General features: G+C 40.6%; 3 protein-coding genes, 2 long non-coding RNA genes, 2 other non-coding genes and 1 pseudogene across 10 annotated transcripts; 4 read left to right on the top strand and 4 right to left on the bottom strand.

The window, feature by feature from the left end:
* Window positions 1-113,192: 113,192 nt before the first annotated feature.
* Trnaa-ugc (transfer RNA alanine (anticodon UGC)) lies at window positions 113,193-113,268 on the top strand. Its single transcript has one exon. It is a non-coding gene; the product is annotated as a tRNA-Ala (tRNA).
* Window positions 113,269-139,055: 25,787 nt separating this feature from the next.
* On the top strand, window positions 139,056-139,156 carry LOC124088234 (U6 spliceosomal RNA; annotated as a pseudogene).
* Window positions 139,157-157,659: 18,503 nt separating this feature from the next.
* On the bottom strand, window positions 157,660-163,464 carry LOC131423911 (uncharacterized). Its single transcript, XR_009226056.1, has 3 exons — window positions 163,353-163,464; window positions 159,643-159,793; window positions 157,660-159,236 (listed from the first exon to the last, which is right to left on the bottom strand). It is a non-coding gene; the product is annotated as an uncharacterized LOC131423911 (long non-coding RNA).
* A 54,518-nt stretch (window positions 163,465-217,982) lies between these two features.
* On the bottom strand, window positions 217,983-244,869 carry Abhd5 (abhydrolase domain containing 5, lysophosphatidic acid acyltransferase). Its single transcript, XM_046437161.1, has 7 exons — window positions 244,778-244,869; window positions 234,455-234,540; window positions 230,884-231,256; window positions 223,740-223,894; window positions 222,796-222,907; window positions 220,808-220,994; window positions 217,983-220,229 (listed from the first exon to the last, which is right to left on the bottom strand). Exons 1-7 carry the CDS (start codon window positions 244,822-244,824, stop codon window positions 220,140-220,142), a joined length of 1,050 nt encoding a protein of 349 aa, XP_046293117.1. The 5' UTR covers window positions 244,825-244,869; the 3' UTR covers window positions 217,983-220,139.
* Window positions 244,870-299,615: 54,746 nt separating this feature from the next.
* Ano10 (anoctamin 10) lies at window positions 299,616-491,466 on the top strand. The gene is made up of 13 exons (XM_046437177.2): window positions 299,616-300,061; window positions 318,204-318,356; window positions 323,871-324,068; window positions 325,209-325,343; window positions 332,108-332,227; window positions 332,502-333,071; window positions 334,490-334,545; window positions 337,548-337,622; window positions 339,418-339,600; window positions 351,242-351,433; window positions 358,622-358,750; window positions 432,346-432,462; window positions 490,883-491,466. The coding sequence occupies exons 2-13, from the start codon at window positions 318,218-318,220 to the stop codon at window positions 490,949-490,951; spliced, it is 1,983 nt and encodes a 660-aa protein (XP_046293133.1). The 5' UTR covers window positions 299,616-300,061; window positions 318,204-318,217; the 3' UTR covers window positions 490,952-491,466.
* LOC124088243 (small nucleolar RNA SNORD45) lies at window positions 341,802-341,879 on the top strand. The gene has a single exon (XR_006850310.1). It is a non-coding gene; the product is annotated as a small nucleolar RNA SNORD45 (small nucleolar RNA).
* LOC131423893 (uncharacterized) lies at window positions 432,347-447,207 on the bottom strand. Its single transcript, XR_009226029.1, has 3 exons — window positions 446,929-447,207; window positions 437,631-437,732; window positions 432,347-432,477 (listed from the first exon to the last, which is right to left on the bottom strand). It is a non-coding gene; the product is annotated as an uncharacterized LOC131423893 (long non-coding RNA).
* A 7,646-nt stretch (window positions 491,467-499,112) lies between the features above and the next one.
* Snrk (SNF related kinase) lies at window positions 499,113-554,989 on the bottom strand. Of its 4 annotated transcripts, none has more exons than XM_046436531.2 (8): window positions 554,852-554,958; window positions 551,950-551,999; window positions 542,306-542,367; window positions 537,842-538,536; window positions 511,123-511,264; window positions 508,480-508,692; window positions 505,448-505,582; window positions 499,113-502,940 (listed from the first exon to the last, which is right to left on the bottom strand). In XM_046436531.2, the coding sequence occupies exons 4-8, from the start codon at window positions 538,428-538,430 to the stop codon at window positions 501,722-501,724; spliced, it is 2,298 nt and encodes a 765-aa protein (XP_046292487.1). In that variant the 5' UTR covers window positions 538,431-538,536; window positions 542,306-542,367; window positions 551,950-551,999; window positions 554,852-554,958; the 3' UTR covers window positions 499,113-501,721. The 4 variants fall into 4 exon arrangements, with proteins under 4 accessions (XP_046292487.1, XP_058432514.1, XP_046292488.1 ...); XM_058576531.1 differs by having other exon boundaries at window positions 551,950-554,514; window positions 554,852-554,948; XM_046436532.2 differs by lacking the exon at window positions 551,950-551,999 and having other exon boundaries at window positions 554,852-554,989.
* Window positions 554,990-576,716: the final 21,727 nt, after the last annotated feature.

The following is a 576,716-nucleotide window of genomic DNA, read 5'->3' as shown; positions in this document are numbered from 1 at the left end:
TTGAAATTAAACAATCAGGGAGTGGGGAGAAAAATAATAAAAAGTAACAAAGAAAGCCTATAGGAATTATGGGACACCATTAAGGGAACAAATTTGTTTACTATGAATTAAAAGAAGATGACAGAGAAAAAGACCTAGAAAGCATATTTAAAGAAATAATGGATGAAGACTTCCTAAATGTGGGAAAAGATGCCAACATCCAGTTATAGGAATCATAGTGGTCCCTAATCAAATTCAGCCCAAAATAAGTTCACCAAGACATATAACAATCAACTATAAAAAAAATCACAGACAAAAAATTCTGAGAACAGCAAGTGGTAAGAAATATTACATACAAGGGAGTGTTAATACAGTTATCAGCAGATTTCTTAGCAGAAATTTGAAGACCAGGAGAGAAAGGGATAAAATATTCAATGTCCTGGGGGGAAAAACGTCAGTGAAGACTACTGTACCTTCCAAACTGTCTTTCAGAGATAATGGAGAAATAAGAATTTTACCAGAGAAACAAAAGCCATGGGTTTCATCACTGGTAGATCTGAGTTATACAAATTGCTACAGAGAAATTTTTAAGCTAAAAGGAAAAACTGCTAATAACATAAAACATATGAAAGCACAAAACTCGATGGTATAGGCAATACAGGGTCATATTCAGAATACTCTAGTACTATAACTGTGGCATGCAAAGCAATTTTATCTATAGTATGTGGTTTAAAGATTAAGCTATTAAGAACAACCATGGCTGAAATAAATTATTAAAGAAAACCAATTGCAAAATGATATAAATGTTGACATCAAAAACATAAAGTATATATGTTGGGATAAAAGAGTTGTGTGAAATTGATGTCAAATTGTCATCACTTTAAATAGCCTATTGTAACATAGTTTTTGTAAGCCTCATGGAAACCATAGAGTAAAAATATATAGTAGGTGATCAAAACATAAATGGAAAGGATTCAAAGCATCCAATTATAGAAGACCATCAAACCACAAAGAAAGATAGCAAGAAAGGAAATATCTTACAGAAACCAGAAAACAAGTTATAAAATGGAAGTAGTAGGTCCTTAATTATTAATAATTACTTGGAATGTAAATAGATTAAATTCTCCAAAAAAAAAAAAAAAAAAAGACCTAGGATGCCTGAATGGATAAACAAATAAGACTCAACTGTATGTTGTCTGCAAGAGACTCACCTTGCTTTTAAAAGATACATATAGACTGAAAGAAAGGGGGTGGAAAAAATATATTCCATAGAAAAATATATTCCATGTAAATGGAAATAATCCCCTATAAGAATATAATGAAAAAGGAATCAAATCATCAAAAGGATATGACGATTATAAATATATATACATACTTCCAACATTAGAGTGCTGTTGAGAGCCACAGCCGAGTCGGGATGGTGCCTGGCATTTTGCCAGAAGGAGTGGTTGAGAGGTGACGCCAGCCAGCCATTAAGATGATGATAATTAAGTTAAGCTATGTATAATTGCTGTGACTGGATGATGCTGGATTGAAACAGGCTGTGTATTCAGTTGTATATAGACCCCTGCTGTCCCGCAATAGGATGGCTCCTGCTGCCTCAGCACCCACTACTTTGAGTTCTCACGGAGTTCCGGTTGAGTTCTCCCGGAGCCCGATTGAGGGCTGGGAGAGTTCCTGGGGAGGCGCGTGGAGTGCTGGTGAGAGTTTGGGCAATAAAGTAGTTCCTGTTTGAACCTACAAGTGCCTCCTGGCGGCTCGGTTATTTTGTGCCCAGCCAGACTGCAGCAGAGTACCTAGATATATATAAAGCAAATAGTAAAGGATCTGAAGGGAGAGATAGATTTCAATACAATGATAGTGGGGTTACCCCACTTGAAACAGTGAACAGACCATCTGAGTAGAAAATTACGGAAACATTGAACTTGAAATATACTTCAGACCAAATGCACCTAACAGACATATGCAGAATAGTCCATTCAAAAAATGCATTCTTCTCAAGCACACATGGAACATTCTCCAGGACAAAATGCATACTAGTTCACAAAACAAGTCTGAACAAATTTAAGAGGGTTGAAATTGTATTAGGTATCATTTCTGATCACAATGATATGAATCTAGAAATTAACAACAGAAGAAATAATGAAAATTCACAATATGTGGAAATTAAAAAATGCCTCTGAATAGTCAGTGGATCAAAGAAAAAACCAAAAGGGGTATCAAGCTATGTGTGCTAGTGCACACCTATAATCCTAGTAGCTCAAGAGGCTAACGTAGGAGGATCAAAGCCAGCCTCAGCAACTTAGGAAGGCCTTGAGCAATTTAGCAAGACCCCGTCTCTAAATAAAATATTATAAAGGGCTGGGGATGTGGCTCAGTGGTAAAGCACTCCTGGGTTCAATCCCTGGTACAAAAAAAATCAAGAAATATATTGAGACAAATAAATACAATAAATCAAAACTTATGGAATGCAGAAAATTGCTTCTAAAAGGGAAATTTATGCCTATAAACACTTACATCATAAAAGGAGAAAGCTCTCAAATGAAAAACTTAATGTTATACTTCAAGGAGCTAAGCAAAGAACAAACTAGCCCAAAATTGCAGAAGGAAAAAGCAGCAAAGATTGGAATAGAAATAAATGAAACAGAGACTAGAAAAAAAATAATGTAATTGAGAGGTTTTCTTAAAAAATAAGGAAAAAATTCTTAGACTAAGAAAATAAAAAGAGAAAAGACAAAATCAGAAACAAAAGAGAAGACGTTACAACTGGTATTGCAGAAAAACAGAAGATAATAAGAGATTACATGAACAATCATATGCCAAAATATTGAATGACCTAGAAAAATGCATAAATTTATAGACACATAAAACCTACCAAAACTGAATCATGAATGATAGAAAACCAGAAGAGACTAACAAGTAAGGAAATTGAATCAATAGTAAGACATCTCCATCATAGAAAACCCCAGGACCTGATGGCTTCACAGGTGAGTTCTATTGAATATTTAAAGGAAAACTTTTAACAGTTCTTCACAAATGCTTTTTAAACTCAAAGAGTAGGGAATAATTGTGGACTTATTTTATGAAGCCAATATCACTCTGATAACAAAGTCATATAAGGACATTGCAAGAAAATATAACTATGATTAAATATCCCTGATGAACATAGATGCAACAAAATACTAGAAAATGAAATTCAACAGCACCTAAAAATAATCATTCACCATGATCATGTGGGATTTATCATTAGATTGAACAAATCAATAAATATAATAAACCATATTTAAAAACCTATGATCCTCTCATTAGATACTGAAGAAGCATTTAATAAGACTCAACATCTATGATAAAGGCTCTCAACAGATTAGTATAGAAGGAATGTACCCCAAAACAGTAAAAGCCAAACCTAACATTTTACTCAATGTTGAAAAGCTGAAACTTTTTCCTCTAAAATCAAGAATAAGATGAGGGTATCCACTTCAACCATTTTTATTCAACATAGCCACTTTCTCTTGCCAAAGAAGTTAGGCAAGAGAAAGAAATAAAAGACATTCAAATCAGAAAAGAAAAGGTGAAGTTGTGTCTATTCATTGATGACCTGAGTTTATATATAAAAAACCCTAAATACTCTAACAAAAATAGGTAGGCATAGTAAATGAAGTAAAGAAACAGAATTAAAAATCAATAAAGTAAAATCAGTAGTGTTTCCTTACACTAACAATGAATTATCTAAAAAGGAAATTAAGACAACAATCCCATTTACAATAGCTACAAAAGAAAAAAAAAACCCTTTGAATGAAATTTAAACCAGGGAATAAATGATCTGTACACTGAAATCCATAAAACTTTGATGAAGTAATTGATGAAGAAGCAAATAAATGGAAAGATATTCTATGCCCATGAATAGGGGAATAATCAGTATTGTTAAAATATCCATACTACCCAAAGTGGTCTACAGATTCAATGCAATTACTATTAAAATTTCAGTGTCACTTTTCACAGAAATAAAAAAAAATCCTAATATTCACATGGAACTACAAAAACAAAACAAATGACACAGAATACAGATATGAATCCATGTTTTGAAGTCAACTGATTTTCAACAAAGGTACCAAGAACACACAATGGGGAGAAGACACTCTCTTCTATATTCATATTGGTGAAACTGGACATTCACATGCATAAGAATGATATTGGACCCCTATCTTATAATATATACAAAAATCATCTTGAAATGGATTGAAGGCTTAAATTTAGGACTCAAAACTCTAAAACTATTATTAGAAAAGTTATAGGAAAAGTTCTTACACTACAATGGTCTGAGCAATGATTTTTTTTTTTAATTTGAGCCCCCAAAGCTCAGGCACTTAAAGAAAAAAATAGACAAATGATATTACATCAAACTTAAAAACTCCTGCACAGCAAAGGAAACAATTACCAGAGTAAAGAGATAATTTACTGTTTGGGAGACAATATGTGTAAGCCATACATCTGATAAGGGGTTAATATCCAGATTATATAAGGAACTCAACTCAATAACAAGAAAAACAACAACCCAATTAAGTGATGGACAAATGACCTCACTAGACATTTCCAAAGAAGATGTACAAAAGGCCAAAAGATACATAAAACATATTCAACATCTCTAATCATTAAGGAAATGCAAATGAAAATCGTGAGATATCACCATTTTCTTCTCAGAATTGTTATTATCAAAAGGACAACAGAATGCTATAGACAAGAATATAATGAAAAGGGAACCCTTGCTGGTAGGAATGTAAATTAGGATAGCCATTATGGTAAGTGGTATGGATGGTCCTAAACAATTTAAGAAAGATTACTCTATGATCCAGCCATAACACTTCTGGTTATATAACCAAGAATTTGAAATAAGTGTAGAAGAGACAACTGCTCTTCCATGTTCATTGCAGTATTATTCACAATATATCAGTTACATAATCAACTTAAGTGTCCATCAACAGGTGAATGGATAATGAAATTTTGGTATATATACACAATCTAAGATTACTTAACCTTTACAATAAGAAAATTCTGTCACTTGTGACAACATGGATGAACCTGGGAGTTTCAACCTAAGTGAAATAAACAAGGCACAAAAGGGAAAATATCTCTAAGTGCCTGGGTGAATGAGCACCATGAAAGGAATGTAGGGGAAGCAACTTTCTAGGCACCCCCGTGAGGGCAGTGTGCCCCCAGGGACTCTTCTTAGCCCTTGGGCCTGTAATAGGTATAGTCTTACAAATTACTGAGATTCCTTCAAGAATCTATTTCCTATTGTCTTTGTGCAAAGTTCTTAAATTTATTTAAGAGTGGAAATCTCTTCAACATTAATTGGTCCCAATTTTACATGCACTTTTCTGGCCAAACTAAAAGTTTTAAAATATTTCAGCTATGTTTTTTTGCCCCTGATTCTTACAGTAAACCTGACTAAAAACTGCCAGCAAAATCCATGCCACTTCCTGAATGCTGTGCTGCCTTAAATTTTTCTTCGCCAGAGTAATTAGTTATCACTTATAAAATCAGCTTCGCATAAAGTGTCAGGACAAGGCAAAATGTAGACAAGTTCTTTTCCAGAATGCTATTTGTGTGACCTCTTGTTCTTGTTCTCCTCTGAAACCTCATGAGCACTGTCTTTACTGTCCACATTCCTATCAGTATTCAGGTACCACCAGAATTGCCCATTAAACTCTGCTTACAGCACTACAAATCTTCCCCATCTCTAATCTTTCCTAAATTCCTCCTGAAAGCCAATTCCAAAGGTTTCTGAACCACATGGTCAGGTTAATCACAGCAATGACTCCACTTCTCAGTACCAATTTCCTTAGTCAGATTTTTCTTGCTGTGACCAAAATATCTGACAAGAACAACTAAGAGGAGGAAAAGATTTGGGGAGGCTCACTGTACCAGAGGTTCAGTCCATATTCAACCAGTTTCATTGATCTAAACCCAAAGTGAGGCAGAGGATCATGGCAGAAGGGCATGTTTGAAGAAACCTGATCACCTCACAACAGCCAGGAAGTGGGGATGGGGGTGGGATACAATCGACTAGGGCAAGCCCCCAGTGACTTATATCCTCTGCATGCTCTTCCATCACCATGTTCTCCCTTGAGCCCAAAGCAATGAAGCCAGCTGACCATGAACTGAACCTCTGAAACCATGATCCCCAAATAAACTTTTCCTCTCCTTAGTTGGTCTTGTTGGGTATTTTGGTCACAGTGACACAAAGCTGACAGAATTAAACAGAATTACCATATGGTGCAGAAATTATGTGGTCACTGAAAACAATACTAACCTTGGAGAATAATCACCTTGCTTTGTCCCTCATTGATTTTTTCCTCTTCAAAGAAAAGTATGTGGATTAAATGAAAATTGTCTATCTTCTTATTTTTCCTTCAAGTTTCTTTGATCCCTTTGGTACCTTTATTTTTCCCTTTATAATGGATGTACCATCACGAAAATGAAATGCAATTTTTGCAGTCTATTATTTTAGATAAAAATATCTGTGCTAAGACAAAAAAAAAAAAGATAGATGTTGTAACTTCCTGAACACTGACATGATTCCACAGTGGAAAAACCCCACACCTGACCTCATCTTACAAGTTATTATCACCTACAGTTTAGTAGGTGCATTACTAAAAATAGTTTATGAAATTACCTTCAGGTTTTGTGTATAAGGAGTATATGAAACATAAAATTAATTTTGTCTTTAAACATGTGTCCTGTCTCCAAGATATCTCATTATGTGTAGGCAAATATTCTAAAATCAGAAAACAACCTGAGGGCTGGGGATGTGGCTCAAGTGGTAGCGCGCTCGCCTGGCATGCATGCGGCCCGGGTTTGATCCTCAGCACCACATACAAACAAAGATGTTGTGTCCACCGAAAACTGAAAACTAAATATTAAAAATTCTCTCTCTCTCTTTAAAAAAAAAAAAGAAAAGAAAACAACCTGAAATCCAAAACACTTCTGGTCCCAATCATCTTGATAAGGGTTACTCAACCTGCACTCATATTTGGCAACAAAGATATTCTTTATGTGACATTTGAACATTTTACCCATGTATTTTTGTATTTATACCAAAAGTTTTAAGCATTTCCCCTTCATGATTGGTGTGTTGGTCTGTAGAATTTTCCACAGCAATTTATGGGGCTTGGTGCAGAATACAGGGCTCCTTGTTTAAAAATTAATAAGAATGTCAAAGTAGAAGAAGAGCATTAAACCAGGTACAAGGTGCTCCTGAGCACAAGTGCACAGGTTGCACAAGCTTGAAGACAACCCTGTAAAAAGTCACCCAGAGCACCACTCCTGGAACAGAGTTGCAATTGACTAGGTGTGCTGAGACATTATGATGTGTATGTGTGTTGCATTTTTATGCACAAATAACACAAACAGGAAGTCAGCCTTCCCACCTGTCCCTCACAAGGAGAAAGTGTTAATGAACAGTCCCTCATGAGGGAGGCAGCACAACAAAGTGACAAGTTTACAAAACTGGCTGGAAAAAAGATTCACATTTTTCATTTAACAAATATTGATTGTGTGCCAACTAAGTGCCAGGTCCTGTACTAAGTGTTCTACAGTAATCAGATAAATCTGTCACCTTGGTCAGTTCATCACTCTTTAATACCTTGATTCCCTAGTGGTTGGGTGGGAACAAAAGTGTTACTCACTTGAACACCTTTAGGAGGTAAGATAGCTCCAGATGTTCAAGTGGAATTACTTGTTATAGATGTGGTTTTACTAAACTTTAATGATAATAGCTGTTAAAATGTATAAAAAATATATAATGAGTGTAGATTATAGGGTCTCAGGGTGGCTTCTGATTTTCTTCTCTTTCATCTGAACAACTCGGTGAAAGATTCCATGTTCAGGAACCATAAAAAACTCCTTGGATGTCTTGTGTGAATTTACAGAATTACATTCTCGGACTTCAAACACATAAAAACCTGTTAAAAGAGGAACTTATGGGAAAACCTGTTGTATACGTTTTACGCAATCTATGTGTTCCTTTAAAACAAAATCGGTCAACAGAATTGTTAGGAATGGAATCATATTTGACATGTACTAGAAGACTCGGATATTAAAAGGAAACCTGAATGGAATCCTTTTGTACAACAAAGAATACTTTTCATAAAGAAAAAAAAATTACCCCTAATTTACTTGATGTGAAAACTTAAGATTTAAGCACAGAGAGTTTTGTGACTGTATAAATGGGAGCCCATTTAGACCACACAATGGCTCCCTCTCCTCCTTTTTAGTCCTGGGGACATGCAGGTAGAAGTAAAGGTAGAGAGGGTGGGAGGATGTCAGCATTCTTTGCAAATGTTCATAATCTACTTCCCACTAAAATGAGAAGTGTTTTCCTAAGTGAAGGAAGACAATAGACTCAGAGCCTCTGAAGGGATCAACGCTAATTTGAGAATAGGAGATCTTTTCAGGAAACACACCATGAAGAATAACATCAATTAAACTCATTGAGTTTTAGCTGGCTGGTGGTGTGGGGGGTTCTGAACATAGACTGCAAAACTCTCAAGAGAATGATTGAAATGATGACATTTTGAGAGGCAGAGATTCAGCTTATTGGTCTCCTCGACTGTGAGAGAAGTACTGAAAGCAGTACCCTTGCATGAAACATAAACAAACAAAAATAAAATGATAATCTAAGAGAAAGAAGTAGGATCTAAAAAAGCAATGGTGAAGAAAATATCCTCGTAAAATTTATTACTAGGTCCACATAATGATTGGTTGCACACACACACACACACACAAAATTAACAATTATCTGGAACTGGATTCCTGGGTGGTGTCAATAAATCAGGGAGGAGAATGAGTATCAGAAAGTGAAACTGGGCTAAGATTTTGTTTCTTAGGTGAGGATATAGATAGTGACTCTTTCTGAAAATTATTAGACAAAAGCAAATTTAGGTGCATTGATTTAAGAATACTAACTAGAAAAACAGAGCTTCCCGCCCCCCCCCCCCAATTTGGTACTATTAGAGGAGAAAAGACAGAATAAAGAAAATGCAAACAAGTCAATATAAGGAAACAGAAACAACAAAAATAAGGGAGCAAAAATCCAAACACATCAACAATCAAAATAACTGTGAATGGCTTAAATTCACCTGATATTTATTAGTTCATAGATTAATTGGCTTTAAAAAAAATCAATACTAGATAAACACTGTGTATAAGAAAAATACCTAAGACAAAATGACTTGAGAAAATTGACAGTAAAGAGAGAGAGAGAGTAAGATGAGCAATTCAAAACTTACAAAAGGAACAGAAAAATAGTGAAATTCAAGGAGAAAAAAATGCAAATAAAAAAACCAAAACCAAAAATCCTCCCCAAACAAATAAACAAACAAACAGAAAACACCCAAGAAGAAACGGGGACAAAGGGAAGATGAGTAGGAGATCAAATGACCTTAAAAAGCCCAACAGTATTTTCTTAGAAGTTGACAATGTGATTCTAAAATTAATCTGGAATGAAAAATTAATAATAGTCAAGACCTACCTGATAAAGAAAAAAAAAGCATCCAAAGTATAGTTTTAAATTGTCTAAGTCTCTTTTCTTATGCTATAACAAAATATCTGAAATTGGATAATTTATGGAGGAAGAAGCTTATTATGGCTTATGGTTCTAGAGACTGGAAAGTTCAAGAGCTTGATGCCAACATCTGCTTGGCTTCTGGTGAGAGCCTTGGACTGCATCATAACATGGCAGAAAGACAGAAGGGCAAATAGAAATATGTGGAAGGGATAAACATGAGAGTTGGCCTCATAGTAACCAATCCAGTCCCTAGAGAGCAAAAGCCCATTCACCCCATGATACTTAGCCCAGTCCCAGGAAAGCAGCAATACTTTTTCAGGAGAGCAGCATTTTTATGACCCAAACACTTTTTTTTTTCTTTTTGTGATATTAGGGATTGAACCCAGGGCCTCATGCATGCAAAGCAAGCACTCTACCACTGAGCTACATTCCCAGGTCCCAAACACTTCTTGAAGGTCCCATGACCTCTCAACACTGTTACTTTTAGGACCAAATTGCAACATGAGTTTTAGGGAGGACAGATCACATCCAAATCATAGCAAAAGTTTTAATAATTAAGTCCATTCCTGGTATGGACTCGGGAATGAACAAATTAAGAGAACAGAAAAGGGATATCAGATGCAACTGCACCTCATTAGAACTTTAAGAGAAAGACACTACACTCAACTCGGAGAGGAAGATAAAAACATGGTTAAGATAATTTGGTATCCATTTGGAGAGAAATAAACTTAGATTTTATCTTTTATCACAGATGAATTATTCCAGGGGGATTAAGGAGCAATTATTAAATAAATAAGGAGCTATAAATGAGAGCATTTATAGCTTTGAGAGAAAATTTAGCATTGTAAGGCAAAACACAAAATGTGAAGTATTGAAAAATCGTGCTTATTAAAAAACTATAGGATGATAAAAAAGATGTTATGAAGAAAAATAAATTGTATGCTATGAGCCTGAAATAAATTGCAACATATAGCAAAGAATTGATATTGAGAATATATAAAAATTATCAGTCCAATAAAAAATAAACACAGATTAAAATCAGGAAAAGCCAGGTATGGTGATGCATGCTTGTAGTCGCAACTACTTGGGAGGTTGAGGCAAGAGGATCACTGAGCCCAGAAGTTTGAGACAAGCCTGGACAACACAGAGAAACCCTATCTCAAAGCTACACACAAACAAAAAGGAAAAAAAATCGGGAGGGGGATATGAATAGTAGTTCATAGAAAAGGAAAGACAAACGGCCAGTAATGTTTAATATGATTATAATTATGTAATTATATTTAATGTAATATAATTGTAATATAATGTTTAATCTCAACAATAATTAGGAAAATAAAAATTAGAGCAATGAGGAATCAGTCTTAACCCCTCCAATATTTAAATGTTATCTGGATTGAGAAGAACAAGGCAGACTTCTGCACTCTTATATACATGTTTGGAGTGAATATTGGCAGCTTTTTATGAATTGTGTTGGGTAGTATGTTTTAAAATTTCAATGAATTAGAAACCTACAAAGAATGGTATAAATGAATAGTGCCAAAAGTTTGTTGGTTGAGGATTTGAATTTCAAATACTAGACAGGTTTAGAGAAAAAGAAGAGAACACATTACCAATATCAAGAATGAAAGAAAGGATATTGCTATAGGTCCTACAGGCATGACAAACATAACAAAAGAATATTATAAATAGTTACATGCCAACCTATTTGCTAAAGTAGATGAAATAAATTCCCTTAAGTTCTTTGACAAAGAATTTAAGGTTACCTAAAATAGACACAAGGTGAATGAGAAAATCTGAGTAGTCCTATAAACTAAAGAAGTTGAATTAATCATAAAAAGTTTCCTGACAATACAATTCTAAGCTTAGTTGGTTTTAATAATAAATTCTATCACACATGTAAGAAATAACACCAATCTTACACAAACTGTTTCATAAAGTAGGGAGAAGGTAATACTTGTAAACTAATTTTACAAGGCTAATACAACCCTAATATCAAAACTGTACATAGATATTACACAAAATATTATAGACAAATATCCTCCGTAAATATAAATATCCTTAATGAAATATTGGCGAATTGAGCCCAAGACTATATTAAAATATTATCATACAAGCTGGTGTTTTTCTGAGGAAGGCAAGGTTAATTTAACATTTTAAAAATAATATAATTCATCATAAAGGAGAAAGTTGATATGATCATCTGACAAAATACAAAGCATGTGACAATAGTTAACATCCATTCATAATAACAACTTTCAGTAAATTAGAAATAGAAGAGTATTTCCTATGCTTATAAATTGAATCTATTAAAAACAAATTGCTAGCATCATGCTTAATGGTAACATTTTGAATATTTTCCTAAGACTAGGAATCAGGCAAGGATGCCTATCTTCACCACTTCTATTCAATTTTGTAGTAGAGATGCTAGTCATTGATTTAAGGCATGAAAAAGAAATAAAAGGCATAAATATTGGAAAGAAAAAAGTAAAGCTTAATATTTGCAAATGACATGATTTTTAGTAAGAAAGTTGGAATGAATTTATAAAATACCCATTGAACTGAGAAGTAAATTTAGTAAGCTCATATGATTCAAGGTTAATATACCAGAGTGAGGTATTTTTAAGTACCATCGCCAAACAACTGAAAATGGTATTTTAAAAAACAATGACATTAGTTATTATAAATATTTAGAATAAATTTTATCAAAACATATATAAGACAAATATTTAGAACAAATTTTAACATACAAGAATGTTATACTGAAAACTAAAAAACTTGTTCAGATAAATTCAAGAAGACTAACTAAATGAAAAATTATATCATGCTAATTAATTGGAAAATCCAACATCATTGAGATGTTAATCCCTGCAAATTAACCTATAGATTTCTCTCCATCCCAATCTTAATCTTGGAAGAATTTTCAAGAAAAGAAATTGATAGCTAGATTTAGAATTTTTTAATATGGAAATATCCAAAGAAATCCTGAAAAAGAATAATCAAGTCAGAGAACTGATAACTCACTATAGTTATACAATAATCATGACAGAGTGGTGTTGGAATAAAGATCAGCAAGTGGGATGGCAAAAAAAAGTGAGCCCAGAAACACATTAAAGCTCAAATGGTCGTTTAATTTTCAACAAAAGTACTAAAATAATCCAAATCTATAGAAAGAAACATCTTGCCTGGGGATATAGCTCAGTGGTAGAGCATTTCTTAGCATTTGAGAGGCCCTGGATTCAGTCCTCATCCCTGAAAAAAAACTAACAAAACAAAAAAACAGAAACATCTTTTCTACAAATGAAGCAGGATGCAAAAAATTAATAAATAAATAAAGGAAAGAAATTTAATTTTTATCTCTCTTCATACTCCCAAATTAATTCAAGTTAGTTACTAGACCTAAACTTAAAACTAAAACCAAGAATTATTTATAAGAAAACACTGAAGATGATCTTTGTGAATGAGAGTAGAAAACTCTCATTTTTACTTAAATATTAGATATTTCTTAAATATTCTTAGATCTCAGAAAGCAATTTGTATTTAAAAATTGACAAATTAGACTTCATCAAAATTAAAAACATACTTACCAAAAGACTGTTAAGGAAATAAATAGGCAAGCCATTGACTGGGAGAAAATATTTGCAAAACATATATCTCATAGGGACTTGGCATTCAGCATACATTGAAAAACCAGCCTCTACCTCAGAGCAAAGCCTGTCCAAGGAAGGGACATCACCTTTGTCCTTGGAAAGACCCACAGAGCACTCCTAGGCACATTCTCACCCTGCTAAGTGGTTTATCTACAAATAACAGGAGAGATCTGCTGCGCCAGGTGTCCCTGACTCAGTCAGGCTAGGTGGGGATCCATAGCAACCCCCTAGCAACCACCAATCAGCATGAGACAGGGAAATACCTGGGATGCCAGATGACTCTCCCAGTAGTTTATGGTGGTTGATAACTTTGTTGGGAAACCATGTAGTTTAGCATGTACATCCCTCTTGGCTTAAACCAATCAGTTCAAATAAATCCCCCTCTTGTAGTAACCAATCACCCCTACCCAACTTGTTCCCGCCAGTGAATGTGCTAATCATGTTTTAGAGTTGTTATTTGATTTTCCCATGGTGTGTGATGATTTGCTAAGAGATGCTATGATGTATGTGAAGTCCCTGCCTTCTCCAAAGAATGTATAAAACTGCTGCAAACCCTGGGCTCAGGGCCTCTCAGCGTCACCAGTTGCTGTGTATGCGCGCGGAGGACCGAGCTAGCTCGCAATAAACACCTCTTTGCTGTTTGCATCGATCTTGGTCTCTGGTGGTCTTTTGGGGGTCCCAAATTCGAGCATAACAACATAAAGAGCTTTGACAACAATTAAAGACAAATAACTAAATAAAAATGGGTAAAATATTTGAGCAGATATCTTACAAAATAAAATATATGATTATTTTTGAGAAGCACACAGAAACATTCAATGTCAATTGTCTTCAGAGAAATACAATTCAAAACTAGAATAAGACTCCACCATGCGTTTCTCAAATGTGCTCAAATTAAAAAGACTAACAATGCCAAATATTGGTAAGAATGTAGGGTAACAAAAAAGTGTGTATACTGCCTGATTCCATCTGTATAAAGTTCCAGAACAAGCCAAAGGATGAAAAACAATCGGAAAAGTAATTGCTTCTAGGGAGATGAGTAAACGTTGCCTGGGAAGGGCATGAGGGAACTTTCTGGGGTAGGGTTATTTTGAAAGAGTTTGTGATGCAGGCATATATGAAGGAAATACACATTTGCCTAACCTGTATGAATGTTCATTTAATATCTGATCATTTTACTATATATAAGTTTTACTTAAATATTAAAGCTTTAAAAAAAATATATCTGACATGTAATCAGCACGGTGGTGCACACCTATAATCCCAGTGGCTCGGGAGGCTGAGGCAAGAGCATGGTAAATTGAAATCCTGCCTCAGCAATGGCAAGGCGCTAAGCAACTCAGTGAGACCCTGTCTCTAAATAAAATACAAAATAGGGCTGGGGATGTGGCTCAGTGGTTGAGTGCCCCTGAGTTCAATCCTTGGTAGTCCTCTGCAAAAAAATCTGAGATGTTAGTTATTGCAAGTTGAAGCACTTAGGAGGAAGTATACTAAATTATCAAATTAGGAATGTATCAAAAAATTAGAGTGAATAATAGATTGATAGAGGAATGAACAGATAAGTGATGAGACAAGTACAAAAATGGTAATGGTAGAATGTAGGTAGTAATGTGCTGGTAGTCACTTAAATTGATTGTATCTTTGCTGTTTGATTGAGTTTCCTATTCAAGTGTTGGGGAAAAGAAAAACAGGCACATGTATCAACCCAATCCATTTATATGCAATCATTTATTCTACAAAAACACATTTCACATGTGTACCATGATGTATTTATAAGGGTCGACATGGAAGTATTGTTTCTAGTAGCAGAAGATAAAACAGAGAGTGGGGCACATAAATGTCCATGGTTAAATATACTATGATCTATTTATATAACAGATAACTGCAAAAGTTACAAAAAAACAAAAAAGCCCTAATGAGGTAGTTCATTATTGAAGGGTCTCCAAGATATATTTTAAAGTAGAAATAGAAATAGAAGAGTAAATGTGTATTTCCTTTATGTAAAATTATTTTTTTTAAAAAAATCACCATTTGACATGCTCTCTGTATAAACATACACATATAAGAAGGCTTAGAAGAAGACCTAGAACAAGAAGCTGCACATGTTTTTCTGTAAAGGTCCAGATAGTAATTATTTCAGATTCTGTAGACCATATTACTTCTGTTATAACTACTCAGCTCTGACATTGTGGTGTGAATACATCCCATAGACAATACATAAATGAACATGGCTGTGTTCCAAGAAAACTCAATTTATAAAATCAGATAGCAGGCTGTATTCTGCCTGTGGTCTATAATTTGCCAACCCCTGACACAGTAGTGATTGATTGCAATGATGGCCCCAATTCTTTGCCCCTTCCTGTCTCCTACCCTCTACTATGTGTCTTTGTTTTACCCTCTCCTTCTGACTCTGGGCTTAACCATGTGATTTGCTTTGGATTAATAGGATGTGTGATTCAGTTTTGTGTGATGCTAGCAGAGACTTGGAAGATACTGATGCCATGGGGCTTGCTGGCTCTTGTGTCTCTGTTCCTCTGAAAACATGTCAGGTGGCACACACAGATTGGAGTCCAGTCTTTTCAGTAGTCCTGGTCAAGGCTAACCTAGATGGGTAAGAGTCAGGCAAGCTTCAGCCAAGTGGGCAAACCCAGTCAAAATGAGTATAGCCACCAAGCTGGCCACATCCAATGTGCCAGCAGTAAGTGCCTATTATCTGCCACTGAGGTTTTGTTACATGGCATTAGCTAACAATTACAGAAAAGAAACATATTCGACTGGTAACACAGAGTGCTTTTGAGGAGGTGAGAGGGGAACGATAGCCTTTGTGATTAAAAAGAAAAGAATAAATTTTAACAAAGAAAAATCACCTAGTGGTGTTCTAAGAATCTGAAACTATAGTTCATGGTCAAGGTTCTTGGGAAGGTCAGGCAAAGATAGAGCACAAGGAAAAGACCAGAATTTAGTTTCTACTTCTTTTCTTCTATTTTTATATCTTTTTCTTTTATCCTCTGCCTATAAACATATACAAATCTTTTGCATTCTGTAAAAACCTCTTTTCCCCTACATCCTTGTTTATCTTTATCTCTCTTCTTTTTTAAAAACTTAATTTTATAAATACCAAAGAAATTAATGTACATATAAGCAAAAATTTTAAATAGAAAATAAAACCTTTTTTTTTTTTTCCTGACCACAGCCTCCCCATTTCCTGAAGCCCATGCCTTTAAAATGATTCTGGTTTCTGTTTATGCTGGTAGTTATCTATATTTTTCTAAATAACAGCTTATATCTGTTTCTTGACTCGTATATTTTGGCTCCATTCTGTGAAAGGCGCAGCATTTAGCTAATGTGTTTTATCCCTTTGTTCTTACCCTGCCTTCACATCAATTATGATTTTAAAATTTTTAGTTTTGTTTATACATTTTATAGCTCTAAATAATATTCTAAAACATCTATTTTCTTTCTTTTGGTGTTGTATTTGTATCAGAGTCATTGTCCACCCAATTAAAAGCAATAGCCCAGTCCTTGACTCTCCAGCTCCCATCTCAATCCTCTTTCCAGAGGCAACCACTTTTTTTTTTCTTGTCTTTGGTACTAGGGGTCAAAGCCAGAGGCATTCTACCACTGAGCTACATCCCCCACCTTATTTTTTATTTTGAGACAGGGCCTTGCTAAGTTGCCAAGGCTGGCCTTGAACTTGCATCTTCCTGCCCAGAGGCAACCCCTTCTAAATGCCAGGTATAGGTGAAGACCAGGTGATATATTGAAACGTAAACCCTGAGTAGCAGCAAGTCTACAGAGGAGGCTAAGAATCTGCGTTTCTGACAAATTCCCAGGTGATGCTGATGCTGCTAGATCATGGATCACACTTCGATAGGGATGTGTTAGAGCCTCTAGTCACAGTGCCTGTTCTCATATGGGCTTTGCTTCTGAAGCCGAATACAGACAAGGAATGTGAGACCCAAGTCCTACCTTAAGTACAGGTCTAGCCCAACAGGAAGGTGGAGCAGGGCAGTTTTGTTCTTCCCAAGCCTGATTCTCCATCTTGATCAATGGTCTCTTCATTCTCCTCCAATTTCTGGCAAAGGAATTAAAATACCAGACTTCCTGGTAGCCTGGTTTGACTTCTGAGAACCTCCAAAGAATAAGTGTCAAGGCCAAACCATGACTTAAGGAAAACACAGAAGTGCTGTTTAGACGCAGGTACTTCTGCATCCACTAAAGCTCTTTCCTCCCCATCATTCTAGTTCCCAGATCCTCCTAAAAGGTCATAATATGTAATTAGAGCATATCAAAAATTCAAATACCTGGCCCTCTCCCTATGATTTTCATCTGCATTCTAGAAAAACAAGTAGGGGCTCTGAATAGACAAAATAGACTAGGCATACACTAGTCTCACTTTGGACTCCTCCAAGAAGCTACTCCTGAGAGTAGGAATGAAGACTGAGTGTTGTATTTGGAGAGGTGGGGTCCCAGGAAACGGGAGTGGAGTGGTAAAGGAAGGGAGTAAGGCAAGGAAGGGAAGGCACCAGTGACCGTGGGGACAAAGCAAGCTACCACTGGGGAACCTGGACTTAACCTTTGAGCAACTCGGGGAATACATATAAAATATGCCCCTCAGCTGTGCCACCTGCGCAAGGGAGCTGGGGTGTTTATTCCACTGCTTGCCTGTGGGTTGCTCCTGGGGGAGTGAGTTCCCTGTCTGTCAGGGCCTGCTGCATAGCAGCCTCATGAGCAGGAAAAACTGCAGTCCAGAGCCTTCAAACCACTCCCTCAGTGGGGCACCCCTTAGACCAGCATCCAAAGCCTGTTTATTCTTCCTTGACCCTCTCTGCACCCCAACACTGCACAGGAACAGCTTCAGGTGGCCACAAGTAGGCACCTGACATTGAGACTGTCTGCCACGGGGCTGAGGGTGGATGTGATCCCGGTGTCCTGAGAGCAGGGATCGGGAAGCAAGCAATGGTCAGTGGGATGTGGGGACCCCGACCTGGGATCGCTGAGGGTTTTACTCTGTGGAACAGTCGTGTCTGGTTCTCTTCCATGCAATCTGCCCTGCACCCTGCTCATTCACTTTATTTCCTCGGGAATATATATGTCAAGGAGATAGATCTGTGGAGAAAAGCCATCCGGAGGGGCTATTTTCAAAGGAACTATTTTAAGGCTGTCCTTCCAGTACGCCACATCCTGACATTGGGTATATTTAGCATCATCCATAGACAGGGCTAATGGATTTTTGGTTACAAATCATTATGATTCAAACCACTGCAGTCTTTATTTTTTTTTTTAATTGCAATGAAGTCACACACATACACACACACACACAAACACATGCACACACCACACACACAGATAGCTACATTATATTTATACACGGGAAATGCTTCCAACAAAAGCCATTTCTCGAGTTAAACTTACAAGCCTTTCCTATTGAACTCGGATGTGTGGGGGAGGGGCTAATGCTGCAGGTTAGCATGTATTGCCTTCACACCGTGCGTGAAATGCACATGTATTTGGTCAAAGAAAAGAAGGCACAAAAGGTGTTTTAAATTGACAGCCCAAGACAGGGGTAATTTAACATGCCATTCTTTGCCTCTCGTTCCTGTAGTTGCAAAGCACAGCTGATTTGCCTCCCTGAATACAAATTTATATTGTCCCTTCCATTAATATGGTTCCTTTTCATCTCATGCATTAATCTCTTTCTGCCAGCACAATAAAGACTGCAAAGTAACAAGTTTCCAGTGTCAGAAATCAAAACTGCAGCAGGCTCAGGCTTTCTGATGGGAGTTTCATTCTGATGCAGCCCCACAAGTTGTATGAACTGCAGATAAAGTAGGAATCACACATTCAAAGGCGTCGTCCACAGTTCACCTCTGCCCTGTGGCCACCATGATGAGGTTTTAGCTTTGTATCTTGGGTGATGACTGAGTCAGTGTTTCTGCATATCGGGCTCTGGGACCGCACTGCTTGGGCTATGATCATAGCCGTGTGACCTTGATGATTCTTGAGGCCTCACAGACATCATTGGCTTCATTGATCTCAGTGAGTCTCCTTAATGCCTCTGTTCCTCAGTGTCCTCATCTGAAAAATGGGGAGGTCTTAGTCTGGTCCCCCTCTCCAGAGACTAAGATCTGGGGAAAATTGTTTTATCTGGGAGGTAATCCCAGGAAGAGGGAGTAAGTAGGGAGGGTAAAATTAGAAAAGAGGTTATACTAGCTAGCTTTTTGTTACTATGACAAAATACCTGAGGAAAACACCTTAAAAGAGGAAAGATTTATTTTTGCTCAAGGTTTCAGAGATTTCAGCCCATAGTTGTTTGGCCCTATTCCATTTGGCTGGAGGTGAGGTAGAGCAGAGCTGCTTACCTCATGGCAGGCGGGAGGGAGGGAGGGAGGGAGGGGGAGAGAGAGAGAGAGAGAGAGAGGGGATTGAAAGGAGCTGGGGACAAGATATATCCTTCTATGGCATGCCCCCAATGCCAGTGACATACTTCCTCCAACTAGGTCCTACCTCCTATAGTTTCTGCCATCTCCTGGTGGCCCATCCAGTGGATCTTATCCATTGATGAGGTTAGAGCCCTCACACTTCAATCACTTCCCCTAAGCCACACCTCTGAATATTGAGGACTGAGCCTTCAATGTCTGAGCCTCTGGAGGACATTTCAGCTCCCAATCATAACAAAGCCCAAAAGAGACTCTCATTGGCAACTGGGGTCTATCCACTGGGGACTCTGAGAGAGTATAGGGACAAACACCCCGACACTCCAGGATGGGTTCTGATGACTAGGCCATCAGATGAGTCTGAGTTATCTTCTCCCCTCCTGCACCAGTCAGGGTCACTGGGACTTGCCTTGTGCATGGGCCTGGCCTGGTGCCAGAAGTCCTCAGGCATTAGTCTGCATGTTTAGAGACTCTAGTGGCTTTTGAGTGGGCTGCAGGGACATGGGAAGGGCATGGCAGCACCACAGAGGTCACCTGAGTGTTTTCCTCCTAGTGGTGGTGTGAGGATTAAGAGAGAGACTGCATGCAAAAGGGTTTGTAACAATGGCTGTTACATCCTCTGTGCATGCAGCTCGGCTCATGCCCGTCGTAATCCTCTTGTTCTCTTTTCCTCTCCCTCGCTACGTCCAGCCTGCCAGAAAAATTCTGCTGGTTCTACCTTCGTGGTGTTTAATCCACTTAATCCTCCTTCTGTGACAACCGTGTGACGATGGCGATGATGATAGTTATTACTCCTTTAGAGCTTAGGACGCTGAGAGACAGAGATGTTAAGTGACTTGTCTGAGGTCACTCCGTGGGTAGGTGTTAAGGATTTGAGTCAGGGATGCCCAGCTCCAGAGCCCATGCTTTCAAAGACTGCACACACTTACAGACCCATTTCCTGGGGGAGGGTTTGCTCTCCAAAGCACAGCCATTTATTTAGAGACAGACTTGGAGAAATTATGTGTACAAACTGCCCACATCCACATTACACAGATGTATGGCATGCAGCTGAGGGGAATGTGGGTGGTCCAGGGTCGGGGACTCTTTCTCACTTACAGATCCCTGAGCCTATGCAGAAGGGGCTCCCAACTGAGACCAAGCCACTCTCCCCCAAGCAGGGTGTTTCTGGCTGCTGAATCTTGTAGATCTGCATCACACAGGACCAGGTAGACTTGGCAATGGTCCCATAGTCATGCCCTGGCCTTGGCCCTGTGACCTTTGTCTCCTGACCCTGCTGCTGCTGCTGGTCTATATTTTCTGGATTCTTGGGGCCAAAGCAAGTTTTGCCAAACTGCTGGTATAAAATTGTGTGCCAATCAAGTTGGACAGCATCTTCTTCCCAGCAGCGTCAATCTATAATCCTAATCACAGAACTTCCCAAGGAAGAAAAGCAAAGAAGTGTTAACATTGTTTAAAACAAGATGCAAGTAGAACTAGACTGTCCTCTAGGACAGGAGCCAATTCCTGCTCACTGATGAGTCTGCCATTCTCAGGGGAGAGCCCGCCATCAGTAGGTGCTCACTAAATGATTTTTTTAAAAAAATGAATGTTGTAGAGAAAAATAATGGTGGTGATTGTGGAAAAGGTGATGTTTTAGAGAAATATGACCCCCCAGTCTTTTGAGAATCCCCCAGTTTGCATCTCCTACTTGGCTAATTATTGTTCCTGTAGGATGTAATTAGAGTAAAACTGACAAAGGAAGTGCCTCCTTCCAACCCTTAAATAGGAGTGAGGAGGCCTCAGTGGGATGAGGAGACTTCCATTCTGCTAGCTTTACAGACTTGGCAAGAACCCGCTTTTGCAGGGTACCAGAAAGGCAAATGCAGCAAATGAATCCCTGTTGTTTTTAAAGTCAAGTTCCTCCAGAGGCTGACTCTGAGACAAGAATTCAAGCACAAGTGGTTAATTGGGCAGGAGATCCCAGGAAGCTGCTGTAGAGGGAAATCAATACAGGGGGCTTTTTTTTTTTTTTTTTTTTTTGAGCAGGTCACTCCTGAGGGCAACAGGGGGCTCTGTCCCACAGGTGCCTCTGGCAGACTGCAGAGCACATTGTGAGCTGTGTAACCCAAGCTGACAAGGAATCTAGACATTTATCCACCAACTCCCCATCTGCTGCTCCCGGGGCTATTGACTCTCCAGCGTTTCCAGCTTCCTGTGTACACCCACAGAGCCTGCTCCCATGCCTGGAAAGAGGTCTCCAGGCAGAGCTGCCTGTGTTCAGTAAGCAGGGACTTGGCAAGTCCAGGCGAGCCCCTTGTTGCATGATGGGCACCTGTCATGTCTGCCACATGTCAGGGACGCTTGAGCTGTGTGCAGAGAGAAAGCTGCAGATGTGGCCAAGATTCTGGTGTATTTGAACTTGTTCAGTGAGCAATGGGGAAGAAATCCCCCATATGTCCTCTGAACCTCGCATGGTAGAGCATGATGGCCTACTAGGCCCCCTTGCCTTTCCTTTCATGCTCAGGACATAGAAGAGAACAGCAGATTTTCTCTTTTTGTCTCTCATGTGGCATCATGAGAGTGGGAAGACTGTAGCCCTCTCCCACCAGTACCTCAAGAAAACAGAAGCTTTGAATGATAGAGGGGAAAAGGACACTCTGTGGTAGACAAGGAGGTGTCTGGCTTGGCCCTCTCTTCAAAAAAGACTAGCCATGCAGCTATGAGGAGCTGGGCAAGCTGGTGACCAGTTGTCAATCTCTTAAGTCTCCCTCAGCCTCCAAGGTGTAGCCTCCTGCTTTCTAGGCAGCTCAACCCATGACTTGAACATTCAAGGGCGCTAGGGCCTGACCATTTTTGCCTAGCCTGAAACTCCTCTAATGGACAATTGTTTGGTTCTGGAGTTCCTCTTTGGAATGGCCCAAACTGGCAGGCTCACCCAGCAACCTGCCCATCAATCATGCTGCTTTTCTCTTTTATTGATCACAGGTGTTACCTCCCAATAAACCCGCTCTCTGAATCTCTGAACTGTCTGCAGACACACACACACACACACACACACACACACACACACACTCTATATATATATATAAGTGGGGAGAGAGGGAGACACAGAAACACAAAAGGGAAAATATGTTCCAAATGTTAAAAATTGATACATCTGAACAGAGAACATTTGGGAGTTCATTGATCTAGTCTTAGAATTTTTCTGTGTGCGTCCCAATGGTCAGGAAACCCACTGCAGAGAGGGGCATGTCCTGAATGCAGGAATTAACCAGGGAAGAGGCCAGTCCAGCAATAATCCTAAAGAATTTTGATCAAAAAGAGTGCACCAAATGTCTTCTTAGGCTCCTTAAGCAGCATGGAAATAAACCTATTGGAAACAATGAGAATGTCAGTCAGTTCAGCTCTCCTAGGGAGGATCAGTCGATAATGTGAACCTGGTACAGTCCCTGTCACCTCCTCATGTCCAAACACAGAAATGTTGCAGAAACCTTCTGTGACTCAGTTTCCTGTCTGTAAAACAGGGACACTGCGTACTGCATATCCTTCAGAATGCTGTAAGGTTGGCTGTAGGGAATGGAAAGTGCAGTTTTATTATGAACAGGGAAACTTCTCAAGAGTTCTATAGCTCAGAGTCCCTCCCAGGGTAGAACGGATCCCTTACACCTGGCCTGGGCACCCACAGCTTCTTCCCCACCTTCTCTCCTTTCTGCCCTGTCCTTGTGGTACTGGGAATAGCGATTACAAGCACCTACTCTCTGCCTGGCCTGGTGCCCACCCTCTCCTACCTTAGTCACAGTTAATCTTGTGATTATCCTTTGGGCCTGATATTACCATTTGGTAGGTGAAGCAATGGAGGCCCAGAGAGATGGAGATATTTGTTAGTTACTGAAATCCCCATGTGTGGCTTAAGAAAATAAGACAAGGGCCAGCAACAGAATTGGTAGGCTCACTGAGAAGAAAGTGTGGAGCTTCTTAATCAAACGTTATTAAGTTATTAAGTGCAGAGCCCTTTCAAGCTTGGAATCCTGAGCAACTGCATGGGCTGAAAGCCCACAAAGCTGGCCCCGAGTATTGTCCTTGGACAAGTAGCTGTGGAGAGCAGGTGAGGTTCAAGGGGAAGTACAGACCCTGGTGGGTGCCTACCATGTTGCTGTGCATGCCGGGTGGGATGGGTTAGCTTTGCTCCTGGTGCCAATGGAAGAAGGGTGCCTGGGAGGCTGAGGAAGGTGTGTGCTGTGTTCCATGGCCATGCCCTGGTCTTCAGTGGGGTCTGTTAAAGACTCAGCAACTGGTTGAGGTAGAGCAAGACAGAGGCAACCTGTAGGGGCATTGAGAAAGCCACCTTGTGCTGGGGGTGCAGCTCAACAGTAGAGCACCCACCTACCATGTGGAAGGCCCTGAGTTCCATCAAAAAAGACTATTGCGGGGCTGAGGCGGTGGCTCAGTGGTCGAGCACTTGCTTAGCATGTGTGAGGCACTGGGTTTGTTTCTCAACACCGCATATAAATAAATAAATAAAAATAAAGTTCTATCAACAACTAAAAAAAAAATTTTTTTAAAAAAGACTATCACTTCAGGAATTCATAGAGACCCCCGAGGGAAGGCTACAGACTTCCAAAGGGATAGTGTAGCTGAGCCAAGTCTTATCAGCTGTCTTCCTATTGGCTGAAATTCTGGGGCTTAAGGTAGGTCTCTGTAGAACAGGAAGGGAAGCCAACATGCGCGCGCGCGCACACACACACACACACACACACACACACACACACACACTCCATATGTAAGTGGAGAGAGAGGGAGACAGAAAAAAACATTTGGAAAATATATTCCAAATGTTAAAAATTGATAAATCTGAACTGAGAACATTTGGGTGTTCACTGTCCTAGTCTTAGAATTTTGGTATTCCAAGCACCCAGCACCCAGCATGAATCTGCTTGATATTGGGGTTGCGCTTGGAATCCACTAGCTAAAAGGTTACATAGCTCAGGCTCCCCGAACAACCTCTGCAGGAAGGATGGTGTGTGGGTGGAGGCCAGTCTCCTTGGCCCCTCCTGTGAGGTGGAGCAGTCACCTGAGTGGGCTGGTCTGCAGTGTCTTTGGCTCAGCCAAGGTGAGCTTCTGCATCTTCTGGGCTAAATCAAAATCCAGCCTCCCATTTGCAGGTCTTGCTTCCTTCAGTTTTGCTCAGTCCAGCAGTATCCCTGGAGAATTCCAATGGCAGGTAATGTGGATACATTCCCCATCGTCTCTCTGGATTGGTGTGGACAATAGCTATGAAAGTCAGCCATGTTCACGAACATCAGAAGTTTCTCTGGGAAGCTTTTATTCACATAGGAAAATGGTCTCCAAGGCTCCAGGACAGTTCCAGCTCATGACTGGTATCTAAGGTACAGTGTTCAAGAAGTATTTAACACAATAAGTTATAATTAGAGGTTTTATGTAAAATTTTGGATTGGGGGATTTCCTGGAACAAAAGGCATCAGCTGTGGACCATGGTTTTTACATGGAGCCTAACTTACCTGCAGGGCTTGGCAAGGGCCTCCTTACCTGGCTCAGGTTCTCCATTTACCACAGTCCCCTGTCCCCAGCCCATGTCATTCCATTCAGTAGGGACTTTGTACCTGGGCTTTCTGAATGTTTGCACTTGCACTGGTGACATTGATGGTAATGCCATGAACACACCTGGTGTCCCCAAATATCTCCTGTGAAACGATTGGACCTCTAGCACATTCCTCATCTAGCACATTCCTCATCTCTCTGGGTTTCTAACCAGGGCTTTCAGAACTGGGTTTGCCTAATTTGAGGGTTGAGCATTTCCTCTCTTTTTGGTGGTGTGAGATTTTTGTGGCAAACATATGCCGAGTGCACGTAGGTACTTGAGTCTGGATTCAGAAATGGACTTTCTCCTTACAAAAGTCATGTCAGGTAACTCAGGTGGTAGAGTGCTTGCCTAGCATGCACAAGGCCCTGGGTTCAAACCCCAGCACCACACAAAAAAAAAAAAAAAAAAAAAAATCATGTCAGGTCAAGAGGCCTCTGCTTTTCAGCAACCTTCTTAGGGTAATCTGAGAAAGGCTTTGGGTTCCATTCTCTCTCTTTGGCTCTCTCTGTCTCTCTCTCTCTCTAAAATGAATGCAGCAAAAGACCTGTGTGGTGGATTATCTCATTAGCAGGGCCCTCACAGGAGAAGAGATGCTGGATGCTAAGCATGTCGATAATTACGTCCTTGGTTCAAGGCCAGAACCCCCTCTCTCTCCTCGGCTGCTTGCCAGCTCCAGGAAGAGACCACAGGCTTCCGCAGCCCCACACAGAGAGCTTGGAGCCCCAGCCTCCCGCTCTGGAGCAGCGAGCTATTTCTGTGTATGTGGGAAGGGTGGGAGGATGGAAAGAAAAGTGAGAAAGTGTATGTAAGCAAATATTTCAAAGAAAAGAGGGGGAAGCTCTTCTTTAAACAGCTTTATAAAATAATCGATGAGATCCTGCCAGACCCCCAAATGAACAACAGGCTGCATGGCCCTCTGTAGCCTGGGCAGACACTCATTGCCAGTTTCGGCACAACCTGGTCTTAGGTCCCCTTCACCTGCCTGGCGATGGCCAGTGGGGCCTGAAGCCGCCCGTGTCCAAGCTGCCAAGGCTGCCTGTGCTCATCTCACCAAGGTCTTCGGGCAATGCCCAGAATTTAACAAGCCACAAGAATGCCAAACTGTTCTCCAGGTGATTTGCCCACAGGAACAAAGAAAGATGGGGGAGAGGGGGCAGGAAGGGGGGGACATAAAATGGAAGAGTTAATTTTGATCTTGAACCATGCAGGGAAAACAACCAGGCAAGTTTATTGCTAAAAAGAGCCATTTCTTCCCATGAATTCTTGTTCTCTCAACAGATCCCACTAATTCTAAAACTCATGCTCCTTTCCTGCCTTTCTCCCTCCTCACCTTCAAGAGGCTAATTAAAAAGGTCAATGATGAAGTTTTTAGAGAATACTGAATAAATAAGATGGAGACAAGAACATGTGACGGAACCGAGTCAGCTGCTTATCAGGGACAAATGTCCATAAGCGACTCAAATCAAATTGAAGGTGCATGAGCCCACACAATCACTTTCAATTTTTGAGAGAATTTTGACATTCGGATTTCTCTTTGTTTCAGTAGTTTCAGAAAGCATATAAACTTGCTTCTGATTTAGGCTTTGGATTCACACTTCAGTTAAAAGAATATGGATTTGTTTCCATTTGAACTTAGCAAACACCCCTTCCCCCACCCAGTCGGTGTTTGGTTCTCAATTGCTCAGTTGGATTGTGACCCAGGCATGTCTAAGCGCACTAGCTTAGACACATTTCAAGATGGCAAAGCTCCCTGGAATCTGTCTTGTTACTGATTAAAATAATAAAAATATCAGAATCGAATGGATAGGCGGGCAGTATCTAGAGGAAATTATATTTGCTCATGGGAATTGAGGTAAGGCAGTTAAGGCCCGTGACTTCCATGAGGAGCTGGGAGTGGGCAGTGCCGGAGCTGAAGACCATCAGTCCATCTTGCTTCATAGTGGAGGTGGATGTGTTTACTGGCATCAGTCATTATGTGGGTGAAGACAGTCTGAAGTTCGGTGGTGTTCCCTCAGGAGTGTCCACAGCTTGGACCTGACTCAGACCCTTTCACAGGAATGTACTCCAGGGTTCAGTTGATGTGACTTGGTCCCTAATGTCCCAACTTCCACTCTCCAGCAACAGGTTTCAGCTTAGAGAGTAGGAACCATTTTCACCCTGCTCCACCCCTCCCCAGATTACCAATCACCCCACCCCCACAACCCCAACCCCACAATCCCTGGATGTGGGATTGCCAAGGCCAGCCCCTTCCTGCTGCAGAGCTCCTGGGATCAGGAGTTCCCCAGAGGAGACCATACCTTTGCTTAACCACTTCCTCTTCTCCTTCATGCTTCCCTGAAAGCAGGAGCAAATGAGGGTCCCTCAACCTCTGCTTTCTTCCAAGTCCTTTGCAGCTGACGACACTAACCATCTTCTGAAGGAAGTCACACCTGGTGCAGAGGGGCTCTGCTGAACTCCTGTTCAACATCTTAGTAGGTTCTGGTGACCTGAGAAGTATTTTTATTTATTTATTTTATGGAGCTAACAGTGAGAATTTTATTTATGTAAACATAATTTATATTATTTAAAGTATTTTTAATTAGCAAATTGACCCTGTTCTCTGGGATTGGTGCCTGTGATCCCACTGTGGGTGGATCTCCCCTCTCTAGGGGCTTCCAGGTGAGTACAAGTCTCCAGTTACTAACAAGAACAACACAAAGTGAAAGCGACACTAGATTTCTTTTGGAGTGAAAAAGAATTCTCTTCCAAGTAGCCCTTCCCACCCCACTCTGTTGTATCCTAAAATGCAAAAGGAAAACAAAGCAATGGAAAAAATGCTTTAGCCCAGCAATTCTATTATCAGCTCTTAGACAACTACCCCCCCCCACACACACACACACACTCCAATTGCTGTTTCTCGCCTTATATATCTTCCACACAGCTGGAAAGACCATTGAATCTAGGAGGAAAATCAGCAAAACCATACAGCTTTGTTACCACAAAATGGCACTTCCTTCTTGGACATGTTGCCCTTTGTCTGATGGAGCTTGGAGCTGTGATTCCCTGGTGGGCACCCCATTCTGTTCTTGGAACTTTTGCATGGGCGGGGGGACCCTCAAGACCATAGTGACCTTAGTTTCAATTTGCTCAGCAGAGCAGAATCCAGGGAAAACTTCAGTAGACTTAGAAGATAGGAGTCACAGTGTGAAGGACTCACACCGATTCCTGGGGAGGGTGGGGGGTATGACTTGGTGCCTGCTGGATCTATGACATGGCCAGAGTATCTCTGCAGATAGCAAGTAACAGTTGTTCATCTGTGATGAAAGCCACATGTCCGGACTAGAACAGGCTGGGGAAATCTTTTCACTCCAAAGCTCGGCATTACTGATGCCCAGTCTTCTGGTACATTTGCATTTGTAGCAGATGCTGTGGATGGCCTGCCTGAGGCTTCCTCCCACGCCATAGGAAGTTGCTCCGGCTGTAAATGGGAGAAACCTGGATGTGGAGGAGAGTGGGCAGTTTTACACCAACCAGTGGGGGAGGGGAAGAGGCACAAAAAGGTCCCAGTTCTGTATTCCACTGTGACACCCCTCAGAGGCATGTTCAGTGGTTTCTTTCTTAGGGACTCCCAAGCAGGATATAGCCTGCTGTTTCCCTCAGGGTAACCCATTTGTGTAGACCCCCTCTATTGGTTTTTCTTCCTTCCCTCTTACTTTACCCACTTATTTCTGCTTCCTGAGATCGCCTCCTAGATCTAGCATGCTAGCCCTTACATTGGGTCTGCTTTGGGGGCATCCAAATAAGAACATTTATCTGTGCATCCATCCATTCTATGAGGGTTCCCTGTAAGTTTCCAGCCACTGTACTATAGAGAAGGGAGGGAGGATTAAGGTATACAAAGCTGAATGAGGTATTCTTTCTTCTCCTAGGGATCTCCCAGTTTATGGGAAACAGAAAATTGCCTCATGAGGGGGCAGGGCTGGAACAGCTAGAGACACAAACTGCTGTAAGCACTCAGAGGAGAGAACAAGTAGCTTAGCGTGGGGACATACAGAGGGGCTTTAGAGGGCAGACAACGTGCCTGCTGCTCATAAGCATTTTATGATTCTACTTCATCTTCATCACTTTTACTTTTTTCTGGTACTGGGGATTGGACCTGGGGGTACTTGACTACTGAGCTATACCCCCGCCCTTTTTATTTTTGAGACAGGGTCTCACTAAATTGCTTAGGGCTTTGCTAAGTTGCTAGACTGACCCCAAACTTGCAATCCTCTTGCCTCAGCCTCCCAAATTGCTGGGATTACAGGCATATGATACCACACCCAGTGCTCAATTGCATTTATTTAAATTTTTTTTTAATCTTTGACCCAGAGTTTACAATATGCATTCATAACTAATCCAAGTTGTATTTTCAGGTAGTGCTATACCACTTCACAGATAGTTGTGGGTAGCTTATGACAGAGTATAGTTGTCCCAAGGATCTGTGAGGGTTTGGTTCCAGTACCTGCTGTGGATACCAAAAATTCATAGTTGCTCAAGTCCCTTATTTAAAATGGCATTTGCATGTAACATCCCTATATCCTCCCATAGACTTTAAGCCATCTCTAGATTTTTAGAATACCTAAGATAATAGAAATACTCTGCAAATAGTGGTTATACTGCATTGTTAGGGAATAACGACAAGAAAAAAAATCACAATTTTTTTTTCCCAAGAATATTTTTAAACCTTGGGTGATTGAATCTGAGGATGTGGTACCTGCAGATACTATTTTCTCAATCCCTGGCCCTTGTAACATTGCTGCCATTCATTTTCACTTAGAATGACCTTTTAAAACATAAATTTGAACCAAAGGGGGATGAGGAGTTGGGGTGAGAGAGAAATAATCTGGGAGCACTTCAAAATCTTAAAAGCAAGAGCTGGTAAGCGGTTTACTGTTTGCAAAAATGGCTAAAATAATTCCTCCCATCCCTGTACTAGACCCCTTTTGCCACTTCTCATCAAAAAAGAGGTGACCTTCATTTCTGCACTCCTGGAATACAGGGTTGACCACACAGCATTCTGACCAACAGGACATTCACAATGCTTGTGCATTGGACCTTGGCCTTTTGTTACTGGTTTGTAAAATCTGAATAGCTCTATGGAGGGCCAAGCTTAGTTCTGTTACAGAAAAACAAAGGAAGATTTACTTCTGCACGTGCCACACTGTAGCTTGGTCTGGGAGGCTCATACCTGTTGCTTTGGCAGTACTGTCCCCTCTTCTGGTCACTGGCTCATTTGGGGCTACAACTCAGGTGCCAGCAAGTCAGCCCCCAGCCATCCCAGGCTCATTAGCTACTGTGTCCATTTTCTGGACCCTGCCAGCAGACAGCCCTCTGTTCCCTGGCCTTTTAATAGCATTAGGAAAACCCTGGCTCCTCTGGTCCTTCCTATTCATGAACACTCACCAACCCACCCATTTTATTAAGAAGCAGCCAAGACGCAGTACTCTATCCACCCGCCCCCTGCCCCCCCCCCCCGTGTACACTTAAAATAGAAAAGAAGCAGGAGCCAGAAGATTTATGACTGATGATGATTTGGAATGCAGGCGAGAGCTCAAAGGAGCAGCAAGACGTCCTTGGAATTCAGACCAGGCGGAAGTTGGCCGGGGCCTCCTGCAAGGCGGCTCTCCAGGTACAGTGGCCATCACTCTTGCTCAGGCAGATGCGCCACCCTTCCTGCCCCCACCCTTCCTGCCCCCAGCTCTGTCTCTGCTCATTCCTGCAAGCCATCGGCACTAGCAGCACTTAATCACCACATTGCTGTGTATAAAAATTTAAGGAGTCTGCTGCCTTGAAGAAACAAATCCCAGATCATTTAGAAGTACTTCCTCCCCCACATTTGTTCTTTCCTTTTGCTGTCTTATCAACTTTTGTTTTATAGAGGGGGCTTATTTTGGGAACGTGCTCTAAGAAAATTTTTAGGCAGTTGTGTAGACGTGGTCTAGTGTGTGCAGAACTGGAATGTTCGGAACTGCCCAGGTGTGAGGACCACTTTGCAATGAAGCTGCTTGAATGAAGAATTTGGGATCCTTTCAAGGCACTCTGCAATCCTGCCCCTTTTTGCTTTACCCAAGGCACTTGGGGAAGAGCAAGCAGCTGGAAGAGGCAAGGGCAAGAGGAGCTGGGTTTCCACCTCCTCTGCTTCAGCCAGGTCTGCCATGACACATCAGAATCTCTGCATCCCAAGGACTGAAAGACCTTAGCTCAGCTCAGTTGCATGGCAGGTGCTGGGGGGATGGTAAGATATGCAGGCAGGGAACACCAGGTCTTCATTGGCCAGGGTCAAAATCAAGTTTCCATAACTGATTGCCCCATAAAGCCAGCCAAAAGGCTTGCAGCAGGCAGGTTGGGACTTTTAGCTGTGTGACCTTGGCCAAGTGACTTGACCTTGCTAAGACTCAGTGTTCTCATCTGTAAAATGTGGATGGTTTTCAGGCTTAAAGGGAACAATAATAGTAATGCAGTTGTCCAATAAACAGCCAAAGAAAGTTGGTAGACGGTTATTATTTCATGCTTAAGGTTAAAGCCCTATTATTCTTGCTTGGAGACACCAAATCTGAATGGGGCAAGTGTGTTAAGTCCTGAGCTCCTGAGAAACAATCTAGAGCCAGGGATGCAGGGCTAAGGGCAGCCAGCTGAGGTGGGGCAAGGTGGGATCTCAGGGTCATGCTTTCCCAGGCTCCTCAGCAGGGCTGGCCTGATCATTACCATTCTGCTCCTTTTTCACACAGGAATCCCACCCCAGCAAGTTCATGGTCTCTGTTTCCTTGAGCATGTACTAGCCAGGAATAAATGACAGCATTTGGCTGTGGGAGATTACCTCTGCCCATTTCCTGTGCCAGAGTGTCAAATGATAGATGACCTTAAGGTCATAGGTGACCCTTTATAGTTCCCCAAATTGTACCTGTCTGCCCTAGTCTTTCCTTACATTGAACAAACTCTTGTGTTTGTAGGCTGGAGTTTTTAGCCTCTGATCTTGGAGCTCCTGCTGCTATGCATAGCATCCTAATAAAGAAAAAGAACCAATAAACCAAATCAAACAGCCATTCCCTAGAATTGCCGGGGCACAAGGAGATGCAGGCTCTGTTCATTAACAAAACCAGTCCTGGTCATTATCTTTAATATGTGGACTGAATCTTTATTGTATTTTAATTTTCTCCATTCATTCTTTGTGGGCCAGGATTTGATTCAGAAACCAGGTCGACAGTTTCAAGATCACAATTTGTTGACAAAGTATTTGGTTTAAAAAAACAAAACACATCCTATGTTCTTGTTCTAGCATTGTGGATCTGAGTCCAAATTCCACAGTCTAGAGTTCTAGTCGAGGTATCTGAGTCCAAGTTCTGATGTAACCACTATCTGGAAGGCATCTCAGGGTGTCTTAGTTTGGGTTCCCCATAAGTGAATCCTGAAGGAAGGACCTGGGAGCAATTGCCTGTTGGATAAAGGAGCAGGGAGAGTGACATAGGGATGTAGAAAATGCAATAATGAGGTGACAGTCTGGGTAACTGGAGCTCAGTTCTGCTGAGCCTATCTGAAAAAGTGTGCTGAGCACCCTCAGAACTGTCCCCATGCAGGCTGGAGTGGCTGAGCCGATGTCCCTTGGCTCCTATCTCCCTGTTTTAAAGGTGGTTCCAGGAACATAAAAGCATCCAAACTTCAGATGCGTCTTCTTAGGGAAGAACAGGTTCTCCTGGTGCTGGAGAAAGCCAAGGGTAGAGGCAAACAGCCTGGGTAGAGAGGAGACAGCTGTCACATGGGAACTGTCCCCATAGCTGCAGTGAACTCCTGTGGGCTGAGGGGATGCAGGGTGGGCATCAGCAGGGTCTGCCACAAGGGTGAGCCCTCTGAGTGAGGTGGGAGCCACAGGAGTGGGGTGCATAGTATATATATCTTATACCTCTGTATTCTCCACATAAACATCACCACCCTTGCCTCTCAGCATCCTCACATGTAAGATGATCAGCAAAGTCTCTGAGACAGAGGAGGCAACCACCTTTCCCTTCTTCCTCAGTAATAGGATTTCTGGCTGGGCCCAGAGTTACACAATGGACTACATTTCCCAGCCTTTCCTGCAGATGGGCGTGGCTGTGGGACTCAGCTTGGGCCAATGGGATACAATGGGAATAGCTGACACGTGCCCTCTGCCCTCCCCCTTTCTCCAGGTCTCTTCCTTCATCTTGCAACTGGGGTTGGGTATAAAAGTCACCAGTTTGGATCATAAGGGGAGGACAACTCCACACCATGGCACTACAGGAAGCTGGAAGACGCCGGGGACCCTGCAGACTTGAGGAAATGCCCATCACATCAGCCTCCAATTAGGAAGCCCCAGCCTCAATAGCTTCTGTCTTGTTTAAGCCACTGAAGTTTTGAGACTCTTGTTACTGATAGGTTAGGACAGATAATGGTTCTAATTTTGTCCCCACTAAATTCAATATTTATTTTCTTTAAAAATAGCTGGGGAAAGGGACCAGGAATCCTTGCTGGTGTCCCCTAACCATATGTGTGTGTTTTGGTTGGGGGGCAGGGGTGCCACTCCTGTCTGCCTTCTTAAATACCTGAACTTCTGGATAGCTACGTGGTATCCAGTTGTCTTTGCTGTTTGGAGGCATCATTAACTTTGTGTCTCACCTGGTGCTGAGACCACCCTGCCCTCAGAATTCCAGGTAGGTGTAGCAGAATCAGTCTCTTCCCCCTCAGAGCTGTCTCAGGGACAGTCCCCATATGCAGACAGCTGCTGCCTTTGATGTCTATATCCTCCTCTTTGCCTGGAACTTCCTCTAGCACCACAGAACTCTTGCTCAGCCTGGGAGTTTGCACTCTCAGGGGCAGCTCTCCATCTGAACTGGGGATCTATAGATAAATATTCATCTTTTCATATCCACAGGGCCATTCTGAGGTATGTTCTATACAGTTCCTCAGAAGGTCCCTCTGGACAGAGCGCTAATTGCCCACACCGGAGACCCACACACTAACACACTCCCTTCCCTCATTTCAGAGGCTGCTTTTGGGAGAACTGGACTTCCCCCACTTTGCAGCTTGAAGAGTTCCAGAACTCTCCAAGAATCACACTAATTCCTTGGGGCATGCAGTTTTTTTTCCCCTGCTTTTGGCTCATCCATTCAGACTCACTGTCCTTCTTTGTCCTTGTATCAGCTTGGTCACAGAGCATGGCATCTCTACAGATTTCCAAAGAGAGATATTTCCACCAACTTCTCAAGTTTTGCATATTTTACCAAAGGCATTTGGATTCCAGGAATCATATGTCCCTCTCTCTCTCTCTCTCTCTCTCTCTCTCTCTCTCTCTCTCTCCCTGTCATTTCTGTTCCCACATCCCATCCCTTCTGGATTTCCCCAGGGCTCTCAGTTCTTCCTGTACTCTGCAGAGCAGCCCAACCCTGGGCCCTGCTTCCTCTAGAACTGAAGAATGAAACCAAGCTGGTAAGGTCATTGGCAGAACAAGAGGCTGCCACTGAGTGGGATCTACTTTCCTCAGAAGAAGATGGGCTTCCAACTGTCACATCTTCAAGCTCTGGTCTCCTTATATATAAGACCAGAGCTTGGAGATGTGACATGGGCTGGCCATGGTCACAGGACTATTAAGTATCAAAAGCTACTGGGACCTACCAGTAGCTCCTCAGCTGTCATCTTTCTACACTAAAAACTGATAATGGCAATTCCTTAACCTTTGTGCCTGTAGGCTCCCTTGCCTCTCCAAGGGACAGAGGACAAATTGAAGTGCTAGAGAGTTAATGCCGTCAACTAATGATGGGAAGGTGTTGGTGGCTCTCTGGAGCCACTGCTGGGAATGAAAACTCTGAGCCTCATTTAACACAGTGTGACTGCCTGATGACTCACTTCATATCGGTCATCTCCCCTAGTCCCCACCACCTTCAACTGGTGTTTCTTGAGGTCATCTCCTAAGTCAATCATCTTGTCTGATCCAGGGGACATCAAAGCAAGATGGTAGCAGAACTGGGATTTGAACCCATGTCTCGCTGACTCCTGAATGGTGCCCCTTTCAGTCTACCATAGTGGCCCTGACCAGGTCTCCTTGGCATTTCTGCCTGGCGTTCCATCCACAATGTCTTCAGAGACTCCTGATGCTGTGCAGTCCCTGACTGGACTGTGCCCCTCCTCCCAGGGTCAAATCTAGTTTCCATTCACCCACCTCCCTCAACTCTCTGGCCTGGCTTGGAGACCACATACTGAGCTGGGAGCGCTCCTCCTGTGCCCGTGGGAAACCCTCCCCAGGAGGAGACTGAGGGGGTGTAATTATTCATGGCTGTGGTTTGCCTGTGGCCTGGAGTTTTCCAGACTCTTCACATTCGTTTAGATGCAACCTGCCCAGCACTGCTGTGATGTGGCTCTAGGAAATTGCCTCTTTGTTTTCTTGGCCCCTTCCTCAATGCCTTTGAAATGGGCCACCCTGGCCAAGTTTATAATCTGCAAGGCGGTTCCATCTGTGGTTCTACAACTCGCCCCCCTGCCCTTTCTCCATATCTACACACACACACACATACACACACACACATATTAAAAAAAAAAAGAATGGAAACAGATCTTGACATTCCTGAGGAGGGGAATCCATCACAGTTTTGTCTGGCCCTGTGAGGGTCAAGGGTCGCCAGTGCAGCCAAAGGTACGTGAACCAGAGACATCCTGACGCCATGCATGGTCACTGGGATTTGTCCCTGGTTCACACACATCTGTGAGGGGGTGGTGTCCCTCCCAGGCATCTGTGAGGGGGGAGTCCCTCCCAGGCAGAGGGGGGGTCCCTCCCAGGCCTTCTCTGCCTTGGTCCATTTCCCATACCCTCTCTGTGCCTAAGCTCATAAGTGTCCACTCCTGGCCCAGAGGAGCTGGTTGGAGGTGAAGTTGTGGGAGTGTGTCAGTGGCGATGAGGGAAAGAACCAAAGGGGCAGATACAGAGATAACCTTGTAAAGCACAGTCTGTGTGGAGCTCACTCTGCAGTCCCAGGGGAAGGTTTAGTAGGATGTTCATTAAGCTCCTCCCACTTATCAGCTGGTCCTACAGAGGAGGGCCCCATAGGAACCTGGTGGATCAGGCCTGGAAGGAGAGATGGGGAAACTTGGAGGCTAGGCTTGGTGTGAGGCCAGTGGCTACTTGATGCTTCTTAACTGGATACAAATTTTCACTTTGCTGGCCAGGAGCGGAAGGCATTCCCAGTAGGACATTGGCTGAGACATGATTACTAGATATACAAATAAAATAAAAATACAGTTCAGCCCAGCTAAATCACCTCTCTGAGTTTGACTATGAGAGACGACATTAGAGAGTGCTGGGTACCTGTAAATTCATACTTGGTGAGAATACTAATGGGTTCTTTAGTTTCTCCAGAAATTTCTGTAACATCCAGTATTTCTGATATTTCTTTAATGAAGGATATTCTGCATACCAGGGAGATGCAGTAGTTACCTTCTTTAGCCCCTGTCTCTTCTGTTCAAATAGATTGTCTTCTTACATTCTTTATTTTTTATTTATTTTTTTCTTTTTTGGTATTGGCGATTGAACCCAGGGGTGCCTAACCACTGAACCACATCCTCAGCCATTTCTCTTTAAGTGTATATTTTATTTTGAGACAGGGCTTCCATAAGTTGCTTACTGCCTCTCTAAGTTGCTGAGGCAAGTTTTTAACTCACAATTCTCCTGCATCAGCCTCCGGAGTCATTAGGATTATAGGCATGTGCCACGGAGCCCTGCTGTCTTCTTATATTTTTGTTGGGTGTGTTATATGGGTGATAATAATCTAAACAGTTTTAAAACAACAACAACAACAACAACAACCTAACCAAACAAAAACTCAGGCAGTCATCACTGCTGGTGAGATGTGATGTGGTGCAAGCCACTCTTGCACCAAAATGAAACTGAGAGTCTCCACATGACCCAGCAATTCCACTCCTAGGTCTATGCCCAAAGGAACTGCAAACAGAGCTCTTGAAAAGACATTTGCACATCAGTGTTCATAATAGCATTATTCACAAGAGTCAATGGAGACCACGGAACATTATACAGCCTTAAAAAGGAAGGAAGTTCTGACCTAAAACATGGATGGATTTTGAAGACGAAATCACTTTGTGAAATAAGCGAGAGATAAAACAGCAAATGGTGTCTCATTCCCCTTCCTATGAAATATGTTGGCTAGTCAAATGCATAGAGAAAGTAGACTCGTGTTGATAGGAGGTTGGGGGCGGGGGTAGAGGAAATAGCTTTTGTTTCATGGGCACAGGGCTTCAGTTTAGAATAATGAAAGCTATCTGGAGAAGGATGGTGCTGATGGTTGCCCAGCAGTGTGAACGGATTCTATGCCACTGAATTGCATATGTGAAATGGTTCAAATGGTAAATTATATGCTATACCTATTTTACAAGGAAAAACAAGGATGGTTTTTTTTTTTTTTTTTAAGCCATTCAGCAAGAGTGCTTATATTCATAAATCCCTTTCTTTAATCAATCCAGATTCTCTGCATACATTGCTACCAAGCATTAATAATCATGTTTTGTGTTCGGGGTTGGGGGGCACTTTGGGAAACAGGAAGTTTCACTCACCATGTGGCTTCAGGATTTTGAATCAATAATCAGCCTTTCTCGGGTGGTGGTGGGGGGTGGGGGGCCGGCTGAGGTGCCATGGGTCCCTGGTCCTTTATTCTGATAATGATCTGCCTTCCTGGAAGAAAAAAAATGATGGAAAGATGCTGACGACGCCTGTAAAGATTGCCCAAGCATTCCGGGTAGCAAATGGCTCATTAAAAAACTGAACTAAGAAGAAGAAGAAGAGAGAGAGAGAGAGAAAAAAAAAAGTCCTTTGATGAGTAAGGTATCCATGAGTCAGAAGCGTGAGAAATAAATACATCTGAAATCTAGGTAGGTTTGAAAATGGAGGGGAAATGGTGCTTAGCAAAGTTATTTGTGGTTTTTCAAACTCAGATCAAGAACAATAGAAAAATTGTTCCAGATGTTCAGTGAAACTTGGGATGGAGCCAGATCTACCCAACACAGCACAGTGAGAAAAGACAGAGGGAAAGACAGAGAAAGGAGGGAGAAAGAGGGAAATAAAAGGGGGGTGGTGGCAGGGTTGCTCCGGGTGTGTATATTTAACTGAAGCTAAACACAAGTGTTAGAAGATGCCAAGTTCACTGAGCCTGGTAAACAATGAACGCCAGGGCGACCTGAGTTCCTGAATTTAAAATTACAGGATAGAGGTTTAAATTAGCTCGTGTGTTGAACACTCAGGGATCTTTCCTGCCATGGGAATTCAGGGTTAGCAAGATTCCTATAGGGCGTATTGGATTCTTCCTGTCTAATTGCACATGGATTTCTTTATGCAGCTCTTTCTATTTTGGCATTGTTTTCTGAATTGAAAATCTTGTCTTGATAACTTATTTATAATCTAACAGAGACTGAAAATGCACATTAAAAAAAAAAAACTGACCAGCCACAGTAATTAATTTGTTTCTGTGTGCTGGAGTTCACATGCGAACACTGTGGGTGGGTTTCTGGTAGTTGGTAGTCGCCATGAGACTGAGTTAAATCAGCCCCTGCTGTTCTATAGAACATATCCGCATGCAGAAATAACGTGGTTGTTACATGCAAGCTTCCAGATAAGTTTAAACATAAAAACAATGAAAAACTACCTACAAGGGGTACAAAAACCCCCCATCAGCTCTCCAACATTAAGATTGCTCATAAATGCCCAGAGAGGTGGAGAGTTCATTCGACACACATTTCTATGTGCCAGCCTTGGGCTCTGTGCTAGCAAAGGAAGATTCTAACCTTTAAAGAACTCACTGGTGGGGACTGATGGACGACAAAAAACTAGCTGTAATATAGCTTAACAAATGTTATATCAGAAATGGACATAGTGCTCAGGAACCCAGAGGTCCTAGGGAACATTTTTTGTTTGTGTGCACGCTTATTTGGGTATATGTATGCGCATGTGTATTAGCTCATTGTCAAAGAAAATGCCTGAGATGGGTACTCTGTAGAGAAAAGAGTTTTCTTTAGCTCACAGAATATGAGCTAAAGAATATGGCGCTGATTTCTTCTTGGCTCTGGTGAGGACCCCCCTTGGCTACATCACAACATGGCAGATGGCATCTTGGTGGGAGTGTACACAAGAGGCAGAGATCACATGGTGATGTGGGAAGCAAGATTCAGGGTCTGGGCTTATTATTTTTTTTTTTTTAAGAGTAGCTTGTTTTCCCAGGAACTAAGGGTCCCATGAGAACTACATCAATCACTTCGGAAGCCCCCAGTGAGATTACCACCTTCTACTAGGCTCCACCTTTAAAGGTTCTACCACCTCTGAACACCACCATGCCATGGACCAAGACTCAAACGGTATCTAAACTATAACAGTGTGTGTGTGTGTGTGTGTGTGTGTGAGAGAGAGAGAGAGAGAGAGAGAGAGAGAGAGAGAGAGAGCGCACAGAGAAGTTTCCACAGAGAGACACTTGTCACCTGTCTTCTGTGCTGAAGAATGAGTAGGATTCCAAAGAGCAAAGGCAGGGGCAATTCCAGAGAGTGTGACCCATGTGAATGAGATTGTGACTCAAGCCAAGAAATAGTTTTTATGAAGGAAATAAGGTTCATCTCTTAAACATGTCAACTTGTCTTCTTTTTCTCCTTTCACGCAATCTCCCCCCACTTTCTTCCTTCTTCTCCTTCCTAATCTTTTCCTTCCTTTTTTGAACAATTCAGTCCTCAACCATTAGTTGGGGCAGAGCGATGGGAGGCCACACCAGCCCAGGCTGGTGAGGAGGGTATCTGCACAGAGGCGCTGTCGGGAGGCCTGGCTTGGGGAGAGAATGTGCTGGAGGGGTTAGCCAGGCCTGATGAGGCTGAGCTTGAGCAAAGCAGGGAAGGCATTTCCCCCCGGGGAAGAGACTCTAGGGTGAGTGTCGGAGCCCAAGGCAGGTAAGAAGGCTGCCCATTCAATGACAGAACAGGCAAACCAGAGAAGACAACCATTGATTTAAAAAACTAACAAAGTAGGGGATGTACCTATTGATGAAATTCATTTATTCATTCAATGAAAATGTATGGAGCACAAACCAGTTTCTAGGACCTAGGATGGGGGATGCAGCGATGAGCAAGGAGGGCATAATTTTCATCCTCATGGAGCTTGGGGTCATCTAAGGAGATCTCTGCCCAAAGCTGAGAAAGAAAGAAACTCATGTCTTTTGCAAAAATTCACTTGTCATAACATGTCTGGGCCACAAATAAAATCAATGAACTGACATCAAACTTCTTATTGTAACTGTGGATGGAGCAGGATCAGCCTAAAGGGATTACAAACAGGTCAAGTTTAGAACAACTTATCTGGATTTACCAATATTTCGCAAATTTCTTTGGTCTCTAATGGTTCTTCCATTCTACTATTTCAGACTTTATTATTTTATTTTATTTTTTCCAGATGCTTCTGCTGTTCTGCCAGCACAATCATAGGTAGAACTGTGGTTGGAGAATTGTTTTCTGTCAGCATTTTGAACACATTCCTTTGGGCTTCTGTAGTTGCTCATATGAATTCTACTTCCCAAAACAACCATCAGGTATTCTGTTTGCAATCTGATGCACTTTATTTTGTCACAATGCAATAAGATGTGACTATTTGTTTTCATTGCATCTATTTGAGATACAAAGTTCTCCTTCAGTCTAAGAACTCTGGGCCTTCAATTCTTTCCCCCTTTGAACAAGATTTCCCCTCATTGTTTGCATTCTCCTTCTGGGAGACACTGTTGGTGGTACTCTTGCTTTTGTTCATGTCTCTTTCATGTTTTCCTTCTCTTCACCACTGTGAATTTTCTGTAAAATTTATATTTGCCTCAACTTTGTCTATTAATTCTTCCTCTATATCAGCTTGTCCATATATACATATATATACATTGTGGAAGGCCATCCTCACATGTGATTTGAGTTACCTCCCTGGGTGGGTGAGAAGTGCTTAGGCACAGCTGTGTCAGAGCTTTCCCCACCCTTCTCTAGGCCCAAGGGCTTGTCCGTGCAGAGGTGTGTCTGGCCACTGCCCCGAAGACCCAATTGTCGCCCCTGACCTTGGGATGCTGCCCCCCCCTTAACCTTCATTGGAAGGTTTTCCCTGGAATTTTTTGTTCCCCAATAAAAGTCCACTCCCTGGTGTGTTCTCTCTCTCTCTCGCTCGCTAGCCTCTTCTGTAAACCTCGTACCGCATTAGGTGGCTGGAGGCTGCAGCTAGGAGAAGCCCTCCCAGAGCTGGTTTTAAAGGTAATTAGAGTCTTGTCTCTTTAATTTAGAACTCCCTAGCGTTTACTCACAAATCGAACCTTCTTTAATGAAGCCAGCGCTGGTTGCGTCGCAGAATATCATACCTATATAGATAGATAGCAATGATTATGATTATGATTATAAAAAAAGGATTTATTAGGTTGGTTTATATAGCCAGAAGCTGGATAGTCCATAATGGCCATCTGCAAGCTAGAGAGCTAGAGGAACCAGTAGCTGCTCATTCCAAGAAGCTGAAGCCTCAGACCAAGAGGGATTGATGATATGGCCCCAGGCCTGGACTGAAGGCCTGAAAAATCCCTTGGAGAGTCACTGGGCAGAGTCCACTTTGAAAGAGTGAAGGTGCTGGAGTCTGACGTCCTCGGGTGATCACAACAGCAATCGAGAACCCATTTAAGAAGAATTTGTGGGGGGCTGGGGTTGTAGCTCAGTAGTAGAGCGCTTGCCTAACATGTGTGAGGCACTGGGTTTGATCCTCAGCACCCCATAAAAATAAATAAATAAAATAAAGGTATTGTGTTCATTTACAACTAAAAAAAAAAAAAAAAAGAGAAGCTTTTGGTGGTGTCTGTGTCTGATCTGCTTTCTTGTTCTTCTGACTTTTGTTCCATGCAGACCTATTGGACTGTGCTGTCCACACTTAGAGTGGGTCTCTGCTTCAGTTCGCTATTCCATATGCCAATCATTTCCAGGAATATCGTCATTGAGACAACCAGGAACCTCTTAATCTTTGGCATCTCTTAATCTGATCAAGTTGGCAATTCAGATTAACCATCACAAATATCATAAACTCACCATTTTAAAGTAGGTTGGTGATTTTAAGTATAGCGACAATTCTTAAGTGGGATTATGTCCAGATAAGCCCATCATGAGTCAAAAACTCTTGTAAGTTAAAAATGCATTTAATATACCCTAAGCTACTGAACACCAGCTCCTGGTAGTGTGGAGACTAGAGGGACAGTTACAGTATGTCGGCATATTCTTCCTCATCTGTCAAAAGACAGTGTGGCGTTGGCAGAAGGATAGGTATAGCTTAGTGAAATAGAATTAAGAGGCCAGGAGAGAGACCCCAATATTTTTGATCAATGGATGTTTTTCAACAAAGATGCCAAGACAATTCAATGGCAGGAAAATATCATTTTCAATCAATGGTGCTGGGACAACTTTATATCCACATGCAAAAGAATGAATTTGGGCTGAGAGTAGTGGTGCATGCCTATAATCCCAGTGACTCAGGAGACTGAGGCAGGAGGATTGTGAGTTCAAAGCCAGCCTCAGCAAAAGTGAGGCACTAAGCATCTTGGTGAGACCCTGTCTCTAAATAAAATACAAAATAGGGATGGGGATGTGGCTCAGTGGCCGAGTGACCCTGAATTCAATCCCAGTACCCACTCCCCCCAAAAAGAATGAATTTGGGCACTCATCTCATATGCCAAAATTAAATTCAAATGAATCTGAGAGCTAAATTATAAATTCTAAGAAGAAAACATGGGTGCTAATCTTCATGACACTGAATTAGGTAATGACTTCTTAGATATGATACTTAAAGCTCAAGGGATTGAAGAAAAACACATTAATTGCCCACATCATACCAGACACTGAGCTGGGCAGACACACAGGTGATGTGAGATCTACGGTAGACTCAGGTCTTGCCTGATGGATTGTGGATAGCAGGGAAGCAGGGATTTCCTGCTAGAAGAAAGAAAAACAAAACAAAACAAAACAAAAACAAGCTTTTTCTGTTCCTGACATGAGACATATCTGTGTCCTAAGTGTTGTGAGTAAAACGGCTCAGTATTGGAAATGGGGGGTTTATTACATACTCTGAAAATGTCCCTAATTAATCAGGGCGTGGCTCTGGGAAGCATTTCCAAGGGAGTTGACTTTGGGAACCACTGAGGTTTGTGAGTTGCATTCATATCTGGAGGAGGAGAAAAGATAACTAGTTTGTTTAGATGTTGGAATCGTCACCACTTTTTTGAGTACTTGCCATGGGCTTTGACATGTGCTTTCTTACTGAACGCTGAGTCCACCCCAATGACCTCAGGTGAGGAAACAGCCTGGGCCTGAAGGGGGGGGGGTCTCAGGACAGAAGTGTCCTGCTCTACGGGCTCCAGCATCGCCTTCTCCTTGCCCGGGGAAGACTCCTTGGGATCAGAGGAGGGGTAGGACAGCAAATCTGGTCTTGGTTTGTAGGAGAGCAATAAACCAGGGGTTAGGAGAAGAATCAGGCAGATCTATCCTCATGGAACCAGAGAGAACTGTGAGGTGGCCATGAGGACACTGGTGACCTGAAAGAGAGGTGTCAACAGCAGGCCTCGGAAGTGGGAGCCAGAGGGTTGTGTGGTCTGAGTGGCAGGCTGAGGGGGCTCCAAGTGACCCACCCGGTTGCTCTGCCTGACTTGACCAAGTGCTGGAGGAGAGCTCTTTAGGAGCTTTGGCTCTTCTCATTTGAGGAGGCCATGCTCCCCTCCAGACAGAGCAAGCGAAGAGCTCTGCTTTTCGACGTCTAGTGATGGGGAACAAGCCAGAAGAGGGACATAGGAGAGGGAGAGGGTGGCCTTCTTGGGGCACAGGGGACCCAAGAAATGCTGTGGTGTGTGCTGTGGTGTGCAGAGGGGAGGTGACGCAGGAGGGTGGACACCGTGATTGTTCCAAGCCTGTCTGAAAACTGAGAGGCCTCACGCTCTCTGCCCGTGTCCCCGCAGGTGCTGATTCATGGCATGCGACGGTGCTCTGCTCTTTACTCCTCTGCTCCTTCCTGGGTTTCCTGGTGCTGTGGCAGCTCAAGTGCTGGCCCCGTGCAACCGTGGCCCCCTCACTGGCTTTTCCCTTGACCCGCTCTGAGGGTTACCTCTTACTGATGCCTTCCAAGGGCCTGGGCAGCCAGGGTGAGGTGGCAAGTGAGGAAGTCAGGGGCAGGGCCAGAACAAAGGAACGGGGAGGGAAGGTACCAGGGATTGAACACAGGGGCACTCTGAGCCACATCCCCAGCCCCATTTGGTATTTTATGTAGAGGCAGGGTCTCACTGAGTTGCTTAACACCTTGCTGCTGTTGAGGCTGGCTTTGAACTCGCGATCCTCCTGTCTCAGCCTCCCAAGCTGCGAGAGGGTCTTCTAATGAGGTCAGCTTCCTGCTGGATGCAAATGCTCTTCGACACAAGCCGGGGACTCAATCAGACAGACACTTCCATACCTGTGCTCCTAAGCAGGGGATCCAATAGAAAAACTAAAACAGACACATGAACAAAAGGGCACCAATCGAGAGTGTGGACAGGGGTAGTAGAGATAAGGAAAGGAGGAAATTCCAGAGACCATAAAAGCAGGCCAAAGCTCCCCCTCCGGATTCCCAGCTCTGGGGCCCCTTCTCTTTGGAAAAGTCTATCTCTGTGTCCTGTTCTTCAATTCTTGGCTGAACTGAGACAATCAACCCAGCACCCGTAGAAGGAAACACAGTCTCTTCTGCATTGAGAAGTCCAAGCTGGTTTTCCAAAACAAACATCAAATCATACTGTGCCTTAGCATAAAGCCATTATCCGAACTACTATTACCTTCCAGGTGAAAAGGAAAATCACAGTGACGTCCTCTGGGATCCTTCTGCTCTGAATCACTTCTGCTCTGAACTCACCTGGCTCCTTCCTGGGCTATGCTACCATGGCTGCCGTGAGTTCCTGCAACATGCCTCCTGCATCCTTTTCGCAGGGTCTTTGTTCTTGGTGGACCACTCTCTGTCACCTCCCCCACTCCCCTCCCCTCCCACTTCAACTCCACATCTCAGTTAGAGATCACTTTCTCAGGAAATCCTGACCCCACAAGGTCCTGTCAGCCCTCTGGTTACACTCTGCTGTGGTGGCACAGGGATGATCTTTGCGTTTGTCACAGTTGTAATCAAGTCTTTGTATACATCTATTTGATTCACGTCCATCTCTCCATCTTGACTCTCACTATATGAGGATAGGGACCAGGTCTGTTTTTGCTCATAATGAATCCTCAGTAGTAGTGTGGTAACTAGTAGGTGCTCAATAAACACCTTTTGAAAAACAAAAATGTTACTGGGTAGATGGATGGATGATCAATAGTCAGAGCCTAGATTCTCTTTTTCTGTTGAGGGAAATGGCTGCTCCATTATACATTTTAACCGCTGATGGCATTAAGGTTTCAAGTTTTCCACATCCTTGGCAAAACCTGTAACTTTCTGTTTAAATGAGAGAGAGAGAGAGAGAGACAGCGAGCAAGTGAGCGAGAGAGCGAGAGCACATGCTTGCGTGCATGCAGACATCATTATCCTAATCAGTATGAAGCTGTATCTCATTGTGGCTAATGATGTTAGGCATGTTTCTCATTTGCTTATTGGCCATTTGTGTATCCTTTCTGAAGACACGTCTATTTGAACCATTTGCTCACTTCTTACTTGGGTTGTTTATCTTTTTATTATTGAGTTGTAAGAGCTCTTTATATATTCTGTATACTCGACCCTTATTGGATATATAATTTGCAAATATTTTAGATGGAAATTTATCTTTCTTCCTTCCTTGAAACTCTCTTGAAAGGAGAGCAAAAGAATAAAATCACCTTCGTTCTAGGCAGAGAGAAGGAGAAGCAAAAAGACACAGACAAAAGGTTCCTAAATATCTTCAGAAGCAGAAGGCCTTTGGGAAGTTGAGTCTCTGATGTGGAGATTGACATTGCTCAAATGCCAAGGAAGAGTGAGACAGCCCATTTATGGGATTCTGGAAAAGACCAGGGTCTTAAAACAGCAAAACTGCAGAAGTCGGAGGGTAAGCAGGGGAGACACATTAGCTTTACCTGTATGCGCAGAAGATGAAGCCTAGTTCTCTCCCAGAGTGCATGGGAGAGGGCAGGCATCTTTTCTGGAGAAAGTGGTTCCCTTCAGAGAGTTCAGATTCAGGGGCACAGGCACAGGGGAGGTAGCAGAGAGGGAGTGCAGCTCTCAGGGGGCAGGTTAGCTGAAAATCTGCCTTCTGAGCTTAGACTTCTGTTGTTTCCTTACCTTTTTCCCAAATGCAGGTATTTGTGCATACCTTCTAGAAACTGGAAGTTTCTTTTAGAGAGTCAGTACAGTGGCATATACCTATAATCTCAGCGACTAGAGAGACTGAGACAGGAGGATCACAAGTTCAAGGCCAGCCTCAGCAACTTAGCAAGATATTGTCTCAAAATTAAAAATAAAAAGGGGAGTGGGAAGATGGCGGCGAGGGGAGTGCATTGCCCCTGTGTGCCGCGTCACTGTGTGGGAGAATGACGAGTCAGGACTGCTAAAGGCTATCTTGTTAGGAATTTCCAGCAATAGTGGAGTGCTCCGGAACCTGGAGGAAGGATTTCCATCGCACGAGGATCGGCTGCGGGGACTCAAACGCGAGAGATTTGTCGCACGGAGGGTAACACTGCTTATTCAGCAAATTGCCCCGCGGCTAGAGTCTGCAGCGCGCACTGGGAAACGAAGAGATAGTGATGCAGGGATACAGCGCTGCAGTTTCTGCCAGCCGTGCAAGCACCGTACTCAGTGCTGAATTCTGGGTTCGAAATGGGGGAAGGAAGCAGTCCAATTCGGTTCTCCACACCGGTCAGATCACAGAGGAGGCCAGCGCCCACCATCTTGGAGAGCTGACGTCACCATCCCTGTTTTCGACTGACCGCAGCTCATTCAGCCATAGAACAGGTAATTCCAGGCTGCCATTCGCCTGCGGCTTGCAGACAGATTACTCAGGCTCAGTGTTAGATGACCCTCGGAGACTGCTTCTTGGAGCCTGCTCTTATCGGAGCATACACCGAGCACGGAGTGGCTGAGTTCCGGCTCCCTGAACTGCTCTGGCCCAGGGCTAAGGAGCCCGCGGAAACTGCTTCTCGGTCCGGGTCCTGCTGAGTACTGTGGAGGTAAATACCAACCGAGCCTTCGTGGGCAGTGGTAACAGGACTGAGACGGGGCCGGTGAGGGCCGGTCAGGACTCACCCGTTGCTTTGGTCACCCGGCAAAGGGAACGAAGTGCTGCCATTCGCATAGGATACCAACATGGCAGAGGTCTGATGTCATCAGAAAGCGGCGGATGAGAGAACTTCATCAATACCAGCGGCGACAGAAACAGTTGGTCTCCTGGTAGGGAGGGTGAGCCACAGACATCCGAGTCTCTCTCGCTTTGTCTTCAAGCCAGAGGGGAGGAGCCGGGCCGTCGCCCGCGCCCTGAGCAGGCCCAGCTGCTCGCCGGCGTGGTGGTCGTGTGACCCCAATTGGAGAGGGGGCGGAGCGGAGCCGCCACCCACGCCGCAAGGTGGGCAGACCTGAGACCCAGTGGTATGCGGGCGTGGTAGGAGGGGCAGGGCAGAGCCACCGCCCGCGCCTGCAAGGTAGTCAGACCTGCCACAGACCGGCGGATCAGGCCCAGCGGCCTGCCGGTGTGGTACACATGTCACCCCAATTGGAGTAGGGGCAGAGCAGAGCCGCCACCCGTGCCCAAAAGGTGGGCAGACCTGCGACCGACCAGCGGGACAGGCCCAGTGGCCTGCTGGTGCGACAGACACGTCACCCCATTTGGAGTAGGGGCAGAGCAGAGCCGCCGCCCGTGCCCGCAAGGTAGGCAGACCGGCGACCGACCGGTGGAACAGGCCCAGCGGCCGGCCAGGGTGGTAGGCACGTCACCCCAATTGGAGTAGAAGCAGAACAGAGCCTTCGCCCGTGCCCGGAACAGGCCCAGCGGTCCGCGGGTGTGGTAGACAAGTCACACCAATTGGAGGGGGGGCAGAGCAGAGCTGCCGCCCACGCCTGCAGGGTAGGCAGACCTGCAACCGACTGGCAGATCAGGCCCGGTGGCCTGCTGGCGTGGTACACTCGTCACCCCAATTGGAGTAGGGGCAGAGCAGAGCCGCCTCCCGCGCCCGGAATAAGCCCAGCGACCCGCCGGTGTGGTAGACACGTCACCCCAATTGGAGTAAGGGCAGAGCAGAGCCACCGCCCGCGCCTGCAAGGTAGGCAGACCGCTGCCTGACCCTGCAAGGGAGACTTTTCAACTATACAAGAGCAATATAAATATATAGGGGGAAAAAATTTTCAAAAACACAACAGTTTCACCAAGCAGAAAGAAATGCAAGCAGTATGAAAAGACAAGGAAAGAAAGGACCACAAGCAATGCAGGTCAACTCAACTTTAGAAGAGGTAACAGCTGCAGCAGATGGAATGTCAGATAAAGAATTCAGGATATACATGCTTCAGATGATCTGGAGTATCAAGGAAGACATTAGACAGCAAAATCAGACAATGAAAGATCACTTCGACAATGAATTACACAAACAAATCCAGGAAGCAAAGGATCAACTATACAGGGAGATAGAGGTTATAAAAAACAAACAAACAGAAATCCTAGAAATGCAGGAAGCAATAAACCAACTTAAAAACTCAATGGAGAATACTACCAGCAGAGTAGAACACTTAGAAGATAGAACATCAGACAATGAAGACAAAGTATTTCAACTGGAAAAGAACATAGACAGCTCAGCAAGACTGTTAAAAAACCATGAGCAGAACATCCAAGAAATATGGGATAACATTAAGAGACCAAACTTAAGAGTCATTGGGATACAGGAAGGTACAGAGCTCCAAACCAAAGGAATGAACAGTCTATTCAATGAAATAATACGAGAAAACTTCCCAGACTTGAAGAATGAGACAGAATCCCAAATCCTAGAAGCCTACAGGACGCCGAATGTGCAAAATCATAAGAGATCCACACCTAGACACATTATAATGAAGATGCCCAACATACAGAATAAGGAGAGAATTTTAAAAGCTACAAGAGAAAGGAAGCAGATTACATTTAGGGGTAAGCCAATCAGGATAACAGCTGATCTTTCAACACAGACTCTGAAAGCTAGAAGATCCTGGAATAACATATTTCAAACACTGAAAGAAAATGGGTTCCAACCAAGAATTGTGTATCCAGCGAAATTAAGCTTCAGGATGGAAGATGAAATTAAAACCTTCCACGATAAACAAAAGTTAAAAGAATTTGCAGCTAGAAAACCATCTCTTCAAAACATCCTCGGCAAAACATTACAGGAAGAGGAAATGGAAAATAACAATGAAAACCAACAGTGGGAGGTAGGACAGTAAAGGGGGGGGAAATAATCAAAGAGGAAAACAAACCATGTTTAGTAACAGAAATAAACAAATATGGCTGGAAGAACAACCCATATCTCAATAATAACCCTAAATGTTAATGGCTTAAACTCACCAATTAAGAGACACAGGATAGTAGAATGGATCACAAAACAAGACCCAACAATATGCTGCATACAGGAGACGCATTTGATAGGAAAAGACATACATAGGCTGAAGGTGAAAGGTTGGGAAAAATCATATCACTCATATGGACTTCGGAAACAAGCAGGAGTGTCCATACTCATATCAAATAAAATAGATTTCAAGCCAAAGTTAGTCAAAAGGGATAAAGAGGGACACTACATACTGCTTAAGGGAACCATACACCAACAAGACATAACAATCATAAATATTTATGCCCCAAACAATGGTGCAGCTATGTTCGTCAAACAAACTCTTCTCAAGTTCAAGAGTCTAATAGACCACCATACCATAATCATGGGAGACTTCAACACACCTCTCTCGCCACTGGACAGATCTTCCAAACAAAAATTGAATAAGGAAACTATAGAACTCAATAACACAATTAATAACCTAGACCTAATTGACATATATAGAGTATACCACCCAACATCAAGCAGTTACACTTTTTTCTCAGCAGCACATGGATCCTTCTCAAAAATAGATCATATATTATGTCACAGGGCAACTCTTAGACAATATAAAGGAGTAGAGATAATACCATGCATCTTATCTGATCATAATGGAATGAAACTGAAAATCAACGATAAAAGAAGGAAGGAAAAAGCATACATCACTTGGAGAATGAACAATAGGTTACTGAATGATCAATGGGTTATAGAAGACATCAAGGAGGAAATTAAAAAATTAGAGATAAATGAAAACACAGACACAACATATTGGAATCTATGGGACACATTGAAAGCAGTTCTAAGAGGAAAATTCATTGCTTGGAGTTCATTCCTTAAAAAAAGAAAAAACCAACAAATAAACGATCTCATACTTCATCTCAAAATCCTAGAAAAAGAAGAGCAAAACAACAGCAAAAGAAGTAGAAGGCAAGAAATAATTAAAATCAGAGCTGAAATTAGTGAAATCAAAACAAAAGAAACAATTGAAAAAATTGACAAAACTAAAAGTTGGTTCTTTGAAAAAAGGAACAAAATTGACAGACCCTTAGCCATGCTAGCAAAGAGAAGAAGAGAGAGAACTCAAATTACTAGCATACGGGATGAAAAAGGCAATATCACAACAGACACTTCAGAAATACAGAAGATAATCAAAAACTATTTTGAATCCTTATACTCCAATAAATTAGAAGATAGTGAAGGCATAGATAAATTTCTTAAGTCATATGATCTGCCCAGATTGAGTCAGGAGGATATAGACAACCTAAACAGACCAATATCAATTGAGGAAATAGAAGAAACCATCAAAAGACTACCAACTAAGAAAAGCCCAGGACCGGATGGGTATACAGCAGAGTTTTACAAAACCTTTAAAGAAGAACTAATACCAATACTTTTCAAGCTACTTCAGGAAATAGAAAAAGAGGGAGAACTTCCAAATTCATTCTATGAGGCCAACATCACCCTGATACCTAAACCAGACAAAGACACTTCAAAGAAAGGAAACTACAGACCAATATCTCTAATGAACCTAGATGCAAAAATCCTCAACAAAATTCTGGCGAATCGGATACAAAAACATATCAAAAAAATTGTACACCATGATCAAGTAGGATTCATCCCTGGGATGCAAGGCTGGTTCAATATACGGAAATCAATAAATGTTATTCACCACATCAATAGACTTAAAAATAAGAACCATATGATCATCTCGATAGATGCGGAAAAAGCATTCGACAAAGTACAGCATCCCTTTATGTTCAAAACTCTAGAGAAACTAGGGATAACAGGAACATACCTCAATATTGTAAAAGCAATCTATGCTAAGCCTCAGGCTAGCATCATTCTGAATGGAGAAAAATTGAAGGCATTCCCTCTAAAATCTGGAACAAGACAGGGATGCCCTCTCTCTCCACTTCTGTTCAACATAGTTCTCGAAACACTGGCCAGAGCAATTAGACAGGCAAAAGAAATTAAAGGCATAAAAATAGGAAAAGAAGAACTTAAATTATCACTATTTGCAGATAACATGATTCTATACCTGGCAGACCCAAAAGGGTCTACAAAGAAACTATTAGAGCTAATAAATGAATTCAGCAAAGTGGCAGGATATAAAATCAACACGAATAAATCAAAGGCATTCCTGTATATCAGCGACAAATCCTCTGAAATGGAAATGAGGACAACCACTCCATTCACAATATCTTCAAAAAAAATAAAATACTTGGGAATCAACCTAACAAAATAGGTGAAAGACTTATACAATGAAAACTACAGAACCCTAAAGAGAGAAATAGAAGAAGATCTTAGAAGATGGAAAAATATACCGTGTTCATGGATAGGCAGAACTAACATCATCAAAATGGTGATATTACCAAAAGTTCTCTATAGGTTTAATGCAATGCCAATCAAAATCCCAACGGCATTTCTTGTAGAAATAGAGAAAGCAATCATGAAATTCATATGGAAAAATAAAAGTCCCAGAATAGCAAAAACAATGCTAAGCAGGAAGTGCAAATCAGGTGGTATAGTGATACCAGACTTCAAAATATACTACAGAGCAATAGTAACAAAAACAGCATGGTACTGGTACCAAAACAGGCGGGTGGACCAATGGTACAGAATAGAGGACACAGAAACCAATCCACAAAACTACAACTATCTTATATTTGATAAAGGGACGAAAAGCATGCAATGGAGGAAGGATAGCATCTTCAACAAATGGTGCTGGGAAAACTGGAAATCCATATGCAACAAAATGAAACTGAATCCCTTTCTCTCACCATGCACAAAAGTTAATTCAAAATGGATCAAGGAGCTTGATATCAAATCAGAGACACGGCATCTGATAGAAGAAAAAGTTGGCTATGATCTACATATGGTGGGGTCGGGCTCCAAATTCCTCAATAGGACACCCATAGCACAAAAGTTAATAACTAGAATCAACAAATGGGACTTACTCAAACTAAAAAGTTTTTTCTCAGCAAAAGAAACAATAAGAGAGGTAAATAGGGAGCCTACACCCTGGGAACAAATCTTTACTCCTCACACTTCAGATAGAGCCCTAATATCCAGAGTATACAAAGAACTCAAAAAATTAGACAATAAGATAACAAACAACCCAATCAACAAATGGGCCAAGGACCTGAACAGACACTTCTCAGAGGAGGACATACAGTCAATCAACAAGTACATGAAAAAATGCTCACCATCTCTAGCAGTCAGAGAAATGCAAATCAAAACCACCCTAAGATACCATCTCACTCCAGTAAGATTGGCAGCCATTATGAAGTCAAACAACAACAAGTGCTGGCGAGGATGTGGGGAAAAGGGTACACTTGTACATTGCTGGTGGGACTGCAGATTGGTGCAGCCAATTTGGAAAGCAGTATGGAGATTTCTTGGAAAGCTGGGAATGGAGCCACCATTTGACCCAGCTATTCCCCTTCTAGGTCTATTCCCTAAAGACTTAAAAAGAGCATGCTACAGGGACACTGCTACATCGATGTTCATAGCAGCACAGTTCACAATAGCAAGACTGTGGAACCAACCTAGATGCCCTTCAATAGAAGAATGGATAAAAAAAAATGTGGCATTTATACACAATGGAGTATTACTCTGCATTAAAAAATGACAAAATTATAGAATTCACAGGGAAATGGATGGCATTAGAGCAGATTATGCTAAGTGAAGCTAGCCAATCCCTAAAAAACAAATGCCAAATGTCTTCTTTGATATAAGGAGAGTAACTAAGAACAGAGTAGGGACGAAGAGCATGAGAAGAAGATTAACATTAAACAGGGATGAGAGGTGGGAGGGAAAGGGAGAGAGAAGGGAAATTGCATGGAAATGGAAGGAGACCCTCAGGGTTATACAAAAGTACATACAAGAGGAAGTGAGGGGAAAGGGAAAAATAATACAAGGGGGAGAAATGAATGACAGTAGAGGGGGTAGAGAGAGAAGAGGGGAGGGGAGGGGAGGGAAGGGGAGGGGGGATAGTAGAGGATAGGAAAGGCAGCAGAACACAACAGACACTAGTATGGCAATATGTAAATCAATGGATGTGTAACTGATGTGATTCTGCAATCTGTATATGGGGTAAAAATGGGAGTTCATAACCCACTTGAATCAAAGTGTGAAATATGATATGTCAAGAACTATGTAGTGTTTTGAACAACCAACAATAAAAAATTAAAAAAAAAATAAAAAAATAAAAAGGGCTGGGGGTATGGTTCAGTGGTAGAGCTTTCCTGAGTTCAAGCCCCAATACAAACAATCAAACATACAAAAAAGATGGTAAAGAATAGGAACTCTCCTAGAGAAAAGAACAAAGAGTCAAAAACATGACTAATAGAACACAGAGGATGAGAAAATTAGATAATCATTCCAGAATCCCAGAAAAGGAAATGAAAGAGCAAAAAGAAAAATATTCAGAAACATTACAAGAAAAATCTCCAAAACTTTTAAGCTCGATAATCATCCAGCTCAGGAAACAAAAAAATAGACACACTAAGGCACATCAGGAACAAAGAAAAGATTCTAAAAGCTTCCAGGGAGGGGCAAAAACATGTTACATACAAAGGACTGGGGTGCATAATGGCACTGAATTTCTCAAGCAAATAGTGGAAGCCAGAGGACAAAGGAGTAATGAATTTAAAGTATGAGGAGAAATAATTTTGCGTCAAGGAATCTTCAAGCTATTAATCAAGTTTGAAAGCAAATATTTTTAGATGGGTACAATGTAAAAACTTTTTTTGCTTTTTCAGCAAACTTTATTGGGAATCTATTGGAAGATGTGCTAAAGTAAAAGGAGGGAGAAAACATGGAGGGGGGAATAGCAGAAAGAAAAGAGAAAGACCTTAAATCCAACAAAATAGAGAAACAACTCAAAAGGATCATAAGGAGCAACCTGAGATGTCACCCATACTCAGTCCAGATAAAGGAGAAGGGTGGAGAGCTTGGGAGAGAAAAATTGACAGAAATCTAGGAAATCGACAGAACTGATAGAGTATCTGACATGCTTGATATTATTATTCATAGGCATTTTACAGAGCCATTGGAAGATGTGGAGAAAAACAGAAATAAGTACATAGAAAATAAAGTAATGGGGGAAAAAAGTGAGGCAATAATTAACTTCAGGAAAAACATAAACCCATACAAGAGATGAAAAGATGAAAGTGCCTCCAACCTCAGCAGTGGTCAATATTTACAGTCATAATAACTTAATCACAGGCTATTAGATAACATAATAATGATTGTGAGTCCTGAAATAGCATATTAGGAGAATAGGGAAAATAAGTGGTGAAGTTTAACAGTGTGAACCTAATAGGGAGTCAGTAGATCGTTTCTAACACTGATAGAGACATTGCAACATATGCATACTACTTAGAAATAGCAGGTGAGTACGCAGGACAAACAACAGAAATGTTAGCCTCCAAGAGGAGGGCCTGGGGGTTAAAATGGGGAGTAAAGGAACCCAGGCCTTCTATTGCTAGACTTGCAATTTTATTTTACTTTAAAAAAAAAACTATTTGGGACTCAATTACAAAATCAAATGGAGGCTCCTTTTCAAATGTGTTCTGTGAAACCAAGAACTGAACATTTCTACTCCATTTACCTGTGAGAACAGAGACAGTGACATTCCTATTCTCACAGGATTTTAGCAACCTAAGATTCGGTAAGTTCCTACATCATAACCACCCCCAAGACACACACCCTGCATTTGTGATACTCCTTGTGCTTTAGAGGAGAGAGAGGAAAAAAAAAAAAAAAACAAGTGTGTGGAACTCCAAAGAGCTTAGCTGGGAAAAATCACAGCCCAAAGCACATATTTATTTGTATCACAGAAAAAAAATCTTCAGATTTGGTTGGAGAAACTTAAAATCATTAGTGTCTACATTAGTGTCAAATGTGTTATCCACAGTGTTTTCCAGTGGAGGAGCACATGTTTCCCAAATAAGTGGGAGACCAAAAGGAGGGAGCCAGCAAGACAGGAAGTGTGACTCAGACATTTGCTTTCAACTTTAATTAGTCAGCCCTGCCAATTTACTTCTCTGAAGGGGAAGCTCATCTAATACCCTCTTTTGAATTAGTCTCACCCAAGAAGCGAGGCACTTGGTTGCCATTCCACGTCAGGTGAGACCTGCTCACCTGCACTAGTTCACCTCCAGTTGCACACCAGTCTGCAAAAATCGTCTCGATCGCTCGCTGCCTTTCTTTATCCTCACACCCTTTCACAGGACTCCCTAATGTTAGTGAGTTTCTCCAAGCCAATCCAAGTCCCAGAAGGTTGCTAAAAGAAATGATGGTGTGTATATTGGCTCCGAAACAGAATATTGCAAAGTGCTTTCCAGTTGGGAGATTTTGCAGAGAAGATGCACAAAAGTGCAGACCGAATTTGATTCAATAAACATTTGTTGGGTGCTGACTATACGCTATTCCGCTGGGATCTAGAAATGACTGAGACCTGGAACCCGCCCCTCCATTACCCCAATATTGGAACATAATTCTTGTCTCAGGCTCTGCATTTTTGTTTCACGGAGGTGGGGAGGCCCCATCCTGTCTCCCGGACAGGAGGGAAAATGGAGGGGACTGGCTAACCTCCAGCTTTTTGTTGCTCTGGGAGAAGTGGGATGGTGTCCACCGGAAGTCAGTGCAGACTGCATATGTTAGAGGCAGAAGTTGCTCCTCTAAAAATCCTGCTTTGCTACTTTTCTGTATCCTAAATACAAATTAACCTTCGATGGTGTTTAGTTTTGAATTTTTAAACTCTTGACATATAAACAGTATGCAAATTTATGGGTGATAATGTCTTTCTTTAAATTTTTTTTTTATTAGAGATTTAACCCAGGGACACTTAACTACTGAACCACATCCCCAGCCCCCCTCCCTCCTTTTTAAAATGAAATATTTATTTATTTATTAAAATTTTATTCTAATTTGTTACATATGACAGCAGAATACATTTCAATTCATAGTACACATATACAGCACAATTTTTTATATCTCTGATTGTACACAATGTAGAGTCACACCATTTGTGTCTTCATACCAGTACTTAAGAGTAATGATGTCCATCTCATTCCACTGCCTTTCCCCCCCCCCCCCCCCCCCCCCGTGTCCTCTCCCTTCCCCCTCCTTCCCCCTCCTTCCCCTTTGTCCTGTCTAGAGTTCCTCTATTCCTCCCATGCTCCCCACCCCCATCCCCATTATAAGTTAGCATCTTTATATCAGATAAAACATTCAGCATTTGGTTTTTGGGACTGGCTAACTCCACTTAGCATTTTATTCTTCAACTCCATTTACCTGCAAATGCCATGATTTTATTCTCTTTTAATGATGAGTAGTATTCCTTGTGTAGATATACCAGTTTCTTTATCCATTCATCTACTGAAGGGCATCTCTAGGTGGTTTCACAGTTTAGCTATTGTGAATTGTGTCCAGCCCTTTTTTTATATAGTTTATTTAGAGACAGGGTCTTGCTAAGTTGCTTAGGGCCTTGCTAAATTGCTGAGGCCAGCCTTGAACTTGTGATCCTCCTGCCTCAGCCTCTGGGTGATGGTGTCTTAAACAATGCCTTTAGGAAGAATTCCAGTCTGAGACCCCCACTGTTACAAACTCAGAGGATTGGTTTAGCTAATATTCCTTGGTAGGGAGACCAGGTCTTTCGAATGTCCCATCTGGGTGCTTCCTCACTTCCCATCCTCTCCTGCTCAAACACTTCAACATCCACATTTTCCCCTGTAAGCCCTTCTTTCCCCCTTTCCCTGAGATAGCCTGTGCCTTTCTACCCAATGCAAAGTTCCTGCCTGTGGCCCTCTCCTTGATTTCTGGTGGTTGAAACAGCACTAATTGTGTCTGCAAAACTAACAAGATTTACGATGGGGAATTTGAGAAGAGTGTTAATGAGGTAGGAGCTGGTTTGGGTCCTCTGAGGCTAGGTTCAAAGGTGGCCCATTGGGACAACTGATTAGAAGGGCCATCCGGAGGGAATGCTGAAACATTTATTTCCTGGGAATGTGCTGTTCCTCATGCAGGTTTCCAAACACAACACTGCGTGTGACTGGTGAAGTGTGAATTCTGCTTACTTGGGTGGGTGGGTAGAGGGAGTGTCCTCCAGTGGAAATAAAATACCAGCCCTCAACTCTGCAAGTTTTTTAAAATGGACAAAAAGTAATCAGCCCCGTTCTTGCCAAAGAAACTGGCTCAAAAATGTTCTGTACCTTTTTGTCATTTACCTGTGAGAGGTACAATATTAGTGGCAGAACCACCAATGGGGAGTCTAGCCAACTGCCCGTGGCTGAACTTAGCAGCCATTATGCTGAAATTTTGAAATGGCAAAATTTTAAATGGGAGGAGGGTTTATTACCCAAGTGTTTAAAGCATGTTGCCTAGTTTTTCTGGTCCAGAGTATGGCATATAACCAATATGTGTAATTACTTTTATTTTTTAAAAAATAAAAAATGTGTTTATTAATGGAACATTTGTTTCTCAGAACCTCAATGAATTCAATTTTGAATGGTTATTTAAAAAAATATTATTTGAAGTCATGCCCAAAGAGTAGTCTAACATTTCCTGGAAGAAGTTACAGGACAGAAGTGACAAAGGCAGTTGGTGGCCCTCGGGGTGTCCTCTCTGCTGTTTTAAGCGGTTTACACTGAGCTCATTTAAACCTCACAACAGTATATGTACGTATTTTACAAATGAGGTACACAGCTAATAAAAATCTTGCTCTTTCATCTTTATGTAGCACCTTTAATGGGAAGTTTACAATAACAAAGCTAAAAAGTCTATGGTCCAGTTAACAAATGTTTTCTATTTTTGTTTAAAAAAAATATTTCCTCCCCTTTAACCTAGAGAATATTTCTTCGGCTTTAATGTAGCTCACAAGTAGCACTAGAGGAAGAAAATAACTTTTTGGTCATAGAGAAAATGAGGTGGGAAGCAGGAGCAACCTTTCTTGGCTCTTAAGGGATTAATTGTCATGGATATTTAATTTAGGATTAATAATTGTTTTATCCAAAGCCATTTTAAAATGTGCCAAACCAGCAAGGAAGAAGGGAAATGAATTCGTGATCTGAAATTTGGGGAATAAAGCTTTTCTCATTAGCAAACAGCTTTCTTTTTGTAATGTGAATAAATCTAATGAGGGTCAATTATATGTTTTATTAAATGTTACAAAACCCGTATTACTGATCCCCCTCTGCTCTGCTCCCCCTGCCTGGCCTCCTGAATTTTTATTCTAATTGCTTAGGATTTCTTCTGTTGGAACATTGATGTTATTTCCTTTGGATCTTTATTTTCCACTAACTTTTTATTATGGAGATCTCTTGGGTGTGATTATATATACAAAAGAAAAACAAAAATTCAGCCGCAAACCAGATCCCAACAGTAGCCAACATGTCTTGAGAAACAAGTCCCCGAGACATTCGTGGGCAGGGAATTGGTCAGGGAAAGACAGGCAAGAGAGGGAGGTGTGAAGGTCAGTTATTCACATCTGCAACTACCACTTCCTTTCCCAGTTCCACCCATAGCCTCTGAGCATGGGCCATGTGCCCTGCGTGACGGGCACAGCACCGGAGAATGGGGCACAGTCCTTGCCCTCCAGAAACTCACAAGCCCATGGGAATTTGTCAAAGGTTGCTGCTCTTCCAGGAAGGAGAGTCAGTCAGTGATGGTGCTCTGTGTCTCATTCATTCAAAGCCTCTCTCAGTTGGATAGATAAAAAGAATACGAAAATGGATGGATCTGGAGACTATCATGCTAAGAAGTGAAATAAGCCAATCCCCCAAAACCCAAAGGTCGAATGTTTTCTCTAATATGTGGAAGCTAACCCACAATAGGTGGGGAGGATAAAAAAAAAAAAGAATAGAAATTCAGTGGAGTAGACAAAGGGGAATGAAGGGAAGGATGGGGATGGGAAAAGGAAAGACAGTGGAATGAATCTGACATAACTTTCCTATGAACATATATGAATATGCCACAGTGCATCTCACATCGTGTACATCCACAAGAAATTAATTTTAAAAAATGACGATGGGCAAATGGCAAAACGATCAGTAGAGGGAATAGAGTAGGGGGTGGGTGGAGGGGATTGGTAGGAGAGGTACTGGACACTGAATTAGAACAAGATAAAGATATATTCCATGCTTTGATAATCATGTCAAAATGGATTCTACTGTCATGTATAACTAAAAAGAACCAATAAATAGAGAGATGTGGATGATTCTCAGCGGTGCTTTCCTCTAGCGGTGGAGACCTGACTTGGACAAACCCAATGCAGACTTTTCCAGAAGCTCTGGCTACCACTAACTTTCAAGTGGGAAATTCTGACTCTCACTTTTGCTAAGCCAGGTACTCGGAGATCTGTGGAAATTCCTTCTCTTCAATACCACTGACTTAATTTTCACTCAGAAAAGAAGAAAGAGATCCCAAATTCCATTCTGCACGGCTCTGTACCAAAACCCTGTGCTGGTGATTCCACTGGCTACTCTTCAGGCCCCTCCACGACTATTGCCCTTTGTGGTTTTATCAAGTGATTCTCTCTGACCTCAGACCCAATTTGGAGCGGCTCTGGATTTGCAGACCCCCAGATTTCAAAAATATTCATTAGGGTGGAGCCAGTGGCCCACAATCCAGTGACTAAATATCTCAACTTTGGTTTAGTTATCTTGAAGGACCTTTAATATCTTCTTGGACTGGTCAATGGTCTGACAATGATTCCTGGGATTATTTTTATTATGATCATGTTCTTTCCTTGTCTTAACTTCTTAGGTAAATAAATAAAGTTCCTACGTCTCCTATTAGGATTTCTTACAGGTGTCTTCTTCTGGCTGTTCACTTACTGGGAGAGTTCCTTACAGGTACAAACCTTGGTGACCAGGTGGGAAGGGTGTGATGTGTAGGCAGGAAGGAGCGTGATGGCAAAACCAGACCTGGCTGTGAAATGAAATTCCAAAACGTTATGGTAAGAAACCAACGCCTGGGGAGGGGGTCCGTTCTGATCTCCTCTCTCAGTCTTTCCCTAGGAAGCCTAATGAACCATGGGTCCCTACCTTTTGGATTATAAAAAACTGCCCTAGGAGTCTGAAGGCTCCCTCTTGAAATGTAACAGATGCCTGTGAAAAGAGTATTTCTTCTTATCTGTTTCTGTAAGCATACTTTATATTAGAGACCCTGCACAAGGCCTTCAGCCACATAGATTAGGAATTGCTTTTTAAAAAAAGAGAGAAAAGCCCCAATGATAGGATGAGTCTAAGATGATATCAAATAACTTATAAATATTGCAAGAAACTGTGGATCTGGGCTCAGAATTTGGAGTTTACTTTTTTTCCTCTGGGCCCACCAGCATGAAATAAAGTTTGGAGTTCTCCTCCTCTCTGGGTGCTGCTTGCTGCTTCTCAACCAATCTGTTTCCCACGAAAAGAGAATCAGAAAGAGGGGCTCTGTGTCTCTCTTGGGGGTTGTACTGGCCCTAGGTCCATTGCCCTCAGATCTGTACCCCTTACCCTCCTCTGCTCCAGATCTGAACATCCACGGCAGACTGTTTCCCAGGTTCCTGGGCCAACTGGGTTTGGACAGTGGGGGTCCCTGGGGGCGGGCTGGTCCCTAGAGGACAGGGCAGGCTAGGAGTTTCTCTCTTGCCTCTCAGCTTCAGTCTGAGTCTCCTATAGCCACTGAATGTGGCTTCGAGTCAGCTGTGGTGAAACCTTTCCCAGGTGACACTGGACTCTGCCAACTTCATCTTCTTCTTTTGTCACTACAGCCTGGGACTCAGCTTCTGGTCCCAGGTCCAGTCTACCACCCTCCATGGCGGTGACCCTTTCTAGCCAAATCTCAGACCTCAGGGTACGTGACACCTGACTACAGCAGGAAGACCACAAGGTCCCTGGAATAAGGCAAGAGAGAGTAGATGCCTAGCTCCAGAAGCCACAGCCTTGGGGCTAATGTCAGCAGGGCAGGCCCAGAGACCAGCTTACGAGAAAGAGACCCCTGGGTACAGTAATCACCCCATGCCTCCTGCAGCCCTTTGGGAGAGAAGAAGGGAGGGACAGTGGAAGCTCAAAGGACATTGTTTAGACCTAGAGGTATTGAAGTATCAGTTACTGACCAGCTTTGGTTTCCTTGCTACCTGGAGGATAAAGGGCCTAAGAGGGAGGACAGCTCAATATAAGATGAAGAAGGTGTATTTTCTTTGCCAGAACTATTATTATTACAAACTATTATTATTAATAGTGCAGGCACACAGCCAACACTACTTACTCCCCTTATCCTATCCCTTCACATCCTCTGCAGATCTTTGGATATGACCTCTCTCTTCTGTTTTCCCTCCTGTTGTGACACCTGTGGTCTGCCACTTTCAAGCCATGGATTTTGGGTAAGCCGTTGAACTTCTGTGAGCCTCAGTTTTCCTCATTGCAAAGAAGGGTGGGAGAACGAATCTTTGCAATCTGGATATTCTTTGATTCCTCAGAAGAACGAGCTTGCCTGGGAAGCAGAAATAAACATAATGATCAAATGGTCACTTTTGAATGATCACTCACAATTGGTTCTCATTGAAACGTCCCCATCTGTACTTGCAAAGCAAGTAGCATGCAGATCAATTGCAAAGAGAAATCACAATAGTAGCAAAAATGCAGGATTTGATGATCATAAATGTTAAGTCAGAGAATTGCTAAAGTCACATGCCAAGTTCGAGAAACTAGACATCTTGTGGAGTTAGGCCAGTTAAAAATGGAAAGAAACAATGGCAATTGGTTTCCGTCAGCCTTTCCTCACCAGGACCAAAATAACCAATCAGAACAACCAGAGGAGGAAAAGTTTATTTGCAGCTCATGGTTTCAGAGGTCTCAGTCCATACATGGCTGAGTCATTGTTTTGGGCCCAAGGTAATGGAGCACATCATGGTGGAAGTGTGTGGCAGAGGAAAGCTGCTCACCTCATGGTAGCCAGAAAGCAGAGAGAGAGAAAGAGGAGAGAGGTCATAGGGAGGATGTACCCTTCCTGGGCATGACCCCAGTGCCCACCTCCTCCAGGTATGCCCCACCTGCCTACAGTTACCATTCAGTCCATTCTAGCTAGGATGGACCGATTAGGTTACAGCTTTCACAATCCAATCATTTCACCTCTGAACATTCCTGCCTTAACACAGGAACTTTGGGGAGACACCTCATATCCAAACCATAACACAAGTTATGGGAGAAAAATAAAGCTTGAGTTATTCTTTTGTTCTTTCAAAGAGCTGGTCATTATTTGTTTATTCATTCATTCATTGAACAAATATTTATTGTATCATTTCTGGCTCTGTGTACCAGAAATACAGCAGACCAGAGTTGCACTGAAAACATAATTTTGTGAAATAAGAGACACCACACTATCATAATTTTTAGTTTCACTTTTCCACTTAAAATAAGATCGCATTTTCACTTTTTTCATTACTTGAAAATGACATTTTGGTCTTCATTTTAAGTGTATTTACTTTAGCAAGCCTTTTCCAGATACAAGGTACCCTTTTTTATTCTTCCTAATACTCAGAGTATTTTGGAGAATCAGATGGCATTAGATAACTGTCAACACGTCACATTTTCTACCCAATGTGACAGGGAAAAGTGGTTGCCCCCGGAGATCTGCTCCTGGAGTTTGGCATGGCTTATTGCAAACACGGGTTCTCCCCTTATTTCTAATACCTCAGGTGTAGAAAGAGCTCAAGTTATATACCCTATTAGCATCATTGCTCTGTAGGAGTCACCAATCGAGTTTAACTGATTTCTTTCCCTTTTTATCCCTTATCCCTTTTTCTATTCGCTCCCCACAGGCACCCACTTCAATGTGTCTGATAAAAGCTGTCGAATAAGTATATTCCTTGTAGAGTATGGAGTGTTGTTTTATGTTTTAATTTGTGGAACAGAATTAGGTAAGGCAGGAGGATCACAAGTTCAAAGCCAGCCACAGCAACTTGGCAAGCCCCTGAACAACTTAGCAAGACCCTGTCTCAAAAATAAAAAAAACAAAAAGGGCTGGGGATGTGGCTCAGTGGTTAAGCACCCTTGGATTCAGTCCTTGATACCAAAGGGAAAAAATAAAGAATAGGTAATGGAACTTGCTGTGTTTCTTTCTTTTATCACTCAACATAATGCCCCATAATGCCTTCACATGGATGTACAGCTAGTGTGTTGTGTGGCTGGCTACTGTGGAGTGTGCTCTGGGGTTGCACAACACTTTATCCATTTCCCCAGGAACAGGACCCTAGATGGCCTCTATTCCTCTACTATCCAAACAACACAGATGTAAGCACATGTATCATACACCCTTACGGATCTGAGTGAACGGGTCTTTGGGATGTTCATCCAGGAGAGGGGTCATTGGTCCTGGGACAAATATCACATAGGTTTCCTCAGTGACTCCCCCGCAATAATAGTGCAGTTTCTCATCTCCTTGCAACCTCATTGACCCTTATTGTTCCTTATCTTTTTCTATTTCCCTCCTTCTTCAGGGTGTAATATGTTATGTCCATTGTTTCAATTGCAGCATTTGATTATTAGTGAGTTTGAGAATCTCATCTGTGAATCAATTATACTTTATCTATTCTCTATTTTCTGTCTTTATCTTGTTAACTTGCAGAAGTCCTTTGTAGAGTACAAAATTTTATTCTTGAGGTGGAGCAAGGTGGTGCATGTCTATAATTCAGTGGCTTGGGAGGCTGAGGCAGAAGGATCATGAATTCCAAGCCAGCCTCAGCAAAAGTGAGGTGGTAAGCAACTCATTGAGACCCTGTCCCTAAATAAAATACAAAAAAGGGCTTGCGAATGTGGCTCAGTGTTTGAGTGCCCCTGAGTTCAATCCCTGGCACAAAAAAAAAAAAGAAAAAAAATTTAATTCTTTATTTAATTTATTTATTTAGGTACTAGGGATCAAACCTAGTACCTAAATAAATAGGTAGGCAAGTGCTATTCCACTGAGCTACACTCCAGCAGTTCTTTATCTTTTAAAATCATTGTAAATATCTTTGCCCAGGTTGACACCTGTGTATTATATTTATCTACTGCACAGAAATTCTTTCATTAATATCATCAACACCAGTGGGATTTGCTTGTTTTTCCCCCCATCTCTCAGCTATAAATATGTTCTTATCTGTTGGCTTTATTGTCTTCCCTGTTACATTTAGGACTTTAATCACTGTGTGGAACCTTCCTTTAGAAGGTGGGAGTAAGGGCTGGGGATATAGCTCAGTTGGTAGAGGGCTTGCCTAGCATGCACGAGGCCCTGGATTCAATCCCCAGCACCACCAACCACAACAAAAAGAAGGTGGGAGTTGAGAGCTATTGCACATAGCTTCCGACCACCATCAACTGAACCATCTATCCTTTCCTGGTAGCTTCTTCCTTAACATTTCAATTTTTCACATATAGATAAGTCTAATTCCAGGCCCTATATTTCATTCCTTTGGTCTGTTATAATTTTTTTGATATCTCATATTTAATCTTTTCAAAACCCTAAGATTTTACATTTTGTTTCATAATATCATGTTTGTTCTTATATAGAATCTATATTTTAAAGTCCTATATTTTTAATTCCAAAGCCATTTAACATAAAAATTAACAGCATATTTCTGCGTCAGAGGGAATAGGGTTCAGGCTTCAAGTCCTAACTCTACCACTCAGCATCCACATAATCTTAGGTAGCCATTTCCTGTCATTACTATAACAAATTACCACAAAACCTGGTGGTTTTAAATAGCATAAAGTTATCTGGGGGGTCATAAATCTAAGGTGGGTTGACAGTACTATGTTCCTTCTGGAGGCGCTAGGGGAAATCCATGCTTTTTCCAGTTTCTAGAGACTGCCTAAATTCTTTGCTTCACGGCATCACTTTGATCTTTGCTTCTGTTGTCACACCCCCTCTGACTCTTCCACCTTATTTTTCTTAAAAAAGACCCTTGTGATTACATTGGGTCCATTAGCGAATCCAAGATAATCTCCTCATCTCAAGATCCTTAACTAAATCACATCTGTCTTACGGGTAGCATACTCACAGGTTCTGGGGATTAGGACATGGACATCTTTGGGGAGCCATTATTTTTGCCTAATACACCTTGTACAGGTGACTTACCCTTCTGAATGTCAGTTTCCTTTTCTACAAAATGGGGATAAAGGGGCTGGGGATGTGGCTCAAGCGGTAGCGCGCTCACCTGGCATGCGTGCGGCCCGGGTTCGATCCTCAGCACCACATACAAACAAGGATGTTGTGTCCGCCAAATACTAAAAAGAATAAATATTAAAATTCTCTCTCTCTCTACCTCTATCTCTCTCACTCTCTCTTTAAAAAAAAAAAAAAAAAAAAAAAAAATGGGGATAAAATAAGTAGATGCTTTTCTTTGGCACCATATTAGAAACACTGAGTGCTTACTAAATAGCAAAGATTTTTAATCTCATTATGGCCCAGGAAGGGTACACTATGTACTTAATTGGAGAAACTTAGATTGGATGAGACATTTTATAAGTGAAATGCTAAATTACTGGAAATACTCATAAATTTTATCATTCTCTCAATACCAAGCCAGGGGTCCTATGAAAGTCCAGAGCTTGTCCAGTTGTTATTTTCTAATTGTTATTCTGAGCAGCAAAGTCGAGGTGATTTCTCTGACCTTGAACTGTATGACCTCTGATGTTCCTTGAATTTCCTGAATTTGTAGGAAAACCAAGATCACTGGCTTTCTGTTGCTTGAGAGTTGGCATCACGCGGTTTCAATAAAGAAAATCAGAGGAGACTGAAAGAGTCTGGTGTTCATAAATGAAGTTTCTCATGTGTGAGAGGTCTCGGGGGACTTAATTTGGCAAAGGGAAGTTCTCTGAATCAAGGCATATTACAATTCGTGTCTAATCCGATTAAGTAGATCAAGGAAGAGGGAGATCATCTCATCCCTTGCAAGACGGTACATTTCCAAAGCAGGAGCCATCAATGGGAGAAGGTTGGATGTTAGGACAGGAGCACAGTTTCTAGAGGCTGTCAAGGGGTGAAGTAATAACCCAGTCTAGACATATCACAAGGCCGGCACCAACAGCACTGCAGTCCCAGGAAGATCTCATTCTGATGCAAAAGTCAGCATTTTAGAATTCAGAGAACTTAGTTTCTGGCCCTGGACATCCTGAAATAGAAGGTGCTCCAGAGAACTGCAAGGTGTCCCTTGCACACATTATCTTGGAGCAGACTCTGTTCATGTGGCCACACTGAACACAGGAGCCTGAGACATGTGGTTTCCTTCTATAATGGACCATGCAGGGCAGAGGGGACATCATGGGGCCTATTGGCAGTAGTAGCCACTACTTACTCTAGTCTTTAGGCTTTTTAAAATCCCTCCAAGGTCAGTGTTCTGGAGAGAGTATGCGGTCCTTTGATAAATCTATGTTGATGTAAATTAATCAAAATTAATCCCAATCTAACTTCATATGGGAATTGCTGCAACCGCTCCAAGGCGAAACTGTGAGTCAATTTTATGCCCTGAGCTCAGCCCTCTTCTTGAATTATGGCCTCTTCTTTTCATTGCAAACTTCAGATTTCCATCCACCCACAGCCCCAATTACAGTGCCGCAGCCAAGGCATTGACTCATCGGCCGACTCTCCTCCCTGCTGGAAATGTACCTGTAACATCACCCAAAGAGCAATGTGATACTAAGTTGATATGTTAATGCAACATAAAGACATCGATATTGCTAAGGCTTGACTGACAACAACCAGAGGAGCACATGTGGCCTTGCAGAACCTGTAAAGCTTATGAAGATGTTGCAGTGACAGTGTGCCTGGTGACTGTCACTGAGCCCTGGGTAATAACAGGCAAATGTTATCCATTGTGGACTTTTCTACAGTGCAGAGAACAGAAGTCATGGATACAGCATGAATAAGCTACCCCTGGGAAGGATCTTGTAACCCAGTAGATGGAACTCTGCAAGTTCTATGTCCTCAATTTTCCTTTGGGCAACATTCCTTGGGATTTTTTTTTTCTCTCCCTGAAATGTTCAAGGAAGAAGCATTAGACTCCTTTGATCCAACACTGTGTTCATGGTGGTTTTCCCCAGGATAAGACCACAGAGTGAGGGGCTGTGAAGGGGCTGCTGCTACTTTTTAATTTTTCTAAGCATTCCCCCAAAGGTACATGTCCAATAAAGGATTGGTCCCCAGGGTGGCATGATTGGGAGGTGGTCAAACACATGCATTGTTTGGGTGACTTTGAAAAATAATGTAATTTAACTGCCATGATAAACCACTGGCTTTGCCTGTAGTTTGGACAAGAAACCACCCTGTGTATTACTGAGAAGGTCTCTTCATCTTTGGGAACTGATGACAAATCCAATCATCAGTGTCTCCTCTCTTTAGGGAATGCATTTGGATCCTTTGTGCTATTAGCTTTCTTTAACGTGATATGAATGGTCCTGCGTCCCTGGTTTCTGTCTGCTCCGTGAGTCAGCTGTTCTGATTTATTTTAAAGCCCTAATTTTAAGTGAAATTAGAATGGACACATTGCTTATTTATCCTCAGTGCCTGGGCCCACTGCCTGGCATAGAGCCGACACTTAGCAAATGTTTTGAATGGTGGCCGAGCCCTCATATTAGTCAAGGGACTTTTGTGGTTTGAATAAGCATTCGCCCAAAGGTACATGTCCAATAAAGGGTTGGTCCCCAGGGTGACATGATTGGGAGGTGGTCAAATCTTTGAGAGATGGGGCCTTATGGGAGGTGCTTAAGTCATTGGGAGCATGCCCTTAAAGAGGGTTATGGGACCCCAATCTCTCAGTTTCTCTCCAGGTCCTGGCTCATGATCTGAGCAGTTACATATTCCCCACTACTGCCATCTTACATCCTTACCAGGTACCAAAGCCATGGGCCACCCAATCTTGGACTGGAACCTGCAGAACCATGTGTTAAAGAACATTTTCTTTTCACAAGTTAATTGCCTCAGGTATTTTATTATAGTAACAAGAAGTTGACTAAAACTGGACTCCTCATGATCACTGAGTTGTTTGAATATGGCAGCCATTGCAGGTCCTCAGGGAGTAGGAAGTGAGCTCTGAATCCTAAGGGCTTTCCCTCAGATGTTGCCCCAGATGCCAGATGTGGTTGGGAGAGAATGTGGTAATCTGTTATGTAATACTAAAAATCAGGAGTGATATCTGTGAATATACTTGTGCCCTACTTATCTAGACACTGGGTAAGGCATAAGAGGTTTGAAGGAGAAAAGTACTGAGCAGGATCTCAGTAATTTTTCGGCCAGCTTGGGAAACAAAAACTAACAACACAATCAGGGGTTTGCCTTGGTTTTGCTTTTGGTAGTGCTGGACATGAAACCCAGAACCTCATGCAATGCTAGGCAAGCGCTCTACCATGGAGCCACATCTCTAGCCCTGTTTTTGCTTTAACAATGATTTGCTGGAATGTGGCAGCCCAATTGACATCCTCAGAGATGCCCTCCTTGACATTCTGCTTGACCACTGCACCACTTGCTATTCAATGTTGGGAATTAACTTCCAAATTTCACATCTCTTAGCCCCTGGCCACTTTTTTTCCCCCAGCATTGCTTCATATTGTCAAAGAGGGGACTGCAAATATATATATATATATATATATATATATATATATATATATATATATATATATATATATATTTGTAAGTATAAGGGCTGGTATATAGTAATTATTAAATAAGTGGTAATCACTTTCTTCTTCTCCCATGCTCCCTTATCAAAGACTGGCAGAAGACCCTGGGATCGCGGCCTAGGAAATTCATCACTTTCAGGCAGAATACTACTCATGCTTATAGAGTTCTGCTGTGTCATTCTTCTGGGACCTCATGTTCTGTTCTTACAGAATGGGAAGTGAGCAGGCTGGGCCATGGGGTATTTGGGAGCCCAGGGGGTTGGAAAGGCAGAGGGGAAACACGGCTGTTGGTTGGGAGGCAGCAAACCCAGTAGGGAGGCAAGAGGAATTACTAGGCACTGAGGAGCCCCAGTGCCAGCTCTCTGATGATATAATTAATGAGGCTGCTGTGCCAAAAAAAAAAAAAAATGAGGCATGTTGTTAGTATACAGACCTGTTGGTAACACAAGGAAAAGGCAAATAAAAGTTTTGCCAAAAGGAGAGTGGGATCAAATCAGCTCCAAAGGGAGACCCTTTTATCTATGAAACTTTAATGTGTGGGTTAGGGGTGGGGACAAAAAGGATAAGAAAATGGTTTCACGCAGGGGCTCAACAGCTACCAAATTACTTAGTGCACTTTTAAAATTCTCATCTACATTTTACTTTTGTCTGTAGTTTTCAAAGTTTGTCCAATTGGTAAAATTCACCTGATAATTAAAATTCCACAGGAGTTTAAGCATTTAGGACTGTAATATGCATTCCCAAGCTACATAAGGGAAAAAAATTGGATTATTTTTATTTTGACTTTAAAGATCTCTGGGCTGCTGAGAAAAAGCAGTCCTAAGCCTACATAAGTTTGTGCGTGTGTGTGTGTGTGATTTGGGGGGTACCTGATATTTCTAGCATAAAAACGAAAAGCAATTATCAATTTTTTCATATAAGTGTTCTCAATGACAAGTTCAATTTTCTTTCAAAAGGCCTTCTTGAATCATCAGGGTAAATCCTGGACCGAGGAGATGGCGCCTGGGGCTGACTGCAGTCTCCCAGGAGGCCGGAAACAGAAGATCCAGTCACCAGTTGTCCCTTGAGGCTGTGGCTGCGGACTGGCTGGGAAGAAGCCCAGGGAGTCATTCTGTTCCGTGCAGTAGTTCTGGAAGGTCGCTGAGCAGGGTCTTTGGCACCCACGTCCCATTAACAAGCCTGGGCACCTTGGTGGAGCTGCAGGCCCCTCACCGGGACCCAGGGCGGCTGGTGCCCCACGGAGCATCGTGGGGTTGGGGTTAGTAGAGGAGGTTACTTTTGTCTCTGGCTCCCCCATTGTTTCCCCATCCCCTTTTCTTTCCCCTTTCTCACTGACCATCTTTCCTGGCTTTTCCCTGTTGGGTGGTGACTGTGAGAATGCGTCGGGAACAAAGTGGCTGTTAAAGGCGACAGACTGTGGAAGGACCTGTCTCGTTTCGTTGCAGTTAATTTATTTTCCCTTCACCTTCTGCCGGCTGCGGGTGGCTTGGTAAGTTAGAGCCTGGCTTGGTAAGTAAGGCCCGCCTGGAGGGGGGGGGGTGCCCAAGGTGGGTGGCGGAGCGGAGCGCGACTGTCTGCAGGGTCGTGCGCGCGCTTAAGTGGGCATGTGCGCACGTGGGGCGCGCACACCTTCTGTAGCGGGAGCGTGCGCACGTGCACGTGGGGGCGTGTGTGCGCGCGCATTGTTTCTACCTCCAGCAGGGTCCCCAGTGGGCACTGAGGTAGGGAGCACTTTGCATTTCATGGGGACCTGCAGGCCCTGTCCCTGTGCTGAGCTGAGCGTGCTGTGAGGACTTCAGGCGCCTCTGCCAGACCAGAGGGGAGATTTTCAACTTCTAATGAGAGCTACTGAATACTGCCAGCTTATAGTATGTCAAGGTACCCATCTGAGCTCTGTGGTGGGATTCACTTAGGTGACCCCCCAACAACAACCTAGGAAGGTCGGTGCTATTATTATCTTCAATTTCCGGACGAGGAAGGGAAGCACAGAGAGGTTAAGTAGCCCAGCTATTAGGAGACTTTGAACTCAGTCTGGCTCCAGAATCTATATCTTAACCCACTACTCCTTATTTCTTCAATGCTAGAGCACACACCCACACACACCCTGACCTCCTCCCTACTCCTCTTTAAAAGGCATTGCTTAAGAGATCCTTTTCACCTCTCTTCATAAAACATCCTAATTTCAGTTAATCTGAAACCCAGAGGCTGCTCAAAGGCACAGAAAACAACTCAAAGGCACAGAACACATGCAAGTCCCTAAGGTTGGCATGCGAAAGTAGAATCTCTTAAATGGCACTTCTTGGAATAAAGGGTGCCTGCATTTTAAACTGGAGCATCTTTTAAATGCAAGGGTACACATGCTCTGATAACTCATCTATTCTTTGTTTCTGACTTTTTTTTCCCCCTAACTGTGATGAGTTACATTGGGACAATACAGGAGAGCACAAAGGTCCCTGTGATCTCAGCGTTCATCCTCATGTACTATATGTTGTTGAAAATCTTTGCAGTCATTTTTTCCCGAGCATATACATTATAATAAATTTAAATGAATTTATTGAAAGAAATTTAAGACAGTATCATAATATAGATTTCAATTTTTATGATCTTTCTTGACTGGGCAACATGATCGTTTCTCCATGTCAAATATTCTTCTACAATTGTTTGTAATGATTGCACAATATTTCATCATATGAATTTGCCATGATTTAACTCATCACTAGCCTTATATTTTGACATTTCAGTTTCTCACTAATTTCTTTTGCTATTAGAAATGCAATCTTTGAAATACCATGACTATTTCTCTGGGACAAATGGATAGCAATGGAATTTCCAGATCAAACAAGAGCACGCTTTTCAAGGGGTCAAATTATTCTCCAGAAAGCTGGTCTCAGTCCATACACCTCCAGGTAGAATAAATATGTCCATTTTCCTTTTCAATTCTGGTCTCATTGCTCGAGAGACTTTTCATTAATAAACACACTTTGTTTTTTTAATTTTTTTTTCTTTTTCTTTCTGGTATTTGGGTTTCAACCTAAGGATGCTCCACCATTGAGCTACATCTCCAGTTCCTTTTTAGAATTGTTTTTTATTTTGAGACTGGGTCTCATTAAATTGCTGAGGCTAGCCTCAAACTTGTGATCCTCCTATCTTGGCTACCTCCTCCTTCTTCTGCACAGTGGCTGTCCCTGCCCCCTTCCCACAATTGCATTACATCTTTAAAGAAGAAGAAGGAAAAAAAAAAAAGCTAGGTAATGTTGCAACATGCTGAGTTTCCAGAGAAAGACTTTACATGGTTGCAGGTATTTGAAACATTTGGGGAGATTCAGACAATCCTTGAACTGAATGAGACTCTGCAAAGGGCATGATGAAATAGGGACATTTTGGAAAAAGAAAGTAGGAAAGTTAATCCTCAAAACAGTTTTTCCCGACCCCCCACCCCCCAAGGCAGGGAGACAGATGCTGTCTGTCAAATGAAAGAGGAGGTATTAATTGCTGCTTTTGCTGGGCCTCAGCTCCCTGGCAACTTTCCCATTGTCGGGTCTGAAAACATTGCTGGTGCCGACTGCCGCAGAGCTACTGCAGAAATATTCAAGGCAGCAAACCTGGGCAATTAGAGGTTTCTGTTAATTTTCTTCCCCTTTCCTTCTCCCAGCTTCCTGTCCTCCCCCCATATCAGCAAGTTGGAGTGACAAATATTTAAAGTCAGCCTGTCACGCATCAGCAGCTCAGCTGTGAGAATGACTGATTTTCTTGACATTCTCAACAGATTTGTGTATGCCTACGGAGACCTGCAGACCCCAAACCTGCCACCAACCGCTTCACAAGACAGCCTTGGTTTGGTATTTGAGGCCAGGGTGGGGGTCTGGGCAGGTGACATTTTATGACCAAGAACTGAACAGACGCACAATCTGCAGATGGTTTTGGAATATGCATGCATCAAAATGACCTCTAGGTGGATTTCTGCAGTGACAAAGAAGAGACTTTTAGGGTGTGGTTTAAATTTCTTTCCCTGCAAGACTTGCTTTAGAAACCACTTTTGCCTAGCCGGCTGGAGACCACGATGTCTTTAGCAATCTGAGAGAAGCACTTGGACCCAGTTGGCCTTTTTTTCTCCCCACTCAGCATTGCAACAAGAGTAACAGATGCCTATTTAGGAAAGGCACATTCCCTTTTTATATGCAAACCTCGTTGCTAAAAATTCTCTTTTAGATGAATTATTAAACCCAATTTATGAAATAAGGACAATACAGATTTCCTCTTGAACTATTCTTTCTCTTTGATATGTGATACCCATGTCGGCTGGTGAAGAAGAGCAGAGAGAATATGAGAGGCCTGGTGGGGAGGGGAGGAAGTGTGGCTTAAGTAAATAAAGGTCATTTTATAGCCCCAGAAGTTTCTCTTTTTTTTTAATATTTATTTTTTAGTTTTTGGCGGGCACAACATCTTTGTTTGTATGTGGTGCTGAGGATCAAACCCGGGCCGCACGCATGCCAGGCGAACGTGCTACCACTTGAGCCACATCCCCAGCCCAGAAGTTTCTTGATAAATGCACAAAAACATAATGACTTTTGTAAGCCAAGATGTCTTCTGGTCTGATGAACTAGGAATATTCAAAAAATATTCAAAATTCCTTTAAGAAACAGTACTATCTTTGGGAACAGGTATTGATCTATTTGGGACATCAAGATAGGTGCTTCCAAGCGACAGAGTAGATTATTCTTTCTTTCAAGGAGAGGGGATTTGTGTTGCTCTTGAAGGGGCCTCTGCAGGAAAGAGACTGGAGGAGTTGAATGGACATAAAGCCCCACAGTACTCCTGGATGTGCTGAGGATGGGGATGCTCACCTGGTTGCTTAGGTTATAAAACTAATGTGAGATGAAAACCACCACCACCTCACCTCCTTTATGAAATCTTCAGTAACATCTATGCTTCTAAAATCATAGGTTCTTTAGCTAATGAATATTCTCCTTCCATTTTTTTTAGAAGAACTCTATTATAAAATTTAATGTTCTGTTCTGCAATACGTAAATTTTTGTAGCAATTATAGAAAAGAAGCTAACCACTAACTTGAAATTCACACCTATTGCTAGCCTTGGATTCCACCTTCCAGGCCAGAACTTCTTACCAGCACAAGGTCATTTATAGCCCCAGTACATGTTTGGTGCTGGACCCGCAGCACCACCTGGAAGCTGAATAACCTGGTGTCTCAGTCGATATGGGATGCTGTAACAAAATATACCAGGTAACTTAGAAACAAAAGAAATGTATTATTCACAATTCTGTGTGTGTGTGTGTTTGTGTATTGGGGGGTCTGGCAAGTCCAAGGTCAGGGTGCTAGCATACATGGTGCCTGGAGAGGGTTTGTTTTTCATGGAGAGTGTCTTGGAGCTGTGTCCTCACATGGTAGAAGAGACAAAGCCTCTTTTATAGAGGCTTTGATCTCATTCATGAGAGTTCTCCCTCATGATCTAATGGCCTACTACACTCCCCACCTCTTAATACTATCACATCAATGATTAAGTTCCAACATATGAGTGGGGGTGGGCCCAACATTCAGACCTCAGTGCCTAGTGAATCAGGTCTGCATCTGCATGCAGACTTAGATGCAGACTTGACAAGATCCCCAGATGATGCAGGCACACTTTGCAGTTTGTAACGTGCTGCTCTACAGAGCTGGTTCTAAATCTGGCTGCACATCATGGGAATCCCCTGGGCAGCTTTACAAAATGCTGATTCTTGAGTCCCATTCCTAGGGCTTCTAACTTCTTTGGTTTCTGGAGGGAGGACATCTGTATTTCCAAAAGCTCAGGCGGTTACCATCTTTGTTAAGTTTGATAACCCTTGATCAGAATGTGTCCCTCTTCAGGCCATGTTTAACCCCAGACACTGTAATGTGCCTGGGCTGGCCACAATGTTGGCTGCTTTCACCAAACAGAGCTCTCCCCCAAAGGCACAGCTCCGCATCCTTGAAAGCTCCTGTGCAACAAATATCCACCATGAGACTCAACGGATAACTTAAACAATGGCAGACATTCAGAGAAGTTTCTAGAATCACTCTTCTCTGACACTTGCCCACCCATCTTTTGGCTTTGTATCCCCAGGAAATTGCCTAACAGAGCAAGTTGAACAGAATAAGGGCTTCGGGGCAGAAAAGCTGGGTTGAAAGCACAGCAAAGGGCTATAACAGAGATCACTTACCCACTCGGGGCTCTCTAAATGGGGTTGATGATAGTACCTGCTTCACAAAGAATGGATCTCAAGAATGGATCAAAGAGAAAACGCAAGGAATTTAGTTACTAGGGCTTGTATTCAAAGAATAAAAGTGGTATACACACAAGGGGGACTAAGAGAAGGAGTAGATCCAATGGGTGCTCTCTGTCTGTTAAGAGCCTGCAGAAGGGGCACCAACAAGAAACAATCTCTGTGCACACCTAGAAAATTTAGGAACTAAAGGACCAGGTATGTCTGAAAGGAGGAGTAAGTGGAGGAGCTGAAGGAGGGAGCTTGGATAAGTCCCTGCCCAGCTGAGCCCAGGTCCTTTCCATTGCAGCAGTCATCTGGAGTTTTACCCTCTGGACAAAATAACCCAGGGCAGTTGCCAACTCAGAGATGCTAGGCACAGCTGGGGTTGGAGGTGAGACCCTGGACAGAAATGGGCCAGGGAGACTGTAAGACCCCTGTCCTACTTCAGTCTCCATTCCCCAGCAGGCCCCCAGAACTCGGCTGTGCACTCCCTAAGAGTAAAGAGCAGAAACACATTTGAATTTTGGGGAATCTTCCAAAGGAACAGCAGGACCCTGTCTGATCATCCTCAGCAAACACCCTGTTGACAAGCCATCACCACATGATGCCACTTTCCTAATATAAATGGAAAGGCAAAGATCACAAGAAAAACCTTCAGTGGAAACCAAAACAAGCAAGAAAAGAAATTGAGGAAGTAAACACGATGTTCAACCCTTGAAGAGAGAGAAGGTACTGCACCCGCCAAGACAAAACTATTTGAGAGATGGTAGAGGTATTGGAAAAAAAAAAAGCCCTACAAATATAGAAATAAGATGTGATAAAAAGAATGGAGCTAAAAATAAGGTCATGTCTCAGTATTTTAAAAAACCTTTAGGTCAGTATTAGAGGCTCAATATAAAATAAGATATTCTAGAGAGAAAAAAAATGGAGAAATTATCAAAGCAGTCTTTTAAAAAATATTTATTTATTTATTCTAATTAGGTATATATAACAGCAAAATGCATTTTAATTCATTGTACACAATTGCAGCACAACTTTTCATTTCTCTGGTTGTACATGACATAAGAGTCGCACCATATATGAGCAGTCTTTTATACAGGGCACAGTGCCTGTAATTACATGCCTGTAATCCCAGCAATTCTGAAGATTGAAGCAAAAGGATCAAAGCCAGCCTCAGCAATTTAGCAAGGCCCTAAGCATCTTAGCGAGAACCTGTCTCAAAATAAAAATAAACAAGTCTTTTAAAACATTTCAGAACAAAAAGAATAGGTCCCCAAAGTGCCCAGCACAATGGATTTTTTTTTTTTTTTGAAGGGTGAAAGGGAAAGCCATCTAAAGCACGTTTTCATGAAATTTAAATATTTCAGGGATAATAAGCAGATCCTAACAACTCCTCTGGGGGCGGGGAGAATAACAGATCAGGGGTCACACACAAACGATTAGGGGTCAGAGTGGCTAAATCACCTCAGTAACACGGGAATATAGAAGGTAAAAGGATAAGACTTTGAAAATGTTGAGGAAAATGTATTTGTTGCCTAGAACTCTGTATCTAGTCAAGTCACTCAGAATGGTGTCTGGAAGCTAGTACTCTCTGAAATAAGGGAGTCAGCAAAGAAAAAAAAAACTATATGACTCAGAAGATGGATTCAAGAGAAGAGAGTCAAAGGGAAGTGAAGCCCTGAATAACTGGTGGGTAGCAAGGGTGATGAACCACCAGCTCTGATTGGAGAAGGAAGGACAGTTTCAGGAAGTACGTCTCCAAACTACAGATGGGAAGGATATGTTTAAATATATTGAGGGAAATTTTACATCTTCTAGACAGTATCTGGGGAAAATTAGCAATAGATATGTGGAATTATACAATTGAAAAAAAAAGTCAATGATTAACTCCTGGGAAAACAAAAAGTCACATTCAAAGAGAAGTGTAATATTTTTCCTGGAGCCGCTTGATGAATGTTTGCTTAGAAAAATATGTTCATTGAATATTGATTTAACAAAACATGTGATATGACCATATGTGGAAGATGTAGGAGGGAAAGTAGATAAGTTGAAGGTGTATTCACTTAAGCCTTCATTTCTCGTTGCAGGAAGGCAGGAGATTACATCTATGGTGAAAAAAAAAAATCCAGACTGAATAGTATATGTCTTTTACTTAGGAAAATGGAAGTAAATATGAAAATTATTTGCAAGGAGTTGGGACTTGGGGTAGGGAGGTATGAGAAGGAGAAAGCTATTTTTTTCTCAAGAGCCTTATAGTATTATTTATCTTTTAAAAATAATTTTGTGCACTATTTTGATAGAAATAAAATGAAATTCCAAAACAATGCTGAGCACCATGCTGGGCGCAGGGTTTTCAGCTGTTCTTCCCATTCCTGTCCCCAGACCCCTTGGCTCTTCTCAATAAACTAACAGGTAAGCTACAAAAGCTGTAACTTCATCTCACTCCTGACTCAGGAGCAACCCCACTGGAACATCTGTTGGTGTTTGGTTTTGTTCTTTGCTGTATTTTGCTCTCAGAGAGAATGTACTGTAACACTGGACTTCACTGGAGAAAATTCCAGTGCCCAGGAAAATTTGATGTGGAATGGTTTGGCTGCTGCTTTAGTTACTGAAATAAATGACTGGTATTTAAAGTAAGAGATCTATACTTTTCACATACAACTAGGGATTTCTCTGATAAGGATTTTATTTATGTGAAAAACGGTTACATCTTAAATGCACTGGAATGAATTCGAGGTTGTCCAGTGAAATATGCGGTTGGGAACTTATGCCCTGTTTGGGGAATATATGGAGGATGACGTGTTGGGGGAGAGTTGTACCTGGTGAGAGTGGATTATTTCATGGGAATCAGTGAACTGGTATTTTGCATGTACATGGGTTGCTGAGGGTAAAGAGGCAGTATCCTGGATTTCAGGTGCTGAGAGGGCTGGGAATTCACAGAAATCTTTAGAAGATTTGGGATTTTCATACCATGAATGGTTAAGACAGAATATATCACTCTTCATTAAAGAATAGAATATACCAGAGTGCAGAGCTCAACTTCCTATTGCCCCAGCTCTGCCCACCCCACACCCAGACACACCAGCATATTCACACCCACATGCAGGGGTGTGTGCTGGAATGCTTCACTATTAATCAGGGGTCTGTGGTCCCCTTACCTCCATATGACGGGGCAGGGAGGCCCCACTGACCTTGGGGTAGGAGTTTCCTAAGTTTCAACGTGGCATGAATGCACATGTACAGCTTTCTCCATCCTGGAAGGGATTAAGAGGTTCTTCGATTGGACACCAGACAGGCTTGCTTCAAACTAAGAGAAAATCAGATTCTGGGTGACCACGCTGTATTTCTTGTCTCAACGTCATTTTTCTCTCCCTACTTTCCTTAACCAAACTAAGGTTGTTCCCTACCCACCAAGGTACCCCTCTGGGTGTCTCAGTGTAGTTCATCATTCGATGCGACTTAAATAGCAAAAGGATTTTCAAAAATAAGTTTTTCCATCCATCTTGCTTGATCCTAGCAGCCCTCTGCTGCAGATGTGGCAGACTCTTCCCCCAGGCCAGCTCACTTTGTTCCAGAAGCAATTTGCACAAAAACCAGAAAGTCCCCTGGTGCTACTAGGCACAAATACGCTCATGCCCCGTGACTGGGAGGACGGGAGGATCCCGGCATGTGGGTGTGAATGTGCTGGTGTTTCTGGGTGTGGGGTGGGCGGAGCTGGGGCAGTAGGAAGTTGAGCTCTGCTCTCTGGCATAGTCTATTCTTTAATGAAGAGTGACATATTCTGTCTTAACTATTCATGGTGTGAAAATCCCAGTGAGATTCCAACATGTGTATTTTTAAATGCTTGTAGTTTGAAGATGAACATCAGAAAGACTTTTTATGTTTGGACAGGGACAATTGCCATCATTTCTTTTTCAAAATGAACTCCTCGTACCTTCTGCAGAAGAAAAAGGACAGTTCTCATGAAGTAGCAGGCACTGGCCTTTTACTATCAATAACATAGTAAGTCATGTTTTATGTGCAAAGTGTAGGTAGAGAAAGAACATTTGCCATCTAGCTGGATTGGGGTCATGGGACTATGTGGTCCTCATTTTAAGGATAGTGTTCAGATAGTAAGAGTGTGTTGCTAAGCACAGAACTTCACATGTAGTGACTCGGTCCTTCTTGAAGGGGGCTGCACTGGCCATGGGGTAACAGAGGTGATTTTAGGTGGAACTGGCTGAATGCTTAATTTTAAATGTTACATATTTATTTTAATGTGTAGTAGGAAAGGTTAAAGTCAGCATATCAAGTCCACAGCGACATGGAGATATAAAATTCCTGTAAGACAAATTGTTTAGATATTTTAAAAGAGTGTTAGTTTGAGAAAAACATCCATTAAACAATATCCAGAAGTATTACTCAAGGTTAGGTAGAAAATAAAATCCTCCCTGACAGTACCTATGGCAAGACATGGTGATGGGACATTTGCAGATCCATGAGGCAGGGTAAATGGAGTCCTGAAGAATACAAAAGCCCCCAGAGAGTAGCCCTTAGAAGGATCAAAGAAGGGAACCAGAGTCCAGTGGGACCTGCAGCCTCCACATAGGGCACAGCTATGGACAGAATCAGGGCACCCAAGTGAGGAGGAGGGTGAGAAACACCAGGGCCTTCCTCTTCCTATACCCTCATCCCTGCTCCTGTCCCCAGTTAGAGGCTTTTTAGAGTCCAAAGATCAGCCTCCACCAAGGTACAGACTTGGGCAGAGACTGGATCCAGTTTGGGACAGGGTAGGAACAGAGAGAAGCCAGCATAAGGTGGGATGTGTGGCAGGAACGAAGGTGGCAGGTGATGGCAGGAGTCTGGATTCCCTCAGGAGGCAATGAGGTGAATATGCACGGTCCTCAATGAACAGATGACAGGCCCAGCTGTGGAAAGGTGGAGGACTTGCTCAGCTTCCAGTGCTGGAAGGTGATAGAGTTGGGCCTCAAGTCCAAGTCTGTATGCTCATAGCTCTTCACTATCACTTCACACACACACACACACACACACACACCACTCTGACTTACACACACAGAGACACACACACATATACACACACCACTCTGACTTACACATACACACACACACACACACACACCACTTATGCAAAAAACAACCAGCTGTGATATTGGGGCTGTGTTCACCATGAATACAAATAGTAAAGAGCATATTACAGCATACTTGAGTGTTGACATTTCATTCATTCATTCCCATTGTCTCTGTGGCCCAGAGCACCTGGACCGGCCTCTCCTGTCAACAGGTTCTGCAACCAGACTATAGCAGCATCTTGGTGGTTCACCTGAGGCCTTGTTATCCCAGACACAGAAGCATAAACCCCATTTGTCCAAGTGCTGGAGTCTGGTTGGCTCTCCTCGGGGCTCACACTCAAGGGCAGGGCTCCTGGCCAAATTAAAATGGGGCCTGGGAGAGTCCAACTGCACTTAAAAAAAAATAATAATCGCATGTACTTTCTTTAATGAGCTCTCATTCTCACTTGGCAGCAGCAATACTAAATTCAGTCCACTCGAGCAGAGCCCAGTCTAATTCAATAAAAATGTTAGCCTAGTCCAGGGACTCAATCACTGGCCAGTTCAAAGTGCTCACTCCACAAGGTGCTCCCATCTTCCACCTAACAGGAATGTTGGGGGCTTTCCTGCCAGTCTACCACCCAGCCAACAGGGCCAGGGAGAGTAAATAGGTGGTGATGAGGCCACAGCATGGCCGCTCCTTTTGCCCTTACTAGGTTGTGTCCAGCTGTCATCTGTGCACATCTGATGGCTGTGGTCTGCCCCATTGGACACCCAATGCTGCACAGAAGCACAGTCAGTGCTGCTAACCCTTTGCCCAAGTAGTTGGTCTGCCTCTCAGTCTCTGCCAGCAGCCTCCCAGCTCCTCTGGGCAGTCTGAACATGAGGAGAGTGACCAACCCACTGTATTTTTGGAATTAGCTTTTAAAATGTCTGTGGCTGAGAATTGGGTTCTGGGGCAGTGGGAGGAGTCCCTACCTGTTTTCCCATAGCCCAGACTTCCCTGCCTGGGAAGAGAGAGGCAGGTCGGGGGCATTCTGACTCTATTGGAAGATCTTGCTCCAGGGCAGAGAGAGGGAGGGTGGAGGAAACCAGGCAGGCAGGGATTGGGGGGGGAAGTCAAGGTGGTGCTGAGCTGAGCAGGCCCTGCTTCAAGAAGAGCGTCAGCATCTCTCTTCATCTTGCCCTGTGGGATATCTTGGAACAAATGTGGAGGGTGGAGAGTACATGGGTCTTCATCTCTCTCCCATCTCTCATCCCCCAGTGGTGGAGGGTGTCCTCTCAGGGAGTTAGCTCCACTGTCTTCTGGTCTGCATCTCCTGGCTCTTTCAGGAGACAGGGAAGCCAGACCCCATGCCAGAGGCAGCTCTGAGCTGCTTCCTGGAGCCTCTCAGCGCAGAGGCCAGGCCTGGTGGTGGACAGTCCATTGACAAAACCTAAGACAGCCTATGTAGTATGGACACGGTGAGGCCATGTTTTTGTTTTGGGTTTTTACGTTTTGTGGAAGAAATCGGGTTGAACCAATATCTAAACTACATCAATATAAAAAGTACACACTGGATCTCAGAATATCCAGCACCAAGACTGGTGGTGACCTCCCTCCACTCTGGCATTCTTTCCTGGGTGTAAACTGGAGCTGCAGGGCGTCCCAACATCAGACATGAAACCTGTGAGGCCCCGCTGTCCCCGCTGTGTTTTTCCTGGTTATTAAGAAAGTTACAGAGAGGCAGCCCAAGCCTCTCTGTCCCGACACACAAACGGATGTGGCAGCTTTATCTTACTCCCTGAGGTGTCATAAAGAGTCAATGAGACAACCCAGGGTTTTGCACATTTCAGGCATTTGCATATAACCTTCAACCTTTCCCCCTTATCTCTGCTACCTGTCTTGTTATTTAGCTGACATTTTTCTTTATATTGACACCCTTTTAAACTTCCGCTGTACTCAAGCAGTGATATTTGTGAATTCTCCAGGCAAATATGCTGAACACACACACACACACACACACACACACAAATAGGCGCCTTAATCTTGAATTATTGGTGTTAAATTGAGGAGACGAACGTTCTAGAACAACTGACATCATCTCAACTATGATGAATGGTGCAGTGCTACACTTTGAAGGACACTGAGCTTGGCTTCATATTCCGGCAGTGTCCGGCGTTCAGCGAATGATTGCTGCATTGGCACTTCAACCCCGGCCAAGGCTGCGTCCTGGACTTCCTGAGCGTGGGCTGCTGCTCATTCTCACTCCAGCTGTTCCACCTCGGGCCAGCGGTGTGATGGCTGTCCCCGCTGTCTCTGCAGCTGCTCCTGGGCACGCTCTTCCCATGCCAATGCCCCTTTCTTGAAGCTCCTGTCAGTGAGATCTGCTTCCCTCTCTCCTCCCAGTGGTCATCTGGTTCATCGAACTCCTGATCACTCCCTCTCATCCCTGAAGACTTCAGCATCTGCCTCTTGGCTTTTCTCTCCAAGTTCATCCATAAACCTTAACAGCTTCAGCTTTCGTGTTGATGTCCATCTAACATCTTGTCTCAGAGTCCCTTGACGTCTTCACCACTGCTAACTACCATCCCTCCAACCCACTTCAGCGAGCCACTCGCATGGCTGGCCACACACTGTGGCCACACACAGCGAACCCCTTGCATGACCACCTTCTGGAACTACACAGTCTCAGAAACCCTTCATTCTCACATTTCAATCTCTACTCCTCCAATTCTTTGTGCCCTTATTACAGGGCTTTGGCTCTTCTTCATGAAAACTCCCATATTTCCTTTTTTTCCACAGGCCTGCATCCAACTTGCCTGCCTCAGTCTAGGTCCCATGATGCATTGCTTAGCAACTTGGAAATACCTGGACATTTTCAGATTCCACAATACCTAACTGCAAATCCCCAACCCTGGAGTAATCAACCTACCTGCCAGTCAGTTCCATACCTGGGCCAGGGGTGGGGTGTGTGGCGGCTGAGCATGGTGTGGAAAATTCACCCATTATTTCCTACAAAGTTTGTTTTGTTCTTATTTCCCTGTTTTGTTTTTTATAACATTTCTGTTTAGTAAGACCATTGGAGAGGGAAAACTGAATTTGTAAGTGTTCTGAAAATGAAAAAGTGCTGAAGAAGTGGAAAAAAAAAAGGTTTTGGATCTTTCTCCTGTAAGACCTGACCTCTCCCATTGAGGGATTCACAATCAATTGATTGTGAAAGTAATTCCCCTGTATTCATCCAATTTTACACTTGTGTTTGAATGCCCTTCATCTTCCTTCTCGACCTTCAAAATTGCCTAAAATTGGCTCCTCCAGGAAACCTCATGTGAGACCCAGGCTTATCTCCCCTCCTGCTGGGCTCACAGCACTTGTTATAGGATTCAGCAATGAGCTATTTATTATCCATTTCCCCTACTGGACTGTGATGGGGGTTTTGAGGTGAAGGACCTTGTCCTTGTCTTTGCTTCTCCACCTCTCAGTGTGGAGCAGAATAATGATAGTTACTTGTCAAACAAAACTGAAATAAATTAAAGACAGGAGGGCAACTCCAACTTCTTTTGGAGAACAAAAAAGTAAATGTATTGCATTAAAATGATGATGAACTCCAACCAATGATTCATAATTTGCCTGCATAGCACTCCTCCTTCTGAGCAGAGCCTCTGACTCCTGCCCCAACTGTGTGGAATGGAAGTTACCAATCACAGGATAGCTTCCTCTTGGTCACTGCTGATTGACTTCAGCTGGACCAATCTGAGTGCTTCCCTTGGATCTTTTGAACTAGCATTAGAATAAAGGATGCAGTTCCTCACTGTTGATAAAGCGGTGGCAGGTGAGGTTTGGGGAACTGCAGATAACCATATTTACCTCCACATAGAAGAAGCCCATGTGAGGTGAGAATGTACCCAGTGAGGGAAGAGAGATGAGGAGCAGAAATGGGTTGGTGTCCATCATCCCAGGAGCCCAGCCTGCCAGCCTGTGAGCCTTATAGGCAGTTCTCTCATCAAATTACTCCTAAGAGTTGCTTTAATCCACTGAGTTGCGTTTCTGCCATTTACAGTACAAGGATCCTGGTCTAGCCATGTGCTTATTTTTTGCTACTTAGAACAACTTTCCAAACTCCAAATAAAAGATAGTCAAAAGAAAGGGGCTGATGGGCTATCTGATCCTTTCATCATCCCCATTTACCCCACTTATTGGATTAAGATGTACACAGAGCAAATTCTCCCTTTTTAGCATACTGATCTGTAAGTCTTGAGAAAAGTATAGAGTCAGGAACCACCATCAAGATACAGAACAGCTCCATCAACCCAGAGTTTCCCTGCTCTCTTTTGCTGTTCAGTCCTCACCTCCATTCCAGCTTCTGGCCACCAATGATCTGTGTTCTGTCCCACCTTTGCAAGAATGTCACATAAATGTGATCCTACAGGATGTAGGAATTAGCACCAGGCACACGATCCCTCCATGTGGTTGAGTGTATCCATAGTTCAGTCCCTTATGCTGGTGCTTCTTATGCCACTGTGTGATGTACCTGGTTTGTTTATCCATTCCCCAATTCCCCAGTTGTAGGACATTGAGTTATTTCCAGTCTGCTCTACCCTCAGCTTCAGGTATTTCCTTTGCATAGAGGCAATATCTTTCCATGCTTTTGCCCCGTCCTTGCAATGGATGCTGTCGTTTGTCACTTGACACTTACTGGCCTATCCTAGCATAGGGGAGGAGGGAGAGCATCCTCTGTTCTCTAATTCAGTCTTAGTGGGTAGTAGGCAGGTCCTGGGTCCCCGTGTCTTCTTGGTAATTCTGCACTGGCCCCGTCTGTAGGGCAGCATTTGTGTTTTGGGTCCAGGATGCATTTCTGCCTCTTTCTCAGCTCTTGTGTGGCAGCTTGACCTTGCTGTCCTGGGGAAGAGGATGTCTTGCCTTTCCTGCTGCAACTGCTGCTCCCCAGCCCACTGCAAGAGCCACTTAGCCAGGGCCACTGTCTGAGAACTGGCTCTGCTATGGTCCTTCTGTACCTGCTGAGCTCAGTGGAAAAGAACCTGTTGTGGGGAGAGAGGCGGTGGTGGTGTGCATGTGCATGCATGTACTCTGTTGGGATTGCCATAACAAAATACCACAGACAGGCTCGCTTAGACAACAGACATTCATTGCTCACAGCCCTAGAGGCTAGGAAGTCTGAGATCAAGGTACCAGCAGATTCAATGTCGGGTGAGGGCTTATTCCTCACAGATAACTGTCTTCTCGCTGTGTCTTCACGTGGCAAGGGGAAGCTAGCTCTCTATAGGGGTCCTTGTGACCTAATCACCTCCTAAAGGTACCACTGCCAGGTATCAGTGGGATTAGGATTTCAGCATATGAATTGGGGAGGATAGAAATATTCAGGTCCCAGCCCCTGTGGCTACGGTTTTAAATTCTCCCACTTCCTCCACTTTAGAGAATCATTACAAATTTTAGGTAACTTCTTCTTACTGGCTAGTACAGCGTCTGGTAACATCAGCTCTGGGTAAACAGGTACTTACATCCAATCTTTCTTTGCAAATCCTTGTTACTTTTTAGGTTTTCGGTTAGTTGTTTACCATGTGGCCTCAGCTCTCTCACAGCTTCAAGAAAAAGTTGTGAATTTGCCCCATGATAAGGTCTTTTTTTTTCCTATTGTTAGGTGAGAATGATGCTTTTCCAGCTTTAAACATCCTAAGCAGAAGCCACAGAACCATCCTTCCTTTTAAACAGAAAATGGAAAGACAGAACCCTGTGTTGGCTGGAGGAGCCATGACTTAAAGCGGGAGGGCCACCATGGGCCAGCTCCAGTCTCAGTCAAATTTTGGTGGACCCACAGGTGTCTGAACACAGACCTGAGTAGACGTTGAATAATTTAGAATCTGAAATCTTCTCACCCCAAATCTTGATTTTTAGTTTCTCCAGAAAATACCTCCAGGTGTGAACATCACCAGGCTATTTCCCAGGTGTGAGGTGCAGTTCTCAGGTCCCCTGTTGTCCCCACACATGAATAGCCTTTGGCCTGCTTCAAGCATCTTCTTAGCTTACCTGGCCCTGGTGGGCAATGGGGGAGACAGAACTAGTTATTTTTTGGTGAAGTTTTACCAGTTGTGAAAATGTTGAAATACTTCTGTGCCAGTGAACAAATTAGCCCATGTGACATCAGCCATCCTGTGCCTTCCCTAGGACCCTCATTCCAAGAGGTAAAGTGTTCAATCCCAGGAGCACCAGGGCAGAGCCGTGACCTGACTCTATGCCTACTTGGTTACTGTCTGGCCCATCCTGAGCATTAGATACCCATGGGCAAGGTGACACTCAAGAAACTGACATGGGCACCCTTCAAGTGTCACACAAGCTTCTGGCTCTGAGAAGATGGAGAGAGCAGAAAGACATCAATTAAGGCTGTTTCTTCAAACAAAACAGCTCACGAGGGCCTGGGTGCAGATATCAGTGCAAAGAGCAGAATGTAGCTTTGGATATTGGTTCTAGGACTATAAAGAAGAGACCAAAAAAAGTGAGAAATTGAAAAAGATTTAAAAGAGAAGCTTAAGTCCCAGGAAAATCAAGAAGCAAGGCTGATATGGGTTGGAGATATACTAGGAAATGGCTGTACCTCAGGGTAGCCCATTATCAGGGATTTTTGGCCTCTTTCTACTTAAAAAGATAAATAATTACAATAAAGTAATTAACTGTTTTGTAATTAAATACCAAAATAATTAAATTTGAAATTAAACATGATAATATCAAATTGTTCAGACAGGATTAATTAGTGTCTTAATCTGATAAATCACGTTTATTATTATTAGGATTAAGTCTTAGAAGAAAAAAATTATAAAAGGAATCGTCCTTACATTCCACAGAGGAAGAGTGCTGGGGGCTTTGATTCCTTATATATGGAGTACTCTCGAAGGTCAAGTGCTGGAGGCTGATTTTTAAGGCACAAGCTGGAAGGAGGGGAGAACATTTTCTTGAGAGGACCATTTTTTTTTTCTGAATACTTATCCTCTTTTGTATTTGGATTCTGAAAAAAGAACTAATGTTTCCTTACAAGGTTTTACTAATTTTTGACCAAAAAAAAAAAGAAAAAAAGAAAGAAAGAAAAAGAAAAAGAATCCAGAAAAAGTAGCCAAAGTAATAGCTACCATACACTAGAAAATGCAAGAGCATAAAAAAAATTGTATAAGACACATACAGTTTCTTCTTTCCAAATGCAGGGTTTTCTTCTCTTGTGATGGAGAAAAAAAAGCATGTGTGCATGTAGAAGATAAAATGTCAATCAGAGGGCTGGAGTTGTGGCTCAGCGGTAGAGCGGGCACCTACACATGTGAGGCCCTGGGTTCGATCCTCAGTACCACATAAAAATAAATAAAATAAAGGTATTATGTCCAAGTACAACTAAAAAATAAATATTTTTTTAAAATGGCAATCAGAAATTCAATAATAATAGAAGGTATTACTGGGCACAGTGGCGCACACCGGTGGGCGCAGACCTATAATCCCATCGGCTCAGGAGGAGGCTGAGGCAAGAGGATCGCAAGTTAAAGCCAGCCTCAGCAAAAGCAAGGGGCTAAGCAACTCACTGAGAACCTGTCTCTAAATAAAATACAAAATAGGGCTGGGGATGTGGCTCAGTGGTCAAGCACCCCTGACTTTAATCCCTGGTACCAAAATAATAATAATAATAACAACAACAACAATGATGGAAGGTATCTATGATGGTTAGTTTTCTGGGTTGACTTGGCCAGGCCATCGTACCTAGTGTTTTTGCCAAATGCTATTCTAGATTTTCCTGTGAGAGTGTTTTTGTTTTGTTTTGTTTTAGATGAGGTTAAAATTTAAATCAATAGACTTAAAGTAAAGCAGAATACCCTTCATGTAGTAGGCGGGATCCAAATGGATGAGGCCTTAAGAAAAAAAGACTGACCTCCCTGGGAGAAGAGGAAAGAAAATTTGGACAGCAGAGCACTGGTGGACTTGAACTCTTCCCAGCCTGCCAGTCCCCTGCAGATTCGGGACCTTCTAAGCTTTCGTACTCACATAAACCCATTTTTAAAAATCTCCTCTTCTCTCCCCTTCCCTCCCTTCTCTCTCCTCCTCCTTCCTTCTCTTTCTCTCCTGCTGTGGGTAGTGTTTTTCTGGAGAACCCTGACAGATGCATCTCCAAACCAAGGGAGGAGCTGTCTCAGGGACCCTCCCTCCCTCTTTGGCCGACTCTATCGTCATAGCAGCAAAGTGCTGCGGGATGGATGGGCCGACCGTGTCCTAATAAAACTATATTTATCAAACAGGCAGAGAGCCCATGGGCCGCAGTTTGCCAATTTGATTTTTCACAAAATATCGAATGAAAATGTTATTTATCTTGCAGCAGGACCTGAATAATCCCTGCGGAGATAGAGTCCAACTAGGACTGGGCATGATAGGATGGTGATGGGCAGTCCTGCTTCCCTGCATGACCTTGAATGGATCTTGAAATTCCTTGGGCCTTGTTTTCTCTTAAAACTAAATTGTAAAGAAAACATGAATAGGAATGGGGATGTAGCTACGTGGCACAGTGCTTGCCTAGCACGGGTGAGGCCCTGAGTTCCATCCCCAGCTCCACAAAACAAAACAAACAAAAAGCATAAATATAACAAATCTTTACTGACTGGGGAGGCCTCCATGAAGAGGAAAGGGCATCCCTGAGATGCAAGGTTGCTGCACAGTTTTCCAAGCCTGTAGACACCCCAAGAAGAGAGTCAGTGGCCTGAGAGGCAGCACCAGTCCTGGTGGCCATGCTAGCCCCAGGAGTGCTAGCTTCTTGGGTTAGATGAGAGTGGACCCCTGCCTTGAGTAGATGTCTCAGTCACAGGTTACAAGAGAAGGAAGGAGGAAAGAGAAAAGAGAGGTAGAAAACAAATTAACCACCACCCTGCAGACATTCTGCCAAGTCCCTCTGTTGTCCAGTTGGGGCGCACAGCAGGCCAGCTGGAGAGAGCAGGTGGATGGGGCTCTCTGGGTTCCTAGGCTCTGGATTTAGGATTGGTTCCCACCTGCTGGCCTCTCTTAGCATTGGCCTTTGCCACCTTCGAATGAAAAGCACCTGGGCCTTTTCTCACGTCTCAGAAGGTAAGCTTTGCGGGGGAGGGTGGCTGCACAGTGGACAATATTTGAAGGTGTGGCAAGATTTCCAGGAGTCTGGGGAGACTGGTATAGGCTCACTTGGTTTACGAAGGGCCTGCTAGCTGTCCTCACAGGCCACCCCGACATTGGACTCAGTGATAGCCCCCACAGCCCGAGTGACGTGGGGCAAGGTCCCTACCTGCACCTGACAGAGTGCTCTCAGCAAATTAACAAGCATGTCCTTCTTATGACCTGATGAGGCTAGTTAAAATTCTTTCCTAGGATTTTATAAACCAGCAGTGAGACAAAAGGCCAGCTTTTCTTGGTAGTGAAGCAGCAGGTTGGAAATGGGGGAGCTGTTTCCTGCCATATACAGGAAGCCAGTTCCAGGAGGACAAAGAGAGGCAGAGATGGAAGACACTTGTGAGCTCCTGGTGGCTTTCAAACCCTGAATCCAGGTGTCCTGTGTGACTGAGCTGCATCCCAGCCTGTCCGGCAGTTGAATGATCCTTCGGGCAAATACCCCTTTGGGCTGCAGTGGTTTTGAAGGATGTATATTGTGCTAGAATTGCCATAATAAAGTACCAAGGAGCGACTTAAACAACAGAAACTACTGACTCACAGTTCTGGAGGCTGCAAGTCTGAGATCAAGGTGTCCCCAGGGTCAGTTTCCTCAGAGGCCTTTACCTCTTTGGCTTGCAGAAGTGTCTTCTCCCTTTGTCTTCACGAGTCCTCCCTCCCTAGTCTCTCATAAGGACACCAGTCATATAGGGTTAGGGCCCACCCCAAGGACCTCACTTTGAGCCAAGGCAAAGGACAAATAGCTGTTAACCAAAGGAAAGGAAATGGGTAGAGAGCACTTCCCCACCAGCCCTAAGGTAACATCTCCAGGGGAGGAAGACACAAGCGATTACCCCCTGGGGTTACTCTTTCCTGCCCTTTGGTCCTGCAGGCAAGATAAGAGAAGGAGGGGGCACGAGAAGAAAGGTAATATATAACGGGGCAAGACACCCCCACTCCCATAAGCAGCAGCTCTGGGTATCAGCTCCTTCCTCCTGTCCTCTCTCTCTCTCTCTCTCTCTCTCTCTCTCTTGCTCTCCCCCACTCTGTTTCTTAAATAAAATTTACTTTCTGCTCTTGCCTCAGCATTTCTCAAGTGTTTAATCTTCGACACTGGGGGAAGGAGGGCCCGATCCTGATCTTTCAAGACCAGTATCAATTTTAACTTAATTGCCTCTTTACAGACTCGGTTTCCAAACTTAGTCACATCTGGAGGACCTAGGTCCTGGCTTGGAATATGAGGTGGGTGGAAGGATAACTGCATCTACAATGAGGGGTTTGAGTTCAGTTTCCGACCCCTGCCACCAAGAGAGTCCTGATGAAGAGGCATGCATATTCATGGAAAACAAAATCATCGGGGCAATATTTATCAAAAAACTTACCAGATTCTATTTCTGCACGGGGGAAATGCTTATATTTGCTTACCTACGTTTTAAAATTTTTCTCCTTCAATGCACATGTATTCTTCTTGTAATAAAAAGGCTTTAAAATATTCAAAACCTCCCAGAGCCTTGCATGTGATGGACGGGGTAAAACCCAAGGGTGGCATTTGAAAGCAGGAGGGCAGTGGGAATGGAGTCACAGCTGATCACTGCAGACAAGCTGTGGGCACCGTGGGAGGGGTGAGTCGGGGAGAGGCCACCAAGACGTGCCTGAGAGAGGTCGGAAATCAGGAAATGAGACGCAGCTCTGCCAGTGAAACCATAAAGCAAGCAAAAATGGATCCACACAGAGAAATGCCAAGTCACCTTAAAGAGGCAGGAGGGCTGCAGCAGCAGACTTCCGGTAACTGGAGAAGTTCAAGAGCTAGAGAAAGATGGAGTTGGTGTGTGTGTGTGTGTGTGTGTGTGTGTGTGTGTGTGTGTGTAGAACAGTGACAATACAGGAGGAGGGGACCAGGGCCCAGCATTGCACCTGGAATGGTAGCATCCATAGGACATGGGAAGAGAGGCCCTTGGGAAAAGCCAAGCTGCTGTTTTGAGCCAAGCATCTTGGAAAAATACAAAGTCCTCTTAGCCTCCTAAACGCTGCTAAAACAAAAATCAAATCAAAGCAAAACAAAAAATTGGGGGAGTCTCCTTTCTTTCTCTTATTTTCTTTTATTTATTTATGGATGAGAAAACCGAGACTCTTGTCCCTGGACCAGAAAGAAAGAGGAAATTACAATAACTGCTGCAATGGCCTCATGACGAGGTTACTGGCACTGAGACCTACCCTGGGACATCAGTGTTAGGGAGGACCCCCCGGGGTGCAGTGCTCTGGAGAGGGGCCTCTCTCAGAAGAGGGACTCCATGGCGTGAAGGGAGGGGGAGTCCTGGGGAAACCAAAGGTGATTGAGAGTCCCCTACCCATAGCAGGGAGAGCGACTGCTGTCATGCCCTGGTCATCTCCAGGACTACATTGAGTTTTCTGCTCGATGCTCTGTCATAATCTCCCTTGGTTTCTTCTAAGACTCATCAAATTCCATGACATAAGAGCATGCCATTAGCAGTGTTTGGTGGGAGAATGGCAGAAGGTGCTGGGAGTGGGGCAGGGCAGGGATGTGGCAACTTGGGCTGAGATCCCCAGTGGGCAGCTTCAGAGGACACTCATTGAAGAGAAGCTTGAGATGAACCCCTCTGTCCTCACAAAGAATAGGGAAGGGGAGCCTCAAAACATAGGAGGCCGGGTAAGGGGAGAACACAGGCACTGCTGTCACTCATCTGCAGAGCCACAGTCCCCTCAGATAGAACAGGTACTGGTGACTCTCCACTGGAGAGGAGGTCTGGGACACTGGCTCTGAATCCACCCCACAGGGCGTGGGGCAACAGCCATGTCAGTCAGATCTTAGGTGATGAGGCTCAGAGAGGTTACGTGGATGGCACAGGAAAGAGGCAGGATTTGAAACTTCCAATTTCCAGACACAGAATGTGTCTTACTAGTCCATGCCACGGCCCGCAATGTCTGGAGTGTTGACATCCAGCACTGGCAGGATGATGTGGGGTCCTGACCCGTGAACACCCGTGTCATTTTCTTATCACCACAGAATCTCCAGTACTCAGGCATTAAAGCATGCAGCTGAGCCTTGGCTGTGAGCGCATCTTCACCTGCTGCCCTGATCCTAGCTGAGTTTTCTCCTCTCTGGAGACTGGAGACTGATGATCCTGGGCATGAGAGCTGGAGCGCAGGCTGGTTCTCTGTCTCTCCCTGGAAACATGGCTATTTGTAGGGAGTTTGCATCACACAAGCCTGTTCCCAGCACTCAGCCACCTTTGGACATTATACCAGTTGCTGCCCTTCCGCCCAGGTCCCTTTACCATTTCTGTGCCCACCAGCCCCTGGTGCTTTCTCTCCAACAGCCAGCCCCTAAGGGTGGCTACTGAGACCCACTTGACCTATGTGCATCAGGAGTTGGAAATGCCTGAACCTGGCATCCTCCTGGGATCCCCTGGAACCAAACACTAATACCTACTTCAGTTCCCTTGTCCCTGAGGAGGACCTGCACTGTCCCCAGAGCTCCCCTGTGGGAATGACCCAATGTCACCCTCCAGAATTGTGGTCACACTCCTTCTTCTTAATCTCACTCCCCCACTCTCCTAGCAGGTTTTCCAGGAAATGCTTGCTAAGAATATCATTCCCTAATAAACTGCTTCTAGAAAAATCCTCATCTTAGGGTCTGCTTTTGGGGAATCCACCTTAGAGGATTGCACTAAGAACTCTAACTGCTGAGTCTCCAAAGTTGAAGACCAGCAGACTGGTGCCTTGGGGCTGAATTTGGCCTGTGGTTGTTTGATTGGCATGCCTCCCCCACACCTCCTGGTCCTTCCTCCTGGCAAGCATTCCACTTCCCTTATGGGAATAAAATTCCTAACATTGCTAATGGAATGCTTATCAACTGTGTTGATCATTCACAAGGAAAAACAGTGCAGGTGGCCACAACCTAATCAGTGCTTCAAGAGCCATCAGTATCACACTCAGACCTGCAGTTACCTGGGAGGAAGGAGATGTCATTACCCCCTCTCCCGCCCCCCTCCCCCCCTGCAATGGGTGAGGATTCTGAATGGTGGGTCCTGGTTCATCCAGTCACACATCCGGGAACCCTCTAATCACTGGACCACATAGAGACCCAGCCATCCACACCTGCTCTCTGGTACCCAACCAAAGAAAGCATCTCATAACTGGAGGGATTTCAATTTGGTTTTTGTGAGTCTCTTTCCCTATTAATGGCTCTCTCCCTTTCAACAGTTTAAGGTTTAATTTGGGTAGGCCCAAGCATAAAGAAGTAATGGAGGCTGATGTATTTTTGGAAGGATTTGTATCTATCTTTAAAAGAAAAGTCGAAGTATCTACATATATTTAAATCCTCCAGTTGCAGAGTGGCAGTTCCTGGTACCCAGCATTTTCACAAGCTGGCCGAGGGTGCTTCCAGAATTTGGACCTTTGTGTGCATAGGCTGTGGGTGAACCAAAGCCCGTAGATGCGAGAGAAAAATCTGCAATCCCTCCACTCCCTGCCCCACCCCCCCACTGCCACCTTGTGCCATTCCTCCTCCAACAAGCTGTCAACTCTGCAGTGGAGAACAGTGCCAGTCTGCAGGCTTTCTGTTCCCAGAGCTCAGGGGATGACTCAGTGACTGAGGTATTTCCTTTTTTTATGAGCCTACCATGCAGAGATTTCAAATTATTTCCCTGAAATGTTTCTCGCCTCATCTTATTGCATGCCTTGTCCCCAGAAGGCACGATTTTCAAAAGATTCTTCTTAGCAACGTACCAGCCAGCATCTATTAAGTTCTTACTAGACATCAGGCATCCAGCTCAGCATTTTCTATCTGTCTTCTCATCCAGCCTCATAGCCGCACTGTAAGGTTTGCATAATAATATTCCCATTTTCTGGATGAGGAAGTGGGGCCCAGAGAGTTTGCCTAAAGTCATTTTGTTCAGAAGTAGCAGAACAAGAACTCAAATCCATATCCGTTTGTGTTTTTAACTGCTCTGCCATACTGCCACACCACTGTGACAAGGTTCTTGTTATTCATCGGACATCGTATTATCTGTCTAAAATTGTTACTTCCCTCTTTCTTCCTTTGATATGACTTTTCTACAGGCAGATCTCCTACGCTTGACCATATGATTTTGGCCATATCACTTGCTTTGGCCAATGGAAAGAGTGTACCCTTCTGATCCCAGAACTTAGGTGGCCTGGCACATTTCTGCCAACCATCTTCGAGTTTCCACTCTGCCATGAGTAAGCATGCTCATGAAGCCATTGACTCTCACCCTGAGCCTAAGCATAAAAACCTATGGGACAGACCTGATCACAACCTGAAGCCTAGACTTCATCCTGGCTCATCCAAACTCAGCCGAGTCCAGCCAAGATGGACCAAGTCACAGCTGAACAGCACCCCATGGGCACAAAATCAGTAGTGGTTGTTGTGGGTGATTGAGCTGTTGGTGCTATTTGTTATAGCAGCAGAAACTTCTCACTGCTGCTTGTAATAGCACTCTAGTCTTGGCAGTGCCGCATGGCCTGGCTCTCAGCACCATGGTGTCATAGTACACCATGATTTCAGGGAAAAAATAAATTGGTTTGCAAGATCATACAATGGCTCCTCTGTTCTGGTCTCCATTCCTCACTGCCTCCTAAGAAGCTCACTTCCTCTCTGGACACTCTGAAAGGAAGATTGCCTAGATGGGTCTCTGAAGATTTATGTGCAATTAACATTCATGGTTCCTGTGCTGCCTTTACCTGATCAGCACCTGAGTCCCCCGTGACCTTTGTCACTCTCCTACAAGCACACTCCCACTTGACAGCAGTCAGGGCTACTTGCCTATTAGCCCTCCAGGTCCTGACTTCAATCTTCCCTGTATCATAGAGGGATGAACCTTACAAACCAGTGTCTCTTGGAGCTCTTCCTGGCTGGTTTCCAGCTAGGTGTGGCTCTTGTCAGACTCCAGTGAGAGATCAGAGGAGGTGAGGAAGGAAGATGCCAGATGTTTCCCTCTCTCGTTCCTGCTGCTCTGGCTGGTATCTATGTGTCCTCCAGGGGTGTAGCCCTTCCTCTCTTCAAGTCCTGCCACTGTCATTCCAAGTTCTTGCTGGCCACCGGAACCTGGGTCCAGGAACATCCCCCTGACCTTTGACCCCTCTGACCCAAAGAGGCAGCTTCCAGCATTGCTCAGCCCTGGGCTGTCTCACCCTCTCCTTCTCCCTTGCATCTCTTTCCTTTTCACTGTGAATCTCCTCATCTCAAATACCTGGCCTGGGTTCTGTTTTCCTCAGTGAATGTTGGCCAGTGTGGACTCTCAGCCTCTGCACATAAAATGAGGACATGTTAAGGTGCAGTTGACCTCGCTGACAAAATGTTTTGTAGCTGTTTACCTATTGTTATGGTTTAGATATTAGATGTCCCCCAGAATCTCATGTGTGAGACGATGCAAGAACATTCAGATTGGTTTATGAGAATCCTGACCCAATCCGTAGATTAATCCACTCATGAGGATTAACTGAGTTGTAACTATAGGGTGGAGGGCGTGGCTGGAGGAGGTGGGCATTGGGGACATGCCTTTGGGGTGTATATTTTGTATGTGGTGAGTGGAGTCTTTTTCTGCTTCCTGGTAACGTCCTGAGCTGCTTTCCTCCACCACACTCTTGCGCCATAAGGTTCTACCTCATCTCGAGCCCCATGAATGGAGCTGGCCATTTATGGACTGAGACCTCTGAGACCCTGAGCCCCCAAATAAACTGTTCCTCCTCTAATCGTTCTTGTCAAGTCTTTTAGTCACAGCTTCAAAAGCTAACTAAAACAACTATATGTTAATTCCAAATAGTTTTCTTTTTGTGTGGCCAATTTCCCCCAGCCCCTGCCTTCAGCCCTTGGAACATTTATTTTTGCAGCCCTTGGAGAGCTCCTGGAACATGTGAAGAAAATGATCTGATGGTGGGAACCTCAGTAAACCAGGCATCCCAAAGAGTGGTTGCAAGGGACTGCCTCCTCAAGACCATCACTGTCTCAGCGAAAAGCCAAGAGGAGAAGAAACCCAGAGAAAAAGTGCTCAATGTCAGGCACCATTGTGTCCAGGATCCAGCCCTGCAAGATGGTGGCTTTGCCCTTTAAGAGGCCCTGAGCACAGGAGGACCTTGTGGCTGTCTAGGAGATGGATTTTTCTCCACAAGCTGAGAGGCAAGAGGATTGTAAATGTGTCAATGGAATTCAGATTTCCCAAGTTGCCCAACCACTATAATAAAGTTAAAAGCGAGGCTCCCTGGAAGCATGCCGAGGCTCTAATGCAGGACGCTGCAGAGGTACTGAAGACACAGAGCAACTCTGGCAGCCCCTCCTCTGCAAATGGATTTGGCTGCCTTGAGCTGGGGCCTGGAAGCACAGGGCGAGACTTAACCCTGCTGCTGAGGGCTCACCGCAAGCAGGCGGCCACACCCAGGGAAGGCCACTCTTCTGACAGCAGCACCCTGAGCCTGGAGTTTTCTCCTAAGGCCAATGGGCAGGTTAAACTGTCAGCCTGGCAACTGGCTCAGAAAGAGCTGGAGCTCAATGCCTGTCTGGGATGTCCCTGGACAGAGACAGACCAGGAACTGGGCTGCCGCAGGCCCATGGGGCAGGGGTCCAGGCAGAAGGCACAGTGGGAGGCTGTGGGCTGCCCACCCACCTCTCCTCTGGCCCTCAGCTAGTGGCAATGGAGAACTTGATCTTGTGACATGCTCCCCCCCGCCAGCCACCACCCTTCTGGAAGGCAGCTGGAATGGGGGTGAAAACCCCATGGTTGGAGATGGATGGGTTGGAAATGATGCTGGAGCAAGATCTAAGATAATACAGCAATCATGAGACGAAGAAGGGAGGATTAGAGGAGGGCTTGCCTCACAGAGGATATGGATCCAGTCTTTAACCATTTGAAGGACATTGAGTGACAAGGCTTTCTCGAGCATCTACTAAGCGTCTAATTACCCCCAAGAGCTATTCACATCACTGGACTTTCCAGAATACCTTTTATTAACCCCCAAACAGCCTGGTCAATGAAGGTGTCCTTGTATGATGTGCCTTTGTTTATGTGCCAGGGAGCAGGTGCCCAGGGGTTGAATCAGGCGAAGAGACAGATCATGCCAGCAGGGCCCAGGGAGCCAAGCCATAAGAGGCGCTTGAGATGGAACAGAATGGAGTAAATTGTATTTACCAGAATTTTCAGGGAGCAGAGATGCCAAGCAGCATGTGTTGGAAATGAATCTTTTGATAAGTTGCTGGTGGAACAGGGGAAGCTCTGCTCCCCTGGGGCACGCTGTAGCCGCCTAGTAAGAATCTGTTGAAGAAATGCTTGAAACACTGAAGGTGTCTAAAGTGCCACCTGGGCAGATAGATGGGTGTATGTCAACGAAGGGCTCCCGTGTAGCCGAGTTAGTAGTCACTGCTAATTACATTCCTCTTCATTTTCTCCAGCTGCCCAGAAATTGATGTTGAACAAATGTCTGAAGAATATCTTATTCAGGGGACCTGCTCTTTGTCACCCCCCCCCCATCACTTAGGTCAGACATGGCTGGGGGTTGGAGTTCAAGGATGGGGAGACTGAACTTTGCCTCTAACCAGCTGTGTCTCGTTGAGTAAATGATTTACCCTTTCTGAGCTTTCATCCTTTATCTCCCCAAGGATGAGCTAAGACTCCCCCCGAGCAGAGGTACGGAAGACACAGAGCAACTCTGGCAGCCCCTCTCTTGTGGAACACGACCCACAGCCAGCACACTTATGACCAGGGGAATCTTATTACCCCACTTAATTCTTACATTGATCAAGCACCTCCCAGAGTTAGGTAAGATCAGGTGAGCTGATTAGGATGGTACTATATGGATTGGAGGCACTTGGCCACTCTGGGACGTGGGACAAATGTCATAGCCCCATTGAGAGGAATAATTGCAGGCAGTGACTGAAGGCCAGAGAGAGAAGTGGGTCTGTGCCCTTTCTCGGTCCCAGCCCACGGTACTGGTTCTCCTTGGAAGGCCTGCCTGTTCCCTAGCCACCTGGCCACTTCCTTCCTGGGAGTAGGCGGCCCTCGGGGACCAGCTCTGCCGGGAAAGGCCTAGACACGGAGAAGAGCCTGTGCTCCCGATCCTGCCGAACTCCTGTTTACCACTTAGTCCCAGCCAAATGGAATAAGTGCAGTATTGATTAATTGTGTTTTTTTTTTTTTTTGGAATACATATTCACTCTGATGTTTTATCATTAATGCATTAAGAAGCTGAACAAGCAATAAGAAGAAATGGACTTCAAAACGCAGCAGAATTTTGATCCAGTGTGGTCTGAGATACAGCCATCACCTCCTGGCAGGAGACAGCCTCCATTATAGCCCACACCTTGGCTGGAACTCGAGAGCTCTTTGTTCTTAACCTTCCATTTGTCTTTCCTCAGAGAGCAGGTGTGCCTTGTGCTCTGTGCAGCGTGAACCTCCATGGTGATGGGGCATGTATAAATTCCCGGGGAAGAGAAGGAGTGGGCTTTTTGCTGTGCTCAGACAGGTGGGAAACGGTGGACCCTGCTGGGGTGATGGGGGTGGGGCGTGGTGACCTCACCCTCTTGTCTTTCCAGCAGCAAATTCCAGAGGGAGAGGTGGCTCTGACCCAGGGGTTTTAGCCCACTCACTCTGTCTGTCTGGCTGCTAGGGTGCTCTGCGTTCTCCAGCTGGGTTGGGCAATGGCTCTGTCCTTGGGTGACTGAGGATAAAGGGGCCAGCTTTTTTCTGTTCAGGGGCCTCAGTTCCTTCATTTGCCAAATAAGGAAACTGGGTTGGATGATATCTCAGAGCCTTGAGGACCCAGCAGTTTGATTCTTCTGTCTCCCTCCCTTTCTCCTCTTCCTTCTTTCCAAAACCATTTTACTCCTGCAGAGTCTGGTCAGAAGCTCTCCAGATTTACTGACAGGAACAAAAATTACCAAAAATAACAACAATGACCTCCTTTAAAAAAAAAAAACCACAGAAGAGTTCAGATGTCAGCTTTCAAAATGTAGCTTAAGATGCTCCGGAGAGCACGGAGGGGCTTTGACTCAGGCCGGGTGGGTCAGATGATGACCCCAGAATGGGCCAGGCCAAGATTAAGATTTCTCTCCCTCTTTCTGCTTTTCCTCCCAAAGCTCAAGGGTCTCCTGGATATCAGCAGGATGAGGCTTGCCCCTCCTGGATGCTCACTAGCCCAGAGACGGTGCACAGAGATTTCTGAGGCTGGCTGCTACCTCCTGGAGTACCTGGAAGGTCTCTCCTGCTCTGAGAGGCCCCCAGCCCTGAGACCCACAGGGACAGTGAAGGCTCTTAGGCTTGGCCATTTCCTCATGTTTTGGGGGGTCATGGGGGAATTGCTGTGTGCTTCCTGTGCTGGATTCTGCAGGGCATCTAGCAGGAGAGTTGTATGCATGGACGTGACTGGCCAGGACACTGGGCAAGGCTGAATCCAGGATGCTGCAGGAACCCAGAGCAGCAGGTGGATGGGTGGCACTGGGTGTAACTGGAGTTAATGTCTGGTGGGAGTTAGCCAAACAGGGGTCCGCAGAGCCTGGAAGCCTGAGAAGCCTTGGCTGGTTCGGAGGGATGATAAGGAATGGTGCTGCATAGACAGCCAGGAGCTGGCAACTGTGGCTGCTGGTTGTAGCCTGGTTAGTGATGGAATTAAAATTTTTTCTAAAAGGGGAGTGATCTAAGGTGCACAGGGTGCACCTGGAGGGAAAGACATAAGCAGCTAGGCCCCTACTCCCTACTATATGCACCAGGACATGAAATTTCCAAATATGATATCTAGTTTGACCCTCCAAACAGCCCCAGGAACCTGCAGAGCTGACTGGCTAAGCGCCAGCCACTCAGCTTAACTGGCGTCCCAATTCTAGTCCACCACTTCCAATTGTATGATCTGGGCAAGACCCTCAGGACTAAGTCCCCTCATCTGTGATGGGGGGGCATGCTGGTTCCACAGGGTTTACAGGGCCCGACTTTGGGCCCAGACTGTCAATGAGGAAAGCGACTTGCCCCAAAGCACCATCAGGTTTCAAATCTCAGCCTTTTCCTTCAATCCCTCACTCCCTGATGTCCCCAGGCTCAGGTGGGGCTCTGTGGGAGACATGGAGGCCCGGCACTCAGGAGTTGGGGTGGCAGGAAGTAAGGCAAGAGGATTCTCTTGCAGGCAAAGTTGATTTCAGGCCTAAACTTTAACAATGATAAGGTAAATGTAGGCCCAAGGCTGCCCCACAGACCCACAGGTTAAATGCCCTGTGAGATCCCAGCTGCCCTTCCAACCTTGATGGAGTGAAGCAGGGCAGGTAGACGACCTCTAAAGTCACCCAGAAAAGCTTGTGGTCACTGTGTCCTTGTGAGGTCTTCCCTCAGACTTCGTCATTTTTACAAGGTCAGAGACAGGACCCCTGATGTGTCTCCCTGTGGGGACACGCTCACCATTTCCAACTGCTCCTATCTGGGAAGAGCATCTCTCTGTCCATCTAGGATGCTCTTGAGGGCCTCAGGAGCCCAGGCTCCTGCTCACTGGCCAATCAGACCAGCCAGAGGGGGAGAGTCAGGATGACTCCATGCCAGACAGGCAGTATAGGCTGTTCAAAGTCAGCCAGACCCCAATCCCAGCTGCAGTGAGTACCACTGCTGACACTCTACTCACAGAATTGCCTCCCTCCCGCTGAGCAGGAAGCACCTGGGTAGGAGTCTGGCCCACCCTGGCCCATTCAGCCTGGGCCTTTAGTCTTAAGCCCTAGACCCTGGCTGAAAACACATCCTGTTTATGCTCCTTCCCCAGCCACTCACAAGAATCCATCAGTCTCCTGCACAAGAATCTAAGCCTCAGGGTTGCTTCTGAGGAACCTGACCTAGGAGACCCTGCACCCCTACATTCTTCTCCTACTCAAACCAACACCCACCAGATTGTGGGGGAGGGGTTAGAATTTCTCTTCAACTCTGTGGGAGCTCAGTCTAGATTTGTTTATTTCTTTAAGAATAAATAAGTCGTTTCTTGCATACCTGTAGTGGCAAACTTAAAGCACTGCACACTTATAGTGTGCTAAGTGTATACTTGGGGCAGGGGGGCATGCAGGAAGACAGCAGCCCATGGTGGGTTTAGAACCCCAGTGGGGCAATCAGACCTCACAGAATACATTCCCCAGGACTCCACTTACTAGCTGGGTGCCATTAGTTAACTTAAATTATTCAAGCCAGATGTTTTGAAACTGAGAGAAGAAAGACTGCAAGGATATTGACGGGGACAGTATGGTACCTACAAAAATGGCCCCAAGTTTGTGAGGCTTCCTGGAGTCTATTTCCCCCACCCACTGAATCTGGACAGACCTGTGACTTGCTTTGGCTATAGGATGTTGTGGAATTGACCTTGAACCAGTTCTGAGCAGGGTTTAGCCAGTGGTTGGCCCTGGCAGGAACCCAGGGTGCAGGAGAGAGGTTGAAAGACTCCCCCCCTTTCCCCTAGTACCCTGGCTACTGCTGCCCCTCTTCCCAGCTCCAGCTTCTGCTGGTCCCTGAAGATGCTCTTTCCTCTCTGACCATCAGCCCTTTCAGGGTGGTGTCTTAGGCAGGGATTCCCAAAAGCACAGGGAGATGGGAGGACTTGGGAGACTTTGCTTTATTCACAAGCATACCCTAGAAAATGCAGAAAGGAGAATGGGTAAGAGGTCAGGTCAAACAAGGGTATGAGGACATGAGGGGGCTGGGTATGTAGGTCACATCAAAGAGCGTTCCCAGTAGAGACCAGGGACATCTTCCCACCACCAACCATCCGTCCTCTGCTCAGGGCTGCCTATGGGACACCTCTGGCTATTGTTTGTGCTGGCAATACTGGACTCCAAGGGCAGCTCTTTGGTAAACAGTCTGGGTTCTAGATGCAGGGGTGGACTCATTGGAATCCCTACACTTAAGGACACTCCTCCTCCAGCCTTTGTTTTCCAGGAGTTAGCATTCACGAAGATAAGCAGTAGAAAGGCATGGGTTTTATTTCCCCTGCACCTTGCCTAAGAGGCAGAAGCAATGGTTGTCTTGGAACAAATTGGAAAAGCTCCCAGGAGAGGAAATTCAAAGTGCCCTGTTAACTTCTTGAAGTGGGAAGAGGCAGGAAATAATGAATATCTCTTTTTTTCTTGGTTGGGGGGCTGGAGTAGTGCCAGGGATTGAACCCAGGGCCTCAGGCATGCCAGGCAAGTGCTCTGCCATTGAGCTACATTCCCAGCCCCACCTCTGTGTTATCTTGCTGCCATGTGTGCTGAGTAGAACGGACCCTTTGGAGTGTGGGCTCTGGGTTCAAACTCTGACTCTTCCATGCTCCAGCTGTGTGACCTCAGGCTGGTTATTTAACTTTTTCTCTACCTCTTTTTTTTTGCCATCTCTAAAATGGGGATGACAAAACCACAATAATAACCACTTTGTAGAGTGGCCATATGGAGTGAGTTCATGTAGAGAGTTTAAGAGAAAATTCCACAGGGATTAAGCAATCAGCACCATGCAGGTCTTTGCTGTTGCTATTATCAAACATTAAAGGAATCTCTTTTTAATTTGAATTTGCATGTTGTAAACGGTTCCCTTTTGTGAATTGGCCTTGGGTGAGCAGACAAACCTTCCTGCTTTCAACAAAACAAGTTTGTACCTTTTCCCTGAGTTGGTAAGAGCAAGACCTGGTATTGATGGGATCCCAGGTGGGTCTTTAAGGTGATGTCTACCTGGGGCTGGGGTTGAAAAGGTGGTGAGAGCTCATGATAGGCCCCACACTTTCTTACACTCACCTCTGCGTTTTCTTACACTCGCCTCTGCGCATGTTGAAACTTGGAAAACATGGGGGGTGGGGAGGGCGTCTGCTAATCATGGAGCCCCAGTGAAGGTGATTGCCCCTCCCTTGCTGGCCCGTGAGTTGTGCCCACTAAGCACATTCTGCTTGCCTCATATTGAAGCAAGAAGCTCTGAGCTGAGGTGCTCTCTGCAGAGAAGCAGTGAATCAAGAGGTTGGCAGTGTTTATTGATTTAGTAATTCGCACGCATTTTTCCGGATAGATTATGTTCCCGGAGACTGTGACAGCAGAAGCCAGCTGCTAATGCAATGCAGGCTGCAGGGCTGCAGGGCTGCAGAGGCAGCACAGGGCACTGGGGATCCCAGGGAGGGCCACCCAGGGTGGGAGAGCAGAGAGGGACTTCACCCAGACTCTGGGGGACCTGGGACTGACTGCGCTGCAGGGACCACACTCTGCATGGTGACGTACATTTCTTCAAGATGTCCCTACAACCCCTTTCAGAGATGAAGGTTTATTTCCCCAGCTGTCCCTTGGCAAGTGGCACCTGAACATACCCTCAGAGGCCATCTGGCCTTCCTGGAGATGCCTCGGTGAGGAACAAGGACTCACCCAAGGTCCTAAGGCTCCTCAGGACAGTCACACGAGCCCACACCTCCCTCAATTCAGAACATTCTGGAAGGTCACTCAACTCCAGAGCCCCACAGGAACCTCCTCCCTCTGCCCAGCCCTGTTTCCATCCCTTCCCCTCCAGGGGTGTTGATCCCAAGAGCATCCCTAACGAAGTCCTGCACACTACCCGGAGCCTCCTTGCATGCTTTCCTGGGAGTCTGACCTGCTGCAGGCCCTAGTCCTGACTCCAGGCCCCTGAGTGGAGCAGCAGGCCAAAGCCTCAGGTTCTCTATAGCTCTTCACCTTGTGTATCAAAGCCTGAACCTACAGGGTGGCTTTTGAATGATGTGATGTGCAATTACAGAGATCTGTCCCATATGACAATCCCTCAGCCCACGTAGATGTGGCCCAAAGTGGATTGTCTTCTTGTCAACTTCACTTGCCCCCCCCACCTCCAGGGCTTGTCTGTTTCTCAGCAGTGGCCCCAGAACTCCCCTGGTCTGTGATTCCCCCCATCAGGGGAGAAAGTTCTCCATCTATCCGGGAGCCACTTGGGGGTCACAACCGCTGTGGAAGCCAGGTCAGAAGAGGACTGTAAGAGTGTGTGATGTCAAACCAAGGGAAACATCTGTGGGGATGAATTTCAGACACTAGGAGCAGGTGCCAGGAAGCAGAAAGAGCACATTGGTTTAGAATCCAAATCTCCCGATCATTTATTTATATGTTCTAGCATTTCCTTCCTCTATACAGTTTCTTATTGTTCTATTCCAGTCCTGAGCATATGACAGTATGTTAGATATCAACAACTCCAGAAGAATCAGCTAGATGGTCCTGCCCCAGACCACCTGCCTTTCTGTTTTAAGGTACTTGTATGTATATCGATACATACATCCATACAGACATCTATTCATTCTTTCATTCATTCACTCAATAATACTTACCAAGTTCCTGCTAAGTTCTGATGGGTGGATAAATGAATGGGTGGATGGATGGGTAAACAGGCACTACCTGGAAGGCATCTCAGCTGTGGTTCCCGCTACCTGACGCGGCCAGGACTCTCCTCCCACTCTGACCCTTAACCAGGGCACACCACGGGCTCCATCTCCTGCCTTGTAGTAGCCCTATCTCCACCCCTGGCTTCCTTTTCTGGACCAGTTAGTGTTCCATGAGGAGACAGAAACTACCAGTTCTTCAAGCAGAAAGAGTTTAATATCAAGAATCATTGCCAGCTGGGTGCCATAATGCACACCTGTAATCCCAGCGGCTTGGGAGACTGAGGCAGGAGGATTTTGAGTTCAAAGCCAGCCTCAGCAATGGCAAGGTGCTAAGCAACTAGTGAGACCCTACAATATAGGGCTGGGGATGTGGCTCAGTGGTTGAGTGCCCCTGAATTCAATCCCTGGTACCCGCCCCCCCATAAAAAAGAATCATTGCCAGACATGGTGGTGTACCTGTAGTCTCAGCTACTTAGGAGGCTGAGGCAGGAGGATGGCTTGAGCCCAGGAATTAAAGACCAGACTGGGAGACAAAGCAAGAACTTGTCTCAGAAACGGAAACAAATACAAAAGCAGAATTATTAATCATGAAATCTAAGAGGCAGGAAGACAGCTATAAGCTAGAACAGAGGTAGAACTATGTGGAGCAGCCACGACTTGTGGGTCAGGGGGGCACTAAGAGAAGAGGTCAGAATTACCGTAATGCCTAGAAGCTTTGGGGAGGGACCTGGCAAAGCTTGGATTCCGCTATCTGGCTGGTGTTCCTGTCTGTGAGCTCGGGCACCCACAGACCTCTGCAAAGGGGATGCTAGGCAGCTTGTGCAGTGCCTCTGGCCAGAAAGTGAAGGATACAGCTAGCTCTGCAAAATGGAAAATGGGAAAACCGCAACGTAGATTCATCATCTGCTTGAGGAAGGAGCTGGTGCTGCCAGGAAGAGGACTTTCTGGATGCTGCTCACAGGAGCAGAGAGCAGAGAGGGAGGAAAGGGGTCCATACCGCCTCCTCCAGCCTTCCACTCTCGCCATCGCCCCCTAGTGGCAGAGCCTATCCAAAAGTGTCTGGCTAAAGGGGAGCTGTGTTTGCAGAGCCCCTGCCCAGCACCGCTGAGCAGAGTACAGGAACCTGGGGCTGGAGCCCAAAGACATAGTGGCCTCTGGCTAGAGGCACCACACGCCGCCCCACCGCCCTCCGGCGACAAAGCCCAGAGAGATCTATGACAGAGGGAAAAGAGCTGAGGTGCAGTTTTCCTTTTTCAGTGCCATGGCCAGGACACAGATTGGGGCTTGAGACTGGGTCTGAGGACAGAGGCAGATGAGAGCCACCATTAGGAAGGCAGACTCAGCTCTCCCTTCCTGGGTAGCAAAACTGAAATGCCTTCTGGAGAGAAATTATACTTCCAGGCAAAATGATCCAATTAGTCAAGCCCATTGGAACGGGGATGGTGGATAGAGTTGGGGTCACGGTGGTCCTGATAGAGCTGCCCTGCAGTTAGGCAAGGACTGAGGCAGAGGGAAGCAGATAGTCAGACATGAAGATGCTGTTACCTGGACTCCTGGGCCGTTCACTTTAAGGCTACTTGATTATCTAATCCTGCAAAGGAAGCCGGGGAAGCCTGCTGGGTTTCAATGGGATTAGGTGCTCAGACCAGCCCCACCCCATTAAAAAAAAAAATCAGACTCCAGGGCAGGGCTGTCTCTCCATCAGTACAGCCCCAGGCTGGGAACCCGAGGGCAAGGGCAGGATCCTGTAATGGGCTGCTAATTGCTCTGATTGCAACTCCAGGGCAGAGTGTTTCTGGAACTGCAGAACTCTTGACAGAGGAGGAAATACCAGCAGAACATTTTTGATGAATAATTCAGTGAGCTGAAATGGGAAATGAGAAAGTTTTCTTTCCACCAAAGTTGAATTTGAAAAAAAGAAAGAAAGAAAAAGAAAATAATAATAGCAGCAGAGCTGAGCATTCTGGCCTCCCCACAGTAAAACTTTTTCTTTGCATAACCATGAAGGATTGCTCACTATGATTTGCTTATGACAATTACAGGACCTAGGCTGGGATAGAAAAATATCCTCTGTCACCTGGATTAATGGTAAATTTGATTTAATCGCAGCCACCTTTTGAGTGTTTATTCCACAAGTATTATTGGGTAGGTACCCAAAGCCAAACCCCTCTGCTGGCTGTTAGAGATTCTGTAGTGCTTGTTTTTTTGTTCTGAAGGAGTGTGTATGTGAGGGGTGGGAGAGTGTTTAGACATTGTAAGAAAAGACAATTGATAATCCACAATTCAAGAGAGTCAAGACACATCTTGTGTCAGTGAGAGCTCAACTGGAAAGTCAGAAACCACTAGAAGTGTGTAGAGAGACAAGAACTCGGGGACTGGGTTACTTAATGTGGCTGATAAAATGCTGAGAAGCCTGAGACGGTGAAGAATCCAGAAATAACCACCAGCAGGAAGTCATTCAACAAAGAAGCCAGGAGAGCAGGGGATGTTATCTGAGCCAGGCCTAGGGCTCACCTGGGGGGACTGGAATCAAGAGAGGAGCCTCATTCAGTAAGGACTAGCGGTGTGAGTGGAAGCCCAGAGGGTAGCTGGTGTGAGTGGAAGGCTCCAGGGATCTTCAGCCCTGGTGAAAGTAAGATGGAAACCCCCAGAGAGAGGGGAGGTCCCACTTTCTCCCCTCCTGTCTTTCTGATCTCCTTTAGTGCTTCCCAAAGGTTTAGGCTCTTCCCAAATTCAGAAAGGAAGAGAGACAGGGAAGTTGGGAACTCCCATCACAGGGATCATCCACCAGAGGTACAGAGCAGGCCAAGGGAGAGATCAGAGGGCACTCACGCCAGTGTTCATTCTCTGAAGTAGGAGAACAGTCTTGAGAGGAGAATGAAAGATATGATGCTGTTAAATTAAATGATCATGAGAAGCCTCTTTGAGGCAATTAAGGTGAAACATAAAAAATTACAAGAAACTATCCAAGTAAGAAGAGAAAGTAAGAACAGGCGAGGAAGATTTTTTTTCCCCAGGCATGTGCAAAGGTCCTAAGACAGCTATATGTGGGTGTGAGGGGAAAGAGTTGAAGGCAGGAGATATGGTTGGGGCCAGGTGACACTGAGGAATTTGGGGTGGTTTCAGAGAAGAAACAGTCACATCTGCTTCCTTCTACAGAAAAGAGGTTTTGAGTTAGAAGTAAGTTCTGGTGTTCTACAGAATAATAGGGGGATATAATTTACAATAACCCATTGTATATTTAATGAATAACTATTAGGGAACAGCTCAAAGGCTCCAATCGCAAAGTAAAGTTAAGGACATGGAAATCTTAATTATTCTGATTTGATCAGTACATTTTGTATACATGTATTGAAATATTAAACTATACCTCATAAATATGGAGTTATTATGTGCTAACCAAATTTTTCAAGTGTTTAAGGAGATGGAAATGTTAATTAACCTGATTTGACTATCACACTCCATCAAATGTATCTAATTATCACATGGCACCCCATACATTTGTATGATTAAGAAAATAATTAAAAACATACAAAAAGAGAGGTGGTTTAAGCATTCGCATAGTATCTGTTTACTCCTAGACGAAGCAAAAACTAAAACCTTCCAAATGTTTCCAAGAATGTGTCAGCAAACTTTCTTGTTAAACGGGCTGTTGCTATAGCCACACCAGGTCCCTCAGAACACATAAAGCTACATCCTGACAGAATCTGTGAAGAAATATTTAATACAGTAGATTAACGTTTCCGGAATAGTTTTTACAGATCCCCTGGGTGACGGTCTATGGACATGAGTGACAATTCTTGACTCCCTGTTCCCTTCTGCCACCAACATGACTTCCTTCCATCCCCTTCTCTCACCTCCTGTGAGACCCCATCAGACTTATTTAAATGCCTGTGAAAGTGGGACTTGTTTTAAATGCATTTAAACCACACTTTTATGCACAGTTGATCTAATTTTGTGCTTCTTGTGAATACATTTTAATCTATCTTAAATTTTAATCAGAGGAATTTTTAGGAATAGATTATTCCACGAACCGCAAACTTCCATGTGCTTCGTACCATGTCATGAAAACACAAAGGCATAGATTCTTTGAGGAGTAATTCAGTCAATAAATGTTTTAATATCTTATTCAACAGTATTTTAACTGTGTCATCAAACTTATGTGAAGTGCTATGGGTTGTTTGACAGCATCCCATACATTTGTATGATTAAGAAAATAATTAAAAACATACAGAAGAAAAAGAGTAGTTTTATTGGTAGCCATGATAGAAGAGCTGGGACCAAACTTATCTTCTCATTGTTAGCTAAAAGAAATGAACAAAGTATACAAGGCAAAAGTTTTCATATGTTGGGCAATATCAATACCTAAGAAAAAGATGGAAGAAAGTGAGCTATTAAAGAAAGTGAGCTATTATCACTCTGTGTTTCTGGAGGTACTTCCTACTGGGAAGGTGGACCGAGCAGAGAGTGCCTCTTTTGGAGTTGAAGAGACAGAAATCTTGGTTCAGAAAAGCTGAGGGGAGCAGAGTACTAGGGAGGAAGGAGCTATTTAAAGAACTGATTCCAGAAAGTTCACAAGGATCACTTGACTCAGTTGCTGAACACTAAAGTATATAAATATAGAGTGAAGAGAAGACCAACAGGGAGCTATAAGCCCAACAGTGCACAGTCCTCGCACAGGACAGAGAAATTCCAACAGCTACAGTAGAGAGACCTCAGACTCTCAGGCCTTCAGTGCAGACGCCAGGTGAATCAGGTCTACCTAGTGAGGCTCAGTGAATCTTAGCATTAAGGTTACTTATAACTTAAGACAACTGAGATTTTCCCAAATCTCAGAGGAATCCAGGTGATCTGCAAGCAACTTAACTGCCTGCCATTAAAAAAAATCCAATGCCCCCCTTTAAAAAAAAAAAAAAAAAAAAAAAAAATATATATATATATATATATATATATATATATTTATATTTTAGTTGTCAATGGACCTTTATTTATTTGTTTTTATGTGGTGCTGAGAATTGAACCCAGTGCCTCACCCCATGCTAGGCAAGCCCTTTACCACTGAGCCACAACCCCAGCCCTTAAAGTCCAATACCCTTTAAAGATATATTACAAAATCCAGAACTCAATGTCAAGTTCACAGTGTATAGCATTCAGTCAAAACTTACTAAGTTTGTGTAAGGAACAGAATGGTGTAACCCAATACCTACAGAAAATTCAGACAGTGGAAACTGGCACAAAGAGGTAGAGATGGTGGAATTAGCAGACAAGATCTTTAAAGCATGAATTACAAATACTTTTAAGGATTCAAAGGAAGGCAGAAACACATGAAGGATTGAAACAGAAAAGATGAAAAAATCAAATGAAACTAGAGACAAAAAGTAAGATACCTAATGGGAAGGAATTATAGCAGATTAGATATTGAAAACCAAATGTCCCCCAAACTTGAGGACATAGTGATAGAAACAATCCAAAATGAAGCACCAAGCAGGAAAAAGTTTTAAAAAATAGAACAGTGACTTGTGGGACAATATCAAGCCATCTAATGGGCGTAAAGGAAACCCAGAAGATGGAATAGACAGAAAAAGCATTTGAAGAAGTACCCCCAAATTTCCAAATTTAATGAATATTATAAACCTATAGATCCACAAGGTTCAGTGAACACCCAACAGGGTAACACAACAAAAGTGTATCAAGAAACAATATAACCAAATGTTTGCACATCTATGATTGAAAGAAAATCTTAAAAACAACCAGAGGGGGAAAAACACTTCAAGTGGAGAAGAATAAGACTACAAACCCAGACATTAAGTGTGACATTAAGTGTGACCTGGTTATGCTGAAAGTGAGGAATCCACCTAGAATTCTGCACCCCGCCCCATGTCTCAAAACAAAGTAAAAGACTTTTTCAGAGAGGGACAAAAGATCATTTGTCACCAGCAAACTTGCATTACAGAAGTATGCTAGGGATTGCTTTTCAGGCAAGATAAATAAGAAGAGACATTTGGCTCTATTCAAAGAATAAGGAGAGCTGGAAATAGTAAATATATGAGCAAATAGAAAGGGTTGTTTTTCTCATTTTTATTGACTGCATAAAGTAATGTGCTAATAATATTTTCTGTGGTTTATAGTATGTATGGGAGAAAGATATATGACAATAATATTACAAAGGATAGGTGGAGAAAATTAAAATATGCTGTGGCGAGGTTTTTACACTATACCTGAAGTGATTTAGCAGTATCGAAAGATATGCTGGAATACACTGAAGGTATATTTTGTGAACTCGAGCAAAAACAAACAATGCTCAGAAAGAAAGGAAGAAAGGCCAAATACTCTAACTAATAAGCCAGTGGTGACAATATCAGAGAACATTAAAAAAAAAACAAAACACACACACACACACTCAATCCAAAAGAAGTTAGAAAAAGAGAAAGAAATGGAAGAAAGAACAGATGGGACAAATAGAAAGTCAACAGCAAGATGGTAGTTTAAATCCGACTATGCAGATAATTACGTTGGATGTAAATTGTCTAAGCACTCCAATTAAAAGGTAGAGATTGTTAGATGAGCTTTGCTTTTAAAATTCTAATCTATGTGCTATTTACAAGAAACATACTTGAAAAGCACAGACACAGATGGGTTCAAAGTTAAAGGATGGAAAACGTGATACCGTGCAAACATTAATAATCATAACAAGGCTAGAGGAGTTCAATTTATATCAAAGTAGGATTCTGTATGGGCAATTGTTATTGGGTCAAATGGGGAAGTTTCATAATTATAAGGGAGCACATCATCAAGAATTTATAAAAGTCCTAAATGTATACATACCTAATAAGAGACATTCAAAATACATAAACCAAGGACAGATGGAACTGAAAAGAGAATTAAGACAACCTCACAATTACAATGGAGGACTTCAAAACTCTCCTCTCAGTAGACAGAATCCATGGGACCAAGAAAGCCTTGAAACACACTGCCAACCAACTCGACTCAATTGTACATCACTCCACCCAACAATTGTATATTTTTGTCAAATGCACACAGAATATTCTCTAATTAGATCATAATCTGGACCATAAAAAGTCTCAAAAATATAAAGGAATTTAATTAATATGGATGATTTTTTTTCCCTGACCAATTTGAATTAAATTTGAAATTAACAACAGAAAGACATCTGGGAAATTCCAAATATGTGAAAATGAAACAGACCAGTTCTAAATTACCCATTGGTTAAAGAAGAAATCACAAGGTAAATTGGAAATGAAAAATTCACTAGAAGGGTCAATGACAGATCTGAGACGGAAGAAAAGATGGGTGAGTTTCAATCAGCCACACAGAAAAAGATTGTCTTTATTCTCCATCTAGAAATCTAAATGGAAAGATGGTTGGGATGACCACTGCCATCTTTCTGTCAGCCAAATTATGGAGCCAACCCTTGAGGAGGGTAGACCCCAGAAACAGAAAGAGCCCAAACCTCAATGCCATCGCAGAGCTGTGAAATCAACCAACTCATGAACCCACCCTTGGTTTTGAACTTCCAGCTCTGTGAGATGGCACATTGCCCTAAACTCAAACCCATTTTGTATCCTGCCTATCTGAGGGGATAAAAGTGACAAGAGAGATAAGAGTTCCGGGAAAGAGGACATAGAAATAGCTCAAAAGATTTTCTCTGCCTTCTGACAGACTATACCTAGCATTTAAGTCATGTCCCACAGTGATACCTGGAGAGAAAGATGTGTGGATTTATTAACAGAGATTGATTGCTTTAAATATTGGTTAAAATGGTGCAACAAAGTCTGATTTGGGGAATTCTTATAGTCATATGAGCTACTGAATATTTTGTGTACTCGGACTCAATCCCAGTAACAACATTAATACTCAGATGAAAAGTCAGGAAGGACTGAGGCCTAGAGAAGTCAAATAACTTTCTCATAGACTTGTACCCGACAGGGAAGGAGTCAAGTTTTCTGACTTCAGAAACTGAACTCTGGGGTTGGGGACATAGCTCAGTTGGTAGAGTGCTTGCCTTGCATGCATAAGGCCCTGGGTTCAATCCCCAGCCCAAACAAAAAAATAAAAAATAAAAGAAACATACTAAACTCTGAACAATTAGTTCTCATGGCTGTATCTACACCCCACACTTCTATCCTCTGATCCCTCCAGGATTCTGGATCAAGTACACCCATGGGAAGAGACATCTCTTCAATAACAGCCATAATCTGCAACCAGGTTCCTTAGTGCAGCCTCCCTGATAAAGCTGAGTTCAGTCACAGTGCCTTAGAGAAACCACTTGTTTCCTCCCCATCATTTCTATAGCATGGCTCCAAAGAACAGACCTAACCCCATCTACTGACTCTGATTCCCACAGAGAAGAGGAAAATGGAAAGAATGCCATGCTAGCTTACCATGCAGGCTAGAAATGGAATAAAATAGCTGGCCTATTTGAAGGTGCCAAGCCTCCTTACTACCTCAAGAACAAAAAGCTTCCAGGAAGTAAAATGCCACCCCCCCCAGGGTGGCGTAAGGAATGTTGGGTAAAGGCACCTGGGGCTTGGAGAATGACCATATCTTAAGGAAACTCCCACTAGGTAGTAGTGAAGGGACTCCTTCCAGCACCTGCCAGGCCAGCTGGAAGAGGAAGCAGATGTGAGAAAGAACATTGGGACAGCAGCGTCACAACCAGAGACATAAACAGGGTGGCCTGTGAGTCCAGGAGAGGCCTGTGAGACCCAGTTTATTCCCATGATTCCCCCTCCACACACTGCTAACTTCTACCAGAAAGATTGAAAAAATATTGGCCTTCAGTAAAAATAATACGAAAAGAAATAGCATGGTATTGATTCAAAGTGCTACAAGTGAAATAATGATATGAACATGACAAACACTTCTTTAAAAGTAAATAATTCACGCAAGAAAACATGAAACGGAACAGGAGTTAATTATGGATTAATGCTTCTCCATGCAAAGCAACAATACACACACTCGTGTGTGCACACACAAATGAAAAGAAAGCTCAAATAAAAAAATAAGCATACAAAGAAGGGTGATAAGTAACAAAAAATATGAAACTTGATGTGGCAGATGTCAGCAAACAATAGAAGAGAAAAAAGCATTACAAAAATAAAAGTAGAAATAAAATTTTTAAAAAGTGGATCACTGTGAAGCACAGGGCTAGGAGAATATGGTAAAGGTTTCAAATCTCCAGATTCAAACATTCCTTTAATTTAGTTATGTTTTCTTATATAACTTTGACTGTTTTGTAGTCTTTTTTTACACTTGTACATTGCTGGTGGGACTGCAGATTGGTGCAGCCAATTTGGAAAGCAGTATGGAGATTTCTTGGAAAGCTGGGAATGGAGCCACCATTTGACCCAGCTATTCCCCTTCTTGGTCTATTCCCTAAAGACCTAAAAAGAGCATGCTACAGGGACACTGCTACATCGATGTTCATAGCAGCACAGTTCACAATAGCAAGACTGTGGAACCAACCTAGATGCCCTTCAATAGACGAATGGATAAAAAAAATGTGGCATTTATACACAATGGAGTATTACTCTGCATTAAAAAATGACAAAATCATAGAATTTACAGGGAAATGGATGGCATTAGAGCAGATTATGCTAAGTGAAGCTAGCCAATCCCTAAAAAACAAATGCCAAATGTCTTCTTTGATATAAGGAAAGTAACTAAGAACAGAGTAGGGACGAAGAACAGGAGAAGAAGATTAACATTTAACAGGGATGAGAGGTGGGAGGGAAAGGGAGAGAGAAGGTAAATTGCACGGTAATGGAAGGAGACCCTCAGGGTTATACAGTGGAGGGGGTAGAGAGAGAGGAGGGGAGGGGAGGGGAGAGGTGGGGAGGGGGGAGGGTGGATGATGGGAAAGGCAGCGGAGCACAACAGACACTAGTATGGCAATTTGTAAATCAATGGATGTGTAACTGATGTGAATCTGCAATCTGTGTATGGGGTGAAGGTGGGAGTTCATAACCCACTAGAATCAAAGTGTGGAATATGATATGTCAAGAAATTTGTAATGTTTTGAACAACCCACAATAAAAAATTAAAAAAAAAAAAAAAAAAAACATAAACTTTTTTAAAAGGTGTTCTTTACAGCAAAATTTAAACAGTTTGAATATGTTCAATTTGGAAAACTTATTGGGCACTTTCTATATCACGTAATAAAAAAGAAAGAACAGATAAAACATGATGATTCCAATACAAGTAATACACCAAATGTAAGTAAGCCCAAAATAAAAAGTCACTAAAATGAAAAAAAAAAAAAAAAAAAAAAAGAACACTAATTATGCATGTGTTGGTTCTTCTTTGTCCTTGATAGCTTTTTGATTCTTTTAAAAACCTTTCAAAACTATTCTATTTTACTGATTTTTCTTCACCTTTTTAAAATTTTTGTTGTTGTTGTTGCTGTTGATGGGCCTTTATTTTATTTGAATGTGGTGCTGAGAATTGAACCCAGTATATCACACATGCTAGGCAAGCTACAATCCCAGTTCCTTACGTCACCTTTTTAAAGCTTATGTCTTTAGGAAAAATGACAACGAATGATCATTCCAAAGACATATCCTACTAAATTTGCTAGAATTCAGAGGTATGAAAAGAATCCTATGGACTTACAGAACACACACACACACACACACACACACCAAACGAGTTATTTATGTGCATGTGAATTTTTTTCCCCATGGAGTCATGTGTTAGGAGAATTGACTTTACTTTATATCTGTCTACACAATATTCAATATTAGAAGACAGTGGGCCAGAGTCCATAAAGTCATTAAAGGAATAAAATGTAACCATGAACTTATTCCAGCAAAAGTGTCATGTAAGAGTAAATGCCACACAAAATTATATTCAAACATACTAAATTATAGAATAAGTCCTTTCTTATTCAATCAGCTTTTTAAAAGACAAATGGAAAAACCCAGGTAAAAAGACTATTGGGAAGCTTGGAGCTATAGAACTTAGTTCTTTATTGTATTAAGCTTTAACTAGGGACATGTCAGTTACAGAACAGAAGGTCAGTATTAAAAAAAACATGAGAGTGTGAAATAATTTTATTAACAAAAACTGGAAGTGGGCCTGGGTTTGTGGCTCAGTGGTACAGTGCTTGAGGCAATGGTTCAATCTTTAGCACAACATAAAAAAATAAATAGTTATTTTTAAAAACTGAGAGGTGGAGGGAAAGATCCAGGGGTACATAGGAGCATAAGTACTCTGATTTTCTTCAAATTTCACAGGGGCAAGCCAGAGACATATAGCATGCTAACTAACAAGGGTGTTTGTATGCTGTTCAATTATATAAAATAAGCATCTTATATAAAATAGCATTAACTAAAATAATAATATACTTAACACCAATCTAGTAATGGATGGTATACACAGGGAAGGTAGAAAGAGGCACAGTGTGATGATTATTCATATTTCATACTGGGAAGTACATAGATACTACTAGAAGGGATATCTTAAAAATGAGTCTGTTATTGCATAAAACTCTAAGGTAGTTTTATAGCACTATTAGAAAAAAATAGATTAAATCTCAACATCCCAAATTCTTACAGGGAAAAATATGTGCACATGAGCAAAATTAAGAGACCACAGACTACTTTGAATGATAAAAACAGAAAGCATAACCTAAAATGACATTTCCAAATCCTCTGTCCTGCAAATGAAACACAGTAGGATATATTTACTTATCAAATAATGAAAAACTTCCAATGGGATTTAAAGAGCAAGACTTAAATACATATTATGTATGAGATAAAACAATGGAGAAAATCAGTGAAACCAACAGGCTATTCTTTGAAAAAACCTCTAGCAAGACTAACAAAAGTGGGCTGGGGATGTGGCTCAAGCGGTAGCGCGCTTGCCTGGCATGTGTGTGGCCCAGGTTCGATCCTCAGCACCACATACAAACAAAGATGTTGTGTCCGCCAATATATATATATATATATATATATATATATATATATATATATATATATATATATATATAAAATATTTTAAAAAAATTCTCTCTCTCTTAAAAAAAAAAAAGACTAACAAAAGTAGAGAGAATACACACATTACCAACATCAGGAAAGAAATGAGAGCTACCACTACAGATCCTGGAGAAATTAAATGGAAAATAAAGAAGTATTACAAATGAACTTGTGTTCATAGACTTGACAACTTAAGAAGAAATGGACCAGTTCCTTGAAAGCCACGTTCATTCAAGATGACATCATCTGAATGAAACCATTAAAATTTGAATTCATAATTTAAATTCTCTCCAAAATGAAACCATCATGCCCACATGGTTTCACTGGGGAATTTTACCAAACTTTTAAAAAAAAAATCATTAACAATTCTACGCAATCTCTTTCAGACAATGGAAGAGGAGAATATGAGATATAAGGAAGAGAGGGGGTCTTTGGTCTAAAAAAAAGAAAAAAAAATGGAAAGAGGAATGGGCCATCAACCAGAGTGAGTAAGAATAAAGGGACATAAATGGGAGAGTAGTGGAAAAACCAAGAGATGGTTTTGGACCTTTTAATTTTGAGGTGTTTATGAAGCCCGATCATGTAGGCATCAGATGATAGTAAAAAAATTCAGAGCAGACTTCTCACCACAGAATTAACTGGAATATTGTAGGGGTCTGAGAAAACAGAGGCAGCAAATTAAGAGTGAGCCTCTCGGTTCTGCAATATCTAAAGGCTTGGAGTTTCTAATATTTTGTTTGGGGTTTTCACACTGATATTCATAAGTGAATTTGGTATATCATTTTGTTTTCTTGTATTTCTTTGTCTATTTTTTCACACCAAGATCATATTATCCAATGGGGGAAAAAAGTGGCACTCTTTGAAACATTTTTGTCTATAATTTCCAAATATCCCCACTTTCAAGAATACCAGAATCATTTTCTAAATCTCCAAGGAATCTTTGATGACTTGCATTCCATGGATCATTGGTCTATTCAACATTCCAACTTTTGCTTGAGTCTATCTATACTTTTTAGTTGCTAATATTTTAGTTTACAAAATTTTTGGAATACACTCATTCAATTATCAAATGCTTTTTAAAATTCTGTATCTAAAACTATGTCTTATTAAGGCTAATGTTATTTGTTCTTGCTTCTCTTTTTGTCAATTACCCTCTGATGGTGTTTAGATTTTTTTTCCTTCCATCTCTGATGATCTCCCATTCCATTATCCTGTTGCCAAGGTGTCAATATATTATCATTTACACAGATTGGTATGTGATGAGTTTTTCTAATCTAAATACTCGTATCTGCCTTGATTTCTTAGAAAGCAGTTCAAGTTGACCAAAAAGCATAGAGCATAATACAATAAATATACACGCACCCATCATTCAGTGTAAGTGATAAAACATGGCGCACACAATTGAAGGCTGTGTTTACCTCCCCCAGCCACATTTTCCTTCCCATGTCCTAGCAGCAATCACTATTCTGAGTTTTGCCAATCAATTCCCTGCATATCTTTATACATTCCCTACATATGCATATATCCTGAAGCAACATATAGTTATGTTTTCCATGTTTTTAAACTTCAAATAAATGACATATGTATGCAAACTTCTGTAACTTTGGTGCTCAACAGTCTGTTTTTGGAGAATAATCCATTCTTCGTACGTGGCTCTGGTTCACACAGAGCTTCCTGCATGGTGTGCTGTGGTTCGCTGGAGCTGGGCTGCAGTGTCCTGACCCTTTAGCCCTCCAGGCATCCAGATGGGATCTGGGGTTGCCAGAGACCCTGGACAGATGCCTTCAGAGCCATTGGAAAAGACTATACAGGAGCTAAAGAAGCTCAGGTAGAGACGGGGAAGCCTCAGAGGCATGCAAGGAGCCCTGGCAGAAGCAGCTCCAGGTGGAGAGCTCCACCTGTCCGTCTCTCTGCCTTCACAGGAGTTGGATGTCACCTTCTATTCTTCATCCTGTGTCCTTTAAGTGGTGAGAAGCAGATGCAGGTACCTGCCCTAACAGAGCATGTGCAGTCTGCACATTCAGCTTCTATTCTGTTTCCAAATGTTCCAATGAAAAGCTGTTTTTTATTTTTCCCCCTTTTTCTTCCAAATAGACAACCTTTACAAATCTCTTTCTACTCTAGGACAACAGAAGGACCTTAGAATGTTTTCAATTTAACAACCTGTCCCTTTTTAATGTTATTTTTATCCAGGATTTTTTCCTCCCTGTTTCCTTTTATATCACAAATTATTACCTCTATTGCTGTTGTTCTACATAGTCAATATTTATTGAGTTTTACCAACATGTTTGTGCCAGGATGCAGCATATAGTATTTCTGTGCAAATTGGAAAAGGTGCTCCTTTTTCAAAATACTTTATGTCCATCTGTAGGAAGAAAACATTCATTGGATAATGTACATACACCACACGATGGCAGAGTATATAATAAACAATGTACCTGCCATCCCAGATGTGCAGCCTCACATCTGGCAGTCTCAGGTGAGCCAACTCCTCAAACCCCATTTTGTTTTGCTGCTCAATTCTTTCTTTAGAATTTCATTTCCATACAAAACAATATCCTTTCAAGTTCCTTAGGTTTAGGTTTCTAGGAAGTAAATCCTTTAGTTTTTGTTAGTTTATAAATGTTTGCATTTCATCCTTATTTTTGATGATGGGTCAACTAATTTAGAATTGCATGTTAATAGTTGTATTTTTTTTAACCTTTTGAAGATAGTATTTTATTGTCCTTTGCTTTTTTTTTTTTACTGTTTTTAGTAACAAAGGGGCCCTATTATTAGTCTCATAGCTATTTTTTGTAGGTAATCTATTTTTCTCTTTGCTTGCTTTACAAGTTTTTTTTTTTTTTATCTTTGGACTTCTCTCATTTTTTTTAAGTTTGCTATGCAGATTTTATTGTGTCCTCTGAATCTTAGGATTTATTTCTTTCACCAGTTTTGGAAAACTCTCTGCCATTTATCTATTGGAATATTTGCTCTTGCCTCTTTCCTATCTCTGGAATTAAAATTAGATATAGATTAGACTTTCTCATGCTGTCCTTTGGGTCTCTAAACCTCTTTCTTCTTGCCCACTTGTTTGTCTCTTGGTATTATGTTCTTTAGTCTTTCAATTTATTAGTTCTCTCTTTAGCTATGTTTAATTTCCTATTCAACCTATCCACTGAGATTTAAATTTCTGTGGTTACATTGTCAAATTCTAGAAATTCTATTTGGTTATTTACTCAAATATTAAAATACTTTTTGATACTGCATCATTCCTTGCTCACATTTTCTATTTCATCTTTTATTTTTAAAATATTTTAAACATATTTCCTATCATCTAAAAATAATTGGGATTCTGTGCCGCTGAATTGTGGTTTTTTTTTTCCTACCAATTCACTCTTAACATTTTGGATTCTTATGAATTTTGTAATTCTGAATTTTGAGCTCATTTTCAGTGAGTATCTGTGAAAATTTTATGAGGCCTGGCTTAACCACATGTTCTGGGATGTATTCGTATTTCTGCCAGTCACCCTAGAAATGTTACCAAAATGACATTGATGTTATAATTTTTCTAATGGAAACTTTTGAACATACCCCACAGTAGAGAGAATAGTAAAATAATTCTCCCTTGGTACCCATTACTCAGTACAATATCTGTTCTCAGAGATCCTTGTGAGGTTCTTAAATGAAGAAAATATTGGGCCATTCTATTTTTGCTACAAATAATATTTCCATCCTTGGAAGAGTTAATACCAAGATGAAGAGTAAGTATTCATTTATTTATTTATTGAAGAGTAAGCACTTATTTTAAATTAATTGGCTCTTGCTTATTGCTTCAGTGTGGTTTAAAGATTTTTGTTCTTCTGCCCCCAATTTGGACCTCTACTTTGTAAAGCCACCACCTGGATTGGAGGTGAAGAGGACCTGAGAACATCCAGACTGAAGACGGTCAGACTCCAGCTGAGGGAGTATTTTGCAGACAGCCATGTTCAGCTCTAGACCACATTAAAACTGAGCTTTCTTCTCTGATGGACGAGTGAGAGGGAACAGTGCCTACAGCAAAGTAGGTTCTCAGTACTAATGTGGTATATAAATAAGAAAAAGAATTTTTTTAAAAAAGGGATCTTCTAGTTCTTTCTTTCAGATTCCAAAGAGTTAACCTGTAGTCTTACACTTCATTTTTTTCCAGAATGAAAACATCTACTTTTTTGAATAATAAAAGATGACATGAATTCATATTGAAGATTTCAAGCAATAAAGATAATTCTAAAGAAGAGTATTAGAAATCACCTTAAACCTCATCAACCAAAGATAACTGTTATTAACTAGCAAATAACCCATTCTGATAGTTCTCTGTGAGACCTTACCACACATATGCCAGGCTACCATCTCTGTCAATAAACATGGCTGAAACCTCCCATGTTCATGGATAGGCAGAATTAATATTGTCAAAATGGCCATATTACTAAAAGCAAAATGTAGATTTCAATGCAACCCCATCAAAATACCAGTGATATTCTTCACAGAACTAGAAAAAAAAATAGTTCTAAAATTCATTTGGAAGAATAAAAGATACAGAATAGCCAAAGCAATTCTAAGCCAAAAAAGCAATGCTAAAGGCATCACAATAACTGACTTCAAATTATTCTACAGAGCTTGAGTACCAAAAACTGCACTGTACTGGCATAGAAACAGACACATAGTCTAATGATACAGAAGACAAGACACCGAAAAATATCTCGCACATCTACTGTCATCTGATCCTTGACAAAGGTGCCAAGAAGAAAGAAAATATTTAAAAATATTTATTCAAAATGATGCCTTCAGATAGTCTAACTCCATTCCAAGGTAAAATTTTTATCTACATTCAAATGCTTTAAATAGTAAATAAAAAATTGTACAGACAAAGATAAACATGGGAAAAGTCCTAAAAGACATATACAAACTTTTAACAATGATGTAATTTAAAAAAAATGGGAGAAAGATGTGGAATATGTGAGTTGAAGAGGGAAGATGGTGATGTATTTGAATAAAAGAGGACTTTTAAATTTTAGTTTAAATACTTCAACGTTGTTTGAATTCTTCTGCAGTGTGACTATCTTTTGGAGAAAAGATAGCGTATTTAACAAATGGTGCTGGGAAAACTATTCCATGTGGGAAGAATGAGATTAGACCCTTATCCCTCAGCCTGCACAAAAGTCAACTCAAAAAAGACCAAAGACCTAAGAATTAGATCAGAAACTATGCAATTCCAAGAAGAAAATGTGAGATCAAGACCCCAGCATCTAGGCACAGGCAATGACTTTCTTAATAGGACCCCTAAAGCTCAGGAAATCATGCCGAGAGTTAATAAATGAGATGGCATCAAATTAAAAGTCTTCTGAACAGCAAAGGAAACAACTAGGAATGTGAAGAGAAAACCTACAGAATGGGAGAAAATCTTTGCTAGCTACTCTTTCTGATAGAGGATTAATATCTAGTCTATATAAAGAACTCAAACTTTATATCAAAAAAATCAAATAACCCAATTAATAAATGGGCAGATGAATTCAACAGACATTTCTCAAAAGAATAAATACAAATGACCAGCAAATATGTGAAAACTGTTCAACATCATAAACAATTAGGGAAATGCAAATCAAAACTACACTGGGATTTCATCTCATACCAGTCAGAATGGCAGTCATCCAGAATACAAATAATAATAAATGCTGGAGAGGATGTAGAGAAAAAGGAACACTTTTACATTGTTGGTGGGATTATAAATTAGTACAATCACTAAGGAAATCGGTATGGAAGTTCCTCAAAAAAACTAGACATGGAACCACCACATGACCCAGCTATACCACTCCTCAGTATTTATCTTGAAGAATTAAAGTGATGCATGCATACCCATGCATGGGTCTACATTTCATCCTTATTTTTGATGATGGGTCAAAGTAGTTTAGAATTGCATGTTAATAGTTGTATTTTCTTAACCTTTTGAAGATAGTATTTTATTGTCCTTTGCTTTTGTTACTATTTTTATTAACACATTCAGCTTCTATTCTGTTTCCAAATTTCAGAATGGCAGCACAATTCACAATAGCCAAACTATAGAACCAGTCTAGGTGTCCATCAATGAATGAATGGATAAAGAAAATGTGGTGTATATATACACAAGGGGTTTTATTCAGCCATAAAGAAAAATGAAATTAGATCATTTGTAGGAAAATGGATGGAACTAGAGACCATTATGTTAAGTGAAATAAGTCAGACTCATAAGGTCAATGGATCTTATGAAAATCAAAGGGAGATCAGTAGGGAAAAGGGATCCAGGGGTATCTTGGAGGAGATAGGGGAAAAGTGCTGGGGAGTAATATTGGCCAAATTACATTGTTGTACCATGTGTTGTGTGCATGTACGAACATGTAACAACAAATCCCATCTGCATGTATAACTAATGCACCAATAAAGATGTAGGAAAAATAAATAAATATGGCTGGACATCATATTTAATGGTTCTGTAGATAGGCAAACACACATACAATTGTCTCTTACTAACTGAGCTGTTATGTTCTATAAAGTTGCTGCAAATACTAAGTTACAAAAGCAAACCATCATTCATGGGGAAATACAGGGTTAGGTTCCATAAGACTCTGGTCACATTTCAGTCAACTATATAACAACTATATATCAAATATAACTCTGTGTGTTTCTGTTTAAAGACACCTTATTTTATATGCAGTGCTGATTCATTAACACTGAACTCAATAGCCAATAGCATGGTTACTCACGCATGAGCAAATCTTATCCAACACTCACACCCTCTCCATAAGATACTCTCCAATCTTCTTGCACCTGGGGACACTAGACCGCTTTCTTGTGTTCAGTGCTCTGCTTGGGGGCCATTTAAAATAGCAAAGTCACCAACAATGAGCCCAAAGATGCAATAACACTGCACTTAATATCCCTGAGAAGGACCCTCTTTACAGCTTGAGAAATGAAAGAAAAAGGCAGAGCATTGCCCTGTTTAACCTCAGCCAGGAACACACGCACAGGACAACTCAAATTTTATGCTCTGCATAAATTCAAAAATAATCTCAAAAGCACAAGTGTTAATTTCAAAGTTATTAAAAAATGTCATCAAGTAAACACATTTACAAATACAGGTTCTTCAAGTAGTGAGGATGTGTGTGTGTGTGTGTGTGTCTATGCGCACAATTTGCCTCCCAGGGACCCCCATGAATGAACAGTGAGATTGTAATTTTGTCTCCTTTAAAAATATAAGGTTCCAGGGCTGGGGTTGTGGCTCAGTGGTAGAGGCCCTGGGTTTGCTCTACATAAAAATAAATAAATAGAATAAAGGTATTCTGTCAACTACAACTAAAAAATAAATATTGAAAAAAAATACAAGGTTCCAGTATTTGGCTCATACACACATATTTGCAAGATGACTCCTCAGCTTATTTTCCACAAGGGGGTACTGATCTCCCTCCTCTTTCCTCTTCCCTCCTCCCCTCCCCATTCTTCCTCCCCTCCCCACTCTTCCTCCCCTCCCCACTCTTCCTCCCCTCCCCACTCTTCCTCCCCTCCCCCTTTCTCCCTTCTTCCCCTCCCCCCTTCTCCTGCCTCTCCTACTTTCTTCCACTTCTTCTGTCTTCCTCCTTTCCTCCTAGTTTTTTCTTCCTCTCCCTCCTCCTCCTCCTTAATTTTTACCATCTGTTAGTTGTTGAAGGAGATTTAAAACAATGGAGGAAAGTAAGGGGAAAAGGTAAGGGAAGAGGAAACTTGAGGATGGAAATATGCATGGGGAGGGGGCAAAGAAGGACATGGCACAGATCAGTTTTCTTCATTGCACTAACAAAATTTTATTTACAAAATATCATTAAATTATCCATCTTAAAAGATTTCACTTAGAGGGGTTGGGGCTGTAGCTCAGTGGTGGAACACTTGCCTAGCACGTGTGAGACACTGGATCCGATCCTCAAAAATAAATAAATAAAGTAAAGGTACATGAAAAAGATTTCACTTAGAGTCTTGTCTTATAAAGAAGCAATTTCAAGGGCAAACTTATTTCATGTTGCCATAATGATAGCTGCAGATGGTTTGAAACTCCTCCCAGCCGGACAGGGGTCTGGGTCTGAATCTGATTGGGCTCTTTGACTGTTTAAATAAGAAAAGATAATGCAAGATACACTGTCCCAATTATCAGTCTAAAGTCCTAAGAGACTGGCAGCCATCCAGTATCTCCAGTTTTCTTTTGGAACCGACACCATATAGTCAGGAACCCGGTGGTCAGCTGGCAGGTCCATGTGGCAAGGAACAGTGGCCCCTGGCTGTTGTCACTCAAAAGTTGGCATCAACTTGATGGCCAGGTGAGGGGGTCATCTTGGAAGTGGGTCTTCCAGCCATAGTCAAGCTCCCCTAGCTGCTGCCACATGGAGTAGTGAGGAGGCAGCTTAAATTGAAGACTCAGGTGTAAAATAAACCACGTGGTTGTTTTAACACATTAAGCCACGGAGTATCATATTATCTGCAATGTATAATTAGAATAACATTACAAATAAAATCTGTTCTATGGAGCAATAGGTCATGTTCATAGTATATTTACCAAACTTCTATTTCTTTTTTTAAAACATTTTTTTTTACTGGTCAATGGACCTTTATTTTATTTATGTGGTGCTGAAAATCAAACCCAGTGCCTCACACGTGCTAGGCAAGTGCTCTGCCACTGAGCTACAACCCCAGCCCCCAAACTTCTATTTCTTATGTAATCTTCTTCCAAGAAAGCCAAATAAACTAGGAATTCTTGGCTTTTTTTTTTAAACTATGGAATACCTGGATTCTTAGAATAATGTTTTTAAATGCATAAAATAGAATGTACCCATTAGGTTAGCAATGTGCTTACCAAAATATTGAAACTTTTGATAGAGGAATATATGAAATAGAATCCAACAAAGGGCTTAGTAGCTACTGTAAATTTGAGTATGATGAGCTCAAATAACTTTTTGAAGTATCTGGAACTTTTATATCCCTTTAATATCCCCGAGAAGAACACAGATACAGAAATATCTGTGCTTTCTATAGGTATAATTTCTAATTTTCTGTTTAAAGTCTGGTTTGTTACCTATGTGCATAATTAACACAAATGCAACTTTTAGGTAGAGGTTAGTAAAAATGAAGAGATAGCTTTTTCTATGCATGTTCACAAATTCTTTGAATTCTATTCTCATAAGCAGGCTAAGAACTCTGAGCTATCCAATTGTAGGGCATTGAGGCATTGACGAGTTTGTTGTGTTTTTTTTTTTTGGAGGGGGGTGCATGGTTTGCATTTCTTAGGTTATTTTCAGACCTACATCTTTACTGTCTCCAATACAAAAGAATGATAGAAGCTGTCAGGAAAACCAGTCTTCATCTGTCCTCTCATTAGCCTGAATTCATCAGCAACATAATACATGACTCCTCAGAAAGTTCTAGCACCGTGCTATTGTCCAGCCACCACAGACTTTGTCCTGTGGAGTCAGGTCATAATAGCCAGAGCACATGCATGCAGACACTCATACTAGGATGTTCTTGAACCGATAACAATTGATTCACTGCCACCATCAAATATAGTTATCTGCCATCCATGTAGCACAGGAAATTAACTTCATGTGCTATGCTGAGACAGCTGAAAGAGAAGGCTCTGGAACTGCTTAGCAACTCAGACTTAAGCAAGCAAACAAACAACAGAAGGTGGGTCAGAGGAATGGTAAAGTGGGGAGCAGAAGACACCCCAGGAAGAACAGAACAGCCCAACTGTGAGAAAGGTAGGAATGTGGCTGGACCACAGGAACCATAGCCCACACAGGGCCACGATATGAAGACCACTTTTTCTATACCTCAACTTGGCTTCTCTCTGCACATCTTCTTCACCCCCATCCTTTGGTGCAAACACTTTCCTTGCTCTTCAGTGGGTATGGCAGAAAACAGGAACAATAAATTCTCTATGGTTTTATGTGTTGTATCTTTCATTGAAATGAGGCAGATTCAACTATATCATTGGATGTAGGATGGGTCCTACATCCAAAAATCACAGAGATGTGCTATGATTGGCAACCGTGGGCAGAAGGACAGGGTCATATTATGGCTGCTCTCATAAGTAAGGATGCACAGGCAGGAAGAGGAGGAAAAGTTCTCAGGAAAGTGGAGTGGGAGCAGGGTAGACCAGTGATTTATCCAGCATAAACGCAGTGACGTTGTGGACAGGAGAGCCACACTTGAATGCTTCTTGAAGACCAATCTTGAGCCCATGATGGTGGCTGTGGAAATTCACTGGCTATAAAACTGAGTGGCTCCTATGCCTATGGATGAGCTGAGCAGATCTCATGAGCAAAAACAAAATGAGAACAATTTTTTAATAAACTAAAGAATATGCCCTTTAGACTGTATTTTTTTGCATACATAAGGAATATACCATTAAAACTATTATTGTAGGAAAGATTTGGAGAGCCTACTGATACCCTCTGATCTCAGAGAGAGAGAGAGAGCTGGACAATAAGACACTTTCTCGGAGAGCGGGAACTACAGTCTGAAGTCTCCCATTAGGAAATCCATTTTTTTTCTGGAGAAGAAACAATGATTTACTTATTTTTTTAAAATCTGAACGTTATACTATGCTCTATGGCAGTGGTTCTCAAACTCGGTATCAGGAACATATAACACTGGAACATTTCTTAAGGCCCACAAGGAGCATTTCTCTTTAACCTGGGTTATGTGTATGGCTATTTACCAAATTTGAAATTGAAACAATTCTTAAAGCATATTTACTTTACTAGTTCATTTAAAAATAGCAAAATTAAAACCATTCTATGTTAAAAACAAAATATTTTACAGTTAGAATTTATTTTTGAAAACAAGGAAATATACAGGGAAGAATGGCTTCATTTCACATTTTTGCAAAACTCTTAACTGGCTAAAGAGGAGACAGCAGGATTCTCGAGTCTTGCCTCTGCATTCAATCTACTGTGATATGTAATTTTGTTTGGAGTAGAAGTGTGGTTGGGAAAAGGAGGAACATTAAAATGACCTTTTTAGAAAATTGTGGCTATTCTTTGAGGCTACATGAAAACTCAGCAGATGATAGTTTATGAAAGATCTGTTGCAATGTGAAATCTAAACCCATATCAATAAACTTTTCATATAGTTACATTAAAATTTCGCATTAATAGAACACTGAAATTATTTATTGGTACGTTAAAACCTCCCATTTTGAAAGAACATTTCACCCAGCATCCTGCATTGATCAGTTGGAAAATATTGGCTAGGTCATTTATGTAGATCTTCTAAAGGCTGAAACATTTCTTTGTGCAATATCAAAAAAAAATTAAAAACCGTAAAACATAACCCCTGATCTCATGGGCAAAGTACTTCAGCATCAGAACACAGTCAGACTCCGAAGGTCAAGAGTTAATTTCCCACAGTTCTCATTTTTGCTTGAAAGCACAAGCATTATCATTGGTAACAAATACTGTCAGTCATTTCCCTTAAGGTGACATACTCATTTCACTATTTTCCAGAAAATGTCTTCCAGAAGCCTAAGGCTGTAAGTGATTCACTTAAGTAAAAATGGTGTTCCGTGAAAAAAGTGGCTAGTTCATCCCATGACTCAAACACCTGCATGATTACTTCTCCTCCAGATGAGCATGACGTGGCAGTGTGAGCACTTCATGTGCTCTTCCCATTTCCTTGCACAGAAAGCATGTTTTGAAGGCTCAAGAATTGCAATTCAATAAAATGAATGATTTTTCTGGTTCATCCAAGAAATTCTTAATTTCCCCAGACACCCTTTCTCTGCTGGTTAAGAATGCAATGAGCCCTTGGGCAGTGGGAGCAGGGGTCACTGCCTTGTTCCTGCTCAGGTACCAGTATTCTTGCTCGCCCCCCCCCCTCCCCATAGCCTCTGATCTCTGATGGGCAACTCAGAAAAGATCTTTAAAAGGTTGGATGACTGCCTTCTCTCCATTAGTTTCAGAGAGTAAGGGATCTACCACTGAAGAATAAGCTAGTAACTGTCAGTCTTTGAAGCAATCTTTATTATTTCAGTATTTGAAATTGCCCAAGACTTGTTTCTCCTGCTGGTGTCAATAGCACAGCCAAACCCCCTTTGGCTTTTGTACAGCTACATTCAGGGTGGGGGATGCTTGGAAGTTTCCTCCCTCTGATTTTTGATGCTATTCTGCTGGCACATTCTGGGATGGTCTTGGAAACCAAAGCAAGGAAGAAAAGCAGGAGACCAAGCATTGTTGGGGCTTCCATCAGGGACAACACCCTGAGCCCTGATCAGCAATGGACAGTTGTGTCAGGCCTGGAGAACTCTGTGGAGGAAACCCAGAAAAGGGGGCCTTCTCTTAGGAAGGAGGAAAGAAAGGTCAGACATTGTGGGTCAATGACACAATGCACATTTTCTCAGAACTAAACACCTTCAGTTTTATCTCTGTTTGGTTTGTCCAACGTCGGCACATTTAAATACCTTGCAGGTGGCTGCTCTGAATCATGTAACCCAAGGGGTCCCCAGATCATCCCAACAAACAGCAAATGAAATGATCTCTAAAAAACTGTGAGGGACTTCCCAGAGCCCAGATGAGATGAGTTCCTTCCAACTCAACTTCAGACCTTGTCCTCCAGGGAGACAGACAAGGAGGAGAGGTCACAGAAAGCAGGACCCAAAGCTCGGACATCTCCTAAATGTTCACTTTTGTCACTTAAGTATATTTTGGCTTGTACATAAGGGAGGGAGAGGTGCTGAGGACAAAGCACACGTAGATATGGAATTACTCATTCATCCCTTAAACAAAACCATTCTGACCATATACTAGTTATTTTACTCTAGCAGAGTAAAGAGGCAAGAAAAGCCAAACTTGCCAGAGATCTAAAAGCTCTACATGCCCCAATCTACGTTGGGGCACTAAAGGAGAAAAGAGCAGGGACCAATTCCAGCTTGGAGAGGGCAGGAGAACCTTCCATGGGTTGGTAAATAACAGCGAAGTCTGGACAGGGAGTTGAAGGAACCATACTCACAAAGTCCTAGACATGGGGATGACATCTGGGTTGAGGGGATCTTGAGTGCTCACTGTGGCCAAAGTCAGGAATGGAAATGTGCAGAAACTCTAGTGTAGCTTTATGGTCTTTAAATAACACTGTCCTGGTGTTCCAGGCAAGCATCTTTCCACTGCAGGGAACTGAGTGCCATTTGAGGACACTCTGCAGTTGAGGAGAAAGAAGGGAAGAGGAGAGAAGCCATAGCACAAGGCATAAGGCAGAGTGACACGGCAAGAACTGTCCCCAGGGGAGTAACACCAGAGCTCAGTCATTGTATCCACCTCCTCAGTTCCTGGAAGCACAAGATGGAGGTTGACTCATCAGAGGGAGACAGAATACCAAGCTCTAGAAGGTGCATGAAGTCAGAGCACGACACACAGAGAGGCTGACTTAACTGTGGGTCCCCAGAGTCCCTGGGTCATGACTCCTCAAGTATCCCCTCATGAGGGACCCTGTAAGCCAAGATCCAGGAACAGGGACGTGATGAGCTAGCAGGAGTACGGACAGCTGGAGTCACGCCAGCATGAAAGGGCAGGTGTCAGGTCAGCTGCTGCACAGGTGCAAAGTGCCAGAGAGCCACTTCATTTAGGGTCTCAATGACGAAATTGGGCTCTCTGTTCCGTGTTGCCCATGGAAATCTGCTGTTGGACAAATGGAGTATTAATTCAGCGTGTGTGTGTGTGTTGGAGGTGACCTCAGCATGTTGGGCTCCTGCTTGGGTGGACTGCTGTTTGTGGGGTACTTCAGAGAGGATCTCTATACACTCAGAGATTTTAAAAAAAAATGAGGCATTGAGAGCAATGGGAAGAGAAGAAGCAGAAAGAGGCAGACAATTAAAAGTGAAACAACATCAGACATGTACTTTACCTACTTTTTATATTTGTTCTTTTTATACATGACAGTAGAGTATATTTGACACACTTATACAAATATGGAGTACATCTTATTCTAATTACCATCCCAGTCTTATGGTTGTACATGATGTGGAGATTCGCTGTGGGGTATTTATATATGTACATAGGAAAGTCAAGTCTGATTCATTCCATCGTCTTTCCTAGTTTCCTCTTTCCCCTACTTTTCCGGAGCCTTTAGATTTGGTTTTGGACAAAGACAAGCATCACTCTGTTCTCAAAGGGCAAATAAGTCATGGAACACTAAGAGTCCTGTTTCAAACTTGAGGTTTTTTGATCTTGAAAATTTATGCTTTCTTAAGGCCTTGAAATCTCTCTATCATCACTGTGAGACTTCTCTTGGAAGAGTAATCCCCAGTGATGGGACCCTAAAGAAGCCTGTGGAAGCAGTTTGGGGAATCCAGTGGGGCTCCACAAGGCAGACAAGTCTTGGTGGGAGGTGGGCTGGTTATGAGCCCTCTGGGCTGGGGTGCAGGTAGGTGGTGTCCAAGAACATGAGGCATGAGAAAGGCATCTTGAAAGAGCCCAGATCCAACCCCAGCTGGAGTGTTTGCAACACTTGTGATTCTGAGCATGTCCACATCAAAATGATAATGATACCTACATGTCACTCTGCCATTTTAAAAGGATACTTGTCTATGTTTGCTTTTATCTATCTAATCTATCTATCTATTTATTTTGCAGAGCTGGGATGGAACACAGGACCTTGTACATCCTAAGAACGTGTTCTACCACTGAGCTACACACCCCCAGACCTATGTTTATTCTTTGAAATTCACAATACTGTTATACCCCAACCCTGAAGTTAACAATTCTTAGTCTTCCCACTTAACAATGGAAAAATAGGCCCACAAAAGGGCAAGTGGTATAGTTTATCAATATTTCTTAACTTTTCATAAAAACTGTGTTCAAGATACATTTCTTTATGCTTTCTTTATGAATTCTAATTTCCTTTTAGGATTTACTGGCAGAGAATAACTCACATAATCGGAATTATATAACTTGACTTTATTTTCTCTTTTTGGTCTTGGCAATCAGAAAACTAGGGGATATATTTAGTTCTTAATCTTAATAGCTGTGTTTTGTCATTTTGCACTCTGCTTGGACCAGGAAGGAATATCAGAAGTAGAGGGCATAGTCTGGGCCCTTTAGTAGTTACAAATTGGCAGGTCAGCAAAGAGGTAACTGGAGACCCATTCAGGGGGATGTCAAGTCGGGACATACCTAGGCTAGGCAGCCTGGTTCATCTTCTAGGTGTTTGGACTGGGGCTTCCAGTGACCCACTATCTCCACAGGCTTCCTGAAGCAGAGGTGGTCTATAAGCATAGCTAGTGCAGCAATGCCCAGAAGTCTGGCCTTTTGAAAACACATATCGGAAAGAAATCCAAAGAACAGAGAGAAGGTCTTGAAGAGGCACCACTGTGGTTCAGGGCCAGTCAAGGAGTGGACTCTCCCAGCCAACAAGGACTTCCCTTCCTTCACTCTCCCAGATAGCTTCTAGGGCTGCAGTCCATAGGTGACATCTCCAGCTCACCAAGAAAGGCCAAACCAGAAAGAGGGAAGTCAGGGCATATGAGTGGGCTGGGGTCGCTCGAGAGGCCAGAACCTTTCTTCTGCAGTAGCTTCTGCTTGTTGGGATTTGGAGATTCCAAAGTTTTGCTTCATTTCAGTCCTGCTGCCCTTCCAGTATCCCAAAGATCACAGATATGTCTCTGCACAGATATGGTACGCCAGGCCACCTGCCTTCCCAGGTGGGAAAATAACCATGGGACCATTCTGGAGCCTCGGATTCCCTGAAACTAGTTCTCAAAGGAAAGCTGTTGAAAGCTAGTGAAGCCCAGAGTTGATTTATGGATTCGTTTTCGGTATCCGGTACGGTTATTTTGTGAAATGATAGCAGTATCAATTCCAGAAGATTTTCTCTTTTCTGAATCCTAGGGCTAGATGCATAAATGGAGCCTCAGAGAGAGTAACAGCACTTCACGATTCATCGATTTGATTGGTCTGGGCCTCCCCATGGATATAACTGACCAACACAGAGGCTGGGATCTTTGAGGGTGGGTTTTGAGGGTTGGGGTCTTTGTTGCCTGGTTCATGAATCTCATTTCTCCAGGTGAGAGCTGCCTGTGAAGTAGGCCACCACTCCAAAGAGTCAAAGGCTCGAGACAGGGTCACTGGGAATCTATTCACTGTCGCCGTGGGGGAAACTCACAGCCACTATGAGGAATGGATTTGGGAGCCTCCTTCCAAGTGCATTTCCTGTCCCATTCTAGTCAGGTCTCAAGACAGGAAAGGAAGGACTATGTTCAGGATTGAAAATGACAGCAAGACTGAGTGAGCAGGTTCAGAGGTGGATGAGTGAGAGTGGGAGGTAAGGAGAGAGAGGAAAGAGAGAAGAGGAGATGAGGGAAGAAGAGATAGAGACACAAAGGAGATAAGAGGAGGGAGAAAAAATCCTATTAATTCAGAATGAGCCTGTCAAGAAAAAGCAAGTTTTGATTTAGAACACAATTGAATTATCTGCCAGTCCTGGCATTAGCTTGAGACTCGGATTCTTTGTGATGGAGTTTGGCAGGGGAGTTTCGTGTTTTGATTTGCCTTTTAAAAAGACAGCTCAGGCCTCAGGATGCATACAGGGTTGTTGAGGAACTGGCCAGAAGTAGGAGGTCAGTTGGAAGTGGCTTCGGTCATCTAAGCAAGAAATGATGGTGGTTTTGCCCAAGGTAGAAAAGGAAAGAAATGGATGAATGGGGGTTTCGTTTGAGTACAGCAGGCAAGACTTGGCCATGGAGGGACTGTGGGGAGGGAAGGGCTAAGAGATGGTCCCCAGATCATGGATGGAAGTGTCATTTCCTGAGAGTGGCAGATTGAAGGACTGAGGAAGACAGAGATGCTTCCCTCCTGACCCTGGAAGTCTACAGGGTTTCCTCAAAGGCAGCTGGAATTGCACCCATTCCTGCAGAGTGTAATATAGACGGTGCACTGCTCTCTGGCCACCACACCCAGCTGCTAGCAGGTGTGGGCTGAGTGACATTGAAGTGCACCATCCTGCCAACGCCAGGGCTTCACATCCTGCCAACAAAGAAGCCCACAAATTATCGACATGGCTGGAGAAGCTGAATGAGACTGACCCTTGGAAAGATACATTAATATCCCTGTGGTGGCCTCCAGACACTTGGGAGAAAAATCCTGAATCATTGGAAGGGCCTATTATGGGACCATGATTTTGATCAATTATTTGCATAACTTACTTTTTAAAACGTGGGCAGCCACATCCTATTGACCAACCTGTTGCTTACCCTGTTGCATCCTAGAGTCAAAATTCCAAATTCAGAAGTGGCATCAGAGGCCACTCAATCCACATACCTCTCCACCATATCCCCTTGAAGCATCCTACCAGGGATGGCCATTCTCATCCAGTCTCTCCAGGCTCACACATGCGCTCCGGGCAACATGACCTAACCACAGCACAAAATAATTATCTAGTGCATGCATTCCAAATGCTGTAACCACAGCTCATGGGAAATACACGTTCTTGCCATCCCACCACATGCAACTCCCCTGAGACAATGTTCACCCTTGCTGTGTGTATTGCACTCTAGTATTTTCTAGTCTGTTTCAATGCAAAGATTGGTATTTCAACCAGTTTTTTTATTTGTGTTTTGTTTTTAAGCAAACATAGAAAATTTTGTTTTTGCTCTTTTGTTTCTTGGGGAATGACTATATCACACAGAAGAGTTGTCAATGTCATTGCCACTATGCCTTGGAGGCTACTCTCAATGATATAGAATTGTAATAAAACACTGTGGCTACAGTTGCTTTATGCTGGTTGTTGACACTATATTGGAGGAAAAGTTTCTTAAAATAAAAAGGATAAAAACAAAAAGTCATGTCAATACTTGGTCAGGACAACCTCTTGATTTCCTAATTGTTTCATTCTTGATGCAAAGCAGTCATCTTTATAAAGAAAAGAGTTTTATGACTCTCCAAGTTCCCCTGCACTGATGGCCACCGAAGGGAACAGAGCCAATTGTTGTGAGGATGCAGGAGAGGCAGAGAGAATTAGGGACCCCTGGGAGAGTCACCTTGTCTTTGTATCAACTTGAAATCACACCCCAATAAAGCTGGAAAACTTCTTAACTAAAATAAATAAAAGGAAAGAAAGAACAGAGCAAGCGAGGGAGGGAGGAACTAAGAAAGGATGGAAAAGAGAAAAAAAAAAAAGAAACTAAATCAAAATCTCATCCCCTAGAGAAAACCATTAATAACATTGTGGTGTATATCTGTCAGTTAATTCCTCAAATTGCTTCCGATCTCAGGCACACAAGGTTTTCAAGATTGTTTCTTGTTCTTTGAGCTCAATAAGATTCTCCTCGCCTTCTCTCTGGCCTAAGGGGCTTCCCTGGAATTCTGGTTTTACAGCCTTTTTGCAAAGGTGCTTGTTCTCATTATGACTCCTTATGGCACACACAGACATTTAAAGCCTCTCTGCCTCGCTTCCAGCTCAGCCTTGGTCAACTAATTGCTGTAGCGCACACAGAGCACAACTACCCGACCACCAATAACTCCTATTCAGAACGTAGAGCGTAATTAACTGACCACTAAGTTCTGCTTTTGTTTTTGTTTCATAGGCTTCTAGAATTCAGAATTTCCTAAGGGTAGTATTGGATGCACGTTAATGTTATGCCCCCCAAGACCTATAGCAATATCAGGCACATAGTAGGCCTCACTAAATGTTTGTGGAATTGAACCGAAGAATGTTAAGTTCATTACTGGGTCTATCTCAAAAACATTCTGGGACCACTTATTGATGACTTGAAACCCAGGCAATAGGGCTTTCAGAATGCAAGAGTCAAGCTAGAGTGAATAATGCCCCTCTCCAAATAAATAAATAAATAGAGGAGGGTCCAATCCTGTCTATTTGGTTGACCACTAAAAAAGCCATTATACTTCCTGAAGGGACATCCCAAATTCTCTGATCACAAGATGGCAGAAGACCCCTGCATGCCCTGCAGAGAAACAGTGGTGGGCATATTCACATCCTAACTCTCTTGGAATCTGGCGTGTCAGCAGGGAATTGGAAAGAGATTCTCACACAACTGCCCTTGTTCTATAAACATTGTCTAGGAGTTTGTCTTCCTTCTTGCAACAGAAGACAGAACACTCTCCTAGTTTACATCTTGTCTTTAGTCTCCTTCAGCCTGCGATAGCCTTTGTGTCTTTTAGCTTGGATTTCCAGGCAATTCCATTTGTTTTGGGCTTCAGGGGCATATCTGCTGTTGGATCAATTCCAAGGGAAGTCATTAGTACTTCTCCAGGTGAATGTTGCTTCTAATTGCAAAAATTGGCAGTGAGGGACCTGGTTATTAGTTACTAGTATATCCTGCCCCATGGAATCTTTCTATAATTGATTAAAGGAAATGCAAGATCTTTTCAAGATGTGTGTGTGTGTGTGTGTGTGTTTTCCAAATGATTGCTATCACTCATTCTAGAGATTTTTGCAGGAGTAGCAGATTCTGTTGGGAGATATGTCATTGGATGTCTTCCATGTGCTAGAAGCTAGTACCTGCTAGTCCTTCCCAGAAGGTCACCCTCAGGGGCATCAGGAGCCCCCTTTGTCTTAGTGCACGGGGGCAGGAAGTGGGGAGAGAGCCTAAGTCAATGTCTATTAAGTATGGCAGTAAAATCATTGCAGCTGCCTTGCCCCACAATCGGGATAGTCTGAGGTATAACCTGTACCAGGTTTAAAGCCAAGCTGCAGGCCTCTGATTTTACCTACCCTTGCTTGGTCTTCCCTTCTCATCCCATTTCCTCACTCTCCTGTCAATATTCCTCATGAACCCCTCACATGAATTCTCATCTTAAAATGTCCTTCTGAGAATCCAGCCTGACATGACAGGCCATATGGAATACCCAAAAACTCGGTGGTGACCTGCAGACTGTATTCCACCACCTGCATATTTTGTTGGTCACTGGGGATCAGCTGGCTGCTATGATTTGGATGGAATTTATCCCCCAAGGGTTCATGTGTTAGAAGCTTGTTTCCCAGTGTGGTGATGTTAAGAGGTGGTAGGACCTTTTAAGAGGGGGAGCCTAGTAGAAAGTTCTTAGGTCTTTGGGGGTGTGTCTTCACAAGGATTAAGGTAGCTCTCATGGGACCCCTGAGTTTTTATATGAGGGTTATTCTAAAAGAACAAGTCTGGTCATTCTCCTGCCTCTTTGGCTTCCCATTTGGTAATATGATCTCTCTCTCTTTTGCACATACTCTTGCCACAGTGATTCTGTCCGCTATGAGGACTTTGCCAGAGCTGAGCTTGTGCCAGTGTTATGTTCTTGAAGCAACAGAACCATGACCTAAATCAACATCTTTTCTTTATGAAGTTACCTAGCTTTAGGTATTTTGTTATAGTAACAGAAAATGGTTACTAATGGTTTTACATTTTATTTAAATTGTTTTTTTCTATTATCATTCATTAATATTATTTGTTGAAATAAAGGATTCAGAACATAGAGTACAGATTTGAGAGATACATGAGGAAAACAGGCAAGTTTTCCTGCCCCTGAAATTCAGAAAGTATCCTCAGGCAAGGAGTGGTTAAGTGAGGCAGAGGGAAAGCAGTAAAAGAGAGAGGTCATGGACCTCAGATGGGGGATCCAGACCCAAATATAAATAGTTATGACTGACAGCAGTGGAGGCAGCACCCAGCACAGGCTGTCCCCCAATGGGGGTGATGACCTAATAGTCCTCTGGGAGTTGAGGCAGAGCTTGCCATCTAACCAGGGAGCACATCCTGCCTGAATGATACTGAGGATCAGTGCTGGCTGGTCTTTCCTGGGCCTCTAGGGTGCCCCCAGTGGCGGACAGTGGAACTGACATCTGGCAGAACCCCCTGACTTTGTTGTTCCTATCTGACTTGCCCCGTGGCCACCCCTCTATTTTCAAGAACACTCACAGACCCTGTTCGGTGACATCCTGTTTACCTGGAGGAGTGATGGGGAAGGAAAGCACAGCTTCTGCCATGGGAGGGCAGAACGGGAAAAGCCCAAGCTCTCCTCCCTCCCCCACTGTGAGCCTGGTACCCCACTCCTCTCACCACCACCCTTCCTTCCTATAGCTGCAGAGTCCTTCCATCTGATGGCCAACGCCAACCTGATCCTTGGTCAGCTCTGCTTAGGAAATAAGTCCACCTACAAACATCTCAACAAGTGACCTTTTCTACCCAGAAAAATCTGGGTGTTTTTTTTTTTTTCATTTCTTAGCACAAGACTAACCAGTTGCTCATGGGGGAACCTGGGTGTGGGAGGCCTTGACACCTGGTGCATGATGGAATGCAACCCTGCACACCTGGTCTCTGCACATTTGAGGGAGGGTTGGAAGAAATCCAGTCTTTGCTAGAGATTCCATGCTGTTGGGAGAAGGTATTTTAAAACCTATCGACAGGGAGAGCAAACTACAGCCAGGCTTCCGGTGTAACTGGAAAGGAAGCTGTCCTTACTCACATCAGCCCAGATGGGGAGGTTCCGTCATTTTGTGGGTTGAACAATGCTCATATCTGGCCCGTGTCCCAACATGATTAGGGGGTGTGGTCTTGTTTTCATTTTTGATCCATCATTCTTACAGAGTGGGCTTGTTTGTTGTTGATGGTCCATGGAAGTCTTCATATTGAGAGAAGAGCATCAAGACCTACCTGCGAGCCAAAGCCTGGTGGGCAGCACCTGTCCATCTCAGGAGGAAGGGGCTCTTTTCCTCTCTCTCTTCAGCGCCTGTTTCCTGGGAGTCCCAGACTAGCTAGGAGGCAGGAAGCACTCTTTCTTTGCAGAGATGGAAGATTTCTCCCAGGGAATTTTTCCTAGAAGGCACATCTGGTACCCACACACAGGGTGAATTCTTTTTGGAAAGTAGTTTGGAATATCAACCAAGAGCATTTCAATTGGAACAACACAGAGATGAGCATGGCCCCTGTGCAAAGATGACACACAAATTCGTGAAACATTCCATGTTTTATCAAACAAACAACAACAACAAAAATAAACCCTTGATCCATTAAATCCACCCCTGGGAATGTCTCCTAAGGAAATTTCCAAAATACCTTAAAGGGCCATATGCACAAAGATGTTCACTGTGGAACTGTTTAAAAAAAAATTTTAAGTTGGTAAATTAAATTCCCAATCACTAATTAGGGAATTAGATATGTACATTGTTGTGCAAAATGGGACTGAGTGTTATTAGGAGACAATTGTCAAGCTCATGAAAAGTGCCCATCATCTTACATAGACACTTGGTTGATTTTTTTAACAGAACAGTAACTTTACCAAATCAAATTAATTCATTCTTTTGTAAATACCCAGCACCTAAGGGATTGTGTCATGATTTTTTAAATGTATAAATCAAATGTGTAATGGTAGTGCAAGTCAACCCAATTTCTGTGAGCCTGCTGGTAGGAAGCGGGCTGATAAAGGGAATTTTGATTATTCCTACTGCTTCTAGAATGAACAACATGAATGTACTACCTCTCACTCCTCTACTGATTTCTCTGGTTCCCTGAGTCTGAAGACAGCACACAGTTCAGTGTTGAATAAGACTCAATTTTCTCATCTGAGAACAGGGATAGCACCAACCTCACTGGATCCTGGTGAGGAATTGTGCTAGGCAACTTTCAGTCACTATAATAAAATATCCGAGAAAAATCACCTTATAAAGACAAAAATCTTGTTTTGGTTCATAGCTTTAGAGGTCCTAATTCATGATTGGCTGGCCCCATTGCTTTTGGGCCTACGGTAAGGGAGTCAATTGTGGCAGGAATATGTGGAGGAACAAAACGACTTACCTCATGGCTAGAAAGCAAAAGATAATGAAGAAGGGACTGGGGTTCCAGTATCCCCTTTGAGGACATTCCCCCATGATCTAAAGACCCCCGCCCCCGCACTTGGACCCATCTCTCAAAGATTCCATCACCTCCCAATAGCACCACCCAGGGGACCTTTAACATGTGGCCCTGTGGGGAACATTCAAGATTCACACCATAGCAAGGATACATAAAACATGGGGACTTGACACAGCTCGGTCAACTGGGCATCCCATCATAACTCCATCAGAGGAAAAAGGCCTTCTGCTGTGACTCCCAGGAGGGAAGGAGACCTGTGGTCATGCACCAGGCAAGGCGGTCTGGGACAGTTGGTTGAAAAGTGTTTACTACTTGAAAACTCCTCTGACTATTGCTTGGGCCCGCTCAAATATCCTCAATTGCTTGACTAAGCCCAAAGCTGGAAATGAGCCGTGGCTTTGTTAGGGGCCCAGGCTCTCAGCACTTCAGACCAATGATGTCATTTTAATTTATCCAATAAAGCACAATTTTCTCATTCAATCCAGCTATCACCTGCTTTGTATATTAAGTTCCAATACATACTGGGGTATATTTCTAGCCCCTTTATTCTGTTCTAGCATTCCTTTCCTATTGCCATACTGTTCTGACAATAGGAGCCTTGAAGTGTGTTTGACCATCAACAAGGTGAGTGCAATCTGACTATTCTTCATTTTCAGATTATTTAAACTCATCTCTCATGATCATAACTCCCATCTCTCCATCCCCTTAACGTCCTTCTTTATGAACTTGAAGCTCCTTGTGCTGTACAGATTAGCCTCGGCAGGCCTGGAATTGGCCTGAGCTATTTTACTGAAATAAGAGATGAATCTTTCTGGCATGGTCCCCAGTCAGCGTATGAAATGTTCTGACTAATAAATGTTGCTTTGTAACCATGATCCACAGATGTCCCTTCTGCTTCATGTTTCATAGATCAAATCAAATTATGTGGTCATGTTGACTCCAAAAGGGTGGAATGTAATCCCCTGGGGGAGGGCAATGGGGGGGCTGGGGAGTACTAATACACTTGTTGTCTCAGTCCTGAGGCTGCCATAACAAAATGCTACAGACTAGGTGGCTTAAACAACAGAAATGTATTTTCTCACAGTTCTAGAGTCCAAGAGGAAGTTGTCGGGTTTATTGGTTTATGATGAGGCCTCTCTTCCTGGCTTGATGACAGCTACCTTCTCCCTGTGACCTAGATGGCCTTTCCTCTGCATCCGTATGCAGAAAGATTTCTCTTTTCTCCTCCTCTTCTAATAGAGACACCAATCCTATCAGATCAGGGGGTCCCTGAGGACCTCATTTAACCTTAATCACCCACTAAAAGCCCTATTCCAATCATAGTCACATAATAGGTTAAGGAGCTGGCCTATAGAGGGGTGTGATTTAGCTTGAATCACCTGTAGAGGGTGCTATGGGGCATTGCCCAGACCACCCTGCAGGACTGGGACCCTGGCCAGAGGGAAAGCTTCATCAAATGCATTGCCTCACTCCTGGGGTCTCTTGCTTCCCCTGAGACAACCCCAATGCTCACAAGCCGGATGGGCTGAGGTCTCGGTGGCAGCTGCATCGAAGCCCAGCCCCTCCCCCTGCTCACTGCTGCTTCCCTCCCACTTCTCATCACCAAGGCTGATCCTAATAAACACTCAGTAAGTTTTCCACGAGCTAATCTCCAACTCGGAGTCTAGCTCCTGGGAGCCCAGCCAAGTCCACTTGACACCAAGGCGACTAGCCATTTCTAACTCTGGGTACTTTTGTCCTGCCTGGGCTGCGTCTCACCTTTCTGGGAACCGGACTTCTCTTTCTGGGTGGAATTACCATAACTCGTATCTCTCCATCCCACAAGATGCACACATGTCAGTGCCTCTGACTGGGAACTTTATAACTACTAAACTATTTAGACCATGGAATTGCAAGCCTTGTACTATAACTTCAGCCTTTGTAAGGAACAATAACAAATTAGCGGTACAGTTTTTCTCCTCCTTTTCTTCCAGGCAAGGCCTGGGGAACCTGGGACCTATTGCAGCCCTCCTGTGCTATCCTTCAGAACAAGCAGTTGGCTCTGTCCCTGGGGTGACCTGGAAACCTGGGGCAGCCCATTCTCACATTTAGGTCTGGTTGATCATTGTACATGAAGGACCATAAACTCATGGCAAGTATCAAGTGGTTAAGTACATAGCAGCAATCTTAAAATCCAACATAATTGCCTGAGGTTTTCTGTCTTTGAGTAGGAGACTGATTTCTCCTACCCTCTGCCCCCTCAAAAAGAAAACTGTAAATTACATTGTGATTCATCTTTGAAATACTTGGAAACTTCAAGTATAATTGCTAAATAATGGGCTGGAATGTGCAATTAAAGTGCCAGATTTGCCTCTACCTTGCCCCCTCTGTTACCTTCTTGGGAGCCTGTGCAAAAAAAAAAAAAATGTTTTGAAGTATAGTGGGGGCAGAGGTGCCGGGCAGAGAATAGAATGGGGAGGAGAAAAGTAAAGAGAAGAAAGATTACCTTAAAGAGATTGTCACCTGTCACATAGACAGATGTATAGAGGGCTATGCCAGGAAGGGTAAAAACTGAGCCTCCTGCTATATCTGACTCCATCTGGTCAGGTTTTGTTTAGTATTTTCTCACATGAATCTAAGATCCAAGAATTGGATGGATTTTGAGAATGTCACCTGGGAGGTAGGCTGGACTAGGGATCTCTGAGTCCCTCTTTGACTGCCCATGGAATAGGGAAACAGAAGATGGTCACTGTTCTGCCGTGTTCATGAAGATGGTATCTCCAAGGTCTGCTTCCTGGGGTAACTCAGAGACACAGTGAAATCTGATGCCCCAGAGCACTGCCCAGAACTCTCAGGACTAGAATAGATCTCCCCTGAAATACTGCCTGTTGGGTTTATCATTGAAATGTGTTATGCACCTGTCTGAAGTCAGAAGATTCACTGTATCTTGGAAGACCAAAGAGGAGTAATGACTGACAGTTACTGAGCTGACCTGTGCCCAACGTGCAGTTCTAAACTTTTGGTCATATTAAGCCACTTAATCCTCAGCACAACCCTGCAGATGAGAAAACTGAGGCATAGAGAAGTTATGTAACTTGCCAGAGTTTGCACCAACGATAAGAGTATTTTATCAGGAGAGAAACCATTAAGCTTGAATGCACAAAGCCTTGTTTCCAAGCTCACAGACCTCTCTGCTGTGGCTTTAAGGACTTTTTTTGTGTGTGTTTTTTATTTGTTTATGTATTTTAATGTAATAGTTGTTTGCAAGCTATTTTATCTCCTTTGAGTGCACAATCACCCCTTCTAAACTACAAATAGCCAAGGAGAGCTTGGAGGTCACCAGCCTTTCACAATTCAGTATGAATTCATGACCTAGCTCACTGCCTGCAACCAACAATCTTTCTCTTGATGCCAGGTCTTGGGGAAGAGATGTGAATTTTGAAGTCGGGGACATATCTATTTGGGGAGAGATTACCGTGAAATGGGACTTGGCAAGGCTCTGAGAATCAAGGCTCTGGACTGCTGAGGCCATGCAGAAGTGCTGGGCGGCTGCAGAAAGAAGACCTGTTACTGCTGAGACGCATCCCAAGAAGGAGCGGGAGAGCAACAGAGAAAGCCTGTCTGCTTTACAAATGTTCAGGGAGCACCAGCCGCTGAAAGCCATCTCACAGTCAACCTCTGCACCTCCCCTGGTTGCTCCAGGCTGCTCTATGCTTCCATCTCATGTTCCATGACCTGGAGATTTGTTTGTATTAGGACTGGCAACCAAGGTTCAGTTATGCTCATACCTGTCTCTGCAGAGGATGCCGCCTTAACAAGTTTCTTATGGATGGATAGGTGGCCACATTCTGCACTGAGCTTCTACTCTGCTTCTCATGCCTGGCTCCCTCCACCTCTTAGTCCATACTGATTGGACCAGGCACCTGTGGCTGGTGCTATCCATGACCCTCTGCCTATTTTCAACTACATGAATTCTCAGCAGTTGCAACAGTCTCTAGCTCATGTACCTTCCTACCAATGGCACTGCCTTTTCTGTCTGTCTAAGGACTTCTTCAGGCACAAGGAGTTTGGTCGGATCATTGGATGTCTGTGGGGGAGGGAGGAGGCTGAATGGCCCTGAGGTCAACCACCAACCAGTTAGAGCCAGGAGCTGGTAGACAAAGGTTCCAGCCTCGCTCTCCTCGGGGGGAAAATTCTAAGGCAGCTTTCCCCCACTATGGCCTAAGGTCCCAGGGAGATGGGGTCCTGGGTGCTCATCAAGAGAAACTGCTTCTTAGCATTCTTTCATTAGATTTCCTCCTTTCTTGGCTTCTCTCATTGTTCCAGAAAATCCTGAGATAAGGGTTTGGGTGCAGTTGGTTTATTTTGGGGGAAGCAAGGGATAACAAAGAGGAAGACCCCCAAGGGACGCATTTGTGAGCAAGTTCCTTCCAGGTGTATCCCAGAGAGAGAGATGGGGAAGCTGGGAGATTAATCTAACCACTCCCTTCCCAGGTTGGTTGAGAGGCCATAGATGGGAGTGTCCTATTCCTGGTACTTCCCAATCATGCTCTTTCCCTGGTGAAACCTTTCAGGCAGGAAGAGTCAGAGAGCAGAAACTGTCTGCAGTAACCTCCAGGGTGGGCCTGCAGGGTATGGTGGGTGCCAGCAGAGTCTGATACACCCATGAGTTTATGAGGCCTTGAAACCAAAGCAAAGCAGATACCTGGAGATCAGAGACATTTCTTCATAACATCAACCCCACGCTCTATATTTTACTTCAAATAGTCCCATTTTTATCTCTAAATGTAGGCAGCAAAAATTTGTCCTGCATTCTTGGGCCTCTAGAAATGGAATAATTCCCTGCTCAGCTGATAAATATGCCCACTTAGCTCTACATTTCTTACAGTTTACAGGGGATCTGCGTCTTTGTTAGGTTGAAGGAAGGAAGGGGGTGGGTAGGGGACAAATGGAATACTTATTCCGGCATTAAAGATTATGATTGCGGGATATTGTACCATATCTTTTTCTGGTGAATTATTAATAAAGCCTGTTTTTGTTTAATGCCTGCTAATAATTTCTAAAAACAGATCTACAACTTCAGCTGTAAATGCATGTCCATGAATCACTCGACTGAAAACCCAATTGTATGGTTAGCAAAAAGCCTCTGACGGTGAAACAGCCCTCATCTTTCAACCTTCTCCTCTGGAATCCCTACAGAATAGCAGGCAGGTCAGCATCGGACCTGGGAGGCAGGAGGGAGGGAAAGGTGAAATAAAGCTGTCCGGGTCTTCAACAACCTTGTTCAAGGAATAGCAAAGAGAATGAAAACCGGGCCTTAGGGCACTGAAAAAGGACTTTCTTCCTGCTGACTTTGAGTCGGGAAGGGAAAGGCAGCCCTACACGGCCTCCCTCAAGCGTCATTAGATGCCTGCCTTTTGCCTCCTACCAACCACATAGCACAGATATTAGGATCTCTAATTAGCATGGTAGAAAACAGATTCAAGGGCTGTAGCTCAGTGGCAGAGTGCTTGCCTAGCATGTGTGAGGTACTGGGTTTCAATCCTCAGCACCACATAAAAATTTTTTAAAAAAAGGCATTCTGTCCTTCTATAACTACAAAAAAAAATTTAAAAAATAAAACAGATTTAAAGAAGCGTGATACCTGGCAACGCTAGGGTTTGAACACAGCTCAATATGTTGCTAAAACCTTGGTCCCCCAAGGACCCTTTACTACCGATCAAATGACTTTAAAGTTCATATGGGCTATATTTCCATGATGGAAAGGAATAAAAAAAAAATACATGACACCCTGTTCTATAGGAGGGAATCTTGGGGGTAGAGACAAAGCAATTGGCAATGTCTACTTTGAAAACCCCTTCAATTCTGATATCTGCCTCTTTAATTAAAGATCACTAACTTTCTGCTCAGGTCACTGACCTCATCCCAAAGGTGATTGGATTAGATTGCTCTCACATGTAATCATTCGTTCAGTGGATATTGGCTTAGTGACCACAGTGGCCAGATCCTACTGTGTCAGTCACTGAGGGCCCAGTGGGGATCCAAGCCTTGCTCACAGTCCACTGTAGGGATAAGCATGAATCAGATATAAAATTGCTGGTTTCTATAATGCCTTGAGAGTTCATCTCAGGGAGTGAGACTCCCTGGAAGTGATGGTTGATCAGACAGTGAAGTCAGACTAACAAGGCAAGAGAAGAAGGAAGAACATTTCATGCAGAGGACCCAGCAAGGGCAAAGGTCCAGTGGTCTGCAGATGCAGAATGAAGACTCACGGGCTGCAGTGGGAAGAGCTGCATGGCAGGAGGGGGCTGGAGAAGGTGGAGGCCAGGCCTTTAAGGTCTCCAAGCCCATATTAAGGAGAGCAGAAGGAAGACAAGTGATAAAGCCTGAGGTGGAACATAATTCAGTTTGCATTCCTCTAATTGCAATGTGAAAACTATCACAGAGAGAATTGGAAGGGAGCCAGGCAGGACACAAGCTCACTAGCCCAGAAGTGGAAGCAAGCATCTAGGCCAAGATAAGAGCAGCTCAGGCTTATGTGTGTGGGTGATGGAGACAGAGAGCTAGCATCAACACAAGGAAGATTTAGGAGATCAAATCCTACAATCTCAGGGGTGGATTGGACGATGTCAGAGTTTCAGAAAGCGAGAAAAAAGTATCAAGGGTGTCTCTGACCTTTGCCACTGGATAACTAACATGCAATTCACTGAGACAGAAGAAAAGTCCAGCTATGGCTTTGGTGGGGGATGGGGGAATCAAATGTCCAGTTTGGGCTCTGAAATGCCTTTCAGATTTCCAAGGGCAAATTTCAAATAGGCAGGTGGAAAGATCTATGCTACACAAAACAGGGCGTACCATCCCCTTAGCAATGGAACTTAATGCTGTGTTTCTGAATGGGTACTAGGAGGAGAGGACGTTTTGAAGGACCTATGTCCTTCTCAGGCCAAATGGCCCCAAACTTTCAGAAAAGGCATCCCCAGAAAAGTAGGAGAGATCACAGAAGCAGGAAATGTTGTGGATTCCAAAGCAATATGTGTAGATGGTACAGATGGAGGTGGAAGTGGTCAACCACGTTCAGTGCTGTTGAAGGGTCAGTGTGTTGAGAATTGAGAATGGGTCCCCTGGACTTTCTCCTGAGCAATGTGGAGTTCAGGAGAACAGTTTGTCCTGTGGAGGGGAGAAGCCAGATGGAAACGGACTGAGGTACCAGTGGGAGGGAGGAATGGGGATGGTGACCGTAGGCCTCACTTCCAATTGGTTTGATCATAAAGGAAGAAAATGGAAGGGAAGAGGAGTGTGGAAGGTGAAGCATTGGGTTTAAATGAAAGAACTATGATAGGGTTTCAAAACTCCTGGAACGCCCCCAGTGAAATGCCCTGGAGAGAGACGGGGGCCCCCAGCCCCATGATAGCCCCAACACCAGTGGATACCATCTGTCTGTGTGCTTCCCTCCCACAGGGAGTCCTCTGGCACTTGGACTGTTCACTTTTCTGTGTTGTGCACAAGGACTCGCAGAGGGGAGGGAGGGAGGGTGTCTAAGGGATGGCACTCAAGGTTAGTGGGGCAAGAGCGGGTGGGTAAGGGCCTCCAGTTCTGCATCCTCCAGTACGCTGATCCTAAGTTGGGCCCCACACAGCCTTCCAGAGGGCTCCCAAGGACTTGGACTCCCACCTGCCCCTAGTTTTATGTAGCTCATGAATTACTCATCATCTCTTCCCTGTCTGATCTCCCTTCCTTTCTGGCTGGGATTGCCAAACAAGTGAATGTGCTCGTTCAAGCCCATGTCTCGGGTTCTTCTTTAGGGGGAACGCAAATCAAGGTGTGGAAGGTAAATTTTTTAGGTAGGCAGGAGGGTCAGAACACCAGCTAGAAGAAGAGGGATCGTTTTCAGAAAGCAAGAGAGGGGATGCCAGCTTCTCTGGCATCAAGAGGTTAGGTGAGTCCTCTCTGAGGTACTCTCTAATGGAAGCAACCAGGCCGTCCACTGGAAAAGGAGTGCAGGAGGTCAGAAACACGGAGCTCCTAAAAAAGGGTGAAATAATGAGTGTGAGGGTGAGCCGACCTGAGAACCCGGGTTTCCAGGAATGCTGAGTCCATCTGAGGTAGTGACCCAGGGTCTGTGATGAAAGTTCTATAACTTTCCCCGGCAGCGCTCTGTTCTCTGTCAGTAGGAAGAAAAAAAAAAAAAAGTGAGCCATTGGTTTCACTCAGGAAGACAAATGGATGGTGACAATGGAGTCACTGAAGTTGTGAGTCTCTGCTGGAGGACAAGGAGAGAAAGGAGAGACATTGTGGATGAAGGCAGAGTTGGAAAAGCTTTTCTGTAAAGGGCTTGGTAGTAAACGTTTGAGGGCCACACAGACTGTCACAACTACTAGATCTGTTATCATAGCAAGAAATCGGCTAAAGGCAGGTCACAGAGGGCAAGGATGTGTGCCAATAAAATATGATTTACGAAAATAGTGGTTGTTGTCGAGCCCTGGATTAAGATACACGGGAGGGTTTGATTTGGTGACTTTGGCAGGGATGGGGGCGCGGTGAGGACAATGTCTTGGGTGTAGCTGGGAGGTGATGGAGAGAAGTGAAGAAGATCCTTGCTGACAGGGAGGTTGGGAGGCTGAGAGACCTGGGAGCTGAGGTCATCCTTGGGGATGTGGATATTCCCACCATGATCAAGAATGATACTTCAGGCAGGAGGGAGAGTGTCGTCCAGGGTGCTAAAACCTTGGATGAATGAGGGTAGGGTCTGGAAGGTCTGTAGATGATAGCACAGAGGGATGGATGGATACATGAGCACCACAAGGAAGTACTGTTTGTTATCAGGGAAGGCAGTAATCATCTAGAAGTTTCCAGAGAACACTAAAGAGTAGAGGCTGTGTTTGGGGCAAGTGAGCGCCTGACCTGGTGGCCAATGGATTTGTCCATTGTGGCTTCAGAGCTACATGTTCTATAGAGACTGATATTATTTGTCTCCTCAGAAACACAAAGAAGCCACTGTCACAAAAACATTTATGTATGTCTCCATTATCAATTAGGTTAAACTTCCAGGAGCCTATACTGACTGCCCCTCCCCTGGCCCTAGAGTTCACCACTACCCAGCAAGATCCCAAACTCCTTAGCAAGCTGTGGAAATCCATCGCCACCCATCTGCAACCTACTCTCCTAATTCATTTCCTATGATGCTTCAGCAGACAAAAACATAATGGTCACCCACACGCACCCCACAAATGCTCACATCTGCCTTTGTGCCTTTGACTTAAAGATTCTTTCTCTTCACTTCCAACTATCAACATCTGATCCATCCTCCAGGGCCAGCTGGAACACTGTGCCCAGGCTGAACTTTTGCAGGGCACCTCAGCACAAGGAGATCTTACCCCATCTCATGCTGCCAGAACAGGATTGGAGTGAGATTGCAGCCCACGTGGGTTAAACACGAGGAGTCCCTTAAAATCTGACATTTTCAAACTTCTTTTTTGTCATAGAGCCAGGGACAGCAATGTACAGAGGGGACAGTCAGCACTTGTTCCCTGCCCAACATTCCACCTGGCCCTGCAGATGACCTTCAGCAATGCTCTGTCATTATCTGTTCAACCCTCTGGGGTTCTCCAGACCCCACACTCACAATCCCGTATGGTTCCTCTCAACTACACAAACCTTTCCTTAAAAGAAATGCTAGTAATTATAACTTTTCCCTCCACCTTTCTCCCTATGAGCTAAGGCAGCTCTGTATACCCTCAGTTCTCCATCTCAGCCCCAGCACGTCTCCCCTCTCCCACATGCTGCCCATCTTTCCTGCCCAACTATGACACACTAGCCCACCTTGTCACCTCCCTGGCCCCTCACACCGTACCCAATACCCAGAAGAGGCTTACAAAACAGTTGTAGAAGCCAACCGAGCTGCCCCCTTCAGCTGTCTCATCCTTACTTCCATAGGCATGGCTCACTCTGCCAGTTTGGGGCTGCCCTTCCATAGCTGATGGATGCCCAGCCATGGGAGCCAGAGAAATATGGCGCTGAGCCCAGCATGGTGGCCCAGCAGGGAGTTCAGGAAAACAGCTGTTATATATATGATGATATCACCAGGGCTTCTGGGGAAAGGGCCCTATCCAAGGTGGACGCCTCACTCCTGTTCTCTTGGGCTGCCCTAGAGAGCAGGAGCACCAAGCTTACCAGGCTCAGCCCAGGACTCTGCTGAGGTAGGAAGTGGCAAACACCCTGCCGCCCCAACTCCCCCCCCCCCACCCAGAGGCCACACCAAGGGCGTTGGGCCTTCAAAAGCACAGGACCAAGGAAGGTTAACAGTTCCACTGACAGGCAGTCCCTCCCATCAACCCTCAAGGGGCTCCTGGGGCAGATTTTGCCTTGGGGACCCAAAACTTTGTTGGGTGTGGACACAGCTCCGGGCAGGTCCAGCTCCCTTCTCTGGAACTGAAATCATCTGGAGGCACCCAGAGGGGCCAGCTCCCCCCATCAATTCTGCATCTTCCTGAAAATGTACTTTTAAACCCCTTAATTGCATTTCAGAGATAACCCTGCAAGCAAAGTGGCCGGAAGAGAAACCATAGAGAGAGTTTGGTGGTCAGGCTCTTTGTTTTAAATCAATCAAGCATCTGCGACTAATGCAGCTTTGGGCTGCTCCTCAGGAAGCATTAGCCCTATTAGCAGGGGCTGGCAGGAACACAAAATAAGATATTTATGGGCTGGGCACGTGTGCATTACTGAGGAGGCCAGGCTGGGAGTGGGGCCGGGAGGAGAATGGCATAGGTCAGCATGTTTGCGTGGCCCGCCTCAAGGTCCACGCCAAGCTGGTGACAGAGAGCCCCGAGTTACTTTGTCTTAGTGCCCCATATACCCTGGGACATTCACAGGATCTCTGCTTACACAGTTAGTGTGTGTTTGGGGGTACCTCTGCCTTTCAATTCCTAGCTCCAATCAAAGCTGGAAGACTAGGGAAATCGCCCCATCTCTTTGGGATCTGGGCTTCAGTGGTGACGTGACAGATCGGGAAAGATGTTCTCTGAAGTCCCTTCTCTGAGCTCTGAGCCTGCATGAGTGTGTGGTGGGGTGGAGAGAGATTGTGCTGCTTAAAACCACAAGTGTCTTCTCAGCAGGGAATCCTCTGACACAAAAGACCCCTGGGTGGGCTGGGTGTCTGGTGGGGGGTGCTGCTCAGAGGAGTCAGCAGAGGGTGACCTTGAGAGAGGAGCTGGAGGAGCTGGACAGGGAGGGGAGAAGACACGGCTGGTGAGAAACTGCTGGTTGAGGGCGGGAAACCCGATACTCCAAGTTGTCATGAGCGGACTTCAACCAGGCTTCACAGTCCAGAAATCGTTAGTAAAGATCCTGTGAGAAGCAACCGCCTGGGGCTTGTGGTGGCTTTGGGGACAGAAGCAAGCAGGAGCTGTGCTCAGTGACAGATAAAAACGAGGGTCACCAAGACAGAACAGAGAGCATCGAAATCAAGGACTCCCCTTGGAGCCAGGTCTCAAGCAGTGACCCGCAGGATGGGACCCAGCTGGGTGACTTCAGCTAACACCACGGTTCACATAAGCAACGAAAGATAAATGGAATTGCCCCCTCATTTCCAAATATTAGTGACTAACACTGTCATCTCATTTTGGGGGGTGATGAATGGAACCTGTATGTAGGCCATGGAGACGGATCCAGCTGGGTTGCCACTAACTTGTTTAGTGACCTTGTTTAGTTATTTTCTCAGGATCAGTTCCCAGGTAAATGGTAGAACAATTCTTCCCAGAAAAAAAATCTCTTCCCAGGCCTGCTGGGCCCATTAAATGAGGTAATGGATGTTTATCAGGAGCCTTGTCAGTCAACTACTGTGGCACAATGAACCACCTGAAAAACAACCACTTAAAACAATTTTTTTTTTCCTCCAGTTGCACAATTTGGGCTGGTTTTCAGCTGATGGTTCTTTTGCTGGTCTTGCCCATGAAGCTCATGGAGATTTAGTCCTCTGAGGCTCAGCTGGGCTTGGGTGGTCCAAATGGCCTCACTCACATGTCACATTTGGCAAGCTGATACTGAACACCTTGGTCAGAACCCTTTACGCGGCTGCTAGTTCCAAGCAGGCAAGGCTCAGCCTGTGGTACCTGTGAAGTCTCTGCTCACATCACGTTTGCTGACATCCCATTTGCTAAAGCGTGTAATGTGCTAAATTCAGAGCACACGAGGGAGTAGGTTACACACAGGCCTGGAACACAGGAGGTGTGTGTCAGTGGGGCATAGTTGGAACTATTCACCTCCAGCAATTGTCACCACGTTTGGGACACAGAGAATGCTCGGGAAATGTCACCACTCCATTCATTCACTTTTGTGTGCTGGCAACCATCTGCTCCCCTGGACAGGGTCAAAGGTCCTGGAGGTGTGTCTTTGCACAGTCTCACAGCTCAGCATGACCTGGCCCAGGGGACCCCAAATGGGCCACAAGCTCAGATATTCCTATTTATTGAAATACAGAAGGGAAGCAAGGTGCGATGGCGCACACCTGTAATCCCAGCAGCTCAGGAGGCTGAGGCAGGAGGGTCATGAGTTCAAAACCAGCCTCAGCAAAATTGAGGCACTAAGCAACTCAGTAAGACCCTGTCTCTAAATAAAATACCAATAGCAATAGAGCTGGGGATGTGGCTCAGTGGTCAGGTGCCTCTGAGCCCCAGAGCTCAATCCCTAGTACCCCATAAAAACAAATAAATACTGAAGGAAGATATCTGGAAGATACCTCCCCTCTTGTTATGGGTCCAGTCCAAACAAACATGCTCAGGGCCATAGCCACTCCCCTTCCCTGGGCCTCCAGGGTACCCCACTGGGCTTCAGAACTGGGACCAAAAATCAGCCTGTGTATAACAATGGACTCAGAGTTCCTACCTCCCCACCTCCCACCTCAGAGAAGACCAATGAGCTCAAGCTCCAGGCTAAGAGGACAGTGGGACAGGCTCAGGGATTTCTAGTCCTGGTGGCTCATTCTGGCCTGTTGCACCCTTGGGTGTGTTTTGACCATCTGGCGTGGATGAAGACCATAGATGTGGGGCCAACTAGGGGACTCTTGCCTCCCTCAGCCACCCTTCCAGCTCCCATCCATCCCAGATCCCCACACCTACCTCCAGGGCTTCCTCACACCTCCCCAAACTTCCCTCACCTGGGGCCCTCGTGGCTAAACACACCCTCTTCCCCAGAAGCTCCACCCTTCCTTGGCTAATGCCTCCTCCTTCTAGATCTCAGCACAAATGTCCCATTCTCGGGTCTCCTTTGTCCTCATCCCTCCGAGATGAGACTCGCCATCCAGTATCCACTGTTGAAGCACGCTCTCCTTTTCCTTCATGGTGTTTCTGGATTTATCATCACGTATTTACGTCATGCATGTGAACATCTGCTAAGCACGAGTTCCACCTCTCACTCCATGAGAGCTGACACTGTCCCTGCTTTGTTCATGGCTCTACCCAGCATTGAGAGGGTGCCAGGAATACACCAGGCACTTCATAGCATTGGAGGAGTCAATTCATGGATAGACTGGAGCTTGAGTCTTGATTGATGATTGATTGAATTCATCAATCTATTCACCATGAATGTTCCTGCTTGCAGCCTGGGAATCTGGAGAAGAGATAAAGGTAAGGGTGGCTATGAGGAGGGCCCAGACTCAGCCTAGAGGGTCTTGTGCCCTGCCCAGCATGGGAGAGCCCCAGTTCTCAGCCACCATCTTCTAGCTGCCACCCAGAGAAGACGTGGAAAGGGGCACCATTGGGAGCCCAGAATGCAGCGGGTCCTTTGGGAGCATCTTACTACCCAGGGGCTCAAGAAAAGAGGGCTACAGCCTAGGGAAGGAAAGAGGAGACGCAGTGACCAGGTAGCTCCGCCTGTGGTCCTCCCTGCAGCCCTCTCCCCCCACTCCTCAACTCAGTTCCTTCCTCCTTATCCAACAGACATGGGTCTGGGTGCAGGAGAAAGAAGAGAGCCACCCCTTTGCACCTGGCTCGTCTCTCCGGACATTGTCATTGTCCCCATTTAATCTAGCTCAACAGCTTATGGGTAGAGACTGGTCCTGGTCACTGATGGAGATGGGACAGGGACAGAGGCCACCATAGGCCTCTAGGCCAAGAGTCCATGCCCTCACTCTCCCCTTCTGGCCATCTTCCTTTCTGGCCCCTCTGAGTGAATTCTGGGGATACTCCCCCTAGGCAGCCAGAGAGCTCCAGATGGGGCTCCTGCTACAAGGTCCCCTGTTAGATTGTCACCTCCAGACTGTGGGGAGCTGACTCTTCCCTCATCCCTGGAGGCGCCAGGTGCCCTCTCCTCACATTGAAATCTCCTTCTCTTACTACTGGTTCTAAGTCAGCACTGTCCCCAAGAATTGGGCAGGGCCACCACACTCTCCAAGGCCCAGTTAGGAACTGTTCAAGAGGAGTGGGAACCAGGGCTGTCCCTGACAGTAGCTAGCCTTCCAGAGAATGAGGTCCTTGTCCACGAAACACATCCGGGAAGGGGACGTGTCCCTAGGAAGGGGCATTGCTTTTCTTCTAAAAGCAGAACAAACTAGTTCAACCCCCAGAGTGTCTCATCATAAAGCCCACTGAGGTTTTTGAAACCTAAGAACTAAGGACCAGAAGAGAGAAGGGCCTCTGTCCAGGGTCCTGGCAGCCTCATAGTCCTGTGGGTGGTCTCTGGGCCACCCTGCAACTCCTACCCTTCTTATAAGGAGGTTTAGTGAAACCTCAACCGAGATGGAAAACAGGAGGGTCCTAGAGGATGGAGAGACAAGGACAAGTCACTTGGGGCATGGTTGGGAGGGTCCAAGGGAGGGAGGTTGATCACAGCAAGGGGTTCCTTGCTCTGTCTCATCAGAATCCCAATATAGTACCTGGTACATCACGGTTCCCAGTAAACATGTCCTGTTCCCCTGTTTTTAGGTCTCTATAGCCTCACAGCCATTCACCCAATATATTTTTTATTCACTCATTTTTTCATTTATTCAGTCAGTGCTGGGGTGGGCACAGGCTGTCACCAAGTTCATCAGTGCAAAAGCCACCTCTGTTGGGGGTAGGGGAGAAAGGTAGCAACAGATGCCTGCGCTGGTGTGGGAAGGGCTGGGAGACTCCCTGTAGAGGTCACTAACCCTGATGGACAAGGGCTAGGTAGAGGATCAGGGAAGCTCCTGGGAGATGTGTGGAGGATACTTTAGGGGTAACCCCAGAAAAGAAGCATGGGAGCTGCCAGAGAGGTGGGCAGGTGCACAGAACCTTGCAAGTTATGTCAAAGAGTTTGGATGTGTCCTGAGACTCCTGAGGAGTCAGTGAAGGGATCTGAGCAAAGGAGTAATATGGCCAGATCTGAAATTTGTCACAACCAGGGACAATAGTGACATCAGGGTCAATAGTGTACATAAGACAGCCTAGAGCAGGTGTCTCCTGAAGATTTTAGCTCTTCTAGCAGAGCTCTTACCAGTTTTCTTACCAGCTCCCAACCCTAGGTTATAGGTCTCTGGTGGTTTCTGGGCTTCTGTCTCCCTAATGCCCTCTCCTGGCCCCATCAACATTTGGTTACCCCATGCCTCTGACTGGCATGTGCCAACTGTACCTATTTCAGGGGGTGGTAGCACCACGCACCCAGTGAGCAGCCCAAATATCTTCAACCTCTCTCTTCCTCATTTCTACTCCATTTTTCTCAAGTCCTATTGATTCTATCTCCTAAATTATCTCTTCTTTTTCCACCTCACCCCATCTTCTTCTTTGCCTCCTCTATTCTGGTCACCATCTTTTGTAAAAATTTCTATAAAGACCTCCATCCTAGGGTAGGCTAAATTTGCCCCAGTAAGCAACTTAAGGCTCAGTGACTTAAAAACCAAGGGTTATTTCTTACTCATTCCGCGTGTTCACCGTGAGTCAGATCTTTCTTGAACACATACATGATCACGCCTGATTGCTTATATCCTTCCTACGCCAAGACTAAATTCTGTGAAAAAGGACCATGTCTGTCTGATAATTTTAGCTCCCACACCTGGCTTGTTGCCTGGCATAAGGGAGTCAGTTAAAAAAAAAAAAAAACAGTTGTCAAGTGAGTGAGGGATGACATAGTTCACACTGTGACGTTCATCTTTGATAATAACTTATTATAAATACCCTCATCTTTGTTGGGATACCGGTGAAGGTGCATATAACAGAGATCCAAAATAATAGGGGCTCAGTTGAACTAAAGGAGTATCACCTGCTCATATAAAAGTCCAGCTGTATGAGACCCTGTTCCGCAGAGTCTTCAAAGCCTGGGCTCATTCCATCTCCCTGCTCTGCCATGCCGCATGATCAAAGATGGCTTCCCACACACACAGCTGTCCCACCAGCGGGAAGGGCAGGAAGGGAAAGAGGAGGGCAAACACCTTCCTGTTAAGTGGCATGACCCAAGCAGGGTGTAAAACGCTTCTCTTCATTTTAAACTGGCCAGGCCCTAGTCACGCGGCCACATCTAGCTGCCAGGAAGTAGGCTGGATGGCTAAAGATGGTCAGCCAAGGCAGACCACTGAAGATTTAGGACAAGAAAGTTGTCTGCTGCTTCCTTTTAATCTTATTTGCAGAATTGTGGCCTGCTCCATCAGGAGCCATGGACCAGGCGGGGAGGCAGCATATGCCAAATTCTAGTCCCTTCCTTTTTCATAAGCACCAGGGATCCATTTCTACCCAACAGAGACCTGTTGATGAAACGGCATGACAGCCAGCCTGAACAGCCCAGGGTCAATTCTATCCACAGAGGGAACTCAATTATATCAAGGGAAGACTGCCTGGGTGCCCCAGGCCACATGCCCCATTAGTCCCAAACCTTGCCAATATTACCTCCTGTATCTTGTGTCTCCTGCATCTTGTGCCTCAGCCTTCTACCGGCCAGGCAGCATGACTTCCCACCTGGACACAGGCTATTCTTCCACCTTCCTCCCCAAACCCACCACCCCTTCTGATTCATTCCCCACCTGCCTCCACCTCCACTTACCTGGTCTTGCCTCCTCCCAGTAATACAGTCTCCATTGCCTTCCCCTCTCCAAAGCTAGTAAACTCCTCACTTCAGCCCTCTTGGTCACTTCTATGATTGTCACTGCCCATCCCCCTGATGCATGCTTCAGTCCCCCTGGCAGCCAGGAGGAAGAGCAGAGGTTGAGGGGAAGAGGAGGGAGAGGAGGGAGAGGACATACCCTGTGAAGCCCAGAGGGAAAACTCTCGGGTGAGGGCTGGGAGGAGAGTGTCCTCTTACGGGGAAGGCTGCTGACTCCCTGAGCAACACGGAGGCAGGCCCTTTGCTAGCCTAAGCCTTCGTTTAGCTCCTCTGTGAAAAGGGGCAAGAAAGGGTCTGTGGAAGATCCCCATCTGACCAATATATTCCCTCCCTCCAAGACTGAACTTAGTGCTCCCTACTCCCCCAAAGGCCCTCCTGATTTTCCCACCTCATCTTAGCCCCAGCCCAAGGAGTGTCCTCGCCTGGGTTCCTGTGGTGCCCCAACATCACCTTGCTCTCTCTCTCTCTGCTGGATTTCCTATTTGCCTGGCTCATGTCCCACCTACCCTCATCACATGCCCTTCATTGCAAAATCCCACAAGAAGAGGCCACTTGTGACATCTCTGGATCCCTAGGTGTTGCTATATAGTAGGTGCTCAGTAAATCCGTGTAGGGTGCGTGGAGATGGTGCGTTGAGATGGTTTTTATTAGACAAGTCTATAAAGGAGCTGCTTCAAGAAGCAGGTGTGCAAGGTAAATCAGTCCAACATTGTTCCTTTAGGAAAGTTTGAAGAGTAGGTACTATAGAACCCTGTACTGCGCACACCCATCTGTGGATCACAGCCGTTGCCTGGGATCCCTGACCCCACTTCATCCTACAGAATCTGCATATGATTACCAAATGATTTGCATATACAGTTGTTTGTTCTAAATATCAAGCACTTTTTGGGGGAGGGGTACAGGGGTACAGGGAACAAGGGGCGCTTAACCACTGAGCCACATCCCCAGCCCCCTAATATATATGCTTTTAAAAAATTTTTTAGTTATAGGTGAACACAATGTCTTTATTTTACTTTATGTGGTGCTGAGGGTTGAACCCAGTGCCTCATGCATGCCAGGCAAGCTCTCTACCTCTGAGCTACTACTCAAGCCCCTATATACATGCTCTTAAGGCTAGACTCTTACCAACCACCCAACCCCAGGTTACTGGTCTCTGGTGGTTTCTGGGCTACTGTCTCCCTAATGCCCACCCCTGCCCCATCAACATTAGTTACCCCATGTCTCTGACTGGCATGTGCCAATTGTACCTGTTTTAGGGGGTGATACCACCGCCTACCTAGTGAGTTGCCCAAATATCTATATATATATCTATGTATATATATACACACAAATATATATATATATATTCTAATTAGTAATAATGACAGTGGAATGCATTTTGACACATAATACATAAATGGAGTATAACTTCTCATTCGTCTGGCCCCAGCCCTATTTTATATCTTATTCAGATACAGGGTCTCGCTGAGTTGCTTAGAGCCTTGCTAAATTGCTGAGGCTGGCTTTGAACTCATGATCCTCCTGCCTCAGCCTCCCAAGCTTCTGGGATTACAAGCACCACCCCGCCCGTCCACATCAAGCACTTGTGTTGGTCTAGGCTTGGGCTGCACAGCACTGGGGAGGATCCCAGATCCCATCTCTTTGTCCCCACCAACTGTCAGGCTCTCTGCTGGGGATTTGGTGACTTCTCTGGGAATATCCCCAGGAACCTTTCATGATTACTCCAGTTAGCCAGCCCCTTTCTCCCTCTGCTGGTCTCTTGCCAGCTGCAGATACTGCCTGCAGCTCCATGCTGAGAGGAAACACCAGGCAAGTGCCCAGGTGTGGGGTGAATGCGATTCTTGAACAAGACCTGAAATCCAAGGTGAAGTCTCGCTGGTCAGAGGAGCTGAGGGGGCAAGTCACTCCACAAGCTGTGGGGACAAGAGGTTATTATCATTGTATCTGATCAGCCCTGGGAATCTGTGGGCCAAGGGCTCCTGTGAAGAGTTCAGGCATGAAGATAAGCATGAAATCCCGTGGCAATATTACAGGACCTACGTAGCACTCGGCTTTCTGGAGGACCTGCTGGGACCTTTCTGCCCCAGTGATCTGTGACTCCTGCTGTTCAACAGCAGTTCTAATTCACAGGGCAACATGGGGCAAGGCCCTTGGCTTCTTTGGGCTGCAGTTGTTCATCTGAGGAGCAAAGAGAAAAAACAAAATGTTGTAAACGTTGGCTGCAATTTGAACTAAAAGTCTAGATATCTCAGGAGTGATCCCGTCTCTTCTGGAAGGACCCCTTGTATGAACAACCATACAGGCAACTGGGAATCTGTCACTGCCATGAAATTAATCACCCTAAAGAAACCCCATGACCAATGCATCTCACTGCTCAAATGATTTGCAGACCTGCTGCATTCATCCCAAATTCCTCCCCAGAGGTCCCAGTCATATGGTCCATCTCCTCCCTCAGCAAATCCTTAGTCTAGGTCTGAGTCTACTGCCTGTCACTGAACATGGTTTGTCCTGAATTTGTGTGTCTGGGCTCCTGCAATCCCACTTCCTCCTCCTTCTCCTCCCCTGGGAAGTCTCCCCTGATCACCTCCATGGCTCCAGCCAGACATGAGAGCTCTCTTTCCTCTTGTTCCTTTGTGCTTCCTGATAGCCTGGTATAGAAGATGTCCTTTGTGAGCCCCAAGGTCTGGCCTCTTTCCTCAAGATTGCTTCCCCTCCTGCAGAGCCCAGCACAGTGTCTGAGGAGCAGAGAGTGATGTTAAAATCCCCTGGGTCCTTAAAGGGAGCATCCCCAGCAGCTTCCATGTCCCACATCTTCACAAAGACAAGAGTTTCTTTGCTCCTGTTTTAACATTAAAATTCATGAACCTGGCTAGATACAGTAGCACACATCGGTAATCCCAGCTACTCAGGAGGCTGGGGCAGGACGATCACAAGTTCAAGGCCAGCCTCAGCAACTTAGTAAGCCCCTGCCTTAAAAAAAAATAAATAAATAAATAACAACAACATCAAAAAAATTTTTTTTCATGAACTTTTGTGTTCTATACAATCATATGTGTGAATTTGTTTTAATATAAAACTCATGGTTTTCCTCCATGAGTTCCAAGAGAATGCTGCCCCCCCCCACCTACCCAGTTGAGCTTCCAATGACTCTGATAGACTTGGGCTTTGTATACCTTGCACAGCCCTTGACAGCTTGCAAAACACTTCCACAATGTAAATATCATCTCACTTGAGGTCACCATGTAATGGGACCTCCAGCAAAGAAGGCAAGATTTATTGCTCCTATTTTATTTTACTCTGTTTTTTGCAATATTGGGAATCTAATGCAGGACTTCACACTCGCTAGGCAAGCACTCTGCCCCCAGGCTATATCCCCAGTTCCATTATCCCTATTTTACAAAGAGCTGCTTGAATCCCACAGCTAAAAAATAACACCAGTAGGGCTGAAAACCTTTTGACAAATTTTCCTAATCCATAGACTTTCCTGCTATTAGCATAGCAGGTCAACCAGCACTAGCCACTGCAGGGATTCTACCCTACCAGGTGCAATGTCAAGTTCATTTGGAGACAGCTCAACCTCTCACTTCTACTAAGGGCAGGAGTATTCATCCACCCAGACACTCAAAATCCTACCTCTTCCTGGGCTTGCAAACTTGTGCTTCAAGGCCAAAGTCCTCAGAAGCCCCTCTCTGACACCCTTCCCAAGGTGAATAATTCTGGCTATAAACCCATAACCACCAAGAGAACCCCAACACATACCCAGAGCTAGAAGGACGGCCTTTGGGCCCCAGAGCACTAAGGACAGGTTTCTGAATATACTGGAAGGAGGTCAGGGAATGAAAGACTTTTTTTTTTTCCCCAATAGTCCTTCACCCTTCTCCACTTACTCACCTTTCCTGTCCTACTTCCTAGCTCCCAGCCCCACCTCCACCCAGGGAGTGGCTCCTGAATTATGGCACTAAACCAGAAATGATGGTGAGTGTAATGGACTTGGCTCTCCAGCAGAGCCCCATCTCAGGAGTGAGAGGCTCTAAATGTGGAGAGCAGGACACAGGCTAACCTGCTGGACTGCTAGCCCTAGGTTACCACGCAGTAACCTCCCTGGGGACCCTCTCAAAGGAGCACTCTGAGGATGCATGTGACTTTGCACAGGGATCAGCAACCTAGGCACCTTCTCCTGCCATGTCTAGCACCAGAGTCCCTGCCCAAAGGAATGTCCTTGCATCCAGGCACTAAGGTCTCTCCTTTAGTGCAGTTTAATGGTATCACGTTGGTGAGCCACTCTGAAACTGTTTCTTGATCTTCAAAATGGTATAAAAGCCCTGGATTCTTTCAGCCTTTCTTGGGTAATAGAGTTAGAAAATACCTTAAAATTTATTTCCAAAGGTAATTAGATCCTCTGACCCCAGGACCAAGGAAGGAAATTTAAACCCATGTCCATAAATGGCCACAATCCCTGTTGAATCAATGAATCATTTCAATACAGGACGGGAAGGGCCAAGAGGATCATCAGGCTGGCCTGCTGTGGGGGTGGAGGAGCCCTCAGTCCCTTGGGGAGCTGGTCCAAGGGGCAGAATACTGTCCACCCTGCTGTCTACCTCTGTGCTCACTAAGTCAGTGGCCTGAGATGGCCAGGTGTATATGGGAAAAGTGGGACTGTGGCCGCTATAGATGGCACACCCCTCAGTGACCACACAGGGACTCAAGCCCAGTGTCACTAGAGCCTGTGACTGCAGGAAGTGGGCTCTCTGGGTGCTCCAGAATCAGGTAGGGAAGGACAATCTCTAGCTCTGAAGCCACAAGACAGAACACCTGGGCTGGGGGGAGCCCCTGTGGTGTGGACGCGGCCTTTGGAAGTGGAATGCAGGAGGGAAAGACCAACGGGGAGATCAGACTGCTCTGAAATCTTGCTGGAAGGTTCTAGCCTAAAACGAAAAGCTGTAAGAGACTCCCCTCCTCCTCATACCCCCTCCAGCCGCCAGGGCCTGGTCCCTGCAGGCTGGCAGCTGCGGCAGGATGACTTGCAGTTTTTGCTGGCAGTGTCAGGCTGACTGGGGCAGAGAGCAGCTCCCCCCACTGCTGCTGTTTGGCCAGTCTGGGCTCTGGGTCTGACTACAAGCAGGACTGTGGGTGCTCCTGGTCCAGTTCTCCCAGACCTTAGGACTTATCTCCCTTCCCCTGCAAGCTAGGTCTCCTTTGAGGGCTCTGCTGCCCCAGTCATCCCAGACAGAGACATATTTTTGTCTCAGTCAGTGGATATTGGTTAATTGATTGCTTTCCCCTTCTCCAAAGCCTATCAGGAAAGTCTTCAGACACCTCTTTGAAAGGGAAGATGACTCAGGTGGAATGATTTCTAATTGTCCTCCATTGTGCTCTCGTGGAACTGGAAGATGCACCCCACTCCCCAGCTTTCACTTAGGGGCCCCCTAAAAATATCCAGAGATGCAGGAATGCACCCAGGCTTCCCAAGGCTCAGGGGAAAGATCCCCTCCCGGTCTCTGTCCCCTAAAAGAAGAAATAGAGCATCCTAAGGGGCGGGGCCTCTGCCCCTGCCAGGACCACACTCAGGGACCCTCTGCAATCCCTTCACTTAACTGATGGACACGTTTTCCTCTCTCTGAAATGTGGGATTTAAAAAAGCCTTTTCACAGCTAAAAAACCCAGACTTGCAAGCAGAGAATTAGGCCGCTCTTGAGGCTTTGTTGATTCTCCAAAATATTCCACAAAGTATGGAGGTAAATAACGATTGCTAAATTAAATGTTACAAAAATAAATGATATGAGTACACTGTTCCTTCGCCAAGTATTTCTGAACCTACAAACTTTAGACTGCTGCCACGAAGTTTATCCTGCAAGCTTTTTAAACAAATTCTACTTAAGAAAACTCCAGCAGAACCCAATTCCCCAAATAAAGGGTTTTAATACCACAGAGTGGGTGACTTAAGTCACATGATGTCCCTCTCCTATACTCCTGGTATAGCCACTCCTGGAAATGAAACTAATACAATAAAAGTGTCACTGTTCTCCATTAAATTTGTATTGCTCTCAAAAAAAAAAAAGAAAGAAATCAAAACTTTAAATATAAATGTCCACTCAAAATGCGGACATTAAGAGATGTAAGCAGGAATAGTGCTAAGTCCTAATTTTCTTTTAGAAAAATGAGATTAAAATAATAATTTTCTTTTGAATATCCAGAGAGCTGTGCATTTGTAATATGCACCCTTCTCTGTGTTATGCTTTGATTCCAAGTTCTTTCTCTCTCCATCCACCTATTGTAATCCTCATTCATACCTACCTCTCAGGAATGTTGTGAGAGTCTAAGAGACTGAGGTACTTGGCAATGATCTGCAGACTACCGAGTGTCAGAAGAGGACAACCATCACCACAGAGCCGGCAGCCTCTCACGCCCACACCTGTCAGAACTGGGACTGGCAAGAGGCAACGTGACAGCATTCAGGGAAGAGGCTGGGAGAAGGCAGATTCCACCCCGCACCAGCTGCACTGCTTAGGCAATCGTTTAGCTTCCCTGTCCCAAGTTTATCTGCCTGTAAAGTGGGTACAGTAACCTCTGCGTCACATGATGAACACCAGCAGGCATTGCCAACTATGTCATGAATGCTAACTATGAAAATATGTCACCTTGGTGTCCTACCACTGCCCACACCTCTCTTCTCACCTTATTCTAAGCTCATCCAAATAACCAGCGTCCCACCCCCGGCTTTAGTTCCTCTCTGTGTTCTCAGTGGCAGCTGCAATATTCCCTGTAGCCCCCTGGGAGGGCACCCTGGGGTCTGATGCAGAGCAAGATGACCTGGAGGAGGCAAAGCAGAGCCCACCTTCAAGGGTCCACCTGGGGTCCCCGTGCCAGGCCTTCCTTCCCAAGTCTCAGCATCCTTGTGTGTGAAACAATAAGAGAAGAAATAACAGGTTCAAGAATGACACAGGTGAGAGCCTCACTTCTGGGAGCATGTCCTCCTGGCTCCAGGGGCAAAGGGATGAGCCAGAGTCACTAAGACAGAATGTGGCCACCAGGTTCTGAGCCCAGGCAGCCAGACTCCAGAGTCTTGTCTCCCTGTCATTGTGGCTTAAGGGTGGCCTCTGTGTGGGACTAGACCCCAATTTTCTCCATCTTCATCCAACCTAGGCAGAAGCAGAGGATTTACCATGCACACACAGCTTCAGACGCCCCAGCCACACCCACCCGCACTAATGGCCACCCAAGCTGGGTCTCTTCCCACCACTCTGATGAAAAGACAGGAGCTGCCCCCAACAGGGAGGCTGTGGAAGGTAGAGCCCCATCTCTCAGCTCCTGTCTTCCCAGGCCTGATATGTAGGTCACCCTTCCAGTCCCTGGTGTGATGACTCACCTCCCCTCTGTCACAGGCTGATAAAGAATTTGAGCCATTAAAGAAGTGGAACCAATTACCAAATGGGAGGGACGAGAGACACCCAGGATTAAACTAGTTCATTATTCATAAATCATAAATGACTCTTTTTGCCACTGATGCTTGTCTCTAGCTCTGTCTACTGGACTTGAAGTAGCAATAGTCTCCTATGGGCAGGAGGGCAGGTGCCAGGGGTGGCACCAGAGCTGGGTTGGTCCAACCCTGACTGGCTTTGAGCTGTAAGATCTTAGAACAAGATGGTGGGGTGGTCACCTCAGGGCCCGCTGTGCCAGGGCACAGCTCCCACATGTGAAACGGCTGGGTAGGGCTAAGTCTCAACTGCCATGTCACCTCTATGGAAGGCGTTACTTCTTGGGGGCCATGTCACCTGGGTGGGCCAGATTACCTCTATGGAGCGTGTCACCCCAATGGGCATGGTACCTCCTCAGAGCAGGTACATTTTCAAGGAATTGATGTGCCTTCTGGGGATGTCCATGGATCTCTGAGAGACAAGACCAACCTGGGTGTCTTTCAGGGCCTGTCATGCTTGGATGCAGCCAGTAAGGAGAGAGACCAGACAACCCACTACCAAGGACAACAGGACATCTGTTCCCCATCCTTGGAGATCCTGCCCTGCTCTCAGCCATAGCTGCCCCAGGCAGGTCTGCGAGTTTCTATCAATATGAGAAAGGAACAAGGGCCAGAGTCTCAGAGACTGGGACATGGAGACTGGGAGGTGACCTGACCGGTCTAGGGAAGGAGTGTACCCTGCCAGGATTGTGGAAATGGAGGCGAGAGAGAGGGTCCTCCCCCTGCTGGTCATAGATGGGAAAGGCACTGCAGTGAGCAGGAATCCAGGGCAGGATGTCAAGGGAGGAGGAGAAACTGCACTGATTTCAGGCAGACATCTGCTCGAGGCTCTCAGTGTCACCCCAGCTGCAACACTATTTTGATCATTCATAGCTCCTACGCTACGGGTCAGGGAGTCCTAGACAAACAGCAGCGGTATTCTGGGACTCCTTGTGGCAGGGCGCTTTACCTAAAGCTTCCTGGGCTTGTGCAAAAGGCTGGAAATCCTCTCCAAGTCACTCACATCTTTTCTGCACTCCAAGGGGCCAGCTGTGTTTGAGAGATGAGCTGAGACTAGGGTGGAGGGGCAGGGAGGGGATAGGGGGACCAAATCGCTGGGCAGTGCTCTGAGTTCCTGCCAGCAAGAGGTAGGCATGGGCTCTCACATCACAGCAGCAAGTGCCATGTGCCTGCCACGTGCCAGCAGCACCCCCAGACTGAATCCACCAAGGACCTTGGGCTCATTTCACAGATGTCCTGGCTGTATTGACGTGCTCATTAGGAGGAAGGTCAGATTTTTTCCACTCTCTCCGTAGCCACATTCATCAGGTCCACTTTAATTCTTGGATTCGATCACTTCTCACCCCTGCCTCTTACTTAACTGTTCCCAGGATGAAATCTCAGTCTTAGCCAAAAGGGCACCCTTCCTACTGAAGTCAGAGGTCAAACAAAGCCTCCTCCCGCAGCCTCACCAGCCTCCGGCACAGCCGCTTCAAGACCCAGCCTGCTGCTGACTTTCAGAGACAGTGCCCGCCTGTCACGGAAGCTCATGGAATTCCACAAGCCACCCGACTTGACACCGATTTTTACAGCTTTGCAGTGAGTTTCCTTAGTTCCCTCCCCCTGAATGCATTATAAAGTTAAAAGGAGAAAAAGAAGTCTTTTAAAAATCCCCAGCTATCTTAATTAACATGCAGAATGCTTTTCTGGCAGTGCACAGACTGTGATAAAACGGGAAGCTTCTTAACACAACATATATTTAATCCGTGGCTTTCGCTTCCACATGAAATTCAATCAGATATTTTAAGGGAGTTAACAAGTGCTCTCAGATCGAACTATGAATAAATGCAGGTGTGATAAATATACTCGAGCTGTTGAGCTGCTTTATCCAATGATAAGGGTGGAGCCTGGGGTGGGGTTAGAGGGTGCATGCACCTTAATTCTAAATCTGTACATTGTCAAAGAGGGTAGGGGAATTCAGTGGACAGTGCCAGGGGCGATCTGATGACCCTTTGCCTCTGAAACATCAATTAAACTTGCTCATTTTGTTCTGTGTCTCCGGGAACGCCTTAATGTGGGCCTGCTATGTGTCAAGTACTGAGAGGCAGGGACCAACCAGTAATGCAGTTCAGGTGTCTGTCTCCACCCTTGTGAAATTCACATTCTGATAGAGAGATGAACGATAACAGAGAAACAAATGAAAATAAAATTTCCAGTTGGGTTAAGAAACACAGTAATGAGAAGGGTTCGGGTTGGTCATCTTCAGGAGTTGGTAATTGAGATGGGACCAAGAGCATGAGAAGGAGCCGACTGTGTAAATGGGGACAGCCTGTTGATGTTTTTGAGAGTAGAGGGCCCTGGGTGTGTTGGCAAGGAACTGGACAGGGCGGGCAGGCAAGCCTGGAGGACCAGCGTCTGGTTGCAAAGGCAAGCCTTCCAACTTATCCTTAATTTTTTTTTCCAGTTGAAAGTTTCATCTGCTACCAATCTGTGGGGAAAGGACGGTTTGTTCGGCAGCCGATATGAGGAAAATCGCTCGATACAGGGCAAAGAAAGTCGTATCTCCCATCACACATAAAGGCAAGCCCCCAACAGATCTAAGACCTCGCTCAGAGCAAAAGTCAACAGAAAGAGCGAGTTAACAGGAAAAGAGAGGAGAGGGCGATCTTTGCGTAGTTGAGGTGAAAAGAATATCTTAAAATAATTCAAAAAAACATAACCTAGCTGGGCGTGGTGGCTCACACCTGTAATCCCAGCAGCTTGGGAGGCTGAGGCAGGTGGATTGCAAGTTCAAAGCCAGCTTCAGGAAATTAGCAAGTCCATCATCAATCAAATTGGTGAGACCCTGTCTCCAAATAAAATAAAATAAAATAAAAAGGGCTGGGGATATAACTCAGTAGTAAAGTGCCCCTGGTTCAATCCCTGGTACCAAAAAACAAAAACAAACAACCTGCTGATGAAAATTGAATGAATTTGACAACAACAAAATTAAGGATCTTATTCAAAAACAACATTCTCGACAAAGAGAACAGCTAGGTGAAAATGTGAAAGAGATTTTTGCATTGTCTAAAGCCAAGGGATTAATATTTAGATTAAGGGCCAAACCCGGTTGTTTACCTAATTTTGTAAAGAAAGTTTTATTGGAACACAGCCAATGCCTATTCATTTACACATCATTTAGGTCTATGGCTGCATTTGTGCTGTATCGGCAGAATCAAATCATTGCAATAGAGACTGTGTGACCCTCAAAGCCTAAAATATTTCATATCTAGCCTTTTATAGAAAAAAAATTGATCTCTCTATATAGGGAAATGGGCACAGGAAATATAATAGACAACTTGGAAATTATGAATAGGCAACTCAAGAGACAGGAAGCAGACTGGCTGATGAATAACTGATAAAAATAAACGATCTCTTGGGGCTGGGGTTGTAGCTCGGTGGCAGAGCACTTGCCTAACACAAGTGAGGCACTGGGTTTGATCCTCAGCACACATAAAAATAAATAAATACAATAAAGGCATTCTGTCCATCTATAACTAAATATATATGTATACGTATATTAAAATTTTTTAAGAGTGATCTCACCAGAATTCAGAAAACACAGGCAAATCTTCTTTGAGATTCTTCCTACTCATCTGATCTGCCAAAAAAAAAAAAAAACCTGGAAAGACATGTAATTGCAAGTGGTGGTGAAGATGACAAATAATTAGGCCACCAGTTATAGTAGAAATATGCCCAGCCATTCTGGAAAACACCCTGGCGGCATTTGGCTAAGCAGCATGAAGTTGCTGATATAGAACCAAGAGGGAGTCCCCGGGAAGGCCCTGTGTTCTGCTCTCCATCCCAGCCCACTGGACAACAAGGTGAGGTGTGGCACTGGAAAACATCCACCTTGTGAGTGTCCACCCTGCACGAAACTGCCCCTCCCTGTTTCTAGGAGAGCCCTACACTGTTCGGGTATTTTACTATCATAAGTGACCTGCATGTTGGGAAGGGAAACAGAACCTGACCTAGGCCAAGGGCTGGGCCACCCTGGTTCAGAGATGGGCATGTGGCCAAACCTGGGCTCTGAAGATTCAAGTCCTTGTGGCAGATTTTCTTCACTCTGCCAGAAGAGCTTGTAGAATCATTCTGTGTGTTTCCCTTGGACATGAGCTGTAGAGGGGCTGGTGTAACCTCTGGGCCCAGCTGCTTAGACAGAAGAGGATGCTGATGACCCAGAAGAGGGTAAAGCAAAAAGAAAACTCAGGGGGCCAGCGGGGGCGGGGGGGTGCAGAGCTTAGATTTAATCTAGGTTGACCTCGGGGGTTCTACCTAAGTGCTCCAAAAATGATTTAAAGTAGTTTGTGTTTGATTTTCTTACTTACAAGTCAAGACATCCTAACCAATAGAAACCGTTTGAGAGGCGAGGGAATCTGCACCTGACCTTCAGGTGGAGGTTGGAAGGTGAAAAGCCTTCCAGAGAAGACCTCGCTTCCTGCCCCAGGTGCACACACGGGGGCTTGTGGAGAGGTACAAAGGGGAAATGGCTGAGGGCACCTCTTCCACAGTGAGGACTCATCCAGCATCTCCTGCCTCCTGGGGTGGGACAGTGTCTTAGGGCAGGTCCCTAGGAGCAGAGAATGAGACAGGGACTGTTTCGGAATGTCATTTATCTGGGGTGAACTCTAGGAGAATCGCTGCCCCAGCCACTACCACCATCCATCAAGTGAGGGAAGCAAGAAAGGTCAGAGGCAGGAATCAAGCAAGGTCAAGGACACGGTCCTTGCTGGAATCTGCAGCTGCAACCTGATCCCACACGGAAGCTCTGCAGCATGAATTGTGCCACCTTAAAGCAAGGCAATAAAAGCTCCAAACCCTCTCCTCAATCACTGAGGGCTGCTCTGGAGAGGAAGACCAACCCCTCCCCAGCTGCAGTGTCTCCCATTGGCTGAGGGCAAACCTTGAAGAAGCAGCTGGGTACCACCATCTTCCTGGGCCCAGAGAAAAAGGCGCACCAGGGGCATCCTGTACAGCAGGTACCCAGAAATCCCTCGTTCCTCGGGAAGGCACTGAAGGAAGTGACAAGAGGAAACAATGACCAAGATAAGGAGAACAGGGGACAGGGGACGGAGAGGAGACATCCTGGAGAGACAAGACAGCAGTGTGGCAGACTGCCAGTGTGTACTGTCACATCAAGAGGGTGTCACCCCAGTGGGTACAGCATGGACAGATGAAAATCAGGAAACAGATATTCCCCGAACCACCACCAACACCCTCACACCAGGCACACTCCTCAAGGGACAAGCAGGGAGAGAGGGAAAAAAAAAAAACCCAGAATTGATTAAAATACAGTTTTTCACCATCAGGCAGAATGGGACCCCAGGACAGACAGAAACTAAATTCAGTTACAGAAAAGGTTACATTGGTTAGCCCTCCTGGCTGATTTGCAATCACAGCATGTGCTCCTACCCAAACAGAGAGAATGTCATTAACAGGAAAAGATTATTAGCAAGTTCATTAATCATGGTCCTTTCACACTTCCATGGTCAACTACAATGGGGGTGGTTTAAGCTGAGGCTTCCCGCTTCATTACAGTGTTTAGCAATTAACAGTCCATTCCCTACCACAGACCTGCCCTGGCTTTCAGTGGAAGACAGAGGACTGGAGTTCTACAAGTGCTCTCCGCAGGGTTCCCCTGCACCCTGGCAAAGAGCCAGTGTTCCGTGTTACCAGGATAATCATTTGCTGTTGAGTGAATGATAAGTCACTCAATTTCAAGGATTTTGCCAATGACATGGCCTTATCTATGAATCCTGAGGTGGTAAAAAGCACAGGTGATGTCCAGGTATCTCACAGGGCAGCAGGGTGACCTTAGAAAACTTCCCTTAACCTATCTTCTCCTCTGTGCAATGGGGATAATCATGGAAACTTCACCCAAAACTTAAATGACACAATGAAAGTCAAATGCCTAGGAACAGTCTGGCACAGTGCTCGATACTAGATACTAAGAAGTTTTGTATTTTTAAAATGTTCTTTGAGCACTCACACAGAATATGCACATTATAGTTAATTGTGTACTTGGTAAAATTCCTCAAATAGGACTCAGTTCTGGAACCAGCACCCAGATCAAGGTGGGAGATCACCAAGCCCAGAAGCCCTGCCCCTACTCTTTAAATTTTTGCTTATTTTTTTAGTACCAGAGATTGAATCCAGGGGCACTTAACCACTGAGCCACATTTCCAGCCCTTTTTTGTATTTTATAGAGAGACTGTATTTTATAGGGTCTCATTGAGATGCTTTGCTGAGCTACATCCCCAGCCCTTTTTACATTTTATTTAGAGATAGGTTTTCGCTGAGTTACTTAGGGCCTTGCTAAGTTGCTGAGGCTGGCTTTGAACTCACATCCTCCTGCCTCAGCCTCCCAAGCCACTGGGATTACAGGTGTTCACCACCACGCCTGGCCCAGAAGCCCCTTCTCCCACTGATGGTTAGTACTGCACCCTGGAACGGCTCTCCAATAGCATAAGCTACCAGTTGTGTATTTTTTTAGACACTTCAGTGCATGCTTTTTAGTGCCTGGCTTCTTTCACTGAACATTATATTCGTGAGATCTATTCATGTTGCCCTCAGTATTCACACATTTTGTTTAAACTGTTCCATTGTGCAAATATGCCTCAATTTATGTATCCATTCTTCAAGACTTTGGGGTGGTTTTTATAAGGCAATTATGTGTAAAGCTGCAATGAGGGTTCTGGCCCAAATCTTTTTTTAAATTTCAAAATAAAAATAAAAATCTTTTTTTTATTTTGAGAGAATTGAAGATCCTTATACAATTGCAAGAAATGACACAGAGAGACCTGATGTCCTCTTTACCCAGTTGCTTCAATCACAACACTTACAAACTCCAAGTAAGGTATCACAACACAGATGCTGGCATTGATGCAACTCCACACCAACCTCACATGACAGGATGCGGTCCAATTGCAAAAAAATATTAAGAACCTCATAAAATGGGTGTGGTTGCACACACCTGTAATCCCAGCAATTCTAGAGGCTGAGGCAGGAGGATTGCAAGTTCAAGGCCAGCTTTAGCAATTTAGTGAGGCCTTAAGAAACATTTAGTAAGACCCTGTCTCAAAATTAAAAGTGTTTTAAAATAGGGGTGGGTGGGATGTGCTGGGGATATAGCTCAGCTGTAAAGTTACCTTCAGTTCAATCCCAAGACTACGTATACAAGGCGTTTATGAAACATAAATGAGTTTCATGTTCAGACTTAGGTCCCATTCCTAGCTACCTCATTTCACAATCATATCTCCACTGCAACTTTGTGAGAGACACTGAAAGAGAACCACCCAGCTAAACCACCCTGGATTCCTGACCCTCTGAAACTTTGAGATAATATCTATTTATATATTTGAGGGGGGTGTACTGAGGATTAACCACTGAGCCAAATCGCTAGTCCTTTTTATATATTTTTTATTTTAAGCAGAGTTTCATTAAGTTGCTTAGGGCCTTGCTAAGTTGCTGAGGCTGGCTTTGAACTTGTGATCCTCCTGCCTCAGCCTCTTGAACTGCTGAGATTCTAGGTGTGTGCCACCGTACCCAGCATAATTTTTGTTTTAAGCTGCTAAGGATTAATGTAATTTCTTATACAGAAATAGGTAACTAAATAGATACCAGTCAAGTACCCCTTATCTAAATACTTGGGACCAAAATATTTCAGATTACTGGGTTTTTATGATTTGGCACTATTTGCATACACAACATGAGCTAACTGGGGGATGGGACCCAAATCTAAACATGAAACACATTAATGTTTCATATACACCTTATACACATACCCTGGGAAGGATTTTATACTATTTTTTATTTTTGAGAGAGAGAGAGAGAGAGAATATTTTTTTATTTTTCGTCGGACACAACATCTTTGTTTGTAATGTGGTGCTGAGGATCGAACCCGGGCCGCACGCATGCCAGGCAAGCACGCTACTGCTTAAGCCACATCCCCAGCCCATTATACTATTTTCTTTGTGTTTGTATTTTGATCATGTCCTGTCACATGAGGTCAGGTGTGAAATTTCCCACTTGTGTCATCCCAAAGTTTTGGATTTTGGAGCATTTGGGATTTGGGATTTTCAGATTAGTAATGTTCAACATGTTCCTATACCAGACCCTTGATAAAAATGTGGGTCTTGCAGGATGCTGTGGTGCATGACTATAATCCCAGAGGCTTAGGAGACAGAAGCAGGAAGATCGTGAGTTCAAAGCCAGCCTCAGCAAAAGCAAAGCCCTAAGCAACTCAGTGAGACCCTGTCTCTAAATAAAATACAAAACAGGACTGGGGAGTGGCTCAGTGATCAAGTGCCCCTGAGTTCAATCCCTGGTACCAAAAAAAAAAAAAAAAAAAGAAGTGCATCTCTGAGCCTCACCCAAGACCTGGGTCCTGCCTTTTTAAATTCCCCCAGGTAATTCTGCATTTTTTTTTTCCTTTAAATCCCTGTTCTGCCACTAACTTCAAGCAACTTATCTACCTCTGTAATCCTGGGTTCCATACTTGACAAATGAATCTAATCTAAGGGCTTTGGGGTTTTTTGTTTTGTTTTTGTCTTGCATTTTGTTGGACTTTGGGTTAGGGATAGTGGCCATGAAGTGTGGTAGCCGCTCCTCTCCCACCACCCATGTCCCCTGGCTCTTAGCATCTCTGAGCTTCCATAGAGATGGCAAGGACCACATTGCTTTGCCTGAGAATTTTCTTTTTTCTCCGCAATAAGCCTGAAGTGCTGGGTATTTAACACCCTAACAATCCCCACAACTAATGATTGACAAGAACTGGCATTTAAATACTCCAGCTCCCTTGCCTCTTAGGGAGAGGGACTCTGAGCTGTAAGTTCGATTCCAGCTTACAGAATTCTCCCTCAGAATTAAGTTCCATTCACTAGAATGGTAACTTGCTTGACAACACACCATTTATTGGCTGACCCCCCCCCCTTCCACGGGTCACTTCTCCATTTCCCTAATATGTTGTCTCTTTGCTGCCCAAACAAACCACTTCCACTGATATTCTGTCTCGAGGAAGCTTCAGGGGAGAACCAAATTAAGACAAGTCTCAGTATAGTGTCAGCACATAGTATGTGCTCAGCTAATGTTTTTGATTTCATATATCTGGCTAGTGAAGGACATGGAAAATTACTAGCCTAGTGTCAAAGGGTGGGAAAGTATCTGCAGCATCGAAAATCTAAGGATGATTGTCCAGACTCTCAAAGTCTACTCCAAAGCTACAATGACAAAAATGTCAACAGGATATAGATAGAAAGCGGCCATTGGGCAATGCACAGAAGGGACCAAATGGCCAAATGTGTAAAGACAAGTTCCAGAGCAGCAGTGGTCAGAAGAACCCAATTCAAATGGGAAGGACAAAAGTCAAGAAATATGGGGAGGGGGTGACCTTACCTTGCTGGGAGACATAGGCTGGAATCACCTCTCTGGAGAATTTTCTGGTAGCAATGAGCAAAATTCAGAATCCATTGGCTTCATCACCCAGTAATTCCACACTGGGGCACACTGACCCCATGGGACGTCTCACAAAGTGCCAGGTGGTTCATTGTGGGTGTGTGTTTGTGGAATTGCTGGGTGGGAAAAGTAGGAACCAGAATGAGATTTCTAGCAAAGCTCCATTATAAAAATTAAGTCCAGACACAGCACAGAAGTACATATTTATGTAACGATGAAAACCAAATAAATTTTGAAAAAGTGACTGGGTGGGGTGGGAAGTAAGGAAGCATCAAGTATTAAAAGAAGACAAATGAGAAAAGTCAAATGTCAAAACACTACAATCTTTCTGACCATGGAGTAGGGAACGATTTCTTAATTAAGACACACAGACAACACATATCTAAATGGAAGAAGCTGATGAAATCTGGCAACATTAGAATTTGAAACCTCTGTATAATAAACATCATGCAAAATAATGAAAAGATAAACCACAGACTGAGAGAAGATATTTGAAATACATGCGACTGAAAACGGATGGGTATAAAGAATAGATGGTGAATTCCTTCAAATAATAGCTAATACTAGTGAGAAAGGGCTCCAGTTCCTTTGTGCGATTGGATTAATTACAAAGCAATAAGGAAAAATATCATTCACGAGTTACTTTGTGTCACCTTTTATCTTTTAATATCACAACATGCAGAAATTATACTCCTTTGTTGCTTGACCTCCTGTAGTTCTGCCCAAGACCTCAGGAGGTAACATGAATTAGTAGGTAAGAACACTACGAGCCCTGGGGAGCCGATATCTCAATCCAAGATCCTAAACTACTCTGACCCTCAGTCTCTTCTTTGGTAGGAAGATAACGTCTCTGAATGTGATTTGAAGTACTTAGCACAGTATTTAATATCCAGTAAACACTAAACAAAGGCAGCTATTTTGATGGTACAGAATAACAGTAGCTCACATGTAAGAAGGACCTGGTCCCCAAGCTTTTTATATGTGCATTCTCATTTAACCCCACGGCAGTTTTCTTAAGCTGATGCTGTTATTGCTCTCATTTTGCAGATAAAGAAATTGAATCTCTGGGAGGTTGAGCGGTCATCCAGGTCATGCCATGGGATCTGAAGCCAGGTCTACACTCTGGATTTCTGTGTGTCACCTCTCTTCTGTTGTCAATGTGTGGCTGGCCCAGTCCAGTTCCTTACCCCAACCTTTTTTTCTTAATGTGAAAAATAGCCAGAACTCCAGAAATCTTGTTTATGTAGCTGACCGCATCTCTGAACAAGCATTTCTCCGTCTTTAATGTGGAAGTGAACAATGTGGCCAAGATGGGAGCAGATCTTGCTAAGATGTATTCTGCTCCTGCTGTCGGGGGAGAGGCCCAGGAAGGGGCATTTCTACCATATCCCCAGGAGATCCTGTGTCTGCTGGTCCGCCTGCCTCATGGTGCAGGTCTGTTCTAATGATCTCTCCCCTGGTTAGCACACACCCATCAGGGTGGCTCCGCTCTGTCAGTCATCCTGATGTTTTGCATTTGTCCTTTTGGACAACAGGGGGCTCTGCAAGCTTGAAAAGCTGTGTCTCATCACACACTCCACAGGCCAGACTTCACCACACCAAACAGCGTTAATGCCTCTGCACCTCTGGGGTTCTTCATTGTTCCAAATACAAAATTGCTCAAATGACCGAGTGTGGAATATTCTGGACTCTGACTCAGCTGGCTGCAGGTTGAATGATGTGGCTCCAAAGCTTGTTCCCCCAGCACTGGAGCTACAGGGGCGAGCCAGACCCTGCACCGTGAGGTCAGGTGAGGATGAAGGCATTATAGACCCCCTGCTCTGGTGTTTGTGGAAATGCCTTCCTGGAGGAGACCTGGAAGGCTGGGCTGCCTGGGGTTTACAGTGGGCAGAAGTTTCTAGCGTAAGAAGCCTCCTAAGCTGTCAGGGAGAGGAGTTGACAGGAAGGGAGGAACCATCCAGGAAAAATAGTGACAGGAGCAGCAGAGACCACCGTCACAGAGCCACAGTGCCCCGGAACAGGACTTGGCTTCACTTGGCATTGGCCCCCATGACTGAGTCTGCATCCTTGGTTCAAAGTCTTGAGAGGTCAAAGCTGACTGACCCATTGGGGAGGTGGCTTCTTCAGCCAAGATAAGCCAAGCTAGAAACCTGTCTATTCCTGTTCAACGTCTTTTGCTGCCAGGCTCACACTTTCTTCTCCCCATCAGACGGTTTTCAAGCCTCCTCCATCTGTCAAGATACCAGGGCACGAACGAGGGCACGAACGTGAACTTGCCAGTAAGAAACGCCCCAGGCACAGCCGACAACCACCCCCAGAGATGACCCTACTGGCTGTTTTCAATCTCTGTTCAATCTCTGTAACAATCTCTGGGGACATCGGTTTCTCCCCTGGCTCTAAAGCACGCAAGCCCTATGTCACCACCTCACAATTAAGAAGCTGAAGGATTAAAGCCATCCCCAGCCTCACATCCTTTATATGATTATGAAACACGAACTGGGCTTTAGCAACTTAATCCAGGGCAAATTATACCCAGGCAACCTGGGCCCCTTTTATAGCTGCCACTGGAAGGAGGATTGTTAAAAAAATAATCAGTACTGCAGTAGGGCTAGAGAATTGCACCTAATGTCACTTGCTGACTCGGCTCCGTGGCGGGGTGGGGGCTGTGCATTGGTCAGCAAGCCCCACTCCTAGGGGGACAGGGACTGTGGTCTTTACATTCCTCTCAGTGCTTGCTAAGGTACGGGCCGTGCCCACAGTGGACTTTGGTACATGGTGAAAATCTCTTTGGCCAGAGATTGAGAAATCTTTGAGATCGTAGTATTATGGAGAGATTGTGATAAATCACCAAGTTGATCTTTTCTTTTTTTTTTTTAATTTGTTCTAATGAGTTATACATGATAGCAGAATGCATTTTGATTCATAGTACACAAACGGAGCACAACTTTTCATTTCTCTGGTTGGACACGATATAGCATCACACTCATTTGCAGTCATACATGTACCTAGGGTCATGACGTCCCTATAACTCCCCCTCCTCCCTCCCCTTTGCCTAATCAGAGTTCCTTCATTCTGTCCATTCCCGTCCCCAACCCTTATGGAACAGCATCAACTTATCAGAGAGAACATTCGTCCTTTGGTTTTTGGGGGACTGGCTTACTTTGCTTAGCATGATATTCTCCAACTCCATCCATTTACCTGCAAATGCCATCATGTTATTCTCTTTCAATGCTGAGTAATATTCCACTGTGTATATACACATCACAGTTTCTTTATCCATTCATCTATTGATGGACATCGAGGTTGGTTCCACAGTTTAGCTACTGTGAATTGAGCTGCTATGAACATTGATGTGGCTATGTCCCTGTAGTATGCTGGTATTAAGTCCTTTGGGTATAAACCTAGGAGTGGGATGGCTGGGTCAAATGGTGGTTCCCTTCCAAGTCAATCTTAACGCAAGAGAAGAAACCTCTATTCACCTGCTGGGGGTCTAGATTCACCAACTGGCAAGCCAAGGGGCAGGCTGCAAGTCCACACCCTTCGACCCCCTCCCAAGATTTGAATCCACCTTTTATACCATGAGTAAAGCATGTCAGTACATTAATCATAAGTGGGTGTTGCTATGATTTAAAACCATAAACAAAAATTATGAGACCTAAACTCATAAGCCAAGGGGAAGTGGGTCCAAACGACCCTCGCTGAGTACAAGTGAAAGAATGATAACTAATGTCCGGACAGTCATTCTCTGACAGGGTACACTGTCCAGGAGAAATGGGAACCAAAAAAAAGAACAACTTTACATTGTGTAAGAATGCAGTTGCCATTTTTTGTTGCCAAACATGCTGTGCAACTGTTGCTGGGTACAGAGGCGGGGTGTTCCCATGGGAGAAGCATTTCTTATACGACATGGAGTCTCGGGGTAACATAGAGTCTGTGTGGTCACGGCCCATGTGGCCTGGCCCGTAACTGTAGTGTCTCAGTACTGGGTGTTCAGATTGCAGAGAGGAGAGAAGGAGAATGGCTGAGGAGTGAACTGGGCTGGGTTGGTTGGTGCCCAGACACCTGGATCAACTGGCTGGCGAGGAGGGGGGTCGGGGTGGGCTGCAGAGTGGGCTCATCTCAAGCTCTTTCACACTCCCAGGGGGCAGGGCAGGCAGAGGCCTCGAGTAGCTTCCCTCCTTGTATCCGACTCCTTCAGCAGGAGGGACTCATCTTGGAGCCCCATCATTCTACCTATAACTCAGCTGACACTTCATCAGGGTCCAGAATATTCCACGCCCTTGTCATCCTGAGAAATATTGCATTTGGAACAATGAACCACAGAGGGGCAGAGGCATTCGGTCCCCTGTTTGGCGTGGTGGAGTCTGGCCCTTGTCAAGCATGTGATGAGGCACACCAGCTTTTAAAGGTTGCAGGACTCCCCCCCACCCCCGTTGTCCACCCATACATACCAAGAATCATTTGCAGAAGAGCTGTAAGGGAGGAGGGAGACCAAAACCCGTGTGACGTAGGGGTGTGACCCTGATGTAAGATGTGAGGAATGAGAACCAAGATCTGAGAGCTGAAGGAATGTGGATGGTGGCCTCTAAATGCAGAGAACTGGCACTTGGTCTGAGACAGACCTGAGTCAAGAGAGTGATTGGCTGGTGGTTCAAGGGGCAGAGAAAGGGCAGCCACTCTGAGAATTAATTTGAAAAAAAAATTTTTTTTAAAGAAAGGAAAAGAGAGAGAACTTCCTTTTTTAGGTTTAGAAGAAGTTAAGCTCTATTAAATCTTGCAGACAGATAAGCAAATAAGTATTATAAAATTCGGGAACATATCAGTTTCTTCTAAGGATTGAATGGACTGTTACGCATGATCCAGAACATGGGCGAAGGAGATCAACACCACTTTCTGTGTGATTTCAGGAAGCCACTTGGGCCCTCTGCCATGGTTTGGATGTGGTTTGTTCCCCAGAGTTTTATGTGTTGGAAGCTTGGTCCTCAGATTGGCGGTGGTGAGGCAGTGGGACCCTTAAGAGAGGACCCTACCGGGAGGCCATTGGTGGAGCTGCCCTCTGAAGGGATGAAGGTAGTTCTTGTGGGACCCTGGTTAGTTCTTGTGATGAAGGTTGTTATTTTTAAAAACAAAAACAAGCCTGGCCTATCCCCAGCTGCTCGGGCTTCCTGTCTGGCTGTGTGATCACTCCCTCTTGCACCAACTCCTAACATTGTGAAACCATCTGCCATGATGTCCTCATTGGAGCCGAGCATGTTGCTCCATGCCCTTGAACCTCCAGAACTGTGAGCTGATAAACCTCTCTTCTTTATAAAGTGGCCCAAATCCAGGTATTGCATTATAGTAATGAAAATTGAACTATGACACCCTCTGTGTTCGTCACCTTTGCCTTGATGTGACAAATACCTGGGAAAAGCAACTTATAGAAGGAAAATTTATTTGGGCTCATGGTTTTAGAGGTTTCAGTCTATGTGGGCTGGTTCCATTGCTCTGGGTCTGAGGTGAGGCAGAGCATCATGGCAGAAGGGCCCGGTAGAGAAAAGTTGCTCACCTCATGGCAGCCAGAAAGCAGAGAGAGAGAAGAAGGGGATGGGGAGAAGATGAACCCCTCCAACCCTCCTAGTGACCCACTTCCTCCAACTAGGTCCTACCTCCCAGTCATCCATTCAGTCATCAATAGACTCATCAACTGATGATGTCCTAACACTTACCATCCACTCACTTTCCCAAATCCTCACCTCTGAACACATGAGACTTTGTTGAAGGGGATTCCAGATTTGAATATAACACCCTCCAACTTCAGTATCCTTGGGGGAGATCTTTAAATGGTACCCACCTTGCAGGGTACTGTGAACATTAAGTAACCAATGCCTATCAAGTCCTCAACAGAGTGTGTGGCACATAGTACATGCTTAATAAAGTGATCAATGAGTCTCAGACTTTCTCTGAAGGCCATAGTAGAAGAAATGCTCCACAAATGTTTTGAGTACCATGCATATCTTTAAGATGATTAGCCAGCCTCCCAGCAGAGAGCATTCTGAGAGAACCACACTGGGGGGGGGGGGGAGCCATGCTGGAGGGTGCAGGGAGCAGTAAAGGGGGCATCTGCAGGGAGAGGGTTTCCTGTTACCTTGGAGCTGGAAGATGCTTCATTTGCTCCAGCTCAGGCAGATTGATAATGGCTGCCAGAATATCAGCTCCAACAAGTATGCAAAGCACGAAGATCCTTCAGGGGAAGGGTGTGTCAACTGATGGGCCACGTCTTCCCACGGGACAGGAGGAGCGTAGGTAAGAACTCACATCTAAAAAAAAAATAAATTAATTAAAAAAAAAAAAAACTCACATCTGCCATCTCCCTTCCAGGACTGACCTAGTAGGCTACAGAAGTTAAGTTTGTGCCAATTTTCGCCATAATCACGATATTGTTTAGTGAGAGTTCCCCACGTCTGAGCCCTATTATAAGGTCTAGGTGGTGTACATTCGTGTATCGTATTTAATCTGGTGCCAATTCTATGAAGAAGAATTTTCCACATCTGTCTCAGAGGCCTGTCAACTCTTGAGGTCACTTGCCGCAGAAATGGTGAGTACCTGTCTACTTGTTATGAACAGTGGCTTCTGTATGCCTCCACTTTGGCATACACTTTTGGCTTCTGTATGTCTCCTTGGACTTTCAGGGTCTACTTTGCCTACTCACAGGAGCATTGAGGTCAGCTGGGGAAATCTTTAACCTGGGATTGTGGCTGCAGGGGTGCAAATGTCCTAGCTTTACTCATCCTTATTTAGAGACACCCTGGGGCATGACCTACACTGACAACGAAGCTCCAGTGGAATTGAGTCATATGTCTGTCTTCCTCCTCCCTCCCTGGGACTGTGCTCAGTGGCACACCATTACACCCCTGCCTCGTCTCCTTCTCTTCCTGATCCTGTGTCCCTGGTCCTCTACTGGTTTTTCCTGGGAGTGTTTCCCAATGAAACACTCTCCAAGTCATCTGGAGGTCTGCTTCTGACCACCAGACCCAGACTATCACCTGGATGATAAAGACAAGAACCTGAGTTCAATTTCAGATTCAGCTATGCCCTGTGTCAATTTCCCAAACGGAGCACCTCCCTCCAGCAGCAATGACCACAACAGAACAGCAAACGTGCAACTGCAAAGATAGGAAAGCCTTTCCCCCTCACCCCCGTGCTATAGGAGAACTCCACTAGAACATTCCCTATGCTCAGGAGCCTGAGCCCAAGCAAGGCCTGGCTGTGAAATCGCTATCCACCTCCTACTGGGGGCTTTAGGAGTCTTCTAGAAGTCCTGCACACTCTGATATGGCCTCTGGTGACACACCAGCACAATATGGTTGACAATGTCATTCGAATTCTGGAAGCTGGAAAGGCTCTCCTTAGCCTGGTAATTTTTTTTTTCTTTAGCCTGGTAATTTTTTTTCTTTTCAATCTCTCTGAGAAGAATGTAAGTTAATCGATCAGTCTGCAGCTCTGTGCATTCCCCGCTTCTCTTGTCTGCAGCCAAATGAAAGTGTGCATCTTTGATGAGTGGGAATTAACATCTTCTGCAGCTCCTCCCACTCACCCAGAGGAGAGAGGGGAGGATACCAGCTATGGTACTTGCAGCTGAAATAGAAATCCTGGAGCTGGGTGGGGGTGGAGGCCAGAGCGGGAGGAGAGCATTTCTCCCTGTCTCTCACTATTTTGGGGAATTTATCCCAGAATAGGTAAAGCAAAATAGCTTCCTTATTAATATATACGGCTGCACGCAGAAGGAAGGGAACATGCTGTAGGGTGTTTCTGAAACTCCACTGGCCCCCTGTGTCCTGGCAATGCCCAAATCGATGAATCCTAAGAACAGCCTTCACCCCTCTGCCCTTTGACTCTCCCAGGTCAGCCTCACCCCTTCCCCCCCCCTGCCCCGTGTACCTCCCACACTCAGCCAGCAGTTTGTAGAGATGATTTGAAGGTGACGCCTGGGTGAGAGGGTCTAGGGGTTGGGAGAGGGAAGAGGATATCAAGCTTGGCTAAAGTATATGTTTAGAACACTATTTAGAAGAAACTCTCCTCTGCAGAGCTAAGGGTTCCTGTTTGCTCATGCCAACCCAGAAGTGGGGAGAGTGGGGACAATGAATTCTGTGGAGAGCAGTTGCCACTGCAGACGTCCTTTGCAGATTTGCTTTGGAGGTTTGTACTAAGGAGCAACACAAGCAAACGTACCAGACAGACCCTTCTCTTGCTTTGCTCACGCCCTCAGAGTGCCGTTCCCACTCAGGAAGAGAAAGATGGACCCAGCCTGGGTGGATCTGCCTGGGCTGTGATCTGAGACCTCTTGGTATGTAAGAAAACAAATTCTTGCCTGCTTCTGCTACCCTGGGCAGGTATTTGTTAAACACAGCAAAAGCACAAGTTTGTTAGTTGGTCATCTGGGCATGAATCCCTGCCTTAGCCTCTCTCCGAGTCTCTGTTTCCTAATAGATATAAAACTACCCCAAGAAGGGAAGGTTTGGGTTTAAGGGAAAAATTTGAAGGCACTTTGCACATCTGCTATTTCAGCCCTCATGGTAGAGAACTAAACCAAACAAACCAATAAAACAAAAACAAAATCCATAGTGCAAGAATTAAAATCAAGAATCTCTAAACGGGATGGTGAATAGAGAGCCTACAAATTGGGAACAAATTCTTACCATATGCATGTCAGATAGAGCACTGATCTCCAGGATACATAAAGAACTCAAAAATCTTAACACCCAAAAAACAAATAACCCAATCAATAATGGTCCAAGGAACTGAACAGACACTTCTCAGAAGGTGACAGACAATCAATCAACAAATATATTAAAAAATGTTCCACATCTCTAGCAATTAGAGAAATGCAAATCAAAACTACTCTAAGATTTCATCTCACTCGAGTCAGAATGGCAGCTATTAAGAATACAAACAACAATAAGTGTTGGCGAGGATGTGGGGAAAAAGGCACGCTCATACATCGCTGGTGGTACTATAAATCGGTGCAACCAATATGGAAAGCAGTGTGGAGAATTCTTGGAAAACTTGGAATGGAACCACAATTTGACCCAGCTACCCCAATCCTCGGTCTGTACCCAAAGGACTTAAAAACAGCATACTACAGGGACACAGCCACATTAATGTTTATAGCAGTACAATTCACAATAGCTAAACTGTAGAAACAAACTAGATGCCCTTCAGTAGATACTGTGGTGTATATACACATGGAATATTATTCAGCATTAAGAGAGATTAAAATCATGGCATTTGCAGGTAAATGGATGGAGCTGGAGAATACAATGCTAAATGAAATTAGCCAATCCCAAAAAACCGAATGCTGAATGATTTCTCTGATTCATAATATGCTGCAGGGTAGAGGAGATGGAAGGATTAAATAAACTCTAGATAGGGCAGAGGGAAAAGGGGGGAGGGAGGGAGCATAGGGATAGGAAAGATGGAGGAATGAGCTAAACATCATTACCCTAAGTACATGTATGAAGACACGAAGAATGTGACTCCACTTTATATACAACCAGAGATATGAAAAATTGTGCTCTATATGTGTAATATGAATTGTAATGCAGTTTGTTGTTATATATAACAAATTAAAATTTTTTGAAAATTTTAAAAATAAATTTAAAAAAAGAAACAAACAAAAAAACCCCAAATCCATAATCTCAGGTTCTTCTACCTGCCCCAGATCTTGGAGGTTAGGGTAAAGGTGAAGCTGGTAGAGTGCAGGTCCATTTCTCGGAATCACACAATCAGGACAGTTTGCAGCTTTGATTTTTCCACAAACATGAGAATCGGGGGCAGAAGATTTGCTCTTGCAAACTGGCTAATATCTAGTTCTCATTAAAGGTTTTGGTAAAAGATTTAGGCCAGTTCTAAGGAATGATGAACCCTAAGAGTTTCAGTGATTTGAGTACTAAATTCCCAAGCCTCCCCGTGGAGACCTGCGGCACAGCAGCCTCTTCCCCAAGGCCCTTTGTAGCAGCTAGGAATTATGGATTTTCTTTGTGAAATCTTCACCTATTCAAGAAACTCACGCTGATATTGGCAAAAAGCATGGTAATTGCCACTTATTAACTTTTCCATGCATTAAATGTATACATGCTTTTGAACAACCAACAATAAAAAATTTAAAAAAAGATATTAGCAAAAAAACATGAAAAAAAAATGTATACATGCATTTTCTCACCCGTAACTGGAAACTTCTTGAAACTTGTCAAAATTTCTCAAAATAAGGACAAGGGTCAGCCCTTTCCATCTACCCACCAACATGCATGCCCAGGTGCTCCTGTCCCTGCATGTCCCTGTTTCTTCTCTCTTAAAGGGGAAAGCACGTCCTTGACCCCACCTGCTTCTGTGCAGATGTTACCCAGCTGTCATGCCTCTAGAACAGAATCCTTAAAGGTCCCTAGTGCCCCTCTGCAATTCTCCTCCTCTCTTTCTCTTCTTTGTAGATCTGTGCCAATCAGCCTTCACGGCCCTCCCAGCTCACCAGAGACCTCTGCTCTGCTAGCACCAGCACCAAGCTCAGGCCTGAACTTGATGACACTCTCAGTTATTCCTGGCCCATCAGGGACCCATTCTTCACTCCACCTGTAGAACCTTACATGCTGGGCCTCCCCCTGTTTCAGCTGCTCCATCTCAAACTTGTGCCAGCTCCTCTTCACCTCTCCAACACTGCCCCGGACACCACAGACAAACCCCAGGCCCTCTTCTCTGTATGCTCACCCCCTGTGGAACTCACTCGCCTGGTCCCTTGGACATTTAAGCCTCTGCATCTGCACACAGCCCAGTGTCCCTCCTCCCTGGCATCTCCACAGGAGCTTTTTATCAATCAGGACAAACTAGATGAAGGTATACCACTATCAACTGCACCCTCTCCATGGCCTAAAACAATAAAGGTTCATTTCTCACCATGCCACCTTCCAGGTCAGCTGGGACTTTTACTCATGTTTACCATTCAGGGTCCCCAGGCAACGAAGGGGCCAGCCTCTTTTGGGCAGCCTTCTCAACACAGACTTGGGACATGCCATGGCAGGGGAAGAGGGCATGGAGAATCGGGTACTCTCCTCCCCAACTTAAGCCAATCACATCTGGAGAGTGTCCTCTCTGCCATTGCCATAGGCAGTTTTCAGAAAGAATATGTACATACACACGCAAATACACGTCAATTTCATAATCCCATATAAAACTAGCCACACTCATGAACAATGTGGTTCATGTCATGTTCTCAAAGTTCTGCGCCTAAGATGGAGTTATAACAAAGTCTGTGAAAGTCGAGGATTGGGTCTCTGGCAAATGAGGGCTTCCCCCAGTGAGGCGCTTATAAATGTTTAACAACCAAAAAACATTCTGCTTTCTCTAAAACCAAAACCAAAAAAAAGAAAAAGAAAGAAAAACCAAACCTTTGATTTGTACAGTTTGCCAACTAGCATGGTGTCTAAAACGCCACCATGATTGATTTCAAGTCACTGAGCTTACAAGTACTGAAAATCAAGTCACAGACCCTTGTGAGCTGCTATAAGCCAGCTCTGTCACACCCTGGTCTTTACCCCAAATTCTTCTTTCTCACAGCACTTGACCTACTCTCCAGAAAAGAATGAGTGGGAAGCAGAAACATGCCAGTAACTGCTAACACTGGGTGTTACTCGATTTAAGATGGGTATTAGTCAGTATGTTGGTTCCACTGCTTTAACAAAAAGACCCAAGGTAAGATTTACACCATAGCAGTACTATCCACAGAGGCCCAGAGGCAGAAATGACTCAAATGTCCATCAACAGCTGAGTGGATACATGAATAAACAATAATATACACGCCATGGAATACTATTCAGATCTTAAAAGGGAGGAAATTCTAACATGGCTACGACATGAATAAACCTTGAAAACATTAGGCTTGATTAAATAAGCCAGAATCAAAAGGACGAAAACTGCATTGATTCCTCCTCCCCAAGGTACCTAGAATAGTCAAATTCATAGAGATTTTTAAAAACAATAGAGGTCCCTCTGCTGGGAAAGGGGGCAACGAGGAATGACAAAAGGGTTCTAGAATGGACAGAGGTGAGGCTACACAACATTGGAATATACTCAGTGCTACTGAATGACATGCTTAAATGCTTCAAAAGATCGCTTTTGCTTCACATAGGTTTCACCACAATAAAAATGTTTAATTACTATTTGTCACTCATCAAAAGCTAAGGAGCTGGACCACAGCTGATACATAACCCCACAATCACCAGAACAAATCTTCTACCTGGTTTCTTTGCCACTTTCAATGTGAGGTGTTTTTTTTTTTTTTCTCCTTCTGGATTCCAGTGGCTACTTCTGTTCCCACCATGATATCAGCATCCCAGCCAGTAAGAAAAAAGAGCATAGAAAGGGAGAGATGTTCTTACCTTTTAAGAGTAAAGCTTGATATTACACACATAGCTTCCACTTTTATCCCATTAGCCCAGAACAAGCTTGTGTAGCTGGGAATTTTTTTTTTTTTTTTTGTACCAGGGATTGAACTCAGGGGCACTCAACCCCCGAGTCACATCCCAGCCCTATTTTGTATTTTTTATTTAGAGACTGGGTCTCACTAAGTTGTTTAGCTGGGATTATAGGAGTGTGCCACCACCACGCCCAGCTGGAAATATAGTCTTTAATGTAGACAGGCGTATGTGTGCACAAAGTTGACTGCTGTATAAAAGAGGGAGAAGGGGTATTGGGAGATAGATAGCAAAGTCTGTGGGAAGTCGTTATAACCCTGTGAAGTAGCTACTATTACTCCATCTTACAGATCAAAAAACTGAGACTTAACAACTTAACAGAGCTGTTAAGTAATATAGCTCAAGGTGCCTCCACAAAGGAATGGCAGACTCCAAAAGCCCTGCTGTTTCTCATTCCATGTCCCTCAGGGACACTGCACAGGAGAGGACCAACTGGAAGCAGAGGGAAGGGTGGGGCAGCCACACAGGAGGGGGTATCCCTGTGTCCCTTCACCACAAACTCAATCTGGTGGTGAAGTTAGGGTGACATCTCTGAAAGCACCATGAGCTGCCATCGGGCCCTGCCCACAGTGCTGTGACCCAGCTGGCTCTTCCTTGGCCCATGAGAATACTTATTAAATGTCCAGAAATTTTGTGATCTGGCTGTTAAACAGTCATCATAAAAATCAAATCACATAAACTTACAATGAAATAATAAGATAACACATACACAGTCCCTAGACCCATCATGCCCTAATGATGTCTCTGCATCTTAGGTTGATCTATGCTCCTGAGCGCCTTTGTGTGTGTCACATCTGTATGATGGACGTACAATCTAAGGGTGGGTCACCTCCCATCCCCTCACAAGTCCATGCCCAGTAACATCAGGCCAGGTAGCTGGACATCAGTTGGGGGAGGAGCATTTACAACCCAAGAACCCACAAAGGTACAAACTAGAGCTTTTGCCACTTCTTAGAATCTGGTTGCTTATGCCTGTGAGGCCCCCCAGGAAGCTGTCTTGGGAGGGGTAGCCGAGGCCCATGCCCCCTTCTCTGACTGCCTCCCCGGGCTTTTTTTTTTTTTTTAACTTTAATTTTTATTTTTGTGTGCAGTGCTGGGGATCAAACCCAAGGCCTTGTGCATGCAACCCAAGCACTCTACAAACTGAGCTATATCCCCAGCCCTCCCCTGTCTTTCCTTCCTGCAGTCTGTCTCTCCTGATAAAAGACAAGCAGAAGGAAGCTGCCAGCTGCATTTTAAGAGATAAATTCCCAATAAACAAAGTATTGAGGGATTGAAGTAGAAAATGACTTGGGCTGATATCCATATGCCTGTTGCCACATGGTCCCTGGCTGAGGGCTTGCAGAGGCTCCACTTGTGGCCACTACACCCCTCCCACCACTTCTGCACTTCCTCTATCTGTAGTGGGTGTGGATGGCCTAATCCCCTTTCCCAGGGGGTGGAGCCAGGAGGAAGTGAATGTTGGGATGAAAGATTGTTCCCAGCAGGGGCTCCCTCTTGTCCTTTGAATAGATAATGTCAGTTTCCCACTGGGACAAGAATCAGGTGGTAAAGTGGTGTCCTGGTCCCAGAGCAGGCACCTCTACAGGCCTACAGGCATTTGGGGGTCGCAGAGTCAGGGACTTGAGAGGGACAGCAGCCAGGGGCTGCAGGCATAGCTGAGCATGGCTCAGTCAGGAGAATGCTGAGGCCCCAGGGATTCATGGTCATCAGGCCCCAGGGCTCTAAGTCTCCCTCAATAACACACACAGAGGCAAGGACCCACATCTCATCTGCAAGTAGAGAAAACAAAAACAAAGTAAGTGTTAAAGATGAAGGAGCCTGCCTCATTTTTCTGTATAAGAAACAAAAGTGGCTTTTAGAAAATATCTACAATGTTAAGCTGAGCCCCCTCAGCACTCGATCACAGCCTCCCTCTCTCCAAAGACTCTCCTGTCCAAAGACTTGTGGTTCTACTGCAGGTCAGGTCCCCTGGATTTCTTAGGGGTTGGGACTGTGGTGAGAAGTTGGGCAGGATAAGCAGAGGGAGAAGCTGACCCAGGCCCATGAAGCTTGGCTGGCTCGGCCTAGGGCCAACAGTAAGATGGCCGGCCAGTGTCCACATTTGCTCCAGCTTTTCTGCATCTGGCTCCTCCAGTGCTGAATGCCACACACATGAAGGAGCTCACAGCTCCTGACCACATGCCCCACAGCTGGCCACCAAGTCCTCTCTGAAGGGAGATCTGGACAGCATAGCTCCATTACACAAGCCAGGAATGCTCTGACGTTACATCTGAGGTTGGCGGGCCCCACAGGGCTGTATTTGCCTCACCAAAACAACAGGAGCTTGAATACTTCCTGTTTTTCATCCCTGCAGCCTGATGTGGTACTTCCATCTTAAACCTCCATTTCTTCATTTGTAAAATGAGGTATGAACACTCCTGAACTCGGGATGCAGCAGGCCCTGGGCAAAGGCATGTATGTGTCTTTCTCCTCCCTGTCCAGCAGCTCATCCCCTGCTTCCTGTGATGGCAAAACCAGACCTGGTTGTGAAATGAAATTATAAAAACATTATAGTAAGAAACTGATGCCTGGGGAAAGGGTCAGTCCCCCCACCCCACCACCACCAGAAGCCTTTTTTCAGGAAGCTTAATAAACCATGGGTTCCTATCTTTTGTATTATAAATAAGTGCCCTAATGTAAATACCCCTGTGCCAGGCTTTCAAGGCTAGAGATTTAAGAGATGCCTGTGAAAAGAGCCATTTCTTCTTTCCTGTTTCTGTAAGCTTGTTTTATGCTAGAGACTCTGTACAAGGCCTTCGGTCATTTAGATTAGGATCTTTCTTTCTTTCTTTCTTTCTTTTAAGGGGAAAAAAATCCCCGATGATAAGACAGGTCTAAAATGACACCAAATAACCTATAAATGTTGTGAGAAACTGGGGTTCAGGGCTCAGAATTTGGAGTTTGTTCTCTTCTGGGCCCACCGGTATAAAATAAAGTTTGGAGTTCTCTTCCTCTCCGAGTGCTGCTTGCTGCTTCTCAACTTATCTCTTTCCCACTACATTCCCAGAGTGACCAAGACTCTCCTTTCCTGATTTTCTATAATTGCACACTTTACCCCCATTTCTCTCACTTCCTTGGTGTCTGGGGCCCCCCATGTCTGTTTGAGAGCTATCTTTACAGACATCTGTCCAACTCCCCACATCCCAAAGTCTTTTAAAGAACAATTGACCAAGTCTCCACCTCTGCTCCCTAGTCCCTCATTTAAAACCTTAATATTTTCCTTTATTTATTTGTTTGTTTGTTTATTTATTTTTGTGGTGCTAGAGATTGAACCCAGGGCTTTGTGCATGTGAGGCAAGTACACTACCAACAGAGCTATATCCCCAGCCCAAATCCTCAACATCTTCCTAAACTTCCAAACTATATTAGAATCCTATTGCTGCTGTAACAAATGGTCACAATCTTGGAGGCTTCAAACAACACAAGTTCATTGTCTTATAGTTCTAGAGGTGAGAAGTCCATCCTGCATCTTACTGGATAAAATCCAGATGTCCATGTAGCTGTGCTTCTTTTGAAAGACTCAAGGGGAGAATCTATTCCCCTCCTTTTCCAGTTTCTAGAGGCTGCCCACATTCCTTGGCTCATGGCCCCTTTCATCTTCAAATCCAGCGATGACCAGTCCAGTCTTTGTCATATCACATTGGTGGTATGGTATTGACTTTTCTGTCCCCACTTCCACATTTAAGTATCCTTGAGATTGTATGGGGCCTATCTGAAAAATCCTGGTTATTATTCTTATTTAAAGGTCAGTTGATCAGTAATCTTAATTTCATCTGCTACCTTAATTCCCCCTTACGATTTAACATAACATATTTACAGGTTTCAGGGATTAGGACCTGGATATTCTGTGGGGTAGGAGGGTGTGTTATTCTGTCTATCACACAGGCCAAGGGTGGGACCCCCATGATGTCATGAATGGCTTTATCAAAGAAGGAAGAGAGGTCTGAGCTAGCAGACTTGTTCTGTCTCTCCATGGATGCCTCCGTCATGCTATGATGCAGCAAGATGGCCCCTCCCAGAGGAGGAGCAGTTGGCTGGCACCATGCTCTTGGACTCCCCAGACTCAGAACTGTGAATCAAATAAGCTTCTATTCTTTATAAATTATCCAGTCTCAGGGATTTTGTTGTAGCAACAGAAAATGGACTAATGCAAGTTAAAATATACTGGATTATCTCAGTGGGACCAGTATAATCACAATGATCGTTAAAAGAGGGAGGCAGTGGAGGGGGTAGAGAGAGAGGAGGGGAGGGGAGGGGAGAGGTGGGGAGGGGGGAGGGTGGATGATGGGAAAGGCAGCGGAGCACAACAGACACTAGTATGGCAATTTGTAAATCAATGGATGTGTAACTGATGTGAATCTGCAATCTGTGTATGGGGTGAAGGTGGGAGTTCATAACCCACTAGAATCAAAGTGTGGAATATGATATGTCAAGAAATTTGTAATGTTTTGAACAACCCACAATAAAAAATTAAAAAAAAAAAAAAAAAAAAAAAAAAGAGGGAGGCAAGAGAGTGGGAAATAAAAGAAAGAAAGAGAGATTCCATGACAGAACCAGAGGTCAGAGTGATATACCAAGGAAGGCAAGCATTCTCAATAAACTGTAAAAGGCCAGAAATGGATTCCTCCTTAAATAAAGTCTCCAGAAAGAAACTGCCTGCCCACACACCTTACTTTTAGACTTTGACCTCCAGAACCATAAGACAATGAATCTCTGTTGTAAGGTAATTTGTTACAGTAGCAATAAGAAAATGATACAGATAAGAAATTAGCCACTGACTGCTCAATATGCCATTACTGCAGGCCAGAATAGTGCTTCCTATGGAGTGGAACCCAATAAATAGTGGTGGGTGGATGGATGGATGGATAGATGGATGAATGAAATCCCCAGCAGACAGACCGTAAGGATTCCTGCTCTTCACTAGCCTGGTGCGCATGCTTCCTTGACACTTCAGTTCCCAGGGGAAGAAATATGGAAAACTATTCTCAGAGTTGGCCTGTGAAAAAGCATAGAATAACAGGCTGCAGTGGTGTGGTGACAGGATCCGCCCGAAAGAACAGCAGCACAGCCTAGAGGCTCCAGGAGTAAGGGAGAGACTGTGTGTGGATTACGAGGGTGGAGCAGGAAGAACTTCCAGCGCCTCTGACTGCATAGTTTTGAGGTGTGCATAGGGTCCTCTTCATCTTAACGGGCAAGGGACCTGGCCAGGTGAGTCTGCCTGAAGAGACTGGTTGAAAGTGTAGCCCTGCACCCCTGCTGTATGCACAAGTCTTTGCTTGTCTCTCTTACGTTAAGAGATAGGGAACCAACAAGGTGGAGAGAATGAATTGGTGCAGGGAGGCAGGAGCAGAGGAGGAAATTCATAGGAATCTGCAATGTTTAGTTCCTTAACAATAAAATAGTCAGAGAATGCTGGGCGTGGTGGCATACGCCTGTAACCCCAGTGGCTCAGGAGGCTGAGGCAGGAGGATTGCAAGTTCAAAGCCAGCCTCAGCAAAAACAAGGCGCTAAGCAACTCAGTGAGACCCTGTCTCTAAATAAAATACAAAATGGGGCTGGGGATGTGGCCCAGTGGTCAAGTGCCCCCGAATTCAATCCCTGGTACATCATACCCCCCCAAAAAAAAAATCTGAAAATGGCAAAATGCTAACTAACGTTTATTGAATCTAGGAATGGGGTATACATGATTCTCCCAATTTTTCTGTGTTTAAATATTTTTTAAACAATAGAAAAATAAAGAATACCATTCTCTGATATGAATTCATAAAGGAATCACGCTAATTCCCTCTTTTTCTTACGCACATACACACACATATTCACCTCCACCCCATGTAGATTTCTACATAGGCTCATTACCCAGTCCTGTCTCCTTTCCTCCCTTTACAAAAAAAAAATAATAATAATTTTCTCTGCATATAGAACGTATACAATCACAGTAGCCTTAGTGCTTTTTAAAAATTCAATGAGTTCTCTTATCAATTTAATTTTTTCAACACATTGTTCAAGTTAATTAACTTTTCAGAGTTGATTTAATTTTATGGGAAGGAAAGGGTTTTCGGCTCAAGAAGAAAAAGATTTTTGAAAGTCAACAATACGAAAATGCATGTTCGTAATTGAAATTCTTGTTGCAAAAATATTTACCTGCACTTTTCTAATCACTCTACCAGGCATCACCTCAACAGAAGTTCTTAATATGTTATATATGTCCTTTAGGTCACTTTTAAAAATAGGTAAAAATGTCATTAACTCAAATTTGTGTTTTTCTCCCTTAACATTGGATCATAAATGTTATAAAAGCATTAAAAACTCTTGAGTGTTATTTCAGTGGAGTCTTAATATTCATTTAGACGCATGTACCATAAATTTAGACAACTGCAATTTGCCAACATTTAGCATGTCCTGTACTTTCATTGTTACTTTAGTTCTGAGATAAACATCTTGGTGTGAATCTTTGACCCCAATTATGTTTATTTTCTCAGGGCAGCTTCTTAGAATTAAAGTTCCTGGGTGAAAGGGTACACAAGAGACATTTTTAGTTTCTTGATAACAGTTGCCAAATTGCTTCTAGTGTACAGGGCCACTAGAAAGTGTCTGCCCAACAGCCAGTGTGACCAGAATTTAGGAAATCTAGCTCATTGGTTGAATTTGTTCCTTTGATAGTTAGTAAACTTAAACAGGTTTCCCAACTGCTTTAAGCATTTCAGTGTGTACTTCCTCTTGATAGTCTTTGCCCACATTACCTGAGTCTTACTGTAATTCCTACACACTGGTATGAGTGCTTTATCTACTAAGAAGACATTCTTTTGTCTCAGCCTCCTGAATTCCTGGGATTCCAGGGGTACGTCACCACACCCGACTGTCCTCTTAACTTTGCATATGGACTGGCAACTGCAGCTTGGTGGTAGAGTGCTTGTTTATTATGCATGAGGCCCTGGGTTCAATTCCTGGCTACAGCCAAAAACAAAACAAAAAAAGGTCATTTAATATTGTATATAATGTTTTTGGTGCATGAACAGTAGTTTATGTAGCTCCATTGATCTTTTTCCTTTGAATTGAGATGAGTCAGAGATCAATGTAAAAATAATAAACCAAAATGTCAATTTAAAAACATAAAGCACAAATATAATCAAGAGATGTAATATAATCAAGATGATTTAATTCTTTAATGCATTTGAACCTATTTGGGGGTAGGGCAGCAAGTGGGCTCTCGATTGATTTTATTTCCCCTCAAATAGCTACATTTGTTAAACACTTTTTAAAATTTTCACATTGATTTGTAGGGCTCTCTTTATCATTAGATTAGATTTTGGTGTGTGCAAATGTTGCCTTTTACAGCATAAGTGCCCTGACCTTGAAATGTTTTCTGTGATTTTGCTTTCTTCTGATTCTCTTTGTACCTCTCTGATTGAAACTTTCCCGTCTCCATGACTCTTAAGGTTTGGAAAGCCAACTGCTTAAGTACCAGTGGGCCTCAGTTTACCTGGATATCATTCACTTTGCAGGAACTCTCCCTCCTACCACCTGTTAACTGGCACCTTCTTCCTAATGAGGGCTGAGACTAATTGATTTATCAAATGGATATTTTTTGCAGCACTGGGGTTTGAACCCAGGGCCTCTTACATGGACAGTAGTTTATGTATTGAGCTTTATCATTGAGCTGCAGCCTGAATCTGGATACCAGCCCACACCTTTCCCTTTAGTTTCAGACCCAAACTGCATCCCAAGTGCCCATATGTGGAAATGTCTCAAAATCCCTCTGTACAAAACTGGACATATCATCTATTTCACCAGCATCATATGACTGGTTCATAGGTGTAGAGTATGGATTGAGTTTCCTGGTGTGTGTGTGTGTGTGTTAGAAGAACACACAGTAGCCATCCTAGTAACAAGTACCTCACATGGACAGGTTATGCCAGATTCATGGGACCCCCCCAATAGACCTCCAGGAGCCGAATCCGATGCAATCACACAAGAGTCTTTATTGCAAGCTCGAGCCTGGACTCACAACAGTTCCCGACGCAGCTGTCCCAGGGAGTGAGTCCAGGTCCTTTGTTCAGTGAGATTTTATAGGTTTTTGGGGAATACTCTATGCATCACAACATCACACAGCAAATCATTCCATACAGCGGGAAAATCACACAACAACTCTTAACATTGATTAGCACATTCACTGGCGGGAACAAATTGGGTAAGGGTGATTGGTTAGTACCAGAGGGGGATTCATTTGAACTGATTGGTTTAGGCCATGAGGGGTGTACATGCTGAACTACATGGTTTCCCAACATGTTATCAACCACCATAAACTACTGGGGGGTCATCTGGCATTCCAGGTATTTTCCCTGTCTCATACTGATTGGAGGTTGCTAGGGGGGTTGCTTTGCTATGGGTCCTCACTTAGCCTGACTGAGTCAGGGACACCTGGTGCCACAGACCTCTCCTGTTATTTACAGACAAACAACTCAGCAGGGTGGGTATGTGCTTAGGAGTGTTCTGTGGGTTTTTCCAAGGACAAGGGTCACGCCCCCTTCCTTGGACAGGCTTTGCTCTGAGGTAGAGGCTGGTTTCTCAAAAATGGAGTCACATTAGTTTCTCAGACAGGGAAGACAGAGCTCAACGGAGACCCCAAGGTCCCCAAATCACCAGTCCTGCCCTATAGTCAAGGCAGCTTCAGGCCCCTCAGCAGCAAGAACTGCCTCTTCATGCAGCCATCTTGCCTTCCACAGGACCTGGCCCCTCTCTGGGTCTGCTCTGATCCCTGAGGGTGACCAGATCACACCTCCCCTCCCTCTCCTCTCACATCCTAGTCTGTACCAGGACTGTTCCTTGAATGGGCCATGTGATGCTTTGTGCCTACTCCATGGCTACTTTTACCTTCTATGTCCATGAAACGTAACATCATTTTCATTTCTCATCTCAAATTCTCAAGCACAGGAATCTGACTGGGCTTGGTCGTTTCACTCCAGAACATGCCAGGTTAACAATCGGAGGTGGCTTCACATTGATCCTGGAATTGAACAATGAAGGAAGTGGATGGGAAGCAAGGGGAGCCGGTTCCTCACTGGGATCTCACACTGTCCCTCCCGTGTCCTCGTCCATCTTTCCCGCCGTCTTTCAACTTCCCTGGAACTACTCCTTAGATAAAATCTGTCTTAGAACTCTTCCAACTGAAATTCATGGAGGAACCCCATTGGTGTGGGGATGAGGTGTTGGGGAGGGGATATTCTATAATCTCCTGACTAAATCTTAGTCTTTCAGGGAGCAGTCCTTGGGATATGACCTTTGCCCGAGCCTCAGGCCCTTAGGTGAGTCAAAAGGTGAACTCACCTGGGGTTGGGGAAAAAGCCCTTTGCCCAGGTGAGATGAGGCTCTGGTGATGTCTGTTCCCCCCGTTGACCTTTGCTGTAGGGAGTGCTCTGGACGTATCCTTTCCCCTTTCCATGCCAGAGACAGGAGGGGAATCTCTCTTGATTTTTCACCAGAAGGATCTAGTAGGTTCCTAGAGGTAAAACCCACAGAAGTGTGGAGCCACCCTTAGGACTGAAACCTAAGGATTTTCACCCTCCCATTTGCCTAGACTCAGCTTCCAGCAGTTTATTGGAATTTTAATGTTAACAATCCCCACCAGTTTATGGTTCCACTGGCTTCTGCTTCAGATAAGTAGACTCAGCTGTGATTCTTTGTATTTGCCTTTCTGTCCAGATTTTGAAGTGGCAGATTATCCTATGGCCTCTATTCTTTAAAAGGTCCAAGAAAAATCACTAATTTTGTTCATTGATTTTTCTTATTTGAGGGTGGGAATGATGACTTCCGAGTTCTTCACGCATCTAATCCGAACCAAAAGAGACTTATTTTTTAGGAGGTTTTAAAACATGAATTTAATATCTTTAATGGTTCAAGGACTATTCAACTATTAAGGAGGTTGTATTTGTAATTAAAAGCCCTCAAGAAAGAAATCTGCAGGCTCAGACAGTTTCATTGGAAAATTCTACCATATATTGAATAGTCCTATAACTTTTAATTTTGTTTTAAATGCTCCATCTGAGTAACTTCAAGATCTAACCATCTTCTTTCCATTGCGACGAATTTTCATTTTAACTAAAAATGTATTTCTAGCTTGTATATCTAGTTATGTATTTATATCTTCAGTGTTGCCCACCAGAATACAGTGATATTATTATTCTAGCTTTGTTTATTTCCTGATCAATCATCATCTTTACATCATATTTCAGCATATATCCTTGTTCTGTTTGAAGCACTCATTCCCATCTCTTTCTCTATATTCTTAAAGGTCTGTTGATGAAATTTGAAATGTGCAGATAAAACAAACAATACCTATACCAATTGCCTTTGAGAGGGTATGATAAAGCCTGTTAGTTTTTTTTTTTTTTTAACCAGCATCAATAAAAAAAATGACATTAGGACAAGTTTTAATCACTTTGCTGCTTTTCCATATTTATTACATTCAAGGGTCAATTTCTTTAAGAATCTGGGTGGGTGGGGGTCCTTGTAACTGGTGCCCTGATTAAACATTTCACTGAGGGCTTGTGGAGGCACAAACTATGTCTTGGTTCTGAGTCTGTCCTCCTCTCTGGCTTGTAGCACAGTAAGGTAAAAAGGTCAGGGGCAGTAGGGCAGTTGTTTGGGCATCATTTGGGACAGTTACTGCAACTCTTCCCTAGCACCAACAGAAATCTCAAGAGTGCCCCAAGGTCAGGATCCCAAACCAGGCTGTATATCCACATCACTTAGGAAACTTGTCAAAGACAGATTCCTAGGCTTCGACCCAGAAGAGTCTAATTTAGCAGAATGTGTCTCTGAAGTTTTAAACAAGACCCTCAAGGTCATCTGCTACATTTCCAATTTTGGACACCTGCAATCCAATGCATGTCTCTGCCTCCAGAGAACAGGCCACTTATATAGGTCCCAGAACCTTTGAGAGGGCTTCTTCTGCTGGAGATACTTTTTAAGCAAATTGTTTTTGGAAGCCATTTCCTGGTGATACTCAGTTCAAAAACTTTCCTGAGTGACTTATTCACCTCCTAAGAACATAGTCCAGCTCCTGTCCAAAACACCCACAGGCCCTGGGGTGAAAACCAGTCTGCTAGAATTTAACTTCCAGATGAGCAATGTAGATACAGTTGGGTCCTCATCTCCACGGTCACAACTGGGAATCAGAGAGGCAGTGGGTGAAGAAGCTGCTGCTTTCCCTGGAACTGGGTCTGGACATCTCCTTTGTTAGTGGTGCTCAGACCCAGCTGAGCAGGCCAGGCCCTCATAAACATGTGCCTTTGTTTGTTTGTTTGTCTGTCTGTTTTTAAATCTCCTTTGCTTATCACAGATCAAACTCTTTTGGGCTCCCAATGCAATTCCCTAGTCTTATCTCCTTTAGCCCCCAACTCCTGAGGCTGGAACCCCTGTCCCAGCATTTTCTGGCTAAGATCCCCTTCCTAGAGAAGAACTTCCAATGATGGCTTTTGACAACAAAAAGCTGATGAGTTTGGAGCTCATCAGAGAAATGGAGTTTCCAACTTTCTTTTTTTTTAGTATATAAGTTTAATACATTTTATTTTATTTTTTAATATTTATTTTTTTTAGCTTTCGGCGGACACAACATCTTTGTTTATCCAGTCCCGATCAGAGTCACGGAAAGCAGGACCGACTTCATTCTCTCTCCTGTACTTTATCCTGCCCTTGATCTGCTGGAGCAGCTGGTGCTAAGAGCAACCAAAGGTTAGTTTGACTTTATCACGGAATTATGTTCCCAACAGCTCTGGGAACCCAGGAATGGAGTTCCAAGGAAATGAGACCTATGATCTGCCATTCTGAGATGTGCATTTCTGCCACACAAGTATTTTCGTTGTGTGATGCTGAACCCAGTCATGCCCTGCTTCCACGGTGGCACAGAGCTGGATAAGTGTCACAGAGTAAAGAGGCCAAGTTCCATGGGGCCAGGTTACCAGCTGGGTCTCCTTTCCTTACCTTCTGGGAAATAGAATTTCACAAGACTTCCAGCAACAGCCACAGAGAACCTGATTGACTGTCCTGGGAGAGTGTTATCTTGGAGCAAGTAAGTCCTCCCACCTCCTTTTCTGAGGCTCTTTCACAATCTGTCACCCAACCAAAGAGTAGGGTCCTGTCTATCTCCCAGTGCTTAACCATTCCCAGACAGGACAGTCTCGATTGTTAGGCTTGTTTTCTTTTTATCACGGTAGTCTCAGGACTACACAACTTGAGGCGAAGGATACAGTGTCCTGCTGACCCCAATTCTTCTCCTCCTTGTCTCGCCCTGAGTCCTTTGGATCTATGTTGTGTCTTTCTAAATAGGGAGTTGGCAAATTACGGTCCACAGGCTGAACGTCTGGTTTTGGAAATAAAATTTTATTAGTGCACACCTGCCTCCATCCACTTATATCTATAGCTGTTTTTGCATCAAAACAGAAGAATTAAATAGTTTCACCAGAGACTGGAGGGCCTGCAAAGCCTAAATTCTACTCTCTGATCAGGTACAGGAAATGTGTGCTGACTGCTGCTCTAAATGGAGAGTATTCAGTATCTTTATTTTTTTCATCTGGTTTCCAAAGCTCTCAGCTGTACCACCCTGCCTCTGGCCTCCCCCTCCTGGGTCTCTCTGGGTGCTACAGAACCACCCCAGAGGGCTGACATATATAAACTAGTGATGGGGTCTCATCTCATCTCTTTGCAGATGATCTAATCTCTCAGGGCTCCATCTCTTCTTGGGGATGGGGAGGGATCCTCAGTGCCATGAGGATCCGTGAAATGACCTACGAGGCCTTGGGCCAGTTTCTATTCTTCATTTTGCATGGGGAAGATCAGGCTTGGGAGGGGACTTGAGGTTGCCAAGGCTGTCAAGGGGGTCAGGTGAGATGGGTTATGAGAAGGCACGTGGCCTACAGCAGTTACCCGCTTGGTGCTCGTTGTCTGTGTTTCTTTCCTTGGTTTTCTCTCTCTTCTTTCCCATCCCCCAACTACTGCCATCTATCCTAGCTGGTGACCTAATGCTGGGTTCACAAAAATCTCACTATCCCAATCACTTAAGAAAATGGAGAAGAAAGCATGCAAACACACAGAAGTACCTTTTCAAAATCCGGGGATGGCTCTGTGACCTTAGGGGTCCGTAGAAAGAGAGGGAGCCACTAGAATTCTTTATTCTTATATAGGAGACATACAAGGAGAGTTTCCTATTCCAAGAAGGGCAAAGAGGTAGGATTACAAAGGAACAGGTGAGTGTAACTCAACCCCACTGCTGACACCTACTCCTGGAGCCACGCCTCATTATCTAAGCAGAGGTAAAGCCCAAGTTATTGCGGGGCACAATAATTGTTCAGTATCTTGCTCAGGACTTAAGGGCATATATTTCCAGAGCAGCTCCTGACACCCAACTTTCCATTAAACCTCCATCTACTCACTACCGCCCCCCCAACCAAGAAAGCTCAGGGTAGAGTCGGGGGTCCCTGATAGTCTGGGGAGGTGGGCCGTCTGTTTCTAATGGTGTCTGGGGTCAGGAGGGCCTCCTCCAGACCCTGGCTTAGAGTCTGGAGGCCAATGTTAAGAACATCACATTTCACTCTGGAAAACCCTCATACCTCTGAAGGAGTAATCAGATCTGGAGGTCAAGTCCCTGTCCCCCTCCAGGGCCTGTCCCCTTTAGCTCATGTCACCTTTACTCAGGAAATGAACCTCTGCCTAGGGGACCCCTTTTGGAAAATGAACCAGGGAAGGCCTCCAGGTTGGGGGTGGGCACACTTCCCACTCTTGGCCATGGCTGATCTCAAGTCCAGGGAGAGCTTGGGGAACTTCTGTTCCTCCTATGGCTCCCATTTCCAGAAAAATCCAAAGAGAGCCCCTCCCTGCTTTCCTTGACCACTTGGTGGCGAGGAAATAAGGACACAAAATAATTACAAGTCCAAAGTCAAGCGACCGGAGCATTTCAGTATTGAACCATGAATCCTAGCACAAGGCACCCAAATTTCTGAAGCCCTGCCCTATCCCTCCTGAACCCAGGGGAGCTGAGGACAGATGGCACACCCATTAAGTTCACCAGTACAGTGGAAGGTGGCTGGTAGAACAGAAGAGGCAGTTCTGTACCCACCAGGGATGCCTCCCGGAGCTGCCATCTGCTGTTGTTATGCTTGAATTCAGGACCCCCCGAAGACCACCAGAGACCCAAGATCGATGTAAGCAGCAAAGAGGTGTTTATTGCGAGCTAGCTTGGTCCTCCACACGCACACACAGCAACTGGTGACGCTGAGAGGCCCCGAGCCCAGGGTTTGCAGCATTTTTATACATTCTTTGGAGAGGGCAGGGACTTCACATACATCATAGCAAATCATCACACACCGCGGGAAAATCAAATAACAACTCTAAAACATGATTAGCACATTCACTGGCGGGAACAAGTTGGATAGGGGTGATTGGTCAGTACAAAACGGGTATTCGTTTGAACTGATTGGTTTGAGCCAAGAGGGGTGCTGAACTACATGGTTTCCCAACAGGTTATCAACCACCATAAACTACTGGGAGGGTCATCTGGCATCCCAGGTATTTCCCTGTCTCATGCTGATTGGTGGCTGCTAGGGGGTTGCTATGGATCCCCACCTAGCCTGACTGAGTCAGGGACACCTGGCGCAGCAGATCTCTCCTGTTATTTGTAGATAATCAACTTAGCAGGGTGGGAATGTGCCTAGGAGTGCTCTGTGGGTTTTTCCAAGGACAAAGGTCATGTCCCTTCCTTGGACAGGCTTTGCTCTGAGGTAGAGGCTGGTTTTTCATTGTCTAAACATGTCCGCTAAAGTTAACCCTCAGATCATTGCTCCTCCTATTCCTGAGGTAGGATAGAAGGAATAAAGAGAAAGGTAGGAAGGAGACCAAAGAAAGAGCAAAGAAAATATAACTTGAATCTAAAAGCCCAGGACTAGAGTTCCTCATACCTTCACCCCCCAAAGCCAGTAAACTTCTCAGGCCTGTCACCCCCAAATATCTGGGAAATCTACAGATCTTCACTCATAATCTGAAAGTCATCCACTCATGAAAATTGCCCTGTGCACTGTTAATTAGCCTATTAATACATTAATTTTTTTAGAAGGGATTGAGCAAAAGGAGATACCAAACCTATAATATAGGGTGCTTTCCCAACCTTACCTATTGATCAGATAATAAAGATATGGGCCAAAGGATCCTGAGAATTTCCAGATCACCATCACCACCTTGAGATCACCAGACAGATGTCATCCCCACATACCTTCCCATGCCCACTCCTCACCTGATTTCCTTTAAAAGAAGAGCCTGAGAACCCCAAAAGCATCTCTTACTCTCAAGATGGGCTCTTGAATTCACACTACTTGCTTTCCTATATAAATCTTGTCTTAATGTCTGATATGTCTAGAAATTCTTCTCTATGGCATTTGTCAAGGACCCCGTTGTCCTAAGTCAAGGTCTCCGGGACCTCCTAGGACCCTCTCCAGGGATAGTTCTGATCTCCATCAAGCTTCTTGGAGGAGCTGGGACAGATGAGCCCTCAGCTCAGGGGATGCCAGACTTTCCCTTAAACTCTCTCTCCTCTCCCCTTTGTGCCCCCAGACACTTCTCTTCTACCACTAAGCCTCCTACACAAATTTTAGGCCTCTTTTAAGAAATCCAAGTTAATTTAGCTCAGGATATATTTGTAGAGGACCCATTCTGAGCCAGGCACGTGTAAGAATTTCTGCTTAGGTCCCACCATCACCTCAAATGAAAGCTACAATTTCCATAAACTAAAGATTGCATATTTACCTAAATATAACTAGTGCTTTAAGTCAAAATCTTCCTCTGGGCTTTTACACCTCATCATCTCCCATTTTTCATGATGAATGATGATGATCTTACACCCTCAGGCAAATGCAGGGAACCCCACTTCTGCGGACCCTCCCCTCCAAGTTGCCTTTGTTGGCTCAGGGTCTCCAGTAGAGATTGACAAGTCTTCTAGAGTCCTGGATCTTGGAGGTGCTCAGGAGAAGGGAGAGAAGAAGGCAAAATGGAGTGTGGAAAGAGTTAAGGAAAGATGCCCGACCTCAGTCCATCCCACAGATACTCAGAGAGAGAACTGCATTGCAGATGGGTCCCAAGAGCTGGCAAAGCAGTGACAGGCTTTCTGCATTTGAAAAACCAGCCTCTACCTCAGAGCAAATCCTGTCCAAGGAAGGGGGCGTGACCTTTATCCTGGAAAGACCCACAGAGCACTCCTAGGCACATACCCACCCTGCTGAGTTGTTTATCTACAAATAACAGGAGAGATCTGCTGCGCCAGGTGTCCCTGACTCATTCAGTCTAAGTGGGGACCCATAGCAACCCCCTAACAGATACCAATCAGCATGAGACAGGGAAATACCTGGGATGCCAGATGACCCTCCCAGTAGTTTATGGTGGTTGATAATGTGTTGGGAAACTATGTAGTTCAGCATGAACACCCCTCTTGGCTTAAACCACTCAGTTCAAAGGAATCCCCCTCTTGTAGTAACCAATCACCCCTACCCAATTTGTTCCTGCCAGTGACTGTGCTAATCATGTTTTAGAGTTGTTTTATGATTTTCCCGAGGTGTGGGATGATTTGCTAAGAGATGCTATGATGTATGTGAAGTCCCTGCCTTCCCCCAAAGAGTGTATAAAACTGCTGCAAACCCTGGGCTCGGGGCCTCTCGGCATCACCAGTTGCTGTGTGCGCGCGGAGGACCCAGCTAGCTCGCAATAAACACCTCTTTGCTGCTTACAACGATCTTGGTCTCTGGTGGTCTTTTGGGGGTCCTGAATTCGAGCATAACACATTCACAGGCCACACAGGCACCAGGTACAGGATGAAGCCTCCTGGGTTCTTAGGGAAGCTCCTGTCTGGCCCAGGGCAATTCTCCAGGGGAGATAGCTTTGAGCCACTAGAGGCCAGCCTCCCAACAGCTGGCAGTGGTTGCACCAGGCCCGGCAAGAGAACCCCAGGGTCCATCCCAGGACCTAATCAGACTCACCCCAAAGCTCACTGCAGAGGGCTAGATCCCTGAATTATTCATCCAAGCCCTGCATTGCATAGACAGGGAGGTGAATTGCCAAGGCGACACAGCCTATCTGTGGGAGAGCTGGGACAGGAATCCAGACTTCCTTCCTCTCGGACATGACTTCGCAGATTTCTGGGTTGGCCTGATTCTTGTGCCAAGAAAGACAGCAACAGTGATAATGAATCAATTCCCAACAATGTGATCTTGAAGGCACTGAAGGGGTTAACGTGATGCAGTCGCTGTTCCCTTGCCCACTGATTAAAATCTATGCTATTGTGATTGTGGAAATATGTACCCCCCAAAATGTTTTTCTCCTTGAGTAAAGGACGTTTAGAAGGAGGTACTATATTTGTTCAAGTTTCCAGAGAGAAACGTGATTCAAATGTAAATGGCCACAGGAGGCAGGACTGTGACAATAGTCCAGATGAGAAAGGCAAGCACAAGGGCATCCGGTGGAAAGATTTTGTCCTGGAATGTGCTGAAGATCTTGTTTTGTCCTTCCTGGCATGACATTTTGACCTTTAATATGCAAAACTGCCAAGTTCATTTCAATGCAAATAGAAACCAACCTGTTAATGATATCAAACTGTTTTTCAAAACTGTGTTCCTTCGAAGCCATTGATATATGCATTCAACAAATAGTGATTATAGGATTGCATTTGAAACTAGGTAGGGATGAGCAAGACATTTACTTTCTAAACTGTGGGGAGAGCTGGCGAGGCTTTGTGTAGATCAGGTGTGTGGCCAAGTCTCCTTTTTCTGACAAACCCTCTTGTAAATGTATGTAGCTGTGAGTAAGCCCCGAAGGATTCCTGCTTCCTGGTCTGCACACCCTTGGGTTCCTCTCCCCCTGAGGAGGGTTGCCTGTCATGTTTTTGGAACCATTAATAGAATCCAGTAAGGATGATGTCACCTGTGGTTATATCACATGGGATTGTAACTTCCATCTCACCAGCAATCTTGGTTCACCACGCTGGGGAGGTTCACCCTGCTGGGACCAGGGTGGCTTCAGCTGACAGCCAGCTAGAGACAGAGGCCCTCAGGGCAGTCAGGAACCAGATCCCACCAACAACCAGAGAAGACTGGAAAGCAGATACTTCCTCATTCGAGCTTTCAGATGAGAGCCCAGCCCTGGCCACCCCCTTGACGGCAGCCCCACAAAGACCCTGAAGCAGAGGACCCAGCTGCATCATGCCTAGATTCTCGATCCACAGAAATTGCAATATAATAAAACTATGTTATTTTTTAGTCACTAGTTTTGTGGTTACTTTTAAATATTTCTGCTTCCTCTCAATATTTGGAATCGGTTTTAAAAAAATATGTTTTGTTCTAGTTAACTGGTGTCTAAAACATCCATTGTTCCTAAACCTCACAAGGCATGAAGCATGCTTTGTGCTTTTACCCCTTTCCCATGCCTTCTGTGTTGTTGAAATTGTTAAATTTTAATGTGTGATTTTAAAATGATCATCCTTCTTTCTTCATAGTATTCTTTAGGAAACCACAAATTTAAGCTTCATAAAGAATATTGTGGTTAAGACAATCTTTTAATTGGGATATTTGGTTTATCTTACTCAATTTTTTTTTTTTTGCCCATTTCTTTTTTAAATTTGTTTAAAAAATTTAAAAAGGTCCTTAGGCCAAAGTAACTTCATTTTGAAAATCAGTACCTGCCCAGCCAGGCATGACATTCCTGTTAGGCCCTCCCTGGAAGAGTCCCTAACTACCAAAACCACAGAAAAGACATCAAATAACAATCACAGGACCAGATGGGTTATTTTTTAACTACTCCATTGTATTTGAGTATATAGTTAAGAAGTTTTATCCAGCAGGCCTTGTAGGAAGGCAGCCTGGCTGATATTCTCTGTCAATAAATCTTTGCTTAATCTCAAAGATGTGTCTCTCATGAATATTTGTGCCACCCACCTTAACAAAATTCAATTTTGTTTTACATAGAAAGAGTTCATGGGTGGCAAGCTTTCTGGGTTCAGGGTTAACTTTCTGGGTATGTGAGCCCAACATGCCTAGGAAAATGGACCTGCATTCGGTGGCGGGGGCGGGGGTGTCCCACACTTATTTTCATGCTTTGCAGTTGCCATCTTGAAATTCTTCATAATTTTTGAACAAGAGATCTCAAATTTTCATTTTGCATTGAGTTCTATAAAAATTACATTGGGCTCTTGTCTAAGTTTTTACATGTCCAAGAATACTGTTATTTTCATCTCACTGTTAATGGTAGTAAACTGGATATAGAATTCTAAGTTCAAAATAATTTTCTTTCATAAAAAAATTAAAACTTTTTTAGATAGTTCCCATTTTTGATGATGCGCAATCAGCCAATTCTGATTATCAAAATGAGCCAACTTTGATTATCAAAAATCTGCCTTTGTGTCTCCTCCTGGAGATCTGTAGAACTTGCTCTTTAGCTTAGCCAAGGATCCCTGGCATCCCTAAGAGGTTAAAACTTCACTAGGTGATGTTTGTGTGTGACTTTATTCCCACTGTTTCTGCTCACCACTTGGGAGCCTCTCAAGGAAATTCATCTTTAAAAATGGATAATTTTCTATTCACCATTATGAGAATTTTTTTAAAGTCTGTTTGGAATGTTTATCAGTTAAAAGATAGATCAGGGCAATCTAACATTTGTCTCTTGATAGCTTTTTCCAAGTTCTATCTCTTTGTCAGCCAGGATATTCCCTTGATGTTGTCTTCTAGGTTACACGCCCAGGAAAGGCTATAATTCTCAGATGGTATAAAACAGTTGCCAGCCAACATCAGCAGGAGATGGCCCAGTAAGACCATCTGGGACAGACACCATCAACATCTGCTGCAAGTTTTCTCTCTGAGCCCTGGGTTCCTCCTCTGTGAAACAAGGGTACTTTTCCCATTCAGATGTTCCAAGAAAAAAATGAAATAATGTTGCAAAGATTAAAGCATGGAGAAGTGTTCCATAAATGTTATTTTTTCCCATCAATGTTTATAGCAGCTCCATTCACAATAGCTAAGCTATGGAACCAACCCAGGTGCCCTTCAACAGAGGAATGAATTAAGAAAATGTGATATATATATATATATATAGAATAAAATCATGGCATTTGCCAGTAAATGGATGGAACTGGAGACTATCATGCTAAGTGAAAAAAGCCAATCCCCCCAAACCAAAGACCAGATGTTCTCTCTGATATGTGGATGCTAACACACAATAAGAGGTGTGGGGTTTAAAAATTAATTGGATTAGACAAAGGGGAATGAAGGGAAGGGACGGGAATAGGAAAGACAGTAGAATGAATAGGATATAATTTTCCTATGTTCGTATATGAATACGTGACCAGTGAAACTCCACATCATGTACAACCACAAGAATGGGCTCCTAATTAGAATAAGTTATACTCTATATGTGCATAACATTTCAAAATACACTTTACTGTCATGAATATCTAAAAAGAACAAATTAAAAAATATTATTTTTTATGAAGGATGAATAGACTCTAATCACCAGCTTCTTAATATTAGTTCGAATGCTAACCTTTGCTTCAGCTTTCCTAATCTCCCAGGCTGGATGCAATCACTTGTCCTCTGCAACAATGCAATGTGTTTACCTTGTAGTAGAAGTTAACAGAAGCAGACAAGGAACTATAGGCAGAAATAGGCTCCCAAATCTCTATGTCCCTGTAGGAAGTGATACTGAAAGCTCCCGTCTGGCTGTTTTCCAATTATTATTTGTGTATCTAATCAATGTATAACTGGCTTCTGTGAAAGAGCTGTTGTTTAGGTTTCCAGGTCTGGATTTCTTTTTTCTTTTTCTTTCTTTCTTTCTTTCTTTTTTTGGTACCGGGGATTGAACTCAGGGGCACTCGACCACTGAGCCCCATCCTCAGCCCTATTTTGTATTTTATTTAGAGACAGGGGGTCTCACTGAGCTGTTTAGCACCTCACTTTTGCTGAGGCTGGCTTTGAACTCATGATTCCCTGCCTCAGCCTTCTGAGCCACTGGGATTATAGGAGTGTGCCTGGATTTCTTTTCTCTTGTGGACAGCCAGTGGAAGGGCAGACAACTCAGTTTGGGACAGGAAGAATGTTCATCTTGGCTTCCCCTGTCCTTGGGTAGGGGAAGAGGGAGAAGAGGAAAGAAAATAAAACATGTCAGTTTTAAAACAAGCCACCACTCCAGGGACTCCTGTTATAGGAGGAGTCCGCACCTTACCCATGTTCTTGACTAGAGTCTCTGTAGCATAGAAAAGAGTACTGGCCCGTACTGCTATTATATTTATTTGAGTACCTTCTATCATAGAGCAACTTGTCATCATTCTAAAAATACCTAATCTGCCTTGCTAAGGCACTGGTAGTTTTCTAAGATCACAATCAAAACTTGGCTAGACCAACTATCTACCTTTGTCATGTCTATAATTTTCTGCAGAGATTCTGCCCACTGTCACACATGGCTGGCCAACTCTACCCTATTATTTACAATATCTGGCAACGCTGGGAAGAAAGAAGTTCAAACAGAAAGAATTTGAAAGGAAGTAAGAGTCTTTGGGTTTTAATATCCCAGTTATGTGATCTTGGGCAAGGCACTTAACTTCTCTGGGCTTCATTTTCCTCCTTTGTAAAATGGAGATGATTTCTGAAGATACTTTTCAAAGATCTCTGGTCCCATCCCTCACTCTCCCAGTAAATTCAGGTTGCCCTTAGGATGAAATCCAAAAGCTTATGAAGTGGCCTAAGGTATTTGTGGCACTTTTTATAATATCACTGTGCTTTTTCTATCTTCATCCATAGGATGTCCCTGGTCCTCCACTCATCTGAGGACCTTCTTTCTGTTTCTCACACACCAGGCTCATGGTCATATATTCTCTGCCAGCCTCGTCATTATGGAGGTCACTGCTATCGAGGATTCTGGAACTCAGTCATTATCAAAGAGGAGAACATTACTTTTCCACAAGAGTGGATCTCTTGGAAGCTCTATCCAAGACTATTGTTGTTAGAGTTGCCATGAAGACTTTAAAAGCACGTGTGTGTGTGCATATACCTGTATATATGGTTGTATGTTTGCATATGCATACATACAAACGTGTGTGTATGTGTACATATATATGTATTTTTTTTGGGGGGGGGGCACTAGGGATTGAACCAAGGGGCACTTAGCCACTGAGCCACATCTCCAGTCCTTTTTTATATTTTATTTAGAGATGGGGTCTCCCTGAGTTACTTAGAGCCTCACTAAGTTGCTGAGGCTGGCTTTGAACCTGAGATCTTCCTGCCTCAGCCTCCCGAGCTGCTGGGATTATATGCATGTGCCACTGTGCCCAGCCAAAAGTTTATATTTTTTAAATGAACCATCTTATTCTTCATTGCTCCCTGCTTCTCAGTCTCAGCAAACATGACCCATGGTCCCAGGAAACCCTGATTTTTCACAAAGGATTCTACTCCATCCAGCAGATTTAAAAGAACAATTTAGTATGAGAATGACAATTATTTAAATGCTGAGGGAGAGCCTCTGAGTTTTCCTGGTGACCACAAAGCACAGTGGTTTTATGCATAAGGCTTAGTGTATCATCTCTGGGTGTGCAGGGGTTGTTCCTTCTTAGTTCTCACATGCGACTCCGATGATAGAAGCTGCTGAACAGGAATGTGAGTGACACCTGACTTAATGGTTGGTTCCTGGATCCACAGGTCAAAGATTAATGAGCAATTGTCAGAGTAGCAATTTGTGGGTCACAGGACAGTGACTCTCAGAATTCCAGATCCCCATTCCTGAGTCTCTGGGTGATAAATAAACCCCATATTGGTGCCATCTCATTATTTTCAAATTCCTTCTTCCTCAATATTGGAGAGTAGAAGAGTGGAGGAAATCTATCAGGAATATCACTCTCAGGGTTACTTAGGGGTTAGTTTTAGGGAAGCATGATTGGTTTTCATCAGCAATGCAGAAGTTTCAAAACCTTCATCCTCAAGATTGTTGCTGACCTCGACTCTTCACTGATCTTATCCTGAAGTTGGTGTTCTGGGGTTTTGAGTTATGCAGAGTATTGGGGCACCTTACTATTTAAAATTATTAGAACCCTGTTAATATATGAGAATGGAGCATTCTTCAAGAACTTAGCCATTTTGCTCTGTTTGTTGTGACATTACAATGAACCAGCCTAGTTCCACACATGACAAAGAGGGCAGAGCCCTCAGGAGCAATGGGTCCGGGAACTCTTGCACACTTCTCGAGAAACTACTGCAGGATGAGGCCAGCAAAAGCCAAAGAGAGAAGGGTTGACGACAAAGTGGCTTTAGAGACAGACAGAAATGATGGCTTCCAGACAAGATTTTGCCTGAAAACTACATTTTCACTCCAGCTAGGTTTGAGGCCTCATTATCTAAAAGCAGTGCAAACACCACACTACTTCTCCTGCACTGGCTAATTCTTGCTGACATTTCTAGAGTAAAGTACGATATCTATTTCTTGCTACATGTAGTCACAGAAAGGAAGTACAGAAATAAGACGCAAGCATGCCTTTCAGCATGACGAACCTCTTACTAGCTAGTCTCAAGGGATGCGAGGAAAGACTGATTCTCAAAGTCTGATCTAGGAGCTCATCTTGCAGGACAGAGAAATGAGATCCTGCTGGGCACAACCCACTCACTGACAACTAGAGACAAGATCGAGAAACAACAGCTACAAAATGAACAAAACCAAACAGATTCAGGAGGGGAGTTGACACTTGGAATAGAGAACAGAATTTTTACAGCTTTTATTGGAGGAAAGGCCATCGCGCAGGGCTGTGAGGTAAGGAGAGAAGACCAGAACTTTAGTGGGAAACCAGCAATCTTGGCTTCAAGGACCAGAGGACAGAGTTCAGGGCAGCCGCAGCATTGCAAAATGAGGGGGAAGCAGTGAAATGGAGAATGTTGTAAAGGGAAGCCCCAAAGTCTGAATATGATCTCTGCCCTTATTTCTGCCTACATGTAAGACAGTCGGCCACCACCTCCACCCCCACCTGACCCCTGAAAGGGGAACATGTACTCCAGGGACCTTAACTCATAGCTTGATAACTGTTAAGAACTTCATATGGTTGAGCGCAGTGGTGTATTCCTGTAATCCCAGGAGCTCAGGAGGCTGAGGCAGGAGGATCACAAGTTCAAAGCCAGCCTTAGCAAGTTACCAAGGCCCTAAGCAACTTAGCAAGACCCTGTCTCAAAATAAAATATACAAAGGGCTCAGTATGTGGCTCAGTGGTTAATTGCTCCTGAGTTCAATTCCTGGTACACACACACAAAAAAAGAACATGATAGGGAGGCTGAGGCAGGATAGAGGATTGCATGTTAGAAGCCAGCCTTGGCAATTTAGTGAGACCTTGTCTCAAATAAATAAAGTTAAAATTAAATTAAATTAACAGGGCTGGGATGTAACTCAGTGGCAGAGCACCTCCATAACAATTCAATTCTCTATAACTAACACACACACACACACACACACACACGAAAAAGCATGCTACATGCCATTCCCTACCCTCTCAGTCATTCAGTCACTCAGTCTTAATGGCCTCAGAAGGCAGGTGCATCATTAAAGCCAGGATTCTTTGCCAGGAATCTCCCAGGACAAATATCATAAGCCATTAAACTGTTGAGGAGCCTCTAAAATAACAAATTCCCAAGATCCTTGACTTGTTACCCACTTGATTTGTGTTCTTTTCTGCTCCCACCTGTGTGTCTCTCACCAGCCACAGCAACACGTCCTTATTACAAGGCCAACGTGATCTACAGGGAGACAGGGAGCACTTGCTCCACACTGACCGCCCTCCCTCCAGGCTGAAGTGCTTGCCCAGGACCTGCAAAGAAAGCACCCCAGAACACGTGCTCAGAGCCAACTAAAATTCCTAGACTCTACCCCACCCCTGCAATAAAATAAAATTGCTTCCTTCTGTGTTTGGGGAGCCAGCTTAATACTCTCGTGGTTGATGCTCTGTGTCCCCTCTGCTCAAGCAAGAAGCCTAAGAAAGAGACTTGGTTTCTTCACAGTTGTTCCCTTAACTGATTCTTCTGATGGAAAGTACACCAACCCACCAAGCCATTAACATCCGTTTGGGGTCAGAATAAAATAATTAAACTGCGATTTCAGCTACTACAAAGAGGCAGCATTTGTACTTTTTGAGTCAAAATGAACAGCCCAATAAACCACAGAACAAAAATTTGGACACTCCTATGTCAGCTGTATTGGGGAAGGGGTACTTGTAGAAAATGTAGATTCCAAGCCCTACCCACAGATCTGTAGAATCAGAATTTCTCAGGAGTAGTGCCTCAACTCTGCATTTACCAAAAGCAGCCTTGATGACTGCAGCACACTAGAGTTTGAGTGTCACTGCTCCGAGAGTTGGCACAGTCCACGTCTCATGCTCAGATATTTGCTGGGACAGGCTGTGCTTATGGGCGAGGTGTTTGGCTGCTAAGGAAGATGCGTCAGCTGCCGGCATTGTTGGCGCTGGCCACGAGAAACTGAGAGGTCATATCCCAGCACAGAGGAGATGTCTCATGACTTTAGATCATCACTGAAAACCTTCTGATAAGGGACCACATAGAGATAGGACAGCTGGCCTGTCTCTTGCAGGTCATCACCTGAGTTAGGCCCTTTGGGTTGCCCTCAACATCTGGCCTCCCTTTATTGCCAACTTTTATTCTCCATATCCTCGAACTCCAGTGTCCTTCCACCCCACAGAAAACAGCACCTTCAAGACTTGAGCAGACAGATCTGTTAAAGATCTGTTGGGGCAGAAAGATGGGCAGCCGGTGGGCATAGGAGAGTGTGTGTCTGGCACCTTGGGTCTGGCACCTTGGGTCTCAACATTTGTTTTCATTGCTATTAACTTACAGTTATAAAAACACTCACAGGTTAAAAATTAGGAAATAGTACATAATGAACACAACAGACGGCCACAAGATTTGTAGGCACTTACCCCCCAACTCTGTTCACCATGACTCATGTGTTTCTGATTCTACCAAAGAGGAACTAGAGCAGTTTGTGGAGCTTTTCATACCCATTTCTATGACCCATGTGTGTCCAGGATCATGCATTGAAAACCAGATTGAGATCTCTATACCATCACATCTGTCAGCCAAGTGAGTCTTCTCTCATAGAATACAATATTTTAATAGGAAAAGAGGAGGCTCAGGTTAATCTACATTATCAAACAATTAAAAGGCACTCATGAAAAACTTTTTTAAAAAATTTATATTTTATTTGTTGATGGACCTTTATTTAATTCATTTATTTATATATGGTGCTGAGAATTGAACCCAGTGCCTCATACATGCTAGACAAACACTCTGCCATTGAGCCACAACCCCAGCCCTCATGAAAACCTTTTAAGCCATATGTAAATATACAAAAGTCTTCTTAAGGATTAAATGTGCGCTGGAATAAAATTCCTTACCCATGTCATTTACAAACTCACTGGTAAAAATGTCTTTAAATTTTAGCTGGGTGTGGTAGTATATATATATATATATATATATATATATATATATATATATATATATATATATATATATATATATATATATATATGACTGTAATCCCCGTGCTTAGAAGGCAGAGGCAGAAGGATCCCAAATTCAAAGCCAGCCTCAGCAATTTAGTGAGGACCTAAGTAATTTAGTGAGACCCTGTCTTAAAATAAAAAAATAAGCCATGCGTGGTGGCACATGCCTATAATCCCAGTGACTCAGGAGGTTGAGGCAGGAGGATCATAAGTTCAAAGCCAGCCTCAGCAACTTAGTGAGGTCCTAAGCAACTTAACAAGACCCAATCTCAAAATAAAAAGGGCTGGGGATGTGCCTCAGTGGTTAAGTGCCCCTGAGATCAATTCCCAGTTTCAATAAATAAATAAATAAACAAAAATAAATAAATAAATAAAAGGGCTGGGGATGTAGCTCAGTGGTAAAGCCTCTCTGAGTGCCCCCTCCAATACCCCCTCCCCAAATTTTAAATCTGGGAGCTAATCTAATTGAGTATAAAGCTAAGATATAACCAGGAAATCAGCAAATAAATTCTAGCCAGTTGTAACTTAATGTTACAATGAAAGAAAAATTTAGGGGGAACTTTAAGAGAAAATATCAGGAGTGATATGGTGGTCATATGAAATGGAGACAGATAAAAGAGAGAGTATATTGTAGAAACTTAGAGAAATACTATAGAAATACTATTAGAAATGTTCTAATTCTGGTGCCTCTTTCAATAATTTTAAGAAAATAAGGGTGAATGAAGAAGGTGGATTTGTGCTGAGACTGTTTCTGGAGTTAGGGAGAGCAGGATCAGACCAGTCATAACTTCATAGCTCACTTTTCAGTAATGAAATCACTGAGCCGTACAGCCTTCCATACATTGAACCTTTGTCCCTCTGCCTAATCTGGATCTGCATATCTGCCCACAGATGGCAGCACAGTCAGTAAGATCCTTCAGTTATTTTCTTTCATATTTTATACTAACTAGGATTTCTTTTTTCTATTTTAGTTGGTTTTTATTAAAACATAGCAAATGCACAAGTCTCCAAAGTTTACAAAAGCATTTACAACAGAATTGTCCCTCTCCAATACTAACCGTTAACAAACTCATCCTCCCCCAAAAGCCTATACATATATATGAGCATATGTGTATCTTCATGAAACTTCAGACACATATTCTGTATGTATGTACATATTTATGTGTCTGTATATTAAATATTCTGGATTTTAGTTTATTTTTATTAGAGATTTTGGAAACTTTCCAGATAGCCACTTACAGATCTTACCTTGTTTGTAAGGCTGCATAATATTTCACTGAATGAATGAACCATAATTTAATCAATCACATCTTGTTCCAGACTTTTAATATTACAATGTTGCAAGATGAATATATTTTTTTTTCAAGTCCATGCTGATATATTCCTGGGATAGAATCTTGGAAACAAAATTGCTGTGTTAAGTGGTGGGGACCACAAACAACTTTGTTACATATGCTAAATGACTCCATTCCCGTCAACAGGAAATGGGGGCTCCTTTTGCCCTGATCCTTGTTAATACAGCACTGCAGTCTGCTCTTCTGCCCTATCACTTCCCCCTCTTTCTGCTACTGCTGAGATAGTTAGTTATAAAGCTCCCCCCTCCATCTAGTTCCCACCGTTCATACTGGCATTCTTCAATCTCTCTTCCCATTCTCTTTCATTCTGTAAATTCATATTATGGAAATTTTTTTTTCTTTGGGGTACCATGGATTGAACCCAGGGGCACTTAACCAATGAGCCACATCCCCAGCCCTTTTTATATTTTATTTAGAGACAGGGCCTCACTGAGTTGCTTAGGGCCTAAGTTGCTGAGGCCGGCTTTGAACTCGGGAGCCTCTTGCCTCAGAGTCTCAAGATGCAGGGATTACAGGTGTTGTGCCATCGCCTCAGCAATGGAAATTCTTTAACATGCATCAAAGTAGACACACAAGCCCCTGTGTGTCTATCCCCGGCATCAGCAGAACACTCTGCTCATTTTATCTATTTCCTGCCCAGAGCATTTCCGGTCTGGGTTATTTTCAGGTAAATCCCAGTCATAATTTCAACTACATATACTTTAGTATGTCTCTCAGAGAGGTAAAGGCTTTTTAACAAAGCCACCATACCATTATTTCACCTAACAAAATTAATAATTCCTCAATATCATCTGATACCTAGTCCATCTTAAACTTTTGTTTCAAAAATGTCATTTTGTCTCATTCAAATGAGGATACAAACAAGGTCCTTTAAAAAGTTTCTCTGATCTTAGAATTCCATCATCACTTTTATTTTATACCTTCAATTTTCTGAAGAAACTGGATTATTTATTCTGTGGAATTTTCCACCTTCTGGAGTTAGCATGTTGTTTAATGCATTCCTAAATCTCTGGTGTTTTTACAAACTGGCTAGACATACAGGCTTAACTAGATTTGTGTGCAAATTTGTTTGGGGCAATAATTTTTCCTGGCTGGTGTTAGGTTCTTGGTGGCACAACAAAGCAGGACATCTGATGTCTGCTTGTTCCTCTTTTAGTGATGTTAAGATTCATCCCCGGGTTCAAATGTTACCAAACAGAGCCATGCAATAAAATGCCCCCCACCCTCAACTTTTCATCTAATACTGTTAACCGCCTAGATCCATTATTTCATTAGAGGTGGAAAAATGATGTCTTCCTAATCCTATCATTCCTCTGGTACTTAATGATGATTCTTTTGTTCTTTCTGAGACAGGGTCATGCTATGTTGCTCAGATTGGTTTATAGGCTCAAGTGATCCTCCCATCTCAGCCTCCTGAGTAGCTGGGACTACAGGCATACACCAAAATGTCCAGCTTAGTTAGGATTCTTACATGAAGAACTTTTCTTAGCAGGTTAAACTGGATACACAAAAAAGTCAGAATACTTGGTTTTTTCCAATTAGCAATTTTTTAAACATTGAGTGGGTACCCTACTTGCTTTCAAAGGTGAGCACTATCATGTTAGCCACTGGGTCCTTCTGATGCGATTTTATTTATTCTGCTTCCTTAGTTTCTGTCACTTCTCATCTTCTCCCTTCTTTTAGTGGGTTACTTTAAGTGCTAGGGTACACCTTCCTATTGGGTTGGAATTGCTTCCAGACTTTTTTTCAGTGGACATTTGCTTGTTTTTCAAAAAAGAAATTACAGATTTTACTTGCATTTCAATTCAAATATAAAACTACAGGTTTCTTGTATTGTTTTTTGTATTGTATTGATTGTATTCTTGCATTTGTTCTCTTCAGGCTCTTGATTCCACTGACATAGTAAACAGTTGCTTTATCGTATATACTCTCACACACAGTATGGGGAACAACAATATTGTTGCTATAAAAGTACTGAATGAAATTTAAGATTTCTTTGTGGTTCTTTGGTGTGTAGGATATACTTCATAGGAATATAGGCAAAATGCTGGGATTTAAAGTCACTTGACATATTTGTCTACATGTGGCTATACTACCAACTTGATAGTTACATGTTTTAAAGAGTTGCTTTAACATTTTTTTTTAAAAAAAGGAACATAAAACATTGACAGAATCTAAAAGATACACAGCTCTAGTTGTCATCCTTGTTATCTCCCTTCCAGGACTACCAAGGGAACTGTCTGATTAATTATTGGTGTACCTAAAACTTCTATTGATAGGAGCAAAAAATACATTTGCTTTTTTTTTCTTCCCCAGTTATCACTCCTTTCTTATGTAACAGGTAGCACACCATGTCCTAGTCTGTTTTTCATTTCCTGTGTTCTGGGAATCCAGTTTTCACAGATGTACCGTATTCCCCTGTATGGACATACCATGATGCTTCCATCACTCCCCTCTCAATGGGGATGTGGGTGGCTTCCAGTCCTCAGCTATTATCAATAGTGTTTCATATTCTTACCAGTGAAGAAGTTCATGTGGAGTTTTAGAATTGCCTTTAGATTGAAGGATAAATTCATATTTAATTATTAATCATTAAAAAAATTCTACCCACAGGGATTTATACTTTTCAGAGTACTTGTTTTCTCCATCTCACAATAGAATGTATCACCTAACTTGGTTTTCCCCAATCTGACAAGAAATAGTGTCTTGGTAGTTTTGATTGGCACTTCTCTTATGATGTATATCTTCATATATTTAAAGGTCATCTGCAGCACTTTATTTTCTGCCTATTGTCTATTTGTAGCTTTTGCTTATTCTTTCAGCTTCTTTCCAAAGTATAAAAATTCCTTAACTGGAGTTTTTTGTGATGAATGTTACAAATACCTTCATTTTTTATCTTGAATTTGCTTATTTTGGCCAGAGGTTTTCATTCTTGCAATAGGGTCATTGATCCATCCAGATTTTATTCTTGTGTACAATAAAGAAATGCATTTAATTTTTTTCCTACATGGTTAGCCACACTTGCCTCAACACCATTTTTAAGTGTTTTCCTCCACAATTGAGATGCTACCTTTATCCAATACTAAATTCTTAGACTTTGTTTATAAAATAATATCTAATATCCATTATGCTTTTCTAGAGTTCTTCTGGTTATTCTGTTTCTTCTTTTCCAATAGCATGGTACAGGACAAAAACTTCCTGTTCTGGTGTGGCCCTTTAAATATATTTTAAAAAAATATATGAACATATTTCAAAAATGTTCTCTAATATTCTGAAACCAAGCCTAGGTAAGTTTTTTTTTTTTTTTAATTAGTTTTAGGAAACCAAGGGGAAGAAAGAAAAAAAAAACAGAAATTATCTTTAGAAAACATGGGAACATGTGAAAAACCACATATATCAGCCATGACAGTTGCACACTAGAGTAGCGTTCCCTCAGGATAACAGCATTTACAGAACGCTCACTGGATCAAAGGTCAAGGAATGGCCCATGATAAACACTCAAGGAAATATACAGCTGTCTTATTGCAACTATCATAGTAAAATTTATTCTATAAAATAAAATACAATGTGCATAACTTAGCAAAGATCAAACATTGAAAAAGATTTTTTAAAAAGAAAACATTTAGCACCCACAGTATTTTAAAGAATTCCAGTTTGTGACCTTCTCTGCTAGTACAATCTTTACAGAATTAGATATACTGTACCCCAAGGTTTTCAAATGAAGAAAGTTCAATCAGTAGTAAACTTCACCAGATACTTGGGTATATCTTTCCTGAATCACTTGGCACATCTATAGCCAGAAACCCCACTTAGTAAGTGAACCAAGGAATTTTCCTTCAAGTTGTGGGACCAAATTCCCTGGACAAAAACCTTCTATGAGAGAAACTGGCATATTACTCAAGTTATTTGTACTACTGTCAGGTTTTAATTTGTCTATCTGAGACACTGACTAAATAGTGAAGCTATTTTTGTTCTTAAGGTAGAGAAACTCACCCTAGCTTTCATGTTGTCATATTGAACTAACCTAGTTAATCTGATGAGTGAGACAAATGGTTCATTGGAAAGTTGTTTCCATCTTCTGTGTAGTTCTTTTACAGGGGAAATAATATTGAAAACATAATTTTCAGTTCCTCTGGCAGTTTATCAACAGCATACAATCTTACATTTCCTAATGACTACAAACTCCCTAATTAACCATCTAAAAAATACAATAACCCAAACCATTATTTGTTCTAGTTCACTGTCTATTTACATAGCCTGCCTTTCTCCTAGACAACAATGTTAGCAAAACATAAGGCAAAGATGCCTTATTGGTGACAATTATACTCAATTTTATTTTGTTGAGGATTTTCTCAGCAGCCAGTTAGCACATGGAGCTTTCTCACAGTTTCAAAGTTTTAAAACTCATTTTAAAACTGCAAGACAGTGCCACACTTGATGATAGTTACTGTCAAATAGTATAATCAATGTTATAGATTTTTCACAATATAAATGCAAGTCTGCAATGATTTAATCAACACAATACTCAATAAAAACCAAACCCAAGTGTGAGCTCACTTCTGGTGCCATGAGACAATAACAGCACCCATTTTTTAATTTTAGTGGTAAAAATGCAATCCAGTTTTAGCACCCATCTAAAGAGGAGATGTTCATGAAAATATGATACGTACGACATGGCTTACTGGAAGGTAACAATTCTAAACTCCCCTGAAGTGAGGAAATCTGTCCTAGTTGCTGCAGCCTGGTTCCAGGAAAAGAATAACATTAATGGGAGGAGAAAGGGCTGGATTTTTGGTTAAGAGATTCAGTATTTGAATCCCTTAAGCATTAATGTCATTCTTCCTTAAAAGTACAGAACAGTGTCATACATAGAAGGTTCCCAGGAGTGATGCTGTTGCAGTTTGTATCACATTTAAAATGCCGAACATGGGGTTTGCAGCTTTAAATATAAAACAGAGGAAAACCAAAAAATTAATGCTAGTGATTAAATCCCATACTTTTAACTAAAAACCTATTTTGTCACTCCATTTAATCTTCAGAATATCATTATTATAATTATTTTTCTGTGCTAGGGTTTGAACCCAGGGCCTCCTGTATATTAGGCAAGCTCTCTACCACTGAGCTACATATCCAGCACTTGTCACACCATTTAAAAATCAGGTGAAGTAGTCTAAACAACTGACAAATTTTTACATAAAAAATAAATTGAATTTGAATTAATTATATCAGTTATTAGATGTGGTAAATACAATCAGACAAAGAAAATCAAGTGCACTTTTATAGTATATAACATAACAGACCCAGAAACCACTTCTTTAAATTTGTAAAATAGACTGCAATATTAAAAGTACTTGACCAGCAAAGTTAGGTAAAAATGAAAAAAATCTTAATTGAAAAATTACAGATTTTCAGTACAGAGGGATAAATAACCTTTTATTTAAAGCCATTAAATTTTGAGTCTCTTGTATATTTCAATTTTGTGTAGGAGAAAGGAAACTCATTCTTCTAGAAGGCACTAACGGGTTTAAATGTGCAAATGGCTTTAAAAAATGTGCAAGATGCAGTCAAGGAGACTGCCTGGTTCTTGGGTTGCATTCCTCAATCTTCATCGTACTGTAGATTATTGCTCAAGAATTCTATCAGTCAACAGGTGTTCTTACAAAGGCTTCAGTGTGTTCAGTCCACCAAGCTGCAGATCTCCTTTACTTTCTGGTTGAACTCTTCTGGTTGATCTGCATATACATAATGCCCTGCCCCAAGAATAGCCTGGGGAAAGAAAAGCAGTCATGGTCAGTGTGCACAAGCATTTATTAAAACACAGTGATATTTAAGCAAGGAAGCTTAAAAATAAAAGTGAGACTCACTACATTAAAAAAAAAAATAAGGTAAAAGAATAAGCAAAACTGAGCTATGGTTAACTAACAAGTATTGCCATCCAAAAGATTTAAAAGTAAATAGAAAAATCTATTTAATCTTAATAAAATTTTAATATCCACCCTCCCCCCAGAAAAAAAAAAAACCCAAAACCCCACTCTAAATGACCACTAGTGAATGAGCCAACAGAGAAACGGAACAAAAGGAGAATGTTCTGTCTTGAGGGTGCGAGTAAGCAGAGATGCTACTGGACCAGTGTTTCTTTTAGTCTCTCTATAGAGACCAGAAAGCCCCTCAAGAAAGGTAATTCACTGTTGGGACAAGAAGATCTCACATTTGAGATCAGGTCTCTGATTGAGGCTGCAGGTACAGTTTGCTTGTGAAATCATTATGACCCAAAATCTTATTTAAGGGAGAACATCAGAGATTTCACCTACAACTGAAAACTAAAAACCAAGCCACACACTTACTATCGTCTTCACATACGAATGTGGTCGTAATGATTGGATGCTGGTGCCAGAATTGCCATCTATGCAGGATCGGGCGCCAAAGATCACTGAAACTGGAATGTCAGGGTGCATTTTACCAATTCGCTGAAGCATTGGCCTTTTTGCCCATCCATAGGGAATAGTCATATTCTTGAAAGCTGTTTCACCACTTTAAGGGGAAAGAAAAAAACCACATTGCTTAACTTTTAGAGATGAATATGCTTCTCAGTCTCACCTCTATCAAAGCACATCCACATTTAGCTTCTCCAGCATTTAATAAAAATATCAGAAATATCACAGTTAAATAAAGAACATATTCTTGCTAACTCCCATGATAGGTCCATTTCTGTCATTCTTTTTTAAATCAAGGATTGAACTCAGAGGTGCTTAACCACCAAGCCACATCCCCAGCCCTTTTTTATATTTTATTTAGAGATAGGGTCTTGCTGAGTTGCTTAGGGCCTTGCTAAGTTGCTGAGGTTGACTTTAAACTCACAATCCTACCTCAGCCTCCTGTGTTGCTGGGATTATAGGCATGCACCACCACGCCTGGTCATTTCTGTCATTCTTAAAGGACTCAGCATTGTTCTGAATTACCTTTTACAAACCAAGTTACATCATATGAAAGACAACAATTGAGGACTACACAGGCACATGTAATCATGAAATGAGAAGGAGTATAGCGTAAAACCCCAAGCCCACATAGGAAAACCAATCAATGTTCCTGAACAGCCCCCTAAAAACTGCTGTAACAAGTCAATAAAATGTATAGACTTTAATCACCAGACCTGACAGCCTAGTGAGTCACAAAAACTCTCTTGAGGATTCCAAACCTCCAGTCTCCCTCACTCTTGGCAGAGAAATTCTAATCTTCTTTATTGAAAAGACTGAGACTACAACTACCAATAGCTGCCAAGGCCTCACTCTGTTCAATGAAGCAGGTGGACATATTTTCTTCCGAAAGTGAGAGAGGATAAAAAAGGAAGGAGGATGTTTCTACATCTAGCCTCTCAGCCTTCTGTCCAGTTCTTAGTTTTAGGGAAAAAAAAATGAGGTAGCATGTCTGTGAAAGTGTGGTTCATGACCAACCTATACTAGAAACTGCCTGAGGTATCTGTTCAAGATGTAGCCCAGAATTGCTCAATCAATCTTAAAAATAGGCTCCCCCAATAATTGGTATACCACAAAGTACAAGAATTGTATTCTTCTCTTTGTACTCCATTCTAGAAACTCTAGAGCTTTGTCTTCCTACCTCTCCACTATCTTTAGATTACTTTCTCCACTGGAACCCTGCACCCAACATCCATCCATAAGTCATATGTTATAAAAAAGATGTTTGGCCCCCTGTTTTCTCTTGCTACTATGCACACACTTGTATATTTTCTCTCATCACTATCAATATACAGGCAGAATCCCTCCTCCCCTCCACCCAACCCTCACTCAGTCCTTACCAACTGCAGCCTTGTTTCTCATGCTGATGTGCAGATGTTAAGAGTTCCTCAGTAAAGGGTGCAATCATCAAGTGAACTTGAAAACTCCTACATAGCATTTCCCATGAACTCGGGAAGTTCAATACCCTCAGGTATAGTAAAGTTTCTAAGAAGATCCATTTACTTTTGTTTAAACAGCACTCCTTTTTCTGGTGGAACATTTATACTATTTGGGAAATATTTTTTTTAGCTTTCTTAATTCCCAGCCCAACCACCTCCTAAAATGGAGGATTTCTAAGATCAAGGCTTCTTCAACTTATGCAAAAAAGCACTTTAGGGAAAGAAAGTACATCTTATTTTTTTAATCCCCCATCAGAACTCAGAACAATGTTTTATATAGTGGGCACTCTATTAATACATGAGTAATTAAGAAGTATTAGACATTTTTCCTTTTAAATTTATTTAAATAAATTTAAAAGGAAAACTTCAAAAACAAAAAAGTTTGATGCATACACAAGTAAATTTAGAATTTAACCTTACCTTGGAGTCTGTACATTACAGTGGTAGATGTATTCTGTCACAGTGTCATCTTCAAACATTGAAGAATACTTCCGTTTGAAATCAGGCCTTAACCGCTGAACTAGGCTTAAACCTATTTAATAAGAAATAAAAACATGTATATTTTTAAGTTATAACTTATAACTAAATAATATACAAAGTTTTAATGCTTGCTCATATAATAAGTGTTATGTGTATACACATCTACATGTGTTCAAATACATATTTTAGGTGGGAAAAAGCACATTTCCTGGCAGTTGTTCTCAATTTCCCTAAGGGAAGTTTAAAATAAGAATTAAAGAGTGCTGTATATTGACTTACAGATGCACTTTAGGAGCTCAAAAACACATATGTTAGTTTTCTAGGACTTATTTTTGTAGGAAAATGAATTCTTTAAACATGACCAATGAACAGAGCAGTTAGTATATAAAATTAACATACTAACTTGTATCCCCCTTCAGGATTACAACACACCAGCATTTGCACCAAGTGAAGTGGGATACACAAATATTTCTGTGGGAAAATAAACTCAAGAATTTCTGTTTGGAACACTGTAACACTCCCTGCTGAGGTCATTCCTGATGCCACACTCCTCTTGAGGAGTGAAGCAGAGGTAAGGCCCCAGGGATAAAGGCTGAAGAGCAGATGCCTCTTCTAACCACAACCTTTCATTCTGGGGCCTAGCCCCCGGCTAGTTTCTCTCTCTGTACCAACACCCACTATTCTGGCAAGGTTTTGTTTCTTTAGTGACAATTCCTTCCTTCCTTCCTTCCTATCTCCAAAGGAATTACCCTACTCCACCAACAATTTTATGGTGCAGTTGATACTCTATATCATCTCTGCCACCCCCACTACAAGCAGGGAGCATCTGCCTCTTAAATTGCTAATCTATAAACCTTCTGCTTTCCTAGAATATGAGCACTCACCAAAGGGTCCTGCAATCCTGAGGCCAGCTAAAGGGTTAAAGGGGGTCAATGCTGCTCCCAGGGCTCTGATCCAAACTGGAATTGGTCTGTCTTGATCAGCAAGGTCTGGTCGCTCAGGAAAACCCCAAGGCTCCACTAAAATGAGATGACTAACCCTGTTGAGGAAAGAACAGACAAATTCATTTGATATATCTACCCTAAACCTCAAAGAACTAACAATGTATACAATAAAGATAGACCACTTTCAAAAATGTTCATGTTAAAGAGAAAACGGATTGCTAAACTGGTTATTACACATAAACTCTTGAGACTCAGTAGAATTTGAGAGATATATGGTAGAGAAAGGACTTAATTTTAAAATATTTAAGTCAATAATAAAAGATGTGTAAAAGCAGAGCACAAAACTGTATTATTTGAGAAAAGAGGTCACTTGTCTAGGCTACACTCTGGCAGATGAAACAGATCAATAACCACTCAGAAAAATCGAATGATTCCATATATCTTGGGGTTGACACTGGAGAAATGACTAAAGATCAGTATCGTGCTTTAAAAAAATAGCCTCAGATACCAACAATAATCTCCCGTGAATCAATCATTCTAACAATTTTAAGAAAAGTCAAAGTGGGTTCAAAAGAAGTTTAAGTGAACTTTCTCACAAATGTAAGAATGATGTAACATGAAGAAAAAATGTGTCCTTTAGTTTGGACATCTGGAATCTTGTGAAAAGGAACAATCTATCTACCCTACTTGTGACATCATGACATACTGGCATTACATTCTGTTTCTAATCCTTTCCCAAATTTCTTTTTTACTCAACAGATACATTAATTTCATATAAAAATATCTCATTAATAGCTTTAATTTTTCCATTATTAAATTTGTTCATAATGAAGAAAAACCAGAACTACCAGAGTACTTTCATGTGGCTGTCATGCTTTTATATATCATAAAGATTCTAAACCAAGCACAAAGGTTTTCTGATGCAATACAATGTTCAACTGTCACCCAAACATCCAAATGCCCACCAAAATCTCCAGAGGATGAACTGACAATGATTCTAAAATCATAACTGAAACAGAAAGAAATTAAAACGTCCACAGAGAGCATTATTCCTTATATCAAATCTTTTATTATTTTTGTCAGCACATGTAAGGATCAGTTAGTTTTTTACTTTGATTGCATTTTTTAAAATGGAAAGCTTTAGAACACAGACTCAGCACAGAGCTCCATGGGTCCTTGGGGAATACTTGGTTCAATCACAGATGGGAAGGAAGCTGAGACATATCTTCACGACCTGCCCTTGAATACAAAGCTAGTTAAGGTAGAACTGGGGCTAAAACCCACATTTTCCCACTCTAGCATACTAACAGATGACAACAAGTTACTGTTCAGGCTTTCTCTCCTCTAGGCCAGCTCTAATAGGGGACCCTAGATTTCAAAGAATTGAGAAGATTTATGGAATATAATTATGAATCTGTGTAGAGATACGTGACATAAGAGTTCCATATATCTGGTGTGCTTTTACAGTTTAAAAGATTTTATTTGTTTGTTGTACTGGGGACTGAATCCAGTGGTGCTCTGTCATTGAGCTATATCCCCAATTCTTCTAATTTTATATTTTGGGACAGGGTTTAGGTAAGGGGCAAGAGGAATTGACAATCAGCCATTTAGCTGTAAGCAGCAAGGACTCAAGTTGGGAAATAGCCAATATTATTCATCATTGAATTATCTGCTAAAAAGAAAAATGAACTCTTTATTAAAACATACCCTATCCTAAAAGATTAAGTTTTTGTTACAAATTTGTTAAGGGATTCTATCCAGTCTTTTCTAGACTCTTTCTGACCTATTGACCCAAGAAGTGGGAGGAGAGAAGAAGGGAAGTCTCATCTTCCTCTAGTTCTGTTTTTGCTTTACTTTTTGCTTCTCTTGCTTAATATAATCTTCAAAATATCACCCCTAAGTAAAAATGTCATTTAATAAATTATGCAAAGCACACGTATACTAGGCAAATAACCTCTTCTTGCTTTTATAAAGGAGTAAATTAGCCCAAGAATTGTTCAATTCTGTGTCTTCAGAACCTAGCATGGTGCTTTAGCACATGGCAGATACTCAGTAAATGTGGATTATTATGCTTTCCCACATTTTCTTTTGCTCTGTATCTATAACAATATACACATCTTATAAAGTATAATTATAGAGTAAGCCTAAGAGTTGGTCTGGCTCCCCAGACGATATTAGAATATTACTGGTGATATTTGTTTTATTAATCTCACAGGCCATTACTTATTCATGGTTAATGAAATCCACTTTGAGGGTAAAGAGCCAGTCTGGTGTGTTTTTTAATAAAACCATAATATCTGGAATAGAAAAATATAACAAACATAAGTATTGTCCCACAAAACTTTTGTTTTACACACACACACACAAACACATACACACACACAAACACACAAAATTTGTAACTGAGGATTGTGGTCAAAATGTTTAAAAATAATTTTTAAAAACTCTACAACTAAATCTAAACTATATTTACATAACTATCATCTGCTTTGACTAAAGGTAAAAGACCTCATAAAATGATTCTTGTTTATTTTTTGTTGTAAGATTTTTAAATAAGTAAATGTAAGCTAGTTACGGTAGCAAAAAAAAAAAAAAGGGAAAATTTCTATAGTAGAATTTATTCCAAGGGACACCAGAAGATAGTGGCCAGTCTGGTGAGCAAAATGTCATTTAACCTCATCATTCCAGAAAGCCTAATCACAGGTTTTGGCTCACAGCTTATTAGATACTGAACCAAGTTCCCAGGCTATCTTCTCCTGCACCCTTAAAGATTACCTCCTCACTTCGTTTTAATGCATACCTAAACTATGACAATTACCCACATCCTACTATCGAATATTCTATAAAGGACACCCTGATGGGATTCTTAGTTCACATTTAGGATCAGGAATGGGTCTAACAACACAGCATATGTGAGTCATCTTATCAAGAAATCTTGATCAAGAACTAGAAACCGAATTAAACTACAGGAAAAAACAATGAACCAGTAGAGCAGGAAAAAGAGAACAACCCATCTGTTTTGAAACACAGAAAGGCATTCATCTCAATATTAGTCATTAGAATTTTGTCTTGAGTTTGAAGATGATGAGCAAGTTACAGCTTTAATGAAAAAGCTGTGGATAACACCTGCACCAAAACACTGGGATAAGATTTGATTTTGTCTAAATGCTAACAAGGGTATATAAATCTGACCTTCATGAAATTCAACCACCAATTAGACATAATGCAGCAAAAACAATCAGTCCCCAAATCGATTTATGGAACAAGGAAAGGAACAAGGGAAAAGATCTGAAAGAACTTAAGTCAGTGCACAAACAAGGCATTCTCAGAGAAGTTACATATCCCCATGGGCTGCAGTCCACTGCGGGTAGGGGGACAGGGAAGGCCTGCAGAGAACGACCTAAATTCCTTCAACTCCAGGTCGAGTGGAACAGCTTTTCTTCTCAAGAGGACCCAGCAAGAATTGCTCTGCCCAGGTCTGCATAATCAGGAGACAGAGCCAGGCAAGGTCAATGGGAAAATATTCAAGATAAAATTATCTGAAAACCTTTTATTAGTGAAGAATGGTTATAACCTACTTATTTTAACTTCAGACTGGATCTCTACTAAACATTTTCTAAGTTAAAAGTTTCCAGAATCTCCTTTTCCCTAGGTTATAACCAATACCTATAAAACATCAACAGTCTTTGTATAAGGTCCTGAGCAGCAAGGGTAGAAAGGAAGGGAAAAGGAAAAACTGAGCACACAGTTCAAAGAAAAGTGATGGTTATCTTTGGCTACCACTGCTGGCTTACTTTACCTTATAAAGAAGGTTTTACAGATGGCAGCCCAAGACACCTCATACAGTGAGTGGCCCTACTGTTTGTGACTCAGCACATTAATCTACTAATGAACTTGTAGATGGCATCTCTAGTTATTAGACATTGTAGCAAGACAAATGAACTAAGATTGTTTGTAGGGAGAAGCTTGGGTGTGTGTACTCATCTGAAATCACTTCCTAAGCAGCTCATAACTTTTCTGATTACAAGTCACACTGGCCTTTCTGGAATAGTCCAGATGTCTGCCTAGCACAGGGCCTCTGGAATTTGTCCCATTGCCTAGAATACTCTCTCTCTCTTACCACTCCTTTGAGACTTCAGCTCAGGCAGTACTTCTACAGGGAACTATTACTGCACCTCATGATCACGTCAGGTTCTCAACACTGCCCACCTCCCTACACAGCACTCATCACAGCTGTTATACTACTATATGAACGTTTAATGTGCATTGCTTTCCCAACATAGTGTAAACTTTATACGCATCGAGATTCTGGGCTTTGTTTCTTTCTGCTCACTCTAGCACATAGCAAAATAATGGGCATATGCCTGATGGATGAACCAATGAAAGACATGATGAAGCAGAGAGAGGTATTCCCTTAATTAGATATGATTAATATCATTTATTATAAAAAGACAGATGTGGGCTGGGGTCGTGGCTAAGTGGTAGAGGGCTCGACTAGCATGTGCAAGGCCCTGGGTTCAATCCTCAGCACCACATAAAAATAAATAAAATAAAGGCATTGTGTCCAACTATAAGTAAAAAATAAATATATAAAAAAATCTTAAATTTGATATGAACATTTAAAAAATAAATAAATAAAAAGATGTGATGTAAAATGTTTTTTGAGGGGTACTGAGGATTGAACCCAGAGATTCTTAATTACTGAGTCACATATGCATTCCTTTTTATTTCTGATTTTGAGACAGGGTCTCACTAAGTTGCTTAGGGCCTTGCTAAACTGCTGAGGCTGACCTCGAACTAGCAATCCTCCTGCCTCAGCCTTCCAAGTTGCTGGGATTATAGGCATTTGCTATTGCACCAGCAAAACAAATTTGTAATATGAATGGAGCTCAGCTAACTCTTTAGACATTTTCTTTTTAAAGAAAAAGAATTAAAGCAGAGAGAGAGAGAGAGAGAGAGAGAGAGAGAGAGAGAGAGAGATAAGAGGTGCAGTGAACAAAAGAAATTATCTGAATTCCACTGATCTCCAAACCCCCCTCTTTCCCTTTCCTCTCCCCCAAATCCCCAAATCTTTCTGAAACTCAATTCAAAAATTCATTTTAATCTCATGACAGCATAATAAAAATGTCACCTGGACCAAGAAAAAGTAGGATGAGACATTTAGAGTAATTGGTTCTGCATTTGCTTTGTTGATACAAAGTCAACTGCTTGATAGCAGCAGAGCTATTATGTGTGTGCTAGAGAAGCTGTCAACTGTGTGCTCAGTAGTGGAGTCAAATTGAAGGAACACCAAATGCTAAACCTCACTTCCAGGTTAACTTGAACACATATACTTGTAGTATATCCCACATAATTGGGATAGAGAATGTCATCATTTTGAAACTAACTTGTGTTTAATAATTTAAGTTTTATGCAGTTAAGGATATAGCCTGCAAGGTCCAACACACTCTAATTGAGAATAACATTTTGGTGGCAACCATAGGAATTTAAGACATGCTAATTATTCTAAGCATTCTCACATCCATCTATTCCTACTACTTAGTGGTTCTTGTTCCTCAGATAGTACTCAAGTTTTATTTCTAGCATTAAGTACATCACTGGCTCTGATTTAGATACTTGTTGCTGTTCTTTTTTATTGACAGTTTTTAAGTGTTCACTCTGTTCTGGATCTCTGCAGTCTCCCTATTTCTTTAGAGCATTTCATAATTGAAAATGAAAATCTTAACAACTGATCTAATAATCAGTAGGTAACTATGAAGGGCCAAAATTCTAAGAATTAATGACCAGCATCTAACCAATAGAATCCCATGTCACCTCCTGAGATACAAATACCACAACAGACATAATAAACACCTGATAAAGAAAAAAACAAAGAAAGGCCAAGTCCCACAAAAAGCTCTGCTGTCTTACACTAGGAAACTATCCACTTCCTTCTCCTCCTTTTCCAAAAACATAGCTACATGTTTATCACTAAGAAAGAATACCAAAAGAGAATAAGCCCAAAATGCTAATTAGGAGAACATTTGGATTTCTTTTGAAAGAACAGAACTGCCAGTTGACAAGTCTATTTCTATCTAGCATATACAGAACTGTAATCTCTCTACCAGGTATTACTGCTGAAGTTTAGCTAATGCATCTGTGGAGAAACAGTGTCTCTGCCAAGAGGAAGAAAACCTTGGCATACAGGGCTGCTGCCCCACATGCCAAATGCTGTGTAGAACTACACACTCTGGAGTTATACAATGGGGTGGCCTCATATACAGGTGTATACAGGCACTGGGAAAATGACCATCATCCCATGTTTCACTCACAGACCTCAAAGTCAAAGTCTGTTGCAATTCTGGATTTAAAGATTAGATTAAATGGAAAAATACCTTGGCAATACAAAAATGCTGATATTTATTTTTTTGTTTCTTTCCAAAAGATAAGCAAAACAATGATGTTTTTCTTTGATTTTCTTATATTCAAATGTAACCTCCTCTCAGAGTAGCAACATGAATAGGAAATAGCATAAAAATCTAAGGTAAAGAAAGGAAATAATGCTAGAAAGGTTCTGAAGCAAACATTCATTAATTCAATGACTGAAATACAGTTCTATAAATGAGAAAGGTCAGGGAATTTATCAAAAACCATGCAAAATACACTATGAAGGAAAGTAAAGTTTAGAGGTTACATGATTTGCTCCAAGCCACAAAGATAGCACAGTTCCTAGATCTTCAACTTCTAACCTTGTGATACCCATTCCAACTTAGAAATGGTTAGGAAAAGCCTGCTAGATCCACAGGTTTAATGATGATAATAATAATAAATAATAATATCACAATAATTTTGACTTGTGGCTTAAAATCATACATTAAATTTTATACATTTCTAAATAACAACTATAGAGTCCTTTATCAAACTTACCAATGTATAGCTTATGTAATAGGAAAATCTGACATCATTATTTCAGCTACTATACTAGTCCTTCAAGAGAATGTTCATCTTGTAAGTCTCAGACAACAATAATCACCAAACATGGAAACCAGAGACCAGCACTTAGAAGCCAAGGTGATGATCCCTCTCTTCTGTCACCATCACTTACCTTGATGGGTACTTCAGTGAGTAAGCAGCAGCCAAGAACCCACCCAGGTTATGTCCAAGCAGGATCATTTTGTCCAATCCTAGGGCACATCTCCACTCTTCAATAGAATCCACAAACTGGTTCTCCACTTCTTCTGCATCACTGTCAAATCTGGGTCTACTACTCCGTCCAAAGCCCAATAGGTCAAAAGCATAGACTGGCCTATCGGTGCAAAGATCACCAAAATTCAGTGCCCAGAGTCCAAGACCTCCACCAAAACCATGGAGGAGAACAAGTGGAGTCTTATTTGAAATACTGTGAGAGAACTTCAGTGTCCATATTCTATTTCCATTAGATATACGAACAGGTTCCTTTTTGTAAGTGCAGGGGACACCTAATGAAAACATAAGAGAAATTTTGTTTAGTTTCATCTCTTTTTAAGAAGGATATACTCAAAGCATAAAAAAATTAGTAATCTAGAAACCATGTGGTATCTAATCATATGATTTTAGCCTTTACTGATTTAGCCCTAAAAAATAATAAGAGATTATTTTATTGAAACAAGTAATTTTAAATTATCAGACAAACCTCAAGCATCCATGGTCAGTCTTTGGCAAATCATATTACCTCTCGACTTAGTATTACATGCAAAGAACTTGATGGTCACTGAGCCCATTATTTTTAGAATGCTTGATTAGCAGACAATAACAAAAGAATTCTACCTTGAATTTGTAGAAGATTTGCAGAATTAAGCACTGAATGTTGAAGTCAAGTTTGAAGGAATAATGAAAAGATTCATGAATTTAGACAAGGATTTCAGAAGTCCATATTAGCTGGGAGGGTGGTGCACACCTGTAATCCCAGCTACTCTAAGAGGTTGAGTTTCAAAGTTCGAGGTCAGCCTAGGAAATTTAGTGAGACTCTGTCACATATAAAAAACCAAAAAGGGTTGGGATGCAGCTCAGTGGTAGAGTACCTCAAGTTCAATACCCAATACTGTTAAAAAAAAAAAAAAGATATCCATATTAAACACTTAACTGAAATATTAAGTCATCTCAATGCTTAGTAGAAAAAAAGGTGAGAGGGTATGTATGGTAGGAACTCCTTAGCATAAGGCATCAGGCAACATGAGTTCAAGTCTAGCACTGTCCAGAAAGTGTAAATAATCATGATTTCATAGAACAAAACTCTTACTTTTGTTCAATACCACAAGACTAAAGACTATGAACACTCTTTAAAATGAACTATAGATGAAACTAAATCTGAGATTCATTTACATTAAAATATCAACTGAATAACTGCACTTTATATCCCTTAATTATTTATGCATATTTGTCTGTAGTAGACAAAACAAGGAGAACCAGGAGTTTCCACTCTTTAATCATCAAAGAAATAATCACAGGTTTTGTATTCACATAATGGTGGCAAAGAAGAAATCTAGCATTCATTCAGAATATTCCCAGCTACCATGCCCCTAATGGGGGGGGGGGTGCCACTAATTTAGAAAAGGAGGTGATCTGGCATTAGTATAGAGCTGAATCACTTCATCATTTTGAACACAGTTGCCCGAGTATTCCCATAGAAATTATCTGTAATGTCCAGTAGAGAGCTTATCTCACTGTATTAGTTGCTTGCTTTCATGTCTGATATTGGAGCAAGGACCAATTCTCATTCCTATTTGCACCCCTAGTCCCAGGAATAGGGAATCAATGTTTGTTAAATGAATTATTGAATGTCCAGCACCCTGTTTAATCTCCTTACAACAATTCCTTATTTTTGTAAGCCATAATGACTACTTTCCCAGTTTTGTAGAAAGCAAGATTATCTAAGTATATAAAGTAGAAATTAATTTTTATGTTAAAAATTCATGTAAGATGGCTTCCTAGGTGACCCAAATTAGGCACTGAATCCCCAAATACACATCAAGAAAATTCATTAACGGTAAACAGGACAAAAAAATAGGTGTGAACAAACATCTACACATATGTACAAAATAATCATGTATGATTCACACTGTTAATCCATTCTCCTAAATTGCATCACCAGAAAAAAACTGGACAATAAATACCACTGCTTAAAACTATACCCACCTGGGAATGCCCTAACAGTAGAAGTTTGGACAAAATTTCAGTGCTCATAAGAAACAAACAAACAAACAAACAAACAAACAAAAAAAAGGTTTCCACACCAGTATAAACATATAACTAAAGCATCCTAGAATTCTAGAGCTGTAAGTACTCTATGGATAATCCTACCATAAGGTAAGAAATAGGAAGATTAGTAAAGTGGCCCAAGATCCTGTAGCCAGCGGTGGCTGATGTGGGCTATGTTATTCTAATCTAGTACTTGTTTTATTATACTATGCTCTGTAATATCTAATCTGTTCTTCTTCTTCTTCTTTTTTTGTTATACATGGACACAATATCTTTGTTTATTTATTTTTTATGTGGTGCTGAGGATCCAACCCAGGGTCTCACACGAGTGAGGTGAGCACTCTACTACTGAGCCACAACCCCAGCCTTAGAATCTGTTCTTGAAGTATATAGTTGGGAACATCTGAAGGGTCTTTAAGATCCTCTGAGTAAGTCAAAACTGTTTTTGCAATAATAGTAAATTTTCATTTGCTGTTTCATTCTCATTTTCTGAGAATATAGTTTTCTAGAGATTTCATGATAATTGTTACCCAAGAGACTGAATGTAGAAGCAGATATTAGAATCCAGATGCCTTATGTTAAGCCAGATAGAAAAGAGACTTGCAAACATATAAACGATGTTAATTTCTTCATTACATTTTTGTTTGTGGAGAGTAGCTAATTTTTTTGTAACTTATTTTAACTTGCAACAGATTTATTATTATTATTTTCAAATAAATTAATGCATTAACATTTTCAACTATTCAATTTCAATTTCTAATATGGTAAATATTGGTAACAATAACCTATAAACAAAGCTCTTTGGGGTCCTTACAAACTTAAGGAGGTGACTCAAAATAGAGTAGGGAGGAAGAGCATGAGAAGAAGAATACCACTAAACAAGGAAGAGAGGTGGGAGGGAATGGGAGGGAGAAGGGGAATTGCATGGAAGATGGAAGGAGACCCTCATTGTTACACAAAATACATACACCATAGTGTGAGGGGGAAGGGAAAAAAAAAGAGAGAGAGATAAGTGTCACAGTAGAATGGGTAGAGAGAGGTGATGGGAGGGGAGGGGAGGGGGAGATAGGGAGGGCAGCAGAATACAACTGACACTGGGATTGCTGTATGTATACACATGGATATATAACCAATGTGATCCTGCAATCTGTACTTGTGAAAAAATGAGAATTCATACCCTATTTGAATACAATGATATGTCAAGATCATTGTATTGTCTTGAGCAACAAATAAAAGAAAATAAAAATACAATAAAAAGAGTTTAAAGTTGAGAATCACTGGCCCACCATATTTTGGCACTTGCTGATGACATAGAAGAGGGAAAAAGTTCTTTTGTTAATAGTTAACACACCATAGAATCTTATCTCCAGTTTTAGGCAATACAATATATTGGATCAATTTTAGTAAATAGTTCTGAACTTTCAAGAAGAAAACCTTACATTTTAACATTTTCTCTTCAGCTTCTTTAAGGTGTGATGTAGATGTAGGGCACCAGGTGGGGAGCCAACCCGTTAGCCATCCTGACCTAGAGCACCAAAAACAAAATGCAAGTAGGTGAGTTTATGGTCTTCTCAACTCTCAACTATTACACACCCAGAAGAAAAGCAGCAGTGGAATCCTATATCTCTGTGATAGTGAGCTACAAGTGACACAAGTCATCTAATAGGTATAAAGCATTGTAGAAAATATTGGGAAGCAGATATGCAACTTCAGCCTGTGTGTATGTCTACAAGTAGATATCAAAGTCTATCTTCAAGGACAGATTCCAAATAATACAGTTGAGGCTAAATGGGGCAGAACAAGAAAAAACAAAAAAGCATTCCCTCTAATCCAAGACAGCCTCTTGATAAAACATTTAAAGACTAAGTAGGTTTCTTGAATGGCAGGTTCACAGCAAATGCTGTGATGGTAATTACCATTGGGGTTCAGAGAAGAGAACCCTTATTAAAAATCAAAGTTAAAAAGAAAGAGATTCAAATCTCATGAGAAAGAGTAGTAACATACCCTCAATACAAATGCAAAGAGGTGCCTGTGTACAATCTGCCTAGGGTAAACTAGATAACTATTAACAGAAAAACAAGAGCTTTGGGTTTCAGTTAATAGTAGTTGAAAAAACAACCCAGGCATCTTTCAGAACACAGCCAAAGAAAGAAAACAAAGAAGAAGATCTGAGGCAACAGGTAAAGAAAGATGTAGAGCGGCTAGAACTTACACACTTTGCCAGGATAGAGTGAGCCTTCAACTCCTGGCCTGGCAGCAGCAGACCAAAAGCTTATTGGAATAATCTGAGACAAGGTAGAGCTTCAGTAATCATCTATCTGACTGTTGACAAGGGCTGGGTATGTGGTGGAAAAATAAGAACTTTCTGGTGAAAGAAATGTTAAATAGAAGAGGAAAAGTGATCAATAACTAGAGAGATGAGAGATTAAGAGCCTGAACCCCCTCTTGGCAACAGTGTTAGAGACAAGAACACTTGGCCAAGGAATGTTTAAAAGCAAAACACAATGGATTTGGTGATTAGCTGGATATAAAGGTGTAATAAGGATCCCCAGTCTTCTCAGGGTGCCACTATAATGATAGAGAACAACATGAATAAGAATAGGTGTGAGAAATGTGTTAAATTTTGGAAAGGTTGATCTAGCACCCAGCTTTTTCTAAGCTTTGTAGGTTCATCCTACATCATTTCCTTTCTCTGTAGTCATTCTCTGGATATTATACACAATAGGTACTCAATAAGTAGTGCTTGTTGAATGATTAAGTCACTTACAATCCAGGGTATTCCCAGTGTGAATTCTCCCCCTCACAGATGTGAAAACACTTGGTCCAAAGGTATACAGCTAGTAAATGACACAAATAGAGACTTCTAGGTCAATTCTGAGCGACTCCAAAGTCCTTTTTTTCCTCAGATGATTTCTGTCCTTAAACTGTCTGGGGAGTTGTCCATTATGCACAGGACAAGGTCCACATTCCTTAAGTCAGCACAAAGGATCCTTGACAATCATATTTTTTCGGTACCTCATCACTCCCAAAGCTTCATACTACTGCATGTCTCTTTGCCCAGCTCTTCCCTCTACCCAGAATGACTCACCTGTTTTGAGATACCGTCCCTGACTCTGATGCCAAGGGCAGAGGTTTAGCCCTTGATACAGAGATGGTTACTAGTGCTATGGTTATTTATTTACATATTTGCCTACCACACTGAAGGATAAGTCAATCTTCAGAGTCATCCATACAGCCCCAGTGCCAAACACACTAACTAGCTGATGATCATGTAAGGGCTTGAGAATTGTGAGCCTCTGTCATAAGAAATAACAGAAGTGAAAAGAAAGGCAGATGGGGTTCATTTCTACAGGCAGTGAGTACTTGAAGTACCACAGGTTCTTTAACATAAATAGCATACAGATAGGGCATTTATGTTAAAGAAAATAGAATAACAACAAAAAAGTGCAGATATTAGGTTCTGATCACCTTACTTTACGTAACACACACACACACGCGCACACACACTGGATCAAAGGACAACACTATAAGTAGATGTACTTGTTCAGGCTTTTATAGCCAAGCAGTTGTATTATGGCAATAGTATGTACAGAAAAGGTCTGAAGAAATATAACAGCCTGTATTATAATAAGGCTCTACTCTAATGTTCTCTGCTGTCAGTTTCAATCCTTGTGCAATAAAATAAAAAGATGCTAAGACTTCTAAGTATCCCTTGCAAATGTTACCTATATTTATCCTCAATGTATAAACACAATAAAAAACATTAATTAGTCTATTTATAAACCTATTTACAAATTATCTAGGAAAAAGATTCAAGGCGTCAGCAATTAATTTTTCAATTCATTCAACAATTTTTCAGTTATTGAAAAACTGTTTAATAAACAATTAAAATTTTAAAGATCATGACCTTTAGTGTTTTTTTTGTTTGTTTGTTTGTTGTTTTTTTTTAAGTAAACTATCACGGAGCTGAAGCTCCTTTGTCTTTGACCAGTCATTAGGTCTCTGACTGTAACAATATGATCTAGCACCAAAAGGAAATTACTTAAAACTCAATCTCATCAACTTTCTTAAGCAAATCTCTCTCAAAATCATCGCTTTGCCAGAGAGAATCAGAGGTCAGTTAGAAAAAAAAAAAAGTGAAATGAACTGTAATCTACTATTGCTCCAATTGACATCATAAAGTTGGAGCAAAGAAAACACAACTGCAATCTTTGTTTCAGTCTTTAAACAAAATTACATCCAAAAAATAATTCAGACTCCGAATACCTCTGGTGTACAAGGTACTTGAATTTAAAAAGTTATATACTAATCTATAATATGGGAATTAGGGCTACCTCCACCAACTTACCACTTATCACAAAATGAACTTTCAAAGGATGGGACTGTCTGCCCATGATAATAACCAGCTCAACTCAGAGTCTGTAAATCAACTCAGAGTTTGTAAGTCTAATGCATTAATTTAAAATTAGGGCTCTTTAACCACAAGAAGAGGGGCCATCTCTCTTCATGTGCACAGCAGCCTTTTCATCAAAGCATTTTTTAAATGTTTTTTTCTCAAGTATATTTAAACTGAAAAATCTATTCTTAATATAATAAAACATTTTGTTTTCATTTGTAATAGAACACTTTTCCCCTAAGCCCTGACAATGTTTCTGTCCAGGTTTACTTTAACCAGATGATAAATGTTTTATAGAAACTGTCCTCTACCTCTGTCTTAGAGATAGACTGCAGGATTGAGTGTTATATGCCTAGTAGGTTCAAAGGAACACTTCTTCTAAAGAGAGAAAAACAAAGATCTATCTTATCCACCCTTTAGCTCTTGCCCTTTGTTTAAGGCTTCCCACACCTTATCTTCCTACATCTGTTGCCTCAACCCTCTAAACTAACCCATCCTACCCTACCTCCTATCTTTGGTTAAGTTAACCTCACTTTCAAAGACCTCTGCTGCTTCCCACTGAATCTTCTATGCTGTTCAGTGTTGTTCAGCATTCCCTAGACTGAGCATGTGGAATACTGGAACCAAGGACATGAGACTGGAACTAAGGACACAGCCTATCATATTTCTAGCCATTCTTCTGAGGTCACAAACCTTAAAGTAAAAATTTATATGGTCCATCCATAAAACAGTGAAATAGATACAGGACTGCCTCCTCATAGCTTTGGGGGGTGGGAACAGAAAGACAAAACCTAACTCCTCTATTTTATTTAAGCAGATAATCAGTAAGCACTATCATCCATTGCAGAGACCCAGATTTCAGGAGATCGAAGTATCCATTGTAATATGAAAAAAGCCAATCACCACAGAGACTGTAACTTTCCAAAAGTAAACATCTGTAATACCAAGGAGGCTTAGGAATGTGTCCCAAAAGGATTCCTACACAGCCCATCAGCTGGCCCCTAACAAGTATTACTAGCAGGGCAAAAGACCCAAGCCCTAACGCATTCAATCAAAAACCAAATAAAAGTATTCTTGCTTTGTAACCACTGTAGCTGGAAACACAGAAAAAAAATTAATAAGCAGATTTCTGAGTTAAGGAAAACTTTAAAAGACCACATTAGAAGTGATCATTAAGGAAAGTCAAATGAAATGTGCTGAACATATTAGAGTATATTTATTTGAGAATCTGATTTTAAGTATCCTGAGTTTGAGAGATGAACACCAGTTTTTTCCCCCATAACCTTCTACCTAATCTTTTTTTGTTTTCCAATATTATTAACATTGTACTTGTACCCCATGCCATGAACATTTAAGTTTCCTGGTAATCCTGTTTTGTTCTCCAAGACATCTGACTAGATATCTATAGTTATTACTAAACCTGAATTGCACAATCTATAAATATTATGAAATAGTGAAAGAGGTTTCAAAGTATTCTGAAGAAAATATACAGAAGTCTGGCCAATTTCCACACACTCTTGGCCACTTAAAATAACATCTCTAATCAGGTTATAAGTAAAAAGGATTTCATTAGATTATAGTTTTGTTTAAAATAGCCTCCAACACTATACTGGTACAGTCAAGAAAAAAAAAATCACGTAAGTTTATTATTGTTCTCTACAAACTAAACTAAGCACACTAATCCATCTCATTTAAAGCAATCATGAGGTTTTGATTTTTATTATTAATATATGGATTAATTTGAAGTGTAAATATATGTGTTCTGAAATAATCCCTCAACCAATAAATAATTGAAAACTTTCAAACTAGAAACTGTAATACAACTAAAGGTCTTCTTTCCTGGGAACTGACTTCTTAAATTCTATTCTTAGGAAAGAGAAAAAAACTGTCTCATACAACTACAACTTAAGTGACTAACACACCATTTTATTTTAGACAAATGATACTTAAATGATTCAAATTATCACTGGCCATCATATCAATGTCAACACAGACCCTCAAATTTTAACACATTACTTAAGAGTTTTCTAACTCCACCCATCCACCACCACTTCTAGTTTATTATTTTAAAAGACCAGTGTTTTATTTTTTTTATTTTTTATTTTTTTGAGAGAGAGAGAGAGAGAGAAAGAGAGAGAGAATTTTTAATATTTATTTCTTAGTTTTTGGCGGACATACATCTTTGTTTGTATGTGGTGCTGAGGATCAAACCGGGCCGCACGCATGCTAGGTGAGCACGCTACCGCTTGAGCCACATCCCCAGCCCAAGACCAGTGTTTTAGACAAGCCATGTGCTGGTAAAATCCCTCCCTCTTCCAGCCAACTGTTTCCTACCTTCCCTCACACAGCAAAACAGACCATTCAAAAAGTCAGACCTTTTCATGACTTCACGTTCAAACAAACCTGAAGCAGCTACATGTGTACATTTACATTTACATAGCTTAACAAGTCAGAGTAACATTTCTTTGTTAGTTCTAAAATAAACTTATCCATTAGATAAAAAAATAACAGTGCAAAATCCTGGGTCTCAAACAGAATAGTTATTTTTAATAAAATCATGTCTCCATGCATTTATTTTGATAACTCACAATCAGAGTGAGGATTATGGAACCATGTTTTGATTAGACTAAAACTTAAGAGTTTTAGTCTAACTAAATTTTTAGTCTATCAGTTAGTGAAGGCTATTTTTAAGCCAATATAATGTTTCAGAATAGCTATTATAAATACTACAGTTCAAGCTTTTAAAGACTCCATCAAAAACACTTGTAATTCTGAAATATTTATCCTGTGTTGCTTTTTATTAAATGGATCACTCCTGGAACTCTACAATCTTTTGTTTAAAGGACTTTTGTCACAGGACTAAAATCTGCATTTGCTGGCTCGTGATTGGCATTTTGGAGAGCAGGCACAACAGTGAGGCATGGGTTGGTTCAACTAAGGTCAAGAAATAGAATCCTATTCCCATTCGCCCCAGTACAATTTAATTTCATGATCCTAAGTGTTGTCCTATTCAAATTCAAACTTTTCTGTATATCTTATGATGAAAAAACATAGTTCACACAGCTGCAAAATGTTTAAGAAACTCCTAAGTTTTTTATCTTAATGTTTGTATCAGCATAAATTTACTATAGTTGAAGTGCTTAATTAAACAAAAATGTATTGAAGCTTAAAGCCAATTTAAGGTCTACCAGACATATATGTAAGACAAAAGCCTTGTTCTCACTGAGCTGACAAAACAAATATATAATAAAAAACTATACTAGGAAACATTGATATAAGTGTCATAAATAAAGTTTAAAAAAATACTAAGGACCTTTAGAGAAGGGAGATCACAATTGTTTGAGGTTAGAGAAAACAATGTTAAACAAACCATAGTAAAATGAGAGGGGAGCAAGGGCCATTTTCAGGACTCAGAAACCTAAAGCTTTGCTAAAGTACAGTACTCAGGGAAAAAGACTCAAAAGCCAGGTGGGAGGGCTGGTATTGTGGCTCAGTGGTAGAGCACTTGCCTAGCATGTGTGAGACACTAGGTTTGATTGTCAGCATCACATATAAATAAAATAAAGTCCATTAACTACTAAAAAAATAATAATAAAAAAAAAGCCAGGTGAGAGCTGCATTGCTTACAAAGAGCTTTAAAGTCAGGTTAAAGATATATAATAAAGCCACTGTGTGTGTGTGTGTGGGGGGGGGGACATATAATAAAGCCACACTGTACGTTACTGTGCTGCAAACAGGACTGGTCCTTTTGGAAACATAAAAGTATTTAATGAAATGAGCTATGCTAAAAGCCATGTTATTGAGTTTATAATAATCCAGAGGAGGAAATAAAGAGGGTCTAAACCAGGTGGCTCCCAGGTAACAGTGTGACTAGAAAGGAGAGATACATTTAGAATCCAGTGGACTTGGTAAGAGATTTGGTATTCAGGGGCAAGGGAGGGAGCGAAGGAGAATCAACAGTAATGTCACAATTGTGATTTTGGAAGATCAGAAGAATGTATCTACCCTAAATACATAAACTAAAGAAAATAATAAACAAAAGAATGTAATTTTCCTAATAAAAGTAGGGAAGTCAAGAAGAACTGCTGATTTTATATTATCTAGTTTAAGAGTAAGTACAGTACAAGTAAGGTCCAGGTCTGAACACATTAAGTTTAACAAATCAGATGTAAACATCCAACAATTAGAAATGGCACTAGAATATAAAGAGAGATGTGTCTTCTCCACAGATGAGACAGTTCATAAAATGAGTAAACAAAGTAAAAACAAAGATGAAGATAGACTCTTGGAGAATAAAAATAGTTAAGAGAACCTAATAAAAAAAGTTTACTGTTCCCATCAAGTAAGACAATAAGCAAAATGTCATAAGAGGTAGAATGTCAAAATCAGAGTTTCAAAAAGAAGTAGCTATCATGGTATCAAACACTGAAAAGGATCCAAGAAGAAAAGCTGAGAAAAATAAAATGCCAATGGGATGTGGCACTGAGGAGTATCTTGATTTTTAAAGTCAGGTGGCAAAGGTTACAAAAGGGGAGATGGCAGCAGGTGGAAGGAATAGACTATAATAGTTTTGTTTTGTTTTGTTTAAGATAAAAGAGAGAAATCCACTCTTCTAGCTCTAACACAAAGAACTACATTCAAATTCTGAAACTAGTGTGATGCTTGCAAACCAACTGAGGCATGGAGTAGAGAGAAAAATCCTTTATTTATATTTTATTTATAGCATTTAATGATTTTCACACTGTAAATACTCCCACCACAGCCCATTTCAAGCTGCTGATGGTTGATCAAATTGTCGAGAATTTAGCAATGGCTTGTGCTGCAAAATTCTTAAAAATTTAACAATGGCTTGCTGGCATAAATCAACTTTAGTATATCTCTGCAAACAACCCATTTTATGGTCTATCCTGTAAATGAGCTATTCTGTGACAACTTTCCTCTAAACTTCATTGATATTTATTAATTCTCTGGGACAACCTTACAGCCATTCACAGAAGTCTATCCTGCTCTTGTTACATATCACTTTCTCAACTGTATTGCAATTAAAAAGATTGGATATTGAAAGCAAAAATGGCTCCCCAGCAGGCCCATCTTCACTTAGAGCCACAAAGGAAAAGACAAAAATTATACACTTCAAAAAACTGTCAGATGACTGTTTTATAATTGTTTCATTAGTTAATGTCATCTCCCCATCTGTATTGGTCTGTTTTCCATTGTCAATAAGATAATATCACAGACAAAGTTATAAGAAAAGAAATATTTTGGTTCACAATTCAGGAGACACAAGGTTAAAGGGCCTCGTCTGGTGTTGACCTTCTTTGTGGAAAAGTCTGGAGTGGCACTGAGAATCACATGCCAAGAGTCAGGGAGTACAAGAGTATACAGTATGTATATGTGTCTGATTTCTCTCTCTCTTTCTTCCTATAAAACTACAAGGATACACATCGGGGCTCTACCCTAAAGACTTTTTCTGAACCTAATCAGTTCCCAAAGGCCCTACTTTTAAAATCATAGACTGATTAAGTTTCTACCCTCTTAATATCTCATGATGCAGATTAATTTCAACATGTGAATAAGCCTTGTAGGACACTCAAACCACATTCAAACCAATATACCACCTAAACCCTAAACATCTTAAGTCTAGGATACTTGACTCAAAACAAGAGCCAAACATCCCATCAGTCCCAATCCAAGTGAGAAGCAGCACAAATATGGGGGAAATACCTTAAACTAAATCCAGACAGCTAGAGGAAAGAGGTTCCAACCTAACCCTATTATTCATGGGTGGCAATTTCAACTGCAAAATAGGAACAGGAATACCTAGGATTTTAGGTTTAATATGACCAGTAGGAAGAGGAACATAGCATTCTCTCCCTTCTTGGTAAAGAGTGGACACTGGACATTGCTCAAGTGTACTGCCAAGAATACCAGGGAGGCCCACCCCTATTCAGGGACTATAGCTCATCAGCTGCTAATGATTTTTAATGGTGTGCCCTCAATGACCTCCAGCCATCACCAAAGCCATACATCCTTTTTTTTTTTTTTTTTTTTTTTAACAGCTGTGTTCTGGACTCTCAAACCCTACAACAACATCAAGACTACAAAGTCCACCTGTAAGAAATCTCCAAAAGAGCCAAAAATGTTCGGACAAACCTGATAGGAACACAAGATACCAGCTGGATTCCTACTTGCCATCACATGACATTCATCAACTCATCTCTGTGTAACAAGGAAGTTCATTAATAAAGCAAAACAGTGGACCCTTTCATTATATAAACAAAACTCAGAGAAGAACCTAGTTTCTAATATTTCACAATTTCCCCCTACTGCAATCTTTCCAAATACCCCTGTCTTCATGATACTCCATAATCTATCAGTTAGATTAGGTTTCTTATAAAAATTCCTCCACACATCTAAAGTAGAACTATTGTCAAAATATTTAATTTATAAGGGAAAAGTACACAACTTTACTCTCCAACATAAAGTACTAGTCTGGAGAAGCAATAATCTTTATGGTAATTAAACTTTTCCAACAACCAACTACTCCTCTTCTACACTCAACTGCATGAAATTAGTTGTGGATATAAAAAAAAAAAAAACTTAGTCTACCTCTATCAAAACACCTTCACATCAGATGTGCCCTTCACCTTCTACTTTCCTACACGTGCGAGTCTTTTTTGGAGTTAAGCGCACGCGCACACACACACACAAACACTTTTCCAGTAAGGAGAGCGGGGCTTGGAAGTAAAGGATCTACATTTGAAAGATGAATTTTCACTGCTGAACTTATGGAAAGAAGGGGTTAACCTTCTTTCCATAAAGTCTGAAGTCAGAACTCAAAGCCACACGCCCACTTCCCAGACCCCTTTCCCTGGACACCCCAATTCCCCGCTTCTCAGGGGCTGTTTCTCCAGGTCTGCGGAGGAGGCACCGCCCCCTTTCCCCCGGTTTTAGGGATGATCCGCCCGCGGCACTTTCCGTTTTGCCTAGCTGGACCCAGCATTGCGCGAACTTCAACACCCAGAGGCGCTAGGAGGCGGACAGTGACTCGGGGACGACCGATCACCGCTGTCCATGCCGGGCAGGGCCAGGTTCCATCGCGGGTCCAGAAACGCAGCCACCCAACCGCCTCGCTGAGCTACTTACACAAAAGCGGGCGGCCTCAGGCGCAGCGGGTCACTTCGGACGCCCCGGGGGCTGGTGCTGACCGCGCCCGCCGGGCAGAGCTGCGCGGGGTTTCACGTCAGGGTGCCGCGCGGACGCGCATCGGACCGGACGAGGCCGCTGCCCGGCGTTGCCAAGCTGGGGACAAGTCCTGGGCGCTGCCCGAGACTCACGCACCCTTCTGCCGGCCGTACTTACTTACCCCTGGCTGCTTTCGGCGGAGTCCACCTCCTCCTCTTCCGCCGCCATCGCCGCAGCGCAAGAAGCTGGACAAGCTTGGAAGCCGGACAAGCTTGGAAGCCGGCTGACGGGCCGACTGCGCCGCCCCGGCCGCAGCCGCTCTTAAGGCCGCTCCGCTCGCGCATGCGCCTCACACCCGCCGGGAAGCCCGCGCTTGCGCGTGCCCAGCGGCTTCGTCCTCCCCCTCCCCCCACCCCGCCGGCCGACCATTTGCGCATGCGTTGTTCCGCCCGACCCGCTGCTGCAGAGTCCACCTGGAAGAACTGGTGAGAAGTCAGGTGACAGAGTTAGGTAGAAACTCATTCGATAATGAATTTGTAAGTAGGTCATCCGGTAGTATTGACTATTAAGAGCTGCATACCGTTCGAGCACCTGGTAGTCTGGGACTAAGGTGCATCCCTTCCCTGAAAGAGTCCACTTGATGGGTTTGGCCTTCACCAGCTGGTCCCTGCAAGTGGGTGGACAGCAGGAAAGGATGACTCACAGCACCCTTCAGCTGTGGCTCTAGGTTCTGGAGTTACAGTAGTGACCCAAACCAGCAACCCCCACCCGCGGGCTTTAAATACATGGGATAGGTGAAGGGGTGAAAAGAACTTAGGTGTTGAGGAACTTAGGGTTCAGGAACTTAGGGTTCCTGAGTGAGAAAATCACTAATGTAAATGTCAACATTTTTTTGACCTATTTTCAAGCCAAAATAGCCATCAGATACAAACTGCTTTTTAAATTATACTGTTCCCTACCATTTATCCATTTGTGTTTAGTGTGGGCCTACTATGTGCCCAACCCTTTCTAGGTGCTGGGAAAGGATGGATTGAAATAGGACTCCTGCCTTTACAGAGCCTAGGTTAATATCCTGCCATTTATTTGAAACTCAGTTCATTACTCTCCTTCTTAATCCATTGTGTGCTGATATAAAAGAATACCTGAGGTTGGGTCATTTATAATAAACCTCACAATTCTGGAAGTCGTGGCATATGATAAGGACTCTGCTTTTTCTCTTTTCTGATCCCCCTTGTAAACTTGATGTGTTTCTGTAGCCCATCAGGCACTCATATTCTCAGCCTTGTATAATTGTTACAACTTTTTAGTGGACAGTATTGAATATCCTTCCAACCATACTGCAAGTTCCTCACAGGTCATGTTGTGTGATGTAAAGGGAGGAAAGCCACTCATAACCTCTTGAGCACGGTACTAATACATATTTCTTATTGTATTTGATCCAATTTATAAAATACCTTAGGGAAGATCAGAACATATAAAAAACACTTTTATAGGAATTCATAGTATTGCCTGAGACTTGTATTAACAGAAGGGCAAAGAGAGTGCAAAAAGACTCCAAGGGGGCTGAACTCTTTTTATAACAAACTCACTTCTGAGATAATAGCATTAATGCATGTGTGAGGGCAATGCTTCTGTAAACCAAACACTTCCTATTAGGCCCCACCTTCCAAAACCACTGCATTGGGATCAAGTTTCTAGTACATGAACTTTGGGAGACACATTGAAACCATATCACTCTCCTCTGTCACTCCACCCTCAGAGCAGCCTCTTTTTTTTTCTCTTCTGATCCCCCCTATAAACCAGATGTGTCTATAGCCCATCAGACACTCATAGTCTCAGCCTTGTTTAATTGTTACAGCTTTTTAATGGCCATGATTGATTATCCTTCCAACTACACTGGAAGTTCCTCAAAGATGGTGGTATGTTCTGTGATTTCAAGGAATGAGTGGAGCCACTTGTAACCTGTTGAGCATAGTAATAACTAATAAATATTTCTTACTGTATTGGATCCAATTCAAAAAATATTTTAGGGAAGATCAGAACGTATAAAAATACTTTTATAGGAATTAATGGTATTGTTAGACTTGTAATGTGTCTGCAGAAACCAGCCTTCTACAATCTCTACCTCTCAGAGCACTTCTAGATAGGGAGATTCTAGCCTAGTTGGGGATTCTACTATCTGGAACACAGTCCCAGCCCAGTGGTACTGTGTCCAGCAACAAAACCCTAGGTTGTGGCAGCAGTTCATATCCAACTTTCAGAAAGTTGGGCTGGCTAGTAGCATGCACCCTCAGAAGTCTTTGTGTACCTGAAGCTCACTTTCATAGATGTATGTGGCTACTGCATAATTTAAAAAAAATAGGAGATTTTTGATCAAATGCTGGAGTTTATCCATAAACTGACAGAGCTTTGCATAGGGTTATAGGCCTTGATGATCTTCCCCAACTCTGGACACAGTTCTGGCTTAGGCTTCACCTTGATGCTGATAAAGGAACTTTCTTTGACTATGGCAAGAATACCAAGATGGGGGGCTGGGGTTATGGCTCAGCGATAGAGTGCTCATCTCGCATATGCAAGGGCCTGGGTTCGATCCTCAGCACCATATATAAATAAACAAAATAAAGCTATTAAAAAAACCAAACTTATTTAAAAAAAAAAGAATACCAAGCTGGAATTAGCCATCTACCTAGTCCCTGGGTGTAGGCAGCAGCATTTAAACCTAAGCCCCATCCTAACTACTATGCTCTGTCTTTGAAGACAAGGAATATAACAGCTGTCACTAACCTGTAGCTTGAGGACACCACCAACACCAATATCAACCACTGCCTAGGCCACATCTCCTTCATCATTACTTCCCTTCACTTTGGTCGTGCCCTGAAAGCAGATCTCCCAGAGTTTAAGGCCAACCTGGTCCCTACTTCCAAATCACTTCCTTTAGGTGACCTGCTAGCCAGTTAGCAGTGCTTATGTTAGGAGATCACCAACAGCTACTTTGCATTCTCTAATCAGATGGTCAGGATACTAACCAAGGAAAGTATGTAACCTGCTTTGCATGTTCTACCCTAGGGTTGTGACTGAAAGTACTGAATGCTGCTGTGTATCACCAAGGGCAAGTATATTATACAGTTTGATGACTCGTGCCCCACTGGTTTCGAGGTTTATTTTAATTTGTAGCCTCTCACCAGTGGTTCCCTTGAGGAAAATACTGAGCAACATCACAGGGGCTTGGGATCTTTACCACAAGTCTACCAAGCAAGCACTTGCAAACCAGAAAGAGGGTGAAGGCGTGGAAAAGGGGAAATTTTCTGAGGCCCCCAATGGCCTAGTTGCTCTATAAAAATTTATTTAAAAGTTGTGTAATTAAACATGTTGAGAAATCAAGTGTGGCAGGGAGATAGTAGGAAGGAGACAGAAGGTAATGTCAACTGGTAGCTTGATTAGGGAAAGGGCCTACACTGGTCACCTGTATGATCTTGAGACGCAATCATAGAATTAGAATTTCTCAGTCTCTAATCACCATTGAAACGTATATGGATCTTGTTTAATTGCAGATTCTGACTGTAAATCTGGAGTGGAACCTGGGATTCTCTGTTTCTAACCAGCTCTCAGTAATGCCTGTGTTCCTGCTGCCACTCCACAGAATGTATTTAAACTCTAGAGCAACTCTGTCCACTAGAACGTTCTGCAGTAATGGAAATGTTCTAGACCCACACCATCCAGTGTAATTGCCTTTAGTCACATGTGGCTATGGAGCATTGGAAATTTGACTAGTAAGAGTGATTTTTTTCATTGTCATTTTAATTAAAATTTAAAAGCTACTTGTGGCTTATGGCTATCGTGTCTGACAGCAAGTAAAGATTCCACAGTCCTCATCTATAAAAATGAGTTTGAGACTTGACAGTTCCCAGATTCCCTTATATCATTATGTTGTTGCTTTCAAAGATGTCTATGTAATGGAGGTTGAGAGATTCCCCCATGATTTGTGCAGGAAGAAGAAAGGGGACTATGATTCCCTAGGAGTTGGATTCTAGAACTGAGTGGTAGAGCTAGCCCCCAAAGACAAGAAACTGATTAACCAATGAGTATTAATTGAACTCTCAGAACCATTTGGAAGGCCTTTGTCAGCCAGACATAACCCCCAAGCTGTAAAGGAAAAGAGTGATTATTTAGCGCATTCAGATTTGAAGCAGTTGTATGAAAAAAAAGGCACAATAAAACACAGTGAAAGATATGAGACAGACTGGGAAACAACTATTTTGGACATGGTAAGAAACCCAGGTTTCATATCATAAACACATAAAGAAAAAAATGAATAAGAACAAAATTAAAAGTCATCTCAGAAGAAAAAGGCCTCAAGTCATAAGCAGCCACAAGATGTTGGGACTCATTGATGATTGGGAAAGTGCAGATTCAAACCATGATCACATTCATGAGAAGTTTAAAAAAAAAAAAAAAGCTAAATATTGGGAAGGACCTGGATCAGTGGGGAATGTTTCTATCTTGTTGGTGGGAGTGCAAATTGGTACAGCCATTGGAAAGTGGTTTGGGAGTTATCTGCTTAAAAATGTAAAATTAAGGTACTCTCTGTCCCCAAAAATTTAACTTCAGGGGTTCTAGTCTTTCTCGTGCCCACATAAAGACATACCATGATATTTGCTTCAGTATTCAAAAAGAGAAATGAAATTAGTTAAGAATGCCTGAGATTATGCCCACGGTTAAATAAATCCTCATATCTCCATTATATAAAATACTATGGCAGCAATTAAGAAAAATGTACTAAATGTGGAAGAACTCCAAAGCATATTACTATGTAGAAAAAGAAGAATCCATTAAATATGATTCAAAACTTGTTTCTTCAAGTTTTAACAGCATCAGTAGAGTCCTAGATAACTGATCATGTTGGGGAAAAGAGAAAGCAATAAGCTAACAATATCAGGAATGGAAAATAGATCACTACAGATTTTACCCACATTAAAAATAAAGTTAGGCAAAGTCAGGTTCAGTGGTGCACATCATAATCCTAGTGACTGAAGCTGAGGCAGAAGGATTGCAAGTTCAAGGTCAACCTTGGCGATTTAGCAAGACCCTGTCTCAAAATAAAATATAAAAATGGCTGGGGATATAATTCAGCAGTAGAACCCCCTGGAGTTCAGTCCCCAGTAATCCTGCCCCGTGTGTGTGTGTGTGTGTGTGTGTGTGTGTGTCTTCTCTCTCGCGCGCTCTCTCTGTGTGTGTGTGTGTGTGTGTGCGCACATGCAGTATTACAGATAACTTTTGCCAATAAACCCATCAATGTACATGAAACAGACAAAATATTTAGAAAGCAAATCTTACCAAAACAGTCAAGATGAAACAGGCAATCTGAATAACTTGATATTTATTTTTAAAAATGGAATATGTACCTTAAAAAACTTCCCACAAAGAAAACTATTTGTTCAAATAATGAATTACCCCCTACGGTAGAGTAAGTGAGTCACAAGTTCTTTGCTACTCCTCACATCATTTGAAGTCTACTTTTTCTTCTCTTGAACTTGAGCTTGTGATTTGTTTTGATCAGTAGCCTGTGGCAGAAGTGATGCTGTGTAATTTCTAAGGCTGGAATTGAAGAGATCTGTAGCTTCAATGTTTGCCAATTCATATACTTCCTCTTGAAAGTCAGCCACTATAGTAAAAGTCTGACTCCCTGAGTACACCATGCAGTGAGGAAGCTTGCTAGCAATGTGAAGACCATGTGCAGAGCACCGAGGTCCCAGACCTGAGAGTGAAGCTTTTATAGAATTTCCACACAACCCACCCTACCACTTGAACGCAGCTGAGTGGATGACCCCAAACAACACCATGTGGATTCAAGTACTGGCAGGAATCACCTGGAATTCCTGAACCTCAGAATTGTAAGAAAATGAAATGGTGACTGTTTCAAGCCACTATATTTTGAGGTAGTTTTTTACGTAGCAATATAACATCAAATTGCCCTCACGCCACGTATTAATAACCCTTTACCTCTTGCTATAGTTTGAGTGTGTCCCCCAAGCTTCGTGTGCTGGAAGCTTAATCCCCAGTGTAACCATGTTGGAAGATGGGGCATAAAGGGATGTTTAGATCATTAGGGCTCCAAACTCATGAATGAATTAACATCATTATCACAGAAGTGATTGGGTTATCTCAAGAGTGGGTTTGTTAAAAAAGCAAGTTCAACTCCCATCTGTCCCCCTCTAACTCACTCTTTCACTCACATGATGCTTTCTTTTTATGTTATGATGCAGCAGGAAGACCCTCATCAAATGTGGCCCCCCAATCTTGGACTTTCCAGCCTCTAGAATCATTAGCCAAATCAATTTCCGTTCACTATAAATTATCCAGTCTGTGGTATTCTGTTATAGCAGCATAAAATGGATTAAGACGCTTCACTAGTGTATAATGCCACTACTTTATGTAATAAATTATTTAGTTAATTTATTTAATTAAATTTTTACAAGCAGTTTTTTTTTTCATTCTTATTTTGAGCTAATTACATATGCATATGTAATTGTAAGAATAGTGCCGTGAGAGGTCCCATGGTCCCTTTACCAGTTTCCCCTTGTAGCAACAGCTTGCAAAACCATAGTACAATGTCACAACTAGGATATTAACATCGAAACAATAAAGATGTGGGAAGATTTCCATCACTGCAAGAATCCCTCATATTGCCCTTTGATAGCCACACCCACTCTCCTCTCTTGCACACACACCCTTAACCTCTGGCAACCACTAATCCGTTCTTATTATTTTTTTATTTCAAGAAAGTTATACAAATTGAATCATACAGTATGTTAAACTTTTGGGAAGTAACCTTTGAGATTAATGTTTTTCAGCATAATTCCCTGGCAATTCACTGAATTGTATGCATTCATCTCCATTCCTTTTTATTGCTAAATAGCATTCCACAGGTGTATGTACCAGTTTAATCACTCACCTGTTGAAGAATGTCTGAATTATTTCCAGTTTTCAGATATTGCAAATAAAGCTGCCATAAGCATTTGTGTACAGGCTTTTAGTTGAACCTTGCAAAATTTCTCTGGAATAAATGCCAAAGAGTGCAATTGCTGGATCATATGATACTTGCATATTAAAAAAAAAAAAAACTGCCAAACTGTTTACCAGAGTGTGTCTTTTATACTCCCACCAGTAAAGTATGATTGATGAAGTTTCTCTACATCCTCACTAACTTTTGGTGGTGTTGCTATTCTTTTTTGTTTTAATTTTAGCCATTTTCCTAGATCTGTAGTGATGTTCCCTTGTGGTTTCACTACTGGCTAATGATGTCATGTATTTTTTCGCAGCTTATTTGTCATCTGTATATTCTCTTCAATGAAATATGTGTTTCAGGATTTTACCCCATTTTCTAACTGATGAGTTTTGAGAATTCTTTATATTCTGTAGATATGAGTCCTTTGTCAGATGTATGGTTTGCAAATTTTTGCCACCTGTACTTTCTTTTTTTATGCTTTTCACATAGACTTCTGCAGAGTAAAAATTTTTGATGAAATCTGATGTTTTAACCTTTTGATGGATTGTGCTTTTGATGTCAAGTCTAAAACCTCTTTTTTTTTTCCTAAAAGCTATATGGGCTTGTTTATTACAGTTCAGACCATGACCCATGTTGAGTTAATTTTTGTGTAAGGTGAGAAATTTGGTTGAAGTTTATTAATTTACTTTTTGCCTGCTAAATATTATTAAGCTCCAGCACCATTTGTTAAAATTGCAAATAGTTTTAAATTTATTAGGTAGCTCTTATGATCATAAAAGATGTGTATGTAAAGGTGAAGATATTTTTTAGTGAAAGGTCACTAAGATGAGGTGCTTAAATTCCCCTCAAAGGAAGGATTTATTGCCCCAAATGTAGCGAATGTTTCATTAGATGAACTTCCAAATTTTAGTTCCACCAGGGAATGTCTGCTACAGAAAGCTGCCTCACCAAAAACATGACCTATCTAATAATGAATGGAAACAGGGATAGAAAGGATCAGCATTTTGTTCCATTTGGCCCAAAGTGAAACAATTCTGTGAGCCATCTCTGCTTCAAACTCCCTGGGGCTGAGGCTGTTGAGCCTATATTACAGCTCACCTTCTCCCTCTACCCGATCACACTTTCTCTCATCCTTCCCACAGGTGTTGATCTCAGTGATATTCCTGAATATTAAAGTCTGTCTCAGATTGCTTTCTGGAGAACCCAAACTTAGATACTTATTTTTGTTTTCATTTAATGTTAAGTACATTTGGTTTAAGTATTGAGAATGATGAAAAGGTCATACATAACTTGATATTTTTATAGTACTACTCTAGGAGTCTGTCACCTCAGAAGAACTTTCATCAGAAACTCTACTTTCACAACCCAACACTACAAAAGAGGAGAGAGCAAGCTGAAAGGAAGGGAAAAGGCAGGTGTGGGTGGTAGGATTCATATAAGCATCAACACAGTGACAGAGAATGAGAGCTGCCACATGCTGTCCCCTCCTCTACTGGATGGTATGCAGTGGTTCCAATGTTAGAAAGGTAAATTTGTGGGTAAACATCTCCAAAGCAATATATCAGGACCAAATATCCTCATCAACATTAATCAGAAATCAATTGAGAACTTGAACATAATCCCTGTTGGTAAGCTTTTTGTCACTGTGATAAAATATCTGAGATAATCAACTTTTTAGGAGAAAAATTATTTTGGCTTTTGGTTTCAGAGGTTCCAGTTCATAGTTCTTGTCTGTGTCACTTTGGACCTGTGGTGACACAATACATCATGGTGGGGGAACATGTTGGAGAAGGTCAGTTAACCTCATGGTGTTAGGGAAGCATGGTAGGGGGAAGGGGCTGGATTCCAGTATTCCTCAAGAGTATACCTCTGGTGACCTAATTTCCTCTCACTATGGCCCACCTCCCAGTAAACCCCATAGGCTGGTGATTAAGCCTTTAGTATGTGGGCCTTTGGAAGACATTTAAGATGCAAATCATAACAATCCCCACTTTACCAGCTTTAATTCTGGTATTCTTTGACAATTTTTATGACTACTAGGGAAACCCAGATAAAATGAGAAGGACTCCACAGAAGTTACTGTTCAATTTAAAGCTCCAGTGTCACTCGAGTTGGGACAGGGAAGAGAAAGGATAGGAAGAAGCCAGAGGGGCTAGCGTTCAATGTCTTGTCATGACCCTCGTCCAAGGAAATTCGAAGACATAGTGATTTAGGAAGAGAATTGAAACAACATTCCTTTCGTCTGCCTTCCATTCCATTTTTACAATAGAAGAGCCCTGGATTTTTATTTTCAACAAAATCAATACTTTAAAAAAAATGTTTTAGTAGAGGATAGGAAAGGCAGCAGAATACAATAGACACTAGTATGGCAATATGTAAATCAATGGATGTGTAACTGATGTGATTCTGCAATCTGTATATGGAGTAAAAATTGGAGTTCATAACCCACTTGAATCAAAGTGTGAAATATGATATATCAAGAACTATGTAATGTTTTGAACAACCAACAATAAAAATTTAAAAAAAGGTTTTTTTAAACCACATTTCAAGATCTTTTAATTTTCATTTTTCTTATGTTTTCTGTTTGTTTGTTTTTTTCTGATAAGTCCATGCTGAAAGAACAGGCATCCTAATAAATCAGGAAAAAGTGTTGCCCTCCAAAATATTGACATTGAAAATGTCAGTTGCCTTTCTCTATTTGAGCTTCCAGGAGCAAAACCCATCTATGTAGTAATTATTTATGCCACTGAACATCTGTAGCAGGGGCAGCTTTATACAGTTGCAGAAATAAAGTGTTCATACCCATAATTTCCTCTGACATTAATGTTGCCTGTTTATTCGCCCCCCCTCACCATTTTGAAAATGCATCCTTCAGTTTAATACAGCTTACTGAATATCTGTTTAGTTCGCTTGTGGCAGAAAACAAACAGCAATTGGTGTCTTGGCTCTATTACATTTCCTGACAAGTAGAAAATAATGTGTTTGTGATGTAATAAATACTTGGTTCTAAGTAATTCAGCAAATTGGCTTATTTAGCTTTAGCTCTGCAGGGATACACAGAGGGAACAATTTTCACCCATCATTGATTCCACACTGAAATGTGTGATGATTGTCTGTGCCCACAACTGTAAGAACTTTGTGGTGCTATGAGTGAATGAGAAGTTAGTGAAAATGCTGTTCTAAGTTGGTGCAAATCTATCGATGATCATATTGTTTATGTGGCTAGAGATGGCTTTTGTCTATTCATGAGAACCAATTGTTAAATATTCAGTAACTTTATGAGCTGGATATTAGACCTTGAACTTTGAAATCAGGAGTATTTAGACCTCAGAAGTTGTCATCCATCTCAAATCAGAGCTCCTTTCTGAGTGCTGGTTTATGAATACACCATTATGTACTGTGTGATTGTAGGAGAGTCACCAAGGCAATGGCAAGCAAAGAATTTAAGGTTTCACAGGAAAAAGTGAAAAGCACAGACTAGACACGTAGCTTAGTGGTAGAGGGTTGAATCCCCAGCACTGGGGGTGGGGGTGAAAAACACAAGCAAACTAAAACCACAAAATTATGGAGGACAAAAGTAACATCTTTTCATAAAGGTGCACAGATGCAGCAAAGCATTTGAAAGACACTTTAGTATTAGGTCACATAAGTATGATAATAATTTGTGAAAGTGAGTCTCAAAGCTTTATCTTCTTTTTCATTGACGTACACACCACAAATCATAATGGTTATCCCAAAGCACACCCACATAAGCACCATTCAGATTATTAAGTAAATTTTGAAGGAGAAGAAAAAGACTCCTTGGTGGAATGTACCAGAGCAGGCAGTCTAGGCAGGCATCCAAGAGGAAGGTGACTTGTGACTGGAACAGATATGATCTTCAAGCATTTCAGCTACACACAAAACCCAGCTTTGGATTTTTTACTTTATTTGATTAGATGCTACAACTCAATTTGTGAAGACTTTTTAGCTGTGCTGATGAATATACATTTTATAGCTAAATTTAGGGCTTTTATTTTAAACGTTTTCTCCTTTGATATTTGAAGGTGTTGCTTAGCTACCCTCTCCTTTTCTTAGTGTAGGCTCTGACAGTGTAATTTCTTCAGCTGCAGATTCTGGAAATAGGCTGTTATTAAATATCTCTCAGGTTCAGTAGCATATACAGAATGTATATTACTATCTGTTATGTTTATATTATTAAATCCTTAGTGTCTTGATGCTATCCATTTAAACCATCATGTAAGTCCACTTGTGCATTCTTTTTTTGGGGAAAAGGTGTATGTATACAAAGTGATAACTATGGTGATGATTAACACATGTCATTGTACTAAGTTGACTATCACTTTTATTGTAAAAGTTAATTTTTAAATACAAGGCCCAAAACCAAAAATTATATCATAGCATGAAATTATACCCAAATGATTTTCCAAAATAATAAAACTCCCAATAGTGAGCCTATCCCATACACCTAATTTTTCTTCTTTGAGTTCTTCAGAATTTCAGTTCACTACAGCTGAACCTGGGCTATGGAGGGACATGAGCATCCTTGTCAGCAGGTTGCAATTGGTTGTATATTCGTTAGTGGTGCTTACCAACTTTTACTATTTAGATTCTATCTCTTATGTGAAGTATAATAATTCTTTGGGAATAGACTTCCTTTGTAATTCCTAAAAATACTTAGAAATTATATTGTAATCCATACACTGCAGGGATCAAATAAATATATTTTATTGACTGTTATAGCTTAAGGAATTCAAAATGCTGCCCTATCAAGCCCATTGATCTTTATATCATTCTTAATATTATTTCCTACAAATAGAAAAGGTTGAAGGATATACCAACGATTATACAGAGAAAAGATGGCAAGAGTAATGGGGACTTATCAATCTCTTTGATTTAGTTTGCCATACATCCTCTCACGATGATGGCAACTGTCCCATGAGGTGGTGGTATTTTTATAAAGGCTATCTTGTCCATGCTCATTCAAACCTGCTGCTAAGGCACAATCAAGGATTTGTGTTTCTAGTGTTAGTAATGGGTATGTGTTGTTGCAGTTAAGATAAGAAAAGTAACAATGTGACTGTGAACTGGACAAGACTAATTTTGTCAACCCTCTCAGTATGGAGCAAAAACCACTGAACTCCCAGCCATAGATATACTTTTGAGCCAAATGCAAGTGTCAACAGCAAGAGTCTTTGTCTGCATTGCCCATCAGGTCATCCAAATAATCCTATAACCAGTCAGTTAGAACCAAGACCTCAGATACCCACAAAATTTGTAAATTGGTTATATGCTTGGGCAGTTTAGAGATAAGAATGTCCAATCTACTCTTTTTGTTCTGTTTCATTTACCCTGAAGTTTAAATCAGAAGGATTATTTTTCATCCTAATTGGAAACTTGGAAACCAAGTTGGCCCTGGTTATGTAACATCAGATAAAAATATCACCAAAGTCAAGTATTCTTAGTTAGGAAACTAAGAATGATCTCCAAATTTCGGCTATTGAGTTTTATTTTAAAATAAATTACACAGAGCTTAGAAAGTATTGTTCTGTCTTAACAAGTAAGTAGTTAAACAATTGAAAAAGTGACAACTCTTCTCAGATCTTCAGAAAATTTTTATCACAGGGCAGACTGCTTCCCCCAAAATCGATTCTTTGAAAAGCTTAATAACACCAGTAAGCCTCTTGCCAGACTAAGAAATGAAAAGAGACTACATAGATTACTAATATCAGATATGAAACAGGACATCATTATAGATCCCATGAACATTAAAAGGATAATGAAGGAATATTATGAATAGCTCTCTATCCACTAATTTGATAATTTGACTGAAATAGACTAATTTCTTGAAAGAACTGTCAAAATTCACAAAAAGGAATAGTTTGACTATACCTAAATTTATTAAAGAAATTGAGTCAATAATTAATAACCTTCCAAACAGAGAGCACCAGGCCTAGACGGGTTCACTGGGGAACTCTCGCAAACATTTAAGGAAGAAATTATATCAATTCTCTACAGTCTCTTACAAAAGATAGAAGCAGAGGAAATACTTCTGAACTGTGTCTATGAGACCAGCATTACCCCAATGCCAAAACCAAACAAAGACATTATAAGAAAAATGCACACCAGTTTCTCTCATGAACATGTGTGTATGTCTCATGAACAAAATTTAGCCAAATGAATTCCACAATGTGTAAAAAAAGAATTAGATACTATGACCAGATGGGATCTATGCCACATATGCATGGTTTGTTGAGCAGTCAAAAAAACAATTAGTATAATCCACCACATGAACAGACTTAAGAAAAATCACATGATCATATCAATAGATGCAGAAAAAGCATTTGACAAAAACCCACCACCCGTTAATGATTTAAAAGTATCAAAAAACTAGGAATAAAGGGGAACTTCTTCATTGTGTCAAAAACAATCTACCTAAAACCTACAGATTCCATCATAGTGATTAGAAACTCAAAGCTTGTCCAATAAGATCAGGAACAAAACAAGAATGTCTCCTTTCACCATTCTTTTTTGACATTGTATGGAGGGCCTAGTTAATGCAGTAAGACAAGAAAAAGAAATAGTAAGTATACTGATTGGAAAGACATGAAACTGACTTTTAGATTACATGATCATCTCTGTAGGAAAAAAATTAAAGAATCATCATCATCAACAATAAAAGAAACTCCTAGAACTAAGCAGCTATATCAGGTTAGTATAAAAGAGTCAATTGCATACTGTCATGTATAACTAATTAGAACAAATTCTTAAAAAAAGAGTCAATTGCTTTCCTATGTGCCAGCAATGAGCACGTAGAATTTAAAATTAAAAACACAATACTGGAGCTGAGGCTGTAGCTCCATGGTAGAGGACTTGCCTAGCATGTGTGAGGCACTGGGTTTGATCCTCAGCACCACATTAAAAAAAATAAATAAAGGCATGCTGTCTATCTACAAGTATATAAAATATTTTTTAAAGTCACCATTTCCCTCCAGATTAAATACTTACATACAAATTAACAAAATATGTGTATGACCTACACGAGGAAAACTACAAAACTTTAATGAAGTACATCAAAGAATAACTAAATAAATGGATAGTCCATATTCACAGACAAGAAGACTCAGTATTATCAAAATGTCAATTTTCCCAAACTCAATCTGTAGAGTCAATAGGACAATCAAAATCCCAGTAAGTCTTTTTGTGAATATCAACAAATAGATTCTAAAGCTTTTATGGAAAGACAAAGGACCCCAAAGAGCTAATTCAATATTGAAGGAAAATAACAAAGTTGGGGGACTGACACTACCTGATTTTAAGACTTACTATAAAATAGGTGTAATAAGATAATATGCCATTAAGTAAAATAGATCAATGGAACTCTGTTAGAGGGCTCAGAAGTAAACTCATATAATCAACTCATCTTTAACAAAGGAGAAAAGGAAAATACAATAGAGTGAAGGTAGCTTTTTCAAGGAATGGTGCTAGAGCAACTAGATGTCCCCATGCCAAGAAACAAACCAACCGAGATTCAGATCTTATACCTTTCACAAAAATTAACTCAAAATGGACTGTAGACCTAGATATGAAACACAAAACTATAAAACTCCTAGGAAATAGTAGAAAACCTACATGACCTTGTTTTTGGCAATAACAGCTAAATAAAACACCAAAGGCACAATCTATGAAAGAAATAATTGATAAGCTATATTTCATTAAAACCTCACTTTTTATTCCCTCAAATGGAAACTATGAGTGGCAATGGATATGTCAATTAATTTGTGATAATCATTATACAGTTATTCATATATCTAATCATCACATTGTATACTTTTAATACATATAACTTTTGTCAATAAAATATTTAAAATTTTTAAAAAGAATAGTAGATGATATCACCAACTACCTTTCCTGAGGTTCTCTATGGGCTAAGTACTATATTGGGCTTTTTATAATCACATTTTCACAAAGCCTGGAGAGATTAACAAGACCTGTTTTGTACTTCAGGACTGCCTGATTTCTGTTTAGAAAATGAGGAATATGAAGCCCAAAAGTTACATGAATAGTAAATGCTGGATTTGAGGTTTAGAATCAGGTTTTTCATCCTCATGTTGCTTCCCATCCACAGGATCCACTATGTTTAGGATTCCAAGCATGGTACTACCAAAGGGGAAATATGTGATTTTGTATTAAAATATATTTGGGGAAATGTAAAAGTACACACACACACACACACACACATATCTCTTGGAATAGAGAACAAAAGAAATTGAATTTGTAGCTTTTTTAAAGTAAAATTTCTATAATAAATAATTCAGAGTTTCTGTTCTGCAAACACAATGTCAAGAGAATGAGAAGACAGGCTATAGACCACAAATAAATATTTGCAAAAGACACATCTGATAAAGGAATGTAACTCCAAACACACACACCAAAAAAACCCCAACCCCTCTTAAACCTCAACAAGAAAGATAATGAACCCAAGTAAAAAATAGGCAAAAGATATGAACAGATACTACACCAAAGACACACAGATGGTAAGTAAGCACTTGAAAAGATATTCAATGTGATGTCATTAGGGCATTTAAAATTAAAACAAGATCCTCCTACAAAATTACTGGAATGGCCAAAAACCAAAACATTGACATCGACAAATCCTGGTGAAGATATGAAGCAACAGGAATTATCATTCTTTGCCAGTGGGGTTACAAAATGGTACAGTAACTTTGTAAGACAACTTAATAGTGTCTCACAAAACTAAACATACTCTTGCTATATAATCCAGGAAGCAAGCTTCTGGGTATTTACCCAAATGAATGAAAAATGTGTTCACATAAAAACCTGCACATGGATGTTTGTAGCAGCTTTATTCTTGATTGTCAAAACTGGAAGCAGGCTGGGCGTGGTGGTGCACACCTATAATCCCAGCAGCTCAGAGGCTAAGGCAGGAAGATCCCAAGTTCAAATACAGCCTCAGCAAAACTGAGCATAATCAGTGAGACCCAGTCTCTAAATAAAATACAAAATAGGGCTGGGGATGTGGCTCAGTGGTCAGGTACTCCTGAGTTCAATCCTTGTAACTAAAAAAATGAAAAACAAACAAATAAAAAAACTGGAAGCAGCTGTCTTTCAGTATGTGAATGGGTAAACTATGGTATATCCAGACAATTGAATATTATTTAGCAATAAATGAAATGAGCTATGGGACCATGAAAACATATGGAGGAAGCTTAATTGCATATACTAAGTGAAAGAAGTCAATCTGAAAAGACCATATACTGCATGATTCTAACTATGTGACATTCTGGCAAAAGCCAAACTATCAAAATAATAAAATGATCAGCAGTTGTGAGAGCTTACAGGAGGAGGAGAGATGAATAGGCAGAACAAGAGGATTTATAAGGCAGCAAAACTATTCTGTAGGATTCTGCAATGATAGATACATGTCATTAAGCTTTAGTCAAAATCCATAGAATGTGCAAGACCAAGAGAAGATCCTAATATAAACTGTGGACTTTGGATGTGTCATTGTGGGTTCATTAACTGTAAAAAACATACCACTGTGGTGCAAGATACCAATAGTGGGAGAGTTGTGCGCGTGTGGGAACGATAGGTATTTGGGAACTCAATGAATTAATAATGATTGGAAAAAATTAAGAACTACAGTTACCTGAAGTGTGAAACAGTTCATCTAATTTATAGACTTAAAATTTCTGTAAAAAGTTGTTTATTAATTAAAGGCAAAGTAAGTATTTGCTTTATGATTGTACTATGGTTTGAATATCTCCAAAATTCATGTTGAAATTTAATCCCTAGTAAAGTAGTATTAAGAGATAGGACCTTAAGAATGTAACTAAATCATTAGGTGGAACACTCATGAATGGGATTGGAGCCTTTATAAAAGGCTAAAAGGAGTCTCTTTATCCCTTTTTGCCCTTCTGCTATGTGAGGACAGAGTGTCCATCCCTTCTTCTACATTAGGATGCAGCAAGGAGCCATCCTAGATGCAGAAAGCAGCCCTCATCAGACATGGAATCTGTTGGCACCCAGACCTTGATTTTCCACCTTCCAGAACTGTGAGAAATAAATTTCTAGTATTACTCAGCCTGAAATATTTTGTTATATCAGCAAGAATGGACTAAGAAAGGTAGACTATATATATTTTAAATATATATTTATACATCAATCATATGTATATGATTGATAGATAATATATAGATATTGCTGTCTTCTTAAGTATATTGTCAGCATAATTTAATCATATTTATTTGTTTGACAACAAATGAAAAGGAAGCAATTATCACTCTCGATAAAATACATGAAATACCAACTGAATTCCAAAACAAGAAATAATTAGGTCACTTTTATGAATTTTTAACAACTTGCATAAAAGTGATTACTGGGTTTAGTTAACAATTCAATTCTCCAAATCCAGAATGAGCTGTTTCATACTTCAGGTAACTGTAGTTCTTAATCTTTTCCAATCATTTGAATCATCACTGCAAGTTGACCTTTATTCAAGTGGAAGATTATTTTCTCTTGAGAGAAAGAAAACAAAGGGACATTAAATACTCCCTCTGAATTATTCTTTAGATTTGAAATACAGTTTTAATTCTAAAACCAATGTTTCCACTTTGAAAAGCATACGAATAAGGGTCTGAATTAAAATTCCTGAATATATGACTTAAATATTACACTAAATTTAAATGTTCTTTCACATGTAAATGATTTAAAATTACATTAATATATTTTTTGTCATCTGTGTATGCTATTGCTTCTTTGGAGTTATTAGAACAAAAATATATTGGGATCTGGGATGTAGCTCAGGGTACAGCACTTGCCTAGCACGTGTGAGGCCCTGGGTTTGATTCTCAACACTGCAAAACCAAAAATGTACTGGAAACATAAATCAGTCAATCAATCAGTAATGAACACTAAAATGACTTGCTAAAACCTCTTTTTAATTGCCTAACCATTTTCAAGACCAACAAGTAAATTCTGAGTGTTTTGCTAGTTACTCCCACTGTATTCTTGAGCAGAAGCAATTATGTTTTTAGAGAGGTCTTGGCAGAGAGGAGAAGATCAATGAAAAGGAATCATAGACCAATAAATGAAGAAAAGGTTAATGAACTCTGCAATAAGTCGCCTTAAGAATCTCCATGCTGGATGACCAAGATTTTTTGAAGGAAGGAAGGAAGAAAAGAAGGAAGGAAAGAAATTGCCCTTCACCCTTATTTTAAAATTTTTAATTAAAATACATATACAGAGGGACTGGGGCTATGGCTCAGTGGCAGAGCGCCTGCCTCACACATGTGAGGCACTGGGTTCAATCCTCAGCACCACATAAAAATAAATAAACAAAATAAAGACATTGTGTCCATCTATAACTAAAAAATATTTTTAAAAAAGAAAAAAGAACAAAATACATATACAGAAAATTGCACTACACATAAATATCCAGCTAAATCCTTTATTGTAAAGTGAATATTTATGTAACCACTACTCAGATCACAAAATGGACCATTCCAGTGCCCCAAACCTCTTTATACCCCTTTCACTCACTACTCATCAAAGGTAACTCCTTTCTTAACTTCTAACACCATGGTTTAACTTTGCCTAGTTGAACTTTATGCAGACAGATTCATGAAGAATGTTTGGCTTCCTTCATATAATATTTATAGTTTTGATTGCAGTTTCCTGTAAATATTCAGTCATTGCCATAGAATATCCCATTGTCCAAAGATAGTTTAATAAATTATTGGTCCATGCTACTGCTCATTCTTCAATGACTTGCCCTGTGACCTTCAATCTGTTTGAATAATTTTTTATATTAGCTTATGACTCTTCTTGTGCTTTGATGACCTAGCCATTCCCATGAGCTTTAAAATATACCTTTAGATTCTGGGGGTGTCATTTAGTGGTAGAGCATTTGCCTACCATGTGCAAGGTTTGATCCCTAGCGCTGCAAACAAACAAGAAAAAGAAATCAAAAACAAAAACAAAAATCTCCTTTTATTTAAGATATATTAGTTTTGATAGTTTGATTCTTTCTATGTGTTAGTCAGCTTCCGTTACTGTGACAAATGCCTGAGATAATCAGCTTATAAAGAGGAAAGGTTTATTTTGCTCAGTTTGGGGATTTCAGTCTATGGTATATTGGTTCCATGAATTTTGGGCCTGTGGTCAGGCAGCAAATCATGGCAGAGAGTGCATGGCTGAGCAAAAAGCCACTCACCTCATGGCCAGGAACAGAAGAGGAAGGAAAAGAAAGAGTCCCATTATTTTTTCCAAGGAGATTCCACAGTGACTGGAAGGCCTCCCCCTGGATCCTATCTCTTAAAGATTCTACCACTTTCTACAGTGCTACGCTGGGGCTAAGTCTTTAATGTGTGGGACTTTTGGGGACATTTCATATCCAAACTAGACCACTCTAAAGAGGAAATTTTAAGAAAAGATTTCCAATATAATTTGTAGTATTGAAGTTATTTCATGTTTTCCCAAGGACTGTTTAAATAGTAGATGTTGTGTGTTCTTTAGATGGGTTGTACCTATATGGACAGGGGATTAGCAGGCAAAAGAGAAAGAAGGAAACTCAATTTTAATGTCCATATAATGTCCATTTACTTATAATCCTAGAAATAAACAACAAGCCACCTAGATTCAATACACATGCTATAGGAAAGAACTAAGGGCTATATAATTTTTTGAGATTTTAAAAATTTCCCAAATAATAAATGAAAACATAACATAGTCATGGAAGTCTCTGTATCAGTTCAGCTCTTTGGCTTCAAACTATTTTAATTCCCTCTGGTCATCTTGAGCAAAATGAACATACCCAAAAGGATATCAGGGGAGACAGAATGAATGAGAGACTGGATAGCGGGGCCAGAACAGGCACCATCCTGAGACCCAGAACATCAGATCCTCAAAAGCCATTTCATAGAGAGAAGATGGGCAGGGGCCACTAGTCAGAATCAAACTTATCTCCAGTCTCTTGATCCTCTCAACTCAAGATTCATGTTTCAAAGAGGGAGCAAAGAGTTGCTTTGAGTTGGGTCACATGCTTTCCCCTGAGCTTGCAAAGGGGGTGATGGAAGGAGGAGACCTTCAGTGATAATCCCACAAGACACTATCCAGTGATTTAAAGATAGAACTAATAAAGCGAAAGATAGGTGAGGCAAACGAATGTGAGGAAGCCCCAGATCCCTGACGTTGACTGCATCCTTTACAACATGACCCTCATTTTGGATCTGACATGGGCTGATGGAAATGGAAGCCCCTGCTTTATATAGGTAGTTTAGGAAATGCGCAATTTATGTCATCATTGCCCCTGCCTTATTCAGATTCGTGGACTGTTAAGAGCATTACTATTTCCTGACTTTATCCCAGGTCATCTCTGTCCTGATAAAAAACAGATGAATAAAGACGGAACTTGTAAGAAGTTGATGGAGCTCCTTGAAGAACAGTATGGAGAAGAAAACCTTAATGATTATTGTCATACTTCTTCAAGTCAGTTGCATCTAATCATTCTTAGAATTGAAAGATTCATTTATTTTTGGATGAAGAGTATATTCTAAGGTTTTTATTCATAAAAAAATTCTGGTAAAAAAATTGAAAGGCAGGCTTAGCTTGAGGCTTTAACCATCATTTGTAGAGTAAAAATCCACTTTTAAAAATTGGGATCATTATGTAACATTAGGAAAATCCATCTGATTTCACTGTGTGTCCATGATTGTTACAAACTTTTCTACGTTTAATAGGAAGTTACAGAATTTGTGATCCCTATGCTTCTGGAATTAATCTGAAATGCATATTTTTTAAAATATTTTTTAGTTATAGATGAATGCAATAATTTTATCTTATTTATTTATTTTATGTGGTGCTGAGTATGGAACCCAGTGCCTCACATCTGCCAGGCAAGTGCTCTATCACTGAGCCACAACCCCAGCCCTGAAATGTATATTTTGCTTCCTGCAAAAAATATAGAACAGATTTGTGAACACACAGACATAAAGAAGGAAGTCCAAGGGCTGTGGCCCATGCAGTGAAATCAGAGGTGGGGCCAGTTTTTCACCAGCCCACTAGTTGTTTAAAACAGGTATCTATTCTGATGGTCGCTGCCTCTTCAGACACCACTCCTCATTATGGGACTCCATTGATCTTAACCACCCATTCTCCCCAGCCCATCTTCTGGCTCTGCCATAGTTAGAGGCAGAGGAAGGGAAGAGTAGAAGGAAAAAAGACAACAGACAAAGATTTTTTTTCTATACCTGGCTGGTGTCATTTGTGTTAGCAAACCTCTCTTGAGTGACTCTAGCTGCCTGTCATGCCTTCCATGATGGCAAGTGTCTAATCATGGCTCTTTTATGAGAAGTAGAGTTTGTCAGAGTCCTCAATCCAGGGTCTCCATTGCACAATTTCTTGATGTTATGTTAACTTTTGGTTAGAGTTAGTGAAAATAAAGATAGAATTCTTTTTCACACTCAATCCCAAATACCCTCTTTGAAATTTCTCCCCATCCCCAGTATCTGCTTGAAATGTCCAGGAGTGGGTAAAGAATACCCATCTTCCCTGTTACTTCTGACACTCTTTCAGCCCCAGAGAAGTAGAATCAGGACAGTAAGCAGCGTTGCAGCTCTAGGCTGTGCTAGGCTGTGTATATGGTTTTCTTCTGCACAAGATCATAAGACCTGTAAAAGTAAGAAGAAGTGATTTGAATGAGCTATGACATTAAGTTTTGACCTGGTTTGGACTAAGTGATAATCACCAAAAGGTACTGGTACAAAATACAATGTGCTCTGGATGTTCTTTAGGGCCAGGCAAGGAAAATTTAACACAGAATTGTTCAAGGCATGATTGAAAATTTTTTAAAAAAATGTTTTTTCATGTGTATAAATAAACCTGTTTGCACAAAGCTGAGTAAGAAGAAAATTCTGTTCTTAAGGAATTTATCATCTCACCTTCACCAAAGTGATTTGGCCAAGGCTGCCATTCACCCCTGTGGACTTTCTCTGCTGGATAGGGGAGAGGAAAAAACCCACTGCCTTTTCTTAAAATATTTTATTTCCATTTTCCACAACATTTTTATAATAAATCACAAATCGGCCACATGTACCTCATGAGTATGGTACAGACTGTACTTGCACTGCAGAATTAAACACATCAGCTGTTCATAGAGGATGAATGTTTTTAAAGTCTCCTGGTATGTCTGCTGGCATAAATTTATCTATCATTTTGTCTTGTTCATTTAATCATTTTGTATATGGTTTTCTTCTGCACAAGATCATAAGGCCTGTAAAAGTAAGGACAACATAGGACACACAGTAGACATTTATTAATGATTTATAGACTTGGATTGGGCAGAACTGAATAAAAATTTTTTGAATGCTATTATGAATAGTGTTTTTTAACCTGAACTTCATTCAAATTTCTCATCCATCATTTCATCTAATTTTATTGTCCTCCCCAAAACACATTTACTTAAAAACAGGCTTTGTACAAGTAACAGCACATTAATTGAAAGCAACATATGCTTGCTGGCACAGCAGAGGGACCAAAATAAATGATGTGATGAGCACTTTATTATTCATTCTATCAAAAGGTGCTGCCTCAAGGAGGATGTTATTGTGCTCCTTGTGAAAGGAAATTAACACAGGTATTTGTTATCATAAATGTAACTTCCATGAGTGTGTTTGAGGCTGTTGACTTCTTTCAAAGATAGTAAATTGCTCATTTATTGCATTAATGCTAATATAGTGCACAACTTGCACAGGAAATAAAAGAAGCTGAATTAATACAGTCAGAGCACAGCAGCTGGTTTAAGATAATTATTTAGGGCTATTGGGGAAAAGTTCCAAACAACCTAAAAACCTGGAAAGTAATGATCCAGTACTTGAATTCTTGCCTGTGTATTTTTCCCTAGGTGCCATTCTAATCTCTATCCAGAAATCCTTTGATGACAGTCTTGCCTTTTATTGAAGTTGTTTTTTAAATTTTTTGCAAAATGATTCTTTATGATTCACTCCCACACACAAAGTTATTGTGTGTTGTCTTTTAAAGTTTAATTTCCTCTTGATTGTTTTTCTAACCACCCAAAAGGACCCAAACCTGAGATCCTTAATTCCTTTGTTCAGTAACTCCATGGTTTTCCTAAATTTTTCAGAGTATTTCAACTACCTTTTATTTTTTTTATCCTGTATCCTTAAATCCTTTTACCACCTGAGGTATTTCTAAAACTGAATAGAGCCTTCTAACCATTGTATTTGATGAAGTCAACATATTCTCACCATTTAACTCCACTACTCTAGTGACATTGTTGATCCTCACGTGGGTATCTGTCAGTCTCAGGAAGATATGCATCTTTATGGGTTAGTCAGCTTTGTGTTACTATAATAAAATACCTGAGATACCTACTTAAAAAGAGGAAAGATTTTGGGTCATAGTGTTGGAAGCTTCCATTCATTCATGGTCAGTTGGCTGTTGCTTTGGGGCCTGGAGTGGGGAAGTACATCGTCATGGGAGCATGCGGCAAAAGAACTTGCTTATTTCATGGTGGCCAGAAGCAAACAAAGAAAGAGGCAGGAAGGGGATGAGGTCCCAATATTCCCTTCAAGGGCATGCTCCTGATGATCTTTTCCCCACTAGGCCCTACCTCATAAAGGTTCTACCATCTTCTCATAGTGCAACCGGAGGACCAAGCCTTTTAACTCATGGACCTTTGGGAGATATTCCAGATCCAAACTATAGAAGATTTTGATTGTGGACATTTCATATAAATAGAATTATACAGGGACTAGGGTTGTGGCTCAGTGGTAGAGCGCTTGCCTAGCATGCATGAGATACTGGGTTTCACTCTCAGCACTGCCGCAGTCTGGCTGGGCACGATTCAGGAGCCACTTGTCAAAAGAAATGAACTTTATTTTTAGAACCACACACACCAAACAAAAAAGCTCCTCAGGAAAACCTTCAGAGCCCAACTGCCACCACCGGCTTCCCACAAGCCTCTCCCTCAACCCCAAGCTTCTCCACCTCCCACCATCCTCCTGCTCTTGAGGCCCATTGGCTGGGTATCGTGGGCAGAGCCAAAAAAGTCCCCCAATGAGCAGCTCCGTGGTCTGAAAGGGCAGGGAAACAGCCCAATGAGCATCACCAAAGAGGAGCCAATCAGCTAGATGTTGCTGGGGCTGCTGTGAGCCAATCATCAGCTGGCAGTCTGAAAGGGCGGGGAAACAGCTCAATGAGCATCACCGCAGAGGAGCCAATCAGCTAGAAGTTGCTGGGGCCCTGTGAGCCAATCATCAGCTGGCAGTCTGAAAGTTTGCTGGGGCCCCTTCGGCTGTGGCTCTCAACACAGCACCATATATAAATAAATAAAATAGAGATCCATCAACAACTAAAAAATATTTTTTAAAAAATAGAATCATACAATATGTGGCCTTTTCTGTCTGGCTTCTTTCACTTAGAATTTATCTATATTGTTTATTTAAATATAAATAACTTTTGTAATGCTGGGGATCAAACCCAGAGCCTCTGCATGCTAGCAAGCTCTACTACTGAGCTACATCCACAGTCCTTATCTATATTGTACTATTTATCAATACTTGATTCTTTCTTATGGCCAAATAATATTCCATTGCACGACCATATCACTTTTTATTTATTTATTTATCAGTTATTCGTGGACATTTGGATTGTTGGATGTAAACATATATTTTCAATTCCCTTGAGTATATCCAAGAAGTGGGATTTCTGGGCATCCTATGTTGAACATTTTGAAGAACAGCGAATATATTTTGCAAAGGAGGTAAAGGATTTTTTAAAGGAGTTTGTGAAGGATTGTTGCTAATTCTTCTTTAAAAGTCTGGTATAATTCTCCAGTGAAGCCTTCTGGGTATGGGCTTTCTTGTAGGAAAATTTTTAAAATCACTAATTCAGTCTCTTTACAAATTATAGATATAATCAATGTTTTAATGTCTTCTTAGGATAGTTTTTGTCCTTCTAGTGACATTTCCATTTCACCTATGCTATCAAATATTTTTATTATGATTATTCATAATATTCCCTTATTCTTTTTTATTTCTGAAAGAATCCTCTTTCATTTCTGACATAGTTTGAGTCCTTTCTTTTTCTCTTGATCCGTCTAGTTAATGTTTGTCAACTTTTGTTTATATTTTCAAAGAAGTAATTTTTGGTTCCTTTTTAAATTCTGTATTGTTTTTCTATTCTGTTTTATATATATATATATATTTTTTACTAAAAATAGTTATTATTTATTTCCTTCTATTTGTTTTTGATTTAGTTTGTTCATCTATTTCTAATGTCTTAAGGTAGAAAGTTAAATGACGGATAGAAGATCTTTTTCCTCTTTTAATATAGACATTTACAGACATGAACTTTGGCCTAAGCATTTATTTCATAAGTTTTGCTATTTAGTATTTTTTGTTTTGTTTTGTTTACATTCATGTCAGGGGGATTTCTAATTTCCCTTGTGATTTTTTTAATTTTATGTGTTGGTTATCTAGAAGTATGTTCCCTCATTTCTAGATAATTGAGAATTTACCAAATTTTCTTCTACTATTGAGGTCTAGTTTCATTCCATTTTTGTGCCACAAAATGTTTGAAATTCTTTTAAATATAGTGGGGTTCATTTTATGACCTTAAAGTAAATGTTGATAGCACATAGAAAGCATGCATTGCTATTATTGGTTGGAAAGTTCATTTGATATTCACTGGGTCTCTGGTTTACAGTGCTGCTCCAGTCTTCTATTTTCTTGTAGCTCTTCTAATTATACTATTATATTATCTCACTATGCTGAAAGTGGGTATTAAATTCTCTATTATTGTTGAATTTTTTTCTCTCTCCAGTTCTGCATATTGTGGCTCCAGGGTTAACCACACATATTTTTATAATTGCTATGTTGTCCTGATAGTTCAAACCTTTTCATTGTAATATGTTGTCCTTTTTAAATAATAACAATTTTTTATTAAAATCTATTGTCTGGGTGCTGGGGTTGTGGCTAGGTGGTGGAGTGCTCACCTAGTGCATGTGACGTGCTGGGTTCGGTCCCCAGTACCACTTAAAAATAAATATAATAAAAGCATTATGTCCATCTACAACTAAAAATATATTTTTTTAAATCTATCGTCTGATATTGAGTAGTGTTTGCATGGTATTTACTTAAAAACCCATTTGTGTATTTGAATTTAGTTGGCTGTTGATTTTCAAGACAATGGGATTAGGCAGGTAAGAATGATATAAATCTCACTGCAATTCAACTGCTTTTCTGAAATAAGCACTTTTTAGAAAGTTGCAAGCCTTTAATTAGTTTCCAGAGTTTGATTTTAACAGTTTTTGCCATTGATTCATTGTTTTTATGGGGGGATAGATGTTCAGAGATCTTTACCCCATCATTTCTGGAGACAAACAGATTATGTATTCTTTTTTCCCCTTTCTTTACCTTCTTTCCATTTCCTTCCTTTCCCTGACCTTTCCTCTCTTTTCCTTTTCTTTCTTTTAACTATCTATCTATCTATCTATCTATTCATCTGTCTTTGGGCAGGGCCTTACTAAATTGCCCAGGCCAGGCCTGGCTTGGAACTCATGATTCTGTTACCTTATTCTCTCAAATAACTGGAACTAGAGGCATGCACTACCACCACTGGTTATGCTGTGATAGTAGGAACAAATGTGACTCCATTTTGTTTTATGACTTCATCCTGTAAAACAACCATGCCAAGTAGAAGAGTCATGACTGGAGCAAGATGTTCTTTTCCTTTTGCTATAGAAACCTTTAAGAACACGGAACTACCTAATGGGGTATTGTTTCTGTAACTAGGGTAACGGGGCTCTGTTTCTGTAACTGGCGTGACTGGGCTAACTTTGATTGGTTAGGCTTCCCTCCGCTTGACTGCACTGTCCTGCTTCTGTAACCTGGCTTGCTTGCATTGGCTAGATCCCCTGAACATCCCTTTTGCGGTTTTTCAGGCTTATAAGGAGTGCCCTTGCAATTGTTCGGGCCTGATCAGGGGAACAGCTTTATGTTCTGGTCAGCCGCCACCGGTGTGCTTCAATAAAGTCTTGATTCAATTATACGTGAGTGGTCTGGAAGTCAGTTTATGAAACCCTGGGACAAAGCTTTAACTATAACAATGCATTATTGTTCCTTAACTTTTCAGTCTGAGTCTCTACCTTTGAAGTAATTCAGATGAGCTTAAGCTCAGGGAAGATAAACATTTAGAGATAGGAAACTCCATTTTTTTGCCATTGGTCAGAGAAGAGGTGGCTGCACTGAAGCAGGGAACATTTAAGTTCATGCATCAGTTCCAGTAGCTAGTGGCGTGATATAAATAACTGCTTGGAAGTTAACTCCACTCTTCTATAAAATGGGGAGAACGTTCTTTACATCACAGATGACTTTCTGTGTGAGTTAAATAACCTCATATAAAATTAATTACTTTAATTAATTACTTTTTAACAAAATTAATTAATTACTTTCTGTGAGAGTTATATGACCTCATAGAAAAGAAGGAAGATAGTGTAAACTGAAAAGGAAGCAATTAATATTTCTGTCTAATCTACTTGATGCAGAATAGACACTAAGTAAATATGTATAGAATAAATAAATGGCCTCAGATACTGGCTCCTCATAGCACAATAGCTAAAGTCGTGGGTTCTGAAAATTTGGTAAATTCTAGACAGCCTGAGGTCAGATTCTACCTCAATCAGCAATATCTGTATGGTTGGGGGAATTAGTTACTCTTTCTAGTGCCTGCTTTCATTTTGCTCAATCTCTGAGTGTGCTATGATCTCCTATTCCTTCATCTCCCTGTCTCCTGCAGCCTCCCATAGCTGTCCTGTGTTAGGTATTTGAGGGAGGGTGAGATAGTTCTTCCCTATATGCACCCAGTGAATTCACAGCATTCATTCAACAAGAGTGTTGAAACTTTGAACTTCAACCTAGTTTTTCCCTCAACCCCAGGGAGCTCTGGCTCCTGTCCCTTAACTTACATGCAGCTACAATGAGATACCTTACTTAATGTTTCCAGGCTAACTTTTGTAGTTATATAAATAAAAATATTCAACTTTATTTCATAGGGAGGTAAGTTCCTGGGGCCTTGGGCAGGTAAGGGAAGAACCTCTAGAGGAGATAGGTTCAGCTTGGCTCTGAAAAGTAGATAGAGGCTGGTTCCCCAGAGAGAGGAAGGGTGTGACAATGAGGGGAGCACAGCTGCCCAAAATGCAGAGAGGGAGATGAGGACCTTTAATAATCACTATTGTTGATCTTTTTTTAAAAAAAGTCACATGGAGATTTTCCAAAGAATAATATTTGAGAGCAGCAGAGCCCTGCAATGGGAATATGGGTGGCTTATAAACTAAAGGCTTATTCAAAGAGGTTGAGACTAGGGGAGTTTTAAAGGCAAAAATGAGGATTACTTCGGATATTTTGAAATGATAATCCTTGGTTACATTGATTAATAACAAGATTGGTATAAGCCCAAGATTGAGTTGTTGGGAAGATACCTTTGCAGAATTACCTTTGGTGTAAGTTTGCAGCGGCCTCTGTGCAAGCTTATAATTCTGACAGTCTTTTGTGATAGTGTGATGGTGGCTATGATGCAATCATGTATAAAAACCCTTTCTTCATAGTCTTCCAGCTTTATTTGCCTTTTTTTTTTTTTTTTTTTTTTTTTTGGGTGGAGGGGAGAGGGTAAGGTTGTTAGAAATAACTCCATTTTGATTCTGGCAACTTTCACTTTTTTTTCCCCACACTGTTCGTGTATTAAACTCATTTAATCCATACATAAAGTTATGAATTCTGAGTTTTTATTATCCTTACCTAACAAATAAAGAAACTAACACCCGAGAAAAGTTCCATCTATCTATATGTGACACTGCTGATGAGTAATTGCATCAGAATCCTAAACTCTGCAATCTGTTATGTTCTAAGAGCCCAGGGGGATATGGCTAACATAATTGGCATTAGACAATGAATTCTGGATAATCCCATGTGATGATTAACTCTAAGTGTCAATGTCTCTGGGTTAAGAGATACCCAGCTAGCTGGTAAACGTTATTTCTGGGTGTTTCTGTGAGGGTGTTTCTAGAAGAGGTTTGAATCAATGTAGAGCAGACCTGCTCTCACCACTGTGAGTGGGCATCATCCCATCTGTTGAGAGTCCAGATGCAGGGGAGGGAGGCAGAGGAAGGACAAATTCACATCCATCTTCTCCTGCCAGAGCTCCACGTTCAAGCCTTCATTCAGGCTCTGGGACTTCTGCCAGCATGCCTCGTCCCTGCCTCCCAACACACACCACCAGCTTCTCCAGTTCTGCAGCTTGCAGACAGCGGCTTTTTACTCAGTTCCATAACTCCCTCTTATCTCTCTCTCTTCGTGCTATTGATTCTGTTTCTCTGAAGAAACCTGACTAATCTCTTGACTGGACCCACTAGTCAAAGGAATGACACTTTAATGGCAAAATGGCAGACATCAGCATCTAGAATGTGTCACAGAACTGACCCCTGTGGGAAGACAGGGGACTTTCCCTTTTCCCCACTGCTCAGGAGCCAGCCTTTACCTTCCAGACCTTGTACCCCCTCTCCTGGGCTTGGGCGGGGGGAACTCTCCAGTACTTGAAAGGAAGGGTTTTGTGTGATTGGCACACATTTCTCCTTTCAGAGCTAAACTGGAGGTAAATCCTCATATTGGTCCATGAAAAGAAAGGGAAGATCTGTGACCTAGAAAACTATGGCTTGAACATTATTCTTTAGAGAGGGCCACTGTTTTCTCCCTGCAGAAAACATGGAGGTTGGCTTAGATGACTTCTAAGGCCCTTCCATCATAACATTGCCATCTGAATCTTTAATTCAAAGAAAAACTAAGAATCTGAATTTCACCCACTGTGAGATGAGAGTCTAAGAAGGGCAGTTAAGGTGCATGATCTCTGCCTGCTGTCCCTTCCTCCCCTGCACAAAATAGGAGACCAGGGAGAAGTCCTTCCTAGAAGCATGGGAGATAAAACTTCTGGAACTTTTCTTCATAGTGAAGTAATTAAAATTTACTCCAAAGGTCGATATTCACTAAAACAAAACTGGTTGTAACTATGAACATGACTCAGCAGAAAAATAATGAATTTCCCATGGAAGCTTCCCACTGGTCAACTAAGCAAATTAAACAGGCAGAGACATTTAACTTTGTCAGAGCGTTTGAAAAGCTATCTAAGTACAGAAATATCATAAATATGCTTAGGAAGTAGTACGAGAGCTTAACTGTAAGTAATGGAAATTTTTTTTTGGGGGGGTTGTTTTTATTTTGCCTTACAAATATATAAGAGCCACACATGCATGTTTGACTTCAAAAATAACCACTCCAGAGAGAGTACCTGCTCAAAAGAACCTAGAAATTCTTTTAATGGAATTGTCCTCAGAGGCAGAAGATACTCTTTAATGTACTAGGAGAAGTTCAACCGTAAACATTTGAAGATGGGCATGATATCTGAAACCACCCACAAATTGACCAGAGAGCCTTACATAATAAATAAGGAGGCTAATCAAGATGAATAATGAATTATCAAGAATCACTTTGGATTTTTGAGATGCAGCCTCATTGCTTGATTTTTACATTTACCCTGTAAATGTTGTAGTCTGAGGTATTGTGGACTAGAGCCCTATCACCTGCCTTTTGACTGATGGATTGGCAAGTACTTGTGATTCTGTTGGTATCTGTGAGGTTCTTGCAGGGCACACACTATACTGTGTGATCAAAGGACAAGAGGACATACCTGAGAAAGGTTTAGGAAGGGCTATTTACAGAGGTGGGCAAGTGGAGGACACCACAGGGGACCTAAGAGGCTAGCACCAATGGAAAGGTGTTCTACATAGGCCTGAAGGGGCAGAGAGGAAGAAGGGCCTATCGAACCCAGAAAAGCTGCCACTGGGAAAGAGGTTGACCCACTGAAAAGGTAGCTATGGAGAACCCCTGCCAAAATGATGCCCAGCTTCTCTAGGTCTCCAGTCTCCGAGCAGTGCCTCCCTAGGTAAACCCAACCAGAAGTCGGGGGCAAAACTATTGAGTGATGCTGTCCACAGAGGTCAGCCTCCTGGAAGAGAATAGGCCAGAGCAGGCCGACCTTGAATCTGGAGAGGCTGGTGGGAGACAGATATACACACCATCACATGCACTGTTCCTCTCTTTTCCAAGTACAGAGAGAGAGAGAGAGAGAGAGAGAGAGAGAGAGAGCAGCCATCTCCCTAGGACAGTGACGGTATCTTTTCATTGATATCACTTCTCCCGAGGTGTTTGCTGCTTTATTTTAAGTTGATGTCTAAAAATAAATCAAGTTATTCCTGTCTGAGAAAAAGTTGGGCTTTTTAATAAATGGTGTCAGGACAAATGGAAAACCATCTGGAAAAGGATGAAGTGAATCTAAACCTCAGACTGAAATAAACTCCCAATAGACCAGCAATCCAAACAGGAAACATGAAACAAAGGAGCATTTCACAGGTGAATTACTTTGCAACCTGAGAATGCAGAAAGCATTTCAAAATCCAGGAACAAAAATATGAAACTATTGATAAACTTTACTACCTGAAACAAATGAGATGCCTTAAGCAAAGTCAAAAGTCAAATGACAAATAAGGAAAGGACATTTGCAAATTATCTCACAGACAGGGCAAACACACAAAGAGCCCTTACAAATGAATAAGCCCAAACACTGGATAGAACTATGGGTGGAAGTTATGAATAGAGATAAACCTGAGGACAAGAGAAAAAGAAATAGAAATCTCTCCTTACATATATGGAATGATGCTCAATCTCTCTTATGATAAGAAAAATGCAAACTAGAATTCTCCAGGATACATACACTATTGATAACATGCACTACTAAGACTGGAAGTGCAAAATGAAACATTGGAAGAGGATTTGGCAAAATCAACTTAATAAAATTACATATGCATTAACCTTTGACCTAGCAGCCTCATTGCTAGGAATCCACATGAAAACACATCTCCACAAATAGCCAGTTATTTGCACAAGGTGATGTAACACAACATTATTTGTAGTAGCCAAAGATTAGAAACAACTTAAACACCCACCAACAGACGAGGCAGCAAATAAACTGCAGGACACACAAAAATTGGAGACCAGGCAGTCATGAAAAGAGGAAAATGTCTGTGAACTGAAATAATCTCCAGAACACAGTATTAGATTTAAAGTGCTAGTATGCAGCAGTACATAGAATGTTCTATATTTTGTGTTTAAAAGAGAAAAAAAAGGAGAAATAGGAATACATTTAGATATTTGCTTATATTTGTAAAAAGAAGCAATAAAAATAGTTTCCTATAGGAGATGGAGGAAATGAAATGAAGGGAGAACTTTGTGAGTTTGGTTACTTTTTGTATAGTTTTTCACTCTGGCACCATGTAAATGTTTTTACATATTCAAAAAAATTTTAAAAAAGATAAAAATAAAATCCTAAAATGGGAAACAAATTGGGACAAATGAGCCTAACTTTATTTCAAATGTGGGAACAACAGTTACACAGAGAAAAGAATTATTTCAGTATCCTCATTATATACCCGTAGTCGGACATGAACTAAGAATAAATAAATAGAAAGAAATCTTACACTTTACTCAGTTACTTATTGTTAATATAGTACTGTGATTCTGGACTAGGAGAAAACAAATATGTAGTTCTGAATTAGAAGAGAATTGTTACCTTGTTACAATTCAAGATTTTCAGTGTGAGAGAAAGAGATACAGAACAATTATTAAGTCAAAGTTAAAACAGAATACTCTAAGGTTAAATTTGAATTGAGAAAACCTACCTGAAACTATCTTTTTAAAGGGTATTTGCTTTTCCTAAATCTATCCACTGAAAGGTCTTAGAAGCATGATACCCTAGTATCAACGATTATGCCTTGCCCCCAGATTTTGGTGTCTAAATACCACATTTCACCACATAATTATCACCACCACATTAATGTGTATTCACAAGCGGTCTGCACATACTAATCTTGCACCAAAGATAGTTTGGTAATAAATGATTTTTTTTAATACTTATTTTTTAGTTATAGGCAGACACGATACCTTTATTTTATTTTTATGTGGTGCTGAGGATGGAACCCAGTGCTTCACACATGGTAGGTGAGCACTCAACCACTGAGCCACAATCCCAGCCCAGTAATAATGATTTCTAAGTATCACTGGCACAGTTTTTTTAAACTTCACATAATGTTCACACCCCACTTTTTTGCAAAAGAAATTGGTATAAAATCTGCAACAATTGCAGTGAAATATGGTACCATTCTTTACTACCAAGAAAAATGTCTATTAGAGATGCATGTTGAAATATTTAGGAATGAAATGGTGAAAGTCTTGATTTTCAAATGGTTCAGCTGTGTGTATGCTGATATGGGTTAGTGGGTGGGCAGTAAGCAGCTAATTATTACACCAATCAGTATATTTTCCTGCACCTGGCATGACCTTAAGCTGAAGAATCAACTTGAGCTGCCCATACCCCGTTGTAGACATGGCCTCTGATCTGAAGATAAAGCCTAGAAGAGCACTCATGAAAAGTTTCAAATGACTAAATTGCCTGTCCCTGAGATTCGGAAATCCTAAAAATAAATGATGTCATGTGTGCTCTAATTTTCTGCTTAATGCTTTCAAAATCCTTCCAATTCAGATATTTTCAATAGAATACATGGTTCTTTAACCTCTTACTCAAAGGCGCTTATTGAAATCCCATTTCCCAGAGCTTTCTTTCATTTTCTCTGGCTGTGATAGGTAGAGAGTTTGCATTAGCAGTTACTGGTGTTGTGGCAGGGGATGTTGCACAAAGGGCTTTACTCGGGAATTGGGAAATCCAGGGTCTCACTGGGGCTCTACCAGCTAACTTGCAATGTAGTTTTGGGCAAGTCACATCAACTTTTGGGTTCTTAGTTTTTCAACTGCCAAATGTAGGTGTTAGATTTGATTTTCTGCCACTATAAATGATGGTCTGGAACATTTTCCAAGTAGGATGATATGTCTGCCAACAACAGGAACAGCAAGAGAGAGAGAGACAAGAGTAAGGGCTCATTGTAGTATGAGGGGTGTATGGAGTGGAAAAGGAACCCCTAATCTAGATAATTTTTTGACATCAATCCTGTATCAAATTCTTTAAACATGTTAAAATGCATAAAGGCAATACATGGTTCCTCAGTTATAAGGACAATATTTTGAGCTGAGGGTGGTGGTACACAGCTATAGTCCCAGCAACTCAAGAGGCTGAGGCAGGAGGATCACAATTTTAAGACCAGTCCAGGAAACTTAGCCAGGCACCTGTCTCAGAATAAAAAATATAAAGGGCTGGAGATGGAGCTTCATGGTAGAGTGCTTGCTTAGCATGTTCAATCTCTAGTAACTTAAAAAAAATATATTTGGGTAATGTATTTATAATTATCCCTACTTTTAGCAATTAAATTATTTCAATTATTATTAAAATATTATCTTAGTGCTGTCTTATAAATAAATTTTTGTTTTTCAATCTAGAAAGAAAAAGTTGGATTCTAAATAGTTTCAGTCAGTCACATCTCCCTGCGGCTGTGACTCTGGTGAGAGCTGCATAGCCCTGCTAGGGTTGACTGAGTCTAATACACCTCAGAGTTTGGTTTAACATGCTTCCAAATAACTTACCACAGCAATGCTATTGAAACACAGAAAATCCTCTGTTTACTCGCATGACTGGGGAATTAGACAATCAACCGTAACCATCTATCAAAAAGTCTTAGAATTCAAAATGCACTAAGCATGAAATCCTATTGAAAACCATTTCATTCCCTTAATTATTCATTAGGTTCCTCAGAGTCTGACAGACTTTCAAGGTCATTATTTTGGACATTAATTATCACCGTAATGTGGCAATAAAAATATATTTTAAAAGAGTTCTGTTCAGCAGAACACTGTAATAAAATAATTTGCCAGTTTATTTGGGTGTTTGTGTATCTATCCTTCAGCTACGTGGTAATAAAATGGGAATATTGGAAGTGAATCTTCTAGAGTCTTTGGTGCCCAGGAAAAATTCCAGTTGCAAAAATTCCTGTGGCCAGGCCCAGAGGGAAAGGGGAACTGCTGTTTGAGGTGGGGTTGGGGGAGGTGAGTAAACGGGTGCCAGACAGAGATGGCGAGTTCTCCATCACCATAGTGATGCTTTATTCCCTAGCCAGCTTTTTTCTTTTCTTTTTTTTAATACACCAAATATTGACAGGTGTACCTTTTGTTGTTGTTGTTGTCTTGGAAACATCAGATTGGAGTTCATTTAGTGAAGTAGCTTCAAGTCAATCTGTCCATGGTATAAGCTGGAGGAGGAGATACTTTTGAACCATTTCTTCCTCATCTCCTCAGAGCACACAACCAGTAACGAAACATCCTGTGAAATGTAAACCTGTTGAATATAAATGCAGCTAATGACCAACATTTTTTTTTCCTTCAGTACTGGGGATTGAATCCAGAGTCATCCTACCATTGAGTGTCCCCAGCCCCTTTAAAAAAAAAAATTTTTTTTTAAGACAAGTTGGCCAAGCTGGCTTCAAACTTGAGATCCTCCTGCCTCAGCCTCCTGAGTTGCCAGGACTGCCGCATCTGGCCTGACGAGTTTAAATATCAGTTCTTCAAGCAAAGTTGTGTGAAGTGGCACATCTTGGAGTAACCACTTTCAGAACCCCTTTTTATCCTCTCTCCTTGGCACCCCACTTCTATCCCAGCACACACTACTACAAATCCCGTGCTCAGGACTCAGCTTTCTTTCGCTAAAGATACTCCAATGAGTTTAGCTGGTTGTGTTGATATGACAAATATTGTTGCTGAAGTTCTCTGAATGAGCAGTATTGCCATCCATAGTTGACAAGACACTAGCATATCACATTCGACTTCCTGGAAAGGCAGAATTGTCTTTTTCATCACGAATCAATTCCTCCACTTATTTGAGACATGTGGCATTATGATAAGTGTCCTAAACATTAGTGCTAGAAATGCCCTGTGAACACTAGAAAGGGTGTGAATTTGACCCCTCTGGATGTAAGAGCAAGTCAGTTTAGTCATCAGTTCTGTGGGCTCCATGCATTGCAGTGATTTAAAATGTCAAATTCTTTGTGGTTCCCTTCAAAAGATGAAGCCTAATTCTCCTCCCCTTGAGTGCAGGCCAGACTTAGTGACTTACTTCTAACAAGCAAAACAAAGCAGAAATGCTGGTGTGCGACTTTGAAGATTAGGTGATTCAAAGACATTACAGCTTCCAGCTTGCTCTCTTTCTGAGCTCTCCCTCTGCAGGAAGCCAGCTACCCTGTCATGAGGATGCAGTAGCGGCCCTATGGAGAGATCTGCATGGTAGGGAACCTAGGCCATCTGCCAACAGTCCTGTGAGTGAGTTGCCTTGGAATCAGATCCTCCAGCCTTTAGATGATGCAGCTCCCAGTGATAGCTTCACTACAGTCTTAGGAGAGATTCTGAGCTGAAGCATCCTGCTAAGCCACTCTCACATTCCTGACTCTGAGAAGCTGTGTGAGGTAATAAACATTTGTGGTTTTAAGCCACCACATCTGGGAGAAATTTGTTAAACAGCAAAAAAATAATATGAACACCTAGCTGAAGTAGTTGAGACACTTTGCTCACCCTTCCATTGGAGGGCACTATTGTGCAATCACACAGACCTGGGAAGCCCAAAGTCACCATGCAGAGGCAGAATGACTCCTTCCCAGGGCACAGTGGGAATCAGGCCCTAGGCTGCTGTTTTAACAGATCATCCAGCTGCTCTCAGGATTCTTGCAATTTACCCTTTAAATATACAATTCAATTTTAATAAGCATGTCATTTTTCATGAATGCTAAGGTAGGAAAAAAGATTTGTCACAACGTCCCATTCATATCCCATAGAGCAGATTGAATAGCCAACATTACATGTGTCAGTTGCTTTGATTTTGACAACTAAAAATCCCTAGCTGGTCTTGCTGGTACCCGTCTGTAATCCCAGTGGCTCTGGAAGCTGAGGCAAGAGGATGATGAGTTCAAAGCCAGCCTCAGCAAAAGTGAGGTGCTATGCAACTCAGTAAGATCCTGTCTCTAAATAAAATACAAAATAGCCACTGATGTGGCTCAGTGGTTGAGTGCCCCTGAATTCAATCCCCAGTACCCCCTCCCCCTAAAAATCCCATTAAAAATGACATATGCTTTTAAAGGACTACCCATAACCCAAATCTCCAATTTGTACATTTTTATTAACGTTGTGAAGAAAAAAAAACTCAAAAAAGCTTTCCTCCATAACTTTTTGAAAATCATGATCAAAGAAGATTAATATAAAATGCATCATTTCAACAAAGCTCTGTTTCTTGCTTGCAAAAATTAGTCTCTCTCAATTCATCTCCTTTTTTTTATAGTATAAGTTGGAAGTTTATCCTAATAAATGTGTAGTTAATAGTCTGGTTAGTCAATGATTATTTAAATATTTCAATTTGGAGAAGGTACATTTTCTTTCTTTTTTTTTAATTTTTTTTTAGTTGTAGATGCCATTATCTTTATTTATTTATTTATTTTTATGTGATGCTGAGGATTGAACCCAGTGCCTCATACATGCGAGACAAGCGCTCAACCACTGAGCTACAACCCCAGCCCCAGAAGGTACATTTTCATAAAAAATAATTTAGAGCTTGAGTTGCAAAAAATGACCTCATTAATAACTTTTTTATAAATAATTTAATCAGAAAATAAAGTATATTAATTTAATCTACTTGAGTTGTTTAAGAAAGAAGATAAATATAATGTACATTTTCTTTATGCTTTATAAAAATCCACAGAAAAACTTGATGGAATGCCATTTTAAAGATTTTACAATTACTCATTAATTGCTGCCCATGATATACATATTGTACTCAGAACACTAGGTCTAGAAGGCAAAGTGGCAACTCAGATTCATCATCTAATTATGGTTACTTTTCTTTTCTCTGTAATTTGTTTTCTTATGTTAAATAATTATGTAATTATGTTTTCTTAGGTTAAATAAGAGATAAAAAGTGGGATATAAGAGAGGTATATGAATCAGCTGGGCCAGTCTGTTTAGATTTATAAAATGGGATTTCTGGAAGTCATTCTCCATCTCTTGACTCACAAAGTACTTCAAGCACAAGAAGAAACCACTCAGCACAGGTGCAGTGGCCCTGCCCTACTGTTTCCCTGTCTTTTAGGTGAGAGCAAAATGCCCTTTACCTCTTGGCCTCTTTCATTTTTCTTCTTAACTTTGCCTCTAATTTTTCTGTGATTTAACCTTTGTCCTGTCTTATTTTATTTTTGCAGTGCTGGGGATGGAACCCAGGGCCCCATGCATTCTAGGCAAGCACTTTACCACTGGGCCACATCCCTAGCCTGATTCTGTTTTCAGTTGGGGCCTTCCCAGTGGCTCCCTCAATAATGACCACTGCTGCAGGAGTGTCCTGCTACCCATCGACATGGCCAGCAGGAGTGCCTTCCTGAGCCAGCAGCCCTTGGTCAGCTCTCTCACCGATTTGGCAGGAGACTGAGGTGTTGTCCCCACTGGCTCCTTGGAGTCCCAGTGGAATCAACTCCAGACACCCACTGTGGCTACCTGTTTGACATCATTGCTTTCCTGTCGGCCTTCTCCGCTCCTCTGCTTCTCCCAGATAAATTGTTTGCACTCAGGGGCTGCTTTTGGGGAAACTCACACTTAGAAAATCCCGGCTTTCTTACATTTTTGTCTATTTGTTAAAAATTCACTATACTAAAACCTTTGCCTCTCACACTGGACTACTCAAAAAGAAGGTATCAGAGTTGACCAAATGATAGGAGCCAAAGAAACCGAATCTCTAATGTCAGATCAAGTCAAAGATCTTTGAAACATTGCCATTATTTATTATGGAAAATAGTATGGAGATTCCTCAAAAAAGAAGAAGTAGGACTACCATACGCTCCTGTAATTCTACTACTGGGTATATGTTCAAAGGAGATTCCAACATTATATTTATTGTATTAAAAAATAACAATTTGGAGGCCAGCTGTATAGCTAGTGGTAGAATGTATGCCTAGCATGTGCAAGGCTCTGGGGTCAATCTCTAGCACATGGCGTACGTATGCTGTCTCTCATACAACAAGCACACATACACAAAATCATGATTTATTTTCATCTGAAATTTCATTTGAACATACTTACATAGTAGAGTTACATCTATAGTGTGTTTGGGAAAGAGTCAGATGGAAGGATTTTTATTTATGCTCAGAACATGAAAGAGTACATGAAGATTAGTAACTTCAATAATTACTGTTCAACAATTAATTTTCCAGGCCCTCCAGAGTTCAAAGCAATAATATTTGACATGAGTGCTGATAATTTAACAGGAGGGTTTGAAGATTAAGGCACTCCAGTTAGGCTCAGAACATTTTGCTTCCTGTGAGAGAAGAAGGGAGATGCCAGTAACAAGGTGCCCTAAATGATGTGTAGGTTGTTACCCATGGGTTCAGCACCCTTGTTGTCTTACAGCAACATCAAAGAAGATCAGGCTGCTGCACAATCCCATCGGCAGTAGCATTGCATTTGAGACTTTCCTCTATCAACAACTCCTCCTTCTCACACTCCCTTCCTTGCTCACCTCCCTTCTGCCTCAGCTCCTAAGGCTGCTCTTGTGTCCTTGGAACATGCTTTGCTTTCCTGTTTCTAGCATTTTTCTCTGTCTTTCCTCTTCCTGGACTGTCTATCTAGTCTGTGACTCTCTAGCCCCTACTTAACTCATGACACACAACCACGTCTTCTCCTTTCTTCTTTTTAATGTTCTTTACAGCTTAATAAGTAGTTCTTGATGATTGCTGATATATAAGGCCGTTTGATAATATTCAGAAACATCAATCACAGTAATGGCGTTTTTCCTGACTAGTTTATCGTCATCAATCATTACCAGGAGTTACTTGTAGGAGACTGCTGTCAAACCTGGGAGACTGCTGGGCAGGGTGGTGCACGCCTATAATCCCAGTGACTCAGGAGGCTGAGAAAGGAGGATCGCAAGTTCAAAGCCAGCCTCAGCAAAAAAGTGAGGCTCTAAGTAACTCAGTGAAACCCTGTCTCTAAATAAAATACAAAAAATGGCTGGGGATGTGGCTCAGTGTTCGAGTGCCCCTGAGTCTGAGTTCAATCCCCAGTACCAAAACAAACAAACAAAAAAATCCCTGTAAGACTGCATTTATGCATCCATCTTTTCAAGATTATTAGTGGTACCCTGGACATATTTCTCAAAAGACTTCGACTCCTTGAGTAATTTTTGCCTCTGTGATGGGACCTTTGGTAATAACACTCTAAGGTTGTATGACACATTGGCAGGCTAAATGTGGCTTTCAATTCAAGATGTGTTCTTGAAATGTAGCCATTGGCTTAAAGAATCTCTCATATTTGGGTGGTTTTCTTACAAAGCCATCTCCAAGAAAGCAGACTTTAATATTTCTCCTCTTCTATTCTTTATTTTATTATTATTATTTTTTTGTTTGAATAACTTCTAATACTTCTGATTCTCCCTGGACAGAGGGATTTCCCATTTTCCTGATTTCTCTCTCTCTCTCTCTCTCTCTCTCTCTCTCTCTCTCTCTCTTAAACTTGTATATGAATATAGTACCTTTATTTATTTAACTAATTAGTTTTTATTATTTGTTCTTTTTAGATATACATAACAATAGAGTATATTCTGGCATGTTGTATATATATAGAGTGTAACTTATTCTAATTAGGATCCTCTCTTTGTGGTAGTACATGATGTGAAGTTACTCTGGTCATGTATTCATATATAACATTAGGAAAGTTATGTCTGATGAATTCTACTGCCTTTCCTATTATCCTCCCCACTCCCTTCCCTTCATTCCCCTTTGTCTAATCCAATGGACTTCTATTCTTCCTCTACCCCCCCCTCCCTTGTTGTGGGTTAGCATTCACATATCAGGGAGAATATTTGGCCTTTGGTTTTTAGGGATTGGCTTATTTCACTTAGCATGATAGTCTCCTGTTCCATTCATTTACCTGCAAATGCCATAATTTCATTCTTCTTTATTGTGTATATTGTGTATATATACCATATTTTTTAATCCATTCATCAGTTGAAGGGCATCTAGGTTGGTTCCATAGCTTGACTATTGTGAATTGAGCTGCTATAAACATAAATGTGTCCGCATCACTGTAGTTTGCTGACTTATGCTGATTTTTGGTTATAAACAGTGGGATAACTGGGTCAAATGGTGGTTCCATTCCAAGTTTTCTGAGGAATCTCCATACTGCTTTCCATAGTGGTTGCACCAGTAATGTATTAGTGTACCCTTTCCCCCACATCCTTGCCAATATTTACTGTTACTTGTGTTCTTTATAATTGCCATTCTGACTGGAGTGAAATGGAATATCAGTGTAGTTTTAATTTGCATTTCTCTAATTGCTAGAGACGGTGAACACTTTTCATATATTTGTTGACCATTCACATTTCTTCTTCTGTAAAGTGTCAGTTCAGTTCCTTTGCCCATTTATTGTTTGGGTTATTTGTTTTTGTTGTTGTTTGTTTGTTTTATTTTGTTTTGGTGTTAAGTTTTTTGAGTTCTTTGTATATTCTGGAGATTAATGCTCTATCTGAGATGCAGGTGGCAAAGATTTTCTCCTATTTGTAGGCTCTCTCTTCACATTCTTGATTGTTTCCTTTGCTATGAAGAAGCTTTTCAGTGTGATACCATCCCTTTTATTTATTCTTGATTTTACCTTTTGCACATTAGGAGTTTTGTTGAGGAATTCTGTTCCCAAGCTGACATGATAGAGATTGGGACTTCCTTTTTCTTCTAGTAGGTACAGGTTCTCTAGGTTGTTGGTCCACTTTGACTTGAGTTTTGTGCAGCGTGAGAGATAAGGTTCTATTTCATTTTGCAAAATATGGATTTTCAGTTTTCCTAGCACCATTTGTTGAAGAGGTTCTCTTTTCTCCAATGTATGTTTATGGCATCTTTGTCTAGTCTGAGATAACTGTATTTATGTGGGTATATCTCTGTTACATTTCTTGCTAAGGATTGCTTTGGCTATTCTGGGCCTCTTATTTTTCCAAATGAATTTCATGACTGCGTTTTTCTATTTCTGTGAATATTTATTCATTTTTATGTGGTGCTAAAGGTTGAAACCAGTGCCTCACATGTGTTAGGCAAGTGCTCTACCGCTGAGCTACACCCCCAACCCCTCTCTTTTTGTTTCTTGTCCCATCATTTGGAAAGTACTTAAGCTCAGGCCTGTCCTTCTCCATCCAGCAGAAGGTGCTGCTCCCTTGGAGACATTTCATTATTGTTTGATGTTTCTCTATTCATGCATTTTGATAGCTTTTTATTTGTATTTTCTGAGTATGGCCTTCAGATCAGTTCTTTTTTCTTTTTTCTTTTTCTTTTTTTTTTTTTTGAATGTTCAAGAGCCTCTCCACCTCCCTTCTCCTTTTCTTATGGTAATCCAAACAGTATCCTTAACATTTAGGTATAATTCAAGATATTTCTTTTGTGGCATGATGCAGCCACAGAACCAAATTCAATAATACCTTGGGGTGTGAAGCAGCTCTCAATTTTCAGGTCTCACCCACATCTTCTCCTTTTAACAGTCCAATACAGACATCACGTCTGCCATCCAACTGCTATGAGACACTCTAGCTCCAAGTAATCCATCCCTCTTCTAATCCCCTTAGAGTACATTCATTTTTCCTATTCTAATGGTTCTTTATCTCATAACCATGTGTGTAGATGCTTTACTTTTATATGTGTGTGAACACAGTGAGAGCAAGGATCATGATACACATTTTCTTGAGTCTTCTAAAATGGTCATCAGTGTGGGAATGAATGAATAAAAGAATGCAGGAATTTTGAAAGCCACTGGATGAAATTGAAAAGTTTTCGGTTTTAGATTTTTCATGTATTAATTTTGATTGTTCCTGGTAGGTGGGGACATGTGGAAAAGTAGACAAGAACTCCAAGTAGAGGGAAGATAGGAATAAACATGCACACACCAGACATACATGAGCATTTGTATGATATATATGTGTGTGTGTATGAACATGTTTATGTGTGTGTATATATATATACATATATATAAGCATGTGTGTGTGTATGTATGTATATCAAAATAAACTGATTTCCTCTAGGAAGAAAAAGAAAGAATGGTTTGGGAACAGGGAGAGAGACCTGATTTTCATGACCTACTCTTTTTTTTTTAAATTTTTTTGTAATTGTAGATGGACACAATGCTTTTATTTTATTTGTTTATTTTTTTATGTGGTGCTGAGGATTGAACCCCATGCCTCATGCATGCCAGGCAAGTGCTCTGCCACTGAGCTACAGCCCCAGCCCTCAAGACCTACTCTTTTGCAGATTTTTATACCAAGTGCCTATGTTATGCATCTTAAGTTTTTTTTTTTTTCAATTAAAAGACAAAAAGACTGGGCTGGAGCTGGGGCTCAGCAGTAGTGCACTTGCCTGGCATGTGTGAGGCACTGAGTTCGATTCTAAGTACCACATATAAATAAAGGTCTATCAACAACTAAAAAATAAAACAACTAAAATTTTTTTTAAAAAGACATAAAGACTTAAAAGACTTAAGAAGTAAGGACTTAAAAACAGCACACTACAATGCACAGCCAAATTAATGTTTATAGCAGCACAATTCACAATAGCTAAATTGTGGAACTAACCTAGATGCCCTTTATTAGATAAATAGATGAAGAAACTGTGGCATATATACACAATGGAATATTATTCAGCATTAAAAGAGAATAAAATCACGGCATTTGCAGGTACATGAATGGAGTTGGAGAATATTATGATAAGTGAAGTAAGCCAATCCCAAAAAACCAAAGGCCAAATGTTTTCTCTGATATGTGGGTGGGGGTGGGGAGGGAATGTGGGAGGAATGGAGGAACTTTAGATAGGGCAAAGGGGAGGAAGGGGAAGGGAGGGAACATAGGGGTAGGAAAGATGATGGAATGAGGTGGACATCATTATCCTAAATACATGTATGAAGACACAAATAATGTGACTCTACTTTGTGAACAACCAGAGACCTGACAGATTGTGCTGTATATGTGTACTATGGATTGAAATGCATTCTGATGTCACGTATAACAAATTAGAGTAAATAAATAATTTTTTTTTTAAAAATTCAAAAACAAAAAAATACATGTAAAGAGGAAATTCAGTCACCTCTGTCCTCTTACAATCTATGTAACTTGAAGGTCAGCTAGCTGGAATGTCTTTCTGCTGGGAAAACTTGTGAGTCTGCTGGTGACAAGGCTATTCTTCATTGTTAGGAGATAATTCCACATGACTCCTTTGCATCTCTACACCTCTTCTGGGTAAGGTGGTGACGTCCTTTATTCTAATCTACCTTCTGAAGGGTGTTTATGTAGCAAACAGCCTTGAAAATAGATGAGGTTTCTCCCCAGGAAGCAGAGGACAGATTTGTTTGCTGTTCTAGATGATAAAGATAATACTTCCCTTTGGTCAAGCAGGTTTGCTTTTAAGAAACCAGGGTTATCTAAATTCAGTTTCTCAGCTGTGATGTCAGAAATCGTCTTGCTGCTGCACGTTGCCCCCATGGGATTTAGGGGTTCAAGGAACTGACACAATCCCCAAACCCATGCTAGCTGCTGTCAAATGAGTGATTTATGTTCTTTGTTTCGGACCCAGGAGTATCATGTCGTTTGTCAACATTCATGACGTTGAGACAGGTTAACTCCTCCGGAGGAGGGTGAAATTTCAAACCCTTTGTAGTTCTTAATGCTAATGATGCAGATTTTGATAGTTAAGATACCCATCTTAATCAAAATCCAATATTTTGAATGTGCATTTCTCCTCAGGTGAGCAATTTCATAGAGAAATTCTATTACTTCAATGACTTTATTCCAGGAATGAATTGGCTACACAGAAGACTCAGAAAAGACCCATGAGCCATTTAGCCTGTTCCTGCTAAGACAAGAAATTGAGAAATAGCACCATGAACCAAATTGTGTCCTTGGTTATTTGGCAGATGTTAAATGATCATTATTCTATGTTATGGGTTTTCAGTAAAAGCAGTAGAAATAAAATAACACATTTTCTAGGATATTCAAAATACCTATGTAATATTTCATCTACCCCAATACATAAGTGTTTGTATTCAACACAGCAGGGAAGATAGAAGCAGCTTACATTATTTCCTTCCAGGAGGATGAGATTGGTCTTTTAATATATGAAAATAGATTTCTGTTTTTCATTTCTAGATATCAAAATGGAAAACAGAAAAAAATGTTGCAACAAAAATCTAAAGGTCATTTTTTCCTGTTTATTTTTACTTGATATGTTGAGACATTTTAAACATGATGTGAAATATATGACTATAACTGACTTGATTTAAAGTTTGCTGCCAAATGTTACATTTTCAATGCAAATTTACATAATCAGAATATTAACTGTCTTTATCACCACAGCTCTTTACATACAATTTTGTCTGTCACCTTCTAGAAACCAAATTCTTATATTGACACCATTTTCACTATGTCATAGATGCCTTCCCAAAGGCTGTCTAAACATGAAAAGTCAAATAGTGAATTGCCTCCATTAAAATTGGAGTCGTTTTGGGAAGAGTTCAGGATTGTAGTTGAACCTAGTATAAAAACTTCAGTGCTGCTTGGAGATGCTAGAGAATATTTAGGGCAGCAAAACGTGTTCAATCCATAAGTCACAGTCCTGGCAAGAAACAGATGGCACAAGCAAATTTGTTAATTTGAGTAGTTTCAAAAAGAGATGATCCACAATGATGTGGGCAAAGTTTAGGGAAACCACACAGGGTGGTACAGCATGCTAAATACTGCTAATGAATGGTTGGGAGTCATAATCATTCCAGGTCTGAAGGGCACAGAGAGGAAGCAGTTACTGAACTATATGGAGAGGGCTGCCTGACTGCAGCTGTGGCCTTCCACCCATGGACACAGCCAACTCCTTGTGACTCAGCACAGAGAGAGCCAAGGAACAAATATTCTTACCTCACTCTCCTTCCTCCAGTCTCCTGCCAATGCCTCCATGAACTGAGCCCAGTCAGAGGTCAGAGGACAAGGAAGGCCGTTGATGCAGTCCACAGATGACCACCTCCTGGGACACAGGAGAACAGACAAAGATGGACAGTGGATGTGGGCAAACAGAATAATCCATATAGTCAATTCAATTCAAAATGTGTTTTTGAAGCATTGAAATCCATATCATATTCTGAAGGAGACAGAGTTGATTTTAAAACTTACTTTTTTAAAAATATTTTTTTAGTTGTAGATGGACACTATTTATTTATTTATGGTCCTGAGGATCAAACCCAGGACCTCATGCATGTGAGGTAAGTGCTCTACCACTGGGCTATAGCCCTATAACTTACTTTTTTGATAGGCATTTTCTTTTACCTCAGGAAACAATGAGTTTTCTCCATTAATTGAAGTAAATTGGAAGTGTCATGTAGACTTATGGAATTTCCACACTAAAGGGGACCTAGTGGTTATCTGACGAGTCTTTCTTAGAATATTTTAAACTATTTTAACACAAGTGTTAGAAAAAAAATGCATCTCTACATTTATGCCCATCCTGAAGACTTTTTAATAAAGGGATCTTCTGTCTCAGCTTTTGCTAAAAGTAAACCCCAATTTATAGAAAATCAATTGGCAACTCTGGTTTGAGAAGGGTGGATAATATAAGCCTGCCTCTCTCTCTCTCTCTCTCTCTCTCTCTCTCTCTCTCTCTCTCTCTCTCTCACTGCGGTGCTGAGCCACATCCCCAGCCAGTTTTGGTTTTTATTTAGAGACAGGGTCTTGCTAAGTTGCTTAGAGCCTCTCTAAATTGTTGAGGCTGGCTTTGGACTCTCAATCTTCCTGCCTTAGCCTCTTGAGTCGCTGGGATTACAGGCTTATACCACTGTGCCCTACAGCATTTCTTCTTTCTCTTGGAAACCATCCAGAAGAAATAAGGACACTTAGAAACAGAAATGCAAATCCTACATTTGACTAAACAAGAAGACATATGAAACTCAAAACCGCACAAAACACATGTGAGTGGAATTCAGGGCAGTGAGGGTCAGTAGGAATGCTGGCAGAAGTATAGAGAGCACACTCATGTTTACAGATCTCAGATAAAGCTGCAGATCTCAGTTACAGGTCTTGGAGGAGAGGGTGCACAAAGCCAAATCCTATCCAGAGGGTTGGCATGAAGAAACAAGGTAGAAGCAAAGGGTGTTGGGGTGAATAAAGGCAAAGACAAGCTATATATTTGCACAAAGCAGTCTGCCCATGAGTAGGGAGAGAAGACTGTATTGTGAGTAGCTCTCCAGCTGACTAGAGTTTGGCTTGGGATGGTACAGGCTGAAATATTTCAGCCACTAAATTGTGACTTGTAAGACCTCAATTGTGACCCTACCGACATACACCTCTTGCAAGTAGCTCACACAAGAGAAAGCAAGACAATAAGAGATCAAATAAGAGCTAGTGGCACTTCAAAGAAGTAAAATGGGGGGGGAAAGGCATCAAAGAAATGAAGGAAGAACTGGAAGCAGACTGTGAAAGAACAGACTCTAAAGAAAACTCAGTAAGAACTCTGGAGAGTAGGAATGAAAACAGTATTCCAAATAGAGTTTAAAAAGATTAGAGAGAATAGGTTATGGTTTTAAATAGGGAGGTCACAGTGGGATTCATTGAGAAAGTGACACATTGAACAGTGTCTTAGAGAAAAATGGTAAGAGTTGTCTAAGCTGTGTTCCAGGCAGAAGGAAAGCCTGGTGCAAACTCTTCCTACTGCCCTTGAGGGGTGACTATGTTATTTGGTGTATATATGTGCACATGGTTGTTATCTCATCACGAATTCAACATCTTAGCTTTCTTTAAATTTTTTTTTTAGTTGTAGATGGACATAGTTATCTTTTTAAAATTTTTATTCTAATTTGTTATATATGATATTAAAATTCATATTACATATATACAGCATAATTTTCCATAGCTCTAGTTGTATACAAAGTAACAATTATCTTTATGTGTTTTTTAATGTGGTGCTGAGGATTGAACCCAGTGCCTCATGCATAAGAGGCAAGCGCTCTACCACTGAGCTATAGCCCCAGCCCAACATCTTAGCTTTCTTAACACCCCTGCTTTCTTTTGCTTCATTATATTTTTGCTCTAATTTCAACTTCATTAAGGTCATGCTTTGGTCTTTTTTGGCCTCAAATTTGCCTGGTATGTCATACCTCGTTGTCTAACCCTTTTTACTTTAAAACTTTTGGAATTAATTTGCTTTAATGTGTTCTTAGAGCTGAGTTTTGATTTGTCTAATCTGGGCATCTTTGTTTATTCACAAGAGACTTTAGCACACTTACAATAATTGAGAGAACAAACATGTTCATCCTAGGACTGTCATTATTTTATACTCTTGGTCCTCACCTTACGGGACCTAGCATCAACAGGTGGCATTGCCCCTCCTTCACGCATGCTCCTTACTTGCTTTGAAGACACTCTCTCCCCACATTCTCTGGCTGTGCCACCCTGGTCATTGTCGGATCCTTCTCAAGCTCCTTTGTTATTTCCTTTTTTCCCAGGTTTTTCCTATTGGAGATAAGGCTCACGGGCCCAATGGTCCTCTTTTCTCCTCCATTTGTACTCACAACTCTGCTGAGTTCATTGTCTCGCAGCTTCAATATCATCTTTGTGCTAATAATTTATAAATTTGTATCTCTATCTTCAACCTCTCTCCTGAAAACTGGAAGCTTATATACTGACTCAGATTTCCCAAGGGCATCTCAAACTCAAGAGCATCCAGACTCCTGACTTCTCCCAAGACTGCTCCTCCCAGTCTTCCCTGCCTCTGCCCTCACTTGACTCCTCTCTGTCTCATACTTTACATCTAACATATCATCGATTCCTGAGAACTCTACCTTCAAAATATTTCTAGAATCCAGTCACTTCTTCTCACTTCTGCTGCTACCACCCTGGTAGGATCTGCTGTTGGCCTCAGTTATTGCAATAGCCATCTTCCATCTTGTGTCTCTGCTGTATATTCTCCACACAAAAGTCTCAGTGATCCTATTAAGATGTAAGTCTGGCCAGGTTCTGGTGGTGCATGCCTGTTATCCCAGCGACTCAGGAGGCTGAGGCAGGAAGATTGGGAGTTCAAAGGCAGCCTCAGCAACTTAGTGAGGCCCTTGTCTCTTTACTATCACTAAGAATAGTGAATACCTCCATAGACAAGGGAGAGTCTATGATAAAATGCAGCATTCATTCTTTTTTAAAAAATATTTATTTTATTTCTTAGTTTTAGGTGGACACAGTATCTTTATTTCACATTTATGTGGTGCTGAGGATCGAACTCAGTGCCTCATGCATGCTAGGCAAGCGCTCTACCACTGAGCCACAACCCCAGCCCCGCATTCATTCTTGATAAATAAAAAAAACTTTCTGTAAAAAAAGAATTGGTAGATTCTTAATGATAAAATGTTTGTCTCAAACCCAAAGTCAACCTCCCACTTGCTGAGTAAATGTCAGAAGCATTTCCTTAATGTCAGAAACAAGACAAGAAGGAAAAAGGGAAAATGGTAATTATATTCAGATTGTATGCCTATAAAATTAGAAATTTCAAGGGAATCAACTACTATAATCTATAAGATATTTTATTCTGAGTATAAAATTAGTATGCATAATTTACTGTTCATACATATATAGGCAACAACCAGTTAGAAAATATAATGGGAGAAACAATGTCATTTATACTAGCAATGAGAAAGATAAACTGTTTAGGAATAAGTCATATAAGAAGTGAGCAAGAATTATGTGATAATAGGTATAAGCCTTGGAAGTCAAAAACATTAAGGGGCTCTCCAGTTCAAACCATTTATGTGAGATTGGGTAGGTAGAGGTTAGAAAACCCCTCTGGTGTCTCCTGGCTCTTCCCCAGAAGAGGAAGGTGGTGGTTTCTTTGTTGTGACAGTCCCAGTCCTTATTCCCTAAGCTTCCCAGGTGTCAGGAAGCAGTAGTGGTCGTAGCAGTTTCTTCTTTTTAAAATTTTTTTAAAAAATTGTTGTTTTTAGCTTTACATGACAGTAGTATGTATTTTGACATATCATACATGCATGGAGTACAACTTCCCATTTTTGTGGTTGTACCTGATGTCGAGTTACACTGGTCATGTATTCATGTATACATGAACATAGGAAAGTTATGTCCCATTCATTCTACTGTCTTTCCCATCTCCCTGCCCCCATTGTGAGTCAGCATCTGCATATCCGAGAGAACATTTGGCCTTTGGTTTTTTGGGATTGGCTTATTTCACTTAGCATGATAGTCTCCAGTTCCATCCATTTACCTGCAAATGCCATAATTTCATTCTTCTTAACTGTGTTTATATACCATATTTTTTTTAAAAAAAAACATTCATTAGTTGAAGGGCATCTAGTTTTGTTCCATAGCTTGAATATTGTGAATTGAGCTGCTATAAACATTGATGTGGCCATGTCACTATATTATGCTGCTGATTTTAAGTCCTTTGGGAATAAACTGAGGTGTGGAATAACTGAGTCTGCAGAAGCAGCTCCTGCAGCAGACCAGCCCAGCAGTGTGGTTCATGCCAAGACATCCAGTCTCAAGCTGCTTTTCCAAGCCTTCCAAAAATTCATTAAGGACTTAATGCTCTTTATGAAATCTTTTACTGTGTAAAATGCACATACTGATTTCTGTTTTCTGCACTGAAATTTAACTCACATGTTTGGTATTGGAAGTGGTTATAGGAATCAGACCCTCAAGCTGGGAGTCTGGCATTGAATATGACCAGGCAAGGGATGGGGACAATTGTGGCTTTGCCACCAGTAGACTACTATGAGTCTGGATATATAAAGTTACATGAATTATCATCTGTGGCATTTGAGATAAATAGATTACTGAAGGGGAGTCTTCAGTGGCTTCTGAAATATGTGGTTAGGATGGGGATGAGGGATACGAAAATCCCCAAATGGCTTGGACTTTTCTGACAGTACTAGAGGGTTTAAAGAAAGAAAATGATATAGAGCTTTGGAAAATAAAACCTTATGATTCTGGTACATAGCTAAACCAACAGATTAATACAGTTCTAGAAGAGAAAGTTCATAAATACAGAAAGAAGTTTTATATATGATAATGGTGGCCTTTAAAATTAGTATGAGAAAGATGGGTTGGGCAGATAAACATATCTTGATATAATGTTTGATTCATCCACTTATCTCTTAATCAAAAGAAATTCCTGATGGGACAAATTTTAAAAGAAAAAAAAGTAAAACCATGAGACATACAAAAGAAATTATTATTATTATTATTATTATTTTGGTACTGGGGATTGATCTCAGGGATACTCGGCCACTGAGCCACATTCCAGTCCTATTTTGTATTTTATTTAGAGGCAGGGACTCACTGAGTTGCTTAGTGCCTTGCTTTTGCTGAGGTTGGCTTTGAACTCACAATCCTTCTGTCTCAGCCTCCTGAGCTGCTGGGATTACAGGCATGCACCACCGTGTCCAGCCCATGGGAGGGTTTTCAAAGCAATCTAAGAGAGAGAAAGGCCTTTCTAAGTATGACATAAACAAGAAGTAGTAAGTGGTAAAAGAGAATCTTGATAAGATCAACTAGTTAGAAATGGAAAATGTTTGCATGGCCAAGAAAACCAAAACCAAAGCAAAACAGCATAGGAGAAGTCAAGAGACATGACAAACTGAGAAAAAGTTCCAATATTCACATAGAAGAAAAAGGACTACTTTTTGTAGTGTATAATATCTATATTCAGGAGAAAATTAAGCACAATATAAAAATGGATAATTTACGGAAAACGAAATACCAATGTCTCTTTGACATGAGAAGATACTTTCAACTTCATTCCTAATAGGAGAAATGCAAATCAAAACTTTTTTTCATCAACCAGATTGATAAGTTCCATTTCCAGCCAAAATAGAGTAATTTCATGGTAGCCCATGTCCCACTAATTACCTCTAATACCTCTGGACAAAATATAAAAGCAACTACCCAAGGAGTCTGAAAGTAACTAATAGCTGGTGAATTGGGGAACTCAAAACTTTTACGAAAAACCAATATAGGGGTAGTGAGATTCCTCTTTTTGTTTTTTTTTTTTTCTCCACTACCTTCTGGCTTTGATCTGAGGACAGATTGAAATGGGAACTATCAAACACACACTATTAGAAAAAGTCAAGAGAAGCCTGACCATATTAGCTACAGGATCAGGAGGAAAGCCTGCTGCAAGCTAGAGAAAGTGGTGGAAATTTCTTATGGTTTTCCTGCTGCTATTGATGAGGCCAGCCCCAGTCTTGAAGCTGCACTGCTGTAGTACAATGACACAGACATCTAAGACCTGAAGAGAAAATATGTCCCTCTGAACTGAGGAACTTGGAACAGGAGTTCTTGGGAGCCAGAGAACATAGAGGAAATCCCCAAATGGAAAGAGGTGGAGAAGGGCATTCCTAATTCTTTGTAGTGCTTTGTTATGCAGCAAATGGTAGCTAATACACGAATCCTCATCTTTAAGTCAGGGCTGCCATCTATGCTGTCCAACCATTAACTTGTTGTATTTAAGAAAATTTTTTAATTTATTACTTGTGGAGAGGAAAGAAGATTGTCCAAGCAAAAGGGATTATTTCACATTTACATTCAAATTTTATTTTTTCTAATCCTTCCAATCAAATAAATTTCAAAAGATGAAGTTATATTATAAAGATAGTCAGAAGTTGAGGTGATGAGAAAATAGAAACAATGCAATTAAAAATCCAAAGTCTAGCCAGGTGCGGTGGCAAAGGCCTGTAATCCTAGAGGCTGGGAGGCTGAAGCAGGAGGAGTGGGAGTTCAAAGCCAGCCTCAGCAAAAGCGAGGTGCTAAGCAACTCAGTGAGACTCTGTCTCTAAATAAAATACAAAATAGGGCTGGGGATGTGGCTCAGTGGTTGAGTGCCTCTGGTACCCCTCCTCCAATCAAAAGTCTAGTAATTAAAGTCTAATAGTATGAACAATTCATGAACATATTTTCCCCTGATTTTTCAGAAGAGAGAGAACCTCTGGATACACTCATGCAGGAGCTGCTAAAAGATAGCCACACAAGAACTGGTTAATAAGGTCATGAGCTGCCATGACAGACTCAGGGATCTAGAACAAGAAACAGGGTAGTTGCCTGGTCTCCCTTCTTTGAACCTGGAAGACTCAGAGAAAGGATAGGGGGATAAAGAGCAAATAAGCCTTCTCTATTAAGGACTGAGGCATCGAAAGTTCTGGCGAGAAAGCATTTATTCATATTTTCTTTCTTTTCAGAGTCTTGCTTGCTAAGGGTGGACTTAATGCAGTTATAGGCACAGTGGGGTGTATCAGTGTGAAGTGGCACCCCCTTTCTCCACAGAAAAGTCTTAACTGGGTTTCTCTAGAAATCTTCTCCATGGCTGATTTTAGGACTGTCAGCAAAAGAGTCTCTGCAAAAGAGTTCAGTGTAGATAAACTTCCTATTTTCATGTCACCCTGTTTTACTTGGCCACTGACGGGGAAGATACCAGCACTCCAGGTGCTGGACACCCCCTTACTAGTTTTTCACAAACGTATCCAATATAGTAGTTTGTAGAAATGTACAAACTAGGCCTCTGGCCTTGAGCTGGGGTTCACAGAGATGTCTACATTTTCAAGATAAGTTACCAACTGGGCTTCATGGTAACAACTGGCAGGGGGAGGAAAGAGAGGGGAGAAGCAGTTCTCTCCTTCCCAGGTGTTGTCCTTGAAGGGCTAACCTGCCCAAAACAGTGAAAGAAAAAGCTGCTTTTATGTGAACTTCTGCAGACTGTGAACTTCTTAGCCCCTCCCCTTACATGCTGGGTATAAAACTCTGAATCTAACTGAACTTGGGGTTCAGGGGATTGATTGATTACAGCAAAAGCTGTGCCCTCTGAACTTGGCTGCAGCACATAAAACGGTTTCCTGCTATCTTCAGTGCCTTGCCTCGTCTGTCCCTACAACAAGTGGACAAATGACAAAATCCCTGCCTTTGGTAAGTGTACATTCTTTGGGATAGAGACTGACAATAAACATGATAATACAAAAATGTTAGACAGTGCTGAATGCTTTAGAAAGAATGTATAGGAAAGTAGTAAGATAGTGGTGATGAAAGGAGAGCAGGTGTTATAAACAGGATAATGGAAAGACCTCAGGGAGCAGCTGGGATTCCAGCAGACTTGAGGGAAGCAAGGAAGTAAACCAAGATGTTAACCAGGGAAAGAGCTTTTTAAGCAGAGGGAAAAGCCAGGAAAAAGGCCTGAGGTAGGGGGTAGGAGAGTGGCATGTTCTAGGAAGACTAAGGGCACTCCAGTAATCCCAGAGGCTAAGGAAGCTGAGACAGGAGGATTGGAAGTTCAAAGCCAGCCTCAGTAATGGGGAGGCACTAAGCAACTCAGTGAGACTTATCTCTAAATAAAATACAAAATAGGGCTGGGGATGTGGCTCAGTGGTAAAGTGCCCCTTAGTTCAATTCCTGATAACCCCCCCTCAAAAAAAAAAAAAAGAGTAAGGGTAATAAGGTGGCAGAAACTAGGAAGATAAAGAAGTGTTCAAAGAAGTAAGGGGAGATGGGACTGGACAACTCTGTAAACCACTGCAAGGAAGTTGGTTTTAGTTGGAATGTGAGGTTTTAATTCTAAATTGGATGTGGGATTTTCGCCACTTAAAAATGATTTAAAATTATGAGATTTGTCTTTATACTTGAAAGCGACCAGAAAATTATATTCTGGACCTTAAAATATAGAAAAGAGGGAAATGTGATGGGGCACAACCCTTCCCAGGTGAAGACTACTAGGGGTGCGACAGCCAGATAGGCCCCACCCCTGCTCGGAGTGACAGTCCACCAAGACCCGCCCCTCTTCTTCCGGCCCAACCCCGGCGCAACTACTCCGCGAGGTCCCGCCTCTTCCGCTGAGGTTCCGCCTCTGTTCGGTGTGATTACACTAGGCATTACCTCTCCCCCTTTTCTCGGCTCGGTTCCCATTACAGGCGATGCGGAGTTAAACCCTCCTCTTCTTTTTTCGGACAAATCCAGGCCCCATCCCCGCCCCATGCCTGATGAGGCCCAGCCTCTCCCCCCGTGGCTCCGCCCCCACCCGGAGTGACTGCCAGAGAGACCCGCCTCTCCCATCGCGGCCCGGCTCCAACTTGAAGTGATAGCCGGCGAGACCCGCCCCTCCCGCCGTGGCCCTGTCCAGCCAGAGCGGAATAGAGTTTGGGTCCCGACCTGCGCACCACGCCTGGCGCCCCGCGACGCTCGCCCCGCAAGTGCCGTTTACCCAGCCCCACTTCGCTCCTCCCCGCTCCGGTGTCGGCCCTCCCGGCCTCCGGGTCTTGCCGGCTTAGGGACCCGCCCCCGAGGACGTGAAGCGCCGTGGCGCCGGTGAGTGAGGGAGGGGGCCCTCGGGGCCCCTAAGGTGGCGAGCGGGGCTGTACGTCTGCTGTGACCCGGCTGCCACCCGCGGCGGGTCGCCTCTGGCAGTCTTCCCAGCCTCCCTGCCATAGGGTCGCCTTCTGCACTGCTCCCCGCCGCCCTGCTGCCTGGCTGTCGCGGGGTGGGGAGGTGGGACTGAGGAGACTGTGGGCGGGGCGCTCTGAGGAAAAGGTGTGGGTCGGTGGCGTGGCAGGTGGGGCTGGGAGAACCGAGGTTTGGGGAGGGGTGGGGCACCGGGAGGAGGTTTTAGCGGGAGAACCCCGGAGAAGCCGAAACCGGGCCGGTGGAGGGGATGGAGAAACTGCGGGCGATCTGGGGAGGTCCTTGATTCCTGCTTCCTGGCAGTAGAGTAGGGGTGTCTCAGAGTTGTTGGCCAGAGCGAACTGTCTGGCTGATGCGCTGCCCTTAACTTTGGGGTGATCAGGTTTCCAGTCTTGTGTCTGGGACGTATTGTACAGTTTAAATAATGGTTGTAAGTCGGGCAATGCCTGGGGCACCGGAAAAATACGGATGGAATGGTATTCTACTCCTCCTACAGGCCTTGTGGGTTGTTTTTTTTTTTTGGTACCAGAGATTGAACCATTGAGCCTGGCCCTTTTATTTATTCATTTATTTTTTGAGACTGGTTTTGAGACCGAGTTGCTTAGAGCCTAACTTGCTGAGGCTGGCTTTGAACTTGTGATACTCCTGCTACAGGCCAGTTTTAATTTCCTTGCTGCCTTCACAACACCGGTTTTGGTGTGTACGCTCTTCTGAAATCTATTCCGACATCTGGGAGATTGCATAGAAGTCCCACACATAAAAAATGCAGTTGAGGTTTATTTACACTCCAAACACAGTTGTATCATATTCCCTTAAATCCTCTGGAGTTTTTTTTTAAAAAATGAAATCTACAATGAGATATCTACTTCTATTTAAAGTCACACTAACCTAGAGAACTAGATATTTTCCAAGGGCTCATTCTGTCCTAAAGCTAAATAATTTTAAGTTCAGTCGTTGATTAAAATTACAACCTTTCTTGTAAGGAAATCCCTCTCACTTTCAACCTGATCAGTGCAACCCTTCATTTTCTCTTACTAAAATATTTCCTGTTCTGCTTCAAGACAGTCATTTTGTCATTTTGGTTTCTATTTCTCCTTGAGTGTGAAATAGGTAATCCCACTCCCCCCCTCCTCCCAACACTTTATCACAGAGCTACATTCCTAGCCCTTTTTATTTTTTATTCTGGCCTCGAATTTGCATTCCTCCTGCTTCAGCCTCCTGAGTCCCTGGAATTGCAGGTATTTTCCTGCATGACAGGCTCAAAAGACATCTTTGTGCAGTTCCTTCTTATCCTTTGAATTTGTGACAATTCCTTTTACATTTTTTTTAAACCCCAACTGAGAAGAACATATTCCAGAATAAAGAATTCATTATTCTTTTCCTAATCCTTGATGAAGTAAGCTCCCACTATCTCCCTCCCTTTTCTCCTCCATGGTTGAACTCACAGTATCTTTCTGTTACTATCATGGTTTTTCCCTCTTGGGGCCAGTGATCCAGTAGCTAATGTGAAAACCACATGAATCCAGTTCCTTTGTAGGTCTATCTTTGGCCCTGTGTGCAATTCAGCACACAATAAAGAACAAAATTTGGGATACCTCTCTCTTGGTCTCACGCCCCAGGGCCTATGAGGAACTTGGCTGCTCTGTGTCCTATAGTCATTCTCCGCTGCCATCCTGACTGACAATCCTGACTAATGGGGAAAATTGGCAGTGGTAGCAGAAATCATTCTGCCCTCCAGTGCCCAGTCTATATGTTGAGTTATTGCTTGCTTTTAGATTAACCCCTCTAGCAACACGTAAAGCCTCCCTAGCCCCCTCACTTGGTACTTTGGTTCTTTTTTGTCTAGGATTCATGGTAATGATAGAGCAAACTCCCATTAAGAATCTCTATTAAAAGTGGACTGCAGAACTTAATTTAGACTGGAACTTCCACCAAGTTTCTTATTTCCATGGCTTTATACCTTCTACTTGTTACTTAGTCCTTTTGGGCTAAGAGAAGAAATGAGACTGAAGTAGGACTCCATAGGCCGGTGAACTGCAAGATGAAAATCTCGCAGTAGAACATCCAGGGGCAGCAGTCCCCTGAGAGAGGGTATCCCCAGAGGTTTTAGTGTACAATGGCAGGAATCCCCTCAAGAGAGGACATATTCAGGAGGGATTACTATGTGGGGGTAAAAGTTTCCTAAGCAGTTGGCACTGCTGGTTGGGTCATAGAGATAGGAAGAAGAGAGTATAGGTGGTGGGAGAGGGGAATCTGCTTTTAGGTAATCGGGTCTGTACATCCATTGTGGCTCAATGGATGTCACAATCGCAGAGAAAAATTGGGATCTCTCTTTCTTTATCCCAACATTGCAAATATTGCTAAGCTTATCTGCACAATGAATGGCATAGAGTATCTTAAATGAGAATTTAAAAAGTGAGAAATGTTTATTATGAGTTTCTAGGTAGTCCTCATATACCTGTTTTGAATGGAAACCTGCATTAGTATCTTAGAAAAATTATTTATGACCTGGTAATTATGAATAAGGTGGACTTTTTGATATTCCTGAACTTCAATGTATGCCTATTATATACTCTACTGAACACTTCATTGTCTCCTTAAACTAATTATTATTTCCGGCTTTTCTCTTTCTTCACTCAGAGTTAATGTTTTAGTCAGCTTTTTCCTTGCTGTGATCAAAAGACCTGACAAGAACAATTTTAGGAGGAAAAGTTTATTTTGGGGCTTATGGTTTCAGAGGTCTCAGTCCATAGAAGGTAGGCTCCATTTCTTAGGACTTGAGGTAAGGCAGAATATCGTGGAGGAAGAATGTGGCAGAGGAAAGGAGCTTGGAACATGGCCACCAAGAAGCAGAGAGAGTGAGTGTGACTGTACTCTCCAGAGACAGAATATATACCCTGAGGCACATTCCCAGGGATCTACCTCCTCTGGCCACACCCTACTTACCTTCAGTTAATTCCTATTGGGGATTAATTCACTTATTTGGTTAAGCCTCTTGTAACACAATCATTTCATCTGTAAACTTTCTTGCATTGTCTCAAACATAACCTTTGTGGTGATATCTCAGAGTTAAACCATAACAGTTATTTCTAGGTTGGAAGCCTTGGACTTATCCGTAATAAATGAAGACATTTCTGGTTCTCAGATGTCCTCCTCAGATAGTTAATGCCCCCTTTTATGCCTACTCCTTGTATTCTTTTTTTTTGGTGGGGGTTGGGGTGGCCAGGATGGGGTCAGGTGGGAGGGGTGCTGAGAATTGAACCCTATAGGTCTTGTGCATGCTAGGCAAGAGTTCTACCACTGAGCTACATCCTTAGCTCTCTTTGGGTTCTTGCTAGTGCATGTACTCAGTGTATTAAAATTATTTAATGCACACTTGCTTCTGCTACTGGACAGAGGCCGCCTCAAAAGGAAGATATTAGACTTGTTTTATCTATAGACTCTCTTATGACTTGGTACATAAATATTTATTGTGATTGTTATTTCCATTTTGAAGGTGATGAAGTTAAGACTGTATTCTACTGGTAAAGTAATATTATGTCTAATGGCATATATAATATTTTTATTATGAAAAATTTTAGTTAAGAGTGTTGAAAGAACCATGAAGAGCCTGGTGCAGTATAATATAATCCCTGTAATCCCAGCTACTTGGGAAGCTGAGATAGGAGGATTGCAAGTTTGAGGCCAGCCTCCACACTTAGTGAGGGTCTGTCTCAAAGAAAGAAAGAAAGAAAAAATTGAGGATGTAGTTCAGTGGTAAAGTGCCCTTGGGAGCAATCCTCCATACAATAAGGGAGGAAGGAAAGAAAGAAATAATACCATGAAGCACACCCATGTTCTCATCCTCTGAATTTACCTATTAAAATCTATATTAATCCAACACAGAATCCTCTACTCATAAACTCACAGGGTCTCTGTTCATTTGCTCAAATGTAAACTATATCATTTGTTATTTGTAAATGACTACAGCTTATGAACATGGCCCATTCTCCCTCTGTTCTGGTCAGGCCAGACTTCTTTTCATATGCTGCCTTGTTCCGGCTTCATTTATTTTATACGTATCCCCCTGTATAGAACATGCTTCCCCCTTTGCTCGATCTAAAACTTTAGTGCATTAACTGTTCTTACCACATTATTAGTTATTTGAATGGGAGAATTGATCTTATTTGCATCTGTTTTTCTTTTTAGAACCTCACATGTGGACCATTGATTTGGCAGGTGTCTAAATCGCATTCCTGATGCATTTGTAGTATGATTTGAATCCAGCATTGATTTATTAGACATATATTGCTCCAAACAAATCTGTGCTGTTAGGAGGGAGCTGTTGATCAGTTTAAGACAGACAACTTGGATCTATTTGATGATATTGCTGCAAGACTGAAATTTCACCAAGAAAGGAAAGATGGTATATAGGTAGCATTTCAGAATAGGTTACTCCCTTTGTGATTGTTAATATGAGTTGATTTGCATTTGTACTTTGGAGTCATTAAAACTGATATGAAATGCAAAATTAGAATAAATAGGACTAAAGTCTAAAAATCACCCTGGTTGGGGGGAAGGGATCACAGGGCTGGATCCACAGAAAAACCATTTTAAAGGGAGGACTTTAGGCCTTAGTGGCTCATTCCATTTGCAGGTCTTCAAGTTGACTCCAGTACTTTGCAAGCTCCGTAACAGAGGTAAAGATGGTCTCACCGAGAATAGTAGGGAAACTGGGAAGGAGGCTGGGGCTGGGAGAAGTTTATGTTTAGTTTTGGATATGTTGAAACTGATGTTTTAGTGAGAGTTTCTAAGTGTTGCACATTCCTGATGAAGCACATTTTAGAGACAGATTGCAAGGACATCAATGCAGAGGTTACAATTTGAAGTTAAGAAAACGAAAGTGATTTTAGAGGGAGAGATTGCATAACAAGAAGGGAGAAGTCTAGAGATTGTAGCTTGAACACCATTTACAGTAGTACTGGGAAAAGGCAGAAATAGGGAAAGGAGTTTACAGAGACAGGGATAAAACCAAGATAATAAAGCATCCTGGAGGCCAGAAAAAGAGTCTATAATTTGATTTTAAATTGGGTGTTTAATTTTCTGTGCTCCAATTAGAGAAATGCAAATAAAACTACTCTAAGATTTCATCTCACTCCTGTCAGAATGGCAGCTATTAAGAATACAAACAACAATAGGTGTTGGCGAAGATATGGGGAAAAAGGTACACTCATACATTACTGGTGGGACTGCAAAATGGTGCAGCCAATATGGAAAGCAGTATGGAGAGCTCTTGGGAAACTTGGAATGGAACCACCATTTGACCCAACTATACCTCTCCTCTGTCTATACCCAAAGGACTTAAAAACAGCATACTACAGGGACATAGCCACATCAGTGTTTATTGCAGCACAATTTACAATAGCTAAACTGTGAAATCAACCTAGATGTCCCATCAGTAGATGAATGGATAAATAAAATGTGGCATATATACACAATGGAATATTACTCAGCAATAAAAGAGAATAAAATCATGACATGTGCAGGTAAATGGATGCCGTTGGAGAAGAAAATGCTGAGTGAAGTTAGCCAATCCCAAAAAACCAAATACCAAAATTTTTCTCTGACATAAGGAGGCTGATTATAGTGGGGTTGGGAGAGGAAGCATGGGAAGATTAGTTGAACTCTAGATAGGGCAAAGGGGAGGCAGGGGAAAGGGAGGGGGCAAGGGGTGTAAAAAAAAGATGATGGAATGAAATGGACATCATTACCCTAAGTACATGTATGAAGGCATGAATGGTGTGAATATACTTTGTATACAACCAGAGACAAGAAAAAATATGCTTTATATGTGTAATATGAATTGTAATGCATTCTACTTTCATACATAACAAATTAGAATTTTAAAAAATTTAAAAAGAGGTTTTCTACTTTATATCCTTAATAACAAACTCAAGAGTTTGTAAAATATCACTTATTCTAACAATATAAATAAAATTGCCCCCCCCCCCCAAATAATAATTTTCTATGCTTTATAAGAGTTAGTTAATATTTTTAACAGCAAATACGGGCTGTTGCAATGAGAGCATTGCTGTGGTTTGGATATGGGTCACTTAGAGGTCCTTGTGTTAAGGGCTTGATCCCAGCATGCAGTATTGGTGGAATCTTCAGGAGGTAGGAGCCTAGTGTGAAGTTTTGAGGTTATGGGGGGTACCCTCAGTGGAGATTGTGGGACTCCAACCCCTTCCTGTTTTATCTTTGCTTCCTGGGTCATAAAGATGATTGGTTTTACTCTGCCACATGCGTCTGCCACAATGTGCTACCCTTAGAAAGGCCCAAAGCAATAGGACACCTGATTTGGACTGGAACCTCCAGCACCATGAACCAAAAATAAACTCTTTATTTTATAAGTTAATTACCTCAGATATTTTGTTATAGTAACACAAAACTGACTAATACAAGCCTCTTTAAGTGCATCATGATTTACTTGGTAAATTTCTATGCTGTGGCTAATTATTTTACTGTCACCCTTATCACACTTATTCTTGCTGGTGAGAGCTGGAACTTGATCTGAGACAGTTAAAGTTTTCTCTGAAGAGTTTAATTCTAGGATTTTATTACTTTGTGTATAATATTATAGTAGCCAGTAATAAATATGGCACTTAATTTTGCATGCCTACTTTGTGACAAGGGCTGTGCTGTACATGTGTTATTTCATCACACACTAACCCAATGTGGTCTGTGCTTTCATTGTTTCTACTTTTCAGAAGAGAATAAATTGTCTAAAGCCACATAACTAATAGGTTATGAGTTGAACTTGAATGTAGGTCTGTCTACTCCAGAGGTCAACCATTATAGTCTAATAATGTTGAGACAGATTGTAATAAAAGGCACAATTATACCAAAGCCCAAACTACTGGAAGTAAAGGAGCTGAATTAATCAGAATAACCTAAACTGCTGTGTCCTTTGGTTCCCCTCATGTGTAATAGACTCAAACAATAGATTTCTCACGATGGAACAGTTCAAGGATTGGTGGGCGGCTCACCTCCTTAGGTCAATTAGGGAGCCAGACTTTGCTCCCTAATTTGTGGGGCCCATGAAAAGGGAAACAAAACATGGAGGAGGCATGATCACATCCCTGGATTGGAGCTGGCATTCACTACTGCCCATATATCATTGGTAGGATTTTGTCCCATGTCCACCTGATGCCAGTAGGCTGTCAAATATGGTCCAGATATGTCCTTAGGCAAAGAAGGGGGAGAACACATTTCAGACAGGTGGGACTCTGCTACAGGAACCAAGAAAAAAAATTGGGTAGAGAATTAGAAGTAGAAACCTAGCGAAGAACTTGAATATTCTTGTGATATTCATCTGAACTCTTCTTAAAAATCCAAGTCCTGGGGCTGGGGTTGTGGCTCAGTGGCAGAGTGCTTGCCTGGCACGTGTGAGGCACTGGGTTCAATTCTCAGCACCACATTCAAATAAGTAAAATAAAGGTATGGGTTCATCTGCAACTAAAAAAAAATTTTTAAAAAACAATGCAAGTCCTTTTTGAGTTCATTTCAGCCAATAGGACTCAATTTCATAGATTTTAATTTTACAGATTGGTAAGGACTGCTTATTATTAATTTTTTACTAAATTAATTACAGATTAGGAATATTTGGTATTCATAAAATAAAATTAGTATGTGTGTTAGCATATACCTGAGATAATTATATAGAGAGCATTTTTATTTTGTCTTGGTTTTAGATGTTGTAGTTCAAGAAGGGGCTTGGGTGGATTGCTTTGGGCCTTGATAAGAGAGCACATCATGGCTGGAACATGTGAGATAGTAAAACTCTTCGCCCCGGGAACAGAAAGCAAAGACAGAAAGAGGAAAAGACCAGGGTCCCACAATCCCCTTAAAGGACATACGGCCAGTGACCTAAATAGCTCCCATTAGGCCGTGCCTCTTGAAGGTTCCACCACCTCCCTGTAGCACCCTGGGTACCAAGATCCAGGACACATGGACCTTTAGGAGACATTCAACATCCAAATCACAGCAATATATTTCTAGGGTTCACTGAAATCTCTGATTCAGTAATCTACTAAAATGTCTGGCTGTTTTTCAGGGCCTGTCTTTGTTACAATGATTAATCTGCAGATACATGCATGTAGATGATTGGAATTCCCCAAATTGCCTAGAAAGATCCTCAATCAAATCCTTGCCTGTATTGCATTCAATTGGTGATTTGAGCTTGAAGTTTACTTTTTGGTTGTTGAGTATTTTTTGTTAGTTTTTGTTATTGGTGTTTGTTGGCCATTTTACTTATTTTTGAAAACATTTAATACTGCATTGGGCCTAAGGATTCTGTAATATGTTTTCACTTTGTCATTTTGTTTTTAACTCTGTCCTATGTCATCTTTAGTAAGAGTTGTATGGTAGGTAATTAAAAATTAACAGTAGGAAAAAATGAAGGATTTAAATATCTCTAATGACTGTTTTCTCTATTTTTAAACTCTGTATCATGGAAAATTGATGTTTTTTCTATTGTGAGATTAGCAAAGTAACTTCATCATTTGATTTTTTTTTTATTATTATTTTTTTTAAATTTTTTTATTGTGGGTTGTTCAAAACATTACAAATTTCTTGACATATCATATTCCACACTTTGATTCAAGTGGGTTATGAACTCCCACCTTCACCCCATACACAGATTGCCATCAGTTACACATCCATTGATTTACAAATTGCCATACTAGTGTCTGTTGTGCTCCTCTGCCTTTCCCATCCTCCACCCTCCCCTCTCGCCACCTCTCCCCTCCCCTCCCCTCCTCTCTCTCTACCCCCTCCACTGTATAACCCTGAGGGTCTCCTTCCATTACCGTGCAATTTCCCTTCTCTCTCCCTTTCCCTCCCACCTCTCATCCCTGTTAAATGTTAATCTTCTTCTCCTGCTCTTCGTCCCTACTCTGTTCTTAGTTACTTTCCTTATATCAAAGAAGACATTTGGCATTTGTTTTTTAGGGATTGGCTAGCTTCACTTAGCATAATCTGCTCTAATGCCATCCATTTCCCTGTAAATTCTATGATTTTGTCATTTTTTAATGCAGAGTAATACTCCATTGTGTATAAATGCCACATTTTTTTATCCATTCATCTGTTGAAGGGCATCTAGGTTGGTTCCACAGTCTTGCTATTGTGAACTGTGCTGCTATGAACATCGATGTAGCAGTGTCCCTGTAGCATGCTCTTTTTAGGTCTTTAGGGAATAGACCTAGAAGGGGAATAGCTGGGTCAAATGGTGGCTCCATTCCCAGCTTTCCAAGAAATCTCCATACTGCTTTCCAAATTGGCTGCACCAATCTGCAGTCCCACCAGCAATGTACAAGTGTACCCTTTTCCCCACATCCTCGCCAGCACTTGTTGTTGTTTGACTTCCTAATGGCTGTCAATCTTACTGGAGTGAGATGGTATCTTAGGGTGGTTTTGATTTGCATTTCTCTGACAGCTAGAGATGTTGAGCATTTTTTCATGTACTTGTTGATTGACTGTATGTCCTCCTCTGAGAAGTGTCTGTTCAGGTCCTTGGCCCATTTGTTGATTGGGTTGTTTGTTCTCTTATTGTCTAATTTTTTGAGTTCTTTGTATACTCTGGATATTAGGGCTCTATCTGAAGTGTGAGGAGTAAAGATTTGTTCCCAGGGTGTAGGCTCCCTATTTACCTCTCTTATTGTTTCTTTTGCTGAGAAAAAACTTTTTAGTTTGAGTAAGTCCCATTTGTTGATTCTAGTTATTAACTTTTGTGCTATGGGTGTCCTATTGAGGAATTTGGAGCCCGACCCCACCGACTGTAGATCGTAGCCAACTTTTTCTTCTATCAGACGGCGCGTCTCTGATTTGATATCAAGCTCCTTGATCCATTTTGAATTCACTTTTGTGCATGGCGAGAGAAAGGGATTCAGTTTCATTTTGTTGCATATGGATTTCCAGTTTTCCCAGCACCATTTGTTGAAGATGCTATCCTTCCTCCATTGCATGCTTTTAGCCCCTTTATCAAATATAAGATAGTTGTAGTTTTGTGGATTGGTTTCTGTGTCCTCTATTCTGTACCATTGGTCCACCCGCCTGTTTTGGTACCAGTACCATGCTGTTTTTGTTACTACTGCTCTGTAGTATAGTTTGAAGTCTGGTATCGCTATACCGCCTGATTCACACTTCTTGCTTAGCATTGTTTTTGCTATTCTGGGTCTTTTATTTTTCCATATGAATTTCATGATTGCTTTCTCTATTTCTACAAGAAATGCCATTGGGATTTTGATTGGCATTGCATTAAACCTATAGAGAACTTTTGGTAATATCGCCATTTTGATGATGTTAGTTCTGCCTATCCATGAACAGGGTATATTTTTCCATCTTCTAAGATCTTCTTCTATTTCTCTCTTTAGGGTTCTGTAGTTTTCATTGTATAAGTCTTTCACCTCTTTTGTTAGGTTGATTCCCAAGTATTTTATTTTTTTTGAAGATATTTTGAATGGAGTGGTTGTCCTCATTTCCATTTCAGAGGATTTGTCGCTGATATATAGGAATGCCTTTGATTTATGCATGTTGATTTTAAATCCTGCCACTTTGCTGAATTCATTTATTAGCTCTAATAGTTTCTTTGTAGAGCCTTTTGGGTCTGCTAGGTATAGAATCATATCATCTGCAAATAGTGATAATTTAATTTCTTCTTTTCCTATTTTTATGCCTTTAATTTCTTTCGTCTGTCTAATTGCTCTGGCCAGTGTTTCGAGAACTATGTTGAAGAGAAGTGGAGAGAGAGGGCATCCCTGTCTTGTTCCAGATTTTAGAGGGAATGCCTTCAGTTTTTCTCCATTCAGAATGATGCTAGCCTGAGGCTTAGCATAGATTGCTTTTACAATATTGAGGTATGTTCCTGTTATCCCTAGTTTTTCTAGAGTTTTGAACATAAAGGGATGCTGTACTTTGTCGAATGCTTTTTCCGCATCTATCGAGATGATCATATGGTTCTTATTTTTAAGTCTATTGATGTGGTGAATAACATTTATTGATTTCCGTATATTGAACCAGCCTTGCATCCCAGGGATGAATCCTACTTGATCATGGTGTACAATTTTTTTTATATGTTTTTGTATCCGATTCGCCAGAATTTTATTGAGGATTTTTGCATCTAGGTTCATTAGAGATATTGGTCTGTAGTTTTCTTTCTTTGAAGTGTCTTTGTCTGGTTTAGGTATCAGGGTGATGTTGGCCTCGTAGAATGAATTTGGAAGTTCTCCCTCCTTTTCTATTTCCTGAAGTAGCTTGAAAAGTATTGGTATTAGTTCTTCTTTAAAGGTTTTGTAAAATTCTGCTGTATACCCATCCGGACCTGGGCTTTTCTTAGTTGGTAGTCTTTTTATGGTTTCTTCTATTTCCTCAATTGATATTGGTCTGTTTAGGTTTTCTATATCCTCCTGACTCAATCTGGGCAGATCATATGACTTAAGAAATTTATCTATGCCTTCACTATCTTCTAATTTATTGGAGTATAAGGATTCAAAATAGTTTTTGATTATCTTCTGTATTTCTGAAGTGTCTGTTGTGATATTGCCTTTTTCATCCCGTATGCTAGTAATTTGAGTTCTCTCTCTTCTTCTCTTCACTAGCATCGCTAAGGGTCTGTCGATTTTGTTTATTTTTTCAAAGAACCAACTTTTAGTTTTGTCAATTTTTTCAATTGTTTCTTTTGTTTCGATTTCATTAATTTCAGCTCTGATTTTAATTATTTCTTGCCTTCTACTTCTTTTGCTGTTGTTTTGCTCTTCTTTTTCAAGGATTTTGAGATGAAGTATGAGATCATTTATTTGTTGGTTTTTTCTTTTTTAAGGAATGAACTCCAAGCAATGAATTTTCCTCTTAGAACTGCTTTCAGTGTGTCCCATAGATTCCGATATGTTGTGTCTGTGTTTTCATTTATCTCTAAGAATTTTTTAATTTCCTCCTTGATGTCTTCTATAACCCATTGATCATTCAGTAACCTATTGTTCATTCTCCAAGTGATGTATGTTTTTTCCTTCCTTCTTTTATCGTTGATTTTCAGTTTCATTCCATTATGATCAGATAAGATGCATGGTATTATCTCTACTCCTTTATATTGTCTAAGAGTTGCCCTGTGACATAATATATGATCTATTTTTGAGAAGGATCCATGTGCTGCTGAGAAAAAAGTGTAACTGCTTGATGTTGGGTGGTATACTCTATATATGTCAATTAGGTCTAGGTTATTAATAGTGTTATTGAGTTCTATAGTTTCCTTATTCAACTTTTGTTTGGAAGATCTGTCCAGTGGCGAGAGAGGTGTGTTGAAGTCTCCCATGATTATGGTATGGTGGTCTATTAGACTCTTGAACTTGAGAAGAGTTTGTTTGACGAACATAGCTGCACCATTGTTTGGGGCATAAATATTTATGATTGTTATGTCTTGTTGGTGTATGGTTCCCTTAAGCAGTATGTAGTGTCCCTCTTTATCTCTTTTGATTAAGTTTGGCTTGAAATCTATTTTATTTGATATGAGTATGGACACGCCTGCTTGTTTCCGAAGTCCATATGAGTGATATGATTTTTCCCAACCTTTCACCTTCAGCCTATGTATGTCTTTTCCTATCAAATGCGTCTCCTGTAGGCAGCATATTGTTGGGTCTTGTTTTGTGATCCATTCTACTAGCCTGTGTCTCTTAATTGGTGAGTTTAAGCCATTAACATTTAGGGTTATTATTGAGATATGGGTTGTTCTTCCAGCCATATTTGTTTATTTCTGTTACTAAACATGGTTTGTTTTCCTCTTTGATTATTTTCCCCCCCTTTACTGTCCTACCTCCCACTGTTGGTTTTCATTGTTATTTTCCATTTCCTCTTCCTGTAATTCGAGGATGTTTTGAAGAGATGGTTTTCTAGCTGCGAATTCTTTAAACTTTTGTTTATCGTGGAAGGTTTTAATTTCATCCTCCATCCTGAAGCTTAATTTCGCTGGATACACAATTCTTGGTTGGAACCCATTTTCTTTCAGTGTTTGAAATATGTTATTCCAGGATCTTCTAGCTTTCAGAGTCTGTGTTGAAAGATCAGCTGTTATCCTGATTGGCTTACCCCTAAATGTAATCTGCTTCCTTTCTCTTGTAGCTTTTAAAATTCTCTCCTTATTCTGTATGTTGGGCATCTTCATTATAATGTGTCTAGGTGTGGATCTCTTATGATTTTGCACATTCGGCGTCCTGTAGGCTTCTAGGATTTGGGATTCTGTCTCATTCTTCAAGTCTGGGAAGTTTTCTCGTATTATTTCATTGAATAGACTGTTCATTCCTTTGGTTTGGAGCTCTGTACCTTCCTGTATCCCAATGACTCTTAAGTTTGGTCTCTTAATGTTATCCCATATTTCTTGGATGTTCTGCTCATGGTTTCTTAACAGTCTTGCTGAGCTGTCTATGTTCTTTTCCAGTTGAAATACTTTGTCTTCGTTGTCTGATGTTCTATCTTCTAAGTGTTCTACTCTGCTGGTAGTATTCTCCATTGAGTTTTTAAGTTGGTTTATTGCTTCCTGCATTTCTAGGATTTCTGTTTGTTTGTTTTTTATAACCTCTATCTCCCTGTATAGTTGATCCTTTGCTTCCTGGATTTGTTTGCGTAATTCATTGTCGAAGTGATCTTTCATTGTCTGATTTTGCTGTCTAATGTCTTCCTTGATACTCCAGATCATCTGAAGCATGTATATCCTGAATTCTTTATCTGACATTCCATCTGCTGCAGCTGTTACCTCTTCTAAAGTTGCGTTGACCTGCATTGCTTGTGGTCCTTTCTTTCCTTGTCTTTTCATACTGCTTGCGTATCTTTCCTGCAGGTGCGGGCGGCGGCTCTGCTCTCTCCTCATTCCAATTGGGGTGTCGTGGCTACCACGCCAGCAGGTCACTCGGCCTGTTCTGGGAGCTGGTGGCGGCTCTGTTCTGCCCCTACTCCAATTGGGGTGACGAGTGTACCACACCGGCAGGCCACCGGGCCTGATCCGCCGGTCGGTTGCAGGTTTGCCTACCCTGCAGGCGCGGGCGGCAGCTCTACTCTGCCCCTACTCCAAATGGGGTGACGTGTCTGTCGTACCGGCAGGCCACTGGGCCTGTCCCGCTGGTCGGTCGCAGATCTGCCCACCTTTCGGGCACGGGTGGAGGCTCTGCTCTGCCCCTACTCCAATTGGGGTGTCGTGACTACCCCGCCTGCAGGACGCTGGGCCTGTTCCTGGCAAGGGAGGCGACTCTGCTCTGTCACTACTCCAATTAGGGTGGTGTTTGTACCACGCCGGCAGGCTCCTGGGCCTGATCCGCCGGTCTGTTGTAGGTCTGCCTACCTTGAAGGCGCGGGCGGCGGATCTGCCCTGTCCCTCCTACCACGCCTGCGGACGCCTGGGCCTGATCTGCAGGTTGATCACTGGTCTGCTCACCCTGCGGGCACGGGTGGCGGTTCCGCTCCGCCCCCACTCCAATTGGGGTCACGTGACCACCACACCGGCAGGGCCTGATCCGGGCATGGGAGAAGGATCTGCTCTGCCCCTACTCGAGTTGGGGTGACGTGTGTACCACACTGGCAGGCCACTGGGCCTGACCCGCCAGGCTGTCACAGGTCTGTTTACCTTGCAAGCGCGAAGGGCGGCTCTGCCCTGCCCCTCCTACCACGCCCATGTACTACTGGGTCGTGGGTCTGCCCACCTGGCGGGTGTGGGTGGCGGCTCCGCTCCGCCCCCTCTCCAATTGGGGTCACGCGGTCACCACGCTGGCGAGCCGCTGGGCCTGCTCCGGGGGCTGGCGGCGGCCCGGCTCCTTCCCTCTGGCTCGAGGACAAATTGAGGAGACTCGGGTGACTGAGCCTCACCCCCCTTACCAGGAGACCAACTGCTTATGTCACCGCTGGTATTGATGAAGATCTCTCCTCCACCGCTTTCTGCTGACATCAGATCTCTGCCATGTTGGTATCCTATGCGAATGGCAGCATTTCGTTCCCCTTGCCGGGCAACCCAAGCAACGGGTGAGTCCTCACTGGCCCTCAGCAGGACCCGGACCGAGATGCAGTTTCCGCGGGCTCCTAGCCCCGGTCCAGGGAAGTTCCGGGAGCCGGAACTCGGCCGCTCCGTGCTCGGTGTAAGCTCCTATAAGTGTAAGCTCCAAGAAGCAGCCCCCGCGGGCTCAGTTCCGGGAGCCGGAATTCGGCTGCTTAGTGCTTGGTGTATGCTCTGATAGTAGCAGGGTCCAAGAAGCAGCCTCCGCAGGCTCCGCAGCCCTGAGCCAGGGCGGTTCCAGGACGGTTCCGGGAGCCGGAACTCGGCCGCTCCGTGCTTGGTGTAAGCTCCTATAAGTGTATCATTTGATTTTTTTAAAGAGTAAATTGTAGGACTATTGGAATAATTAAATGGAATAATATATGTAGGTACTTAACATAGTGTCTCACTTACAGTGAGCCTTCAGTAAAAGAGAATTAATGCTGAAAAGGAATGTCTGCTTACTAAAAAGAGAATTGATATGCTCCAGATCCTAGATCATTATCTGCAATCATTTCCTTCTGCCCTACACTATTATACTCATATTTTTTGGTGGGGGTGGGTATCAGGGATTGAACTTGGGCACTCGACCACTGAACCACATCCCCAGCCCTATTTTATATTTTATTTAGAGACAGGGTCTCATTGAGTTGCTTAATGCCTCATTTTTGCTGAGGCTGGCTTTGAACTCATGATCCTCCTGCCTCAGCCTCCTGAGCCACTGGGATTATATGTGTGCATGTGCCACTGCAGTCGTCATCCTTATTTTTTTTAAATGGGTATGTGCTAGTGACGAATCCTCTCCAGTTTTGTTTGTTTGAAAATGTTTTTATTTCTATCATTCTTTTTCCCCACTGTACTAGGGATTGAACCCAGGGCCACAATACACTGAACTACATCCCAACCCTTTTAATTTTTTTTTACTTTTGAGACAGGGTCTCACTAAGTTGCCCAGGCTGACCTCAAACTAGCCTTACCCTTGCTCCCTAGTGGCTGGAATTACCTGTATGTAATTCCACCATGTCGCCTGTCTTATTCTTAGAGCATATTTTGGTGAAGGATACAGTCTTGGGTTGACCATAATGTTCTCTTGGACTGTTGAAGATGCACATATGGTTTAATTTGAAGATAACCATGGCTTTCATTTTTTTTTTTTTACTGCTGGGTCAGCAGTCAGTCTAATTATTTAGTGTTTTATCTTTTCTTTTTTTTAGTGCTTTTAATTTTTTTTCTGTCTCTTGGGTTTTTTGTGATTTTACTATGCTGCTTCCTTTGTATTTATCCTGGTTGCAGTATATAGAGATTTATATATTTTGTCTGGGGAAGTTCTTTGTCAGTATTTCTTTAGATACAGCTTTTGCCCTAATACATTCCTTCTTTACTTCTAGGACTCCCCATTTTTCTTTTATTCTTTTCTATCTTTTTTTAGCTCTCAGAGCTTCATTTTGGGTATTTTTCTTATACTTCATCAATTTTCCTCTTTAGCTTTGTCTAATTTTCTGTGACTTTGACTCTTATATGTTTAAATTTTAGAATTTCCACTGAAGACATTTTCTAGTTCTTTGCCAAAATTCTCAGTCTACGATAATTACTTCAAAGTCTGTTCTAGCTAATTCCATTATTTGGATTTACTGTGTAATTGTTGGTATTACTTATTATTTCTTTCCCATTTTCATGTATAATAAGTTATCTTCTGATTGAAATGATATAAACCTAGAATTTAATTTCTATCAAAAATGATTTTTTGATTCACAGTTATCTTTAAGATGAAATCTTTTAAGGTCCTTATTCATAGTAGGGATTTATCTGACCCTTTCCCTGGTGAGCTCTACTAATCACACCGTCCCCAAGTCTCTCATGGCCAGTAGAAATCCTTCTTGGCTCCCTGCTTCACTCCTTCTTGTCTCCTTCTTCCCAAATTGGCAGAGGCTTCTGGGAAACTGCAGATACTGAGCTTCCTCTCTGTTTCTTCTTATGGGCCTCAGAATTCTCACTGCCCTGTTTGCTTTCTGATATTTGCAGTTTTTTTTTTTTTAAAGCGTGTGTGTGTGTGTGTGTGTGTGTGTTGTTTGTCTTTAGTGAAAGAGTTTGTCTGAACCTCCTATTCTTTTGTCCTAGAAGTTGAGGTTTTGGCTTGTCTTCTCACTATTAATGGCATATTAATGTCACTTTTAGAATGTGTAGTTTTGGGGGACTTATATAGCAGTGTCTTTGCCTATGTAAGTTATCCCATCTCTGTGGGATGACTGCAATAGAGAGTTTCATAATTTTGTAATGACCATTTAGTACCCATTAACATTTTTCTAAGTCATTTCATTCAGTCTACATTTGTCATCTTCTGTAGATTTTACCTCCAATCTGTCCTTACTGCTAAGGCCAGTACAAGCTCTTTTTAAACTATTCTAATGGCTTCCTAACTGGTCTCCCACACTCTAGGCTGAGCCTTTCTGATCTGTAATTGCTCACAGTAACTCAGTTCCCTGCTCGTGATCTATTGGTGACTCCCCTTGTGCATTGGACAAAGCCCATTTCCTTTGTAACCAGGGGTCCCACTTAGATACCAGCTCATTCCCATCCTTTCTTCCTGCTACATAGAGTTAATGCTCCAGTCATACCTGACAACTTGAGTTTCTCTGAGCCTACTGCTATTTTCCCATCATTATTTTATAGGGAAAAACTATTTCTTCTTCTTAGAATACCATCTACTGTCAATCTGGCCCATTCATTCTTTTTTCTTATCTTGTGTTTGAGCACCTTTTGTAGTTATTCTTTTACCCAAGTTGCTCTCCTTCCATGTTCTGAGCTGCTTACAAAAAAGGTTGGTTTTCTCTGGTCAGCCTGGCTTACACATGTGCTTTTGGTTGAGCCTTTTATGTAACTGTTAGGATCAGATTTTTGCTTTATCTTGGAAATCAGAATTAGGTATAATTAAGAGAAAGTGAAATCAGCCTGTAGCATATTTATTTGCCAGAATAACTCATTTTTACTTTTCATTTTAATTTTCAGCAAGTTTGTCAAAGATGAAAGTGACCTTATCAACTTTGGATACTTATGAGAGTTCTTTCACACCTTTGGTGGTAATAGAACTTGCTCAGGATGTCAAAGAAGAAACCAAAGAATGGCTAAAAAACAGAATTATTGCTAAAAAGAAAGATGGAGGTGAGTAACATGTCACATGCTCAATGACTAAAAGTGTATTTGCAAATGTGCTTTACAATTTTTATTGATGTTTTATTTGCTAATGTATATTTTCACTTTATTATCTACCTAGGAGTTGAAATGAGGCCTTAAATCAAGATTAAATTGTAAATTCCCTTTAGCCTGTAAGCAATATGAGTGGTTTTCTTCATAACTCTTATTAATATGCCTACTATAGTACTTAGTGCATAGTAGGAGTTTAATAAATGAATGAACAAGTATCTGTTGAGTGTTCTTTGTGTGTCAGTTATATTGCTAAGAAAACTCAGAGAAGTCTGTGCCTGCAAGGATGTTTGTCAGGATAGGGAGACTGAATGCTATTTCCCAAAAATTTTAAGTAAAAAAATAAGTTAGTGGAGAGCAGTCACAGAACAGTGCATGATACTTACACATGAATCATATATACACATACTGTAAAGAAAAAGGGAAGTGAGGATGAAACTTTGGCAGTGCTTTTTGGAATGGCAAGGGATGGCCTAAAGCACTTAGGTTTAGCCCTCTCTTGAACAGGGGTTAGGTGTGGGTGACAAGGTAGGGGGTGTTTTACATAAGCAAACATTTTATAAGGTACCAAAAATAGTACCTTAAACTGCACCAAGTACTGAACTAAACTTAAACTCTTTTTTTTAAAAGTAACTATAAATCAAAATGGATTTTTTTCAAAAGAGAATTTAAACATTTTTTTAAATAATTGTACCCAAAGGAAAGAAAAACAAAAGTATTTGCTTGCTGCAATTTGAGGTGTTTCACTGACTTGAATTCCTTCTTTAACCTCCAGTGATTTAAGAATATTTGTAGCATCTTAGAATGAAAGGCTCCAGTGTACTCCCAGCCTCCTTTCTGTTGGTGTGTGCTTTTGGGACACTTTGGGGACAGCATCTCTGCACTGTCTTTGTCTTCCAATAAAGGCAATGCATCTACTTTAGTATCTCCTTTTGTTGTCTTCTGGACTCCTATTAAAGTGATGATAAAAATAAAAGGACCTTTTAAAAAGGTATATTAATCTCTAGGATATATAAAGAACTCAAAAAACTTAACACCAAAAATACAAATAACCCAGTCAATAAATGGGCTAAGGAACTGAACAGACACTTCACAGAAGAAGAAATACAATTGATCAACAAATATATGAAAAAGTGTTCAACAATTCTAGCAATTAGAGAAATGCAAATTAAAACTACTCTAAGATTGCATCTCACTCCTATCAGAATGTCAATCTTTAAGAATACAGGCAACAATAAATGCTGGCAAGGATGTGAGGAGAACAGTACAGTCATTCATTGCTGGTGGGACTGCAAATTGGTGCAACCACTATGGAAAGCAGTATGGAGATTACTCAGAAAACTGGGAAGGGAACCACAATTTGACCCAGCTATCCTACTCCTTGGTTTATACCCAAAGGACTTAAAATCAGCATACTATAGTGATGCAGCCTCATCAATGTTTATAGCAGCTCAATTCACAACAGCTAAACAATGGAAGCAACCTAGATATCCCTCAATAGTTGAATGGATAAAGAAAAAGTGGTATATATACTCAATAGAATATTACTCAGCTTTAAAGAAGAGTGAAATTATGGCATTTGCCAGTAAATGATGGAGTTGGAGAATATCATGCTAAGTGAAATAAGCCAATCCCCAAAAAACAAAGGCCGAATGTTTTCTCTAATACGTAGAGACTAAGGAAGAATAGCCGTTACCTTAAATTAGGTAGAGGGAAGTGATAGGAGGAGAGGAGAGGGGATGTGCGAATAGGAAAGATAGTAGAATGAAACAGACATTACTACTGTATGTATATATGTGACTGCATGACCAATATGATTCTGCAGCATGTACACTCAGAAAAATGAGAAATTATATCCCATTTATGTATGGTATATCAAAGTGCATAAATGTATTCTACTGTTATCTGTAACTAATTAAAACAAATTTAAAAATTAAGAAAAAAAATAAAAGACTTAAGTCCACACTGACAAAGAAGAAAGAAGAAGATAAAACAATAACAGAATTGTAAAAGCTAGAAAATAATGGGATGAGTAACTGACTTCACAAAGTTGAAAAAGGTGGGACTTAACCTGGTAGGGGAGAAAATTTAGAAGCAATTTGGTTTATGCTACAGAACACTCCCTCAAAAAAAAAAAAAACCCTCAGGAATTAGGGATATCAGAGACTTGTGGACTGGAGGAGAAGAGTAGTACCAAGGAAAAAAGAGGATTGGTGATCTACTTAAGGAATATATCGCTGGATCCCTTTAGTTTTCTACCACACCAGCAGAAGACCTGGGATTCATTCTCTGGAGAAAGTCAGATGCTTGGTTTTTGACATGGGGGTTCTAGGCACAGTTGAGCAGAGATCCATACTTGAAAATAAGGTACTGAGGACCATTCCCCTTCTACCACCCACCATTCTCATATTTCACTCAGTTTCCAAAATACTAGAAGCCAGAGTCAGACCACCTAGGAAGCAGTCTTTCTCTGGAGAATCTCACCCATTTAAGACAAAATAACTGAAGGTGCCAAAATCAGGAGGTTGCCAATGGAAAATGACTTGGCCATTCCAGCTTGCATTAAAAGCCATCTCCGATAGGCTCTATCTAAGCACTCAGAACTTCTATTTAGCTTCTTAGAACTCCTTTCTCAAGCATATAAAAGAAAGATCACCAAACTTCTGAGGAAAATTGCTTATATGAAAGAGAAAGCTAAAGCTAAACAGACAGGTAAATGCAACAAATCATGTGAAGGAGAAAACCAAAGGAGAATAGAAATCTCAGTCATCAGAGTTATGAAAAGAAGTAACATCTATAAATCAAGAATAGGATTTCATAAAAATGGGGAAAAAAGCAACTCTTAAGAAGTGAAAATATGAAATCAAAGTTTAAAAATTCATTAAAATGGTTAGAAGATATTGTTGATTAAAAATATCCAAGAACAAAAAGGTATAGAATTAAAAATTATGGGAGGAGGTAAAAATAAAGACTGATCCAAGAGATACACATCTGAATAAAAGGAATTCTAGAAAAAGACCAGGGGGAAAAAAGAAGAAATCATCAGAAAAAAACTGGAGACTCCAAGTCTCAAAGGCCCATCTAGTGACCGGCACTAGATGGAAGTCGATGAAAATGGCATAGTCTTGGGAAGTTTCAGAACCCTGAAAAACAAGACTTCCAGAAAAAAGGAAATAGGCCAGATGTAAAGTATAAGACTTCTTAACAAAAACATTAGAAGGCAGTGGTGTCATTTCTTTATTCCTGAAAGAAAGGTTTTTGATCTAAAATTCTGTACCAACTAGTTGCCTAAAGGTGTAAGGGCAGAGTCAAGGAAGATTCTCTGAAAAGATGATGTTGACAGCGTATCTTTCATGTCAGTGAATCAAGGGGAGACAGATGATTGGCAGACAGTTTAGGGGAATGATTTAGATGTATAATAACTAAGCAAGTGATAAGACAGCAACTTTTAGGAAAATGGAAAGTGCAGGCAAAGTTCAGCCATAAATAACATGTAATCATAATATGTAAATAGTGACTATTGAGGAAAAGCGTAACATAACTGCATTGTGAGAATGGGGAAGTAGGAATGGTGAATGCACATGGTGAAGGTTGGGAAAAATGGGAGCTAAATCCTCATCTTGCTAGACTTAAAATGAAAAAAAAATCAAGAAATACCTCTCTAGGCAATATTATCTGGTGATACGAAAGCAAATAATAAACGAATCACCTGAACAATTTGAAGGGGACGGTAACTTGGGGCAGGGAGATGAGGACTATTGTCTTTCAAAATAAGACATTAACAAAGGATTCTTTGAACTTATTCCATTTCCTACCTCCTCAGTAGGAGGAGGGTAACTCACTGTGTCAGTTTGGGTCCTTTAAGAAAGAGATGCCACGATGGGATTTGAATACACCAGAGGTTTACTAAGGGAAAGATTTGAAAAAAAGATAAAGAGAATGGAACAGGAGTAGATCTGACACTTGTGAGAGAGGCAAGGGAGGAAGAGCCTGAAAGCACAGCACAATTCTGAAGTGTCAGCCAGGCTTTAGGTTTCCCTTTAAAGGAGAACCATGTTGAGCAGGAATGGCCTTGCTCCAGAGTCTCCTGTGTATTCAGCCAGTGGCTCCGAGCAGCCAGAAGCAGCATGGCTTGGTGTAAGGAATGGTGGCTAGCACCAGCTCCTCCAAGCAGATTCTCCTGGAGTAGGGCACCTGGTGGCTCCCATACTCACTACCCTGTTATCAAACTTTCTACCTTTGCATTGCGAGAAGAGAAAAATTAGCATTTTGGTGACTTTTTTTTTTTTTCTATTTTTCTTAATGTGAATGAGGTTAATGATCTTATATTTAAGAGCCATTTGTAATTTTTCTCTATAATTTGAATATACCTTTTATTAAAAATTTTCATACCTCTATTGTAAATTACCTAAATAATAGTGCCATAATACATTAATCTAAATATTAACTAATCTATTTGGTAAGTAAATTATATATTTTTTTGAAATTATAAATTTTAAAAATTATATAATTTTATTCATTATCCAATTATATGATTAATGTCTGTCAACTATTTCCACAGAACTCATAGTAAAGAAGTAAACAGTTGGCTGCAATGATATCACCTGTAGTCCCAGCTACTCAGAGGGTAGGGCCAGGAGCATCCCTTGAGCCCAAGAGTTCAAGGCCATCCTGGGCAACTTAGTGCTTACCCTGTCTCAAATTAAAAATAAATAAATAAATAAATAAATAAACGTACCTTGCAAAGTTTGATGTAGGTAAAAATAATTAGAAAAAAATTCCTTTTCTCTGTTATCTTTTAAGTAATAATTATATATACAATAATATTTTTAATGTTTTGGGAAAATAGTGATAATTTTGAAAAATTTTCTGGGTGTGGTTGTGCATGTTTTAATTCCAGGTACTTGGGAAGCTGAGGTAGGAGGATCACAAATTCAAGATAGTAAGACTCTGAATTAGGGGAAAAACGTATATTAAAACATTTATAGAAAAATCACTAAAAAGTTATATTGCTTGAATTCTTTAATATTTATCTTTTATAATATTTCTTATAGTCTAGTGTAGTTATATTACATTTATGACTTTTTTTGCTAATGTATGTTATTTAATTTTAATTTTCTTACATTTTAGTTCATTAGGCTTATATTAGGAAATTTTATCCTTTTACTCTGTATTTTTACTTAATAACTGTTTTATACTTAAAGCTAATTAACATTGGATTCTCATCTCAACTGCTCATTTGAATAAATGGCAGACCACTTACTGCTACATTTTCAGTTTTTACTTTAACACTTTATAAAGACTGAATATCCAAAACTTGTATTTTTTATTTCCTTGGAATATAGATTTAAATTGTTAATATAATTTCTTCTCCTTCTACCAGACTAGATATATACTCATTTAGAAGGTTTTCATTTTTGAAAATTGTAATGTTTGTTTCTTTCTAAGGTTGTGCTAATTTTGTTTTTGAAGGTGCCCAGTTGTTGTTTAGACCACTGTTAAATAAACATGAGACAGAAACACTGGAACATCACAATCTGTATCTTGTTGGTGCCTCCCAGATCAGACTGTTACTGGGGGCAGAAGCAGTGGGATTGGTAAAAGAGTGCAATGATAACACCATGAGAGCCTTCACATACGGAACGCGACAGAACTTCAAAGGTTTTGATGGTGAGCCCCACGATATTTTGTTTGTATCATAATCCTCTTATTGCAAAAAAGTTTTGATGAAAGGATTAGGAGGCTTTCTAGTAAAGGATCATATTAACATTGAATATTAGTGAATATTTTAGGCTTTGTGGGCCATGTTGTCTCTGCTGCACTTAATACTGCCATGGTAGAGCAGAGAAGAAGCTTAGACCCTTAAGTAAATGAAGGGATGAGGCTGTTTTCCAACAAAATTTTATTTGTAAAACCAGGTGGCAGACTAGTTTGACTCATAGATCATACTTTACCACCTCTAGAATAGAGAACACCCTGGAATAGAAGGACATATGTAACTTTTTTACAGTATCCTATACTAATGTTCATAGTGATGAATATCCATGATACAGAAAAATACTGTAAGAAACACCATAGTGGTTCTGTATCTTTAAAACATCATTTCCTGAAGTTTTTGGCTCCTACTGAATATGGTAGGGTAAGTGATTATGTCCTGGCCTTCCGGAGGAAAGGGAATATTTTCTGGAAAGCAGCAGGAAGTCAGAGTAGCTTTATCAGGAACAGTGTTTGGCTTCAGAATCAAGCTGACCCCTTCAGAGCTTTCAGAGTTAGAAGATGTGATTAGACTTCTTCAGACCAATTCACTCTGGATTTTTATTCCTTAGTGACTTAATGAGCCAGGTGAAATTTACCTCATTTAAGAAGAGTCACCTGTCAAAAGGAACTCTGTTTTCTTATCAGACTTGGTTCTCTCTTTCACATTTGCCTCCAGAACGGAGTCTTGAGAGTTTGAAAGAGGAGGTTTTCCCATTTGGGAGTCTCTGGTAAAAAATACTGTTAGAATTCAAGAATATATTGCCTCCCACTGAGATCAAGCAAGTGTATGCTGTTTGAATGTTTGTAACATACTACATAATAACTATTAAAATGATTGAAGAATAGTAGTGTGAGAAAGCATGGCCAAATGTTTTTATTCTTATGAAATATCTAAGAAGCTTTATGTTCTGTTTAATTTACCAATTTCATACTTTGGTTACTCTTTATGTTAATTGTTATTGCTTATATCATTAAAATATAAAGTAATTGAGATATTGCTTAACTTTACTTTGTTACTGAGAAAACATATATTTTTGTTTTATTTTATTTTAGATAACAATGATGATTTCCTCACAATGGCAGAATGTCAATTCATTATCAAACATGAACTTGAAAATCTTAGAGCTAGAGATGAAAAAATGATCCCTGGCTACCCCCAAGCAAAGTTGTACCCAGGAAAGTCATTATGTAAGTCATTATAGCAACCAGTTTTGTGAATACACATTCTGATGAAATTATTTTATTGGCTACATATTTTTGACAGATTTTCCTTATAGATTGCATCTTTTATAGTCATCAAGTATTAGTCTTCATCTTGTTTACTGTTTTGTTAAGGTTGCTGTGTTCAACTTTTTTCTTGTAGTTCTTGCTTTATTTAAGTTTGCATGTGCTGGGATCTTTTTACCCATCTTTTTTTAGTCCCTCTCAAGGTTGTTTTAGGTGGATCTCTCATATTAGGATATAGTTGGATTTTGCTTGCATTCTGACCTGAGGACTTTTTTTTTTTTTTTCTTTTAACCAAATGATTTTTTAATTTGTTTTTGTGGTCTTGGTGGTCAAATCCAGGGCCTCATGCATGCTAGGCAAGCGCTCTACCACTGAGCTACACTACACCCTTATACTACTTAAGTAAATGACCTGTTTTGTGTAGAGATATCTTATTCAGTATTATGTTGTCTGTTGAAATTGCTTATTTCTGTGCTTAAAAAAATATTTTGCTATCTGGGGTGTGTCATCTTTTCTCACATTTCAATGGAAAAGGCTAAGAAATACATTTGTTTTCAAATAATGAATTTATATTAATATACTCAATTCAAATTTAACATTATGGAATTTTACTTATTTTCTTTGATTTTATATTTGTATTTCTTTTCACTTTGAAAATCTTGATTCTTAATAACATTACTATAATTACTAATTTACTTTATCTTACGTTTTACATAAAATAACTTGTAAAATCATGATAATTTCAACATTAACAATACCAGTGAGTAAAGTTTAAGATTTGTTTCTGTCTTTCTTTGTTCTTCTACTGTCTCTAGTTAAAATCTAATCTGTTTTTTTTTTTTAAACTAAAGGTTTGGTAGAATTCCTTTAAGAAATCATCTGGTTTGATGTTTGTTCATGGGTTAGGGTTTGAACAGTTTTCTCTGAATCATTTGTAGAAGGGTGTATTTTGACTTTCCATTGCTCCTGGGGTCAATTTGGATAAATTCTATTTTCTTAGAAAAGTTTTTATTTTCTGTAGGCTTCTGCTATGTTTCATTTCTACCTTTTATTTGTGGTTTTTCTTTTTCCTTTTAGTGTTTGTGGTTTCCTTATAATATTTTTTCAGAGCTCTATGCTATTTTCTTTGTGATTATTAGTTATTTTTTAATGAATCCCTGTTCTTCACAGACTGGTGGCTGTCTTTTTGATTTTGAAGGGAAGTGTGTATTTTGGAGAGAGGGGTGACTGGAGGTCTCTATGGGGGAACTGTCAAAATGGGAAGCTTAGCTCTGCCTAGCAATGCATTCTTGAGTCATCTGGGGCTCTGCAGAGAGCCCCTGTGGAGTCCTGTTCTTGCAGAGTTCTTTGATTGGGTTTGGCCTTTAGGCCTATTTTGGCCTGACCACAGCTCCAGACTTAGTCATTCTTCATCCTGGGTTCTAGCGGGCAGTTCCTTCTTCCAATATGCCTTTTTTCCTCTCTAGCTTCACCTTGTCTAGCTGTGGGGCAGACATGCTCCAGGGGTTCACCGTGCATCCTCATGTGCCTGCATGCTGGCCAGGGGGACAGCTGTCCCACAGTGTCTAGGAGAACTCTGCTCTTTGCCTGCTTGGCCCAGGTTTGCAGAGGTTTGCCTTAGCTTACCCTGAGCTATTTTCAAGGCTTTTTATAGTAGTTTAGAATTTGAGTTTTAAGTTTATTTTTCTATATTTTTGTCAAAGATAGGGGTTTCTATTTCGTGTTTCTTTTTTTTTTTTTTTTTCTTTCTATTTTTAGTTCGGTATCATGAACAAAAATGGGGCAGTGGTGTCTTTCTGCTACTCTTAGTAACCAGGAATTCTACATTCTGTATTTAAGTAGTTATTTGGTACTAAGATTTTTAATCTTCCTTAATCTCTTGGTGGATGGACATGTTTTCAGACACAGCTGGGTACTGCATGAAATAAAACCCAAGCCAATTGAGACACTGTCCTGATTGTTAATGTAAACATCCTTCTTGTTTGTCCACATTGGTCAGACTGTCCTATGGAAATCATGGTTTCCACACCTGAGTTTCTACACATCTTTTTGGGTAAAGCTGGGATAGAGAAAAGTATAAGTGTCCTTTTTTATCAAATGATACAATGGATCATCTAGTTTCCAAATGCTCCTAGCTGCTTGAAAGAGAAAAATTTTCTGCTGAATGAAAACCCTGAAAGAACTACTTGAATGGATTTCTCTTGGGTGTATGGGCTGGCACCCTGAAGCCATAACAGAAATAACTTTCTTGCTGGCCGGATGAGCCTTTCGTGAACAAGGATCCTTCCTTCCTCTTTCCCTTTCTTCTGTGTCTTTCTTTTTTGGTCCTAAATATAAAAGCAATAAAGTAATCTCAGTCATGGTCATTGGAAAGGTTTTTTTATACCAGCTGACATAAAAATCCTATTTTAGTTGTCAAGTCGACATTTAAAAATTCTGCATTACTCTCTTTCTTTATGTCTTTGGAAATGTGATCTTTAAAATGCTATGTTGTCTTTTATACTATTTAAATTTATATCATATTTAGTTGAAGAAGAGGAGGTATATGCATAATTGTAAACTGTGACTATTTTCAGAACTGATAAACTTAGAGTAAGTTAAACCCTAGATTTTTAGTAGGTTACTCCACAGTGGAAAGGTAGGTCCCCTTTAAGCTTTGTGAGAGCTGCTGCTTTCTTGGGTAGCCTCTTCTCTGGGGAGGAGAGACTTCATCTTGCTCAGTGTGAAGCCTATTAGTACTGTGAGAGGTAGCCAAGGCTCTCACGGAAAATACTTCATATCCTAGGTTGACACACAATGATTATCAATTTGCTTGCTGCTTACTGTAATACTGGGTTTTGATAGAAAGCTTTCATTAAGCAGATAGAAATTGTGTCATTGGAAACATGATTTTGAGGCATTTTGGTGGTGCTCTGAGATGCGCACATGAGGGCCATTCATCATTCCATCAAATGGCCAGCAACGTGGAAAACAGAATGCTGTTTCCATGTATGTCTTGGTGGTCAAGTGGTGATCTTGACAGCTGTCCATTGCTTGCTTCTCTACGTGCTAATATCTTTTCATGCCTCAGACTCTGCTTCTCCTACTGCTTCTTAACAGAAACAGGGGTCTGTGTAGGTATACATGCATGTGCCTGGGCGGATGACCTAAGGAAAGATTTTCTTTAGAAAGAGGAGTTAAGGGACCCAAGAACTGCCCACATATTAGCTGTATCTTAAAGAATGTTATCTAGTTTAGGTTACAGTTTTGTCTCAAAACGTCTTTCAGATGATTAGCACATTTTGATTGATGAGAGCTGCTATGGTTTAGATATGGTTTGAGTTTGTTCCCAAAAGTTTCATGTTGTGGAGGGTTGGTCTGCTATGTGGCAACATAGGAGGTGATAAAACCTTTAAGAGGTGGTCCCTGGTGGAAGACTTAAGATCATTGGGGACATGATCTGGCTTCCTCTTTGTAGATGTGATCTTGCCCTATTGAATGTGCTCCTGCTCTCTGCTGTGAGGTTCTCACCAGAGCCGAGCTGATGCTGGTGCCAGAATTGTGAGCTGAAAAAAGGCCCTGTTAGTAGAAAGTTAGCCTGCCTCGGGTATTTTGTTACAGTAACAGAAAAATGGACCTAATATGATCTGACACATTTCCTATTATGTCTTTGATATGATTTGGTTTTTTAAATTATTTTTATTGGTGAATTATAAGTATATATAATAGTGGGATTCATTATTCCATATTCATTCATGCACATAATTTGATCACTCTCATTCTCTGGTACCTTCCCTTGCCCTTCCTTTCTCCCTCCCCTGACCTACTCGCTCTATTTTACTGATCTCCCTTCTGTCATTATCATTCTTATTTTTAATTTGTGATTATAATTATATGTATGTATGTGTGTGTGTGTGTGTATATACACACACATACATATATATAATTATAATACATATATATATGATTCATCACAGTGTGTACACAGATATAGCATAATTCATGAGATCATTTTTTATTCCTTTTCTCTCTTTCTCTCTCTCTAGCTTCCACAAATGAGATAAAACATTTGACCCTCAACTTTCTAAGTCTAGCTTATTTCATTTAGCATGATGTTTTCCAGTTCCATCCATTTACTAACAAATGCCATAATTTTATTCCTCTTTGTGGCTGAATAAAACTCCATTTTGTATATATGCCACATTTTCTTTATCTGTCCATCTCTTGGTGGACATCTAGGCTGATTTTATAACTTGGCTCTTGTGAGTTGCATTGCTATGAACATTTGTATGTGTGTATCACTATGTATGCTGATTTTAGTTCTCTTGGATAAATACCATGGAGTGGGATACCTGGATCATGTGGTGGTTCCACACTTTTAGTCTTTTGATAATCTCCCTTAGATTAGATCTCAATTTTTTTTTTTGCTGATTTCTTACTGGTTATCATAGTTAGAACCCAGTACTTACAGGAGATCCTTCAGCAATCTTGAAGGAAGGAATCTGGTTTAAGTGGTTGCTATCTTTAAATAGGCCCAGGTGGTATCATATTTTCCTTTCAAGGTAATGCTCCTTCCTAGTAATTACATTCTTAGCTGCCCTGAAAAGGTTGAAGGATTAAAAACAAACAAACAAACAAACAAAAAAAAAACACCAAGAAAACCTATTTTTAGAAGCTGAAACCAGAACCATGCTTTGGCAATGATGGTGAAAAGAAGACCAGTAATTTAGGCCTTGCAGCTTTATATTCTCTCAGAGTGCTCAGTTCACAGTCCTATTTTTAGAAACATAGAAACTGGTTTTTATGCCTGCCTGGAAAATATTCTGTAGTAGAGTGGAGTCATCTTTTATAAAAGAACTTGGAAATAGTAAAAATAATAATTTAGATGCCATTAAGTCAATTCAAAGTTAAAATACTTTGTGTAGTAATTGGAAAGGATGGTGATAAGAAAATCTGCTATAACCTGTGCATCCCCAAATAAAGGATGAGAATCAGGTTGGTTGTGACTTAAACTCTTCCTAGCTGAAAAACATCCACGGAAACACTTTAGGATAAAAATGTTTTAAAAATGGATTTGACAGCACGGGAGGCCAATGTAACTTAGCCCATATGTCTTTTTACCCTAGCTGCTGATATTTTGAGGATATACCCTTTTCAGTCACTAAGAAGGAGGATTTTATCACAACCCTAGTTTTTAAAGTTTTTCTCCTCTGTATAACTTACTTATAAGCTATAATTGTAAAAAGAAACATACATTATGAATCATTTTTTTCAAATCCAAAGTTTCCCCCATTGTTAGTATCAGGTATCTCCTCTTTTTAATGTTTTTCTTTTTTCATTTCTAAGGAGTTAAGTCTACTTTTAAATTACTCTGAAGATTTTTAAAAGATTTTTTTCCCTTTTTAAAATTTTTTTTCCTTAGTGGTCCTCACTGAGGGGGTCTCATGCCTGGGTATTCTCATCCTTGTCTTTGGTGGCAGATAGATAGGAATGAAGGGAGGCATCCATTGGAAGAGGTGAGCTGATAAACCTTCAAGAGCTCCAACCTCATCCATGGATAAAAAATGGCAAAACATTCTTTTTTTAATGCAAATTCCATCTCATAAGCAACCATGTTCCTTAACAGGAAAATATACTATAAATTCATATGGCAAATATTCCATGTCCCCCGATATGGCAAAAGGCTTTACATCCAAGTCCTCTGTTTCTACTGACAGCCCTTCTTCCTGAGGCCCTGAAGGTCCCTTCCCACCCTTTTGAGTCACTGTGAGTAATTAGGATAGAAGAGAGATCAATTAATATTTCTAGGAGATGCTGTCTTTGGTTAAGTTCATTTGTCTTTTTCAGATATGTGCACAAGTGTCAAAACCATACTAGAAAAATGACTGCTTATAGTAGGAAATCATTATTTTGATTTTGATATTTTCTGTCTGTGGGTATGTCTTTGCAATTAGGTTAGAAAATATAAAAATGATGGAAAATGCTTAGTCTCAACAAGAATGAAAGGAACTGAACATTTCCCTGCCTTCACAAATAGTAGAAGGATAAATTGTTAAAAAAATTTTTAGGGGTAATTTGTAATGTGTGTACAAATTTAAAATATATGTGCCCTTGGACCTAGCAATTCCACTTCTAAGTGCATATAATAAGGAGAGAGTAAACAGATGGGAAAAAGTATTTGTGCCAGAATTTTAGCATTATTCACAATAATAAAAAAAGGAAAACAAGTATTTGTCAATAGAGGATTAGTTGTTGATAGCATTTCATACAAGGAAATATTGTGACACTGTTAAAGAACATTTCATGTTCTATTGACATTGAAAAATATTACACATAATTACATGAGAAAAGAGGACAGAGCAATGTGACATATAAGATGATTTCATTTTTTGTTATTAAAGTATAAAGAATATATACTTTGAAGTCTGGTTATAAGTTAAGTTGCTATTTATAGTAACTATTTTCAGGAGAGGGAGAGAAAAACAGGATCCTCTCATTCTAATTTATACATTTTTATGGTTTAGAATTTTACATGAACTTTCTTTCACCAAGAAAATAGTAAAGTGATTTTACATTCTGAAAAATGAAAGAATGTACGCGTGTGGAGCAGGCAATGTGACCTCCACCTGTGTGTACTGCTCCTCTCGTGGGTGTGTCCTTGCAGTGTTTGCTGACAAGTACGTGATCTTCTCCATAAGCCATCTCCAATTTATTTTATGCGGTTTTTGCGCCTCTTCCTCTAACAGTGAGAAGATTGCTCACATCTGGCATCGTGATTCAGGTGTTTCCACTACATGACCCTGAAGCCCTGAAGAAGCTTGAGGATACCTGGTACACTCGGTTTACTTTGAAGTATCAACCCATAGGTAGGTGCCAATACCTGTCTTTTACAGAAGAAGAGACCTGTAAAGAAATGTCACCATCCGGCAGTGGAGTCATCTCCCTGGGGAAGATAATTTAGTGCTCTGCTAGGCAGAAGATGCAGGATGGACCTATTCCGCATATTGATTGGGGCATGAGGGCATGAAATGACCCCCACTTCACTTTAAAAAATGTATAATTTACTTGCAGTGATTAAAAAGGAGTCTTTGGTGGTCTTTGGTAGTCTTTACTTAAGTTCTTTTTTCCCTTCCATTACAGACAGTATTCGTGGCTACTTTGGAGAAACGATTGCTCTTTACTTTGGATTTTTGGAGTATTTTACTTTTGCCTTAATCCCCATGGCTGTCATTGGGTTACCTTACTACCTGTTTGCGTGGGAAGACTATGACAAGTATGTGATCTTCGCCTCGTTCAACCTGATCTGGTCCACAGTGATCCTGGAGGTGTGGAAGCGTGGCTGTGCCAACATGACCTATCGGTGGGGGACATTGCTGATGAAGAGACAGTTTGAGGAGCCCCGACCAGGGTTTCATGGGGTCTTGGGTATCAATTCTGTCACCGGTCGGGAGGAGCCTGTCTACTCCAGCTTTAAGAGACAGCTGCGCATTTACCTGGTCTCGCTGCCTTTTGTATGCCTCTGTCTCTATTTCTCTCTGTATGTCATGATGATTTACTTCGACATGGAAGTCTGGGCCTTGAGTCTACACGAGGATAGTGGGTCCGAGTGGACAAATATCTTGTTATATGTGCCCAGCATCATCTATGCCATCATAATTGAGATCATGAACCGCCTCTATCGATATGCTGCTGAGTTTTTAACTTCATGGGGTAAGCCTTGATTTTTTTGTATTCACGTCTTATTTTGCCTATAAGAAATGTTTCTTAGGTTCTAGGACTACAGAACTGCCACCATGCAGAGGAGATGGATGTTCTCGTTTGTTATAGAGACATGAGGAAAAATTCATCACCTCTGTGAGCTCTGATGATCTTTGTGTTAGGTTTATCACAGCTTTCATTTATTGAGTGTTACTATGTTCTGGATGTCCAGTAAGCACTTTATCCACAGTATCTTATTTTCCCCTCCTCAGGGCACTTTGAAATAGAAGTCATTTCACCATTTTGTGGATAAAAGATATTGAAAAACTTAACAAGATTTTAACAATAAACTGCAGAACCAGGCTAATCCACACCTATCTGTCTTAAACCTGTGCTCGTAATACTGTAACAGTGTGTTTCATGCTGAAGGTAAAATAAATTAAAATTATCTTCATGATCCTAGGGCTAGTATCCTAAAATTGACTTGTCTAGTTCATTTGGGCACTGAGGACTGCTATCAGCAGAGGTGGTTCTTTATGCATCTCTCTGTAGAAATGAGGAACTTGGTTATAGTTTAAAAATGGTCTGAATTCACTCATTAATTATTTATTCAAACAAATACATAAATATGCTATATTATAGCTTAGGAAGAAGTCTAGGCCTTAAATTCATGGATCATAAAGATGTTTTAAATTATTTTAATTAGTGATATAACAATAGAAGCAACTATGTGTTGAGGGCTTCCTTTTTGCTGGTTCTGGTCTGAGGCTGCATGTTATTTCTGATTCTGACTCCAAACCCGGGAGGAGGGTGGTCTACCTTGTGTTGTAGGCGAGGAGGCTGAGTGGCAGGAAGCTAAGTAGCTGGCCCAAGGTGAGGCCATGGCTGAGCAGCTGAATTGCTGTTTTGATCCTGGATGATCCCCTGCCTCTGTGCAGGATGACACTCTCCTCAGAGTATTCCTTTTTGTTCTTTTGTTAGGCTATTTTGGGATCTGTACAATGTACCATGTTTAAGCAAGGATGGACAGTTGAATTTCCATCTCTTCAAGTTACTCCCTGTAAGTCACCTGTCCAGAAAACTATAATGTCCTCCTCTTAGTGGTTATGATCAGTTTTGCCACTTATCCAGGACCTTCTTTTAGGCAGTCATTTATAAGATCATTTGCCGATGCTTCCCAAATTTCTTTTTAGCATTAATATTTAAAAAAATTCAGACCACATGATATTGCAGACCCATGAGGAATGTGTCCTTGCTTGGTGTTCTTGGTGGCAAGGAATGACCATGACCAGAAGCCTGGCATATTTAGTGACTGAGGATCTGTGATCATATGTCTCTGTTCTGAGCAAAAGTCCCATTTTACCTCACGTCACTGCACCCATGTTTTTTTCTTATCTGAGAGAAATTATCTTTCCTTTTTAATATTTTAGAGAATCACAGATTGGAATCTGCATACCAGAATCATCTAGTTCTGAAAGTTTTGGTGGTAAGTAGAGTTTTTATGTACAAGTCCATCTGAATTTTGAAACTAATGGATACTACTTGGTGTTTAGGATTACAAATATGAAGAGTGACTTCTAATTTAAGATAAGTTAGCCTGTTTTGTATAAACAGGCAAGAGGTGATTAATAAGCATGTGTACTTTTATGTTCAGTGACCTTATTACAAATGTGTATGTGGTGTGAGACTTTACAATATAGAGATTAGTAACGTAGCCCATTTCCAGTTATTAAATAAAAAAGGAACCACTTTCTAGACAAGTTTGTATTTAGTATCCTCTTTGAATGTTTTTGCTATTTGGTAATCCTCTCAGATACCTGCAGTCTGAATAGTGATGAAACCCTAAATTATTTTTAAAATTTTGGTAAAGAAATTTCCAAAGTCCAAGAGGTTTCCAGCATGTTTTGATGGATGGGAGGAAAAAAATGGAGAGAAAGTATTGTACGATGTGCTTGCTGTTTATGTAAACACTCACCCATTACATCTCTTTCCATCATTATTATAAGTCATAAAGAAGTCCCACCTTGAAAGCACCTCACTAGTCAGAGGGTTACCCCATCATCTGTGTCATAATGTAAGAATCCCTGAATTTGTTGCTGGAATGGCTCAAACACAGTCCACATACTTAACACTTCAAACTAGGGTCTTCGTTATAGCCATAGAATCATCCTAAGAAGTTTGCCTGTCTGGTTTTTCAGTCCTTAAAAGATCAGAAATCACCATTAGGAGAGTTCCAGAAGTAGGTAAACTTAGGCAAGAGCAGTTAAGGAAATAGAAGACCTGTCATAGATAAAAATTCAGTAATTTGGCCATTAAAACAAGAGCAAGTGACCTTAGCATCTTACAAAATCTCTAAAGGCCTGATTCACATTATGAAATAATGGATATTTAAAATGTTGGTGAATCCAAAGGAAGTTGCATAATAAAGCAGAGGACCTCATATTACGTTGTTTTAGTTAGCTTTTTCATCACTGTGGCCAAAAGACCTGATAAGAACTTAGAGGAGGAAAAGTTTATTTTGGGTCATGGTTTCAGAGGTCTCAGTCCATGGTCAGCTAACTCCATTGCTCTGGACCTGAGTGAGGCAGCACATCATGGCAGAAGAGCATGGAACAGGAAAACAGCTCAGGACATGACAAAAAGAAGCAGAGAGCTCAGCTCACCAGGGACAGTTTATAAACACCAGAGTCACACCCCCAGTGACCTGCTTCCTGCTGTCACACCTTACCTACCTACAGTTACCACCCAGTTAATCCACATTTGTGGATTAATCCACTGATTAGGTCATTCCTCTCATAATTGAATTATTTCACCTTTGAAAATTCTTGCATTGTTTCACACATGAGCTTTTGGGGAACACTCATATCTAAACTATAACATCCATTAAGAAGTTCACTTCAAAAGACCACAAGGGAGCTTTTGCTCGCAGAGCTGAAAGCATGCATCTTTCTTAAAAAATTCAGTTATGTATAAGACTTTGTTATCTCTGGCAATGCCGGATACGATGCCAAGTGGTTGCTCTGTAAAGATCCACACGTTTGAACCAGTTCCTCCTGCATTGTGTTTGTTACTCTCTCCCTTTCCCTGTAACTTTATAGAAATAGTGTTTGTCAGTCTTTCAGGCTTTGCTGTTCAACTTCCATTCTGACTTAGCATCCCTGTGCTGTGGCCATATTGATCTCACTGCTCATCATCTGGACAGTGTCCCAGTCCTAACTAGGTGCTCACTCTTATACACATAGCAGCCTCTTCCTCAGGAGGCGATGCTGTGCCACAGAGAGTAGGCAATTGGAGACTGGGAGGCAGAACCCTAAGTGCAGGATGGCGACAGGTTCTTGAGCCAGGGAACCACTTGAAGGAATGGGACTTTTTGTGGCAGAATCTCCTGGCTGGTGCCCCTAGCCCCAGGCTGCCACTGTGCCTGGCAGGGCAGTGAAACTCATGCCTCTGCTGACAAAGATGCTTCCCAACTGGGCTGGTTGTTTTGACTGGTGCTAGTGCCGCCTGGCTACCCTGGTGTTTCCTGGAGGAAGGGAATCTTAGGCCCTTGAGCAGAAAGAGGCATTGGTATTTGTCCCTTGTTGTGATAGGCCCCCTTGCCAGAGCCACACAGCTTGCTCTGTTGTCTCCTGTGTGACTTAAGGTCTGTGGGCATGAAGAAGTTTCCAAGGTGGGGCTGCTTGTTGCTATGAAGTCTTTCTTGCCATGTTGCCTGCCTTCCATGGCATCTCTCTATGGGACAGGGAATCTTGGGCACTGCAGGGAAGAAGGGTACTTCCCCTGCAGCTTACTGCTTGTGGGGCCTGACTGAAACCCCCATGCCCATTCCTCTGGGCTTGCTGGTATGGATGGGACTCCTATTTGAATAGGGAGCAGTGAACCAAGCTGGTCTACCCAGTTCCTGGGATGGGGTTGCTGGGCCTTGGTTTTCCCTTGAGTGGGGACAACTTAAACCCCATTAAATCCAACGTTTTCAATTCTGCAAATATTTCAACAAAACTGGCACAAATGTGTTCGAATAGGTTGGATTAATCTGGAGCTTTATATATATATATATATATATATATATGTGTGTGTGTGTGTGTGTGTGTGTATAATGTTTGTTATTATTGTATAATCAGATACTTACATGATATGTATGTTATATAGCATATAATTATATTTATAATTGCACTCAAGTTTTTACAGGTGTTCTACACGTCTGGGATGATGGGGTAAAATGGATTAGGATGCCGATGCTGTGCTGTTCCTCTGGTCCTGGGGTCCCCAACAGTTTACTTCTTCCTAGTGCCTTTCAGAGCTCTCCTTTGGTTTCCTCTCCCGTTATCCAGAGTTGATAGTGGTATTTAGTAAGAAGGCACAGGGAGGTACAGTTCTGTGCCTTGTTATCTGGAACAGAAGTTCCTCATTGTGTTTTTTAATGCTGTATTTAGGATTATAATAAGGTACTGCAAAACAGTATTTAACATTGTTATATTTTTTTGGCAGTTCAACTTTCTAAATTGCTTCGCCTCACTCTTCTACATTGCTTTTGTCCTAAGGGATATGAAGCTTTTGCGCCAGGTCAGTGTGCATAACAGAAAAGAATCTGTTTTTTCAGGTCTTGGTTGGTTTCCTATATTCAGGTAATTGTCTTCAGATTATTTTTATAAATAAAATCTTTTTCAATTTTGTATATTTCTAAGACCAATTCTAAATATGAAAAACATGAGCATGCGTGCCCTGTGTATCATTTTAAACTGATGAGAAATTAACCAATTTGCAAAATTAACCATAAAGGGCAATAAAATCAATTATGTGGTTCACTTCAAAGCTTGTTAAACCAGTCCCAACAGCCAAATGTATTCATTAATTGAACTTCTGGGGTGTTTTAGGCAGGGGAGATTGGTATAACCTTAACAGGTCTTTTTTTTTTTTTTTTTTTTTTTACCTTAACAGGTCTTGTAAATTTTATTTTTAAGTTGATAAGTTGTTGAACTTTACAGATCAGTGGATCCTGTGCTGTGCTCTTTCTTTACTGAAATGTTTGGGAAAGTCCCACATTTATTTTGGCATCTTGTCATTTCTGGATCATGTTTTTAGTAGTTTTTAGTAGTGACTAAAAACTTGATTGCAAATTATGAATTTCTAAATTCTCATTTTGTACTTGAGCCAGTTATCGGTAAAGGGCCATTTCTTCCTGGTTCTAATATTCTGAAATGGTTTGTGAGCAGTGTCTGAAATCCTAGGATTCTTAATACTTACATGAAAGATTGGGATAATTTCCTCCGAAATTAAAAAATTTGTATAATCAGAGAAATTACAAGATTTTATAGTTGGGTGCTAATGGCTTGCATAAATGTTGTTGCTCTTATCAACTATACTAGATACATTGCTACCTTTTAAAATTATTTTTGCAAATTGGGAAAGTTAAAAATAATGTATTTGGATTTGATTAGCTGAATGTATGGACCTTCTCTGACCCCACATAGTGGTGTATTATTAAGGTATGACTTCTTATTTCTTACCTTTAGAGAGTCTCCTTTAGTTATCAGAGGGGAATGAAGGAGGACTCTTTAAAAATCAGAAGTGTAGTGCCAGCACAGGTGATGTCAGATGGAAACATTTCCACCTGGGGAAGGTGGAAATTGGTCCATCATCTCTGGAAACCACTAAGGTAGCTTCCCCAAGAACCTCAGCTCATTCCTAGTACATCATCAGAGATGTGATCAAGACTCACAGATGTGGGATATCCTATGAGAGCTTTTATAATAAGAACAATTGGAATTAAATTTAATTCAGCAGCAGTGTATGAGCTAAGTAAAAACATTTTTAGTGATATGGGAAAAATGCTTTCAATATATTGAGAAAAGGAATATAAAAAAGCATGTATGTATAGGATGATTGTAGTTTAATTGTACACATGATTGGGAAAACTACCTCAAGTTGTGGTAGCAGTTCTGTCATGGTTATGGAATTATGAGTAGCTTTTTGTTTCTTCTATTTTCTACTGCAAGGTGAGGATTTGCTAATTTTATAATTCAATTTTTTTTAAAAAAGTTTTTTTTTCAAAGTTGTCAACATCATTTAGATTTTTATGTTGTGGTTAGGATGAGATGACAAAGAACACAGTTTCAGGTTACTACATTTTCCTATTGACTCAATTGGCTTATTTCTTATCATCTTATTTGTATTTTAATCTAAGTCTTTTCTGTGACAACTGTAAATCAGAAACACTTCTCTAACACATAGCTTGTCTAATATTAGTTTTTATAACATAATAGTATAATTTTAAGGCCTCATTTTATTTATTACATAATTATATGCATATTATAGTTTTATTAATCTACCTTGCCATGACTTATGTTCTTCTCTTTAGAGCTTGGCCACACTTCTGATTACTTCCCAGCTCCTTAACCAAATAGTGGAATCTCTTCTTCCTTATTGGCTCCAAAGGAAGCATGGTGTGCAGGTGAAGAGAAGGGTGCAGGCTTTAAAGGCAGACATTGATGTTGCATTATATGAACAAGTCATCCTGGAAAAGGAAATGGGAACCTATATGGTAAGTTGGATTATTGCTGAATTAAACATTACTGGAAGTGGATAATAGTCATGCCTGTCGTACACTCATTGTCTCAGGTGACACTATTTTATAAGTGCTTCCAGCCAGTTTCCTCTCTGAACCACTTTAAAGTTGAAAAGATGGGGTCAGGGTTATAGCTCAGTGGTAGTGCACTTGCATAGCATGCAGAAAGCCCAGGATTTGATCCCTACCCCCCACCCCCCGACAGTGCATTAAAATGCTGCCATCTTGGATCAAAAGTTATGCCCAATAACACCAAAGGGCAAGTTTAGGAAATTACTTGACAGTTTTGCAGAACCAGGAGGTGAGAATAGTTGCTCCAAACATGACAGAGCAAGGGAGAAGTGACTGCCCAGAGAAGCAACAGCATTGCTCACTCTTGGCATTTCAAACTCATAGAAAATTATCACTCAAGCAAAAGATTGAGGACCACTGCTGAAAATGGAATGCCAATGCGAAGATTAATTTTTAGTTTAAATTAGTGGTGTTGTAGATATAAATCAGTTCCTTTCAGACAATTTATTTTTAGGAACTATAAGAAAATTAGTAGAGATTTAGTTGCTTATAATATTTGAAAAGTCTAGCTCATAAAAATCTAGCCATGTATGATAAACTTTTATTGTGCTCCACCCGTGTTCACTGTCTGTATTTGGTGGGGTGGGATTTGGGGATTACATTTCTTTCAGGGCTCTTTTTCATGCATTCTGTGCCTTCCTTTTGGACATGGTAAAAGATCTATTTCTTGGTGAAATAGGTCCCTCGGTAGTTCACTCAGTGAGGGTCAATTTTGTTAGACATCCATAGTTTCATTTTTTTGTGGAGAATAAGTTCATCTTTTGATTACTGAGTTCCTTAGCTGGCTTTCGTAGTTTTTCTAATATGACAAAGAATTTTGGTTTTTATGTTCATCTTCAGTAAGAGTTCTCCCTCTTCTCTCTGCTCACTTCTCCCTGCCTTATTTATTGCAGCTGTTCCCTGGGGCTTCCACCCCTGGTTTGCTGGGGATTCTCTATTTCAGGTCATGGAGCCAGTAGGTAGCCGTCCACACAAACTGTAGTTCCTGGCTGCAGTTGTAACTTTTTGCAGCCTCCCTTTCAAGATGGGTGGGGGTTGACTTTCCGCCTGGTTCCAGTTAAATTCCAAGGAAGGGTGCTCTCTGTTCTCAGTTCTCCTGCCTGACAGGAAGCAGATCTGAGCCACCTCGGCCTGCCTGTGGAGTTGGAGCCTGGCCATGTTCTGCCTTCCCATCTTGCTTTTATTCCATTTCTTACGTATGCACCTGTTTTTTTCTTGTTTCTGACTGGGAATATGTCTTTTGATTAAAATATCTATATACACAGTTGCATTTTCTATCATTTCTGTGTTTAGGGGAGAAGATATAAAGTATAAATACACAGCACAACTAGAATGACAGTGCCACGTGTGTTTATATGTGAACGGCAGAGAACATGCACACAGAGGAGGAGTTAGAGATGGGGAGCTCGTGGATACAGTGGAGCTGCCCTTTCTGAATGCCCATCTGCTGTGGGTTAAAACCCAGTCTCAGTTAAGTCACATTATGTCAGGATCCTCTTCTTGCTTGTGCAAGGAGTAGTTTTTTGGGGGGAGCCAGATTTGTTTTTCTTCCTTCATGCTGTTCCAGAAACTAACCCAGCAGTCTCTCCATCATGCTCATCATTCACCCTCCCTGCCCTGGAGAGGCCACATTTTCCCAGCCTTCACCAGCTGCTCCTGGCTCTCCTTCCTTCCTCTTGGTGCCTGCCCCAATCCTCAGCAGCTTTCCTATTTTAAACTAAGCAAGCCCTTCACCTCCTGTGTGGTTTGTCCTGTCTCTTTCTTGTCCCTCACAATTTCTTGAGATAAAGTCTCCATATTATTGTCAGTGTCCTAATTTTCTTCCTATAATCCGTTAGAATCTGCTTTCGGCTATTCTTTTTCTCTGAGATTGGGTAAATGACATCACCTCCTAAAGTGCCCAAACCAAGCTCATAATGTCTCCAGAGAACTTTCTCCTCTTTTCCCTGGCTCAGTAAATGGTATACAGTAATCCAAACAACACAGACCTGTGTGTACAGTTCTTACTTCTCTGAGAACTGCATGCAATAAGGTGACACTGCCAAGATCATAGATCTTGCCTCTTGTGGCATTTCAGTCCAACTGACAATGCCTTTATGAAGGAAGGTGAAGGAGGCTCATATTACCTGAATTTACTGCTTATGTGTGATAGCACTTCAGCTCTAGAATTACACTGAGATTTTGAAGAAAAGTAGAAGCTCTATGTTGTTAGTCATTTGGTGACTAAATCAGGAACAGGGGTCAAGACTTGGTTTTCCCAGTTTATAGTCTTTCTGTTGTACAGCTCAGAGGATCTGTGATGTGACATGAGAAGAACTGGTGTATTAATCTCCCTGGCAGGTCCTGGGACTGTAAGTGAACTCCAGGCTTACAGGGTTCCTTCTCAGCTTGCCTGTAGGGTCCTCCTGGTCTCCCATAAGTTCCCAGTGTACTCTCTCCACTGGAGCAGCATTAGGTATTTGTTATCTTTAATGTATTTGGAGAGAAGAAATGCTTTGGGGCACATTTGTTCTAGATGATTGTTTCTGGTGCATTGATCCTTCCCTTGTGGTGTATTTTGCTCCTCACTGAAGTCAGAAAATTTAGGATTACATGTTCTGGGACTCCATCCTGACTGCCTGCATGAGTCTAAAATAATGTTGTCAAGCTTTGGGAAAAAGCAGTTTGGTTGAAATTTTTGAGAACATTATTGTAAAAGTAATACTTGCTCACTTACTATAGAAAACTTGGCAAATGCAGAATAGAACAAATAAGAAAAAGGAATTCCTCTGTCGTATCCACACCTAGGATGACCAACTGGCGCCCCTGACCCCTGCTCCACCAGCTCCAGACTAGGGCTGTGCAGCTTCTTGGGTCTTCACTGTCCACTGCTGTCCTTTTCTTGAAACTGCTAGTTTTTACCCAACTACCTAGCCAAGGAAGGTTGAATTTTCACAATGCCTGCTTCACCCAGAATAATAATCACCCCACAGTAAGTGAGCTGCTGTCTCTTAAGCTAGACATTAGTGAGGTTTGCCAAAAATGTAAGTGATGTCCCTTTTTACACTTAAACAAGTGTATTTTTCTAAAAAAAAAAAAGAAAAAGAAAGTGTGGTATATATACTCAAAGAAATATTATGCAGCTTTAAAGAAGAGAGAAATTGTAGCATTTGCCAGTAAATGGATGGAGCTGGAGAATATCATGCTAAGCGAAATAAACCAATCCCAAAAAACCAAAGGCCTGATGTTTTCTGTAGTATGTGGATGCTTATTCACAATAAGGCGGCGGGCACTAGAGAAGAATAATATTACCTTAGATTAGGTAGAGGGAAGTAAAGGGAGGGGAGGGGATGTGGAGATAGGAAAGATAGTAGAATGAAATAGACATTATTACTTTATATATTTTTGTGACTGTATGACCAATATGATTCTACAACATGTATACTCAGAAAAATGAGAAATGATATCCCATTTATGTGTGATATGTCAAAGTGTATAAATGTATTCTACTGACATGTATAACTAATTAAAACAAATAAAAAATTAATTAAAAAATAATCAAAGTTATGTTAAAAAACAAGTATATTTTTCTAAAGATATTTTATTTTTGTTAATGTTATTATTTTAATGAATTAATGAAAAAATTTGAGTTTTAATTTCAATATGATAAATATCGCTAGATAAAACTCACATGAGAATGTCCTTAACATCCTCAGTAACGTTTAAGAGTCTAAGCTACAAAGTTTGAAAACTGCAGATCCAGAATAGTCTCCCTCTCTCATGCTTGAAGACACTGACTTTTTTGAATCTGTTGTCCATTTCCTCATGAGGCCACTGTGAATGATGTTGGAGGTGCCCTGCTCTTGTACCAGTCAGGAGTCTCTACCCTTGTCCCTTTGGTGGGGCCACTGTGCTTGATCACTTGGTTGACTTGCTGGCAGATTGTAAGGATTCTTTTTAATTTTATAATGAGTTATCCTTGGGTAGATACTTTGAGACTTCTCTGTTCCCTATACATGTGTTTAAAAATGTATTTTCTAATCATTGCTAGCATATGGAAATGCTGTTGAGTTTTGAGTCTTACCGAACATGTTTGCTGAATGCTCCAGTATTTTTTTCCCCAAATGTCTATTTTCTTTCTTTCTTCAGTTTTTATTCTTTTTATTATATCTTTTAAGCTTATTCTCATGTTCAGTGTAATTTGGATAGAAGTGGTTATAACAGCAATATTTTTCTTGTTCCTGATTTTTTGTCTTCTCTCCATTGGGTGTTATATTTGTTCCAACATATATATATAACTTTTATCAGTTTAAAAATGTTTTATGTTGCTTATTTTCTAAAGATTTTTAAAATCATGAACAATGTTAAGCTTTATCAAGGGTTTTTTGTTGTTGTTGCTTCTGTTGTGATTGTTATATTATTTCCTTAATTTATTAGTGTTTTTATTAATATGAGTACATTTCCTAATGGAACACCATGTTCAAATTTGAATGATTAACTATTTGTTCAGTGTTTTTATGTACATTGCTACGGTCAAGTATGCTAATATCTTATTTGGGGTTTTTAAACCATCAGCTCACAATTTTCCTTTCTCAGTCACTTGAGTTCATTATGGAAACCCTGTTTCAAACATAGAGCATTTAGCAGGCATTCAGTATAATACTTAATAAGGAACAGTGTTGGGAAAAGAACAGCCCAGATTCTGTGGTCTCTGCCCTGGTGGCCTTCATTCTATGCTTTTTTCCTGCCATTCAAATCTACATTATATGAGTAAGCTCTGTGCAGGGAACTCTGAGACAAACGATGTAAGGAGCAAGTGGGGTGGGTCACTCCAAACTTGGAACTATATCTTCATACACTTAATAAAGTAGATATGTAAAATTAGCTATGGCTTTCACTGTCATAGTATTTTTAAAAACTATTTTGTTCTTAAAGTTTGCAATTAAGTTCTTAGAATTGTCTTAGTTGGTCATTCCTAACTTTCCAGGGAATAAAGTAGAGAAGTGCCTTAGTTAATGTATTCTTATATTATGTGTGTATTTACTTTGTTAAACATGTTTTTTTTTTTTTCCTTGTTGATGTTGGGTTATCCTGGTTTGCTAAATTTATTGTTTCAAATGCACTCAGAAGTTCAAAAATACTGATTCACTCAGAATCCCCTGGTGGGATTGAAACACAGAATAGAGAGTGCACTGCTGTGCTGCTGGGAAGGGCTCTGTACATTAACAATGCCAGAGGCCTGTGTGTGACTCCCAGAGCCTGCCCAGGAGCATCTGAGAGATACTGACTGCACATACCTACAAAGGCTTGACCTTTACAAGCTGGAACAATATAATTTTGAATGCTGAGCATAAGATGTTAGGATTTCTTAAGACTGAACTATGGTAAAAATGGCTTGATTGCTAAAATTTTTACTCTTTCCCAACTTGTGATTTCTTCACTCTTCAAGGAAGTAAATTGATGTTATTTTATTTTCCTGGGCATATTTAAAAACCACATCTTGATGCTTGCAACACAACATAAGGAAATATTTTCTGGAGCCAAATGCAACCAGTGAGCAGTTTAGAGACTGCTCCCCACTGAGCCCAAGCTGAACATTTGGCTTGCCAGCTCCAAGGTACAAGTGTTTGGTGTTACTCTCTGCTGAATCTTGAAAATAGCCACTGAGACCTGGAATCCCTGGGCTATTTCATGCAAATATCTGGAGCATTTGAAAGAAGCACTTCCTCCATTCCTACTCCCCACAACTGTGTTTAGGATTTTCTATTTAAGTGAAGTATAAAGTAAGAAAAGAAACTGGCTGGAAGTAGAATCTGACTTATACTAAAGCTGTCAGCTACTGATCCTAATATGTTTATCTTGATGAAAGACCATGTGGGAGATATAGCAATAATTATTATATTTATTAACTTTAAATATAGTGCTCAATATTGCTTATTATTTCAATATTGTTTGGAAACAGTGTATAAATATTTCTCTTAAACTGGAATTATTATTGTGTGGTGCTGCATGATCCTGAGACATGAGGATGCCAGAAGTTGGATAAACACTGGCAATAAGATGTGAGCGTGGCTTCTGGTGTCATGCAGGCTGGCTCTATACCTTGATCACTGTGTCCTGAGATCACAGTACCTAGCTAGTACACAGTACCTTGTCCTGATCTCCCAGATCAGGACATGTGAGGTATTGTGAGCCCTCAGCCTCTGATGAGGCACTTGAGTGGCACTGTCCAGAGGTGGTGACTGAGGTTAAGAGTTACCATTCCCAGGAGTCCCACCACACTGAAGGCTCCTTTCTGCAGTTATTAAAGATCACAGTGACTCTTTTTCACTTCCCTTCTGCAGAAAGGGGGATTTCCTTATGGTATCCCCATTTTCTGTCACTAATGAAGCCAGTAATATATCTCTTCTTTGGCCTCATTAATGTTTCTGCTACTTCTCTTAGTGACTCTGGGCTGGGTTTCTTGTTACCATCAGTGGTATTTTTCTCTTTACTTTAAATTGAGATGTAATTTACCTACCATAAAATTCACCACAGTTTAATAGTTTGTAGTAAATTTACAAGTCTGTGCTCCTGTCACCCCTTGTCACTCCAGACATTTCATCGTTCCATGTCCATCAGCAGTCCTCCTTTCCCCAGCCTTTGGCAGGCACTAATCTATATTCTATGTCTGTTATAGTTTGGTCTGGAACGTCCCCCAATGTCTCATGTATTGAAGGGCTTGGTCCCCAGCTGATGGTGCTGTTGGGAGGTGGTGGAAACCTTAGGAGATAGGCCTAATTGGAAGAAATGGGTCACTGGAAAGGGGTGGGTACCTTTGAAGGGTACATCTTGTTCCTGGCCCCTGGCGCTCTCTTTCTCTATGCTTTCTGGCCACCTTGAGGTGAGCAGTTTTCTTCCACATGCCTTCTACCATGATATTTCTTCCTGCCTCAGGCCTAAAAGCAATGGAACCATCTGATCATGGACTGAAACTCCTGAAGCTTTGAGTCAAAAAAACCCCTGTTCTCCTCCAAGTTTATTTTGTCAGGTATTTCATCATAGTGATGAAAAGCTAATACAGTAACTACAGATTTACCTATTCTTTGCATTTCATATAAATGAAATCATGTAATATGTGACTTTTTGTGTCTGACTTCTTTTTACTAAGCATAATGCTTGTAAGGATTGTCCATGTTGTAGCATGTACTGACACTTCATTCCTTTTTATGACTGAATAATATCCTATTTTATGGATATACTGCACTTTGTTCATTTGTAATGGACATTTGAGTTGTTTCTACATTTTGGTTATTATGACTAATGTTATAAGGTTTCGTATGAATATATGTATAAACATACATTACCACATTCTGGGTCATATGAGTTAACTCCCTGAGTAACTTTTGTAGGAATCACAAGATTGTTTTAAAAGCAGTGGTATGGTTTACATTCCTGTCATCCCTGTATTAGAGTCCTGATTTTGACATGTACTCATCCCAACTTGCAATTTTCTGCTGGTTATTTTCTTTCTTCTTCTTCTTTTTTTTTTTTTTTTTTTGGTAGCCATCCTAGTGGGTTTGAAATGATAGCTCATTGTGTGTTTGACATATATTTCCTTAAGGACTGAAGATGTTGATCATTTCTTTATGTGCTTCTTGGTCATTTGTATATCTTCTTTGGAGGAGTATATATTCACATTATTTGCCAATTTTTTGATTGGATTGTGTTTTTATTCTGTTGTAAAAATTATTTACATATTTTGAATCCAAGTCTCTTTTTAAAATATTTTTTTAGTTGTTGATAGACCTTTATTTTATTTTATTTATATGCAGTGCTGAAAGTCGAACCCAGTGTCTCATCCATGCCAGCCAAGTGTGCTACCGCTGAGCCCCAGCCCCAGCCCCCGCCTGAATCCAAGTCTCTTATTGGATATATAACTTGCAAATATTTCCTTCTGTTCTGTGGATTGTCTTTTTACTTTCTCTTTTTCTTTCTTTTTTCTGTCTTTTACAGTGTTGGGGATCAAACCCAGGGCCTCACACATGCTGGGCAAGTGTTTCACCACAGAGCTATACTACTAGCCCTCCTTTTCTTAATATTGTCCTTTGATCTACAAATATTTTTAATTTTGAAGTCTGATTTATCTCTCTTTTTTGATGCACGTGAGTTTGGGGTTACATCTAAGAAACCATTATTTCTAATCCCATGGTCAGTCAAATCTACCCCTAGATTTTCTTGTGAAAGTTCTATGCTTTTGCTTTAATATTTAGGTCTTTGATCCATTTTGAGTTAATTTTTATGTTTGATGTGAGGGAGAGGTCATGTTCAAATTTGTTCTTTGATATCTAGTTGTCCTACCTCCATTTATTGAAAAGATCATTTCTTCTCCATTGAATGGTCTTGGCACTCTTATTGAAAATTATATGACCTTTGATGTAGGGGTTTATTTCTGGATTCTTAATGCTATATTCCTTAGACCTGTCTGTTTTCCTTATGCTAGTATCACCCTGTCTTGATACTGTAGCTTAGTGGTAGGTTTTTAAAATTAGGAATTGTGATTTTTTTTTTGAACTTTGTCTTTTTCAAGATTGTTTTGGCTGTTCTGGGTTCCTTGAAATTCCCTCCAAGTTTTAGAATTAGCTTATCCATTTCTATAAAAAAATGCAATTGAAATTTTGATTGGGATTGCACTGAATCTACAGATCAGTTTGAGGACTATTGTCATCTTAATGACATTAAGTCTTCCACCTTAGTAAATACAGAATGTCTGTACATTTTTAGGTATATTTCAGTTTCTTTTAACAGTGTTTTATGGTTTTCAGTGCACAAGTCTTACTCTAATTTGGCTACATTTATAGATAAATTATGCTTTTCAATGTTATTAGGACTGGAATTGTTTTCTTAATTTTATTTTCAATTTGTATTGCTAGTATATAGAAATTCCATTGATTTTTGTGTGTTTATCATGAATCCTGCAGCTCTACTGAAATCATTTGTTAGGTCTCAGGATTTTTTGTGGGTTCTTCAGGAATGTATAAGATTATATTTTCTGCAAATACAGATAGCTTTAATTTTTTAACTCTTCTGGATAGCTCATTTCTTTTTCTTGCCTAATTTTACTGGTTAGAATCTCTAGGTCAGTGTTGAATAGAAAAGAACAGGTGTCTTTGTCCCACTCCTGACCTTGGTTGGGAAGCTTTCAGTCTCTAACCTTTAATGTGTTAACTGTGGTTGTTTTGTAGATATGGCTTATCAGCTTGACGGGATTTCCTTCTATTCCAAATTTGTTGAGTGTTTTTATCATGAAAGGGTTTTGGATTTTGTTTTTCTGTCTTTAAACTTTATTATATTAACGTGGTTGGTCACATTAATTGATACATATATGTTGAACTAATCTCATAATCCTAGGATTAATTTTACTTAGTCATGGTTTAAATTACTTTTGATATGCTACTGGATCCAGCTTGATAGTATTTTGTTGAGGCCTTTTACATTTCTGTTCATAAGAAATATTGGTTTATAGTTTTCTTGCAATGTGTTTGTATGATTTTGGTACTAGGATAATATAGGCCTCATAGAATAATTTGGGAATTGTTCCTTCCTCTCCTTTTCGGAAGAGTTTGAACACTGTTATGAATTCTTCTTTAAATTTTATAGAGTTCACCAGTGAAGCTGTCTGGGTCTTGGCTTTTCTTTGTGGAAGTTTTTGATTATGAACTTGATCTCTTTACTTGCCAGAAACAGAAGAGATGCTCTTTTCTTCTTGAGTCACTTTTAGTAGATGTGTCACTCTGGGAGTTTGCCCATTTTATCTATACTCTATTTTCTTTTGGCATCCAATTATTCATAATATTCCCTTATAATCCTTATAATCAGTGTAATAGTCTCTCTTATATTCCTGATTTTAGTAATTTGAATCTTCTCTTTTTTTCTAGTACATTAAATAATGGTTTTTCTTTCTTACTTCTTCCTCCTTTCCTTCCATCCATCTATCCATCCATTCATGTTTTTAAAAAATGTTTTTCTAAGAACCAATTTTTTTGTTTCATTGATCTTCTCTACTAGTTTCCTATTCTATTTTGTTTATTTTCATCCAGTTATTTATTTCCTTTTGCTTGCTTTGGATTTAGTTTAATTGTCTTTCTCAAGTCTGTTTTGACAGAAGTTTATATTGTTTTGAGATGTCTTATTTTTTAACAGATGCATTCACAGTCTTAAATTTACCATTGACCACTGCTTCTGTGACATCCTGTAAGTTTAGGTATATTGTACCCTATTTTCATTCGTCTTAAAATATCTTCTAATTTCTCATGTGATTTTTTCTTCTTTGACACTTTTTTTTTATGTTGTTCAATTTTCATATATTTGTGAATTTCTGAAATTTCCTTGTTACTGATTTCCAGTTTCCAGAGAGGATACTTTGTATGATTTTTAAGACTTTTAAATTTATGAGAATTGTTTCATGGCTTAACATAACATCTGTCTTGGAGCATGTTCCACTTGCATTTGAGAAGAATGTGAACTTTGCAGTTGTTGAGTTCAGTGTTCTTAGCTATGCGTTAGGTATCTGCTTTTGTGTTGGGCATGCCATAAGCACCAAGAAGTTTACAGCTCCTGTTTGTGCATAGCATCACGGTCAATTAGAAGTGAGATCATAGAGTTTTCTCAGGTCTCTCCTGAGCATGTATATGGTTGTGAGCATGTATATGGTTGTATGCATGTGCCTGTTCTTCTAGAGTCCCAGGAAAGTGTTAGAGCTTTTTAAATCACCTATTGACTTCTCATTCCTCAGCTTTACCTTTAATTCTCTGGCTAGTCTATTGTTTGTCAGAGTTCCACCCTCCACCCAGGGAGACATAATGTTGGAACATTTGACAACCACCCCTAGGGAGAAGCCTTTGGCACTGGGAGAGACTTTGAAAACAAGTCTTTTGAGTGGGAGTGTTCTAGAGCAGCACTAGCCATGTGGAATAATGACTTCCCTTTGGGAAGGAGGCTTTCAAAGATCTCCATTCCCACTCTGTTGCCTCTGATACTGGGAATGCATGCTGTTATGTTTCAAGGCTGCTGCAGAGCCCAAGGATTGGGAGATAAAACGAAAGTATGATACAATTCCATAAAACTCAGCTGTTTTTCTTCATTATCTGCCATCTGAGTTGCTGTCAGCCGAGGGTTAGATTCTAGAGTAATAAAAACATTGATTCTGGGAAACTTTTCTGATTTTTCCCCCCTTTTAATGAAAAGGTAAAGTTTTGGTGATCATTACCAAGTTCACTGGCATGATCACCATTGATTTATTTAATGGAAGGTCGGGGACTGATATTCTGGGGTGTCCATGATGCGAAGGTGCCATTTCTAACAAAAACACTGGATTATTTCTTTTTAGTTGGTTGAGCAAGCATGTTTAGCTTTGCCATTGTTTGCCATACAAAAAATATAATGATTCAGTAATTTGGCACAAGAAAATGAGCAGCTAAATCTTTTTTATTCTATATTTCAGTGATTTAATATAAAATCACTTTGGGTAGTATTCTTATTATATAACATTAAAACAATACCTCTTTCTTGTCATTTACATTTGCAGGGAACCTTCGATGATTACCTGGAGTTATTCCTGCAGTTTGGTTATGTGAGCCTTTTCTCCTGTGTTTACCCATTAGCAGCTGCCTTTGCTGTGCTAAATAATTTCACTGAAGTCAATTCAGATGCCTTAAAAATGTGCAGAGTCCTCAAACGTCCATTCTCAGAACCTTCAGCCAGTATTGGTGTATGGCAGGTAATTATTTGAGAAAAAATATTTTTAAAAATATGAGACATTATGACAAAACAAACAAACAAACAAACAAAAAACACCAAACAAAAAAGCAATCCCTAAAAGAGAGATTAGCAAAACTAGAGGTTAGTCCTTACTCAGCAGCATAATAGCTATATGACCTTACAAAGCCATTAACTTTAACTTCCTTTCTCTGGCTTCACTTTTTAAAATTTAAAATTTGGCATGTGGGGCAGATAAGATGAAAGATATAACCTCTGAGGACCCTTACAGATTTAAAACTGATAATTCTCAGGGAAAGAATCTGGCAGAGACTTTTTCTCCTGGGGTAGAAAGAGGCCCTCCCTGATGCAGTCTCAGTGGAGACCACATGAAAGCCTAGATTTCTGCTCCTACCTGTGAAGGCAGTAATGAGGCTCCTGCTAGGTGAACTCAGAGTAAGCATAATGGAGTGTGCAGTGGAGGTGACATGGGAATACAGATCAGGCATTTGTACCTCTCTCAGCAAGGAGATGTTAGTGGAGGTCTAGTGAGAAACCAGAGCACCCACTTCTCTCTAGTAATCATAAGGATTTCCTGCCTCAGCTATTAATGGTATCCATTAGGGAACCTGGACTGCTACCTTCACCTGGTAGTAACAAGATATTACCCCTCTTCCTTTGCTGGAGTGCCATCCAGGACCAACTACAACAGAAGGTTTAAAGACCCAGAGCCTCATAGTACCCAAAATGCCCAGGTTTCTATTTTTTTTTTTTAAAAATCCTTCATCATACCAAGAACTGGAAAGATACCAAACTGAATGAAAAAAGATAATCAACACATGCCACCATTGAGATGACACAGATGTTAGAAATACTGGACAAAGATTTTAAAGAAGTCATGATAAAAATTCTTTAACAAGTAATTATGAACACACCTGAAACAAATGAAAAAGAATTTGATTGTCCCAGCAAAAAAAGAGAAGCTATAAAAGAGAATCAAATTGACATTTTATAATTGACAAATATAATAGCTGAGACAGAAAACTAAGTGGATGGGTACAACAGCAGAATGGAAGATGGGATAGAGGAAAGAATTAGGACCTTGAAGATGTAACAAAGAAATTACACAATCTAAACAACAGAGAAAATAGACCAAAAGAATAAACATAGCCTCAGTGACCTGTATGACTGTAACATTCATTAAAGTTATAGGAAATGATGAAGGAGGGGCCAAAAATATTTGAAGAAATAATCTGGCCACAAACTTTTAAAATTTGGTGAAAGACCTAAAAAAAAAATAGATTCAATAAGCTGTGTAAACACCAAACTAGATAAGTCCAAAGAAATCTGTGTCAAGACACATTGTACTAAACATATGAAAACTTAAGACAAATATTTGGGAACACTAAAAGAAAAATGTCATTTTACCTACAAGAGAGAAACAGTTAGAAGAGCCAGTTTCTCACTGGAAACCACAGAGGCCAGAAGAAAGTAGCATGATAGTTTCAAGTCCTTAAAGAAAAATTTTATTAATATAGAATCCTACATCAAGAGAAGATATCCTTCAGAAATGAAGGAAAAATCAAGACACTTGCGGATGAAGAACTAAGAATTTCCTGTCAGCAGACCTTTTCTAAAAGAATGACTAAAGAAAGTTCTCCAAACTAAGGAAATGGTAAAAGAAGTAACAGTAGATAAATTCACAGTTATTGTTCAGGATTTCAACACTCCTTCCTCAACAATTGATACAACAGCTAAATACAAAATCAGCAAGAATACAGAAGAATTCATCGATTCCATCAAATGACAGTATCATTACAATGAAAAAGTATAACAACCAAAAATACAAGTGAGCATAATAGAGACTTTCCTTCTTCTCTTGAGCTTTCTTAGTTTTTTTGATGTTTGAAGCAAAAGTTATAATACTAATAATTCTAAACATGTGAAGAAAATATTAAGATAAATATAGAAAAAGGATAATAAAAGAGATAAGTTTCCATGCTTCACTCAAATTGGTAAGTGATGGGACAAGTAGAATATGATAAGTTATATAACGTAATCGTAGAGCAACCACTAAAAATTTATACAAAAGACATACTCAAAATATTATAGATAAATCAAAATGGAATTCTAAAAAATAATTAAGTAAACCTCAGTAAGGCAAGAAAAAGAAAACAGAAATGAAAAACAAGGAACAAACAGAAAATGAAGAAATGACTGGCTGAAGTCCTAACATTAATGATTATTTAAAATGTAAATGGTCTAAAGATATCAATTGAAGAAAAAAATGTATGTACATATATATAGTCTATCAGAAACTCAGTCTAAATGGTGATATATATGGATTGAAAGTAAAAAGAAAGAAAAAGATAAATATGGAGCTATTGCTCTAAAAAAGCAGGAGTGGCCATATTAGTATCTGAGAAAGTAGACTTCTGAGCAAAACATTACCAGAGCGGAATATTCTGTGATGATAATTTTTTAGGAAGATAATATCAGTCTTTAGGTATATATCTACCAAACAAGAGGTGAACAAAAAACCTGACCAGAAAGGAACAGTAGATAAATTCACAGTTATCGTTCAGGATTTCAACACTCCTTCCTCAACAATTGATAGAACAACTAAATACAAAATCAACAAGAATACAGAAGAATTTATTGATTCTATCAAATAACAGTATCTAATTGACATTATAGAACATTCCAACCAACAACAATAGAATACATATTTTTTTGTAATGCATTCAGAATGTTCAATAAGATAGACCATATCTTGGTACATAGAACAGAATTGAAATCATACAAAGTATGGTCACAGTGGAACCAAACTAAAAATCAGTAACAGAAAGATAACAGCAAAATATCCAAATACCTAAAAACCAAATAACACATTTCAGAATAGCCATGTGTCAGAGAAAATCAAAAGAATCGTGAAGCTAAATAAAAATGCAAGTACTGTATATCAAAATTTGTGAGGCATAGGTAAAGCAGCCCTGACAAAGAAATTTGTAGCATTAAATGCATGTGCTGGAAAAAATTCAGGTAAAAAAATCTCACTTCCTGTTCAAGAAACTAGAAAAGGAAAATAAACTCAAAGCAAGCAGAATAAAGAAATAATAAAGAGAAGGTACAAACCAGTGAAGATGAAAGCAAAAATAATAGAAAAGATCAGTGAAACAAAAATCTGGCTTTTTGAAAAGGTAAATTCCAATTGATAGACATCTAGCAAGACTAAAAAAGAGAGAAAAGACAAATAACAATATAAAAATGAAAGAGGATGTCACTACAGATCTTATAGTCATCAAAAGGGTAAAAAGGGTATTCTGTGGGCAGCTCTACAAGCACAAACTTGACAACTTGGGTGAAATGAACTAATTCTTTCAAAAAGTACAAACTTCCACAACTCACCTAAAATGAAATAGACCATTTAAGCAGACCTATTACCATGAAGGAAATTGAATTTGTAATTACAGACCCTCCCCTCCCCTGCCAATCAGTGATCTGACTCAGATAATTTCACTGGTGAATTCTACCATTTAAAGAAGAATTAACACTGGGGCCTGTGGTTATGGCTCAGCAGTAGAGCACTCGCCTAGTACATGCGAGATGCTGGGTTCGATCCTCAGCACAACATAAAAATAAATAAAATAAAGGTATTGTGCCCAACTATAACAACAACAACAACAAAAAATTAAAGAAAGATAGGGCTGGGATTGTGGCTCAGCAGTAGAGTGCTTGCCTAGTACAGGTGGGACCCGGGTTCAATCCTCAGCACCACAGAAAAATAAAGCATTTTGTTGTGTCTATCTATACCTAAAAAATAAATATTAAAAAAAGAAAGAATTAACACTAATTTACAGAAAATAGAGGAGGAAAAAAGATTTCCCAATTCATTTTATGAATTATACTATCAATTCAATAGCAAAACCAGACATAAAGAGTTTTTAAAAATCTCTCATGAATATATACACAAAACATCTTAAAACCTACTAGCAAGTATAATTTGGCAATGAATTATATACCATTATAAGGGGGATTTAGTCCAGGGATGAAGCCTGCTTTTGCATTTGAAAATCTATTGATATAATCCACCATAATAACCTAAAGAAGAAAATCACATGATTATACTAATCAATGCAGATGAAGTATTTGACAAAAGCTAAACCTCATTCAAACTTAGAAAAATAAGAATACTTCAAATTGATAAAGAACATCTATTAAAATCCTAAAGTTCATATCATACTCAGTGGTGAAACAATGAATGCTTTCTTTCTAAGATTGAGAAGAGTGCAAGCATGTGTACTCTTACTACTTTTATTAAGCCTAAGTACTGGAAGTTTAGTGTAAATAATCAAGAAAAAGAGTAAAAGACATACTAATTGAAAAGGAAGAAATAAGACAGTCCCAAGTTGCATATGATGTGATGGTTTACATAGAAAGTTCCAAAGAATCTGCAGAACTCTCTTAGAGCTAATAAGGGCGTTTGGTAGGGTTTCATGATTATTACACAGAAATTAGTCATAGTTCTATATACTAACAATGAAATGTGAAGAAATTTAAAAAAAGCAACATTTGTAATTGCTTCAAAGAACTTGAAGATATACACTTAACGTGTTCAGGATCTGAATGCTGATAATTATGAAATTCTGAGGAAAGAAATCAAAGATCTGAGTAAATGGAGAAACTTAACATGCTTGTGAATTAGAAGACTGAACAGAATAATGATGTCATTTCTTCCCAAGTTGATCTATAGATTTAATGCAATAACTGTCAAAATCTTAGTAAGGATTTTTACAGACATAGACAGTTTATTCTAAAATTTATATGGGTAGCACAAGCACTTGGATATCTAAACCAATCTTTAGAGAGAAAAATCAAGTGTTAGGACAAGACATGCTACCTGGCTACCCGATATTAAATCTTATTACATAATCAAGTAATCAGTAATCAAGATGATGTAGTATTAGTAGAAGGAGAGACACAGAAGAATGGAGTTGAAAACTCAGAAATAGACCCATACCATGGTTTTTGACAAGGCTGCCAAAGTAATTCATTCTTTAGGGAAAGGACAGCATTTTAAACCTGGTGCCAGATTAATTGGAACACTTTATTAAAAAAATCACAAAATGGATCGTGTGATTAAGTAAAAAATGTAAACCTATAAAACCTTTAGGAAAAAAATGCAGACAATCTTTTGGTTCTAGAGGAAAGAAAAAAGGTTTTAGATGTAAAACCAAAAGTATAATTCATAAGAAGGAAAAATATATACATTGAATTTAATGACAGTTTTTAAAATTTCTTCAGTGAAAGCCCATGTGAAAGAATATGAACAGACTGAGAGAAAGTATTCGCAAACCACATATCTGATAAAGGACTAGTATCTAGAATATATAAAGAGCTCTCCAAACTCAATAGTGAAAATAAACAGTCTGGTTTGGAAAGGACCAAACATATGCACAGGCATTTTTCCAAAGAGGACAAAGATGTTGCACATTATCCAGGGAAATGCATACCAAAACCACAATTAGATACTACTGCCCACCTATCAGAGTAGCTAGAATAAATGAAGTGACGGTACCGGAACTGGTAAGGATGCAGAATAATTAATATAAAATGACACACAACTCTGGAAACAGAGTTGGCTCATTCTTATCAGACTGAACATGTAGTTGCCTTATAAACTCATGATTCTACCTTTGGACATTTATCTCAGAGAAAAGTTACATTATGTTCATATAAAAATATGTACAGAAACGTTTATAGCAGCTTTATTTGTAATAGCACAAAAGTGAATCAGACCAAATGTTCTTCATACCATAGAATGCCACTGTGCAATAAAAAGGAACAAACTCTTGCTATGTGGAACAATTTAGATGAACATCCAGGCAGTTATAATGAATGAAAAAAGAGGTTGCATAACATATCACTTCATTTATGTAGCATTTTTTAAATGACAAAATTTTAGAAGTGAAAAGCAGCTTAGTGACTGTGAGGGGCTAGATAAATTATACAAGGGCAACAACAGGACTCCTTGAGGTGCTGAACTGTTTGTTGTCTTGACTGTTCTGGCAGATAAATGAAATCAAACATGTGATACAATTATTTGAACCGACATGTGTACACAGATGAGTGCAAGGAAAACTAGAAACAGGAATAAGAATAATACAGATCACCTTTACTTAAAGATATTAAGTACACAGTAAAACAAAACCAAATGGCTTTTAATAGATGAGGATGTCTGTGATCACTTTTAGTGTTGAGTATGGCACTAGAATTACTGCCCAACCTAATTAGACAAGAAAAGGAATTATAAGTATAAAAAGTAGGAATAGAGCTAAAACTCTGTTTGGAGATGATGTGATCATTGGATTATATGATTGGGAAAACCCAGAGAATCAAAATTGCTACAAGTAATATGAAGATATAATAACTCACAAAATTAACATACAGAAGTAAGTAACTGTTTCATATACAAATAACCATTAGAAGATACAATAGAGATAAATATATAATAGGAATAAAGACTTTGTATTTCTTGGAATTAGTGGTTATCAAGTAGTGATAGCTCGAGCTTTATGTTAAAAAAAGAAAAAGAGCCACGGCCAGTACTGTTTTCTATCCATACCTGGAAGTGTGCACCAAGATCTCCTTCACAAGATCAAGGATGAGAGTAGGTCTCAGTAGAGCCTGGCATCTCTGCATTTCTAAGGTTCTATGGTGGTTTGGTAAGTGCTACTAGGAAGGGATCACTCTTTAGAATTGGTGTTGGTTACAGCTAAACTGGATGTGTTGTGTGATCTGTCAAAGTGGAAAGACAGCTTCACAAAATAAATTGTTTCAAGTATTATGTGTATTTGTGAGATATTTTCTCTGGTGGCCCTTTAGATTCCTCTTAAATATGAGTAGAGTAGAATAGCTTTAACAATGTATTGGATGTATTCCAAATTCAGGTGCCTGATCACCTCCAGTTGAGACAGTAGAACATATTTCTACAGGATAGTCAAGCCAAATTGTCTACAATACTTTCTAACAGTATAGCTTTTTTCAACAAAATAAAAATCAAAACACAACAGGAGAAAAGTTTAAAATGTACTTGAAATGTGTAGAATGTGGGAAAAGACTTTTTCTTGATTTTTAGATAATATGAAAAAGAAAAGGATAAGGAACTATGAAAATGGTCATTACAACTTCACATTCTTCTTTATTTTAGCTGGCTTTTGAAACAATGAGTGTCATATCTGTGGTCACTAACTGTGCTCTGATTGGAATGTCACCTCAAGTGAATGCAGTCTTTCCAGAGTCAAAAACAGACCTCATTTTGATTGTAGTAGCAGTGGAGGTAAGTGAAAATTTATTATTTGAAATAGCATCCATATCAGATGTCTCTGTTATCTATTCTAAAGCAGTGCTGTCCCTGCTGACCATGACAATTTAGTATCATGCATTTACTGGTAAGAAAGCAGCACAGTTCAAATAGAGGACATGAGGATTCAGGCTGTTTATTTATGGTTACTGCCCAGACTATCAGGATGCAAATAGGAAGTGACTTTTTTTTAGCTATTGTGCTGAGTGGATAAATCCTCTTTGGAATAACATCCTACAAATTTAACAGGTATTTTTTGTCTATTCTGGGGAAATGTCACTTCTGTTTTCTTAAGCAAATCCTAAGTAATGCTAGTTAATAATGATTTATGTCTCATTTGCCACAAATATAAAATTTGTTGTGAAACACTATCAAATTCCACAATATAATTTGTGGAATAATACATAATTTAACAAACAAAATACAGGTAGGCTGTCTCTGTACCTTTCAGCTTTTCCTTTGTTATTATGTTTCAGAATATGGATTCTTACAACATCTTAAAAATTAAACACTAATCAAAAGTAAATAGAAGAATTTTCCCAAAGATTTTTCATTGCTAGTGTTTATCATTGTTAATACCATAACCTTTCATTTTTCAAAATTTTAAAAATAGAACAGTTATAGAAATTTGTTAAAGCAGTATTTAGCAGGAACAGAGAGTGGTGTTTCATATCCCCAAGGCCTTTGGACTCAGGGTTGAATAGAAGAAATGAAATTATGAACGTGTATATTTCTGGAATTAGCTAGAGAAATATATTCTGCTTTGCCCTTTTTGCTCTTTTATCATATTTCATAGGAATCTATGTTCATGATAGATGCTACATGTAGAATATGCATTTTGAGAGTGATTTTAGACAGTAGTGTGTAGGAGGGGAAAGAGATTGGCCCTGGCAAATAAAAGGAAGTTGATTTTGAATGTTGTGAGTTGAATAAAATTTTGGAGAGCTATTTGCAAAACTGATTTATTACCTGCAGAAATGAGTGAATAAGTCGGAGGTTCTTTGGAGAGGGAGAAACCAGCTGGCTGGGCTTCTTGATTTAGGTTATGCCCCATAACTTTGTTTTTTTTTTAATATTTATTTTTTAGTTTTCGGCAGACACAACATCTTTGTTTGTATGTGGTGCTGAGGATTGAACCCGGGCTGCAGGCATGCCAGGCGAGCGCGCTACTGCTTGAGCCACATCCCCAGCCCCTGCCCCATAACTTTGAATATCTAGAAACTTGCCTTTGCCAATACAGAATTATTTGCCATCCAAAATTAGTTAGGCTTTTGGGATTGACATAAACTGCATACTATTAAGATGCATAAGGATGTCAAGTAGCTGATTTCAGGTAGGAGATACTTTTACAGTGACCATAATAGTTAGTGTTATAGTACAAGTGGAATTGGTTATTAAATGATTTCCTGGTGAATGGTGAGTCAGAACAGGGAAAAATGTAATAGTCTTGAGGGACACAGAAACCTAAAAACTACTCCTGCCCCCAAACAGAGCAAGTCTCTGTTCTGAGCCAGGTCTTGGTGTCCATTTGTCAACTTCTAAGCAGTGCAGGATGAGTTCAGTGTCACCCACCTCTTGATTTTGTCTTCTCTTTCTCCTGATTTCCGACTAGCTATCTTCCTTCTTGTACAGTACCATTGATCAGACTGCTGCTTTCTTTTGCATTTAATGATACCTTAATCAGGTACCCAGGGCCCAGTTCTCTTTTACTTTGGGAGATTTGCTGGCTGTCTCCTGTTACTTTACTGACTTCCTACATTTGAGAGTGCCCTCACTTTGGCTTATAAATTGAGCATTTTGTGTGTAAGTACAAAACTAATCTCAGAGAAGGTGTTAGAAGTATCCAAAAAATTAGTAAGTTAGCTAATTTTATTCTAGTGTTACTGAGACCTCAACTGAATGCCATCTGGCCTTGTAATGATCCAAAAAGTGGAACATTTACAAATAAGGAAAAGTAAGTTTTTGGTTTGTTACCATGTAAGCTTATAAAATCATGCTGAAATTACGATTCACATTGTTATAAGGTAACTATGTGAGGTGATGGACAAGTTATTTAGCTTAATTGTGTTAGTCATTTCACAATATATGTTGTGAAATACTTAAATATATACAATTTTTATTTGTCAATTATACCCCAGGAAAGCTGGAATCAAAAAAGGTTGTTATGAAAAGTTTATCAAAACTATCAATGGGTCAAATTTACATGTTTCTTTATAAGATTTTCCTCTTAAACCTGGAAATATCTTTTCAGGTAACTAAGTAAAATCTTAAATTTATTATTTTAAAATAAAATTATTATTTATTTCTTATTTTTTCTGGAGTCTAGATAGTGTTAGTATTTATTTGGTTTTAAAAGAATTTTTTCCTTGTAACATGTTAATGGCATGCTGTACTTTCATAATTTATTCATGGCTTCTAAATGAGTTGAGATTTCACTAATTCCCAAAAGCCATAATAAGTAAACTCTAAATATATATTTGAAGTAAAGTCTTGTATACATTTTTGACATCTTGATGGAAAAATCAATTTAAGTTAAAATTTTTCTCCAAATTAGTTAGCATCTAAATGTAATTTATATAGTTAGAATTTGGTAGCAAAGCAAAGAAGTCTTAGAAAATGCAATAATTTTTTAAAGTTGATGTTTAATTTAAAATTGGATGAATTGATAGTTTCAATAGCTTTTTTTTGTCTCCCATTTTCAAAGCCAGCTACCTTTAAATTTTAAGTGAGGTTTTTAATTAGGATGTTTTTTAGAGCTTGATTTTAAATCAGCACGAAATTGAGTAAAGGGTAAAATGGTCATTATTACTTGCTGAGAACTGCCATGTCTCGGCTTTTGTGTATTTACTGCCATCTAGTGTTGCCTTTGAAAGTCGATGGTAACTGAACTTTACTTTTTTTTGTAAAATAGTTTATTATAGACCGAACAGGAGAATTAGCCAACTGATGTATAAGATGAAAATTTACGAATATGCCATTTTTGTGGGTTGAAAATAAGCAAATACTAGCAATGTCACAAAGTTTAGCCTGCAAGATCAAATCAGTAATTCCCCTTAAGGAGTAATGCTCCTCACTTTTAAAACAAATTTAGTTCACTTCTTTGATGTAATTTCAAGCTAAGGATCGTTGATTTAAATGCAGAATTGCACTAAAACTCCAAGTTAAAAAAATAGAAATGACCTAAAAATCTTACAAATATAAAATGTTAGATAATATTTCATTTTAGTATTAAATGAAGTTACAGTGTCCTTTTAATTCTGAGTTTGGCAGCTGTACCAGTTAGACATATTAAGTGCTAACAATTTACCTGCTGAAAGCTATTGTTTTTCTAAGTGAAAAATGAGTTAACTACTTATTCCAGAAGTTACATTGCATTTTTAATGTTTAGGACCTCGTGATCAACATCAGAATAAGTCTGATCAACATCAGAATAAGTCTGCACCACACGTGTTTAATTGTAGTTCTTCTCAGCAAAAGAAACAATCAGTGAGGTGAATAGAGAGCCTACATCTTGGGAGCAAATTTTTACCCCTCACACATCAGATAGAGTACTAATCTCTAGGGTATATAAAGAACTTAAAAAGCTAAACACCAAAAAACAAATAACCTAATCAGTTAATGGTCCAAGGACCTGAACAGACACTTTTCAGAAGATGATATACAATCAGTCAACAAATATATGAAAAAATGTTCATCATCTCTAGCAATTAGAAAAATGCAAATCAAAACTACTCTAAGATTTCATCTCACTTAGTCAGAATGGCAGCTATTAAGAATACCTACAACAATAAGTCTTGGTGAGGATGTGGGGGAAAGGCACACATTGCTGGTGGGACTGCAAAATGGTGCAGCTAAAATGGAAAGCAGTATGGAGATTCCTTGAAAAACTGGGAATGGAACCACCATTTGACCCAGCTATCCCTCTCCTCGGTCTATACCCAGAGGACTTAAAAACAGCATACTACAGGGACACAGCCACATCAATGTTTATAGCAGCCTGATTCACAATAGCTAAATTGTGGAACCAGCCTAGAGGCCCTTCAGTAGATGAATGGATTAAAAAATGTGGCATATATACACAATGGAATATTATTCAGCAATAAAAGAGAATAAAATCATGGCATTTACAGATAAATGGATGGAGTTAGCTAACTTCACTTAGTATTTTATTCTCCAATCCCAAAAAACCAAATGCCGAGTGTTTTCTCTGATATAAGGAAGCTGATTCATAGTGGAGTAGGGAAAGGGAGCATGGGAGGAATAGACAAACTCTAGATAGGGCAAAGGGATAGGAGGGGAAGGGAGGGGGCATGAGATTAGAAATGATGGTGGAATGTGATGATCATTACTATCCAGAGTACATGTATGAAGACACAAATGGTATGAATATACTTTGTATACAACCAGAGAAGTGAAATTGTGCTCTATATGTGTGAAATGAATTGTAATGCATTTTGCTGTCATATATAACAAATTAGAATAAAAAAAATTTAAAACCCCACTTAATTAGTTTTTTGACACCCCCCCACTCCCACTCCACAGTGTTTCTCATGTGTTTGTAATGATTAAAGTTATCTTCTAAGGATGGACTGAGCCCTCATGGTTTTTTATGTCCTCCCAGGGTTATTTTTCTAGTTTTAGACTTAAAGAGAATTTGCAAGACAATTTAGATAATCCCTATATACTCTACCTATATGAGGATCTACTAATTTGGAACATTTTTGTCACATGTATTCTCCCTTTCTGGAGAGAGAAGGTGGGCAAAAGGAGGAAGGAAAGAAAGAAGGGATGGGGAAAGAGAGATACGAGAGATTGTATTTACATATAGACGTTTAAAACTATGCAGATGTGGGATCTGTTTCTGCCCTGCCTCTTAGTGTCATCGCCTTGTTTTGTGACCCCATTTCTTTGACTAGCAGATTGAGGTGAGTGCAGCTTCCCTTACACAGATGCTCTGAAAAGTAGAAGTGACAAAGGCATATTCTAATCACAAGTGTCTGGCACTTAGCAGATCCTGCTATCACTCTTATAAGGTGCATGTAAGTGAGATTATTTTGTATGTGAAATGCCAGACCCGGAGCTGAGTACAGGATTGAGACACAGGGGATATGAGTGGCAGTTTTGACTTGGCTCAGCCGTGGCAGAATGACACTTTGATTATCTTATTAGTGTTGTCCTCATCGTTTGTTAAGCAGGTAGTGTCACAGCATAGAATTCGCTTGGGGTGTCAGAGTCAGTTTATAGCTGAACTAGAATTTCAATTTTTCCTTCAATCTCTGTGCATCTTCCGTTTCCTCAGATGTACAATGAGTATGTTGGTAAGATGAGTGAGAAGTGACAGGTATGTGTTTAACCCAGAAGAGGAATTGGAAGACTGATAACAGATAATAGTACCATGATTATTAATGGGTTGATCTTTTAGTGATTAGTCTATGTCTCCATTGGCTCCTGAATGCATTTCCATAATAATGCTGAATTGGTTTTGTTGGTTGTTTATATGTTAGCTTCCCTCTCTTCTTCCTTCCTGTGGCATGACTATGTTTCTCTCTTCTGGGTCTTGCCTCCACACCTCAGTCCCCCCCCACCCTCTCTTACCTATCCATTGATCAAGTCCTTCCCATTTTGACTTTGGAATATTTGTTTGGTTTCTCTCACTCATCACCATTGGCATGGTTTGAGTTCAGGTACTCTCAATTTCTCATCTAGGCTTGTTTTTTAAAATGGATTTACTGAGGATAATTCTTTTTTTTACCTCTCAGTGTAATTCACATACCACATGGTACAGTTGGTGGTTCTTACCTAGACTCTCATGGCAGAACCTCACTAGCCATTTGACTCTCATGCTGCCCTTCCTTTGCCCCATGCACTCTGTTTCTGGAATTGTTATTCCTAAATGAAATTCTGATCTTATTTCTTCTCTGTTATGGTGCATGGCTTTCAGAAGACATACCTCAGTGGAATACAATACCCTTTTCCTTTCACCTCCACTGATTTCTATTCCATCCTTGGACATCCAAGAGCCCTTCTTATAAGTCCGTGTTAGCATTTACTGGAACCTGAACCGGCAGCATTCGTAAGTCTCCTTTTCCAACTCTGATCTTCCTGAGAGCCTGGTCAAGGTCCAGCACACAGAAATACTCAGGAACTGAGACATGTTTATCAAATTATTTTAACTCTTTGTTTTCAAGTGATTAAGTAATTGCTTAATGGGTGAATGAGTCATTTGTAATTTTTTCCCAGTGCACACATATTATACTTAGTATCAGACATTTAAGAATTATTTTCAGATTTATAATTGCAGACTTTGATATCGAACTTTTGGGAAGTATATGAAGAAACCTCTTAGGTAAAATATTAACAGTCTATTATTTATAAGATCATCTGAAGGATATTAGGTGGTATTGCATAGTGGTTAAGAACAAGGGCTCCGGGTTCAACTCCTGACTACACATTAGCTAGCTCTGTGTCTTTGAATGACTTCAGTACATACTTCCTGCATTGTTATGAGGATTAAATCAATAAATGCATACAGTATATTTATACAGTGCCTATGAAGATTAAATAGTCAATATTTGTTAGTTGTTATTGTCATTGTTTTTTTCAGGAAAAGAAAATCTGTTCTTATAGAGGACTCTTTATGCAATTGAGAGGTTTGATTAAACACTGAGAATGCAGTTTAAAACTTAACTTAGGAAGGAACCCACAGCCAATCAAGTCATTCATCTGGTCACTACTTCCCAATGTTGAGCACATGTTGGGTTTCTGGGAAGATAAAAAAGGGCTTTGACTTTTGGATTAGGGTACATACAAATGGAATTATGGAGTTATATTTTTTCTTCCTATTTTTGTTTCCTTTATTCCTGTTGATAATCTTTGCTATTTCCTAGTCTTTCTTCAATTTTTATCCAAAAAAAACTTCTTCTGTGCCTTCCTAATGGGTGGGGAATAATTAAGGATAGTCAAGGCAGATTCTTTCATTGAATACATGTTTACTGTGTGCTTAATGTACACCAGGCATTTTGTAACACACAGGCCCTGCTTTGGAACTCTACAGAGCTATCTGAGAGAAATTCTGTTGCCTTCCTGCCCCAGATGACCCAGCTTTCTCCATTCCCTCCCGTGGGTGTCCTGACTATAGAGGTGCTCCCCCTGCGGGGAGTTGGGATGAGAGAGTGGGATAGATGTCTACTCACTGAGTTAAGTACTTACCCAGAGGTATTTTGTTACCAAATTTGTTTATGTGTGGCATTCTTGTTACTGTAATTGGCATAATTTAATTAGATGGAATGAAAACTGATGAAAAACATGTGCTAAAATAGAACCATCATTTCTGTGCAAACTTTTAGAAAGACTCCATAAAGACAACTTACTATCAGGTTGGATAAAAATGAGAGAGTTATAAAGGATTGGGGAGAAACCATAAAAATATGGGCAGTTTCCAGATTCTGTTTTCACATTGCTTCATAAGTATCTTCAAGTTTTCACTCTTCTTTAAAGAAAAGAAATCTGAATATTGTAGGCATTGTCTTATGGGTTATTATTTCACTGCATGCATTCTAAAATGTACAAATATATACATGTTTATGATTCTGCATTTCTGCTAACTTTATTGAATAAATGAGGAATTACTGGCCCCAACTGGATCACCTCTGTGGACTTCTTCTGGCCTTAGATTCCTAAATTAGAGGCCTGGCTTTTAGGTATGTTAGTTAATGGGAAATATTTGTTTGGTTGAAGAACCCAGTGCCCTGATGGTTAGCACATATTCTTCTTCAATATAGTTTTTTGTGTTGTTGTTGTGTTTTTTTTTGGCGGGGGGCGTAACGGGGATTGAACTCAGGGGCACTCACCACTGAGCCACATCCCCAGTCCTAAATTGTATTTTATTTAGAGACAGGATCTCACTGAGTTGCTAAGCACCTCACTGATGCTGAGGCTGGATTTGAACTTGCAATCCTCCTGTCTCAGCCTCCCAAGCTGCTGGGATTACAGGCGCACACCACCACTCCCATCTTAAATACATTTTTGTTAACGTGCAACTTTTGAAAATTACTCTGCATTTGTATTTTAAGATCTTACAGTGGTTAGCCTGTTTCTTGACCTGGAAAGTTTAGGAAAAGGCAAGTCTCAACTTCACATTCACAATAGTATTCCTTTCAGAAAAGAATTACACAGGGGGTAAGAATTAGAAAAGCAACTCCACAGCTTTTCTACCTTGTAAGTCATCATTTCAAAGTCTGGCTGTATTATTTTTGTTAAAGTGAAATCACAGAAGGTCATACATATGGGCATTCAAATGTAAATACTCTCACTCCTCTCCCCCAGCAGCATACAAGCTTGTTTCAGTAGTTTCCCCTTGAACTTGCCTGCTAACCTTGTTCTTGTATGACAGTGACCTTTCCTTTTAGATAGGTGAACCAATTCTAATTCAAACTTTCTGATTTCTCTGATTTTCTATCTATGTTATTCCTTTGGGAAATGGGGAGATAAGAAAGCATTTTTAGTTTCAATTGAAACTAGAATTGAAGCATAGAAGACACTTCTGCCCTTTAAAATATTGGATGGGGTGTTGAGCAGTTTCGAATCTGCAAGAAATGTACTTGAGGAGGCTTTGTGTGGCAGGGAACACCTTCAAAGGAAGAGTGGGACATTGGGGCAGCTCTAGAGGTAGGAGCAAGTGAGGGACAAAATCAGATTGTGGGTTTTCTTAGGGAGAGGGGAAATCGTGAATTGGAGGTGGGGGATGATGATGGGGAAACCAGTGGAGGGCTCTGAGCTCATCACGAAAATATCGCATCCCCTTTCATTCCAAAATGGCCTCTTAGCGCACTAGTTTGAATGACTTCAAAATGTATTTTCCTTTACTAATATAAACTCTAAACTTGACCATTTCAATGATGGGTAAAAATGAAAATTGAATTTATCACTATGAGGTTGAACCTCCAATTCTGCCCTTGCTAGGGAGCAGCTCCCAAGTGGGGCTGTGGGGTGGATGCAAGGGTGGTGTCTGTAAAGCACCCAGCCCTGTGTGTGTAGACAGCAGCCGCCTCTGCTCCTGCCCACCGACCTCACTGCCCTGCAGGTTCCTTTGCTTTTTTCTACATCAGTCCAAAAGAACAGCTGGGGTCTACCAATTGCTCTTCTCCATTATTTTTAAACCCTCCTTGCCTTTCCCATTTCTACAGTCCTGATATTTCTCATTATTTTGATATATTGTAATTGTTCTTTTGTTATTGCTTCTGTCTCTCTACCTCCTTTAGTCTATAGCTTAAAGGCTTAAGAGCTTTGGATTTCTTTAGGCTTTAGTTTATTTTGTAGTCCCCCAAGGTGCCATGATACATCCTGGATTAAATTAGAAACTGTGTGAGAGCGTTTTGTTGACTCCAAGGTGCTTGCAAATGTAAAATGTTAATATTGCTACTATAATTTAATTAATAAAATGTGTTCCCCAACCCATTATGTTATCAGTGTTACTAAAAATGGACTACGGATTTCTAAAGATGTTAAGGGCCATGAAGGGAAGAGAAGGAAAAGTTTTTAAATGTTGATTACTTTCTAAGAAATTTTCTTATTTTACATGTATGAGTTAAAGACCCTCATCTTCCAAATGAAAAAATACATAAATGCCATATACATCTATATGTGTATTTTTTGTAAGGTGTGCCCATTCTGAGCCTGAAGGTCAAGGCTCTCCTTGGCAGGCTGAACACAAGGTGAAGATGAGCTTCAGAAGGTACAGACATGGTTGTCCCCAGGCTGTCGTCGTTGAGCCCCAGCCGTGACCATTCCTACACATGCAGGGAAGGCTGTAGTGCTGTCATTATCCTTTGCATCTCTGTACTTCACACAGAAACTAATTGGCACCATCTGTGCTAGTAATTAAGCCTGTGATGTGGTCACTGGATGAGGAACTTGGGTTGAGGGAACATTTCACAACAAAGGTGAGATAGGAGCAGAAAGAATACAGTTTGTTAATATTCTTTTATGATACTCTCAGTCATAGAAAGGAAAACGCAGCTGTCTGATAGATAAGTTCTGTTCATCCACAGCCTAGAAACACAGAATGTCAGGAAGGACTTATGAACAAGATCATAGGTAGAGCTCTGTATTGTCTTCTCTTTGCTAACAGATTTGTCCTGAGGTTGCTGTAACATACATCCCTTCTAAACCAAGATATTAAAATTTACTGAGGGTGGTTGCTAGTGGTTAGGAATAAGGTGCAGGTTTAAGGGTAGTTTCTGGAATGATGGAATTGTGCCATATATTGATTATGTGATGATTTCATAGCTCAGTACGTTTGTTAAAGAACTGTACAGCAAGATGAATAACTTTTACTGTATGTAAATTACAGCAAATTTTAAAATGTATAAAAATATATTTTAAAAAATGTTTGGAGAATATTTTATCTGTGATTCAGGATATGTTATAAGATAAAGAATTTTTTCTTTTTCAAAATTCAGAGTGAAACAATATAAAACCAGTTAATCTAAAATTTGATTTTCCATAGCAAGTGGATCTTTTCAAACAACAAATAAGATTTTGTAATTGACTCTTTATTTAGAGACATTGTTAAAAGGAACATATCATGAGAAGTAATGGGCTTCTTTAGCTTTTCTTGCTTTGAGTTCCCGTAACTTGAGTTCATCATTTTGCTGATAAGAGGAAATTAATGAGGCGAAGCTTAAAACACATTTGAGAATTCGCTGATCATATGTAAGAACAAAAATGATATGCTGTTTTATGCTTTTGTTATTTGCAGACTATGTTTTCAGAATGTGGTTCATGCACAGACATGCAAATAATTATGAGGAAAGTGATGCAGCACTGTAATTAAACCTTTTGGAGGCAAAAGGTAGTCGTGTGCTCCTAGGACCAATAGGATCTGTAGAGCAACAGGAGCACAGTGGTGGTGACTGAGAATCCCAGTGTTCTAACCAGTGAAGGATTGAGGGGGTGCAGGGGGAGGTGTCAAAAACAATAAAGTTAATTTCAGGTAATTTTTAAATAAATAATTTCAAACTAAGAATAGTATACAACTTGTAATGTTAAATTTACTCATGTGCTTGACATTTATGAGGAATATTTTAATAACTTATAAAGTAATCTAAACCAAGAACCTATTTAAGTAAACTAAAGAATATATATATATTTTTTAAATATAAAGACTAACACATATGTGAAGAGTATGGCTCAATAGAAAGATGTCTTAGCAGTTGGATTACAAGGATTTGTTGGGTACATATCTTATAGGACTTTGCTTTTTTTTTTTTCTTTTTCTTTTTGCTTTAAAATAAAGGCCAAGCCTGGGAATGTAGCTCAGTGGTAGAGTGCCTACACAGCGTATGTGACACTCTGGGTTCCATCGCCAGCACCACACACAGGCATGTGCACACACACACACACACACATAAAAAAACCAAAAAAACAAAAAACATAAACCTAAATGCCTTGTCCTGCTTATTCATTACTGCAGGAGAAAGGTTTATAATCTTTAATGTCCTTGGAAAGGGTCTTATGCAAGTCCTTGTCAACTGATGACATAGTTATTCATTCACACATCATCAGAATTTAAGGGAATTTGGATTTTTAGGATCTCTCCCAGTTGTCCTAGTTATTGTTACTGAAACTTCCTGTCATTATACTCATATTTGTAGTGCTACTATAGGTGTGGTTCACATACTGTGCTGGTCTGAGAACTGCTTAGTAATTCCACAGTAAGAGAAGGAACTCATGCTAAACCAACAAATCAACATACTGTTTCTTTCATTAAAAATGTTTAGGTATGGAAAAAAAAAAAAAAAGGAGTTGATTTGCCCCCTGGCACAAGTTCCCCCTCCCCATGTAAGCTGGTCACAAGCATGTTTGACCTGCACTGGCTTACAGTGCTGAGGTTAAATACATCACCCTCTTGTCCCCAGGAAGGTTGATGGATTTGTATGACATTCATACTACTGAGCAGGAGCACTGTTGTCATTTTGTTCTCATTCCTGACTCTGAGGCTGTCATGCTCCACTGCCTTATTCCTTGCCTGTGTATTTGCAGGTGGACCCTGGGATCACAGGTAGGGGTGGAGGACTGTCCTGTGGAGAGGTCACCACTGCTCATTGGCTCACATTATTGTTGGAAGTATTGTCTGGGTCAGTGAATGGAACCCTGCAGAGCAACTGTGCTGCTACTCTCCCTTCCTCCTCCCCCACTACACATGCGTATGCGCACAGACACACACACACACACACACACACACACACACACACAAACCGAGTTCTGAAAATAGCAGAAGGTATTCAGTTGGTTCTTTCAACCTTTGGGAGAAAGTGCCATTTGCAAGCATTCCTTCTCAGCTCTCTGTAAGAAGTGTTTTATAGAAATTGTTCACTCCATACCTTTCATGTGTATTCTGCCTCCGTGTTGCTTGGTATCTGATAGTCTTTTAATAAAGTTTCATTATTGTTGTTAACTGACAACATGTAGAAACTAGAAAGGTATAATTTACAGAAATAGTTGTCTTGATTTAAATTTCAAGTATGTGTTCTTTGAATAGCAATGTATTTACATGATTCAGAATTTCTGTTTCCTAGTCAACAAATTCCCTGCTTTGGCAGCCAGCGGGATGGTTTCTTGTGCAGGCTTCTAGGGATGTTTAATGTACTGATAAACAACTATGTATATGAATAATGATTCATGAGCAGAATTTAGTGAATTTCCTAGTTGTTTAGTATAAGTAAGAGAATGCTATTATTAGCAGTTGAAATTTTTTTTTTTTTTAAATACTACAGATTGAACTCAGGACATCACACATGCTCATCAAGTGCTCTACCACTGAGCCACGTCCCCAGACTATCTTAAATTTTTTTTAATTTTAAGACAGGGTCTCGTTAAATTGTCCAGGCTGGCTTCAGCCTCCCTAGTAGCTGGGATTACAGGCGTGTGCCACCACACCAAATGAAGAAAAAGTGTTATGCAAAGGAATGCATATGTAAGATGACCTCTTGATGCTGGTGGACTTTAGAACTTATGATTTGAATGATATTTCACAAAGCAGTTTTGACCTTTTCAGAATAAGATAAGTTCTTGCTTCATGAATAAATGACAAGTTGAAGAAAAGTGATTGGTACCCTTGTTATTTCAGGCTTGGATCAGCTTTACCTCCAGTTTAGCAATATTAAGAGCTGCTAGTAATAAATATTTTGTCATGCTTTTTTGCCAGAGATGGGACCAGGACTAGATTGGGGTCAAAGCGAAGGAGCAGTCTATTTGTGGACCTATTACATTGTTTTTTTTTTTTTTTTTTCTTTTTAAAATAAGAATGAATTTCTTTAGAACTGCTCCAAAGGCCAAAGCCTATTTAAACAGATAACTGTGCAACTCTGGAATAAGAATCAGTTTTAACAGTATAATTCAACAAAAAGGCATTGGATTAGGAAGTCTTGAGGTGTTATTGAAATAAGCCTCATAAGATTTAAACAAATGTGAAACAGGTATATTCTTCGACCTACAAATTCCACACCAAATAATTTATCTTGAGGAGAGATAACTGGAAGCCAGGGTAGGGAGGTACACCTGAGCCTCAGTGAGACAGTTTCTTGAATGCACTTGCGGTAACCTTCCAGTTCACAGCCCATTCTTATTTCCATTTTTCTGCTATATTTGCTTCCCCGTGTCCCTCAGTATTCCTCTCTGTTTCATTTGACAGCGTGCTTCTCACTTCACTACCATCGTCTGAAATGTGTTGCCATCTCTTCTGCTGACAGCCCCTGTTTTAGATGTCTGTCTTTGATTTCTTTGACTGTTTTGATGATGTTTGGGCCTGTATCCTGGTCTGGGAGTAAGCAGGGGTATGTTGAGCCCCTTCTGAGTTCAGGCCCTGGCCTTGCTATAAAATCCACAAAGAGAATATCTTATGGGGTGTGGATCATGGACACCTGGCTAAGGAACACTGCCTTTAGAGCAGACTCTAGTTTTACATGAAAAAGAAACTGAGCACACAGAAGCCTAAACATACCATGGGTTCTTTTAGTGCCTGTATCAGTGATTCCAGATGTTTTAGAGGGATTGTTTCTGCTGCTCGTTCATGGGGAAAAGCATTAAAATAATGTGAATTAAGATTAATTTTGTTGTGTAACATGAGGGAGTTTTCAGGTGATGACACCTGATTATGATATGAATCTGTGTGGGTTCAGATTTGTAAAACTGTACACCAAAAAGTAAATTTTGTTGTATGATTAAAAATTTTGTATATTCCCTGCAAATGTAGGTATGTACCTGTGAAAGCTATTTCACTATTATATTGGATGAACTGTTATATGACCCGCTCTTTATAAAAATTGAGATTTCCAAGGAATTCGATTATTACCTTTTATCTACAAATTGAGTGAGGATGGCAAGTCAGTGATGGTGGCTGTTGTTTTTTTCTTAGTCTTTGATAAGAAGCTTGAACCATTAAAAACAGGAAGTTTAAGGGCTGGGGCTGGGGCTCAGTGGTAGAGTGCTTACCTAGCATGTGTGAGGCCCTGGGTTCAATTCTCAGTACCACATATAAGTAAAAAATAAAGGTACATTGACAACTAAAAAAATTTTTCAAAAAGATAGGAAGTTTAAGTAAAGGCAAAGCATTTGCAGCCATTGAAGCATCTTGCGTCTTAGTCCTTGTCCCTTTGACTGTTGGACCCTTGTCTCCTCTGCATCAATGGGAATATTGAAATTTTAATCCTGACTGCTCGTAATAAGCTAGCATCACACACAGGGGTGGCAGATAAATGGGCAGGGCATTTTCTAGGGCCATGTCCATGGTGAAGCTCAGTGATGGGGATTTCTGTTTATTGGGTGAAGCATCACTGAACTCTTTGACAGTGCTATTAGCTCCCGGATCCTTCATTTTTATGTTTTTAGTTACCATGGAAATGAAAGAATTATGAAATCACATATTATATTGTCATATTTGAGATCTGCTATGTATTTTTATACCAATTAGAAAACAGAAATGTGGTACCCTTTTGTTTCATATTTTTAAAATATTAATACAAGGGAAAAATACTAGCATATACATCAGAAAATAGAGAAATTTGGGATTGGGGCTGGAGCTAAGTGGTGGAGTGCTCACCTGAAACGTGTGAGGCACTGGGTTCAATCCTCAGCATCACATAAAAATAAATAAATAAAATAAAAGTATTGTGTACCTCTACAACTAAAAACATTTTTTTAAAAAAAGAAAATAGAGAAATTTATGTCATGAAAGTCCCTTATTTTATCTTCATTTACATAAAATAATTTGGAAAAATTAATTAATAAACTAATATTAAAATAACAGAGATCTTGGAGAATTCTTGGAATAAAGAATAAGCCCGGACTTGTAATCTAAAGACTGTTAAAAATATTTTTCCAAAGTAATAATAGAATTTGATTTTAAATATAGGTTGGTTCTTGAAGATTTATCATTTTGTTTTGTCTTCAGAAATACTGGAATACAGACCTGGTACAGTGGCACACACCTGTGTGTGTTCATATTTTTAAAACTGTACACCAAAAAGTAAATTTTGTTGTATGATAAAAAATTTTGTATATTCCCTGCAAATGTAGGTATATACCTGTGAAAGTTATTTAACTATTATATTGGATGAACTGTTATATGCCCCACTCTTTATAAAAATTGAGATTTTTATAAAGAGGCAGGAAGATTGCAAGTTCAAAGCCAGCCTCAGCAACTTAGCTAGGCTCTAAGTAACTCAGCGAGACCTGTGTCTCTAAATAAAATATTTAAAAATGTCTGGGGATGTGGCTAAGTGATTAAGCACTCCTGGGTTCAATCTCTGATACCAAAAAATTAATAATAATAATAATAATAAAGAAATAGTAGAATATTAGTTAAATAGTATGTTGTTATCATCAAAAGTTAGAATACCTGTACTGGTACCATGGACTTATTTTTTCCCTTAGAGTTTACTAATAATACTTAACAAGCAAGTTTTAGTTAAAAATTGTATCTGGGTACATACATGCCACTGGAATTTGATGGTGGCCTCTGACTCTGTTTCTCAGACATGTTCTCCATGGTTCCACACTCAAGGTGGCAGTATCTTCCTCTGGAGGTGATTTCACTGTGTTCCCATACCTCTATACCTTTGTTTTCTGCTCTACTGCTTTTTCCCTTAATGCCTGACTCAATTTCCCACTAAATCTGAGCTTGGGAGCTGGTCTCACTGCATTTGGGTATTTATTCCCTGTTTCACATGACATTGAGTATGTGGCCATCCCTATCCCCTAGGTGTGTTGTAGATATGAGGGATTGATGCTTTCATTAATTCTTTCCTTATAGATCTGTTTTTTATTTTTATTTGTGTGTGGGTTTTTTTTTTAAGGACTTATGGAGAGATTGGGATTTTGGTGGTTCCATTATCCCATGGCAGTTCAGAGATCTGTAATAATAATTTTATATCTGGAAAAACTGAATTTATCTTGGTGTTTTCAGGCAATTTTAGTATATTATGTTCATTTGTGAACTGAAGAAGAGTGCTTCATCAGCTGTTCAGTTTATGGCATATTTCATTTTACATTATTTGAATTATCATATTTATTCTGATTTATACTTAGTTCACTACAGAATCTATTCTCATTAATGCAGTACTAAACCTCTGATATATCATCTATGGGAGCATGCTGGGCATGTTGTAATAGTTTAATTGGATAAGGGGCATTTTGAAATTGAATTTTTATAAATATATAGCTGTTGAACAAAATGTGAAAACCTTCCCCCAGAAATCCATTGCACAGATGAATCCATAAACCTGTGATTTAAGTCCTGTGTAAATTGTTCCAAGCTACTGAAGAGTAGCCTGGTATGTGGGTGCGTTCATTGTATGTGACATATGTGTATATACACATGTAGGATATTTTATAAACATATACTGTTTTTTTCCAGTATTGTTGAAGTCAAATAATAAATTACAAATTATTTTAGACCCTCAGAGAACTTAAGGGATCTCCACTATTCCTGATTAAAGCAGGGCTGCAATAAGAATGTAGCTGCTATATTCTATTACATTTATAGGATGTTTTAATTAAATATTCAGAACATTTTAAGGAACTTTTAAAAAAAAATTAAATGTAAGTATTTCTAGATACTGGTTGTGGGTGTAAAACTCAACTGAAGTTTCCAGAAATGAAACCATTTGTAGGGCACAGAACATTTACCAGAAGCCCTTTCCTGCCTTTCCCAGTCACTGCCATCCCAAAGCAACCACTATTCTGACTTGTACTGCTATTTGCTTTTGCCTCTGCTTAAAATTTTTGCATAAATTTTACCATACAGTATGTTTTCTCAATATATATATTTTTAAATATCCGAGGATGTTGGAATTGTTTCCCAACTATGGTGCTTTTTAGCAGTTTTCTCCTCTGACTTGTTAATTAATCATTTCGGATCGCTGTGTTGATGTGCACGCTGCCGCTTCCCCAAGGCTGGCAGCGAGCTGCCGTCCTCACAGATGCACTGTTTCAGGCTTTACAGAAATAACCATAAACATTACAACTCTAAATCCAGTGAAGAAATTGTCAAAATGATGGTTAATTAGAGAGATTAATAAAATATGAAGATATTTAAAGATCTGGTGACTGAACAGGACAATTAGTATGTTGCTAATTCTGATAGTGAATCTAAAATGGGAAAGATAATTTTACAGTCCATATGTTTGTCGTATCCCTGACTAAAGAGATCAGTTGGCAGTCTTTTTAAAGCTTCGTCGTTTTCACCATTCAATTGGTTTTATTTCTCTAAGTGTGCTGATTTTAATGACTTTTTTACTTAATACTTTCTAAGTATATTATGTGAATATGCTAGTGTATTAAATGTTGGTGCTTGAGGATAGAAGTGATAACTCTGTTGCAAAACAAAGTAAATAAATCCAAAGTGGAGAGATGATGTTGGCTGGCTACAGGAGTAACAACAGATCCTTGGATTTGGAAGGAACGACTTCCAGAAAATCTGAGGTTTGCTCTGACCAACCTTTATTAGAGATCTCATACATGGCTGCCATTTTGATACTGACGACAGAAGAGGAAGAACTTGCGATGGAGAGGAGCAGATGGGAAAATGGCCTCTGCTCTTCTTAAATGCCTCAGCTTCCCTCCCCTGCCACCATCACTACAGGTTTTATTTTAGGAACTTAGAGGATAAAAGACAGACAAAACATCTTTTCCTACTTAATAATTCTGCTCCCTTGACATTACTTCCTTCCATGAAATGTGGGTAAGCATGCCTTGTTGTGATGGGGAGAGGGAGTTTGTTGACCATGCCTCCTGGGGGATGCTCACCTGTCGATGCCTATAAGCAGAAGTGGGCTTGGTCCCTGGCCTTGGAGCTTTATGTAGCATCAACACAAAACACCACATACTCCTGCCAATAGACATAAAATTACTGTTGTATGGGGTACGGGAATTTGACCTCATCAGAAGTCAGGAAGAGCTGTTTTTGAAGAGAAGTGAATCACAAACATGGAGCCTGAAGTGAGAGTTGGGGATGAGAGACTGAGGAAGGGATGTTTTGGGCAGAGAGGAAGAGTAACCCTCCTAGGGAGTACAGAGTCTCCAGGGCTATAAGGATGCAGAGTGGAATGTGGTTTGAGGCTGGAGAGGACACAGAAGCCAGAGAGGCCAGATGATCTGTGGATATGCTGAGGAAATTTTCTTCCCTTAGGAGCCCTGGGAAGTTATGGATCGGGGGAGGCTACGGGTAGGAGTGTGACAGTGGAAATGTGTAAATGTGATCTCATCCCATTTACAGTTTGAAAAACTAAAACAATACCTGTCTCACTCACCATGGAGATGTTTCAGGAGATCAGAAGAGGAAGTGAGATAGGAGGTACACTTAGTGGTCCAGGGGAGGGATCCTGATAGGCTGGATCAGGGCAGGCAGTGGCTCTTCTGGAGAGGCATGTGTTGGAAGAGGTATTTGGAGAGTTTACTCTAATGTATTGGATATGCTGTGTACCAGGGGAGAGAGAATATAATAGTGATCATAGGTTTCTATCTTGGGTACTAGATAAGGGCCATTCATTGAAGTAGGGGACACTGGATTAGGTCTTTTTAGACAGGAGATCCCCAAATTTGCTTCTGGTTCTGCTAAATCTTAAGTTACCTGGGAAATAGACAGGAAGAACCCAGTAGGCACTTGGGTGAGCTAGAAACCTATGTCTGTAAATTGTCTGCGTGCAGGATCCAGGTTGCCTTTTCCCTTTCTGTTCTCCCTGGCTCCATGTTGTTGCACATAATCACTACACAAAGCCACTTGAAGAAGGAAGGAGGACTTGGTCTCTGGGACAGGCCAACTGTATTCTGTGGCAAACTATAAATGTAGGGTCTATTACAAGGTGCAATGACCACCTTCCTGGTCTCAGAGGTCTCAGAATTACATGAGAAAGGGTGAAGTTGAGGAACTTAAATAATACTGAGTTAGAAATCTGACAGAACTGTTTCCCAATATTTTCTTGGGATTTTTTTTTCTTCCCCCAAGAATCCAAGTCTTCAAAAACCGGTAGAAAATGCACCCTTAGTGGGAAAAGTGTTCGCCTGACTATTACAGAAGCTTGAAATTTTATCGTTACCTGCGTGAGAACTTCTGGAACAGAAGCAAGGCAAGATAATAGCCATATCCATGCTCTGTGCTTGTTTGAGGTGAATGACTCAACTCATTCTAGAAATTCCTTCTTTGACTGCTGTGAGAGACTTATTACCCAGTTCTTTTCCCACTTCTTTGACTATTCCTTCTGGATCTTATTTATTCCTGAGCTTCCTTCTGGCTTCTCCTTTTCCAGGTTTCTTTTCAGTCCTCCTCTGCTCCCCTCATCCCGTTCCTGGGTAAGCTTGTCATTTCATGGCCTGTGCAGCTTTGCTATTTACCTAGGTTGCCTCCACCTGAGTGTGTGTCAGGGATCTCAAATAACTGTCCCCGTGATCTTGGCTAGAACTTGGGGCTCTCAGTACCTGACTGCCCATGTCCACAGACCACCGTCCGGGCAGTTCTTTCATCAGGACCCAGTTTCTCTCCACTGTTGCCTTATGCATAGCCTCTGAGCAGGTCCTTATCATTTCTTGTCTAAATTGCTACAGCATTTTCTTAACTGGCACCTCGGCTCCCCAGTCCTAGCACCATCCAATTCGTTCTTCTGCTAAAATAATGATTTTAAAAAAAACTGATTTTATTCTCTCCTTAAAAGCTGTCACTGACTCACTCTACCATTTTCAGGTTTAAAGTCCTCACTTTCTAGGCCCTTTATGAAATCATGCAGCTCTTCTCCACTGCTCTCCTCTCCACATTTTGATAATACTGAGCTCCTGTGGCTTCTCCATGGACTGAGCCCCTGCTTGGCTTAGTATTTTAAGTTTTGCTGCTACCTCTGCTGAGAACCCTCTTTTCAGGCATAGTTAGCTTTAAAAGCTAATTGTGCATATTGGTTTGTGTGTAGGCATGGTGCATATAAGTCATTCTGTTTCGTTGCTAAGCATCTAAACCTCCTCCAGGGTCCAGAGGATCTCTGACTATGAGCTAGAGCCCCCCCCCCCCCCTTTCTAGAATATGACAATGCAAATTTTCCTTTCCCAGCCTCCCTCACTTCTAGGGCATGAACATGGATATGACCTATACTGAGCCAGTGTAGACCATTCACCCTAAACTTTGAACTAGAAGCTAGTAAGCTCAAGGTGCGAGTACTGTACACAATCCACTTTGGCAAGGGCAGGTATAGCATGGCTGTGCCGATGGTGCTGTGACTGTGTCCAGTAGTAGTAGCTCTAGCGTCCTTGCTGTACAGCTCTAGGAGTGATTTTTGTACTTTGCTCTTGGTTCTGTGACTGCTAAGTCTGGTTCCTTATGCCTTTTCTGGTAAGAAACCTGCCTGGTAGGTTTTTAACCAACAATTTCTTGGTTCAAGTAAACCAGAACTGGTATTTTGGGCTTGCAAATTAGAACCCTACTTAACTCAGATTTCCAGCATTGATACTTTCATGGATAGAAGGCAGAACACAATTATCCTCATTACTGTGTGACACACCCTTAATGCATTAGTATGATGTAAAGTTCTTCACTTGCAGGTAATTGAGTAATCACAGTATGTAACAGGAGAGTCTTGTGCTACACATACAATGACAGGATTGTGGTCACAGAAAAGAACACCAAAACATTGCTATGATCATAAAGATGGTAAAAGTGTAGATATGGAAATAACCATAGAGTTTCTTTTTCAAAATATTTACTTACTGTGATAAATGCATATAGCACAACTTGCCATTTTAGCTATTTAAGGTAATAATAATAATAATAAAAGGTAATTTAATGACATTAATTATAGTTATAGTGGTATACACCATTATCACTATCAATATCCAAAACTTTTGCATTGCCCTAAATAGAAATTTTGTTTCTGGTAGACAAAAACTGCCATTTGCCTTTCCCCAATCTCCTGCTAATCTCTGCTACACTTTGTCTCTATGAAGTTGCCTATCTACACATTTCATAAATGTGAAATTGAACAATTATTTGTCCTCTTGTGTCTAGCTTATTTCACTTAGCATCATGTGTTCAAGACTTTGTTGTAGCATGTTTCAGAACTTTATTCCTTTTTATGGATGAATAATATTCCATTGTGTATTTATGCCATATTTTGTTTACCCATTCATCTTTTGATGGACACTTGGATAATTACCAACTTCTCACTGTTTTAATATGATTCTAAATAATGCCATGGTGAAGGTTGACATGCAAGTGTCTGTGTGATTCCTTTTGTCAGTTCCTATGAGTGTATACTTAGGAATAAAATTGCTAGGTCATTTGATGATTCTGTGTTTGACTTTTTGAGAAATCTTCAAACTACTTTCCGTAACAGCCGTACCATTTTATATTCCCACCAGCAATGTTTAAGAGTTCGTTTCTCCATGTTCTTGTCAACACTTATTTTTATTTCTTTTCAAAATTATAGCCATCCTAATAGATGTGTTGTGGCATCTCACTGTGGGTTTTGATGTGTATTTTTTTAATAAATATTGATGTTGGGAGCTTCCCTACTATCTTGACTCAAGAGCATCTTTATCAGTTAAATAAAGTTCTATTTCTATAATTGGCATTTTTCCTAAAAGTAAGAGATCAGGGCTTCTTTGCTTTTTATCATTTTATGGCCAGGCCTGACTTCAGACATGAGGCCTCCCTGTAAATGCCAGAGAAGGCTTGATAGTCAACAGCTGTGAAAATAAATTCCTTCTCTTCAACCTGATACAGGACATCTATGCAAAACCTACAGCTTACATCATGCTTAATGGTTAAAGACTGAACGCTGTCTTTCTAAGATCAGAAATAAGAAGAGGAGGATGCCCATCCTCAGCAATTGCCAGCTTTATTCACCATTGCCCTGAAAGTCCTAGTCAAGGCATTTAGTCAAGAAAACGAAATAAAAAGTATTTAGATTGGAAAGGGAGAAGTAAAACTGTTTATATTTGTGAATGGCATGGTCTTATAGAGAGAAAATCCTGAGGAATCAACTAAAAACAATTAGAATGAGTAAATGAGTTCAGCAAGGTTATGGAATATGAGAACAATGCACAAAAGTGAATGGTATTTCTATCCAGTAGCAATAAGCAGACCAAAAATGAAATTAACAACACAATTCTATATACCATAAAAAATAATAAAGTAGAAGGCTTAATGTTGAGATGGCAGTACTCCTCAAATTGAATGGTAGATCTAACACAAGCCCTATTAAAACCCCATGTGTTAGTCAACTTTCTGTTACTATACAAAATACTTGAGATAGTATTATGCATTAGTATGATGTAAAGTTCTTCACTTGCAGGTAATTGAGTAATCACAGTATGTAAAAGGAGAGTCTTGTGCTACACATACAATGACATGATTGTGGTCACAGAAAAGAACACCAAAACATTGCTATGATCATGAAGATGGTAAAAGTGTAGATATGGAAATAACCATATGGAAAGAGATTAAAATAGGTCTTGTGCTAATGGTGTAGAATTGGATAAAGAGAGATACATACAAATCCATGTTTGTGTATAATGTATGTATGGCACTGTAAGTTGAGAGATAGTCAACTTACACAGAGAAAAGGTTTATTTTGGCTTATAGCTTTAAAGGTTTCAGGCCATAATCATGGCTTTGGTCCTTTGACAAGACAGCATATCATAGCAAGAGTGCATGACAGAGAAAAAACATGAGGACACAGCAAGAAGACACCATTCTGTGAACCAGCAAGGCCCCCTTCAGACACCAAGTCTGCCAGCACTTTGATCTTGGACTTCCTGGCCTTTATAAGAAATAAATCTCTTTTTTTATAAGCTACCTTGTTTATGGAATTTTGGTATAGCAGCCATAATGGGCTAAGACACACCATGTACAGAAATCAACCCAGAATGTATCAGTGGCCTAAATGTTAAGAGCTGGGAAGGTGGAGATATGCAGGGTGGCCAAAGGGAGAGTTTTATGGACCAGGCCTGAAAAAGGCAGATGTCACTCCTACTCACATTTCACTGGCTGTGGAAATCAGTCATTTGGCTGTTAGGAGACCATGGGAAGCTGGGAAGGAGGAAGAAGAAATTATTTAGGTGAACAACTAGCTAACTCTGGCCCAAGGAGGTTGCTGCTGGTTATTCCTAGGAATCTTTACAGTTCTGAAATTCTGTTCTGTTTTAACTCTCCCTTGTTGAATCCTATAGTTAGTTATAAGAACTAAAAAGAAGTGAGGACAATAATACTTAGTTTCCTTTTTCTTGAACATAAAAAAGGAAAAATTCAGCTAGCAAAGTTAATTTCACAGTAGTCATGCTTACGAAAATTATGTTCTATAATCTTGTATACCTATCTGTTTGACGAGGCATGATGCTGGCTTTAGACCATGATGGTCTCTGCCAATCTCCATTCTGTCTCCATGTGAGTTGGAGGGATAACTGATTCTCATTTATGAGACGGAAGCTAATTGAAGCTTTTGAAGATGAACCTCTCTTATGGGCGGACACATAGCACATCAATAATGACTTTGAGTTAAAAGCCCAATGTACAGATTAGATTTCATCGAAGATTCTCTGGAATAGTTATCAGAGAGTTGGATAGCTCCCCATAGGGACCAGAGAATTCTTCCCCCAGTGGCAGGATTACAAGCACAAGTTTGCTCATCCGTCTAAGTCAGTCTCTTGAGGGCATCTGTTTCATGAGTTTGATAGATATTTTCAATTGAAGAAGAAGTAATAGTCCAGCTGTAAGTGTATAATCTAATTGTAATGTGTTCTGTGGATATGATTACAGAGACTGGTGGAAGAGCTAAAGAAAAACAGACTGCAAGGGACATTATAAAGAAGGCTCAGTGCGGTTAATTTCTCAGAACCCACATTCTGCCATGTCTTAAGGGATCTTGCCCAGATATGATAAGATACTGAGCTTCTCTGTTATTCCATCACTCTGCAATATGCATCTGATTCTAATGTGTTTAAAATCCATGCCTTTGAGTTCTGTGTTTAAACATAAATGTTGCATTTCCCCCCCTAAAATAATCACAGAAAGACTATAAACCAATGTTCGTTGAAATGTGGTCTACAGACTGTTGTTATTCCCAAGTGTTGTTGCCAGTCCATGATGAGATAAGCACAGAACTTGAGGACAAGCATTTGAAACTTTTAAAGCAGTTTGACGTGGTGCTATTTAAGCAGTGGGCTCATCTTGTTGAACAGTTTAGACCAGTTGGGGTAGTGTTCAGCTTGTATAATGAGCTGCGTATGGTGCAAGCTTGCTTTTGATCACATGCAGTATGCATTAGTGTGCATACTACTGCCAACCGGGTGGCTTAAACAGAAATTTATTTTCTCACAGTTCTGGAGGCTGAAAGTCCAAGATCAAGGAGTTGTTAAAGCAGGTTTCATTCTGAGGTTCCTTCTCTTGACTAGTAGGCTATGTGTCACACGACCCCTTTGTGCATTCAGAGTGAGTGTATGAGTACAGGAGTTCTCGGATGCCTCTTTTTTATCACTACATTAATCCTATCATGCCAGGGCCCCAGAATTGTGAATTCATGTAGCCTTATTAATCTTTCGTAGGCTCCGTCTTCAAAGGCAGTCATATAGGGCTTCAATATATGAATTAGAGAGGGGGTTGTAGTCCGTAGTGCAGTAGGACTGTAATGGATTGACAATCTTAAAATTTATTCCTTCATCACAGAGTTTGAAATGTGCTGTTGCAGGCATAACTAATCTAAACTTGACTACCTATCACAACATAGAAGCAAGAAACAATTTGCTTTAGATCAAATTTTTGAATATTTATCAAATCTATATAATCTTGATATTCAATAGAATTGTTTTATGTGAAATAGTGAATCTTTAGAAGAGATTAGTTTGTAAAAAACTGGATCAGACACTGAAAAAGCTGTATTGGGTAGTTAATTCCTACAGAGCCTTGGCTTAAGCTAGATGTGATTACAGCATGCTCGCGTCTCTTAGCATAGCCAGCTCATAAATCTTTGCCTCCACCTGCTGGCTCTGGCCTTCAGGCTGCCTGAGGACCATCTTCCTGTGGCCATTCCACAGGTACTATCATCTGAGCCTGTGGGAGCACAGTTCTTCCCAGGGACCACACCCTTGTCTTCCCTTCCTTCTCTGTATTTTATGTCCCAACAGATAGCAATGTTATTTTTAGGGTTACTTACTTTGAAACCAAGGGACCTCTTTCAGTTTTCCAATTGTCTGGAGATCTCTTTTCTTTCCCACCTGCAGATTCTGCCTCCAGAATAACTCCTCTCCTCTCCTCCCCCAAATGGTCCTGTGCTTCTCACACTGCCCACCCTCTCACGCCTTGGAGGGAGCACTGCAGTGAGCATCTTGTGACTCTCTGACTTCAGCTTCTTCCTCTCTAGTGTGAGGCACAGTTTTGACTATACCATTGGCAAGCTGCAAATCCTTTTCTGGATTCCCTGTCCTATAAATTAAGGTTCAGCCTCCTTAGCGAGGGACTTATTAAGGTCTTCAGAATCTGCCTCTTCTCCATCTGTCTTCCCCCTCTGTTCTCCTGTCACTCAATCCTTTCATCATGTACACCACACACGAGCAGGTTATAGTTTGCGTATTACTGCCTCTGTGTCTGGAATTTCCTGTGGCCTGGAATTTTCTTCTATCTAATTTCTGTTCATGAGAGAACTCCTTGCCCTTCAAGATCTAGTTCAGACACCACCTTTCCCACAGTGCCACTGCCCTCCTCATTTAGGATTAATTAGTGTTTGCCTACAGTGTGCTGAGATGTTGTCTAGTATTTTACTGTGTAATCTCTCTTCCCCAGATGTTGGACTCTTTTGGAGCAGGAGCCCGTATTTATGTTGGTATTGCCCCAGTCGCAGGTCATGGTAGTAGGTACACAGTCAGGATGTTGCTCATGTTGAATCTGTGATCCATTTGTGAAAAAGGAGCACAGGAAAATCAGACTGTGGAGAGAATAATAATGCCTCTCTCCATCTCATTTAGGAATCAAACATGAATAGAAAACAAATGAATGTCCTCTGCCTGACTCTGTTTATTTACAGTCATGATTTACATGTGAAGAAAGATGTTCAAGTTTATAAAATAAAAGATGATATTCAGGCAGAGGTAGGCATTGGACATTAGGCAGACATTAATTTAATATAGGAGAGTTTGTGCAGACGCCACTCTGGGGCTCAATAGGATTGGAAATGTCAGTCTAGAGCTAGGACATTGTTAAAACATTTTTTTTTCTGAGATTTTGCAGGTACTGTCAAGTCAATGAATAAATTGAAATATGACCTACATTTTGTGTTTTTAAAAAATCTAATTTGTTACTGGAGCAGCAGTAAAAAAGCTAGACAGCCATAATGTATAAGTAAATTATGTTGGAAATATAACAATACTCACTTTATATTGTGCATATGGCACTCCATTATTTTATTGGATTAACTTTTTGCATTAACTATCTCTTCTATGATTTAAAGTTATAATCTTTAAAAATGAAATCATTAAGGAGATCATGAAATTTTGAATGTTGCATATAAAAATTCACTAATTGGTTACATTAATCAAACTATATCATCTTACTTATTAACAGTTTTAATTGAAATATGAAGTGGGCTAAGCATTAGGTACTTAATTTTTGCCACCTTGAGAACAGTGTGATTATACTAAAACTAAATATGATCATGTTGTACTACTTAAAAAGATCATCTCTTTAAACTATAGCTGAAGATATATATGAGTAGCATTCAGAAAATATAAACTCTGTCCAACTTAGTAAGAGAACTATTGGTTGGAGAGTTTTTAATGTAAATTTTATGGGTTTTAATTAAGCATCAGTAGGACCAAACACATTTTTCAAATCTACAAACTCATTCACTCCCTTGTACTCAGTAGCACGTTCATTTAGGTTCCAGGGATTTTGGAAAAGGTATCTGATCAGATGATGCTAAGGTAATGTCTTTGTGACTTTTTCAATTGAAATTTTTATTAAGATAATTGTAGAGTCACATGCAGTTATAAGAAGTAATACACAGAAATCTCGTGTCCCCTTTATCTAGTTTCCTCTAATGATGTTTTGCAGAGCCATGTCGTAACTGGGATATTGATGGTGATACAGTTCACCAGCCTTATTCACATTGCCTCCATTTTAGTGGTTTGTGTGTGTGTGTGTGTGTGTGTGTGTGTGTGTATGTATGTATGTGTGTCTGTGTCTGTTTAGTCCTCTACAGTGTTATCACACGTGTGGGTTTGTGTATCTACTACTACAGTGGAGGTACAGAGCTATTCTATCACCACAGGATCTCTCTTGTAACTCTGCCCCCAATCCCTGTCAGATGACAGACATGGGCCTCCCTGCTCCTCTCTGGTTGGCTGCACATCCTAAAACTAAAAGTGGTTGCTAAGGTGCTAATTACAGACATGAAGGGCTCGGACAACCATTTCAAAATTTTTATCTTTTAAAAAATGTATAAATGAAACTGTGCAGTGTATAACCTCTTAGGATTGGCTTCTTTCATGTAGCACTGTTCCTTGGAGATTCCTCTAAATTATTGTGTGTATCTATAGCATATGCATTTTTATTGCTGAGTACATTTGTTTAAACATTCATTCATTGAGGGACATCTGACTGATTTCAGCTTTTTAGCTATTACAAGTAAAACTGCTGTGAACATTTTTATATTGGTTTCTATGTGAACTTTAGTTTTTCATTTCTCTGGTATGAATGCTCAGGAGTAATATTGCTGAGTTGTGTGGTAATTGCATGTTTAGTTTGATAAAAAACTGTAACAGTTTTCCAGGGCGCTTCTGCATTTTACTTCCCCACCCTCAGTGTGTGAGCCACCCAGTTTCTCCACATGCAGAATTTGGTGTTACCACAAATCTTTATTTTGCCCATTTTATTCATTTCATTTCAACAATTTTTGCAGTCCTGGAGATTGAACCCAGGGCCTCACACACACAGGCAAGTGCTCCACCAGCCCTTGTTTTGCCCCCTAATAGGTTTGCAGTAAGATCCCATTGTGGTTTGAATTTTCATTTTCCTGATGGCTAGTGATATCAAACACCTTTGCAAAGGCTTATTTTCCATTCATAAATCTTTCAGTGACTGTCTGTTTATATCTTCTTCTAGTTTCCTAACTGGATATTATTAACCATTGTGTTTAAAATCCATTATGTGCCCTAGGTGGTGGTCTTCTTTTGCCTATGTGGTTTATAAATAATGTCTTATATAGTCTGTACGTTCACATAAGCTTTCAAATGTTTTAATTTTGGTGAGGCCCTCTTTATGACTTGCTGATATTTGGTCTTTTTTGAAAAATAGAGAAGAATTAGTTTCAATTAAATCAGAACATTGTTCTGTTTTAGCTATTTTTATTCTCTTCCTTCTTTTATCCCGCTTTTGCTCCCTCTTTAGAAACGTAAACTATCTCTTGGTTGTGAAAAATATTGTAAATTATTTGAATCATAATTGGTTTCCAGTGTTCTCAATTTCTCTCACCCTTTACAAACATCTGGAACAATTTCCTCTTTGACCACATTTGCAAGTGCTTTTCGGTAATGGTTTATGCACATAAACATTCATGTGCTGTCTTTAGAATCTTCCTTCTTTTCAAAACCAGACCCATATGCCGATGGCTTTTTATTTTTTATCACTATTAATAGTGACAGAGTGGTTCCCATAGAGGAGATCCCTGAGTTTATATATTCAAGGTTCTCCAGTTATGAAAAGGCCCTCCCCACCTATCTGGATTTAAAGACATGTCTTTTCTAATTGTCCCTGAGTGTCCCCCAAGTGCCTCCTCTGCACTCTAGCCGCCATGGCCTTGAGACATTTACCACGTTTCCTTCCTTTTGAAGTAGAAGGATGGTGGGAGGATGCCTCACACCTTGGACCTGTCTGCCTGCAGTGGTCCTTGAAGGAGGCAGCCCGGGTAAGTGGGAAGAGTGCTCTACATCCTGGGAGCCTTCCCTGAGCTAGGTCACGGAGCCCGTCTGAACACTGTCTTCCCTCTTATAAATAATGGGAGGGAAGAGATTAAGTCCAACCCTTTCTTTCACAAGGGACATTGTAGGAACATTCCCATCTCTCTTTTTCTGTCTTATCTGGACTTGGGTAAGAGAAGATGGTACCTGATGAGTTTCCTTGCTGTAGGGATGCAAAGAGAGATCAACTCTTAGTAAAAAGGTAATGATACCAAGTCTACTAACAAAAAAAAAGCTCATGAGAATAAAGCAAACTTAGAATTTTCTGGTAAATAGGAATAAGAACTCATTCAGGGGTTAGGGTTGTGGCTCAGTGGTAGAGTGCTTGTCTAACATGCATGAGGTACTGGTTTCAATCCTCAGCACCACATAAAAATAAAATAAAGGTATTGCGTCCACCTACAACTAAATACGTTTTTTTTTTTTTTTTTTTTAAAAAGAACTCATTCAGTTAATTCAGTGAGGATTTACTGGCATCTACTTGTGCCAGCCACTTTTCTTGGTAGTGGTGCTACTACAGTGAACGAGGGGAAGAAAAACCTCTGCACTTGTGGAGCATGTATTTTATGAGAGAATAGATGACAATTAATTGAGAAAGCAATTAATTAGTGATAAGTACTTAGGAGAAAAATAAAGTGAGGAAGGGAGATAGGAAGTATTGTTGAGGGGGTAGTGGTATGGTTTTAGGGACATTGGTCTGGAGAAGGTTTCCCAGAGAGTTTGACACCTGAGTCAGTCCTGGGATGAGGGATGGGAAAGGCAGGCACCTGGAGGAAGAGGGAACAACAGGTCAGGGCCTGGAGATGGTGGGCCTGATCTGGGTGCTCAAGAACAGTGAAAAGGGTCAGTGGTTGCCGTAAGGGGAGTGAAGGGAACAGTGGAAGGAAATGACCCCAGAAATACAATAGAGGGAGCATAGAGGCAGATCACACAGGCTTTTCTGGTCATGGGAAAGACTTGAGTTTAACCCTGGATGGTCTGACCTGCACATGAATGGAGTCACTTTGGCTCTTGGCTGGACTTTAGAGCACATAAGCAGAGGCAGAAAGACCAGATAGTTGACCATGGTGTTGCTCTCAGAGAGAGACAATGGTGTTTTGGCCACAGGAATACCTGTGGAGGTAGCTGAAGTGGTCAGGCTCAGGATAGCTTTTCAAGGCAAAGCCAGGATTTGATAACGTGTTGGAGGTGGGATATAATGAAAGCAGGGCATGGAAGGTGACCCCCAGCTTTCACCTGAGCCACTTAGAGAATGAAATCGTCATTTCTGAGATAAGGACAATATTATATATGATTTGTGGCAAATAAGGTCTAGACCATGCTGGAAGAGCATTATGTCATTTTTTTTTCAAGTTGAAGTTTAGTAAGACTGAAGTGCATTTTAGTGTCCTCAGTATAAATTACAGTTTTTCAGGAACTGTATCTTAAATATATCTTATTCATTATAAAAAATTTGGGGGAGGGAATAATTTTTTTAAAAATTTGCATCTTAAATTTTTTACCTTTCTTAGCTGTTCTGAGAAGGAAAGCATGTCTGTCTCTGCCACAGACTACAACATGAACTTTATTTTTTCAGTAAGAATCTTGTTTCCTTGTTGTGCAAGCTCATAATGTCTCGGCCCTATAGGGAGAATTAAAAAGTACAAACTCAGCCCTCAGGGACCATATTATTTAGTTAAACATAAATGCATGATCTGAAAAGCAGAATAATACCACATTCAAACAAACTCTGCTGACTGATGGCTTTTGATTTCTTGTCCTTGCATGTGTGTATGTTACCTCCTCCTCCTCTGGAATATCTGTCACAAAATAAGTGTTTTGGTTTTGTGATCTGAAAAATGACTCAATGAAAAGAGCATGTGAACAAAATGTGTTACATCATTCCTGATGAGTAAGAGAGCCAATTGAGGTTTTGATGTATACCTCAAGTAAAGGGCTTTGATGTGGCATAATTTGGGGGTTTACTGGTACTGGAGATGATGACATCTTGTGGAAACATGTACTCTTCCGTCAATTCACTAGTGAAATAATGTCAGGGGAATCCAGCTTGCAGGCAGTCCTTGTGCTGGAGAAGAAAAGTGCTCTGACAATTAAAGCAATTTTAATTTGAATCTGATTTTCCCATAGAGAAAGAAATATGAGAGGCAATTTTAACTCTGACCAGGGACCTAATGCTCAACATTTTATAGAAATTGCCATAAACTCTAGATTTAATTATACTTATCTTTAAGAACAACTGTCATTCTAGTTAGTACAAAACTTACATGGAGTAGTATTTTTAAAACTCCAGACCAGCCCTGGCATTTTACTTATGCTGACATTATGTCAATCTTTCCCAGAGAGCTACTTTTGTTCTCAAATATCCCACCTTAATTCTACTAATGCAGAGAAGCTGTTATTGCATGATGGGATTCAGAAGAACTTCATTCATATTTTTGCCATCATATTTGAAGAGACTGGACAATTTGACTTCTTGGTTTTTTTTTGAGAAACTGATTTAAATCAGAATCATTTGCTGTTGTTTCTCATCCTGATATTTCCTTGAAAAGACTTCTTTTCTCTAAACTATGTGAACTGATCTCATTAAAAAAAAAATCTGTGTTAGCAAAGGCAGATATCACAGCCAGAGCTGTGTTCATTTAAGTACCAGTCGTGTTGCCCATCTGGTTCATAATGGTTGTTTATGCTTTCTTAGTGGAGTTATTTCACACTTCTCCTTTGATTCCTCTGCCCTTGGTTTGTTTGTTTATATTGAGTTTGTTCACCTGCAGAGGCCCAGCACTTTTTTTTTTAACATCATTCTGTAACAAAGCTCAAAGCTTCAGTGCACATGGCCCCCTTGCTCAGATCTGCTGCACTGTGAAAATCCTTTCATCTCAGCCGTAAAAATCACCTGATTACAGTGCAGCTTTGAATAGGATGCATGACTATGAAGCCAGGAGACCTTTCTCATGTAGCATTAAGAAATTCAAACAAATCTTAACTGTCACAGCAGCCACAGCAGCCCAGAAACTTTATACTGAGGTTGGCCTAAACCCTGTTTGAAACTGTTTGTAATTTTCCACAGACAATTTCATAGCCACATAAAGAAGTTCATTTCTTATGTCATATTTGTAGTCCACTCACTCTTTGCCTTAAGACCGTCTTATTTTTCCAGTCTCCTTATGGCATAGGCTTAGTTCTGTCCCCATTCCTTCATTCCTTGCTGGATCAGTTTTTGATGGAATTTTTGGAAGGAAACAGACTTGCTTTGCAACTTTGAAGTCATAATATTTGACCTCTGGGCCCACCACCTGATGTATTTGTAATATTTGAATTTCTCAAGAGGAACTGCACTAGGTTGATAACCCCCACCATTCACCACCCCCAAAAGAAATAAAAATAAATGAAAGTCCATTTCCAGATCTGAGGATATTTAAAGGTGTTTTAAACCACTAGAGGGCGCCCATATTGTTCTGATTTCTGAATCCTGAAGTATTTTAACAGGTTGATTTCATTGGCTATAGAAAAGGGTACCTCCAACCAATAATTTACTCATCCATAGTGATCTCCTTTGGTTTGGAATTTTCTTTTCTCCCCAAGTTTTTTAAAATTGTGGCAAAATATTCATAACAGAATTTACCATCTTGACATTTTCAAGTGTGCAGGTCAATGGAATTAAATACATTCATAATATTGTGCAGCCACTACCACCATCCATCTCCAGAATGCTTTTCGTCTTGTTACCCATTAAACAGTAACTCTCTCTTTGCCCCTTCACCCAATTCCAACAACAACCATTCTGCTTTCTGCCTCTGATTTCAATTACACCGAGTATCTCATATAAGTGGATTCGTACAGAATTTGTCTTTTTGTGGCTGGCTTATTTCACTTAGCATAACATTCATCCCCTAGGTTCATCCATTTTGTCAGCATATATCAGGATTTCCTTTCTTTTCAAAGCCCAATAATAATACTAGTTTATATGCATTTTGGTTATTCCTTTATCTGTTGATAGACAGTTGGGTTGCTATTGTGAACAGTGCTTTATAAACAAGGGTGTACCAATATCTCTTTGAGACTCTGCTTTCAGTTCTTTTGGGCATATGCTCAGAAGTAGAATTGCTGGATCATATGGTACTTCTGTTTTTAATTTTTTGAGGATCTTCTATAATATTTTCTTGGTGGATGGATATACCGTTTTACATTCCCACCACTATGTACAAGGTTTCCTAACCAACGCTTGTTATTTTATGTTGTTTTGTTTAAATAGTAATTATCTTAATGAATATGAGGTAGTCTGCAAGTTACTTATAAGGAGAAAAATGGCAGAACACCAAATGGAAACTATTGTTTATGCATGTTCTTGTACTTTATGTCACTGAACGTGAAGTTGGTGAAGTTACTTTGAGAGGGCATTGTGATGGCTCCTTGGCTGTCTGCCTTCTCCACTCCATAACTCACTGTCATCTTCTCCCATCTTTCTTTCCACCCATATCTGGACAGATTTAGTTCCATTCAGTAGAATATTGTCATGCATAGACATCACTCGGGGCTCCATGGCAAATTGGAAGGTGAATAATCACTCCTCTTCAGTGTTCCTGGGGAATGTGTTTTGGCCTCTTTCAGTTTCTCTTCCCCTTGCTTTTCTTTACCTCTCCTTGAGGAGCTTTTTCCTCAGGGTTTCTTGGATTCCCTTCAATATTTTGAATTCTCTAGGTTTTCTGTATTTCTGTCAGTGGAGTTATCTTTCCTTTATTGTTTTTGAATGATAAATTCCAATCGCAGAGTACAATTAATTTCCTTAATGAGATCTCTGAGTTGATTTGTTTCTATACATAGCACCCTCTCCAATCCTTTTGCAAACCTTCATGCGGTGCTTTGCCTTTTATTTATTTATTTTCTCTTGTAGATATGGAAGCTTTTTTAGCCTTTCTAAACCTTAGATTATGGCAAACTTAATGCAGACTGCATACACCAATAAACCTATTTATTGGGATAATTTTTAGGATAGTTTCTGTATTGATTATGTGTGTGTTTTGACGTTATCTGTTCAGGATTTAAAAGGCAAATCCTGTCTTCAGTTAATTATGTTCAAGAGCAATTTTACTATCTATATCTTTAGAGTTAATTTAGGAGAGACGATTAAGAGATTATCTTTGGCTGATTGTAAGGGTACATTCTCCACATTTTAACCTCCCTGAAATTGAATGCACAAATTTACAGTGACTGTTACAGGACTACCACGATGTAGTTGCCATTGTCAACATGTGTGCAAACTTGAACACCAACACATGGGCATTTCTGCTGATGTGATTTGGTGACTGCATCTCCTGATGGTTTCAGTCAACAAGGAAAATGAGTCTTGGGAGGTTCTCTAAGCCTTTCATTGACCCCTCTGATAAGGTCAGGACAGTACCAGCATTGAAACTTCAAATGGATGTCAGCTGCTTGGAGGGAAATCCTGCATATGGTAGAGCACTGCTCCAGAGACTGCCTGCACGGCTGAGGCCACAGAGAGGATTCTGTGCGGGAAACCTGTACATTATCTACTCTGAGATCAAACTTGGTGTGGAAGTGTTGGGCTCTGACTATTGAAAAAAATGAGAAGCACATAAGCTAATATATCATGTTTATGCTTTCTTTTATATGTAGCATAGACTAATGATAAAATAATTCTATCTAAAGAAATTTAAGAGTCCCTACAAATTGGAATTCTAGGGGGTAAGACCCTACCAATTGGAATTCTAGAGGGTAAGAACATACCGTGTAACTGTTTGGCAATATTTTTTTCTGTCTTGGTACAGAAGAGAGTGGCACATGCTTTTCAGTGAGTGGTATCTAAGATTGCATGAGATAAGGTAACAGTGGGAAGCGTGGTCTTGCCTCCCACTTCTGACTTTTCTTCTCTCAGCATCCCGAATGCTGATCCTGGCTTCTGAGGCTTGCAGATGCCCTCCTCCTCTGCTCACTGACCCTCTAGTCTGCCTACTGAGTCCCCTGCTCCCTCTGGAGCCCAACCCAACACAGTCTTCTGTGCCAGGCCTCCCCTGGTAAACACTTCCTTTCTACAGCCTTTCTCCATATTAGGTATCCTGATACAGAGGCACACGATTTGAACTATACTTGGATGTATGTTGCTGTTGAAATGTTTTCTGTCTCTTCACAGCAGATTGTAAACTTTTGACGATAAGACCTATGTTTTCAGTGTCCCTCTTAATTTACCCATAATGCCTAGCATTGCTGTATGCTCACTTGATAAGTATTTGTAGAGTTTGTACTCTACATATTGGTAGTGTTGCCTGCACCATTATTGGAAATATAAAGACATGTGAAAAACAAGGGCAAGTCCTTTAATTGTCCCTGATATAGTTTTTTCTCTTCCTGAGCTCTGGAGGGCTGGTGGAGAAGGCTAAAAGTAATCCCTCTGGTTATGAGTGTGATACAATTTTAGCTTCTTTCCCAGGACTTACCACCACCTCAGGACACTCCAGTTGAGGCATTCAATCCAACCTCAGAACTGTTGCCTTGCAGAACCATTTGATGATGAAAGAGCATGTGTCTTACATACAGCAAGGATTAAATCATTCCATGTCACTGAGCACAAGAAATGTTATGTCATCTGACTGTTCTGAGTTTTGTTCCTCTCTGAACTCCATTTACTGAAAAGAACAGACTTACTTATTATGTTTTGGCTGGTTTTATCTTTCTTCTCCCTAGAGATGTGCAAGAGTAAGAAGGAGGGTTGTATTTATTGAGAATGAGGGACAGCGTTAGTGAATCTCAGTTACAGTTAGTTAAATAGTTCAGACCATGAGGTACAAAGAAGTAATGGCAGGTTTCCTCTGTGCTGAACTTCAGACCTGGAATCTTCCCCCACAGGTTTTGAAAGCCACAGCCATTGCTGTTTACTTCCCACCTAACCTCCATTGCTATCCTATCAGAGTTTCTGTTACTTCCTAGGACACACAAGGCAGGTCTCTCCTACTAATACAACTGGTTGGTAACACTCCCCATTTGGGAGCATCCTGTCAGGTGAGGTCACCTTGCACAGTTCTCCTTAATCAGCTGGATTAGGGGTGTGGGCTGCCTGCTGTGTGCCACCCATATTCTGTGGAGGCATTAGAAATCCCCATGGCCGGAATGCCCATTGGCTTCCCAAGAAGTGAGAGGGAAAAGTGACTCCCACGGCTGTCTGCTGCACCTGCCTGCAGCCAGATGGCAGCCAGATGGCAGCCAGGCCTGGCTTCAGAGTCCTATCCTACTGCACGTGGCCACTCCACACTGCAGAATAAGGCTTCAGGACTCCATGCCTTGTACAAAATACACGAGCAGAGGATTTTATGCTACTTAAATCCTTTTACAGTTATTACCAGATTAGATTGTTAGTGCTTGATTCACAACTGAGAATTTATTCTGATAGGGACACAGAATGTGAGTCATTCTATATAAGAAGTACAGAGATTTTGCAACAATATTGGAAATTAAATGTCAACATTTAGATACATACTGATTTTCATTTTCAAGTCTTCTAATTTCCTATTTGTTAGCTCAATTTGTATTTTGTTTTCTTTAACTATGTCATGGCAAAAGTACTACCAAGTATATTATTTAGGGTGAATTCTCAAGTTCTACAATGAACTTGCAGGGGGCAGTCCCTCCACTCTCCTGCCCTCCCACCCCCACACAACAGTGACTCTGTGAAGGCTGATGGGGGGGCAGAGGGCATCCAGAATGCACAGAGGGCCTCCTGCCCTGCTCACTCTAGGGACTTGTGCTCTTCTGGCGGTGTTCAGGGATAGCTTCACAGGGATCCAGTGAGATGGAACCTTTGCAAGCACCAGGCCCATGCAGCTAAGGGAACACAAGCCTGAAAGAAAGGGCAGTCCTTTCCCCCTTTCATAGAATTGGAGTTTCTGTGATCAAGAAAAACGGAGCAGCAATAGTGCATGGTGATTGCCAAAGGATGGAAGAGTCCCCCCAAAGAAAGAAGCTGGAAAATGAGCATGCTGGGAGCAAGGGTTTTGTGGCTAAGGTGATACATTTTTTAAAAAATCTTATAAGCTATTAATGTTTTCTGCCTTTACATTTCAATTGCAAAAGTATAACCTTATTGCAATCAGTTAAAACAATATGGAGGTTTCCTTCTGTGCACATACTGACATATGCCCATGGATAAGACTGCACATTCCTCCTTTGGAGGTGAGGAAATGGAAATTATCCTCACACATTCACTATGCAGTAGGTTTATTGTCTCCACTTAATTCAAAATCACGAAAATCTTTTGAAATGTGACAGAATTAAAAAAAAACAAAAACCAGTGCTCACATACGTATCTTCATCCCATCTGCCAAAGAGAATTCTGCCATTGTTAGCTCATTCCCATCCCCGTAATTTGAAACAGGGTTGTTCTTTGACTTGAAGGATGCCAAAAATAAAGATGGGCAGAGCATATAGGATTCCTCCTCTAAGGGAGAACAAGGGTCTGAACATGAGAGGTTAAAACACTGCATCTTCAGAAACAAGGAAAGTAACAGAAATCAGCAGGATTGGAATCTTGGTCCAGGTTTGGGTTTGTTAAATGCTGCACTTGGTGGGGGCAGGGTAAAGGAGAAGTGAACTCTTTGATGGTCAAATATTACAAATATTGTCTTCTTATCAATTATCTTTTAATTTTGCCACTAGCATATGTTGCATAATGCGTTTTTTCCCCATTTTTAAGTACCCCAAGTTTGTATTTTTGTTTCTCCTGGTTACCTGTGTTCATTAAGAGGATTTTTCTACCTATTGATTACTTTGGTGTCTTTAAACTGACCATATATGTGTAGCTCTATTTCAGGACCATTTATCTATATATCTAAATTCTTATATTTTCATTAATTTCTTGGAGGATTATTGATTTTTTTGTTTGCTAGTTTGGTGTCTTATTTACATTTAGGTTGGAAATTGTTTTCATTTTTGAAGTAGGAGTACAACTTCACATTTTCTAAAGGAATAGTCATTTATATTATATTGTTTATTAAAACATCTTTTCCAACAATCAGAACCTTTAGCACATATATTTTTAGATTCTCTAGTCTATCTCAGTGATCTATTTGTTTTTTAGCCAATCCATGTTTTCATTATAGTTGTTATAATAAATTTTTGTTATTGATAGGGCACATTTTTCCTAAAAAATTCTCTACTACAATTTTTTCCTAAAATTTTGTTGGTAATTTTTATGCCTTTATTTCTACATAAACTCTAAAATTATTTAGTTCCCAGATTGGGTTATGGCTCAGTGGTAGAGCTCTTGCCTTACATGTTTGAGGCCCTGGCTTCAATCCCCAGTACCACAATTTATAATAAAATTGTCTCAGTTTCAACAAAGCTCATTGAGTTCTGATTGAAATTGCATTTAATTTATATATGAATCTTGGAAAGATTAACATTTTTGTGATGTTTGTCTACCTAAGGACACTATGTTCACTATCTCCATTATGGATGTCTCATGATAAATATATACATCAATAAAATTTTAAGGTTCTTTCATATACGTTCTATATCATTCTCATTTTTCTTTAGTAATTCATTGAATTTATTGTCTTTTAAATAATATTTTTATAAGCAATCTCTATTTCCCATTAGGTATTACTAATATAAGGAAAGTCTTTTAAGAATATTTATATCCAGCAACTTCTAAGCTCTTTTTTTAGTTTAAATTGGTTGTTAACTTTTTTCTTGGGTTCGTACTCATAACTGTACATTAGAATAATGTTTTCTTTTCTCTGCAAATACTTCTACCATTTATTTTGTATCTTTGCCTATTGCATTAACTAAGCCCTCCGGAACTATGTTGCAGACATCCCTGTCTGGTCTTGAATAATAAAGGCCTTGGAATGTCACTATCTAATAAGTTCTTTGCTATAGATTTGTGGTAAGTAGACTTTATCTTATTTAAGCATCTTTTTCTATTTTAGGTAGTATTTTGTTTGTTTTAATTAGGAATGACTACTGAATTTTATCAAATGCCCTTTTAGCCTCTGGTTTATTGACATGGGTTTAATATTTTCACTTTTAAAAATATAATAAATTTTATTGGTTTTCCCAATGTTGAGACATCTCTACTTTTCTGAAGTAAACTACATTTGGTCCTGGTGTATTATTCCATTAATTCACTTCTAGATTCTATTTGCCAGTACTTGATGTAGAGTTTTTGCTTCAGTATTTGTAAATGGAATTACTCTCTGGTTTTCTTTAACAGCTTTGGTGTTAAGTATATTCTAGCTTCTTGGAGTGAGCTGGAGGAGCTTTCCATCCTTTTGTATGGTTCAGACCAGTTGGAGTTATTTTGCCCAGTGTTCATAAGGCTTTGGGGCATTACTGAGCTTTGCATTTTTGCTATTATGATTTAAAAGTATGGTCCAATTATTTTAAAAATGAAATCTCTAAAATAACCTCTATCTTGTCCAAGTTTTGAGGATTTTGGCTATTTTGTTATTTTGCTTTTAATTTTATTGCATTTAAATGAAAACTTTTAGATTTTTAGTGATTTTTATGCTGGAAGCTTATTCCAGCAGGTTGGAACAATGGGAGGGGACCACATAAACCATCCAAGATTTTTGTTGTGGTGTGGCGAAGATCTCAGAAGGGTAAGGAACCTGGATTTAGCAGGAGGAAGGAGGACAGGGCTGATTGTGGAAAGCCTGGCTCCAGCCACCTCCTTACAGGATGAATGACTTGAAGCAAACCTTCTCTGAGCGCCAGGTTGTTTTTTCTTCATGTCTGTTTCATGTTGATAATTGCTCAAAGCAATTACTGTGAGGATCGACAGAAATAGTATTCAAAGACTTCTAAACCCTTAAAGCACTATATTGATGCAAAGGGTACATTTATGGGTTTATTCTTTTCAGATGAGTAGTTATTATAGATCTCTTCAATGAAAGAAGATTTTTATTCAAAAATGTTTAGGTAGTTGTTGATTTATTATGAGAGAGTCTATTGTGACCAGATCCACTATTGACTGAAAAAATAAAAACAGATTTTAAATTTTGTTAAGCAACCTCAGTTTTAAAGGTGTGACACTGTACCTCAGTGAGCCAGTCTCCCACAACACTTTAACATCCCCATGCTTTTAGTATATTAAAAAGTAACAAAATACTAGCTCATTTATGTCGTAGGCATTACTATTCTTTCTGCTGTTTTTCTTGTGTTACAGAAATAGAGAAAGACTTTTTCAGTACTCCTGAGAAAAGTTTTGTAGCAAAATACTCCACTAGTTCAAAGAAAGGAAAAACCATTTTCTCTGTCATGCACTTTCCATAGCAGCTCATTGAACCACATGTTCTGAGCATCTCAAATGAAAGTTATTGAAGGGCTCATACTGCCATACTATATAATGTCCAGGTCCTATTGTGAAAACTTGCTATGTCTTCTTTGGCTCCTTCTGACCTCAGTGGTTCTCCTGAAGAATATGTAATCAGCTCACACTGGGCCTTACTCAGCAGTGCAATAATCTGCAAACATGAACAACAAATACTAAGTCACTGGTCATAACCTGCTGGGAACATACTACCTCTGCCTCCGTAATCAAGCATGTGGAGAGTGTTGGCTCATGAATCTGCTGAGCAGTGTGAGGTACTGGGGCGATTGATTTTAGTCTTTTGTATCTGTTGCACAGTTAGGTACATGGCCAAGTGTTATGTGTTAGCCCAGAACATATCAGCATGAACCATTACATGGGAATCTCTTTGTAGAAGGTTGGCTTCTCTGATGAAAACTGCTTTGCAATACAAATGGAAAGAATAAAAATATACCACCTGAAGAAAAAAATTCTAACATCTCCAAAATACTGTAAAGGTGTATAATAAAAGTGTATAGTTATCAAACCCATTGAGAAAACAAAAGGGCTTAAGGCCTGGAAACAAGTCTTTTTGATTATGGATAGAGTCACCAGAAGGTCAGTGTTTCCCCAACAAATGAACAAAGAGAAGAAAACGTTCTTTTAAAAGCCGTATTCGTCTTGTTGGACTTGCTTTGTGGCATTTGATGCTGACCACCCTTCAGCATCCCAGAGTCCAGGAAGCTTATAGAATAAAGTTATTACTTTGTAGAGAAGATGTAATTAAAGAATTCTTAAACATGACTTGAAATTGAATCTCTTAAGAGACAAATTTAATAAGCAGACTCTTTCTTTAACATCAGTATCCTGTTGATTGGACTGCCTGCCTATTACCTGTTTCTTTGGGAAACTTGTACCCTCCCCCACCAGCTGACTGAAGTTGGTATGGCCATGAGGGGACTATGCCCTGCCCCTGCTTACTACCCTGCTGGTAGTAAGCACATGAGCACCAGCCTGGAGTGTATTGTGCAACCCTTCCTTGGAGGGTTGGAGATAGCCACAACGAGGAAGCCATCTTGGTTGGCTCCTCACCTAGACAGGAGATGTAAAATTGTGACTATGTTGGTTATGGCCTGTTGGGTTACACAGTGTGGGAAGCAAAGAGAGCCTCTCAGAAACTAGAGAGACCAGAATTAGGAATGTTGATTTGCATAATGATCTGTGTCCTCAAGGATAGTCCTAGAAGATGTGTATGTTGGCTTGGTACCCTATGGCAGAGGCACTTCCACAGGGTCTGTGGCAGGGTCTGTGGCAGCAGCCCCCAGCCGCTTGGCTGTACTTCCACTTCCTCTCACCTCAAAATTGAGATGGGATTTGGAAGTCTAATGATGTGTTGGACTTTTTTTCCCCAACTATTTGATTTTTGGGCTTGTGCCAAATTTTAGATCACATTCCATTCAACACTGAGTTATCTCTTACATATGCATGATGTGGATATCTTGTATTTTTAAATGAGAGAAATTACATAAAAATGAACATGATATAAAAGTGAAAGTTAAGCATTTATATGAATCAATTCCTTATGCCTGAAGACTTCTCCCTACTGGAATGGCCGCCCACATTAGCACAGGTGTAAGCCCCCAGGGTAAACAGAACACTGTATCTCTGACCATGAGGATGTTGGGTTTCTCACATGCATACACAGAAGCACTGTAGTGTAGCTAAAGCATGTGGATTGGAGAATCAGGCACAATCCTGGCTCCAGATCTGACCAGCTAGGGAAAGTTATTTTCCACACCTTAATTTGCTAATCTATAAGACAGATGAGTAAAGGGACAAACTTAAAGGGGTGTTGTTAGGATTGAATTCTGTACTTGTACAGTACTTACATAGCACAGTAGTAGGTAGGTCTGGGTTGGGTAGGTCTTCTGCCAAAGCCAAGGTTCTGTGCTCTTGTGAGGCATGCATGCTCCCTTTTCTGCTCACAACACAGCAGACACCTGTGTTGAGATAATGCTTTTTCCAAATGGAGTGACCCCAACACCCTGTCTTCCTTTGTATTCTTGCACAGGATCACACCTTATGGTGTCAGACAGGTCAGGGGAGCATAAGGACATTTAAATAAAAGGGACATTTGTCATCAGACCATTCCCCGTTCTGAGCTTTCTACAAGTGCAGTATGGTAGTCCAGGATCCAAGGAAGCATTTAGAGTCTTAGGCTTGTGTTGATATTATTCCATTTGATTTGCCAATAGCTTTTATTAGACAACTATTTCTTTTAATGACATATTGACTTAACATTTAAAAAATAATCTCTCCTATTCGAACCCAGTGCCTTGTGTATGCTAGGTGAACACTCTACCACTGAGCCACAACCCCAGCCCACCTATTCTTGACTACTATCTTAATACAGTGAAATGGAAGGCAACAGTGGGCAGATTGTATCTCATTTCATTTTCTGTCCCTACCCACTAGGACTATTCCTAGCTCAGTGGTAGATGCTCATTAAGTGTTCATTGAGTAAATAAGTTATAACTTGTTTTCATATTCACAAATAAAAAAGGAAAGGTAGAACATGTTTTTAGCACATTTGGGTAAATCTTATTTGATATCATGCTTGCTTTCTCAGCAGTTTGTTATATCGTGTCTTCTCAATGTCATGTAGTATGCTGATCAGTTTTAATTAAGAAAGGATTTCTGTATTTGTAAATTAGTCAATAAATAGCAAGGCTTGTCTCTAGGGAGAGCAAAGCACTCTAGGATGGCAGAGGGGCCAGCAGGAATGGTTAGAGAGCTGCTTTTTAGTGCACTCTCTCTCTCTCTGTGTGTCACTTTTTAAAACCATATGTACATATTACTTTCCAAATGAAGAAAAAAAAATCTTATCCATGTTTACAAAAAAGAAAAAAGACAAAAAACATTTTATAAGTGCCCAACCTAAGGGGAAATATGACTCATCTTGTTAATTAGATAAATAATTTGGCAACTATTTTAACTTCTTCCTGGGTCTACCATTAGATCTGGGGACAGGAAATTTTTCAAAGAGACTTTTTCTAGATTCTTCAATCAGTTGACTATTGTAATTAGAAAGCTTGGCTTCTTTTTGAGAAAGGCTCAGATATATGCCCACTGAGGAGTTCTGCTTTCGTTGAGTAAACCAGAGAAATGACTTATTGATCAGCAAGAGAGTTTACTATGCGTTCTTGCTTGTTTTTCTTTTTAACAGTTAACCTAGAGTTTTCTCACCAATTTGATGTTTATTAGTGATACACCTTACTCATACAAAGTTCCACAAAGTGATCTAACTCAAGATTTACAGAGTTAGATGTGGCTTCACACAACTAAATCACTCAGGGTCACTCCAAGTGAATTTGAGCTGCACGAAATAATCACACAAAGACAGAGAAATACCTTTTTCTTTGGGTTTAGTGTCTGCTCCTCAGCTGCAGCTCCCATAAGGGGGTCAAGGCAGGCAAGAAAGAGAAGGAGCATGATCAAATCCAGATTTTGTTAATGGGGGGAGCTAATCCATAGAATATTCTGTCCAAAAAAGTGCAGAAGGGTAGGCTTACAATAAAATAGGTAGGTATAATTCAGCCACATCAGGTAACACCCAATCCTGGAGCTGCACCTTTCTTATTGAAGCAGAAGTAAAGTCCAATTGCATTGCAATGGGTGCAATTCCAGTTCAGTACCTCTTTACTTAGGACTTAAAGGTGTGTACATAGCTCCTGTCCAGAGCAGCTCCCGACAGTTAGAAGAGCTCAAGAACTTAGTGAAGTCAGGAAAGTAACTAACAAAAATTACAAAGAGCGGGACATGGTGGCATTATACCAGTAATCCTGAGGCAAGAGGATCATGAGTTCAAAGCCAGCCTCAACAATTTATCGGGGCTTCTAAGCAATTTAATGAGACCCTGTTTCTAAATAAAAATACAAACTAGGGCTGGGGATGTGGCTCAGTGGTCGAGTGCTCCGGAGTTCAAACCCTGCTACCAAAAATAAATAAATTAATTTAAAAATATCAAAGACAAAAAGTAAATAGAAAACTGAATCTGTGCAGAAACAGGGAGCTGGCAGACAAGTGATGTCTATTGTGTCCTATAATGCTAATGTAGCAGGTGAAGGAAGGAAGGACAGACTGACTTCAGGAAGACTCCCAAGAACCAACCCAGATTTCCCTTCCTGAGAATGTTGGTGCAATGCCCTGAGAATTAACAGATGTTATTAGAACACATAAACATTGCTAACTGGAGAGAGAGAATAGTCCTAGGAGAAGCAAGGACCCTCCCTGCCCTGGAAGTCAGTAGCAATCAGATTGATACAAGAATGATTGCCACAATAAACTGAAAGTGTGGAGACAACCTTCAGGTCCACTGACAATTACTTTGTGGCACTTTATTTTGTTGCTCTTTGGTTTTTACTTAGACATGATTCAGTATATGATAATTGTAAGGAAGAGGTACATAAGCTAAAAGAAAAAAAATGACTTAAATACCCAGAGAAAAAACAGTTAACTTTATAAAATAACATAATGAGTAAACAGGGTTTCAAAATATATGGTTTTTAAATAAGTCAAGTATAATAAATATATATTATATAGTTTTATGTTTTGTATTTCATAACTTATAATGTATTTGTATTTTCTTATGTATTTGTTTATTATAAAGCCATAGTAGCTGAAAAAGTATGGTAATGGCACTGGAAGAAATAGATAAATTGAATAGTATACAAGATCCACAAGATGTCAAATGTATAGATATATTATGGTATATGTTAATGGTAGACATTTCCTATTGGTAGAAAAACTGTAAATTGGTTATTAGTGGTATTGGGATAAGTGGAATCCATTTGGGGAGAGTATATAAAGTAAGTTCCCTCTTTTAAAGTATATGTTGAAATTAATCAGTAAAAATAAGGAAATAGATGTAAAAACTAAATCACAAAAGTACTAGAAAGAATGTGGGTTAATATTTACCTGATCTTTGAATGGGGAGACCTTTACTGTAAGAATAATACCAAAGGAAGAACCTCTTAAAAAATGCATAGTTTCTTCGTACTGATGTTATGTATAAAGTTCAAGATTGAGAAGGAGCTGTGTCCAGTATTAGATCACTGATTAAATGTCTGCCCATCCTTGAAATGGTATATCTTGACATCATAAAAATACAACTGTATGTAAGTCTTTATCACTGGAAAGACAGCCATGATGTAATGCTAAGAGAAAAACTTATAAATAGATGTGTTTAGTTGTACAGTTTTATGTAGGAAATGGCCTGGAGGGATATAATCCAAATGTTAACACCAGTAGTTTTCTCTGTCAAAGATTTGTGTAATTTCTTTCTGTTGGTTTTTCTCTTTTCTTTTTCTATCCCCTGCTACCTATAATCCTTATTTAAATAATCATGTCTAATTTTTTTTTAAAAAAGGGCAAAAAACAACAACAGGAAGTTCTACAAAATAATTGATGATAATAAAATCGGAGAGAAAACCGAGAAAGTATTCTCTTGTCTAGATTATGCAAGTTTCTTCAGGATTTTTGAAATCCTGTTTTCCTACATAACAACATTTCTTTGTGTAGCCACTTGAATCTATCATGACCATAAATGCAGGTTTCTTTAAACACAAACATGAATAAGCATTAAAAAAAATGTGTTCCTTCTCAACCAACTCTAAAAGGTCATATTTTAAAATGCTGATTTCTTTCATTATACTTGACATGATTTATATGTACACTTATTCTTTTTAGTGTTTGTTTCTCTGAATTAAGCATCAAAGAACTGTTTTGAAATACAAATATATTATGGAGAACCAAAGTTAGTAAATATGTCTCTTAATGAAAGCTTTGGTTTAGCTAAATTAAAGATGTTTACAAGTCAAAAATGCAATCAAGGAGACATTGTTTTAGCTTATTGTCCAACAAGAAGTTCTCATCTGCCAGCTAGAAATCCCCTCATTTGTTTTGGGAAAATTGTTGCCCTCCTGCTTTGTATCCTCTGATGTTTTATTGACATAAGAAACAGCACACTCGTTTTGGATAGTCAAGCCTAATGGAGCTTTCTGAGCCCACCAGCTTCCTCTTATGAGTTCTAGTCTTCCACTGTGCAGAGGGAAGGAGTCAGGATGGAGAACTCAGGTATTCATCAGAGGTGCAGCCACTCACTTGTCAGCCAGTAGCCATCATTCTGCTTGTGCTTGCAATAGTTTTATGCTAAAACACAAAAGGTCTCTGTTTCATATACTTTCAGTCTTCCCCCAATATAAAATACTCTCACCCATTCCAAAGCTGTGCATGCAGGCTGGCCAGAAGAAGGGCTTGCATGTGTTTGTGCTGGTCTCTCCTCTCCATGTACTCACTGGGCTCCCACTGCCTCTTCCCCTGCCTCTAGAGCTCTGTCTTCAGAATCTATTGCTTTCTTTGCATAGCCTCCCATCTACACCAGTAATTGACATTGGTATAGAAATACCTTGGGATTGTTCATTTATCCAATCAATATTTAAGTACTGCTAAACAGCCTACAATGCCCAGGATAGAACCCACATCAATAGTTTTCCAATCCAAAATGTCAGCAGGGCTGGCTGAAGTCAGGAAACCCTGAATTAAATTAGCTGTTTTCTTTAGTATATTCAGAGATTGTATTGGGCATTAAAGATTAAAAAAATAAATGGGACCTCTGTCCTGCCATTATGGGAAGTTGGCATATCAGAAAAGTCAACCAATATCTGCAGTGGCTTGAAGAGCACATAGGAGTGTGCTGCATTATGCGAGCACAGAGGTGGCAATACTCTGCCTCTTCCTGGGGGGCTCCAAGCCTTCCAGAAGTTCTCCTCATGTAGACAGGCAAGGAGAGTGGGTTGAGTGCAGGAGCACAGCAGTAAGAAAGGCTATGACGTAGCATCCGGGAGGATGTGGACAGGGATGCACAAGGGTGCAGGCTGGCAGGTAGGCAGAGGCTGGTCAGGAGGTCTGACACTAGACACTGGTCAGGTTTAAAAGAGACCAGATCCAAATACTGTGCATGAATTTGGACCAGATCCTCCGTGGAAAACAGTTATAAAAAGATGGTTAATTTAGAACAAAAATCCCGCAGAGAGAGTTTCAAAATTTACTGGTTTGCCAAGATCACTTTTGTGAATGATTTTTCTCAACTTCTTTATTTTAAAATTGTTAAATATACTCAAATGTTAAAAGAATAGCTCAGTGAACAATGGCATGCCTTTCACCAATATTCAGTGACTATATTCATATTATTTTTCCACATTTTCTCTGTGTGTACACGTACATACCAGCAAACACATACACATACAGCTTCATTTTTTTCTTACAAACTTCTAAGATGCAGACATCAAAACATTTTATCCTTAGTATTTCAGCATACATTTCCGAAGAATAAGAATATTCTGTTATTTAACCACATTGCCATATCACACCTTGAACATAAACAGTTTGATAATATCCTCTAACTGCAGGTCAATAGTCACATTTCCCTCGTTGTCTCTTTAAGTTTTTTTTATAGCTTATTATTCCTCTCAGGCAGGAGCCAGACAAAATTCATGTATTTGATTGCAGGAGCTAGTTGGAATTTATTGTTTGATTGTTATGCTTCTTTGATCTTTTTTAAACATACAGTTCCACCACCTTCTTCCCCATCAGTGACTTTTTTCATTTTTAAAATTTTTGAAGTTTTAAAAAATTTCCCTATAAGAAAACACACTCTTTTTGGAGCACATTGTTTTTTTGTTGTGACAAATGTGTGACTTTTTATGGTGCCCATCACAATCAGGATACCAAACAAGTTCCATCATACTTCCTCTAATTCTTTTATGCTGCTTCTCTCTAGTCAAACCCTACCCTTAACCACTAATCTGTTCTCCTTCCTTATATCATATCAATGGAATCTTATAATATGTAGCCTTTTGAACTTTTTCTTTAACTAGACACAATGCATTTGTGATTTGGCCATGTTATTACATTTGTCAATAATCCTTCCTTTTCTTTGCTGGGTAGTGTATCATTGTACAGATGTCCAGGTTATTTATCCATTCTGCAGAAGAGGGACATTTTGATTGTTTCCAATCTTTGTGATTTTTAGTAGAGCTGCTATAAACATTTGCCCAAAGGTTTTGGGTAAAAATAGGTTGTCATTTGACTTGGATAAATATATAGGAGTGGGATTGTTGAGTCATATCTAAGGTAATTGACATTGTAATAAATTGCCAATGAAACCATAATGACTATGATAGTTTGCATTCCTACTAGCAGTGTTTGAGGGTTTCAATTACCCTAATTCATTGCCAGCCCTTGGTATTTGTCAGTTTTTTATTTTGGCTTTCTAATACATGTATTGTGCAGTTCACAGTTGCCTTTTTCTAATGGCTAATACTGCTGAACATTTTTTCAAGTATTTGTCATCTCCATATCTTCTTTGATGAAGTGACTACGACATTGGTATTTGAAGAGTCTAGGTCAGTTTCCCTGCAGTCTGTTCCACAGTGTGGATCTGAGTGTTTCCCATGATGTTTTGCTTTATTTTCTTTTTCTTAAAAAAAAATACTAGTTCCTCAGTCCATCTGTTATATTGGAAGTTGCGTCTAAAAGGTTGAGTAAATTCTGTTTAATAATTTTGGCAAGAACATTTCATGAGTGATATATGTATGTGGGATTAAAAAATAAATAAATTGGAGCAGATTGAAAGCCACACTTTGAAGGTCCCTTGGGAGCATTGCAACAGCTTCCCCAAGGGTGAGAAGGTAGAATGCTGTCTTTACTTCCTTAAGAGTGATGGATGAGATAAAATCACAAGATGGCAAGTGAGCCTCAAGACAAGGGGAAAGGTAGACGATGTGGTCCAGATGCTAGGGGAGAGAGGAGAGGGTATGATCACGCATGTGATCTCTGCTGGAATACCCTGTTCTCTCCAGGAAATAGCAAGAGAGGACATGCTGCACTGAAGATGTGGGGAGGTGTGAGGTGCTCTGCAAGAGAAGAGGAAGTACAGAGTCAAATCACAGAGGGAAAGATGGAATGGACCTGGGAAAGACAGCATATGCCAAGCTCTAAGAGGGCATGAGAGTCACTCGACTGTTATTTTCTCTTTAGTTATTATGGGTATATCGTCAATAGCTAGAACACTAGTAATTAATTGTAGATCTTTGCTTCTGGGGATTTTATCAGAATATGGGAGTGACTGGGAATGTATCATATATAGGAATGTTGCCAGTAAAACTGGTTACAGTGTCAATTTTGACACCCCTTATGTTCATCTAGAGGCCCTGAACACCCTTCCTCTATAGCAAGGGACGATGAGGTTTCAGATTGAGAATAGGAAAGGGACAAATAGACTTGCAAGTAGAACATCTGTTTTTTAAGCATAGAATTGTAAAAGAATTTTTATTTTTGTATTTATTGTAATTATTAGCAAGTATTTATTGCACAAAGTAAAGTGTTTCTGTGTGACATTTTCATACATGCATATAATGTATCTTGATGCTACTTCTTCCCTATTCTTTTATACATCCCCTTATATAAGAGATATTTTATGGCAAATAAGGGAAAAAATAAGAGAAAAAATGTTTTATTTATACTCGATTTCTTTTCTTAATATTTCTTTTTTAATTGGATATACTTTTGACTGTAAGTTAAAGCTGGGATTGAGCATTTATATTTCTGTAAGTAGATTTCCAACTGAGGGAAAGTGTTTTCTGAATATTTTCTGGGTCATAATAGCAGTGTTATGTAATATTAGAGCATCCTTCTAAAAGTACTTAATGGAAATTTGTTTTATAATCAGAATATTTCTGGTTAGACATATAGCATTAAAAACTCTGTAATCTTGATTTACAGTGTAATTTTAATTAATCAACTTAAAAATTAATTAAAAATTAAATAAAACTAGCCCTGTTTTGAGATGATCTCACTAAGTTGCTCAGGCTGGCCTGGAACTTGCAATCATCCTGCCTTAGCCTCCTGAGTAGCTGGGATTATAGCTATGTGCCACTACACCCAGCTATAAACTTTATATTTTAGAGCAGACTTAGTTTTACAGAAAGTACAGTCACCTGATATACTTATTCCCCCAAACTGTTTTCACTATCATCATCATCTTACTTTAGTCTGCTATATGTTATAATTAACATTGATGTTATTATTATTCAAAGTCCTTAGTTTACATTAGTGTTCACTTTTTGTGCTGTATATTCTCTGAATTTTGACAAAGGAATGAGGTCATATATCTACTGTTACAATAGCATGAAGAATAGTTTTACCATCCTAAAAATCTTCTATGGTTCACCTATTCATCCTACTCTTCCTTATCCTCCCAAGTCCTTTGACACTACTGTTCTTTTTATTGTGTCTATAGTTTTCTCTTTTCCAGAATGTTAGAATCATACATTATGTAGTCTTTTCAGACTCACTCCATTTACTTAGTAGTACCCACTTAAGATTTCCCACATCTTTTCAAGACTTGATAGTTCATTTCTTATTACTGAATAATATTCCGTGGTAAAGATATACCACAGCTTTTTTATCTGTTCACCTACTGAAAGACATTTTGGTTGCTTCCCATTTTGGCAACTGTGGATAAAGTTGCTATAAACTACAATGTAATTTTAAATATACAATTACAATTATTTATAAACATATTTGTCAGACCTTCCATTGACTAAATACAGTGTGTCCAAGAATGTTTCTAGATGACACTAGGCATCACAAAAGTAGAGAAGTTCCTTGTCTCTTAAGAGCTTTCAGTCTATCTAGGGAAGAGCTGGGTTATGCTTATGACATGTATGCATTTATGTGTATACATACGCACATTTAAATATGTGAACAGACATGTGAATGCTTATAAGAACTTTGGTGTGTTTTAGGCATTTAAACATTAAACACCGAGCACAGAAACGTGTTAGGGAATAATCAGAACCATAGCCAGGGTTTTGGAGGGTCTTGAAGAAGAAGCCTTTGACTATGATACCTGATTAATAGCCATTACACATCTCTCATTTAGAGAAGTTTCATTTTCAAAGATGAAAGTGATGGTTCTTGGCATTTGCAGAGGATTCAAAGTTTTCACTCCAAATAGCACTAGTTCTGAAACAATGATTTTAACAGGATCTGGATTATTATAAAAGAGAATAGAGAAAGGTCCCTGTCTGGTCATATGCCTTCAAGTCCTATTGATTTGATGAATCAATATAAGATCAATATAAACTTGAAAGAATTGTCAGGAGGGCACATCATGAAAAGAACCTGTTTGATGTAGGATTGAAAACCCATATAAAGGTTTAGGTAAAAGATTTAAATACTGCCACCACAGGCTGACCTTCCAAGATTACTCAGTTTGAAGTCTGGATATGTTCATTATGACAGTTGGCATATAAGGTGCTTTGGAGCTTTGTACAATTTGATTTATATTCAAAGTTGTATGAGCTCCAGAAACCCTGAAAAACCATTCTCTCTGCAGTCCTGGATCCATGTTAAACTGCCTGCAGATGTGCCAGGTGCGGTGTGGCTGTTCTTCCTCTCCTGCAGTCTCTGCCACGATGTGTTCTCAGTCCTTCTGGCTGACTTTGCATAGGAACCTCACCCTTTTTTCAAGACTTTTTCTATAACAGGAAAGTTCTCTGGCTTTAAGATGATCCCTTCAGTCCTTCTTTTAGAATCCCTGAGGGCCTGGGGCCCAGTACTGTGCTGCACACTGGGGATGCGATGGTGACGGAAACAGGGTGGGGATTGTAGAACTAACTCGAAGACTGGACTACTGTTTGAAATCCTTAGACATTTCCTGCCTGCCTAGCATCATCTCACAGTTATTTTTAAACAGCACATAATGCATATGAAAGAGTACAGCTAGGAATTATTAGACACCATGGCCAAAGCAGGAAAGTAATTAATTTTGCTCTGAAAGAAAAACAGCTTGTGGATTGAAAGGATTCATAATTAAAGCTTAAAATATGACGTTGGATGCTTGCATTATGCTTCCTTGGGCACTACAAATGAGTACTTATACTCAATGCTAAGGACTCCTTTACTTTGATGAAAGCTAAATAAATCATCAGTGTTTTCTCATGTAATTTTGTAGCTACATTGATGGGAAAATTCTAAATTCCTCTGTATCTTATTTTAATTATTTTTACAATTTGATGGGTACATATGTAAAGCTGACACTATTGTTAGGATTACTGTTAAAATTAGAAAAGTAAGTATAACTGCACCATGTTATACAGTCCTCTTAATCAACTTTATTGAGGAATAATTTGCACATAATAAAATGGCACATTTTAAATGTTCAGTTTGATGAGTCTTTATAATTGCACTCTACCACCACAGAAAGATTTAAAACACTTCCATTACTCCAGAAAGTTCCCTCCTTCTTCCCTGCAATCAGGCCCTCCTGCTCCTCATTACGGGCTGTCACTGAAATGTTTTTTTTTTTTTTTCAAATCACATAAAAAACAATTGCCTATTCTAGAAATTTATATATATGGAATAACACCATAAGTATTCTTTGTATTTGGCTTCTTTATTCATCATAATGATTTTGAGATTCATCCACACCATTGTGTGTATTTTGTTTCTTTAAGTACTATTTCATATTATAAATATACCACGATTTCCTTATCCATTCATTCAGTGATGGACATTTTGATTGTTCCCTGTGTTTATTCTTGTGAATGGGGCTCTAGTGTACAGACTTTTCATGTGCATGTGTCTTCATTTCTCCTGGGTGCATCTTTTGGTAAGTGTATAACTCCTTAAGAAATCGTTTAACCTTTTTCCAAAGCAATTCTAACATTTTACATGTCTACCAGCAACGTTTGACAGTTCCATTTGTTTGTTCCAAATTCATGCCAATATTTGCTATCATCATTCTGGGTTTTTTAAAAAAAAATTTGATTTTTTGATTTTATTTTTTTAAATACACGACAGCAGAATGCATTACAATTCTTATTACACATATAGAGTACAATTTTTCATAACTTTGTATATAGAGTATGTTCATGCCAACTCATGCCTTTATATATGTACTTTTTTTTGCATTGCAGTTCTTTTTTAAAAAATATTTTTATTTATAGATGGACACAATACCTTTACTTTGTTTATTTAGTTTTCTTATGTGGTTCTGGGGATCGAACCCAGTACCTCAGGTGTGCTAGGCAAGCACTCTACCACTGAGCCACAACCCAGCCCTACAATTCTTATTACACATATATACCACAATTTTTCATATCTCTGTCTGTATAAAAAATATGTTGACACCCAATTTGAGTCTTCATACATGAACTTTGGATAATGATGTCCATTACATTCCACCGTCCTTGCTAATCCCCTGCCCCCTTCCTTTCCCTCCCACCCCTCTTCCCTATCTAGAATTTATCTAATCCTCCCATGCTCCCCTTCCCTACCCCACTATGAGTCATAGCAGAACAAACATTTGGCATTTGTTTTTTGGGGGGATTGGCTAACTTCACTTAGCATTATCTTCTCCAACTGAAAAAACAAATAACCCAATCAACAAATGGGCCAAGGACCTGAACAGACACTTCTCAGAAGAGCATATACAATGAATCAACAAATATATGAAAAAAATGCTCATCATCTCTAGCAATCATAGAAATGCAAATCAGAACTACTCTAAGATATTTTACTCCAGTCAGAATGGCAGCTATCATGAAGACAAACAACAGTAAGTGTTGGCGAGGATGTGGGAAACACTCATACATTGCTGTTTTTTTTTGTTGTTGTTGTCGTTTTTTGCTTTTTAACCATTGTAGTAGGTGTGTGGTGTTATATCTCACTGTGTCGTTGTGGTATAAGTTTGCATTTCCTTGTTGACTAATGATGCTGCTCATCTTTTCATATGTTTATTAGCATCATACATATGTAAGGTCTTATTCAAATATTATGCCCATTTGTATAGCATTGTCTTTTTTAAAATATTTTTTTAGATGCAGATGGACACAATACCTTTATTTTGTTTATTTATGTTTTTCATGTGGTGCGGAAGATCCAACCCAGTGCCTCACATTTGCTAAGCAAGTGCTGTACCACTGAGCAACAAACCCTCTAGCATTGTCTTTTTATTATGGAGTCATAAGTGTTCTTTTTGTGCTGTATACACAAGACCATCATCAGCCCATATTGATGTATTTTCTCCCAATCTGTGGCTTACCATTTCACTTAATTGCTGTTGTTTTGAAGACAAGTTTTTAATTTTGGGGAAAGTGTAATTTCTCATTTCTGTATGTGTGATGAATATTTTTTATGTCTTATCTTAAAATGTCTTTGGTTACCCTTTTAATATTCTGTTTATAATTATGATCTCCTTTAAGTTAATTTTTGCTTATAGTTCAAGATAGGACTTTTGTCATAAGATACTTTTTTGTCATATGGATATCCAGTTGTTACTCTAGTCATTTATTGAAAAGACCCTTTTCTACCTATTGATTACTTCGGTGTCTTTAAACTGATCATATATGTGTAGCTCAATTTCAGGACTTTTTATCTATATATCTAAATTCTTACATTTTGATTAATGGGCTTTTAAATCTTCATATCAAATGGTGTTAGTCCCTCAACTTTGTTGTTCTTTTTCCAAATTGTTTTGCTATTCCAGATTCTCTGCATTTCCATATAAGTTTTAGAATCAACTTGTCAATTTCTACAAAAAAGAAGATATATTGACATTTTAACAGTATTGAGTCATCTAATCTGTAAATATTGTGTATCTCTATTTCTTAAGTTCTCTTTGATTTTTATAGATTTTATTGTATGGAATTTGTGAGTATCTTATTAAATTCATCTCTTGGTATACATCCATTTCCAATTTTAATTGCTAATATGTAGACGGAAAATCAATTTTTGATGTTGAGTTAGTATCCTGCAACTTTGCTTGATTTGATTTGCTCATTAGTAATAGTAGTTTTATTTTCTTTATACAGTATAAATCAGGATTTGCTGTCTATATAATCATGTCATCTGCAAATAAAAACAATTTTTATTCTTCATTTGCAATCTGTATGCCCTTTATTTACTTTTCTTTTCTGATTGCACTGGCAAGGACCTCCGGTAGAATGCTGAATAAAGTAAAAGTTGATGTCCTTGTTGTGTTCTTGATTTTAAGGGAAAACAATTAGGGTTTTACCATTAAGTGTGATATTAGCTATAGTTTCTTTTTTTTTCTAGATGTCTCTTTTTAAGTTGATGAAGTTTTCTCTATTTTTGTCTGAGAATTTTTATTATGAGTGAGTGTTTGATGTCAAAAATTTTCTGCATATATTGATGTGATAGGTCATTTTCTCCTTTATTTTGTTAATGTATTGACTGCATTAATTTTCTAATATAGAACCAATAACTTTCCTGAAATATGCCCCACTTGGCCTTATTTTATTATAGATTTCAGGATTTGGTTTCCTACTATTTCACCAAAGATTTTTTACATCTGTGCTTCATATAGCTTTCATCTAATGAATATTGGTCTGTAATTTTTTTTCTTATATCTCTGTCAGGTTTTGGTATCAGAGTTATACTGTCCTCATAAATATTCCCTCCTTGTTTTTTTCTGAGAGATATGTTATAGGATTGATATTATTTATTCCTTAAATATTTCTATAATTCCAGTAAAACCATCTGGACCTGAAAACGTCTTTAATTATAAATTAAACATCTTTAGTAGATCAAGGAAGCCTTTCAGACATTCTGCTTCTTTCTATGTTGGTTTTGTTATGTTTGAAACAGGGTCTTCCTTTGCTGTCTAGGCTGGTCTGAAACTTGTGGGTTCCAGTGATCCTGCTGCCTTAACCTCCAAGTAGCTGGAATTATAGGTGTGCATAATCACACCCAGTTTTCCTGTGTCAGGTTTTGATAATTTCTCTTAAGCAATTTCTCTATTTTATCTAGGTTATTAAGTTTATTTGTTATAGAAAATTTCCATGTGCTGATGGCCTTCCCATTGTCTTCATTATTATGAAAATGTGCCTTTTTTTTTCTTTGCTGCTCTTTTGATGATCTTTCCAAATAAATATGAGAGATGAATGGGAACCCTCAACTTCCCCACTCCCTGCCATCTGGGCATTCTTTAAAACTGTTATACATGGTAGTCTGTAACGTTCCTGATTTCTGATCTCATGATGCCGTTTACTGGCTTGTGAGCCTGGGTAAGACATTTGACCTCTCTGTACCTCATTTCTTTTTAGAATAGAGATAACAGTAGTGCCTGCTTCATAACTTTGTGAAGTCTCAATGAATTATTACATATAAGTCCCTTCCAGTAACTTACAGCATGAGTAAGCCCTATGTGACTGTCTTCTGTATCATGGGTAGCTTGCTGTTATTTATGCTCATCCACACTGCTCAGCTCCGAGTTCCCCATGTGTATGTTGCCAGTTTCCACAGTGCTGTGCTGGGTATCCCAGTTTAAGGTTCCTGCTTGTGATGTATTGTGAGAGTTTCTCCACAAAAGGCAGGTGTTCCTAGGGGAAGTACAATGCATTCTAGACTTTCATAGAAAGACCAGATTACTGTCTTCCATTGTTCCCTGCACCAACTGTGGATGTCTCAATGGTCTTTATCTTTTTTCCAAGCTGACAGGCAATGGGGTAACAATAATGTACTTGGATCCTTTGGTTGTGGAACAGCTAGAGTAATGATCAAAACAATTTAATTTGTATTTAGAATTACAATACTCTTGAACTGTGGGATAAGGCTGGCCTCACTCATGAGAAGTATGCTTGTGGAGAGAGGCAGACCCCTGAGGAGCACTCAGCTGTCCTGGCCATCTGTGGTGGTAGAAGAACTACTTGCCAGCCCGGATCTCAGGCCTCCTGTCATGGCTGAGCCTCTCCAACCCCACCATCCAAAGTTAAGCTTGCCTGATGCACAAAACACTCCCTGGGAGGGCTGAGCAGGAGCAGAGGTGTTGGCAGACACTGGCAGGAGGTCCTGCCCTCAGCTGCATCCGGGGCAGCACTGAAGCCCCTGCATCATGAGGGTCCACCTTGCCTATCAGCCATACTCACCTCACAGTGCTCTGCTCAGAGTTTCCTTCCATAAGTCATTCTTCTACTGTGGCCTCAGGAAAATATTTCCATGGCCATCTAGAACCCTGGCCTGTTGACAGCAAGCCCTCCCTCAACCCTCAGCCTTTTTCCAGAAGACTGTCTGGCTGTTTGCCCCCTGCCCAATGGACCACATGTGTATTGCTCACTGAATTGGAGGATGTCAATTTTGTCACACCCCACATACTAGGGAAGTGCACTGGATTGAGGTGCCATCTGAGCCCAGGCCCAGTCCTCTTTATTTGTGACTACCAATAAAATGGAACATAAGGTGAAAGAAAACAGCATGGCTGATGGGACAGAAAATGAGTCTGAGAAAAAGAGAGGTGTCCTTTGGTGGGATGGCAAGGTCACCCCATGGCCTTTGGACCAGTTTGACGCTGTGGTACTAAACAGTGCTATCTCTCTGCTCTCCAAGTGTTTATGTTCAACTTAATTCTACATCATTCAAGGGCTCAGAGATTTGTCTCACCATGGTAAATACAATTGATTCAGAGGTCACAGGTATTGATTTAAGATGGCTGAGAGATTGAATACTCTGTTTCTTTCTTTTTTTTTTTTTTAGATGTTGATGAATCTTTATTTTATTCATTTATTTATATGCAGTGCTGAGAATTGAACCCATGCCTCACACATGCTAGGCGAGTGCTCTACCACTGAGCCACAACCCAGCCCCTGAATACTCTGTTTCTTGTCTCCTACTTCTTCATTTGGTGTTAATGGAATTCATAGTTTTTAGGAGAATTCACATGGGAATATTTTCCATGTGGAAATATTTTCAGAATATTTTATTGATATAGAAAATAAAAGGAAGGTATAGAAGAATTTTGTGCAAATTAAATTATTTCATATTAAATTTTTAAGACTTTTCAGGTCTATGTTGTCTAGTTCTAAGAACATCTTATTAAGAAGGGAAACCTAGGAATCCTGGTATTTTAGAACAGATTTTTACAAGGTGTGTCTGTCTTACATCTTTAAGGAGATTCATCTGTGAAGTGCTGTTAAGGATCTTGTCGCACAGTCAGCTTTGTTTTAAGGGGTCTCTTGATAAAAATTCCAGGATCAGCATTACAACAGGTCTCCAGCATTTCAGTGTTTCTACTTACAAATAAGAAAGATCATACATAGCATAGTGAGGATATGTTGTTCTCTCCCTTTTTATAGGTAGCAAGCTAGGGAAGGTATAAGGGTCCTGATTCTTCCTCCAGGCTTTGCTCAGCCACTCTCTCTGTTGCCAGGAGCTCAGTGTCACTCAATGAAAAGAGACAAAGAGACTAAAGTGATTATTCCAAGATCTCACAAAAACTTCCATATGATTAGGAATTGGGGGCCTTGCATATACCATTGGGGGCCCAGATATACCATAACAGAGTGTTCCTCACAGCACTGAACATTTTTAATGTGTTTTCCACTTGGTGCTGATGTCCTTCTTGCAGTTAATTTTATTTTAGAATGTAATTTGTATTTTAGAATGAGAAACAACAACAACCACAAAACATGTGATGAACTGGCAGCCAATAGGAAATATATATCAGCTCTAAAGTGAAACATGAGCATATTTTTGCAATAAGATGGAGCTGTCACAGTTAACTCTGATATGTGCAGATTACAATCTGCTAAGAGGTATTTCATGTGCTAAGCAATTAATCATGGTGTCAAGTTCAATTTTATAGGAGACTTTTCATCTACTCTTCTCTTTGAATTTATTTCAAAGCATGATCAAAGCTTTACTCTTCATTAGATTCAGCATTCACTAATTTAGATTTTGGCAAGTGTTATCTAGTTGCTATTATATGCCATCCATAAATTGAGATAATGATGGTACCAAAACATGTCAAGATGTAGAATGGTAATATACTGTTGGGTGCATTGTCATGGTACATTACACATAGCTCTGAAGCAAGATTTATAAGTAACAAATACTAGGAACTTTAAGAAACACAATCCTACTGTGTTTTATTCACGAAAACAGTGTTGTCCATTTCCCCACATGATCACTGTCAACTCAACTATCCAAAATCAAGCTCATCCTACTCCGTGCTTCATGACACAGGCATCTTTGACTGTATTTCATTGATTTTCACTTTTATAACCTTCTACCTATATGAACACCCAGTTGGTGTATTTTGTTTGTGTCTTTTTCTTCCATCTTCTACTCATTTACTTAAATAGTATTGTTTTGTGTATGTTTTAATTTTGAGAACGGTTTTGGGCTCTGACTCTCTAATTGTATTTTCTCTCAGTATCATATTTATGGCATCTATGTTACTGTATATAAATCTGGTTCATTGCTTCTGACTGTTGCATAGATTTCCATCTTTTGAATATACTAAAGTTTATTTATCCAGTCTCCTAGTGATGCACCCCTACAGCTACAACTATATAAGGATGCACAACATTGTATTGGCTTCCTTGTTGGATGTGTGCAGGAGCTTACACTGGAGCACAGCTGAAGAAAATGCCCATGGTTAGCAGGTTTTTAGCATTTTCAAGGTAAAACTCAGTGTAATATAAAACTTTAGGAACCTTAAAATATTCATGTTTTATATAAAAGATGACATTCGAAAGTGCAGTTGAGATTACCATTAATTATAAACTGCAGTGTCTGAAGAGTCTATTTTTGTAGCGTCCTTTTCCTTTTCTCCTAATGACTCTGCAGGTGTTGGTGACTGCTGCACCTGCTGAGCACCAGGCTGCCAGGCGGGAGCCAACTAGAGTTATCTGAGGAATAGGCAAATGTAGCACATCAGTTTCTATTTAGAGAATTAATTATATCATCTTGTAGCAGGTATTTAGGTGGTTTGTAAAGATTGTTTATATCCCCTTTGCTTTTTCTTCATCTTTCTGTATCTTAAGGATTAATTAACTCTGTTCCTGTTATACTTTGAACTTGTAAAATAGCACTGCCTGGAGGGCATAACTTTCAAGAATAAATACTGCCTCATGTGCCACAGGCTATATATATATAAGTCTGCTAATTTTAATCCATTTTCCTCTATACATAGATGTCCTCCTACCCTAGCTTCTCTCAAGATTTTCTCTTTGTCTTTAATCTTATGCAGTTTGAATCTGAGATATGCCTAAGTATAGATTTGGGGATAACAAGCTTGGTGCTGTATGGGCTTCCTAGATCTATGATTTGGTGCCTGTCATAAATTTTGGAAAGTTCTCAAGTATTTCTCCTGTTCCATTCTCTCTGTTCTTCTTCTGTTATTAAAATTAAGCATATATTATACCTTTTGATAGGTTGCACAGTTGTTCTTTTATATTGTCGTGGTTATCATTGTTACATTATTTTTCTCTTTGCATTTCTGTTTTGGAAGCTTCTTTTGAACTGTCTTCAAGAGCACTGATTTTCCTTGACTGTATCTAGTCTACTGATGAGCCTATCAAAAGCATTCTTCATTTCTTTTATAGTGTTTTTTAAATTCTGGCATCTTCCTTTAGATTGTTTCTTAGAGTTACCCCCTCTTACAGTAATCATCTTTTGCAGCTCTCAGCTGTAATCCATTGTTACTATTCTGCAGCCCTGTTGGTGTGGTGAGGTGTTGGAGGGGATGCATTCTATAATCTGATTAAACCTATCTTTTAGTGGGCTATGTTTCAGTACTGTGGCTGCCACATCTATGCTTCCAGTGGTAGAACTTTATTCCAGTGTCCACTCCTATTTTTCCTGGATGCATGACTCCCAGTCAACCCTCTTGAAGCTGTCACCCCTGGCAACTGTTGACTTCATCCTTCCCCTCACTCTCAACAGATAAAACAGGGTGGAGAGGCTTCTTCTAGCTGGAATTGAGTTTCAGAATCTGCCCTGATACAATCCTCCTCCTCAAGTAAGCCTTGGCAAGGGAGGCTCTGGGCAGTGTTCCATGATGGCTTCTCTTCCCTTTTCCCTGCAAGACCCATGAGAGCCTAGTGGGGCTCCCAGGGGAAACCTATAAAAGTTGGGGGTGGGGGGCTTCCATAAGCCTGCTTCCTTTAGAAGTTTCTCACTCATGCTGATTCACATTCAGCCACCAGCAATTCATCAAAATTAATTATATGGCCATGTACCTGTTCCTGTGACTTTGTGGCTCCAGCAGCTTCTGCCTCAGCTAAGGAGTTCTTGGTGGCTGTATCCCCTGGAGTGTACCTGTCTCCAGATCTGGGGATCAGTGGTTTATCTTCAGCTTGTAGGCAGGTTCAATAAAATAGTTGATTTTCACTTTGTCCAGCTTTTTCTTATATTGACAGGAGCTGTAGCTTCCAAGCTGTTTACGTGTTGGAGACCAAACCAGAAGTACTTCTTAGTCTTTTTGAGGAGACTTTATTTGGTTTTACATAAGTTTGTCAGAAATAGTAAACCAAAGTCTAAAGTTAATAGTAAATGTGCAACTTGCTTCCAGAGGAACTTGTTAGGCAGATGTTTCAGTGACAGAGCAAACGTTATCGGTCAGTTGCAGCAGCTGGGAAAGGTCCAGAGTAGGGCAGGCAGAGTTCTTGTACTTTCCCACCCCCACTCTTCCAGGGTTTTCTTCTCTGCAGATTAGGTTTCCCATGATAGTTTAGGACTTCCCTGTCATTTGTCACCCGCTTAAGCAGCTGAAGCCATTGATTTGGTGCAGTTTGGTGCCAGGGATATAAAGCCCATGATTTCTGGTCACAGGTTCTTAACAGAAGTACATTGTAACTAGAGCACTTCTCCTAAAACTGTAGGCAGTGGCACTGTGACCTTTAGAAGAACTTCTTTATATATCAATGGTCAGAGTTGGTTTAGATTGAAGACTTACAAAAGCAAGAGGAGCCATTTTCTCATCTATAAATAGGTACCATCTGATTTTTAGGAGGTGCCATTGAAGGACACAGATATTCTTTGAAATAACGTATTTCTTCTAAACAATAACTATTAAAATGTTGCTACTAAAATTTAGAAGTTCCAACTGAGTTGAAAGTAGTAAGATGAACCTATTTGACAATATAGCAACATAGTAATTTTAGAGATTAGCTGTGTTTTACCAGTCACCAAATATCAGGTATCACAGTTCAGATGTTAGTCATCACTGGAGGAGAGCCAAGCTTGAATGACTCACTAACCTGCACTGTGTTCTCCAGAAGGCACCTGAGCGTAGGTGTTCCTATACCCAGATTGTGCTCTCCCTGGTCACCATCCATTCAGTGGCACCACAGAAGATATTGTGGGTAGAAACAGCATTATACAGAATGAAGAGCCTAGGGCAGCCCTGCCATGTAGTCTACTCACCACTGAAGCCATTAACTTATTTCATCTCCTGAGAATATTTCAGCTCTAAAACCTCCACATTCCTGACATGGCAACAGACAGGACTGTCCAGCAAGTTGCCCTTACGTGAAAGATCTTCTCTTTCCTTCTCTATATATTCAGTTGAGCTTCTTAACTGCTGTATAGTGTGTTAGGAGTAAAGGAATATGGTTTCTGGTGTCCTGGGGGAGGAGAAGGAAGCACAAGTCTGGCAGGATCCCTGGCAGAGCAGGTATGGAAGTAGCAGTCCCTGGGGACACCACTGCTACCCTTCTGAGACTTCATCATCAAAGATTCCTCCAGTGTTCACCATACCTGCATATCTGAATATAATATAAACAGAATTTGGGGAGACCAAGAGTTAAGGGACAGTTCAGCTGGACCTGGACTACACCTCAAAAGGAGCATCAAATCCATTTCCTGTTAAGACTCCACCACTGAAGTTTCCTGAACCCTATTTATCTTGACATGTGCATGTCAGCTTTTCATCACTGAGTCAGAAATAGTAAGTTAGTGAGAGAAACTAACTTAAAAGGAAGAAATGTTTATTTTGGCCCAAGGTTTCAGAGGTTTCAGTCCATGGTGCCTTGGCCCTGTTGCTTTGGACCTGTGGCAGCACAACAGGTGTGGCATACGTACATGGCAGAGGAGTCCTGTTCACCTCATGGCAGCCAGGAATCGAAAACTGAGAAAAAAGAAGGGGCCAGGACCCCAGTTTTCCCTTAAAAGAGTAGCCTGCCCAGTGAGCTAATTCCCCTCATGAGGTCCCACCTTCTAAAGGTTTTACCACCTTCTAATAGCACCATGGAATGGACTGGGGACCAAGCCTTCAACCTGTGGTGGGCCTTTGGGGACAGTCATGATCCTCACTGTAACACCACAGCTGTGTCAGGTGACGATCCAGTTACTAATGAGCCAAGCATTTGGCAGGTGGCATCAGTGCACCCTCTCTGCCTGCTTGCAAAGCCATAGCCCTCGGTGTCCCCAGGAGCATCACATCTGGCCTATGCTTAATGGTTTAGGGGTTACAGGTGTGTGTTTCTCCAAGGTGACTTAAATTCTCACTTAATGGTTTAATTAAAGTAAATGAAGTGAGCATATAGTAAAATTAAGCTACTATTGTAGTGTATCACTTTGCTTCCAGGCCTTCCAGAGCATCTCCAGGCACACAGTTATTAAGTGTGGCTTGTTTTTTGTTTTACTTGTCAAGTAATCAAAATAATTATTGAAAAAGCAAAGCAAGCTCCAAATAAAACAACCCTTTGGAGATCTCACTTCCTTTTCCCATCATCACATCTGGCTTAGAAACTGCTTTGTGCATGAAATGTGAGTCTGAATGGGAGGGAAACAAACTTGACACATGTAAATTGCTTTAAGAAGGTTTAAGGTGTGTTCTTTGGTGACACAGGGGTAGCCAACGCCTTTAAAGCCAACTTTCTCACCCCAATGACAATTGACAACCCCATCATACAGTGTCCTGCAGTGTCCTCCACCTATTTGGAACCTCTTGGTTAGCAGGTGCCTACAGTAGAGATTATATTTTTAAAAGGAAGAGCCCATGGGTCATAGATTTTAACTTATTCATAACCCCTTAAATTTGTTCCTTCTATTAATTTGATCTAATGGGCATATTTTTTCCAAGCTACTGTTGAATTAAGTGAAGGGATAAAGGAGGAGGTAGAAAACATTTCATGTTTTATTGTAATCAGGCACTCTTATCTCTCATTATTTTGACTCTCCTAACATTTTCTCACTGTGGTTTTTCCTTTATGTTTCTCTTAGATTTCAGCTTTCCATTAACCTTTGAAGCCCAATTCTTTATGCACTTATCTTGGGAAATAGCGCATGCAGACAACCCAGGCTCCAAGGTCTACCAGGTCCCTGGTGCTGTGCTGCCCTGAGGGCATCTTCTCAGGGCAATCTACCAGGCGGTTGCAGACCCCACAAGAGGCCTCCTTTTAAACTCCAGAGAAATTTCCTATTTGTTATGTTATTGAAACAAATTGGATAATGCTTTCTCACCTTTTGATAAATATTCATTTGAGTCAGTTAACTGATTAAAATAATTAGGGAGAGTTTTCAGGCCCTTGTGCAGGCTTTTATGCCAAAGGATTGCAAACTCCAGCCAAAGGACCAGATCATCCTATTACTAATTGGCACCCATTTGTTTAGTGTTGTCTGTGACTGCTTTTCATGCTCCAAGGATGGCAGAGTTGCATAGCTGTGATAGAGACTATGTGGCTGCAAAGCCTAAAATATATATGCTGAGGTCCTTTGAGCTCTAGACTAAGAGAATCTTCTGTGATAGAGATTGCATTGACCCTATAGCTCACTTTGGGTGGCACAGGCATTTTCACAATATTAAGTCTTATAATAAAGAACGCAGGATGCCCTTGAATTTATTTGTATCTTCTTTAATTTCTTGTGTCAGCGTTTTGCTGTGTTCAGCATAGAAGTCTTTTAAATTCTTTATTCCTAAGTATTTCAGTCTTTTGCTGTTGTAAATGGGATTGTTTTCTAAATTTTCTTTTCAGATTGTTCATTGTTAATGTATTGAAAAGCAACTGATTTTTGCATGTTGATTTTGTATCTTGCAACTTTACTGAATTCATTTTAGTTCTATTTGTGTGTGTGTGTGTGTGTGTGTTCAGTATTAGTGTTTACCACTTAGGATCTTGTCATCTGCAGACAAAGGTGATTTTACTACTCCTTTTCCAATTTGGATATCTTTTATTTATTTTTCTCTGGCTGGAACTTCCAGTATGTGTTGGATAGAAATGGCAAGAGTAGGCATCCTTGCCTTGTTCCTGACCATAGATGTAGAGCTTCCAGTTTTCCACCATTGGGTATTATGTTAGCTCTGAGATTTTCAGATATGGTCTTTATTACTTTGAGGTAGTTTATTTTTTTCTTTTGTTTATTTATTTTTAAGGTTTTTTTCCTTTCCACATTTTAATTGGTGTCTAACATTGTATATAATGATGGGATTTATCGTTACAATTTTGTGCATGCACACAATGTAACAACATAATTTGATCAATATCATTCCCCAGCACTTTTCTGTCTCCTTCCTGTCCTCCCATCTTTTCCTCTACTGACCTCCCTTTGATTTTTCTGAGATCCCTGCCCCCTGACACTTTCTTTTCCTTTTGTTCTCTAGCTTTCACTTCTAAGGGAAAACATAGGACCCTTAACCTTTTTAGTTTAGCTAATTTTGCTTAACCTCAAGTTTCATCCAGAGGTAGTTTATTTCTATTCCTGATTTGTTGAGTTTTTTTTTAATCATGAAAGGGCATTGAATTTTATCACATACTTTTTCTGCATCAATTGAAATATCATGTGGTTAATATACCATTTAATATGATATATTAAATTCATTGATTTTCATGTGTTGTTCCACCTGTGCATTCCAGGAATAAATTCCAGTCATGATATATGAATGTGCTGTTGAGTTTGGTTTGCTTGTATTTTGTTGAAGATTGTGCATTCATCTGATCCAGGATATTGGTCTGTGGTTTTCTTATTAGATCTCTGGTATTGATATCATGTTAATGTTGGCTTTACAAAATGATTAGGAAGTGTTTCTTCCTCTTCAGATTTTTGGAAGATTTTTCAAAGTAGTATTAATTCTTTAAATGTCCTGGGCTTTTCTTTGTTGGGTAATTTACAATTACTGATTTAAATTCCTTAATAGATGATTCTGCTCAGATTTTTTTCCCTGCATAATCTTATCATGGTAGGTTGTATGTTTCTAGGAATTTATCTATTTCTTCTAGGTTATCCAGTTTGTTAGTATATAATTATTCATAGTTAGATTCATAATCCTTTTTATTTTTATGGCATCAGTTATAATGTCTCTTCTTTTATTTGTGAATTCTGATACATGATTTTTCTCTTTTTCAGTAGTCTAGTTAATTTTATTGATCTTTAAAAAAACTGAGTTTTATTGTTTTTTAATTGGTTTTCTAGTCTCTATTTAATTCTTCTCTAATCTTTATTATTTCTTTCCTTCTGTGGACCTTAGTTTTAGTTCTTTTGTAGATTCTTAAGATAGTCTAAGGGCTGGGGATGTGGCTCAAGCGGTAGCGCGCTCGCCTGGCATGCGTGTGGCCCGGGTTCGATCCTCAGCACCACATACAAAGATGTTGTGTCCGCCAAAAAATAAATATTAAAAAAATTTCTCTCTCTCTCTCTCTCTCTCTTAAAAAAAAAAGATAGTCTAAGTTACTGATTTAAGAAATGTAGGTATTTACTACTATAAACTTTCTTCTGAGTGCCACTTTTGCTGCATCTCTTAGTTTTGCTATGTTTTTGCTTTCATTTGTCTTGAGATAGTTTCTTAATTGGGAGTGCAGCTCACTGGTAGAGCCCTTGCCTAGCATTCATGAGGCCCTGGGTTCAATCCCCAACATTGGGAAAAAAAAATTCTAATTGCCCTTATGTTTTCTTTTTTGACCCATTGATTGATTTTTGTTGCTTTGTTTTAATTTCCATACTCAAATTCCAGTTTTTCTTTTGCTTTTGATTTCTAGTGTTATTTCATTGTGGTTGGTAAAGATACTTGATGTAACTTCAGTCTTCCTAAATTTGTTAAGACTTGCTTTGTGGTCTAATGTCATTTATCTTGGAGAAAGTTCTGAGTACCCTTGAAGAAGTTTACTCAAAGTTATTGATTGGAATATTTATGTCTACTATGTCAAATTGGTTGATAGTATTGTTTGAGTCCCCTGTTTCCTTACTGATCTGTGTCTGACTGTACTATCCCTTACTGAAAGTGGGATATTGAAATCTCTGACTTGTTTTACTGTCCATGTCTTCCTTCAAGTCTATCAATGTTTGCTGCAATATTTGACTACTCGGATGCTGGATGCATATGTATTATAGTTGTTCTATCTTCCTGGTGAATTTTACCCTTCCACGATGTCCTCATTTGTCACTTATTATAGTTTTTGACTTAAAGTCTATTCTGTCTAATGTAAGTATGATTACCCCTGCTTTCTTTTGCCTACCATTTGCATGGAGTATCTTTGTTTCACTTTGATCTGATGTGTATCCTTTCATCTTGTAGCATACAGTATATCTTACTTTTAAATCTATTTAGCCATACTATGTCTTTTTTACATTTAAAGTAATTATCAGTAGGACAGACTACTGTTACTGTTGCAAAATTTTTTATATATGTCTTGTAGTTATTTTATCCCTCTTTTCCTGTCTTGCTACCTTCTTTTATATTTTGCTAGTTCCTTTTCTCCTTCTGCTCTTCCTGGTAATGGCTTAGTTTGTTCCTTTCTTATTTTCTTTTTTTGTATTTTCTACAGGTATTTTCTTTGTGATGACCATGGAGATTACAGTAAACATCTTATGATATGCTAACAACTGATCTTATGAATCTGATAACAACTGACAATAACTTCAGTCAACAACTCAGTGCCTTTTTACCTCTTCCCCTTGCCACTTTATATTATTAGCATCACAAATTACATTTTGTCCCCATTGTTTTATACTTTTTACTTTTATCTTTTCAATTCAATACCAAAATTGAAGGTGATGTACAAATCACCATTATTGAAGTATTTTGTATTTGTCTACATATTTATCTTTACAGGATAGATTTAATTTTTCATATGCATTTGTATCGCTCACTGTCTAGTGTCTTTGAATTTGAACTTGAAGGATTCCCTTTAGCATTTCTTTTAACTCAGATTTAATGGTTATGAATGCCATCTTCTTTTGTTTATCTATTTATTTCTTCTAATGACAGTTTTTCAAGATGTAGTATTCTTTCCCTTCAGCACTTGGAGATATTATCCCATTTCCTTGTGCCTGTAATGTTTCTGCTGTGAACTCTGCTGATGAAGCTCCTTTGTATGTGATGAGTCACTTTTCTCTTGGCACTGTCAACATTTCATCTTTGTCTTTGATTTTTCATAGTTTGGTTATAATGTGTCTTGATAAGGGCCTCTTTGAGTTCATCCTTGTGAATTTGAATGTTTTCTTCCTCAAATTTGGGGAGTTTCAACCATTATTGAATAAGCTCTGTCCCCTTTCTTTCTCTCTTCTCCTTCTAGAATTATCCAGTTGATAGTGTCTCATCAAAGTTTCTTTACTTTTTTCCATTTGTTTTTTTTTTCTTGATTGTTTTCTTTTTCCTGTGACTCAGTAATTTCAAATTACCTGTCTTTTGAATTTGCCCATTCTTACTTCTGCTTGGTCAAGCCTGCTGTTGAATTTTTCAGTTCAGTATTATATTATTATTATTTTTTTAAAGAGAGAGAGAATTTTTTTTAATATTTATTTTTTAGTTTTTGGCTGACACAACATCTTTGTTTGTATGTGGTGCTGAGGATCGAACCCGGGCCGCACGCATGCCAGGCAAGCACGCTACCGCTTGAGCCACATCCCCAGCCCAGTATTATATTATTATCATACATGGGCCCAGCTTTTCTGAATGCTGTTCTTTAATGTATCCACTTTGTACTGACTCCTTGGCACAATCTTTTCCTTTGGGGGGGGGGTGTGGGCAAATCTGATATTGTCCCCTCTCTAGGGCTTCTTTGGGAAAGAACCTGCTTTTGTCTCAGAAGACTTAATCAGCATTTTCCATCCCCATCATTGGTCCTCTCCTCAGAAGTTTTGTCAACTTCTCATCATTCAGTCTTGATCCTTTTAAAAAAAAAAAAAAAAAAAAAAATATATATATATATATATATATATATATATGTATATATATATATTTTTTTCTATCATTTCAGGGAACCCTTGGGAAGAGGTAGATATATATGTTTAGCAGTCTACTACCTTAAAATGAAAATTCCTGAGGTTATTTTCGTAAAATCCTAATTCCATAATATTTACTATCTCTGCCCCACTGGTCATATTCATAAATGTATTTGGACATATAATTTGTCTGGTAATCAGCAGAGGACTCTTTCTGAAGGAGTTTCTGTTGTTCAGTTGAGGCTGGATTCTGAATGCAAAGAGATAATGCTGCAGATATGCCACTGCAAGAATCAGATTAGCTTTTCAGAATTCTAAGAATTCAACTCTAGTTTACATTTTTATTTCAGAAGAGATTGGCTTTAAGACATGCCACTACAAAACACAGCTACTACTTCCAACCATATAACGAATTTTCTAGTTTTTGTAAAATAAAATGATTTCACTCACTGTTTGTGCACGTGGCACTAGATTCCCAGTGTTCAACAGTCCTGTAGTGACCAGAGGTGAGCAATGGGCTGAGGGCTAAATACTTTGTCACTGGCACCAGGAAGTCTTTAGCACTAATGCCAATTTTGTATGTCCTATTCTTTGTATTTTTCCAACTAAGATACCCTAAAATCATGCTTAATGAAACTTTTGAAGGGAGCCAACTTTTTTGTATTTATTAGTTTTAAAATTCTGCCCATCTCCCTCCCTTCCCCTTCAGTATTTCTTTTCTTCTTTACTTTGTTTAGGATATAATTTTGTGAGTTTTATTTTAAAAGCAGATTGTTATTGAATAATCACAATTATGACCTATGAAATATCATTGGTTTTCATAGCTAAGCTCCTTCTACCCTACTAACTTATTCATTTTGAGTATGTTTTTCTTCAAATTTGAGCAGTTGTTATTTCAACTTAAGTTTTCTTTTATTTAAAAAAATAAGTCAAAATAGCTAAAATGCTTTTTACATTTTTTTTCCTTGATCAGTTAGCATAAAACAGTTCCCAGCCTTGAAACAGAGTAGCAGTGTGGAAAATATACAAAAATATAAACAATTTTAAAAGTTGAGCTTTTGCTGTAAATGTTATTTAGGTTTCAAGTCTAGACTACAAAACTTACTTAATCCATCATAATGACTTGAATTCTGGATCTTGGATAAAAGATACCAGTTAGCAGGATATGGAGGGTCTGATTTACCTCTCCGGACTATGGAGCCACATTGGATTCTTTCTTCTTCTCTTTGCCCCTTTTCCTCAAAGTCATCCCTGTGCCACTGAAGCTGCATGTGTCTCCCTCACCACAGTCCCAGGCATTCAGTGCTATTTGCCAAGAGTGAGGATGAGGTGGACATCGAGAAGGGATTTGCTAGCTCTGACTAATTAAATTAATTAACCAGTGTCTGTGAACAGTTGACATTCCTTGGCCTTCCCAGTGGTGTTTTTCACTTTTTAAAAATGATGTGTATTAAAACAAATATGTAGTTCTACTTATAATTGGTGGAATTTCTGGAAGTATAGCAAAGTAGGGGGTGGGAATCAAAATGATAGATAGGGGGAGGTTAGAAAGTGGTGGATGGCAGCCACATCTTAGCTTCTGTCCCTACATAAGTGTTCTCTACATACTTGAATAAGTATGAAGTGACCACTTCATTCAGCTTTTATTCTTGTACTCCATATATAAAAGCTGGATTCTCTGTAGGTTGTCTTGTTTTGGTCTGTTTACTGGGCAGGTAGGTAATAGTGACTATATAGAGTTAGGAGCCTGGCAGGGCATATATAATTTATTTATTAAGGGAGGAATTCCTGTGTTATCTTTTTACATAAAGTTTCCCCTCATATTAATGCATGTTCATTAAAGTCTAAGGATAGAGAGATCACGCATGCCACCATCCAAAGAAAACCACTGTGGAGACATTTTAAGAAAATAAATTATAGAGAATTAATCATAAAAGTATGTTGATATATGTACTTAAATCAGTTTCAGTGCTCTCATGTTTGAATTAATATTGCCAAATCAGTGCCAGCTGTTTTAGTTCATGAGAGTTGTAAATAGTTCCTATGGAAACCATGTCACTAAGGTCTGTGGCAGCCTTGCTCAGTCAGATAGCCAGTCTGAGCACACCTTCCAGATGGCTTGCCCAAGGGAAGCGTGTTCTTCCTCAGCAGGATCATTTTGTTTTGTTTTGTTTTTTAAACCAATTCCCACCAAGACGCTGAGGAAGAGGAAATGGGTACAGATTTGTTAGGAGAGATGGAAAGGGGGCAGTGACGTGGTCTTCATGGGGCTTTGGCAACCTAAGGCCACCCAGTTTCTGAAAAATATGAAAGACTTTTTTTAATCTACTAAATTATTTATTTCTTATTTGATATGTCAACTGAAGAGAACATCTTACATTAAATTATACCTCAGTACTCTAATAGAATAAAATAATGGTGCAGCATAGCCTTTTCTTAATTGTTTATTCTCTGTAGATTATATCCAGGTTCTTGTTAATTGAATTCATTCAGTTCAGAAATACAGTATTTGATATCATCTGATCTAGGCTGTACCATCTAGTTTTCCTGCTCTTGATCCCTCAGCATGTTCCAGTGTCACCCTTGGTCATGGTGGGCAGGACCTGCCTAACCCTGGTCCACTCCAGACCTCTTGCCTGGCCTGACCAGTCTTCTGATTGAATTATTGCTTGTTGTGGCATTTCCCATGTCATGCTTCTCCCAGGAGTTATCTACTTACTATTTATTCCTCATCCTTCTTTTGATAATGTCACAGTAAAGAATTCATTTAATTTTTTTTAACTGTCTTCTTTTTCTGTTGATTGTGTAACATTTCTTGAAGGATAATCTGTCTCCTTCATTGATTTTCTTAATGCCTTTTAATTATTTCTTACTTTTAAAAGTACATAGCAGTTAATGTTTTGTAATTCATGCTGTCATCACAGATGCTTTATTCTTTTGATTGCTCAGATATCTGTGGGTGTGGATCCTAGATCACAGGTGATGCTAGGTTTGGAGAAGCATCAATAAGTTGAAGCTAGATGTCTGAAGAGCACGGTTGCCAATAGAAGCAATATCTTTGGGTTAATTTTAAATCTCACATCATTATATAATAGAGAACTGGTCATGATGCTAATGTAGAAGGGAAACAACAGCCAGGTTTTAGATTTTCTATATTTTCATGGAAACACGTTACATTTCTCAGTATTGATCCTTCTATATGTGGAGTCAGCAGCATAAGGTTACAATCAGTTATCATCAATCATTTAATCAATATTTGTGGTTATCATGTCATGAAAGAAATTGCACCAGACACGAAGGGGAGGCGGAGGGTTTAAGGCACCTTGTATCGAAGACACAAGAACATTGACTGAAGCTCATCCTGTGCTGCAGCACCGAGGGATATTGTTGGGCAGAGAATGGATCAGCTTGACAAATAGTGCACATTGAAATACATTGTTAAGGCTCAGGTAGAAAAAAAATTGTGGAAGACTTTGGAATAAACTTTATTTTTCTATAAAACATTGAGGGTGGCCTAGGATATCAATTTATGGTAAAAATTAATTTTAAAAGAATAAATCAAAATACATCAATCATAAGAGAATGGACTACAGTGGGGTGGACTAAATATAACTGATTAGTCTTTGATACTTCACAAGTCAATACTTAAAAAGTACCTAAGGTTAATGAAAAGAATCCCATACTGGGTAGGTTCCAATTTGTTTCCTTGCACACATGAGTGAGTGTTAGCATATCAACATATGCTCTTTCTTGTTTTCAGCATGCACTCCTGGCTTTAAAGTTTATACTTGCATTTGCCATACCTGATAAACCACGACATATCCAGATGAAACTGGCCAGATTGGAATTTGAGTCCTTGGAGGCACTCAAGCAGCAGGTAAGAGCAACTGTCCTGAAAAAAATGCCCAGCATTTCTTCAGCAAATGAGAGGAAGCATAATTCATGGGAGTCAAATGTTTTCTCTTGCATTGAATTACCAACTTAAATAAATCCAGAGGACTCCAGTTTAAGATGGCATAGCCAAACCAAAATCCTAATAACGTGAGCAACAAATAGGTTTGAAGGAGTAAACTAAGCATATGAAAAGATTCAAGCAATGTTAAATAAAGATTAGAACTAGCATTCAACCAAAGTACAGACAGAGAATTCAGAGAATCACCCTGGGGCTGCTCCCTATAGTTTCTAATTCTGCTCTATAGAGAAATCTTAGGGAAGGAGAAGTGAGTAAATAGAATCCTGAATAATATCCTGCGGAGAATGAGAAAGAATGAAAATGTGTGGGTAGAAGCAGCAAAAATTGCCATGAAAGGAGGAACTGCTTTTCCATTTTTTCCACATTCCACCAGATAACAGAGAGAGAACCAAAAAGCAGCCATGCTGGAGCTCATATTTGGGTGACTTTTCTGCTTGTAATAAGGAGACAGAAAATTCCTGGATGCCCAGAGCTAGTTATCTCTGGTAAGACATCGGGATTTAAGTACCAGAATCTATAAGGCAGTATCTTCTAAGGAGACGAGCTCTACATCTAGGACATCTTGGACAACAGTCTCGTCAGCCTTTTACCACTTTGCACAGGATTTTTTGTTTTGTTTTGTATGTTTGGAGAATTGAATGGGGAAAATATATAAAGAGGACCCGCACTAGCTGTCCCTCTTACAGAAGCAAGGAGGTCAAAGATAGCACAATAGACAGGGGATTCCCACGTTAAAGTACTATATGTCCCTGATTAGGTGGGGTCTCCCCAGAAGAGGGAGAGCCTGGCCCTGGACAGAGCTGTGCTCACGTTGATCACATAGCAGAGGAGAAGATCAAGGGACCTGTGCTCCTGAGTCTTAGGCAAGGTCACTTTTGGCACATGGGCTAGCCAGTGTGTTCACATCTTAAACCAAAACCCAGCATCATGCTCCATGGTGGAACCTGAAGCATTCACAGTCTTGGCAGGAGGCATGTTTTCTCCACTGGTACTCAGCCTTGTTCTGGAGATGCTTACCACAGCAACAGAGGAGAGGAAGAACTAAGAAACCCAGAAGTAACCTGAACTAGGCAAGTTCGTCATTACTAGAAAACTAGAAGATTATGTATCTAAAGGTCACAAGATAAAGTATTTAAAATAATAGGAAAATTTGGTAAGGAAGCAGGTTATAAAGTTTATATAAACTCATTTGTTTCCATTCATAAGAAATAATAACCAATTAAACATATTATCAAAGGAAAATTCTCATTTACAAAAGAAACCAAACATAAAACCTTTAGGTGATAATTTATGAACATAATGATCTAAATTAAGAATATTTTTAGTGATGGGCTTGTGGCTCGGTGGTAGAGCTCTTGCCTAGTGTGTATGAAGCCCTGGGTTCGATTCTCAGCACCACATATAAATAAATAAAATAAAGATCCATTGACAACTAAAAAATATTTTTTAAAAAGAATATTTTTAAAACTCTCCTGATATTTAAAAAAAAAATTCAATCCTGTGAAAATGAAATGACAGGCCAGGAGCAATGGCTCTCAACCACCTCCCAGCAATTCAGGAAGCTGAGAAGGAGTATTGCAAGTTTAAGGTGAGCCTGGGCAGCTTGTGAGACCCTGTCTTAAAAATACATACATATATAAATAAGTAAATTTAAAAAATAAATGCAGTCCCAATTCAAATATGTAGAAATAAACATTTGAAAACAGCAAGAATACTTCCAAAAATGAAGAAAAAGTCCCAAGCTCTGTCAAATAGTAAAGCATTATGAATAATACAGTAATCATAATAATTAGATACATTTTTAATATGGGTGTAAATGAACAGATCAATAAAATAGAGCAGAATTCCTAAATGGACCCAAATAAAACTGGGAATTTAGTTGATATTAAAAGTGACAAATATGTTAGTGGAAAAAAGAAGATATTATGTGGTTTGAGACAAAGAGCTGTTTTGGAAAATCACTGCATTTTATTTGTTTTATTACTTATGAATCCCCTTCCTCCAGCCTCAGATACAGATGGTTGAAGGATTCAAATAGAAAAACTTGAACCATAAAAAGTATATTAAAAAGCCTGGGGATATCTTCCAATGGGAGGTGCTTTCCTAATTAGAACCCCAAACCCAAATCTTAAAGGACAATTTAAAGCTTCTATATGACCAAAAAAAAAAAATGAACTCAAAGGAATTGGGCAAACTGGGAAAATATCTGCATATGTCACAAAGGATTACTATCTTTAGTTCAAAAAAAGTCTCTACAAACCGAATCTGGTAATTAAAGGGTAAAGAATGAAGAAATGCTTAACCTCATACAAAATTAAAGAAATGTAAATTCACACACCAGTGAAATGCCACATTCTGTTCTATTAGGAAATGTTGTTGATAACCCACTGTCATTGGATATGAGAAATGGACATTCTTTTATGTACTGTTGGCAGAGGTGTAAATTGCTTCAGCCTTTCTCGAATGCAGTTGAATCACGATTTGAATTATTCTGCAACACAGAAATGATTCTTGCTAAGGTTATGGCTGTATCTGCAGTGTATCAAAATATAGTTGCAGAGACATTTTTACTAGCAGAAATCTGGAGACAACAAATTCTTCTAATTAAATAAATGATGGTATATTCATATAATAAAACCATGATCCTATCTTAAAAGAAATTTGTGCTGGTGTGTGTATGTGTATTTGTACATGCATGCATGCACACACACACATATGCACTGGCTGTAAGTAGAAAAAAACAAGACACAGAAATACAATCGCCTTTGAGTCAAATTACAAAAGGAAAAAGGGAAGCAAAGAAAAAGGAATGACTACTGATAGGTGCATTTGTTTTTCTTGGAAGAGCTCACAGCAAACTCCATATGGTAGATACCTTTGAGGAGAGTGATTAGATTTTCCTTTCCATATACAGTTTGAATTTTCTGACTATGTATGTCTTACTTTTTTGAAGTCAAAAGTAATTCTCGGGAGGGGGGGGTCTTATTTGCCATTTGTTATCAGTACACTTTTCGGCACTTAAAAGGTTAATGTAAGTAAATAGGGAATGATCCTCATGTTGGTGATTTGAATAATTCCTTAAGCCATTTTTTGGACACATGTGGGCACATGTGAGCACATCCTCCACTTTCCCTTCTCTTTCCTCCTCTATTCCCTGCCCCACACTCATCGTAAGCCCTTTTTCCCCCTTAGAAAAAGTACACATCAGGTGAAATAGAATAAACTTTATTTTAACATCAAATAAATTTTTTGCATTAAGTTTGTGGCTATGAATCAAGTATGGAGACCAAGTAGCAATATGAGGCAAATGAGGTTTGTTTGTAAATTCCTCTGTAAACCTCTCAATTAAGGTCAGAGAGACATCAAGACAGGAGGACAGACCCATGGGCTGGGAATTTCAAGTGTTTTAAAGTATATGCTTTGCATTTGTTTGAAGGAGAGACAGAGTGAGGGCCAGAAAAATAGGATGGACAGAGAAGGGTAGGCAGAGTGTAGCGCCTCCAAACAGCCATGCTCCTCCGACTTTGGTAGGAACATGTGGGTGCAGATAGTTTTAGGGCCCGGGTTTTCAGATGTTTGGTTTGTTATACATGTACTGTTTCCTAAGATGTTAACTGCCCAAGGATGCCCCTGTGTCCTGCTGGCCATCCTGGCCACTTCTCCTTTCTTGATGGCCCTTGTCCCACTTTTCAGAAGAAAGGAGCACCTCCCTTCTATAATGAGCCTTACCCTTTGCCTGGATCCCAGTATGAAAACCTCTCAGGTGACAGAACCTTTTAAAATGGAGATGTTAGAGGCTAAGCTGAGTTCAGTAAAGCACCCCCCCCCCAATCACCAAAGCCAAATCCTTCTCTTTAAGAGATGAATCTCTTCAGTGTATCCAAAAAGTTATGTTCAGCAGTTGTAAGAATATTTATTTTTAACACTTACAGAGAGAGATGTATGTCACATGGAATTTTAAAAGCTTTTAAATTTCAACTTATACTATTATAGCTAAGTATGAGAGAGTGCTTTATAAAGACTTTAAAGCAAAAAAAAAAAAAATTCTAGGATAAAATTCCTTGAATGAAAATATGATTTCAGTGAGGGGGAAAAATTTAACTATTAATTAAGAGCATATTTATGTATTTTTCAAATGGATGGTGATGGATTTCATATCACTACAATATGAAAAATCCTTTGAATGGCTTTAAAAGTATGACTTTATTTTTGTGCTGATAGTTATCATATGCTAGAAAATATATTTCACATCTGTTAATTTATGATGAAAATTTAGGTGTTCAGTCAGAATGGTGGTTATCAAGAATACACACAGTATTAAATGTTGGAGAGGATGTGGAGAGAAAGGAACATTTTTACACTGTTAGTGGGATTGTAAATTAATACAACCACTATGGAAATCAATATGTGATTCCTCAAAAGGCTGGGCATGGAACCACCATATGATCCAGCCATACCACTTCTTGGTATTATTCTGAAGAATTAAAGTCATCATATTATAGTAATACATGCATACCCATGTGTATAGCAGCACAATTCAAAATAGTCAAACTATGTAATCAACCTCAGAGTCCATCAACAGATGAATGAATGGAGAAAATGGAGTACATATATAAAATGGTATTTTATTCAGACATAAATTAAAAAATGAAATTATGGCACTTTCAGGAAAAATGGATGGAACTAGAGACCATTAGGTAAAGAATAAGCCAAACTCAAAAGATCAAGTGTTGTATGTGGGAGATGGAGAGGTAAAAGGCCAAGAAAGGTTATGGGGTGAGAGCATGGGTCTCATGGAAATCAAAGGGAGATCAGTGGATGAAAGGAATCAGGGAATGGGAGAAGGGCAAGGTGGAGGGTAGTTTAGGGAGTGATATGGCCAAGTTATAATACCATTATTATGTGCAACTATAATGTACCAATAAAAATACTAAAAAGAGGAAGAAAAAAAAATGTGTGTTGAAAAAAACTTGAGGTGTTGGTTTAAAGTTGTGTGGGAAGGTACATGTTTTAGCTTATTCATTGCTGTGACTAAAAGATTGACACAAGAACAATTTTAGAGGAGGACTCACGGTTTCAGATGTCTTAGCCCATAGACAGCTGGCTCCATTCCTCAGGGCTCGAGGTGAGGCAGAACATCATGGCAGAAGAGTGTGGTGAAGGGAAGTGGCTCACTTGATGATCAGGAAACAGAGAAAGATTCCATTTGCCATATAGAAAATACATACCCCAAAGGCATGCTCCCCCCACCATGCCCACCTTCAGCCATACCTTACCCACCTTCAGTTACCGCTCAGTTAAATCCATTGGGAATTAATTTATTTATTGGGTCAAGGCTTCCTTCCATAGCCCAATCATTTCACATCTGAATGTTCTTGAAAATGCCATGATTTCATTTTTTTATTTATGACTGAATATAATACCATTGTATATATGTACCCCATTTTCTCCATTCATTCATCTGTTGATGGACTCTGAGTTGGTTACATGAGCTTTGTTTCTCCAATGATTATATTTTTGGTGATGTTTGTAGGTTATGGCAGGCAGATTCCTGACTAGTGTGTACATGTTTAATTCAATGTCAAGACAAGATCTTGCCTTGTGTTAATAATCTTTCCCCTCAGTATTTCATGTTACCACAGCTTTATATAAAAAGCAAAAAATGTTTTTATTGATCTCTGTTATGATTAACATGCTTCAAGGTCATTAAATACATTTACCTGAAGGCCTGAGGCAGGGCTGTTGTTTTCTGCTGGGGTGTCAGGGTGTGTATTTACTGTGGCCATGGCTGAGTGACATCTCCAGTCAGCTCTGAGACTCCTTCAGAAGCACTGTTCCTGACAGCGGGCAAGCCATAACTCCAAAGGAAAGTTTATTTACACTCATCTTAATTGACAAATGAAAACTGGCCAAAATTCTACCTCGCGTTACTTGAAAAGAAGAAAAAAATCTAAGAGATTTTAAGTTTCTTTGGAGTTTTTTCCTCCTGAGGACATAGATGTGATTCTCTATTAACAGTCTCTTGTAAGAAAAGGTGATTTGGATGCTGATATTGCTCTTATGTTCTGGAGAGACAGAGAATTGTCAATTGGGCTTTGACTTGGTGTTATTTACCACATGCCTTCAAATAGGACATCTCTGGCTTCTTCTAAAGAGGATTTTTCCCCTCAGTACTGAGGTGGGAACCCATGTTCTACCACTGATTCACACCCCAGCCTCAAGATGGTTTTTAAGCTCTCTGTGCCAAAGAAAGGGCAGGAGGCCATGATGAGTACTGTGGTCAGGATCTCTCAGCATCGAACAAACTCAGGAAGAGCGCTCCTCCCTTCCTGTCTCTACTTTTTTCTTTTCTTGTAATTATTAATCTGAGAATCAAAGTTTGGACAGAAGATCCAGTAGCAGTGGCTTCCTTCTTGCTGACCTAAGGCTTTGCCACCTTCTTGCTGACCTAAGGCTTTGCCACAAGGCCCACACTGCTGCGAGGGCCCGCAGTTCGTGCTGCTATCAGGGAGAGACAAAGATTTTTCCTAGTCTCACAGCCCAGGGGGTCCAGAAGGACCAGAAGGTCAGCACCACCTCATGCTTTTCAAAGAGTGGAGCTAATTGGCAAGGCCTTTGGTTTACCTGCTGAACTGGAGCCATTTCTAGGATGTAGATTTTTTTTTTCTCCTTTGCTTTCCTGTGACATTTTACCATCTGCTTTGTAACTAAGTGTAGCCTCAACTCACTGGGCTGCTCCCCTGGGCCAAAAGCAGAGACAGCTTCTGCTGGGTCCCCGACCCAGATTAAAAAAAAAAATAGAGTAACTGAAAATATATATATTTAAGAGTGCATCTCATTAATGATCTGTCCTGTCCCTGGACCTTGTGACTGTTAAGTGACTAGAAATTGATAGTAGCCTGTCAATAGAAATTGTTAATAGTTATAATTATTATATTATATTTAATTTATGCTTGAATTTTTCTAGTTTTCAACTCAATTCCTATTTTATGGACAAGGTATGATTGAGAAATTTAAGTCATCAGACAGTTTTTGAATAATGCTGTTTTTTGTTGTTGTTTGTATTTGGTACTAAGGATTGAACCCAGGGCTTTGTGCATGCTACACAAGTGCTCTTCTCACTGAGCTGTGCCTCCAGCCCTTTTTACACTTTTTTACTTTGAGTCAGGGTCTGGCTAAGTCACTGAGGTTGGCCTTGAACTTGTGATTCTCCTGCATCAACTCCCGAGTTGCTGGGATTACAGGTGTGTGCCACTGAGCCTGCCAAGGTTGTGTATTTTAAATGTAAAACTTTTGAAAAACACATGTATCTGGACTCTGTGCCCTGAACACACTGATTCCCTAAATCTAAGGTGGGACCCAAGAACCTACATTTTAAGAAAACCTCCCCCTTACTACATCTCTCTGCCAAACGCCACCCTGCAGCAACAAAAAGTCCTGAGTTCAGATGAGTGAGTGTGTGAGCGAGTATGCTCTGGACCAGGTTCACAAAACCTTTTTTTTTTTTTTTTTGCTTTATAAAGTCAAAGACTCATCCCATGGTCTTGGAAAGGCCCAGAAATCAACCTTTTAACCAGAGCAAATGATCCTGAGGCAGGAGCTCACGTGGAGAAGTGCCCTGTATAGTCAACTGTTTCTCTAGCCATGGGAGGGGTGGCAGTGAAAGCAATAGAGAACATGGAAGGAAATGTCCTGCAAACAGAGCTTTTTCCATTTCAAATAGGAAACTGCAGTGTTTCCAAATATATAGGCAAATTAGAAACATTTAAAGGTGAGAGGCCAACTGAGGAAAGTAAAACAGTTTGCTTTGCAAAGGGCATCTTCAAATGATCAGGCTTCAGTAGGTTGAGACCTTTAAGAAGAATTCTACACGGTAAATACCATCCTAGTGATGCCCTTTTATTTCTATTCAAATTGATTTATTCAACTCTCAGTCATTTTAAGATCCAATTAAAAATAGAAAGGAGTCTTATCCAGGAACCATTTGATAACTTGATGGCCTGGAGCACAAGGACACAACATCCTAGAGCTGTCACCACTTAACCAGCCCAGGCAACCAGCCCTCCCTAAGCCAGGGAACACATCCCAGCCAAGGATCAGGGTCAGCTGCCTGGAGCCTCTGAGAAAGGTAACAGCCTCAGGAGTCAGTTAAAAGAGCAAGATGAGGACCTTAAAAAGATATCACTATGCTTATTACAGCTCCCAGAAGCCTCAAGTCAGGCATGAGACTCCCAAGCCTCATCAAAAGTTCTTTGTTGGGCAGGGGGACTACTAGCTCAGGGGTAGAGCACTTGTCTAGCATGTGTGAGGCACTGAGTTTGATTCTCAGCACCACATAAAAAATAAATAATAAAGGCATTATGTCCATCTATAACTAATAAAATATTTTTTAGAAAAGTTCTTTGTTGGGCAGGGGGAAATAGCTCAGTGGTAGTACACTTGCCTAGTGTGTGTGACTCTGGGCACTGAGTTCAATCCCCAGCACCAGAAAAAAAAAATAATAACAACAACAACAACAAAAAAACACATTAATAGGGTTAAATGTGTTTTAACCATTTCCCCAACATTTCCTAAGAGCTTCTGAACTTTTCTTCCCCTGCTTTGTGCTCTCAAGTTATGGTAGATACATGAGCATTTTTAATGGAAAGTATGAGAATTCACAGCATAGAATGAGGGTGCTAAAGTGTTTGACTTGGGTAGACAATCACATAATGATTTGACAACATATATTCACATTAAATGTTTGTAGTAGGCTATATGGGGCTCTGCTGTCTGCTTGATCTTTCTGAAAATCTAAAGTTTCTAAAAACTAAAATTTAAAAAACAATGAAATTTTGAATCTGAAAAAAGAGCCTCTAAGAAAGCCAGTGTCCAGCAATGCCAGAACCACAGACTTTGGGGACAGGATGGTTCTCAGGTCTAAAGTCAGGTCTGGGTCCAGTAGGCTGGAGGTAAAGGGAAGCTAGAATTGACACTGTTTTCAGAGTTTGGGTGGCCATCTGATCCAGTGCCCCCACCCCAACCCGCCCACCCCAATTCTTCCTGTACCAGCAGCTTGTTCACAATCCTCTTCAGCCACTGAGCAGGTGACATGACCTTTCTGTGTTATAGTCTCCTTGACATTTGAATAGAGCCAAGGAATATGGTGCCTGCCTCATAAGATCAGAATGAGGCTGGAATGTGACAGTGTCAGGTGCACATGTGGAGTGCGGGGCATAGAATGCTGAGGGAGGAAGAGGATACCTCATGTGTGGACACCCTGGGTCACTTGGGGGACCCCAAGGAGTTCTAGGATAGAGTGGTACTCTAATGCCAGATCCAGATCTTGAGTCAGGATTGCACTTCTGCAGAAGTAATAGTCAAGAGGGCAACAGGAGAGGGCAGTAGTAACCGGCGTGTAGAGGTTGAGAACCAGAGCCAAGCACTGTTTTAAACCTCTGCACGTGCCAGTGACTCTTCAGAGCTGTTCTCGGGGCAAGGCCTGTCAGCCTGTCACAGGCTATTCTTCACACAGTAGATCTTTCTCCAGCTGATACATGATAACCTTCTTGAAAGGAGACTGATGCTCTTAACAATTATTGGCTCCTGTCCACCTCTTTTTAGTATCCTCTCCTGCCATTCTTCTTCTCACTTTTGGGTCTAGCAGGGCTCCCAGGCTCCCCTGCTGCTTGTAACTCTGACTACCCTTGACCTGCCCGCTGCGGTCAGCCTCCCCCATAGTGTGATGTAGGCCCTGCCCCCATTTCTGAGTGTGGCCCACTGTGTTTGGTTCTGCTTCCATCTCCCGTTTGAGTTGTGACATTCCCACCACCCAGGTGATACCTGGCACAGCGCAAGGCCTGGTGCCCAGCAGACTCTCAATAAATCTTTGCTTAATCAAGGTGAGGTTGTTGACTCATACATAGTTCAGAAGCCAGTGTATTAAATAAATTATGATGATGTCCTTGGATAAAAAGAGAAGAGTGTTAGAGTAAGTGCTCTAGCAAAAATGGAAGCAAGGCACATGACTTTCTGTGATCACTGGGGAAGAGAATGCTTTCTGAGGAGTCCCACACAGCGCTTCCAGACCCCATGCCTGTCCTTGACAAAGTTCGAGTACTTTTTTTTTTTTTTAATCAAAAAGAATGACTGCGGTTGACATCAGTAAAAGTGGTAGCTTCCTAAGACCGTAAAATAACCCCAAGTTCGGCCAGATGGAATTTGAAAACAATTTGTCCTTTGTACTTGTTAGCTAGAAAACCAACTAACAAATTCAGGCTCCAGAGCAGTCCTCTCTTACCACTGATGGCACACTTTCCCCCCTATGTTGTCGGTTCTCCCTTGAGAAAATTTCTTTAAGGCATCCAGATATTAAATAAGACTACAGCTCTTGAAAGCCTTTCTGATCTTTTTGGTCTCTCCCAGTAAAACAGTCTATGTGAGTTGCTGCTTATCTCCCTGATTTTCTAAGAAAAATTTAAAATCTGTATGTCTTAATTTTTCCCCCAGATGTAAGACGCATGGCCAAATCAGAACCAGATTTATTTTTACTTGTGTAACTACTAAATAGGCCACGATATGGAATAAAATTTATCATTTTCCTAGTTGCCATGCCAGTAGATCAGAAACAGTGTGAGTGGCAGGTGTGGAGGCACCAGTCCCTTCCACTGGGAAGGCCTCCAGGTCAATGTGCTGGGGAAGCTTTGGCTGTATGCTTTGGATAGTGTTCACATGTGTCACTAAAACCTATCTGTGTTTGTAAAGAATAAAATTTCTCCAAAACAAATTATTCTAGGTGATTCAGAATGCTTAAAACTGTGTGTTTAAAAACAACAACAAAAGATATATTCCAGTAAGACATGTAAGGTCCCCAGTCTCGGATTCTGTATTTATTAACAGTTCCGTGGCCATGAGGGCTAACAGATGTAAGAGTAGCTCTTGGTTTTCCTGGCTGGTTATCAACATACTCACTTTTTTACTAAATGATTTAGGATATTAAAGATTATACTGGTCAAACCAGAAGTTGTGAAGATGTGCTGTGTATAGAGCTCAGTGGTAGAGCACTCTTCTAGCTTGTACAAGGCCCTGGATTTGATCCCTATCACTGAAAAAAAAAAGTTATAAAGTTATAAAGAAATAGTTATAAAAAAGTTATAAAAAGTTATAAAAAAGTTATAAAAAGTTATAAAGAAATATGGTGGCGGCAATGGTTGTTACCAAACCCAGGTCCATTTACTTTCCACCAAAATAGGATTCAGTGAACCAAAGACAAGTTTCTGGACTAAGGAAAAAGATTCTTTGGTAATCCAGAAAGACAGAGAAGATGCTGGAGTAGCATCCTAAAAGAATAATCTTAACACAGTTATTGTTGTTGTTGTTTTTCTAGCATCTTTTATCTTTAGGAGTAAATCATTGATGAAAACAAATCTTTTAAATTTGCATTTGTCTTTAGAGGGAGTAGAAAGATTAGGGAAATGTTGGGTAAATTGACCTTGTACTGCTAGTTTAAATGATTAGTGAGGGCTCTGTGCTCAGGGAGGCAGGAGCTTTATCTCACAAAGTGTAACCCAAGTGCCATGTATTTAATACTTAAACATTGTTAAGATCTAAATTATGTATATTTCACCACATGCCACCTTTTATGTTATGACTGTGGACTTCATCAAGGTCAAAGATAATTTGTCTGTGACCACCTACTAGAAGCTTCCTGGGGCAGGATTACTTCAGATGAATTTGTATTTGTTGAGTGAGTGGATCATTAGTTAAATATATAACATTAGGGGAAAAATTTCATCCCTTTGTACTTTTTATAGTACTAAATGTTAGTCCTTGGAATTTGAAATTATCTTCCTTGTGTTATATTTGCATATGAAATTCAGGAAGCCATTATTGAACACTTATTATGGGTAGGAAGCCTTTTTTAAGGTTTGTTTATTACTATTGAACTGCTAAAATAGGAATTTTTTATTTAACATAATATCCAATATTATTTTCCATTGATTTACAGTGCTACAAGATTTCAGTGATGTGATTGAATGTTGTATCTTGCAATGATTGTAGGCCAAAGAAATTGGATTAAAAACATAGTGACCTATGGACTAAGGAATATGGACTTTTAAAGTAATCCCTGAGAACAGCACATTTGGTTAGCTGTCTCTTTCTCCAAAGGATAGAATTAAAGAAACAAGAAATGTTTGAATTTAAGAACTCTTTGAAATACTACCTTAAAGGAAAACAATCACTTCACACTAATAATGGTTCTGCCAACATAAATGATAATATTATGGTGAACATAAGTCAAAATGAAAATACAGATGCTAAAATTGAGTAACAAATATTAATTGACTACAGTTTGCCTTCCATATTTATGGTTTCTGTACCCACATGTTCAACAAACCTGAGATGGATACTATTATGAAAATAAATTGTGTCTTTAATAAACATATACAGACTTTTTCTCCATCATTATGTGCTGAACAATACTGTCTATTAACTATTTAGAGAGCATTTACATTGTGTTAGATATTAGCTGTGATCTGGAGATGTCTTACTTTATACAGTAGGGCTAGGGTGTAGCTCAGAGGTAGAACACTTGCCTCACATGTACATGGTCCTGGGTTCAAACCCCACTACCACACACACACACACACACACACTATATATATATATATATATATATATATATATATATATACACACACACACACACACACACATACACACACACACTCACATATACACACACAGAGAAGGATGTGCATAGATTATATGTAAATGCATTGCTATTTTATGTAAGGGATTTGAGTATCTACATATTTTTGGTGTCCATTGGCCCAAGGGGAAGGGTATGTGTGGCTGAAATAAAATCCCTCATACTGAGGGATGACTGTGTATTCTGTGATTGAAGTTCAGAAATAAAAACATCTCAGAAATTCTCTGCATTATATAATTGTCAAATGTTAGAGTTGAAAAATTCTAAAGAAATTATCCTATCCTATCCCCTGATTTTATAGTGTAGGGAATAGGTCTGTACCTATTGATGTCAGTTTCTAAGAGGGTCCTCAGTGATCCATGCTTCTTGGTAAGTGTACCTTTGGGAAGTCCCTTCCCACCTTGTATCTTAGTGTTATAGTAAGCAGTAAATATAATACTGCAAAATGGTGGTATGTCTCTTCCAAGGGTTGGTTATTTAAAACACACACACGTACACACACACACACACACTGGCTCTGCCCTTATTCCCTTGCCTTCAGGAAGCCAGCTCCATGTTGTAAGGACTCTGAAGCATCCAGAGGAGAGGCCCACATGACTAGGAACATGGCCTATTGTCAGCAGCCCTGTGAGCAAACCATCTTGGATACAGATTTTCTAGGCCAGGAGTTTCCAGATATTTTCTGTAAATTACCAGATAATAAATATTTTAAGCATATGTCTTATGTAGTCTCCATAATGACTATTCTGCTATGGTAGTCTAAAAATAGCCATAGGCAACATGTAAATGAAAAAGGATGACTGTGTTCTAATAAAACTTTATTTACAAAAACAGGCTTTGGGCCAGATTGGGCCTGTGGACTGTAGATTGCATCCATTCCTTAGCTTTAGCCGTGCCTTCAGATGACTATTTCCTGCCTCCATCCTCACTAAGCTTCACAGAAGTTCTGAGCCTGAGCTACCCAGCTGATTCCAAATTCCTGACCCACAGAAAATGTGAGATAACAAATGCTTTTATCAGTCCACTAAGCATTAGAATAATTTGTTATAAAATAGTAAATAATTAATGCACAAATCGTCCAGGAAAGGAAGCTGGTGACTTATGAACCAAGTTTGGCTCTGAGCTCATGATTGTGTTAGCTAGGTGGCAGGCATGGCATGGGGTTCTTAATCTGCCTACTCTCATGGAATAAAAAAGGGGCAAAAGGGAATTCGGGTAACATCCAACATCTGTAATCCCAGAGCCACACCTCACACCTGGGCTCTAGCTCTGAAGCCCTTTGTTGTCTGGGCAACCTCTCCCTCTGTAAATAGCAGCCAGTAAAGATTTAGCCCTTGGGCTCAGTTTTCCCACAGTTCTGTGTCACCTTAGTACTTCCAGCTTACCATCCAGGGAAGTTCCCTGGACTAGGATGCCACTGCTGTTGTTGCCATCCTATAGGCCTTGTTCCTGCCTCTTTATACAGTGACTGTGGCATTCATCAGAGCTGAGAGATGGGGACTTGCTCACTCTGACCCAGGATATAATAATACCCGAAATTTATACTCTTGATGAATTTTACTTTGACCGAGCACTAGCTTAATTCATCCTCACATAGTCTATAAGGATCTGGCTGTCAAGTCTAACTACAGCGTTTTATACTTGATTTTTAAATAAAATAAAATCACTTGGAAAAGTACCTGATAGCGTGGTTGGCACATAGCAGGTTCTAAAACAGCAGTTATCTTCCCTCTAAAATCTCTTTGAAGCTGGGTGAGACGACTCATGCCTGTAACTTCACCTACTGAGAGGCTGAGGCGGGAGGAATCCAAGTTCAAGGCCAGGTCAGGCAACTCAGTGAGACCCTGTCTCAAAAAAAAGGGAGGGGAATGGGGATGTAACTTAGTGGTAGAGCACCCCAAGTTCAACCCCCTGTACCGTAATAAATAAAATCCCTTTGAAATCGGAAATAATTTTCGAAGGGCTTTAGCTGGCATTATAAATAAATTAATGTGCTCATCATTAGGTACACAAAATGGGTGCTTGAAATAACTTGTCTCTTATCCACTGCATTGACGTCACACAGTCACCTCCCCAGAGTGGCTGATGAGTGACTATTTAAATCTATGAACCTGTTAGGTTAAGAGGATAGGTCTGGATTGATCGTGTGGTTTTTCCAAGATAACCATGAAATAAGATTTAGTATTAGATTTCCACTGGGTCATGTTTTCTAGACTTTTAACTAGACGTCCTTAGTGATGCCACTTACAAGTGAGATAAAATTGTGTGACAAGGTCTCTTGAAAAGTGGTAGAGCCGAGTGCAGAATGCCGGCCCCATTAAAATGCTATCAACTTGTGAAATTCTGTTCCCAGCACATCATCTTCTCTCTGTTTTTTCTATTCCTTTTATTTTCTTTAAAGCCCTTTTTTGGGGGGTGGGGGTGTGTGGATTTTGTTGTAATTTATTTATTTTTTGTGGTGCAGGGGATGGAACCCAGGGCCTCACACACACTAGGCAAGCATTTTGTCCCTGAGCTACATCCCCTTCTTTTTCCCTATTCTCAAAAAGTGGTTGGAGGCACACATGATTTCTTCCCCCTCCTGGTAAATTTTTTAGGATTGGGTTTTTTTGTTTTGTTTTCTTATTGGCTATGTTTTTTACATAGAATCTACAAGGCAGTTAGTATCTGCTAAGTAACTGTATTATCAGGACTGTGACTTTATATTCTTGATCTTTACCCCAACCAATTTGGAAAAAAAAAAAATCTCTTACCATTTGTTATTTGGAAAATAAATAGATCTCAAGGTTGTTTCTAATTCTTCATTCATGTTGCTTAAATCAATGTTTGTGTGGGTAATTTTGCAGACTCCTGTGTTTGAATTGTCCTAGAAAAAAATGATAGGCATATTTTTAATTTGCAAGTCTGGTTTTAGTCACAGGCATGAGAGAAAATGAACTGCCAAGTGTCTGGGGAGCACAGTGCCAACCCTCTCTGCTTTCACATGTGATAAGTATTGTTTTGATGAGAGGCAGAATAAATCCAGGTTGCTTTTTTTGTTGATGTTGTTCCCCTTCTTTCTTTTTTTCCTCTTGGACTAATGAGTTCACTTTTTAAGATGTAAGTTGTGGAAAACCATTTCTAGAAACATCAATCTGGTTTATTTGAACTTTATCCAGGATAGCTATCCTCAAATCGTGTCTGTTGAAAACCATGAGTGATTTTAACAGTTACAATCAGAGAAATTCACTAAGGAATTTTTATTCACAGACTATACCAAGACAATGGCCTTAAGTGAAGCTTTTCAGTTCATTGGGGGAAATAATCAAAATGTGCCAGGAATAGGATGGGTGCTTTGCTTGCCATGGTTTTAATAACGTGTCAAGTATATGTGTCTGGAATCCCAGCTTTCACCATTACTGTGTCATATTACCTCTCTGGGCCTCAGTTTCTTTATCTATGGAATGGGAATGATAGCAGGGTGAGTCAAACCATGTTGGTGACTCCCCATCTGGAAGATACAGACTGAGCAGAGCAGATGGGTATGACTAACACAGAATTCCTGACTGAGTGTGACAAAGAACCCCTTGACCATTGAGGGATAAAATGCTTCCATCCTTGGAGATGGATAGTTTTTTGTTTTTGTTGTGTTGTTCATAGTGCTGGGGATGGAAGGAACCCAGGGCCTTGTGCATGCTAGGCAAGTGCTCTACTGGGCCACAGCCACAGCCACAGCCTGAAATGGGTAGTTTTGATTCTCATCCTGGAGATCTTCCAGAAGAGAAGAAACTGCCTACTCTTGAGATTTACCTGCTTTTTGGCAAGGAGCAGTCTTAGATTCTGCCCTGCCCTGTGCTTCCTTTAAAAATATTTGCAAAAACATATTGTTTTGAAATGCTAGTTAATCAAAACTAATTTGGACTTCAGATGAATTTCTAGAAGTGAAGAACAATGGCTGGTCAGTGGACAGTGGCCTTCCTTCAGAAAACCCAGTGGGACTCCTGTCACATAGCTTCTTTCAGGCTCACACTTGAAAGAGTGTCTCCTCTTTTGGTGGCAGAATTCACTGAGTAGTTGATTTGAAATAAATGAGATCATAGAGTTTCTAACAAGAACAGTGACGTTGGCTAATCATGGAAGAACTGAGCTCCCAGTACGATATTCATTAGAATCTTTGTGTGTATGTCAATCACTTTTTTCTTTTCTTTTCCCCCCACCCTTAACCTTTTTTTTTTTTTTAATGTTTGTATTACTATTTGTGTCCTTGGGTTTTTGGGTTTTTTTTGCTTCATTTCCTGATTTTCCTTCTGTCTATCTTTGTGGATGCTCATGCATCGATCTTTTATTCTGGTGGTTCTGTCTTCTAATCTTCAAAGCTGTTGCGCTCAAACCTTCCTGGACCAGCCTTGTGATCTGTGCTCTCAGAAGCTGGACTTCTCTTAGGAAGGTGCCTCTCTCATGGTCAAGGGCAGGACTTAAGGAGCCCTGCCAGTGTAGCTGATCAGGTGGGGGCCTGGGAGACATGAAGACAAGGGTAAAGAGTAAAGATCTAATCCAGATCCTGCTGTTAGGGATTCAGCCCAGCAGTCGAATCGAAGCCACTGTTCTCTGAAGGTAGTGGATCATACAGTGATTCACTTCTAAATGTTGCCAAACTAGACAGCAGACAAGGAACCTATCTTAAATTGAAGTGGAACCAATAAATACATGCAGTGTGGGGAAGAGAGTGCTTATCCATCCTCTCCTGTGACCTCATCTGTGGATGGGGGCAGAGGACATTTTTCCACTTTTCTCTGTGCCAAGAATCAGGAAACATGGAACATGTGAGAACTCCGGCTAGCAGAGGTCACCTTATGCCATGCCTGGTTTGTTTTGTTTCCAAGTACAGGCTCTTGTGTGGCTCACCATAGTGAAGATTTTGTTTTGAGATCACAGCACCCATATTTTTCATTGTTCAAATGAGACAGGGAATACAGACAGTTGTTTGCCATTTGTATGGTTTCTTTCATTGCTCAAAAAAAAAAAAAGAATAACTGTGGATGAGAAGTGGTGCAGAAAGGCCTAGCTGTAGAGATGAGCAGTTGATTCAGAAGTGCTGGAGTTCACTCTGGAGTGGGAACACTGGTGGCTTTGTTGGCTCGGAAGAGGAAGTGAGAGCCGAGCCAGCTCTAAACCAGGGAGCCCAAGGTCTGGCCTGCTGGTGGTGCGTCTGTCCCTGGCAGCAGCCATGCCTGCCGCAGTGAAAAACAAGAGTCTTGGCAGGTATCTCTCCCCCGTTTCCACCTTCTCTTAGAACTAAGCGCCTTGGCATTTCTACCTGCTCCTAGTCTCCCTCCGATGCCCTCAGCCCTATGCTTGGCTCAGGGTGGTGAGGTGGTGGTGGCCAGCTAGCGTCACTGTGGGTTTGCATTTGTGTTGGTTGTGTAACCTGGCCATTTTTCCACCCCTAGCTTCAGGAATCTTATTGGAGCCATCAAATGTCAGTTTGTGATAGTCCAGATACCCCTATTATTTGGACTTGCTAGTTGAAAATACATACATAACATAAATCCAGCTCCTTCTCCAGTATCTTGGTCCCATCCTGTCCAAGGACATAGGGAGCTCAAGTCAAATAGCTTAACTATAGAGAGAGAAAAGAACTTAAGTTCTTGCAAGTTAATTACATCTTATCACAGTGGCAATCTTGGGAGAAATAGCTGGTTAGCACTTGGTTAATGCCCTGGAAACTAATTTTTCTGTGAAACAGAAACTCCTAAATGCAGTTGTTCCTGGGCCCTAAAAGACAGATTGCGGCATTTGAAATGGTCCTCCATTAGACTTGAAGCATCTGCTTGTTTGTAGCCAAAGTATAAATTTTCCACTGTAGTAAGCACTGTGACAGTGGCGTCACTCCAGAGAGGGAGGCAGTGCAAACAGGCGCCCCGTGGCAGGGCTTCTGCCAGCTCTGCTCCAAGAGGCACTGCAGGTTCATTTCCATTGATTTGATCAGGGAACAAAGAACCAAAGAAGAATATAGTATCTATTCAGCCCTGAGCTCCACTCTCCTAATATTCTCCTGGGCTTCCAAAGGATTAAATCTCACTTAATCTGCTTTGATCCAGTGCCATTTGCATTATGGCTCTCCAAGTAATTAGCCCTCAGCTGGAAGACAGTTGTCAAATCAGTATGATCTGCTTTTGGAGGGATATAAATAAAATGGAAAGACAGGTTTCTCTCACAGAAAACTTGTTGGCCATAAAGGTGGTATTAGTAGGGCACCAGAGTGGGCACCCTTTGATTCTTAATGTGGCTTCCAGTAAATTCTGGATTAGCATCTTAGCCATGCTGTATTTGTGCATCTTAGCCATGCTGTATTTGTGCATCTTAGCCACGGTGTATTTGTGCATGTCCACTTTCCCATAGCTCCCCTCAGTGTCACTGGAGAATGTACCCTAGAGAATCAATACACTGCTTGCCTAAGGTTGTAGACATCATCGCTGAGGTAATAATTTGGTTTTCAGTGGACACGAACTAGGCATTTGCTGCTCTGGCTGCTGGGAACGTTTTTTTACAGGGGAACCTGTGAGGTGGGTGGTAGCTTCTTTTTGCCCTGTTACCAGAACAGCAGCCATTTATTCAGAAGTTATCAGAGTTGTGTTCATGTATGAATCTGTAACAACGAATCCCACCATTATGTACAACTATAATACACCAGTAAAAAATGTGGGGGAAAAAAGTACATTAAAAGTATCTTTTAAAAATATCAGAGAAAGTTATACTTCAGACCACTTAAAATCATATTCTCTACTTGGAAACATTCACATTAGATTTCTTATTCATAAATATAGCATTATGGTATTCAAAACATATTTTCTCATGCAATTAAATTCAGTAAGCCAGCAGGATTTTCTGAGTATTCAGTTAGATGCCCTGAGGCTGGGTACATTGGAATGGACTTGGTAATGTTACTTTCTTTCTAGTTATATAAATTGCATCCTGGTTCAAAAAGCATATCTGTGTTTTTCTGAGCTTTTCAAGATCACATCAAAATAGTTTACTATGCTGCTGCCTTGAAATGGCTTTATTTTTTAAAGAAATTTTAAATGCACAGGCCTCACAATATTGCAGTTATGAAAGGTTCCATTACAATCTAGGTCATGGAATTCAAATGGTATTGCCCTGCAGAATCTGCTAGGGGATTAGCAAGGAAATTTTAACATTTTAAAACAAGTTTTTAAAATGACAGTATTAGGACAGATTTAAGGTCATGTATAGGGAAAATCTTTGTGTAACAACTTCTTAGTAAAAGTAAAATATAGAGATATTGAACACTTTTTTATAAATTTGTGGATCGATTGTATTTCTTCTTCTGTGAAGTGTCTGTTCAGTTTCTTAGCCCATTTATTGATTAGGTTATTTGTGGGGTTTTTTTTTTTTTTTTGGTGTTAAGTTTTTTGAATTCTTTATATATCCTAGAGTTTAATGCTTTATCAGAGGTGCATATAGTAAAGATTTTCTCCCAATCTGTAGGCTCTCCCCTCATGTTATTGATTGTTTCCTTTGCTGAGAAAGCTTTTTAATTTGAATCCATCCCAATTATTGATTCTTGATTTTCCTTCTTGCACTTTAGGGGTCTTGTTAAGTCAGATCCTAGGCCAATATGGTGAAGATTTGGGCCTACTTTTTCTTCTGTTAGGTGCAGGGTCTAATAGACATCAAAGACTTAGTTGAGTTGACATTGAATTGATTTTTGTGCAGGATGAGAGATGGAGGTGTAATTTCATTTTGCTACATATGGATTTCCAATGTTGCCAGCACTCTTTGTTGAATAGGCTATCTTTTCTCCAGTGATGAAAAAGTGTTCAACATCTCTAGCAAATTAGAGAAATGCAAATCAAAACTACACTAAGATTTCATCTCACTCCAGTCAGAATAGCAATCATCAAGAATATAGACAACAATAAAAGTTGGCGAAGATGTGGGGAAAAAGGTACACTCATACATTGCTGGTGGGACTACAAATTGGTGCAACCACTCTGGAAAGCAGTATGGAGATTCCTAAGAAAACTTGGAATGGAACCACCATTTGACCCAGCTATTTCACTCCTCAGTTTATACTCAAAGGACTTAAAATCAGCATATTATAGCAATGCAGCCACATTAATGTTTATAGCAGCTCAATTTACAATAGCTAGACTATGGAACCAACCTAGGTGTCCTTCAATAGATGAATGGATACAGAAAATGTGATATATATTTTTCCCCCAATGGAATATTACTCAGTTTTTTTAAATATTTATTTTTAGTTGGACACTATCTTTATTTATTTTTTTTATGTGGTGCTGAGGATTGAACCCAGGACCTCGCACGTGCTAGGCGAACCCTCTACCACTGAGCCACAACCCTAGCCCCTATTACTCAGTTTTAAAGAAGATGAAATTATGGCATTTGCCAGTAAATGAATGAAGTTGGAGAATATCATGCAAGTGAAATAAGCCAAACCCAAAAAACCAAAGGCCGAATGGTTTCTCTAATATGCAGAAGCTAATTCACAGTGGGGGGGCGGGGCACTAAAGGAGAATATAGTTACCTTAGATTAGGTAAAGGGAAGTGAAAGGTGGGGAGGGGAGGGAGTGGGGGGATAGGAAGGATAGTAAAATGAAACAGACATTATTACTTTATGTATGTATGTGACTGAATGACCAATATGATTCTGCAACATGTACACTCAGAAAAATAAGAAATTATATCCCATCTATGTATGATATATCAAAGTACATAAATGCATTCTACTATCATGTATAACTAATTAAAACAAATTTAAAAATTAAAAAGAAAATAAAGTCCAAAAACAGAACTCATGTGACATCATTATCCCCTTTGTCTTGCCTTTCTATCATCATGGGATCAGATCTGGTAGACTTTGAAAGGCAGGAAAAACACAGTCTTGCAAAATGTGATATATTTTGTTTTTATTTTCTAAAGCAGTTGGCAGGATATCTCATTTGAGAGGGAAGATACAATCCCAGCTTCTCAACACAAAAGAAGGACTCAAATTGCCCTCTTTCTCTTCCCCATTTTCTTCTTAAAGATGGATTTTCAGGAATAATAATATTGAAAAAAGAAAGAGCAATATTCAAATGTAATATAAAAGTTGTAAAAGGCAAATCCCCTTCAAACTTTCGAGTGGACACTTAGCTTTGATAGGGCTCGTCTGAATTCTGTATTTTATTAACTCAGAATTAGCCCCGGTGTGAAATATCAGTTAGGTAGTCTGGTTGGGTTTTATCTTAAAACTTAGACCTATAATATGCATATGGTTTTGAATGTTTGTTATTTTTTTCATAATTGATTGTAAACATTCTTTTGTTGTACATTAAGATCAATAACAATTCATTAATATAGTCATTCATTCTCAATAGTAAAATTCAGTTTAGTTCCCTGCAGTAATTAAGTAACATGAACTGCAGTATATATCTGGATAAATACAATTTTGATAGCTATAAACCCACGGCTGCAGAGCAAGGAAGAACAACACTTCCTTCTTTCCTTCTTTGCATAGACACCCCCTCTTCCACGTCCTGTTCCCGAATCCTAGATATCTGGTTGGGTAATGCTGGTAGTAGTGATAGTGGCACTGGGTGTTTAGATCCACTTCAAGTACTGTCTAATAGTTCATCCTTAGAGCAACTTCAAAGCAAGAAAAGATTGGTGCTTGGCAGATATTGTGCCTAGTTAGAAAATGTCTGGAGCTGTAATGCATTTGCACTACAGTGTTCGCAAATCTAGAGAAAGTAAAAATACAGAACTGGCACGAGAGAATTCCCATGAGCTCAGTGGAGGCGCCACAGGTGTCTCTTTAGTGGTGTCCCAGAGCTCGAGGCCTCTGACCTGGTCTGGTTTCCCGTGTGGCTCATTGACTCAGTAGATGTTATCTGTGCACCTTCTGTGTGTTTTTAACTGGGCAGTAAATTAAACATGTAGCACATGAAAGGAGCAGATTTGGAAGGTGTATATTTCTGGTAAAGTTGTGTTAATTATTATTTAGTAGCCAGCCTCTGAAATGAAACCTATTTTCAAAATCAGAATATATATTGCTGAGGGTTGTGACTGTGGCTCAGTGGTAGAGCACTCACCTGGCATGTGTGAGGCACTGGGTTTGATCCACAGCACCACATAAAAATAAAATAAGAAGTATTGTTCTACCTACAACTAAAAAAAATACATATTTAAAAAAAAGAATATATACTGCTGGTTTATGTTATATCTCGATTTTCATCTGGGATTGTAAAAAGAACAGAAATTATTCAGAGGATTATAACAATATAACTTAAACCTCTAAGGTTAATTATTTTAATAAATCTACTCTTAGAAGAACTTAGATTCTTCATTTACATCATTTGAGAATTCTCCTTGACCAACAACTGCTAACTATGGTAACGGGCTGTATTTTTAGGTTAGTTTTCCTTTGTCAGGGTTAAGAATTTAAGTACCCAGCTCAGGAGGCTGAGGCAGGAGGATTGTGAGTTCAAAACCAGCCTCAGCAACTTAGTGAGGCCCTAAGCAACTCTGAGACCCTGTTTCTAAATAAAATACAAAAAAAGGGCTGGGGCTGGGGCTCAGTGGTTAAGTGCCCCTGGGTTCAATCCCTGGTACAAAAAAAAAAAAAATTCAAGTACCTACCTTGTGATTTTACCTGTTAACTAGACTTTGCCAGTCTCTCTCTTTTTTTTAATTGAAACTTGTTTTTTAGTCAGGAATATGTTATAAGCTCTCATCCTCTCTTCCCTGGACTTCTGCCACAGGCCTCTGGCTGGTCTTCCTCCTCATCTCCCTCCTCTCTCCAACCAATTACCCTCTGGCTGCCACATCCTGCTCTTCCCAGTATAAACATGACCCCATCTTCTTATGGCCCTGCTCAGTATCCCTCAGCATCCCCACATTCTACAGAAGATAGCCCGCCACTCCCCATAGCTTTTCTACCCTGAGATCCCGGCTCAGGACTCCACTATCCACAAAAAGGAACTGCGCCCTGTTCCCAGAACTCCAAGGGTTCTTTTGCTGCTGCCCATTCTCTTCACTCCATTACCTCTCTTTTGTCCCCTTGTCTTCCTGGACACTTTTTTGTGCTTTGTTGAGAGTTTATGGCTCACCCCATGAGGCCATCCTCTGTGGGCACTCAAGCTGCACTGTAATTTCCTGGGCCGCAGCCAAAGTAGGACTGGTCTGTGTTCTCTTTGTACCTAGATTGTGATGATGTGCCCTAAAGAGTGACATCCTGCCCCTTGGCCTGGTGATCCTCAGTGGGTTGAGGGAGCATGGCCTGCCACCGGAGGCAGTCCCGTTCTGCTGAGGAGGGATGCTTAGGGACCGCCCCACCTTTGACGTGCCAGTGAGAAAGGGCAGCATTGCCTGTGAGGCTAGAACACGTGCATTCTCTGGCGAGTCTCCTTAGGTCAGAGATGCTAACCCACATTCTAATAGCTTAAGAATCTGAGATCTGGATTCCAGTGTAAACCCTGGCACAGAAAAGCCACACAGGGGTGGACAAGACTTATGACCTTTGGTTTTGCATCTTATCATTGAACAAAGGCCTTGGGCCCACAATCCTCCAAGTACCTCCGTTACTGCAGGGCCGTTTCCTACAGACACTCAGCATGTATACCACAGGGTGGGTGACCCAGAAGGCAACTCCACTAGGTGTTCAGATGACAGTCCTGTGATCATCTGGCACCTCTGTGTAAAAATGCCCATGTTCCCAAAGACAGGGAAAGAACTTGGAATGTCGTCAATGGCATTTAGCATCCACGTCATCATCTTTGCTGTCAAGTTGTAAACTAATTTTAACTTCGTAAAAGTACGCTGCGACTCTGTGGGTAACAAAAGATAGAAAGAAGTAATTGGCTTTGGGAGAAATTTCCAACATACCTATCTTTCCCGTGAGTTTTGCATACTTTTACCATCATGTACTGGATGCATGTGATTTATCATCTAAGTCTCTCCATGTCACTAATGGTAGTCTTTCTGTCTACTGTGAAATGCATACAAGAGAAAGTGCTCCAAATGTTTAAAACTTACAAGAGTAGCAATGTGACTGTTGTTTCACAGCTAGGATCAGGAGACCTGATGGGAGCTCCTTTTTGCCTCTAAGATTTCAGTATTGGCCCATGATGTTTTAAAAAATGCCTCTAAAAATGTGGCTACAATTAGTTTAACTGAAGATTCCAGGGTTTGGTAAATGGGTTGAACATGAAAGTAGTTGCATGTCCTATGTTTTTTTTTTCCTTTTCTTTTAGTTGTAAATGGACATAATAACTTTTTAAAAAATATTTACTTATTTTTTTTTTTGTAGTACTGAGGATTGAACCCAGTGCCTCACACATGCTAGGCAAGTGCTCTACTGTTATAGCTCTACTTTCACTGAGCTTCCACCGCAGACCCTCTCCTATGCTTTTAATGTTCCCCGTGGCTGTACACATGGGCTGTGACTCAGCAAGATGACCTGCAGCCTGCTCAGGTCTCAGCCCCAGGAATAAAGCCCTGGCGTCATCCTGGGGCCATTCAGTAGTCATCAGAAGATGGCATGGAGTGGTTGCTATGGCAGGTGGGATTCTTCCTGTGACCCTGACAGCCACATTTCTTTAAGTCTGGGTGTGTTCATGTTTGCCACTATAGCATTCTGTGAGCAGCCTGCTTGTATTCAGATGGGGCCCAGCTCTGATATGATGATTTCTTTCTTTTTTTTCCCCTCATTTTTCACCATATGCTTTCAAGAATAGTTAAAAATAATTATTTCACCTAACTACTGTGCTACTTGAAGTAAATAAGAGGAGAAATTAATTTTTTTTCTTTAGGCCTCAAGAAGTAGATAATTGCCTTTGGCAAAGTAGCTGTTGAGAATCAAGCGGTGTCAGATAAATTTTTCAGCAATTAGGCAATGATAACTATATGTTTTAGGTTGAAATTCTAACTCTTTGTGAAAAGTCTACAGATTAAAAAGTGTTAAGGAGTAATTTTCCAGTTTCTTATCAATCAACAGTAAGCTTTCAGTCTTTATAGTTACAACACAGTGGGTTCCTAGAAAGTCAGTAGGACATCATCTTTGTTCATTCAGGCTGCTGTAACAAAATAGAGTACTTTATAAACAATAGAAACTTGTTGCTTGTAGTTCTGGAACCTGGGAAGTCCAAGATTAAGGCACCATCAGATTCAGTGTCTGGTGAGGGCTGCTATCTGCTTCAAAGATGCTCTTTTTAAAAATTTTTATTCTTTTTAGTTATACATGAAAATAGAATTTGTTCTTTTTAGTTATACATGACAATATCAAACATACATAGAGTATAACTTCCCATTCTTGTGGTTGTACATGATGTGGAAGTTACACTGGTCATGTATTCATATATGAACACAGGAAAGCATGTCTACTGTCTTTCTTATTCCCATTCCCCCTCCCTTCCCTTCATTCACCTTTGTCTAATCCAGTGAATTTCTCTTCCCTCCCTGGCCCCCTATTTATTGTGTTAGCATCCACATATCAGAGAGAACACTCAGCCTTTGGTTTTTTGGAATTGGCTTATTTCACTTAGCAAAGATTCTCTTATTTAAAGATGGCGCCTTGTTGCTGAATGCTCACATTGTGGAAGGGTGAGGGGAGCTTGCTTGCATCTCTTTTATAAGGCCACTAATCCCATTTGTAAAGGCAGAGCCCTTGTGACTTAATCAGTTTGTCAAAGCCCCACCTCTTGATGCTATCACATTGGTTACTAGGTTCCATCTTGATTTGAGGGAGGATCCCAACTTTCAGACCATACAACATTTCCTGGCTCAAGATGGCCTTTCTCACATCTTACCTCAGGATTGCTCTGGCAATCCACATGTCCTTCGTCTAATGAAGATATAGCACCCTGCTACTCCAGAATTCCTCCAAGTGGAATTGGTTAGCACTCTGTACAGGTGAGCTGACTAAGCCTATTTAAAACAAAATGTGGCTCATCTAAAATATTACTATGCAATTTACCCTGGGTTTGGTGTAAGGTTGGGGCATGTTCAGTACAAGAAAAATGTTTCTCATATTCTGGGACATAGTGTTCTCCTGTCTAAAAGCTGCACAGTCCTCCACCCCTAGCTGAGCCTTATTTGGTGCCTCTTGTTTTGCCACAGACCTGGAGGGGCCCAGCCGTCTCTCATGCCCCTGAGCATCTTGCTGTTGAGCCACAGAGGCCCCTCAGCCCCCAAGCTCCCATGTGCCTAGATACGTTTCTTCTCCTCTCCAGGCCACCAATCGCCCTCAGTCAATTTCATCTTACTAGGTATTGAACTGACAGATGAGAGACTGAGAGCATCCAGTGTGGAAAAGGGAGGAAAATTACCAAGGACTCTTAACTCTTGTGGGACATCTGATAGATATTGATGTTGCTTTGTTCTATCACAGTAAATCTCACATATAATGATAATGCATCGATTAAAATAATAATAAGTAATAGAGTAGAGCAAGCAGATCATGGGGAGGGATGAGGAGAGGGAAAGAGAAGATGCTGGAAAATGAGACTGATTGAATTATGTTATGTGCATATATGGAGAGGGTATAATAAATCCAACTATTATGTATAATTTTATACAAGTAAATAAATAAAAAATGTAAAATACCTCAGGGTACCCCTGTGAGTCTAGGACAGGCCCATGGGTAGCCATGCAGAGTCTGGGAGCTGAAGCTCTCCCCTGTGTGGGATTCTGCCTGCATTGAGCATTTGCTGTTTGCAAAGTCCTATGCAGCAAGTAAAGAAAAAATATGGAACAGCCAGCTGGAAGACTGAGAAGGATGAGTCAGAGGTTCAGCAGGCCTGCTGAGGGAGGCAGAGAAAAGTACTCACCTCTGGGGTGGTGCACAAGTGGCATTTTGCCTTAAGACAAGACAAATATCCTTAGAATTTGCCTGAAACAGAGCTTAAATCCTCAGCAGACCATAGATGAGGGCTTGGCACTCTGTTGATTTATAGTAGAGCTTTTGCTTCCCTCTTCAGTGATCTTCTGTTTAATTATCTTTAATGAGAACACTGAAGCTTGTCTTAAGTCCCATGTGAAGAGAGACATGTGCATGTGTCACTTATCCCTGCTCAGCTCTCACTCTTGGGCTGACTATCCCCAGTGGTAATGGCAGAGTGTGGCACCATGTTAAAAAGAGTTGGGGTGCAGGGCTGCCGTGGGATTGATGGCACAGGTAAGGGAATGGCCTTGGAAGGGACCAGGACTCCCTCGGCCTCCAGCCAGGGTGATGATGTTTTTGCAACTTTCTGTTGGGTGGAAGGTGGAAGAGGAGATTCAGAGAGGCTAAAGCTGATGGAGGGGCTGATTATGTCATTCTTTCCAATTTCCAATCACTGTGAAATAACTTCTGATTTTTAATGAGAAGATTTGTGGGAATTAATTTTTTTTAATTTGCTATTGTTGCTTTAAGAAAAACCAGTGAGCCAGCAAGTATGCCAGGGAGCTGTCAGTCATCAGAGTTTTGTTGGCAGCAAATTTGAGGAAAAGTCCCCAGGAAGTTGGAGACTGTGTGCCCAAACCGAATTGTGCCCAGAGTGTCTGCTTTTACCCTGGGGCACTGTGACCCCTCAGCACCATGCTTCCTCATCAGTGAACGGGGTGGGGAGGGGTGGCTTCCCGGAGCATCTGCACAGATTATGGGAGACAGGCGCATCTGGCACTTAATGGACCACAGAGTCAACATCAGGTAAACCTGGGTCTGAAAATACCATGGCTTTTAGGTGCTTCGAAGAATGCAAAGGAAAAGTTAGGAAGTGTGGGAGAATATATTTATTTATATTATTTATGTATATCTATTATTCTATTATAGAATATATTTATACTTATGGAAAGTGCTCCATTCTCTAATGAGAACAAAAAAGCAATCATGTAGACTTGTTTCCATTTTAATTCATTAATTTTTCCAACCTGAAAAGAGTCTGGAATATTTTGTAACAGTTCATTTTTGCCTGGAACAAATTGAACCATGAAATTACTAGCTCATGAAATGACTTGAGCAAATTAAAAATGTGTGTGAACGGCCATGTCAGAATTAACACAGCAGCCCGACAGCATATAGAGAGCCATTAACAAAAGAAGAAATCCATGTGCCTTTGTGGTGTATTTCTGTTTCCTTTTGCCCCCTTTAAAACATATAATGTATCTTAACACAGAGAGACTTGACAGTGGGACCTCAGCCTAGAAGGGAACCTGAAATTCTGTAGTTTTTTTTTTTTTTAATCTGTTTATAAAGGAGAAACTCTGGGGCTGGGGTTGTAGCTCAATCATACAGCGCCTGCCTAGCACCTGTGAGGCACTGGGTTTGATCCTCAGCACCATATAAAAATAAATAAATAAACTAAAAGGTATTGTGTTCATCTGTAATTAAACATTTTTTTAAAAATGAATCTCTGTCCTGTCCTTTAACATGAATGTTTATGGGATGGAAAGTGTGGATTTGATGATACTTATTCTTTGTACATCACCCTGGCAGATAAATGCTGTGACTGTCTTAATCAGGAAAAAATACTGCGGGAACGAAAAATAAAAGCAGTGGAATCAAGATTATTGATGCTTTAAGGACAAAACAGAGTCTCAATCTTGTACTACTTTCAGAGATCTGGTACTACTAAGTACTCACTAGATTCTAGAAATACACACGAGTAATTTTCCTCCAGGAAAGAGAAGCAGACCAAGATCATGAAGGACGAGTAAGGCTGAGGGCTTGATTCTTGACAGCTCCTGAGCGCATGCTTGATTGGCAGTTTAGCTTTGCATGACTTCATGTAGTGCGACCTTGTTCTTGCCCGTCTCCTTCTACGGAGCCCTGGTGTTCTACAGTTAGAACAGGTCTTTTAGAGATGCAGCGTTTTGCAGATGGGGACTGAGACCCAGAGAGGCAGAGAACTTTCCTCAGCTTCCAGCCAGCCATCTGTCTGTATGTGGCAGCTCTGGTTGACCTGCTCATGTGTCCAGCTATGCATTTCATCCAGGGAGTGACCCAGTGGAAAAATCTGGGCAAAAGTGGGGTCGCGTCCGACCAGCGGGACAGGCCCAGTGGCCTGCCGGTACGACAGACACGTCACCCCATTTGGAGTAGGGGCAGAGTAGAGCCGCCGCCCGCGCCTGCAGGGTAGGCAAACCTGCAACCGACCGGCGGATCAGGCCCAGTGGCCTGCCGGCGTGGTACACTCGTCACCCCAATTGGAGTAGGGGCAGAACAGAGCCGCCACCAGCGCCCAGAACAGGCCCAGTGACCTGCCGGCGTGGTAGCCACGACACCCCAATTGGAATAAGGAGAGAGCAGAGCCGCCGCCTGCGCCTGCAGGAAAGATACGCAAGCAGTATGAAAAGACAAGGAAAGAAAGGACCACAAGCAATGCAGGTCAACGCAACTTTAGAAGAGGTAACAGCTGCAGCAGATGGAATGTCAGATAAAGAATTCAGGATATACATGCTTCAGATGATCTGGAGTATCAAGGAAGACATTAGACAGCAAAATCAGACAATGAAAGATCACTTCGACAATGAATTACGCAAACAAATCCAGGAAGCAAAGGATCAACTATACAGGGAGATAGAGGTTATAAAAAACAAACAAACAGAAATCCTAGAAATGCAGGAAGCAATAAACCAACTTAAAAACTCAATGGAGAATACTACCAGCAGAGTAGAACACTTAGAAGATAGAACATCAGACAACGAAGACAAAGTATTTCAACTGGAAAAGAACATAGACAGCTCAGCAAGACTGTTAAGAAACCATGAGCAGAACATCCAAGAAATATGGGATAACATTAAGAGACCAAACTTAAGAGTCATTGGGATACAGGAAGGTACAGAGCTCCAAACCAAAGGAATGAACAGTCTATTCAATGAAATAATACGAGAAAACTTCCCAGACTTGAAGAATGAGACAGAATCCCAAATCCTAGAAGCCTACAGGACGCCGAATGTGCAAAATCATAAGAGATCCACACCTAGACACATTATAATGAAGATGCCCAACATACAGAATAAGGAGAGAATTTTAAAAGCTACAAGAGAAAGGAAGCAGATTACATTTAGGGGTAAGCCAATCAGGATAACAGCTGATCTTTCAACACAGACTCTGAAAGCTAGAAGATCCTGGAATAACATATTTCAAACACTGAAAGAAAATGGGTTCCAACCAAGAATTGTGTATCCAGCGAAATTAAGCTTCAGGATGGAGGATGAAATTAAAACCTTCCACGATAAACAAAAGTTTAAAGAATTCGCAGCTAGAAAACCATCTCTTCAAAACATCCTCGAATTACAGGAAGAGGAAATGGAAAATAACAATGAAAACCAACAGTGGGAGGTAGGACAGTAAAGGGGGGGAAAATAATCAAAGAGGAAAACAAACCATGTTTAGTAACAGAAATAAACAAATATGGCTGGAAGAACAACCCATATCTCAATAATAACCCTAAATGTTAATGGCTTAAACTCACCAATTAAGAGACACAGGCTAGTAGAATGGATCACAAAACAAGACCCAACAATATGCTGCCTACAGGAGATGCATTTGATAGGAAAAGACATACATAGGCTGAAGGTGAAAGGTTGGGAAAAATCATATCACTCATATGGACTTCGGAAACAAGCAGGAGTGTCCATACTCATATCAAATAAAATAGATTTCAAGCCAAAGTTAGTCAAAAGGGATAAAGAGGGACACTACATACTGCTTAAGGGAACCATACACCAACAAGACATAACAATCATAAATATATATGCCCCAAACAATGGTGCAGCTATGTTCGTCAAACAAACTCTTCTCAAGTTCAAGAGTCTAATAGACCACCATACCATAATCATGGGAGACTTCAACACACCTCTCTCACCACTGGACAGATCTTCCAAACAAAAGTTGAATAAGGAAACTATAGAACTCAATAACACTATTAATAACCTAGACCTAATTGACATATATAGAGTATACCACCCAACATCAAGCAGTTACACTTTTTTCTCAGCAGCACATGGATCCTTCTCAAAAATAGATCATATATTATGTCACAGGGCAACTCTTAGACAATATAAAGGAGTAGAGATAATACCATGCATCTTATCTGATCATAATGGAATGAAACTGAAAATCAACGATAAAAGAAGGAAGGAAAAAGCATACATCACTTGGAGAATGAACAATAGGTTACTGAATGATCAATGGGTTATAGAAGACATCAAGAAGGAAATTAAAAAATTCTTAGAGATAAATGAAAACATAGACACAACATATCGGAATCTATGGGACACATTGAAAGCAGTTCTAAGAGGAAAATTCATTGCTTGGAGTTCAAAAAAAAAAAAGAAAAGAAAAAACCAACAAATAAATGATCTCATACTTCATCTCAAAATCCTTGAAAAAGAAGAGCAAAACAACAGCAAAAGAAGTAGAAGGCAAGAAATAATTAAAATCAGAGCTGAAATTAATGAAATCGAAACAAAAGAAACAATTGAAAAAATTGACAAAACTAAAAGTTGGTTCTTTGAAAAAATAAACAAAATCAACAGACCCTTAGCAATGCTAGCGAAGAGAAGAAGAGAGAACTCAAAATTACTAGCATATGGGATGAAAAAGGCAATATCACAACAGACACTTCAGAAATACAGAAGATAATCAAAAACTATTTTGAATCCTTATACTCCAATAAATTAGAAGATAGTGAAGGCATAGATAAATTTCTTAAGTCATATGATCTGCCTAGATTGAGTCAGGAGGATATAGACAACCTAAACAGACCAATGTCAATTGAGGAAATAGAAGAAACCATAAAAAGACTACCAACTAAGAAAAGCCCAGGACCGGATGGGTATACAGCAGAATTTTACAAAACCTTTAAAGAAGAACTAATACCAATACTTTTCAAGCTACTTCAGGAAATAGAAAAGGAGGGAGAACTTCCAAATTCATTCTATGAGGCCAACATCACCCTGATACCTAAACCAGACAAAGACACTTCAAAGAAAGAAAACTACAGACCAATATCTCTAATGAACCTAGATGCAAAAATCCTCAATAAAATTCTGGCGAATCGGATACAAAAACATAACAAAAAAATTGTGCACCATGATCAAGTAGGATTCATCCCTGGGATGCAAGGCTGGTTCAATATACGGAAATCAATAAATGTTATTCACCACATCAATAGACTTAAAAATAAGAACCATATGATCATCTGGATAGATGCGGAAAAAGCATTCGACAAAGTACAGCATCCCTTTATGTTCAAAACTCTAGAAAAACTAGGGATAACAGGAACATACCTCAATATTGTAAAAGCAATCTACGCTAAGCCTCAGGCTAGCATCATTCTGAATGGAGAAAAACTGAAGGCATTCCCTCTAAAATCTGGAACAAGACAGGGATGCCCTCTCTCTCCACTTCTGTTCAACATAGTTCTCGAAACACTGGCCAGAGCAATTAGACAGACAAAAGAAATTAAAGGCATCAAAATAGGAAAAGAAGAACTTAAATTATCACTATTTGCAGATGACATGATTCTATACCTAGCAGACCCAAAAGGGTCTACAAAGAAACTATTAGAGCTAATAAATGAATTCAGCAAAGTGGCAGGATATAAAATCAACACGCATAAATCAAAGGCATTCCTGTATATCAGCGACAAATCCTCTGAAATGGAAATGAGGACAACCACTCCATTCACAATATCTTCAAAAAAAATAAAATACTTGGGAATCAACCTAACAAAAGAGGTGAAAGACTTATACAATGAAAACTACAGAACCCTAAAGAGAGAAATAGAAGAAGATCTTAGAAGATGGAAAAATATACCCTGTTCATGGATAGGCAGAACTAACATCATCAAAATGGCGATATTACCAAAAGTTCTCTATAGGTTTAATACAATGCCAATCAAAATCCCAACGGCATTTCTTGTAGAAATAGAGAAAGCAATCATGAAATTCATATGGAAAAATAAAAGACCCAGAATAGCAAAAACAATGCTAAGCAGGAAGTGTGAATCAGGCGGTATAGCGATACCAGACTTCAAACTATACTATAGAGCAGTAGTAACAAAAACAGCATGGTACTGGTACCAAAACAGGCGGGTGGACCAATGGTACAGAATAGAGGACACAGAAACCAATCCACAAAACTACAACTATCTTATATTTGATAAAGGGGCTAAAAGCATGCAATGGAGGAAGGAAAGCATCTTCAACAAATGGTGCTGGGAAAACTGGAAATCCATATGCAACAAAATGAAACTGAATCCCTTTCTCTCGCCATGCACAAAAGTGAATTCAAAATGGATCAAGGAGCTTGATATCAAATCAGAGACGCTCTGTCTGATAGAAGAAAAAGTTGGCTACGATCTACATACTGTGGGGTCGGGCTCCAAATTCCTCAATAGGACACCCATAGCACAAAAGTTAATAACTAGAATCAACAAATGGGACTTACTCAAACTAAAAAGTTTTTTCTCAGCAAAAGAAACAATAAGAGAGGTAAATAGGGAGCCTACACCCTGGGAACAAATCTTTACTCCTCACACTTCAGATAGAGCCCTAATATCCAGAGTATACAAAGAACTCAAAAAATTAGACAATAAGAGAACAAACAACCCAATCAACAAATGGGCCAAGGACCTGAACAGACACTTCTCAGAGGAGGACATACAGTCAATCAACAAGTACATGAAAAAATGCTCACCATCTCTAGCAGTCAGAGAAATGCAAATCAAAACCACCCTAAGATACCATCTCAGTCCAGTAAGATTGGCAGCCATTATGAAGTCAAACAACAACAAGTGCTGGCGAGGATGTGGGGAAAAGGGTACACTTGTACATTGCTGGTGGGACTGCAGATTGGTGCAGCCAATTTGGAAAGCAGTATGGAGATTTCTTGGAAAGCTGGGAATGGAGCCACCATTTGACCCAGCTATTCCCCTTCTTGGTCTATTCCCTAAAGACCTAAAAAGAGCATGCTACAGGGACACTGCTACATCGATGTTCATAGCAGCACAGTTCACAATAGCAAGACTGTGGAACCAACCTAGATGCCCTTCAATAGACGAATGGATAAAAAAAATGTGGCATTTATACACAATGGAGTATTACTCTGCATTAAAAAATGACAAAATCATAGAATTTACAGGGAAATGGATGGCATTAGAGCAGATTATGCTAAGTGAAGCTAGCCAGTCCCTAAAAAACAAATGCCAAATGTCTTCTTTGATATAAGGAGAGTAACTAAGATCAGAGTAGGGACGAAGAGCAGGAGAAGAAGATTAACATTTAACAGGGATGAGAGGTGGGAGGGAAAGGGAGAGAGAAGGGAAATTGCATGGTAATGGAAGGAGACCCTCAGGGTTATACAGTGGAGGGGGTAGAGAGAGAGGAGGGGAGGGGAGGGGAGAGGTGGGGAGGGGGGAGGGTGGAGGATGGGAAAGGCAGCGGAGCACAACAGACACTAGTATGGCAATATGTAAATCAATGGATGTGTAACTGATGTGATTTTGCAATCTGTGTATGGGGTGAAGGTGGGAGTTCATAACCCACTTGAATCAAAGTGTGGAATATGATATGTCAAGAAATTTGTAATGTTTTGAACAACCCACAATAAAAAATTTAAAAAAAAAAAAAGTCGGGTCGCGTATCCCCAGCACTTTCTATCACCTACCTTAAGCAGACCGCACCTGCTTTTGCCTCCTCCACAACCATAATCAAAAGGAAAAATATTTAAAAAGCTTAAATCCATTAAAGATGTTGGAAAACAAGAAAAAGTACTATTGGCTAATCAAAAAAATAAAATGGGGGGTGGGGAATTCTGTAAAATGGAAAACAGGATAAGAGAGGGTGGGTAGAGAACTAGAGCAGAGAAGCTGCATGTTCTGCAGACCTAGCGGACTGCAGGGGGTGAGGTTGCCCTCAGCAGGGGCCTGGCGCAAACTGCACATCATTTGCCTGCTACCTGCTCACCCACCCTAAAGCATCACGCACTCGCTCACACAGAGCCTGTGCAGAGGCCCCTCTTTCAAAGGGAAAGACAAGGTGGAGAGGCAGCAAGGACAGAGCCATGCTTGTCACCTAGTCCTTTTTTCCCAAATGGGAAGAAACCACCAGGATCAGATGACTGAAAAAACTGACCTTGAAGGAAAGAGCAATGTAACAGAAGATTCTAATTTATGAAAATTTTGAGAAAGGGTTGAAAAGGTATTTCAGTCATAAACAAGAAAGGCTGATAGGTAAAAGACATGATCAGGGAACAAAAAGGAGTTTGTATTGGCAGCCACGAACATTATTGTCATAGTCATTGGAAATGATTCCTAGTAGAATAGATGCTAGATAATAGTAGAAGAGCTGACATTTATTGAGTTTAGTAAGAGCTGACATTTATCGAGTTATTTGCAACAAAAGCACTCACTATTATGAGATAGATACACTTCTCTCCATTTACAGACAGGGAAACTGAGGACAGAGCTAGGGAAATTTGTAAAGACACATAATGTCAAGGAAGTAGAGCTAGGATTCGTGCCACGTGGTCTAATTCCAGGGCCCCCATGCAGCAGTGTTGAAGACTGGATTAGTATTGTGATAAACAGGCAAGCCCCCCTAAAGCAGACCAGCCACTGGCCCACAAGTAAAATAGTATGTTCAGGGTAAATACCAGACTCTGCCAGAATTATCTATGAGGAGGAGACCAAGGATAGAGCCTTAAAGGGATATTCACCTTCTCTATGTGTCTTTATTACTTCACTTTTGACAGAGTGATGTTTTACGTTAGTAACTTAAAGGAAAGAAGTTTCGGTGACCATCTTTTTTTGTTTTCCACTAAATTATCAAAACTTTACAGTAATCTACAATATTTTTGTATATATTATATGAAAACCCCACCAGATAGCCATGGAAGCAGTTTTTAAAAGTGAAGACCACTAATGAGATCTTAAGAGTCTTTGTTATTAAACTGCCAGAGCCAAGTTTGTTTTTATTTGTTCCAAACAACACTTTGATCCCATATTACAGGGGAGATGACGTGGAATTGGAAGATCCTGTCCTCTTTTTTTTTCTATTTCCAGAACTAGACCTTGATCAAGGTAATTTACACCCAGGAACCCCCAGTTTCTCAGTCTATAAACCCAAGTAAGGTATCATATAGTTTTGAAGATCAAAAGTCTGTGAAGAGGTGCTGGGCTTGTGGCTCAGTGATAGAGCACTTGCCTAGCATGTGTGAGACACTGGGTTCGATCCTCAGCACCACATCAAAATAAACAAAATAAAGATATTGTGTCCATCTACAACTAAAAATTTAAAAAAAGAGTGAAGAAACACCTGCTTCCTGCCAAGATGGAGTAGTGGGGACCAGGTCCCTTCCTGCCAGAAACCACCCCCAAAACAGACAAAATATGTGCAATTGTGTTTCTCTAAAGACATAAGACAACAAGGGACATTGACACTTGAGACCATTTGAGTTGTGGAGTGACTGTCACCCCAGCTTAGCACCTTGAGAGGGGAAATCTGAGTAGGCCAGGGCAACCAGAGTTCACAGGAGAGCAATGCAGAAAAAGAGCCCCAGAGATGGCCGAGGGCTCCAGGTAGCTGAGCTCAGGGCAAAGAACCACCAAAATGGACCAAGGGAACAGCATCTCACATGCATGGCTGGGAAAAGTACCATTCCTACCAGCCTGACTGGAAAAACAGAATCCATCCTCAGGAGGGTGTCTCCTGTTAGTAGGGAGTAAGCTCTGGACTGAGCCCTACTCAAGACCCACCTAGCAAATCACGAAATTAAGACCCCAGAAAATCAAAAATCAAACATTTCACAACAAATATAAGTATATACACAAATAGAAATATTTATACACACACACACACATACCCTAATGAGGTGAATCCATCAGAACTGACCCAAAGATGAAATACATGTCATAATTAGCAGGCAAGGACACCGATGCTGTTATGAAAACTATATTCCAAATGTTTTAACAGCTGCATAGAGACATGGAGACACTTAGTACATCTGATGTCTAAAGATGAAAACCACAAAGCTGAAGATGAAAAAATACAACAGTCAGGATGCCCAGAAGAGTAGACATCGTATAAGAAAATCAGTAAATTTAAATCACAGAAATTAAAATTACCCAAAATGAAACACATAGAAATAGAATTTTTTAAATGAAAAAAAAAAAAAAAAAAAAGCAGTTGTGAACCATGGGACATCTGGCAGATGGGAACTTCCTCCACCTGGTGGAGGCATCCATGAAAGATGACATCATGCTTGTGACAAGAGTCTGACACTGTCCCCTTATGTCCAGAACGTTAACAAGCGCATCCATTCCTACCACTGCCATCAGCACTGTACTGAAGGATCTGGCCAGGGCAGTCAGGCAGAAAAGAGTTAAATTAAAAGGCACCTAAATTAGAAAAGAAGGAGTAAAACTCTTTATTCACAATCTGGTCCTCTGTACCGACGACCTGAAGGAATTTACAACGAAAATGCTAGATTTTGGAATATGGTCATGCCCACTCCTTTATAAGTTGTCTGGCTGCCTTTGTACCATAGTAGTAAAGTCCAGTCAATATGACAGAGACTCCAGGGCTCACAAGCCCACAATATTTACTGTCCATTTTTTTTAATTAATTAATTTTAATTAGGTATATACGACAGCAGAATGCATTTTGATTCATGGTACAGAATTGCAGCACAACTTTTCATTTTTCTGGTTGTACACCATGTAGCATCGCACCATATGTGCAGTCATAGGTGTACCTAGGGTAATGATGTCCATCTCATTCCACCATCTTTTCTGCTCCCATACCTGTGCCCCTCCCATGCCTCCCCCTTGCCCAATCAAAATTTCTCCATTTTTCCCATGCCCCTCCCCTACCATTAGGGATCAGTATCCACTTACCAGAGAGAACATTTGGCCTTTGTTTTTGAGGGATTGGCTTACTTTGATTAGCATGATATTCTCCAACTCCATCCATTTACTGGCAAATGCCATAATTTTATTCTCTTTTAATGCTGAGTAATATTCCATTGTGTATGTATACCATAGTTTCTTTATCCATTCATCTATTGAAGGGCATCTAGGTTGCTTCCACAATTCAGCTATTGCTACTATAAACATTGATGTGGCTGTGTTACTATAGTATGCTGATTCTAAGTTTTTTGGGTATAGACCGAGGAGTGGGACAGCTGGGTCAAATGGGAGTTTCATTCCAAGTTTCCTAAGGAATCTCCATACTGCTTTACATAGTACCAGTTTGCAGTCCTATCAGCAATGTGTGAGTGTGCCTTTTCCCCATGTTCTCACCAAAACTTATTGTTGTCTGTATTCTTGACACCTACCATTCTAACTGGCAGTAGTTTTGATTTACATTTCTCTAATTATTAGAGATGTTGACTGTCTGGCTTTTTAATGAAAGTTTTGGCAACCCCTGTTCAATAGACTCAGCAGATCCCAATCAAAGTCCCAGCAAGCTTTTTTATAGAGGTTGATGAGTCTAAAATTGATGTGGAAATGGAAAGGACCTAAAATAACCAAAACTTTGAAAAAGAGAACAAAATTGGAGTATTAATGCTGTCTGATTTCAAAGCTTATTATAAAGCTATACTCACCAAAACACTAGGGGAGTGGTATAGACTAGGGGAATTGAATTGTCCAGAAATAATCCCACACACATCTACTATTAATTTTTGAAAAAGGCACAAAGATGTTGCAGTAGACAAAGGATAGTCTTTTTCAACAAGTGGTTCTTATCAATGTATCAATATCAATAACTGGATATTCATAGGGGAAAAAAAAGGAACACAGACACATAGTTCATGCAAAACTGGATCATAGACCTAAACATAAAACCTAGGAAAAAATAAGAGAAAATCTTTGAGACTTTGCTTTAGGCAAAGATTTCTTAGATAGGATTCCTAAAGTATGAGCCATAAAAGAATTAAGTCTATAAATGGGACTTCATCAAAATTTAAAACTTCTGCTCTTCAAACTCCTGTTATGTGTATGATAAGAAAGCCAAAAGAAAAGCTAGAGAATCTACAGCAGACTGTCCTGGGGCCTGCCATGGCCTCTCTGGGCTGGGGCGAGGCTGCAGCCTCCCCCAGCCCCACCTCCTGCCCTCTCTCCACTGGGCAGGAGCACAAGGCCAGCCCAAGCAAGTCCAGCAAAACCACAGTTTCCTGAAATCAAAAGATGTTTTTAGGAAACATGGCAGAGAAGCTTCCCCGAGAGGCCAGAAAACAGGGACATTGAGGGATTAGGAGGAGTAGTGGTTTGGAGCCAAGAGCCCTCCCTGGTTTAATGCCCTGTGGCCTCAGCTCAGTAGCTTTTGTGGCCTGGGCATGTGACCTTCCTAGACGCACCTTGGTTACCACATTTGTAAACTGGGAAGTGTTGTGAGGATTAGAGGCGAAGATGTAAAGACACACACATCACACACACACACACACACACACACACACACCAGCACAAGGTAGCCTGGGGTTAATGGCTGTGGCTTACATAGAGGGGCCTGGTTTTCTTCACCAGCAGGGGAATGAATTCTATAAAATATGAAAACTAATGCAAGTATAAGGGCACTTTTTATTTGTTTGTTAATTATTTCCTAGAGGGGGAGGCCAAGGCTCTAACTTTTTAGAGGGGATTAAACATTCCTACAAGATGGGGAAAAAAATTCTAGAAAGAAGCCAGGAACACAAATATCCTGAAGAGGCTTAGAGTCAAGAGGTGAGGGTAGAAGAATTTGACACAAGGGAGAAAGAAAAATGCAGAGCTACTGGTAGTGTATTTATGACAAGAAAGTGTTCCCAGAGGTCAGAGCTGGACTTTTCCAGACGAGGCTGCGTGCCAGGCCTTAGGAGGAAAGATCACAGGCAGCTTGGAGCAAGCCTGCTGCTGACCACCGGGGCCACAGTGCCTGAGTGGGGCTCAGAGGAGGCAAGTCTAAGGTTGCACTGCCCGGTAGGAGATGTTGTCACCTTGGCATCTATTTCCAAGATGCAGGGCAGATGCCAGCACTTAGCAGGCCTACCAGGTGCCCTGACTTGCCCCAATGCTTGTGCAAATGAAATATAATTTGGGGGAAAAAAAAAAAAAAAGAAGTCCCCTGTGAGTTCCATAGCCTCTCTGCAGCCCTAGGAAGGTTCTTTCTCTGGTAGTTTGGCTCCTGTGATTGCCTTACAGGGGAAAGGGCAGAGGGATGGAGGTAGAGGGAGGTGGGCATTCAGGAAACCAGAGTCTTCCCTACTGAGAGACAGAACATGAAGAGGGGGATCCTGGAGAGAGGGAAGGGATGCCTGATGCCACAGGGCAGCTAGCTCCCTGGGGAGGACCACTGAAGTTGGTGGAGAGAGGGGGACCTGGTGGTGTCTCTTGTTAGAGTCAAGACCCTGTAACCAAAGAGGAGAGGAAACAAATAGCTTCATGGAATATCAGAAAATGTGATTTGAGTTTCTAAACAAGGCTTAAAATATTAGAATATAACAACCAATAGAAAGTATCCCAAAATATACCAGAAAAATGGACTTGTTAGAAAACTGGCCAGTGTAATCAAGAGAGCTTTAAATTTTAATTTAAGCAAGAAAAAAAAATGCTTAATGCCCAGACAAAGCCTTCTGACTAGGTAGAATTATAAATAGCAGCTTTGACATATTCCATTGAGAAGGTGCCCAGGAATTTACAGGAGAGGATAAGAAGGATGAGATTTAGGAACTTTCATAGCCTAGAATAGCTCTGGGTTGTTTCCATATAAAGAACAAAAGTTATTGAGTGACCTTGAAGTGTAACAAGTCCATAAATGGGCCTTTCCCACAACCGGGAGAATCGCCCAGTGGTGTCGTGAAGGACCTAGGGAGGCTTTTTCCGTTTTCACCTCCAGCCATCCTTGGCATGTTGGCTTTCATCATGGTCTCAAGGTGGCTGCCATAGCTCCAGGCATCACATTCTCACACCCAAAGGCAAGGAGGAAAACAGATAGCCTCTCTTTGGAGTCACTGTATTTGGAAGGTGAACCTTGTCAAGTGCCACCAGTCAGGATCTAGTTGCTAGTTCATGTTGGGGAGACTGAAAAGGTAGGCACCTAGTAATTTTCACTTCTAGGGTGAAAAGTGGGCTCTTAGAGCCAGGAGGAAGTAGAGGTGGGGTGGGGCTGGGAGGGAAGGCATTGAGTTAGCAGTAGAAGAGACTGATCCTTGTTCTTACAGATGAAAGCTTGCAGGTTGCTCTCAATGTCCAGAAAACACATACCCAATGTGAGAAGCATGAACTTGAAGACAGAAAGATAGTAGAGTACACAAGATGAAGGAATGAGAAAACATCTTGATAGGCTTCCAAGTGAAAATCAAAAAAGGCCATGTTACGGTTTAATCAGGAAAAACTGAAGGTCTTGCACTGTATTTAAAAAAAAAAAAAATCTGGGCTGGGTGCAGTTCAGTGGCAGAGTGCTTAGCTAGCACGCCCAGAACCACCCCAGGCCCAGACCAAGTACTTGTGAAAAAAGCAGGCCTGGTCCTGGGCTGCAAGTTCAAATGAGCCAGAAGCGAGATTGCCAGGGAATTTGTGTAACCAGAGACTGTGACAGCAGAACTGTCCAGAATGGAGGAGCAAGACCAAGGCCTCCCAGGCCAGCCCTGGCTGCCTCTTCTGCACCATCTCCTTCTCTCAACTTCACCACCACCTTTGTTCCTCTTTCACTGCTCAGAAAGCTCCTGTCCGCGATGGCTCCTCAGACTCCTGCCCTCTATTAACACTCAACCCAAGTGCTCTCTTCCCCTGCCTTGCCTGAGCTGACCCTGCCTCCTCCTCTCTCCACTGAACTCCAGGCCCTGCAGCCACCCACAGCTCTCCCTGCTGGACTCAGAGTGGTTGGAGGATCCCTGGTGCTTACCTAGTGTCTGGTGTGAAAAGGAGGTATTTCCTGACCCCTCTTTGGTTGAATGCATCTATAAATGAGTATCTCAACACTGTTCTGTGTTAGACTGGGCACATGAAGAGCCATGTCCTCGAACCCCCTGGGAATCTTATTAAAGAGCAGATTCTGATTCTGCAGGTCTGGGTGGGCCCCATATCCTGCCTTGTGACAGGTTCTTAGACGAAACTGATGCTGCCTGTCCTTTGACCACACTTGGCATGGCAAGGACCCGGTATCAAGTTGAACTGTAGGCACTGCATTTCAGTCAAGACATTGAGGAATTCAGGAGTGATCAGAACGCCCTGAGACTGAGGACAAACTGTTTTTCTTCTCTGAGTTATAATAGGTTCTTGCCTTACAAATGGAAACAATAATAGAATCCACCTGACAAGAGTTGTTGTGAGACTAAGTCCTGGCAGAGGGACAAGCACAGGGCACAGGTTAGCTGCTGTCAGCTTTATCACTTTTCTTAGGACTTCAAGAGGTGGGCCTAGGACCTCTGACCAGAAAGAACACTGGGGGAGATTTGGCAAAGCATAATGAAGATCTTTGTAGTCACCCAACTGGACTAGAACTCGGGGAGGAGCCCTGTTTGTGGGGAGTGCCCCCCTCTGACTGGAAACCTTCAAGTAGACTGTACCTCTCAGCTGCTGGAAGGGTTAGCAGAGGACAGGTTACCACAGTGCTTCCAATTCTGCTCTCTTGTGGAAGGGACGTGGGTTGATAAACACAAAAGGGAAGAAGTCAGTGAACTGGGCTTTTGTTCCATGGCAGCTCTTTGGGAAGCTCCATCTATGGGGTGGGTAACAGCAGAGTTTTGGTTTGCTTACCAAAGGTACCAAAGACATTGGCCAAAAAGAAATGATAAAATCCCTCCAATCAGTCTTTCTGACTGCAGGGGACAGGAAGAAGACCATGTGACTGGAGAGGCACGGAGCATCGGCCTGCAGTTGGCAGGGCTGGGTCTCCTGCACGGGAATGCTGTCTTTGTCCCAAAAGTCCAAGAAGCCACTGAAGGATCCTCAGCCTGGGTGGATACCTTCAGGTGTAGATTTAGGTTGCATCCTGAGGACACATTGGGGGTGTGGCCAAAGAAGGTATCTGTCAGTGGGGGAGGCTGAGGCAAGAGGATCGAGAGTTCAAAGCCAGCCTCAGCAAAAGCAAGGTGCTAAGCAACTCTTAATAAATAAAATATATAATAGGGCTGGGGATGTGACTCAGTGGTCAAGTGCCCCTGAGTTCAATTCTCAGTACCAAAAAAAAAAAAAAAAAGAAGGTACCTGTGCACCAGTAAGGAGATTCTAGCAGTTTCTATGATGGATTCATGTGAAGGTAGCCAGAACATAGAGAAGTAGACAAATCTGAGGAATGAGTAGGAGAGGAAGTCATCCAAACTTGATTTCCTAAGGCTTCAGAGCTGCATGCTTGGGGTAGATGTCTGGGCAGTTAGCTGGATGGGAAGCTAGACTGACTTTGGAAAATGATCTTGAGTTTAGTTTGGTTGATTTAGTAACATTCAAGGGAAGACGCCAGGTAGGCATTGCTTCAGAGAAAACCTGGGCTGGACAAAAGATGTGTGGGTAGTCTGCGTAGAGGTGGTGGCTGAGGTCATGGGTGCCACGGCCTATCAGGGAGGGCATCTCAGCCCTAGCCATCTGTGGCTATTTAAATTTAAATTAGTTCAAATTAGATCAGATTAAAATTCAGTTCCTCAGTTGCAATAAGCAAATTATCGATGCTCTATCGAACATTCCCATCATCCCAGAGATCTGTTGGAGAGTGCTGGTCTAGAGGGAAAAGAAGAGAGGGCCTGGAATGGATTCCTGAGAAATGGCAACTTGTAAGGGCCTTCCAGAAGAGGACGAGCCTGCAAAGCTCAGAGGAATGAGACCAGGGAAACGTCCTGTCACACATCCAAAGGCAGAACCTCAAGAAGGAGCTAGTTTCACAATGTCAGACACTGCTGTGAAGTCATAAGATGAAGACCAGGAAATGTCCAGTGGATTTAACAATATGGCGGTGAAGGATAACCTTAGAGGGAGCGATTTTTGTGGATTGATGGACCAGCAGCCAGTTTGGAGTGGTTTGGGGAACTACAGCTGAGAAAACAACCAGGATAGAAATTTCTGTCAACACATTTGTCTGGAAAAGGGAGGAGAGCAGGCCAGTGAGCAAGGATGCACCCCAAATGGAAACTCCAGTGTCTGTGACATCATCTCTGAAGTGACAGTCCCACGCTTTGCTGTATTCTCCTGGTTAGAAGTGAGCAACTAGGTCCAGCCTACACCCCAAGGTAGAAGGGATATTCCAGAGGAGTGAACCTCAGGAGGTGGAGATCACTGGGGTGGTTCAGAGACTGCCTACCACAGATCCCCAAATTCAGCTAGGTTGAAGGCTTTTTTTTATGGTAGTTTTCTATTCCAGTTCATTGAAACAATTTTTGTTTCATGAACAAAAGGGAATCCATGCATTTATCGTGTGTGTTTCCACAGAATAGTCAGTTGCTGCTTTATTTTCTGCAGAACAAATTTAGGGACTCCCATCTGGTTTTGATACTTTCTGTATTCTATCAGTGTGATACTGTTTGGGAAGTTTGACAAAATAAGAAACTGATCATCACGTCTCCCTTCAAAATCATTTAGGGAACATTTTCTTATATAATAGAAATATCATTTTCTTGTAGAAAAGGAAGACCTTGTTTTTGGAGAATATACATGAACATATTTAGGGGGACAAGGGCATGAAGTACTTACTCTCTGAGGATTCCAGAAACATGATGTAGCAAGAATGACCAAGCAATGCAATGAAGTGTAAGCAGCTGATAAAACTGACTCTTTTATACTGTTTGCAATTTTTCTATAAGTTTGGAGTAATAGCAAAAGTAAACTTTGGAAAAAATATTCTTTCTCCTCTCCAGACCTACTAAATGAGAAGTACAAGTAAGACCTGGGAGACTTACTTTATAAAAGGTCTTCAGATACATTCTGATCACTGCTCAGTAAGGTCTGAAACTCACTATGTGACAGTAGACCTCATTTTACTTTTTTGGGGGGAGGGGGGTATACCAGGGATTGAACTCAGGGGCACCCAACCACTGAGCCACATCCCCAGCCCTATTTTGTATTTAGAGACGGTCTCACTTAGTTGCTTAACGCCTTGCTTTTGCTGAGGCTGGCTTTGAACTCACAATCCTCTTGCCTCAGCTTCCCGAACTGCTGGGATTACAAGCAGTTTTACTGCCCTCATTTTACTTTTAAAGCTGTCTATATAGATCATCCAAAATAGCCAGTTGGATTTTTGCTGTTTTGCATAAAAAAGATTGTCCCATGAGACAGTGTTCATGCTGTAACCACTGCCCCTGGATCTCCTCCAGCTACAGAATTGGCCTCTCCAAGGGAGTGGGATTTGAACAGCAGAGGGGCGAGTGTAATCTTGAAACCCAGGGAAGAAAGAAGAACCCTCCCCAGGGATGTGTTTGTGCAGAGGGAAGAGGGCGATGGTTTCAGCACAGGCTGCTTTGGTGCTCTCACCCTGATTCTTTTGGCCACCACTCCAGATGGGGGCACCAATAGGCAAGAGGGGCCCTGTCAGCTCCCACAGCAGAGTCTATCATGGTGGGAGCATGAAGTGGAGCTTGCCAGTCACCCTGTAGCAGGCCAGGGAGGCCGCATGGAGGACATGACGCACATACTGTGTCTTCACAGAGCAGTAGGGGTTTGAGGGTTTCTGCAAAGCCACGGAACTCCGGAACAGGAAGATCTGAAACGAGAGGCCTGCTGCTGGAACAGTGGGCTGGGCAGCAGGTTGGGAGCGAGTGCCAAGAGTGGCATCTGTGATTTCCCCAGAGCTTCCTGCCCAGCGCGCACAGCGCCCTGCCCTGAGTTTCCCAGGCAGAAGGCTAGCGGGGAAGGAATGGGCAGGGATCCTAGAGGCCTGGGGGAGGAGGCCCCAGAGAGGCTTTCAAGGTCCAGTCCAGGTGGCCGGAAGCCCAGCTGGCTCCTGTACTCCACCAGGGGCTGCAAGTTCCCCATGGCTCACAGGTTAGCCCAGGACTGTTGTCAGTTCCCTTCTCCTGTGTGTCATTAATGCGGTACCTGATGAGGGCTTTGTTTGGAAACAGTCGTCCCCTCATGGTGTAGAGGCCTCTGGGCTCTGACTCACCCCCGCTGTTTTGTTCTGTTTCCCTCTAGTTCAGTGTTTTCCTCTGTGGTCAGCCCTCACTTCCTCCCCGCCCAGGACATTTCTGCTATGCCGGGCTGGGCTGTGCACGCGTGGGGGTGACGGCCTCACTGAGGCCCTGCAGGAGTCTTCCTACTGACATCAGTTCCTTTTTGAAAGTAGGAATGGTGGGGTTTTGTCCTCAGGCTTATTTTAGCAGCCAGGATGGTGTTTTGCTCCGCCCTGCAATGGGTTTCTTGCCCTTTATCCAGTCAGAGCGCGCAGCCGTGGCCTCTCCATGTGTTTCTGTGCAGTGCTTGGTTCACAGGGCAATGAAAGAGACCCCCACAATCTGGTACCATCGTCTGAGAGTTTCTTTGGTTCAACGTTGTTTGTTTGCATTGTACAAAATGGCTTTTGGAAATATTGTCCCCCCACCCACCCGCCCCTGCTCCCAGAGCCACGTAAGTTAACTGTGAATCAGCCCTGGGCTTTGCTGCTTGACAGAATCACTCCCCAAATGCCCGGCCATGTGCTCCTAAAACATCTATCTATGTCTTAACAAAATGACTCGCAGGTCGTCCAGGGTAACAGGGCGAAATCATCCATATTTTATGGTTTTCACCAGGGAATTCCCAGTTAGCCAACAGCTTGTCTCTTATGCTGTCGCTGTTCTTGGCACCACACAGGAAAACAGTAGTAGTGTTAGAAGAAGGACCGAATATCTGAAGTCATGTTTAATTCAGTACCTATCGCATGGATCAGCTCTTCTTGTTTCTGAAAAGCTAAGCAAGGAGGTTCAGATTCTGATGCTGTGGATGTGGTGGCTTCTGGTCAGAGACTCCTGGTCTGTAGCCATCTGACTTAAGCATTGAATTGACTAACAGCCTAACCTGACCTGTGACCAGGATCCCTTTCCCAAAGGTCAGAATAAAGACAACACTGGTCACATGGGCTAGGTACTGCCTTTCTAGAACTTTCCAGTGTCTGTAAAGTGTCTGTGTGGCAGGAACAGAGAAGGAAGTCATGGCAGTCAATCTCAAAGGAGACAGTGCAGCTACATTTTTATACTTGGAAGCAACAAATCAAAACAGAGGGAGTTGAAATGGAGGGGGTATTTAGCACTGGTTTCTTTCTGCGGGGACTTGAGGGGCCTTAGGAAATGCACTTTACCACATCTCTTCCTGTTTTTCACTCTCCTCTACATATGCTGTGGAGACAAAAACAGCAGGTTAGTCCTACCTTTCATTATTTTGAATTTCTGAACTAAATTTGGTAATCCCAGTTTCACCCAAAGAATCAGAACATCTTCAAAGTTCACCTGTACCTTTGGGGCTTAAGAAAACACAGAACTTTCCTGTTTCCATTAGGTGAGTAAAGGGCGACCTGTGATATTACAGACAGGGTGAGAAATGAGCTGCTGTAATATTGCTATTATTTTGGTAAGAATTCAAAAGAGCCTTTGAAATATGGTCAGAAACAGGGATAACCCATGCATTTTCACATGCTGTCTCAGAGTCACACCCTGACATCCAAGACCAACAGGGACATATGTGTCACATTCTTAGCAATTGACGCAATTGAGTCCCTAATTAATTTCAGTTCATCTGAGATGGACCACCTGATGCCGACACACACCCCACAGCCATGCCCTCTTGGAGCACATGTGCGTGTGCAGCCACACACACACACACGCGCGCGCGCGCGCGTGTGCTGGAAGAGCCTGACGCAGTTTGACAAGGCTTCGTGGGGTGCCAGTTACCCAGTCCCCATGTTCCCATCACACTTGTTTCTTGCTTTTCTTTGTTCTTCAAGACTTAGAGTGGAAAGGGTGATCTGCGCTAAGGCACCTGCTTGTGCCATTACATGCTGTTCCTCTAAACAAGGTGAACCTTCAGTTTTCTCCCAAAAAAGGGAATTTGGAAACAGAGCCATGTCCCCTGAGTGTAGACAGATCACACTCTCTCCCAGACCTCCACAGGGAGCCTCTCTGCAAGCCCCGCACTGGGCCGACTTTGGGGCCCGGTCACTTGGGGACTCGTGCCAGCACAGGTGCAGCTTCTGCTGTGCTCTGTCCCGTCACCCCTACCTTCACCTGGGCAGAGCCCCTGCTTCTCCGAGAACAGCAGCACCATCCACCTAGAAGCAAGCCATTCCACTTCTCTGCTGAAGGCCGGCAGTGACTTCCCCTGACAGCCATGGTGCCTGCGGTATTCAGTGAGATCCACGTGGCCCCAGAAGCTGCTGACTTCTCACAGAACTTTCTTTGGAATACCTGGGAGAGGCAGGAAGGGGATCTCACAGTGTTCCTCGCTTGGCATAAACTACAGGCTTCTCCATGTTGGGTCCCTGCTGCAAAAACACCAGAATCTCACCCACCTCCTCTTGCTTCCTCAAGCTCTCCCTCTGCCCAGTCCCTTAATCCTTCCAGGCGAGGTTGTACCAGGCCATCTGTAAGGTCCAAGGCCACATGGGGGTTGGTGGGGCTGAGGAGCAGGCCAGGGCAGCCCCTGTGTGTTCTCTGCACCTCTAGCGGTCAGCTGATTTGGATGTACTCAGACACTGTGCAGCACCCTGAATCCCCACTGAGGAGAAAGAACTTCCCATGTGGGCAAGACCACCTGCAGAGATCCAGCCCACAGTAGGGTCCCCTTTCCCACTGCTCTGAGGAGCAGTTTTGTTTCTCAGACCATGTATCAAACTCTCTATTCAGACTCTCCAAGATGTCCCTTCCTGTCTTCCTTCTCTCCCTCCTTCCTTCCTTCCTTCAGGAAAAAGACTGATCATCAACCAGAAGCAGGGCTCCCTGAAATGGAAATTATCCCCATCAGGTCTCCTGCTCTGCTGCCTCAAAGAAGCAAGTGAATCTTGAAATCACAGCTTTCCCACAGATAAGATCAAATTCTCAGGTGGTCTCTTAAGGCTTCAAATCAGAAAGAAGAATAGGACAACTTGTTCTTCCCTTGTTCACAACCAGCCACAGGAGCCTGGGATAGAAGGGCATCTTCCAGGATCAATTGTAAACACTTTGAAGGATGAATTTCATGCCCCTATAAATGATTGTGTGAGTCTGCTTTCTGTTACTGTAACAAATGGCCTGAAATAATCAACATGCAAAGAAAAAAAGATTTATTTTGGCAAACAGTTTTGGAGGTTTCAATCCATGATTGGTTGATCCTGTTGTTTTAGGGCCTGTGGCAAGGCAGCACATCACGGCAACAGTGTGTGGCTGAGCAAAACTGTTCTCATCAGGAACCAGGGAGCAAAACGAAAAGAGAGAGAACAGGCACCCACGATCCCCTTTGAGGACACACCCCAATGCCCTAAAAGCCCCCACGAGGCTCTGCCTTTTAAAGGTTTCACCATCCCAGTGGTGCCAGGCTTGGGTCCAAGCCTTTAACACACAGGTCTTTGGAGGACATTTCAGATCCAAACTATGAGAATAACACTTTTTTAATGTACTTTTTAAATTTTGTTCTTTTTAGTTACACATGACAGAAGAGTGGCAATAACACTGTTAATCATTTAAAAAGAAAAACTTCCAGCCAGGCACAGTGGTGCACGCCTGTAATTCCACAGGCTCCACAGGCTGAGGCAGGAGGATCACAAGTTCAAGGCCAGCCTCAGCAACTTAGTGAGGCCTTGCCTTAACAACTCAGGGAGACCATCTCAAAATTCAAAAATATAAAAAAGGACTGGAGATGTGGCTCAGCTGTCAAGCGCATCTAGGTTCAATCCTTAGTACTCCACCCCCGCCAAAAAAAAAAAAAAAACCTACACATTTCATATCCAAACTACAGCAATAATTTTTTTAATCAGAAAAAATTAAGCATGTGCTTTAGAAATCATTTAGCTTATTATTAACTAGACCATCCTAGAAGGTCTGACCTGGCAGAGAGAGAATGGGAGGATAGTCCCTGAGTGGTTCAGTGCTGTGGGTTACCCCAGATGGGTTTCCACAGCTCATTGTCACCAACTGTGTGTCACTTCAGTCCTAGATTTCAGAAAACATAGACTGGCAGCTTCATGTGCTCAAGACCCTATAACTAAACAGCGAGGAGTGTACAGTGACATTACCGTTACCCTGCATTTAGCCATCAGTATTCCTTACAGGGGCTGCCACTCCCCCAGGAGGGGACACAAGTAATGGAAAATCATAATGAAATGAAAGTCATAGGACAGAAGCAGCCATTAATTCTGCTTATTGAGGCTTATAGATGGAAATATGTGAGAATTAACTGTGTTGGGGGAAGGATGTCAAGTGAATATGGCTAAAATCCCTGCCCAGCACTTTCTGTGTTTTTCTTGGAGAAAAAAATGATAAAATCAAGCACAGTGAAGTCAACCTGGCCAGCTCGCCTGGCTGTTAGAAGCGTGCCCAGTGCCAGCAGTTCTAGAGACAGCGTCAGCACCCCGGGGCAGCCGTTCTCACCTGGCCGGGGACCAGGCCCACCCCAGGGGTAAGGGGTATCTGGTAATCTCTTGTGCAGTGAAGAAATATGGGGTTTTGAGAATTGTACACTGTAAATATATATACTATTGTTATCCATTTTATTTTAGTCATTATACTGATTTTGAAATATTAGATGACATTAATAGAGAATAAAAATATGTGTTCATTAAAGGCCAAAAAAGCCAGGCACTGTGGCCCACGCCGGTAATCCCAGCGGCTGGGGAGCCTGAGGCAGGAGGATTGTGAGTTCAAAGCTAGCCTCTGCAACATTGAGGCGCTAAGCAACTCAGTGAGACCCTGTCTCTAAATAAGATACAAAATAGGGCTGGGGGGGTGGCTCAGTGGTCCAGTTCAACCCCTAGCACCCCCTAAAAATAAATAAATACAAAATAAAAAGGTCAAACAGTATCCGCTGGGGAACTGCCCTGGGCAAGGAAGGGAGAAGATGCTGGGGACACTGACGCTTTCCCCTTGTCCTGGATGCAGTTGTAAGGGTCTGTTTCTAATTGGGTGCTGGTGTAGCACTTGTGGGAGAAGGAACCAGCCCTCTGCAGTGACCAGGGCCCTTCAGTGCCTGTGTGGCCCCCTCCCCTTTGTGGGTCCAAGGAGGGGTGCAAAGCCTCTGGCAGAGGGAGCTCCCTGTGCGGCCTCTCCTGTCACCTGCCTTTTCTTTTCTGGTGGCAACAGACAGTGTTTTCTTGACTTAAAGTTTATCCCCCGTTCATATTGAAGAAATGTCTACTTTAAACAAATCTTTGTTGACATCCCAATGCGGGCAGTGGACTGTCTCCCACATTCCATTTAATGAACTATCTTCCTCATCCTTTTATTTTCTAAACTCTGGGTTTCTTTCTCCTGCCACAGTGAAATTGTCCCCTTGTCCCCATGACTCAGGACTCTTGAGTGGGAAGTCAAACCCTGAATGGCCGCTGACCACCACAGGTACCTCCCTCAGGTGGTCACCCCTGAGTCATCCCAACTCGGGGTCCCTAAAAGACCATTGATCTCCATGGTTTTATCAGTGGTGTTTATTTCTACTTTGGGGGCTTTTCAGCCCTTGTGTCCTGTTTGGACTAAACTGGATTATCAGATCTGAAAATGTCACCCAGCCACAGCTTTCAGTGAAGGAGCCTACGAGGGTTCCTTTGGAGCAGCCACTTGTGTGGGGTCCACTGGCCTGTCATGCATCCTCTGCCAACACGAGCCCCGAGCCCAGGCTCTTGCTAGCCATCAACGCGGAACCTGCAGTTGAAGGATGAGGGCTAACCAGATCATCATCTCCACCTTGGTTGGTTATACATCTCCCTGGGTCTCATCTCCCAAGGGACCTAGCAACATGTGTGACTACACAAGGGGCACCTGGCCTCAGCGAGTTGCTGCCTCCTTAGCTGCCAAAGCTCCCAGACAGGATGGGTAGGCTTTGCATCCTGGTTGCCAGAACCTTCCTTAGCACCCAGGAGGAGCCACTGGGGGCCTGCATTCAGAACAGGAGTGAGCTACCTCCAGTTGATGACTGTTCCAAAAATAATTGATGGTACTTTTCACATATACTTAATTTGATTTCTTTTAACAGTCCTCACTTGTTTTGGATCTTGGGGACTCTGACTCTTTCCATTTGCACTTCTGCTTTACACATTGATTTGCATTCTGTGTCACTGCTCTGTTGTCCCCTTGGTGGATGTCCCCAGGCTACTCCAGAGCTCTCTCACCAGTTTTGCTTTGGCATTTGGTGTTAGCATCCATTCTTTTCAGCCACCTGTGGAACTTCATGGCAGGCATATAATGATGTCCACAGCCCAGGTTTGAGAATTGGCTGTAGTTCATCAGATACAATGGGATCCCTGTCCCAAGAGCATCACGATGAGTGTGTGCCCAGGGAAGCGAGCCTCTAGCTCCTGCAGGCTCCTCACTCCTGGAGGGAACTTGCCATCTCAAAATACCTGTGAATTTTTCTTTCAAAGCATCTTTACTTTTTGCTTTTGGAAATTTTGCTCTGAAACCCAAATGTATAGATAAAGCAGAGCTTAAAAGATTATTTGAGCCGGGCATGGTGGCACACGCCTGTAATCCCAGCGGCTCAGGAGGCTGAGGCAGGAGGATTGTGAATTCAAAGCCAGCCTCACCAACTTAGTGAGGCCCTAAGCAAATCCGCGAGACTCTCTCTAAATAAAATATAAAAAAGGGTTGGGGATTTGGCTCAGTTGTTAAGTGCCCCATCCCCCCAAAAAAGATTATTTGAGAAGTAGATATCCGGGAAAAAAAAAACAACAAAAACCTGTTCTTGTTTGTTTTTGCTTGAATTGACTCTGCCTTCCTCAGGGTCAACCCACAAGGTACTGAAGGCTGCAGCCTGCGCCACACTGCTGGTGAGTGGCGGCCCTTTTGGAGTGGAGCTGGAATCTCTTGAAGGAGGCTTAGTTTCTGCTGAGAGCAGGCTGACAACCATGCAGCCTTCCTGGTGGCCCTGTTTCCTCCTTTCCTCCTACCCTGCAGTAGCTGCAGACCAGCTTCACCAGAGCCTCACCTGAAGGGCATGGTGGAAACTCCAAAGATGCCTGTTGTGCCCACTGAGCCAGAACTTACTGGCCGGGGCCCACATCTGCACCACTGTTATCAGGGCAGGGAACTGTGGGAAACTCTGAAGTTCTGGCACTTCTGACATAAAGCCCAAGCTTTGCTGTATTTTCTGCCATCCCACACATGTGACAAACATACGAGAGTGACACCAACTTCAAGAACTTGAGTATTTCTTATTTATGTCCACAGGAGAAAGGAGGCTTCCCCTGTTGGTCGTAACGATGCTGAGATCTTCGGCTGACTTGGCATCTCTGGCTGCTCCTATGGGTCAGCCGCTGGGCTGGTCACTCCCCACAAGTCCTGACTGAGCCCTAACTTGGTGCCCAGCACTGCTGCAGGCCTGGGATCTAGTCATGGGTCCTAAAAAACAGGAAAACAAAAAATATATGTGAACAATGAAAAAACGGATGGCGTGAATGAAGCACAGGAATTAAAATAGAGGGATGTGACGGTGACAGGTGACCCGTGGGGAGAGATAGGTTTAGGACTGAGTGGCAGGGAGGAACCTGCCAGTGGAGCTCTGGGGCTGCACGGCTGGAGTGCAGGGCTGTCAGGGAGAGGCATGAGAAGTCGGGGAGGGTGAATTTTAGTCCAAAGTAGAGTGGAAACCCTTCAGAGCAGCATGTGTGGGTCACACTTAGGCTTCTTTGGGACAAAGAATCTAGGAGAATCTGGGATGTGGTCTCAGCACAGGTGGAAGGAAGGGAGTTCTTGGCAGGTGGAAGGGGCCAGACCCAACAGTAGACCCCAAATCAGGGAGAGGCAGCAGACCTTGAGGGAGTTTGAGGTTCTGGGGCTCTGAGAAGCCGAAGCCAGATGGAGGATGGGGGCATGGTCGGGTGGGGAGGGAGATAAGAGCACTAGTGCCTTTGTTTGCCAGAAAGTCTGCCATGGTACTTTGGCCAAGTGTTGAAATGAAGCAGCCCCTGCGGAGGGACGGCAGGCATGACTCCCTCAGCACCTGCTGCCGTCCTCTGCCCCTCTGCTCCTTGTGTCCCGAGAGCCACAGCTTCCTTTCTCCACCTCAGCTGCACATTACAATCACCTTGAGCTTTCTGAAGTCCCATGCCTGGGCCACACTGCAGACCACTTAAGTCAGCCTTGTCACCAGGCCCGTACCTTGAGGCTGCAAGAACTCAGGGGAGCCAGTGCTGCCAATGAGCTCACCCGAGCACCCCTTCCTGTGTCAGCTGCTGAGGCAGGATGGGTGGGGCCCACAGCCTGGCTCCATCCTGGCCACTGTGTTCTGCACTGAGAGGGTATGGGAGCCTGGGGGGCCACCAGGGCATGGGAACCCAGGAACCAATGTTTTCCCATCCTTCAGCCAAGGTTGCTCAGATCACTCTTCGGTGATTGGGGGGGGCAGGGGTGGTGGAGTAGTTGCTAATAGGCTTCTGGTTGGGCAATAGGTGTAATCAGTTTGGTCGTGATTTCCTGAATGCTAAGAATAGAAGAATCCTAAAGTTCATTGTGGGTGTGGCCAAGGAGAGTCTCAGCTACAAGTTTGAGAAGCCAAAGGGACCAACTGAGGTCTGTGGGGTCCAGACTCAGAAAATCTTGCTGTGTTCCCCAGAGGGGAAAGGGGGTTTGATTACACATCCTTCTCCAGGTTAAGCTGTGCCTTTGGTGGACCCATTTAATGATTAGGTGCTTATTATAATCATTACTAATAATGATGCAAAAAATCAGCCTGTGCTCTTTAAAGAATAATCTTGGTGCATGAATGTTTTAATGAGTCACAAGTTGCAGAAAAATTCCATTCTCGCTCTTCATTCTGTTACTCTTTTGTAGGGAAAAGGTCAGCTCCATTATCTTCCCTGTGTTTTTATGAAAGTTTTAATTTGAGTGTCCCTAAAGAAGCCAGGTATTTTTTAAAGGGCATGATGTTGCTCTCTCCCTCCCTGTCAGTCCCACTCTGTGGCCAGAGTTGCTGAAGAGAAGAAGCCAAAGACCTGAGTGAGCCCCAGGCGGGGTGGAGCACTCCTGGGAGGAAGTGCCTAGCCGGCCACTGCACTGCAGTGGCCCAGGGAGCACAGCCTTCTGGTCCCCACCCGCTTCCTCTGGCCAAGCTGACCTTGAGATGTCCTTGGCTCCAGCCCAACTTGGGAGTCCCAAAGCTCCACTGAGGCAGATCAAACCCTGAGGGACCAGCCACACAGGAAAACTAGGGTTTAGTCCAACTGACTAGGCCATTAGGCTCGGTCACTCGTGACCTTACTCTAGGACATGTGACGAGAAGGCAGAAGTGTCACCTGAGCCACCTGGTCAGCATCAGGAGAGGTCTGTAGGGTCCTTGGCCACCCTTCCTATCTTTGCAGTGTACATGACCCTGTGACCTCATGGACATCTTAGAAATGCCCTGAGCAGGGCAGGCACTGCAGGGGGAGCAGGTTCTGGGCATGTTCCTGAGGCCTGGAGGAAGCCCTGAAGTTGGATCGGAAAGAAGGGCTATGGTCTCTGGGAGACACCCCCATGGGCATTTTAGTTTTAAGGACAAATGGAGACACAGATGGGGAGCTCCCAAAACGAGACAAAGGTCAGTTAGGGCTTGTCTTTCAGGGAAGAAGGCCCATCTGCCTGACTTCTGTGAGACCTTGCTCCTTCCAAAGGTCCCCTCCCAGGATAGCCACCAGATACTACTGTTCTGTCACCTAATGGCTCAGGCCTCCCACATAAGTAAGGGAGCAGTTTGCACCTGGAGAGGAGTCTCAGATGCACCCATTTTGATTTTCTTCTCCATGTCAAATGCCATGGAAATGTGGCTTCAAGATTCTGTGACAAGCTGAGGTGTATGTGATCCTCATTATTGTTCTGCTTTTTATCTATTTGGCCTTTAATTTCTTATGGTTACATGTCAATCAGGAAACAGAGTCTCATTCGTTCTGTCTTCTTTGTCTCTGTCATAAAGATATTTTAAAAGTTTTATAGGTATTAAATGATACCAGCTTGAATAGTCTGCAGTGAACCTTGACTTACACATTACAGTTTCGTTCGTGGGGACATTTTATCTCTGCAGCTGACAGGCACAGCATGCTTGTGTGACGCCCTGCAGTGTCTGTGGTGGCCAGGGACAGATGCAGGAAATCACCTCTGGAGAGACACACTAGGTATAGCAGTAACTCAATCAAACTGTGTCCAGAAGTTACAGAAACATCGCAACTGTGTGCCACTGGGGAAGACCTGTCCCCAACCAGTGTTTACTCCTGTGTCTACCCCTGCTCCAGGGCACTGATGAGTGAAAATGTCCCCCACTGGTCACCTAGTCACTCACCATGCTCTGCCTGGCTCTACCCCCCATCAAAAGCCACCCTAGTCTGCTTAGATGTGGATGAAAAGGGCCAGGAGTGTCCCAGCCCAAGGAGGAGTCAGCTCTGGAGCCCATTTCCGAGCTGCCCTTGGAGGACAGACCAGGCACAGAAAGGATGGGAACTGTCGGGAGCAAGTGGGCTCTGTCCCTCCTGAGGGGGACAGACCTGAAGGATCCTTCCAGGGGAAATCAGCCTGACGCAGAAGACAGGCATTTCTTTATGGTCTGTCAAAGAGGCTCCTCTCCCTGAAAGGGAGCATGGCATTGTCCCAGTGTTGCCTATGAGACTCCCAGCAGGTTTTGTGCTCAGATTTTTTCCATTATCAGAAATCTGAGTGTGGGGGCTGGGGCTGGGGCTCAGCGGTAGAGTGCTCACCTAGCATGTGGGAGGTGCTGGGTTCGATCCTCAGTACCACATAAAAAGAAATAAAATAAAATAAAGGTATTGTGTCTAGTTAAAACTAAAAAAAATGTTTTTTAAAAATCTGAGTGTATTTTAAGTATATTTTAAGCCAAATTCCAAAATACTTGCACATTTATGCAAGAAGTGGGGCAGAGCTGTGGCCCTGTTTTCTAGCACCTGCAGGACAGAGGTGGCTTGGACCTGCATGGGAGGAGGTGGGGTCTGGGGAGCCACATGACCCTCCATGGCTCCTTCCTCTGACTCCTCCCTGCCAGGCTCCCATCTTGCTGGCCAGGAGAGCACCTTCTTCCTGGCCTCGCCCTCGGGGAGACGTCTCAAGGTGTTCCCAGTGAGGATGTAGCCAGGCGGGGGTGCAAGGTGGTTCCGTGGTGGGAGGGACAAAGGACTGGTAGAGTGTCTGATGCCTTGGAGCCACTGCCCTGGACCAGGGCTTTCGTGTGCACTGCGTTGCTGTCACTGCGGAAACAGACTCAGCAAGGTCCAGCTGCCGAGGTCACTCAGCTTGTGGGGAAGGGAGAGGACTTGGCCCCATGTCAGTGCCTGTCCTCTCCTGGGCCTGTCCCTCCACGTCATGCAGGGAAGAGAACATGACCTAAAAGTCCCTGCTGCCCCGTAGCTTGTGCAACACAGCCTTTGTCCCCTTCCTCTTCAGAGCCAGACCCAAGGACTTGCAGGAGGCCATGGGCAGCGTCAGGGTCATCTCTTCCCCAGGGTTTGAAGTCACTGCCTGGGCCTCCACGGAGAGCGGGGGCATCTGCCACCACATAGGGACCTCCACTTAGGCTTGTGTGGCTCATCCCGTGTCCTGTGTTCTCTCAACAGCAAATGAAGCTCGTGGCTGAGAACCTGAAGGAGGAACCGAGGGAAGGTATAAAAGAGAAGGCAGCCTGAGCGCCCAGCACACCCGGCTGCCCCGTCCACTGAGGCCTGCGTTGGGAGACAACTGCCGGAGGGTACCCAAGCAGCACCGTGCACCTGAACCCAGACCCACTGCTTGGCCACGTGGAGTGGCTCCCATGTGGCAGGCCCTCACGTTGCAGTGCCCTGGCTCAGGGGTAGAAAAGGGCAGCCAGGACCCTTGGCCCTGCCCCTTTCTTGGCCCCACATGCCCGTCCAGCTGCCTCACTCTGCTGCAGAGCCACTGTTGCCCTTGAGCCTCGCCACACCCTCACAGTGAGTGCCAGTCACTCATGACCCCACCAGGACCTGTGGCAGGGCACTGGGTTGAGGCATGTGCCTACCCAGCTGATCCTAGCCGTGCTGTCTGGTCCTGCCGAGCATCAGTTGAGAGAGGGGCGTGTTTCCTACTCCCAGGCCTCCTTCCTGATTCTGTTTTGCAATATGTTAACAGACCTTTTGTCAAAAAAACCATAGAACTGAGCTATTAAAGGCAGCCTGCCCTCTGACTCCTACTTCCCTTCCCAGACAGGGACAGAAATGGCCTGACCTGCTCTATCCTGAAACTAGACCTGGGTCAGGTCCTTAAAGGTAGAGTGGTAAGAGGTGGGCAAGGTGGAGGCCGGGCCTGAGCTTGCAGCCAGGGCCAGGCCTGGGGAGCTGGTGCTGGCCCCGGGGGAGCCCACCAAGGTCCAGGGGCTGTTTTTGTGTGTACAGTATGCATACAGTGCCAGGCCAGGGGCCAGCTGCCACTTCTGGCACCCTGGCATGGGCCTTGAACCTACAGCGGAGGAGACGTCCTTGCCCGGTGGTGCTGTCCTCCTCCCTGGCTGTGTGCACAGGGCTGCCCGTTATTCATAGGCACAAGAGTCCCACCTGGAATCCCACAGGAGTGTGGCCCTCCAGACCCATAAGCCATGCCTCCTGTGGCTGAGGACCACCCTGTGAGGGCAGGGCCTGGCTTCCGCCATCCTGCCTCATGAAGCAGGCGGCTCAGGCAACCCCTCCCCTCCACACCCGCTGCCTCAGAGCCAAAACTGCAGACCCTCGGTGCTTGGAGTCAGGAAGCCACAGATCCCCAACCCACCTGGAGAAGAGGGGAGAACAGGGAGGGGATGACGTGCTTCCTGGGTGGTGGGGTCCAGCTCCCTCGATTCCCTCCTCCCTTCAAGCTGATTCCAGCATCACTTGTTCTGGAAGCCCCAGCTCTGTCCCTGCCTGCTGCCCTGCTGGCTTGGCTGGGTCCTCCCAGGCTGATACTTTCCAGCAGGGACACTTTAAGTGATCTTGCCCCTTCTCTTGCTGGGATGAGGCTCTTCAGAGCCTAATTTTTCAGTGCTAGTTTAGTGTTTGACAGAACTTTCTGGATCAGGCTCATGTTTTAAGAAGCCAGTGAATGGCTGTCATCAATATATGTCTGAGCCCTGTGACCCCAAGATCCTCCTGTCCCAGCCTGGGCACCTGTAACCACTGGGAAAGGAGAGAGTTCAAGTGGGTCCTTGACCCCAGCCCCTGGTCTGCGCCAGGGCCAGCTTTGGGTACCAGTCGCGTGGGTGCAGCTGGTTGTAAAGCAGTGGGTCCCGAGTGCCCAGATGTGAACCCGAAGGCTCAGCTGGCAGCTGCCGTCACAGCTGCAGCCTCCCCCCAGGCCGGGCCTCTGGTGTCCTGCACTCAGGGCTGTTGTTCCCAGGAGCCTCCCTCCTCCCCTCGGCACCACCTACCTAAGCCTAAGCATGAACCAGGACCCTGCACTGGGCCAGCCCCAGGCACAAGGCCACCGGAGATGGTGGATGTGGGAACAAGGCAGGCTGTGGAGAGGGAGGCTGGTGGGAAGGAGAGGCTGCATTGGTCTCCTAGGCTTCCAGAGGGCTGGAGTAGTGGCCAGTACTCTCTGTGTCACCCACACTAGAAACAGGTGGCATCTAGCCCATGGCAGGTGCTCAGGAGTTCTGTGGCACAGTGGAAGAGTCGGGATGGGGCAACGTCACTGCTCCATGTGTGCAGTCCTCAGCTGAATTGAGGACGATGTGCAGGTTGGTGCTGGGCCACCTCCTGTTCCCTTTGCTCAGCTTCTCCACCCGGAATCCCTCGCCTCACCTGCCTCCTGGCCTCACTTCATCCTGCCTCATCACAGCCCTCAAATCTCAGCCGCACCGCTGCCCTGCAAGCCATGGCCGATGCCCCCAGACCACCCCAGCTGTGCCATCTTAATCCCCTGGCACAGTGAGCCACACCCTCTGCTCCTCCTGACCCCTGAGGATGTCACCACAGATTGTTCATGGTCCACCTCCCTCCACAGAGTAGCCAAGAGCTGAGACACCTGCTCCCCAAGTACAGATGACAACCCAGAACCCGAGACACCCCCCGACCCTGGTTAGGAAAAGGCACAGGATGACGGCGGCAGCCCTGGATAGATCAGGGGGGCACAGGGCGGGAAGAGGCTTCGGAACCCAAGTCCAAACCCCGCACTGAGGGTGCCTGAGGCCCAGAGTGGGGAGGATCTGCCCACACCGTGGGACATGAGAGGGACCCCAGCCCAGGGCCTTCCCCGCAGGTTTTGCAGAGGGCAGTGGGAGGGACGCTGTGGTGCAGGTCATGGGAAAAGAGCCACCCAGGGAGAGCCCAGGCCCAAGGGAGGCACATGGGCTTGATTCTCGTGCACAAGCCCGTCCTGCTGTCCCTGCTTCCCACCGCTGTGACACGGCCCCCGTTAGGTGGAAATGCCTCTGGGACCCGCTGCTTCCCCAGCCACCCCGCTTTGCACACCCAGGGCTCCTGAGGGCCGGATGCTCCAGGGCCCCGCTCGGCTCCTCTGCCCAGACACCACCCCACCTCACAGGGGCCATAAGGTTCCTCCCTGTCACCCTCACCCTGCTCTCACCTCCCACGGGCCCTGAGACGCGGACTGGCCAAGTCTCACAGGTTGTTGGTGAAACTTGACTCCGGCAGGGCTGGCCTCAGGCCCAAGTCAGTCCCCAGCTCAGTCTTCTCACTCAGACGTTCATCTGTGCCACCCACACGCTGAGCACCTCCTGGGGGGAGCACTCACACCACGAAGGAGGCCTGTCCTCCTCTCCAGGCCACTGAAGAACCATGCCAGAGGTCAACGGGTGCCCCCAGGTCAGGCTGGGCCTCTGCCAACAGTCTCTGGGTTTGTTGGGGGTCTCTGCCAGTGGGCCTCTCTCCCCCTCCCCATGGCCACACAGTCACACACCCCACCCCCCATTGGCAGCTCAGAAGCTCAGACAGAACAGAGTTTTCTGTTAATAGCTTCTAGGAGGAAACAAGGGGCAAGTGTCCAGGGATCCACGACCCTGTGGCCAGGGGCTCGTGGCACTCATGCTCCCTCACCCTGTCCTTGTCTTAGGAAATGGAGGCACATAGGCTCGAGTGACCCTCAGTCCTCATGACAGCGTGGCACACTCTCCACAACCCTAGTCCACCCGCCTGCCCTTCGCCACCTGCCAAGAGGATGCTTGCCACCCTCAATGGCCCCTCTGCCTGCAGCCTCCCTTCCCCAGCCCCTGAGCCCTCAGTCCCCAGCCTCTGCCTTCTCCCAGCAGGAAGCTGATAGCCAGGAGAAAGGTCAGAGGCCACAGGTCAAGGGTCATGGTGTCCCAGCTGGTCCCTACTTTTTCAGAACCCCTGGGTTCTACAAGAACAGTGCCTGATGCAGTGCCTCAGCCAACACCAGATGATGTGGCCCTGCCCTCCCTTCAGGTGTCCATGCCCTGCCCTCCCCCCAAGCCTCCATGCCCTGCCCAAAAGGGACTTGAGGAGAAGGGCACCTATCAACCTCCGGGGACCTGCAGGACCTGGAAGAAGGCTTCTGCCTCCAGCTTGGGAGCACCCTTCCTTCCCAATGAGAGGCTCATTCTGGTGACCAGGGACAGGTGTGGAGAGCTGATTATCCCAGCTCTCCACGAGTCAAAGGTGAGGTGCTTGCAAGCTACCCCAGGGGCCCAGCCAAGCCTGCATCAGGATGGGCCTGTTTAAGGACTGACAGAGGTCACCACAGCCAGAGCAGGGAAGTGACCTATGATTTAGACTTGTGTTTCTGGCCATGATGGAATCAGAGGAACCTAACTGGCCCTCTGACCCTTAATAGAAAACCAAATAATATATTTTGAAGCCATAGTTTTCAGACACTGGGTGACAGATCACATAGGACTGTCGCCCTGAGCGCAGGGAAACAAACGTGCCCTCTGGGGCCCCAAGCTCCTGCCTGGAGGCAGCCGCCAGAAGACAGGGGCGGGCAGCCCCCATAAAGCCAGGTGGATTTGCTGAGTGGAACAGACCAAGTTTGCTTCAGGAAAACTGATGTAGATAAAACCTGCAGGACACAGTAGCCACAGAGGAGGGTGCTGCAGAGTGAGTCAGCTCCAAAAATCTCGTCTCTGGTTTCCTATTGGTCAGCACTCTACGTAAGAAAACTAGCTGAGGCTGAAGAAAGTACTACAGGAAAGCAGTTGGCTGAACCATACTCAGCACTTGGGTAAGACTGGGCACAGTTTGTGTTCCAGCCATAGTGAGAGGATCTTAGACCGTAGGAGAATCTTTAGAGGTTTAAAAAAAAAAAAAAAACTTTAGAGAGGTATTGCCTCAGTAGTGGGCCAAATTAGTCTTAAAGGCTACTCCGAACTGCTCCAGCAATTTAAAGACAAGACCCAAAAGGATCCAACTTATTTCAAGTAACTATACGAAACCTGAAACTCTTCCTGAATACAACAAAATGCAACTTTCAACAACAATATAAAATTCACCATGTCCAGCACTAGAATAAAAAAAGGTCAACCTAGAATTTTATACCCAATAAAAATATCCTTCACAAATGAAGTGAACGTATGTTTTTTTTTTTTTTTCATCTGAGCAAAAGCTGGCAGAAGAAAATTCCAAGATGTGGACCTACACAAAGAAATGAAGCATGCTAGAAATGATAATAAGTAAAATGCTTCCCCCATGTTGAAACTCTTGAAAATTATTAAAATGAAAATATGTATACATATGTAAAGATAAAATGATAGTATAAGGAACAGCAGAAGGAAATGGAAGCATCTACAGTTGTAGGGTTTTTACGTTCTACACAAAGATTATTTTAAGACATACTGTGATACATTAAGATAGATATTGTCTCCAGGCATGGTGGAGCACGTCTGTAATCCCAGTGGCTTGGGAGGCTGAGGCAGGAGGATCGTGAATTCAAAGCCAGCATTGGCAAAAAGCGAGGCACTAAACAACTCAGTGAGACCCTGTTTCTAAATAAAATACAAAATAGGGCTGGGGAATGTGGCTCAGTGGTCGAGTGCCCCTGAGATCAATCTTTGGTACCTGCCCCAAATATATATACATATATATTTTCAATCCTATTTAAAAAAAAGAAAAGAAAAATGGTACAGCCAATAGTGGAGATTAAATGGGTGGGTGGGGAGAGTACTCAGTTAAGGAAAAGAAAGAGCAGATAAAATAAATAGAAAACAACTAAAGAGATGCATAGGTTTAAATTCAACTATTTGATAATTACAGTAAACACAATTGGTCTAAACACTTCAATAAAAGGCAAAGATTTGTAAAGTAGATAAAAAACCAAATGCCAACTCTATGCTATCTTAATTTAAAAAAAACAATTTTAAAGATAGAAGGTAAAGGTAAATATGTGGAAAAAAAACAAGTCAAAAGGAAGTTGAAGTGGCTATATCAGTATCAGGTAAAGTAGCTCACAGAACAAATAATTTGCCAGGGATGAAAGAGAGACTCTCTCTCTCTCTCTCTCTCTCTCTCTCTCTCTCTCTCTATATATATATATATATATATATATATATATATATACACACACACACACACACACACACATACATACACACACATATACACTTATTTATTTTAGCGGTTGATGGACCTTTATTTCATTCATTTATTTATATGTGGTGCTGAGAATTGAACCCAGGGCCTCACACATGCTAAGCAAGTGCTCTACCACTGAACCACAAGACCCCATACTCTTGATGAAAGGGGCCAATTCTTCAAAAGGACATCACGTTGAATGTGTATTAACAGGGTTTCAAATTTTATGAAATAAAACTGATAGAACAAAAAGGAGAAATAGTTGAATGTTTTAACACTCCTCTCTCAAGAACTGAAATGAGGAGGTAGCGAATCAGTCAAAATATAGACAACCTGAACATTACCAACTTGGAACTAAATGGCATGAGTGGAAGATCCAATAGCACTTGTCCAGAATTCACAAAACATTCACCAAGAAAGCCATACGGTGCACCACAAAATAAGTTTCATAACATTTCAAAAGACTTAAATTCTTTTATTAATATTTATTTTTTAGTTATAGGTGGACACAATATATTTTTATGTGGTGCTGAGGATCGAACCCAGTGCCTCACACATGGTAGGTGAGCACTCTACCTCTGAGCCACAACCCCAGCCCAAAAGACTTAAATTCTTTAAAAAAAAAATTCTGACAAAAGCAGAATTAGAAGTAACAGAAACTTGCATAGAGAATCCCTGATTATCTGGAAATTAAACACCTTTCAAAACTTATGTTATCATGATTTATTTTTTTAAACGATCATTTGTACTGCTGAGTGGAGAACAGATAACAGATAACAGAAAGGGAAGGGAAAAAACAGAGAAGTTCTCTAAGAGACAAGGTTGTCCACGTGTGATGACGATGATGGTCAAGGACAAATGGTGTCAGTGCAGGCAATAAGGTTCAACTTTTAAATGGCAAATAAGATTTGCTCATGGATTGGATGTTGAGATAAAAGAGTGTAGAATGACACCAAGACTTTTCACTGGTCGAAAACAAATAAAGGTTTGGAGGTGCCATTTAATGAGCTGAAGAACACTGGGTGATGAAGAATTTCAGAGTGATGACCAAGGGCTTTGGGCCTGTGAATACCGAGATACTTATTAGACACATCCAAGTAGAGCAAATGGATAGTTGAATTTTGGTGTTGTTGAGAAAGAACTGGACTAAGTATATTTCGGGGGTTCTGTTAGCATATAGGTGTTAGCCTGAATAAGCTCAAGACCGAGTGCAGAGAAGGGAAAACGGAAGCTTGGATCATCCCAGCTCAGCAGTTGAGGAGCAGGTGGACTAAAAGACTGCAGGATTATGGTAATGGTTGCATAAAATCAGTGAGTGTTCTCAAACCCACTCAAGTGTATAATTTAAACTGGCAAATTCTGTGATATGTGAATTCAACTTCAATAAAGCTAGTTTGTGTGTGCCAATAAAACTTTATTAACAGAGTTGTCAGCGACAAAGCTTTAGTTTGTAGGTTCCTGGCCTAGAGGAAGGATCTTCAGTCTTTAACTCTTTCAAGTATTAGGAATACTTTGCACTTGTTGTCTCTGTGCCTAGAATTCACTTCTATGTCACATCCCCAGTGACTTCCTCCTGTTCTTCATTCAAGTCTCTGTGATTCATCTTCTAAAGACTCTTTGTTTCCAATAGCACATTCATCTCTTGTATATGCGATCCCTTTTTATTGCTAATAAAGATGTTTTTTAAAACTGACCAGACTTAGCATTCGGAGGTTACTGTTTACCTTTGGCATAGCAGTTTTGGTGACGTGACAGCGCAAGTGTCTATATGCTCAGATGGGCTTGACTGGAGGACAGGAATAGAGAAATGTGTCAATAGCTACAGAGAGAACAAATTTTAAGAGGGAGATAAAGTCATGTTTGCTCTGTTGTTTCCTATTAGGAATGGTCTAGTAGAGAAGCAAAGATTGATGACACAAGGGACAGGAAATGGCTGGAGCAGTTGTGGTTGCCAGGGGGACAGGGTCTATGCTGGAATCACACAGAGGAAGGGCAGAGCATGCCAACACACATGGGAGGAGGAAAGTGGACGCTTGCAGAAGTGCTAATTGCTTCAGTTTATCAGGGAGCATGGTGACCAGTCAGCCAAGTAAAGAAAGCAGATCAAATGGAGAAACAAGGTTTAAAGGCAACCCTAGCACCCACTTGGTATTGGTGGTCCTGAGTTTAAAGCAAGAATGGTCATCTTGAGTATTTTTTGAGGCACATCTGGTGATGCAGATTTAGGGAAATATTGGGAAGCTGGGTATAAGTGGGCTAGGCTGGGAAAACACAAAGCTGCATTCATGAGAAAAAAACACAACACGGGACACGGTTTATATTGCTGAACACCAATATGTCACTTTATTATTTGGGTTATTTTCCCATTTGTCACATACCTGCCAATGTTTACACAATGAGGAAAATCAACCAGAATTGGAAGCAACTGACCAAATCAGTTGATAATTCTGTACCCTCTTAACACACATCAATTTTCACTTGGTAGGGATATCATCTTTAATTCAGTCTCACGGCTAGTCTTAAAATCGGTGTCAAGATTGTCACATCTTTAAATACAGATAGAATTGCCAGAAGTACATAATTATATGTATATACACACATACAGAAAAATACAAGACTAACTGTTTTCCCACAATATTTAATATACACTACTGTAACTATATGCAACTTTTGAAGACAGGTTAAGGGGTACAAGTAACTGTTTAGCGCAAGTAAGTAGTTTGGTCCAATATTATCTTAATGTAATGGTTTTCCGCTCCCTCCCTTTTATGTGACGACATACTATGACATACAACACATGCACAATCATTCACTTATCAACAAATGAGTTAGACAACACTCAGACAGACAGCTGTATACCCAGAGGGTCACCCAACCACACACAACTAATAAGGCTATAATACAGCTATGCAGCATAAATGGTCAACACTGCTGATCCTAAAGTGAGCACCATATATACATCTGAATATAAAAAACCATTGAAAACCAAACACATGTGGGTTAGTTAAAAGGTGCCATTCCAAGGCTATACATAATCACAGGAAAAAGTATTTACATTACTTGGAAAACAGCTGCAACAAAGAGTTTATTGCCAATGCCCTTTATAAACTTCTCTCCTACGTTTAATACAGATGTTTCGCTCACGATCTATGTGAACCACACATCTTATTTCTGGCCCTTTATATGATCCCTGCTCAAAAGTTTCAAGCAAATATGTTCTATGGCTTCACCCACACATCTATTTTCATAGCTTTCAATGATAAATATCACAATGAACTAGAGCTGTAGCTTAAAACGTATCTAGCTAGCCTAGGTCTAGAAAGTAAATTAAGCATTTTAAGTATCATTTTACTTAGTATAGTTAGATATACTGTGAAGTTCAGAGTTCTGAGTAAAATATATTATTCCTAAAGTAGCAGAGTCAGTTGAGTAGTACTTGAAGAAACCATGACCAACGTAATGCAGCTCTTTGGTGCTCTGCCCACTCTCTCAAGTACGTGACCAGATGCATCTCAGTTCCTCACCTGGAGCCATGACAGGAGGGGAAGGGCCCACAGCCCAGTCACATCCTATTACCAACGTTGATAAGCACTATTTCTAAGACCCCCCCAGGACACAGTATGAAAAAATAGATCTGGCTCCTTCTAAAATTCACAATCTGCAATATATTGCATCCTACAAGAAAGAATGCCAGGAGAGATGATTATCTGGTCAAAGTAGTCTTTATACGGGAATAGTTTAAAGCAAGAGTTCTTTGATTATTGTTTGGCAGGAAATGGCAGGAAAGCAAAGGGAAACACTTACGGGGGGGAGTTACAAAGCAGGCTTTGTGCATTTTTGTTTGCTGTGTGAATTTTACCCTTTCATGTATATTTTTAATCAGCCAATTTTCATGGCTAGCTGAGCCAAAGGATGGAATGGAATGGAATTAACAAAAGAGACAACCTAGTTAACAAATTCCTAAAAAAAAAAAAACTTACTTGTTTTAATTTATGAGTTTTGACTTGCCAACATGTGTGTGCACCTCTGCTTCTGTACTAGGCCCTCCAGTTTCTTCTATCGATATGATTTTGAAGGATTCCCTGCAGCGTGCCCTACAGGAAGGAATTTACACAGAGCATCTTTCTGTTCTGTTAGACAGACATATACTCTATAAGTAGAGTTAAGACATTAATTCACTTTGTCACATTACAAAAGATTGTCTGCTTGTAATTCATCACTACAGGGGAAGCTGCCTTACAAATCTAAGTACTTTATCTCACCTATTACAAAAACAAGAAAATCTTCTTCAGTTAAATTTTAAGAGCCCAAACTTTTTTTTCACACTATAGCTTAAGACAAACAGGTGTGGGTATGTTTAAATCATAGTTCTAAGGTTCTCAGTGCAGATGCTTGCTGTCCTCTGCTCTGCACAGGCCCTGGGCGGCTGGGCAGCATGGGCTCGCACCCAGGCCTGTCGGCTTCACCACGTTATTGCTTTGGTTCTGTCTCAGACACCACAGTGTGCCTCAGAGCACAGAGTTTCTGTATCACAGAAGGTCAGGACAGGAATTTAGATTTTTTTTTTTTTTTTAACAAGGAAACAAAAGCATTTTCTCTCTCTAGGTTAAGTGCAGAACATCAAATTTCTAAGTGCTCCATTTACGTTAGGTTCCAAAGATACATTTTAATTGAATCCTGATCATCCACATTAAAATTATGAATGTAAAAATTACACAGTAGACTTTTCGGCTGGGAAAGAAGAGAGTCTAGCAGCATGCACAAAGACCATGCATTGTCACAGCATCAGGAGAACAAACGAAAAGGTGATAAATAATTGCTCAGAACACCCACTTTCAAAGAGTAAAACAGAAAGGAAACAGTGAAGTGAGCCGGTCTTTGCGGCTCTGAGCAGGAGGTGTGCCAGTGGTCAGTGGGCCGCAGTCAAATGACGTGGCAGCAGCTGGCCTGGCTGGAGGCACACAGCAGCCCCTCCTTAGGGTTCCGCTGAATGTTCACAGAGATGGTCTTTTCACACAGAGGTAGCTGGAGCACGTTATTTTTCAGGTTCCTGTTCTTTATTCGTTCCAATTCAGTGGTGGTATCTGCCATGTGGTCAGAGAAAAACTTTATACTGCCCATTGCGGGGGCCTGCCCTGCATTCCCTGTGGAGCTGATGCACATTTTCCATGTGGACTTTTCCTGGACCTTCACACTGGAAAACGACAAGCCCTTCTGGGGATCAATAATGTACTTGGTGCTGCCGTGAAGCTGGGAGCCGAGGCAGAGGCTCATGAGTTTGAGGCTCTCCACGAGCTCCCCCGCACTGCGCGAGGCCAGCTGCATGGAGTTGCTGGGACCAGCACAGCGGCGCGTGCTGCCTGATGTGTTGGTGGGGTTGCCACCAGAGCCACTGGAGGGGCTGCCCCCACCAGCATTGTTCTCACTGGGGCTGGCCTTGTCCGCCCCTCCACTGCCATTGCTTGGCTTGCTCTGGCCCCCGCCATCCCCCTCGCTGCCAGGGGGGCCCTCACTGCTATCCCGGCGGTGCCAAGAGTAGGTGAACCCGCTATCTTTATCCAGGCGCCTCCGGCTTTCAGAATCATCGTCACTGGTTTCTGAACTACTGCAGCTGGAGCCCCGGCCCTGACTTTTCCTCCGGTGGTAGCGTTTGTGGACAGTCCCGGGGGAAGCAATGTTCATCTTTAACCTGCTCAGCTTGGGAGGCAGATTCTCATCCATGTCAAATTCATCATCGGATTCTCCTTCTTCAAAGATCTGGTTGAGGACAGGAGCACTCTTCCTAGATGTCAGACGGTTGGTCACTGAGGGCTTACGGCGCAGAACCACTTGTGTTGAGAGGGACATGGGTTTCTTATCCTCTTCATCCTCCTCCTCATCTTCCTCCACCCTAAACAGACACTTCCGCCCACTGGCGGTGGGTTTTAAGGTTGTGGGTGGCACCGTGGAGAGTGCTGGTCCAGCCAACTCCTGCAGGTCGTCTTTCTTCGCTGAATCACACAGGCCTTTGCTCCTGTGGCCATTAAGGACATTGTCAGCAGCCCGCGCAGGAGACTGGGGAACAGTCGCATGGGACAAAGGTGTAGCCGTGAGGTCATCCTCAAGGTCCTGGGGTACATCGATTTTGGTTGGCCATGACTGCCTGTGTAACAGATGGGAAAAGAAAAGAGCCATTGAGTCACATGCACACATTAGTAAGGGACACTATGAAAACTTACTGGGACAAAATCTACAGACTTGAAACGGAAAAGCAGCAGGAGCCTTGAAAACCCATTTCACATCTGCAAACATCAGCAAGGACGCCAGAAGGGCAAACATCACTTGAAACATGGACAAAGGGCAACTTCATCATAGGCATCAGGAAAGAAAATGGGGCAAAGACCAACTGCATCTACATAAAAGTTTTATGCTACAAGATAAATCTCTTGAGAAAGCACAAGCTTTTCAAAACTTGAACAGCACATGTATTTTGTTCCTTTAAAGTTACATTATTGCTAGAAAAGATTCACCTGGAATTCCCAGTACTGATTTTACATGATGGGGCAAAAGCTGAGCATTAATACAAATAAGTGGAAATAGTTTAAAGGTGAAGTATAATTAGCATATGTGCATCTCCTCTCCAATAAAAAACACTAAGTGTAAATAAGCACATTTTGGGATGTCCACACAAGTGTCCTAGATAGAAAAACTGACTTATTATTTAAACCTTGATTTTATTCTTTGATTTAAAGTCACCTAAATGATGAGAACATTGCCTGGTGGCCAAAGAGAACTTACGAAAATGAGGCTCTCTAGCCTCTGTTTTGAAAAAACATGTTTCAATTCTCAACTGTCCTCTCTGCCCAGAGGAATAGTAGATGCCAGAGACATTTAAAACAGTCATTTTCACACTGTGACATTTTCATTTCACACCAATTTTTGTAGCCTAAAAATAAAACCCAATTAAATCTATAACTTTAAAAAACTGCCTAGGGATTTTACAACAGACATCCTTACCCCAACTCAGAGCCTCATCCTACCCTTCAAGGAGGAAGTAAGCTATCTTTCAGAGCCACTGCAGGTACTTTGTAACAGGTGAGTGTTTAATAATATTTTTAAGATCAAGAGCATCTCTGGAAAAATCATCTTCCATCGACACAATCATACAAGCTCTGTGAGCAGTGTGGCCCTGCACAGTGGAGCTATTCCAAACCTGAGCAGCTGCTCAGACACCCCAGCACACACTGAGCAACTCCCTGTGGTGGCACATGAGGTACTTTATGAACTGCGGTCAATCAATGTGAGAATGAGAATAAGATACAGACCACACACAGGTGGATGGCTTTCCTTCCTCCAACTTAAAGCCAAAATCCACCCTGAGAGTCCACACCCAGAAACAAGGATAAGTGCCTCAGCTGTAGGGGGCAGTGTCCTTGAAAGTTGTTCCTCAACCAATGGCTGTTAATGTGAGATAATCAAAACATTAAACAACTCATATATTGAGTACAAATCTGCACTCAACACTGTAAAACTAAGTAAGTAATCTTTATAGCCATAGCAATGGGAGAAAAATCATCTCAAAGACAAAGCAAAACTGCTAAAAAAAAATTACAAATGAATCTTGAATGGAAAGTTCACATGACTGTGTGTTTACTAGAAGCCAGTCAGTGCTACAAGAGCCATGCAAGACTAATTCACTGAACCCCACAACAACTCAATGCTATTATTTATCCACCTTTTAACAGATGAAGAAATCAAGCCACAGAGTCACCTAAGTTTACACAGACTTGATGACAGCAACCTCAGATGATATCATGATTATTAACCCCCTCAGTCTATGCTTCACTCTGCAAACTACAAAGCCTGGTAGAACTACTTTATTAAAGATGAAAGTGGTGATCAGACAGTTCTAACAATGGGAGCAAACAAAAAGCCTGGTCTTAGACCTTAATGTATAGTCATTTGTTTACCCCTCACTACAATCCCAATAAGTAAATAGTACTATACCCATTTTACAGATTAGGCAACTACATCACAGAAAAGTCAAGCAGCCGATGAATTGACTAGCTGATCTGACTGCCCAATACCTAAAATCCTGAGATAGCATAGATGGCGCAAAAATACCCTATGTATCTTTAAAAATTATTTTAAAAAAAAGAGGGAAGGGCTGGGGATGTGGCTCAAGCGGTAATGCGCTTGCCTGGCACACGCGGGGCGCTGGGTTTGATCCTCAGCACCACATAAAAATAAAGATGTTGTGTTCACCGAAAACTAAAAAATAAATATTAAAAAATTCTCTCTCTCTTTAAAAAAAAAAAAAAAAAAAAGACGAGGGAAAATTCAACATTGTTCCTGGGATAAAAACTTAAGAAAGCAACACATGTCAGATTTGGAAGAATTTAATGAAAACAACTAGCAGACATACTGGCTAGAGGCTGTTTCTCCAACAGTTACCTACCCCCACCATCCCCCACTGAGCCCAAGAAGGGAAGCAGCTGGTGATGAGAGAACCAAGACCTCAGGTGCCCCCAGCAGACCAGGTCTGCCCTCTCCAATGAGGCTGCCATCACTGTTAAGACCCTCTCACCCTAGAGTTAGGAAGCATTCACACAAAATAGTTCACTATTTCAAAACGTAACTTACTAAAATCAGTGAAGACATTTTTCTCACCTAAACTGGGCCTTGATATTGCTAGGGCTGGCAGATCTAGTTTGTATTTCTTTTTCTTGCTTTTCTCTCAGGATCCTTTCAGCAAGCAAGAAGTAAGTGGCCGTGATGTGGTTATACCTGTTGGTTTCCAGTGCTCTGAGAAAAACGAGATGAGAACAAACATAAGCTAGAGATAGGCTTTTTTTTATAATTAGGGAAAAAAAAAAGTACAAGCAAATGAAATTCATTTGGGAAGCTTTAAAAGTATGCAAAATGTAAACCAGAAAAACAAACAAATTAGGTCACTCTTGAAAGTCTAAAAAATAACTGCATAAAAATATTCATTTTCAGTGGGAGAAAAAACAAAAAAAACTGCAGATAGCAGCTGGGCTGGATGTCAGTTTCAGATCCATAAGAAAAAGTAATGGTGCTTCTAAGAACATAAACATTATTTGAAAATTAACTTGTATGTAGTGTATTTGTTAATTTCTTCCATTAAAAGAACAAAATGAAGCCAGGTGTGGTGGTACACACCTGTAATCCCAGTAGCTCAGAAGGCTGAGGCAGGAGGATCGCAAGTTCAAAGCCAACCTCAGCAACTTAGTGAGGTCGTAAGCAACTCAGTGAGACCTTGTCTCTAAATGAAATACAAAATAGGGCTGGGGATGTGGCTCAGTGGTCAAGTGCTACTGAGTTCAATCCCTGGTACCAAAAAAACCAAAATGAAGACAAAGTCTGTGTTACATGAATGTGCACTGAAATGATAGTATCAAAAAAATTAGGAAATGTTATTTTCACACTCTACGCTTATTAGCATTTTAGGTATTACAGAATTGCTACCATCAATTAATTGAAAGTATGTCACTGACCTCTTCTTTAAATAAAATCAATATATTTTATTTACTCATCTGTTTAAATGGTAATGCTTGCAGAGTACCTCATCCGTGCAGGCACTGTGCTGGCTAGGTATTGGGGCACAATGTCAAACAAGGCACATGGTCTGTCTGCTTTCCTGTGGCTGGCCTGTCATGGGACATACCATGAGTGTTTCAGAAAACCCCTACAAGTCCCAAAAAGATGTAACTATGATTTTCAGAGACTTTGCATTTAGCGAAAAAAGACAATGAAGACTTTAAGAAAAAAATGATTCCAAGATCACTTTTTATAAAATATGCAGGGGAGAAAGAGAAACAGCCAAAGGGAGGTGGGACGGGGCATAGCAGGGCAGGGCAGGGCCAGAAAGGAAGAGGCCAAGGTGAAATTCAGGGGGCAGAATGACTTCTCAGAGTTGTTTTTTCAGCTGACTGCCAAAGGCGGCAGTTAACAGTGTTCAGGGGACATACTATAAGTCTCAGGGCTTGCCCTCAAAATGAGTAGCTTCTCCATAACATGAGCAGCTGGAAAGAAGTAAGACTCACTCAGAAAGCAGTGAGTGACCTTGGGTTTCCCAGCTCCTGCTATGCTTGGGAAGCTAGTGAATGGGCAAACTGCAGCTACCTGAACCATTTCAACTTACATCTCCTTTGAATTTAAACTAAATTATATGATTAATTAAGTAGTTCTATATGACACAACTATGTATGGTTATTTGTATTTAAGTTAAGAACACTGAGCCAATTCAGGAAGAAACAAACAGCTTTTACCCATTCAAAATAAAAAATCATTTTCTACACATTCCTAAAGTGATTGTCCCCAGCAGAAATGGAAAAATGTTCTCTTCTCTGCTTAAGTCATCTGAGTAGCTATGGGTTGATCTATGAAGACTCATGATATACTTTGGCAATCTGCAGACATTTGTACTTAAACTGAGAACCTGGATTTATTTTTGTATATCCTTTTTCCAGTGTACTAAAAATACCCTCATGGTGGTACATATCTGTAATCCCAGCTACTCTAGAGGCTGAAGGAGGAGGACTGTAAATTCGAGGCCAGCCTAGGCAACTTAGCAAAGTTAAAAAAATAAAAAGGGTTGGGGACATAGTTCAGTGGAAGAGTGCCCCTTGGTTTCAATCCCCAGTATTGAAAGGAGGAGGAAAAAACTCACCCTTAAGATATGTCCCTTATACAGACCCCACCCTTCTTAGAGACTAGTCTACTGCTGGTGCACCCCCAAATGGCCAACACATGGCAGGGGCTGTGGGTCAGCCTGGGGCCTCTTCTCCACTAGATCAAGGTGATGGGTTAGATCTCATGATAAGAACACAAGAAACCCTGAAGGGAACATCTTTTTTGCCTCCCAGGTTATATCTCTTTTCCTCATACTCACTATCTTTCAATACATTAAATAATTTTTGACTTTTCACTTATAGAAATGCTGCATGTATTTAGTCTGGACTTTTTATAAAAATTACTCATCATTAGAACAAAGCAAGTGCATCTTTAATCTGCATTTTCCTTGATTTCAAACTGCTCAGGTTATTGAAAACTAACTTTGAAGCTGAACCTGGGGGAGCACTTGCCTAGCATGAACAACGCCCTGGGTTCCATCCCAATACCAACCCCATCCCCTGAAAAAAAAAAAAAAAAAGGCTTTGGCTTTAATTAACTTGCATAACTTGCAGGTTCCAGGTTGCTGCAGCAAGGACTCTGAAGAAGATAGACACCCGATCATTATAGTGCAAAACTAATGGCTATAGCTGTGGTTGAATAAAACTTTACTTTTAATAATATGCATTTACCAACCCCCGATTTAAGTCAGTCTAAGCCCATGGTGCTTCCTGGTCTCCCTACTCACTATGGGGACCAGCAGGAGACACAAGAATGAAGAGGATGTATATCTACAGACAGGGTTCATACTGAGACACAAAACAAGCTATCCCAATACACCCCACAGAAAGTCAGAAACGCCACAGCACTCACCACCACCACCACCCAGTTTTGTTTACTTGACTGTCTGTGTGAAGCACTGGACCAGGAATGCTAGAGGTAAATGACAATTCCTATTAACTAGAACTCTATCCATTATACAGTATCTGAAGGCTCTGAATAAGGAAGAAAGCCCATTCTGGGAATCCTAAAGCTGTGGTCCCCTGTATTGATAAGCATTGACATACTCAACAATGGCATCTCGATCCGCTATGTCCCCAAGCACCATGCGCTGAATGATACTGTTGTGCTCCTCTTCAGAGAGATTTTTGTATGACACAAGGGGTATGTTATACTTTGTGGCTGGTGAAGGGTCCACTCCCTGAAGCCATGGATGGTTTTCGATTTCTTCTAGAGAGGCCCTCCTCTTGGGATCTCTTTGTAGCATCCGTGTGATTAAGCTGGAAAGGAAGGTACATCCATTGTTAAAGCACACTGCTTGCAAGATTAAGGTGGCAAATTATTTTATTAATAATAATTATTTCCTATACCCCCACCATAAATTTAATTAGGTCCCTAGTGGTAGAAGGGGCAAAGATGGGAATAGCGAGAATTTAGTGTCATTATATTTGTAAAATAAAAAATCATGACCTCCAGATATAATGATAAGTAAGCCAAACACACAAATATAGTTTCTCTACCATCTAATGCTAGATACCAAAATCTGCTCCTGAATTAACAGGCTTAATGAAATATCAGAACCAGACACAATGATCATCAATGACAAACAAAATAGAGTACACTAACCAACTTCTTTCTCAGGAAGAATGAATGACCCTCTTGATGAAAACAACTAAATACCATGGAATGTATTTTTAGAAATATATTTTGTTAGCTGGGTGTGGTGGTGCACACTTGTAATCCCAGCAGCTCAGGATGTATTGGGGTTGTATTGGGATAGCTGAGGCAGGAGGATCGCGAGTTCAAAGCCAGCCTCAGCAAAAGTGAGGCACTAAGCAACTTGGTGAAACCCTAAGTTGAATCCCTGGTAGCTACGTACCCCCCCCACCACCAAAAAAAGAAAGAAATATATCTTGTTTAAAGCATTTTGTTAGTAAGAAAACAAACAAACAAAACCAAGAAATACTTAGCAACTAAAAACAGAATGAAAGGAGGACCTTTAGGAGATGAATGCCAAAGCTAGTTTTTGCCTGTTCCTGCCTAGGTTCTGAAGGCTACGTTGGGTGCATGTAACAGAACGTGTAGGGACTACTAATGATGGTATAAGAGCCCTTGCAAAGAGCTAGGACCAAACCTCAGTATAAGAGTGAATGAGGGGCTGGGGATGTGGCTCAAGCAGTAGCGCGCTCGCCTGGCATGCGAGCGGCCCGGGTTCGATCCTCAGCACCACATACAAACAGAGATGTTGTGTCCGACGAAAACTAAAGGAAATAAATATTAAAAAATTCTCTCTCTCTTAAAAAAAAAGAGTGAATGAGAAGGAAATCCACTGTTCAGAAGAGGTTAAGAAGAAAACTTGCCTGCCTCAATATTGACTATGGAAGAAGGGTGGGTGAGAATTCCTTCTAAGAACTTGTAACTGTAAGCTTAACTGGTCTTCACACAAATCCGTGAATCAAACTAATGATATCAGCTAGAGAAGTAAATACACAAATCCTTACCATTGGAATAGAAATTAAAACCAAGCCTCAGAATTCCCCAAATATTACAAAGAGCAACACAGTCAGAAAACACAAAGGACGCAAGACACCAGTAACAAGACCCAAGAAATACAGAGCAAAATCAGAATGGAAATGCTTCAAATACAGAAATATCAGACACAGAACATAACTGAGTTAAATATGTTTAAGAGAAGCTTGAAAATATGACCAGGCAAAAATAGACCATACAAAATTATACTATGCAGTCTTGGGAAAACAAACAAACAAAAAACCTAAATAAGGCTTCTAAAGGTAAAAAATAAAAATAATCATTGTAACCTTAAAAAAATCATATCAAATTTTTCAAACTACTTATAAAGAGAATTAATGAACTGAAATACAAGGTCTAAGAAAATGATAGGAGTATAAGAGAGGAACAGATAAGGAGGACAGAGTGAAAATATCTAACATATATCTAATCAGAGTTCTAGAAGGAAATGAGAAAATGGAAAAGAAACTGCATTTGAGAAGATACTAGCTAAGAATTTTCCAAATTTACATAAGGACACAAGTCATGAACCAGGAAGCCCAACATATCCTAAACACAATAAGTAGAAGATCTGAAAACAGTCTGAAAGGAAAGACAAAACACATACACAGAGACAACAGTAAGATAACTGACTTTTCAACAAGAACAATGGATGTCAGAAAATACAAGAACATATTCAGTGAGCTGAGTAAATTGGTGAGAGGAATATGTGAATAAAATTATGAGACATACTATGTAGATCCTAAAATAGTGTGCTGATTGATCTCTTCTGAACTAACTATTCTCTGGAACTTAAAACAACTACAACAATTCCAATTGGTCTTGCTTTTTGTGGCTGCAGAAAAACACTGCTTTCATGGCAAGTCTTCACTTTGATTGAAGTGAAGTAACTGCCACTTCTGTAGACTAAAGAGACATATAATGGATTTCTTGAAAATAAACATTTAAGAAATATATGAGTACATTTTGTAATCTTTTATATTGGATTTCAAATCAAATTCTGGAGCTAACCCTCCCCCTAAAAAGTCTCAACAAAAGAAAAAAATATGATCAAAAATTTAAATAAACCTAGATACTGCAGCCATCTCATAATTTCTTGACATGTTAATGGCATTAGATAAAATTCCTTGTTGTAACATTAGTTCTTAATATTTCCACATACTTTTTTTTTTTTTACTTACTCTTTACATTCTTTAGACACATGGGATGGTACTGTGTATTTGCAATCCATGATCATTGTCAATGTTTCACTGTCATTGGCCTCTTGAAATGGTGGTTGCCCACATACCAACATGAAAAGGATCACTCCCAGACTCCATATATCTACAAATCAAAAACATATTTTTAAATATTGGACTAGTTAGAAAACCAAAAACACTAAGAAGAGTAAAAGTAGACTAACAATATTATTTCATTTTGAGCAGTCAAAAGCATTTATATCTCAAAGTAAAAATAACTAGGAAAGAAAACTTAAGCCTAAATAGGGCCAGGAAGGTATGTATCTTCTTCACTGAATTCTTTTAAGGTCCTAATCAAGTGCCAGTACATAGTGAATGGTCAATAAATGTTCAATGAAGAGATGAATTAATTTTTGTTACTAACAAGAATATCTACTGGGAAATACCTATCTAGCTTTTAGATCAAAGGACAAATACACTGCCTTTTCCCTTTACAATGTATGCCAGAGCTAAAACTAAGACATTAGTATCTGAAACCTGAAAAGGATTTTACCTAAGGTCACATTATCTCAATTGTTCTTTTTTTTCTTTTAATTTTTTATTGTTGGTTGTTCAAAACATTACATAGTTCTTGATATATCATATTTCACACTTTGATTCAAGAGGGTTATGAGCTCCCATTTTTACCCCATATACAGATTGCAGAATCACATCAGTTACACATCCATTGATTTACATATTGCCATACTAGTGTCTGTTGTGTTCTGCTGCCTTTCCTATCCTCTACTATCCCCCTCCCCTCCCCTCCCCTCTTCTCTCTCTGCCCCCTCTACTGACATTCATTTGTCCCCCTTGTATTATTTGTCCCTTTCCCCTCACTTCCTCTTGTATGTACTTTTGTATAACTCTGAGGGTCTCCTTCCATTTCCATGCAATTTCCCTTCTCTCTCCCTTTCCCTCCCACCTCTCATCCCTGTTTAATGTTAATCTTCTTCTCATGTTCTTCGACCCTACTCTGTTCTTAGTTACTCTCCTTATATCAAAGAAGACATTTGGCATTTGTTTTTTAGGGACTGGCTAGCTTCACTTAGCATAATCTGCTCTAATGCCATCCATTTCCCTGTAAATTCTATGATTTTGTCATTTTTTAATGCAGAGTAATACTCCATTGTGTATAAATGCCACATTTTTTTTATCCATTCATCTATTGAAGGGCATCTAGGTTGGTTCCACAGTCTTGCTATTGTGAATTGTGCTGCTATGAACATCGATGCAGCAGTGTCCCTGTAGCATGCTCTTTTTAGGTCTTTAGGGAATAGACCGAGAAGGGGAATAGCTGGGTCAAATGGTGGCTCCATTCCCAGCTTTCCAAGAAATCTCCATACTGCTTTCCAAATTGGCTGCACCAATCTGCAGTCCCACCAGCAATGTACAAGTGTACCCTTTTCCCCACATCCTCGCCAGCACTTGTTGTTGTTTGACTTCATAATGGCTGCCAATCTTACTGGAGTGAGATGGTATCTTAGGGTGGTTTTGATTTGCATTTCTCTGACTGCTAGAGATGGTGAGCATTTTTTCATGTACTTGTTGATTGACTGTATGTCCTCCTCTGAGAAGTGTCTGTTCAGGTCCTTGGCCCATTTGTTGATTGGGTTGTTTGTTCTCTTATTGTCTAATTTTTTGAGTTCTTTGTATACTCTGGATATTAGGGCTCTATCTGAAGTGTGAGGAGTAAAGATTTGTTCCCAGGATGTAGGCTCCCTATTTACCTCTCTTATTGTTTCTTTTGCTGAGAAAAAACTTTTTAGTTTGAGTAAGTCCCATTTGTTGATTCTAGTTATTAACTTTTGTGCTATGGGTGTCCTATTGAGGAATTTGGAGCCTGACCTCACAGTATGTAGATCGTAGCCAACTTTTTCTTCTATCAGACGGCGTGTCTCTGATTTGATATCAAGCTCCTTGATCCATTTTGAATTCACTTTTGTGCATGGCGAGAGAAAGGGATTCAGTTTCATTTTGTTGCATATGGATTTCCAGTTTTCCCAGCACCATTTGTTGAAGATGCTATCCTTCCTCCATTGCATGCTTTTAGCCCCTTTATCAAATGTAAGATAGTTGTAGTTTTGTGGATTGGTTTCTGTGTCCTCTATTCTGTACCATTGGTCCACCCGCCTGTTTTGGTACCAGTACCATGCTGTTTTTGTTACTATTGCTCTGTAGTATAGTTTGAAGTCTGGTATCGCTAGACCGCCTGATTCACACTTCTTGCTTAGCATTGTTTTTGCTATTCTGGGTCTTTTATTTTTCCATATGAATTTCATGATTGCTTTCTCTATTTCTACAAGAAATGCCATTGGGATTTTGATTGGCATTGCATTAAACCTATAGAGAACTTTTGGTAATATCGCCATTTTGATGATGTTAGTTCTGCCTATCCATGAACAGGGTATATTTTTCCATCTTCTAAGATCTTCTTCTATTTCTCTCTTTAGGGTTCTGTAGTTTTCATTGTATAAGTCTTTCACCTCTTTTGTTAGGTTGATTCCCAAGTATTTTTTTTTTTGAAGATATTGTGAATGGAGTGGTTGTCCTCATTTCCATTTCAGAGGATTTGTCGCTGATATACAGGAATGCCTTTGATTTATGCGTGTTGATTTTATATCCTGCCACTTTGCTGAATTCATTTATTAGCTCTAATAGTTTCTTTGTAGACCCTTTTGGGTCTGCTAGGTATAGAATCATGTCATCTGCAAGTAGTGATAATTTAAGTTCTTCTTTTCCTATTTTTATGCCTTTAATTTCTTTCGTCTGTCTAATTTCTCTGGCCAGTGTTTCGAGAACTATGTTGAACAGAAGTGGTGAGAGAGGGCATCCCTGTCTTGTTCCAGATTTTAGAGGGAATGGCTTCAATTTTTCTCCATTCAGAATGATGCTAGCCTGAGGCTTAGCATAGATTGCTTTTACAATATTGAGGTATGTTCCTGTTATCCCTAGTTTTTCTAGAGTTTTACCTCAATCCTAGTGAAGTAATTAAGTCATTCAACTCATCTTCACTTTATGGAGATTAAAGCTCAGAGACAAGCAAAATATGGCTGTTGAGGAGGAAAGACTGTGTCACTAGATGGCAGAACTAGGACCCAAGGTTTAAGCAACCAAAAGGCACACTTCAGCTTAACAACAGTGGGAGCCACTCAATACAGCCACTCAATGAAACTATTAAAACACTAGAAAATGAAGTTTCCCATCATTGAAAATATTCAGCTAAGGCTGGGCAAACTTCTAGTAGTCAGCATAAGGATTCCTACTGCAATGAGAAGGCTGGACTAGCTGATGTTGGAGGACCCTCCCCAAACAAGCATTAGGGTGATACCTACAACAAATCACTTCCTACCTCTGGCCATTAAAAAGAAACAAACCTATCAAAGAGATAGAAAAAAAATGTGTATTTTTTTAGATGAAAATGTATGTTTTTTTTGATAGAAAGGATTTAGGAAGGAGTTCACAAATTCATTCATTCCAGAAAATAAAATATAGACACAATAATATAAACATCCACATAACAAAAAAAGAATCCAAGATTTCTAGAAAGGCTTAAAAGAGAATCGAGGGGCAGGACACATGACCTTTGTCATCACATTTGTTAACACTTAACTACTGTTTACAAGTAAGTGAAAACACTCAAAATAATGTAGGCTCCCTACTAAGTGCACTAAAATTTATTAATAAAATATCTACCTTGGTTCAAACTGAACAAAGAAGGTAACAAAGGCAGGAACCAAAAAGTTATACACAATCTGATATTTTAAATATACAATAAATTTTAGTAATGATGCTCTAATGGATATTAGTGAAAGAGATGAAAAAAATATTTTAAAATTAAAACATTAATATAAATGAGGATGAAAGAGACCTATGGATCTCTCAGTCCAAACTCTTGGCTCTATAGGGTTCCTAGGAAGTCTGTGTGGCACTGCTAGTAGGATGCATGAATTATCTGACCTACTGTCTCAGGGCAGCAAGCTGGCTCAGGAGTCTACCCCACTCACCGACTGTCATTTCTCAGTCTTAACCTTGGAATTCAGAGGAACATACCCTTTCAAAATCAAACAATCTGAATAATGACAATTGGTCACAGTTATTCTTTTAATAACCAGTGAAAACCCAATTCTAATAGAACCTTATTGAGATACTTAAAGGAAATTTTGTTGCTGTTGCACTTAAACTCTTTTTGTACAACTTGAACCTGCTATTTGTGGTACCTGCCCCAAATCCCAAGCCACCACTGTGAACAAATGGCAATTATAATTATTTTCCTTTATTGCACGCTGTCCCTCATTTTACAAAACAATTATGTTCTAGAAATTGACTATAAAGTAACTCTTATCTTTCCACTGATGATCCATTTCACAGAACGGAAATTTATCAAGTTTTTGTTTACAATATATAAACTTTGCTATCTCTCCCCCTTCCATCAAAGAAAGGACTTTAAATGATATTATAACAAAAATGCAAAAACATTAAAACCTGGGCAGTTAAAATGAAAACTCTTCTTTCTTCTATTGTTCAAATGCCAAAAACCTTTAATGCTACTTCTATCATCAGACCTAACCACTAATACATAGTATTTGATATATAATAAATCCATCTTTCCATAAAAATCCTACAAAACAACAACTTATATGAGTTTATTTATATTATTTCCTCTACCATCTCATACTATAACTGTGGATAAATGAGTCTTATTCTTTACTTTTTATGATAAACTGGAGTTGACATCTGAAGTTGTAATTATACAAAACTGATGTTGTAAAAATATAATGAATAATGTAACTATCAACTAGCAATTACACAAAATCCTTATTTGATTTAAGAAAACTTTTTCTGTTAAATTTTAACCTAACAAGCAACAAAAATTCCAACAATTTAGAAATATTCTCTTTGCTCAAGAAAATTAACACCCACTGCTGGTTATAAAGCGATACATAATTAGAAGAGCGTAAAGAAAAGCAAAAAAGCGCGCGCGCGCACACACACACACACACACACACAATTTCCACTGTTTCCCATTAAAGTTCAAATAATTTTTGAACATGGAAATGCTTAAAAGTTGAGAAATTTAGAAATAAAATTCTATATCAAATTCTTTAATACGTTGCTAGATAACATAATTTGACGCACTTAAGGTAGAAAAAGAGTATAACAAAAGAGGACAAAGACTTAGAATGGGCATATGACTTCCTCACTGAGCATGATTATTCAGAAAAAAAAACCAAAACCCTGTATATATTACTGGACATATATAGACTTTTTTGTCACTATCCTTTAAATAATTCAGTATAAGAACTATTTACACAGCAATTTTCTTGTATTAGAAATGATTAGTAATCTACAGATGATTTAAAGCATACAAAGAGGATGTGCACCTTATATGCAAATCAAACACCATCTACATAAAGGAACTGAGCATCCTTGGACTTGGTATGAAGGGTCCCCTGGAACCAATTCTCTGTGTATACGGAGGGATAAGTACATTTATTTTCTATACTTACTTCTCTTTCTTTCTCTCTCTTTTTTTTGGGGGGGGTGTATTAGAATGATTTTACTTTTTTCATCCCAAAGGACAAAGGAAAAAGATAAAAACAGGTCACTAAACAAACACAGTAATATGATATTAATCAAATTATTTAAAGAATGTATCCCTATCTTTAATATAGGAATACTAATAGTAATCTACTTCCTCATCAAGCTGCGATGGGTATTAAGATAGAATCTAAGCTAAGTATTCTACACAGAGAAAAGATTCAGAGGTAGCTATGTCTGTCCCATCCTTATTCCCAGGCACAGAGATGAAAGAGATACCTTTGCTCTTATAAGACTTTACTGAGGGAAACAGACAACAAAAGCAAATTTAAGAAGACACAAAGCCAAAATGGGGACGAAAACTAAAGAAGACAGGAGGCAGAGACAGGGAAAGGCTTCTTTAAGAGTGTGGGTCCCCAGGACTAGCCATTTGGTTACAGGCCACTAAGAATACCATCAGGAAAGCCTATCTGTTACATTCCCCCATAATAGGAGAGGGAGGTGGTACTTGCCTTAATAAAATTCACTTTAGTGGATATTTTAGACTATCTCTTCCTTACAAAGCTTACTAATAAAACTACAAATTCCCAAGGTGTAGATGATAGCCTCAGGTTAAAATGCTAGACTGCAAGGGCCCATCAAAACTATAAATGGGTGTTGGGGTGGGGGCCTAGAACATGGATTGGGGCCTTTATTTTCATTTTCAAAGAATGTTGGTGGAATTTTCTATACATAGGTTAACTAACATCAGTCATCTGAACAATCTAACTTAATGTTGATATCATTATCTGGAATACATATTTTGATTTCAGACCCAGCTATAGATATACACTTGTGCTGAATAAAGATGAAAAAAAATATCACATAAGCATAAGTGGTTTGGTTAAAAAAATCTTGCAACTCATGGAAATGTGGGAAGGAGTGGAAAGATAATGAAGTCTTTGACAGTACTAAGGATTTTGCTGATCTCCACCTAGCTGGAATTAAGATCACAAAATGAGTGAAGTCTCATCTGCAAATACTTGGAAGATTTATTTATCACAATACAATTATATTATGCTATTTCTAGGGTTGGGGTGTAGTTTATACTAAAAAGTTCATTTTAAGCAGGCTAAAAAAAAGATCAAAATGAAAACAAAACAAAAAGGACATGCTAATCATTTATTTGAGAAAAAGTAAATGAAGGGGGTATCATGACTCCTGAGAGAGTATCTTAAAAAAAAATTTCTAAAGTGAATTATTTACACAGAAAAAGCAGAGGGATTCGAAAGCACTAAAAATGGGAAGACAGAAGAAAGGTTTTAAGTAGAAACCTTTTTTTTCTTCTAGATTTATCAGTATAGCCACAAGTCGTGAACCAATACAGATGAAACAAGGGCACCTTTTACATTCAACACCACTTATTAGCTGCTAAGATTTATGCAATCATTTTTCACTTCCAACTGTGTTCACTAGCAACTGTCATATGACCCAATACTAAAGTAAAAGGCAGTGCTTTCTTAGAACAGCAAATACTATGTCAGAAGTATATAGGTTCCAAGAGCCTAAAAGAAAAGCTAGGACTTTTATTTTCTTGTGTTGATATTCAGAAACCTAATCACCCAGGTTTTATCAATCTGATTTTCTACTTACACAGTAAGAGCTACTGATCTGCATCCAAAATCACCCAGAGCTCTGATTACTAAAGGTTCTTTCTTGCTCCAAACAAGAGCAGCTTTTAGCCCTAAGGAACATGACCAGAGAGCATTCTGAAAATGAACAAAGTGTTAAGAGTGAAGCAGAAGAGAAATGAAGAATTTGAATAAGTCTTTTAAACATGCTTTAGGATATCCTTGTTATCCTGGGTCCATCAATACTCTAATTAGAAGCAAGTTTTTTATTATTTAACAGAGAAACATTCTTTCCCTTTACGACAAAAGAAATGGGAATGAATGCCATAATCCCAAACCTACTTTAAAACACTCCTTTTAGATTCATCAAAATGTCCCTTGGTGACTTCCAAAATCAATGCTGCTCAAACTAAGCTTATCCACTTTGCCCCAAGTGGTATGTTCCCATCTGTGCTCTAGTTTGGTCAATGGTACTTTCACACACCCAATCTAAATTTAGGAGACATCAAAGATCACTCATTCATAGGTCTTGTGGCTTCCAAGTCAAGGAGATACTGTCAATTCTACCATATGCTGAAAATCCTCAAAGGCTTCCACCAGTGGTCCTCATCTTCCCTGAGGTCGCCTCATACTGCCCACCAACCTAGAGAACAGAGCCAACTAATATTTTCAGCATCATCACAATGAGCTATTATTACAGGTTTTCTTGTATTTTCCTCCACTGCCCTGAGATCCTTGAATGTAGAAAATGTCCCCTGCACCTAGCTAGAGCCTGCTCAATAGAAGTCTAATGAATGGAATGAACTCAAAACTAAAGAGAAAGCAGTTTTGCAAATATTGTTTGGGTGGGGTCCCCCACAGGGCAGCTGAAGCAGAGTTTTAGGGTACAGGGGCAGGTAGTGGTTATTTCTATCCTGCAAAAAATAAAACTATGAGGGAAAGGAGACTAAGAAATGCTCAGAGCAGACTGGAGAGGGTAATCATTGAAGACAAGCTGCAGTTTGTTTTAGTTAGCTATTTTAGGACTTGTACAAACTTGTTTTTTCAAGTCAAGGAAAACAGAGAAAAGTTCAAGAAGTCAAAGGGTTATCAATCATACACTGTGGGACTGTGCATGTTCACACAAATCCAAACCAGATGAGCAGCAGACACCCTTCCAACTCAGCATAGCTTCATAAATCACTTTACAAACCTAATTTTTGTAACAGTCAGGATGTGAACTTTACAAATGCAGAGGGAAAGATAAGCCAGGCTAAAACATCCTCACTGGGTGATCTCGTTCAGCATGGCCTAATGAAAGCATGCATGCTTGGGGAAAGCCTTCAGAGGGACCTGAGTTCAAATTCTGTAATCAAGCCAGCCACGATGGCGCACACCTGTGATCCCAGCAGCTCAGGAGGCTGAGGCAGGAGGATCATGAGTTCAAAGCCAGCCTCAGCAAAAGCAAGGCATTAAGCAACTCAGTGAGACCCTTTCTCTAAATAAAATACAAAATAGGGCTGGGGATATGACTCAGTGGATGGGTGCCCCTGAGTTCAATTCCCAGTACAAAAAAAAAAAAAAAATCTGTAATCATTGATTAGTTGTGTATTCTTGGTAAGTAACCCAGCTTCCATATGCCTTAGTTCGCTCTTCTGTAAAACAACATAACATGTACAACTGCAGAGCCTCCAGGGACCAATAGGTACAGGAGCAGGACCAACAGGGAAAATAAAGAGGGCTTTAAACTTTGTACTCAATATATTTCTGTTATTTGAATTACAATAATACTCATTTATATATACATAAAAAGTAATTAAAAATTATCTGTGTTTAACAGAACATTATGATATGATATTTTTAAGGGAGTAAGTGGAAACTTCTTTAGAGGAATCAAAGTGATAGAAAAATGCACAGACAGATTCTCCACCCCCAGAGATAGTAATTCTGAGTCTGTGATCTGGGTAACTTGATTCTGCAAGGCTCCTTTCAGAAATTCATAGACCAATTTCTTTATAGCATGAATAGCTACAGTCAGAATTATTTAACTTTTAAAATTTAGCATGAATAATTGCTTTAAGAGTTAAGAAAATTTAAAACTCAAATATTAAAGTCACTAATGTATAAAATGTGATAAAAGAAAAAAAAAAGGATAGGGTAATAAGAGTCCACAGAGTATGTAATAAAACGGATAAACCACAACGACTGACAATTTTTCGTGCTATCTTGGTACTGCAGTGTCTAGGGAGTAAATCTTGTGTTCATGAAGCCAGGGAAGGTGTCATCCATCACCCTCTAGTTCTATTTCCCTGCTCAGTCCAGATTTGTGTGCTCTTAAGGTGAAGGTGACACTAAAGCCAGAGCCACCACATGGGCAGCCACCATGGGCACATTCCCAGACAAAGCCAGTCTGGATGTTCTGGCTGCCTTGAAATTTCCACCCAACCAGAACAACCCCTGGAGGTAGTTCTTAATACCTCAATGAAGAATTAGTTACAAATTCATACCTTTCCCAAATTAGACCTTTTTAAGAATACTCTCTGAAATCTAGGTATCTCCTTTTATAAGCTCAAGGGGAAAAATCTTTAACATTCCCCCCCCCAATTCTACTGTAACACTCATCACAGAATCTATAATGTTCATATATTAGAAGTGTTTTTAAAATGTGGAAATAAGGACCATGAGCATGGCAACATACAGTACTTTCTTATGAGGAGTTTCCCTGTTTTTATCATTCGGAAGTTGAGGGACTCAAGAGTGGCATTACTGGTGACATACAGTGACTAAATGTAGTTTTGAGCAGTGATTTCATATTTCCCAACAGGATTAAGACAAATACAATGCAATTTTATGAGTCTAACTTTGAACTACAGAGCAGAAATGTTTAAATTTAGTATAAATTTAGACCAATTCTGAATTGTCAGTCAAGTGCAACTAATGTAATATACGGTTAGCACTTTATAAATCTGAAATCTGCACTCAGTACTTTTGTTTTATAACTAGTAGAGTATTTTGATGTTTTCTTAAATTGAGTTTAAAACACCAAGTCTGCTACATAAGATGAAGATGTGCAAACATAAGAATGGACAAGCCACGGCTGGGAGTGTGGCTCGGTGGTGGAGCGCCCGCCTAGCATGTGTAAGGCTCTGGGTTCGATCTTTAGCACCACATGAAAATAAATGAATAAAGAAAGATATTGCATCCAACTATAACTAAAAAATAAATTTTAAAAAAAGAATGGACAAGCCATTAAAATATCAGTTAACAGAAATCATTTGTATAAGGCAACCTCTGCTAAGATTAGGTTCTTTGAAGGGCACAAAATGTTTAACCAAACAAAGTTTTCTGGGTGTTGGGGATACAAAGTAAAATGAGTATGTCCTTTAACAACAGAGCACTACCCTAGACTCCTTAAAATGTTTACATTTTGGGGGAAACTTTTTAACATCCTCATTTGAGTATAAAGAGAAACAAATTTTAAAATAATAAATCTGACTTAAGAAGATTCAAAATTCAAATATTAGTTATTGAAATGTTTGTTTTGGTCAGATCTCCAACTATTATAACTTAATTAGACACACGGTTCAAAAACACATATTTTCCTATATTTAAAAAAATCAGTATGCCTTTCTAGGAATTACAATAAACACACAACCTGGTTATAACTTCCAGATTGTTCCTTCATACTAAAACTTAAGCTAGAAAGTTCTCTCAAATATAACTACTCCTGTTACTAAAATTAATATTTACTTTTTTCAGATTATGAAAGCACATTTAATGCCAGTAGAATTCCATCCATTGGCAGCCTGTGGGAGGGCCCCACACTCACAACATGGATAATCCTTAATATTAGCCTACTATATATGTGAAGACATAAAGACTTATTTTAATTTATACTACCCTGATAATTTTTTACAAAGTTAAGGTATAACTCACATATACTAAAACATGCCATTTTTAGTGTGCATTTCTGCAAGTTCTAACAAATGAATTCATGAAAGTACCCTCACAATCAAGACATAAAACAGTTATATCACCCCCAAAAGTTCATTTTGCCTCCATGTAGTCAGACTCTGTCCCTAGTGCAGGTCCTGACAACCATGGGTGTATTTTATGTCCCTTTAAGTTTTGCTTTCAAATGGAGTCATACAGTACATACTTCACCATCTGGTTTTTTCCACTAGAGCATTTGAGACACATCCCTGTTGTTACATGCATCAATAGTTTTTGTTATTACTGAGTGGTATTCCATTGCACAGATGATATTCTACTTATCTCAGTTCAGGTCAATTATGAATAAAGCCACTAAAAGCATTCATGTACAGGTTTTTATACTAAAAGATTTTCATTTCTCTTAGGAAATTACCTAGGAGTGGGTTCGCTGGATAAGTGTTTGCTTATCTTTATAAGAAGGTGACAAATTACTTTTCAAAGAGGCTGTATAATTTTACATTCCTAACAGAAACATGAGTTACACTTGCTCCATTCAGGACTTCATCATTTTTGGTATTGTCAGTTTTTAAACTTTTAGCCATGCTAATGGGTATGGTTTTAATTTGCATTTCTTAATAACTAATGGTGCTTATTTGCCATTTTATATCTTTGATGAATTGTCCGTAATAATTTCTAGCATTTTCAAACTGGGTTACTTTTAATTTGTTACTGAGTTTTCAGAGTTTTTTTTTTTAATATATTCTGAAAACAAGTTCTTTGTCAGTTATGTGATTTGCAAGTATTTTCTCCCAGTCTTTTTAATAGTATCTTCCAAGGAACAGAAATAAATCCAAATGATTTTTTAGAAAGTCATACTGAACATACCAAACACACCAAACACCTACAGGTTATTAGACCTGTTTGATTTTAAAAAAATAAAAAGAATACTGCGCAGCCCAAGGACTTGATGGTCCTTTTGGAAACACCCTGGTTTATACACATTACTTGAATTTTCCATTACAATCTCCTACCCAAGTAACAGCTAGGAAATTTAAAATACAATAAGAAAAATGAAAGAGCTAAAATATAAAACAAAAATGAGAGTCAAGTACTCAAAGGCACAAAAGGACATTATTCTATATATACTGTATGCTCCAAAGCTTACTTCAAAACTACTTGTGCTCATTTTTTTCTTTTTTTTTTTTGTCAAGTAGTTGTGGGCCCATTTTTCACTCACCCATATAAACTCAGAAGACCAGATCCAAAAAGGGGGTTCACAGTAGTCAATAAATACCTGTGGAACTAAAGTAAAATGTGTTTGTCTGCATCTCTCTGAAGATAGTTTTCATTAGATTCTCTTAAGAGCCTAGAAATCACTGAATATACATATGGAAAGGCCAGGGAAATGAGTTACCAAGAAGAGCAACAACTACACTTTGTAAAATAATTTCAAAGAATGTAAATTTTCATTTCTTTAGTTCATCTTGGTAATTTTTATTTGCTAAACACACACTAAGTTTGTCATGTTTACTAGGCAACGAGACAGATAAAACAGAAACACACAGTCCCCTCTCTCAAGGACCTTACTATTGAGCAAGGGCGACAAGTGAGCCATCTGGAGTGAGGTAGGATTGGCAAGGCCCCATCCAATTCCAAAGAGAAAGGGCGATCAGGGCATGTGTGCTCAAACATCATGCTCTTTTTTTAGCCATCCACAATCCCTCCTTTTTTTTTTTTTAACCCAACAAACTAGTGTGCCTACAGTTGTGCGTTGCTATGTCCCAGGCACTAGGATTTAGATCTGTTGACAATGAGTGTGCCTGACTGTACCAAGTCTTATATATTTTCCTATTCATCAGACGTGGTGACACAAATGCTGAGGTCCTATAATTTTTGCCTTGAGTTTCAGAATTCAAAATATTTCTAAATTAAAATTTTTAAAATTTAGGCACTGTTTTACACTATACTGGATGTAATTTTTAAATATATACTTTTAAGGTTAATAAATAAATTAAAAATGGATGATCAATGCTTTCCAAAGGTAAAATAAATTATATTCCAAAAATTATACAGAAAGATGAGAATAAGGAAAGATAGTGAAGGCACATGTTTAGAATCAGAGAAACACCAACTCCACACCTACTCTTTCTCTACCAAAGTCAATGTTAACATGTGAGAACCTGACTGACATATGCTTACAGCCCTCAAAGAAAACAAGTACTGTATGTTGCCAATGACTATGGAGATGTTTCTCAAGCATCCATTCCTGGAGTCATGTCCATCTGAGGATCATACCTGTAACTTCCTGATGGTCTCCCAAGAACTATCAGTAACTAGTCTTGCCAGGCCAAGAGCACATTCAAGCACAGCAGCCCGCATGGTACAGATGACCCTTTCTCCCATAATTCTTACAAACACTGAAATCATCTCACTTCAGCATCTGGAATTCAGTCTGTCCAACAAAATGTATTATGAAAAACAGGATTTCAAATTGTGTTCAAGTATTGTGTTTAAGTTTGTTCTGACCACTAATTTTCTGTTTTGCAAACTGGCCTTTCTTCTTCAAAAGAAGAAAAAAACTTCTAAAAAAAAACCCAAGTGGATTTAATATTTTCAACTCCTCAAATGACTCCTATGCAATGACCTAAAATAAATAAGTGAATTCAATTTCTGTATGGATTTCTGTAAAAATAGCAAGTGTTCTCAGTGATTTGAAAAGCTCTTCTGAAGTTCTAAGAGACTAACCAGTCATCAAATAAATACCTGGACTTTCATTTTTTTATCTAACTTTTTTTGGAAAAAGAAAAAAATCTGTACTTTAGAAGTAGTCTTTTTCTTAAATATAAATAACCTAATGTTCTAAAACTTGAATACAACTAAAAACAACATGTGAAAAAGACACATGAGCAAAGGTCCCAGGCCCTTCCTCCCAGTTTTCTCACAGCAGCCAATGTATCAGAAATTCCCCTGAGAACAAATTTCCAAAGAAGAGAACACCTCACATTCTCTTTCTCCCACACTGAGAGGCAGGAAGGAAAATGAGGCCATGGCCTAACGTTAAATATCCCTCTGGGACTGCAGCCACAGCAATCAGAAGCACAAAGCATTCTGGGATCTCTCCAAAAGAGGAAGCAGTGTAACAGTAATATCAGATGAACTGAAGACTGATTTTTGTTATGCTAAGTACTTTACATGTATTCACTCATCGAATGCCCTCAACAACCCAAAGGCAGGCACTATTATTATGTGAGATAACAAAAACAAAAAAGTGAGAGAAGAGGGGAAGAAGAACAGGTAGTGCTGGTGCCCTACACCTTTGGAGACCAGCAGATACCTCTCTGAGGGGGTGGCATGACAGCAAGAGAATCTGAGGTAACTTTGGGCTAGCTGAAAGGGCCCTTCAGCAAGACTGGGCCTGGAGTGTGACTATCAGCAAGGAGACAGTGTGGGTGGAGCAAAGGGAGCAAGGGGGAAAAGCAGTGAGAGGGGAAGTCAGAGAAGAAATGGAGAAGCAGATCTTGAGTGTTACACAAGTCACTTGTGGGGAGCGTAGTTTTAATTCTGACTGAAAGGGAAAGTCTTTAAGGAATTCCGAGCAGAAGAGGGACATGACCACCAGTCTTAAATTTTACAAGGAACAGGTAAACACATTTCCTTATGAATGAGTGGCTATCTCAAACTGCCACATCAGTTTATGTCCCCTCCACCCACTGGGACACTTACCTCCTAGGCATTGAATAATATATTTTTTCTTAAACTTTTCATTTTGAAATAATTATAGAGTCACAGGAGTTGACAAAACCCACAAATGTATTGGGAGGTCCCATGTATTTTTCACCCAGTTTCCCCCAATGATAACATTTTGTTTTAATTATAGTACAAATCAAAACCAGGAAAGTGACATTGGTACAATCTGCAGAGCTTATTTAGATTTCATCATTTTATATGCACTAGTTGCATGTGCATGTGTGTACATAGTTCCTATGCCATTTTATCCTATACAGATTTGTGCGACTACCATCAGATACAAAATTCTATCACACGATTCCTTCATGCTAGCCTTTTACAGCCATATCACCTACCACCATCACTAACCCTTGGGAACCACTAATTTATTCATCTTTACAATTTTTCTACTTCAAAAGATTTATATAAATGGAATTGTGAAGTATGTACCCTCTGAGATGAGCTTTTTATCACTCAGCATAATTCTCTTGAGATCCATTTAAGATGTGTCAATAGTTTGTTGCTTTGTATTGCTGAGTATTATTCTATGGTATGGTTCTATCTAGCATAACCATTCACCTACTGACCAACATATGGGTTGTTTCCAGCTTATGGCTATTAAAATAAAGTTTCTACAAACATCATGTATAGGTGTTTTTTAGGTGAACATAGGTATTCATTTCTCTGGAATAAACACCCAAGAATGCACCTGCAGGGCTGCATGCTACATGTATATTTAGTTTTACAAGAAACTATCATTTTCTCAATTGGTTCTATTAGTGATTCCTCTCTTGTTATTATTATTTTTTTCAAAATTATTTTAAAGCTCTCCTAGGTCCTTTCCCTTTCCATACACATTTAAGAATAATGTCTAAATCTTTGTGTCTACAAAAAACTTTGCAGGGTTTTTGACAGGAACTATGTTAAACCTATAAAATAATTTGGAAAGGCATAACATCTGCACTACATTTATCTTCCAATTGGTAAACATGGTATGTCTCTCCATTTATTTAGGTCTCTTCTTCCTTTAACATTTCATAATTTTCAGTATAAGTTTTTTTGTTAGATGTGTTTTGACACATGCATACCTAGATATTTAATTTTCTTTGACCTGACTGAAAATAATATTGTTTTAAATCTTGATCTCTGCATGTTATTCATTGTTGGTATTACAGAAATGTGACTGATTTTTCTATGATTTTGCCAAATTTACTTATTAGTTCAGAATTTTTTCCTGTAGATTTATTGAGATTTTGTATGTAGAGAACCATGTCATTTAAGTACAGTTTTCTTTCTTTTTAATCTGTATGCTTTTTTTTTTTAACTATGTCAAGAGTAGTACTTATCCATCCTTTTTTCTCTTAAAGGAAAATATTTAGCCTTTCACCATTAAGTGTGATGTTAGCAATAGGCTTTTTTGGTTGTTGTTGATGCTCTTTATGACATTGAGGGTGCTCCTCTCTAATTCCTAGTTTACTAAGAGTAGGTAAAGAGTAATTGCTGGGAGCCATTAGCCAAGTAGGTATGACAATTTCCTTGCCAGCGTACCCCATGTTGCAGTGACATTGAATGTACGTGACCTTGCTCAAGGACCAAGGCAGATTAGGGTGTTCCCGGTTTTAAGATAATCTTGTTTAGGGCGTTCCCAGTTTAGGTTCCAGGTTTAAGGTTTAAGATTATTCCTGCTGGGAATAGGGCGTATCCTGCTGCCTGAGTTCCCCTTGAGTTCTCACGGGATTCAGACAGTATATTTTGGAGATAGAAGCCCAGTGGAGGTGAATTTGGGCAGAGAACGTGGATTTGAGAGAGAACGTGGATTTCCCCAGAACGTGATTGTAGACGGCTGGTGTGAGTTCGGGAATAAAGAGTTGCTGTTTGAATCTACAAGCTGTGTGGTGGCTCGTGATTGTGTGCCCAGCCAGACTGCGGCATTTGTGCCCAGCCAGACTGTGGCATTTGGTGGCCCGTACGAGGAACTTCTGAAGCTTAGAGGTAAGTGAAATTTCTCACCCCTGAAGAAGAGCGAAAGAATGGGTGACCAATTCAAAAAACAATGTGTTATTGTTTTGATTTATTTTGTTTTTATTTCAAAATTATAGCTAGTTCTCCAAGAGGTATATCAGTAATTTCACCTGGAGATAGAATAGCACAGTTGTTAATAATACCCAGCCTACATAATAAATTTCCTAGTCATAGTGTAGAAAGAGGTTCCAGGGGATTAGGCTCCACAGGTGTAGATTGGGCTATGTTGTCTTTAAATTTAGATTCTCGCCCAATGCTAAAACTAAATATTCAAGGTCATGAGTTTAATGGGCTACTGGACACAGGAGCTGACCTTAGCATCATATCTCGTCAAGAATGGCCAAAACATTGGCCATTACAACAAGCCACTCAAACGCTTCGAGGCCTAGGAGTGGCGACTAATCCCCATAGAAGTTCTATGATATTAGATTGGAAGGATCCTGAAGGATGTGAAGGAACTATACAGCCATATGTATTGGATCATCTTCCTATAAATTTATGGGGACGAGATGTCCTAGATCAATTAGGTTTGACGTTAACAAATAATATCAATCCTAATGTGCCCACTACTAGAGCTAGACAAGGCTTTAGGAAAGAAAAAAGATTAGGAAAACAAGGGCAAGGTATAGCAGCACCAGTACAAATAGATCAAGGAACAGACAGACATGGGTTGGATTTTCAGAAAGGGCCACTGAGACAATCAAAATTACTTGGAAATCAGAAAGACCAGTGTGGGTTCCTCAGTGGCCCCTGACTAAAGAAAAGATACAAGTAGCCCATGATCTGGTCAAACAACAATTAACGGAAGGACATATACAACCTTCCATATCCCCCCATAATACTCCCATTTTTGTCATCAAAAAGAAATCTGGTAAATGGAGATTATTGCAAGATTTAAGAGCCATTAATAATGAGATGGTTGTTATGGGACCTGCTCAATCAGGGATTCCTCAATTGTCTGCTTTGCCAAAAACCTGGCATGTTTTAGCTATAGATATTAAAGATTGTTTTTTTTCAATTCCAATTCATCCCGAGGATAGTCCACGTTTTGCATTTACTATCCCTGCATTAAATCATGAAGGTCCTGATCAGAGATATGAATGGAAAGTACTCCCTCAAGGGATGGCTAACAGTCCAACTATGTGTCAAATATATGTTAACAAAGCAATCCAGCCACTTAGAAATCAAAATCCTGAACTACAAATATTTCACTATATGGATGATGTATTATTGGCACATAAAGATAAAAACATATTGCTGGAATGTTATGCCACACTTACAAACTTATTAAAAAATTATAATCTAGAGATAGCAATAGATAAAGTACAATTAAATTTTCCAATTAATTATTTAGGAGTTCTATTATCCTCAACCATGGTCCGTCCACCAAAAATTCAAATACGAGTAGATCAACTCAAATCACTTAACGACTTTCAAAAGTTATTGGGAGACATAAATTGGATAAGGCCTTATCTAGGTATACCAACAGGAGAGTTGGGACCTTTATTTGATATTCTAAAAGGTCCATCAGATCCAAATTCACCCCGCATGTTAACTCCTAAAGCAAGAAAGGCATTAAAAATTATTGAAACATATATGGAAAACATACATTTGGATAGAATTGATATAAGTTTGCCTTTATTATTTATTGTACTACCAACAAAAAATATTCCTACAGGAGTATTTTGGCAAGAAGGTCCATTATTGTGGATACATTTATCTTATTCTCCTAACACGATTCTTACTAGGTATCCTGAGGCTGTAGGACAATTAATACTCAAAGGAATAAAAGCAGCGAAGGGAGTGTTTGGAATTTCTCCCAATAAAATTATTACTCCATATACTATGGATCAAATTGATGAGTTAGCTAATGAGTTAAATACTTGGGCAATAATCATGTGTAAATCTAATGTTTCATTTGATAATCATTTACCATCTAATCCTTTGTTGTCCTTTTGGTCTAAGCATCCTGTAGTTTTTCCTAAAATGACAAGAAAAACACCTATCATGAATGCTCCAAATATATTCACTGATGGGTCTAATAATGGTACAGCAGCAGTAGTTACCCCAGATCGAACTTTTACATTTTTAGTACCAAAACAATCAGCTCAAAAGGTAGAGCTTAATGCAGTTTTACAAGCTTTTTTGATGTTTAAAGATTCTGTATTTAATTTATTTTCTGATAGTCAGTATGTAGTTAATGCTATAGTATCTCTTGAAGATGCTGGTAGGATTTCCCCTTCTTCTACTGTTTTCTCTTTGTTTTCCACTATACAAAGTCTAATCTGGGACAGAAAAGATCCATTCTTTATAGGACATATTAGGGCACATACAGGATTGCCTGGAGCCCTTAGTTTAGGCAATGATTTAGCAGATAAAACTACACATGACATACATATTTTCTCTACATTTGAAGAAGCTACAAATTTTCATAAAAGGTTTCATGTTAATGCTAATACTTTACAAAAGCGTTTTAAAATAACTAAGGAACAAGCCAGACATATAATAAAACAATGTCAAAATTGTGTGACATTTTTACCACAAGTTAATCTTGGAGTCAATCCTAGAGGACTGATACCTAACCATATTTGGCAGATGGACGTCACACACTTGCCAGAATTTGGAAAATTAAAATATTTACACGTTACAGTCGATACTTCTTCTGGATTTTTGATGGGCTCCCTTCATGCCGGAGAAAAAACTAAAGATGTTATAGCTCATTGCTTACAAAATTTTGCCACTGTGGGTGTTCCTAAACAGTTAAAAACCGATAATGGTCCTGGCTATACCTCTACCTCTTTTAAACAATTTTGCTCATCATTTGGTATTACTCATATAACAGGAATCCCATACAATCCACAGGGACAAGGCATAGTTGAAAGAGCTCATCAAACTATTAAAACATACTTATTAAAGCAAAAAGAGGGAATTGGAAGGGGGTATATATCCCCCAAAGATAAACTTAAAATAACGCTTTTTACTCTAAACTTTTTAAATTTGGATTCATCAGGACTTAGTGCTGCGGAAAGGCATATGTATCCAAAAAATGTACATAAGCCTAAAGTACTTTGGAAAGATATTCTAACAGGACAATGGAAAGGTCCTGACCCAGTGATTGTCTGGAGTCGGGGGTCTGTTTGTGTTTTTCCACAGGGAGAACAGCAGCCCATTTGGATTCCAGAGAGATTAACTAAAACAGTTTCTACAGATCGAAAAGAAGATGATTTGACTCAAATCCATAACAGTTGATATCCAGAACTCCAGCTTGGCCATTCTTACATCTGCGACAGTGATTAACCAGGATGCTTTTTTCAATAGCTATTTTATTATTGCATTTTTCCACATCATAAGGTTCTATTTTTATTTTTTGAGCTCATACAAACCTAGGTTAATGTTTTTCTGATCAGTTTTATTTTTTGACTGTGGAGTTTTTAAACATTGCAATGGAGATTTCACCCAGGTAAAGCTACAAGGCCTTTACTATTTTCTTATGTGTTGTACGTTTGTGTACACTCTTGTGTTTTGTGTTGTATGTCTGTATGTGCGTATGTCCATATTTCTTATATGAGGAGCGCTCATGAAAAAATGGATCCGAATTATTATTATTTTTTTATTCACGTGATTTAAATGGTTTAATTTAAATTATGTAAACAGCTGTTAAGGATTGTTTTTAAAGGTGGTTAACAGATCTGTTTGTTTACTAGTTTAAATTAGGTAAAAGGCTGTTAAGGATTGTTTTTAAAGTAGGTTAACAGATCTGTTTGTTTACTTTCACCTTTCCTTTTCATTATATTTAATAATTCTTTTCAGGATAATGTCTCTTTAGCATCATTGCCAGAATTCCTATCTCCATCCCAGTGCCGGTGAAGAACTCAACAAGTAATGCTCAATCAAAGAGTCAACTTACTTTGGGAGGAAACGGATTTTGGGAGGAAATGGACATATTGATAGATTCCTCTGCTTTGAACTGCTTGCAGAACTTGCCTGGACTATGTAACTATCGTTTGGTGCAGCGAATTGTGGTAATGCTGGCATATCTTTGCTGATGGTGTCACTAGTGATGCAATTTTTATTTCCTTGCCAGCGCACCCCATGTTAATTGTGGTAGTGCTGACATATCTTTGCTGATGGTGTCACCAGTGATGCAATTTTTCCCAAGGAGCCGTCAATTGGCTTGGTGTCGTGGCATTTCTGTATCCTCCTCCCTTCTGCTAGTGATGGTCTAAAATTTGGGGGCCAATGGCTTATGCTGGACCGGTAGTCAGTGACGGGTATGATCCAATTGCAGTGGTATCAACCTAAGACAGGAGGCTGACGCCTAAAGGTCAGTTTTCCGATGACGGGTAAGAACCATATGTTGAATTGGACAACCTACCAGGCACGGTCCATAAGCCACATTAACCTCACTCCCCCACTGGCACCGAGGCCAAATTTGGGGGCCAACAGAGGTGAGGCAAAGAACCTCACCCCCCCACTGGTGCATAGACCTATCCACAAGTATGGCTGTATGCTGGACCGGTAGTCAGTGACGGGTATGATTCAATTGCAGTGGTATCAACCTAAGACAGGAGGCTGACGCCTAAAGGTCAGTTTTCCGATGACGGGTAAGAACCATATGTTGAATTGGACAACCTACCAGGCACGGTCCTTAAGCCGCATTGCTTGTTGTTTAATTAATCAGAAGGGGGGAGATGCTGGGAGCCATTAGCCAAGTAGGTATGACAATTTCCTTGCCAGCGTACCCCATGTTGCAGTGACATTGAATGTACGTGACCTTGCTCAAGGACCAAGGCAGATTAGGGTGTTCCCGGTTTTAAGATAATCTTGTTTAGGGCGTTCCCAGTTTAGGTTCCAGGTTTAAGGTTTAAGATTATTCCTGCTGGGAATAGGGCGTATCCTGCTGCCTGAGTTCCCCTTGAGTTCTCACGGGATTCAGACAGTATATTTTGGAGATAGAAGCCCAGTGGAGGTGAATTTGGGCAGAGAACGTGGATTTGAGAGAGAACGTGGATTTCCCCAGAACGTGATTGTAGACGGCTGGTGTGAGTTCGGGAATAAAGAGTTGCTGTTTGAATCTACAAGCTGTGTGGTGGCTCGTGATTGTGTGCCCAGCCAGACTGCGGCATTTGTGCCCAGCCAGACTGTGGCAAGTAATATTTTAATGTGGGGCAAAGCAGATTTATGAAAAGAGCTCTAGTTTTTGCATACTAATATGCACAAGGATACAGCTCATGACAGGATAATCTCCATTAAATGCTGAACCACTAATACAAGTTATGTTGTAGAATATATAGGTTTATTTTCTAAAAAACTACTATACTTAACTTAAATCCAAATCTTTACATTGTATTAACATGGATCCATGTTTTAAGTAATTTAGACTTCATTTATATCTACTGCATAGCAATCATAAATTAATGCAAAATGGATACTTCATGTTTGAGACAGGTTGTCTACATAAGCTAAGAAACATCTGGTATAGGGATTTTTCAGGTCCAGAGCTATAACATCCCAGGAAAACTCCAAATCTCAAATAAGAAGACAGAGTTCCCGACACCAAATTTAATTCATTTTAATTTGAAAATAAAAAATTTAGGGATATATAAAGAAATCATAAGCAATATCAGGATTTTGCAACTATTAGAAATTACAAATATGTGATTTAAGAAACAATTTCCCCATTTTAGAGTTTAATGAAATATTTAAAACATAGCTTAGTTTTTTAAAAGTAAGCTTTTTCCTAATGTTGCTTAAAACACACACACACACACACACAGAAATTCACTCACTTAAGGCCTCACTCCAAGCAGGCCACCCCACAGGGCCAGCAGCAAGGCACCCATCAGTTTCAACTGAGCTTGTCTCTCAGATCACAGGCATGAAGCAGTGTCTGAGTCCAGCAAGCACAGGCTCTTTCCCCTGCCTGTTCTTCCACTAGGTAACCTCACATAATAATCAGCAATGAACTCTCCACTGTCTATACTGCTGCACTGCAATCTCTCCCACAAGAACCCCAAAGACTGGATTTTTCACACAGATCATTCTTTTCCTTTCCTTTCTAGCACAGCGAAGTCAACTTAATACAGATCCTTGGAAGTCCACAAAGGTGACTGAATTGATAATTTACTGAGTATGAGCTAACCATCCCTTTTCTCTCCAAATCCCTAGACATGGCAGAAAAGGTAAATCACAGGTAGGATCAGAAAGAAAGAGGCAATGAAATCCACAAACCCTACTGGTAGAAGCTCTATGGTACCCTCTATAGAAGAGAGACTCCCTTATAGAAGATACATACTAGAAACAGGAAAGAACTAAATCAAGAAAATCATTAGAAAAATTAATTGAGGTCAAAATCCTCTTACCTCCTAACTATACTAGCACCAGCATGCCCAAGCAGACATGTGTTCCAGGTAGGAGGAATGACTGCAGGCATTAGGGACAGAGAGAGGACAATACCCAGGAGGCATACTGAGTCTGTCAAATAGCAAAACCAGATACCAGAACTTCACACATGGGCACACACCCTGCTCCTCTCCCATATCCACTAGAGACAGACTACAATACTCAGATATTCTATCCAGTCAGGCTATTGAAAAATCTGAAAAACACAGAAGAACAAACAACTGATATCCCCAAGCACCTAGGAAAAATGAGTTCAATGAAAGGAACAAAGTTCATCAAACAGAAGAAAGAACACTCAAAAAGACCCACTAAATGAAGTGCTTACAGGCAATTTAAAACATGTAATGCTGAATTAATGAAATGCCAAAAATAAAATGTCAAAAGTAAAATTACTAAAGGAAAGTAAGAGCAAATTACAGTTTTGTTGAGTAGGAGAAATAATGTGGATGTTAATTAACTACGCACATTAAGGGTGAACAATACCTAAACAAAGAAAACAGACTGTAAACCATTTTGCAAACCACTGGGGAAAGGATAAAGAAAACTGAATAATTAAACAAAATATGGGAAAGGTAAAATATCATAAGGCAAATGAAAAAACACAAAATAAAGACACAAAACAAAGCTACATAATTTAAGATTTAAACATAAAACAATGATAGGGTACAGTTAGACTAGCATCAAATAAGCAGTTCCATATTGTCAAAAGGTATACAGCTCTTCAAGTAAAATAAAATAAAACCTTCTAAATCAGGCATGGTGACATACACCTGTAATCCCAGTAACTTGGGAGACTGAGGCAGGAAGATCCCAACTTTGAGGCCAGTCTTGGACAACTTAGCGAGACCCTGTCTCAAAAGATAGAAAAAGGCACGGGATATAGCTCAGTAGTAAAGGATCCCTGAATTCAATCCTCAGTACTGCCAAAACAAATACAAAAATAAAATCCTTCATATATCTTATTAGCTTGAAAATAACATGTATAAAACAAAAACATAATACAGAATTCTCAGATCAGAGTAAGAGATTAACTTAATTGTGAAAATAACAGATCAGAACAAAATATATTAGGATGTAAAGCAGCAAATTAAATAATGAACAATATTAGTTATGTACAAAAATTCTGAATACACCAAAAGTACAAATAGTTTCATCACACAGGGACTAGTCATCATAGTAAAAATTACTATTTATTAAGCCACAAAGAAAATCCAAAATATTTCCCAAAGGAGAAACCAACTTGGTCTATTTACTAATTTCAATGTTCTAAAAGTATATGCCAAAAACCAAAGAGCTAAAAGAAAAAATAAACCTATCCCCTTTGACTTAAAAAGAAATCTTTCTAAATAACTTTTAGGTTAAACAAGAAACCAAACAATAAAGATGAATTGGTAATGAACAGTGACAACACAATGAAAACCCTAGAGTGCCAACAGACTATGGGGCAGGACAACGTAAATGCATTTATTAGAAATCAAGACACTAAAGAAATAAGCTCAAGTCCAGAAAAAGGGAAAAAGGAAACTCAAAGATTCTAGAAAGAATTAATACAGAAAGAAAAATAAACCAAAAAATGTAGTTTTATAAGTAAAATCAAATATGATTCTTTGAAAAAGAAAATAGACACTTTCTGAGTTAAGTCTCAATGCTGAAAACTAGTAATACCACCAAACACTTATTAAACTGAACTAGGGTTTTTTATTTAGCAATATCTGGCAATTTAATATGACAGATTTTAATTTTTACCCATGCTCATTTTACTACAAATTTTTGAAAAATCCCCAATTTTGGCAAAACAAACTTAACAGTATATTAAAAGAAAAATAAAAAAGAGTATATTAAAAGAAAAATATCCATTTGTTCATATTTTTATTTTAATCATACTGTTACACAAAGTGAATTGAAATAAATGCAAATAATGAAAATGAAAAGTACCTATAAGCTCTACCAATTCTACTTCACCAACACAAAGTAACCATTCATTAGATTAGGAAATATCCTCCCAAATAATTTTGTTTTACTCTTTCATAACCTTTTAAAAATTATGCAATATTTAATAATCATGGAAAAAAAAGAGAACATTACAATGAACTCCTATGTACCAAACCACCCAACCTAGAAAATAATCACCACCAATTCAGCTGAAACCCTATAAACATGCCTGCCTCTTAGAAGGCACCTATCATTCTCTCATGCATTCTTCAGCTTACTGTATGTGCATGCACCCCTAAATAATATATACTACGTATTTTAAACTTTTATATAAATGCTATATTATACATTCTCTTCATCATGTTGCTTTTTCCCCTAAACATTATGCTTGTGAAATCCAGTCGTACTGACATACATTTCATAAATTTTCATCAATGGATAGAATTCAATATGGATACTGAACAATTTATTCCTTTTGATGTGTATGCAACAATACTGTTTTAAGCATCCTTTGAAAATCTCTGTGTAAGATCTTCTTGGTGCACTCACAGAAGTGGAATTTCTGTGTCACAGATGTGATATCTTTCTTTACTTGATATTGCCAAATTGTCTTTTAAATTATACAAGAGTTCCTGATGTTCTGTAATCTTATCAACACTTAGTTTTGTCTGACTTCAGTTTTTCTCAATGTGTAAAGTATGAAATAGTATCTTATTATGGCTTTAATTTGCCTTTCCCTGTACTAATGAGGTGGAAGGTCTTTTCCTGTTCAGACATTTGTGTTTCCTCTCCTACAAATTCCTGGCTTCGCTTTCTGATTAGAATGACTCCACTAATCAAAATTTCTGGCTTAAATATTCTAATGAAAGACTTCAATGAAGCCTGATTATCTGTAGAAGAAAGAAACCATTCATTAACCCTTTCTTTCACAGAACACAATAGTCTAACATGAAAATCAATGTCTTGATATACATAGTATTCATCAGCACTCTTCAGTGTTAAATGCAACTTTGTCATTAATCTCTAATCCACATTTCAAATTATCAGACTACAAGTGGAAAACTCCTATTTATGAAGTTTGACATCACGTGCATGTAACACTAGGACATATTTTTCCAAGGCTCAACTAAAACAAAGCTGACCTTCAGATCTACAAATCCTTAAAAATTAAAAACAATTTCCTACATGACCTTCAAAACAGATGTGGTCCCAAAGGGAAAAAGTGGATACAACCCAAAAAGCAATAAATACTTCTACCCCAAGTAAGTAACTCCTGACAAATGAGTGCATATAAAAACATTGGGAGTAAAGGGAGAGCATCGTTAGGAATACCAAGAGCTACTAATATTTCAAGAAACTGACACACAGATTGCCTGAAATAAACTAAATGCCACTTTCAGGATATCCGGCATTCATGAAACCCAATTTCTTAAGTAAGATGTGTTTAACAGAAAATCCTCTTAGAAATTATTCTTAGATAAACAAAAATCAATTTAAAAAAAATCCAAGTGGGTGAATACTGGACAAAGGTGACCTACCTACTGCAGGTGCATCATACTCATCACCGAGCAGAATTTCTGGAGCAGAATATGCAAGAGATCCACAGCTTGTAGTGAGCTTCTTCCCTGGTTGAAATTTGTTGCTGAAACCAAAGTCTGTCAACTTTACAAGACCTTGTTTTTCAAAGAAGACTACATTCTCTGGTTTTAAGTCTCTGTGAACCACATGGAGTTTATGGCAATATGATATAGCATGAACTATCTGAGCAAAGTACTTCTTGGCCAAGTCTTCATTAAGACCCTCCTCATGCTTCATTATGTAATCAAACATATCTCCTCCGTCTCCAAGTTCTAGAATAAGATATAATTTGGTCTGGGTGTCAATAACTTCATAAAGACGAACAATGTTAGGATGCTGCACTAGTTTCATACATCTCACTTCCTGGAAAAGATGACCAGTGGCTAGAGTGTCCAGTTTTGTCTTATCAATAACTTTTACTGCCACCTTTTCACCTGTAAAGACATGCCTGGCAAGCTTAACCACTGCAAAATGACCTCGACCCAAGGTTTTGTCCAGATCATATAATCCAGCAATCTTTCCATCATATCCTCGTTTGAATCCTGCCATGCTGGTCCAACAGGAGGAAAAATATTTACACTATTTGAAATGGATCTTCTCATATAAGAATATCTGCTGAAAATAAGGAATTCATTTTCAATGTTGCCACGGACATCTACAAAATAAGAGGAGAAACAAAATTAAGTATCTGTAAATTTTCTTTTCTTTCCTTTTAAGAGAAGCTTAAAGTAAGTAAATAAGTTGAAACAAAATGTACCAGGGTCATTTATAAGAACCTGTTTCTACATTTAGAGTTTATATCATAAAGTAAAGGTTGAGAATTTAAATACTATATTAGATTTTGCAAACCGAAAAAAAATAGTTTATTAGAAGAAATTTTTTGGTGATGTCAGAAATAAACTGTCAGGTTTGACAAGTTATGTTTAAAAAAATAATATTTTTTCCAAAAATAGTTTCACTTAATGTCTTTAAAAACATGGCAAGAGTTAACAAGAATGGGAAAATTCAAAGAATAAACATTTGAACAGAAACTCCATAACTTTTTCATCTTAACCCAAAAAAGCAATATTTTAAGTGCAAAAAGTGCCACTGTGAAGTCTTCTTTAACTCTCCTAGAGAGAATTACCTTCTGCCCTCTGCATCTCCAAACTGCCTTGGGATACCTCCATCCTATGTAGTCTGTAGGTATTTGTACACACCATTTTTCCATTCAGATTGGAAGGTTCCTTCTATTCTAAGCTCTTCCACTTTCCCCCCAATAACCTAGAATAGTGCTTATATATAGCAGGCACTAAAAACTGTTTTATCAAATTTTGAATGTTAACTTTTTCCCAAAATGTTTACAAGGCAATTGTTTGTTCTTTTGTCACTAGTGCCTAGGCTAACACCTGGCACACAACACTTGCTAACTGATTACTGCTTACTCTTGCTACTCACTCTTTCGTCCATTTTTATTATGGTTTTCCGACTCTCAAAAATAAACTTCCTTGGCCTGCTTATATTTAAAAAGTAAATAAGCATGGATTCTTATAGACCATTTAAATTAAAAAGACCATTTGGTCTTAAAGACCAAGTTTTCAATCTTTAAACTGTAAACCCCAAACACAGAAATAAGTTCTTACAAATGTTCCTGACTCAGAAAAACAAATGTCTAAAATTATGCAAATTAAGATGTCACTTTAAATATCACAGGCTGAACTCACATTTTTATTTTTCTGACTAACATCTAATAGAAATGAATACCAAAATCCATTGAGGAATACAGCAACCTTCCAAGACTAGCTTTGTTTGCTATGAGTGTATATCCATCCATTTAGTAAAGTCTTTTCTAATTCTCTCAGTAAAAGGTTTCCAATGTTTAGCTGCACAGTATTAAGAGAAGTATTTAATAGTATTTAATCCATTTAGGTAAAAATATTCCAAACAACTAGATTTTACATATAATAAAGCAGTTTTTTAAAAAAAAAAAAGAATCAACACTAGTAATATACTCCTTAAAATTTCAGTTTTATTTCAAAGAACAGAAGAAAAGCCAACATTTTTTGAAATCCTACTATAGGTATTTGTGCAAAATAAATCAGACTAGAGTATGTCTGTGGTTCCTGACAATCCTGAGAGATAACAGTCTCATTTTTATACCAAGGAAACATATTCTGTTCTAGGTAATAAGTGACTTAAGTGAAGCACTGAAAATAGGATTCAATCCTAACTCATTTTAAAGCCCATACTCTTTTTTTAAAATTTGTTTTAATTAGTTACACATGACAGTAAAATGATCTTGACATATCATACATTTGAATCAGATGGGATATAATTTCTCATTTTTTGGAGTGTACAGGTTGCAGAATCACATTGGTCATGCAGTCATGTATATACACACAGCAATAATAACGTTTATTTTATTCTGCTGTCCTTCCATTCCTCCCTTCCCCTGCCATCACTTCTTTCTACTTCTTTTTTTTCCCCCTAACATTGTCATACATGTATTCTGTATAACAATGAGAATCTCCTTCCATCTTCCATGCAATTCCCCTTCTCTCTCCCTTTCCCTCCCACCTCTCTTCCCTATCTAGAGCAGAGGTAATCTTCTCATGCTCTTCCTCCCTACCCCTTTTTGAGTCACCCCCCCCTTATATCAGTGAAGACATTCGGCATTTGTTTTTTTGGTTGGCTAACTTCACTTAGCATAATCTGCTCTAATGCTATCCATTTCCCTGCAAATGCCATGATCTTGTTATTTTTTAGTACTGAGTAATATTCCATTGTGTATAAATGCCACATTTTTCTTATCCATTCAGCCCATACTCTTTATAATCGTTTGTCTACCTTAATCAATGCTACATTTGGGATATCTTACAGAGTTAAAATATCAACCATGGGGCTGGGGTCCAGTGGCTCAGTGGTAAAGCACTTGCCTAGCATGTGTGAGGCCCTGGATTTGATCCATCAGCACCACATAAATAAAATAAAGGTATTGTGTCCATCTACAACTAAAAAAATATTTTAAAAAAATAAACCATAAAAATGTTATAAAGTTATTCTCACAGTCTTATCACTTCAGAAATGATAAAAATCTCATATTTGGGGCCATCTCAAGAAATGTATAGATTATAAGCTTAAAAAGTCAACAGTAATATGCTTACTAACATGTTTTATATATTTTAGGAATTATTACAATAAGGAGCACTACTATTCCCTGAATGAGTACTATGCTAGTCATATACTGAATGCTTTACATAATTCCTCTTTCAATCCTACCTCAACAAATAGAGAATATCAGCCCCATTTTGAGGCACAAAAATATTAAGTAACTTGGCGTAGGCAGGGTCAGGATGTAAAAAAGCTGGAGCCAACCCCAGGGCTATCTAACACCAGTCAGTGCTTTTAAACACTGCTATGCTGTTTCTGCAAGCAGATTTCAGTACCAAATCTAAATTATTAATCCTATATTAAGATTTTTTTAAAAATAAGAAACCAGTACGATGATAGCCAATTTCTTCTATACGCCATACTATCTTTGTAATATGAGCTAATAATATTAATGACAAGATTAACAAGAAAATCCAAATTGGAAGATTTTGTTGTTTGGACAACAGCTCCCAAAAAGAAATTCAGTTTAATTTAATTTTAAAAATAAAAACTGTTAGCTAATTCCAGAGAATAGGAAACTATCTTTAAATGTTTAATTTAAATTAATTATAAGGGCAGTAATTATTCTTAAAATCCTAAGAGTCTATCTATGTTTCTATTGCTCAAGTTTGCAAATGCAACTTAGGCTTTCAAAATAGACTCTTTCAGGCTCTCCCCAGTTATATAATCTTTGTTATCTTCATCTATCATATTAATTTACATTTGCTCCTGAAAAGTGGCATAAAAATCAGATTTGATAAATGAATCTGTTTTTTTAATTAAATCTGTTTTTACAAAAATAATACATTTTTTAAAAAGGGTTTTGTTCAAGTCCCAAGACAACCAGAGATAATCACTATTAACACCTTAACATTTCTCTTCCCAGTATGTGCCAATGGGACAAAATGAAATAACTTTTACTAGAAAGCTCACAGAAAATAATCTAATAGGTCTCTTTGATTAATTACTTTATCAAAGAATTAACTTTTAGTACAAGTGCTCACTTTTCAAGAGTATGAAACTACAATTCCAACTGTATATCTAAAAACAGGATATTATGATTAACTTAAGGTTGGGAGGAAAAATATCCTTATTAATGAATACCTTTTAAAATACTAGTGCACTATTTAATCCTACTATCAAGTGCATTTTGAGTTACGATAAGAAATAATTCAATCTTTTTTTTCTCTCTGAGGATCTCACAGTGCCTGAAAGTCATTCTGAACACCAATGCTGAATGTTAAGATATGGCCTATGTAAAGTAAAGGTAAATTTGTATCAGTTCCAAGACATACCCTGAAAACTGCACACTGAATAATCCTTGTTATCACTGTGTTTTGTTAGTTGCTTCTTTCTCCTAGAAGAAAATACAGAAAAACATTTCTAGTTTAGTTCTATTTAACTGTGCTTAAAGTCAAAATATAAACCATAAGACCAGATTCTATATAAACATGTAAAAATGGCAAAATTTGTTTTTAGTGATCCAGTCTCCTACTATTATCTTTCTATCTTCTATGACTTACAATTCCTTTAGCAAATCTTTAGTAAATAGGAATTTCAAGGTGAAGAGATACAAAGAAATTTTTCTAAATAGATGGGTTAAAAAATTATTCCACTGGAAAGAAGAACTAATCATAATGAATAACAGTATTATCTGCTATTTTCTAAATGCCTACTGGGTGACAAACCCTGAATCTGCATTCTGCTGCATTTTCACTGTGAGCCTGCAAGGTATAGGCCAATCAGGCTCAATTTGTCAGTTAAGTAGCAGTCTCAGGTTCCAATTCTGTTCAGCCTGGCTTCCAAGCCTAACCCACCTCCAGGAGCCCCTGTGGGTTCATGAAATACCCACAACAGGAGCCATAGAGAGCACCTTTACAAAATACTCCTCTGTAAAGGCAAACAAAAATCAATTCTGATGATTGATTTCTGGGTATCTGTGAACCCAAAAAGCATAATAAAGAGACTTGCCATACGATAGTAAAATTAAACTATCACTATGAATGTGAGCAGATGACTTATATCAAGTTTATGGTACAGTAAGGTAATGTTAACTAAGGTAGCCTTGCAGGCATTTCCACAACCTTGAATATCACACAAACAACTGAAAGGCTTAAACATTCACATTCACATCTTACACTAAAGGTGAGCAGTGTCCAGGTAATCATTAAGCCCAAGTTCACCTGCATTTGGGGGAAAAGGAATGCAAGGGAATAGGAAAAAGTAGGCAGGAAAGGTGAAAGAAGGAAAGGTAGGTGACCTCTGGATGTGAAAACAAATCTGCTGCTGCAAAGGAGAGAATGAGGACAGAGAGTTATGCAGCATAAATAAAGCCAACAAAGCCAACACAAAGATCCACATCTAGAGATGGGCAAACCCTGGGATGCAAGCCTGCTCCAAGTCAGGTATGATGATAGCTCCTCCCATTATGCCTACCTGCTTCTCTCTTCAAAATCCCTGTTTCACCCAGTCTCCATGGCAAGACAATGTACTAGTCCAGTGGCGGAGCACTGGTTCTGAAAGTCAATAACTAGATTTGAATCTCAGTTCAATCACATGCCACAGGACCTCAATAGTTACCCAACCTATCTATATGGTCAGTTTCCTCACTAGAAAATGCTAGTTATAAGAAAACAACAACCCCATAGACTGTGGTCAGGATTAAGTGAGTTAATACAGGTAGAATGCTTAAAATAATGCCCAGCATAGAGTAAGCCTTCAGTAAGTACAATTCACACCCATGCCCACTGTTAAAATGATGGCACTTCCATTTCCCAAGAACTAATTCTTCAGTTGTTCACCCAATTTCAAAAAACCAATTCACTGAACTAGTATTTCTTTTGCTGTCATAAAAATTCCATCCAAATTTGCAAAATATATCAAATTTAAATTGGGTGTTACAAGATTTTAAGGTAAAGAAAATAATGCCTTTAGCTGAGCATCAAAGTCTGATGATTTTTCAATAAAACATCCCAAACCCCCCCCCCAAGTATCTACTTTTAAGATATTAAGATAATTTTCTATCAAATTTACCCTTTAAAAAAGGATTAAGTGTTCCTTCACTTTTTTCCCATCACAGTGATATATTTAAAAAACTTGGAAAGCACAAAAATTAAAGCAAAAAATAAAAAGATATCCATAGTGCTAGCACTGAAAATTGGCACTACTGATATTTTTTTGGTGGTCAATATCGAAATATTTATATATGGCAACTTTTGTTTTATAAATGCATGATCATTATATCATATATCTTGCTTTTTTCATGTAACATATTTTACTTTGGTTTAATATTTTTGTTTCAATTATGAATTAAGTATCTGTTTTGTTTAGGAAAAAAATACAACTAGAATATGCAAATTAGCGAAAAGGGGATTTAAGAAATATCATCCATTATCCCATCACCTTTGATAACATCTGTTAACATTCTGCTACACAGTCTTTCTTTTCTATGTATAATATAGGCCCAGACACAATTTCCTTTTTTATAAAATAAGATAGTACATGGAGCAAGGGAGGTGATGTCAGGGACAGAGAAAGGTTTTTTGCACTTTTATAAATATTTCTCTCCAAAAATCGACCCGGAGGAGTTAGCACAGTTCACTTTAGAAAATTTGAGACATGCTGAATAGTGCAAAAGAGAAATTAATTACAGGTGATTTTTTAATCTCATGGATGATGACTTCTTCATCAGGTCTAGGTGTACATCTTTCATTCTTAGGCTTCTTTACAAAGTTAAGATAGTCACGAAATTTGATAGCTACTTTATACATTTTCTCATGTATTAAAATCTTCAGTAATTTTAATGACTATATAGCTAAAAGGACTGCTTTTTAAACAGCAAACACCATTAAATTAGGCCATTCTAAAGCAGCCTTCTTATTCAGCACATGTTCATACATGTATATAACTAGGCTGGACCTAAATGAAACAGGCCAACTTGCCAAGAGTGTTTATAATATGGAAATTCATGTTTGAGAAACAAGTACTGGTATGTGTTGCAAGAATCTATTGATGTTCTCCCAGCTAAGAGAGGAGAAGCAACTGCAGGGTGTGGGTGTGGCTGGAGAAGAGGAAGGAAGTGTGGGTGGCCGTACACACGTTTTGCAAGCTGCCGAAAACAGTTGTAGAACCAGCCCCTGTTAAATGTACTGTCAATTTGTAATCCACTCTGCTATTCTTGTTAAAACTCACTTTTAGCTTTTTGTTGACATCACTACCACTGCAGTTTGGTCTATATATCAAGCAAATGTTTCCTACTCACTCCTCTCCCCCAGTACAGGTAAGAACAAAACAGTATAATGGCCCAAGATGGCTCTCCCTAGATACCACTTTGGACCAACCCACTGCATGAGAAAGTGTAAGAATTTAAAATAAAAGAGCTGTATGCAAGTGTAAGGCTACTTATATAGGCTCTCTACATTTTGTTTGGAATATTATAATATTTTCCCCCAAAACCAGTCCATCAATATCCAGTCTCTGAAGGCAGTGACTGGGTTGCTGATGCAGATCAATCCTTGAAGTGCTGGTTTAAGTAATCCTTGTTTCCTCTAAGTGAAACAAGCTACAGTTTCAGAATATATCAATGAATCTGAATGTACTCAAGAGTCAGGCAAATCATTTATTAGCTGATATAGAGTAGTTCTTAGTATTTGCAGAGGGAAAGGGGCTAACATCCAAGCCATAAAACTTGGATCAGCAACACAGATAATTTGAGATAATAAGCTCAAATTCCTAAACAGAACATGCCTCTTGTTAAAGTGAGAAAAAGACTAAGTGTGTTCACCATTTCTACCTATCAGTAATGGTGATATCCTGGCATAAGGTATAATAAAGAATGACTTAAACAAAAGCTGGTGTGTAGAAATTACTCCAAAATAAATCAAACCAAACCACCATTACCCATTATTCCCAGAAAAACAGAATGTAAACTGGAAGCTGTGGAAAAATTTTAAATGTTTATAATCTAAATCTCTTTTTCCAAAGCATGGTCAAAACTCATTTTAACTCTCTATCTCCCCCAACTCCTCCAATTTGGGATGGAGATAACCATTAAAAATCAATCAATCAATAAATAAAAGGTAAAAAATAATGATGGAAGAGGGAAGGGAAAAAAAAACTCCTTAAATACTGGCTGACTTTGACTAAAAAGAGAATCATTTGGAAATTTTCTTAAACTGGTGGAGTCAGAAGTTAAGTTTCTGAAAAAAACTTGCCAAGATGTATTTTAAGAGCCTTAAAAATTGTTCATGTCCTCAATTAATATTACTACAGGTTTATCATCCCTAATCTGAAATTCTCCAAAATCTGAAACTTCTTGAGTGGCAAAGTATTGTAGAACATTCCATTCCATAAACCTTTTGTGACAAAAAATAATTAATATGTGTATAAGATGTATATGAAACAAATGAGTTTCATGTTTAGATTGGGGTGTCACCCCTACAATGTCTCATTATGTATATGCAAATATCTTAAAATCTAAAGAAGAAACAAACTCCAAATCCAAACATTTCTGGTCCCAATCATTTCAGATAAGGGATATTCAACATGTACTAAATTTGTTTCTTAAAGATGCAGATAAATACTTATATTCAATAATGTTCAGTGATGTTTAAATATGCTCCCCAAGTCAGAAATAACCTAAAAGTCTATAATACAGAAATAGTTAAATAATCGTAGTATATTCGACATTAGTACAATGCTAGTACATTTAAGACTATTTACTCTGGGGAAATTCTTACAACATAATGTAAATAAAAAACTTTATATACTAAATTTCATAGCATATGATCTCATTTTTCAAAAAGCATATAATTTGTATGAATGTATATTTTAAAATCTAAAATATTAAGTAAGATTACAGAGTTTTTCCTCTATGGTAAATGGTAACAGCTCACCATTTACCCTCAGTGAATATGTGCTGCTTTTATAATCTAAAAGAAACAGAGGCTATTAAAATTTTTACTTTCTATAATTATTCATTTACTTTTATATTAAGAAATAAACCAATTTCTCTCAAAATACTTTCTAATACATATTTATGTAATCTTAATAAACAAAACATATTTGATGAAATATTCTGCTTCCCAAGAAATAAACCAATTTCTCTCAAAATACTTTCTAATACATATTTATGTAATCTTAATAAACAAAACATATTTGATGAAATATTCTGCTTCCCCCAAGGGAGAAGGTACATAATTCCTTCAGGCTGAGGAACAGGAATACTGAGTCATTTTCATTAACAAATAATTTGAGCCCTAACTGTGGAGGACACAATGCAGTTCCTGCCCTTTAAAATCTTACAAAAAATGAGTTAAGAAAATAGAATCTACATAAAGAGAGATAAATAATCACACATGTTAGTCTTTGAGGAAAGGAACTAAGGAAGAACAGGATCACCAAAGGCAGGGGTTAGCCCACAGACTAGGGCTCATTCTTCAGTGGGGAATAGCGAAACATCATTACTACAGGTAGGGTAAATAGAGGCAGCCAAGTGGGGAGTACATATGGCTGGTTAGCTCAGGAAAGGGGAACACCAGTGTGAGTAAAGTTAGGATTTTGGGTGGAGGTGAGGTAAATTCTGTAAGATTAAGGAGAAAGCTGATTCTGTAGAAACCCTAACGGCTCACCATTTACCCTCTCAAAACTGATGCAAAACTTGCCATACTAAATAATTCATCACATATCTACCTTTGAATTATAGCTCAGCTTAATCAAAACATCAGAGTTAAAAATGCACAGGCAAAGTTTCTTGTAAAAGAATTCTTTTACAAGAATATGAGGTCAAGAGAAGATACCTTTAGGTACCAATATGAAAGCAAAATAGAAATAAGATCATTTAGAGACTTAAACCAATTTAAAAAGTTCATTGTTCAGTTCAAAGTTACCTAAATCACCAATTTCTGTTTTTGACTTGTTACAAGTTCTCTCATTATTACCCATATACATTCTATTCTCCTAAAAATCTACTACTAACCTCAATAAGGTTATACAGAAATAAATTTTACAGCATAACTAGTTGATTTTTGTTTCACTTCAAATTTTAAAAATGCTTTTTACTCCCACAATTACTTAACAGAGTGCCAGTATTATTTGAAATATAAGCCTTAAAAAGAGGAAACAATTTAATTAGTAGGAATTTATATACTCACTTTTAAAATTTTTATATCATTTAATTCCTCACAATAAGTGACATAATAGAGGCATCATTTTTCAAATGAGAAAGCAGGGCCAAGGAGGTGAAGGACTCATTCTGCCTCAGTCCTAAACCCTGTAAGAACTATTTAGATTAGACCCCAGACCCCACTAACCTGGGCCTTACATTTTTCTTTCTTGTACAATACAAAGCTTCGCTTTTCTTTTTCCACTATGGTTTCTCCTGAGAAACTAAAGCACTATAATAAACCTACTTTGACATTTCTGGTGTTCCTCCAATTCTGATATGCCCAGTAAGCTACCTGCCCCAGCAATCAATTCAATAAAGGAAATTCTCCAGTGCCACTAAAGAATCCTCTAGTAAACACCATTAACAAATAATTCAGTTAAAAACTTTTTGAAATGTTTAGAAACTATTTGTTAAGTCAAGGAAGGAAGTTACAGGCAAATAACCATTCAAAAAACAGGCTGGGTAATTATTAGTTATCTAGAAATGGAATGGCATCTTGAAAATAACTTCCTACAATTGTTTGCATACAATTTTGTGGATGGCAAGATATCCCCCTACCCCCAGCCAACACCAACTTAATCAAATAAAAATTTAGGCAGGTTCTATTTTCTTCTTAAAACCTTCAACCTTTCCTAAACTTCAATTTAAGTGCACCAGGCAAATTATATTCTTTCCAGTTGTTTTCTGAAAAAGTATTTTCCTTTACAAGAGGATTAGTAAATACTTATCAGATAGGAAAGCAAGTACAGAATCAATCCCTGAAACTGTACACAGAATATTACAAATATTACAAATTTCTTTAAAAAGTACCATTCATAATGCTTTATGCCAATAAAGTGAATGATGTAAAACAGAAAGCAAAACTTTACCTTAATATTCACTCAGCCTAGCCAGGTGTGGTGGTGCATGCCTGTAATACCAGCAACTTGGGAGGCTGAAGCCAGAGGATTGCTAGTTGGAGACCAGCCTCAACAATTTAGCAAGGCCCTCTCTCAAAATGAAAAATAAAAAAAAAAGGGGGGGGGGCTGGGAATATAGCTCAACAATAAAGCATCCCTGGGTTCTGGGCACCAAAAAAAAAAAAAAAAAAATTCGCTCAGCCTTTGTTCACTGCTAAATAAAAAGGCTATAAGAAAGGGGATGGGAAGAAGGGAGGGGGAAAGTGCTGGGGAGTGATATTGGCCAAATAATGTTGTTACATATTTATTTATAAACACGTAACAACAAATTCCACTATTATGTACAACTACAATGCACCAATAAAAAAATGTGGGGGAAAAAACAAATATAGTTCTGACACAATAAAGAAGAAAAAAAAGGGAGGAGATATACAATATCATTCTTAGAAATCCACAAATACTGTACACTCTAGCTTCTAAACCTGTCCATGAATATTTGTTAGTATACTGTCCTAAATCTACAATGAACTTCATATAGATGAGTCATACTGTAAAACTTGCTTTTAAAAATCTAAAACATAAAAGATGACATATACAAATATTTCCCCAGCTATGCAACATAGAGTTAAACACAATAAAATGGGGTGTCAATCATGAAGCACTGGGTTGGATCCTCGGCACCACACAAAAATAAAATAAAGACATTGTGTCTACCTAAAAAACTAAAAAAACTAAAAAAAAAAAAAAAAAAAAAACCCATACACAATAAAATGACCTAAGAGGTATGTACACACATACAGGGGAGTGGGAACATGAGAGAAGAAGTACCACATGGTCAGCTTCTCTTTATTATCTTCACTATAAGGTACGTATTAGGAATGATCAAAAGTCATTTTTTCAGTCAATATGCAGAGCAGCATGACAGAACAATGAAGGGTAAAAGTCACTCCACTTATATGAACAAGCATGTCTTTATCTATAAAACAGATAATCACCACCTTCTAGTTACTGTGAAAGCTAAGCAGGACAATACGCAGTTAAAAGGTGTGAGTGGGATGAAACTTACAAATGATGCTTTCCCCCAACTTTTTAGAACTGGCCTACCTCCCTGGAATCTCCCAGGAGATTCCAATACTAGAGAGGGGTAGTAAATTTGGTTCCCCACCTTCTTGTTATCAGTACCCTCCCCAATTAGCCCAACATCCCAACTGGATATATACTAGAAAGGTACCGACTCAAGTTCTTTACAACTTCTTACAGGAACAGATATGCAAAAAGAGGTGTCCTTTCTCTAAATATACTTTGGGGAGTTCATAGAAGTATTCCCAAAGAATTATGTTTTCCTTTTTTTCCGCCAGCAGTGCTGGGGATCCAACCCAGGGCTTCACGCCTACTATGCCAAGTGCTCTAATGCTGAGCTATACTCTCAGCCCCACAAAGAAACTGTTTTGAGTGTTTGAGCCAAGAACTGCAATTGGGACAATAATACATGCGGATCATAGGAAACAAGGTCAGACTGGAAGATAAGGGCCAAATATCCAAACAGCTTTGAATTCCATATAAATGACCAATTTATTTGTCTCAGATGTGGCTAGCCATCACCCATGTTTTAGGGTCCTGCTTAAAGTTCACCGTCTTGATCATTCCCATGCCCTCCCCACCTTCCTGAACACACCAGTTCTCTATACCCACCCACAGCACATTATGTCCTATACCATTATTATCACAACTATGAGAACATATGATTATTTGTGATCAATAATCTGCATACCCTACTAGACTAACTGAGAAGTTCAGTCCATGTAAGGACCAAGTCCATTTTATTCAGCTCTATATCCCAGGGCCTGCCAAGTGTAACATCTACCTAAAATATATGTATACATTCTGTTAAATGAACAAATGAATGCTAGCATAAGCCGCCAAAGAATCCTGAACAGGAGAATGGCAGTTTAACAAATCACTCTGGCAGCAAAAATGAAGATCAGACTGGAAGGGTAAGACTAAAGCTGGGAGACAAGTAAGGAGACTACTGAAGTGTCTCCAGGTAAATAATTACTTAAAGGCTTAAAAATAAGGGCAGTCACTATCCAGGTGATGATAAGAATGTTGTGGAAAAGATTTGTTTCAGAGGCAGAATCCAAGAACTTGGTGCACAGGAATAAGGCAAATATACAATGACTCTAAAGGAGAGTGACCCACAGTACCATTCTCTCAGACTGAGAATACAGAATGGGAACACTTCCTGAACATCTAGCAGAGTGGAAGATTTGCTTCTAGCTCTAAAATTCTGTGACTGAAAAACAATTTAAATCCAACCTACCTGTATTAAAGTAGGCATAGTCTCTATTAACAGGCTCATAAGAGCAACAAATTAAAGCTTCAATTTTAAAGTTTCATCATCAAGACATTTTCCGGGTGCACAGATGGTACTGGGCATTACTCCAGTCTGGGGATATACAGGTCTAGGAAGTGGTCTTTGGTCTTCAAATAGCTGCCAGTCTTTTGAGTTTGAGAATGATAACTGCATGCCAACAACTGAGAAATTCAGACCCAATGAGGCTGTGATTTGACCACAGCCACATCGGGTGACCAATGCTTCTGGAGCATTTATTTCATAACCTATATTAAAGAGTCTAGAAGGAAAAAAAAAAAGAGTCCAGGCAAATATATAGTTGAGGGTATACGCATTTAGATGGAGAGACCCAAAAGCAAGACTGGGTCTCGTTTTGAGCCTGGAGACACTTTACAATTTAAAACATGTCCTATGGATAGATAATGCCCCCTGACTTTGAAGTAACTGTTGAGTAACAGCAGCAGACTAGGAAGCACAACATAAGAAAGGTATAAAGGCCTGGTTTGTCAAGGAAGAGCCTACCTGAGAAGAAGCCAAATGCTGAAGGTGCCAAAGCAGACTCTCAGGAGGCTCTGGAAGTGACAGCAGAGAAATATACATTCAGGGAAGGCAGAGCAGGAATCTTCTTTTAGACAGGTTCCTCCCCTACTAATGGCAAGAAATGGTTTTCCAAGGGATGTAAGGCCACAACCCAAAGCAGATGTGCAGAAAAGCAAATGAGGAAATTCACACCTCATGGGTGTGAATACCATAGTTCTGGATCATCCAAAGCAGACAATACACTTTCAGTACTCACACTTGGGGCCATTAAGCCCAAGGGATATGACACCAGTTCTTTCCAACCCAAAACAAAACAAAAAAACCTTCCTCATTGTCCCTCAAAGATAGAGCCCCATTCCCCTTTCTTTTCAAATGCATTGAAGAAAGAACAGCTACATCCTCTCTTTCAACTCCTTTTTACCCACTTGGATTTAAGTTCTCCTGACACCTGACCTCATTTTTCTCAGCTTCCCTGAATCCTGATCCTCTTTCCCTTTTCCTTTTAAGACCAGTTCAACCATTACCTTCTCTAGGAAGCATTCCCAGGTCAGACTGTTCATTGCCCCTACTTCTGCAGGGTTTTTTCCTATGCTCACCAAGGCATGCTTCAATTCTTATTATGTACTTTTTATTCTTATTATATAGTGTTCCCCCTATGTCTTCTAAGCTCCTAAAGGCAGGACTGGTTTTTGTTAACTTCTCTACTGCTATCCTCTACCCCATGTCCCCAAATGTACACAAAGTTTCCATGAATAAATAATCAAAGGTTAAGTTTATTTTCAAAATTCCTAGAATCCACTCAACTTTTCAAACTAAGCTGCTCTAAGAATTTACCTGCATATGGACACCAGGAAGTACCTATATTCTGAGTAAATTTTCTTACAAAAGTATCTTGACTCAAAAGTCTACCTTATGGTTTATTAAGCAAACAGCTGTAAAGTTGTAAAATTAAGCCTTTGGAGTCCCTTATCTATGTTTTTAATTCCTAAAATTCTGTCCCATGTGGAAAATTCACTTGTACTCTTTTCTTCCTAGGCCGTATAATGAATGACCTCTTCAGCTCGGACAAGAACCACAGGGAGAAAAAAAAAAAGCATACCTTATTTATACCAATGTTTAGAACCATGGCTGTTCAATATCTCCAAAAATAACTTTTTTTCTATTTAGTTTCACTTTGAATATGAAGGAAGCACCCTTGGTGAAATTTAGATGTGCAATATTTCCTGTGGCCAGTAAAAATATGATGAATCTCCTTCAATTTTAATGAAGACATTTAAAATTCTTTCTTTTAGGGTTATATGATTAAACTTGAACCAATTTGTATTTCTGGTTTAGAAAAGTACACATAAAATTAGTATAACTTCTAAGCCTTCATTAAACTAATGGATCTTAATGCAATAGCTCAGAAAATAAAGAGAGTAAATTTTGTGCATAAAATAATAACTGATTATGGAAATTCTAAAAATTGGAAAGTGACACTCAAGTTTCCTCTCCAAAAGTCCTGAAAATAGGAGTATTAAGAAAAGTTTGCACCATGCACTTGATTTTCTACACTGCTTCAAATATGACCTTGGGAATGTCATGTAATTTCTCTCATTTTTAGTTCTGTAAAATGGGATGTCATCTATTTTCCTCACAAGGACAATTATACAAATAGAGAAAAGAATCAATATATATTTTGTGTTCTTTAAAAAAAGAAACTTGTCTAATTAGTATGCTTTAATCACTACTTGTACAGTACATTCCTCTTCAGGAATCCAATTCCAAGAGAAATATTTAAGCAGACGTTGAAGACAGATTTCCTTAAGGGAATGATTTTATAAATCTGGAAAGCAATGTAACAAGATTATAAATTAACAAGTTGATTACATAAGCCTGAGAACCCAGGCTTTAGAGTACACATTCTGAGAAGTTAAAGACTGATATGGGACATGGAAACCCAACCCTTTCAGGAAACCCAAAATGAGGCTTTTGATTTGTGGAGATTCAACAGGATGCTCAACACTTGCAGTTCCATCACTTGCAAGCCATGCTTCACCTTAAAATCTGACATTAAGTCTGCTTCACCACCTCCTAAGACTTTGAGAATGCTCTCAATTAAATGGAAGGGAAAGAAATAACCTGATACTTTGAAAGGTCCTGGATCCCCATCGGTCAATAGACTAAGGAACCCCACTGCTTAATTCCCCCCAAACATTGCACTTGACCCAAACTCCCTATGAAGCTACTGGATTGTATCTGATCCAAATGCGAGCAATAGCACAGCTCCAGGAACCCGTAGCATAAAAGGCTGCTACTCTCCTGAATCCCAAGTCGAAGTCCAAGGCAGGAAGGTTTTTTTGCACAATGGTCCAGAAAGAAATCAACAGGCGATGGCTATGGAGAAGAACGTAGGTTTTCCCATCCGAAAAATTCTGACTCTCCCCTGGGAACGATGCTGCTTCTCCTCAGCCCGCTGTCCTTTCTCTACAGACAATATCCCCGTTCTATTGTAAAGCTGCAATTTGACCGAGAAACCCTCGTACCGCAGCCAGATTTCTAGATTCGCTTAAAAACAGAAAACAAATTAAGAACGCAAAGCCCACTGAGAGGCCGCCCGGGGCGGGGCGCGGGGCCGCGGCCTCCGGGTGCCGCAATCCCGCCGCGGCCGCAAGGGCAGGGCCTGGGCGCCGCGGCCCGCGCCGCAGTGCCGCTCCCGCCCGCCGCCGCCCCCCAGGCCGCGCCGCCGCAGCCCGGGCCCGCGTCCTCCGCCGCGCGGGAGCGCGGAGCGCGCAACTTACTTTCCCCCGCGGCGGCGCCCGAGCGGGCAACGGCGGCGGCCCCTGAGGCGGCGGAGGCGGTAGTGCCCCCGCCCCCGGCCGCCTGCCCAGCCGCACTGCCCTACCTCAGCCGGCAGGCGGGCGTCCGTCCGCAGCGGCCGCGGCGCCGACAACTCCCTCCCGGCCGCTGGAACCCCGCACCCAGCGCTAATCATAATACCGAGCGGCGGGCGGCCGGCCGCGGGAGGGTGGGGCCGAATGCGCCTGCGCGGGCTGTGCGTCACCGTGACGCAACGCTGGGATAGGGCGGGGCCGGGCGGGGCGCACCTGCGGCCGGCGCGCAGGCTGCTGGAGGGCATCCTGGTGGTGGCTGGAGGCGGGCGAAGCCCCGTTGCGGTAGCTGGAGGTAGCGGGAGAGGCACCGGAGGAGCTTGGGGACTATGCTGGAGGATGGACCAGGAACACCAGACAATGGCCGGGAAAAGTAGCTCGAACAGTCAGGGGAAATTGGAGGGAAGGGACCGCATCTGCACAGGACTGCATCCTCAGGATGAGGGTCAGGGAGCAACAGGCACTTTTATCCTTTAAGGTTCGCCCCATCTCCCGACCAGGTTTTAGCAAGGACAGGGAAGAAATTGTATAAGCATATGCATGTATATACATGTGTATGTATGTACATTTACATATACACATGCGCATAATGTTTTTTTCTTTACACGTTTTTCTCTCTGGGAACTCAATTAGAAGGAATTTTGTTGCTATTTAAACAAAAGGAGAAGAGCACAGTATACGAATGTAACCCTGGCTTTAAAGGTCAGCAGGAGACTGACCAGGCCAGGTGGCTTCTGGAAACAATGTGGAAAAATAGATTATGGGTGGAAATATTAAAGCACATGAAGTCCGGAATGCTAAATACGCAACCTGTGGCCTTGGGTGGTACAGCAGCACGGTTCCCACGCGGGAGGGTGGGATGGAAAAAATTTTAGCGTTGGCAGGAGAGGATGGAGGGGGACTCCGGCTCCCTCTTTTGGACGCATGGCATGCCATGAAGACCAGCTTTCTGGGTTCCTAGAATCAAGCCCTAATAAGCAGGTGCCAGGTTTCTCCTTTTCACGTTGTATCCCCCACTTCTGTGCACCCATTCTCTAAGAAAGGCTTCTCTAGCAAAGGATACAAGCACAGAAAGGCTGCTTTGATGCTCCAACTTTGGTTGAACTGACTGGAGGAAGATATCTAGATGGCTTTAGCGAATCTGTTGATCTGCAGCTATTGAAAGCTTTTGCTTTTAAACTTTCTACAGCATTAACTTTGCACATCTGAAGATGATTCGGAAGCAGGAGTGGATTTTTAGGAGGCACAAACCTTTTGACTCTGGTTAATGACAAAGTGTCTTTCTTAAAGGATAACTTCCAGTTACCCTAATGTCCTAACCCTAACATTAACGGTGGGATGCATCAGGCGAAGTTTCAGGCTAGGCCTCTGCTCCTCAAGGCGCCACCTTTCGGATCATTCTGACTTTGGAAGACCAAGAAAGGATAATCTGTTTGCTATGGAAATTCTACTTTAACAGCATGTTAAACAAGAGCTCCTAACTTGAAGTTGTGGAATTCATTCTTTTGTTGCTGGAAGACCATGCACTTTTCTCCTTGGGGAGGAATTACTAATCAGGGGACCTTGTAGCCAACCAAAGGGAGGAAATACCATTCAAATGATCTCCCAAGGGAATTCCAGTGGTTGAAGGCTTTTAACCCCCAGCAGGTCTGTAGCCACTGAGAAATAACTGTAACCATAGAACAATGATCATAATATATAAGCCCTTGAAAAAACAGAGTATTATATTGTTACTGTGTAACTCAGACTTTGAGTAAATCCTCTAAGGGAAAACAAGAGCAAAAAAAAAGCTTCAAAGACATAAGTGAAAAGAGACAAAATAATAAATTGATTTAAATAAAGTCAGCTTCAATTCTCTTCCAGTTTAGAAGATATGATACAGGCTACATGGTAAATCATTTATTCATCTGCAGTATTTCTTGGGATGCTGGAGTACTGCTGGCAAGAATGTGACCCGTTTTCAATTCCACACCATAAATGTGCTAACTTGATCTGATTATGCTTGGGCAATATTTGAAAACATTCAAGTACAAATTAATATATTATTACTTAACTTTGGATTTAAGCAAATGTGCTTATTTTAATGAAGAAACCCCTTTCCAATCTGCCCTGGGGCTTTCTCCAACACACATTGCTTTTTTAATGCTAGGTCTTTTTATGGACCATAAGAAGCTTTAATTAGATATACAGCACTATACAAAAAAAATGACAAGATGGAGCATGCAGGCTTGTATTACAGTCTCTGATTCAGATCTCAAAAATAACATGATGCCACTGATTTAAGAAAGAGACTGTTTATTGGAAGGAAACCAAGGAGGTGCTACAAATGAGATCAAGCAGATTGTGAAAATTAAGCAGATTCATGAAAGAATTGGCATTTTTATCTTGGGACCCTCAAAAGCATCATAAGTTTATCTTCACTAGATATTGTTATTTTAATTTTTTATAAATTAAAACTAAGGGCTGGGGCTGTATCTCAGTGGTAAAGCGCTTGCCTTGCATATGTGAGGCACTGGGTTTGATCCTCAGCACCTCATAAAAATAAATAAAGATATCGTGTGTCCATCTACAACTAAAAGAAAATTAACTTAAATATATTTAAAACAGCAGATATTGAATATTCCCATACCGTTTAATTTTGAACTGTGATATTTAATGTGATTTTTTTTAAATTTTTAATTAGTCATTTGTACATTAATACTTATGCACTTCTAAATTGGACCAAAAATAACTTCACTGGAATGGCCTAGAGAGTTCTCAAAGTCTTTCCCTCACCACCCCATGGGCATCAGTTAACATCTTATAACTTCCCCAAATTTGGTGACTTAAAACATTATTTTTTCAATTTCTGTAGGTTAGGAATTTGGAAGATATTTTGTCTTGGAATTCCATGAATTTGCAGCCAGATGTTTAACAGGACTGCAATTACAACTCTTTTATCTTAAATATCAGTGTGTGTGTGTGTGTGAGAATATAGTTTTGATATTTGATACTTGCTAAAAAGAATTGAAAACATCAGTACTTAATTCTGCTGGTTATAACCAGTGCATCTGGCATGGGGCCAGGTGCTGTCTGGCTTTGAGTTCTTTCTCCACTGCTAAAAGCTGTGTGGCCGTGGGCAAGTTGCATGATGTTCTTTTCCTCTTCTGTAAAATGGGAGTGATGGAGAGGACAATGGTATATTTCTTATAAGGTTTATGTAAAAGCAGTGGTTCTCAAAACTAGCTTCCTAGACCAGCAGCATGAGTTTCTCCTAAGAACTGGATCGAAATGCAAATTATCCAGCACCACCTCAAATCCACCGCATTAGAAATTCTAATTTCTCTTTTTAAAGACTGCCAGGTGACTTTGGTGAAGGTTAGAGTTTGAGAACTACTCTTGCTGGATTGAGTTTATATGAAATGTTAGTACCTGGAAAATGTAAATAGTTTATTAATGAACTTTTTTTTTAATGAGTATGCTATAATGTTGCCAAAACATGCCAAATTTAATTTAGGCCCAAAGAAGCATGTCCATTTTGTTCCTCTAATAAATAAATCCTGCTTAATCCTTTGTCCAAAGATTTCAATACAGCCTCCTAAATCCCTCATGATCTGGTCCCTGCCCTCCTTTCCTGCTCTTTCTATTCTCCATGTGCATCACAGCATCTATTTTCTCATTTCTAAGAAATTTCACACCTCTAAGCCTTTGTCCATTTAGTTCTTTCTGCTTGGAAATGTTACCTTCTCCCTTTCTCTACTTCTAACACTTGTAGTCTCCTGAATTCATACCTTACTTTAAACCCCAGACCCACTTCTGTTATCCCACCCCTGCCCCACTCCAGTCAGGAGTTCTGGGGAACCCTGCACATCCCACTTATAGTATCATATCATTTGGTAACTGCAAATAAAGACAATTCTATCTCTTTATTTCTCCTTTCATTGCTTTTTCTTGCTTTGATGGTTGGCTAGAACTTTCAGCACGATATTGAATAGAAATGGTGAGAGTGGCCAGGCATGGTGGCCAATCCCTATAATCTCAGAGGCTCAGGAGGCTGAGGCAGGAGGATCACAAGTTCAAGACCAGCCTCAGTAACTTAGTGAGGCCCTGAGGAACTTGTGAGACACTGTCTCAAAATAAAAAAATTTTAAAAAAATGACCTGGGGATGTGACTTAGTAGTTAAGGGCCCCTAGGTTCAATCCCCAGTACAAAAAAAAAAAAAAAAAGAAAAAGAAAAAAGAAAGAAAGAAAGAAAGAAAAATGGATATGGTAAGAGTAGACATTTTTGCTTTGTTCTCAAACCTGTGGGAAATGTCTTTAGTCTTCCACTTTTTGGGGTGAGGGGCTACTGGGGATTAAATCCAGGAACACTGACCACATCCCCAGCCCTTCCTTCCTCCCTCCCTCCTTACTTTTTCTTTCTTCCTTCCTCTTTCTTTCTTTCTTTTGAGACAGGCTCTCACTAAGTTGCTGAGGCTGACTTTGAACTCTGGATCCTCCTGCCTCAGCCTCTTGAACCTCTGGGATTATAGACGTGTGCCACTGTGCCTGGCATGGTTCACTGAAAATGACAGCATTTTTTATCTGGAAAATTGTCTTATAGTTTGTTGAGAGTTTTGTCATGAATGTATATTGGATTTTTGTCAAATGCTTTGTTTTTTTGCATGTATTGATATAACTATGTGATGTTTGTCCTTTATTGAGACTATATTGTATTAATTTTTAGATGCTAAACCAACCTTGCGTTCCTAAGATAAATCCAGCTTGGTCATTTCTATGTGTTGCTAGATTTGATTTGTTAATGCTTTGTTGAGGAATTTTTGTTCATGTTCATGGGATATGTTATGATGTCTCTGGCCTAATAGAATCAGGAAGGGGATGTCCCCTCCTCCTCTATTTTCTGAAAAACTTATGAATGTTTGTTGCTATTTCTTCTTTAAATATTTGATAGAATTTACCAGTAAATTCTAAAATTCTACCTTTGTGAATTTTAATTACTAATTTAACTTATTCACTTATTATAGGTCTATTAAAATTACTAATTCAGTTTATTTACTAATTATAGGTCTATTCAGATTTTCTATTTCTTCTTGAATTGGATTGGTAATTTGTTAATTTCTTTTTTGTTGTTGTTGTTGTGCTGGATATTGAACCCAGGGTCTTGTGCATTCGAGGCAAGCATTCTACCAACTGAGCTATATCCCCAGCCCTAATTTGTCTGTTTCTAAGAATGTACATATTTCATTTAAGATGTCCAATTTGTTGCCATAAGTTGTTCATAACATTTCCTTATAAACCTTAATTTCGGGCTGGGGATGTGGCTCAAGTGGTAGCATGCTCGCCTAGCATGCGTGAGGCACTGGGTTCGATTCTCAGCACCACATTAAAATAAAATAAAGCTATTGTGTCCACCTAAAACTAAAAGATAAATATTTTAGTAAATAAATAAAGAAACCTTAATTTCTGTTGGGTTAATAGTGATGTGCCTTCTTTCATCCCCCTCCCTCCCTCCTTCCACCATCAGCGTAGGCAACAGTTTATAAATTTTGTTTTCTTATCCAAGAATCAACTTCTGGTCTCATTGTTTTTCTTTATAATTTTGTTTCTATTGATTTCCACTGTGATATTGTTTCCTTTCTTCTATTTGTTTGGAGTATAATTTGTTCTTCTTTTGAGACCCTTCTTTTCTGGGTTAAGCATTAAAAGTTATAAGTTTACCTTGAAGCCCATTAGCCACATCCCATACATTTTGATTGATTGTATGTTTATTTCCATTCATTTCAAATACCTTCTAATTTCTTCTGTGTGTGTGTGTGTCCTTCTTTGACTTGTAGGTTGTTTAGAAATATGATGTTTGATTTCCTAATATTTGGGTATTTCAAAAAGTTGCTTTTGTCATTGATTTTTATTTTATGCTGCCATTTTCATTGATGATTTCAATTTTTAATTTTTTTTTTCTTTTTATCTTTTTTGTTGTTGTTGTTGTTGTTACCAGGGATTGAACTTTGGGGCATTCAACCACTGAGCAACTTTTTTTTGGTTTGTTTTGTTTTGAGACAGGGTCTCACTAAGCTGCTGAGGCTGGCTTTGAACTCACCATTCTCCTGCCTCAGCTTCCTGAGCCACTGGGATTACAGGAGTGCACCATCGCACCTAGCTCAATTTTCTTAAGAATTTTAGGACTTGTTATATGGCTTAACACATGGTCTGTCCTGCAGAATGTTCCCTGTATGCTTGAGAAGAATATCTATTCTGTTATTTGATAGAATATTCTGTAAATGTTAGTTAGATCCTAGTTGGTTAATGGTGTTGTTCAAGTTTCCTATAAATTTTGCTGATTTTTTAGATAGTGTGATTATGTAATAATATAGCAAAAGCAAAATTATCTGGTGGGCTGACTCTAATCATGTGAACCCCTTAAAAGTAGGTAATTTTTTCTAGTTTGTAGGCAGAAGGGGAGATCAGAGAAATTCAAACTGTGAGGCGAATTCAATGTGTCATTGCTTTGAAGATGGAGGGCCAGATAGAAAGGACCACAGTGAAGTTTCTAGAAGCTGTGTGATTTCTAGTCAACAGCCAGAAAACAGCACACCATTACTACAGCTACCAGGAATTGAATTCTTCCAACAACCAGAATGAGCCTTGGAATCAGATTCTTTCCCAGAGCTTCCAAATAAGAGGTCAGTCTGGCTGACAGTTTGATTTCAGCCTTGGGAGACAGTAAGCTGAGTACCCAGTCATGTCCACCTGAACTTCTGACCTACAGAATGGTGAGATAATGAATGTGAGTTGTTTAAGCTGCTGGTAGTTTGTCATGCAGCATTAGAAAACTAATACAACTGTGTCCAGTTTTAATTTCCCATACCTAGAAGTCCTGCCTCCTGGACAAAAAAAAAAAAAAATTGGATTCTCTTTAAAAATTGAAAGATCTTGTTACTTGAGATTTACATTTCTAACATCTAGAGCTGAGCAGTGGCTCTCCATATCCTGCTTGTTAAACAGGGTCCAGTTCCTTCTGTTCATCTCCTTTCATCACCCAAAACCTACATCTTCAATTACAGGGCTCTGGGACCTCTGAATCTGTAACTCCTGATCAGCACATGCCCAATGGAGAGTAGGTGCTCAGTTAAGTAGTTGTTGAATTAGTGAAAGGGCAATGTGTGGGAGATTTTTCACATAGGATCATGTGAGTAGACATTTGGAAAGGCTAAGCCTGATGGCAATGTATTCTTCAGGGTACCCAAGGATCTGTGAAGGGCATAGCCCACAGAGCCTGTCCACTGGAAGATTTCCTCAAAATCCCATCAGGAACTTTCACTTAAAAAAGTGCGTCACAGTCCCACTTCCCAAAAGAGGCTGAAGAATAGTTTTTAGATTCAATGAGAAAATCAGAGTTCTTATAGAGAGTAGAGAAGTGGGGGATAGATATTAGGTTAAGTGACACAGCTTTAACACTCAGGTAACAAAAAAAGACCAAGACTAGCACCCAAGAAACTCTCTTGGGCCCCATTCCCCTAAATATCCCCCACCAAGTCACTACCTGATTTTTCATAACATAGATGTTATCAATGTTGCCTCTTCTACAATTTTGCGTAAAATGGAGTTGTGTGCTTCTTTCACTTGCAGAATGAACATTCAAGGAAAAAAAAAGAAGATCAGAGGAGCTCAAATTTTCTAACAAGAAACTTAATAATTAGCCTTGAGGAAACCAAGACTATTAATGATGTGATTATCCACCTCCATTCCTTGAGTTAGTTATCATTAGCTATGCATTTGCCCTTTAGCCAAGAGAAATGACCAGTAAGAGCAGTGAATATTTCCTTTCCCAATTTAAAAAATATTTAGAAATATTTAAAAAATTGGAACCACATGAACACTAAATGGATGGACAGAAAATGAATGGTCCTACTGCTGGCCAGAGTAGTGCCACAGGGGCCCTGCTAGGCCCTAGCCGTGAGTTGTTGGATTGGGAGGAGATCTTGGGAGGGGTTCCTCAGAGAAAAGTTGGGATGACCATAGCAGCAGGACTTGGGAGGCTCCTGGAAGTGGCTATTTATCAGTCAGTGCAGAATAAGCTCAGTGTTTTAACATTAGCACAGAGTGATGGTGGCATATTAGGGTTACTCTTTGCATTAACAGTGTGAGGGTTGGGCAGCCTCTGGTGAACCTGGCCACAGGTATTCTGTCATTATGAGAAATCACTGCAACTCAAAGGAAGCATTGGTCTTGATAAAGGTGAGGCTGCTCTGTCCCTTTATAGACAGGAGGAGACAGGATGCCTGGCAGTGTAGACCCTGCAGCTGGAGTTGGCATCTGAGAATTGAGCAGAGCCAAACTAAGCCATCGGGGCACAGATGTCTAAACAGCTGAGGGCAGTCTTTCAAATACAGTTTTACTCATTTCCACTCACAATTCTTTTTAACTTTCCCACTCTGCTTCAGTATCAGGGGTGCTGGACACATGAAAATATCAACTAATAAGTTGAACTCAATTCAACTTATTAGTTGATATTTTTATGTGTCAATTCAGGACTCGAGACCACTCTTCCAGAAATAGTATCCCTATGTTTACACCCACCCCCAATCCCTTGCCTGCCTGGATTGTAGGGAGCAACAGAATTGATTGCTCACTTTCCCAGCCTCCTTTGCATGTAGAGATGGCCAAATGATCAGGTTCTGGTCAATAGATTTAGGTGGAATTCAGCTGTGGGTCAGGACAGTGGGTTTGGGGAAAAGTTCCCCCCCACTTCTTCTTTTTTTTTTTTCATACAAAAGGACAGCTGCAGTTGGCTCTGACTTCCCCGTTTCCTTCTGCCCTTACCGTGGGCATTATGCCTGGAATAGAGGCTGCCATCCTGAAGCCAGGAAGGAGAGGCCAGGCAAATCACAGTGATGCTGGCTCTAGACCTCACAAGCTGATGCACAAATGCTAACAGCTGCCTGCTCCAGACTTTCTGTTCTGTGATTAAATGGAAAACTCTGTTCATTATGCTTACTTATAGCTGAAAGCATTCCTAACCGATACAACTAATATGAATCATTACTTGTCATAGATCAGCAAAAAGGTGGAGGCACAGTTGAAGATTTTCCAAGTCCAGTTAATGCATCAGAAAGATGCTGTGGATGCTTGTTCCTGAAAGAATGGGAAGCATCAAAGACCTGTGGGGTCAGGTCAAAATGAGACAGATGCAGACTTGAAGGAATTCCTATTGGTAAGGAAGGAATACATTGCATACCAAAAGAACAATGACTACAAAATTATTAAAAATTAGTCAAAATGAATAAAGAGAAAGAATCAAACACTTATCCTGTCTTTCCTATATTAATTGTATTTCAGAGCAACTGTTATGGTTTGGATGTTAACTGTCCCCCAAACGTTCACGTGTGAGACAATGCAGAAGGTTCAGAGAAGAAATGATAGGGTTGTGAGAGTCTTAACCTAATCAGTGAATTAATCCCCTATGGGATTAACTAGGTGGTAACTAAAGTGGTGGGGTGTGGCTGGAGGAGGTGGGAATTGGGGCACGGCTTTGGGGTATATATTTTTGTCTGCAAATGGAGTCTCTCTCTCTCTCTCTCTCTGCTTCTTGCACTGTCATCCTCTTCGGCCATGATGTTCAGCCTCACCTCGAGCCCTTGAGGAATGGAGCCAGGCTTCTGTGAACTAAGACCTCTGAAACCATGAGCCATCAAATAAACTTTCCTCCTCTACAGTAGTCCTGGTCAGATCCTTTAGTTATAGCAGTGAAAAAGCTGACTGAGACAGAAATCCAAGAGATGACAATGAGTTCTTTATAGAATTCCAGCTAAGACAGAAAGAATGACAGCATTAGAAAGCCACCACTTTGTAATACTTAATGGGATAATGAATTTAGTCAATGACCATCAATAACTATTAGGTATAAGGATGACAGGGAGCTGTCTATAATGGGTGAATCAGACTGACAACACTTGAACCCATAGCTCAGTTTTTTACATTTCTAAAGGACAATCAAAAAGTACGCTGCATCTCTATGACATAGTCTAGTCAATATGCATATATATATATATACACACACACACACACACATATATGTATATATGTGTATATGTGTGACTTAAGAGTCCTTTCTGTAGACTGCCTCGTATAGGTCATGTTTGAATACTGATTTGAATGCAGAAACCAAAAAATATCATTTGAGTCAATTAGGATTATTTTTAATATGTTCTGGATATTGCATCACATGACAATAGCTTTGTAAGTGTGTTTTTAAAAGTTATTCATTAATAGAGACACTTGCTGAAATATTTATGGATGAAATGAAATGATGCCTGGAATTTGCTTTAAAATATTCTAGCAAGAGACAAACAAATATTGTGTATGGTGGGTTATAGAGGAAACAAAAACAGGTGATACATTAAGAGACTTATTATAATTTGTCATGGTTGCAAATGTTTTACGCATGGCTGAGTATTTTGTATAAAATGTGTAAAAGGTGAATATTTTATCTTCCTGCATTCTAGATGCCAATAACAACAAAATAGAAAGCAATTTTTTAAAAAAAAGTCTTGACAAAGCTTCCAAATTCTATTTCTTTCCTTCATAGTATCGTTTTCATAAAAGCTAAAACAAATGCCCCAGTTACAAAACCAGGATATCAAGCAATGCCCTGTACGTCTTCTTTGAAGTGTAGGCTTCTACGAGTACTTTAGAAATACTAGTCCTTTTTTCTAGTATACCTTCTTTGTTCTTATCCAGCAGTGGAACTTTCCAGGTGTCCTAGTCCATTTCTCATTACCATATTGAAATACTTGAGGCAGGCTAACTTTATAAAGAAAAAAAATCTATCTAACTCACTACTTTGGAGATTCAAGGGCATGGTGCCAGCATCATCTTGGCTCTGGTGAGGACTTCATGGCTGATATTACAGTTGTGGGAGCACATGTGCGAGGAAGAGATTACATCTTAAAACAGGAAGCCAGAGAGACCATGGTCTGTTTTATATTTGTAGCAACTTGCTTTGATGAAACCTTGGGGGTCTCAGAGAGCTGTCTTAACTACTTCCAAGAGTAGCTCCCTCAGCCACATAGGTACCTCCCACTAGGCTCCTCCTTTTAAAGGTCCCATTACCACACTGGCACCAAGCTAGGCACATGAAATTTTGAGGGACAAACTCAAACCTTATCCAAATGATAGCACCAGGATGGTTGTCCTCTTTTGAGTCCGTGTATTCCCAAGAACACTTTGCTCTTCCCGTTGACTTTTAGCAACTTGTCCATCCTCTTCCTCCAGGAGGTGAGCCATCCTCTGTATCCCCAGTCAAGGACCTAAAATCCATTCCCATTATTCTCTACATTCCTTACGTCTCGAGTGCTATTAACACATACTAGGTGGTCAATAAATATTTGAGAAATGTATAAACAGATCTCAATTCACTATGTTTTACACTTGAGGAGTCTGACACCTTAAAGAGTGAAGTTGCTGGGTGGGCTAGGACTGCGAGTCATCAGAATTCAGAAGCATTCTTGAAAAGTGATCATTCAGTGCTGCTTCTAAATCTCATACCTGATTCCCCAAATCTTTCTTTTTATGATAATATCCTTCCCTTATGATAATGCCACTTCCAATGCCCTCCACTCCAATCCCAATTCTCTCAACAAATTCAGTGTTCTTTGATATGACAGTTTTGGATTCTCCTAGAAGACATTACTCAAGTTGTTTTAGACAGGAAAGATCATCAGTAATTACCAGAAAAAAAAAAACAGATAACGTGGTGTTGTTTTTAAATAATAATAAATGATGTTTTCATAATAAATTATGTTTTCAGAACTATCAACACTTCTTCTCCGGCTTCTAAATTGTTGAGTCGATACAAGAAAGCCAGGAAATTATTTGGTTTGCTTGTTTCTTGACATTTAACCCCAAAGCCAAGGCATACGTGGTGGGATGCATGATGATCCACTCCTGACCCCAAACAACCTTGGCCCTTTCTGAGCCTGGCTGATCACTCAGAGCCCATCTTTGATCAGAGGTCAGACTGAGCTATTACACCTAGCCCACCTTCAGGAAAGACCTGTCACTTTTCTGATACTCTTCAAAGTAACAAACCACAGTGATGGAAAGCCAACCCAGATATCTGACTCTCATCTTGGTGGCTTACTTCTGTGTCCCTTTACATCTTAGCTTCAACGTCACTTCCTCTGACTTCGCATCTGGATCAAGTAGCTTCTACTCCCATGGCACATCACAAGTCATTTGTCCTGGTTCCTTCACTACACCTTACTTCACTCTCGCAACTTCACTCCAGCTTGTAAGCTCCTCTCAAAGTCAGGACTGTCGGCCATGTACCATTGTATCCTCATGTCTTAAGACATGGTAATTACTCAATCAATACTTCCTAAGTAAATATACCAGAAAGTTGAATTCAGGATTCTGTACCCATCAAAAGCAATCCATACACTTGCTTAGGGAGACATTCTTTTCTCCTCATCTCTAAAATCAAAGCTGTTAGGATTCTACGCTGTGTGTTGGCACTTATTCTATGACAACTCAGCAACAAATGAACTGTGACCTCCTCAATGGCAAGACATGTCTTAGAGTTTTCATATCTCCAATGCTCAGCGTGATGAGAGAGCTGGCTCTGAGCCCTGAATGTGGCTTTAGGCCCAAGGTCTCTAAGCTGTCGCCTTTTCCAAAAGGCCTGACAGTTGGAACAGGTTATTGGGGGATGTAGAATAAAATGATGACCAATGTTAACAGAATCCTTTCAAGATTCAAAAGGCTACTAATTAAGACCTCAAATTTAGACTGTTCTACTTGCTAAACTGAAGAGGAAACACTTGGCTTAACTTAAAACAGTGAAATGGAAAGGGGAAAAAACATTCTGTCTTTAGAGGTGATTAAAGGCTTGGTGGCAAAATGAAAATAAACCCCTATCTGTCACCATGCACAAAACTCAACTCAAAGTGGATCAAGGACGTAGGAATTAGTCCAAAGACTCTGTGCGTAAAAGAAGAAAAAGTTGGCCCAAATCTTCATCATGTCGGATTAGGCCCTGACTTCCTTAACAAGACTCCTAAAGCACAAGAAATAAAATCAAGAATTAATAAATGGGATGGATTCAAACTAAAAAGCTTTTTCTCAGCAAAAGAAACAATCAATGAGGTGAAGAGAGAGCCTACATTTTGGGAGCAAATTTTTGCCACACACACTTGAGATAGAGCACTAATCTCCAGGATATATAAAGAACTCAAAAAACTTAACACCAAAAAAATCCAAACAACCAATCAATAAATGGGCTAAGGAGCTGAACAGATTCTTCTCAGTAGAAGATATACATTCGATCAATAAATATATGAAAAAATGTTCAACATCTCTGGTAATTAGAGAAATACAAATCAAAACTACTCTAAGATTTTATCTCATGCCAGTCAGAATGGCAGCTATCAAGAATACAGATGACAATAAATGTTGGTGAGAATGTGGAGGAAAAGGCACACTCACACATTGCTGGCGAAACTGCAAATTGGTGCAACCACTCTGGAAAGCAGTATGGAGATTCCTTAGAAAACTTGGAATGGAACGACCATTTGACCCAGCTATCCCACTCCTTGGTCTATACCCAAATGACTTAAAATCAGCATACTATAGTGACACAACCACATCAATGTTTATAGTACTCAATTCACAATAGCTAAACTGTGGAAGCAACCTTGATGGCCTTCAATAGATGAATGGATAAAGAAACTATGGTACTTATATACAATGGAATATTACTCAGCATTAAAAGAGAATAAAATTATGGCATTTGCCAGTAAATGGATGGGGTTGGAGAATATCATGCTAAGTGAAGTAAGCCAATCTTAAAAAACCAAAGGCCAAATGTTCTCTCTGATAAGTGGATGTTGATCCATAATGGGAAGTGGGGAGCCATGGGGAAAATGGAGGAACTTTGATTGGGCAAAGGGGAGGGAGGAGCGGGGAGGGGCATGGGGGCAGGAAAGATGGAGGAATGAGATGGACATCATTACTCTGCGTTCATGTAGGACTGCACATATGGTGCGACGCAACATCATGTACAACCAGAGACATGAAAAGTTGTGTTGCAATTGTGTACATGAATCAAATGCATTCTGCTGTCATATATACCTAATTAAAATAAATTAATTAATTTTAAAAAATAAATAAAAGATAGTGGGGTTGTGGCTCAGCAGTAGAGTGCTCACCTGGCATGTTCGAGGCACTGGGTTCGATCCTCAGCACCAAATAAAAATAAATCCATAAAATAAAGGTATTGTGTCTAATTACAACTAAAAATATATATTAAAAAATAAATAAATGAAAGGCCTGGTGGGAGAAGGGATGCATGATACAGATACCTACCACCTCTCTCCTCTCTGTTTTTCTTCTTTCTCTATCTTCTTATCTCTAAGAAGGGACCTTCTCCAGAATGGCCAGCCTGAGGTTTGACGTGTCCTCATCTTCTCCCCTTCTGCCTATTTTAGCAGAAGGAAGCTGGCTTTGTGGAGAGTGGTGAGAGGAAGAAAGACCGCAGGCAAGAGCTGAGACTCCTTTTCTGACACTTACTCCCCTATGGTGCACAGGATCTTGACTCACCCAGAGGATGACTCAGCTTGGATCCCTGATCAGTACCTGGGGCCTCTCCCAACTGAGGCCCATTTCCTGGACCTGCTGCTAATTAGTAGATCCAAATCTGCAGAAAGAAGGATGGATATGAGTTATTCACTATAATTCCCATGTATCCTAAATAGTAAACTCTCAGGTATTCATGTTAAGGGAGTATTTATGGGAGCTTAGAGCCCAGAGAAGGAACAGAAAATATCCAGATTCAGACTGAGAGTGAAAAATAAGATATTTCTTTTGCAATGGTGAGCTATATCTCACCCTACATCAAATGAAATCAATAAAAAGGCCTGATTCAGAGCTTTCAGGGGTTGCTAATCCTGTAGTAAACTAAGGGGAACAAAATCACTAGACTAAACCCATTGAGATTTCATGAATACGAAATGCACCGTCTCCAAATGTCTATAAACTCAGGGCTGAATAGTTCAAATCATGAATATTTTTCAAAACTACCCTTTCAGAAGCTTCACCCATTGTTACTTCTGATAGGAAAATATTGGTTCTTTTAACATTGTCATCATTTTTTTTTCATCCTCTAAAAACCTGCCCCAGCTAAAAGGCCATTTGGTAAAGGAGAATATCTATAGACTCTTGGGCCTAAAGTCATATTTGGGGCTCAGAGCACTGGAGATATGAAAACTCTAAGCTATCGGGGAGGTCACAGTTCATTTGTTGCTGAGTTGTCATAGAATACATTCCAACACACAGTGTAGAATCCTAAGAACTTTTGTTTTAGAGATGGAGGAGAAAAGAATGTCTTCACAAGCAGGTGTATGTATTGCTTGTGAATGGAACAGAACCTTCACCTCTGCAATACTTTCACATCAACCAGAACTTAAACTCTATGAGAGCAGGAATCTCATGTACTTTGTTCACCATTAAAGCTATATTGCTTTTCACTGGTGCAAGGCGTTAGAGCTAAGAACAACATAAATATTTGTTGAACGAATGAACCAATGTCATGTATATTCACATGAGCACATGACACAAATCTGTGTCATATATATTTTGGGAAACGGAACTATGAAGTCGAGAAACAAACTGATTTACTTGAGGTGATGGTCACCAACCTAGCATTTGGCTCATGTGACTCTTACAGTTAATTACTCATAAAACACAGCCCAAACCCCTGGACAGCTGCTGTTCCTCTAATATTTTCTACAAGATAAGAAAATATGGAACCATGATTAAATGTCCTATATAGGTAGAACTAAAGATAGGATTTAATTTAACATTTTAAAAATGTCAACTGTTATCCACAAAATATAGGCATGAAAAACATTTCAGAGGAGGAGCAGAAGCATGGGGGTAGAGCATGAATTTTTATGTCTTCAACAGTGAAGGGACAATCCCCAAGCTCCTTTCTGCTTTTACATGCCGTGTCCTTGCTCTATAGACATAGAATATGCCGACTGGTTTTCTTATATTGGTAGAGGACATAACAAGGAATTTAAATAGGTCAGAGAATATTTTAAAACTCCAAACAGAAGAGCTGCTAATGAATTTAGTTTGGAGTGTCTTCCCACCAGAAATAAAAATGACAGACCTTTCTCAAACACCTTTGGCTATTTGCTCATCAAGAGAAGTCACACATTTTCTCTCTGTAGAAAAGTGTCGAAGAAAAAAAAATTACCGAGTTGAGCTTGCTCCCCTGATACGCTGAGGACTGGGACTGTTTTAAAATTCAATAGATACCATGATAATCCTAGAGAACTGTGAAAACGCTCCATTTAAAGAAGGTACACAAGGTCAGGGTCGGGTTGTTCCATGTCAGGGAAACTTCATATGGTAAAGATTGAAATGCTGAGGCTTGGCACATCCTCGCCCATAGAGCAAAATTAAAAACTGTGTGTGTGTGTGTGTGTGTGTGTGTGTTTAATAGTGCTTGCATGGACTTCCCATTTTGTGTTTGGGTTTTTACACAAATGGTACTTATGGTATCATTGTGCAATTTTCCTTTTTCTTGCTCAACAAGATGCTTTGAAAAGCTTTTTCCGATAGAAAGCAGAGGACCCTCTCATCATTTTTACCTGCCTGGTGTTCCACCAGAAGGATAGACATGGTTCAAGCCATGAGTGGATGTTGTAGTTTGATTCTGAATGTCCCCCCGGAGGCCCATGTGTTAAGGCTTTGATCCCCACTGAGAGGGTGCTACTGAGAGGGGCTGGAAACTGAAAGAGGTAGGGTCTGGTGGGAAGTCTTCAGGACGTTGGAGGTGTTCTTTAGAAGGGGACTGTGGAACTCTGGTCTCTTTCTCTTCTTTCATTTTTCAGCCATCATACGAGCACATTCGCTCCACGAGGCACTCCCAACCATCCTGTGTTGCTGTACCACAGGCCCCAAAGCAACAGGGCCAACCACCCATGGACTGGAACCCCCCAAATATGTGAGCCAAAATAAACCTTGTCTCTTTATAACTTGATCATCTCAGGTATTTGTTACAATGATGGAGAAAGCTGACTAACACCATCAAAGTTTATTTACCACTTTTCTGTTTGCACAAGTCACGCTCCAGAGAACAGGCTTGAACAGAACTCCTTGTGCCAATGTGTGTGGGTTTCTTTAAGATAGAGATGGTGACAGATTGGAAAGTGGAACTGCTGGTTACAGAGGGAAGAGCATTTTGAACGTTAACAGCTGTTGCCAAAAGAGCTGCAGCCCTGTGATCCTTTGTACCTTCAAGTTTAATCCCTTTGTTTTGGGGATGAACGTTATGTTTTGGCATCAGAACTTCTTCAAATATGTTAGAACTCACTTCTGAGAATCAGTAGAGCTGACATTTTCTGATTTTTCCTGGTGTTCCTCACAACTTCCTTCCTTTAACCCTCATCTCAGCCACCCTTGAAGACAGGGGTTATCCACACCCTTGGAAATCAGATGCCAGACTGAGACCTTAACTGAGCTTGGATAACAACAAAAAGAAACTCAAAATTCAAAGTCAGTGTCTGCTGTCTCCCATTCTTGGCCTTTTAGGGTTCTCTGGAAACAGAGACCTTATCAAACTTAGACTACTTTTAAGGCTACTTTGAACACACATAATTATAATGGACTCATCTCAGAAAATTAGCTCCATAGATAAACCATAGGGTTTTCATTGTGTCAATTCAATCATACGTTTAAAAAAATATATCAGGAGTTTATTTAGAGGCTTCTGAAAGGTCTAATAGGAATTGTTGCAGCAGAGACAAAAATATCTGGGAAATATCCTGAAGACTTCCCACCAGACCCTACCTCTTTCAGTTTCCAGCCCCTCTCAGTAGCACCCTCTCAGTGGGGACCAAAGCCTGAACACATGGGCCTCCAGGGGACATTCAGAATCAAACTACAGCATCTACTCATGGCTTGAACCATATCTATCCTTCTGGTGGAACACCAGGCAGGTAAAAATGATGAGAAGGTCCTCTGCTTTCTATCGGAAAAAGCTTTTCAAAGCATCTTGTTGAGCAAGAAAAAGGAAAATTGCCCAATGAATACCATAAGTACCATTTGTGTAAAAACCCAAACACAAAATAATCACATAAAATGTGTGTGTGTGTATGTGTGTGTGAATCAAAGAAAGATGTTCTAGGAATAGGCCAACTATGGGGTAGGGAGGCCAAATGAGAAGTCAGACATTATCAGAAAGGTTTGCCTTTTTACAATGCATTTCTTGTACAAAAAAATCACCACATATAATAGTTAATAACATATATTTGTAAACAGTTTCAATATAGCAATGCATAATAATTCATAACCAATATAATAAAATTTATAATTGAAATAACTTATGAAAGAAAATTACTATAGTAATTTATGATTTTTACTTGCATTTGAGTTTATTATTTGCATATGAAATTTAAAAGAATCAGATTGGGATGTCTGTTAAGCATGCAGATTCAATTACCATATGTTTGTGAACCTGTACATTTAGCAAATAGATTCTGCTGCTGTTGGTCAAAGGTCTATTCCTTGAGAATATTTCATTTCATCAGTTCTTTTCCCAGGGTGCACATGAATCACTCAGAGGTCTTGTTAAAGCACAGTTCTACTGTGGCAGCTCTGGAGTGGAGCCCAGGCTTTTGCATCTCTAATGAGATGCTGCTGCTAGTCTTTAGACTCAGGAGTTAAGCTTTAAAATGGGTACAAATTCATGAAGTGGAAGAGCAGGTGTATGGAGGCAAGTGGGGAGCTTGGCTGAGGAGCACTCAGGGAACTGGTGTGATGGAGAGGGCACCAAAAAAGCCTGGGGAACAACAATGCCAGGCTAAGAACATGGTGCTTTAGGTGGGAGCCCAGCATCCCAGTCACAAGGAGAAAAGAGAATGAATGTCAGGTAGAGTCTGGGAGGCAGAGCCATGGTCCCTAGCACAGGTGTCCAGAGCCAGGCCTGTACAGGTTAGGGCTTCATGAAAACCCACACCCCAAGTATGAAAAAGGTTGTTCTGGTCCCTCTCCTGGGACTGATGTCTGGAGCTAAATTATCAGGAGGCCCAGGGCCACTTATATTATGCAGTGGACAAGGGCTATTTTCCATGGCATAGAACCCTGCAAGTGTCTTTTGACAGATAAAGTCAATGTCACTTTATTCTGTGTAAAATGATACTTTTTCCAATTTGGTATGAAAAGAAAGCCTTCATTTAAAATCAGTTGAACTGACTCACATAACTGTTGAGAGGTCTTCAAGAGAAGCTTGACGAAAGGTCCAGATGAGAATAATTCAGGATGGGGTAAGGCAGAGACAAGCACTGCAACCCCCAGCACTCTGGGATCTTGCTTGACTTTCAGGGAGGTTATTTTGACTCTGATCAGGTAATTCTCTGCTTCCCTTTGCAGAAAGAGATGGAGTCACTCACTTTCCCCCAAACTCCTATCAAGAATGACTTCAGAGCAACAGGCTACTATTAGCACCTATTTTGCATTTCCAGCTTCAGAGGGCAGCTTCCTGCACTCCCCCAGTAGACAGTTGAGGTACAGCGTGGGGTCACATGAGTGATTTCTAGGAATGCAGTGGTACAGTGACCCTCCCAAACCCCTGTCAGATCATGCCTTTATGGCATCAACAGGGGTCTTGAGAGAGGCGACAAGGCCATGATACAGAATTTCTGCATGATGGTCTATATCGGAAGTGGCACATTTGAAACATTTTTTATTTGGAGATTACTATACAATCTATTTTAATTGCATTTGAAGGAAACACAAGCAGGAATCTGCATTAAAATTTGACAGCCCTGTAATGACTGCAGCTTAGGAAAATAACATTTGCATGTGACAGTTACATGCAAAACTGAGAGTTCAGTTCTGCTGTGGTAGTGGCCTTAGGTGGGAGCCCAGAAGCCCGGTCACAAAGATTTGGGGTTTACTATAACCGTACCTTTTGCAATTTGATCTTAAATATCTTTTCAATTAAAAATAAAACTTGCTGGGTGTGTTGGTGCACACCTATAATCCCAGTGGCTAGGAAGACTGAGGCAGGAAGATTGCAAGTTCAAAGGTAGCCTCAGCAAATTAGCGAGGCTCTAAGCAATTCAGCAAGACCCCGTCTCTATACAAAAATATTAAAAAGGGCTGGGGATGTGGCTCAGTGGATAAGCATCCCTGGTTAAGCATCCCCAGTACCAAAATAATAATAATAATAATAATAATAGCAGCAATAATATAAAATTTATACACACTGAAATATTTTCTAAATCAGTACATTCAATTATTTTTAATAAAACACATTTATAATTTAAAAAGCAATGTGCAATGTAGAAAATAGGCACAATAAAGACAATAAAAGTCACTAATCATCTCTCCACCCAGACATTTATATTTTGCAGTAAAGAAGAAACTGAGTGAACTCTTCTCTTAAGTAACCTATTTTGCATGGAATAATTTTAGATTTACATAAAAGTTGTAGAGTGAATACAGGGTTCTCGTAAGTCTTCATCCAACTTCCCCTAATGTTAACATCTTACATAACTCCGGGACATTTGTCAAAAGTAAGAAATTAACATTGGAACAATATTATTAGCTAAGCCATAAAGTCTATTCAGATTTTGCTAGTGTATTCACTAATGGTCTTCCAGTGGTCTGGGATCCTGCCCAGTGTATGCATTGGTTTGACTTGGTGGTTGCTTTTTAATAAGTCTCCATGCTCCCCAGGTATAATATGTAAACTACTAATAAAATACTGTATATATATTATTTGGTATTTTCCTAGCAGCAGAATAAAGCACTAGATATTCATAATTCTTCTGTTCATAGTGGGGGAAGGTTGGGAGTTTATTTTGAGTTGTGTGTGCCAGGACTCCAGTGAATTCCCCCCAGAAGATCAGGTGTGAGGCTGTAGGGGACAGCTTAGATGCAGCAGTGGTTCCCTGCTTGGCAGAGGTGTGGGGTCCCAGAGTCCCTAGTGCTTAACCTGAAAAGAGATCACTTGTTATTTCATCTTTCAAGGACGAAAAGGGTGAGGACAAGGACTCCGAAGCACACAGAGGGCCAAGAGGACTGTTGCAACCCTTCCTTCCTTTGTCTCTCTTCCTTTTCCCCTCTTCCCTTCTCCCTTCCTCCCCTGCTTTGTTCAATCACTCAGCAAATGTTCCTCATCAGGCGCTGGGCTATCAGATGCTGACAATTCTCCTGTGAACAGCACAGGCACTATCTCTGCCTCATGGAACCTGACACTAAGAAGAGGAGGGGGGCTCCTTCCAATGACCCCAGCAGTAACTACACAGTTTTAGCTTTGACTAGTGCCATCGGAGTGAGGCACCCAAATCCAGCAGAACTAATCTGGATACCAAGGAGGGTTTCCAAGGGGAAGTGTCATTTACGCTGAATGATGGGTATGTGCCCTTCAGACAAAGCAAAAAGAACAATCCAGGCAGAGGGTACCACTTGGGCAAAAACCTGGAGGTAAGTAAGAATGCTGACGTGGTTTGTCATGCAAAGAAGGAGGCCCCTAATTGAATTGAAAAAGGAAGCTCTCAGCTCACAGTGCATTTAAGGGATGTTTACTTAAGAGAATAGAAATCTAACCAATAATGCTTGCCAACAGAACCCCAAAGCCCCACCCTAGTCTCCAATCTCTCAATCCCTGTGAAAACCATTCCTGGACCTCACTCTGATTCTCCCAGGTTACATACCACCTTCCGCTCAGCCACAGGGTGGCCCAGTTGATAGTCCCTAAGCTCTCCCAATCACTCTGGTGGAGTGGATGGGGCTCTGCCCTCTTGGCCTGGACCAAGTTCTTGGCATTGTCAGTCACAACTTTATTCAGTGCCTGGGGGGCTCTTCCACATCTGCTTGGAGGGCTTTTG

This window comes from Marmota monax, unplaced genomic scaffold (assembly GCF_021218885.2).
Source record: "Marmota monax isolate L192 unplaced genomic scaffold, Marmota_monax_Labrador192_F-V1.1 WCK01_AAM20220418_F8-fsc00021, whole genome shotgun sequence".
Classification (NCBI taxonomy): Eukaryota; Metazoa; Chordata; class Mammalia; order Rodentia; family Sciuridae; genus Marmota; species Marmota monax.
The sequence above is the reverse complement of the archived record's forward strand: the minus strand, read 5'-3'. Positions and strand labels throughout refer to the sequence as shown.

Coding starts and splice junctions, on each gene's coding strand:
- Snrk (XM_046436532.2), bottom strand. CDS start 538,430: ATGGCAGGATTCAAACGAGGATATGATGGAAAGATTGCTGGATTATAT. Junction 505,583..508,479: donor GATCGAGATGCCATTGTTGA/GTATGTCAATGC, acceptor CGTTTTTCTCAG/AGCACTGGAAACCAACAGGT. Junction 502,941..505,447: donor AATATCAAGGCCCAGTTTAG/GTGAGAAAAATG, acceptor TCTGTTACACAG/GCAGTCATGGCCAACCAAAA.
- Abhd5 (XM_046437161.1), bottom strand. CDS start 244,824: ATGGCGGCGGAAGAGGAGGAGGTGGACTCCGCCGAAAGCAGCCAGGG. Junction 234,541..244,777: donor TCCGCCGAAAGCAGCCAGGG/GTAAGTAAGTAC, acceptor TTGGTGCTCTAG/GTCAGGATGGCTAACGGGTT. Junction 220,995..222,795: donor TGTAATGTACAGACTCCAAG/GTAAGGTTAAAT, acceptor TTCCCCTTAAAG/TGGTGAAACAGCTTTCAAGA.
- Ano10 (XM_046437177.2), top strand. CDS start 318,218: ATGAAAGTGACCTTATCAACTTTGGATACTTATGAGAGTTCTTTCACA. Junction 334,546..337,547: donor TAGTTCTGAAAGTTTTGGTG/GTAAGTAGAGTT, acceptor TTTTTTTGGCAG/TTCAACTTTCTAAATTGCTT. Junction 351,434..358,621: donor CCAGTATTGGTGTATGGCAG/GTAATTATTTGA, acceptor TCTTTATTTTAG/CTGGCTTTTGAAACAATGAG.